This window comes from Rhinoraja longicauda, chromosome 14 (assembly GCF_053455715.1).
Source record: "Rhinoraja longicauda isolate Sanriku21f chromosome 14, sRhiLon1.1, whole genome shotgun sequence".
In the NCBI taxonomy this organism is placed as follows: Eukaryota; Metazoa; Chordata; class Chondrichthyes; order Rajiformes; family Arhynchobatidae; genus Rhinoraja; species Rhinoraja longicauda.
The window spans coordinates 17,716,055-18,241,031 of NC_135966.1; the positions used below are offsets into that span (position 1 = coordinate 17,716,055).

A 524,977-nucleotide genomic window follows, 5' to 3' on the forward strand; every position below is an offset into this window, starting at 1 on the left:
CTTTCCAGGTGAGACAGAGGTTCACCTGCACCTCCTCCAACCTCATCTATCATATCCGCTGCTCCAGGCTCGGCGATCGTTTCGCTCAACACCTTCACTCAGTTCGCCTTAACCAACCTGATCTCCCGGTGGATGAGCACTTCAACTCCCCCTCCCACTCCCAGTCTGACCTTTCTGTCATGGGGCTCCTCCAGTGCCATAGTCAAGCCCACCGGAAATTGGAGGAACAGCACCTCATATTTCGCTTGGGAGCTTGCAGCCCAGCGGTAAGAACATTGACTTCTCCAACTTTAGATAGTTCCTCTGTCCCTCTCTTCCCCTCCCCCTTCCCAGTTCTCCCTCTATCTTCCTGTCTCCACCTATATCCTTCCTTTGTCCCGTCCCCCTGACATTAGTCTGAAGAAGGGTCTCGACCCGAAACGTCACCCATGCCTTCTCTCCTGAGTTGCTGCCTGACCTGCTGAGTTACTCCAGCGTTTTGTGAAATCAAAGTAGGATAGATGTTCTAATATGTCTTCCACATTCTGCATTATTGATGTCAGTGTAATCAATTTCAGAAGTGATATTGCAGCCAAAAGCATACTGTAGAGGATAAAGCTCTACCCAACTTTTCCCTCACTCCACCCCGAGTAATTGCATGGTGGCTTGATGTAATGTCAGATAGTCATGTTTGATAGAAAGAAAGTATACTTCTGCCACACACATTATAGTTCTGCCACACAGGAGATCAGAATCTCCAATTCTAAATATAAAGCTCACTGAGAGTTTGAATCCGATGGATTGACTCTGTCACGTCTAGCTGATCTTACAGTGTGTGGTTGTAAATCAGGCTAATGATGTGTCCACATAAAAAGGATCTTCATTGCAAAATAACTCGAAGTATAATCTGCAGGATTAAAGAAATGCATTTGTTCATGTGCCATTAGGCACAGAAAACAGTGAAGTGTTTTTTTCCATACAATACTCATAAACTCTTAAAATCCCATTTTCACTTTCCTCTGCTGTTCTAAAGCATCACTGACATTCTTTCACTTTCAATTACATTGTTTCCTTTATCTGTATGTAAGCCGATAATTTCTTAGCATATACTTTTGCTTGTTCTACAGTATCTTTATGGAAATCCATGATTTTTGCTTTTATTCCCATCACTAATCAAAGCAAGACAGTTGAAAAATTAGAACAATTCCTTTAGGAGTGAAATTTATAAACATTTCTCAAAAAAAAAGAATATTCCTCCTTTAATTTTAAACAGTTAACCCTTTATTTTTCAATGCTTTTAAAGGACAAGATACAAAGTTGTGTACTGTATATGGGGTTAGGTTACAGCACAGTGCAGTTGATGTGGTCTACATGAACTTTAATAAGGCCTTTAGTTAGGTCACACATGGGAAACTGATTCACAAGGTTAGAGCCCAAGGCAAGTTGGCAAATTGGATCCAATATTGGATAGCTAATGGGAGGCAGAGACTGATAATGTAGGGTTGTTTTGTGATTGGAATCTAATTCAACGGTGTACCCTTGGGATTTGTGCTGTGAGCCCCACTATTTCCTCTATACATTAACAGTTTGGATGTGAATATTGGAGGTATGTTTAGTAAGTTTATAGCCAACAATATTATTGATAGTGAGGAGGACTGTCATTGGTTGCAGATGATACTGATTATTTGTAAAGTGGATTTTAATCCTGATAAGTGCAAGATGACGCACTTTGGCATACATAATGAATGCTTGCGACTTTGGGAGTATTGAGAAACAGCAAGCACTCAATGTTCTTAAGGATCCCTGAAGATTGGAGTACATAAATTGGCAAAGAAAGCATTTGATATAATTACTTTCATTAGATGCCATACAGAATATAAGAGCAGGGACATTGAGCAGAAATAAGGAGTTACACATGCAGGTTTATCAAAGAAAGACACAAAATGCTGGAGTAACTCAGCAGGTAAGGTAGCATCAATGGAGAGCATGGCTAGGAGACGTTTTGTGTCAGGACCCTTCTTCAGTTATCACACTATAATATGATGTATATCATATCGTAATATGCATTACATTATGATGCAGCTCCGTAAAACGTTGGCTCGGTCACTGTTACGTAATCAACCTATGCAAAAATGATCCTACATTATCATTATCCTGTACATTATCCGATGCGAAGGATATGCTTGCACTGAGAGGATGCAGAGGAAATATCAGGATAGAATATATCAGCTGTGAGAAGGGACTGAGGATGTTTAGATAGGCTGAGTTTAGATAGGCTGAGTTTAGATAGGCCAATCTTTTTGTGCACAACCCGCAGGCATTGCCACTTTCATTTCACTGCACATCGTGTATGTGTATGTGACAAATAAATTTGACTTGACTTGACTTGTGTTTTCTCTGGTGCTGTGGAAGATGAGGGGTTACCTGATGGAGATATACAAAATCTTTGGAGGTCATACGTAGCTGTAAAGTTGAAAATTCCACTGTGCAGACTTATCTAAAACTAGAGGGCATTTGTTTATGATAATAGGTAAGACGGGATTTGAAGAAAACCTTTTTCACCCAGAGGGTGGCTGGAATCAGAAATGCAGAGTTTCAGGGAGCTATCGGAGGCAAGTACTCTCACAATATTTAACTAGTACCTGGATGAGCACTTGAATCATCAAAGCAGAGAACACCCTGAAATTAGTGATGATGATATATAGATATTTAATAGTAAGTGTATAGGAAGGCACTGCAGATGCTGGTCTAAATCAAAGAAACAAAATGCAGGAGTAACTCAGCAGGACAGGCAGCATCTCTGGAGAGAAGGAATGGGTGATGTTTTGGCTCGTGATCCTTCTTCAGAAGAAGGGTCTCATCCCGAAACGTCACCTATTTAATAGTAAGTATGGATTTGGAAGGAACTGCTTTGGATATTATGAATCTTCAGCTATCTGTCTTGGCCATGATCTCATTAAAGGTAGAACATAGTGGATGGGCTAAATGGCCTACATGCTTGAATATTTACTCTCAGTTCCTTACGTCTTTTTAACCAAATATTTTTTTTCTTTATTATTAAAAAAAATGCTACTTTCTTATTTGTCTATGCTGTGTCCATCATATGTCTCTTGTTCCATCAGTTCTGTGTGTTACATGCATTCCATTCCGCTTCCATTCTGATACAATTGTCTTTGACAGAATTTAGTTTTAATTAAATTGCATATATTTATTTGGTGTGAATCTCATTTGGTTGTGAGTGAATCTCATTTGGTTGTGAGCCTCATCAGTTATCTTTTTGCAAGTCACTCATTTCTTACCCCTTGGTGTTCAAATAACATTTCATCAATATAGCCAGAAACCAAATGGCCCAATGCCTGTCTTTTATCTTCAAATTGTGCATAAAAATGATTTGACTTCAGTTTGATCAAGCGAGCAATTTCTGGGTGAAATGGTGTTCATTGATAAATTGACTAGGCATTTCTGTGTGCAATTCGCTTTTGCAAGTCTGATATTTCTCGGCATCACTCACGTGCTGAATAGCAGCATGAGACATGAACAGCATATTTACTCCCCAACCAGCCCAAATTGGAACCTCTGGGTGCAACCTCTGTTTGTCATTGAGCAGTTACAGTATAATATGGAACACAGCACTGTCTATCTGTTTAATGGTCACTCCGCTGCTATTGGGAGATCTGACATGTTCAGCTTCAAATCTAATTGCAGGGATCTCTAATCACTTCCAAAATTCACAAAGTCCACCTAAACTATGTGTGAGTGCATTTGTAGGTACATAACTGCTAAGATACTCAATAACACATGACCATAACTCCCCATGCTGAATTAATTGGAAACCATGCAGCAGTACGCAAAAATCTACTCAGCACCAAAAAGCCTACTTCTACAGAGTCAGCAATGATAGCACATCAACCTGAATCTCTCTGAGGGGAGGAGTGCACTTTCAGATTTGGATATCACCACAGAGATATGTGGAATTCTATGATATCCAGCTTCTGGCCTGACTGATATAGTTAATCTGGTTAATGATACCCTCAGGGATGTTAATGGTTGAGAGTCAATCATGATAATGTCAGGAGGTAGATGGTATGATTCTCTCTTATTAGGGATGGCGACTGTCTTGGACTTCTGCAACATGAATGTTTCTTCCCACTTATCAGGCCATGTCTGATCTTTGTTTAAGTCTTGCTACATGAAAGCATGGATTGCTTATTGCATAATTTGCTGAAGAGATACAAATGGAAATGAAAATTGCGCAATCAATTCTGAACTTAGGATGGATGGAAAGTCATTGATAAAGCAACCGAAGATGATTGCAATGAGGACACTTCTCTGAAGAATTTGGTGGCATGGTGGCGTAGCGGTAGAGCAGCTGCCTTAGAGTGCCAGAGGCCAGGGTTCGATCCTACAGTGCTGTCTGTATGGACTTTGAACGTTCTCACTGTGACCGCGTGGGCTTTCTCTGGGTTTCCTCCAACACTCCAAAGACCAATGGGTTAGTAGGTTAATTGGATTTGGTAAAATTGTAAATTGTCCCTATTGTATAAGATTAGTGTTAGAGTACATGATATGGGTGATTGCTGGTCGGCGTAGAATCAGTGGGCCAAAGGGCCTGCCTCCACGCTGTATCTCTAAAGTCTAGAGTAAAGTCTAATTTCTGCAGTGATTTCCTGATACTGGGAAGATTGACCTCAAATAATTAGGTATGTCGCCAAGCAACGATATTTCCTAACTTCAGTTTTACCAAGGTGTGTAAAGTTGCACTTGGTCAAATATTGTCTTGATGTCAAGAGCATTCACTCTCAGCTCTCCTCTAGAATTCGGCTCTCTCATCCATGTTTGGGATCTGAAAGCAAGTGGTCCTGGCAAAACAAAACTGGGTAGGAAGAGCAGATTACTTTAAAGTAAATATAGCCTCACTTGCTGTAGATGATGATTTCCACCACTTCGCAAATCATTGAAAGTAGACTGATTGGATTTGTCCTGATTTTAGTGACATAGTTTAGTTTAGAGATACAGTATGGAAACAGGCCCTTCGGCCCACCGCACCGACCAGCGATCTCCGTATACGCTAGGGTCAATTTACAATTTCTATTGAGGCCAGTTAACCTATAAACCTGTACGTCTTTCGAGTGTGGGAGGAAACCAGAGAACCTAGAAAAAACCCAAAGGGTAATGGGAAGAGTGTACAAACTCCGTACAGACAGCACCTGTAGTCAGGATCGTATCCGGGTCACTGATGCTGTAAGGCAGCAACTCCGTGCAGCCAACATATGTGGGGGAATTTTACACATTGTCTGGAACAGCTTTGCTGGATGTTAGATCATTGAATTCTCACTGATTTCCCGTGCCCAGTGGTAGTGTTTTAAAACTTTTATTCAGGCACAGAGCTTAAATGTTATCCAATGAAGTATGGTGCAGAAACACAAAGAAACTATTGACGCAACTACTAGTTAAACTTTCCCATGGATTAGATAATACCTTCCTTTGCCTTTCTATTGATTGGTGACACTTTTGAAATCGTGTCTCTTTCTAATTAATTTAGCTCCACCCAGTAGGTGTTTGCTGCAAGATGGACAATCTCCCATGTGTGGCAGTTCTTTGTTGATTAGAACTGGTTACAATTGGGCTGAAACAACCCTGCAATCACAATTCTCCTTTACTCCAGTTCATAGTTCTCCCTCACAAGAGGTGCAGCTTGTCCAATAATGGAAGTCTTCAGTACCACAGGTGGATGCAGTCTGGTCCCATTGGTTTGCTGTAGCAAATGTTGTCAGCCACTTCGAGATAGCACGTGAAGTGAATCAAATTGGTTGAAAACTGATATCTATGACAGTGGGCTTCTCAGGGAATAGCCAGGATGGATCATAATTGTTCTGGCAGACTGAGGTTGTGACTGTTTCTGCCCTGACTTCAATACTCACAGGCTGGTCCCTGCCATTGCTGAGGTTGCTATGTTCTTGTGGGTTTCTCCTCTCATTAGTTCATCAATTGTCTGCCACTGCTGACAACCAGATGACAGGACTGAAGAACTTGGATGTGCTCTGTTGTTTGTGACAACAGTTACTTATAGTTGTCTTTTGCATTCTTTGTTTTGCTGGTGTACTCATGCAGGCACGGATGAAGTGGTCTTGATCAACCCAATATATATAACTCAAGGCAGTCCTGAAATAGACTCTCAACATCCTCAGATCAGTGCTGTATTACTCTCTTCGCTGGTGTCTCACAGTTCATTTTCCCCCCATTATTAGTCAACTGGATCATAGTCTGTGACTTAAATGACACATTGATACCAAATAACTTTCCATTAGATATGATTCCAAACAAAGAGATTGCTCCTGTCAATTACGTTCTGTCAAATACTGACAATTACATTTTGAATAAATACTGTTAGAATTCACAACCGGAGCGGCATGGTGGTGCAGTGGTAGAGTTGTTGCCTTACAGCGCTTGCAGTACCGGAGACCCGGGTTCGATCCTGACTACGGTTGCTGTCTGTACTTAGTTTGTACTTTCTCCCTGTGACGTGCATGGGTTTTCTCTGAGATCTTCAGTTTCCTCCCACACTCTAAAGACATACAGGAATGTAAGTTAATTGGCTTGGTATAAAAATAAATTGTTCCTAGTGTGTGTATGATAATGTTAATGAGCGGGGATTGCTGGTCGGTGCGGACTTGGTGGGCCGAAGGGCCTGTTTCTACGCTGTATCTCTATACTAAACTAAACTGGGTTGATGTGCAGGAAAGAACTACAGATGCTGGTTTAAATCGAAGGTAGACACAAAATGCAGGAGAAACTCAGCGGGACAGGCAGCATCTCTGGAGAGAAGGAATGGGTGACGTTTCGGGTCGAGACCCTTCTTCAGACTGGGTTGATATTGGTTCCCTGTACTGAAAGAAAATTAACAATCTAAATACATAACAGTGAAATAATTGTAATTTCAAAAATGACTGCTAAAAAATTGAAGAGATATCGTAGACGAGGAATTTTTATACATGCAAGACAAATTTCACTGGATTAATTATTTTAATAGTGTGAATCATACTGGACTTGCTTGAGTAATCAGTATAAGATGTTTCTGCAACCAAAAAGCAATGAAATCCACTTGATGGAAAGTAATCATCTCATTAAAGCATTACATCTTCACCCTTTGTTTTTCACACAGAACAAATTACTCTCAAAACCAGCCAAAATTTTACATGAATTTGAGAAATTCCATCTAACCTCTTGCATTTCTAAGCTCGAAGAGTAAGGGCATGAGTTGTGTCAGTTTATCCTCACATGTTTTCCCATCACTTATCGCCGCATGTTAATCCCGTGGGATCATAGGAAGAATTACAAGAGCTACTCAATTTGGCAGAAACAATGTAAACTAAAATGTGAGCAGTGTATTTAATGAAACACTACCTTCCAGGTAGACGTGATTTGTGTCTCTTGGTCTGTCTTCACATAAAATGCCATTGCTGAAATTGTAGTTGACCTTAAGATCACAGCAAACTTATTTCCTACACTAATCTAAGTTTAATTAAACTATACATTGGCAAGGCTGAGCACAAATTCACTGACTACCATTCATATCTTGTTCTGAATTGTTACATTATTCAAATTTGGTCCATAGGCCTTGAGTCAATGAAGCACTCAACCTCGTAAATATTCTCTATGAGGTTTATTCCATATAAGGAATAATAATATGCGGATACATTCTTTATCAAAAAGTCATTTAAAAAAGCTGTATTCCTAATTAATGAGCAAACATATTTTATCTGTAGTTCACTTACTGAGAGCAATACAGAAATACCTTCGATTTGTACCAGCATCTGCAGTTATTTTCTTACAGTTCCTCAGTCCTGTCATCGCACTTTTTCTCCGCCCCCCCTCCCCCCCCCCCCCCCCCCCACCTCTGAAATTGATCTCTGAACAACTAAGAGAAGCCCTTGCTCAAAAGTCTGATTTAATATCAGTTCAAATCTAAACTAAACAATTAGAGTACACACACATTTCAGAACTCTGGTACCTGCAACATTCGGAAGCATTTTCAGTTACGGTAGATGGCTGGTTCACATTGTGAAGGATAAGAGCCATCTTCAGCTGCAAAGTTCAGTGACTTCTACACAATAATTAAAAGTTCATTCTTTGAGTCCTGTAGCCTCCATCTAGAGCAAGTGGCTGCGGTCAGCCAATTAACAAACCCGCACGTGATTCTTTCGATGACCCCATTGCTCAGCACCAATCCATCATTTCCCAGATAATGACTGGAAGTTCATTTGGAAACCTTCCAACTCACAGCTGCAAATATCACTTCTCCAATTTCTGCACGGCTCATTTTGTTTTTCCTCGCTTTGTTTTCCTCGCCATGTTCCCGCTAATTGATCAGTACATTCTTCTTTCCAATCCAAGATGATTAAGTTTATCATCTTAATTTTATCCTTGTCCAGACTCTATACACTTAAGATCGGAATCCTTCTGATGCCCTCTGCCCGGCTACTACTAGTTTAATTGTGCTGGCTGTAACCTAGCGGGTCAGGCAGGTCAGGCAGCATCCCTGCCCACTGAGACCCACTGAGTTCCTCCAGCATTTTGTGTCCATCTTTGGTGTGTACTGTACCAGCATCTGCGGTCCCTTTCTACACATTGTATTTACGCAACCCTGCCTTAAACCTGGGAAGAGCTTTGTGACAAATTCTTCCTGCTTTACCTCAAGCAGATGGCAAACCAATCACCACTCTAATCTGCCTGGCTTAACAACGTTCTCTCTACCTCCACACAATTAATCTTATTCTTAATAAGAGATTTAAAAACAAATCTTTATTATTGGGTTCTGCAGAAAATGCAACTGAGCTTTAAAGTTGTTCTCTTTTTTTGCTCAAGCAAGAACTCTCTTTGTGGAGGTTGCTTCTCCCTTCATCGCTCAATCAATAATTGGATCCCTTTGGTCGGCCCATCCTTACTGCGACGCGACATTTTCCATTATTCCCACCCATTAAAACATTATCATATGTTGTATGGTACTAAGCAAGAACATACCTTGAGTATTGTGTAGAACACAACAAGGAACCATAGTTTCAGACATGTAGTGTATGTGCTTGGCTGTGGAGTCAGTGGTGCTAATTACAATCTGCAGCATTGTGACTGAATGCTGAATCCCATCTAAACTTGCGTTTATCCAAACTGATAAAAAGGATATATTTTCTACAGAGGAAGTACAGGTGAAGATTCAACAGATTGGATGCTAAACATGTTAGATGAGGAGATGTGGACCTTAAATGTATAATATTCTATAACTACTTGACAGGCCAGGAGCGAGGATGATGTGTTCCCTGGCTGGTTCTGGCCACGTGGAACAGAGATGAAAAGACATTTCTTCACCCAGAAGGTAAAGGATATTTTGAACTTTCTGCCCAAGTTGACAATGGAAGCTCAGTAACTGAGCATATTCAAGACTAAGATTGAAGGAGTTTAGGATAATAGAAGAATCAAGGGAAATAAATTTAGTGCATTTAAGTAGTTCTGAGGTATAAGATCAACCATGGTTTAATTGAATAGTGGAGCAGATGTGAAGGGTTAATTGGCTTATTCCTACGATAGACACAAAAAGCTGGAGTAACCCAACGGGTCAGACAGCATCTCTGGGGAAAAAGAATAGGTGATGGTTTGGGTTGAGACCCTCCTTCAACCATCTTTGTCTTCAAACTGACTCTGAAGAAGGGTCTCGACCAGAAACCTACTCTATCCCCTACTCCCAATTTCCTATGTCTACGCTGCATCTGTGCCCAAGATGAGGTGTTCCATACCAGGACATTCAAGATGTCCTCATTCTTTAGGGAATAGGTGAGGCCCTCACTCATGTCTCCTTGGTACCCCGCAGCTCCACCCTTGCTCCCCCTCCCCATAGTCACATCAGAGACAGAGTCCCCCTAGCCCTTACCTTTCACCCCATCAGCCATCACGTACAACATGTCTGTGTCCCATTACATATATTCAAGCCAACAACTGAAAGTCTTACTGAGTTCATGAATAATTGAATAATAAGCAAGATTTCTACTGCAGTCTAGATTCTAATAGCTCAAGGTAGTATTGGTGAAGTCAGCAACCAACACAATTTATAAATATACACTGAATCATTAATAGCATCATTAGCATTTCCACATTAAATGTGTAAAAAAAAGATTCTGTTAGTCTTGTTGTTATAAAGTTAAATCCGCATTACATAACTTGTATTTGCATCACAAGCAGTCTAACGTGGATACACATTTATTACCCCAGAGGTGCAAATTTTTACTCTTATCTGCCCAAAACACAATGCTAAAGTGAATATCAATAGCATTCTGATTTTTGAAGTTATAATGGAAGCAATATAATTTAGAAAATAATAGCACAAAGAAGTTTAGTTTAGTTTAGTTTAGAGATGCAGCGCAGAAACAGGCCCCTTCGGCCCACCAAGTCCGCACCAACATCCTCGTATATTATTACTACGTGCTGGGGACAATTTACGATCTTTACCGAAGCCAATTAACTTACAAATCTGTACTTCTTTGGAGTGTGGAAGGAAACCAGAGTACCCAGAGAAGACTGACGTAGTCACAGGGAGAACGTACAAACTCCATACAGACAGTGCCCACAGTCAGGATTGAACCCGGGTCTCTGGCACTGTAAGGCAGCAACTCTACCGCTGTGCCACGGTGCTGCCCTTTAAAGTATTGAAACGATGGGGCTGAGAAATCCTCTCTAATAAGACATGAGATGAAATTCAAATCATTTGATTGACTTAATAAGTATGAAACAATTATTCTTTGTAATCTCTTAGAATAACTGCAAAATAATAAGTGCTGAGAAGCAAGTGCACAGTTCCCTTATTTAAAGCAACTCAGAAGTGAAAATATACAAATCTAAAGTGTATATAAAGTGACCCTATTATAAACTACCCAAATCGCCACACACCTCAGGAAATCTCAGCTCTGGTACTTAACAATGCTATATTTGTCCTCACAGTTTTTCAGATCCATGCCTTTTATTTTGCCATCCATCATTTAAATGCATTTGTAAACACATCCCCTGGGAAATCTTTGACTAAAGGCATAAATATTTTATGAGCTACCTTAATTGTGTGATGTTGAATCATTGAAAATGGCTTTGGTTATTATGTGTTTTTCTCTGAAAATGAAGTCCACATCCAAATTAAGGTTTAAATATGATTTATTTTAAATATTTTACATAACAAAGTAAGTGAATTTATCCACAACACTGCCTTTTGTGTATATTCACTTGAATTACCTTTAGCTTTAATCAAACAAATATTTTACCTTGGAGAAGCTCCAAATACCTCTCAGCTAGAGAGACTCAAGAATCTGCAGATGTTGGAATCTTGAGCAAAAAACAATTTGCTGGAGGAACACAGTGGGTCAGACAGCATCTGTGGAGGGAAGGATCAGACGATGTTTCAAGTTGGTACCCTTCATCAGACTTATGGAATAGGGATGAGAAAGCTGGATCAATCTCCAATCTCCCCCCCCCCCTTTAGCCCATCCTTACCTATTTTTTCCAGCTTTCTTCCCCCCAACACCATTAGTGTGAAGAAGGAACTCATCAAAAAACATTGTCCACCGGTTCCCTCCATGGATCCTGCCTGACCCATTGAGTTCCTCCGGCAGTTTGTTCTTTACCTCTCAATTATATCTATGCATATTCAGCACATGTGCAGACTTCAGAACTTTTCAATGTGCAACCGGTTAATTTTGAGCAAGTAGAGTTTGTTGAATTTTCCAGTGCACAATTGGAACAACAAGGAGAGTTTGATATGTTGCCTCTCACCTTTTGACAAATTAATGGTTTCTTTCATCCGAAAGAGTGAAAGGTATGGCAAATTGAATTCTTAAAGTTTTATTATGCAACAGATCTGCAATTTACTTAAATGTATTCAAAGCTTTTGTGAACAGTTCCTGATACGTTAGTGCTTCAACTGATCATGAAAAGCAGAAATAGATTACTCACTGAGCGCTGGTTCAAAGTTATTGACATTAATGTGAAAGCTTTCTGTTCTAAACCATTTATAAAACTAATGGAATTTTACATCTAAATAAACCTGAAAAATGTATGAAAAGAAGATTTTGAGCATTTGAAAGGTAATTTTGCTTGTGGAAATTAACTATTCCAAATAATGTCAGCAAACTCATGCAAAGTGCAATATTTATTTCCACCTTTTCCACGGGCAAATGTTGGGAATATGCAGTAGGCACATAACCTCAATAAGTGATTTACCATTTATAAATTTTAAAAGCTGCTCATTTGCACCAATGGATGGAAATTTATCCTCTGTGTCTTCATCAAACACACTAATACTGTGACTTAGCATCAAATTCGTAATGATTTCCTTGATTCCACAACTTAAAGGGTCTCAACCCAAAACGTCAGCTATCCATGTTCACCACTACCACATATAACAACAACAAAAAAGGTTCAGTGTGTGTATATATACATATACACACACATATACACACGCACATGCACACACACACAAACACACACACATATATATACACACACACACACACACATATGTGCACATAAAAAAAACAATAATAGTGCAAATAGACAAAATCAATGCCCCAAAGTCTATATAGTTCAGAGCTTATTTAGAGGTTGTGATGTTTAATAGCCTGATGGTTGTAGGGAAGAAGCTGTTCCTGAACCTGGACGTTACAGTTTTCAGGCTCCTGTACCTTCTTCAACTCCTGTACCTTGAATCGGGGTGTGGTGGTGCATGATGTGCATCTTAAATTCTTGAACTCCCAACAAGCAGCTCTGTGAGATCTGTAGCAGTTCATGAGGTGCTTCATCAAAATACCATTTCAAGAGCATTTGGAGATGGACAATAAATGCTGATGACACCCTTATCCTATAAACCAGTAAACAAAAATTATATTGAGGACAGAGAAACTCTCAAAATTCTTCTCTCATTTTTACTAGTATGTTTAATTTTTAATAGTAACAGTCTAGATTTCCAGCATCTCCAGTTTTTACTTATTTGGATCCAGATTTTGCTGGCTGGTTCTTTCAGTAGGATTGATGTTATGCGCTGCTAAAGGTCTTGCCAATCAGCCAGGAGCCAGCATTCATGAAGAAGCTTGGGTTAGGAGACTTGCAGAGGTCAGGCTGAATTTAGCAGACGGGTAACTCGTAACTCTGGACCGTGGAGATTTTGGACTAACAGATGTGATAAAGCTTTTCTTTTTATTTACTTATTACTTAGTTTAGTTTAGTTTATTATTATTATTGTCTTGTGTACTCAGATACAGTGAAAAGCACTGGCTGAAGTCTAAAGAAGGGTCTTGACCTGAAACGTCACCTATTCCTTTTCTCCAGAGATGCTGCCTGACCCGCTGAGTTGCTCCAGATTTTGTATCGATCTTCGGTGTAAACCAGCATCTGCAGTTCCTTCCTTCACAGTAAAAAGCTTTATGTTTTATCCAAAGGAAAGACTGTACACAAATACAAGCAAGCCGTCCACAGTGCACAGATAAAGGATAAAGAGTACAACATTTGGTGCAAAGACATAACATTGAAGACATAATAAAGTCTAATTAAAGATAGTGTAAAGGTCTCCAATGAGGTCGATGCTTTTTTAAATTTCAAAATAGAACCGTGCAAAATATTTCATCCAACATTCTCAGAGGCTATACATACATACAATACAGTCTCCCCAAACCACAACTTTACCCCACACCCTTGCCGCTCTTGTGGCCCACTGGCGTGAAATCCCTTCCCTTATTTTGAGGCCCTCCCCCACAGAGCCTAGGCATTGGCTACACCAAGCTTCAGTGCGTACCTCAGCATGTCCTCCTGCAGTCTGCAGCGGGCCAGTCGGCATCGTTCCCCAACGAACATCTCGCTCTGCTAGCTGATAAGAGGGCCGTTCAGTTGCCTGATAACAAGTGGGAAGATACTGTTTCTGAATCTGGAGCTATCTGCTTTCAAACTACTGTAGCTCCTGCCTGATGGGTGAGGGGAGAAGAAGACTGCCGTGAATTGTCGTTTTAACATGGGAATTACAAAGCACACCATTTTGGAAAGAAGATATAGTTACATTGCTGTGAGATGTAAACTGACAAAAGAACAGAATCAATGTAGAAACATTCAGAAAATGAGAATGAATTATAAGTAGGATGTTATTCACATGCTAATTTATTAACGATGCTATTGAGTAAACCAAGAATAGGGTCATTCACACCCAAACGTAAAGTGATAAAATGTAATATTTGCCTGAAGATTCAAGTTAGTTGCAAGTCCCTGGATTGTTAACTATTTTTAAAACATAAAATTGAGATAAACCTACCTCGGATATTTTAGTTAACTGATTTAGTGCCTTTGAATTTTGCAACATATAGTATTGATAAAACATAGAGATACTTATTTTTCACCCAACTTTGAACCAAAGCCAAGTTAGGCTGAGTAAAGGGATTATTCCATGTTTCGATGAAGTAATCTTTACAGATGCTAGCTTTAAACAAGCACAATAATAATTTGATTATTTTTTAGTAAAATAAGGAAATAGCAAGGTTCAGTGGATAAAATCAACTTAATAGAAAATGCAAATCCAGCACAAGGAGATTATTTATTTAAAATAAACCACTTCCCAGTGCTCCAAAAAATCAAACAGTGTTGGAGTAACTCAGTGGGTCAGGCAGTGTCTCTGGAGAACATGGATAGGTGACATTTCGGGTCGGGACCCTTCTTCAGATTGCACAAGTCCTAGTGCTACAGCTTAGTTTGAGCAGCATGAGCAGCAATGATAACCTTGCAGAGACTGTAAGAAAATTACCAGATGCTGGTACAAATCAAAGGTATTTATTCACAAAATGCTGGAGTAACTCAGCAGGTCAGGCAGCATCTCAGGAGAGAAGGAATGGGCGACGTTTTGGGTCGAGACCCTTCTTCAGACCGTGCAGAGACTGATCATCGGTCAACTGTTTCAGCGTCAATCTCAACACTTTTGCCAATGCATTTTCTGTTTTGACTGACACTTTAAAGAACCTGCACGGCTCCTTTGAAGCCATGTCTTCAATAAAACATCTGTTAATGGTATTCAAGCAATTATCAGACAGGCAAGAGCAATTTATGGATCAAATCAGCTGGGAGGATTGACGTGATGAGCATGACTTGAAGCACAATCGTTTGCATTAATATTTGTGACTCCCAATGAAACATTACAATTTTATAATTGTTAATTTCAGTAACTTACCCACAAATAAACTATTATAATGAACTGCAATACTTGTGTGTTTATCGCACTGAAGGTTTGGCAGAATAATTTGAGATAGTTACCTTTTATTCGAAAGCATTTAGTTTTAAGCTATTTACCTCAAAAGATTTATATGATAATTTTCGTTTGTCTAGTCTCCAATGGCTTTCAATATATTTCCTTTTTTACACGATGATGGCTTTGATAAATCACAATTATTAATTGACTTTTAATCCTCTTGTTTCTCAGCATCATAATATAATTGTCATCTTCTCTATATCCCTATCCCAAACTCCTTTTGGCTTCTTCAGTCCTGCCCAATGATAAATGTCTACATAATTTCAGTACATTAAAATACTTACGCATCAGCCAAGAAAGCATATCAATCAATGGTTTCTCAGAAGATGCAGCAAATTTAACAAGTCTCCAAAGACTCCTACCATATTCCACAGACACTAGTCCATTGGGATGCATCACAGCTTGTTTGGGCAATTGCTCTCACCAAGTCCGCACGAAATTGCAGAGAGTAGTGGATGCAACCCAGTCCATAAAGCAAGACAGCCACTCATCCCCTATTGACAATATCTGCACTTCACGTGTCTGACATAATGAACGACCCCTCACACCTACGGAATTCCCTCTTCTCCCCTCCCTCATCAGGGAGAAGATACAAAAGCCACCTCTAGATACAAGGTGAATGATGGATCTGTGCTGGATAAGATTCGAGGAGCAGCGATATAGATGGGCTGAAGTTTACAGAGCATAGCGAATGAGAAGTTAACCAACAGAATATTAAAGCATCGGAGACAAGAGATGGAAAACGTATGAATGTAGAGCTTCAAGAATATTTGGACACAGCCAAAAGTAGAGCTGAATATTTTGGCAATGATAAAAGGAATATTATGGCAGATAAGCAAAAGGGTTATTTTACAGTGACATAGGGACTTTCATCCACATATTTGTGTTCTCATTTTCTCATCTTATTATTTACTTGGTATAAATTTCAACTGTAACTTGGATGACAGTAGAATTTCTCAATAGATTTCATTTCATTTCATTTTATTTTATTTCGAACATGTTAAAAGACATCAATTAAAAAACAAAATAAACAAAAAAACAGAAGAAATACTTTTCTGTTTTGAAACTGTGACACCCTATTCCGAACATGAAATGTATTCCATCTGCTTCCACAGCATTAATTATTAATCAATCACAATGTACATATTGATATTCTTACTGTAGTACTTTGGCTATAACCATCTGTGCAGCAAACTGTTTCATTGGCACCTACCAGTCTTTTATATCCTGAAATTATAGCGCGTTTAGAAGTTATCTGAAAACATTCATTCTGCTCTTTTAAACTCAAACTCACGTGCCTGACTAACAATTCTTTCAAACAATGCAAAAACGCATTAAACTTGTGCATGTGTTACCAGAATTGCAGTTGGAAATTACAAGAATTTTCAGTAATAAAATCATAGAACCAGATATATGAAATAAAAATATACTGCTCCTGACAAGTATGCATTAACAACACAATAACCCAGAATTTATTTTAAGTAATTGAATTAAAATAATGCATTAACGACACCTCTTGTTATTTCATAAAAACCCTAAACCTTGTCAAGATCTGATCCTTTGCAAACTGCTTGAGAATTTGCACTTCACTGCACGGGAATTTTGCTCTTCATATCCCCAGTAACTAGCTCCTTCTAGTTTTGAGTCTCCCCAGGGCACTTGGACAGCTCAACGGTATTTGTAGGCCTCATGCAGAACTGGAGAGCGTAGGTTGTCACTGCTTGAAGGAAGACAGAAGTTTGAAATGGAAGTTATTTGTCTCACTGTATAATATCATTCAATGCACAACACGGAGAAAAAACAAAACGAAACAGAAAGTGCTGGAAAAGCTCATCATTGTAGACAGTGTCTGCGGAAGGCAAAACAGAATCATTGTTTCAGGTCACTGCAGCTCTACTTTTGACAGAACTACCTCCTACCTAACAGATCTGGTGCTCAAATGCTGCAGGAACATTCACTAGTCAGATTTTCTTCCATTACCCAGCAGAGAGGAGAAAGATTTTTTTTTAAGATGAGGTCGATATATGTCTTAACAACAGGAAGTGCTGAAAACACTCAGCAGGTCAGAGAGCATCTGTGGTAAGAAGATCTGAATAAACTCTCACTTTAAATGACACAGAGCATGTAATACCTCCTCACATGAAAGGCATTTTAAAAGTCAACCATCAGTTTGATTCTGCATGGTAATTGAATACAATTTCACGGGTTATGAGAGATGGTCAAATTTGCTAAAACAATCTCCCACCATGGTTAAAGCTCCTGAAGTGACATTTATGATATAATTAATTCAAGTGTAGACTGAAATTGATCGCCCAATCCAAAGGACATGGGTCAATGTCTGAGCATCCCACATGTCCGGACATGGTGGCAGTGAAGTGTGCAAACAAATATGAGAGGCATAGAAAGGATAGATAGGCAGGATCTTTCTCCCAAGGTGGAAATGTCAAATATTAGAGGGCATGGGTTCAAAATGTAAGAGGGGGAAGTTTAAAGGACATTTGCGAGTCAAGTTTAAAAAAATATAAAGCATGTGGTAGGTGGCTGGAACAGATAGGAGAAGTGGATACAACAGTAACATTTAAGGGGCATTTAGACAGAAACATGAATCAGGAGGTTGACACAGAGCATATGAAGGCGGATGAGATTAGTTAGATTGGTACCATTGCCAACGCGGGCATTGTCGACCACAGGGCCGGTTCCTGCGCTGTACCGTTCTATGTTCCATGAAGTAGACTCTGAGGGAAAACATCATTGTAGCCGTACTCACACCTAGTTACACTTTCTAAAGAAAGAACAACGCCTTAATCCATCAGTGAGAAATCTATGGTTGTCTTCATTGGGATACTCCCCAACAGAACCTCAAAGAAAGACAGTCTCTTTAACAGATGATTGATTAAGCTTACTTCCATCCTTTCAGACTGCTCTTGCAATCAAGCTCTTACGCATTCTTGAGCAAGCCAAAATATTCTAATATTCCAGTAATTATGCCTATGCATTGCACATAAATTGACGTCACTGTAGACTGAGGCCAATAGCCTCCATGTGTGTTTCATGCATGGGCACCAGCACACAATTGCTACTCAAATCTTGCAATGAATTTAAAACTTCAATGGATACGTGATTCCATTTCCAGAATGCTGAATTACCATTCAACTTGGAAGTTAAATATATTATAAAATGTATTGAATAAAATGAAATTTTAGCGATTCTATATGTTTTACTGACTTTATAGCTGTATTAAGTATTATATTTTGTGCACTGATATAAAACTTAGGAAAATCAGAGCCTATTTCATGGAACATAGAACGGTACAGCACAGGAACTTTATTGTCTGCCACATCCTCTTAGTGAGACAAAAGTGATATTGACTAATGAAAATTAGAAAGGTCAGTCTTTTTACAATAAAAGAGTGTAGACTTTGGGGAGTTTTGATTCAGGTATAATGAAGGAGACCGTCTATGCCCATTTGCAAAGACTATTTAAACAGGTTATATTTGGCAGAACCAGGGGACTTGCATCAGTTATGTCAGCATTAAAGTATATTAGAACCAAAATGAGAAATGCTTTATGTTTAATCATATTGCATCATTTGCAGTGACAAGTTTTATTTGATTTTTGTTGTAGTTCCCACATGTCCTCCACCTCTCATTATTAGATTTCATCTCTGTTTGCCTCAAGGCTCTGAATTCAAGCCTAGAGTCAAAATAATGCAACTTCAGAATTAAATCCCAAGCCGACTGAAGTCTTTTTCTTTGAACACACCATCTTACTCTCCAAATACTCTTTGATAATTTGTATATTTCTTGTTTTTATCTTGAATGTCCAACTTCTCTCCATTTTAAGCTTAAATGTCAGGAATCACTGACGCATATTATATTTTTGTCAAGGTTTTTTGGAACTTCCACTGATGCACTGTAAAAAAAGCATCCTGACTGGTTGCACCATGTCCTGCTATGGTAATTACAATGCACAAGAATGCAGGAGGCTGCAGGGAATGGTGAACTCTGCCAAGTCCATCATAGGCACAGCCATCAAATGCATCTGCTTGAGGTGCTGCCTCAAAAAGGTGGCATCTACCATCAAGGATCCCCACCATCTTCGCTACCATCGTGCAGGAGGTACTGAAACATGAAGTCCCACACCACCAGGTTCAGGAACAGCTACTTTCCTACAACTATCAGTTACTTGAACTGACCTGCACAACCCTAATCCTACCTCAGCAATGAAACGCAGGACCCACTCATTCAGTATCGTGGACTTTTTTTCTAACGGTGTATTTTTGCACTAAAGTCTTGGTTCTATTTTGCACAATCTTCTTTCTTTTCACTCTTGTAGAATTTATGATTTATATATTTGAGTGTTGTGTTTGCGCTTGTGATGCTGCTGTAAGCAAGTTTTTTATTATACATGAACTCACCATACTTGTGCATATGACAATAAACTCAACTTGATTTGACTTGAATTCCAATCCATTACAATTTCAATTTCAAAGCCGACAACATGTAATTTTGTTTCCTATATAAAAAGCACGGAGAGACATCAGGTGGATTTCACCTTTGAATCCAAGTTGCTTGCTGCTGGGTACATTATTCTACAGCAATGACACATTAAATCAAGAAATAGTACCTTAATGCAACTCAAGAGAAAATGATTATTTAAGATTTTGATTTTCTAATGCAAATTAATACATTAATTTATAGATAAAATAAGACATGACTTTCACATTTGCTAATATAATGAAGGTGCACTGCAATTCACAAATCAATTAACACTATCCCACTGTAATTAGCAGAATTAATGTAAACGATTTAAGGGATGCTCGGACAAGAAATAGTACAATGAATGATGTCCTAACATGAATATCTAAAAACAAAATGGGTTGATTAGTGCAGTAGAAATAACAGTGAGACTGATGGCACAGTTTAACTTGAGTACTAATGATTGTCCATTGCATGCAGACTATAAATGGCCACATTGCCTTCCTCATTCAGATGCAGTGGCATGATGGTATCTTGCCAGGAGACTCAATCTTGAAACACGCGTAATGGAATGAAGATCCTCTCAATGAAGTTACACGATTTCTGCACACAAGTTCAACATAAAGTAGTAGGGCATGTCCACTGCAGTATAAGTTGTGAGTTGTCAAGCGGTTAAAAAGAAAATTTGACAAGTTGTGTCAGATGGAAAAGCAGAGGGGAGAGTGAGGGAGATAATAAATGATAAAAATGTTGATGGTACATGTAAAAGAGGACGACAGCTTCGCAAAACCTTAAGGAGGTGATAAAGAAATTGTTATTATCAAGAGTCAAGAGTATTTTATTGTCATATGTCCTGAAATGGAACAATTACATTCTTACTTGTAGCAGCACAACAAATATGTAAATATAGTACTCTGGCGATCATGGCCAGACTATATTTAAGACAAAATGTTGGAGTAACTCAGCGGATCAGACAGCATCTCTGGAGAAAAGGAATAGGTGATGTTTTGGGTCCAAAAACGTGACATATTCCTTTTCTCCAGCGATGCTGCCTGACCCTGCTGAGTTACTCCAGTATTTTGTGTCTATCTTTGATATAAACCAACATCTGCAGTTCCTTACCGTTCAAAAATTTAAGACAACCTGCATTTGTCCTAGTGACATGTATTATTGGGATGTGCAGTTCCCAATGTCCTCCAGTCTTTGCTGCCATGACCATCTTGCAAAACAGAATGACCACAACTAGGCCACGGATGTTGAAACCTTGGTCCAGCCCAAATAAGGCCCTAATGTCTGACATACAACTTGTGCTGTCAAATCCAATTCAGCTGTCTCTTAATGTATCCAATGTTATGAGGCATATATAAGCAGTTGAAATACATTTAATTAAGTAATATTAAAACTAATCAAATAATTAAGAACAGAGGTCAGTTACAATATTTAAATTGCAATAAAAAAAAATAATAGAATGAAAAAGCAAACAAAAATAACCCCAAACCATGACCTTCAATCACCCTGTAAATGAGGTTTGATTATCCTATTTGAATGAATGGGACCACTTTAGAGACAAAGCATTAAATGCTGGATGACTTCTTCCAACATTTCTGTTTTTGTTTCAGATTCCAGCAGCTGCAGTTGTATTTGTTTTGCAACGCTGCATCAGTTATGCCAGCCATGGCTCACATAGAGTAAAATGACTGATGCATCGTGTGCCTGCAACTCGTCTGAGGACAATACTGTGGTGAGCATAGCAGCAGCAGCAGCAGCACAAGAGATTCTGTGCATAACTTCTATGCCAGTGCATTCAGTACTCCCACGCTGCAAGTTATAAACAATTCTGTGTCATAAACAATTCTGGTGCCAGAATACAGTCAGTAGTGCTTTTAACGTCAGCCACAGATAAGTATTATCAACTGAAATTGTTGAAGTCAAAGAGTGAATCCACTAGGCTATAATGTGTTACATTGAAAGATAGGATTTATTCATTGAGCTTTTACTGGGCTTCATTAAAACACACAGGAGGCAGAAAGATCAGGGTCAAGATTGTGAAGTGCACGGAGATAATTCTCAAAAGGGTTTACTCAGTCCATGTTTGATCTCTCCTATATAAACAAGTCATATCCCAGGCATGAATACTGTATAACAATACTGTGCAATAACAACATTTAATGAATAGTTGTGTCGATAATGAATAGTTCATGTCTATAAATTCATAAGTCTTAGGTGCAGAATTAGACCATTCAGCCCATTGAATCTACTCCACTATTCAATCATAGCTGATCTATCGTCCCCTCTACAAGACAGATGTTGTCAAGGTGGAAAGGGTACGGAGAAGATTATACGGGGATGTTGCCAGGACTAGAGGGTCTGAGCTACAAGGAGATGTTGAGTAGGCTGGGATTCTATTCCTTGGAGTGCTGGAGAATGAGGGGTGTTCTTATAGAGGTGCATAAAATCATGAGAGGAATAGATCGGGTAGATGCACTGTCTCTTTCCCAGAGTAGGTAAATCGATCACCAGAGGACATAGGTTTAAGGTAAAGGGGAAAAGTATTAAAAGGAATCTGTGTGGTAACTTTTTCATACAAAGGGTGGTGGGTGTATGGAACAAGCTGCCAGAGGAGGTAGTTGAGGCTGAAACTATCCCAACGTTTAAGAAACAGTTAGACAGGTACATGGATAGAACTAGTTTGGAGGGATATGAGCCAAATGCAGACAGGTGGGTCTAGTGTAACTGGGACATGTTGGCCATGTGGGCAAGTTGGGCCGAAGGGCCTGTTTCACACTTTATCACTCTATGACTCTATGACTCTATGACACTCAACCCAATTCTCCTGCCTTCTCCGGGTACATGCATAGGAAGGTTTTGGAGGGATAAGGACCAAATGCAGCCAAATTCAGAATTTAGAATTAGATTCAGAACTGGCTTATTCAGAGAAGACTGAAAGTTGTGGTGGAAGGTAGATATTCTGATTGGAGGTCTGTGGACAGTGGAATTCCACAGACATCTGTGCTGGGATCTCTGCTGTTTATGATATATGTAAATGACCTGGATGTAAATGTAGATGGATTGTTGAACAACCCTAACATTGGAGGAGTTGCAAATAAAAAGGAAGACCAACAGACAAAACAATGGGATACAGATCAGCTGCCAAAATAGGTGGAGAAATGGCATATAGAGTTTACTCAGAGCAAGTGTGAGGTGTTCAACATGGAAATGTTGAATATAAGGGAAAGTATACAGATAATGGCTAGACCCTTAACAGCATTGATGTGCAGAGGGATCTTGGAATCCAAATTCATAGCTCACTGAAGCTAGCAGCACACATAAATTAGGTGGTAAAGAAGGTGTATGGTATGCCTACCTTCATTATCTGGGACATTGAATATAAGAGTCAGAAAGGCATGACCAAGAAGTATTTTGTGCAGTTCCGGTCATCCCATTACAGGAAAGATGTGGAGAGGGTGCAGTGGAGGTTTATCAGAATGCTGCCTGGTTTAAAGGGTTTCAGCAAAAGGAGAGGTTGGATAGACTTGGACTATTTTCTCTGACATCTCAGAGATTGTAGGGAGACTTGATACAAGTATCTAAAATTGTGAGAGGCATCAATAGGGTCAAAGTGGAAGATATTGTTTTACAGCATTGTAGTAATGCTACAATGCTATCAAACAATATGTTGCCCTCTGAAAAGTTTATTTTCACTATAGCTGATGTTCTTACAAATGGCTTGATTGATGGCTTGTTCCAGGGAAAAAGTCCAATGTCCACAATGAGGTTGATAAATATTAACATTGAAGGCATGGGCAAAATGTCGATGCTTTGAAACTGAGCAAAAAAACAAACTGCTGGAGGAACCTCGTGGACTAGGCAGCATCTATAGAGGGAAATGTACAGTCAACATTTTGGGTTAGGACTTTATTCAGATCGATGAACAGATTGATGGACAGGTCATCAGTCTGAAGAAAAGTTCTACTTAGTCTACATTAAGACAAGGGCCACATAGGATCCCGTAGTAATAGTATTTAAGGTCATCAAAGGAGAAGAGACTGCTGCATCTTTGATATGTTTGGCTTAGTGGAAGTTTCAGCACAAAGTCACATAAAAATCTCATTAGAATGACTCATACTTTATATTCTCTGCAGGCCACAAAATACGCCAAGAAAGCTGAGGAACAATGAGTGTGATTTACAAGAAAAAAAAATCACTTAGTCCAAATTAAGCACTTCACTTCAGTTTCTGGCTAATTTTGATTGCATGCAAATGGGAACTATCTATCAAAATATGAAATATCACAAAACATGAGTATTATGTAACTAAAGATATAACAGACCAATAAAAAGGCTATCAAAGTTTATATTCCAAAATATAAAATGGATAATGGATGAATATGTTCAATAAAATGCTGACACTTTGAAACTGAACAGAAAAAAAAAAACTGCTGGATGAACTCATTGGACCAGATAGCATCCGTGGAGGGAAATGAATAAACAATGTTTCAGGTCGAGACCTTGTACAAATTGATAGACAGACCATCAGTCTGAAGAAGGGTGCAAACTCAATGTATGTTCATTTTCCAAGATATGTCCTATGGGAATAATTTCCCATTTTGAGCATTAAAGGAGTGATCCTTCATGTTAGGAATAATCCAAATGAATTTAACTCAGAAGAAAACAAGTTTTTTTTCCGCTGGTCTGAAGGGTCTGAAGAAGGGTCTCGACCCGAAACGTCACCCATTCCATCTCTCCCGAGATGCTGCCTGACCAGCTGAGTTACTCCAGCATTTTGTGTCTACCATTTTTTCCCCTCAATGTCCAAACATGGGCTTTCAGCTTATAAAAGTAAGGTCATCAAAAGTTAACTGGAACAAAATGTCTTCCCAGTTGTTTCATTAATTAGAAGATACAGAATTATATTTCCCTTAGCAGTCATGATGTGTCCAATTTGTAAGAGCAAATTTATTAAAGGATTCAAATTAAACAAATTTTCATGATAATTGGCTGGAAATTCTCCATAAAAATTGGCTTTGAAATAAAGTCATAAAATGCAATGTCAGGCATTTCTTCCTTTCAATTGGTAGTCACAAAAACAACACCATAAATGTTTTTGTTTTGTTAAGATTCCTTTATTTACCCTTACATTCTAATTCACGCAGTGGTGAATGGGTTGGAATATAAACTAAATGCTGAACGAAGTAAAATGTCATTGTATAACTGCATTATATTACATGGATTACCACCAAAAGCATAATGAACTGATCCTTCTGCAGGTGTGATTTGGGGCTAAAAAAATATTGATCTAACACATTTAACTGACAACTGAAAGAAATATACTGCATTAGCTGGAGTCTGTAGTGGATAGTAATGTTGACTTATTAAGCCAGTCAGATTCATTCTTATTCCAGCTCTCCCAAGGAAGTGTCACACACACAACTGTGTGGTTAATATGAAAATAAAGTACAGACTTTCATCCAGTTGCTACAACTAAGTTTTGCACCACTGTGCTTTTTTAAATAGCGAGTGATTATGTTGTGATCGTACCTTGTTTCACATAGGAGAAATGACGTAGAACAAAATCAGATGATTGAAACCAACACCTAGCATTTATTTGGTTTTTTAATGTACTCAGGATACTTTAATGCACCTCAGGATACTTCATGGGAGTGTGATACAGCAAGATAATAAACCGCACAAAGATTTTAGAGCAGATGATGAAGAATTAAATTATAGTGTCGATATTAAGAGCCATTTTACAGAAGGTAAGAGAATATGCTGTCATGGTTTTAGTTGAAATGTGAAAACTAATGCTTTTGGCAGCAGAAAGCACAGCGGAACGATCAATATTTTTCAGCCCCTAACCATGACTGCATAATCTATCACCTGCTTTAAAATGTTTCTTGAATTGGTAAACCTGTTAAAATAGGAAATGCTTAATAAACAATGCAGAAGGAACACAAAGATATTAAATAGTTGCTGGACTGTTGTATGACTATGAAGAATGAATTTTACTACACTAATAATCACGCACAAATTCAAATTCAACAATGTAATTTTGAGAATCTGAATCCAAGTTTTAAAACATTTGATTTCAGTAATTCACTAATCACAACAATTGATTTATATATCTATCTATTTTGGCATTCTGCCCTCATATCATTTCAGTCAGGACCTTGGAAGTGCTACAAGACTTTTCGAGGTGAAGGGGTAGAAATCACAGAATATCAAGATCAGTGGCAATTTATTAAAATATATAACTAATAATTTCCTTGGCTATATGAAGCTTTTGATATATTCCCAGTCTTCTGCCATTTTCCCATGCAGTCACAGGATTTGTAACATCAGTCATTTCACATGCCCTACCCTTCCACCCACCTCTCCACCCCCTTCCCCTCCCCAACCACACATCATCCGACTCAAAGTGTCTTCCCAGGTGAAGGAGCAATCTAGTACATTGCATTCGATGTTTACAAAACGGTCTCCTCTGCAATGAAGGAACCAAATGCAGATTCGGAAACCACTACACAGAGCACCTTCTCTCAATCCAGTTAAAATAAATAGATCAAAATAATTAATACTTATTGGCATGAATTAACTCCACCATCAAATTCATTCATTATTAGAGACACATCTGAAGAAGGGTCTCGACCCGAAACGTCACCATTCCTTCTCTCCCAAGATGCTGCCTGACCCGCTGAGTTACTCCAGCATTTTGTGTCTACCATGAAATAGCCTCTGTCCCCAGCAACAATGTTGCCTCACCCTTTCCATCTCTCCAGACATGCTGCCTGTCCCCCTGAGTTACTCCAACATTTTGTGTCTACCATGAAATAGCTTCTGTCCCCAGGAACAATGTTGCCTCACCCGTTCCATCTCTCCAGAGATGCTGCCTGTCCCACTGAGTTACTCCAGCATTTTGAGTCCATCTTCGGTGTACTCGGCTTATGTGTCCTCGCAGCGACCTGAACATTGTGACAATTTAATAATGTTAAATTAAGGACGTCCTCTGTGAAGTCCCATGGCATTTTTCAAAATCCAATCAATTGCCTTAATTTTAGCTCTGTCAATGGGGAGGATTACTACTTGCTGATGAAGGAATAACCGATTAAGCAGGCAAATGCAAATAAGAACGATGCCCGCATTGGCTGAAATTCTTCGATGAAGGCTGTGGCAGGATTTGCAACATCTGTACTCAGTCTAAGAAGGAACTTTTTTTTTTAAAGTCTGCAAGAGTTTATTCTTTATCGTCAGGAAAAAACGTGAGAAGAGAAAGAATGGGTGGAGAGATTGGAGCGTCAGAGGTTGAGAGGTAACCTAATATGGAATAATGAGAGACATAGATAGGTAGATAGTCAGCGTCTTTGTTCCCAGGTGCAAATTTTAAATGTTTGAAGGTGTGGTCTTACGATAGGGAAAGTTTAAAAGGAAATTATTGAGGCATTGTTTTTTACATAAAGAGTGGTAGATGATCAGAACACTGCCAGAGATGGTGGCAAAAGCAGACAGGCAAGCAATGTTTAAGAAGCATGAGAGGAATAGAAACATAGAAACATAGAAACATAGAAAATAGGTGCAGGAGTAGGCCAATCGGCCCTTCGAGCCTGCACCGCCATTCAATGTGATCATGGCTGATCATCCAACTCAGTATCCCGTACCTGCCTTCTCTCCATACCCCCTGATCCCTTTAGCCACAAGGGCCACATCTAACTCCCTCTTAAATATAGCCAATGAACTGGCCTCAACTACCTTCTGTGGCAGAGAATTCCACAGATTCACCACTCTCTGTGTGAAAAAAAACTTTCTCATCTCGGTCCCCCTTATCCTTAAACTGTGACCCCTTGTTCTGGACTTCCCCAACATCGGGAGCAATCTTCCTGCATCTAGCCTGTCCAACCCCTTAAGAATTTTGTAAGTTTCTATAAGATCCCCTTCAATCTTCTAAATTCCAGCGAGATTGGGTAGATGGACAGTAATTATTCTCATACACAGTACTCCTCTTTCTCTTCACAGGTTCATGTAATTGGGTGGGCTGTATATGAAGTAGATTCTGCCCAGATGTCTTTCAACTATAAGATTTCCACTGTAAGATCATCATCATTGGTCCAAAAACGCTCACCAAATCCACCCAAAACTTCATCCTCAACATTGATGGTCTCCCAGTATCCACCTCACCTCACATCCGGAATCTTGGAATCATCTTTGATCAAGCCCTCTCCTTCGACAAACACATCAAACACATCACAAAGACAGCCTTCTTCCACCTCAAAAACATTGCCCGTCTCCGTCCATCCCTCTCCTCCACAGCTGCAGAAACCCTCATCCACGCCTTCATCACCTCCCGTCTGGACTACTGCAACAGCCTCCTGGCGCACCCTCAAAAATCATCAGTATACTTCAATACATTCAAAACTCCGCTGCCCGTCTACTCACCCACACCCCGATCCGTGACCATATCACCCCCATCCTTTATAAACTCCACTGGCTCCCCATCCCCCAGAGAATCCAGTACAAAATCCTCCTCATAACCTACAAAGCCCTCCATAACCTGGCCCCATCCTACCTGACCGACCTCCTCCACAGGCACACTCCCACCTGCACCCTCCGCTCTGCTGCTGCCAATCTCCTATCCCCCCACATCCGGACCAAACTCAGATCCTGGGGGGACAGGGCTTTCTCCATCGCTGCTCCCACCCTATGGAACTCACTACCCCAAAACGTTAGAGACTCCTCCACACTCACCACATTCAAAACTTCGCTGAAGTCTCACCTGTTCAGTACTGCCTTCAACCACTGAAGGTCACCTCACCTTCTGTCTCCTTTCTCTGTTCGTTTATTTATTTACTTATTTATCTATTTATTAATTTCCCTATGTTCTCTAAATCTCTGTAAAGCGTCTTTGAGTATATGAAAAGCGCTATATAAATAAAATACATTATTATTATTATTATAAGATACTGACTGTCAGCAGCAATGAAATTCCCATCCCGGTCTGCAATCAGCTGTGGAGGGTGAAAGATACGTTAACACCATATTTACATCAGAAGGGAAAGTGAAAGTTAGCTTTCAAGAGTTTGAAATAAAAATACACTTATCATTAGTTGTGTAATTAAAACAGTCAGATCAAATAATCTGTATGCAATCAGTATTAATTGATACATTTGAAAATAATGCCATGGTGAAAAATGTATTGGTCTGCAAAATGTAGTCAAATGTTAAATACATTTATAAAGAAGGCATTTCTAATTTCACTGCAACTACAATGCAGAAAAAATCTCTCCGCGTCAATCATATTTCCACTTATTCTCCCAAATATTTTTGTTTTGATAGCTTCAATTCACTTGCTAATTAGTAACCATAAATTGACCTGACAACTTATGGCTATCGGGTCAATTAGAAATTCAATTAATAACTCAGCATTCATCCACTGTTTTATACCGCATTTCGGATCTGGTTTCATGTTTGTTCGCGGTTTTATATTCAAGTGCAAAAGTGACTGTTTAGACATTAAGACACCATTATAAAATCTTACCACTGAAAAGAATCAAATCACTCTTCGTCCTCTTCTCAGCACCATAGCAACAGTTAGCAATTTCCAATGCTATCAAGGGAATACACGCACGCAATTAACACTGTGGAAGAATGTACTGTACTGGCATCCGTCCATCTGCGGGAGATAATGGTGCAGCTTGGCATTGTCCTGCTTGGAGAGGGGGATTTTTCATCTGTGGTTACATCTCACTGTGCCCAGCAAGGATGAAGTGTCCTCTCCATTTGATTTGGCCGCTGAGCCTGGGCAGGTAAATGGGAATACAAACTTGCCCAGCGTCTGCATTCCCCTCTCGACCTAATAGGCTGATTCCAGAGGAATGGCATGGCTGCTACGTCTGGGGCCTACTCAGTTGCAGGAGTTGCCAGAACGCGGACGCACGGGGGATCAGCCGACCGTCTTTAGGGACTCCTGAGCCTTACCCATAAGGCAGCGGGGTGCGATTTAACCCATTGTTGGGACCTGATTGATGGAAGTCAGGACTTATCCACACTCCGCTGGGCCTGCGCGTCGCATCTCTGAGGGCCAGAGTTCCTCGGAGATCCCCGCGCAGTTTAGCCTGGGACTGAAGGTGGCCTCAGTTACCATGTGTTACCATGAGGAGGCACTGCGAGAGTCTTGATGATGCAGAGGTAAAGTACTGGCACGGGGAGACTTAGGCACTCGGCTCCCTTTTTCGCAAACATTGCAAACCAGTGGCATCTGGATTTATACTAGGGCACTGGACACATGCAACACCCTGTGGCTCGCGCCACCAACACACTGTAGAATAATATCAAATGTAAAAATATAGCAGATCGACAGAAACAAAATATGATGTTGTAAATAACCAAAAGGAAACAGCCAACAAAATAGTCTATCTTTTATTTTCTGACATTATGAGGGGTGATCGGGGAGGGGGTTAACTAAGGTTTTATCTATATTTAAAAAGAAGATAAAGCATCTAGTAACTACAGATGAGTCAGTATATAAATGGTTGTGGGAAAAATAATTGGATCCCTGCTAAAAATGAAAATTGAAAAGAACCCAGAAGCAAGCACAGTAGAACAGCTGCCTCACAGCACCAGGGATCCACATTTGATCCTGACCTCCCATGTAGTCTGTGTAGAGTTTGCACGTTCTCCCCCTGACCTTGGGTTTGCTCTAGTTTCCTCCCAATCCCAAAGACATGTGTTGGTTTGTAGGTTGACTGGCCTCTGTAAATTGCCCCAAATGTGTAGAGAGTGATGAGAAAGTGGGGCAAGATAGAACTAGTGTGAACAGTGGTCGGTGTGGATTCAGTGAGCTGAAGGGCCTGTTTCCATGCCGTTTCTTTAAACTAAACTAAATCAGAATCACAGCGAATTGTACAGTGGCACAGTGGTAGAGTGCTGCCTTACAGCACCAGAGACCTGGGTTTGATCCTGACTACGGGTACAGTCTGCATGAAGTTTGCATGTTCTCCCTGTGACCATGTGAGTCTTCACCAGATGCCATGTTTCCTCCCACATTCCAAATTCCAAGGTTAATGGGCTTTTGTAAATTGTCCCTAGTGCGGTAGGATAGAACTAGTGTATGGATGATCGTTGGTCTGCGTGGACCTAATGGGCTGAAGGGCATGTTTCCACGCCACATATTTAAACTAAACTAAGACACAGATCATGAATTTCAACAGAAAAATATCTCAATTGGCCAACCCCATGAAATTCCAAAAAGGCGAATGAGCGGAGATATCGGTAGAAATTGTATTTATCTTTCATAAAGTCCTCTGATAATAAAACAAAGAACTGGGTCAGTACAAGCAGGTCAGAAGTCAAGTGGTAGAATGGATATCTGGCTGGCTAGAAAACAGAAATCAGAAAATATATGTAAGTTTATTTATACAAAATGGCAAGAGATCAGACCCCATAGGAATCCATGCTAAGATGATTGTTGTTTATTGTTTCAATATCTCTTTTATTCACTTTTTAAGATACAGGGAATAGTGGTGATTTAAATTTTCATAGAAGAACAATTATTGTCAATGGACCAATATAACACATCGCAAATGGTATATCTATAATCTAAGCTCAACGACGTTGAACTGAGAACAAATTATAAGTTTACAGGCTCCATATTGGGAGAGATTGTCAGCACTGAGGTCTCCCAGCTTCAAATCTACTTTCATGAAGTGTCTGCAGCCTCCACTCCCATGTCTTGAATGCCTTCCCACCTTCAGTCTCACTGAACCCGAGTCCTCTTAGGTTGACCTGGATAAGCCAGATGTTCACTTGATCAGCTGTTCCTTCCCCATTCCAAGAATTGAAATGAAAACAAGCACTTGAATTTATGCTAAGCCTTTGTTCCTTTTCAAGAAGCCCTCAAGCATTATACAGCCAATGAAGAATTTATGAAGACACATGGAACTGGAGATGCTGGTTTACAACAACAAAAAAAGCCTATGAAGTGTAGTCAGTCCTATAAGAAATACATCAATTCTATTGCACAAATCAGGCCCCAACAATTCCCAGTCCAACAATAACCAGATATATTTTGTAGCAATGTTGAGTAAAATGGTTAGCAACTAAGAGATCTAGCACAACTTGGTGGACCAAATGCCTGTGTTCTGCCAAGCAGCTGAATATTCAATGTTTGGTCTCGCTGATGTAAAGGAGACCACATCGGGAGATCACATATTAATAAGGCTGGGTGATTAAATTTGATTAATCTTGTTTTGCCAAAGATAGGAAATTGCCACGAACGTGGTTTCCCACAAGTCAGAAATTAATTGAAAAACTGCGGCAAGTTCTCATTTTTATCTGTTTAATTTAATTTTCAGTCAAGTCGCCAAACAATCATGACAGCAGTAAAATTCACAAAAATCCTTTTGAGAATTGGAACACGTCCATAGTCAACTGTTTGCTCTACAGTTTATCAGCCGCCCTTTCCAGGTGTTGACGATAGGTGAGGGTGCAGTCCAAGGTGACTCCGAGGTACTTGGGGAATTCCTCATTGCATTTTTCCAATGCATCTGTGCAGTATTTATAGATTTAAATTGTCATACTCATCTGATGCAGAACCAAAGGCTCTCTTATGAACATCAGTATACGGTTTCCTCTTGACTAAGTTAAAGCATTTACATAATTAGCTGCTGCTTTTATTCAACAAACATCACAAATGCGCCATGTGCAAACTAGGCTGGAAATGAGACATATCTCCACATAGAAATAATGTTTTGCAGGTTAGTTTGTGTTAGCAGACCTTCCTGGTTCATGGACATTGAAGTGGACTTCTATCTTTGAACATGCAATCCAATTTATCGTGGTTGATATTTACCCATTTACAGTCACAAACCTAATGACAGTGGTATCACAGGTGGATAGGATAGTCAAGAAGGCTTTCGACACATTGATCTTCATCTGTCGGAGTGTTGAGTATAGAAGTTAGGAGGTCATGTTTCCGTTACATAAGATGTTGGTCAGGCCAAATTTAGAGTATGTGTTCAGTTTTGGTCACCATGTTGGAGGAAAGATGATGTTAAGCTTGAAAGAGCTCAGAGATTTACCAGGTGTTGCCAGATGTTGCCAGTACTGAGGGACTGGAATAGAGAGAAGTTGAGCAGGCTATTCCTTGGAGTGCTGATGAATGAGCAGTTATCTTATAGAAGTGTACAAAATTATGAGAGGAATAGATTGGGTAAATGCACAGTCTTTTGCCCAGAGTAGGGGAATCGAGAAACAGAGGACATAGGTTTAAGGTGTGGGGGAGGGGGGGTGGAGATTTAATGGGAACTTGAGCGGTAACTTTTTTATGCAAAGGGTGTTGGGTATATGGCACGAGCTGCCGGAGGAGGTAGTTGAGGCAGATACTATCACAACATTTAAGAAACAGTTAGGCAGGTACGTGGATATGTTGGGTTTAGAGGTATATGGGCCAAAAGCAGGCAGATGCGACTATTGTAGATAAGGCATGTTGGTCACTGTGGGCATGTTGGGCCAAGGGGCCTGTTTTCACACAGTATGACGCTATGACTCCAAGACAGCATCACATAGACATTAGTCACTTCCACATTTACTGGTGTAAATTGATGCATAGAGGTGCAACTTATGCTGTTCATTTAATAGTCAGAAACAGAGGAGAAAATCCTAAAGGAGATTGGGAACGGTAAATGAATTAAACGGTCAGTAATGCAACATCGATATCTAACCTATAGCCTTTTCTGGACTGATTTTTAATTGCTCAGAATATAAAGTAGAAGCAACACTCTATGTTCCCACGGTGATTGCAGAGTTTCTATGTTACAAACTAAAGAAGTCTGAAGAAGGGTCTCGATCTGAAACATCAACATTCCTTCTCTCTAGAGATGCTGCTTGTCCCGCTGAGTTACTGCAGCATTTTGTGTCATTACGCAATGGTTGGTTTTCGTGTGATGGTCTGGGCTGCGCCCCGATTCTCTGCAATTTCTTGCAGCCTTGAATGGAACTGTTCAAAAGCTTGCTGTTATGCAGGCCGATAAAATGCTTTCTATGGCGCATCTGTAGAGGTTTAGCATAAAGTTTAGAAGAAACTGAAAAAGAGATATTTTGCTCTTGATTATTTAATTTGAAATATTATTGATGTTTGTGATTAGAATCGTAGAAACTATAATTGCCAAAATAGTTAAGATTATAACTAGTATAAGAAGATAACTGCAGATGCTGGTACAAATCGAAGGTATTTATTCACAAAATGCTGGAGTAACTCAGCAGGTCAGGCAGCATCTCGGGAGAGAAGGAATGGGTTACTCCAGCATTTTGTGAATAAGATTATAACTGTTCACAAGTAAATATTTTAAGTACCATCTTTAAGAAATACAAAAACAACAGCTGTTCCTTGTAGCTGGGTAATTTTTACATTGCTGTAATATATAATTTTCTGTGGAAGCTTCACAAAGGAATAATTTAAAAATATGCCATGCTTAATTTCCTTGCATTTCAGGTTAATATTGTGTTCTGTTTATTTTGTATTGTGCTTGAATGCACAAAAGTATTTGAACAGATCTCGAAAGGAACATGTTTATGAATAAAAATCAGATATAATAAGGACTAACCTAATTTGCAAAATGAACTTTGGCAAGCCTTGGGCAATTACAGTCAATATAGACAAACTTACTTTAAATTATTCTGGCAGTTTGCAAAAATCAGTGGGCATACATCTTTCTGGAGAAAACAGCTTAAACTTTAAGACATTTAAATCATGGCATAAAGTCATGTTGGTAGATTTCTTTACCGGTTTTATTTTTTCAATAGGTATGTATCCCTGGATATTATTAATTAAAGCTCATTAAAGTTCATTGCTCTGATCCAGGGATTTTACTGGTTTGTCTTGTGGGGCTTGCTGCAGGAATGGATACATTTGGGGATTGGATGTGCAGGCAGAAGTTCAGGGAGTGATGGGGAGGAAAGCCAAATGTGCTCAGAGCAGGTCGATGGATTGAGGTAGATGCTTGACATTGCAGATGTCTTTCCGCAATCTAGACATTTAAGCATCCCCTCAGGTAAAAATAATAAGCTTTGGACTATTTTTATCATATCATAGTTGTGCTAATAAACAGGTGGAAAAATATAAGGGTACATTTTTACATGAACCAGTACATGGATTTTAGGTGTGGATGGAAGGACCAATCCAGACAATATTGACAGTGTATTAGGCGTCCAGTCCATTCCCAGCAATATCTGGATTTCCTTCTCCCATGGTAGGCTATGGCATGCAAACCCGTTAGAGAGGATGAACTGCCAAATGATTTGTGTCAAATGTTGAGTTAGACCAATATTCATACAGACATTTTAGTTCAATGAAGGTGTCCTGAAATATGCCAGTGAGGGCTGGGGAAGTACTTGCTGAGAAAAAGGGAGACCAAACCATTATTCAGGGAAATAGCGCAACACATTCCAAATATTTGGGCAGCATGGTGATGCAGTTGATAGGGCTGCTGCCTCATGGTGTCGGAGACCCGGTTCAATACTGACCGCGGGTGCTAGTCTGAGCAGAGTTTGCACGTTCTCCCTGTGACCACATGGGTTTCAACCGGATGCTCCAGTTTCCTTCCACGTCTCAAAGGTGTGCGGGTTTGTAAGTTAATTGGCCTTTATACATTGCCCCAAGTGTGAAGAGAGTGAACGAGAAAGTGGGATAACATAGAATGAATGAATTAATAACCAGTGTGTATGGGTGATCGTTGATCGGCACGGACTAGGTGAGCTGAAGGGTCTGTTTATTTGTTGTACTTCTAAACTAAACTACTTAAATGCAGATGCTGGAACTGCAGATGCCGGAATTTTAATGCAAAAACAGAGAAAAAAAAACTGTTGGTGAAATTCAACATTTGTGGAGGCAAAGGGATAGTTTACATTTTGGGCCATGACCCTGCTTGCAGGACATCAACTATTATTCCTTTGCCTCCAGTAGACACTGCTCAACCCACGGAATTCCTCCAGCATGTTTTCTTTGATCCACATTTCAGCAGCTGGGATCTCTTGCACCCCAGTAAAAGCAGAAAATACCGGAAACACAGCAGGTCAACTTGCATCTGTGAAAAGACAGAGTTAACAATTCATGCGTAATATCCATCATCAGACCTGGAAAAGCAAGAAAATAATTAGTTTGCAGAGCAGACGGAGACGGGATGGATAGGGCAACGGAAATATCTCCGATAGAGCAAGGCATGGTGTTTATGATACTTTTTTTGTTGACAGATTAATAAGGTTAGTGGAGAGTAAGAGAGGAAACAGAGGGACGTGTAAAGAAGCAGAATGCAAGCCAAGACTTCCTGAAAAGAACTAAAACCAAAAGCAGAATGCTGCAGATCACCAGCACATCAGACTGTATCTGTGGAAAGAAAAAAATATCTTCTGATTTATCCATCCCTCCCCTTCTTTGCAACTACAATCCAGATTGTTTTCTTATTTTTCCAGTCATGATAAAGAAACTGCAACCTTAATTGTTAATTATACGTCTTCACTGCAGTTTCTTTTTGTTTTTATAGCAAGTACTTATAATCGTTTCATATTTCCTAGCTGGAGCCAATGCATCTGCAGGTATGAGTATAAATGGTGAATAAAATTGGAAGCATGTCTAGACATGGGCAGCAGGTTATTGCGTAAGCAAAATATTGCACCGTGTAGAAAATGGGAAGTTGCCCAAGAGAACATTGGAACAAATCAAGTCTGGAGTTATTCAAGGGTTCCAGAAGTAGATGAACGGAGGCGGGAGTGGAAATGGGTGATTTATAGACATTGGAGTAGGCAGTGCTAACGATGTGGTGCATTGGTGAATGAAAAGGTCAGTTCTGTGACAAATGCAAGATCAATTATATGAACCAATTGGATCAAACTCAAACAATTTCTTGAGACGAGAATTATGGCAAAGAAACTGGCAAGGATCAAAAACCATGCCTCCATTTTTCCAAATATTTAGTTATTGGAAATCGTGGCTCATCCAATATTTTCTGTCAGATACCAGCAGGATAAAACGGAGAATTTGACTGGATTCTGCCTGACCTGTCCCACTGTGCGCACTTGTTACGACGGACTTCTCCAACAGCTGTACTTATCTTTTATAGGCATGGGTTTGATCAACCAATTGATTATGCGGCACGGTGGCGCAGCAGTAGAGTTGCTGCCTTACAGCGAATGCAGCGCCGGAAACTCTGGTTCGATCCTGACTACGGGCGCCGTCTGTACGGAGTTTGTACGTTCTCCCCGTGACCTGCGTGGGTTTTCTCCGAGATCTTCGGTTTCCTCCCACACTCCAAAGATGTACAGGTATGTAGGTTAATTGGCTGGGCAAATGTAAAAATTGTCCCTAGTGTGTGTAGGATAGTGTTAATGTGCGTGGATCGCTGGGTGGCGTGGACCCGGTGGGCCGAAGGGACAGTTTCCGCGCTGTATCTCTAAATCTAAAAAAATCTAAATCTAAAAACCTGAAACTTTCAATGCCATGGCGATTCCCAAAGTGGAGTAGTCTGTAAGTAACAACAATGCTTCAGGCAACAGATCATGAACATCCTATCCGCAAAACACCCTAGTAACCATTGACAGCTCACTGCCACCAAAGGCCTTTTAATTAACTGTTTTAAATTCCTCCAAGTAATCAACAGTGAGATGAGTAAAAATTGTCTTCATCAACAGTGTAGCAAACCTTTGGAGATCTTTAGATAGATTTGCCTTGAGATAAGAGGAAAACGGGGAAGTGGCAGATTCAATTTAAATTATAGCCTCCATCTTAGAGCTAAAATGTTCATGAATTTCGCAGAAGCATTGTTGAAGCTAAGGGCAGAAGAGAAGGAGAGACGGTTTAACAAGATGGTGTGTAGTGAAGAAGAAAAGCTGTAAGTTATCCTTGAAATCTTAAATGACCTGGAAATAATGACCAGTTTTGACAATGGGAAGTGTTGCATGAACCATTGGACACCTGGGCAAGTTTCAGCATTGTTTCAGGTCAAGACCCTTCTTCAGACTGATCAAGAAGGGTCTTGACCTGAAACGTCTCAGGCCTCAGCCTGTATCAATGCATTGAGTCAGTTTTAGTTAAGGACACTAAAGTAATCTGCTCAGAGTGCATTCAGTGCCTTGCTGCTCTCTGTTCTTCCGCATAGTGTTCATCATGGAGGCCTGCTGAAGGAAGGTAGCAGGTGGGAAACAAAGAATTTATCCTTTACTCTGTCTGACCTAATGCAACGAGATTTCATAGGTATAATGTTGGGCATTGTTTGCAAACCCCATACGCACTGTGCTATGACACTCTTGTTACTATTTAAAGATGCCTTTGCCTTTTTCAACATTTACTCGATTCACAATGTTTACATGTTTCACAATTAAGCCAGAAATGCACTTGAGTTGAGTCATCATGCCATGCCTGATGTACAGTAGACTGCTCCAATCATGTTCCTAAATATTGTCTGACTGAGAGCTAAGACCCAGAATTGTTAGCTCTCAGTCTGACAATGTTCGGGAACATGATTGGGGCAGTCTACTATATATCAGGAATGGCATCGTGACTCAACTCAAGTACATTTCTGGCTTCATTGTGAAACAAGTAAGCATTGAAAAAGGCCAAGGCATCCTTAAAGAGTAACAAGAGTGTTATGAATATGCAGGTGAAAAGATAATCAATGATTCAACATTTCATTTATAAATTATAAACTGCAGCTGGAGACATGACGTCAAGTATTCTGACAGGCTTTGGAAGGACGCTGCTCGCTGGAGAGAGACAGAGAGAAATGCTGGGACCATAGAAATAAAGGAGCACAGTGAAAATGGTCATGTGATTGACATCCAGTGAGAGCATAGCTGAAGATAACTTCATTGCTATGTAGTGTGCCTTTGAGCAGATAAGGTGCCTCTGAACAGCCATTTTGCAAAGGGATTACACAGTGAGAAGGAAAAGATGAACAGGCACCATAATTAAGAACTCCAGCCTGATAAGGAAAGAAGATGTGCTTTGTATATTCAGCCTTTGGATGAGTGACAACTTGAAATGATTGACTTCAGAGTCGTGAGAGGCTTGGGTTAGAACAAAAGGTTTCTTTCAGAAGCCTTAAGGAAAAAAAATGTATAAAAGAAGAGTGGCCTGAGACATCGGTGGTGACAACCAAGGAACAACCATCGCAAGAAGGAGGGCCCTGATTTCAAAGCCCAGAAAAGTCTGCCACCTACCTACCAGCAGAGTGGATTGGGCCTATTAATTCATACGGGTTGACTACAAGTTGAGAGCCTTGTGCATGAGTGTAAGAAGCGATAACCTGGACCAGTAAATCAAATGAAAAGTTATTTTAAGTCAGTGGCTTGCATGCATGCTTAAGTAGTTTGAGCGCTAATAAAGATTAAGTTGTGCTATATCTTGGTTCAGGGTCTTTAGTTCGACATGCTAGTTGATATCCTGCAGAGGTAATAGCGTCAACAATTCCTATAAGCATTTTAGTTTGAAAGTCTCTTTCACTATTGTTTTTTTTTAAATTAATCCCATGCCTTATAATCATAGTCAGAAACCTTGAGAGTGACTACATCTAATTATGGTTTAGGGTGATGAAACCCCAAGGATTAGTCAAATCCAAATCTGATTACAACCAATCAAACTTGTCCCTAAATAGCAACAACCTAGTCATTATCCCCCTTGCAGCATGCTAAACAATCTTCCCAACAGTTGATGAAAGACTGCACATAAGAAACTATCAATCAAACCCCGTAGGAATGATAAACGGTAATAGTCGCGCAAATATTTGAGTAATTGACTGACGACTTTGATTTAAGTAGCCATTAATAATCCAAAACTGAGAGAGGTGGCCAGATTCAGCGTGGAGCTCTCTAATGTAAGTAAACCTAGTGGAGGGCAAATGTAAGCTCAGACAAACAAAGTTTTCAATACAAGCACAAATGTATATGCACCAAACATTTGGCTGACAGAAACTACATTTTAATTTATAATAATAAGATGAGCATGATTCCCTTGGTGATCTGGTGCGAAATCATTAAAAATTCATATCCTTCAAAAATGTAATCGAGTGGACCTTTATAAAAACTGAAATTTGCATTAGACCTCCGAGCAACAAAAAATAGCCTCCCCACCAAGGAAAAACAATTAAAATAGCTGCACAAGACATAGTATGTCATAATAATCATAATCATACTTTATAAGCCAAGTGTGTTTTGCAACATACAAGGAATTTGATTTGCCATACAGTCATACCAATAAAAAGCAAAACACACAAAACACATTTTAACATAAACATCCACCACAGTGACTCCTCCACATTCCTCATTGTGATGGAAGGGGAAAAAAAAGTTCAATGTACTTCCCTTCTTTGTTCTCCCGTAGTCGGGGGCCTCGAACCTTCCGTTGACGGGACGATCTTGGCTCCCGTAGTCGGTGGTCGAGCCCTCCGCGTCAGGTCGATGAAGCCCCCGCATCGAGGGGATCTCAGCTCCCCGCGCCAGGCGATCGGACCCCGGGTTGGTGCTGGTTGAACCTCCTGCGACTTTGGAGCTTCCCGACATCAGTCTCGACCCGAGACTGCGAGCTCCTCGATGTTGGAATCCGCAGGCTCCGTTGGAGCGTTGATCCCAGGCAAGGGATCGCAGGCTCCGATGGTAAGTCCACGGCCCCGCGGTGGGGCTCAAATTCAGTCTCGAGCAAGGCTGCCAGCTCTATGATTTTCGGCCACAGAGCGACTGGAGATACTATCCGGGAAAAAAATCACATCTCCAGCAAGGTAAGAGATTGAAAAAAAGTTTACCCTAACCCCCTCCCCCACCCCCCACATAAAACAAACCAGGGAACATTGACACAAACTTTTTAAAACACACCAAAAATAACAAAAAAGTCAAAAAGACAGACAGACCACTGGCGAGGCTGCCATCGCTGACGGCGCCACCTGGTGGAATCATTCACGCCCACTGCCATTTTAAACAGATACGCTCATTACATTCTTCAGATGCACACAAGTCAGCAAGAGTCTCATAAGTATATGTTAAATGGGAATGTATAACTCACATGGGAGATTATTGATATTTTAATATCTTAAAATACTTTGGAATCCCAACAAAATAAAAATAATGGTCCTCCAAATGAGTCAAAGAAATTTGCTGAGTGAAATCTGAAAAAAGGCAGGGTGCTTCATTGAGTTCCTTAAAGCAAGTCTGGGGCCTGTTGTTTACACATTTCAGGGTTTATTCCGAAGTCAAGCAGTGACATGTTAGTTTGCACGTGTAGGTGGCTGGTGGGATGTAAGTGTGAAAATATGCTGAGTCTGAAAGAAAAGCTTTGAGCTTATTGTCATCTTTTGCATCAACCACACAAGTATAGTTCATTTGTATTGGCAGTGCACTGCGTCAGTCTGTTTTCACACAAAGGGACGTTGAAAATTCTGGACCGAATGTCTGGATATAAATAACAATGAAAGGACTGCAGATGCTTCAGCAATAATTCAGATGCTCAAAAATGCAAATGTCCTCCATTAAATAAAATACATTAATACAAGATCTCAGTGCACATGAAAAGTGAGACTTCATTCCTCCATAGCTTTCCACTGCAATTATCATATAGTTATTGTACTATCAACTGTTGTATCATTATTTCTCTTCATTAAAGCTATTCCAAAGCAATAAGTCAGCTTAAACAATATGAAGAATAGGTTTTTTTTTTAAGTGATTTCTAGCTCATAGTGTGTCATTTGGTCCAGTATGTCCTTACTAACATTATCCATTGGGAACCATCTGTCTAAAGTGCCTTCACTGAAATCAGAACTCAAATCAGCATCAAAATCACTTCTACTGCAGAAAATCTTTATTTAGTCCTCACTCAAAGACTTTTGAATTGCTGCACATAGAGATGTTATGAGACTAAAGCTTGGACTAATGATTGAAGGCATAAATTCAAATGCCACCTCAATAGTTGGAGACTATTTATTTATTATAGCATGGACAGAGGTCATTCACACAATCTCTGGGATGACATGCAAACTCGACCTAGACAGCAATGGAGATCAGGTTTGAAGCCGGGTTGCTGGCTTTATGAGACAGCAGCACTAATTTCTGTGCCAGCACACCAATGAATTTAACTTCAGTGAATACATAATTTTAATCACATCGTTACAAAAGGGCAATAGGTTCACCAATAGCCTTTGGGAAAGAACAACAGCTTTCTTTATCGGATACATTAATGACAGATGAAGGGGTTAAAAGTAACATTAGCAATTTTGCAGATGACACAAAGCTGGGTGGTGGTGTGAACTGTGAGGAGGATGCTATGAGGATGTTGGGTGACTTGGACAGGTTGTGTGAGTGGGAAGATGCATGGCAGATGCAGTTTAATGTGGATAAATGTGAGGTTATCCACTTTGGTGGTAAGAACAGGAAGGCAGATTATTATCTGAATGGTGTCAAGTTAGGAAATGGGAAGTACAAAGAGATCTGGGTCTCCTTGTTCATCAGTCACTTAAAGTTAGCATGTAGATACAGCAGGCAGTGAAGAAAGCTAATGACATGTTGGCCTTTATGACAAGAGAAGTTGAGAACAGGAGCAAAGATGTCCTTCTGCAGTTGTACAGGGCCCTAGTGAGACTGCACCTGGACTACTGTGTACAGTTTTGGTCTCCAAATTTGAGGAAGGATATTCTTGCTATTGAGGGCGCGCAGCGTAGGTTCACAAGGTTAATTCCCAGAATGGCGGGACTGTCGTATGTTGAAAGACTGGAGCAACTAGGCTTGTATACGCTGGAATTTAGAAGGATGAGAAGGGATCTTATTGAAACATATAAGATTATTAAGGGATTGGAAACGTTAGAGGCAGGAAACATGTCCCCAATGTTGGGGGAGTCCAGAACCAGAGGCCACAGTTTAAGAATAATGGATAGGCCATTTAGAACAGAGATGAGGAAAAACCTTTTCAGTCAGAGAGTTGTAAATCTGTGGAATTCTCTGCCTCAGAAGGTAGTGGAGGCCAATTCTCTGGATGCTTTCAAGAGAGAGCTAGATAGAGCTCTTAAAGATAGCGGAGTCAGGGGATATGGGGAGAAGGCAGGAACGAGGTACTGATTGTGAATGATCAGCCATGATCACATTGAATGGCGGTGCAGGCTCGAAGGGCCAAATGGCCTACTCCTGCACCTATTGTCTATTGTCTATCAGCCTTGTACATGTCACCAGACTTATGATCTATGTCTCCCGAAATCACAATGTAAATCTCTGAGGATCAAGTAGGAATGAGCATTAACCTTGCTCATTCCCTGTGAATGAATAAAAACAAAATAATAGTATTGGATCCTATACTTGTTTGGTTAAACATCACAACAAATCCTAAAGATGCACAATGTGCTCAAAGATCCTCAGCTGTTTATTTTTACTGGACCTGGAGGACTAATAAAGTTGGTCCCATTACTATATCAATATTCACTAATCTTTTCCGATGCTCCAGAACTGTGATCCTTTAAGTCTCTTGAATCTCCATAGTCATATTGTTTTTTTACTCAGCCATCAAGGAGAATGTGAAGAGTTTCAAAGACTGAAGTTTCCAAGGACACTCAGTGGTCCCCTTGGCCTTTGTATTGATATTTAAATATTCTCTCCAGCACATTGCCTACTGTCGAGTAATTCACACATGGTTATTTTTAGGTATACACTTAAATGCTGAATGATAGGCCATGATAGCAGCTGTGCAGATTTTAAGATTACCTGGTGCTCATTTGGGAACAGTGTTGGCAGCCAGAAGTTTTAGGTTTAGGTTTAAGTATTTTATTGTGACGTTTACTGAGGTACTGTGAAAAGCTTTGTTTTGCATGCTATCTAATTAAATCAGATTATACTACACATAGATACAATCAACCAAATACAATAGGCAGGCCATAGGAAAACATACAGAGTACAGAATTATTGATCTCAGCATTAAAGCACAACAGTTCCAGAGACAAAGTCCAATGTCCGTAATGGTATCTAGATTTACAGGTAGAAAAGAAATTCAAAAGAGTGGAGCGATTATATCTGATGATAGTAGATCCTCCTCTGAGACCAGCTATTTTAGTTTAGTTTAGTTTACTGTCATGTGTCCCTAAGTACAACGAAAAGCATTTTGGCTGTGTGCTAACCAGTCAGCGGAAAGACTATACATGGTTACAATCGACTCTTACACTGTGTACAAATACAGGATAAAGGGAATTATCTTTAGTGCGAGATAAAATCCAGCAAAGTCCACTTAAAGATAGTCCACAGTCTCCAATGAGGTAGATGGTAGGTCAGGACCACTCTCGAATTGGTGATAGGATGGTTCACTTGCCTGATAACAGCTGGGAAGAAACAGTCCCAGAATCTGGAGGTATGCATTTTCATACTTCTGTACCTCTTACCTGATGGGAGAGGAGAGAAGAGGGAGTGGTGGGGGTGAGACTTATTCTGGATTAAGCTGGAGGCCTTGCTGTGACGGCGTGAAGTGTAAATGGAGTCAGTGGAAGGGAGGTTGGTTTGTGTAATGGTCTGGGCTGCGTCCATAATTCCCTGCAATTTCTTGCGGTCGTGGTTCCCAAACCATGCTGTGATGCATCCCAATAAAATGCTTTCTGTGGCGCATCGGTAGAAGTTGGTGAGAGCTGTTGGGAACATGCTGAACTTCTTAAGCCTTCTAAGGAAGTAAAGGCGTTGGTGTGCTTTCTTGGACATAGACACAAAGAGTCACCACACTCCAGCACCAAGAAAGTAATAGGCCATCAGCCACGCAGCCTAAACTGCTTCTATTCATTCTGAATCAGTATGGTCAAGCCATATAGACCTTGAACTTATGTGGCTTTCTCCTCTGCAAGCCACAACCGTGAAGATCATTCATAACAGTTACACAATTGAATGTATATACAGGCACAAGGTAGCTGTAGAATTACTTGCAGGGGACTTAGTCCCTCTTTATTTAATGGTGCTAATAGGTGTTTGTTGTCACAGGAAGGTCAATATTTGGTGATCACAGTTTCCACACATTGATGCGGTGATCCCTTCCATAAGTTTCATCTTCACAAATTGAAAATGACCCAGTTATCCTAATTATACTTTGTTGCCTAGGCACTCCTTAATATATTCACATATTAATTCCAAAATACAAGCTCTTATCTTTTGCTGTAATATTTTCACAGAAACATTTCAAATGTCTCTTGAAAATTCAAATATACTGTTTCTACTGCTTCCCTTTCAGCCACATTTCAAGTCACATCCTCAAAGAACGCCAATGAATTTGTTAAACATGATTTGCATTTCATAAAACCACATTGACTGATGAAATGCATGTAATTTTCTTTACATTTGTCTTTCATTTCCTTAATAATGGATTCCCATATTTTCACATTGATATACGGGAGTGTAAATGTATGCCTTCTGCCTCCCTCGGTTTCTTGTATGGAGCATTACATTTTCGATCTGCTGGATACTTTCCAGAATCTGGGAAACTTCAGAAGGTAACAACCAATCAGATCACCATTCTTGTACCCACATTTAAGACCCTAAAGTGTAGGTCCTCACATTCAGGGGGCTTTTCATAGCTCTGTAGTGGAACTGGTCACACAGGTTCATTTTGTACTTTTTCTTGCTGGCGATAATGATAGGTTTAAGTTCCTACCTCCATTTCTCCACTGATTTTTAGTGAAACACATTTAAAATATTAACCAAAACACAAAGAACTGGTGTAACTCAGTGGGTTGGTTAGACAGCACCCGTGGTAGGAATGGATAGGTGGTGTTTTAGACCAGGACCATTCTTCAGACAATCAGTCCTGATGAAGGGTCCCAACCTGAAACATCACCTATGGATTCCCTCCACAGATGCTGCCTGACCCCCCGAGTCACTGGAGCACCATGTACTTTGTTCAAGATTCCAACATCTGCAGTTCCTCATATCTGCATTCAAAGTATCTGTTTATCTCTGCCATTTCCATATTAATTCTCCAGTTTCATCCTTTATGGGCCTAATAATAACCTGGCTACTCCCTTTTTATATATTGTACAGAATCTTTCCACCTGCCTTTTAAAAATATTTTTTACTACTTTACTCATAATCTATGTTCTTACTCTTTATTATCATTTTAGCGATCCTTTACTAGATTATACAATTATCTTAAGCTCTGCCCTATCAGGTCATTTAACTTTTCTCTAAATGTGACACCAGCCTTAACGTTTGTTAGCCATAAATGAACCATTCTTCTCTTGGCATCTTCATTTCCGAGCAGAGTGTATCTTTATTGAAGTGAAGAAAGCGAATGGTATGTTGGCATTCATAGCGAGGGGATTTGAGTATAGGAGCAGGGAGGTTCTGCTGCAGTTGTACAGGGCATTGGGGAGACCACACCTGGAATATTGCGTACAGTTTTGGTCTCCTAATCTGAGGAAAGACATTCTTGCCGTAGAGGGAGTACAGAGAAGGTTCACCAGATTGATTCCTGGGATGGCAGGACTTTCATATGAAGAAAGACTGGATAGACTCGGTTTGTACTTGCTGGAATTTAGAAGATTGAGGGGGGATCTTATAGAAACTTACAAAATTCTTAAGGGGTTGGACAGGCTAGATGCAGGAAGATTGTTCCCGATGTTGGGGAAGTCCAGAACAAGGGGTCACAGTTTAAGGATAAGGGGGAAGTCTTTTAGGACTGAGATGAGAACGGGTTTTTTCACACAGAGAGTGGTGAATCTGTGGAAATCTCTGCCACAGAAGGTAGATGAGGCCAGTTCATTGGCTATATTTAAGAGGGAGTTAGATATGGCCCTTGTGGCTAAAGGGATCAGGGAGTATGGAGAGAAGGCAGGTACGGGATACTGAGTTGGATGATCAGCCATGATCATATTGAATGGCGGTGCAGGCTCGAAGGGCCGAATGGCCTACTCCTGCACCCATTTTCTATGTTTCTATCTCCTTAATGGTCTGCTAGTATGTATTTAGAGTTGTTGCATCCAATCTAATTCCTTCCACTATCATCCTTTCTGTTTTCATACTTTTGTAATTGCGTTTATTTAAATTTTAAAACACCAGTTTTATAAAGTCATAGAGTAATACAGTGTGGAAACAGGCCCTTCAGCCCAACTTGCCCACATCAACCAACATGTCCCGGCTACACTAGTCCCACCTGCTTGTGTTTGGTACATATCCCAAAAAACATTTGTTGCACTGTTACCTATCACCACAGTTCATGAATTAATTCCACTTGAAATCAAACAGATAGTATTTTTAAAACATGCACTATGTGAGTGAATTTATAAGTCAACAGATTTTCTTCTCAAAAGAATATAAATGGTTTTTAATTTAATGCAACATGGAGTATTATGTTGTAGTTTTAAGCAGCGCAAAATGGTTGAGTCAAAAGCAGCTTTTTTTAAATGGTAAACTCTGAGTATTTGCCACAATTATGCTTCTCCCTGAACTAAGAATAACTACTAAGGATCTTCTGGATTGCCAAGACTGCATCATCTCACAAGCTCTGTTCATGTTTTTATTAATTTCAATTCCTCAATTCCTCTTCAAAAACATCTCCTTCTAATTTTTGTAATTTATTACATTTTTATAAATGTGCAAATGCGGTTTCCTATTTGGTGTGCCGTGTTAATTTATTAACCTACAAAGTGAAGACAAGACTACCATTTGCCTTCTTTACCACTCTATCCATTTGTGTTGCCATTTTCAGGAAGTTGTGGGGTTGGACCAAGATCCTTCCTATATCAAAGCTGTTAAGAATCTTGCTATTAATTGTATATTTTCCCCTTACATTTGACCTCCCAAAGTGCAACAGCTCACACTTGCTCGGATTAATCTCCATCTGCCTTTCCTCTACCAATTTCGCTAGCCGAACTTGCTGCATGCTTTGACAGGCATGCTCACAGTCCGCGATTCCAGCAATCTTGTTGTCATCTGTAAATTTACTAACCAACCCATCTATGATTACATCCAAGTCATTAGTCATCCAAGTATAAAACCAATAATATGGATCCCAGTACAGATCCCTGTGGAACATCACTGGTCCAGTCTGAATATTGTCTCTTCACCACAGTCCTCGGTCTTCTATCAGTAAGCCTGTTATGAAGCCATTCAACAAGTCACTGTGTATCCTGTTCATCTTAATCTTCTGAATCAGCCTACCATGGGAGACTTTATCAAATGCCTTACTAAAATCCATGTAGACAACATCCAGCACCCTACCCTCATCAATCACCTTCATCATCTCCTCAAATAAAACTCTATCAAGTTAGATCCTCTCCAAAGGCTTCTTACTCTTTATGTTCACCGGCCGATAATTCCCTGGTTTCCCTTTATTTCCCTTTGTCAACAAAAGAATAACATTGTTAACAAAAGAATACTCTCCAGACCTCTGGAACCACGCCTGTGGCCAGAGAAAATGCAAAGAACTTTATCAAGACATCCGTAATCTCCTCTCTTGCCTCTCTCAATAACCTGTGATAGATTCCATCGGGTCCTGGGGATCTATCTATCTTAATGCTCTTCATGAGCCATAGCATCTGCGCCATTCTTAATCTTAGACTATTTGTGGAACACCAGTTTAGACTTTAGATCTCAATATTGAACGCAACAATTTTAGGTGACTCAAAATTATTCATTCGGCTGTAAGGTCAACGATCTGTAATACTGATTCTCCCTCCAGCCACTGCCTGAAATGTTGGGCATTTCCAGGAAACTTTCTTTTTGTTTCAGGTTCAGCTCTGACCTTCATTTGCAGCTTTAACATGCTCTTCACTTGTTTTCTCTCCTGCTATCTTCCCTCATCAATCTAATCATCAGACGGCTCAGTAAACATTGCAATCACCAGGGCAATATTGATCTCACTCTATCGGAGATATTTCATTCATCCTATTTGCCACTGCAGGATCTCTGCAACTTAAAATTAACTTGTTTTCTCACTTTCCCAGTTCTTATGAAAGATCGCTGACTTGCACAGTTAATTTTGCATGACCTGCTGAATGTTTCTGGCATTAACTGCTTTTATTTAAATTTTCCTCTCTCTGTAGTTGTTTGATTATCATTTAAAATCCTTTGCTTTTTCTGTTAGGAATTTTTCAACCATAGTACAATAATAAATTTAACCATCCCATGCTAATTTTGCAGTAACAATATCTTTAAAAATATCAAAGAAGTCCATTTATTATGTGCTGCATTGTCCAATCATCTAATATTTTATTATAACCTTTTTCTCCATCGAAGAATATGTCATCATTCCTGTTAAAATGCACAGCATAAATGAGCGGAATTGTAGAAATGTTCCCATGACAACTTCTCAGCCAGGAATAAATGTGCAATGGAAAGGGTACTTAAACCATTAATAAGACAATTCCTTTCAGCAGTCATGACAACAATTTACAAATATAAACAAAGACTGATACCAGCACAACTTTGATTTAAATGAGAAAATTTAGTGCTTGAAAACACAAAAAATAAAAAGAACTGCATGATCATCCATGATATAAAATGTAATTTTACATTATACAAATAGGGGCGGCACGGTGGCGCAGTGGTAGATTTGCTGCCTTACAGCGCCAGAGACCTGGATTTGATTCTGACTATGGCTGCTGTCTGTATGGGGTTTGTACGTTCTCCCTGTGGCATACATGGGTTTTCTCCGGTTTACTCCTACACTACAAAGACATAACAGTTTTTCGGCTAATTGGCTTGGTATAATTGTAAATTGGCCTTAGTGTGTGTAGGATAGAATTAGTGTATGAGGATCGCTGTTCAGCGTGGACTCGGTGGGCTGAAGGGCCTATTTCCACATTGTATATCTAAACTAAGTTAAATTAGCAAAGACCTTAGCAAAGGTAAGGCCATGCTTCAAGTGGAATTAAGGTCACTGCCAAATTCATCCAACCTCTTCACACCACATGGTTGCCTTGGAGGCTTAATATTTTTTTAAAGGTCCCCTCCGGCTGAGCACATCAGTTAACATGCCTGACCACTTAGGATTCCTCAGCTTACATTAAAATCCTTCATGGAGAAATCCTCCAGGAACAAGGATGCTCTCCTGACTCTACAATCAATATGATTGCCTCCCTCAGCCATCCTCTTTAATATCTTTCCTGAAACTAACCCCAAGCGACTGTCAGCCCAGCAAGAGTCATTCCCATCGCTATATGAAATAATAATAGGCCCTGCAGATCATGGATATAACGCCAATAGGGGTCAGAGACCTGCTCGAAATTGGTTAGGAAACAAAAAACACACCTTTTTAATGAAAGATCACCTGCTTCTTTCTCCGTGTATGTTCCCCAGCCTTATGAATACTTCCAGCATTGGAGTTTTTAAAAAAACAACTCGTTTTGCAGAAGCATTACATATTTATTTAGTTAGGAAGGTAATGGATGCTCCATCTGTGGCACCTGAGGTGAGCAAATTTAGAATGTGCAGGGGAAATAAAGAACAAGATAGGACATAATTTATGGACATAATTTATCTCCAGAAGCAGATAATATGCAGTGAGAAACACTCTTTTCAACAGATGTGAGAAACACCAACATGTCCACAAAAATCGTTTCTCTAGCACTGACAATGGGGGCCTTTAGATTAGTACTTTAGAGATACAGTGCAGAAACAGGCCCTTCGGCCCACCGAGTCCACACTGACCAGCGATCACCCCGTACACTAGCACTATCCGACACACTAGAGACAATTTACAATTTCACCGAAGCCAATTAACCTATAAACCTATCCGTCTTTGGAGTGAGGGAGGAAACCAGAGCACCTGGAGAAACCCCAAACACTCACAGGGAGAATGTACAAATTCTGTACAGACAGCACCTGTTGTCAGAATCAAACCCAGGTCTCTGGCGCTCTAAGGCAACAGCTCTACCTCTGCGCCACTGTGCAGCGCCTATTTCGACTACTGTTAACTTTAACAAGTCAAGTCAAGTCAAATTTATTTGTCACATACACATACACGATGTGCAGTGAAATGAAAGTGGCAATGCCTGCGGGTTGTGCACAAAAAGAATTACAGTTACAGCATATAAATAAAGTTAATAAGTTACTATTAGTGTCGACAAAAATGTAGTCTCTGGGGTTATAAAAGTTGACAGTCCTGATGGCCTGTGGGAAGAAGCTCCGTCTCATCCTCTCCGTTTTCACAGCGTGACAGCGGAGGCGTTTGCCTGACCGTAGCATCTGGAACAGTCCGTTACTGGGGTGGCAGGGGTCCCTCATGATCTTGCTTGCTCTGGATCTGCACCTCCTGATGTATAGGTCCTGCAGGGGGACGAGTGTAGTTCCCATGGTGCGTTCTGCCGAACGCACTACTCTCTGCAGGGCCATCCTGTCCTGGGCAGAGCTGTTCCCAAACCAGACTGTAATGTTGCCGGACAGGATGCTCTCTACAGCCCCAGAGTAGAAGCAATGAAGGATCCTCAGAGACACTCTGAATTTCCTCAGTTGTCTAAGGTGGTAAAGGCGCTGCTTAGCCTTACCCACCAGTGCGGCAATGTGCGTTGCCCACGTCAGATCCTCTGCGATGCGGACTCCCAAGTATTTAAAACTGCTCACCCTATCCACAATAGACCCATTTATCTCCAGTGGCGTGTACGTCCTTGGATGTTTAGCCCTTCTGAAGTCCACAATCAGCTCCTTTGTTTTAGTGACATTCAAGAGGAGGCTATTGTCCTGACACCAGAGTGCAAGATCAGCCACCTCCTCCCGGTAGGCCTTCTCATCGTTGTTGGAGATCCGGCCCACAACCACAGTGTCATCAGCAAACTTGATGATGGAGTTTGAGCTGAACCTGGCCCCACAGTCATGTGTGTACAGGGAGTACAGTAGGGGGCTAAGGACGCAGCCCTGGGGGGATCCTATGTTCAGGGTGAGGGAGCTAGATGTGTGTTCCCCCATCCTGACCACTTGGGGCCTGGCAGTGAGAAAGTCCAGGACCCAGGCACACAGAGGGGTGCTAAGCCCCAGTTCCAGCAGCTTCTCAACCAGTCTGCTGGGGACTATTGTGTTGAATGCTGAACTAAAGTCAATGAACAGCATCCTCACATAGCCCCCCTGGCTGTCCAGATGAGAGAGAGCGGTGTGTAGAACCTGGGAGATCGCATCATCCGTGGACCTGTTCGGATGGTATGCGAACTGTAGTGGGTCCATGTTGCGAGGAAGGAGGGCGCAGATGTGCTTCTTGACTAGCCTCTCAAAGCATTTCATGACAACCGAGGTAAGAGCCACCGGTCGGTAGTCATTTAAACACGCTGGAGAGGCATTATTTGGCATCGGTACAATGATGGATCTTTTGAAGCATGCAGGGACCACGGACTTTGCCAAGGAGAGGTTGAATATTGTGGTGAGCACTGGAGCAAGCTGAGTAGCACAAGACTTTAGTACTCGCCCAGATATACCATCTGGGCCTCCAGCTTTCCTCGTGTTCACACGCGTCAGAGCCTACCTCACCTCATGCTCGGACACCGAGAATGTGTGCACATCCCCGGCGGTGGATCCCCCTCCAGCCTCGCTAGCCAACGCCCCTTCGGTGTTGTTTATAGACGGCGAGCTGGTGGTGTTAAACCGTCTCAAACCGTGCATAAAAAGAATTCAGGTCATCAGCTAAGGAGGAGCCGGCACTTCCGGTTGAGGGGGTGCTGGACCTGTAGCTAGTTATAGTCCGTAGCCCCTGCCAAAGGCGCCTGGTGTCCTGCTGCTCCATCTGTGACCAAATTCCTAACAATGTTACTTTATAATCTATGGCTTCAATAAGATTATGGAACAGCGAGTTATTCCCGAGTAGGAAAGCAGCAAATGATTGCTAGGTAAATGGTGATGTGAATGTCATCAAAGTAGGTGTATAAAGTAGATTACAAAAACAATAGGATGAGTAGGAACAGAGGATAGAAACAAATGATGCAATTATATCAATAAGATAAGAATTCAGCAGAAACGTTGGCACGTTATAAAAATCCAAAACAGTTGGCGAGCATCATCTGGGCCAATTATGAGAAGAAAAATGACTGTAATAAGGATAAAATCAACAAAAAAAACACAACCTTTAACATCTGAGGATAAAGTACTCTACAGGAGTGTCCTAATTGGCCACAGAAACATGGAGCTTTAATTTATAGAACTTAAATATGGCGACCCATAATTTGCAGTTGTAATGACAGTGAAACTGTCACCACTTACTGTCATCTCTAGTTATAATGACAAAAAACCTTTGTTATTTGCACATGCATATTTAAACTCAGACATTACTGTCGGTCATATCTACTCCTCTTCAGGGCACATTGTTGCATCTTTTTCACATGACATCAATATACAATAAGAGATTGTACATACACTCCAGTTTTATGTTCAAATCCCATGGTAAAAGCATTAAAGATGTATTTGTGTTCAATAAAATATAACTACATTTTTTACTGTAATATTAAGCATTGTTTAATGAAATAATATATAAGTTGTTATGACATCCTGTCACAATGAGTGTTAAATAACTTCTCTTGCCTGACAAACTAATTTTATGAATGTGTGGTGTCAGTTTTACAGTGAAAATGCCATAGATATTAAAATAATAAAAACAAATATTTTATGGGTTTTCTCCGGGTGCTCCTGTTTCCTCCCACACTCCAAAGACGTACAGGTTTGTAGGTTAATTGGCTTCAGTAAAATTGCAAATTGTCCCTAGTGTGTAGGATATTGCTAGTGCATGGGGTGATCATTGGTTGTCGTGGAATCGGTGGGCCGAAGGGCCTGTGTCCGCACTGTATCTCTAACCTAAATTAAACTCCTGTAATATGATTAAAAACGAATTATTGACCAAATAATTGACTTTCTGTTAGTTTTCTTCCATCTTTTTTAGCTGTTTATGCCTTTACCGTTTCTGGATATCAGACACTCCAACTGCCTTAGATAATGGTGCGCCACCTGTTTATTATTTATCAGCAGTTTCCTCATATTGTCACAGGACACAATAGAAAGCCATCAAGTTTATGTTCAGTCTCAGAACTATCTCATCAATGCTATTCCCCCACATATTTATTACCGTGCAACAACCATTCTCTTTCACATGTACAATAAATCCACCTTGATTTTTCTACCACCCATTTATATGAGGGGCAATTTCCTCCCCAAAAACCCACCTTACCTGCATATCTTTGGGATGTGGCAGAAAATTGGAGCACCCAGGCAAACCCATGCGGTCACTGGGCGAATATAAAAGAACCACACAGGCAGCGGCAGAGGTCAGGATTGAACCCAGGACATGGGAGTTGTGAATAACACCACTAACCTTTATGTCACTGTACCATTTGAGGTCTGCAGTGATAGCTGTGTTTTCATTCAACACTGATCACCAAATTTGGGCCATAGATCTCATGGCACATCACAGAAACGTGTCCATAAACTGGTGAGAGTGAACACAATGTAACATTTTCAGTGAGAGACAGAATAGCAATCATGCAGTGGTGCTATTGGTGAAGAGCCTATTGGCGGCACGGTGGCGCAGCGGTAGAATTGCTGCCTTACATGAATGCAGCGCTGGAGACTCAGGTTCGATCCTAACTATGGGCGCCGATCTGTACGGAGTTTGTACGTTCTCCCCGTGACCTGCGTGGGTTTTCTCCGAGATCTTCGGTTTCCTCCCACACTCCAAAGACGTACAGGTATGTAGGTTAATTGGCTGGGCAAATGTAAAAATTGTCCCTAGTGGGTGTAGGATAGTGTTAGTGTGCAGGGATCGCTGGGCGGCGCGGACCCGGTGGGCCAAAGAGCCTGTTTCTGCGCTGTATCTCTAAAATCTAAAAAAAAATCTTTTAAAAAATCTAAAGATTATTCATGCTGCAGAGGAATTTCGTAAATACAACAGAGCTTTTGTGGGTAGAATAAAGATATATTGTATTGTATTGTATTGTATTGTAGAAGTAAAAGCGATTAAGGTATTGTTGCGAGCCTCACGTTGTCGACCTCCCCGTGGTGAGCCCTGTCAACTGACCTCAGTCAGGCGAACGACAACAAACAGAGACAGCAGAAGCAGAAGCAGCTTCATAACTTCTGCTGCCTCAAACGCAAGAAGAAGAAGGTATTGTTGTGCTCGCGCTAATTGAGGAAGGAAAATGGAAAAAGGGAATCTTCAGTTAGCAAAGAGAGAGTTGCTGCTTTACAGCGAATGCAGCGCCGGAGACTCAGGTTCGATCCTGACTACGGGTGCTGCACTGTAAGGAGTTTGTACGTTCTCCCCGTGACCTGCGTGGGTTTTCTCCGAGATCTTCGGTTTCCTCCCACACTCCAAAGGACGTACAGGTATGTAGTTTAATTGGCTGGGTAAATGTAAAAATTGTCCCTTGTGTGTGTAGGATAGTGTTAATAGTGTTAGTGTGCGGGGATCGCTGGGCGGCGCGGACTTGGTGGGCCGAAAAGGCCTGTTTCCGCGCTGTATATATATGATAAGATATGATATGATATCAGGGGATCCAAAGTAACTTTACATGGTGTGAAGATCAGCAAGATGTGTAGGAGGCTTATTTTTGGCAGAAAATCCAATGCCATACTGTTGGTATGTTTACGAGGGATAGTCATAGATCTAGTTACGCTTAAGAAAATAGATTGGGAAAATGAGTTAAATGTGCATGAAGTAAGGGGAGGGGGGAGAGGGTGCTGCACCAATGCAGGAGAGGATTGGGCCCCAATGTTTCCACTTGCTCTAGTTTTTTTTTTAAGCAGATTTATCTCAGTTTTAGGAGCTTTGGGGCTTTGAATGTTCAGAATGTTTTTTCTGACATCCAACTCTTTGGTCAGGATGTGGAGATCACAGCAGTTGAAATAGGATGTTTTCCTCTGAGTTTGCGTGCCTTTCCTGTAAACTGTGAACTTTGCGCGGAATAATGACACCCTTTAGATGTTGGCTTCCATGATTACGAGGCATAACATCAATTAGCGTAGGTGATTCCAAGCTGATGCACAGAACCCCTGAAATTGTTTGTGGTTCATATGCACTCTTATGGAAAACAGTTTGTTAATAATGCCTTTCATGAATACAAGCAACTACAAGATATGCGCATTAACATTATACACTAACACCTCCAGAAAATTTTGAAATGGGTCTCCCGTGCAGCATTATTTCAGCACATGTGAAATTGGAAACCATTATATGTTTACACGGTGTAGTAAATTGAAAAGGTTTAGCTTTGTTAAAACTCCTTTTAGTTTTGTTCAACTTATATGGACATAACAAAAGCACAAACATTGATCCTTACATTTTGAAAAGCAAATTGCTTGTGAAGCCAATGGACAGGAATTTCAGACAGGAATCAGAACCAAATGGAGAAATGAATGTCAATACACTAACCAATCTATTATCTTTTTTAATCTGCAATTCCATTAACTTTCTGATCTGTAACACTGTAATGCCTGAAATTAGTCTTAACCCAGTTTCTATATTTTCCAGACCCATCTTGTTGCCACAATACGTTAAAACCTGAATTCAACTTAAAATCTCACCCAAAGGCAAAAATTGTTAATGCTGGAAATCCAAAACAAACACAGAAGATAATGGAAGCGAGATAAAGGTCAATAACTTTTCATTGGAACCTGAGAAGACGGGCGAGAAATGCCTTTTAAGCACCTTTTAATTCTGTTGAAGAGTCATTGATCGCGGCATTGATTCTGTTTCTGTCTTCACTGATGCTGTCTGATCTACTGAGTGTTTGGCGATTTCTTAGTTTAGTTTAGTTTAGAGATATAGTGTGGAAACAGGCCCTCAGGCCCACCGAGTCCACACCGACCAGGGATCCCCGCACATTAATACTATCCTACACACACTAGGGACAATTTAGATTTACATCAAGCCAATTAGCCTACAAACCTCTATGCCCTTTGGAATGTGGGAGGAAACTGAAGATATTGGAGAACACCCATGCAGGTCACAGGGAGAACGTACAAACTCCGTACAGACAGCACCCATAGTGCAGAACAAACCCAGGTCTCTGGCGCAGTAAGGCAGCAACTCTACTGCTGCACTACTGTGCTAGGTTCTCTTTCAGTTACTGGCCTTCCTCTGTTCACTCTTCTTTCTGCACTCTTGGCAAGACATTGTGATCAACTGACTGATTAGTTTTATGAGTTCTTGAAAGTAGATTTTAATTATTTTGCTCAAAGCATCTTGTCAGCCAGGGAGCTGCCACACAAACGTAAGTTTGAAGGTAGTTATAAATAATGATATTTCTGGACTTCGGGAAAAGACACTAAATTGGGGTAAAGTGGAATACAACATTATTAGGCAGGTAGAGAGTAAATTGGAAGCAGCTGTTAAAGAGCAAATCCACATCAGACATGTGGAAGTCATTTAAAGGCCAGCTGATCAGAGTTTATAACAGTATAACAGAACTTTATTGTCATTCGGTATAAATACCGAACGAAATTTCAGCAGTCACAAGACACAGCAAAAAAGAAAAGAACACAGGACACACGACCCCAACACCAACATCCATCACAGTGACTCCAAACACCCCCTCACTGTGATGGAAGGCAACAAAACTTCCACTCTCTTCCCCCCGCACCCACGGACAGGCAGCTCGACCCCTACCGAGGCAAACGACACGCACAGCCCGGGGCACCGAAGGGGATGGAAGGCCCCGCGGCCGAGCCGCCCCGGGCACCGAAATGTCCCGCGGCCGCACCGGGCGATGTTAAGTCCAGCGGCCGAGCCGCGCCGGGCGATGGAAGGCCCCGCGGCCGCTGCTAAGTCCCGCGGCCGAGCCGCACCGGGCACTGAAACGTCCCGCGGCCGAGCCAGCATGTTCCAATGATGGGGAGTGAGAAGGAGGGCAAGGTAAGGGACCCTTGGATGACCAGAGAGGTTGTAAATTTAGTCCCCAAAAAAAGCACATGTAAGGTTTAGGAAGGTGAAATTAGACAGGACCTTTGAGAAATATAAAGCAATCAGGAAAGCACTGAAGCGAGCAATTAGAAGGGCCAAAAGGGACCATGAAATATCATTGACAAATCAGATTTAGAAAATTCAAAAGCTTTTTATAGATATATTTAAAACAAGAGGATAACGGGGAGAAAGTAGGACTACTCAAAGATAAAGGAGGGAACTTATGCTTGGAGTCAGATGTGTAGGGAAGGTATTAAGTGAGCACTTGGGTTTGTTATTGTCGCATGTACTGAGGTACAATGTAAAGCTTTATTCTACATGCTTAAATCTGATAATACAATAAAGCAAAATTCAAATACAGTAGATAAGGGAATGATACAGAGTGCAGAATATAGTTCACAGCATTATTGTGCATCTGTTCCAGAGACTTTGCATTTGTACTCACCAAAGAGCAGGAGATGGAGGATAGTGAAATCAGTGTGGAGTACACTAATATGCTCGGGCAATTTCAGTTCAAAAAGGAGATGGTGTTATGTCTCCTGAAAAGTATTGAGGCGGATAAATCCCCAATGCCAATGGGATCGATCCCTGGTTATTAAAGGAAGTGAGAGAGGAGATTTCAGGGGCCTTGACAAAGATCTTTGTGCCCTCACTAGCCACAGTAGAGGTCATGGTGAGCTGGAGAGTAGATGATGCGGTTCCTTTGCTTAAGAAGGGAAGGCGAGATGATCGAAAAAGCATAGGCCAGTCAGCCTCATGTCATTGGTAGGGAAGCTATTGGAGAGGACTCTTTGAGATAGGATTTACTTGCACTTGCAAGACAATGAGCTAATTAGGAACAATCAACTTGGTTTTATGTGGGGTAGGTCATTACAAACTGGAGGTGTTTTGAGGAGGTGATGAAGGTGATTGATGAGGGTAGGTAGATGATGTTTTTGAGAAGGTGATGTAGGTGATTGATGAGGGTAGGTAGATGATGTTTTTTGAGGAGGTGATGAAGGTGATTGATGAGGGTAGGTAGATGATGTTTTTCTATATGGGTTTTAGTAAGATATTTGATAAAGTCCCTTTTGGCATGCTGATTCAAAAGATTAAGATGCAAGGGATCAACAGTAACTTGGTAGATTGCATTCAGAATGGCTTTCTCGAAGACAGAGAGCAACAGTGAAGGGTATTATTGTGACTGGAGCTCTGGCCACTGATCTACTGTAGGAATCTGTTGGACTTTGGGAGCTCCAGCAGCGTCTTTGTCCGCCCAAATCGCGGGGCTTGGGTCGGCCCGCTGCGGACCATTCACCATCCGGCGCGGCCTGGAATAGGCCGTGGGATTTTCCACCGCCCGGCGGCGGCTTCAATGTCGGGAGCGCCGACCTTCCCGACGTGGCAATTTCGACTGCCTGACCGCGGGAGAAGACGGCAGGGAAGAGAAAGACATTCTGGCCTTCCATCATAGTGAGGAGGTGACTGGAGGAGACTCACTGTGATGGATGTTTTTTATTGCCTCTCATTGTTGACTGTGGGAAACGTAATTTCATCCAAAAACATGTTTTTGGATGACAATAAAGGCTATTCTATTCTACTTTATTCTTCTAAGTCATAGTCATAGAGTGGTACAGTGTGGAAACAGGCCCTATGGCCCCACTTGCCCACATCGGCCAACATGTCCCAGCTATACTAGTTCCACCCACCAGCATTTGGTCCATACCCCTCCAAACCTGTTCTAGCCATGTACCTATCTAACTGCTTCTTAAATGTTGGGATAGTTGCTGCCTCAACTACCTCCTCAGGCAACATGTTGCATCCATCCACCACCCGTTGTGGGAGCTCTGTTGTTTGTAATATATATAAATGCCTTTGACATAAATGTAGAAGGATTGCTTGGTAAATTTGAAAAAATACTCAAATTGGTGGAGTTGCGAGCAATGAAGGCAGTCAAGGGCGGCACGGTGGCGCAGCGGTAGAGTTGCTGTCTTACAGCGAATGCAGCGCCGGAGACTCAGGTTCGATCCTGACTACGGGCGCCGTCTGTACGGAGTTTGTACGTTCTCCACGTGACCTGCGTGGGTTTTCTCCGAGCTCTTCGGTTTCCTCCCACACTCCAAAGATGTACAGGTTTGTAGGTTAATTGACTGGGCAAATGTAAAAAAAAAAAATTGTCCCTAGGATAGTGTTAGTGTACGGGCGATCACTGGGCGGCGCGGACCCGGTGGGCCGAAGGACCTGTTTCTGCACTGTATCTCTAAAGAAAAATCAAAGGATACAGTGGGATATAGATGTTACAGATTGGGGTAGAGAAAAGAGAAATGAAGTTTAATCTAAACAAGTGTGAGGTGTTGCACATTGGTTATGTTGAATGCAAGGGGAAATAATACAACTGGTGGCAAGATTCTTCACAATTTAATTTAATTTAGTTCAAGTCTTGAGATTCCTGAAAATGGAAACACAAGTAGATAGAGTAGTAAAGAAGGCATATGGTATGTCAAGTCAAGTCAAGTTTATGTGTCACATACACGATGTGCAGTTAAATGAAAGTGGCAATGCCTGCGGATTGTGCCAAAAAAAATTACAATTACAGCATATGAATTAAAATTAATACAGAAAAGAAAATGTAGTCCCTGGAGTTATAATAGTTAACAGTCCTGATGGCATGTGGGAAGAAACTCCGTCTCATCCTCTCCGTTTTCACAGCATGACAGTGGAGGCGTTTGCCTGACCGTAGCAGCTGGAACAGTCCGTTGCTGGGGTGGTAGGGGTCCTTCATAATGTTGCTGGTTCTGGATCTGCACCTCCTGATGTATAGGTCCTGCAGGGGGACGAGTGTAGTTCCCATGGTGCGTTCTGCCGAACGCACTACTCTCTGCAGGGGCTTCCTGTCCTGGGCAGAGCTGTTCCCAAACCAGACTGTAATGTTGCCGGACAGGATGCTCTCTACAGCCCCAGAGTAGAAGCATTGAAGGATCCTCAGAGACACTCTGAATTTCCTCAGCTGTCTGAGGTGGTAAAGGCGCTGCTTTGCCTTACCCACCAGTGCGGCAATGTGCGTTGCCCACGTCAGATCCTCTTTGATGTGGACTCCCACGTATTTAAAGCTGCTCACCCTATCCACAGTAGACCCATTTATCTCCAGTGGCGTGTACGTCCTTGGATGTTTAGCCCTTCTAAAGTCCACAATCAGCTCCTTAGTTTTTTTGACATTCAAGAGGAGGCTATTGTCCCAACACCAGAGTGCCAGATCAGCCACCTCCTCCCGGTAGGCCTTCTCATCGTTGTCTGAAATCCGGCCCACCACCACAGTGTCATCAGCAAAACTTGATGATGGAGTTTGAACTGAACCTGGCCACACAGTCATGTGCGTGCAGGGAGTACAGTAGGGGGCTAAGGAGACAACCCTGGAGGTTCCTGTGTTCAGGGTGAGGGGGCTAGATGTGTGTTCCCCCATCCTGACCACTTTGGGGCCTGGCAGTGAGAAAGTCCAGGACCCAGGCACACAGAAGAGTGTTAAGCCCCAGTTCCAACAGCTTCTCAGCCAATCTGGTGGGGACTATGGTATTGAAAGTTGAACTAAAGTCAATGGACAGCATCCTCACATAGCACCCCTTCTGGCTGTCCAGATGAGAGAGAGCGGTGTGCAGAACCTGGGAGACCGCATCATCCGTGGATCTGTTCGGACGGTATGCGAACTGTAGTTGGTCCATGTTGCGAGGAAGGAGGGCACAGATGTGGTTCTTGATTAGTCTCTCGAAGCATTTCATGACAACCGAGGTGAGGGCCACTAGTCGGTAGTCATTCAAACAAGCTGGTCAGAGTATCGGTTCTCTGTACTCTCACCCTTTCTGTTCAACATCTACACCTCGGACTTCAGATATAGCCCAGATTCCTGCCACCTGCAGAAATTTTCAGATGACTCTGCAATTGTGGGATGCATCAGAGAGGGGAGGGAAGCTGAATACACAGGTGTAGTCAATAACTTTGTTGAGTGGTGTGGGCTGAATCACCTACAGCTCAACACCGACAAGACTAAGGAGTTAGTGGTGGACTTTAGTAGGCGAAGAACACCCCTGTCCCCTATCTCCATCAATGGTGTGGATGTGCAGTTTACCAGGGAGCACAAATACCTTGGGGTGCATCTAGGCAGTAAACTGGACTGGTCCAGGAATGCTGAAGCTCTGTACAGGAAGAGACAGAGCCGGTTATACTTTTTGAGAAGGTTCTGTTCCTTCAACAGCTGCAGTAAGATGCTGCAGATGTTCTACCAATCGCTGGTAGCCAGTGCCAGCTTCTTTGCTGTCGTGTGCTGGGGCAGCAGGGCAAAGGCCGCGGACGCCTACAAAATTAACAAACTCATCAGGAACGCTGACTCCATCCTGGGGGTGGAGTTGGATTCATGGGAGGTGGTCTTGGAGGGGAGGATGCTGCTCAAACTGTGGAGAATACAGCTCACCCCCTCCATGACATACTGGTCAACCTGTGGATTACCTTCAGCAACAGACTGATTCCACCAAGATGCAGTACAGAACGCCACAGGAGATCCTTCTTCCCTGTGGCTATCAAACTGTACAACTCCTCACCCTTCTGTCGTGGGGTAAACTGATTCCCCTCCCCCCCTTCTCCCCCCCTTCACCCCCCCCTTTTCCTTCCCCCCCCCCTTTCCCCCTCCCCAATCTTTGCACATCCCCAATCCTCTCCACTTTAATTTCACGTTTCATGTATTTTGTACTTTATGACTGTTGGCAGATCAACTTCCCTCCTGGGATACTTAAAGGTCTATCGCATCGAATCGCATTGAGTACAAGAGTCAGGAGCTGTTGCAGCTTTATAAAACGTAAGTGAGGCTGCATCTGGAGTGTCGTATATGTTCTGGTCATACCGTTACAGGAAAGATGTGGAAACTTTGGAGAGGGTGAAGAAGAGGCTTAGCAGAATGATGCTTGGATGAAGGGGATATTAACTAAAAGGAAAGGTTACACAAACTTGGATTGTTTTTTCTGGAGCATCAGAGATTGAGGGGAGAAGTATATAAAATTATATGAATGTAGACCATCAGAATCTAATTCTCTGGGTGGAAATGTCAAAGACTAGAGAACATAGCTTGAAGTGGGGGAATGTTTAAAGGAGATATTTAAAGCAGGTTTTTTTTTTACACAGAGAAAATGGTGGGTGCCTGAAACAGGGTACCGGGGGTAGTGGTGGAGGCTGAAATGATGGTGTGTTTACGAGGGTTTTAGAAAGGCAGTTGGATATGCAGAGAATGGAGGGCAATGGATCGAATAAGGCAAAGTTTATTAGTCTAGCTTGGCACAATGTTTGGCACAGACATTGTGGACCAAAGGGCCTGTTCCTGTGCTGTACTGTTCCTTATTCTAAAAGGCTATGAAATGATTTGACGCTCTTCATAATACCGAGTCAATTTCACAGGTGTTCAGTCACCAGTCTGTTTTTCAGAGCCAATGAGCAACTTCCTGCACTGTTGCAGTTGGACTTAAGGCCACTTGCAGATTGTTATTCCTCTTAGTGTTCAATGATTTGGTGCAGAAATACAATGCTAACAGATAATACTGTTCGGAGTGACACTGGATCCACTGAAATATTAATAAATTTGAAACCATGGACTATCCAGGTAATTAAACTGTTAAAATTGTGACCAGCAATATTTCCACATGGGTGTGATGATAAAATTTAACACTCCACTAAAAAGCCATTTGCCGCATTTTTATAATTGCTTTACAATTTAGCTATTAACACTGAATCCTGTTTCACCAGAGGTAGGTGCTCCACCTTGTGTCCAGATTGAGAAGTGAAGCTAAACTGAGACAACTTTTTACTAACATTGAAAATCAATTTCATGGCCTCATAGATTTGAAAATAATGCTTGTAACTATTATACAGCTAGACCTTGACTTGAATAATTGCTGCGTTTAAGAAAATAACGGTTTTCTATTTTGAGTAAACAGGTCATGGTCTTGTTTTTAATCTGTATTGAATAACTTAACCATATCCTAAGGTAAAAACTATTAAGTTGTTCAGTGATTGAAAGGAAGCAAGGATGTAGCTTGAGCAAGCCAACACATACAATATATTGAAAAGTGTTATGAATGATTGCAAAGTGGAGATATGATAAAATACTTATACAAGATAATTAGAAACAATGAAAGCATTTGGCCATATGGCTAATCTTCCATATTAACCCTTATACTTTTATGAGTTGAGGTGTAAAATGTTTAAATTATAAATTGAATTAACAGTTTGATTTTTTTTTGTTGTTGTTTAGTTTAGAGACACAGCGCAGATACAGGCCTAAAGTTCAGCAAGGAAAGCCAGCAATCTTATATAAATTATAAAACTTACTTAATTGCAACGCAGAAGGGCAGTAATGCCGTAATATTTTCAGTCCCAAAAGGACAATCTCACCAATTGCATAGAAACATAGAAAAATAGGTGCAGGAGTAGGCCATTCAATATGATCATGGCTGATCATCTAAAATCAGTATCCCGTTCCTGATTTTCCCCCAGATCTAGCCCTCAGAGCTAGATCAAACTATCGCTTGCATTCCGCCCTCTTATTTCACTATAGCTTTTAATCAGAAGAAAATTCACAAATTGTAACAGTCAACAGTGACATTTCTCATGGGGTTTTTTATTGGACAGATAATTCATTTGTTGCTGCCCTGCACAATTTACTCATTGAAAATGCAAACACAACTGAATTATGTTCAGGGTCTTACACTGCAGTGGTAGAATTTGCAAAGAGTAACTCTTTCAGTATTTAATTAATTTTAGATTTTACTTGTGTATTGCAAATTACATATATTTGTATTAAATAGACATTTAGATGTATGCTTCTGCATGCACAAACCTACTGATGTAAAATAGCACTATAGATAAAATATGACCTCCCAATTCCTAGCCATATTTATCTGTGTGCGTGCTAACAATTTTGCTCTCTTCCTTTGCTTATACTGTTGTAAATATTACTGCACAGGTGCCACCGTGTATTAAAGTAGTAACTCGAGTTCGATATTCTTATCTGTATTATGTTCATAAGCTCATTTTGCAACCATTTTCTTTGGAATGAAAATTATGTATAACATCACATAATATAACATAATACGAAGCAGGTGTAATCTTTACATATATTATTCCAATTAAGTTCACAAATGGATATTTAAATCCAAATAATATATATTGCATTTGTGAAATCTATGTGTGAAGATGCTACTTGTACTGTATCTCTACATTTTAAATGCAAGATACATTAGAAGTATTTAATGTTCATAATGTTGGGTTGTAAGCTACCCAAGCAGGAATATTTAAAAAACACCTCGCCTGCATCCAACTATCACTTGTCAGATATTAGACTTACCCCCACCTCTCTTCCAGCTTTGTCTCTCCCCCCCACCCCCTCAACCCCCACTACAAAAAATCTGTAGAAGAGTCCCGAAACGTTGCCTATCTATGTTCTCCAGAGATGTTACCTGACCTGCTGAATTACGACAGCATTTCATGTCTCTTCTGATATTATGATTGCTTTGGAGGTCTAAGCATTTAGACTGCATTGTTGCAAAAGGAAATAGTGTTTATATTGGAAAGAAACGATCCACATATTTATCTGTTGAGCTGATAACCTTTGTTTTGCTGGAGTAACTTATCGGGTCTGGCAGCATCTCTGGAAGATTCGAAGCATCCCAACGTGAAATATCAGTTATCCATGTCTTCCAGAGATTCTGGCTGACAATGATGCTCTGCCATTTAGTGTTTTATTTTGTAAACCAGCAGCACTAATTCCTTGTATCTATGTCGTCTTTATCTTCTCATGCTGTACTTGAATTTCCATTTGTCTCTCTAAAGACCTTCTCTAAAGTCATATAGCACAGAAGCATGCCTTTCAGCCCAACTTGTCCATGCCGACCAGTTCAATTAAGGCTCGCTAATTAATTCCTCCTAAACTGCCGACTTCACACTTTTCTTCCTGTCATCTAGGCTTGTTGACACTGTAAATAGCTGCCCCTGTTCTAGCACCACCTGAAAACTTTTGTAACTGACCCATCTCTTGAAAGAGCTTGCATTAAACACCACCTTCAATACCACTTCTCTCATTCAAACCTTTGAGCAAGTTTTAATATCCCATCACTCTCACTTCGAAGTATTCCAATCAAATTTATTTCCTCACTGCACACTGAGATGACCCAGCCGGTCAGAAGCAACATCTCCTGTGATGTGTAATCTTTTCTCATGCTGTCTGAATTCCTTTTGATATCACTCGCCACCCAATTTTTGAATATCACTACAAGAATATAACATTTGAGATGTTGGGAGCCCAGAAGTCTTTAATGTTCAATATTAGATATCCTACAATAGATTGCATGCTTCTTTATCAGATTGCAGCCAGAAGCTACACCAGCAGTGCTACGTTTTCCCGACACACAATGAGAACCTTCTGCAACAGAGCTCTCCTTAGTTCCTGTTTCAGTCCATCTGGTGTTGAAATTATTATTTGGAGACTTGATTATTCAGTGGTCTGTAGGCAAATCTAATTTATTTCACTCTCATCTCCAGTTCACTCTGTACCTTTCTTTTTCTGCTTGATGGTCTCCCTCTCAGCATTTTTTATGGCACAGACTTTTAACCCATTGGACACATTTCTCCCAAACTGCTGTCTTTGGCACCTCCCTTCCAATCCTACACCATGTTCTAATGGGCATTAACATCCTCATTTTGCGTAAATAGACACAAAAATCTTGAGTTACTAAGTGGGTCAGGCTGCATCTCTGGAGAAAAGGAATAGATGACATTCCAGGTCGAGACCTGAAGAAGGGTCTTGATCTGTAAGGTGACCTATTCCTTCTCTCCAGAGATGCTGCCTGACCTGCTGAGTTACTCCAGCTTTTTATGACTATGTTTGGTTTAAACCAGCATCTGCAGTTCCTTCCTGGCTCTGTCCTAGGGGTGGAGTTGGAGTCACAGGAGATGGTTTTGGAGGGAAGGATGCTCCTCAAACTGCAGAGCATCTTCGACAATACAGCTCACCCCCTCCATGACACACTGGTCAACCTGAGGAGCACCTTCAGCAACAGATTGGTTCCACCAAGATGCAACACAGAACGCCACAGGAGATCCTTTTTACCTGTGGCTATCAAACTGTACAACGCCTCCCCCTTCTGTCATGACTACCCTTCCCTCTCCCCCCCCCCCCCCCCTCCCCCCCTCACCTTTGCACATTCCAAATCCTGGACTTTCCACTCTGCACTTTAATTTCATGTTTCATGTATCTTGTTGTGTTTTATGACTGTTGGCAGACCAATTTCCCAGCTGGGATAAATAATGTTCTATCGTATCGTACTCATTATGCGGATGTTGTTTTCTGGTCTCTTTAATTGAATTTCCCATGATTTGCTTATCATTATCTCTGTCTATCGTGGAAATACCCACATTTGTAACTCTGGAAACTTAATCACTCACTTTTCCTTTTTGTCATGCATTAACAGTCATCTCATCAACTACTTTAGCATTTTGTGGTGAAATTCCTTCTTTAAACCATTGTATCACATGCATTGTCATCTTTTTCTTCTGTAAACTCAATACATTGAACACGTTTTCAGTCATTCCTACTCGTGCTTCCGTTGTCTTAGTGTTAATTTGTTTTTCTTATGCATCCATGAGTGCTTATGCATTAAATGAGTGCTCTGAAGAGATTTTTTTCCATATTGTATATAATTTGTTATTGATGTCAATTTTGCAGCAATGAGAGGCAGCTGCCATACAATATAGATTGTGATTAGATTATCTCAATTTCCTCCTAATCCTTGCTGAATTGGGTTTACAACAAACACTGATACATACTGTACATGCAACTGGATTATCTGACAAAACAAACACACTCAGAATTAAATTTGACACCAACACCCCTTCCATGCACATTGCCAGGAGAAAAATAAAGGCAATCCGATAAAGTGAGAGTAAGTAATACATCACAGAAATAAGCCTTTCAGCCCACTGAGTCAATGCCACCGCCCATATGCTGCATATAAATCCTGTATTAATCCCTTTCTTAAAACAAAATCTCACTTTCTTGCTAACAACCTGCAGTTTTTACCACTCACTTTAACACTTTATTCACTGGAATTTAGAAGGATGAGAGGGAATCTTTTTGAAACATATAAAAGTATAAAAGGACTGGACAAGCTTGATGCAGGAAAAATGTTCCCAATGTTGGGGGAGTCCAGAACCAGGGGCCACAGTCTAAGAATAAAGGGGAGGCCATTTAAAACTGAGATGAGAAAAAAACTTTTTCACCCGGAGAGTTGTGAATTTGTGGAATTCTCTGCCACAGAAGGCAATGGAGGCCAATTCACTGGATGCATTTAAAAGAGAGTTAGATAGAACTGTTGGGGCTAGTAGAATCAAGGGGTATGGGGAGAAGGCAAGGACGGGTTACTGATTGTGGATGATCAGCCATGATCACAAAGAATGGCGGTGCTGGCTCGAAGGGCCGAATGGCCTCCTCCTGCACCTGTTTTTGATGTTTTTTTGTAGGCAATGTACAGTGGCCAACTAGCTTATCGATCATGTTTGTTTGGGATGTGGGAGGAAACTGGTGCTCCCAGAAGAAAACCTCATGTTCATACAGGGGAATGTGCAAGCTCCATATGACAGCAACTGAGGTTGGGATTGATGCCGGCTCTGCCAGCTTTGCCACTGTGCTGCCAATCTATGCCAATTTCAATCAACATTTAGTTTAGAGATTCAGCGCGGAAACAGTCCCTTTGCCCCACCGTGTCCGTACTGACCAGCGATCCCCGCACATTAACACTATCCTACACACACTAGGGACAATTTACACATACACCAAGCCAATTAACCTACATACCTGTACGTCTTTGCAGTGTGGGAGGAAACCGAAGATCTCGGAGAAAACCCACGCAGGTCACGGGGTGAACGTACAAACTCCCATACAGACAGCACCCGTTGCTGGGATCGAACCCAGGTCTCCAGTGCTGCAAGCGTTGTAAGGCAGCAACTCTACTGCTGCTCTATTGTGGCTGACCAGTAAATATTCTTATCAGTATAAAACTAACACTAACAAATATACATAAGACCATCCAGAGATGCAAGAAAAGTCCATATAACTTTGTAAACTAAAAATGGGGTCAGATTGTGCAAGCTGCCTTGTAATATTGTTGGTTTGCAATTTGCATGCTTTTAAAGCTTGCTATTCCCATTTTTTCCCCTGGTATAAATAATATACCTACTGAGAACCACCTCAAATACATGAAGATAAGGGGACCTTTATTGGCTCATGGACAATCAACTCAAGGATCTGGTAAATATAGAGAGCTCAATGTTAATTAACCTGCAATATGCCATTCCATTGGTTTTTTAAAATGTTTTAATGATATCTATATTTCCAGGAACTTTTCGGATGTAGTACATTACTATGTTTGAGATGAACACATACAAGCATTGCAACCATTATAAATCTCATAGAATCAAATTGAACAGCATGGAAATTGACCCCTCGTCCACACCAGCGCCTCTGCCCATCTATGATAATATCATAGTAACAGTATCCATCTACGGCTTGCCTATTAAAGTGACTGTCCAAATGCCTCTTAAATGTAGTAATTATATATGAATCCACTACTCTGTGCAAAAACATATACCCCCGAGATCCCTTTTAAATCTCTTAACTCTTACTTGCCCTCTGATTTTTGATACCCCTGACACAATTCTACTTGTTTGCTCAAAGAGTAGAGGTCTTAGCAGTGAAGCGACTGCAGACCTACTTACAAACTATCTGGTCAAAATGTTCTCCCGCATCACTGCATTCCTCCTGTGCTCTCACCACTTTCTTTAGATATAGCCACCTATAATTCATTATTTGTCATAGGGTCATTAGCGTGATTCAGCATGGAAACCGGCCCCTCACCTCAACTTGTCCACATCGGCCAACATGTCCCAGCTGCACTAGTCCCAACTGCCCACATTTGGGCTAGATGCCTCCAAACCTGTCCTATCCATGTACCTATCTATTAATTTAACGTTGGTATAGTCCCTGCCTCAACTATCTCCTCTGGCAGCTGTTCCATACATTCCAATTGCATAGCAGAAGAATTCTGGAAATCCTTACCCACCTCTTCCTATCAACCTCCACCCTCCCTGTATCCACCTATCACTCACCAGGCTTTGCTTTGCCCTGCCCCTCCACTCTTCCAACGTTCACCCCCTACCCTTCCCAATCAATCTGAGGAAGGGTCTCTATCCACGTTATCCAGGGATACTGCCTGCCTCTCCGAGTTACTCCAGCACTTTGTATCTTTTTTTTTTCTCTATAACTTTGCCCTCGCTGCCATATTTAGATTATTAATGGACGCCAGGTTCTTGTGACCAAGAGCTGAAGCTTTATGACGATGCCTCAATAATACTTCAGGAAGACTCGAACCCTATATCTCTCAACTTTCTTACAATTCATAAGATATCGTAAGTGATGGGAGCAGAATTCCTATGTAAAGCAAATGTGGGCAGATTCAGACCAGTCCCTTGAATGTGCAAATTGGCACGGACGTCTGCTGATTATTATGCACTGCAGAGATGGAAATCAGAAGTTAGTGTCATTCGTTCTTCATTGCTGCCTTGAGGGAAGTTTCAGAGGAAGTATTGCTAACCAGTTATTAATAGAAGGTCGTATTTACCTCTCAGCTTGGACACTTCCCTCTATCTTGTGAGTTGGCAAACCGAATTACTTTTGAGGAATGGTTTCTTGCCTGCCAACTCCATGCAAAAGACTATTAGTGAATTAATTATCTTTAATTTAGTTAAAAACAGTGTCCAGGTGACGTCATTGGAAGGAAGATCAAAGGAGATTGATCCAACACCCATTAGAGCGGGCGAAGATAACCCTCGGTTGCTAATTTTGTTGCTGCCTGTCTTAATTAACCGTGCCTGCTTTCCCAGACGACCAGTTGCGATAGCGAGCTCACACACACCAGACCTCTCTCGTTGTCTCTGATCGCCTTGATCTGTTTTCCAATTTGAACTGCAACTCACCCAAGTGGGAGGGTGTACAGCAAACTCGTGGACAACCAGCGTCTACTGGGGATTAAGCGGCCACCAAAGCAAGGCAGGCTCTCTCTCGCTCTCTCTCTCTCTCTCTCTTCTGTTCGCTTTGACTGCTGTTAACAACCCGTGATGAACCCAAGGCATTTTTTTTCTCTGCGTGTCCCTGTTCAGGAGAATGCTGCAAAACGTCGATTTCCCTAACGCAAATTGAAAGTCTCACTCACCAGCCAGTGAGTGAGTGGGTGCCTCTCATGCCTGTGTGTGTTTACGCCAGCTGTCTGCCTCCTCGTGTATTTTGTGACTGCTTCTAAAGCCGTGCCGCGACACAATTACTGGAGGAGATAGAGAGTGGACTTGCACCTCCGTTTGCCTTGTCTAATACATACCGAGCTCCCTTGCAAATTGCTGCCACCGGCGCCCAGAGCAAGAGAGGCGAATGAACCCGCAGACCAGACCGCCTGCAACTGGAGATCGTTACAGTTTCACCGCTCTCTGCTCTGCTCTGCTCTGCTCTGCCTTCTCGGCTGTCATGTATGTTTCGACGCTGACTGTGACATTGAGTCGCCGGCGGGCACTTTTACGGCAAAATAGATTTTAATTGCAGCACCGCGAGCAGCGAGCTGGGGAATAAGTAGCTCGTTGGATTAAAATGCTGGTTGAACCGCGCAGCAGGTTTCAGCTGTAGTTTGGGTTTATCTGGTCGTTTGGAAGAGTGGGACACGTCGGTGTGCATGTTATTGAACGCTAAATGCGAGCAAAGTTGGAGAGAAGTGGCTCGGCCAAGTGGGAGGGAAGCGGTCCGTTTCAATAAAGACGCTTTAATCCGACGGTAAATTTGGATCGCCAGACTCCGCTTTCGCGTTATGTGCTTCGTGCAGTGGATATCTGCTGTCTGCAGCTGACAGCGTGAAGGAGATGGAAGTTTTCGCCGCTCTGGTTGTGTCCATTGCTTGGATCTTATGTGCCGACACCGTGGCGAGCGATTCTATAATCCACATAGGTAAGGCAACGCTGTCTGTGTGTGTCTGTCTGTCTGTCTTTAATGGTGGTGAGCCGATCTCTCCACAAGTGCCAGGAGCTTAATTTTAATTTCACATCGTGCGTTTGTAGCAGCCCAAGAACAAAACCAACTGTTTTTTTTAAACACTGCACGGAAATAAAATATGATTTGGCTTGAATGAAAGTTATTTGCAACACACAATCAACGTGCGATGTAATTGAGATTTCTACTTTACAGCTGGAGTGTGGAGTTTTTGGTGTTGGGTTAAAGAACGGTCCAAGTTATTATTTGTAAAATCTAGCCACCCGTTACATGCAAGATGCGGTGGGTCGGATTATGTGGCTGGACACTGAACCCATGGAAGTATTGGGGAACAAACACCCGCTGATCCGCACGACATGCTTCTGTAATGTTGTGCATCCGTCAGCTCTCGCCATCCACGGCACATCTGGCAAATAGAATCAAGATACAGTGCAAGTTGGGAACAAAATAATGTTACCATGGGTTGTGCTAGTTGCCCAAGGTGGACGGGGCCTTGCGCTTTTTAAATCAAATGGGTTATCGATAGTCAATTGCTCTGCACGCAAAGAGCTACAAAAACTGACCCCCATCAACTCCATTACAAGTGTCAGTCGTGCAAGACCATTTTGTCGGAAAGCAAAGAGTTATCGAGGGGGTAGGAGGAGGAGAAGGGGGGGGGGGGGGGGAAGAGAAGAAGAAGAAAAAATCCGAGAGAGATTGGAGAGTTCTGACGCAGCCGTATTCCGCAGAGATGGTCGTATATTTACACTGGGCAAAGTCAGGGGCAGTTGAATCAAACGAGGTCGGTGCATTGGAAGTCTGCTGTCTTGGTGAATGCAGGCAATTCAATGCGAGCCCAGCAGCACACACAGGGAGAGCGGGACTGCACGGCGTTCAAACCCTCGCAATGTGTGAGAGAAGGGACCGGATAGCTTTCTGATTGATTCATTTATTCAAAAGGATGCATATAGATATATACATATATATATATATATGGATGTCATTGCTAATACCCGGGACAGGCACCACCAGGGTCACAACTACCCGTGAGGACGGTGCTGGCGAACTGCTTTCTTTAACCGTAACGCCTCAGGCAGCGAGTTGTAGATATTCCCTGGTTCACTCGTGCTGTCGGGGAGTGCTGGGACCCAGAGTCCGCCACCGTGGAGGAACAGCGGTCGATTTCCAAGTTGGGTGGGCGAGGGCGAGGGACGCGGGGTGTGATTTGCCGATGATTGCGTTCCCCAGTGCGCCTGGTGCCCCTGTCTCTGTTTCACTGGTGTAGTTTGTAGCCTGGGAAGTGCTGTGGAGGAGCGCGTACTCCCCGAGTTGCGTCTAATGCATTCTGTGGAAGATGGTGTTGCAATTGCGAGTGCTAACATTGTATTCCCAGCAGTCAAATAATATAAGTTGACGGTGGGGTTTGGATTGGTTAACAAAACAACCAATGTACAACAACACAGGCTCAATGGGCCGAACTGTCTCATGTAACCCGGTTTATGAAATGATACTAATTACGTACAATAAAACAGTCTCCTGATTTATCATTTAAAAAAAATCTAAAATCAGAAATAATGAACTGCAGATGCTGGTTAACACACAAAAGAGCACCGTGCTGGAGGAACTCGGCAGGTCAGACAGTGTCTCAAGAGAACATGGACAGGTCATGTTTTGGTTCGAGACCCTTCTAAACTCCACTGGCCACCTCCCCTATTCATGTTCTCCAGAGATGCTAGCTGAGTTACTCCAGTACTTGTGTCCTCTAAAGTCTAAAAGCAAGTCTTTAAGAAATGTTTTTAAAAAGTATTTTAAAAACATCAGTGAATTGGAACTGTCCACTCATAGAGTCATAGAGTGAAACAGTTTGGAAACAGGCCCTTCGGCCCAACTTGTCCACACTGGTCAACAATGTCCCAGCTACACTCGGCCCACTTGCCTGCACTTGGTCCATAACCCTCCAAACCTGTCCTATCCATGTACCTGTCTAACTGTTTCTTAAATGACGGAATAGTCCCAGCCTTAACTACCTCCTCTGGCAGCTTGTTCCATACACCCACCTATGTGCAAAAGTTACTCCTTGGATTCCTATGAAATCTTTTCCCCTTCACTTTGAACCAATATCTTCTGGTCCTCGATTCCCCTACTCTGGGCAAGAGATTCTGCATCTACCTGATCTATTCCTCTCATGATTTTATGCACCTCTATAAGATCACCCCTCATGCTCTTGTGCTTCATGGAATAGAGACCCAGCCCCACTCAACCTCTCCATATAGCTCACATATGGCAGTTAGAGTGGGGATAAATGGGTCCCTTTCGGAATGGCAGGCAGTGACCAGTGGGGTACCGCAAGGTTCGGTGCTGGGACCCCAGCTATTTACGATATACATTAATGACTTAGACGAAGGGATTAAAAGTACCATTAGCAAATTTGCAGATGATACTAAGTTGGGGGGTAGTGTGAATTGTGAGGAAGATGCAATAAGGCTGCAGGGTGACCTGGACAGGTTGTGTGAGTGGGCGGATACATGGCAGATGCAGTTTAATGTAGATAAGTGTGAGGTTATTCACTTTGGAAGTAAGAATAGAAAGGCAGATTATTATCTGAATGGTGTCAAGTTAGGAGGAGGGGGAGTTCAACGAGATCTGGGTGTCCTAGTGCATCAGTCAATGAAAGGAAGCATGCAGGTTCAGCAGGCAGTGAAGAAAGCCAATGGAATGTTGGCCTTCGTAACAAGAGGAGTTGAGTATAGGAGCAAAGAGGTCCTTCTACAGTTGTACCGGGCCCTGGTGAGACCGCACCTGGAGTACTGTGTGCAGTTTTGGTCTCCAAATTTGAGGAAGGATATTCTTGCTATGGAGGGCGTGCAGCGTAGGTTCACTAGATTAATTCCCGGAATGGCGGGACTGTCGTATGTTGAAAGGCTGGAGCGATTGGGCTTGTATACACTGGAATTTAGAAGGATGAGGGGGGATCTTATTGAAACATATAAGATAATTAGGGGATTGGACACATTAGAGGCAGATAACATGTTCCCAATGTTGGGGGAGTCCAGAACAAGGGGCCACAGTTTGAGAATAAGGGGTAGGCCATTTAGAACGGAGATGAGGAAGAACTTTTTCAGTCAGAGGGTGGTGAAGGTGTGGAATTCTCTGCCTCAGAAGGCAGTGGAGGCCAGTTCGTTGGATGCTTTCAAGAGAGAGCTGGATAGAGCTCTTAAGGATAGCGGAGTGAGGGGGTATGGGGAGAAGGCAGGAACGGGGTACTGATTGATAGTGATCAGCCATGATCGCATTGAATGGCGGTGCTGGCTCGAAGGGCTGAATGGCCTACTCCTGCACCTATTGTCTATTGTCTATTGTCTATAGAGAGTAAATAAACTAGTGACAGAGGCAGAAGTGAGAAAATGACTGGTGCACTAGCAATTAAAGGGACGTTAGCCCAGTTTGCTTAATGCATGAGACTGTAATCGAGGAAAAGCAACACATAGGAAAGAGAAGGCAGACACAAAATGCTGGAGTAACTCAGCGGGACAGGCAGCATCTCTGGGGAGAAGGAATGGGTGACGTTTCGGGTCAGTCTGAAGAAGAGTTTCGACCCGAAACATCACCCATTCCTTCCTCTCCAGAGATGTTGCCTGTCCCGCTGAGCGACTCCAGCATTTTGTGTCTACCTTTGATTTAAATCAGCATCTGTAGTTATTTCCTACACATAGGAACGAGACGTGAAGGAAGGAAGGAACTGCAGATGCTGGTTTAAACCGAAGATAGACACAAAATGATGGAGTTACTCAGCGGGACAGGCAGCATCTCTGGAGAGAAGGAATGGGTGACATTTTAGGTCAAGAACCGAAAAGTCACCCATTCCTTCTCTCCAGAGATGTTGCCTGTCCCTCTGAGTTACTCAGTCATTTTGTGTCTACAAAGGAAAGAGAGTAAGCTTTGACAATCTACCTGTGGACTCTTTCGACAGATGTGAGAACCTCTCTCTAACCTTTGTTTATGCACTTTGTGTTGGCATATTTACTCTGGTTTCAATGTAGTTGCCCCCTGGGCATCTTAATCTCACTATATTCCCAGCTCCCAAGCTTCTCCCAGATTCCTCTGGCTCTCCTATGATAGTATGCACATGATTCTGTCTTCCCTATATTATTTACTTTCGTTCTTTGATATGTCATGGCATATAAGGCTACAGATGCTGGACACTTGAGCAAAAGGTAGGAGGAACCCAATGGGTCAGGTAGCATCTGAGGTTTGAAATGCACAGATGCCATTTTAAATTAGGAGCCTTCTTAAGACTGATGAAGTAGTGGCGAGGCAGCTTGTAGAAAGAGGTGAGGGGAAGGAGTGGGGTAAATGATAGGAGGATCCAGGTGGAGGGGATGTTTGAGAACCAGCCTCTGGTTCCACATTTCACTCCCCATCTTCCTTTTCTTATCACATTTCACCATTTGCACCCTCTTGTTTTTGCAAGTTTATCACCTCCAGCCTTGATCACCACCTTCACCCTTCTCTCCCCCACCTGAATCATCTGCCAATCCTCCCTTCCACCTTGATCAACCTGTTGGTTGTCAACTCTTTCCCCAACCCTTCCCCACATCTCTTTCTCCGAGCTAACTACCCTCTACTCCATCTGTCTGAAGAAGGTTATGACTCAAAATGTCATCTCCATTTTCCTCCACAGATTTTGTGAGGAATCACAGGGGGAACAGCTGGGGCACTTGAGTTGCCCCAGCTGTTCCCCCTCCCCCCCCCCCCCCCTTCCTCTAACATAATAATCTTTGTTTTTGTGGCAAACTAATTCTGAATATTTGGACTATCAAAATATCTATTTGGCTAGTTCTTGGTTCTTCTTGTTTCTTGGTCCTCCAAAATATTCCAAATGGAATTTAAACTGGAGGTGGCAGCGTATGGACTTAAGCAAGAAGGGCTTCTAGTTAATCATGCTGAGAATGTTTCAAATATTAGATTGAAAAAATACTTAAAATCCATAATTGGAATTCTGAGCTAAACTGTTCGACTTTCTTTAACTGAAAAGTGTTTACTTTTCCTTGCAATATGAAATAATATATAAAGTTTATTAAAACAAAATCCTGGAAATATATTGCACGCCAGCCAGCATCTGTGGAGAGAGACAAAAAGATTTAACATATCAGCTCAATTAATTTATCATTAGAACTATCATAAATGAGTTAAATATTACGACTATATGTGGTAAATATTTGCACATTTTTAAATTTCAGATTTCCAGAATCTGCAGGTTTTTTGTTTCTTGTGTAACTTTATTCCTAGAGAGTTGGTGGATAGAACTGGACAGCAGGAGTATATAATTTGCCTTCTATTTTAAATAAATAAATATATTCTCCTTTTCCAGCAGTCACCCTCCATAACAAAATGGTACTATATTGCATTTTTATTGTTTGAATGTTGAGTATTTCTGTACGGATGGCTGTCTTTCTTCATTAGTTACATTTAATGTTATTTGCATCCTATTGTACTGAGTTAATGTAGCTGCTGCCTGATAATTCATTTTGATTGGGATTATAAAGCTCACTTGCAAATATGTTAGATATTCATTGCAAAAACTGATTAATGGAAAATATTGCATGCTGAGATCTTTTCGTCTGACCAAAATACAAATCTGGTTTTATTTACAAATGAAACAAATATATAGAAAGTAGAGCTGTACTGCACAAGTACAGAGTCTTTAGCCCATGATATCTGAGCTGAACATGATGCCAATTTAAACTGATCTTTTATGCCTGCATGTGATCCATATCCTTCCAATCCTGCATATTCATGTGGCTATCGAAAAGCTTCTTAATTAGCCTCTCGTAGCTACTTCCATCACTGCCTAGACTACTGCAACTCCCTATACACTGGGATCAGCCAATCTTCCCTGTCCAGCCTGCAACTGGTCCAAAACGCCGCAGCGAGACTCCTGACGGGTACCCGTAAAAGGGACCACATCACCCCGATTCTGGCCTCTCTCCACTGGCTCCCTGTACGGTACAGAATCAACTTCAAGCTCCTCCTATTCACGTATAAAGCCCTAAATGGACACTCCCCCCCCCCCTACATCAAAAATCTTCTAACCCCCCTCTCTAACTCCAGGTCCCTCAGGTCGGCCGACTTGGGGCTACTCACTATCCCGCGGTCTAGGCTTAAGCTCAGGGGTGACCGCGCTTTTGCGGTTGCAGCTCCTAGTCTGTGGAACAGCATCCCTCTCCCCATCAGAACTGCCCCCTCCATCGACTCCTTTAAGTCCAGGCTCAAAACCTATTTCTACTCCCTAGCATTTGAGGCTCATTGAGGAGGCGCTGTGAACTGTTTGCGTGCTACTGTATGTTTCATTTTTTTCCATTGGAACCTAATCAGATGTACAGCACTTTGGTCAACGTGGGTTGTTTTTAAATGTGCTATACAAATACAATTGACTTGACTTGACTTGACTTGACTACCTGTGGCAATATATTACAGGCATTTCTCTAAATGAAAAGGGTTTGTTTTAATTGAACATGTTTTGATGACTATATTCAACTCTCTTGCTTTAACTGAAAAGGGATTGTTTTTCCTTGGTGAATGTCCAATATAAAACAATCCATAAAGTTTATTAAAAAAAGAGAATTGCAGGACAGCTAACATCTGTGGAGAGTGACGTAAGATTTATTATTTCAGCTCATTGAATTTTCACCAGAACAATCACATGGCTCACCGACGTGGAATGATCTGTGTGTGTGTAAAAAAAGAAAAAATGTAAACCACAAATCTGTTTTACACTTTCCCCCTCTGACCTTAAAGTTATAGCCTCTACTACTTGACACTTCCACCCTGAGGAAAAATGTTTTGGCATTCTACCCTTTCTATACTTTGCATAGTTTTATATACTTCGATCAGCCTCCGATGCTCCAAAGAAAACTATCCAAGTTTGTCCAACGTCTCCTTACAGCAAATACCCTCTAATCCAGGCAGCATCCTGGTGACTTCTTCTGCACCCTCTCCAATGCCGATGGAAACGCTCAACCATCCCGTTGGCTTGGGGATGATAGGCGGTGGTCTGCTGTAAGCACGAACCATACAGCTGTGCCAGCGCGGCCCAGAGGGACGAGGTGAACTGGGCCCCCCGATCCGTAGTGATAATAGCCGGGACCCCAAAACGAGCCACCCAATGCAACGCCAGGGCCCGTGCACAGGAGGCCGCCGAGGTGTCCGACAACGGGAGCGCCTCCGGCCAACGAGTGAACCGATCAACCACCGTCAGTAGGTGAGTGTAACCCCTAGAATAGGGCAATGGACCCACCAAATCCACATGGATGTGGAAAAAACGGACGGGTGGAACCTCAAATCTCTGGTATGGGGGCTGGACATGACGATGGACTTTGGAGGTCTGGCACGGAATGCAGGCGTGTGCCCAGGCTGCCACCTGCTTTCGCAGGCCATGCCAGATAAACCGGTCAGCCACCATGGCTGAAGTCGCCCTGATGGACGGATGTGCCAGGCCATGAATGGCCTCAAAAACCTTACACCGCAGAGCGGCAGGCACCACCGGGCGAGGGCGTGGGAGGGAAACGTCACACCACAACTTGGTACCTGTGGGGCCACACGCCACCTGCTCTAAACGCAGTCCCGAGGTTGTGGAGGCGTACACCGCGGCAGTCCCTTCCAGGCGCTGAGCCTCCGCTAGCTCCTGGAAATCCACCTGTTTACCCACCACGGCTACGGAGGGAATGGCCGGCCGGGACAGGGCATCAGCAACGGCATTCAACTTACCCGCAATATGACGGACATCGGTCGTAAACTCCGAAATCAGGGTTAGGTGCCGCTGCTGGCGAGCCGACCACGGATCAGAAACCTTAGCAAAAGCGAATGTCAGAGGTTTGTGATCCGTGTAGGCCACGAAAGAACGGCCTTCTAAAAAATAACGGAAGTGGCGGACTGCTAAATAAAGGGCCAGGAGCTCCCTATCGAACGCACTGTACTTGAGCTCCACTCGAGAGAGCTGCCTGCTGAAAAACGACTGAGGCTGCCAATTACCGTCGACCTGCTGCTCCAAAACCCCACCCACCGCCACGTCTGAGGCATCCACCATCAGAGCTGTGGGGGCGGAGGAGCGCGGGTGCACCAGCATGGTGGCGTTGGCGAGGGCCTGTTTGACCGCAACAAAAGCCGTCTCCGCAGCTACGGACCATACCAACTCAGTGGGGTTACCCTCGAGACATTGAAAAAGGGGGCGCATAACCCGAGCTGCTGCAGGCACGAACCGATGATAGAAATTCACCATGCCCACGAATTCCTGCAAGCCCTTGATGGTAGTCGGGCGGGGGAAAGAGCGGACCGCGTCCACTTTAGCTGGTAAAGGAGTGGCACCGGCCGGAGTAACCCGGTGACCCAAAAAATCCACCATGGACAGGCCGAATTGGCATTTGTCCGGATGGAGAATCAGGCCATGGTCTTGCAGCCTCTGGAACACCGTGCGGAGGTGGACCAAGTGCTCCTGGACCGAACGGCTGGCAATCAAAATATCGTCAAGATAAATAAAGACAAACGGCAACCCTCGACCCACCCGGTCCATTAGACGCTGGAATGCCTGAGCTGCATTTTTCAGGCCGAAAGGCATACGCAACCACTCAAACAGTCCGAACGGAGTAATGGTCGCTGTTTTTGGAATGTCCGGCGGGTGGACCGGGATCTGATGGTATCCCCGCACCAAATCAATTTTTGAAAATATTGTAGCCCCCTCCAGGCTAGCTGAAAAGTCCTGAATGTGTGGAATCGGATAGCGGTCCGGCCGTGTTGCCGCGTTGAGTCGACGGAAGTCACCACATGGTCTCCACCCCCCAGACGCTTTGGAAACCATGTGCAAGGGGGAGGCCCACGGACTACTCGAAGGCCGAATAATTCCCAACCTCCAAGTTTAGGAACTCCTCTCGCGCCCTGGCCAGCTTGTCGGGTGGGAGGCGCCGTGCCCGGGCAAAAACCGGCGGCCCCTCGGTTGGGATGAAATGGACGACCCCGTGCTGCTCAGAAGGTGAATCAAAACGCTGGACGAGGAGCTGCGGGAAGTCGGCTAGGACCACATCGAACTGACCGGGAGCCGTGGTAATGGACTGGATTACTAGGCTGGGTGGGGCGGCGCTTGTAGAAGCCTCTGGTCCAGTACCCCGAGGCCGTACATCAGCCGAGGGTTGCAGGCCCCTCCCTCGGACGTCTGCGACCAAAGAAAACGCCCATAGGAAATCTGCCCGCAATATGGCCTGGCCCACATCCGCAACGATGAATTCCCAACGGTAAGTCCTGGACTCGAAGGACAGGGACATAGTCCTTTTACCGTATGTACGGATGGTGCTACCATTCACTGCAATTAGGGGCGGGCCCTTTTCCCCCACTCGAACTTCACAGTCATAGGGGGCACAATACTTATGACTGCTCCCGTATCCACTAGGAAAACGATCCCGGTACTCTGATCTGTAGCGTAGAGGCGGTGGTTACGGCCAACCGAGACTGCCTCTACAGTCGATCGGCCCAGGCGTTTCCCGGAAACGAACACGGGGATCTACAGCTTCGTGCCTCGCTGCCCCACCGCCGATGGAAAGAGCACCAGCCACGCCTATCCGGCTCTGTTGGTCGAGCCCGCTGCCAATGAACAGGCGCCACCGCCCTCTCTTGGCGGGCCGACTGCGAAGTAGCGGCCGATGCGTCGCTCTCCCGGCCGCACCCCCGACTGCCGCTGGGCCTCGAGACCCGGTTAACGGAGCCGTCTCGGGTGTTGCGCTTCCTAACGAGCGTGTCGGCCTTCTCGGCGAACGCTACCGGATCTTCAAAAGAGACGTCCGCCAACACCAACCTGACGTCCCCAGGTAGCTTCTCCCGAAAGGCCGCTTCAAATATCATGCATGGCTGATGGTCGCCCGCCAAAGTCAGCATCTCGGACATCAACTCCGACGGCAGCCGCTGCCCCAGGTCTGGCAAATGGAGGAGCTTCAGAGCCCGCTGGTTCTGGGCCCAGCCGAAGGTCCGCAGCAGGAGCTTCTTGAGCCCCACGTACTGGTTCGTTTGGGGTGGACTGGTCAGGTATCGGCTGACCCGCGCAGCCACCTCCGCCTGCAGACAGCTCACCAGGTGGTGGTACTTCTCCTGGTCTTCCTCCACCTTTTTAAGATGGAACTGTGATTCTGCCTGCACAAACCACAGGTGCGGCTGACGGGCCCAGAACGGCGGTAGATGGATTTCGCCCGCGCTCGCTCCCGCCTGCGACATGCTGCTGCTTGCTTCTTACGTTCGAGGTCACCAATGTAGTGAGTCCAAACGAGTGGTATTATCCAAATACTTTATTGGTATAAAACCCGTGACAAACGCAACGCACTTCTTCTTGGACTAACACTAACTTCGTTCACTAATCTAATCTCCATCTACAGTTTGGCGCCAGGCATTTAAATACCTCGCGCTCCCTCACCCCGTGACCGTAAACCAATCCGAGGGTTCTACTACCTGGCCAATCCCTATGTCCCTACAATGTAATGTTAAAATTGTACAGGGCATTGGTGAGGCCGAATCTGGAGTATGGTGTGCAGTTCTGGTCGCCAAATTATAGGAAGGTTGTCGACAAAATGGAGAGGGTACAGAGGAGATTTACTAGAATGTTGCCTGGGTTTCAGCACTTAGGCTACAGAGAGAGGTTGAACAGGTTGGGTCTTTATTCTTTGGAGCGTAGAAGGTTGAAGGGGGACTTGATAGAGGTTTTTTTAATTTTGAGAGGGACGGACAGAGTTGACGTGGGTAGGCTTTTCCCTTTGAGAGTGGGGAAGATTCCAACAAGGGGACATAGCTTCAGAATTGAGGGACAAAGGTTTAGGGGTAACATGAGGGGGAACTTCTTTACTCAGAGGGTGGTGGCTGTATGGAATGGGCTTCCGGTGGAAGTGGTGGAGGCTGGCTCGATTTTATTATTTAAGAGTAAATTGGATAGGTATATGGATAGGAGGGGATTAGAGGGTTATGGTCTGAGTGCAGGTAGATGAGACTAGGTCAGGGAGAATGGTCGGCGTGGACTGGTAGGGCCGGACAGGCCTGTTTCCATGCTGTAGCTGTAGTTGTTATATGGTTATATGGTTATATACTTAAAGTGATGGGTAGAACCTGGGATGAAATAAGGATGAAATAAGGATTTCCTATCATCGTGTGGATTGTTGTGATCTCGAATGCATTGTCTAAAACACCATTGAAAGCAGATTCAATTGCCCCTGTCTAAAAGTAATTGGATGTATACTTGAAAGGGAAAAATAAATTGTGAAAAGGGGTCAGGCAGGATAGACTTCTGTGGTCTGTCAGAGTGGTTCTGTGATGATAAAAGGCTCCAATTTGATTATTTATTCATGTTTCTGGAGAATGAGAATTTTTATGAATTTTCATATTGCAGATTCCGAACTTGCTCTTTTGTATGCTGTTCATGGGGAAAAAAATATGTCAGAAGGTAGTTTAAGCCTTTTGCTGTATTATTATAGATTGAAGAATACACAGATGGCTGGGCTTTTCTCTTCTCGTGCACTGTTTGCTACTTTGAAAGACAGGAACACCATGTTGTGAGTCTACTAACTAATGCAGGAACAACTGAAATGATTTATCACAGCCGTCATAACTTTGTAGGTGTAAAAACAAGGCAGCGAGATGGCGCCGGTGTAAATACCATATTAAAAACAAAGAAACGATTCTGCACATTATATGTTATCTCCAGGTTGCACTTGAAACAACAAATCAATAGTTTTGCAGGTTAAAATTTTGTGCGTGGGTGTGACAGCGCCCTCCTACTGATGAACTCCAAATGTCATCTATTGAAACAGAGGGGTTTGCAGCTGAACTCTGACAAGAAAGTCCTATTATCTTCAGGGCATCCGTGGTAGAATGCAACATGTACGATCAAACGAATCTGCCACCGGTAGGTAGGTAATTGTGTTTTTCGAGTGTATTACTCAGATTAATGAATACCAACAGCCCCTTGGCTGTTCATTCGATTCATTTAGTAAGTAAGTTAAGTGTCAGAATTAAATAGTTTGGTTGAAGAGCAACACAACAATGCCTGACAGTTATTCATAGGCACCTCATACAATACAAAGGCGTGCAAAATGTTGATGCGATTAGCTGGTGGCATTAAACCACCTCCAGTACTTTCAGCCTAAACCACTGCTTTGTAAAGTTTGTTTTGCTGTTGTTTTACATCCTGCGAAAGCTGAAACCCCGTCCTTTCAAAGAATCAATTAATTAATTAATTAATTAACGGAATTAGTCAATTTGGGATGGCACAGTTGGTAGAGCTGCTGCTGCTGCAAAGCTCCAATGACCCACGTTGAATCCTGACCACTGGTGGTGTCTGTATGTAGTTTGCCCGTTCTCTCCATGACCCTGTCAGATTCCTCTGGGTGAACTGGTTTTGTACAAAGCTTAAGGTCATAGGTGATAGGAGAAGAATTAGGCTATTCGGCCCATCAAGTTCACTCCACCATTCAATTATGACTGATCTATTTCCCTCCTCCAAACCCCATTCTCTTGCCTTCTCACCATAAGCCCTGACACCCATACTAATCAAGAATCTATCTATCTCTGCCTTAAAAATATCCATTGACTTGGTCTCCATTGCCTTCTGTGGCAAGAAATTCCACAGATTCCCCACCCTCTGATTAAAGAAATTCCTCCTCATCTCCTTCCGAAAGGAAAGTCCTTTAATTCTGAGGCTATAATCTCCAATCCTGGGCTCTTCTACTAGTGGAAACATCCTCTCCATATCCACTCTATCCAATCCTTTCATAATCAGTAAGTTTGAATAAGGTTCCCCCTCATCCTTCTAAACACCAGCGAGTAGAGGCCCAGTGCCATCAAATGCTCATCATATGTTAACCCACTCATTCCTGGGATCATTCTTGTAAACTTCGTCTCGACCCTTTCCAGAGCCAGCACATCCTTCCTCAGATATGTGGCCCAAAATTGCTTGCAATACACCATATGCGGCTTGTCCAGCGTCTTCTAGAGCCTCAGCATCACGTTCCTGTTTTTGTATTCTAGTCCTCGTGAAATAAATGCTTATCTGGGTTTGTTAGGTCAATTGGCTATAGTCAATCGTGGCTATAGCATACATGAGTGGTAAAATCTGGGTGATAGCTGATGGGAATGTGGTGAGAATGAAATGGCCCTGGCTAGAATGTCTAAAAATGGGTGTTTGATGATCAAAGAGTCATTCAACCTGTTCCACTCCTGCCCTCTCATACACTTCCTTTCACCTACTTATTCAACTCCCCTTTGAATTGAATTGCCTCCACTACTATTTTTGGCAACGCGGTTCTGGTTTTAACCACCCTTCAGTCCATCAGGTCTGTGCCGACCATCCTCCAACCATTTACACTAATGTGACATCAATCTTTTTTATTCACCACACAATCATTGAGTCCATCCCCACCTTCTCCATCATGGTCTGGTTTGGCTCAGCCACCAAGCATGACATCCAGAGGCTGCAACGGATCGTTCGCACAGCTGAGAAGGTTGTTGGCTGCAACCTTCCCCCCATTGACAAACTGTACACTGCAAGGGCCAGGAAGCAAGCGGGCAAGATCATCTCTGACCCCTCTCACCCTGGCCACAAACTCTTTGAAGCACCTCCCTCTGGAAGGCAACTCCGGACTGTCAAAGCAGTCAGACATAAAAATAGCTTTTTTCCCGCTAGTGGTAGTTCTACTCAATAACCAAAGTCTGTAGTTTCTTTTTTGCTCTGGTTTATTTTCACCCACATGTTTAGACCGTAATGTTGTATCCTTATTGTTTTGATGTGTTTATGCTTTATTCTTAATTGTTAACTGTATGTTTGTGTTGTCATTTGTGAGCGGAGCACCAAGGCACATTCCTTGTATATGCACCTACTTGGCCAATAAACTTATTCATTCATTCATTCATTCATTCATTCATTCATTCCAACTCTTCGATCCATCCTCCCCAGCCCTAGTTTCAATCATTTACTTGCACTATAGGGACAGTTTACATTGTACAATTAACCTACCATTCCACATGTCTTTGGCATGTGGGAGAAAACTGGAGCAGCCAGAGAAAGCCCTCATGGTCACAGAGATGACGTACAAACTCCACATGGGCAGTACCCACGTGAATGAATTGAACCTGCATCTCTGGCATTATTAGTCGGTGGCTTAATTAATTGCACCACTGTGCCACCCATTGTAATATAGGCTATGATCAATCTGGAAATTAGGCAGAAGTGTGACGGGCTTTGTATAAAGTTATGGGGCTTTAATTTACCTACAGACTAAATGAGTCAAATTTGCTGTGATAAACTGGAAAATAAATCTAAGAAACGTATACACAATACTTTTCTTGATCAATATTTCGAGGAATTAACTGGAGAAAAGGCTTTTGTGGAACTTGTTTTGTGCAGTGTGAAAAGATTTGATGATCATCTTATTGTAAAATAAATCTTTGAGAGTGACCATAACAGTATTGGATTTTACATTGTGTTTGGAGGTGAGGAAATTCAATGCAAGATTGTGATCTTAAATCTAAACAAATAAAACCATGATGGCATAAGTTTGGTCTGGTTGACTGGGCGAATATATTGAAATGTATGACAGTGGATAGACAATGATTAGTGTTTAAAGAAACAATGCATTAAAAAAATATTCCTTTCAGGCACGAAAACCCAAAAGGAAAAGCAGTTCACCCATGGGTAATGTGTTAAAATAAAGGTTGTTTAATCCAAGAGGCTTTTTAACGTGTCCAGAAATAGCAGCAGGCCTTGGGATTGGTAGCAGTTTAGAACCCAGGTGAAGAGGACTGAGAAATTGATAGAGAAAGACAAGATAGTGAAAGCAGATTGCCAAGAAACATTAAAATTAACTAAGAGATTTAGGAGTGTAAGAAAATAACTGCAGAAGGTTGTGTAGGAGCGGCAAGTTGTGCAATAGGTAAATGTCAGCAAGGGAAAGTGTTGGACCTTTTCAGGCAGAGACGGGAGAATTTATAATGGCAGAATAAGTCATAAGAAATGGGGAATAAGAATAAACAGATGATTATTAAATGTCTATTATATCTATATTAAACAATTATTTTTATGTGCCTTCACAGAAGAAGACACACAAAACCAGCCAGATATAATGGGAAATCAAGGAGAATGAATAGTTAAAAGAATTTAGTATTAGTCAAATGCTACGAAAGACATTAGTGAGTTTGAAAGCTGATAAATTCCAAGGATCCATTGACTGACACCACTGAATCTTGCAAGAAGGTGGCTTTAAAGATGTTGGATAGCCGAGTTATCATTTTGCAGAAGTTTACAGATTCAGGATTTGTTCCTGTGAATTGGAAGGTGTTAAACATGACCTCATTGTATAAGTACAGAAAGAGAGAGAAAAAAACAGGGGACTGTCAACCTGTTAGATGAATGTCAATGGTTTAGAAAATCCTTACTGTATACTGCACCTTCAGGTTATGCATCACCATTAAATTTGGAAAATGTGCCCTGAACCCAATTTTAAGTAATTAAAACACATTAAGAAACACATTAAGCAAAATGGTAGATCTAGTACCAATATATGGGGAATCCCACTGTACATTCCCACCAGTTCAAAAAACAACCTTTCATTTCTGTTATTTATATTTGCATTATTTAGTCAATTTTCTGCACAACTGCTTTCCTTCCATGAGCTATGAAATACAGACAAAGGATTACATGAATTTTAAAAACAATTTGTGATTAATATCAGAAGAGTGGGTTGTGGCATGCTAATCATTATGAAGACACAGCTGAGACAGAGTTCAAATTCAAAAGGGGAAGTATTCAGACCCCTTCACTTTTCCACATTTTGGTACATTATAGCCTTATTTTAAAATGGATTAAATTCTTCTTTTTAATCATCAATCTACGCACAATACCCCAGAATGAAGAAGCGAAAACAGGTGTTTAGAAATTTTTGCAAAGTAATTCAAAATAAATAACTGAAATATCACATTTACATAAGTATTCAGACCCTTTGCTATGACACTCAAAATTGAGCTTATGTTCATCCTGTTTCCATTGATTATCCTTGAGATGTTTCTACAACTTGATTGGAGTCCACCAGTGGTAAATTAAATTGATTGGACATGATTTGGAAAGGCACACACCTGTCTATATGATGTTCCACAGTTGACAGTGCATGTCAGAGCAAAAACCAAGCCATGAAGACAAAGGAATTGTCCCTAGACCTCCGAAACAGGATTGTGTTGAGACACAGATCTGGGGAAGGGTATAAAACAATTTCTGCAGCATTGCAGGTCCCGAAGAGCACAGTGGCCTCTGTCATTCTTAAATGGAAGAGCTTTGGAACCACCAGGACTCTTCATAGAGCTGGCCGCCTGGCCAAACTGAGCAATCGGGGGAGATGGGCCTTGGTCAGGGAGGTGACCAAGAGCCCGATGGTCACTCTGACAGAGCTATAGAGTTCCTCTGTGAAGATGGGAGAACCTTCCAGAAGGACAACTATATCTGCAGCACTCCACCAATCAGGCCTTTATTGTAGAGTGGCCAGACGGAAGCCACTCCTCAGTAAAAGGCACATGACAGCCCACTTGGAGTTTGCCAAAAGGCACCTAAAGGACTCTCAGTCCATGAGAAACAAGATTCTCTGGTCTGATGAAATCAAGATTGAACTCTTTGGCCTGAATGCCAAGCGGCACCGCTCATCACCTGGCCAATACCAAACCTACGGTGAAGCATGGTGGTGGCAGCATCATGCTGTGGGGATGTTTTTCAGCAGCAGAAACTGGGAGACTAGTCACGATCGAGAGAAAGATGAATGGAGCAAAGTACAGAGAGATCCTTGATAAAAACTTGCTCCACAATGTTCTGGACCTCAGACTGAAGGTTCAAAAGGATAACGACCTTAAGCACACAGCCAAGACCACACAGGAGTGGCTTTGTGACAAGTCTGTGAATGTGCTTGAGTGGCCCAGCCAGAGCCCGGACTTGAACCTGATCGAACATCTCTGGAGTGACCTGAAAATAGCTGTGCATCGACTCTCCCCATCCAACCTGACAGAGCTTGATAGGATCTGTAGAGAAGAATGGGAGAAATTACCCAAATACAGGTGTGCCAAGCTTGTAGCATCATACCCAAGAAGATTTGAGGCTATAATCGCTGCCAAAGGTGCCTCAACAAAGTACTGAGTAAAGGGTCTGAATACGTATGTAAATGTGATACTTCAGTTATTTCTTTTTAATTACTTTGCAAAATTTTCTAAACCTCTGTTCTCACTTTTTTATTATAACCATATAACCATATAACAATTACAGCATGGAAACAGGCCCGTTCGGCCCTACCAGTCCACGCCGACCACTTTCTCTGACCTAGTCTCATCTACCTGCTCTCAGACCATAACCCTCCAATCCCCTCCCATCCATATACCTATCCAATTTACTCTTAAATAATAAAATCGAGCCTGCCTCCACCACATCCACCGGAAGCTCATTCCACACAGCCACCACCCTCTGAGTAAAGAAGTTACCCCTCATATTACCCCTAAACTTTTGTCCCTTAATTCTGAAGTTATGTCCCCTTGTTGGAATCTTCCCCACTCTCAAAGGGAAAAGCCTACCCACGTCAACTCTGTCCGTCCCTCTTAAAATTTATAAAACCTCTATCAAGTCCCCCCTCAACCTTCTACGCTCCAAAGAATAAAGACCCAACCTGTTCAACCTCTCTCTGTAGCTTAAGTGCTGAAACCCAGGCAACATTCTAGTAAATCTCCTCTGTACCCTCTCCATTTTGTCGACATCCTTCCTATAATTTGGCGACCAGAACTGCACACCATACTCCAGATTCGGCCTCACCAATGCCCTGTACAATTTCAACATTACATCCCAACTTCTATATTCGATGCTCTGATTTATAAAGGCAAGCATACCAAACGCCTTCTTCACCACCCTATCAACATGAGATTCCACCTTCAGGGAACAATGCACAGTTATTCCCAGATCCCTCTGTTCTACTGCATTCCTCAATTCCCTACCATTTACCCTGTACGTCCTATTTTGATTTGTCCTACCAAAATGCAGCACCTCACGCTTATCAGCTTTAAACTCCATCTGCCATCTTTCAGCCCACCCTTCCAAAAGGCCCAAGTCTCTCTGTAGACTTTGAAAATCTACTTCATTATTAACTGCACCACCTATCTTAGTATCATCTGCATACTTACTAATCCACTTTGCCACACCATCAGCTAGATCATTAATGTCAACAGTGGACCCAACACAGATCCTTGGGGTACTCCACTAGACACTGGCCTCCAACCTGACATACAGTTGTCAACCATTACCCTCTGGTATCTCCCATTCAGCCATTGTTGAATCCATCTTGCAACCTCACTATTAATACCCAACGATTTAACCTTCTTAATGAACCTTCCATGTGGAACCTTGTCAAATGCCTTACTGAAGTCCATATAGACAACATCCACAGCCTTGCCCATATCAATTTCCCTGGTAACCTCTTCAAAAAATTCAAGAAGATTAGTCAAACATGACCTTCCAGGCACAAATCCATGTTGACTGTTTCTAATCAGGCCTTGTTTATCCATGTGATTATGGGGTATTGTGTGTAGATTGATGATAAAAAAATGATAAAAAAATGAATTTAATACATTTTAAAATAAGGCAGTGAAGAAAGCCAATGGAATGTTGGCCTTCGTAACAAGAGGAGCAAAGAGGTCCTTCTACAGTTGTACCGGGCCCTGGTGAGACCGCACCTGGAGTACTGTGTGCAGTTTTGGTCTCCAAATTTGAGGAAGGATATTCTTGCTATGGAGGGCGTGCAGCGTAGGTTCACTAGGTTAATTCCCGGAATGGCGGGACTGTCATATGTTGAAAGGCTGGAGTGATTGGGCTTGTATACACTGGAATTTAGAAGGATGAGGGGGGATCTTATTGAAACATATAAGATAATTAGGGGATTGGACACATTAGAGGCAGGAAACATGTTCCCAATGTTGGGGGAGTCCAGAACAAGGGGCCACAGTTTAAGAATAAGGGGTGGGCCATTTAGAACGGAGATGAGGAAGAACTTTTTCAGTCAGAGAGTGGTGAAGGTGTGGAATTCTCTGCCTCAGAAGGCAGTGGAGGCCAGTTCGTTGGATGCTTTCCAGAGAGAGCTGGATAGAGCTCTTAAGGATAGCGGAGTGAGGGGGTATGGGGAGAAGGCAGGAACGGGGTACTGATTGAGAGTGATCAGCCATGATCGCATTGAATGGCGGTGCTGGCTCGAAGGGCTGAATGGCCTACTCCTGCACCTATTGTCTGTTGTCTATTGTCTAAAATGTGAAAAAAGTGAAGGGGTCTGAATACTTTCTGAATGCACTAGCTGTAATGCCAGGTTGTTGCAGAAGGTGACACACTCAAGACAGTGATTGATAATAAGAAATCATAACCGATGTTCAATTCCTGAAGGGAAGAAAATAATAAAGTTAACAGCAAGGAAATGTCATACATAGTGTAATGAAGTGCATAGCATGTGAGAAATTAAGATAACTTTGCAGAGTGCAGTTTAGAATTTAAGTTGGAGAATTATTTAGGAGGTGCTTTTGTGCAATGAAGGGAGGGGAAGGGAAAAGACATTGTGGCCTTCCATCACAATGAGGAGAGGACTGGAGGAGACTCACTGTGATGGATGTTTCTTTTTTTGTGTGTTTTTGGGGTTGTGTAATTTGCCTATTTTAATGCCTAATTTAATGCTTTTATTGTTGAACTGTGGGTGACTGAATTTCGTCAAAATTTAGGAAAATAACTGCAGATTCTGGTACAAATCGAAGGTATCACAAAATGCTGGAGTAACTCAGCGGGTCAGGCAGCATCTCTGGAGAGAATGAATGGGTGATGTTTCGGGTCGAGACCCTTCTTCAGACTGATGTTGGGGGGCGGGACAAAGGAAGGATGTAGTTGATTTAGTTTAGTTTAGAGATACAGTGCGAAAACAAGCCATTCAGCCACTAAGTCTGCGCCGACTAGCGATCCACACAAACACTATCCTACACACACAAAGGACAATTTACAATTTCACCAAGCCAATTAGCCTACAAACCTATACATCTTTGGAGTGTCGGAGGAAACCGGAGCACATGGTGAAAACCCACGTAGGTCACAGGCAGAACGTACAAACTTCATACAGACAGCAGTCGTAATCAGGATTGAATCCGGGTCTCTGGGGCTGTAAGGCAGCAGCTCTATTGCTGCGTCATGGGCTGCCCTAAAAGTGTTAAGTCAACTGTCTTTGACTAGCAAGTCTACCTGAAATAGCTCCATCATTTTACATATGGTGGAACTGAATGAGTCCAGTTGCCTACCATGGTAACAGGATAGGAGTGTGCACATGCTATCATCTGAATAGATTGGATTAAGTCATTAAGCCTCTCAAAGGATGTTTCAATGTTGTGTTTGTTTCCAAAGGAATATTCTTTGTCAATATTTTATCGACTCTTTGCAAAATCTTTGGTCAAACAGACTTTGGATCTGCTAAATACTCTCCAGAAGAGAGCAGATGCAAGTTAACCATGAGTACAATCTTTTGCTCAAATGAGATGGCTGTGGAAAAGGCTGTTCATTGGCACAATGCAACTATGTAGGACAGTGATGGAAATGTAAAATTTGGATGAGAAGACAATGAATAACTCAATAAGGGTGGGATGTGGTGATCGGGCACGGGTGGGATGTGGTGATCAGGCACAGGTGACAGTGCGTTGACACCAATGCAAGGTGGAATTTGACAGCAGTCTACTTGATAAAGTATATGATGTTGAGGTTGAAAAGGGGTCCAAGCAGATATATCATGAAATGAGTTTGCAAATGGAATTGATAATATTGAAGAAGAATACGACATCAAAAATGAACAGCATGCTCAATACTTCCTCTGAGAGTCATAAATTTGTAGTGGGGATGATTCACTTATTTGAAAGTATGGGTCAAGTCAAGAGTGTCTACTCGAAATGGTGCTGGCTCGACGGACCAAATGGCTTCCTCCTGCACCTATTTTCTATGTTTCTATGTTTAATTGTCATAACAGGAACCGAACAATGATTTTTTTTCCGTGCTGCAGCTTTACTGGACCATTAATGTAACAACACACAAACAGATACACAATGATCTATAATACTTCATAACCAGGCCATAATAAATCAAAACCATATTCATTGTGTGATCAAAACACAGTCCATAATTGATCATAGTTGCTCAGATTGTGTTAGTGTTGTGCAATGTTCAAGAGCCTGATAAATGAAAGGACACAGTGCTGAAGTAACTCGCCAGATCAGGTAGCATCCCTGGAGAACGTGGATAGGTGACGTTTTGGGTCGAGACCCTCCTTCAAGAGCCTGATGATTGCCGGGAAGAAGCTGTCCTTGAATCTGGAGGTCACAGTTAGGAATATGCCTATTTTGCTATAGGTCAGTAACGAGGCTGGTATTGCATCATGCAGTAAAATGAAGAGGTTGAGGAATAAACCTTCAAGGAAAAAATGTTACAAATTTGTCAGAGAATTAGACTAGGGAGAGGTGTCCCAGGGCTAAATGTAAGACAGGCCATTATTGATAGCCTTAGTCAAACACATTGCTTGAACGGTGAATTGCCCATCTGAGGATAATGAGATGATTAACCTCAATGGCAGACAGTACAGGGAATTAGTCATGTATCTGAGAGAAAGGGAGTTCAGAAAGTGTAAGGACAATAGCCGCGCCAGCCTTCTACTCTACAAACACGACAATAAACAAAAAAGCTCAGAATGAGTTGCTGTATATTGATTTAGTCTGGCTAAGGTGACACTGATGGAGAGGATGAGGCAGCAGAGATCCTTGGACAGAGCTCCGAGTCTACAAGATTCTTACTATCTACAGTTTTGTTGAATGGACTGAATCATGCACAGACTGAGTTGGATGCTTTGAGAGCAAACTGCATTAAAATGAACGGGACTCCCAAAGCCCTAAAGATCCCCTGAAGGATTTTGCAGCAAATAAGGAGATCTGAATGTCGGCCAAATCCATCTAGTAAGAGTGCAACAGGACAGGCTGAAAACAATCAAGTCAGAATTGAAAGTCTTGGCGATAATCCAGAAAAAAAATGTCAGAGAAGATGACTTTATGTCAGCAGGAAAGAAAAACTGAGTCAGGAATCCAGGAGCACTAATATGGAGAAGGCTATTAATATATAACCACCAAGGAGGTTGTAACTAGGTTAGTGGCATTCAAATGCTATAGGAAGGGTAATGTTCATCTGGAAAGAGTGCAAAGAAGATTTACGAGGATGTTGCCAGGACTCGAGGACCTGAGTTATTGGGAGAGGTTGAGTAGGCTAGGACTTTATTCCTTCGAGAGCAGGAGGCCGAGGGGGTGATCTTGCAGAGTTGTATAAAATCATGAGGGGAATTGAATGGGGTAAATGCACAGAATCTTTTACCCAGAGTTGGAGAATTGAGAAACAGCGGACATAGGTTTAAGGTGGGAGGAGAAAATATTTAATAGGAACCTGAGGAACAACTTTTTCCACATAGAGGGTGGTGAGTACATGGAACAAGTTGCCAGTAGAGGTAGTTGAGACAGAACCTATAACAACATTTAAAAGACATTTGGATAGGTAAATGGTTAGGAAATATTTAGAGGGATAAGGGGCGAACATTGTCAATTGGGACAAGCATAGATGAGGCATCTTGGTCGGCATGGACAAGATGGGCCCAAGGGCCTGTTTCAGTGCTGTATGACACTGTCTATGATTCTCTAAATTCATTGAATACTTTTGATCACTGTTGTTATTGACTGGATTTATACCTTGTAGCAAAAGATCTGGTATAATACGGTGGATCATGCAGCATTTCTGGAGAACATAGATTGGCGACGATTCAGGTCTGGACCTTTCTTCAGACTGGTCCCAACCCAAACATCTAAAGGACTGTTCCAACCCGAAATAATGCCAAGTTCTCCAGAGAATCTACCTGACTGAGTTACTTGAGCACTTTGTGGTTTTTGCTCAAGGTTGCAGCATCTACAGTTCCTTTTGCTTACTTCCTTCTTTCTGTATTTGGTTTTGAGGACTGTTTAGTGTGTACAGATAACAGCAAGAAGATTGTGATCCAGGATCTGTAATCGGATTTATTTAAAGTAATGAATATGTACTATATTATAGCTACAATTGCAGAGATGAATAAGGGAGTAGATGTTTAGGAGGCCTATGTGGAGAAGTGATTCACTAGAATTGCTATTGCTTAGATTAGAGATTTAGCAAACTCCAAGATCACTGTGCCCTGAACAAAAAGGCCAAAGATAGAGTGAATTCACTGTGAAGCCCTCATGTGCACAGTATGATTTAGCTTAAGGAATGTTAAAATGATCTTTACATTCCATTTCACCTAATTTAGCATGCCCAACATTTCTGGGTGTATATGTAATAAATGCCTGGAGAATTTGCATCTGAGGTTCAGCAATTCAATTCTATTAAAAATGTTATTGCAAAAAAAAGTGTTATGAAGTAGACTTTCAAAGCTGAAATTAGTTCTCCTTTTTGAATATTTGGAAATAGCATTCAGGATAACATATCCCCTTCTGCCCCCCATGTAATTAGAGGCCCTACTGAGTATTGACTGCTGTGCTGCCTGCTTAAAAGCAGCAGGTTGATATCACTTAAGGTTCATGTTGCCTGAAGTGGGAATGAGAAAACTGAGAGAAGTTTTGGCTGCAGAGAGAGTGGTAAGTCCACAACACAGGTATGGACTTCCCCACTATCAATGGGATCTATAGGAGGCACTGCTTTGAAGAGGCAGGCAATATCATCAAAGACCCTTGCCGCTTTGAGTCAAAACTTCAATGTGGATAAAATGCTCCCAGTCAAATACGCAGGGAACTCTCCGTTCTCAATTATTTTTAAGTTTTGAGAATATTTCTATGCCTCCACAAGCTCAATCAGATCATATCACACTGCGTTCCCGTTTGATTCACAAAAAAACAAAAACAAATATGTAGTGAGAAAAAACCTACGGGAAAATAGCAGAAGGGGGTGAATATAAATGCCAATCTACTTCTCTATGAACAACTATTATGCACACATCTCATTATCGCCATGGAAGCTAATCAAAATCTTCTCTATAAATCAAACAAATTATGATTATGTCTAGACCTGGTGGACTTTTCTGCCACCTCCCCAGGAGAGGTTCATAACAGTTTTATTTGCATATATGGCATTAATATGCATCACATATCAGATCACTTTATTTCAACGCATTTTTGCAGAAAATACGTGTTTTTAAATAAATTGTAAAACCATCGTGTACACTAATTTAAAGATGAAAGATTAAACTATCAGTGAGTTCAACTTATAGTGTTTTCAATACAAAACTTCCATCAACATTGCTTATTCATTGTTGAAAAATAAATCTCATTGCTGCATAAGGGTATTGTCAAACAAATATTAACTCGGAACAAAATACAGGTAGTTCTGCTATAATCAAAAGTTGAAAAGCAATAAGCTTATATTGTTACTGCAAATAACAACTAGTGTTCCCTTATTCATCACTAGCGTCATAACTAATTTGTTTTACGGAAACTTATTGTAATTAAGAAAATCAGCGAATAGCTTGGACAGAGAAAAATAGGGAATGGCTTGGGCAAAACAAAACGCTATTTACATGCTTCTTACAGAAACAAAATTAATTAGAGGTAGCAAGAGTTTTAGAATGGGGGAGCACTCTAGTGCTCAAGGCTTTTGTAATTAAACAAATGTATGCCAATGTTTCAACAATGGGTATGAGCAAATGGCCTTCATGTTGGGTAATGGACGAATGGGACATGGCACATAATCTAAATAATAAGCTTTAACAGGATTAAAGTGCACCATCTCCATTTTGTCAATGGACAGCGTGTGATTAAAAAAATGGAGTTGCAGTCAGGCTAAGGAAAATTTGCAAGGTTAGACATTTTTTCTTAAACAAACCCACAAGGCTGCCTAAAAAGTTAGGACATATAACTTGTGTGAATGAGTTCACCTCACAGATAAGCAGACTAACATGGTCATTATTGCACAAAGACAATCAGACTGTGGATGGGAAACGTTTGGAGTGAAACAAAAGGTCACAAAGTGGTGGAGGAGCTCAGCAGGTCAGGCAGCAAATTTGGCGAACATGGATAGGCAAAGTTTTGGGTCGAGACTCTTGCTACATTCTGAGGTTTAGAGTAATACGCGCCAGGCTGAGGCAAATTAATTAAAGGACATTCTTTTAGGAAGGAGATGAGGAATTTCTTTAGTCAAAGGGCGATGAATCTGTGGAATTCTTTGCCACAGAAGGCTGCGGAGGTAAATATGTGGATATATTTAAGGTAGAGGTAGATAGATTCTTGATTAGTATCGGTGTCAGAGGTGATGGGGAGAAGGCAGGAGAATGGGGTTAGGAGGGAGAGATAGATCAGCCATGAGTAAACTTGATGGGTTGAATGGCCTAATTCTGCTCCTATCACTTATGATCTTTATGAAATGAGACAAGCACGGATGGAGCATCTTGGTCGACAAGGACTATTCGGGCCAAAGGGACTGTTTCAGTGCTATATGACGCTATGACCACGGATAGAAGTAACAGTAATCGAATGCCGATTCACAATGAAATAAAGCAGTTTAACTGGTCCTTTTTGACCTTTTTTACTTTTGATTGCTCAAAATGAAGAAACATGCATAATCATACAAATATCCACAGCAGTTTGGAAGAGAATACTGTAGTTATACAACATGGAACACACAACAGTCCAGCACAGGAACAGGTTCTTTGACTCACAATGTCTATGCCAAATATGATAACAAGTCAAATTAATCTCCTCTGCCTGCATCTGATCCATGATTCCTAATTCCGTGCATTTCCATGTGCCTATTTAAACGCCTCTTAAATGTCACTACCATGTTTCCAGGCATCCTCTGTGTAGATGATAAATACAGGGTAAGGGGAGGGAGGTTTCGGGGGGATGTGAGAAAGAACTTTTTCACCTAGAGGGTGGTTGGAGTCTGGAACTCACTGCCTGGGGTGGTGGTGGAGGCGGGAACACTCACAACGTTTAAGAGGCATTTGGATGGGCACTTGAAATGCTACAACATTCAGGGCTACGGTCCAAATGCGGGAAAATGGGATTAAAATTAGACTGTGTTTGGTAACGGGCGGCACGGACACGATGGGCCGAAGGGCCTCTTTCTGTGCTGTTGGACTCTATGACTCTATGACTCTATAAATAGATAAGAAATGGAAAACAAAAAGTACCCCACAGGTCCCCTTTAAACTTTCACACTTTGACCTTAAAGATATGCCCTCTAGTCTTTGACATGTCCACTCTGGGGGGGGGGGGGGAATCAGACTGTCTATGCCTCTCAGAATTATATATTTTAAAATTTACTAGCCAGCTAGAGTCACAGGAGGTTGCAGATGCTGTTGTCTGGAGCAAAATACAAGTAACATTGGGTCGAGTAACACTAGGAGGGAAAGGAATTATCAGCATTTCAGAATGAGGCCAAGCAATATTATCGACAAGTCCTTTCCTTCCACTGACGCTGCTGGACCTGCTGAGTTCATCCATCAGTTTGTTTTCAAGCAGCCAGCTATTGATTTAGTCTCTCGCACAGATAGTGCATTCTGGTCAATCTACTTACCAGTTTTTCTTCTCCCTTTCATCTCCCATCTATGGAAGAAACACTCTAACTTCTAAATAGGTCAGAGCAACCACATTCAGCAGACTTGGGCAGCTGAGGCATTTGGTTACTGTTGATAAATGGAACACAACATGGCGCTCTTTGAAAATAGATTATAATCTGTTCCCATCTTCCAAACGCTGGTCTTGCCATAAATGTTAATTTTAGTTTAGTTTAGAGATACAGCACAGAATCGGGCCCTTCATCCCACTGAGTCCACACCAACCAGCAATCCCTGCACATTGGCACTATCCTACGCACTAGTGCGTGCAGCGTAGGTTTACTAGGTTAATTCCCGGAATGGCGGGACTGTCATATGTTGAAAGACTGGAACAACTAGGCTTGTACTCACTGGAATTTAGAAGGATGAGAGGGGATCTTATCGAAACAAATACGATTATTAAGGGGTTGGACACGTTAGGAGACATGTTCCCAATGTTGGGGGAGTCCAGAACCAGGGGCCACGGTTTAAGAATAAGGGGTAGGCCATTTAAAATGGAGATGAGGAAAAACTTTTTCAGTCAGAGAGTTGTGAATCTGTGGAATTCTCTGCCTCAGAGGGCAGTGGAGGGGAATTCTCTGAATGCATTCAAGAGAGAGCTAGATAGAGCTCTTAAGGATAGTGGAGTCAGGGGGTATGGGGAGAAGGCAGGAACGGGGTACTGATTGAGAATGATCAGCCATGATCACATTGAATGGTGGTGCTGGCTCAAAGGGCCAAATGGCCTACTCCTGCACCTATCGTCTATTGTCTATTTACAATTCTGACCAATGCCAATTAACCTAGAAACCTGCACGTCTTTGGAACGTGGGAGGAAACCGGAGCACCCTGAGAAAACCCACGAGGAGAACATCCAAACAGGCAGAAACCGTCATCAGGATCAAACCTGGGTCTCTGGTGCTGTCAGGCAGCAACCCTACCATTGCGCCGCCGTGCTGTTGTTAACCTGTATGAGGATTTAATGATCATTGTGTTGTCATGGAATCCGCTCTGAGTAATGGGAATATGCTACTTAATCTAAGGTTGTTACCAATTTTTATTTGTCATAGGTGATCAGACATCCGAGCGGTCCTTCCCTAAACCAGGGTACAGTCCCAGTTCTCCAACGTACTTCATTGTGTACATTGTACCGTAATAGTTCGAGAGATAAAATGCAATCTGAGAACGATATTCTGTCCTCTGGTATCTTTCTCTCCACTCTATCTTTTGCACTTGTTTGGCTTTATTATGTCCATGTATAGTTTTAACTGATTATTTGGATTGCATGCAAGCAAAAGCTTTTCACTGTACCTCAGTACAGGTGTGGCATGTCGAAAGAGGCCCGAAATAAAGGCGAGGAGCCGGGTATTTCAGGAGGTTTGGTTTTATTACAGTTATCAGACCGGTCAAGTCTGCTGGAATGACTTTGCGCCCAAAACCTCGTCCTTATATCCGTAGCAAAGGACCGCCCCCCTGGACCAGTCCATTCCCGTGCCGAGGGGTCGGTAGTGGTATGGCCCGACCCTTGGGAGCCGCCACACAGGTAACATTACTTAACTTAAACCAAAATATCTTATGCCTCGATGCCAACATGCTGTTATTTCAAGGGAAACCCCGTGGAGATTTCTGTTTGCACTACTTGCATGGGCCTAAACCAGCAGGGATTTCTTCTAGTTGCAAATGATATTTAAGCTAGTTCAAATGCTTTTAATTGATTTGAATGCAAGAATGTGCTCTAAGTACTTTAAATGCAAAACGAGTGCTGACCTCTCAAATTTCGTTATTAATTTTTTTCAGATGTAGGTGTCAGTAGCAAGGTGAAAAATTATTGTTCATCCATAACTGCTATTGTGAAGAGAGCTTTGAGCCACTTTTTGAACTGTTGAAGTCGATCTGGTGAAGGTACTGCTATAAATTGCCAGACTCAGTTTGTCCTACTTTATATGAATAGGATATACTGGAGCAAATTTGTTAGAATAGCTAGGATAGAGGTACAGATCTGAAGTGCAAATCTATCAGATGGTGCCTGGGATGTAGTTGTGTTCCAATCATGTCGCCATAATCCAGTGTTCTCATTCACTTCTCAATGTCGCATGGAGTTAGTCATGTTGGGTGAAGGATAGTTGTTGTGATAGTCAGGAAGAACAGTCACTTAATATTTAATGTAACAGTCACTTAATATTTCAGGCTGAACGGAAAGGTATAGAAGTGAAGACACACACCTCCAGATTCAGAAACAGTTCTACCCAGCAGTTATCAGGCAACTGAATCACCCTACCACAAATAGAGAGCAGTTCTGAACTACTATCTACCTCATTGGTGACCCTCGGACTATCTTTGATCTGACTTGACTGGCTTTACCTGGTACTAAACGTTATTCCTTATCATGTATCTATACACTGTTAATGGCTTGATTGTAGTCATGTATTGTCTTTCCACTGACTATTAGAATGCAACAAAAGCTTTTCATTGTACATGTGACAATAAACCAAACTGAAACTTCAAACACTTTAGCTATGACATTATCTCAAACATGATGCGCCCTGTCCTCATTGAGGATAGGGATATTCTACTCCATTTAGCTGCTTAGTTATCAAAAATATTAATAAATCTTAAATATCCCATAACTAATTGACAGCAAAGATGGTTGGTGAGTTCAGAGGGGGCTTTTGCTGGTTTTGAAAGCCATTCTGTGGATCCATTTGCCACCAATGGTTCAATGGGTCTTTTAGTTTCACATGTGTCAAGATACAGTGCATAGAATTCAGTAAATTATTATCATACATGGGTAAAATCCCATATTAAGTACAAAGTTTATAGAAATAACCCATTGAGACAATATTGCAAGAGTCATAGTCATAGAGTGATACAGTTTGGAAACAGGCCCTTCGGCCCAACTTGCCCATACCAGCCAACTATGTCCCAGCTACACTAGTCCCACTTGCCTGCGTTTGGTCCATATCCCTCCAAACCTGTCCGATCTATGAACTTGTCTAACTGTTTCTTAAATGATGGGATAGTCTCAGCATCAACTACTTCCTCTGGCAGCTCGTTCGATGCACCCACCACCCTCTGTCTGAAAAAGTTACCCCGGAGTCCTATTAAATCTTTTTCCCTTCACCTTGAACCTTTGTCCTCTAGTCCTCGATTCCCCTACTCTGGGCAAAAGACTATGTGCATCTACCCGATCTATTTCTCTCATGATCTTATACACCTCTATAAGATTACCCCTTATCCTCCTGCACTCCATTTAATAGAGACCCAGCCTACTCAGCCTCTCCCTATAGCTCACACCCTCTAGTCCTGGCAACATCCTTGTAAATCTTTTCTCTCACCTTTCAAGCTTGACAATATCTTTCCTATAACATATTTGCCCAGAACTGAACACAATATTCTAAATTTTTTGGTGCCATTTCCGATGTCCAAAATGCAGCTGGCCATAAAGATCCATTGCAGCCATCAACTCCTTCTGGATCGTTCCGCGAACAGTCGTCCCTCTCCTCGCTCGGCCACCATTCAGCCTTTGTGCTCCCGGTCGGTGCACTTCCTGCAGCCAAGCTTGATGGCATGGAAGATCAACTACCCTGTTTTTCTTACCGGCCCTTTGTTCTTGCATTCGTTGGCTCCCCCCACCTTCCTCTCCAGTCCTCCAGCCCTCTGGCATGAGCAGGGGCTGTGCCTAGTGGCTTCCCTCTCCAGGCTGATCCCCCGGTTCCACGGCCTGCTGCCGGGCAGTTGCCGTGGCCCATGGTTCCATATCCCCAGGCTGAAGTCTGAACTGGGCTCCCAGTGGAAGCGAATGCCTGGATCCAACCTGGGTTCATTACCTGTGGCGTAACCCAAGGCAAGCAGGCACCAATATGTGGACAAGATATCTGTCCCATTATTTGTTCAAAAATAGACACAAAAACCTGGAATAACTCAGCAGGACCAGCAGCATCTCTGGAGAGAAGTAATGAGTGATGTTTCGGGTTGAGACCCTTCTTCAGACTAGTTAGGGATAAGGGAAACAAGAGATATAGACGATGATGTAGAGAGATAAAGAACAATGAATGAAGGATATTCAAAAATGTAACGATGATAAAGGAAACAGGCCATTGTTTGCTGTTTGTTGGGTGAAAATGAGAAGCTAGTGCAACTTGGGTGGGGGAGGGATAGAGAGAGAGGGAATGCCAGGTTTAATTGAATTTAGAGAAATCAATATGCATATCACTGGGTTGTAAACTGCCCAAGCGATGTATGAGATGCTGTTCCTCCAGTTTGCGTTTAGCCTCACTCTGACAATGGAGGACAATGTTTGTTCATCACCAGTGTTCAAATGGCAACTGACCTGCTATAGTTGTCAAGTTTATGTGCCTCTTTCCGTCAGTTAAAACTGGTGCTCATTATTCAGAGATTTATGTTCTATTTTTTAAAGTTTGATTGTGAAGGATTCAGATTTGGGCATTTGTGTTTATACACCTGTGTTCTGTAGTGCTTGTGAGAATTTGCGCTTCACAGCAGTTTTAGACTGCAACTGAATGCATCAATTAACTGGTAGTATTCAAAATATTTTTTTCATTTTGCAGATGTTTCATGCAGAGGTAGACTTCAATCTTTTCCATATCCCTCCGGCATTATTAAATGCAAAGCATCCTTAGCATTCTGACTTCCCCAGTGTCCTGTTAAGTATATTCATATTTATAATGTAACTATCGAGAAAATCTCAGAAAGGAAAAAACGCTTGCAGTGAACCAGAGATGGTAATGTTAGGGATGTTACAAGCATTGCGTTAATTGACTTTTTGTGCATTTTTTCTGTTTTTGCTAAGTTTGAATAGAGAGGAACTAATTGGTGGAAGGAGATTACAGGAGATACAAAATTACCAATCTTTGTGTCTGGTTGAATATATAAATCTTTATGCATTACACTATCTGAAAGCTTTTCACAAAGGCTCAGATGATAATTCAAAGAGAGATATATTAGGAAGACTGACCAAACATTTGATCAAATGGATTAATTTCAAGGAGAGAGAAAGATACAAAAGCAAAATATTCTAGAGCAAAGGGCTTACGTGAGAGAAAGTGTGTAACTAAGACGAAAGTATTATTTCAGGAAAAATATATTTACAGGTGCTTACAAAGAAAGGTCATGTGTTATTTTAAGCACATGTTTGAGACCTTTTGGTATTAGGCGGCAATGAGAGCCAATGCAATCTGTTAACAATGGAAATGGTACTTGAACAATAGAAAGCAAAGAGCTTAAAGATTTTAAACATTCTGTTGGTTATGGCAGATGGAAGGCAGTCTGGCAGAGCTTTGGAGTCATTGGTACAGTTGGTGGCAAATGTTACAGGCAGGAATAAACCTTTATCATAATGGAAAAAGATAATAGGCCTGGGAGCACATTGGGATGTAAATTATCCAGTTCATTGTGACAGGGGAGAACATAGGGTCATTATCAAGGGCACAAGTTTTATTGATGGAGGCTAAATATGGAGGGGTATAAATGCACCCAAAACTTAAAACATATTCTGTGTGTATTGTTTGTAACTTTATTAATTTGATTCTATTACAGTTAGTGGAGCCAGATTCAGAAGTTGTATGCAAACGTGCTACTGTGATGCATGTTGACAGAGTATAGACCAGGAAGAAAAGTAGTATTATGACCTTTATTACACAGGAAGGTTGGCATCCAAAGAAACATTGATCAGGTTGTACAATGGTTAGAATATATTTGGAGCATAATGTGCACTTCTATTCAATGTCGCTAAAAATATATATTTGCCTTTGTGCCTGTGCAATGTTGATTCACTAGATTGACTCCTGGAGTAAGGAACCTTCATAATAAACTGATGATTCACGTAATGTAGTTTAGAATAATGAATCACTCACAATGGAACATCATGATTCCAGGTGGGATTGACAGGGTAGATGGAGAGAGACTGTGTCCTTCACTGGATAGTTTGAACAAGAGAACATAATTTCAGGATGGGGGCAGCCATACATTGAGACGTCTTTTACGTGGTGAATTGTAAAGTTTGGGGATTTTCTACCTCCGGCAATTGTGGATGCTGAATCAGGTGTATTTAAGACTACGATGGGTAAACATTTAGACATAGAGGAATCTCTGGAATGGGGATCAGTTGAGGAAATGACTGAAGCTCATGTAAATCAATATCTGAGCAAGATTGAAGTGTCCTGTGGCCTACAGCAGTTGCTATTTCATCAGTTCTGGTGACCCAAAATAAATCTGGACTCCCAATTTATTTCTTCCCTAATGTATCATTTGAGCAGTCTAAAGGTTGTTTGGAAATTACGAGAAGAGATCAGTTGTTTTTGACATGTGGATCTGATACTGACACAAAGGTCAATGATTGGAACATCTGTATCAGAGTAAGTAGGAAAAAAACAATTTGCAACTGAGTTACTTTTGGTGCTTTAATTCGGGAGAGACTACAAAAGAGACACACTATGAAAATGGGGATTGGGAGAGAAGACATATGAATAGAACAATGATCTGAATTAATTAGAGAACAAAGATTTAAGAGATTTAACAGAGGTGTTCAAAACTATGAAAGGGTTTGATGATGTAGTCAGGAAAATACTTCCATTAGTTTGTGATTTAGCAACTAGGGCATATCAATTTAAGATGATCAAAAACATTAAAATAGAGGTTAAAAGAATTTCCTGATATGTTATGCCCTATCTGAATAGTAATGGTAAAGTAATCCATTACATATTTTAGAACGTTAGTGGACATATTTAATATATTGGAAAGAATAATTAAGAAGCCAGTTCTGGTGAAACATTCATTGACCAGAGGCATTAAATCTGCCTGCTAAATATTTCCAGCAATTTTTGTTTTATTCAGATTTTCAGCATCTGCAATATTTTATTTAAAAATTGGTAATCTGACTGCCACTGAGGCAAAAAGAAAATGTATTCCAATTTGTTTGCATGGAACAAGAGAATGTAGTTTCTCAATGAACATACGGCCTGAGATAGGAATCAACGGGGCAGCACCACCATTGTATTGCAGAAAGGTGATTGCTTGTGCATTACCTATTGGTGTTTATATTAAGCTATTTTTAAGCAATGAGTATTTAAAAGTAGAGGTCATACATTTAGCCTGAACATTTTCATCGGCAGAATGGGTGGAATGAGTTGCGGAGGCAGCTGTGTTCGAACACATGGGGAGTATCTCGACAAATATTTGAATATTTGAAATGCCGAGGTAAGGAGAGTTATGAACCAAGTGGGCAGCACGGCTGGTAGATCTGCTGCCCCACAGCGCCAGAGACCCAGGTTGATTCCTGTCCTTGGTTGCCATTAGTGTGGAGTTTGCACGTTCTCCCTGTGACAGCATGGGGTTTCCTCCAGGTGCTCTTATTTCCTGACACATCCTAAAGGATTTGTGGGTCAATTGGCCTCTGTAAATGCCCTCTAATGTGTAGGGTGGGTGAGAAAGTGGGATAACATAGGACAAATTTGAACGGGTGATCGATGGTCAGCGTGGACTGAAGGGCCTGTTTCCACACTGTATCTCTGAACTCTAAATTAAGTGTACATAACTGGGATTAAACAAAGGTATTTATTCACAAAATGCTGGAGTAACTCAGCAGGTCCGGCAGCATTCAGGAGAGAAGGAATGGGTGACGTTTCGGGTCGAGACCCTTCTTCAGATTGATGTCAGGGGGGTGGGACAAACGAAGGCTTGTCTTACACTAACTGGGATTAATAATGATTGGTAGGGATATAGTGGGGCAAATGACTTGTTTCTATGCCTCTGACTCCCTCTAGGAGTCTATGAATTAAATAATTGCAAAAAGAGGGTTTAAATTCCAAATTAATCCCAAAATGACTTGCCTGCTCAAAAAAACTACCAGGACCTATACATTCGGAATACATGGTGGCAAACCTCCAGAGACCTTTCATGAGCCCTCTGCTGCACAATTGTATAGATTGGGCTCTGTTCATTTTTACTCAAAGACCTTCCTTTTGCATAAACATAGTCTATCATTGCTATGTGCACAAAAGGCATAGATAGGGTAGACAGTCAGAACTTTTTTCCCAGGGTGAAAATGTCCACCACTAGAGGGCATAATTATAAGGTACAATGTGGAGTGATAGAGATGTGCAGGGCAACTTGTTTCCACATAGTGGTGGAAGCCTGCAATGCATTGTCAAGAGTGGTTGTGGTAGGCAGATTGCATAGTGGTGTTTTAGAGGCATTTAGATAGGCCAATGGAAGTGCAGGGAATAGAGGGAAATGGATTATATAAGGCAGTTGAGATCAGTTTAACCAGGCCTCATGTTCGACACAAACATTGTGGGCCAGAGGGCCCATCCCTGTGCTGTATTGTTCTATGTTCTAAAAGAAAATAAGTAAATAATACTTTTGGTCTCAGCACCGGAGAGATATTCAGCAGGAATGGTATGTTTGGGCTGCCAGTCATGTTGGAACTTTCATGGTTGAGTCTGGGATTGGGTTCATACTCAGAAGTGTTAGGGGTGTATGACAGGATGCATTATAAGGGTACCTGAAAGAGTTATCACATGGGTTAATTAAGTAACTTAAAGAGGGAAGTTCATGAAAAAGGCTTGGATGACGCAGCCACAATAATCTGGGAGTGGAGACCTGAGAATCTGAATAAAATAACCATTTCTGGAAAGATTCGGCAGGTCAGGCAGCAGCTGATGTTCAGGTCTGAGCAAGGGGAGGGAGTTGTCGGGGATGATGGGGACTCTGTTCATACAGCAAATAAGGTAAATCTGGGTCTTACCTTTTTGGACACCAGGCTGGCATTCACTTTGAAGACATAAGAATCAGCAGATGCTGGAAGTAAAACACAAAGTGCTGCAGGAACTCAGCGGATCAAGCTACAAGTGCGGAGGAAATGGACAGGCAATGTTTCGGGTTGGAATATTTCTTCAAGAATTTCAGTTTTATTGCCTGATTCATGAATGGATCCGTCAATCCTTGGACAATGTAACAAAAGATTGGGGGATTATGCCATTGGATGCGTGGCGAATGCAGAAATTTCATTAGGCCTGTTGGGACAGGTTGGGAAGAGCCTGAGAGACAGGTTGGGAAGAGCCCAGTTGAACTTTCAGAGTGATGGGAAGTTACTGGGAAATGGTCATATTTGTGTTTCACCTGAGAATGGATCTGTTTTTAATTTTATGCTGTGACATAAACCCCACTGTGCAATCTAAGTCTTAGTCAAAGATATCTCAATCTTTGTTTTAATTTTCTCTTTAAAATGACAATTGGGGGAGAAAAAGAATTGCAGTTAAATGTTGCAAACATCCTTCGCACTTGAAAGCTTATTGTTTAATTAACATAGTTGCTTTCATTGAAACATTAAAGAGAAAAGACGGCCAATGCTTCCAGTGTAATTTAATTCTGCCTCATCTTCAGGCAATATGTCAACTGATGACATTATAAATCAAAGCGGAATGAAACAATTCTCTGTGCAACTGCGCAATATATTGGTTTGGGTTGAACGGTATAAATAATAGTCAGACCAACAGCACTGTTGTTATTGAAGTGTAAGCTGAAAAGTAACCTCTGGTGACTGGACATGTTCAGTTAAAACAAAATTCAGGAAGTTGGTAAGAAAGAACTGCAGATGCTGGTTTACACCAAAGAAAGACACAAAATGCTGGAGTAACTCAGCGGGACAGGCAGCATCTCTGGAGTGAAGGAATGGGTGATGTTTCGGGTCGAGACCCTTCTTCAGACTGAGAGTCGGGGGAGAGGGAGAGTAGAGGAGATATGGAAGAGTAAGGTGTGCAAAGGACAGATCAAAGCAGACAATGCTCAAGGAAATGTAGAATGGTTCATTGTTGGCTGAGGGGAAGGTGGCAATGAGACATACAATGAGTAAGATTAATCAGGAGGACCTTGAAACTAGTTGGAAAACTAGTCCGCTGTTCCAGGTGTGAACTCCTATATATCAGCGAGACCAAGCGCAGGCTCGGGGATCGTTTTGACCCAAAGAAGGGTTTTGACCTGAAACACCACCTATTCCTTCTCTCCAGAGATGCTGCCTGGCCAGCTGAGTTACTCCAGCATTTTGTGTCTATCTTCAAGAAGTTGATGTTCAATTTTACTTGGTCCCCCAGAATATTTGCCTTAACAGTAAAAGGATGCCACTGAAGTACGAGGCATGGTGTATAGCTGGTTACTTAACTGATCTGCTACATTGGTAAAATATTTTGGAGTTTGTCCAATTCAGATAATGAAATATTTTAGTTGTTTTATAGTTACTGCCAAACAATCTTTTCTGATACTGAACATTAACTTTTTCACAGATAGTCACAGATTGCTGAAGTAACTCAGCAGGTCAGGCAGCATCTCTGAAGGAAAAATGATTGGTGACATTTCTGGTCGGGACCTTCCAGTCTGAAGAAGGGTCCGACCCGAAACATCACTCATCCTTTTTCTCCAGAGATGCTGCCTGACCCGCTGAGTTACTCCAGTACTTTGTGTCGATCTTTGGTATATGTCAGCATCTGAAGTTCGTTTCTGCACATTAACTTTTGCAATGTTGGTTTATCCTCTAGGTTTTAATTAAATTCTGAAAATTAAAAAATTTTTTTTGCCTCTTACTCTGTTTTACCCTTTTATTAATGTATAATTGACTGGGGATTGAGTGCAATATTCTAAATTAAATTCCTTGGTTGAATTTGAGGAGATTATATGCTCGGTACCTAATTGTCTGCTAGAATGTTTGGTTAGCAGCTGTATGGTGAGCCAGCATACCATTTTTGAGGACATGCCATGAGGAAGATGGGTAGGGGGCATTACTGAATCATCCACAGACAAGGAAAGACCTCTATTGTGGAGTTTGCAAAGAAAACTGAGTAAGGTTTGTCCAAACGTATGGATCCGGATGAAGTTTGACATAAAAAGCTAGAGTGACTCAGGCAGCATCTCTGGAGAAAAGGAATGGGTGACGCTTCGGGTCGAGACCCTTCCCGACCAGCATCTGCAGTCACTTCCTACACATTTAGGATGAAGTTTGTCGGGTGGGAGTTTCTGGTTGCGAATCGGATGTTTAGGATTATGGTGGGATTGTGGCAGGGGGTGGGGTTTGCGAGTTGGGAGTGGTTGATAGTTGAGTTGGACTGTGTAATTGACATTTGATCTGTTGGGGTATTGATGAGGGGGATAGGACTCTGTGATTATGAATGGGGTGAGCATTGTCAAATCCAGTTGTGCAGCTGATCAGTGAGTGACGGTCAGAAACCTATGGGTGACACATCACTAAAGGCATAAGCCAGAGAGAGAGAGAGTACAGTATGTAAATTATGTAAAAGGGACTGACATTAATCAGACCCGGTGTTGGCTCAAGAACATCCCCTTTAAGTTAAGAAGAGGCAAACTTGGCATATGCTGTGAAGGCGTACTTTCAATGATGCTATTTCAGTCATTTTATCACTTTTTAACATTTAATAAACATGTAGCTGCAAAGATATCTCGTTTTTCATATTTTGAGTTTCATGACACTCCAGTGAAAATGAAAATGAATGGCAGGTCTTCACTTGAGAAATAAATTTATAGAAAGGAACATGGATAGGAGAGGTTTAGAGGGATATGGGCCAAACACGGGCAGGTGGGGCTATGTTGCTGGGACATGTTGACCAGTATGGGCAAGTTGGGCTGAAGGGCCTGTTTCCACACTGTATATGACTCTATGAATGAGTAAACCCAATATTGAATTATGCTAACATCCTGCCTCTCAATTATGAATTGATTAGTGTTTGAATGGTTTGCCATTGAAACCTTGCCTGAAGCTTAAATCACATCCAATATTTACAAATGTGGAATGCATTTACCCTGCATTGTTTATTTGGGTGTAATCTGCATTGTCATTGGCACTTTGCATCTCCTTCCCAATTTGGTATCATTGATTTCATATTCATCTTATTTTAACCTGTTCAAAATACTTGGAAGACATTTGTATATATATTGTAAAATCTTTGCATAGATTTACAGCAACATTTGCTTCCTGGGTTTGCTGGGTTTGGTCAGTGCTTTGTCTTATAGACAATAGACAGTAGACAATAGGTGCAGGAGGAGGCCATTCAGCCCTTCGAGCCAGCATCATCATTCAATGTGATCATGGCTGATCATTCTCAATCAGTACCCCGTTCCTGCCTTCTCCCCATACCCCCTGACTCTGCTATCCTTAAGAGCTCTATCTAGCTCTCTCTTGAATGCATTCAGAGAATTGGCCTCCACTGCCTTCTGAGGCAGAGAATTCCACAGATTCACAACTCTCTGACTGAACAAGTTTTTCCTCATCTCAGTTCTAAATGGCCTACCCCTTATTCTTAAACTGTGACTCCTTGTTCTGGACTCCCCCAACATTGGGAACATGTTTCTTGCCTCTAACGTGTCCAACCCCTTAATAATCTTATACGTTTCGATAAGATCTCCTCTCATCCTTCTAAATTCCAGTGTAGACAAGCCTAGTGTTAACATTAATGGGAGCAAAAACCATAGGGAGAACAAATTTTAGCAAAGAATACCCTACCTTAATACAGTGCCTTATTGGACTTTGCATGCATTGGTTATTATATACTTCATGCAAGGCTGGTGAATTAACTTGACAAATGTACTAATTTCTATTTCTCAGATAACTTTTTAACCATTCTCTACCTAATTAGATGGTTAGGTTTTTAATTAACCTGATAATTGCAATTTGTAACGTTTCAGGTCCAGATCCTTGACTAATACGCTGAGTCTGAAGAAGGGTCCCAGCCCAAAGCGTGACATACCCATGTTCTCCAAGGATGCTGCCTGATCCACGGAGTTACTCCAGCACTTTTTGTCTTTTTTGGTAAATTAGTAACTACAGTTCTTGTTTTCAAGGCAGCATAGTAGCGCAGTGGTAGAGTTGCTGCCATACAGTGCCTGAAACCTGTGTTCGATCCTGACTCTATGGGTGCTGTCTATATGGAGTCTGTACATTCTCCCCATGACCACATGGGTTTTCTCTGGGTGTTCCGGTTTCCTCCTACATTCCAAAGACATACAGGTTTGTAGGTTAATTGGCTTAGGTAAAAATTGTAAATTGTCCCCAGTGTAGGATAATGTGAGTGTATGGGGATCGCTGGTCAGTGCAAAATCGGTGGGCCGAAGGGCCTGTTTCCACGCTGTAACTCTAAAAATAAAGTCAGGAAGAGCCATAGTAGTAGGTGAAAGTCAGGAAGAGCCATAGTAGTGGGTGAAAGTCAGGAAGAGCCATAATAGTGGGTGACTCCATTGTCCGAGGTACGGACAGTAGATTCTGTGGCGGCAGGCGGGACTTGAGGATGGTCTGTTGCCTCCCTGGTGCCAGGGTTCAAGACATCATGGACCGGCTTCAGAACATCCTAGCGAGGAAAGGCGATCAACCGGAAGTAGTTGTGCACGTGGGCATGAACGATGTCGGGAGGAAGAGGAAGGAGATACTGCAACATGAGTTTAGAGAGTAAGGAAGAAGACTGATAAGTAGGACGTCGAGGGTGGTTATCTCTGGACTGCTACATGTGCCTCGTGCTGGTGAGGGCAGGAACAGAGAGATTGGGGATATGAATGTATGGCTGAGGGGCTGGTGCAGGGAGCAGTGATTTAGATTTCTAGATCACTGGGATCTCGTCTGGGGCAGGGGTTTGCTAGTGTTACACGTGTGGCTTTAAACTAAGTAGTGGGGGGAAGGGGTTGACAAATTGGGAATATGAAGATGGGGTTAAAGGGGAAGCGAAAACAGGAGTAATTGCAAAGGACTCTCGAATGAATGAGAAGGGAAGTTCTAGATGGGATAAGAGAGTAAGGTTAGGGCCAATTGTGACCGGTGTGAGAGGGGAGGTGAATACCGAAGTTAAAGTGTTGTATTTAAATGCACAAAGTATAAAAAATAAAGTGGATGAGCTTGAGGCTCAGTTAGACATTGGTAAGTATGATGTTGTGGGAATCATAGAGACATGGCTACAAGAGGACCAGGGCTGGGAACTGAATATTCAGGGGTGCACAATGAAGAAAGTCAATGGAATGTTGGCCTTCATAACAAGAGGAGTTGAGTATAGGAGCAAAGAGGTCCTTCTGCACTTGTACGGGGCCCTAGTGAGACCGCACCTGGAGTACTGTGTGCAGTTTTGGTCTCCAAATTTGAGGAAGGATATTCTTGCTATTGAGGGTGTGCAGCGTAGGTTTACTAGGTTAATTCCTGGAATGGTGGGACTGTCATATGTTGAAAGACTGGAGCGACTAGGCTTGTGTACACTGGAATTTAGAAGGATGAGAGGGGATCTTATCAAAACGTATAAGATTATTAAGGGTTTGGACATGTTAGAGGCAGGAAACATGTTCCCAATGTTGGGGGAGTCCAGAACCAGGGGCCACAGTTTAAGAATAAGGGGTGGGCCATATAGAATGGAGATGAGGATAAACCTTTTCAGTCAGAGAGTTGTGAATCTGTGGAATTCTCTGCCTCAGAGGGCAGTGGAGTCCAATTATCTGCATGTATTCAAGAGAGAGCTAGATAGAGTTCTTAAGGATAGGTTCTTAAGGAAAGGTCAGAGTTCTTAGATAGAGTTCTTAAGGAAAGGTCAGGGGGTTTGTGGAGAAGGCAGGAACAGGGTACTGATTGAGAATGATCAGCCATGATCACATTGAATGGTGGTGCTGGCTCGAAGGGCTGAATGGCCTACTCCTGCACCTATTGTCTATTGTCTAAACTAAACAACATGGTTTTGCAGTCCTATTTGCTGCTATTTGTGTTGGTGTTGACTAAGTTGCAGGAGCACCATCACCGCGAGCTAAACCAGTCAGAAAGCCATCCAGATGTAATCTAGATGTGAATTTTTGCATTTTCATCACCGCATCAACATAGAATTGCTAATGAGACAAGAGACTGCCGATGGCTCTGATTATTTATTGAATTCCACGCGCTGATATTTAATTAGTGCTCCTGTTTCCATTGGTTAATTTTTGACCTCCCATTCACTTATTTATTTCCTATTCCCTTTTATTTATTGGTTCACAATATTGATTTAATTAATAGGAGTCTAGGGATGTCTGATGGTTCACTTGCTTATTTTTTCAATATCATGGATTAATTACTGTTTTACCTTGACTCAACAATGAATTAAGAGATTCCTCTAACAGTAAAACTTGTGGGATTTTTTTTTTCCAAACTTCCTCCTCCACTTAAGATTTCAGAGTGCAATATGTCTTCTGACTCCAGCATATACGAACCCATGGGGGAATCTGCTGGTACATATATCTTTATTGGAGAACAAATCTGATCCTATTACCAGTCTCCAATGTCCCCTTCTTGCCTCTTAAATTTGCTGTCTGTCATTCAGGTCTCTCTTTATCCATACTGCTATTTATTTTGCACCAGAAGTTCTGAGTTACTTTTTTTCAATCAATATCTGGTGTGATGCTTTAATAAATGTTCTTGGGGATCTATGGAAGTCATTCACTCAGACCATTTGTGCGTTATGCTCAATAAAATTCTGTCCTGTCTCAGACATGGCCTCCCTATGTTTGATGATAATTCCTGGTTAGTTCATTCATTTTGCTTCATCCTGATTAGTAAAGCAAATTGGAAACACTCGACAAAATCATAAGGTTTACCATCGGTTTGGATGTGCTTTGGAGAGGGCCATATTGAAACAAATAGACTGAAAATAACTGCCAAGAAAACAGTGTGGAAAATGTATATTTTCTGGGGCCTCGATGGTTGTGGGAAGGTTCCAGTCGAAACTGTGGAGGTAGAATGAGTGGGTGTTGTCTGGCATAAGCATTGCGGTATCTTCCCATAGATGCTGGCAGACAAATCAGACTTGGGTTGAGATTTTCAAAGGGATTGGAGGCATCGTTCCTATGCCATCTTGGCATGGCCAAACACAGTGAAAGATTCAACTTCTTTCTCCTCCCCCGCTCCCTCCACCCAATGTTTTCTCAAAGTTTTCCATTTTTTAAATTGCCAATTCGTCTGTCATACAATCTTTTAAAAATTATTATTGAGATAATGCCAGCTGATTGATAATTGGAGGTCTCTTTCCTAAAGACGTTGAACAAACATATAATATTTGCCTTTCCCCTGTCTTCTGGCACACTGTATATTGGTTTCAAATGTTGAGATTTTAATTTCATATCTATTTCCTCTCTGTTCTCTTGTATTTTAAAGTTTAGCACTCTCTTATCCTGCCCTTGGTTCCAAGAAGTATTAGATTTTCTATCCACTTTTCTTCAACTTGTTCAGTTTGCTGTTTTATCAAAGATATGGTCCTTGTTCTCCTCATTCAAATGCAATATTTGCTGAATTCTTGCATCCACCACTCTAAATGGCTGTACTATAGTTGGCGTGACTTGCGTAGGAAGACCTGTGAATCTGACTCTTGGAACATCTAGTCATTTGAATATGAATATGTGCATTTGTTCCAACCAATTTTATTGGTGGTGTTACAGAAAAAGTAAATTCAATGATATTTTTGTGGGACATGATCATTAGCCTATTCTTTGTCCCCATCCAGAACTTTGTTTTTCCACTCACCTGGTAGTTTCCAAACAGCTTAATTAGTTTAGAGATACAGCATTGAAACAGACCCTTCGATCCACCGAGTCTGCGCCAACCTCTGTATTCTAGTTCTGCCCTATGCACTATGGACAGTTTTGCAAAAGCCAAATAACCTAAGACCTGCATGTCTTTAGAATGTGGGTTGAAACCGGAGCAGCCAGAGAAAACCCATGCAGTCACATGCAGAACATACAAGCTCATTGCAGACAGCACCCATAGTCAGGATCGAACCTAGATCTCTGGCGCTGCAAGCCAGCAGCTCTACCACTGCACCATTCTGCTTCTCCTCAATGTGCCATCTCAAGCCCTGCAAGTTATGTTGAGATGAAATAAACCATTTTCAACCCCAAGCTTCAATGACCTGAAATGTTAAGTCTGTTTCCACAGATGCTATCTGATCTGCTTAGTATTCCCAGCACTTGTTGTTGTTATTTCAGATTTCTAGCATCTGCAGTTAATTTTCTTTGCGGATCACCAGTTCAACGAGAATGAGGCTTGGGATTGAAAATTTCTTTTTTTTTTTCTCTTCATTCATGGCAAATCAATAATCTTGAAGTTAAATTTATTCTTGCCTATGAAGGAAAGGTACATGGGGTGTAATACTTTGAAAGATGACATGGAGCAAAGTTTCACTTGTTGAAATTTAATCAGACTCCTTCACTTCCCAGGTCAATACCTTGCACTATTCTCCAGATTTTCTTGGACATTTGGCTATTGATTAACCATTGTTCATCGGGGTGTTTTATTTACAGGATGGCACAGTGGTGCAGCTGGTAGAGCTACTGCCTCACAGTGCCAGAGACCTGTATTTAGACCTCAGATGCTGTCTGTACGGAATTTGCACATTCTCCCTGTGACCGTGTGGGTTTCCTCCAGGTGCTCCGGTTTCTCCCACATCCCAAAGACGTGCATATTGGTAGGTTAATTGGCCTCGGTAAATTGCCCACCGTGTTTGGAGAGTGAATGAGAAAGTGGAATAGCAAAGAATTAGAGTGAATGGGTGATCAATGGTCGGCGTGGGTCGAAGGGGCTGTTTCCATGCTCTATCTCTAAACTAAAATTTGGTGAACACGTGAGTTCATGACTGGAAAGGCAGATTGATATCTCAGCCAACAGACAGCTGGGCAACATCCCAAAAATCCCATCAGGCAGAAAAATGTTTGTCTGAGTTGTGAAATAAAGAAAAATGTTAAAATATTATTTGTAATAAGATCAAACAAACTGATAATGGTGATAAGGCTGTTGTTGAGAAGTATGGCTTTGTCTGCGAGACATTCTTATGTGTAGTGGAAGTGATGGTTGGTGTGAAATCTGACCTGGTTTACTGTGAAAGAGTCTGAAAGCATGGAGCAGCATTTTTGTCCACAGTAGCAAACTAAGACCTGCTCTTGCCTATAAACTTACTCTGAAGTTTTCCATTGGAACTTGTTCACACCAAAGAGCCAAAAAAATATTCAGCTTCATCTAAAGAGCACCCAGAACCAGTGTAATAAAGGCAAGTAACCTATTAGGTTGAAAAATCATTAACCAACAGTCTGTAAACCAAGAAGTGTTTATTGGAAATAATATTGAATATAAAAAAGCAAAGTTAAAAGAGAATGAAAGAAGGCTTTGAGAGAGAGAAAAAAGCAAGGAAAGTAAAAATCTAATGTGATTACTTTAAGCTATTACTGTTAACTTCTCAACAACAATTAAATTCTGAGGGAATTGGTAAAATGTAATTCTCTTTGCTAAAGAGATTGTTTGATAGGTATGCATATTTATTATTGCTGGCCTCTGAAAACTTTAACATCTCATCGCTTTAGCGGTGATATATCAGATAAATTAAGCTGGATAGAATGCAGAGGAGCTTTATGAGAATGTTGCCAGGACTTGAGTGCCCGAGGTTTATGGAGAGGTTGGGCAAGCTAGGACTCTATTTCTTAGAATGTAGCAAGGTGAAGGGTGACCTTATGGGGGTGTATAAGATCATGAGGGGAATAGATTGGGCAAATGCACAGTCTTTTATCCAGAGTAGGAGAATCAAGAACCATAAAACATTGGTTTAAGGGGAGTGGGGAGAGATATCATACGAACCTGAGGAGCAACTTTTTCACAGAGATTTTGATAGGTATATGGAATGAGCTGCCAAAGGAGGGAGTTTCAGGTGCCATGTGAGCTGCCAGAGCAGGTACTAGCACAGCATTTACAAGACCATAGGACAGGTACATGGATAGGAAAGGTTTGGAGGGAAATGGACCAATTGCAGGCAGGTGGGACTAGTGTAGATGGTGCATCTTGGTCAGCTTGAGCCAGGTAGGCCAAAGGGTCTTTTTGCATGCTGTATGACTTATGACTTTAAGTAAAGCAACTGCATGCTGTTTTAGGGGTTACTTGAAATTAAATAAATCAACGTTTATACTGATGGGTTGTATTCTCCCCAAGCAAAATATGTGGTGCTGTTCCTCCAGTTTGCATGAGGCCTCACTCTGACTGTGCAGGAGGCCCAGGACAGAAAGGTCATTATAGGAATGGGAAAGGGGAGTTAAAATGTTTGGAAACTGGGAGATTGCGTATCTCACGGTGCAATGGAGTGAGAGGTACTTAAAATGAACATGGATGTGGTCTTGACTTAATATGTTAAAAAAATCCCGCAGAGAGGAATTTTGTTGTCATAGATTGGTATAGCACAGAATTTGGCCCTTTGGCCCGTTGAGTCTATGGCATCATCAAACATCCATTCATACTAATCTCAATACGTTCATCCTCCCCACCCCACACACACATTCCCATCTACTGCACCACAGATTCTACCACTAGACTACATTTGTTGCCAATTAACCCACCAACCCACACCCAGAGCACCAGGAGTAATCCGCATTGTCACTGTGAGAGTGTATATACTCCACATAGACAGCACAGGAAGTCAGGATTGTATTGAGGTGTCTAGAGCTGTGAGGCTACTAGCTGCCCCACTGTCTGTGCCATCCCTGATAAGATGCCGATGACTTTCAAATTGAAACTAAAGGAGGCAGTAAAAGATAACAAATGTAGAAGGAAAGAAATCAAATTCTTCATTGCTTCAAATTTGTGTTGTAATTTTAAGCCAACGCACATTTCAGACATCCCTACTGTTTTAATTAAAATTCAGGATTGTACTGTTTATATATAATTGATATTAAATGCCTGGCTGAAAAAAAAAAGTAAGGTATTTTATTCAGAATCATTGTCTAGGACTAAATCAATGCATCAGTAATATTCTAAAAGGAATCTAGTCAATGTGATTAAATGTAAATAATTAATTATTACATACTGTTGCAAATCAGGTACTATATTTGAAGGTATCACAAAATGCTGGAGTAACTCAGCGGGTCAGGTAGCATCTCTGGAGAGAAGGAATGGGTGACATTTCAGGTTGAGACCCTTCTTCAGACTGCAAACAGTATCTGCAGTTATTTTCCTACTATATTTGAACGTTGTTAATACGGTCTTTTAAAAATTTAATTCAGATTCTGGAACGGCTGTGAAGTTCAGTTGCTTAAACTATTTACAAATGATTGCCATTCTCGTTGTCTAATCAGGCACAAATAAATGGGATTATGTTCATTTGTTTTCCTTCTTCAGGTGCAATTTTTGAGGAGACTGCCAGAAAGGATGACAAAATGTTTCGATTAGCCGTGGCCGAAATCAACATGAATGAAGAAATATTACAAAATGAAAAGATAACATTCTCGGTCAGATTTATTGATTCCAACAATCCATTCCAGGCTGTTCAAGAAGGTAAGAAAACAGATTTTCAGCCATTTATTTCATTAACCTTTTCTTTGACGAGATGGTTGCAGTTTTTGTCACTATTATTGTATATCCTGTAAGATTTCCTATCTTTTGAGGTGGATTTTAATTATGGACTTATTTTCCTTTTAGTCTTGATGGAAATTTTGAACTGGAAATGGATGAATTGTTGAAATAAATTGGGTGTTACCTTTTTAAAATTTTAGTCAGGGCATTTTAACATTTGGATGAAATTAATGATTGAACTGCCAGCTTCCACTTTGTTTAATAAAATCAATGGTTTTGAATATATACTTCCTTCTCAATGGAATGGATGTGAACCTTTAACCTTTAAATTATCTCTCTGTAATAGCCTCCAAGTAATTGTTTAGTCTTCCAGATCTTAATTAAAAGTGTTATTTTTGTTTGACCGTAAGCTGCCTATTTGTCTTCATTTGCAACTATTGTGAAGGGTAAACATTGGAACTTTTTTTATACTAAACTATATATTTTCTTAATTTGAAATCGCTACAACTTGATCACCCCATCCTTCAATTCCTCTCTGCCATTGCCCAATGAGTCAGAATGCCATTGTTTGCCATAACCTAATCAGTCATATCAAATTAATTTCCATTGATGGCTCTTCTTTCCTCTGCAGTGTTCTCAATGAAAAATTGTTGTGAGCTAAGTAAGCCAGGGGTGTTTTCACTGGAGTTAGACTTTGAGGAGCATGATGTAAAGATACTCTGAGGCAACACACTCTGAGCTTTGCTTCTAAAGCTCTTCTGTGGATGGAATTGTTGAATTGGACTTCTTACCAAGTCAATACACTGCTGCGATTAACGTGCTGTGTAACATGGATCCCTTTGGTTTGGCCTCTGGCAGAACTGAGGTTTGCGGTGTGGGCTGAAATCTGAAACCTCAATGATGTTTGTTGTGAAGCCTTTGGGGCCACGGTAAATTCAAGTAAGAAGTGTGTATGATGATGTTGGATTTGAACAAATGCATGTCGTGACTTTGTAGGTATGGAAAATTTTACATTACAGTTATAGTCGTGAGAAATGTAGACTGCCAGAACAAGTAAAACCATTGTATTGTAGGCAATGTCATAGTAATAACATCGCCTTCTGGAGGTGCTGCTGCGGCAGGTGCCTTCCGGGGGTGCCGCTGAGAAGCCGAGGCCGGAGTCTCGCGAGTCGGAGGTGGTGCTTCGATGGTCGGACCCTGGGCCTCGCAGGTCGGAGGTGGAGCCTCGCGGGTCGACGAAGCCTGCGGCCAACGGCCTCGGGTCGGTGGAGCCCACGGCTGGGCCCTGGGTCTGGGCCATGGAGGCGTCCGAAGAGGACCCGGCAGCGTTAGTGGAGAGGTCGGTGCGGCGGTCGATGAAGGTGCCGAACGGGGACGGAAACACGGAAGTGAGGACGCCGCTGCCGAGGGAAGGAACAAAGGAGGACGGGCGTGGTGGGACTGCCATGAGGGAGGGGGAAGACCAATAGACAATGGAGGACCTGGCGTGGGGGGACCACCATGAGGGAGGGGGAAGAACAATAGACAAAGGAGGATGGGCGTGGTGGGACTGCCATGAGGGAGGGGGAAGACCAATAGACAATGGAGGACCTGGCGTGGGGGGACCGCCATGAGGGAGGGGGAAGACCAATAGACAAAGGAGGATGAGCGTGGTGGGACTGCCATGAGGGAGGGGGAAGACCAATAGACAATGGAGGGACCTGGCGTGGGGGGACCGCCATGAGGGAGGGGGAGGAAGAACAAAGGGGGGGGGGCAATTTGCAACATGTGACAATAAAGTATTCAATTCCATTTAATTCAATCGCATGTGCAATTATCTCAACCTTGCATTCATCCCAGTTTAGACACCTATTTCCCGACAGCATGTTGCTCCTTGCAAACAGTTAAACTCCATTTGTAAACTGATGACAATCAGCTCTACTTCACCAACATCTCTCCACTGTTCTGTGTTTCCAGGCTGATTGTCCAGCATCATACCATTCTTGTACCTCAATTCCCTCCTTTTGAACATTGGAATTGAATTGAAATAAATTGAATAAATCTTATTGGCCAAGTATGAAAACATACAAGGTGCTTTGCTCGCAAGTAGCAGCATGACAAACAGTAAACAATTAAGAATAAAACATTATAATTTACACATGTGAAGAATGAAACAAAATACCAGAACAAAAGGAGGCTACAGACTTTTGGTTGTTGAATAGAGCTACTGCTCGTGGAAAGAAGCTGTTTTTATGTCTGGCTGTGGCTGCTTTGACAGTTCGGAGTCGCCTCCCAGAGGGAAGTGCTTCAAAGAGTTTGTGGCCAGGGTGAGAGAGGTCAGAGATGATCTTACCCGCTCACTTCCTGGCCCTTGCCGTGTACAGTTCATCGATGGGGGGAAGGTTGCAGCCAAGAACCTTCTCGGCTGATCGAACGATGCGGATGTCATGCGTGGTGGCTGAGCCAAACCAGACCATGATGGAGAAGGTGAGGACAGACTCTATGATGGCAGTGTAAAACTAGACCATCATTGCCTGTGGCAGATTATGTTTTCTCAGTTGCCACTGGAACTATGTCCTCTTACGGGCCTTTTTGACTGTGGAGTCGATGGTGGCCTCCCATTTAAGGTCCCTGGAAATGATGGTTCCAAGGAACTTAAATGACTCCACAGACGTGACTGTGGTGCTGTTGATGGTGAGTGGTGGGAGGGGAGGGGGGGCTCTCCTAAAGTTCACAATCAATCCCACTGTCTTAAGAGCATTGAGCTCCAGGTTGTTGCGAAGGCACCGGGAGGACAGCTGTGTCACGTCCTGTCTGTAGGCAGATTTCTCCCCATCCTGGATCAGTCCAATCAGGGTTGTGTCATCCGCAAACTTGAGAAGCTTGACAGAGGAGCTCAAGGATGTTTGGGTGCTGTCACAGGTTCTGCTCTCCTGCCTACAATTTGGTTTCCACTTCCCTGGTGGTCTAAATGCAATGTTGGAATCCTGTTTGATTTCAGTTGATTTTCTGACCCAGACCCATCTTTTGTTCATCTCAACCCTTGCCTCATTCCTGAAACCCTCATCTGTCTTTCTGCTATCTGTAATGCTTTCTTGCTGCTTGCAATCTACCACTCTCCAGTAACTTCAAATGATAAAACATCCTACTACTCTTGTTCTAACTTCAAAGTATCAATCACAAATCTTTCCCGATCAACTGACTTGCGTTAACTTGTTAACTTGCCAAAATGTTATTAATTTGTATCATTGCAATTTTTTTAATCCCTCCATGGCCCTGTGACCCCAGCTCTCTAAGATACTCCAGTCCTACATTCATCAAAAACTTTGTTTTTTTATCCTCTATTTCATTTGCATTCTGGGATTTCAAGATCTGAAATCTTCATCTTAAACCTCTGCCTTTGCACACCAGCTCCATTTTATAAGAATCTTAAAACCTGTCTCTTTTATTCAAGGATTTAGTAACTAATCTTGTTATCTCCCTCCTTGGCTTAATTGTTACATTGCTGCAGCCTAACCATATATTAATAAAAACCTTTGCTTTCCTAAATTACACGAGGGGAGAAATAAAAATTCTTCTCTCTGCTCACATCATTGTTTTGATACAGATTTCTTATGTTACACGCCACACAAAATCACTTTTTCCCCTTGGCATTTTTAATTATTGATATTAAATGTACAGAGGAAGAGAGACTGGTAATTTTATTCAGTAACTGCAGTCGGCTTAATTTCTCTTATCTTTGGAACTGGAAGCAATCGAAGTAAATTGAAGTGACACTTGCTACTTATAATGTCTCATGCTTTTAGACATTTGAGTTCTCTCCTCCACTTGAATTTTCTGCCATTGGTCATGTATTCCCAGACTGAAGAGCAAGAAAGGGGAGAAAACCATTGTGTGTTCTGCAGAGTGTCATTAATACTGACTTAGCCGTTCACCAGAGGATTATAATTGTAACCAGGTAAAGACATGTTATCCAGCTCTCTCTCCTCATTAAAATTTCAACTCAATTTCATGTACTGGAGGATTCCTTCAGGAGTTAAAGAGTGGACGGGCTGTGGAAAATGTTTAAGCTAGGTAATAAAATGCTCATTTAAACTTGCAACAGGAAGACCCAAGACGCAGATGGTTGTGCTTGCAGGGCCCCAACAAATGTAGTTATTGAGTATCCCAGTTGTGTCAATGAAAAGTTGGTATAAGCTAAATAAGTCCGGGGTGTTTTTTTTTACTGGAATAGAGCTTTGTGGAGCATGAGGTAAAGACACTCTGAGGGAACACACCCTGAGCTTTGCTTCTAAAGCTCTTCTGTGAATGGAATGGTTGAATTGGACTCCTTACCAAGGCAATACACTGCCGTGTGTCTATGTGTAATATGGATCCCTTTAGTTTGGCCTCGGGGGAACTGAAGTTTGCACTGGGGGCTGAAATTTGAAACCACATTGAATTTTGTTTTTTGGGGGCACTGGAAATTCAAGATCGAGGTGTGTGTGTGATGTCGTTGGATTCGAATAAATGCATGTAGTGATTTTGTAGAAATGGGAAATTTTACATTGCGGTTATAGTCTTGAGAATTGCAGCCTGCTACAACAACCTGATCAGCTAAGTCTCTTTGGTTTTCTGGTTTTCACCAGAATTTTCTGGTTTTCACCAGATTTCCACCGCCTGCATTATTTGTTTTTGGATTCCATTTCTCTGGTCATGAATTTGACCATTTCATGTCCTCATGCCAATCATCCTTGATTAATAGTTGATGGGTATCTTCTATTGCAGAATTGTTGCAAATCATGTTCAGACCCTTAGTGTAATCAGTGTAATCTCTTGGAATTTGCTCAAAGACTTGTTTCATTTGACTTGACGCTGCCTAACCCATTGATTCCCCCTCGCAGATAGTCTATTTTTTTTGCTCAAGGTTCCGGCATCTGCAGTCTCTTGTGTCTCTTGTATCTGTTGTTGACTCTGTGATTTCTGCAACTGAGATTGTAAATAGCAGCCTTGATAAAACATGTGTTTGATCAGTAAAAGCATCTGCCCAATTGATCCTTCTTCCTTTGTCAGTCTTTGCTTCATGTCATGCAGTCAGCCACTACTGATTAGCAATTTAAACTCTTCATCTTGATGGCATGCCATGCATTTTATTTGAATTTCCTCATTTAAATCCAACACAAATGTATCCCTTATGATTCACAAAACTCGCAGTGCCCTTCACAGATCATTCAATATAATAATATAATTTCTACATTTTTGTTCTCCTCCTTTTCTTTTTAAATTCTAAATCTTCACAATTTCAAGGGGCTGTACTTGAAATAATCCTTCAATATTTGTACAACGTCAGTAAATACCTCCGGTGCACATGGAAAGTCTTCCTGCTTACTGTCAGGGCAGAATCTTCTGCCAGTGCATTTTTAATGTGAACTTCAACATGCAGGCTTTTATTTGCAAAGAAAAAACTCTTCCCATTTGCACAATGAAAGATGAGCACTCTTAAACTGCCTATATATCCACTCCGATTTACAATTTTTGACTTGTGTCCTGCATTGTCAGTGTCACTCTGCATTGAAGTCTTCTCTGCACTATGTTCAAGTCTCCTGTGTTTAATTCTCTTGTCTCACAATGCCACTGATTGCTGATGCTTTATAAATGTCACAATCTGAGTAGTTAATATCAGATCGCTGTCTCCCTGCAAGGTCCTGGGAGATCTGAAAAATGCACCTTCTATTCTTTTATCTTCATCACTGGTTGTGGTCCATTGAGAGATGGTGCCCTGCACTGAAGTTGGTGGTGAATTTAATTGGTTTTCATTCCTTTTGCGAGATGGGTTTTGAGGCATGAGAAGTGGTCTGTGTTTCCTTGGGAGAGTCTTAATGTGGAAAAAAAAAATTTTGTTGGCGTTCAGTGTGGTGCAGAAAATGGTTGGAGTGCGGCCACTGAATGTGTGTCAGCGCAAAATCATTCTCTGCACTCTACACCATGACTACTAAGATTTCACTAACCCTGGATAGCCTGAACAATGTCCCAATATTTTTTTTAATCACCACCACTCCTGCAGGAATTCTTTTGGACATGAGATGCAACATTATGGTAAGAAAGATGTAGAGAAATACTGGGCAATGATGCGCTCTTAATGGAGGTTGCATCTGTTATACACTCATTGCTCAACGTTATGATTAGCTCGCAGAGCAAGCATAGGATGGAGACATGTTTCTGTCAGCAGCCAAACCTGAGGAGGGTATTCACGTCAAATGTGTAGGACGGAAATGCAGAGGCTGCTCTACACCGAAGATAGATACAAATTGCTGGAGTAACTCAGCGGGACAAGCAGCATCTCTGGAGAGAAGGAATGGGTTCAGTGTGAAGAAGGGTCACAACCTGTAACATCGCCCATTCCTTCTATCCAGAGATGCCGCCTGTCCTGCCGAGTTACTCCAGCATTTCGTCTATCTTCACCTGTCAGTTGATTGGTGATGTAGAAGAAGGCCAGATACAGTGAATGGTGCTTCTTCCTGTAGTTTTTTTTAAATGTTGGAATTATCACACAGTGATGATTATATAATTTAGAACAGATTGCACACTGTGATTGAGCCAAATGGAAGGAGCCGTTGTGGAGAATCTTCACAAAGGTTTGTGTGCCAGATGGCAGGGAGATCTCTTGGTAACCAATACAGTCAGAAGGAAATGGTATTTGAAGATCATAACCTTTTTGATCTGAGACAAAACTTGTGGCTGCCTTGATCCCTGTCTTTCTTTTATCCTTATAAGATCTATCTTACCTACTGCAACCATCCCAAGGTACTGGAAAAAGATCATTAATGTTATCTTCACAAAATCTTCCAATTTCATTGGACGGATAAGCAAATCAACGTCAAACCCCTTTTAAGTGCCAGCATTCCCAGTTAACATGTCCGATACTAGAATTTTGGAAATGGACATTCTATTTGAAGCTCGGCCATGGGATTATATAACCAGTTGGACAAGGAAAAATCAATATCAAGGATTTGTTCAAAGCCTCCTTTAAGAAATGCACCATTCTGACTGAATCCATGGGAATTTCTGAGCCATGACGGCTGAAAATGAAGAGGGAGCATCCAGCAACATTTTGAGAACCTGAAGGCTCTACATTGGAAACACACAGTGATATTGTGTGAATTGTGAAAGGAGTGGTCCACTTTACAAACCACCTATTAGCCACGGCCTGCTTCATTTGCGGGAGAGGCTGAGATTAATACATTGGTCTCATCAATTTCTTTGGATGCTTTCCCAGCGGGAATGTTAATTGTGCTCAGTCCCAAGGGAATACTAAAGAAACTGTGTATACATTATTCGAGGGAAGATAAGCATTAAGAGAGAGTGAGAGCTTTAGAGCATCTGCTACCTGCTTTATTGATGATTAATTGCATCGCCACTTATGAATATGTCATACGAGTGATGATGTTCCATTTACATGCTCACGTGACTGCTTTCGCTTTTTACAATAGAGCTGCAACTGGGCTTCTTTCTAGAAATCTACTCTAAAAAGTAAAGGACAGTTATTAGTTCCAGATGAAGAGAGAAAATGGAAGGAGGCATGTTTGAAATGATTTTTATTATGCTTCTGAAAGGATTTTCATGTCCAGAACTGAAGTGAGAAATGGTGCATGAATGGCTTTGCTTCCCTGGATAACCTATAACATGGTTTTTGAGCAGAATTACCAAACAATTAATTGCTCGACCTTCAATGAATGCATCTACATCTCACAAAATTCACCAAGCATATAAGTAATTTCATATGCTTTGCTTTCATGCTTTCATTCAACCTCTGGCTATTATCCTGTTTGATGTGGGCGAAGTTTTCATCACTTTTTCTCCACAAATAACTGGTAAGAAAAGGGTCGTGGGATATACAAGGATTACAATCATCATCCAAGTAATTGAGACTATTGAATGCACCTCAGCACTTTGCAGGATCCTTCCATACATTGCAGCTGGCTTCAAAAATCACAAGACTTTCTGTTCTCTTAATATACAACTGTCTAATAATGGCCAATATCCTGTATTCTGATGTCATTTTAAGTTGCTTTATAAATCTATTAAACCTTTCTGCTCAGTGATCTTTCTTATTGGAGGGACAGTTGAAGCCTTGTTGTTTGGGGACTGGGGCAAAACTCGGTGGCACGGTGGCACAGCAGTAGAGTTGCTGCCTTACGAGCGCCAGAGAACCGAGTTTGATCCTAACTAGGGGCTGTCTGTACGGAGTTTTTACGTTCTCCCCGTGACCTGCGTGGGTTTTCTCCTGGATCTCCGGTTTCCTCCCACACTGCAAAGACGTATAGGTTTGTCGGTTAATTGGCTTGGTTTATTGTAAATTGTCCCTAGTGTGTGTGGGATAGTGCGAGTGTGCGGGGATCGCTGGTTGGCATGGACTCAGTGGTCCAAAGGGACTGTTTCCGCGCTGTATCTCTACAACTAAAACTAATGCCTGCTTCATACCTTGTCTTGGGAACCCACACTCTGCATCGTTTCTATTGTGGATGTTCCAGAACAGTTCCAAGAGTTGAATCAAGAAGTCTCTAAGCATTACCAGAGGTTCTGATGCACACAGCTTCTGTGTCTCCATGGGGTTGCCTCCCTATTTTGGCAGCAGATTATTTTTTTAAACTCCCCTTCAAAAGGTTTCAGGCACTTTTAGAATAATCTGCAGTAATAATGATTTTCACAGCTTCTTATCGGCAAATTGCCTTTGGGAAGTGCTTTACACAGGGATCTGCCTCAACCATATGAATGACAAAGAAACCCGAATTTTACATATCCCCTGTTGATATCCCTTCCGCAACCATTGCTCCTTTCAATCTATGAATTGACTATTTTATGAAATGATGACATAATTATAATCCTACACAGAATGAAATAAATGTTTCTATGCCACATTATAAAATGATTAGCAGGTGATAAGAATTTCTAAAAATATTTTTTTGTTGTGACACATGCATAAGCATGTGCCTACACTTCCATGCACCTTTTTATTTTGTGAAGTTGCTTGGCCATAAGGTCATGTGATATGAGCAGAATTAGGCCATTCAGCCCATCAAGTCTACTCCGCTATTCAATCAATAGACAATAGACAATAGGTGCAGGAGTAGGCCATTCAGCCCTTCGAGCCAGCACCGCCATTCAATGCGATCATGGCTGATCACTCTCAATCAGTACCCCGTTCCTGCCTTCTCCCCATACCCCCTCACTCCACTATCCTTAAGAGCTCTATCCAGCTCTCTCTTGAAAGCATCCAACGAACTGGCCTCCACTGCCTTCTGAGGCAGAGAATTCCACACCTTCACCACTCTCTGACTGAAAAAGTTCTTCCTCATCTCCGTTCTAAATGGCCCACCCCTTATTCTTAAACTGTGGCCCCTTGTTCTGGACTCCCCCAACATTGGGAACATGTTTCCTGCCTCTAATGTGTCCAATCCCCTAATTATCTTATATGTTTCAATAAGATCCCCCCTCATCCTTCTAAATTCCAGTGTATACAAGCCCAATCGCTCCAGCCTTTCAACATACGACAGTCCCGCCATTCCGGGAATTAACCTAGTGAACCTACGCTGCACGCCCTCCATAGCAAGAATATCCTTCCTCAAATTTGGAGACCAAAACTGCACACAGTACTCCAGGTGCGGTCTCACCAGGGCCCGGTACAACTGTAGAAGGACCTCTTTGCTCCTATACTCAACTCCTCTTGTTACGAAGGCCAACATTCCATTGGCTTTCTTCACTGCCTGCTGTACCTGCATGCTTCCTTTCATTGACTGATGCACTAGGACACCCAGATCTCGTTGAACTCCCCCTCCTCCTAACTTGACACCATTCAGATAATAATCTGCCTTTCTATTCTTACTTCCAAAGTGAATAACCTCACACTTATCTACATTAAACTGCATCTGCCATGTATCCGCCCACTCACACAACCTGTCCAGGTCACCCTGCAGCCTTATTGCATCTTCCTCACAATTCACACTACCCCCCAGTTTAGTATCATCTGCAAATTTGCTAATGGTACTTTTAATCCCTTCGTCTAAGTCATTAATGTATATCGTAAATAGCTGGGGTCCCAGCACCGAACCTTGCGGTACCCCACTGGTCACTGCCTGCCATTCCGAAAGGGACCCATTTATCCCCACTCTTTGCTTTCTGTCTGTCAACCAATTTTCTATCCATGTCAGTACCCTACCCCCAATACCATGTGCCCTAATTTTGCCCACTAATCTCCTATGTGGGACCTTGTCGAAGGCTTTCTGAAAGTCGAGGTACACCACATCCACCGACTCTCCCCTGTCAATTTTCCTAGTTACATCCTCAAAAAATTCCAGTAGATTTGTCAAGCATGATTTCCCCTTCGTAAATCCATGCTGACTCGGAATGATCCTGTTACTGCTATCCAAATGCTCAGCAATTTTGTCTTTTATAATTGACTCCAGCATCTTCCCCACCACTGATGTCAGACTAACTGGTCTATAATTACCCATTTTCTCTCTCCCTCCTTTCTTAAAAAGTGGGATAACATTTGCTATCCTCCAATCCACAGGAACTGATCCTGAATCTATAGAACATTGAAAAATGATCTCCAATGCTTCCACTATTTCTAGAGCCACCTCCTTAAGTACCCTGGGATGCAGACCATCAGGCCCTGGGGATTTATCAGCCTTCAGTCCCATCAGTCTACCCAAAACCATTTCCTGCCTAATGTGGATTTCCTTCAGTTCCTCCATCACCCTAGGTTCTCCGGCCCCTAGAACATTTGGGAGATTGTGTGTATCTTCCTCAGTGAAGACAGATCCAAAGTAACGGTTTAATTCGTCTGCCATTTCTTTGTTCCCCATAATAAATTCCCCTGCTTCTGTCTTCAAGGGACCCACATTTGCCTTGACTATTTTTTTCCTCTTCACGTACCTAAAAAAACTTTTGCTATCCTCCTTTATATTATTGGCTAGTTTACCCTCGTACCTCATCTTTTCTCCCCGTATTGCCTTTTTAGTAACTTTTGTTGCTCTTTAAAAGAGTCCCAATCCTCTGTCTTCCCACTCTTCTTTGCTATGTTATACTTCCTCTCCTTAATTTTTATGCTGTCCCTGACTTCCCTTGTCAGCCACAGGTGTCTCTTACTCCCCTTAGAGTCTTTCCATCTCTTTGGAATAAATTGATCCTGCAACCTCTGCATTATTCCCAGGAATACCTGCCATTGCTGTTCTACCGTCTTCCCTGCTAGGGCCTCCTTCCAGTCAATTTTGGCCAGCTCCTGCCTCATGCCTCTGTAATCCCCTTTGCTATACTGTAATACCGACACTTCCGATTTTCCCTTCTGCCTTTCCATTTGCAGAGTAAAACGTATCATGTTGTGATCACTGCCTCCTAATGGCTCTTTTACCTCTAGTCCCCTTATCAGATCAGGATCATTACACAACACTAAATCCAGAATTGCCTTCTCCCTGGTAGGCTCCAGTACAAGCTGTTCTAAGAATCCATCTCGAAGACAATCTACAAACTCTCTTTCCTGGGGTCCATTTCCAACCTGATTTTCCCAGTCTACCTGCATGTTGAAATCTCCCATAACCACCGTAGCATTACATTTTTGACACGCTAATTTTATCTCCTGATTCAACTTGCACCCTATGTCGAGGCTACTGTTTGGGGGCCTATAGATAACTCCCATTAGGGTCTTTTTACCCTTACAATTTCCCATTTCTATCCATACTGATTCAACATCTCCTGATTCTATGTCACCCCTTGCAAGGGAATGAATATCATTCCTTACCATCAGAGCAACCCCACCCCCTCTGCCCACCTGTCTGTCTTTTCTATACGTTGTGTACCCCTGAATATTCAGTTCCCAGCCCTGGTCCTCTTGTAGCCATGTCTCAGTGATCCCTACAACATCATACTTGCCCATGACTAACTGAGCCTCAAGCTCATCCACTTTATTTTTTATACTACGCGCATTTAAGTACAACACTTTAACTTCTGTATTTACCTCCCCTCTCACATCGGTCACAATGGGCCCTGCCCTAAATTTCTTTTCCCCTCTAGAACTTCTGTTCCCATTCTTCCGAGAGTCTTTTGCAATATCTCCTGTATTCCCTTTTACCTCATCTTCATATTCACAATTTGTTAACCCGTCCCCCCCACTACTTAGTTTAAAGCCACAGGTGTCACACTAGCAAACCTGCCTGCCAGAATGTTTGTCCCCCTGCTGTTAAGATGTAACCCGTCCCTTTTGTACAAGTCACCCCTAGCCCAGAAGAGATCCCAGTGGTCCAGAAATCTAAATCCCTGCTCTCTGCACCAGCCCCTCAGCCATAAATTCATACCCTCTATCTCTCTGTTCCTGGCCTCACCAGCACGAGGTACCGGTAGCAGTCCAGAGATAACCACCTTCGACGTCCTACTTCTCAGTGTTTTTCCCAACTCTCTAAACTCCCGCTGTAGCACCTCCTTCCTCTTCCGCCCGACGTCATTCGTGCCCACGTGCACAACGACTTCAGGTTGATCGCCTTCCCTCACTAGGATTTTCTGAAGCCGGTCCGTGATGTGTTGAACCCTGGCACCAGGGAGGCAACAGACCATCCTCAAGTCCCTCCTGCTGCCACAGAATCTTCTGTCCGTCCCTCGGACTATGGAGTCACCGACCACTATGGCTCTTCCTGACTTCGGTCTCCCCTGTCGAGTATCCTTGCCAACAGGTCCGCCACTCGGACTGGAAACGTCTTCTGCCCTGGCTGATCTATCTCTCCCTCCTAAGCCCATTCTCCTGCCTTCTCCCCATAACACTTAACATCTGTACTAATCAAAAATCTATCAATCACTGCCTTAAAAATATCCATTGACGGCCTCCACAGCCTTCTGTGGCAAAGAATGCCACAGATTCACCACCCTCTGACTAAAGAAATGTCTCCTCATCTCCGTCCTAAAGGAACGCCCTTTAATTCTGAGGCAATGACCCGTGGTCCTAGATTCTCGCACTATTGGTAACATCCTCTCCACATCCACTCTATTCAAGCCTTTCACTATTCGGTAAGTTTCAATGAGGTCCCCTCTCATACTTCTAAATTCCAGCGAGTACAGGCCCAGTTCCGTCAAACGCTCATCATATGTTAACCCACTCATTCCTGGGATCATTCTTGTAAACCTCCTCTGGACCCTCTCCAGAGCCAGCACATCCATCCTCAGATGTGGTGCCCAAAATTGCTCGCAATATCCCAAATGCCTTATAGAGCCTCAGCATTACATCCCTGCTTTTGGATTCTAGCCCACTTGAAATAAATGCTGGCATTGCGTTTACATGTTTTAATTAGAAATTTAATAGAGAGAAAGAGAAAGAGAATATTAATGCAAAACAATTTATTTTCAGCAACTCTTGCAACTTCTGTTCTATGGTATTTTGAGAATTGGTTTTATTGGATTATTTGAATGCACATTTCAGAAATCAGAACATTGTAGCAAAATACAGCATAGGAACAGGCTCTTCAGCCCATCATATCTATTCTATACATGATGCCAAGTTAAACTAATCTCATTCGTCCACACCTGATTCATATCCCTACCTGTCCTTCATATCCAAAGACCCTTGGTTAATCTTTCTTTCAAATATCAAATCCTTAATGTGGTTTTCTGGTGCAGTTTCGTTCTCTAAATATGATGATTTTTTTCTTGAATTTGTTGTTTTTAAGTTTCATTTGAACTCTAATTTAGGGTCTCGACCCAATACATCATCTATCCATCTTCTCCAAGGATGCTGCCTGACCTGCTGAGTTACTCCAGCAATTTGGTTTTTTTCTAGGTTATATCCCTTGTTTTAGATTTTCACATCTGTTCTTGTTCATCATTGTCAACATCCCAATCTGCTTAATTTTGGATGTACTTTACTTTAGAGATACAGTGCGGAAATATGCCCTTTGGCCAACAGTCATCGCCGACCAGCGATCACAACAGCACTATCTACACTAGTGACAATTTTACAAATTTTACCAAAGCCAATTGACCTACAAACCCGTACGCATTTTGGAGTTTGGGAAGAAACGGCAGCAGCCAGAGAAAACCCACACGGTCACATGGAGAACATACAAACTCCATGCAGGCAGCACCGGTAGTCGGGATCAAACTCAGATCTCTGGTGCTGTAAGGCAGCAACTCTACCGCTGTATTCACAAAATGCTGGAGTAACTCAGCAGGTCAGGCAGCATCTCGGGGGAGAAGGAATGGGTGACGTTTCGGGTCGAGACCCTTCTTCAGTCTGAAGAAGGGTCTCGACCCGAAACGTCACCCATTCCTTCTCCCCCGAGATGCTGCCTGAACTGCTGAGTTACTCCAGCATTTTGTGAATAAATCGATTTGTACCAGCATCTGCAGTTATTTTCTTATAACTACCGCTGTGTCACTGTGCTGCCCTACTGCTATTCCAGGTAGTACAACCTAGTTTATATCTAATATTTCCTCATAATTCATTCATTATTTCGAGACATCATTCTGGCAAGTTTATTTTGTCTAAACCAACATGTGCTGCTGATTATCGGATGCCAACATTTAATTTAATATTCTTAATTTGCTCAGACCACTTATCTACACAGTTGCACTTAACTGCTTTTGCCTTTGTATTCAAAATCTCGAATGCTGATAGTCCTGCATGGCCCGGTGGTATGCCTCATATTTCGCCTGGGCAGTTTGCGGCCCGGTGGTATGAACGTCGACTTCTCCAACTTCAGATAGCTCCTCTGTCCCTCCCTTCCCCTCCTCCTTCCCAGATCTCCCTCTATCTTCCTGTCTCCACCTATATCCTTCCTTTGTCCCACCCCCGACATCAGTCTGAAGAAGGGTCTCGACCCGAAACGTCACCCATTCCTTCTCTCCCGAGATGCTGCCTGACCTGCTGAGTTACTCCAGCATTTTGTGAATAAATCGTCCTGCATGCAGTTACTGGTTTATGCCTCTGAGCCAAAGTTGAATGACTCATCCTCCTGGAACTATAAATTCCGTTATTCATCAGTTTCCCCCTTCGTATAGTTTAAACTTGAATTACCATCATTATCCCTGCAGATGTCCAAAACTTAGTTCTTCAGTCTAATTTTGCTCAGCTCACATATTTTATCCACACCCTTTTTGCATAATTCTTCCAACCTCCCAGCTAATTGTCATCAAATTTAGGTTATTGTCATCGTCTTAGAATGATATAGCAAAGAAAGCCTCTAGGCTATTGTATCCATGCCAATCATTAAATGCTCATCTACTGTACACTAATCCCATTTATCAGTAACTCAGTGAGTCAAATGCTAGTTGGTTAGTAGTTGGTTTATTGTCACGTGTACTGAGGTACAGTGAAAAGCTTTTGTTGCCTGCTATCCAGTCAGCAGAAAGATAATACATGATTACAATCGAGCTATTTACAATGTATATATACTTGATAAGGAAATAATGTTTCCAAGGTAAAACTAGGAAAGTCCGATCAAGGGTGGTCCGAGTGTCACCAAAATGTAAATAGCAGTTCAGTACTGCTCTCTGGTTGTGGTCGGATGATTCAGTTGCCTGATAACAGCTGGGAAGAAACTGTCCCTGAATCTGGAGGTGTGCGTTTTCTCACTTCTATACCTTTTTGCCCGGTGGGAGAGAGGTGAAGAGGGAGTGGCCAGGGTGCGACATCCTTGGTTATGCTGCTGGCCTTGCCGAGGCAGCATGACGTATAAATGGGTTGATAGAAGTGAGGTAGCTTTGTGTGATGATCTGGGATGCATCCACAATTCCCTGCAATTTCTAGCGGTCTTGGATAGAGCTGTTTCCAAACCAAGCTGCCTCTCAATTTTAAATATTCTGAGCACTGTTTGCCTCCATCACCTCCTCTAGCTGTACATTCCAGATTTCAACCACCCATGAGGTAGAAGAAAAAAAACTCTGCCTCGGACTCCCACTAAACCTTCTGCCCTTTGGTTTGACGTGACTCTGCTTAGAGGAAATGCTTCCAGCTATCTGACCTCAGTGTTTTATACATAATTTAACGATTTTGGTGTGAGAATAGGTGGTATGATAAGTGATGTTGAAGATTACATGAATTTTGTTATTGAAATGTGAAATTATTGTTGTTTGCAGTGCAGAGGATAATCATAGCCTACAGGAAGATATTGATCAGATGTTCAAATAGTCAGAAAAATGGCAGATAGGATTTAATTCTGATGTGTGAAGTAATGCACTTTGCTAGGACTAATAAGGGTAAGACGTGCAGAATGAACTGTCGGGGCCTTAGTGAATATTGACGACCAGTGGGACTCTGTACAAGTCCTAGGATCCATGATGTTGGCAGAGCAGGCAGATGAGGTGATTACAAAGAGCATACGTAGTGAAAACAGGTGACCGCGGGATTGAAAAGAAGGGAAATGAAATAAAATGTGGAAGTGTGACTATGGGGATCTGAGTAATTATTCCTCCACCTCAAGAGAAATTGAAGAAGGGTCAGTCAGAGAGGACATTAGGTTGGGCTTGCTCCAATGGGATTGGTGGTCAGGGTAGAGCAAAGGGGTTGTGGGAACTTGTGGTTATAATGGGTGGCTGTTTGACAGGCATTTGTTGTTCAGGAAGGAGTTACTGGAGACACCTGAGGACATTTCAACTTGAGGGTAGTTGGATACTGGGTTGATAACTATTTAAAGGGAGATCTACCTACAAGGGAGTGCCAGGCAGTGAGAGAATCAAGGTGTCAAAACAAGCAACTGTACATGCTGATTGTAAGGAAAAAAGGGCCAACTAGGTGCTGGAGTAACTAAGCAGTTCTGGCAGCATCTCTGGAGAACATGGATGGGTGATGTTTTGGGCCAGGACACTTTTTCAGACTGATTGTGCGGGGGGGGGGGGGGGGGGGGGGGGGGTGGAGAGGAGAAAGCTGGGAGACAGGAGGTTAAAACATGTGTTTCAGAGACAAATTAGATTTGTAACTCACAATTGCTATGCTGAATTTGTCTTGACTTTTCATTTATGGATCTCAATGCATACTTACCCAGCTTCAAATTGATTTCATCACACTTTAGTTTAGAGACAGTGCGGAAACAGGCCCTTTGGACCACCGAGTCTGCACCGGCCAGCGATCTCCACACATTAACGCCATCCTCCACTAGGTACAATTTTTACATTTATACCAAGCCAATTTACCTACATACCGGTACATCTTTGGAGTGTGGAAGGCAAAGTCCTCGGAGGAAACCCTCGCAGGTCACGGGAAGAACGTACCAGCTCCGTACAGACAAGCACTCGTAGCCAGCATTGAACCCAGGTCTCTAGCACTGAAAGCGCTATAAGGCAGCAGCTTTACCGCTGTGCCACCTTGTCACCCATTTAATCTCAGTTCATTTGTACATGTATCTCTATTAATTTCTCTAATGCCTAACCTCTGTCTTATTTTGAGCCAATTATCTCTTCCCTTCTCCCAGATACCTATTTATTATTTACTGTATCAACTTAAGTGGGGTGTTGAATGGATAACTAATCTAATTCTCTCAGTTTCCTGGTGACTACATAGGGTTTAAACATATCTGGGTATTTCTAATTCACTGCTATAAATAAATTACATGTTATTTGGTTTAAATGGTCTGCTTTAAGTAACTACCTTTTTGATTAATGCAATATTTCTGATTCATCTTCTGGGCTTTTTACTTTCAAGTCTATATGGAACTGGAAAATCTTCCAGCTAGTACTCTGTCAAATAATATTCACCACCATGGAACCAAATGCCTCTTGTATGCTTGCCAGGTTAAAATGGAATACAGAGGCAGAAAGTTAAGATTTACCTTAAGGAGGAGGAATTTGGGAACACTGCCCGAAAACCTGACCTAGTATTTAACAACTTTCATAAGTTCAGAAGTTACAGGAGCAGGATTAGGCCATTCGGCCCATCAAGTCTTCTCTGCCATTCAATCATGGCTGATCTATCTTTCTCTCTCAACCCCATTCTCCTGCCTTCTCCACAAAACCCCTGACACATGTACTAATCAAGAATCTATCAATCTCTGCCTTAAAAATATCAATTGACTTAGCCTCCACAGCCGCCAATGGCAATGAATTCCACACCTTTGACTTAAATTCTACAACATCTAAAACTTTGATTTCAAGTTTCCAATAAGGATTACAGTAAATCTCCAATAATCAGCAATCCGATTGTTTGAATATCTTACTGGTTCGGTAGTTGTAGCACTGGGTTCTGATTCCCACATTCTTCTGCAAGATGGACCCATTTTTCGCCCTACCTTGGAATTTATTGGGGCCCTGGTTCCTATGGTCCTTTAACAATTACCTGGTTCTGTTTTCCATACTCCCTTGAAACCTGCTGAGTTAAATGGGAAAATTATTACATTGAACCATTGATTTTGCAATATAGCAATGTTACTTTATTGTCATCTGTACCCAAGTGCAGTGAAATTGTTTTTTTGCATACAGTTCCGTGACAATCCTACTCTACATTAGACACTAAGTAGAAGCATGTAAGACAGTAGACTGCACAGAGTCAGTTTGCAAGAGTCGCCACATGAAAGGCACCATTTTGTACACTTCTAGTTTAATGTTTTTTGTAATGTTAGAGTCTTTACTTGGCCATAAAGGCACGTTGTCCTGGCAATGGCAGCTTTGTGACACTGCAGGCAGCATCCAATCCAGGAATCGATTTGAGTTTTCAATGGGCCTTCACTCCTCTCTGGTGTAGAGCGCTCCAACTTCACTGCTCTCTTGGTGAAGATAATTCATTTTGTCTGTTTTAAAGGTCCCGTTCCTCATTCTGAGTACGTCGCTCCTGTTTCTAGACTCCTCAGACAGAGGAAGCATCCACTCTATATTCAGTCTGCTGAGTCCTGTATGATTTTCTTCACTTCCGATGATGGCCTAGTCTCGACTATCACAACTATTGAAAGAAAATCCTCAGGCTGCAATTACAGAAGGTATAGTAAGCCAAAATGAATGAAGAATGTTTGAGAACATTATCCACTAGTCCAGAAAATCCGTCTGTTCGGTACCACCAACGGCCCTGATTTTTCTGGATTAAGGGAGTTTTAATGTGTTTGGATATCAGAAATGTTAAATCATCTTTATCCCAGCATAAATGATTATCAAAATAAAAAATAGTCGAGCATTGCTTGTTTTCAATTAAAATGTATTCACTGGTGTGATGAAGAGTGAAAACCCAATCCTTTGCTGACAATAGCTCTGCCACAAAGCATAAGCATTCTTAACATCCACCTATTTTAAAAAGAGCCGAATTTTTTCAGTATTTTAGTAAATATTGATGAGAAAATACTTTGGCACATGGGCACAAGTAGAAATACTATGAAAGAAAATTAGAATCTTCAGTAATTAGTGTACTGAATATAAATGAAGAATTGTGTTCTAAGGGCATGGTTGCTTTCCTGTTTTGAGGCTTATCAGACAAATGTAGTTTTAAACCAGTGTTGAAAGTTGTAGAAAACCAAACAAAGCTCTATCAACTGGGTTTTAAATTCCCATTTTTTTTGCCTTTGTTTAGTCTGTGCCCTTTACTCTAAAGATATGAAAATTATACATTAAGTTGTTTAAATTTTAATCCGTGTTCATTGCCATAAAGTCATACTGCATGGAAATGAGCCTTTTGGCCCAACTCGTCCTTGTCACCTAGGATAGCTAGTCCAAATCACTTCATCTATATACTGAAACTCTCGTTTGTTTGTTCCTGAACTACAGCCAAAACGGTACACGATAGCGCGACAATTTTAGGCCCACCTTACTCATTGTTGTCCCTTTGGTGCGAATGGAAGAAGTTTCATTGAAATCAGTGTTATATTTTAAAAGTTATTCACATTTTAAAGTTTAGATCTATCTCCTAGGGAAAGAGGGGGGTTGAGGGAGGGGGGAAGGGAAGATAAGGGGGGTTGAGGGGGATGGAGTGGGGGGAGGGGAAGGAAGGGAAGGGGATGAGACAATAGACAATAGACAATAGGTGCAGGAGTAGGCCATTCAGCCCTTCGAGCCAGCACCGCCATTCAATGCGATCATGGCAGATCACTCATGGGAGGGGAGGGGAGGGGGAGAAGAGAAGGAGGGGGGAGGGGAGGGGAGGGGGAGAAGAGAAGGAGGGGGGAGGGGAGGGGGGGGAGTGGAGGGGAAGGAGGAGAGGGGGGGGAGGAGAGGAGGGGGGGGGAGAGGAGGGGGGGGGGAGGAGAGGGTGTTGCACCAATGCAGGAGAGGTTTGGGCCCAACGAGTCCACTTGGTCTATATCCCTCTAAACCTTTCCTGTCCATATACCTGTCCAAATGTCTGTTACAGATTGTTATAGTACCTGCTTTACTTACTTCATACCACAGCTTATTCCATTTGCCTACCATCCTCTGTGTGGGAAAAAGTTGCCCCTCTGGTTCCTATACCCCTCTCACAATCCTATGCCCTCTAATCCTTGACTTCCCCTACCCTGGGTAAAAAAGAAAATTCACCCTATCTGGTCCCCTCATGATTTCACACATCTCTAAAGATCGCCCCAGTCTCCTGTTTTGCAAGGAATAATGTCTGAGCTTGCCCAAACTCTCCCTATCGCTCAGGCCGTCAAGTCCTGGCAACATCCTCATAAATCTTCTAGCATTCTTTCATAGATACAGCTTGTCATGTGTGCCGAGGTACAATGAAATATAAGAAAATATTCTGCAGATGCTGGTACAAATCAAAGGTATTTATTCACAAAATGCTGGAGTAACTCAGCAGGTCAGGCAGCATCTCAGGAGAGAAGGAATGGGTGACGTTTCGGGTCGAGACCCTTCTTCAGACTGAACCTCGAAGGTATTTATTCACAAAATGCTGGAGTAACTCAGCAGGTCAGGCAGCATCTCAGGAGAGAAGGAATGGGTGACGTTTCGGGTCGAGACCCTTCTTCAGACTGAAACGTCACCCATTCCTTCTCTCCTGAGATGCTGCCTGACCTGCTGAGTTACTCCAGCATTTTGTGAATAAATACCTTCGAGGTACAGTGAAAAGCTTATATAACATACTATGTAGCAAACTATGTAAAGAACACTGGTATTAACTTTTACAAAAACATGTAACAAGATTTTTTTTAACCTGGATGTACTAATACTAGTTTCTGTACCACTGAATGCCTTTCCTTCATTTACTGGAAATTTCTGCGTCATCAGATAGGTCTTCTGACCACAGTAACATCGGATGTAAGCCAGTTATCCGATCAGCACTTGTATCTATCTTGACACCAGTTCACAGTGCACATAAAATAATATGGCGGCACGGTGGCGCAACAGTAGAATTGTAGCGCCAGAGACCCGGGTTCGATCCTGACTATGGGTGCTTGTCTGTACGCAGTTTGTACGTTCCCGTGACCTGAAGGTTTCTCCTGGATCTCTGGTTTCATCCAAAGACGTCCAAGTTTGTAGGCTAATTGGCTTGGCATAATTGTAAATTGCCCCTAGTGTGTGTAGGATAATGTCTGTGTACAGGGATTGCTGGTTGGTGCGGACTCAGTGGGCGGAAAGGCCTGTTTCTGTGCTGTATTTCTAAATTTAAAAAAATAATCGGACAAATGTATTCTTAATAAATATAATAATCCTCTTTGAAGGTTCCTTTAAATCACCCAACTACTTGTTCAGTGATGCATTCCACAATTTAAGCAGATTAATAATTAAATATTTACCTTGAGGTATCTTCCACAGACCAAATATTATTGTCAGCTAACATTTCAATGACTAACTACAACAAAGATATCAGGGAGCACGCATCTAAATAATGATGGTCATCAAACAGACATTTGAAATCTGGTACGAATTCAGCAGAAATGTACTTGCTGTGCTGCAGAGCTACTGACCGCACACACGGTGCACCGGGAACGGACCCGGTACTCGCGCCTACTTCATGCTGCTCTGCTCTTTCTGCTCCCGCAACTGGAAGCACGCCACATAGGGCCAGGTCCCTGAGTAACCTGGCAGACGTTGAGGGGGGCGGTGCAACGAGAGCCTTGTACCAAGGCACATGTTGCCAGTTAAATGCCCCCATGAACGGTCGCCTCGGTCCGCTATAACCAAAATCTGTTATGTCGAGGTCCGTAATTGCAAGGGTTAACTGTACTAAGTTTCTGATGGGGAAGTTATCAATGATACCTTGATAATAATAATAATAATAATAATAATAATATTCATTTATTGTCATTGCAACGAGTACAACAAAATTAAAAAATAGCCAATCCTGACGGTGCGTACAAACATATATGCAATAAATGCAAAAACAAATAAATACATAAATACAATTAAATACAATTATATTAAGTACAAGATTTTTTAACGGTGTTGCCTAGTGCAAAGGTAGTGTTCAGTTCTCGTATGGCCCTGGGGTAAAAACTGTTCTTAAGTCTGTTTGTTCGGGATTTGATCGACCTGAAAAGTCGACCAGAGGGCAGATGAACAAACAGACGGTGGCCGGGGTGGGATGGATCTTTTATTATTTTGCCTGCTCTACTGAGGCAGCGTAGGCTGAACAGGTGCTCCAGGGAGGGCAGTGAGCAGCCGATGATCTTCTGGGCCGTCGTGATGACCCTCTGAAGGGCCTTCCTGTCCTTTTCTGAGCAGCTGGCATACCATGTGGTTATACAGTATGCCAGCACACTCTCGATGGAGCAGCGATAGAAGGACAACATGAGCTTCTCCTGCAGGTTGGTTTTCCTGAGGATCCTCAGGAAGTGGAGTCTCTGCTGTGCCTTCTTTACTGTGGTGATGGTGTTGGTAGACCAGGTAAGATCCTCTGCGATGTGCGTACCCAGGAACCTGAAAGCTGGTACCCTTTCCACACAGACCCCATTGATGTAGAGTGGGTCGTAATCTACACTGGTTTTTCTAAAGTCAATTATAAGTTCCTTTGTTTTGGAGGAGTTCAGGACCAGATTGTTCACTGAACACCATGCTGCCAGCCTTTGGATTTCATCCCTATAGGCTGTCTCATCTCCTTCTGAGATGAGTCCAACCACAGTCGTGTCATCCGCGAACTTGATGATGGTGTTGGTGGGATGGGTGGGGGCGCAGTCGTGAGTGTAGAGGGAGTAAAGGATGGGGCTCAACACACAGCCCTGTGGTGAGCCGGTGCTCAGTGTAATGGTGGAGGAGAGGTGAGGGCCTATTTTGACGGTCTGGGGGCGGTTGGTCAGGAAGTCCTTGATCCATTGGCAGATGGTTTGGGAAAATCCAAGGTCGGAAAGTTTGGTGACCAGTCTGCTCGGGATGACCGTGTTAAAGGCAGAGCTGAAGTCGAGGAAGAGCATCCTCACATAGCTCCCCTGGTGTTCAAGGTGGGTCAGTGCAGTGTGAAGAGCAGTGTCGATGGCATCCCCTGTAGACCTATTTGCTCTGTAGGCAAACTGGTGTGGGTCGAAGGTGGGTGGGAGGCTGGCTTTGATGTGCTGCAGGACCAGTCTCTCGAAGCACTTTGTGATGACCGGTGTGAGTGCTACCGGACGGTAGTCGTTAAGACCGCTGATGACAGTCTTTTTCGGCAGTGGGATGATTGTGGCGGACTTCAGGCAGGGAGGGATGGTGGATTTTAAAAGGGACAGGTTGAAGATTTTTGTGAAGACCTCAGATAATTGGTCTGCACATTCCCTCAGCACTCTGCCCGTCACACCATCGGGGCCTGCAGCTTTCCTGGGATTCACTGCTCTGAGCACGCGCTTAACATCATACTCCTGCACAGTGAAGGTGTTGCTGTCAGGTGCTGGAGAGGGTGTTATGTCTGCCACTGTAGCTTTCACCTCGAAACGAGCAAAGAAACAGTTAAGTTCCTCTGCCAGCGAGGCGTCGCCGTCGGCAGTCGTGCGGTTGCTGGTCTTGTAGTTGGTGATGTGCTGGATGCCTTGCCATACCTGCCGTGGGTCATTGTTGGAAAAGTGGTCCTCAATCTTCCTCTTGTAGGACGCTTTGGCATCCTTGATGCCTCTCTTCAGGTTGGTTCTAGCAGCACTGTATAGAGCTCTATCACTAGACCTGAAGGCGGTGTTACGGTCCTTGAGGAGAGACCTGACATCCTTTGTCATCCATGGTTTTTGATTGGGATACAACCGGATGCGTTTGTCGACGGTGACATTGTCAACACAGTTTTGGATGTAGCAAAGTACAGTTGATGTGTACTCCTCCAAGTCCTGATCCTCAAAAATATCCCTGTTGGTCCTTTCGAAGCAATCCTGCAGCTGCGAGGAAGCTCCTTCAGGCCATGTCTTAACAGTCTTTATGGTGACTGGAGCTTTCCTCCTGAGTGGGGTGTATGCTGGAGTTAGGAATATGGACAGGTGATCTGACTGCCCCAGGTGTGGTAGTGGTGCTGACCTGAAACCCTTCTTAATATTTGAGTAAACCTTGTCTAGTGTGTTTTTCCCCCTGGTAGCACATCTTATGTGTTGTTCAAGTTTCGGGAGAACTGACTTTAGGTCTGCATGGTTGAAGTCCCCGGCTATGATGTGGGCTACTTCTGGATATGTGCTCTGTTGTGAGTTTATTGCACCGAGCAGGTAGCCTAAAGCTGTGCTAGCGTTAGCATTCGGTGGGATGTAGACTGCTGTTACTATAACCCCTGTAAATTCGCGAGGAAGGTAAAAAGGCCTGCATTTAACTGTTAGGGACTCCAGATCAGGAGAACAGTGGCTATCTATGATTTGGATGTTAGTGCACCAGCTGTTGTGCACGTAAATGCATAACCCCCCCCCTTGCTCTTACCGGAGTCGATGTTTCTGTCCCAACGAAACGCTGAAGCCATGTCTCTGTTACTAAGAGAATGCAACAGTCCTCCACGAGTTTGTTTGCTGATATCTGTAGTTTTAGTTCGTCCATTTTGTTGATGATGGATCTGGCGTTGGTGAGAAACATGCTAGGTAGCGGTGGTTTGTGTGGCTGTCTCTTTAGCTTGGCAAGTATACCGGACCGGCATCCTCGCTTTTGCTTCCTGTTTCTCCTCCGCATGCGACGCCTGTTCGCGCCGACAACTATCCACGGAGCGCCCGGTGTCCTGGCTATCTCTTCCGGTATATTTCGCGGGTGTGGAAATTCGCGCACAAGGTCCCGATTGCACTGGAATCCTATGATCAGAAGATCCTTTCGGTTGTAGGTAGGATTTGCCTGATTTGCCTGGTTTGCATGACTAAAATTGACTAACAGACATAACACAGATAACACACATAAAACGCACCGAAAGGGAGAGCTGTGAGCCGCTGCGTCCGTGCGCGCCGCCATCAGCCATCAGATGAAGACCCAATGTGAAGTTTCTTGAATACAGGCTATCTCGAGCACCAGGATAGCTAGTATTTGTTAAATTCCTCAGTACTTGCCATTATTAGGGTGACACGCTGAATGCATAGAAGAGATTAGAATAGAATGGTATTTGGGGATATTGTAGCAAGCCTCATTTATTTATGATATTGACTGTTCAATGAAATACAGTGCTGCTTTAATTGCAGCCTTGTTAAATATCTGCTTCACAAAGAAATGAACGTTTATTCATATTAAAACGATTAAAAATATTTGTCGTGAACAATCTCTGGGATATTTGGAATGGAGCCATAGTTGGGAAAACACGCAAATAGTGGGTTGATGCCAGCATAGAAAATGCTGAGGTGAGGGGTATGGTATATATCTGTGAATATGTGAGCAGGTTTGTGTCTAGAGCCAAGTTGCAATCAGAGGTTCAATGACATATAGTCCACAGAGGAAAAGACTCCATGGCTGGCATTGCTCCCAAAACACAGATAATCAAACGTTCAATTGGTGCAGTCGCTCCACATCAAAAGGCAGATGCATGCTGCCTTACTGCTCCAACCACATCATTGCTTTGCCAGTATCTGTCTCTCATACGTAAAAATTACATTGATTTCATAAGGAGCAGTTGCAGAGAAACCGAATATGAAACCATTTCCCACAATTTGATACCATCCCAATGTGATTTAAGAAAATAACTGCAGATGCTGGTACAAATCGAAGGTATTTATTCACAAAATGCTGGAGTAACTCAGCGGGTCAGGCAGCATCGGGAGAGAAGGAATGGGTGACGTTTCGGGTCAGTCTGAAGAAGGGTCTCGACCCGAAACGTCACCCATCCCAATGTGATTATTGGTCCTGACTTGCAAACAAGCATTTTGCAGTGAGGTTGAGACAATGCTGTAGTCCTCTCAGGCCTACAGCCAGGATAGAATTATTTGTTTGGGGTCACTGATGTCTTATCTGGTAACCACTCTCATCTCTTCTCCCATTATCTCCTGGAGGCAGTAGGATCTCTTTGCCAATAATGCCCACCTCTTTCACTGTTGTGTCTGCAGTGTGATTATAATATTCTTTTCCCAATCTCATTTCTGTTGTGTGCCAGCTCCTTCTGCAACAAGTGAATGAATGTGGTCTTGGTTATGGGTTTCCAAGATTGACGACGCAGTTTAATGCAGCGTAGATGATGGCAAGAAGAGGCAGCATTTATGGGTCTGACTCGACCACAAGATGGAATGTACAATTTTCTCAGATGACTTGAGGAGAGTCTAATTAATTTTGAAACCAAAACTATTCAAAGGGAAAGGTTCATGATGTTTAGTGTATGGATCTTTCTGCAGAAGCAATCGGGAAGATGAAAGATGAAAAAGAGTCTCACACTGCACTATGGCCAGTCCTTGAAAATCATGCTGGGAGCTTTATCATTTTCAATAGCTGACTGAATATATTTTTTTTCTGTCTGAAATATATTTAAAATCTGGCTGAAAAGAATAAGCACCTCTGCCCATTTAAAGGCTCTCTGGTTTTGCTTGCTTACTATTTCTCCATCTGTGTGATTGCATCAGTAAATCTGGTGAAAGTGTTTAAAGTAATTTTTGCCTCTTCTGTGGTACATCTGCAATTGGGTAAATATTATTCTTTCTGTACCTTTCTCAAGTGTCTTCGCATTTGTGATCCTATCGCGCTTACTTGCTAGAAGTGATATTGCCGTAGACATTTAGTCTGCCAGCTTAAAGGCTCAAAATGTAAACGGTTTAAAATGTGCTCTCTCGAAAAATAAGGAAAGGATAGTTCCCTGGACTGAGATATGCTACATCTCAATACATTCACCAGGGATTTCAGCTTCTTATCTGTTTACTGTCACAACTCTGGAAAGCTTGTCGTTGTATGATGCTATGATGTACCTTTTAAGCTATGGCAATCCTAATACATTCCCTGTCCTGTCAACTGGTAAGTTACAAATACATAGTACGTTTCATGCTGTGCCAATGTATTGTGAAAATCACAGTAAGTATAAATGATATACCACAAAACATAACTTTAATGGTTTTTTCTTTCACCCACATATATCAGCTATTTTCACCTGTGTTAAACAACATAGTGTCTGTCTATTCTATGTAGAGTAGGGACTTACTTGGGAAAGGTTGATAAACTCCTCATAAACTCCTTCCTGCATATTATTCTTTGCAAGGGAAGACAAGCAACACATTAATAAAGAAAACATCTTTTGTTTGCAGTTACTATAAATTGAATAATAAAAGCTTTTGAAGCAACATAAATGGCCATTTTGTAAGATGCTAGGCTGACTCATGCAGCCACACACACACACACACAAAGTCCTGGATAGGCACTTAACAGGCATAAATCTGGGGTATACTGATTGAAAAATTACATTGTTTCTCTCTTTTCCAGCTTTTCTGCCCCTGTGCACCCCCCTTCTACCCAAATCTTAAAATTTATCTCCCTAGATGCTGCCTGACCCTTTGAGTTCCTCCAGCACTCTGTTTTTCCCTCAAGATTCCAGCATCTGCAATCTCCTGTGTTTACTCTGAATCTTGTTTGGCTGGGGCCTCCAGCTTATTGCTGGTTAACCTACCTAACAAACGTGGGCCGGTCAGTCAGTTAGTTAATAATTGTAACTGAATTGAATGTTTTTAATTATTTCAGCATTGAAATGTCCTACCAATTACATTTTAAACCTTTATAAGATCTGAATTATACATTTTTAAATGTTACTTGTAAAAATTGTTAAACAACTTGGCTTTTTATTGATAATTTCCAGTTCAGGAATAGAGATTATAATACTCTGTCGGGCCTGAGTGACTTTGGATCAGAGAGGCAGATTACACCAAAAGCTGTCAAGTTGGATTCTGCATTCTGTCACCTGAGGCCTCTGCTAAGTTCAGGGGGTCAGCTTGATTGGGTTTCGGCATGGGGCAGCACAGTGGCACAGTGGTACAGTTGCTGCCTTACAGCACCAGAGACCCCAGTTCGATCCTAACCATGGGTGCTGTCTGTACAGAGTTTGTACGTCCCCCCCCCATGATCTGCGTGGGTTTCTCCGGGTGCGCTGGTTTCCTCCCACATTCCAAAGACATGCAGGTTTATAGGTTAATTGACTTTGGTAAAAATTGTAAATTGTCCATCGTGTGTGTAGGATAATGTTAGTGTGCGTTGATTGGTGGTTGGCGCGGACTCGGTGGGCCGAATGGCCTGTTTCCGCGCTGTATCTCTAATCTAATCTAAACTAAATCTAGTCGAGGTGTGTACAGATGCCAAGTCCAGGCAGCAACTTGATCTGGATCTTTTTAAATAAACAATTCTGAAAATCGCCCATAAAATATGGAAACCACATTGGATTGTGCAGTCATTAAGCTCAACAAATTTCAAGCCCAGAGCAGCAATGCTATTTGTATAAATCAAGGTGATTCTTGAGTTCTACACAATGAAATCTATAAGAAAGGTACAGCTATGTTTGACATTTCAGCAGAGTGAGCTAGAAATCTATTAACAGATGTGACCTTTGAGTTGTGAATTGAAACTATTTAATTCTCCTCCAATAATTTCAACATTTGATGATATGTTCATTGATCATTCATTCCAAATTTTGGACCCCATGCAATACAATCAACTGGAGTAGTCGTTGAATTGTGGAGTTTACATTGTTCATGATTGACATGTAGTAATTTGTAAAAAGGTTTTGAACAAGGAATGAACTTGTAACATTTAACTTTATATTACAATAGGGTGTTACTGCAATAGTAAAACACAATTTAACGTGAATTATCCGCCTCCGAGCCTTTTTCCATGGGAAGGAGTCCTCACCCCCCTCTGATGACCCCTTCTCCTGTCTCCAAAGGAACCCCTCCTCTTGGACCCCCCCGGTTGGCCAAACTACCCTCACTATAACTTTTTATCTCCAACTGCCGTCGTGACATTAACCGCTTCAAATTCTCCACTCCCCTGACTAACTCTAACCTCTCCCCTCCTGAACGTGCAGCCCTCCACTCACTCCGCAACAACCCGGACTTAATCATCAAACCCGCTGACAAGGGAGGTGCTGTGGTAGTCTGACGTGCTGACCTCTACCGGACCGAGGCCAGACGACAACTCTCAGACACCTCTTCCTACCTATCCCTGGACCATGCCCCACCGACAAACACCAGACCTTTATCATCAGCACCATCACAGACCTCACATCTCTGGCGATCTACCCTCCAATGCCTCCAAACTCATAGTTCCCCAGCCCCGCACGGCCCGATTCTACCTCCTACCCAAAATCCATAAACAGAACTGTCCCGGCAGACCCATTGTCTCAGCCTGCTCATGTCCCACCGAACTTATTTCCACCTACCTCGACTCCATCCTATCCCCCCTGGTTAAGTCCCTCCCCACCTACATCCAAGACACCTCACATGCTCCCCATCTCCTCGATAACTTCCGGTTCCCAGGCCCCCACTCCCTCATCTTTACCATGGATGTCCAGTCACTCCACACTTCCATCCCCCACAAGGATGGTCTCGAAGCCCTCCGTTTCTTCCTCGACTGTGGAACCAGCCAATCCCCATCTACCAACACACTCCTCCGCCTAGCAGAGCTGGTTCTTACCCTCAACAACTTCTCCTTTGACTCCTCCCACTTCCTCCAAACCAGAGGCGTAGCTATGGGCACTCGCATGGGCCCTAGCTACGCCTGCCTCTTTGTCAGGTACATCGAACAATCCCTGTTCCGGGCGTACACCGGCCCCAACCCCGAACTCTACCTCTGCTACATCGACGACTGCATTGGTGCTACCTCTTGTACCCATGCAGAACTCACTGACTTCATACACTTCACCTCCAATTTCCATCCTGCCCTTAAATATACCTGGACTATCTCCGACATCTCCCTACCGTTTCTGGACCTCACCATCTCCATCACAGGAGACAGACTAATGATGGACATTTACTATAAACCCACTGACTCGCACAGCTATCTGGATTACACTTCTTCCCACCCGGTCCCCTGCAAAAAGTTTATCCTCTACTCCCAATTCCTCCGTCTACGCCGCATCTGCGCCCGGGATGAGGTGTTTCACACTAGGGCTTCAGAGATGTCCTCGTTCTTAAGGAAACGGGGCTTCCCCTCCTCCATTATAGATGAGGCTCTCACTAGAGTCTCTTCTACATCCCGCAGCTCCGCTCTTGCTCCCCCTCCCCCCACTCGCAACAAGGACAGAATCCCCCTCATTCTCACCTTCCACCCCACCAGCCAGCGGATCCAACAAATCATCCGCCAACATTTCCGTCACCTACAACGGGACCCCACCACTGGCCATATCTTCCCATCCCCTCCTCTTTCTGTGCTCTGCAGAGACCGTTCCTTCCATAACTCCCTGGTCCACTCGTCCTTTCCTACCAAAACCACCCCAACCCCGGGCACTTTCCCCTGCAACTGCACGAGATGCAACACCTGTCCCTTTACCTCCCCCCTCAACTCCATCCAGGGACCCAAGCAGTCTTTCCAGGTGAGACAAAGGTTCACCTGCACCTCCTCCAACCTCATCTATTGCATCTGCTGCTCTAGATGTCAACTTATTTACATCGGCGAAACCAAGCGCAGGCTCGGCGATCGCTTTGCTCAACACCTGCGCTCGGTCCGCATTGACCAAACTGATCTCCCGGTGGCCGAGCACTTCAACTCTCCCTCCCATTCCCAGTCTGACCTTTCTGTCATGGGCCTCCTCCAGTGCCATAGTGAGGCCCACCGGAAATTGGAGGAACAGCACCTCATATTTCGCCTGGGCAGTTTGCAGCCCAGTGGTATGAACATCGACTTCTCCAACTTTAGATAGTTCCTCTGTCCCTCCCTTCCCCTCCTCCTTCCCAGATCTCCCTCTATCTTCCTGTCTCCACCTATATCCTTCCTTTGTCCCGCCCCCCCTGACATCAGTCTGAAGAAGGGTCTCGACCCAAAACGTCACCCATTCCTTCTCTCCCGAGATGCTGACTGACCTGCTGAGTTACTCCAGCATTTTGTGAATAAATGATATCTTTATGTGTCTTAGAGTCGAATTTTATATTCATTAGTCTGTTTAGCTATTTTCTTTGGTCGACACAGTAGTAGAGTTGCGGCCTTACAGCGCCAGAGACCTACTTTTGATCGTGACACCAGGTGCTGACTGCACTGTTTTCATGTTCTTCCTCTCACCTCAGGGTACTCTGGTTTCCTCCCACATTCGAAAGACGTGCAGCTTCGTAGGTTAATTGGCTTCGGTAAATTAGCCCGAGTGTGTTTGATAGAACTAGTGTATTGGTGATCGTTGGTCGGTGTGGAATCGGTGGGCTAAAGTGCCTGTTTCCATGCTGTATCTCTAAACTAAAGTAATGTCAACTGTGAAAAGGAACAAAGATGTAATTGTGTTCCCCTGAAATGCCATTTGAGTTAAAATCTTGTAGATTAAAAATATTGATTTCTTTGTACATTGATCTGCCACTGGATAAAAGTAGGTTGAGCATTTTCACATCCACTTCCTCTGCAATTAGGTTGAAATTTGTATTTTTGATTGCCAAGTTTCAACCTCCAAGTCATGACAGAATGCAATTGTGAGTAAATTTCAACAAAGCTTGGGACTTCATGATAGAGATTTCAAATAGCACTCCAAGGACAGCTGCTAATGGAGAATTGACAAGAAGGGAGGAACTCGAGAAAATGATAATGGCCAGGAAGATTCTTGGAACTCTAGGCTGATAAGTCTATGGATCCAACTGGAGTTCAAGGCCTCAAATGAAGTACCTAGTGTGAATGGATTGATGTTCCTTGCTGAATTGATTTTAATTTTGCTAACTACACAAGATTTTCAAAAGTTCCATTGGATTGGAAATTAGCAAATGTAATTCACTTCTTCAAAAAAAGAGAGGGAGGCAGAAGGCAGGGGAATCTATAAACCACTTAGCTTAATATCTGTTTAAGGAAATGTTAGATGCTTATTGAATAAGTTTTAGCATGATACCTAGAAATATACAAGGTAATAAGGGAAAGTTAATATGGTTTTGTGAGAGGGAAATCATGTCCAGCCAATTTATTTGAGCTTCTTAAATAACTAAAAATTTCTATGGATAAATGGATATCTGTGAATTTATTAACCTTAGAAATCCAGAAGGTATTTGATTAGGTGCAACTCATTGAAACATATAGAATAGTGGAAGGCTTAGATCGAATGGATGTGGAGAGGTTGTTTCCACTAGTGGGAGAGTCCAGGACTAGAGGTCATAGCCTTAGAATTAAAGAACGTTCTTTTAGGAAGGAGATGAGGAGACATTTCTTTAGTCAGAGGGTGGTAAATTTGTGCCACAAAAGGTTGTGGAGGCCAAGTCGGATATATTTAAGGCAAAGATAGACAGATTCTTGATTAATACGGGTGTCACCAGTTATGGGGAGAAGGCAGGAGAATGGAGTTAGGAGGGAGGGATAGATCAGCCATGATTGAATGGCAGAGTAGACTTGATGGGCTAAATGGCCTTACTTCTACTTCTATCACTTATGATCTTGTGTTGCAGAATGTTACTCTATGAATACATGTTTGGCTGGCCATGAGGAAAAGGAGAGTAGGCCTGAACTGCTCTCTTTTCTATTTGAGAGATACCTGAGATTGATGCTAGGGTCTAAGCATCTTATGGTTTGTATAAATAACATCGATGAACGCATTGTCGCTAAATTTGCTGACGACATAAATGCTGGTGGGAAAGTAAATTTTAAAGAGAACCTAAGTAGGCCACAAAGATATACAGATGAGCTGAGCGAATGAGCAAAGTAAGGGAACATGCAAAATTGTCATCCAATTCTGCTCCAAAGGTTATTCAACAAGGCAACAAGTTATTGGTCTCTATTTTTAAGTACCAATCTATCAGAGCCTTCTCTTATCCACATGTACTACTACACTGTGTATGAATTGAATTTCCATGGTACAAATTCACAAGTGAAGTTGCACTAAGTGTTAAATGCGAACTAGCCTCGCCCGTGTGCATGCTTACGCATGTCATACGCATGAAAGTGCCTGATTACATTTTCTGCTTTAATTGGACTATTTCATCATCCTCGTGGGTTATGATGAATTCAGTTCTATAAATTATTCACATGCCATTTGAAAAATGAAGGAATTTCGGTTCTGTGACTATTCTGCAAAGGCATGTGGATAATTAATGCCAGAAGCCTGTAATTTGATTTTTTTAAATTGAATATAATCAATGCATAATTGTGTGCTCAAGGTTCAATTGTGACTGGAATGGCATTCTCCCTGTTAATATTTTTTGGCTCCATTACCAATTTAACATGCCACATTCACCATCATTTTGCAGCAGGATATCTTGAGTGTAATCTGACTGTGCAAACATTATCTATGAAATTGTATATTATTTTGAAAGTACAATCATCTTGGATTTTATTGACTTGAGAAAAGAGTGAACGTGAAGTAATTCTGCAAGTCCAGTACCCTTGGGAAATATTTTTTTTATCGCTGATCTTATCTTGGGTCCTATTACTTCTGCCTGCTATTCCCTGCTCATTTTTTTGACAGCTCGCAATACAGGCAATGGAAAGAGAAAATTACCATGTCACTTGCTACTTTAAACGCTGCTCTGCATAGAATAAGAACAATGCAAACTAATTAATCTAGGACTACCTTGTGCTCTGAACGTTCCTTTTACAAACACAAATTCACCTTGTAACCAGATTGTCGAGCAATTTATTTCTGAGCCGTTTATTGAAATAATTGGCAGCCAAAGAATATAGGAAAGTGATTTTAGAGATGCACATTAACTCCCTTAATCTTGGGGAACAGGAAGATATTGTTCTGATTTCCAGATTTTTTTTTTGAAACATCAACAAACATTCTGACTGTTCTGCGTAAGTATATTGGTGCAAATCAATCACTGCTAGTCATCTCGCATGGAAACAGGCTCTTCAGCCTATCAAGTCTGTGCTGACCTTTTACATCCAAGATGCACAGCGTCTCTTTCCCAGAGAAGGTGAATCGAGGATCAGAAGACATAGGTTTAAGGTGAAGGGGAAAATATTTCATAGGAATTTGAGGGGTAATTTTTTCATACAACAGGTGGTGGATGTATGGAACAAGCTGCCAGAGGAGGTAGTTGAGGCAGCGACTATCCCAACATTTAAGAAGGTAGACAGGTACATGGATAGGACAGGTTTGTAGGGATATGGACCAAATGCTGGCAGGTAGACTAGTGTCGCTGGGACATGTTTGCCAGTGTGGTGGGCAAGTTGGGCCGAAGGCCCTGCTTCCACATTGTATCACTCTATGACTCTATGAACCCCATTTTATTATACCCACATTCCCACACCATGATTCTACAAAATGATAGATACACTCGGGACAATCTATAGTGCCTAAGTTGCTTACCAACCCGCATTAGGGCCACATGGTGACGAGGCCGCAGAGTTGCTGCTTTACAGCACTTACAGTGCCAGAGTCCCGGGTTCGACCCCGACGACGGGAGCTGTCTGTACGGAGTTTGTATGTTCTCCCCCTGACCGCGTGCGTTTTCACCGAGATCCTCTGTTTCCTCCCACGCACCAAAGACGTACAGGTTTGTAGGTTAATTGGCCTGGTGTAAATGTTTAAAAAAATGTTCCTAATGTGTGTAGGATTGTGTTAATGTGCGGGAATTGCTGGTCGGTGTGGACTCTGTGAGCTGTATCTCTAAACCAAATTAATCTAAATGCACATGTCTAAGGATTGTGGGAGGAACTCAGGTCACCTGCTGAAACCCAGATAGCCACAATGAGTACATGCAAACTCCACATAAACAGCAGTAGAGATGAGGTTTGTACTGTAGTTACTGGCACAGTAAGACAGCAGCTCTGAGTTGTGTTAATGATCTTGAAACCAAATATGTTCTTTGTACAAAAAGCCGTAATGTACACAATATTAAGTGTGGAATATAGCTCTGTATACCACATATCTGTTGGGTAATTACAATATCATACTTGAAAACATTGCATTAAGTGGATATAAACAATAAAGAGCAGGTGTTCCCTTAGTATCTTGCATAATATTTGTCTTTCTGTTAGACCCTAGTGTTAAATGTGACCTATGATACTTCTAACATAGGTTCTTTCACAACTCGACTATCGACCTGCCTTCACACAGAACATCACTGTTAATGAAGGTGCAGTCAAATTTTTTCTGTCAACAAACTGGGTAAAAATATGTCCTCTAAAGTAATCTGCATTGCGAACCTTAACAAAACCTCTGAAAATTCATATAAACAACGATGAATAATTTCTGAGGAAACTTTGTTTGGTCAACTGCTAGTCTTTCTTTGCCCTCAATCTTCCAATATAGCTATGAAATATGTTATTAATGACCCTGCAATTAATCGCTATTACCTTTCCTTGATGTCTAATGATTGTTTTAATGGCAAATTTTGTTGAACTGAGCTGACATGAACAATCTGCTTTCCGGGTCACTCCTGTAAATTAAAAACAAAAACCCCTGTGTTTGGTTTGCCTTTTTATGTCCTTATTAAATTGAATACTTGCATTTAATTATTTTAATATGTGAGGCTCTGGATACCTTTGCTCTTACTGACATTTAGGGTTGTAATTTCATCTTGGTCAATGAGGCAAAATGAACTGCACCAGTTGAAAAGCACTTCATGCAATTTCATGTAATTAACTGTTGCATTTTTGATGTAACTGTCAGATGCTGTTTCTGTTCTTTGAGTCTCATTATCCCAGCAGAATGTGGGCTCTTTCTTCTTATTGCCGACATTCTTTGCGCAAGGAGCAGGGACCCAAGCTGTTTAGACCACCGTGGCCTACAGGAGGGGGTAGATAAGTCGCCGAGCCAGTCCCTTGTCGTCCCCTGTGGACGAATGCAAGACCCAGTGGGCCGCGGCCTGAAGGGAGGGAGCCACCGAGCTGATTCCTGCTTATCCCCCGCAGCTGAATGCAGGATGGAGGACCACAGCCTGCAGGGGGGAAGCCACCAAGCTAGTCCCTGCTCGTCCCCAGAAGACCAGAGACCGGGAGAATGGATCCGGTGACTATGACAATGGTGGGCGAGGAGCAAGGCTGGTAGGAGAGGGAACCGAGGTCTTGCCTACCGTGCTGCAGGAGGCGCTCTTGGGTCACAAGCTGGAGAGGGATGTTGGTTGGCTGGTCGATCCACACGTCCAAGAAAGGTGATGACTAGAGGCTCGCAGCTGCTTGGACCAGACAATGCTCATTATACCTAAAGCTCTCACTGGACTTTGAAAATGGTGCCAAATGGCGCCTCTTACATGTGTGCTCAGTAGACTATTTCTGTACATTTTGCCAATCTGACTTATGATTGGGTATGACAATATTGTACTGGACCATATGCAAGAAAAGAATTTCACTATGTTTGCACATGTAACAATAAAAGCACCTTTGAAGTTTTAGTTTTATTGTTTTGTGACTTGTCCAAGTTTTTGAGTGTCCATTGGATTATGACCAGTTAATATTCTGTCTAAATAACAAACTTTTAGTTAAATTAGACAACTGGGAGAAATGAGTGTTGCATGCAGTAGGATTGACACATTATGCCCTTTTTCACTGGTTAGGGGATTAAACCTCGAATCTTTGTTCACTAAAAAGAAAATGTATTGTTTCTATCACTAGTCTGCAACATCTCAGCTTGTACCAAACTTGAAACTGTACCAAAAGACAAGCTTGCTGTTTTTATTCCTGCTAAACAGAATTTGAAAGACATTTCAGAAACTAGGAACAGCTGGCGCTGGTTTACAAAGCAATGACACAAAGTGATGGAGTGACTTCTTGTCCAGACCCAAAATGAAACCTATTTCTGTTCTCCAGAGATGCTGTCTGAATCACCAAGTTACTCCAGCACTTTGTCAAAGAAATTGTGTTTTGAATAAGCTGTATTAACCTCTTCTACAATAATTCCAATTTTATTATTGTAATGTCACATTGCATCTTTTAGATTGAGCATATTACTTGTTCTGTAATCTAAAGAATATCAAATCAAGAACCTTTAAGTAGATTGATGTATTTTGTTCCCTTTTGACTAACCAGGGAATGTGATATAATTCCAGAATAAAGATAGGTTCAAATAAACTTTTAGGTTCAATGCTAGTATTAGAAACTTAACTAGACTAGCTACTCAAAATCTGTAGCTTCAAAGACTGGTCAGGGTTGGAAAATCTATCCGCCATTGACAAGGGGCAGATCATGGGTTCCTAGAATATATTCCACTTATCCTGTAGGTGTGTGCACTGCCACCACGAGTACCACAAGGGCAGTTGAGGATGAGCACCTACTGGGTGAGGGGAGGGGGGAGGGGATAGTTTTTGTGATGGACTAGGCTGTATCCAGGGCACCCTTCAATTTCTTGAGGTCTTCGGCAGAGCAGTTGTGAAATCAAGGTATGATGCATCCCATTTGGAAGCACTCTACAGTGTATCTTTAGACATTGGGAAAGATCGTTGGAGACATGACTAATTTCCTTACACAAAAGGAAATTAGATCAGTGCTATAAACCCACTGACTCGCATGATTATCCGGGCCTCTCCTCCTCCCAACATGCTTCTTGCAAAGACGCCATCTCCTTCTCTCAATTTTTCCATCTCCATTCCATCTGCTTCCAAGATGAGGCTTTTCACTCCAGGACATATCCTTTTTCTTTGTTAAACATGGTTTCCATCTGCTGTCATAGATGGATCCCTCACTCATGTCTCCTCTGTATTTCATAGTGCAGCTCTCAATGGGAAAAAGTGCCTCCCCTGGTACAAAATGTGTATACCAACTTTTGATCTAAAAGTATGTTTATAAAAGACGTAAAACACAAAACCTATTGCACGGATTATGTTGGATTTGTCCGTTTCAATTGAGAAAGAGCCCAGGGACTGCTTATGACTAATCATCATATAGCTGACACTATTCCAAGTTTATATTAGGCTTACTTTACCACAAGCAAATAACCTTCCTGTGAATTCAAAGTGATTCAAATTTTTTTCTTTGTGAAATAAATTATGTTATTGTCAGATCTTATTTTGTTGAGCTTAAAACCATTAATTTTAAAGAAAACAAAATGATTTTTTTTCTGTACTGTTTATTTTTGTGATTGACATAGACACTTACTGACAATCCAGTAATATAGAAAGTAGGCCATTTGGCCCTTCGAGCCAGCACCGCCATTCAATATGATCATGGCTGATCATCCAAAACCAGTACCCCGTTCCAGGTTTTTCCCCATATCCCTTGATTCCATTAGCCCTAAGAGCTAAATCTAAATCTCTCTTGAAAACGTCCAGTGAATTGGCCTCCACTGCCTTCTGCGGCAGAGAATTCCACAGATTCACAACTCTCTGGGTGAAAAAGCTTTTCCTCATGTCAGATAAAATATTATCGTGGAAGAAAGTTTTAATCCTGTGGCAGTTTAGTTGTCAAATTCTATTTTCTTTAAACCTTCAATAATTTACCAATCCTTATTTCCATTTGACATTTGCCCAGCCACAGAGTTTGAGTCTTCTACCTGATTTTTTTCTTAAAAGTTTTTTTTTACCATTCTTTCTCATTCCAGTCATTAATGACGACAGCCTGATGGTGTTTTTAACACCGGGGATCATTTATTAATTCTAGGAGAGATTTGCTGCCACTTCTCCGTGACTCTTTTGCCTCTCCATCGTAACTCTTCCAGCCTGCTGAGAGTCAGAGCCATATTACATGCATATAAAATCCCGAGCTGCATTGACAAATGGGCAAGCTGGACGGACAGAAGTTGGAGCAGAACTGTGTTCAAGTAAAAAATTAGTGCTGGAATCGTCATTCACTGTGCACTGTGCTCATACTTGGTTCTCTGACAGTTTCAATTTAATGGGTAAATTGCAATGTAATGGACCTTGGACAAAAGAATGAGAGGCGATAGATATAAAATAGCTTACCTGTTAGGGGGACACAGACAGAAGGAACTTCACATGCAATAACCTTTCGAAGGTCGCACGATAGTTGATAAGCGTATGACATCCTTGGTTTTATTAATGGAGGCATGCAACTTGATATTAAATTTCCATCCTGCGTAGAAGTTAATTAACCCAATGTATCACACATGCCTAAAAAGAGGGGTCACTTTACTGATGTGATTAAATAATTAATAGTCTGCTATCGAATTGGATGGTTCTTGGGATCAGGATATGAGACAATGAAAGAAATGCAAAAGGTTGGGGTGAGGCTCAATGTGAATGGATCTGAGCCTTCCTAGCATTAAACTTACAAATTAAATGCTCCAGATCAAGTAACTAGCTTAAAAAAAATTCAAAAGGCAAATATGTTGGCTAAACTGAATGTATTAGTGAACCACTTCTAAATCAGACAACAGGAACATATACGTTCTGAACTGCCTATCAAGAAGAAGAAGCCCTTGATTAGACACTGGCTCCCCTTCATGATACACAACAAACAAAATGCTTTCTTGAGCAGTGGAAAGCTACTGTGTTTCTTAGATACGGTTTCTACAATCATTGCTGCCATATTGTCCAGGAGCAGAGACCTATTATGAACTCCTGTTGATTTATCACCAGTGCATTCAATATAAAAAGTCTTGTTAAAAATGGAAGTAAGCAATGGGAGTTTTTAATCCGCTACAAAGTTAGAATTTCTTTTGATTCGCAAGGAACTATTGGTTTACAGAAAAAGACACAAAGTGCTGGAGTAACTCAGGGGGTCGAGGCCTCCTGACCCACTAAGTTACGCCAGCATTTTGTGTCTAGAATTTCTGTTCATTTGGGCACATGGCAAGAACCTTCTGGAAAGTAGAAAATCTCTCATTTCCCTTTTCCGTGACTTTCAGTCTGAAGAAGGGTCCTGACCTGAAACATCACCCATTCCTTCTCTCCAGAGATGCTGCCTGTCCTGCTGAGTTATTCCAGCATTTTGTGTCCAAGAACCTTCTGGGTATCATATTGCTTTCAACTGTATGGCAATTTTATGGCCATCATTTAAAGATTTCAGATGAAACAACTCTTATTTCATATTACAGGCATATTAAGGTTTGTACATTTTCTAGGTTTTTCTTGAGGCACATTCTTTGATATGGAAATGAGCCATATGTACCATGACTACCGCATACTGACATTTTTAGTAAAATCAAAGTCAGTGGATTAAAGGGTCGGTGAAAGAATGCATGCAAACATGGTTGAGCAACAAAACAATGGATGGTAATGAACTGCTACTGTTAAAACTGAAGGGTAGAGAGGTGTTCGATGTGTGCAATAATATGAGCTGAGTCTCTATAAGGCACTGGTCAGGCCGCATTTGGAGTATTGTGAGCAAATGTGGGCCCCCTATCTGAGGAAGGGCATGCTGGCTCTGGAGAGGGTCCAGAGGAGGTTTACAAGTATGATTCCAGGAATGAGTGAGTTAGCATATGATGAGCACTGGGCCTCTACTCACTGGAGTTTAGGTTGCGGGGGGATCTCATTGAAAATTACAGAATAATGAAAGGCATAGATAGAGTGGGAGATTCTAGGACCAGAGGTCATACCCTCAGAATTAAAGGGCGCTCTTTTAGAAAGGAGGTGAGGAGGAACTTCTTTAGTCAGAGGGGAATTAATCTGTGGCTTCTCCATGTTGTCACCTTGTTGTGGTGGAGAAGCTGGTGTGGTCCTGAGATCCTGAGAGCGATGCCGTCTGAGGCTATGCTCCTGGTAGGGTCATCCATTGCGGTAAGGTCGAGGGGGAGGTCCCTGACAAAGAGCAATCCAACCAAGACAACGATGGAACAGGTGGAGGATGATGGCTGACCTTAGTGGAACATCACAACGGCTGGGATGACGGATGAAGGCTGCAGTGGGCAGGTGCTATAGACGGGAAGATGGAAGCTCCCGCCCCCACGAGTCTCGGGCAGATGAGGCTCGTCAGCCTGGGAAGGCAGTCCATCTAGGAGAGGGAAAACTCTGATCAAAAACCTCCACTGCCTTGTGGCCATATCCAGTCATGTAAAAGGCTCCAGGAATAAACCTCAAGAAAAATCCGGCGTTGGAGTCCCTAAGGCAGTTCGTCGTTGTCTACAACCTCGTTCCGGCAGCTCCTGCGATGGCGCTGGTGCTAAACTGTAATGGCTCTGCTGTTCCTTTGGATCAATCAGCGACGTGGAGAGGGGGGACGTGCTGCATGGGCAACAGCCTGTCCTTCATATGACATAGCCCAGGCTTGCATCCTACCACACATGGATGCTGCTGTAGCCGAGATTTAGAGCAAGCAGCCAACAGCCAGGATGCATCACCCATGGTCAGCCAAAGACGTACAGGTATGTAGGTTAATTGGCTGGGTAAATGTAAAAATTGTCCCTAGTGGGTGTAGGATAGTGTTAATGTACAGGGATCACTGGGCGGCACGGACTTGGTGGGCCGAAAAGGCCTGTTTCCGGCTGTATATATATGATATGATATGATATAACCGAGGGGGGCCTTAGAGGGGGGGCAAAGAGTGGGGATAAATGGGTCCCTTTCAGAATGGCAGGCAGTAACTAGTGGGGTACCGCTAGGCTCGGTGCTGGGACCGCAGCTATTTGCAATATATATTAATGACTTGGATGAAGGGATTAAAAGTACCATTAGCAAATTTGCAGATGATACAAAGCTGGGTGGTAGTGTGAACTGTGAGGAAGGTGCTATGTTGCAGGGTGACTTGGACAGGTTGTGTGAGTGGACGGATGCATGGCAGATGCAGTTTAATGTGGCTAAATGTGAGGTTATCCACTTTGGTGGTAAGAATAAGAAGGCAGATTACTATCTGAATGGTGTCAAGTTAGGAAAAGGGGACGTGTGAGAGCGCACCTGGAGAACTGTGTGCAGTTTTGGTCTCCAAATTTGAGGAAGGATATTTTTGCTATTGAGGGGGTGCAGCGTAGGTTTACTAGGTTAATTCCCTGAATGGCGGGACTGTCATATGTTGAAAGACTGGAGCGACTAGGCTTGCATACACTGGAATTTAGAAGGATGAGAGGGGATCTTATTGAAACATAAGATTATTAAGGGGTTGGACACGTTAGTGGCAGGAAACATGTTCCCAATGTTAGAGGAGTCCAGAACCAGGGGCCACAGTTTAAGAATAAGGGGTAGGCCATTTAGAACGGAGATGAGGAAAAACTTTTTCAGTCAGATAGTTGTAAATCTGTGGAATTCTATGCCTCAGAAGGCAGTGGAGGCCAATTCTCTGAATGCTTTCAAGAGAGAGCTAGATAGAGCTCTTAATGATAGTGGAGTCAGGGGGTATGGGGAGAAGGCATGAACGGGGTACTGATTGAGAATGATCAGCCATGATCACATTGAATGGTGGTGCTGGCTCGAAGGGCCGAATGGCCGACTCCTGCACCTATTGCCTATTGTCTATTAGATTAGATAGAATTAATCCGTGGAACTCATTGTCTCAGAAGGCTGTGGAGGCCAAGTCAGTGGATATTTTTAAGACAGAGACAGACACATTCTTGATTAGAGGTTTCATGAGTTATGGGGAGAAGGCAGGAAAATGGGATGAGAAGGCAGAGATCAGCCATGATTGAACAGCAGTGTGGACTCGGTGCCGAATGGCCTCATTCAACTCCTATAACTTGTGACGCAACTTCATTATTTTTTATTTCCTGCACGATTGTTTATAGAGCATACAATCCCATAATTTTCAGCATCTTTGTCACCATTTATCATTGAGATTTTTGTTTACATGATCCTAGGTCTGTCTGTTCTACCGGCTTCTTTAAATTTGTACATAACCGTTCTTTCTTCTGCAACACATACTTTTCACAAAGATATGTGAATTACCCGTCCTCTATTTGTCTCCATCAATCTACCTCTTGCTAGATTCTCAGACCATTCTTTTTACTATTTACTCTACTTTTATTCTCAAACTTTGTGATGCTCTACCAAATTCTCAAACTTTGAAGTTATTTTCTGAATGATTAAGTACGAATAGTGACTCACTGAGGAAAAATATTCAAACAGCCATTTATCCCAATTGACTGCTTTTTGTCACTTAGCCGATTTCTTATCCATTTTGCCAAAGCCCTTTAAATCCATTGGGCCATGTAAAGCTTGATTGTCCTCTTATTAATGCTTCACTCTGGCCTCCATTTTACTACCCACATAGATTAGTACCTCCCACGTGGCAGTAATTAATCTTCCTGGAAGGACTTTGTTCATACCATCTTCAGGTGCAAGCCAGCAACATCACGTAGCCCCCCCCACCCCCCTTCCCCAGCACAGGTCCTGGTGCCTCAGCAAACTAATGTCCTCTCTCCAATCATGTTAATCTGCTTATCTTTATGGAAAAAAATTGTGGCATGGGGCAATTGAAAATTTTAAGGTCCCGCTCTTCAACCTCGTCCCCTGAAATTGTGATTGCAGATGTCCATACTACATTCTTTGCACTATCCTGAACCACAATGCACTAAATGCTGTACCCTTTAACCTTCTGAACGCCATGGCTGGTTTGATTGTATCCATGTATAGTCTTTGATTGGATAGCATGCAAAGAAAAGCTTTTCATTGCAACTTGGTACATATGACAATAATAATAAACGAACTAATGTCTTCTAGCCATTCCCTTCCTCATACCGGTGATCTTATAGAGACGTATAAAATTCTAAAGGGATTGGACAGGCACGATGCAGGAAAAATGTTCCCGATGTTGGGGGAGTCAGGAACCAGGGGTTATATAATAAGAATAAGGGGTAGGCCATTTGGGACTGAGATGATGTAACACTTTTTCACCCAGAGAGTTGTGAATCTCAAGGCTTCAAGATCAGTTTATTGTTACATGTACCAGTTAAGGTCCAGTGAAATTTGAGTACCATACAGCCATACTAAGTGAAAAGCAACAAGACACACACCCACATAAAATCAAAGTTTACATAAACATCCATCACAGTGGATTCCACATTCCTCACTGTGATGGAAGGCAATAAAGTTCAATCTTCTCCCTCTTGTTCTCCCGCGGTCGGGCAGTCAAACCATTCTGACCAGAGACCGCAGGCTTCACGATGTTAAAGTCCACAGGTCCCACAGTTGCAACTTCGATCCTCGGCAAAGGGATCGCAAGCTCCGCAATGTTAAAGATCCGCACACTCCTGCGGCTTGGAGCGCTCGTCGGTCTCCAGGAAAGGCCGCCAATTCCACAATGTTAGGCCGCAGTGGGGACGGAGGTACGATACAATACGGAAAAAAAATCGCATCTCTGTCAAGGTGAGAGATTGAAAAAATGTTTCCCCCAACACCCACCCCCCACATAAAACAAACCAAGGAACACCAAAGCATACTTTTAACACATACTTAAAATAACAAAACAGAAGAAAAGACAGACAGGCTGTTAGCAAGGCAGCAACTGCTGGTGATGCCACCGGTGTGGAATTCTCTGCCACAGAAGACAGTGGAGGCCAATTCACTGAATGTTTTCAAGAGTGAGCTAGATATAACTCTTGGGGCTAATGGAATCAAGGGAGAAACCAGGAACAGGGTACTGATTTAGGATGGTCAGCCATGATCATATTGAATGGCGGTGCTGGCTCGAAGGGCCGAATGGCCTACTCCTGCACCTATTTTCTATGCTTCTGTTTACAGTGTCATGTACCCATTTCATTATTTTCAACCTTGCACATGCCGTGCAAGACTTGCATTACCAGACCATCCTCATGAAGATGGGTTCCTCGGTGATCATTGCATTACAGTACTTTGCACTGCTCCTTGTGCAGTCAGTTGACCTAATAGTTCAATAGATCGGCTTCTGTATTGTCAGCACTCTCTGAGAATGCTGAAAAACAGTTTGTGAGCACTTCATCCCCAAACACATTCCTCCCTTCCTGGTGCCTTCCTACCTTGGTAGATAGGTAGTCAGTCGACCTTACTATCATCTTGAACTGTCTGTAGCTATCATACAATCAACTCATAAAATTCTCAGCTTCCCATTTGCTTCGTATCCCTGATCCTGCCTCTTCCTATTTTAAACCTAAAAATCTCTTTTTTTTCAGTTTACCTGATTATTGTTCAAGGATTAATAGTTTATCGTTTAATGCAATTTAGATCCCTTTAATGTTGGTGTTCTTTACCGATTCATGCGATCCCCATTATTTAATTAAATGCTCTGATCATTTGTTTACTGTTGTCTAGTGATTTAAATTAATTATGAATTAATTGTTCTCTGAAATTAATTTCAACCCTCATCAAATTCCACTTTCAGGCCGTGATTCTGTTTTACAATGATACCCATTTTAACCGCCTGCTTGTCCTCAGCTTTGTGGTTCTCTTCTGGCGCAATTTTCTGACCTTCTCACCTCAATTTTCACAATGTCCGATCTTCAATAATCTCTAACTGCTGTTCTGTGATGTTGCTTCTGTAGGCAAATAAGAGGCAGAACGAGCAATAGATCATCCTTTATTGAAGACAATAACTCCTAACTACACAGCCATGCCTGGTAAAACAATACATCAAAATCATACCACATGGTAATACAGTTCTTAAAGATACACTTACACTCTCATAAAAAATACTGATCACCCTTCTAATGTAAAAGTAATAAACTCTTTCAAACCCTCAATTATTTACATATATAAAATTGTATAATCAGCTCTTTATTTTCATCAGGATGCAGCTATAAATTCAATCAATTACATTGCTTAATCTCTTGGTCTTTTTGTTCACTGAACCTTTCACTGGTAGCTGCACTTGACATTTCGAAAGATCCAGCTCAGGCCCTGGCCCTTCCAATCATCATTTCTACAGATAGTCATTGTACACATCTGGTCACATATTCCTTTCTGTGTTTGTTGCAACAAAATAGTTACTTTCAGAACTGAATGCATTCTTTTGCATCCTTTGGGATTACAATCTTCTTGATGTCACCTGCATAAACTGTCCAGATAAAACCCATCACAGAGCCTCGTAGTTCTTAACGGTAATTGATAGTAGTCCAAAGTATATGTTGTTGTTTAGTACATTTTACTGGAAACCATTAATTTAATGGCTACAATTAGTTAAGAGTCAAGAGTGTTTTATTGTCATGTGTCCCAGATAGAACAATGAGATTCATACCTGCAGCAGCACAACAGAATATGTAAACATGGTACACTGTAAACAATATAATAAACAAGGGAGAACAAAAGTTCAGTATGTGTGTATATATACACATACTCACAAATACACACATATATGTATATATATAAATCATATATACTGTGGACACACACACACATACGTACACATAAAAAGCCCCAATGATAGTGCAATAATAACGAAAATAGTCTATCTAGTTCAGAGCTTACTGCATAAAACTCTCCAACTATGTGTTTCTGCCTTCATCCTGACTCCTTTTAGACACCATACCTTTCTTTCCACTCACCATTCCTTTTTCACTCACCATTCCTTAAAGTTATGAATTAATCTCTTCTGACATTGACTCCACTGATCTCAAGTATTTTCAGTATCTCATTGCACACCAGTTATGCTGCATTGGATAAACATCAGTAGGTACATACTTGTGACATCCAGCAAAGCTTTTCAATTGACTCCAGATGAAAACGCAGTCCTCTTAAAACGTACAAATCAATCTGCAGTTGATTCATTTCATTCAGCAATTCTAAAAACAATGAGTCTTGTAGATGCTCAGCTCTTCCTCATAGCTCACATTGTCTCATCTGTGCCAGAGGTATTGCCATTTACTCACCTTGTTTTCATCCTTTTTCTTGTCGCCTTGTTCGTGTAATGTCAGAACTATTGTTCTGAAAGTCTTATGATGTAGCTCTCTCTCATTCAAACAAATGACAAGGTTTTCCTCTGAGATGGTTGCTAAATTGGTTTGTGAATAGTCTCGTTGTTCTGAGATAGCTAGATCACTGTCCAAAAGTAATATCATTGACTCAGGCATCACATACCAATCTTCTCCCATTGGCCTTGGACTTCAAAAATCTTTTTCATCCAAGATACTTTACTGATCTAATTCTTTGGCCATTTTGGATCTTTATCAGTCTTTTTCTCAATCTCACAGATGGTCATGTAATTGACACCATCTGCCCCAGTAATTCATTGGCATTGTGATGCACAATCTACTTCTATTGTTGAACCATGGTGAACACAATGTGTATCCAGCCATTATTGACTGACATCTGGACATTTTGACATTTGAATACTATCCTCAATGTAACCTTTATCTGAAAATATATTCTTAGTTAACATCACTTACTATCATACCAAAGTCATTCTGAAGATGTCACATTTCCATGCCCTGTCAAGGTGTTTCATTCGTGCCCCTGGTTTTATATTATGCTACCTCCTCTTGGTATTTCCTTGGCGTGCATTATCTTCATGCTTTGGACAAGATCTCGCATTAAACCATTGTTCAGTCTTTTGAAATCAAGTTTCACACATCTTTTCAGATACCCTTTACAGTGCTGGTGGTACGTTGCATCTGAGCCTTAATCACCATATCCAATCCTATACTCACTGCATTCTCGTCCAAGGTCGCACTTTCTCTCACTGTCCCAGGGGTCATACAGAAATAATTGTCCAGCGAGATCTGCTGGTGTCAGCTGGCAGATGACGTCTTTGGGAGTGCCAACCTAACCTGACTGCTGGCCTGCTCTGCCAGGCCCACTGCAAAGTGCGAGTGCTTCCTGAATCATGTTGGTGCCCAAGGCCATGATCCTTTCCAAAAACTCACTTCATTTTTTAGCCTTGATTTAATCTATTCCCTTGATCAGACATTTCTATATATTCATGGCCCATCTTCTCACTGTGCAATCCAGCAGTTCACTTGCCCATAAAAGGGGGGCCTCATATGCTTACATACCCACTGGTTTGCACCATGTCAGCAGAAAATGGCTGACCACTTCAAATATATATATATATATATATATATATATATATATATATATATATATATATATATATATATATATATATCCTGGCTTATGACTGATTGTATTAACCCTGATATTGATAAAAATGTTTATGGTTGCTTTCCAAGTCCACAATCATTCTTAAATACAAATTTTTAACACCCTCCTGGGGGTGCCTTGGGTACTGTTCAACATTCCCAATTCCACCTCATTATCTACTATATGTAACGGACTCCATCATGGTTGTTCCATATGCCCTCCCTTTTGCACCTGAGCCAGCTGAGAATGCCCGTCTTTACTGGCTAATAGCTTCTTCATAGATGAGCAGTACAATGTGCCTAGCGGCAATAGTTAGCACTAAGCCAAAGATAGACATAAAATGCTGGAATAACTTTGCGGGCTGCATCTCTGGAGAGAAGGAATGGGTGACGCTTCAGGTCGAGAACCTTCTTCAGACTGTGAGTCGGGGGTGGGCGAGATACAGAGATACGGAAGTGTAAGGTGTGAGAACGAGACACCAAAAGGGGTGGAGATCAAGGAAAATATAGAATAGATCACTGTTCGCTAGGAGAAGGTAACAACAGAGCAAACAGAGATAAAATGTAATCAGGGACAGTCAGACTGGTGGGAGAACTGGGAAGGGGAGGAATGTAGAAAGAGAGAAAGCGAGGGTTACTTGAATTTAGAGAAGTCAATATTCATATTGCTGGGGTGTAAGCTGCCCAAACAACATATGAGGTGCTGTTCTTCCAATTTGTGTCTGACAGTGGAGGAAGCCCAGGACAGAAAGGTCAGTGTGGGAATGGGAGGGGGAGTTAAAGAGTTTTGCAGCTGGGAGATCAGGTAGGTTTAGGTGGACTGAGCGGAGGTGTTCAGCGAAACGATTGCCGAGCCTGTGATTGGTCTAATCGATATATGGAAGTCCACAGCTGGACACAGGTTTAGGCAGGCTGAGCGGAGGTGTTCAACAAAACTAAGCCTGCTTGAATGGACATTGAGGATATGTAGTTTTCATAACATCTACAACTGGAGCTTTTGTGTAAACAACTTGTGGTCTTTCAGCCAGTCGCTTGACCCACTTGTTACCTGTCATACCCACTGATAAGATCCATACTACTCAACTCAAGAAGATGACCATACCACCATTGCCACTGTTGTGAGTTTATTCCCTTGGCAATGTGATTCACCTTTTATTTGTACTGATATTTGTACTGTGATCTGTTCTCACCGCTCCATCTAATATTAAATTTTGCCTGAAGTCTCTGTCAAAATATCCAGCTCTCTCTGTGGCATGAACATTCCCTTTTGCCGAAGTGAGTTGCTGTTTAATTAAATCCCAAGTAATAATGTTAGACTAGATACCAGCAAATAGTTATCATCAGTTCATGAGTATCCGGTTATGGCAAAGAAGTCTACCAGCCGCAAAACCAGAAGGGAATAATCACAATTTTCAGTTTGTATTTTACACAACTTGAAAAATGTAAGCTTGGAAAATTCACTGAAGATTATGTTAGTAGCTACAATATCATACACAGAAGAAAATCGCCATAAATATCTAATTCCATGCATAAATATTTAAAAATACGACACAACATGATGGAGTAGATGAGTTACTCCAGCACTTTTTTTTGTTGTAAACCAGCATCTGCAGTTCTTCGTGTCTCCATTAAAAAATATATGAGTAATTTGGTCTTGTAACTGATCTTATGATTAGTATGTTAAGCAATAATTATGGATGAGTGAATCATTAAAACTTGCTTATGCTTATCCAATCAAGCATAACATTTCTAGGATCTTTTGTAGTGTGCGTGGTTCATAACAACCTTTCTTATCAAACGTTTCAATTCCCTTGATTACAGCCAGAGAACTCTTTAAAATAATGCTTGCTGTATGCAAACAACGAGTCACTGACATTAACTTCTGAATATTCTGTTCAACTGCACACATACTCGAGAAGTTGCTGTCAGGTTCCCAGTGTGATGATGGTGAGTGCTGATTATCTCACCCTCATTAGAGGCACACAACCCAGGCTTTAGTCCTTTGCTGTTGCAAGACACTGCCTCTGCCTCGACATTGCCTGCTGTTTTGACTTTATGTTCTGAATCAGATCTGTTTGAGATGTGTTAATGTCCAGGCCATAACCGTCCTAGCTTGAGTTATTGAACAAATTATTTCAAGTGAGTAGACCAGGTTGATCACTATCGCTGAAACTATCTTTTACTGTGTGGAGGTGGCAAAGAAGTACCATATGTGTCCCACAAAATCTTCCCTTTGTAAATTTGCCATGGTGTCTTCATTGCTTTGAAATTTATACAGCCTAGTTATCTGAAGGGACTGCAGCACAGTGGTTATAATACAGGACTAATCATTCAAGTGATGCAAATTTAAATCCCAGAACAACAGTTTAAGAATTTGAAATGATTTACAGAAATCTCAAAATAAAAAGATGTCAATTTAAAATATATATATTTCAGTTTAGAGATACAATATGGAAACAGGCCCTACGGCCCATCGAGTCCCTGCTGACCAGCGATCACCCGTACACTAGTTCTATCCTACAAACTAGAGAGAATTTACAGAATACAAATTAACCTACAAACCTGCATGTCTATGGAATGTGGAAAGAAACTGGAGCACCTGAAGAAAATCCACATGGTCACATGGGGAATGTACAGGCTCTGTAACACAACACCGGTAATCAGAATCGAACCTGGGTCTCTTGCGCTATAAGGCAGTAACTCTCCTGCTGCACCACTGTGTCGCCCTATAATTTATTGATAAAAGTGTAGGAAGTCTATTGAAGAGATTCTCTCTTTTATTTCTACATTCAAATACATTAATAGACCAATTTTCATCTACTTCCCTATGTATTAAATCCATCATAATCTATGGATCCTTCTTTGTGAATGGTGACTTGCATAACTCCTTGTTAATGTTTCTGATTTTTATAAAAACAACACCTCTATTTTTGTCAGTGTTACATATATTCAGTACCTTAAGTAGATATTCAATATCCAATGACTGGATTAGAAAAGCACTCTAATGGTGAAGCTTTCAGAGGATTGGAAGAGGGGAGAAAAGCTGATGATTGGGATAGAATGGTGGTGGGGAAGATGATGGAGTCAATTATAAAAGATGAAAGAGCGGCAACAGGATCAGTCTGACTCAGCATGGATTTACGAAGGGGAAATCATGCTTGACTAATCTTGTGGAATTTTCTGAGGATGTAACAAGGAAAATGGACAAGGGAGAGCCAGTGGATGTAGTGTACCTGGACTTTCAGAAAGCCTTTGATTAGGTCCCGCATTGGAGATTTGTGGGCAACATTAGAGCACATGGTATTGGGGGTAGTGTACTGACATGGATAGAAAATTGGTTGGCAGACAGGAAACAGAATAGCGATTAACGGGTCCCTTTCAGAATGGCAGGCAGTGACTAGTGGGGTACTCGGTGCTGGGACTGCAGCAATTTACATATACATTAATTATTTAGATGAAGGGATTCAAAGTCACACTAGCAAATTTGCAGATGACACAAAGCTGGGTGGCAGTGTGAACTGTGAGGAGGATGCTCTGAGAATGCAGGGTGACTTGGACAGAGAGAGTTAGATAGAGCTCTTAAAGATAGTGGAGTCAAGGGATATGGGGAGAAGGCAGGAATGGGGTACTGATCGTGGATGATCAACCATGATCACAGTGAATGGCGGTGCTGGCTCGAAGGGCTGAATGGTTTTCTCCTGCACCTATTGTCTATTGTTTTCTAATGTTGTGCTTTCTAAAGAGAAAGTGGAGGAGGTGGCAGCAGTCTTTCACAGGAAGATGTTCAAGGTCTAACAAAATTGTTTACTATTTCTCGAGTCATTCGTCTTAGAAACACAAAGAAATGTTTGGTGTCGATTGATTTTGTGTGAAAAGGAATAAAGGGGACAAAAGAGAGGTTTGTAAATCAGATTATCTGGGAGAGGATTTCTTAGATGTGGGTGGGGGGAGTGAGTTTAAGGTTGAATGGCTGGAGAAGAAGGTAGACACAGTTTAATGAACAAGATGTTGGAAGGAATCGGTAAAGGCCGCTGAAAGATGATCTTCATTTTATTTGCAAAGATGACAATGAGTCCATCATAGAAACATAGAACATAGAAACATAGAAAATAGGTGCAGGAATAAGCCATTCGGCCCTTCGAGCCAGCACCACCATTCAATATGATCATGGCTGATCCATCCAAAATCAGTACCCCATTCCTGCTTTCTCCCCATATCCCTTGATTCCGTTAGCCCTAAGAGCTATATCTAACTCTCTTGAAAACATCCAGTGAAATGGCCTTCATTGCCTTCTGTGTTAGAGAATTCCACTTTTGTGGAAGTGCGAATTTAATTGGGGGAGAGCAAGGAAGAGGGTGTTAATTATTATTAATATTCTGTGATTAGTACTTTTCTGCTGGTGTGAGAGAAATAGATATGTTCAACACAAGGGCACCTCGGTGATGGATGGCCGATCTAGCCTTCAACCCCATAGTTTATAGAATAAAGGAGGTTTTACCCCGAAGTTTGGCAGGTGCAGGGGTATGCCAAGATGGGTGAGAGTGAAATATTGTGCTGAGAGTTGGGAGAGCATATCGGTGGATATGAGGTATTTGAATACATCAACAGCCACAATGGCGTGAAAATGAATCACAAACCAAAGCAAGCATGTCAGAACAGTCGATCACAATAAGATTATGGCTGTCACAATCTTGTTTGCAAGTGAGCAGCTTTGATTGCCCACTATTTTAGAGTGTGCTGTCATTATGTTCTTTGAAAATATTAATAAATCCTTTCAACACTGTGCAGAGCTTGACATCCAGTGCACAGCTCTGTGCAATGCAATAGGAGATAATTCCTTCCACGTGCAGGTGCACGTGAATGTGTGTTTTTGCAGATATTTTAAAGAATGCATGGGCTGTTTAACTCCTTCCCACAACCCATATATCCTATAATTCTGCTTTCTTCTCAACATGGATTGGTATGATTTGCAATCTAAAGTCAGGTACATGTTCAGAAGAAGGGTCTCGACCCGAAACGTCGCCCATTCCTTCTCTCCTGAGATGCTGCCTGACCTGCTGGGTTACTCCAGCATTTTGTGAATAAAAGCATTCCTATAATACATTTTTCCCCAGCTCAACTGTTTACTGATGCTTCTGTAAATGGAATAAGCTTAATGCCTCAGAGTGAACTATCAGAAATAAAGAGGATACATTTTAGCATTACTAATATTTTTTTTATCAGATGTAGTTAGCGAGCTGTGAAAGAAATAACAGTTTTCTAGGAGTTAAATGACTTGATTGTTATTATTAACAACCCACCATTTGGTAACATATTTTATGGATACGTATTTATTAAATATAATTTACTTGGATGGTTAATGGAATTTTCATGTCAGATTTTACTAAAATGAGAATGAGGCATAAAGCAAGGATGAAATGTGTTTATTGAAAAGAAAACAAATGGATGATGATAAAAAATAATGAAAAGACTTTCTGAAAGTATCTTAAAATGTACATTCATAATCCCCATTTAAAAATTTTATTTTTTATTTTCACAAGAATCGCATCATTGATTTCCTTAATATGCGTTTCTAATTTTACAAAGATATAACGAGGTTCTTAATTGATTAAAAACATATTTCTTGATCAATTTGCACTAGTAATCTTCATATAATTAACAATATCTAGACATGCTATCCCTACCCATGTTGATACGGAAATGAGGTTGGACATGTGGAATACGTACCTTGAGACATTAAAATAAAGTAACAATATTTAGCATGGGGACTGCATTTGGATCCAGAATGATTTAATTACAATTGCAACACTGAAATCTATCCAACAATATGGAAAATTGCCCAGGAATGTCCTGCTCACAAAAAGCAGGACAGATTTTTTTTTTTGAAACAGCCTCTGGAGGAACTCGGCAAGTCAGGTGGCATCTGTGGAGGCAGAGGGATAGTTAACAATTAGTTTTGAGTCCCTGCATTGGTCCTAACAAATACCTTGAGTGCTACTAAAGTACCAGGCTCCAACCACTGATGGCTGGGACACTGAACACATACGACACCATCAACATCCAAAGACGCGAGATCCAACCCCCACGAAAAGACCAGGTCACAGACTGGATATTCTGTGGCAAGTGACTACCTTCCCAATGCCCCGTGTCCCGATGTCTTCAAGGCATGAATCAGGAATGTGATGGTGTCCTCAATTTGCTTGGATAATTATTGCTCCAATTCTCAAGCAGCTTGGCACTATCCAGAACAAAGGCACAATAGAGTCAAACAGCATGGAAACAGGCGCTTTGGCCCAACTCATCCATGCTGACCAAGATGCCCATCTGCACTCGTCCCCTTTGCCCATGTTTGATCCGTATTCATCTGAACCCTAACTATCCATGAACCTGTCAAAATGTATTTTAAATGGTGTTGTTGTACCTGCCTCATCCACCTCCTCTGGCACATTGTTCCATGCATGTATTGCCCTCTATATGAAAAGTTGTCTCTTAGATTCCTCTAAATCGTTTCCCTCTCACCTTAAAGCTGTGCCCTCTAATTTTTGATTTTCCTAAGCCTGGGGAAAAGGCTGTATGCATTCACCTGATCTGTGCCTGTCATGTTTTTCAATGCCTCCATAAGATCACCCCTCAGTCTCTTACACGCAAAGACATGAAGTCCCAGCCTGCCAAATCTACCCCTATAACTCAATCCGTCAAGTCCTGGCAAAATCCTTGTAAACGGGTGTCATGGGTTCTGAGGAGAAGGCAGGAAAATGGGACTAGGAAGCAGAGATCAGCCACGATTGAATGGCGGAATAGACTCGATGGACCAAATGGTCTAATTCTACTCCAATAACCTGTGAACTTGTAAATCTTCTTGAACTATTTCCAGCTTAATAGCATCTTTCCTGAAGCAGGGTGACCAAATGTGAGTGCAATACTCCAAGTGCCACCTCACCAACTCCTTGTACAACTTGTATAACAGGAACAAAGTCCCAACTTCTACCCTCAATCCCCTTTTTAATGCCACCCTGTCCACTGGCACCGCTTACAGGGAATTATGTACTTGGCATAGATTAGGTTTATTATTGTCATGTGTACCAATGCACCGTGAAAGGCTTGGTTTTGCATGCTATCCAATTAGTTCATTAATACTATACTTAAATGCAATCATATAAAATTTGAGTACAATAGATAGAGCAAAGAGGAAGATACAGAGTGAAGAATATAGCTCTCAGAATTGTAGAGCACCAGTTCCACAAACAAAGTCCAATATCTGCAATAGGTTGAGGTGAATTGGACAGTAGCTCTTCTACCATTTCAGATGAGGAAAGGTGTCACATGGAAACACCCATCACCTGTAGGTTTCAGTCTGATTTACACACTGGAAAAATCCAGCCAATTCCCCATCAGCACCAGGTCGAAACCCTAAAATCCTAAATCCTAAATCACCTTCCCCATCAACACAATGAGGGCACCTTCACCAGAAGAACTGCATCAGTTCAAGAACGTGGCTCACCATGACATCCTAAAGGGTATAAACAATGGACTGCAGGGTCATGAAAAAATGAATATATTAAAGACAATTAGATTTCAACTCTGCTGAAGATAGATGCAAAATGCTAGAGTAACTCAGTGGGATGGGTAGAGAATAGACAATAGACAATAGGTGCAGGAGTAGGCCATTCAGCCCTTCGAGCCAGCACCGCCATTCAATGCGATCATGGCTGATCACTCTCAATCAGTACTCCCCATACCCCCTCACTCCGCTATCCTTAAGAGCTCTATCCAGCTCTCTCTTGAAAGCATCCAACGAACTGGCCTCCACTGCCTTCTGAGGCAGAGAATTCCACACCTTCACCACTCTCTGACTGAAAAAGTTCTTCCTCATCTCCGTTCTAAATGGCCTACCCCTTATTCTTAAACTGTGGCCCCTTGTTCTGGACTCCCCCAACATTGGGAACATGTTTCCTGCCTCTAATGTGTCCAATCCCCTAATTATCTTATATGTTTCAATAAGATCCCCCCTCATCCTTCTAAATTCCAGTGTATACAAGCCCAATCGCTCCAGCCTTTCAACATACGACAGTCCCGCCATTCCGGGAATTAACCTAGTGAACCAACGCTGCACGCCCTCCATAGCAAGAATATCCTTCCTCAAATTTGGAGACCAAAACTGCACACAGTACTCCAGGTGCGGTCTCACCAGGGAGGAATGGGTGACTGTTTGGGTTGAGACTAAAGAAGGGTCTCTACCCGAAAGGGCACCTATTCCTTCTCTCTAGAGATGCGATCTGTCCCGCTGAGTTATCCAGCATTTTGTGTCTATTTTGGTGTAAACCAGCACCTGCAGTTCCTTCCTACACATTTCAACTCGGCTGGATGGACAAACAATTTTACACTGTTAAATGCTGAGAAACCTCTGCATTTTGTTTTCAGCCCATGCCATAAATTCTCTTTCCTAGTTGTTCATTGTTATTTTTTGCCTCTACCAGATCGCTGTTGGTGGATTTTCAGATGCAGCATCCTCCCTGGTCCTGAGATGATTTTCCAAACACCTTGCTGCTTATTTCCACCTCAATAGCATTGTTAATCTCGCACTACGGCGATCTTTTGTTCATCATCTGAAAACATCATTCACGCCTATCATCTTTGGACTGGAAAATCCTAATGCTCTTCTGTGCAGCCTTCCGCATCCTTCAAACTTAACAGCACCCCAAACTCTGTTGCTTGCATCCTAACCAGCATGTCACCCTGAGGTTTACTGACCTATATTGTCTCCCTTTGCAGTGTAATATTGATTTAGAAATGATCAAGTAGTCTTCAAATCTCTTTTGTAACCTTGTGTGTACACAAAAACATCTCAATCTTCCAGTTTTGCTCAAAGTCATGGAGATAATTTAATCTTACTGACTGATTTATTGTACTCCTATCCTCTTCATTACAATTCCACATGTTATTTTTTGCTGCAAAGATGCAATTGATGATTCGACAGAATGTGCTCTGTAGCACACTCTCATAAAATACCACTCAATGTACTTCTACTGTCTTTCAAATTGAACATCAGCCTAGTGCTGAGCATACTGTACAACATCACTTAATATTCCCATGTAAGCTTTGTAAGGCTGTGTGGTCCATGTTTGATGAGATCTTATCACTTAGACATGGCAAAGTTAAGAGCTGTTTCGTGAACCATGAAGTGCGTTCCTCATCTTTCAGTAGTTACAGTGCCATGTTGCTGAAAGGATGCTATCACGGTGGCTGGGGGAATGAGACTCATCTCAAAACACTGAAGGTAAGGTGTAAGCGTTTACAAAACCTTCTGCAATCAAGGGGATGTTGAGCAGAATATAAAACATAGCACAAAAAGTAAGGAAATTTGTGTTTGGTAGATTATTTCTTTGTTGTAACAATGCTTCTTGGCAATAAATCTTATACCGTTGGAAAGCCTGTTTATTTCCCTTTTAAATGGTGCCACATTTGTAAGGAACATGCATTTGTGGGATGAGCAGCAGAGCTGAGTATATGGGTTGCGCCCATGAAAAATTTGCCAAATCTTCTCTGCCAATGCCAAACAGCTTATTCTGCTGTTGCTATTGACTTGTTTTGAGCTTCTGGTACCCCCAGGTGCTGACAACCAGGTGCCTGATTGGCACCTGATTGGCAGCATCTGTGAGCATGGGCCCTGCTACAGTGGTCAGTAGGTGTCTGCTCCAAGAATCGACATGCCACGTTTGACTGATCTGGATAGGGCCCGTGCGATAGGGCAACTTCAAGCTGGTGTTCTGCAAAACCAAGTTGCGGCATTATTTGGAGTGAGCCCTAGTACCATCTCCAAAGTGAAGGCCAAGTTCCATATAACGGGGGATGTCAGAGACAGGCCGCGAAGTGGGCGTCCCAAGAAGACGACACCCGAAGAAGACCGTTTCCTCACCCTGTCAGCACTTAGGAACTTGCGACAAATGCTGGTTGAAGAATGGGATGCCATCCCACAACAGTGTGTGACCAGGCTGGTGACCAGCATGAGGAGGAGGTGCCAGGATGTTGTGGCTGTGTATGGTTCTTCCACACGCTACTGAGGCTCCTGTTTATTAAATGAATAAATTGTTAAATTGCCAATATGTCTTGTTTCTTCAGACTTCAATCATCCAATCCACCAAACAACACCGAACAAGAGTCAATGGCAGAATAAGCAGAATGGCAGAGAAGATTTGGCAGATTTTTCATGGGCGCAACCCACATACTCAGGTCTGCTGCTCATCCCACAAATGCATGTTCCTTACAAATGTGGCACCATTTAAAAGGGAAATAAACAGGCTTTCCAACGGTATAAGATTTATTGCCAAGAAGCATTGTTACAACAAAGAAATAATCTACCAAACACAAATTTCCTTACTTTTTGTGCTATGTTTAGGTTCACCTGCCGCAATGAGTCTTTTAGTAAACAGATGGGCCACTTTTTTTTTTCTCAATCAAAAATTGCTTCAACGAGGGGTCAGCATTGCTTTGCTTGAACAAATCTTTTTACAGTTCAACGAGCATAACCAGACATGGCTTTGGCTGCTAATCAATATCTATTTTGTGGAACTATCTGCCATTTCAAGTGTGTGTGTGTGTGTGTGTGTGTGTGTGTGTGTGTGTGTGTGTGTGTGTGTGTGTGTGTGTGCGTGTGTGCGCGTGTGTGTGTGCGTGCGTGCGTGCGTGCGTGTTGTATAAATATATATAACAATTATTGACTGGACAACCTGCGGTGACTGTCTCGCCTTTCTGAAACCCCCAAATTGTCCTACTAATTAAAGCGCATAAATCACCAGGCACTTAAGCACCCATAAAAGTGGACTGGCAAGCCATCCTCAACCCCTAGGGATTTGTCTGTCTGTAGTTTTTGTATTTGTTACATTCTTCAATATCGCCAGTTAACCACAATGTCAAGCCATCACCTACCGGAGGAGGACACCAAAGGCAATAGGTAACGTTGGTGGATTCTCTGATCTCGATGTGCCCCCTACATCAGTGAGACCAATTGCAGGCACGACGACCACTTTGCCGAGCATCGACACTCTGATCACTGTGACTGTCTGCAACTCCTGCTTTCAAAACTTTTTAATACCTCTTTCCCTTCTGACAGTGACTTGGCTGTCCAAAACCTCTTCTGATACTGGAGCGATGCCAAACACAGATTAAAGGAACTTGAAGCATTGACTGTCCATTTCCCTCTACAGACACTACTCAACTTTATGAGTTTCATCATAATGGATCATTTCCATGTCTGTCTTCCTGCTTGATTTCCACTAGAATGGATAAAATTCATGTTTTTTATGTATAGTATAAACTGATCTGCTTGGATAGCATGCAAAACAAAGTTTTTCACTGTACCTCAGTACAGATGACAATAAGAAACCTAAACTTAAATATTGTAACTTGCTTTTGATAGATTGACATTGGGACAGAGGCAATTTTCCTTTTACTAAACCACCAATAGTGTGTATTTTTATATTTATAGTAGACCAAGTGGACCCGTTGGGCCCAACCTCTCCTGCATTGATGCACCACCCTCTCCTCCCCCAATCCCCACTCCCCCCTCACCCCCTCCCCGCCCCCCTCCACCCCTCCCTCCCTCTCCCCCATCCACCTCCACCCTTCCCCCTCTCTCACCCCCCTCTCTCCCTCCCCTCCCTCCCACCCCCTCCACTCCCCCCCACCCCCTCCACTCCCCCTCCCCTCCCTCCTCTCCCCCTCCCCTCCCCTCCCTCCTCTCCCCCTCCCCTTCCCTCCCCCTCCCTCCCCCTCCCTCCCCCTCCCCCTCCCCCTCCCCCTCCCCCTCCCCCTCCCCCTCCCCCTCCCCCTCCCCCTCCCCCTCCCCCTCCCCCTCCCCCTCCCCCTCCCCCTCCCCCTCCCCCTCCCCCTCCCCCTCCCCCTCCCCCTCCCCCTCCCCCTCCCCCTCCCCCTCCCCCTCCCCCTCCCCCTCCCCCTCCCCCTCCCCCTCCCCTCTCCCCCCCCTCCCTTATCCCCCTCCCTCTCTCCTCCATCCTCCCCTCCCCCTCCGCTCCCCCTCCCCCTTCCCCCCTTCCCCTCCCCCACTCCATCCCCCTAAACCCCCCTTGTCTTCCCTCTCTTCCCCCCATCCCTCCCTCCCCCCTCCCTTCCCACCCTTCCCTCCCTTCCTCCCTCCCATCCTCCCCCCTCCCTCCTTAGGAGATAGATTTAAACTTTAAAATATGAATAACTTTAAAAACATAACACCTATTTCAATGAAACCTTCCATTAGCACCAAAGGGACGATGGTGAGTAAGGTGGGCCTAAAATTGTCACGTTATCATGTACCGTTTTGGCTGTAGTTCAGGAAGAAACAAACAAACAAACAATGTTTTAGTATATAGAATAGTATGTATTAAAGCTAACTTTCATCTTACTCCTTGTCACTATGTTGAGATTGTTGATGGATCTCCTAATTTTCTGTACTCTTTAACTCCTATTATTTTTATACAGAAAATATAATAATAATATATTCCCCTTGTCTTTCTCATCATAATGTGAGACATTTTAACTGACTGTTTACTAAGACAGTTGAATCAAAGGTTGTAATTTATTTGAGTCGAGTAAGCTGTTTGTTTCGGTAACTGTGTGTGTATTTAATGTCAAACTCATTGGTTTTGTGAGCTTCCTGAAAGAGGCCATCAAAATTATGGCAAGAATACATCAGCAGATAAGAGTTAATAACCTGACATAAATATTGCAGCCTCGCAGCATTGAAGCTGTGTTAGGCTTTCTTCTCAAGTGCTATGCTGGTTCTACTATTTGGAAAAGCTTTGTGCTCACTTTCAAAACTTTATTGCTCCTGTTTGGGAACCAATGAGCTTGTAAATGTGTTTATTGAGGGAGTACAGAGGGAGTACAGAGAAGGTTCACCAGATTGATCCCTGGGATGGCGGGACTTTCATATGAAGAAAGACTGGATAGACTAGGCTTGTACTCGCTGGAATTTAGAAGACTGAGGGGGGATCGTATAGAAACATATAAAATTCTTAAGGGGTTGGAGAGGCTAGATGCGGGAAGATTGTTCCCGATGTTGGGGGAGTCCAGAACCAGGGGTCACAGCTTAAGGATAAGGGGGAAGTCTTTTAGGACCGAGATGAGAAAACATTTCTTCACACAGAGAGTGCTGAGTCTGTGGAATTCTCTGCCACAGAAGGTAGTTGAGGCCAGTTCATTGGCTATATTTAAGAGGGAGTTAGATGTGGCCCTTTTTGCTAAAGGGATCAGGGGGTATGGAGAGAAGGCAGGTACAGGCTACTGAGCTGGATGATCAGCCATGATCATATTGAATGGCGGTGCAGGCTCGAAGGGCCGAATGGCCTACTCCTGCACCTATTTTCTATGTTTCTATGTTTCTATGTTTCTATTGCAGACACAAGTGACTGCGGATGCTGGAATCTAGAGCAAAAGACATTGCTGGAGGAACTCAGTAGATCAAAGAGGGTCTGGGAGGGAATGGGCAGGTGATGTTTCGGGTCAGGACCCTTCTTCATGTGTTTATTTCAGTCTGCAAGTCTCCATGGAGACTTCACAATGGGTGCTAGTCATGCACCAACACTACAAAAGCTGGGTGAAGAATGGGAAGGACGATGATAGAGGCTCAGGGAAAGGCAGTGGACTGTTTCTGACCCACCTGCGATTGGACATGAGATGGCGCCTCACTACAGAATCCCAACACATTGAATGTTGAATGCTGTACAGGTAGAGGTTAATTTCATGCACTCGTGTTGTTAGTAATGTACCCACAGATCACCCAGGGGTGCTCATTAGATTGAAAGTGTTATTTTCCATCATCAATCAACTTCTCCAAAGCTACAGGGTGATCTTTCTAGAGGTGAGCATGACCTTCCTCAGCAGCGGCCTTGATTCATAGAACCTGCAGCAGAATGACGTCCCTGATGAATGCAGACCCATATGCAGATTTTGGGGCTGGTTACATCGCCACACAGGCCACTTGCCAATCAACACTTCTAATTGTTGCAGACCAGAACAGGTTGCCAGATTTATTTCTGTGCAAGTCCAGTCAATGGAAGCATAGTCCATTGTACTGTACCTCCATTGTTACTGTACCTCTGTGACCATTGTTACTGTACCTCTGTGTCCATTGTTACTGTACCTCTGTGTCCATTGTTACTGTACCTCTGTGTCCATTGTTACTGTACCTCTGTGTCCATTGTTACTGTACCTCTGTGTCCATTGTTACTGTACCTCTGAGTCCATTGTTACTGTACCTCTGTGTCCATTGTTACCGTACCTCTGTGTCCATTGTTACTGTACCTCTGTGTCCATTGTTACTGGACCTCTGTGTCCATTGTTACTGTGCCTCTGTGCAGCTGCAGAAGTGTACTCTCTCACTCTACAATAGGTGAAGATTAATTTGAAAGAGAATTCAGTTTTTTCTTCAATTCATTAACCCAACTTCCATCAGCATGGAGGCACACGAGACGGTGGATACTGGAATCTGAAGTAACAAGCAGCCTGCTGGAGGAACCCAGTGTGTTGAGTAGCATCTGTGGTTGGGATAAGGGGGGGGGGGGAGTTGAGGAGGAATCTTTAGGGTCGAAAACCTGCTTCATAACTAATGAGTCCTTTGCAACCCCCACCCCTCCCCTCCCCTCCCTTCCCCACAGATCCCGTAAGTTCCTCAATCAGATTATTTGTTCCTCCCATTAGCATGTTCAGGATCACTTCCTGGCAGCATTGACCTGCCAACATAATGCCTCGGGTATTAATAATGTATAGGAAATCTTAAAAGGTCGCTGATGATTTTGGAGTTAATGAAGCGTGAGATAGTGAAATTGTCCCTTTTAGTATCATTACCTTGGGATCCTTAATGGCTGATCAAGGCAGTTGTTGTAAATAATTGCAGCTTCTGATTTGTATGCTTTAACATGATATGACTGCAAAATATTATTCTGGTGGTTTGGGAGCTTCATATATAATGACTAAATGTGTTATAATTAATAATTTGAGATACTTATTAACACCATGCAAATTTAGATATCGTCCCTCCACTTTTATCCGGCTACTTCACAAAATGGTAAAACAGAAAAAAAAATGAAATATAGGCTTGCACTTGGTTGATTGAAAGTTACAGCATGGAAACAGGTCTTCTGCCCACCAAGGCCATTGATCACCCATTCACAGGAATTCAATGCTTTTCGCATCCACTCCTTACACGCGAGGGGGAATTTAGTCTGAAGAAGGGTCCTAAACGTTACCCATTCCTTCTCTCCGGAGATGCTACCTGTCCTGTTGAGTTACTCCAGCATTTTGTGTCTACCGGGGAATTTAGAAGCCAATTTACCCACACGTCTTTGGGATTTGGGATTAAACTGGAGTACCTGGAGGAAACGCACGTGGCCAGTGAGAGAACGTGCAAACTCCACACAGATCGAAGCCAAATCTCTGGCACTGTGAGGCTGTAGTTCTAGCAGTTGCGCTACTGTGACACCTTTATTTCGTACCTTCCATGATCTTGAAGCCAATGAAAAATAGGGAAGACACTGTTGTAAATGTAAGGAACAGCAAGCACCAACTAAGGTTGATATGTCTATGTCTAGATGATTCATTTTAGTGGTGTTGACTGAGGGATAACATTTTGACCAGGATAAATATTGGCCTGATCTTCAAAATATATGTCCGTGAGATCTTTTGCATCCACCTGAAAGAACAGACCCAATCCTGATTTAATGTTGCATCCAAGATACTTGTTGACGGAGAACAGACAAAATGCTAGAAATTCCTCAGTGCCATATCTTTCTTGGTTTTAAACAATGTTGGGGATACACGCAGAGTAGTTACTAATCACTAAAATGACTGTGATATTGCACAGCAGTGTTCTGTTTAAAAAAAATCCATTCCTTCCTGTCTACTGTGTAGCTCATTTCCTGAAAAGCTCCAGTTTAATTTAGTTCTGCGATACAGCATGGAAACAGACCCTTCTGCCCACCAAGTCTGTGCCGACCAGCAATCCCTGCACACTAACTCTATCCTACAGACACCAGGGACAGTTTACAATTTTACTGAAGCCAATTAACCTAAAAAACCTGTATGTTTTTAAGTTTTTGGAGTGTGGGAGGTAACCAGAGAACTCGTAAAAACCCATGCAGGTCACGGGGAGAACGTACAAATTCCGTACAGACAGCACCTGTGGTCAGGATCGAACCCAGCTCTCTGGCGCTGTAAGGCAGCAACTCTACTGCTGCGCCACCATGCTACCTCGATAAGCTGCAGTTCAACTTATACAACGCCTGCACATAGCCATGCAACTGTGATCTCAACCATTAGAAGGGAGTACATGCACCACCAAGGGTCCACCTGTTACTCCAGCGTGGTCCATGCCTCCCAGTTATTAAATGGACCTGGATAAACTGGTGGATGATATCACTCACAGGTGGTATCTCCTCTATTCAAGTGTGTCAGGAGACTTTCCCCAACTGTTAGAAATGACATGGCCCATAGAAGTGGTGCAAATCACAAACAAATCACTACTTTACAAAGCTGGCCAATGGATATCAGCACAGCACAATAATTCTTCTTTGCATCCATAAGTCTTGCCTTGGTTCCAACATGGATTACAGCAGTTGAATACAGCTTTTATGCTGGTCAACCTTAACCGTGCGCAGCACAGCAATACAAAAGGTCATCACCCAGGTTGCTGAATACAGCAAAGTGCCGTTAGAAGAAAAGTTCTCATTTTCAACCCCTTACTGAGGTGCTCCACTAAGCTCCTACTTAGTAGAAAGGAACTGCAGATGCTGGTTTACACCAAAGAGAGTCATTTCTTCATAATGAGTGAGGGGAGAGGGAAACTAGAGGTATAAAAAGGTACAGAACACTCAGAAAAAGTCTTAAGAGGGTAGAAGACCATACACAGGGCGAGTCCAATAGGAAGGGGACCCGCGGAGATGGGAGAAGTGGTCATCACTGGGTGGTGAGGACTCTTTCCCATAGAAAAAGGCACAGAGGCAGAGGTGATGGAAGGAAAGCTCTCCATCATGGCAGACCCAGAGTCAAGCTCCTACTCATGATTGCGACACCTAATGTGCCTGGAGCAGTGAGTGAAACAAGCAGCTAATTGAGCAGGCGATGTCTTTTGGGAATCTCTCTGCTCAATTGCGTTGTCTATGAAAGATGAGAAACAACTGTGACTGACCAAGAATAACCAAGTGCGATAAGTTGGCAACATTCCTGGAATAGGCCATTAAGAAGATCATCTGAACGTTTGCCACCAAGTTCATGCAGAGAGGATGTAGTCTATTATTATTGAGTGATATTGTGGATTTTTGATGGGAACATCACTCTGCGAGCAATAGTAGGCATACGAGTGCAGTCTAATAATGGCTATAATTGCATTAACTCTCAATCCCAGTCTATGTGGTCTTGGGAGTTGTTGGGGAGATAGATAAAGTCTGGTCCAATGGTGCAAAGACCAACAAAGATCCCTTTCATACAGCGATCAGCAGCAAACTGATACATGACATGTACTAGAAGGCATGGGCTGGAATGACATTAGGGCTAGAGGTGACTTTAACACTTGAGAGTGAGATGACCTTTACATGGACTGTGAGAACAGTACAGGCATGTGTGTTAGCATTTAAATGATGTTATATGAGTTTTAAAGTCTGATTGATGCTGCCTTGCTGAAACGCAGCCTGCATTGTCATCATTCCTTTGAGTAGTTGAGGTAAAAGCACGGCTCCAAATAAACCATGAGTGAGTAATGCCAAGAGTGATGAGCCTTAGTCTTCCTCCTGTGATGGGGACACATGGATGCCCGTGGGTTAGAAGGTATCTGTTACACATACCCGCCATCCGTTAAGTAGTAGTATGACAAAACCGATGCTCATTGTAAGTCAGTTTTTCCCCACAGCAAAGTTGTTGAAGATGGAAGGAAAGCTCAGTCTTGTGTCCATGGTCAAGTGTTTAATTGTCATGTGTACCGAAGACGGAACAATGAAATTCTTACTTGCAGCAGCAGAACAGGTCTGTAAACACAGGACTCATAGATAACACAATAGACAAAAGAAAGTTCAATAAATTAAAGATAAGCCTCATTTGTGTAATATTAGTGAGCTACCAGATTGGGAGTGATAGGCAGCCATCTAGCTGTGAATGGGGATCGATTGTTATTGTGGCTCTTTAAGTTCTGAATGGTAAATGAGAGAAAAAGCTGGTTGGCCGATGTGTGAATATTGTGTGACATTTTTCAAACCAATGTGGTTAAAAGTGTTGCTATTGAAAACTTTTGGCTGTGACTTTGCAGTTCATAAAGGGAAGAATCAGGCTGGAGAAAAGAAATGGTAATGAATATGAAAATCACACCTAAACGTGATGGCAATGTGGAAATGTGCATAAACTGGCTTCCCTCTGCATTAACATGACTTTCAACCAGACAATATTTTGTTTTGAGAGTTGGGTAATTGACCTTTGTGTGCTGATTTTTCCAATTAAAAGCTACAATTTTCAGTTTATTTTGCAAAGATCTATTTAACGTTTCTGGCATCCGTCCATCTGTGGGAGATGATGGTGCGGCTTGGCGTTGTCCTGCTTGGAGAGGGGGATTTTTCAGTGCCCTCTCCATTTGATTTGGCCGCTGAGCCAGGGCAGGTAAATGGGAATACAAACTTGCCCAGCATGTGCATTCCTCTCTCGACCTAATAGGCTGATTCCAAAGGAACGGCATGGTTGCTACTTCTGGGGCTTACTCGGTTACAGGAGTTGCCGGAAGGCGGACGCACGAGGGATCAGCCGAGTGTCTTTCGGGACTCCAACTCCAGTGTCTTTGGCTCTCCTGAGCCTTACCCACAAGGCAGTGGGGTGCTATTTAACCCATAGTTGGAACCTGATTGATCGGTGGGCCTGTACTTCACATCTCTGGGGACCAGAGTTCCTTCGAGATCCCCGCGCAGTTTAGCCTGGGACTGAAGATGGCTCCAGTTACCATGTGATTAAAGTACTTTTTAACTATCAGTGTAACAATGTTATTGCCAACCATCAGCTGCGTGTTTGGGTTTGAGATACAGCATGGAAACGGGCCCTTCTGTCCACCGAGTCCACAACGATCATCCGTTGACACTATTTCAATGTTATCTCGCTTTCCCATCCACTCCCTAAAGACGAGGGACAATTTACAGAGGCAAATTAATTTGGGATGTGGGAGCACCCAAGTGATCACAGGGAGAACGTGCAAACTCCATGCAGACAGCACCCGATGTCAAGTTTGAACCTGGTGTCTGGTGCTGTGAGGCAGCACCTCCACTGGCTGCATGTTATTACATACGTGTTATTACAGTAAATTCTTTGAGTGTGCATTCGACAATGGAAAATAACCAAGTCTCCATTTTGTCATTTGCTGCTATTTCTCAGTTTTCTGTGTTTACAGATCAAAGTGTTTTGGCTAAATGGCTTGGTATTGTTGTAAATTGTTCCTAGTGTGTGTCAGATTGTGTTAGTGTGCTGGGTTCGCTGGTTTTGCCTGTTTCCGCATTGTATCTCAAAACTAAATTTAACTGAATTGAAGTTATGAGCCATCTGTTTGCTTCATTATGGTTTGAAGTTGGAACTTTTTTGCCATATCTGTTAAATTACAGAAAAACACCTAGAGCCGTGAGTCATCTTGATATGAAACTAACAGTACTTTAACCTGTGTGACAGCTTGATAGTGTTTTTATTGTGATTAAAGATTTGTCAATATGAGCAATTGCATTAGTTGGAAGGCACAAATGGATTTTTCAGCACCAATTGAATCAATTGGAGATTGGGCCCAAAAAAGCTGTTACAAACAATGAAATAAGTGTCATTTTCTCTCATGGCACTTTTCACCAAAACTGCGAAGGAAAATGCAGTATTTGCTAGATACATCAGAAATCACTTTCTGCCTACAGCATAAGTCATTAGTACCGATCTGATCAAATATTGACCAAATGCAATCACTGAGCTTTAACATTTAATGGATGGTCCTTTATGGAAAAAGTAATAGTAAAATAGATTGTGTTGAACAAGTGAAAAGGGAGATGGAGCTGAGGAGGTAACAGGAAGGAAAAAAATATTCTGGTAATGGCTGACATGCTGAGCAAATTATTTTGGACATTGTGATTATGGATTTCAGTTATCTTTATGCCTTGCCCTACTTATGCTCGCTCAGTCTGTCAGAGCAGAATCATTTGTCACGATGAATAGAAGAACAATCACCCATCCTTCTTAGAGTCGGTCTTAAGATAGGAGCAGACGTGATTCAGCTGTTGTTTCAACTGGTTTGTCTATGCAGATGAAGAACTGCCACATTAATGTAAAATAGAAGTTGGTGGGTTTATGGAATGAGATGCCAGAGGAAGTAGTTGAGGCAGGCATTATAACAGTATTTAAAAGACACTTGGATAGGCAATGGATAAGAAAGCTTTCGAAGGATACTAGACCAAGTGGACCGGTTGGGCCTAAACATCTCCTGCATTGGTGCAGCACCCTCTCCTACCGCCTCCATGCTCCCTCCCTCCCTCCCTCCCTCCCTCCCTCCCTCCCTCCCTCCCTCCCTCCCTCCCTCCCTCCCTCCCTCCCTCCCTCCCTCCCTCCCTCCCTCCCTCCCTCCCTCCCTCCCTCCCTCCCTCCCTCCCTCCCTCCCTCCCTCCCTCCCTCCCTCCCTCCCTCCCTCCCTCCCTCCCTCTCTCCCTCCCTCCCTCCCTCCCTCCCTCCCTCCCTCCCTCCCTCCCTCCCTCCCTCCCTCCCTCCCTCCCTCCCTCCCTCCATCCCTCCCTCCCTCCCTCCCTCCCTCCCTCCACTCCCCCTCCTTCCCCCCCCCTCTCCCTCCCTCCCTTGGAGATAGATTTATACTTTAAAATGTGAATAGCTTTAAAAATATAACACCAATTTCAATGAAACTTCTCCCATTAGCACCAAAGGGATGACGGTGAGTAAGGTGGGCCTAAGATTGTTACGCTATTGTGTACTGTTTTAGCTGTAGTTCAGGAACAAACAAACAAACGGGAGTTTTAGTATATAGATAGGTCAAACGTGGGCAAATGGGACTAAGTTAGATGGGGCATCAAGTTAGGCTAAAGGCCTATTTCTGTACTGTATGACTACAACCCTTCTGTACACTGCTGACCCTACTTGATCCATTGATTAATGCAAAATATGTAGGTGTACCACCAAGTTTCCTGCATGTTTGCATTACTGGAAATCATGTGGCATTGCATCTCTTAATGATAGCGGAGTCAGGGGGTATGGGAAGAAGGCAGGAACGGGGTACTGATTGAGAATGATCAGCCATGATCACATTGAATGGTGGTGCTGGCTCGAAGGGCCGAATGGTCTACTCCTGCTCCTATTGTCTATTGTCTAAAGTGTTGCAGATAAAGTCCACAGTTCACAGTAATATGGACTGGTACTCCCACATAATGTAATATAACATGTAAGAGTGCAGGAAGAACTGCAGCTGCTGCTGTATATCGAAGATAGACACAACGTGCTGGAGTAACTCCGTGGGTCGGGCACCATCTCTGGAAAAAGGATGGGTAACGTTTCAGCTCAGAACCCTTCTTCAGACTCTCAGTCTGAAAAAGCATTCCGACCTGAAAAGCCACCTATCCTTTTTTCTCCAGAGATGCTCCCTGACCTGCTGAGGTACACCTGCACTTTGTATCTATCATAACTTGTCAGGGAATCATTCTGCAAAGTTATAGCAACAAGGAAATAATTTTAGTACTTTGAGTACTTCATGCAAACTTTGTGCAACTTGCTGAGAAGTTAAAAGTACCTCTGCTTTTTGAAATAATGCAGCTCATTAATTTGGTTTCTTTGTTTGTCAGCTAGCAGCAAGGTAATAATGCAAGTAGCAGGGAATGATGGAAGTCTGGGCAGTGTGATGCCTGTATCTAGGAGACACCTCATCTATTTATTGTGCCAGAATCTTTACAAATAACTGAACACCATCTAGATATTTCATCTGGTGTCAAAGAAGGTCGCACTCTCCCTCTGATCATGTGGCAGATTAATGGCTTCTGTTTTAATCGTAGGTACAGTCTCTCCCACCAGGCCAACTGCCTTGTCTGTTGCTGTGAAGGTGACAACAACATTTAACATTAATGGGTTTTCAGAAGTGGAAGGTGACATTAATGTCATACATGTAGCTATAAATCTGAAAGGAAACACAACTTAATTACCAATGTCAGTTAATTTCCAGGAAGGCAGAATATGAAAAATGTGTATCATTTCTTTGTTTTTGAATGGCTGCTACCTGGCGAATAACCTTGACTTCTACTTTAGTCAACTGTTTCTACTTTAGTCAACTGTATCAAAGGGACATGTCTTCTGCAGAGTAGTGCTGGGCAGCTTGAGAATGGAAGTTAATGCAAAACACGGTGGTATTGGGAGGAGGGAAGGTGATGTGAAGAGACGGCAAGGGGTTATGGATAAGCTGGTGAGTGGGGTAGAACTACAGCAGGTGCAACATAATGTGGAAAAATGCATTGTTATCCACATTGATGACAAAAACAAAAGTGCTTTTTAAATGGTGCGAAATTGGATAATGTCGATGTTCTAATGATCTGGTTGTGATCATATGCAAGTTACTGAAAGCCAGAGTACAGGCTCATTGAATTTTGTTCGTATTTATGTTGGTATTTAATGTGAGATGATTTAAGCAAAGTACGAAAAATATCTTCCTGCAATTGTACAAGTATTTGGCAAGTCAGCATCTGGTAAACAAATTGGTCTCTATTCCTAAAAAAAAGTGATTTTTTTTTGCCATAAAGAATAGTGGATTTGAAATTAATCAAGTAGACTGTTTGTATTCTCTAGAATTCAAATGAATGAAATAAGATCCTTGTACAGTATATGGCAGGTCCCTTAAGAGCATTGATGTACAGTGGGATACCTCCCTCTAGGTAGCAACACATAGATGGGGTGGTAATGAAGGTGTATGGCATGCATGCCTTCATTGGTTGGGGAATGGTAATAGTCATGCTGCAAGTCATGCTGCAGTTAGATTTGGTTAGGCTGCATTCGGAGTATTATGTGCAGTTTGAAAGGGTGCAGAAGTGGTTCACAAGGATGTTGCCTGAATTAGAGTGTATTAGCCATAAGGTGGGAATGGACAAACTTGGATTGTTTTCTTTGGAATATTGAAGGCTGAAGGGAGACCTGATTGAAGATTACAAAGTATTGAGAAGCATGATTAATGTAGATAGTCAGAGATTTTTTTTCCTCAGCATCTGAGTCCATACCTCCCTGAAAGTCATAACACAAGTAGATAGATTGCCTAAGAAAGCAAATGGTATGCTTGCCTTCATTTGTCGGACCAGAGTAGAACAGTCATTAAGTCATGATGCATCTTTATAGGACTTTGGTTACGACGCATCTGGAGTATTGTGTGCAGTTCTAGTTGCGCCATTACAGGAAGGACTTGGATGCTTTGGAGGGATGCATCCCGATAAAATACTTTCTGCGGTGCATCTCTGGAAGTTGTTGTGGCCTTTGGGGACATGCCAAACTTTCTAAGCATTCTAAGGAAGTAGAAGAATTCATGTGGTTTCTTGGCCATAACTTCGATGTGGCTGGTCAAGGAAAAATCGCTGGTGATATTTATTCCTGGGAACTTGAAGCTTTCGCCATCTCTACTTTGGTACCATCAATGTACCATGGTGCGTCACTTCCTGAGGTCCATCACAATCTCCTTTGTCTTGCTGACATATGCTGTTTCTCTAAACTAAAACTAAACTAAACAAAAGGGGAGACAAGTAAAGTGGCCAATTTTCAGGTGTTGCTACAAGGATCAATGCTGGGGTTCCTGCTGACAACAAACTATTGATGACTTTGACAAAAATCCTGAGTGTAAGATATCCCAGTTTGCTAACGTAAATGAACCACTCAAGGTAGGTAGAGAATGTAATGGTTCCTTCTGAAGAATATAGATGAAGTGAATAGGCAAGAGATTATGTAGTTAAATGTGTCATGAGTAATTTTGGCAAGAAAATCTTTTTCTGGATGGTAGGAAAATGGTTGGCTATGTTTGTACTTTAAAAAAAAGTTAATATGCAGATATTACATGTTAGAATCCCAAATCTTATGGTGGTATTTTTTACAAGGAAGCTGAAATAAGAATGAAGACAGTTTGTTATAAGAACTTGAAGATTTTGTCAGACAAAATCTAATTAAATCGGAGTAGTTTGGGATTCAGAAGGTGGTGCAGAAAATATTCCCGAGACTATCTTATGAGTGCACATTGAGAATGATTGAGATAACCTTATTGAAGCATTTAAGATGCTTGTGGAAGTTTACCTTGGTCAGGGAAGCTTTTAGGCACAAAGGGTTCAGTTCTCAAGAATGATGAGGAGAAATTTCTTTACCAGGAGATTCTGAGTTATGGGAATGGTCTAACCCTGAGACCTGTAGATACACAACTCAGTATATTCAAGGCTGAGGGAGAACTTTAGTATTGTTGAATAGGGGAGCAAGTTTATAAAAGTGCAGCACCGATTATTTTATTTGTGCACTTGAATACTTTAATTTTGATAATACAATAAATAATGCTCCATTACTTGAATATGAAGTGCTATGGATTGGTTTTGAGTTACAAAACTTGTATTCAAGCTTGGCTATAACCTTGACTTAACCATCAGGGAATCACTTGCCACAGAAAAAATATTAGCTGTGTTGTGAAGAAAATTATACTTTCATATACCTCAAATGTTGCCTCGATTCGGAGGTCAAATCAGACTTTTGGAAGTAGTCCTCTTTACCTTTTTATTCCAAATAATTCTTTATTTCATGGAAAAAACGTCTTTGTTACAACGAGAAATATTTCAAAATGGCAGAAGAGAATGAAAGTGAATGGATGAAAACCTTGCACTTTAAAATTTCTGCCCAGTAAATTTGCCAACCTTGAATTATAAGGCATGCATTTCAGGATACACATTGGAAAATCCTATTTGTATGTTTTGCATTAAGCTTAAATTCAAGTTGGAGGTTGTAAAGCTGACCTCTCAATGGACTGAACAAACATCAGACATGGTCTTAACATTGTGCCTGCGCATAATGTCGCTGCAGATAGACAAGAATTCGTGGAGCAATGTTTTCTGTGTTTATGCAATAAGTGTTCACCACTTTCTGTAATCTCTTTCATTCCTGGGAATTTGAGTTGCTGAACCAGATCATAATGCTACCAGTCAAAATGCTCTCTACCATCATCCGCCTGTAGAAATTCATCGAAGTATTTGTCGGCCTACCGAATCTCCTCAATATTTGAAAGAAAGAGAGGCATTGATGGGCTTTCTTTACGATTAGATCAATGTACTGGGCCTAGGGCAAATCTTCGGAGATATGTGCACCCAGGAACCTGAAGTTGTTGACTCTCTCCACAACCGACTCATCAATGAGTCGGAACTGTCTCCTGCTGCACAGTCATGGGTATGGAGTGAGATGAGCAGAGGGCTGAGCACACAGCCTTGAGGTGCCCTGTGCTGATGGTTATCGAGGAGGAAGTGTTGTTGCCAATTTGTACTGATTGTGTTCTGTTGAGGATCCAGTTGCAAAGGGATATGCAGAGACCCAGTTCCTTGAAGTTCGTTACAAGTTTAGAAGGGATGATGGCAATGAACAACTGCCTGACATTTGTGTTTTTATTGTCCAAGTGGTCCAGTACAGAGTGGAGAGCCAGCAAGATCGCATTCCCCATTGATCTATTGTGGCGGTAGGCTCATTGTAGTGGGTCCAGGTTCTTGCTAAAATAGTTGATATGCACCATAGCCAACCTCCCAAAGCAACTTCATCACCGCTGACATCATTAAGTTGGAAAGGGTGCAGGGAAGATTTAGGAGGATGTTGCCAGGATTCAAGGGTCTGACCTACAGGGAAAGGTTGAACAGGCTGGCACTTTATTCCTTGGAGTACCCAAACCTGAGGGGTGATCACTTAGAGGTGTATAAAATCATAAAGGGAATAGATGGGGTGAATGTAGTCTTTTACCCAGAGAACGAAAGGACATGTGCTCATGATTTAAAAGAAATCTAAGGGGTAACCTTTCAGACAGAGTGGTGGGTAAATGGAATAAGTTGCCAGAGGAGATGGTTGCGACCGATACATTAACAGCATTTAGTAAACTCATGGATAAGTATGTGGATAGGAAAGACTTAGAGGGGTATGAGCAAAATGCTTGTAAATGTAACTTGCTTAGATGCGGCATCTTGGTCGGCATGAACAAATTGGTGCCAACGATCTGTTTCCGTGCTGTATGACCCTATCCATGTTTATGATGCACAATTGCACAGAGGTGCAGATGATTCAACCACTGTACAGAAGCATGACTTAGCAGCTGATGTTACAAACTGCTTCAGTGATACTTGTAGACCACAAGAATTTGATGTTGGAAACCACTGCAGATAGATTCCCTTAAAGGTTTACTTGGCCCTTGCTGCTACATGCTCAGGCCCCCACAATAATTCAACCTTCTTTCCCCTCACCCCAAAACCCCAAACCTTCAAGAAGCATCATCGCTCATACCCTCTCCCGATATTGTGGGGTTAAAAGCTCTGTTGCCCTCAGCATGTGAAGCATATTTGGTTGCCACCAAATATATTTTATGCACCTGCACAACAGAATTTTGTAGCTTCAGTTCTCTGCATAAAAAGTGCTGGCTCATTGTGCAGTGCTACTTTAATGCTATCTTTCCCAACATGGAAGAATTTTGTGCCCAATATATTCTAATGGGCAGACACGTCATTAGAGGTTATCAAGTGGGCACCTACTTTCGTCAACGTGTCTCTGACTGGGCCTACGACGTCTCCAGGAGGCTCAGCGATGCGTTCTGGGGTCCCAGAACCACCCCCCTCTGTATCTGCCTAGCCGGCTTATTTGGGAGACCAGATGGGGTCTTTCAACTTCAGCCAGAGCCACTGGCTACTCCGCTCTGCCACCTGGCATATGTGAGTGCATAAGCCTCCCATCACCACCGGCAGCAAGTTGACATTTGGCACTTTGGATTTTTAACATCATGTCCTGTGTATTTCAAAACATAAGGCTCTGACCACATTTTAAAAAGCACTAGACCAAGTGGACTTATTGGGCCCAAACCTCTCCTGCATTGGTGCAGCACCCTCTCCTCCCCCACTCCTCCCTCCCCTCCTCCCTCCCCTCCTCCCTCCCCTCCTCCCTCCCCTCCTCCCTCCCCTCCTCCCTCCCCTCCTCCCTCCCCTCTCCCTCCCCTCTCCCTCCCCTCTCCCTCCCCTCCCCTCTCCCTCCCCTCCCTCCCTCCCTCCCTCCCTCCCTCCCTCCCTCCCTCCCTCCCTCCCTCCCTCCCTCCCTCCCTCCCTCCCTCCCTCCCTCCCTCCCTCCCTCCCTCCCTCCCTCCCTCCCTCCCTCCCTCCCTCCCTCCCTCCCTCCCTCCCTCCCCCTTCCTCCCTCCCCCTTCTCCCCCTCCCTCCATCCCCCTCCCCCTTCTCCCCTCTCCCCTCTCTCCTCCCCATCCTCCCTCCCCACCTCCCTCCAACCCCCCCCCTCCACCCTTCCCCTCCCTCTCCAACCCCATTTATCCACCCTCCTCCCCCTCCCTCCCCCCCCTCACTCCAACTCCCTCCCTAGGAGATAGATTTAAACTTTAAAATGTGATTAACTTTAAAATATAACACCAATTTCAATTCAACTTCTTCCATTAGCACCAAAGAGACGACGGTGAGTAAGGTGGGCCAACAATTGTTGCGCTATCGTGTACCATTTTGGCTGTAGTTCAGGAACAAACAAATAAACAAACGAGAGTTTTAGTATATAGATGATGAGCTGCAATCATTATATTTGAGGTCATAACTCACTATTAGTAGGTTATGTAAATCCAGTGTTTATGGAATAGGTTTTTGGCGGATGGCTGGACTGACATATGATGACTGAATCGATCGACTGACTGGGTTTATATTCACTGGAATTTAGAAGGATGAAAGGGGATCATAGAAACATATAAAAGTCTTAAGGGATTAAACAGGCTAGATTCAGAACAAATGTTTCCGATGTTGGAGGAGTCCAGAACCAGGGGTCACAGTTTAAGAATAAGGAGTTAGGCCATTTAGGACTGAGATGAGGAAGAACTTTTTCACCCAGAGAGTTGTGAATCTGTGGAATTCTCTGCCACAGAAGGCAGTGGATGCCAATTCACTGGATGCTTTCAAGAGAGAGTTGGATATAGCTCTTAGGGCTAATGGAATCAAGGGATATGGGGAGAAAGCAGGAACGGGGTACTGATTTGGATGATCAGCCATAATCATATTGAATGGTTTGAAGGGCCGAATGGCCTAATCCTGCACCTATTTTCTATGTTTCTGAAAGAGAGTTGCCTTATTATTTTCCTCAGAAGGGAAAATTACAACCTATCTCGTATCGTTCAATATTCCTTTTTGAAGGATCTTTGTGCTGCTACCATGAATTTTGATTTCCTGTGAGAATCACACAACTACAAATTGGGCACCAACTTTGGGCCAGCCGCACAAGCTATAGCAATGGAAATAAGACCAGTAAACATATTTGTGGTTCACTCACTCATTCAGTAAAGAGTCCATGTGACAATGATTGATGATAATTAATGGTAGTTAATCGAAATGGAAGGTACTCCGGCTGATAATCTGGTGACAGATATCTGGACACACTGAAGCATATTGGCCATTCGCAGACATACAAGATCAAATCATGCAGTGCACCTAAAATGCTGCAAAGGAAAACAACTCAAAGACTTGCAGCGCTCTTTGGACAACAGTTTTTATTCCAATCAGGTGCTGTTCTTATTCTGCAAAGCCATTGAGAATGGCTGTGGTGTATGAGGAAAAACAACATCTGGCAAGCTGTCCAGAAATATAAATATTTGAAATGTTAAATGGCATTTTTTATTTGAAATGCAATTTACAAAAAAGGACTGTAGAGTGTTCAGCATTTGTGCACTCTTAGGAATACTAAAGGCAGTGCAATGTTAATTACTCCTGCACTTTCTGTTTTCTGACTTTTTGTAACTCTTTGGATTTTTTTCATCCCAATGATGTAAGAATATGATGAGTTGGTTGCAGGCAGAATGGTACCAGTGTGAGGTGGGAATAAAAGGACTTGTGCGTCATTTTCGTTATCCATTCTGACAAGACAAAAAAAAAACTATCTGCAAACACACAGACGTGGATTAGCCAACTCATAAGAATGCAGCTGAGGCAACTGACAATTATTACCTTAATTATCAGGTGTAAGCCACTTGACCTATACAAATGAATTTTTCTGACTCCCCAGAGGTAGTAAGGAGTAGATAATAACATTCACAGCCACAATTTAAATTCTGTACACTACATTTATCCTTGCCGGTGAAACAAGCCACAGAATTTCACATTATCTTCCTGACAGGAGGAACTTCTAACAGTATATCCCTGGGCACTAAAAGCACCACTGAAGATCATTAACTTGATTGGAGTATTATTGTCACCATGCAGAAGCTAAAGCACCTTTATACCTTTTGCTTTTTTAGATTGGATTCCTGGAGAATGGCAATAGTGAAGTAGCTTCTGGCATTTACATGACAAAATTATTATTTTTATCCAAGGGACAGGCTTGCAGGCCCTACAAAAACGATGTGGTATGGTTTTGCTGCAATAATAGGAGGTGGAATAAAGTCAAGTAAATTCTTGGAATTGACTTCCGAGCATTTGAAGCAATGAAAACATCAATAGCATATGACTCAACAATTAAAAAAAAACTTTACATTTGAAAGTAAACACAACAATTTAATATTGTATCATGAATTCCAATGAATAATGAATTAGTTATTTGTGGTGTCTGTTCTTCATGCTCCTTCAAATATAATGGATATCACATATTACCATTGTCCATTGCTATACTTTTTTTCATGAAGAGTTAGACCACTGCGTGTTGCACAGATTTGGGGAACATTTACATTTTGAGTTTAGTTTGGTTTAGAGATACAGCGTAGAAACAGGCCCTTCGGCCCACCGAGTCCGCGCCGACCAGTGATTCCCGCACATTAACACTATCCTACACACACTAGGGACAATTTATATTTATACCAAGCCAATTAGCCTACAAACATGTACGTCTTTGGAGTGTGGGAGGAAACCGAAGATCTCAGAGAAAACCCGTGCAGGTCATGGGGAGAAGGTACAAACTCATTACAGACAGTACCCATAGTCAGGATCAATCCCGTGTCTCTGGCTCTGTAAGGCAGCAACTCTATTGCTATGCCGCCATGCTGCCTTTTTCTCTGCCATAATTTATTTTCCCAAAATAAGAACTAAATTGTAGGCTCCCTGTTCTGGTGTCCTCTTTCATTACACAGCATGCTTGGTTGATACAAGTGAATTAATAGTGATTTCAATGAACACATAATGATAGCACTTAACAATCAATGTACGAGGTGTTTGCTTCCTATCCATTTATTTTTGTATTTGATCTGTGTGCTAACTTGTCGAACAAAGACAAAGGTTTGTTTTAAATTGCATTCCATCATTCATGGTTACACAAGATCGTGCATGGTTTTGTATGTGGAGAGATCGCGTCTCACATATTTGAATGAGTTTTTGGAAGAGTGACGAGGCCAGAGTTGTGGATGTCTAAATGGACTTTAACAAAGTCTTTGATAAGGTCTTGCATGGTTAGCTGCTCTGGTAAATTAAATCACATGGGGTCCAGGGAGAGCAAACTGGATATCAAATTGGCTTATTCACAAAATGCTGGAGTAACTCAGCAGGTCAGGCAGCATCTCGGGAGAGAAGGAATGGGCGACGTTTCGGGTCGAGACCCTTCTTCAGACTGATTGGCTTCATGGTAGAAAGCAGAGGGTGGTCATGGAAGGTTGATTTTCAGACTGGAGGTCTGTGACCTTGTGTGCCTCAAGGATTGGTGCCAGACCCATTGCTATTTGTCACCTAAATCAATGGTTCAGATGAGAATGTAAAAGACATGATTAGTAAGTTTGCTAGTGATAACTAAAATAGATGGTATTTTAGACAGTTAAGATGGTTGTCAAGAATTACAATGGAATCTTGATCAGCTGTTTATCCTCACTAAATCAGATTACGCCTCATCCTAAGAATTAGCCTAACACCGTACCCACATTGTCATATCATATCATATCATATATATACAGCCGGAAACAGGCCTTTTCGGCCCACCAAGTCCGTGCCGCCCAGTGATCCCCGTACATTAACACTATCCTACACCCACTAGGGACAATTTTTACATTTACCCAGCCAATTAACCTACATACCTTGGACCATCTCTGACACCTCCCTCCACTTTCACGATCTTGTCTTCATCTCAGGACAGTCCATCGACTGATGCCTGCCACAAACCCACTCACTTCCACAGTTACCTTGACTGCACCTCTTCGCAGCCTGTCTCTTGCAAGGCGGCAGCCCCTGCTCTCAATGTCTCCAACTCCACTGCATTGGCTCCCCAGATGAGGATTTCCACTCTAAAACATCCAAGATGTCCTCTTTCTTTTGTGAATGTGGTAAAGGATAGTTCCCTTGGTCCTCAACCTCCACTCCATCAACCAATACTTTCAACGCATCACTTTCCAATATCTCCACCACCTTCAACATGATCCCACCACCAATCGCGTCATCCCTTCCCCACCCCTTTCCACGTTCCACAGATAGCACTTCCTTCAAAATTCCTTGATTCAATAATCCATTCTCACCCAAACCACCCCTCCCTCGGTACTTTCACCTGCAAGCACAAGAGATGTAACACCTGCCTCTACATCTCATCTCTTACATCCATCCAATTCTCCAGTTTTAAGTAACATCCCCACGCACCCCCACCCCCACTATCGCTGTTTTTCTCCCATCTCCTCAATGTCCCATTCCACCTTTATCGCTCCCCCAGGCTCTACATCTCACTCCTCCTCTCACCATCTGACACCATTTTGTCTCCTTGACATTTCTACCCATTATCCTCCCCATTTCCAGGCTTTATCCTATCCCCACCTCTTTTCCAGCTTTCTCCACCTTCTATCATCGGTCTGATAAATGAATATGACCTGAAAGGTTGTCTATCTATTCCCTTCACAGATGCTGCCTAACCTATTGGCTTCCTCCAGCACTTTGTGTTTTGCACAAGATTCCAGCATCTGCAGTTCCTAATTGTCTCCTAATTGCCTCTGTTTTTTCTGAGATTACCTACCTTCACTTGCTATTTATTTATTTCTTTAAACGATCTTTTTAATTACTTGAGCATTTGTTAAATCACTTTCCCACATTATCTGTCAATTCAATCTATTTTCGGCCGGCATGTTGCCACTTCTCTCAGCATCATATATTATCTTTTATACATACATGATCACATAAATTGGATACAAGAGGAAAATATAGTGGAGTGGAATGATACAGATCATGATCGGTCAATTAATTAACTTTTCGTGCCTGGGGTATTTGATTGTATAAGTCATACTCCGAATTTATTTTGTAATATATGGGATCTTGCCATTTTCTTTAATGAGTCTGCAGTTCAAGCAATTACCACAATTGATAATGTTTAAGTTATTCTCCTTCAGGCTGTTGCCAGAAATACAAAAACTAGAAGCTTCATTGCATTGGATAGCTGAGACAATGTGTCAATCGAACCTATGCCACTCATTGTAATTACCAAGGTAGGTATTCAGACATTCAGTTATTGGTCCTCTCAAAGCAACAGGAACCACACAATATTTTCATCTGAAAAGGAAGTACCTCCATTTGGTGTAAAAATGGAACTAGAAACTGAAACGGGTTCGAAACCAAATTTATGAACTGAAGAGGAAATGTTCTTCACTGTTCAGTGCTCCTGAAATGTGTCAATGACAAAAAAAAATTTCCACACGTTTATCTTCGGGGCTGTATGGGAATGGTTCAGGTAAGCTGTTCCAGAATCTGCCACAATTCCACAGTTAAAAGTTGTTACCTCAGTAATGCCAAGTTAAATTCTCTGATTCTCAGAGGACATAGGTTTAAGATGAAGGGGAAAATATTTAATAGGAGGGGTAACTCTTTCACACAGAGTGTGGTGGGTGTACGGAATGAGCTGCCAGAGGAGGTAGTTGAGGCAGGGACTATTTCAACAATTAAAAAACAATTAGACAGATACATGGATAGGACAGGTTTGGATGGATATGGGGCAAACGCAGGCAGGTGGGACAAGTGTTGATTGGACATGTTGGTCGGTGTGAGCAAGTTTGGATGAAGGGCCTTTTTCCGCGCTGTATGACTCTATAACTATGATTGTCATCTAATTTCAAGGAGGTTGGGTAGCGTTGGGAGGCTGAGATGTGTTGGTTGGCATCATCAAGTACAGAAGCTTATTTGGCAATCCTGGGAAAGGAGTAGGTGGTCATTGGTAGCTGCTATTGGCATTTGTGGAGGTGACAATTTGTGTGTCCAGTGAAGATAACTAAAATTGCGACCTTGGGGTAAATCAGCCATGTAGAGTGCCCTCCATAATGTTTGGGACAAAGACCCATCATTTATTTATTTGCCTCTGTATTCCACAATTTGAGATTTGTAATATAAAAAATCACATGTGGTTAAAGTGCACATTGTCAGATTTTAATAAAGGCCATTTTTATACATTTTGGTTTCACCATGTAGAAATTACAGCAGTGTCTATACATAGTCCCCCAATTTCAGGGCACCATAATGTTTGGGACACAGCAATGTCATGTAAATGAACGTAGTCATGTTTAGTATTTTGTTGCATATCTTTGCATGCAATGACTGTTTGAAGTCTGCAATTCATGGTCATCAACAGTTGCCGGGTGTCTTCTCTGATGATGCTCTGCCAGGCCAGTATTGCAGCGATCTTTAACTTATGCATGTTTTGGGGGCTAGTCCCCTTCAGTTTTCTCTTCAGCATATAAAAGGCATGCTCAATTGGGTTCAGATCGGGTGATTGACTTGGCCACTCAAGAATTGACCATTTTCTTTGCTTTGAAAAACTCCTTTGTTGCTTCAGCAGTATGTTTGGAATCATTGTCTTGCTGTAGAATGAACAGCCGGCCAATGAGTTTTGAGGCATTTGTTTGAACTTGAGCAGATAGGATGTGTCTATACACTTCAGAATTCATTATGCTACTACCATCAGCAGTTGTATCATCAATGAAGATAAGTGAGCCAGTTCCTTCAGCAGCCATACATGCCCAGGTCATAAAACCCCCACCACCGTGTTTCACAGATGAGGTGGTATGCTTTGGATCTTGGGCAGTTCCTTTTCTCCTCCATACTTTGCTCTTGCCATCACTCTGATATAAGTTAATCTTCGTCTCATCAGTCCACAAGACCTTTTTCCAGAACTGTGGTTGCTCTTTTAAGTAGTTTTTGGCAAACTGTAACCTGCCCATCCTATTTTTGTGGCTAACCAGTGGTTTGCATCTTGCAGTGTAGCCTCTGTATTTCTGTTCATAAAGTCTTCTGCAGACAGTGGTCATTGACAAATCCACACCTGACTCCTGAAGTGTGTTTCTGATCTGTTGGACAGGTGTTTGGGGATTTTTCTTTATTATAGAGAGAATTCTTCTGTCAGCTGCGGAGGTCTTCCTTGGCCTACCAGTCCCTTTGCGATTAGTAAGCTCACCAGTGCTCTCTTTCTTCTTAATGATGTTCCAAACAGTTGATTTTGGCAAGCCTCGGGTTTGGCTGGTTCTTTAACAGTTTTATTCTTGTTTCTCAGTCTCATAATGGCTTCTTTGACTTTCATTGGCACAACTTTGGTCCTCATGTTGATAAACAACAATAAAAGTTTCCAAAGGTGATGGAAAGATTGGAGGAAAGACTAGGTGCTGAGATCACTCTTATACCTGCATTAAGGAGGCAATTAAACACACCTGAGCAATTACAAACTCCCGTGAAGCCATGTGTCCCAAACATTATGGTGCCCTGAAATGGGGGGACCATGCATAAACTCAGCTGTAATTTCTACATGGTGAAACTAAAATGTATAAAAATTGCCTTTATTAAAATCGGACAATGTGCACTTAAACCATATTTGATTTTTTTAAATTACAAATCTCAAATTGTGGAGTATAGAGGCAAATAAATAAATGATGGGTCTTTGTCCCAAACATTATGGAGCGCACTGCAGGATACAAAAAAGGGTCCTAACTAAGTTGAATTGGATTCTGTTCAGGTAATTCCCCTTCAAGTTGCACAGATGAAAGTTACGCAGCTATATTGAAATCCTGCCTCTTCGAGAGGACTGCAAATCAGGTTCAGCAGTGAGCATGGACAGCAGCAGATTAAAGGTCATTGATGTATGATTGCCTAAACTGCAATTTAATCTTGTCCTCCAGGCTGTCTTTTTCAATTGGGGTACAAATGGACACATCAGAAAGAGGGAGGGGGAGGGGGGGGGGGGAGGGGGAGGGGGAGGGGGAGGGGGAGGGGGAGGGGGAGGGGGAGGGGGAGGGGGAGGGGGAGGGGGAGGGGGAGGGGGAGGGGGAGGGGGAGGGGGAGGGGTATTGAAATTGAAATTGAAGTCAATCTGAAGTTCCCATTCAATACTACCTGCTTTTGTGGTGGAAAGAAACAAGCACAAAAGGAGGGGGAAAAAACAGCTGAAACTTCAATATGTGTAAATGTGAGTGGTTTTCTTGACTATACAGAAATTTAGGAAGATGCAGTTTTAATTTTGAAAAAAATATATAAACATTGCAAAGGAAATGTCTCTGCTCTGTAACACCCACTTTATTTTTCTCAGGGCATAAAGACATTTGGCCTTGTGTAATATTTTGCATCTTTAACATGGTGCTCGTAGAAAACAAAGAAAAAACCTAGAAAAATAGGTGCACGAGAAGGCCATTCGGCCCTTCGAGCCTGCACTGCCATTCAATATGATCATTGCTGATCATCCAAAATCAGTACCTCGTTCCTGCTTTTCCCCATGTCCCTTGATTCCTTTAGCCCTCGGAGCTAAATATAACTATCTCTTGAAAACATCCAGTGAATTGGCCTCCACTGCAGAGAATTCCACAGATTCACAACTCTCTGGGTGAAGAGGTTTTTCTTCATCTCAGTCCTAAATGGCCTAGCCTTTATTCTTAAACTGTGACCCCTGGTTCTGGACTCCGCCAACATCGGGAACATTTTTTCTGTCCAATCCTTTAAGAATTTTTATCTGTTTCTATAAGATCCCCTCTCATCCTTCTAAATTCCAGTGAATACAAACTCAGTCGAGCCATTCTTTCATCATATATCAGTCCTGCCATCCCGGGAATTAACCTGGTGAACCTATGCTGCACTCCCTCAATAGCAATAATGTCTTTCCTCAAATTGAGAGACCAAAATTGCACACAATCTTCTAGGTGCGGTCTCACCAGGACCCTGTACAACTGCAGTAGGACTTCCTTGTTCCTAAACTCAAATCCTCTCGCAATGAAGGCCAACATGCCATTAGCTTTCTTCACTGCATGCTGTACTTGCTTGCTTACTTTCAGTGACTGATGTACAAGCACACCCAGGTCTTGTTGCACCTCCACTTCTAATCTGACACCATTCAGATGTCAGGGGAGGGGGAGGGGGAGGGGGAGGGGGAGGGGGAGGGGGAGGGGGAGGGGTATTGAAATTGAAATTGAAGTCAATCTGAAGTTCCCATTCAATACTACCTGCTTTTGTGGTGGAAAGAAACAAGCACAAAAGGAGGGGGAAAAAACAGCTGAAACTTCAATATGTGTAAATGTGAGTGGTTTTCTTGACTATACAGAAATTTAGGAAGATGCAGTTTTAATTTTGAAAAAAATATATAAACATTGCAAAGGAAATGTCTCTGCTCTGTAACACCCACTTTATTTTTCTCAGGGCATAAAGACATTTGGCCTTGTGTAATATTTTGCATCTTTAACATGGTGCTCGTAGAAAACAAAGAAAAAACCTAGAAAAATAGGTGCACGAGAAGGCCATTCGGCCCTTCGAGCCTGCACTGCCATTCAATATGATCATTGCTGATCATCCAAAATCAGTACCTCGTTCCTGCTTTTCCCCATGTCCCTTGATTCCTTTAGCCCTCGGAGCTAAATATAACTATCTCTTGAAAACATCCAGTGAATTGGCCTCCACTGCAGAGAATTCCACAGATTCACAACTCTCTGGGTGAAGAGGTTTTTCTTCATCTCAGTCCTAAATGGCCTAGCCTTTATTCTTAAACTGTGACCCCTGGTTCTGGACTCCGCCAACATCGGGAACATTTTTTCTGTCCAATCCTTTAAGAATTTTTATCTGTTTCTATAAGATCCCCTCTCATCCTTCTAAATTCCAGTGAATACAAACTCAGTCGAGCCATTCTTTCATCATATATCAGTCCTGCCATCCCGGGAATTAACCTGGTGAACCTATGCTGCACTCCCTCAATAGCAATAATGTCTTTCCTCAAATTGAGAGACCAAAATTGCACACAATCTTCTAGGTGCGGTCTCACCAGGACCCTGTACAACTGCAGTAGGACTTCCTTGTTCCTAAACTCAAATCCTCTCGCAATGAAGGCCAACATGCCATTAGCTTTCTTCACTGCATGCTGTACTTGCTTGCTTACTTTCAGTGACTGATGTACAAGCACACCCAGGTCTTGTTGCACCTCCACTTCTAATCTGACACCATTCAGATAATAATCTGCCTTCCTGTTCTTGCCACCAAAGTGGATAAACTCACATTTATTCACATGATACTGCATCTGCCATGCATCCACTCACACAATCTATCCAAGTCACCCTGCAGCCTCATAGCATCCTCAGAGCAGCTCACACTGCCACCGAGTTTTGTGTCATCCGCAAACTTGGAGATGTCACATTTAATTCCCTCGTCTAAATCGTTAATATATATTGTAAATAACTGCGGTCCCAGCACCGAGCCTTGCAGCGCCCCACTAGTCACTGCCTGCCATTCTGAAAAGGATCTTTTTGACAACCTGGCACACAAATCATGCTCCAGCATCGCTCAATCATTTTTATCTCTACATCTCAGAAAAACCTGTTATGTAAGAACCTGCACTAAAGTGTACCTGGACCCATTGTTCAGGCTGAAAGTTTTACGAATTCAATTTTCCAGTTGAACCATTGATTTTTATCACAGCATATGCCATCATCAGCGTGTAACAATGGAAAGTTCTGGAGTGCAGACTTGCACAGTGAAATGGGGAAATTAGAAGTCGTAGCAATAAATTCCCTGCTCCTCCATAGGCTTCAAGTTATCACTACTGATCAACCCTCATCAATATTCTATTTACCTTATAAATCCCCTGGCGCAAAACCATGTTGATTCACGGTGGCATAGCGGTAGAGTTGCTGCCTTACAGCGTTTGCAGAGCTGGAGACCCGGGTTCGATCCCGACTATCGGTGCTGTCTGTACAGAGTTTGTACGTTCTCCCTGTGACCCTGTGGGTTTTCTACAAGATCTTCGGTTTCCTCCCACAATCGAAAGACGTACAGGTATGTAGGTTAATTGGCTTGGTGTATGTGTAAATTGTCCCCAGTGTGTGTAGGATAGTGTTAATGTGTGGGGATCGCTGGTCGGTGGGGTGAAGGGTCTTTTTCCGCGCTGTATCTCGAAACTGAACTAAAAGTTAACATCTTTCCTAATAAATATAAATCCTGTCCCTCAGACTATTCTTCCACAACTTCTCTCCACTGATTGAATGATCACAGGCCTCTCATTTCCAAGGTTATCTGTACTCACCGTGGACAAGAGGACACCATCATCTATCCTCCAGTCTGCTTGTACTTCACTCATGGCTAATGAAGATGCGAACATCTCTGACATTGCTCCAGCAATCCTCTCCTATGTTTCCCGTAGTATCCAGTGATTAATCCTGTCAGGACCTGTGGATTTGTTCAGCCAACGTGATCCAATATTCTGAAAACTTCCTTCTACCCTTTTGTAGATGAGCTCTAGAATATCTGCGTAACTTTCCCTAACTCTCCAGCCTCCATGTCTTTATTCATTGGGAGATATGTGATTAATTCCCTGGCTCCACACACACATTACCATTTTGGTCCTTGAGGAGACTTTATTCTTTCTTAGCTCCTCAACTGCTTCTAATATTCCTAAAATGCTTTTGGATTCTCCTTGATCCTGCTGGACATTTCATGGCCTTGTTCTTTCCCATATTCCCTATAAACCTTAAGTGACTTGTTTGATACCAATTTCCTTTTTCTGATGGGCCCTTCCTTCTTGTCCCTGGTCAAACCTTTCAATCTCCTTTGTTAACCAAGGTTCCTTAAACTTACCAACTTTGTCTCTTGTCCTCGTTGGGAAAAGCTGACTCTGAAGTTTTGCCATCTTTCTTTTAAGCACCTCCCATTTATCATTTATCATTTTGTTTTCCGCTGTTGCAGCCGCTCCTAATCTACTTCCAGCACATCCTATATTATACTTTTGAAATCCACCTTCCCTCAGTCTCGGGACCCTAACACAAGACCAACTTTATCTTTTTTCATGACGATATTGAAGCTTACAAAACTATGGCCTCTGTCCTCAAAGGGTTCTTTCAGAAACACTGTGATCACTTACCCATCCTCATTCCTTAAAATAAGATCATATATATCACACTCCTTTCCAGGATGCTCTACATATAACTTCAGAAAACCATCCCTTCCTTAGCCACTTGAACTAAGGCAATCCCAGACAATATCTGTAAAGCTAAAATCCCCTACTATTATTACCCTATCATAATCAGCCATGATCACATTGAATGGCAGTGCTGGCTCGAAGGGCCGAATGGCCTCCTCCTGCACCTATTGTCTATTGTCTATTGTCTATTGCTTTTCAACCTTTTGATGGTCTGCCAACATATCTTCTAATTCCTGCAGTCTATTCGGAGGTCTGTAGGGTAACCCATGTCTTAATCCAAAGTTCTGCCATAAAGCCTCGTTGGCTGATGCCTCTATATTGTCCTTGGTGAGAACTGCTGTCATGTTCTCCCTGATCAGCAGTACAACTCCAACAAGCTCCCTCCGACCCGCTCTTTACCTTTGCAACCCCACTGTCACATCTAAAATTTTCTTATTTTGCTGCTTTTCCAATGTTACCTATAAAAATCAATGAACTGATGAAAAAAATCAAATAGTTATGATCTATTTTTATACCCTTCAAATTTTAAACCTTTTTGCAAGTGGGATAAGTGAACTATTCAATAGTGTTCCAAGCTTTAATTATGAAATATAAAAGTGATAAAATTGGTACAGCTCATAGAGCCACTGCCTTATATAATCAGATGTCCAGGTTCAATCCTGACCTTGGGTACTTTCTTTGTGGAGTTTACTTGTTATTCTTGTGTGGGGTTTCTGCAGGTGCTCTGGTTTCCTTCCACATCCCAAATATATGTGAATTGCTATTTTAATTAGCTTTGTTGAATTGACGCATGTTAGTTTACTTAGTTTTAGAGATATAGCGCGGATACAGGCCCTTCGGCCAACCGAGTCCGCACCGACCAGCGATCCCTGCACTTTAACACCACTCTACACACACTGGGGCCAATTTAGACTTGTATCAAGCCAATTAACCTACAAAACTGTACGTCTTTGGAGTGTGGGAGGAAACCGAAGATCTCGGAGAACACTCATGCAGGTCACGGGGAGAACGTACAAACTCCACACAGACAGCAGCCGTAGTTGGGATCGTACCCATCAAGCGCTGTAAGGCAGTAACTCTACCGCTGCACCACCATGCCACCCTGACCACTGACAAACCACCTGAAATAATCATCTGAAATGTCTGTACAAATCTGTAGCATTTGTGGTGGCATGCTGGCGTAGCGGTAGAGTTACTGCCTTACAGCACCAGAGACCCGAGTTTGTTCCTGACTCCTGGTGCTGTCTGTACGGAGTTTGTACATTCTCCCTGTGCTCTGGTTTCTTCCTAAATTCCAAAGGCGCACAGGTTGTAGGTTAATTGGCTTTGGTAAAATTGTAAAATTGCCCCTGGTGTATAGGATAGAGCAAGTGTACAGGTTGTACAGGGATCACTGGTCCGCGCGGAATCAGTGTGCCGAAGGGCCTGTTTCCAGGCTGTTTCTCTAAACTAAACAAAACAATATTATTGCACTTGCATGCTATTTCTGTTTGCTTTATGTATTTTTTCCTGATTTGTAATGGAATAACCACCCCCGCCACCCCGCCACACCACCACACCTTCTCAGATTTTACAATAAGAAGTCTGGGTTTATTTTGAGTCTCACCATACTTTTCTCAAACAGTTTGATTTCTATTTAACTGAGCAAAATGAGTGACCGCGCACAGCGAGATAGGAACCAAATAGAAACGTGTTATTTCAACACAACGGCTATGGTGATTAAAATGGTTTCGTGTAACACCATAAAAAGTGTCTCAGTATAAATTAAACATTCACAAAAGAGCAATATCTTAAGTATTTGGCCTAATAATGCAAATCGGTCATCCTGAAATCATTAAAATAATTAACTGTCCAAGCATGGCCTCTCAATAGCTTTTTTAGCTTCTGAAATACTAAGAAGTTTGTCAAAGTGGGAAATGTGCTTTTATGTTATTTCATTTTCAGTCAGTGGTCATGCATTCAGGGTAAATATGAAGATGGAACGACTCTCAGGAAACAATGAAAAATAAACCTAAACTGTTAACAGCACAGGAATGTGATAGATTGTGCAGACTTTTTGTTTTGTTTGTATGAACCAAGAAACTGCTCCAATATTTATTTAGTTTTAAACAGCATTGCAGGTCACCCAGACACCATTTGAATAAATCACATAAAATGGAAGAACTACATTTGCTAGATTTATTGGGTTAACGTATGATGAGCATTTGATGGTTCTGGGCCTGTACTCGCTGGAGTTTAGAAGGATGAGGAGGGACCTCATTGAAATTTATGATACAGTGAAAGGCCTGGATGTGGAGAGGATGTTTCTAATAGTGGGAGAGTCTAAGACCAGAGAGCACAACCTCAGAATAAAAGGACGTATCTTTAGAAAGGAGATGAGGGGGAATTTCTTTAGTCAGAGGGTGGTGAATCTGTGGAATCCAGTGCCACAGACAGCTATGGAGGCCAAGTCATTGGGTATTATTAAAGTGGAAATTGACAGATACTTAATTTGTAAGGTTGTTAAAGGTTATAGGGAGAAGGCAGGAGAATGGGTTTGAGAGGGAAAGTTAGTTCAGCCATGATTGAATAGTGTAGTAGTCTCGATGGGCCGAATGGCCTAATTCTGCCCCTATGGCTTATGAACATTTATAGAGCATCATTTTGTTGGGGTCGTATCCTTCCTTTGTCCAGCCCCCCCCGACATCAGTCTGAAGAAGGGTCTCGACCCGAAACGTCACCCATTCCTTCTCTCCCGAGATGCTGCCCGACCTGCTGAGTTACTCCAGCATTTTGTGAATAAATCATTTTGTTGGGTTTGGCTGAGTAACACCGCATTGAAATTCATTGTTTTTAGCCCAACATTCTGATATTGCAAGATGTTGCAATTGTCGGTATGTAGCTACTTAGGCGTGATCTCCATAGCCAGTTCTAAAAAGGATGTATCACAATAAAAACACATTTTTTTCCAGCTGCAGGGGAGTAATGGTTCTGAGTGAATGGGCAGAGATATGATGAGAAGTTGTGAGAGAATGCTCTGAAGGCCCAGGATATACCAGTGAAAAGCTGCGCAGAGACTCCTCAGGGCTTACAGCTATGTGCCATAAATTCATTACGGGAGTCTGTAAACATTTTCCCTTTTACGGATATCTGCAAATTCATGAACCTGCTTCAATGAGCTAATGGAAAGATTTCCCTAATGCATCAAGAGTCAGGAGTGTTTAAATGACTTGTGTACCGACGATGGAACAATGAAAGTTTTTCTTGTTGCAGCTTAATAAGTCCGTAAATGCAAAAAGACATGGATAGATATATATAATGAATCTTTAGTCAGAGGGCGAATCTGTGGAATTCTTCACCACAAAAGGCTGTGGAGGCCGTCAGTGGATATATTTAAGGCAGAGATAGATAGATTCTTGATAAGTACAGGTGTCAGAGGTTATCGAGAGAAGGCAGGAGAATGGGGTTAGGAGGGATGATAGATCAGTCATGATTGAATGAAGAAGTAAATTTGATGGGCTGAATGGCCTAATTCTGCTCCTATCACTTACGATCTTATGATCTTAAGAATACAAATGCATTAAATGACTGTAATACTAGTATCATAATAGTGCATGGTTGTAATATGGCAGGTTTGTTGTTCTGGCAACCTTCAACGAGATATTTGATCTCCCTCCCTCCCTCTCTCACTGCACAATCATGGGTATATAGAGAGCAGAGCAGGGGGCTGAGCCTCCTGGGGGTGCTGCTGTGTTCATGGTTATTGTGAAGGGGGATTGTTATCATGGAGTCACGAACTGATATGTGGCAAAGATCAACGGCAGAATGCTGAAATGGCCCTGAGACTGGAAAACTGAGAGTGGTTATAACCTTGATCTCCAAGGACGAAGCAGTCAAGGCACAATTGTGAGTCTGAATTTTAGATCACAGGAGGTCACGTATAGCAAAGAATGTAGTTTGAGTGTTGGCCCTTTGAATATCATGAACTCACTGAGGTTGAGTATGGGTACGGGGGTATTTGGGGGGGGGGGCGAAGCTAATATTATACAAACGATGAGTGATTTCATATCAGTGGGTAACCTTTGCACGGGGGAGGGAGGGGGTGAGCCACATGTTGCATTACTGCTGACATAATTTGTGAGAATTTTACAGCAGGAGAAAAAAATGTGCCAGGGAAGAAAAAAACTGGATGAGTCAAAACCTGCCAAAAATTGAGGGGACGTGTGATTTGTCACGTGATTTGTCACGTGATTTGTCACGTGATTTGTCACGTGATTTGTCACGTGATTTGTCACAGAGAGAAAGAAGGGGCTGTGAACAACATTGCCCCGCTCCCAGTTATGCATTTTTTTATTAATAGAATGCTGCTTTCTCATAATTGTGCAGATGAATTTCTCGCCCATGGACTTGTATATTATATGACTTGTACAATAGGTGATCACTTTTTCACATAAAGGGTGACGGGTGTATGGAACGAGCTGCCAGAGGAGGTAATTGAGGCAGGTATTATTGTAATGTTTAAGAAACATTTAGACAGGTACATGTATAGGACAGGTTTAGATGTATATGGGCCAAACGGAGGCAAGTGGGATTAGTGTTGATGGGACATGTTGGTCGGTGTGAGCAGGTGGGCCGAAGGGGCTGCTTCCAAGCACTTCGACTCAATAACTGTAATTATTCTCAATGTTTGTTATCCCCCCCCCCCCCCCCCCACACTCCCGCCTCCCCAGTTAATTTTAAAATATTATAAAAGTTATTTCTCTTCCAAGTTGAATTTCTCCAAAACCGCCAACCTCCAAAAATGGGTTTGTGTTTTCAAAATTGCCCTCATCTGATGCTTAAAATGGATGGCATGTATTACTCTCAAGTTCGGGCAGAAACTTGCAGAAGGTTCAGTGAGCTGTTCTACAGAAATGCTGCACCTATGGAAAGGGAACAATGGAAGTTAAAACTGCTGGTTGTAATAAAGATTTTCAATGCAGTAGGATCTGTAATGTCACTTTGGGTCTGTTTAGTTACTAGCGTCTCTGCCTGTGCATAACGTTGCCACCAAATTCAAAGAACTGGAGTAGAAATGCTAATAATTTATCATAACACTGAAGTTTGCCCTACTGTAGTTATTCTCATTTTGACTGGAGATATTAAACTAAGGTTCTACATACCCACTCGTATAGTTGGATGCGATCCCATGGCACTACAGTATTTTGAAAGAGTTCAGTAGTTATATTCCATGACGAGGCAAATATTTATCCTTTGACCAATATCAATGAATTAATAATCTGACTACGATTACTTAGCCAAAAGGAAGAGATTGCTTTTGCAACTTGACTACTGTGTTTCCAATGTAACACAGAATGGAAATACGCCACACTAGTCAAGCCAGCACCCTTCCTCTCAAATGGTTTTACTTCTCTTAATAATTTTATCTTCTTCTTTGCCTCTATTAGTATATTGTGTTGGTACTTGCCATGCCATTTTTTACACTCAACATTTTGCTTTTTTCTGCTTCTACTGAAATATGGATTCTTTAGTCTGAAGAAGGGTCTCGACCCGAAACGTCACCCATTCCTTCTCTCCCGAGATGCTGCCTGAGCTGCTGAGTTACTCCAGCATTTTGTGAATATATGGATTCTTTAACCTTTATTGAAAATTATTTTGGCAGTTTCCATCTCACATTGTTTATCATTGTTTACCATCATTATTGTGCATTTTATTTCCCGTTCTATTCCAAGCTCTTTCTTAGGCATATGTTCTTCTCTGAGATTATCTGAAACTAATCTAAAGGGCGGCACGATGGCAGAGTAGTAGAGTTGCTGCCTTACAGCGCTTACAGCGCCAGAGGCCTGGGTTCGACCCCGACTACCGGAGGTTTCTGTACTGTGTTTGTACGTTCTCCCCATGACCACGTGGAATTTCTGAGAGATCTTCAATTTTCTCCCACATTGGCTTGGTACAAATGTAAATTGTCCCTGGTGTGTAGGATAGTGCTAATGTGCAGGGAACGCTTGTCGGTGCAGACCCTGTGGGCCGAAGGGCCTATTTTCACGCTGTATCTCTGAAACTAAAAAACTAAAACTAATATATCATGATCCCTATTGCTAGATGTTCAGTTAATTCTTCTAAATCCCTGAAACACATAATGGACCATAAGCAAAATCATACAATACACTTCCATTAATATCAAGCTTCTATTTATTGTGCAATATTTTTGTGATTCATCTGTGATTTAGTTTGAACAGATAAATATAATTAATTTCAGCAGCACACAGAGAGCTTCAACAAAAAATGAAGGAAATAGCACAAACAATTAAAATGTATAATACAAATGCAAAAATGTTGAATGTCAGAATCAATGCCTGGTGCTTGAAAATAAGAAAGCTCAACAGCTAACTGCTAATGTTCATAATCTCACCGTTTGATCAACAACTAGATGCATCAACTGGCAGCCATTATCAGTGATGGAGTTAGCTTCTTTTGAGGCTGGTCTGCCCAGATTTAACCATTGTGGTTGAGGCAAATGGTGGCAGTCATGGAAGAAAGGAATCTGGCACAAGAAGTCTGTAAACAATGGGAAAGGGCAGACTCCAATTTTAAGGAAGTTCAGAACAGTAGGGAAATCCAAGATCTACCGAGGCTGGGGTCAACTTTAGACGCTCTTTCTGGGACTAGGAAACCATGATTGCCAGGGGCTGGAGATGAGTCTCATGCACTTGGATGCCGTGCTGCAATAAAGTTCCTTTGAGTGTGGCGTCAAAGTGCTCTAATAAACCTGAAGTCAGTGGATTATAAAGAGAGCTCTGTACTAGCTGGGGAGAGATTAGCACAAAGAAAGATGGGTATGGTTCTTGGAGACATGTTATATCAGTCCCTGAACATTGGTGCAGGGATTTCTCAATGAAAATAGTACAGAACCATTTTCACTGCTTCATCAGTAACCACACGTAAGGATGACACTGCCTCGTCATTCTGATTTTTATCTTCGATTAAACGCCTCTGATTTATATAACTCTGCCTGCACCTGGTCTTCAATGCATATGGTCTACTTAAGTCTAAACTATGGATATCCAGGAACATTTCCCTATCCGTTCCTATTCGTAATTCTAAGTTTGATTTTGATTAAACCCTGCTGAGCATTCCTTTCCATCGTGCTTTCAATTTTCAAAGCCAGTCTTTGCAAATCAGTGTTCAACTAATGGAATCTGAAGCATTGGCAGTTGGTAGTTTTATTTTCAGACTATTGTGGCTCAGTCCGAATCTTATCTAGCTTTTAGATCTTCAATACTTCACCTAAATAGGTTTTAAAATTCATTGCTCTCTTCGTTACTGGTACTTCAGTGAACAGATATAAATATCCTTGTCCATAATTGACCTATCTGTTATCAAATCTCAGGTGGATGTATGAACCATTTAACCTTACTTTACTCTTGATTTGGTTTTATTTTCTGTCATTACTACTAGCGGTGTAAATCCTCTCCAAGCCCCTATACTCCATTGTTTACACTGGCTTCAATACTGTATAGAGTTCTTCTCTCTGGTTTTTTGATGCCAAAAAAGTCTAAACTATGAAGAAATCACAGGACAGCAGTTCCTTTGATTAACTATCACAGTTCTATTCTTGCTGAGGATATGTGCCCTTCTTTTCTGACAGTTAAAACGCTTGCCATTTTAATTTGAGATATGCGCAGTAAATGATTCCGATACAGCTATGAATAGTAATTCACACCAATCTTATCCAAATGCTTCAGATTCTGATTAGAATTCCAGTCCTTGTTATTGCTTGAAGACACCTATTTGTATTTAGGTGGAACTCTTTAGCATTCCTCAGTGCGATTTCTAAGACATGTCACAATCTTTTGTGCAAGATAATATGTGAGATTCTGTGTGTTTAATCATTTTGATTGAATTCACTTCAATTAAACCCCAATAAACTTGTCACGTAGCACACAGCCGACAAAAGCAGCAAATTACACTGCCGTGACAAGTCCTTCAATGAGGCGATATATTCACTGACAGCCTCGTCTGACTACTGATTCCGTGTTTCAGATGTGTAGCTCTCCAAAACTTCTAATGATTTAGGAATAAATTGATCCTGTAATCTTCATACTACTTCACGAAATGAAACATCCTTTGTTTTCTATGGCATTAAAAGATTAGCTAATGCATTGTAGTTTTCAAAGCCCATTTCAGTTAGAATGTTCTTTTTGTGCACCCGCAGAGCATCATTATGTGTAGGCACATTCTCTCAATCAGCATCAATTTCTGTTATGTTATTCACTGAAAAAAAATATTTTCATGCTTTCTCTGTATAACCATGGCCCCTCTTGCCGTTTCCACCATTGAATAAGATTATGGCTGAACTTTTACTTGGGCAAGATTCGTACGCTAAACCCATATCTTTAAAATCCTTTAATACCTAAAAATCTTACAATCTCTTTCTTGATTGTCACCAGCAATTGAGCCCCCATAGGCATCTTGGCTAAAGGTTCACTATCCTCTGAATTTCTCCACTGCTATCCTGAACGCTTTCTCCCATTATTTTGAGATGGATCCCTGGACCTAAACAGGACAGTCAAAGGAAATATAATCATCCCTGCGTCTACCCTGTACAACCCCATAAAAATTCTGTGCATTTTCCTGTATTTTTACCATTTTATATGTTTTCTACCCATAAGAATTTTGTACATTTTGAAAAGTATATTCCAAACTCAAGAATAGCGGCTCAGTTTGCTACATCTATAAATTTGCCATCCCAGGTTAACCTTCTCTATTCTCCTTTTGCAAATATAATGCAACATTTTAGTTTAGTTTAGAGATACAGCGCGGAAACAGACCCTTCCGCCCACCGACTCCACGCCAACCAGCGCTCCCCACACACTAACACTATCCGAAACACACTAGGGACAATTTAAAATTATATACCAAGCCAATTAATCTACATACTTGTTTGTCTATGGAGTGTGGGAGGAACTGGAGATCCAGGAGAAATCTAACGGGGAGAACGTACAAACTCCATGCAGACAGTACCCATAGTCAGGATCAAACCCAGGTCTCTGGCACTGTAAGGCAGCAACTCTACCACACGCCACTGTTTGTACAAAATAATAGTCTGCCAAAAGTTAAATAAAGGTAAATTGGCCCTAAATGTTAAAAAAAATATATATATATATATATATTTAAAAATATATTTTTTCTTCCTAAATGGTTGCGTGGAAATTCCAACGGCATTTCATGCTATGTCCTTTTAAAGTGAGGATTGTGTATGAGACTACATCCCATTTTTCACCCAGAGAGTTGTGAATCTGTGGAATTCTCTACCACAGGAGGCAGTGGAGGCCAATTCACTTGATGTTTTCAAGAGAGAGCTTATAGCTCTTGGGGCTAACAGAATCAAGGGATATGGGGAAAAAGCAGGAACAGGGTACTGATTTTGGATGATCAGCCACGATCATATTGAATGGCGGTGCTGGGTCGAAGAGCCGAATGGCCTACTCCTGCACCTATTTTCTACGATTCTACGTTTATATTCCAAAGGACACAGCAGAGAGACCCCACCAAGGAATTGCATTTCAATCATATGTGAAATAAAGAAACTAATGTTCTCAGGGAATGGGAGATTAGGGCGCTTGATACTGATGACCTGATATTGATTAGCAACATGAGGCATGATACAGGATTAGCCTGTTGAACTCATTCTGGATTTTGGCAGACCACCAGTATTTCTCCAATGGTGAATGGTGCATCTGAGAGAAAGAGAGGGACTGTTTAATTGTCATATGTACCCATAGTGCAACAGTGAAATTCTTATTTGAAGCAGCAAAACAGGCCTGTAAACACAATATACACAGATAATATATAATAAACAAGGTGAAAATATAAATCAATGGTCACAATACGAGTGCCAAAAAACATGGTCCTTAGTGCAATCAATGACGGTCCCTGGAAGGTCATAATTAAGGTTAGTGTTCTATAGTGTTCAAGAGCCTGACGGTCATTATGATGAAGCTATCATGAACCTGGTAGTCATGATTTTCAGATTCCGATACGTTCTTCCTGGTGGTAACAATGAAGGGAGACTTCAGGCCAGGATGGATGTGTGCCTTTGGCTGAAATTCGCTGCCTTTTTGAGACAATGCCTCCTATAAATCCCTTAAATGGTATGGAGGTCAGTGCCAATGATGGTCCAAGCAGTGTCGGCCTCTCTCTATAATCTCCTGCAAGGTAAATGGTTGGTGAAAGCCAGATAGAATGATAGGGCTACACGAGTGTATTCCAGAAGTTGATCCTGTATAGACTGTGGAAAAAGTGACATGAGATTCTGCGGAACTAAGTCAAGAAGTGATTTTTCCAAATTGAGGAGTGGATACATTGGTAAAAAATGAAGTTCCATTGAGACCATCGGAGGGATTCAAAAAACTTGAATAGGCAAATCTGTAAAATGAGTGCATCGTTGTGTCTTGTTAAAAGTGGAACACCTGTGTAATATATATAAATGTATGATGGAATCAGGCAGGCACAGCGTAGAGTATTGGATAAAAAAAGGGGTTTGCGTTCCAACTGCTCACCACGATTCTCAGTATTCCCTGATTTATCCATAAATAAAACAAGTCATGTTCACACAAATTATTCCATTTCATTGTCTCGCCCAAACAGAACACTTCAGAAACCTCCATCCGCAACTGTGGCGAGTAAACTTTGCTTCCCGCAGTTGCCGATGGAGGTATCTGCCGCTAGCATCTTCAGCCCACCTCAAAATAACCCACAGGAGGTTGGGCCCAATATGACATTAGGAGATTCATGAAAGATGACCACCTCAATCGTAAGGCCACTGACAACGCAGTACCTATCGTGTTCTGTGCTGTGTTCTGTGGTTGTGGTGGAAGGTTTCCATAAAGACTCTTCCGTTTAGTTCCAGACATTTTTCCTCGCTGAAGTGTAAGAGTATCTCCCTGTAGACCCTGAGCAACTATGATCTGCTCCCGAGAGTTCTTCCCTTCATCCACTCTTTGCTGAGAGCATCTTGTCTTTTAGTCTGTGTGTTCTCTGATCTATTTTCCCAGCAGCTGGTTTACGCGGAAATTTTGAGGCGGCAGAAAATCCTTCAGCGTTTGCTACAGCTCCCACTGTAGAATTTTACAACTTGAAGCAAATATGAATAGCAATAAGTTCTAGTAGAATCATAGCAACAGCGTAAACTATGAACTGGCAGTTACATGCAAGTAGTTGACAACCTCTGGAAAGAACATTGATGGAGAAAGGTGGTACTGAGGTGCCCTCCCTGTTGAACTTGGATTTCGTTACTCAAGAAGGCATCAGCTGGAGAACTAATCTCAAATTCAAACATCTATATATATATATATTTATAAATATATATATATATTACTAAAAATATCATCTTGTGTGTGTATATATATGTTCCTGAAATACAGCCAAAACGGTACACGATAGCCCAGCAATTTTAGGGGCACCTTACTCACCAATCGCCTGTGGTGTGCAGTATCAAGTTTTATTCAAATTGTTGTGCTATCATGTACCATTTTGGCTGTATTTTGGACATCCCCCATAAAATAAACATCGCCATTTTGATCTAATACTTCCGTGTTCAATGTTGTCAGTAAACGCGTGCTTCGTTGAACGATGACTCCTGAGGTAAATGCTCAAATTTTCTTCAAGTTAAAGTTTAACCACTCAATAATATTAAAACTGTGTGCCTTTTTGCTTCAGCTGCTGTCACAATGGGAACTCAACAGGTCCACAGGTTGTCTAGTAACATCTATTGGTGTCAGGAAGGAACTGCGGACACGAAATGTTGGAGTAATTCAGCGGGACAGGCAGCATCTCTGGAGAGAAGGAATGGGTGACGTTTTGGGTCGAGACCCTTCTTCAGACCCGAATGCCTCGACCCGAAACATCACCCATTCATATCATATCATATCATATACATACAGCCGGAAACAGGCCTTTTCGGCCCTCCAAGTCCATGCCGCCCAGTGATCCCCATACATTAACACTATCCTACACCCACTAGGGACAATTTTTACATTTACCCAGCCAATTAACCTACATACCTGTTCCTTCTCTCCAGAGACGCTGCCTGTCCCCTGAGTTACTCCAGCATTTTGTGTCTATCCATTGATGTCATATGAGCTCCACATGATACTGGTGAATTTCACTGGAATGCACAACTGCCTTCACCTACAAGGCATTCACTTCATTGTGCCTGGGATATTTATGTTTGCGACTGGTTCCATTTGATCTCCAGGGACCAGTGGGATGCAAAAGATGGGCACTCACAAGTTCAATTTCTCCCTGGTTGGTTCCTACCCCAACATGTTTTGTGAATAATCGTCAGAGTACAGTACACTTTGTCTTTTGATGTTTAATATGCCCTGTAGCATTTATAATAACCTTTGAGGATCATTAGATTGCATTTTTAAAAGTTTAAATACACTAGAGCTTAGAAACTGAATGTACTATAAAATTGAAAACATATGAATTTGCACAGCAATATATTTCAAAAATAAGAAATGAAGGCATTGGAGAGAATGAAATATAAAAGTTTTTATTGTCTTTAAAACAATTGTTTAACTCACACGCTTCAAGTTAAATATTGGTATTGTTTTGAAAAATCCAATTAAGTACATAAATCTGTAAAGAGCAATTTTTGGTAAAGTAGTAATTAGCATGAAAATAATTTTAAAACATTAATTAAAACATTAATCAAAAGGGTGAATGACAGGAAACTTTCAAAACCAGAGCATTTATTTTATGACTGATGAATCTTATTGTTAAACTTCCAATATTGTAAACCCTCATTTTAACAGATCCCTTAAGAATGAATTTTGATTATAGCGGTGGGACCTGTGATATCACACGTGGTTTGCCCCGCCACCCCTCTGCTTATAGCCCCAGCTTCCAATGCCACCATTGGCTCACAAGGTGCACCAGCCACGTGATCCAGTTAACGTGGCTGTGGCTGCGGGCTCACATTGTCACCCCTGAGCTTCCTTTGGGCGGCTGCCACCTACAGGTCACCCTCGAAGGTATTTATTCACAAAATGCTGGAGTAACTCAGCAGGTCAGGCAGCATCTCGGGAGAGAAGGAATGGCCGATGTTTCGGGTCCAGACCCTTCTTCAGACTGAGGTGCTGCCCGACCTGCTGAGTTACTCCAGCATTTTGTGAATAAATACCTTCGAGATGCTGCCTGACCTGCTGAGTTACTCCAGCATTTTGTGAATAAATACCTTCGATTTGTACCAGCATCTGCAGTTATTTTCTTATACTACAGGTCACCCTCGGTCACCACGGGGCTCCCTCCCCTCTCACCAACTGCTGATTCTTCCTGTTGGGCCGTCTCTGCGACCGCTTTCCTCTCTCTTCACTGTCCCGTCTCTCTGTCCATGGCCTCTTTCCCCCTAGCTCCTACTCCACCTCCGCCACCGCTTCCTCCTTCTCCCCTGGAGATGCTGACTTACTCCTCCTTGGAAGATCTCGGCGACTGTGGGGGAGGTGGAGGAGGAGGCAGCGGTGGAGCGGGGAGAGACAGAGTGGACAAAGCGATGGTAGAAGAACGTGGCAGTGGAGTGGGGAGCCGACAAAGCGAAGGAAGAAGTGGCAGCTGGTGAGAGAGGAGGGAGCCCCATGCTGACTGAGCGGGTCTTGTTAGTGGCAGTGGCCTGAAGACAGCGTTGCCGGCCAGGGACTGCAACGTGAGCCACAACTCCAGGAGCATCAACTGGACCGTGCAGTAGCTGGTGAAGAAGGGCTCACTGGCATCAGCGCCTAGTTTTAAGGTGAAACGACATAAAGTGCTGGAGTAACTCAGCAGACTGAATCAGTCTAAAGAAGGGTCCCGGCGTCACCTATCCATGTTCTTTAGCGATGCTGCCTGACCCGCTGAATTACTCCAGCACTTTATGTCCTTTTGTACAATAACCATCATCTCCATTTCTTTGTTTCAACTACATACAATGATAATACCTTCCTTGGTTATAGCGGACAATCAGAATAATGGATACCATTTGGCCCCCGATGATCCGTTATAATGAGGGTTTACTGCAATTACTTGGTTCTAATCTATCATACCTCTCATCTTTGCCTGTGTGGAGTAATGTTTTTCACAGTCCTTCTCATCCCCATTGTTGAGAAGCATTTTAACAGCAGATCTGCAATTCTTCCTTGGCAAATATCAACCAAGCATTCAGAGGTTCAATTAATTATAGTCTCTTTGTAGGTGGATATATTTTTATATGAGCTAACGATCATGACAAATTATTTTAAAATTAGTATATGAGTCTTTCTTCCAGTTTCATGCAACATTTTAGGAACATACTGGGAACATACTGCATGCTTTTCCCCTTGTTCACAAAGTATTTATTTTTTAAAGATGCACTCAAGCTGTTATTTAACAAATTATTCATGATTCCCTCACTTTGTGTTCATTCACATAGTGGGTGAGCCATATAGATCAGATATATCCCTTGGCAATCCTTAATCTCTCCCATTTGATGTGTGGAAAGAATTGCTTCTGGTTGGTTTCATTTTTATGCAATTCTCTAAATTATACGTTTCACTTTACCATGCTTTCCAAGTACTGATGACTGTTCTTCAACTGAAATGTTTGCTGTCCCATGCTATTGCTTGTTCTGCTGAGCCTTCTCAGCATTTATTCCTTTTAATATATCTCCAACATGTTTAGTTTAGTTTTAGTTGAGAGATTCAGCTTGGAAACAGGCCTTTCGGCCCACCGAGTCTGCGCCTATACACACTGAGGACAATTTTACATTTATACTAAGCCAATTAACCTACAAACCTGTACGTCTTTGGAGTGTGGGAGGAAACTGGAGCTCCCGGGTAAAACCCACGCAGGTCACAGAGAGTATGTACAAACTCCGCACAGACAAGCACCCATTCGTCAGGATCGAACCCAGGTCTCTGGCGCTGTAAGGCAGCAGCCCTACCGCTGCGCCACCGTACTACCCACGTGTATTATGATCTTGTGTAGCAAGGAACAACAGATGCTGGTTTATAGTGAAGATAAACACAAAGTGCTGCAGCAGGTCAGGCAGCATCTTTAGAGAAAAAGGATGGGTGACGTTTCAGGTCAGAACCCTTCGTCAGAACGAAAGTAGAGGAAAGAGGAAACTTGAGGTTGGAAAAGCCAGAACAAATCAGGGCCCTGTGATCTTGTGCTGGGTTGCTGTACAGATGCTCTAGTTTTAATAATAACATCCGCCTGGACCAGCAATATTTTTAACATAGATTCATAAGTTCATGAGTTATAGGTGCAGAATTGGGCCATTGGATCCATCAAGTCCACTCCACCATTCAATCATGGCAGATATATCTTTCCCTCTTAACCCTATTCTTCTGCTTTCTATTCAGGGTTATATTCAAGGATTATACGCCCTATAGGTTCCAGTCAGGTTTCAGAGCCCACCACAGCACAGAGTCTGCCTTGTTGAAGGTACACAACGACCTGCTTCTCGCCATCGACACCGGCGACTGTGCAATCCTGCTCCTTCTCGACCTCAGCGCAGCGTTCAATATAGTGGACCACACCATCCTTATTGACCGTCTCCGGTACGCGGTGGGCATTGATGGCACTGCCCTGAGCTGGTTCGCTTCGTACCTCAAAGATAGGAGTTTCGCCATCAACATAGGCAGTTATTCCTCTGCTCCAGCTAGCCTCTCCTGCGGAGTTCCACAAGGCTCCATCCTAGGCCCCATTCTCTTCTCTCTATACATGCTCCCCCTTGGCCAAATCATTCAAAGGCACGGCATTTCTTTCCACTGCTATGCCGATGACACTCAGCTTTACCTCCCCCTGAAACCCAACAACCAGTCAAATTTAAACAGCCTCTTACACTGCCTTGAGGACATAAAATGTTGGATGGCACAGAACTTCCTCCAATTAAATGAGAGCAAGTCTGAGGTCATCCTATTCGCCCCCCCCCCCCGACTCCATCAAATCGATAACAGGCAGTCTTGGAAGTCTATCCTGCCTAGTCAAACCGCATGTCAAAAACCTCGGCATGATATTTGACTCTGCATTAAAATTTGATAAGCAAGTCAACGCTGTGGTAAAAGCCAGCTTCTTCCAACTTCGAACCATAGCTAAAATCAAACCTTTCCTCCAATTCGACGACACAGAAAAAATCATTCACGCTTTCATTTCCTCCCGCCTAGACTACTGCAACTCCCTATACACTGGGATCAGCCAATCTTCCCTGTCCCGCCTGCAACTGGTCCAAAACGCCGCAGCGAGACTCCTGACGGGTACCCGTAAAAGGGACCACATCACCCCGATTCTGGCCTCTCTCCACTGGCTCCCTGTACGGTACAGAATCAACTTCAAGCTCCTCTTATTCACGTATAAAGCCCTAAATGGACATCCCCCCCCCCCCCCCCACATCAAAAATCTTCTAACCCCCCTCTCTAACTCCAGGTCCCTCAGGTCGGCCGACTTGGGGCTACTCACTATCCCGCGGTCTAGGCTTAAGCTCAGGGGTGACCGCGCTTTTGTGGTTGCAGCTCCTAGACTGTGGAACAGCATCCCTCTCCCCATCAGAACTGCCCCCTCCATCGACTCCTTTAAGTCCAGGCTCAAAACCTATTTCTACTCCCTAGCGTTTGAGGCTCATTGAGGAGGTACTGTGAACTGTTTGCGTGCTACTGTATGTTTCATTTTTTTCCTTAGTACCTAATCAGATGTACAGCACTTTGGTCAACGTGGGTTGTTTTTAAATGTGCTATACAAATAAAATTGACTTGACTTGACTATAGAAAGGATAGGCAGGTGTGCAGAGAGGGTGGGGTATCTCTGTTGGTGAGGGATGAAATTCAGTCCCTTGTGAGGGGTGACATAAGGACTGACGAGTAGAGTCACTGTGGATAGAGTTGAGGATTTGTAAAGGTAAGAAGACACTAATGGGAGTTATCTAGAGGCCCCCAAATAGTAGCCCGGATATAGGGTGTAAGTTGCAGCAGGAGTTAAAACTGGCATGTAACAAAGGTAATGCCACTGTCATTATGGGAGATTTCAATATGCAGGTAGATTCTGATAAAATCAGGTTGATTCTGGACCCCAATAAGGGAGTTTGTAGAGTGCCTCTGAGATGGATTCTTAGAGCAGCTTGTATTGGAGCCTACCAGAGAGGAGCCAATTCTGGATTTAGTGTTGTCCAATGAACCAGATTTAATAAGGGAACAATGTAAAGGAACCGCTTGGAGGTAGTGACCATAATATGATTAGTTTTCATCTGCAATTTGAGAGGGAGAAGGTTAAATCAGAAGTGTCAGTGTTGCAGTTGAACAAAGGGGACTATGAAGGCATGAGAGAGGAACTGGCCAAGGTCGACTGGAAAAGGATCCTAACAGGAATGATGGTGGAACAGTAATAGCAGGAATTTCTGGGCCGAATCCAGAAGATGCAGGATCATTTTATTCCAAGAGGAAGATTCTAAGGGGAGTAAGAGGCAACTGTGGCTGACAAGGGAAGTTAGGGATGGAATAAAACAAAAAGAAAAGATGTATAACACAGCAAAGAGTAGCGGGAAGCCAGAGGATTGGGAAACTTTCAAAGGACAACAGAAGGTAACAAAAAGGGCAATATGGGCTGAAAAGATGAAGTACGAGGGGAAGCTGGCCAAGAATATAAAAAAGGACAGTAAAAGCTCTTTAGGTATGTTAAGAGAAAAAGATTAGTAAAGACAAATGTGGGTCCCTTGAAGGTAGAAACGGGTGAAATTATTATGGGTCACAAGGAAATGTCAGAAGAGTTGAACAGGTACTTCGGATCTGTCTTCACTAAGGAAGACACAAACAATCTCCCAGATGTACTAGAGGACAGAGGATCTAGGGAGACAGAGGAACTGAAAGAAATTTGCATTAGGCGAGAAATAGAATTGGGTAGACTGATGGGACTGAAGGCTGATAAATCTCCAGGGCCTGATGGTTTACATCCCAGGGTACTCAAGAAGGTAGCTCTAGAAATCGTGGACGGATTGTTGATCATTTTCCAATGTTCAATAGATTCAGGATCAATTGAAGGGTAGCTAATGTTATCCCACTTTTCAAGGAGCGAGAGAGAAAACGGGGAATTATAGACCAGTTAGCCTGACATCGGTGGTGGGGAAGATGCTGGAGTCAATTATTAAAGAGGTAATAATAGCATATTTGGATAGCAGTAAAAGGATTGGTCCAAGTCAGCATGGATTTATGAAGGGAAAATCCTGCTTTACTAATCTTCTGGAATTTTTTGAGGATGTGACAAGTAAAATGGATGAAGGAGAGCCAGTGGATATAGTGTATCTAGACTTTCAGAAAGCTTTTGATAAGGTACCACACGGGCGGTTGGTGAGCAAAATTAGAGCACATAGTATTGGGGGTATGGTATTGACATGGATAGAGAATTGGTTGGCAGACAGGAAACAAAGAGTAGGAATAAATGGGTCCTTTTCAGAATGGCAGGCAATGGCGAGTGGAGTGCCACAAGGCTCAGTGCTGGGGCCGCAACTATATACAATATATATTAATTATTTGGATGATGGAATTAGAAGTAACACTCGCAAGTTTGCAGATGACACAAAGCTTGGTGGCAGTGTGAACTGCAAAGAGGAAGTTAGGAGGTTGCAGGGTGATTTGGACAGGTTGAGTGAGTGGGCAGATGCATGGCAGATGCAGTATAATGTAGATAAATGTGAGGTTATCCACTTTGGCGGCAAAAACAAGGAGGCAGATTATTATCTCAATGGTGTCAGATTAAGTAAAGGGGAAGTGCAACAAGACCTGTGTGTCGTTGTACACCAGTCACTGAAAGTAAGCGTGCAGGTACAGCAGGCAGTGAAGAAAGCTAATGGCATGTTGGCCTTCGTAACAAGAGGATTTGAGTGTAGGAGCAAAGAGGTCCTTCTGCAGTAGTATAGGGCCCTGTTGAGACCACATCTGGAGTATTGGTGAGACCACATCTGGAGTATTGTGTGCAGTTTTCGTCTCCTAATTTGAGGAAGGAAGTCCTTGCTATTGAAGCAGTGCAGCATAGGTTCACGAGGTTAATCCCTAGGATGGCGGGACGGTCATATGAGGAAAGATTAGAAAGACTGGGCTTGTATTCACTGGAGTTTAGAAGGATGAGAGGGGATCTTATAGAGACATATAAAATTATAAAATGACTGGACAAGCTAGGTGCAGGAAAAATGTTTCCAATGTTACTAAGCAAACCTGTACTAACCTGTCATCTCCAAAACCTATCCATTGTCAAAGAGTAGGAGGCCTAAATAATTTGGCATGTAACAATATGTGTCACAATCGTGTTGCCCAGGGAACCCGTCATGGTCTAGATGTGAGACCTAGTGTATTCTAATGTAGATGATGTGCAATGTGTTGTGTGCTTAGGATAGACAGTACAACAATCTTTGACGGTCGATGGGATCTCTCATCATTGGAGGAGGGTATTCAAACAGATGTTTGGTGAGGACCTTCAGCAATAAAGTAAAAGTGACTTTTAGAAGGACGACTCAATAGCTGCTTGGAATTAATTAAATTGCCATTATGTTTACCGACTCACTGATGACACTTGTTAAGACAAGACCTTAAAATAACTGTGTTTAAGGCCCCTCGCCATTCAAACAGTACATTTACATGCCACAAAATTACAATGATGTTTTCGAGTGGTCTCCGTTGCACAAGCACATTACATTGCACAGTTTAATGCAATGAAGTCTCCTGAAGCACAGAGGGCATGCACAGAGTTGCTGATTTCAATTAGTGCTCGCTGTTAAAATATAATTCTTGCACGTACCACAAAGTTGTTATGTGCCCCGTGATAGAATTTCACCCGAACAGTGATTGTTGCGCTTAGCGATAAAAAAATTCTGTACCGCAGTTTGGGGAAGAGGAAACATAAATGGAAAAGAAAAAAATCATTGGAATATAATGAAAATGAACTGCAGATGCTGGTTTATACCAAGTTTGACACAAATTGGTGGAATAACTCAGTTGAGGAGTAATTAGATAGGTGACAGTTCGGTTGGGTCCCTTCTACATTGGATATGCTCCTGGACAACCAATGAGGCAGATGTCTGCACAGGAATTATTTGTCCTATGAAGCTGAGGTCGTCAATCTATAGTACTACTGCATAGAAAGATAATCCACTCATGATCCATTGTTAAATATTTCTGTCATTCTGGTACTCAAACAGCACTTCATAATACTTAAAGGGATCAACCACAGCTATTTATTTGTCAGTCCCACGTCTCACTGGCCACAGCACAGGATCATGCAGCATTACAACGTGGATCATCCTTCTTGTATCAGAATAAGAGTTAAGAAACATCCTGTTGCAACTTGCAATCTGAACTTATAAGTACACTGTAAGATTGCTTTGCTTCTGCTTGCTGTGATACGGTGATATTTGTCAGCTGCAGTTGGTCCTACACTCCTGGGTTAGATTTTTCCAACAGTGCAGAATATAGTTGGTTCTTTGGTGCATGGTGATCGGTTGCATTTTTAGATTAGGCATTTTAAAATGTCAATCCCGGCACTTACAGTTAATGCACAGAGCCTCAACAGCATCAGTCATAACTAAACTGGAAATGTAACTCCATTTTCTAACCTTGAATTAATAGAATTCCTTCCGGATTTTGTCGAAATTCATTTCTGAGTCATGCTTGTGTTAATGCATTCTTTTATTGGTCTGTTGGTTTATCTCCTAATCTTTCACTGTGAGTAATGCATAGAAGTTGTTTTGCTCAATTAATGCGGGCAAGCAATATTTTCAGAACAATTATGATATTTGGAAATTATTGGTATTTTGGTCATGGATCAATTGAGCCTCTGCATTGAGGTAGTGGTAAGATGACTACTTGAAAGATTGTGGCTGTGGCTGTGACTGTACAGTGGCAGACCTATTTTAACTTTTTTAAATGGAATTCTTTATTCGGCAGCTTTATTGAAGAGTAGCAATAATGTGAGTCATACATTAATGTCACAATAATACAATTCCTTCAAGCAGATTGACGCTTATTGGCATTGCTATACTTTTTTTCTCCAATACATGAAGTTAGATATTGCCAGGCATTGCTGATGGCTAGTTGTTTCTGACTAAAGAGCAATCATCAAAAAGCTATTCAGGTTAGCATGTTATTCATTTCTCAAATATAATACTTGAACATTCAAAATAATATATTTTCTCTGGAGCATCGGAGGTTGAGAGGAAACTTGATCGAAGTATATAAAATTATGGGAGACATAAATAGGATAGACACTCAAAACAATTTTTCCCAGGTCGACATTAGAGGGCACAACTATAAGAGTGAGAGGGGGAAACGTTTAATGGAGAGGGGTGGTGAAGGAGCGGATAGAAAGGATGAAGAGAAAAAGTCTCTCAAAGACCCCCAAGTTTGCCAATTTTTCAGAAGAGCCTTGTGGGAAATGAGGGAGCATTTTGAAAGGCCATATGGGGAAAGTGGATACCCTGACTTTGGAAAAGTGGGATTAAAACCTGGAAAACACCAAAAACAGTAAACCCATGGGTATTTAAAGCAGCCAGGAACCGGGTAGATCCCCAGGAAATATGTGTAAAAGAGAAATGCTTATGATCCTCAAGACATTCAGGTTAGAATCAAATTCAAGTTTTAACATGTAATAATATGCAGAAAATAAACTTTGTGATGTCAGTTGTTTTTATCATTGTTGTTGATTTAGTGTATGTAATGCAACCAAAATCATTGAATTCAGTTTTACTGGATGGATGATTTGTTTCACCATGTGTTCTGAGCAATGTACTTTAGGTGGTCTTCTGTGCATGTACCAGGTCTGAGTCTCTGGCATGTACTTATGGTGATAATATTGATCCATTGTTCCCAATTAAAGCATCATGCAACATGGTGTTATAGAGAACCACTTACTACCTGCAGTATGTAATTCAGCATGTTTTGGCTCCTCGTAGCTGTGTGTACAGCAGAATATGTAGGGGATTAGATGCTGCCACATCTGCACTTCTACTTTGCCTCTGGACTTGCCTGATCTAGCAACAACTTATTAAACTGAAGGGATGGATATATTTTGTATTTAGTTCCTCAATGAACACAATCAGCCAACTAACCAATTCAAATAGGATTGCTGACTTTCATTAAACATATCCTTCAAAATGTAGTGCTTTTACTTGATCTTTGCATCATTGTATATTTATGTTTTTAATTAACAGAACGATAAGTAAATTTGATCCCAGGAATGATTCCAGGAATGATTGGTTTAACATTTATGATAAGGATTTGACTGGACTGGGCCTGTACTTGCTGGAGTTTAGAAGGATGAGTTTCAGAAGGATTAGAAGGGGACCTCATTAAAACTTGCTGAATAGTGAAAGGCCGAGATAGAGTGGATTTGGAGAGGATGTTTCCACAAGTGGGAGAGACTAGGAACAGAGCACATAGACTCAGAATAAAAGAACGTACCTTTAAAAGGAGATGAGGAAGAATTTATTTTGTCAGAGGGTGATTTAGTTTAGTTTAGTTTAGAGATACAGTGCGGAAGCAGGCCCTTCAGCCCACCGGGTCCGCGCCAACCAACGGTCCCCACATATTAACACTATCCTACACCTACTAGGGACAATTTTTACATTTACCAAGCCAATGAACCTACAAACCTGCATGCCTTTGGCATGCGGGAGGAAACCGAAGATCTCAGAGAAAACCCACGCAGGTCACGGGGAGAGCGTACAAACTCTGTACAGACAGCACCCGTAGTCGGGATCGAACCCGGGTCTCCGGGACTGCATTCGCTGTAAGGCAGCATCTCTACTGCTGTGCCACCGTGCCCCTTCTGTGGAATTCATTGCCACAGAAGGCTGTGGAGGCCAAGTCCATGGATATTTTTAAGGCGGAGATTGATAGATTCTTGATTAGTATGGGTGTCATGGGTTATGGGGAGAATGGGGTAGAGAGGAAAAGATAGATCAGCCATGATTGAATGGTAGAGTAGACTCATTGTGCCGAATGGCCTAATTCTGCTGCGAGAATTTATGAACCTCTTGAACTTTATCTGCAATTGCCAACGATATTTAAAAACAATTATCAAAAGCACAAGTTATCACAAGCTATCAACGTTATCAAAGCAGCAAGGTGGTGCTGCGGGTGGAACCTGAGAATGTACTGACTGGAGGTCTGACCACTACCTATAGTCCGATCCACTTGTGGGACTGCTGAGGGTCTGGTGGTCAAGGTTGTTGAGAGCAAGTCGCTTGTGTGGCCGCAAGGGCTGAACAGAAAGACCGATCAAATGTGATCTGCTTTATTATGAACATCTTTACTGTGTGTAACTTGTCATTGAAAAATAATCATAATGAATTATGAATTCCTCCTGGTGTCATGAATTTTTTTACTTGGAGCATTAGCTTTTTATGGAACACATTAATAATTCTTGAACAGGGCTGTTATGTTTATGGTTTTCCACTTGCTGGAAACCACCCAAAATCTCAAAATGTAGAAGGTCAAGACCAGTACAATCATTGTATCTGCAGCCACTTTTTGGACAGCCTATGATGTGGGCCATCTTGTCGAGATTTGTCAGCCTTTGATCTCAATAGTCTGACTATAACCTTTCTCTAGTGATAGTGTTTGTTTAAAGTTCCTCCAACTTTTTCTATTGCTATTATTATATATTTTCAAGAAACTTACACTGAAGGCAGTTAAAAAAAACTCTCTATTCTTTCCTTATTTCCTTTAATTAGTTTCCAAGTCTCATCTTCTGTGTGACCGAGGTCTATCTTAATCTTTTATAGATCTGGTTCCCTCCCAAATTCCAAAGAGGTACAGGTTTGTACGGGTTAAATGGCTTTGGTAACATTTGTAAATTGTCCCTAGTGTATAGAATGGTGCAAGTGTATGGGGATTGCTGGTCGGCACGGACTCAGTGGGCCGAAGCGCTTGTTTTCGTGCTGCTTCTCTAAACTAAACTAAACTAATTGTCAGATTTTATATTCCTTGATTGCTGAATCTCCAAATCTATGTTCTTACTTTTTCCTGATATTTTATTCTGCCAGTTTGTAAACTTTACCACTTCAATTCAATAACATTCTTATCTACTTTGGTTACATTCAGATGGCTCATCCTTCTTGCAGCATTTCTATTTTTCAATGAAATATATCTTTGTTGAGATCACAGTGAGAATGTGTAAACTCTGTACAGCCACTACTCATAGTCAGGATCTAACCCAGGTCTCTGGTGCTGTAAGGCAGCAACTTTACCTCTGCGCCACTGTGCCGCCCCAGAATTGTTCATTCTGCTCGAAGGTAGTTGCCAGTGTGTTTCTCAATACCTTTATTTGCAGACTTCATTGTTCATCGGCTTATGTTTGAAGAATTGGTGTCATGCTTTTTGAGCCTAGAAATGATGGAATGAAATCAGTCTTAACTGATCATTTGACTTCCAAGAAAAACAAAATAGAGGATTCAATCATATTCTGTTTTGTCAAACTAAACGTAATATGCTTTTCAACACACTAATGCAGACAAGCTGCCAATGTAATTTCATGTAAGTCGCAAAATCTGAACACAAGTCATAAAATAATGCAGTGCACTGCCTTGGATGGGCTGTTGGAACTCACCAAACAAATTGATCTTGTTGCAAGTTACTTGATGAGTGTTGAAGTATCCGATGAATGCTGACAACTCATTAAATCGATAAAATTCCTGGGCAAAGACATAGTCAAGCAAGCTCTTTTTAATAATGTGTGATATTATTGCATTGGAAATTGCTCCATCCAGATAAACACACAGCAAATAATATCCTTTTCATTTCACTCACTTCACTCACTTCACTTCAGCCAGTATTATTAATCATCTAATGATAAGCCTTAACACAAATATTCACTGAGATATTGTGTTCTGAGTGTGTATCTGCAAAGATATTGACAGTCAAAACCAAAGATTGTGAAGGTAAAATAGTAAATGGACCTTCCATATTCAATTCTGGAAGTCATGATACGCATTTTCTGTATCAACCCTTGTACATTTGAAATTTCAAATTGAAAGATTGCAAACTAATGTTTTTTTTAAGCATTATGTCATTTAGTTTGGTTAACTTGGATTGGATAATTATTAATAACGCTGCAAGAAATAAAAATTGAATTCACAGAACAAAAACGGAAAAGTTGTGGCAATCTACACTGAGTCAAGATGATTCATTTCGTGGCTGGCCCCTTCAATAAAAGATGGAGTGGGAGTTTGAGACCTCAGCATTTGCAATGATCAAGCTCATACATTCATGCTGAAAATAAAACAGGATGCTATTAAAGAAATAGCTGAAAACTATGATTGTGGAATGAGGGGAGCCTGTTCCTAGAACTGTGAGACACCGATGAACAGACATACATTAGTCAAAACATTATGGCCTGATGAGCCAAAACATTGTGATCAGCTGCCTAATATGCTGTTGATCCTCCGTGTGCAGCCGCATATGCAGCAGGGTGCGATGCACTGTGTATTGTGACACATTCCTCCCATGACCACCATTAAAATTTTCTGTGACTTGTGCCACAGTCGACCTTCTGTCGGTTCGGACTAGACAGGATAGCCTTCGTTGCCCTCGCGCATCGATGAGGCTTGGGTGCCCAAAATCCTGTCGCCGATTTGTGGTTTGTCCCTCATCGGACCACTGTCGGTAGGTACTCACCACTGCTGACCGGGAGCACCCCACAAGCCTTGCCATTTCAGAGATGCTCTGACCCAGTCGTCTGGCCATAACAATTTGGCCCTTGCCAAAGTCGCTCAGGTCTTTACTCCTGCCCATTTCTCCTGCATCCAACACATCAACTTCAGGAACTGACTGTTCACTTGCTGCCTAATATATCTCACCCCTTGACAGGAACATTGTAACAAAATAATCAATGTTATTCATTTTGCCTGTCAGTGGTCATAATGTTTTGTTGATCAGTGTATATCTGTAAAGGTTACACATTGCGGCTAAAAATAACCATTGCATTTCACTGACAGGCAATTAAATATATTTTCCATTTTTCTTTTTCTAACTTTTTAAAATAGTATAATTATTGTATTTTTTGCAATTAAATATAACATTTACCAAAGTGTTGTTTGAACCAAAGTAATGTTACAGTTTTTCCTATGTCAAATGGCATTACAACTTTTAGGCCTTTATTTATATTGGTGCAGGAACAGTAGCAATTTCAAGTTAACCTTTAATATCCTAAACTACACGTGGGATTGGAAAAGGTAAATAGGTTCTGAAGGGACTGCTATCCGCTGTTGCGAAAGAGGAACTGTAACTGGTAGCATAAATTTGCCTTTTTGCCCTTCCTTGTAATCAAATAGCTTTTTCAATTTGAATCCAATTATGATGTGCAATTGAAATGCAAAGCAGCCAAATAACAATTATGCAAAGGGACCTGTCACAAAAATATTATCATCATTTATTAGCTCTCACAAGCGGTGCACCTGAGATATGAAAGGGCGCAGTGATTTAATCCAAGTTCAGCCAGAGGGTTGTCCTTGGAGAACATCCAAGTGGTTTTGCAAATTGGTGGGACTACTTGCCTGGTCCAGATCACTGAACTCAGTACCATAGGATTCCATTTGAACTTAAATGAACTCCTGCAATACAAGCAAGTGCCAATGCATTTTTCCTCAAATAAAACACAACTCACATATTTGAATGCCTTCCAAAAATCAGTATAATTAGTAATATAATTAGAGCTGGAATGTGACAGGCTCAATTATTTTCCCCTCAGCAAATTCAAATGCTTGCTTTGAAATAATAGGGCAAAACAACTTAAAACGTAGAAATTGAAGTAGGTCATTTGATCTTGCGTGTCTATATTGCTTCTCACATGCCATTGGGAATGGGCAGTGAGAATGGGCCCGCACCTGTCCTCCACTATCACCCTGAGTACCAGCACACCACAGGGCTGTGTTCTGAGCCCCATGCTCTACTCCCTCTTCACACACGACTGTGTTCCTGCATTCGACACCAACACCATTGTCAAGTTTGCAGACGACACAACGGTGATCGGGCTTATCACCAACGGGGATGAAACAAACTATAGAGCGGAGGTGCAGAACCTGGCGGACTGGTGCTCGGATAACAACCTGTCCCTAAATACCACCAAGACCAAGGAGCTGATCATCAACTTCCGTAGGTCACATAACGGGGAATATGCCCCGATCTCTATCAACGGGGACAGTGTGGAGAGAGTGTCCAGCTTCAAGTTTCTGGGCACTCACATTTCGGAGGACCTAACATGGTCCAATAACACTGCTGCGCTGGTCAAGAAGGCACAACAAAGACTGTTCTACTTAAGAACACTGAAAAAGTCTGGTCTACCCCAACAGCTGCTGACGACCTTCTACCGCTGCACCATAGAGAGCATCCTAACGCATGGCATCCCTGTGTGGTACCTCAGCTGCACGGAGGCAGAAAGGAAAGCTCTACAGCGGGTAGTCCATAGAGCTCAGAGGGCCATCGGAACACAGCTACCAGACTTGGAGGGCATCTACAACACACGATGCCTCAGAAAAGCCACCAGCATCCACAAAGACTCTTCACACCCCTGCAACAGTCTGTTCGAACTCCTTCCATCGGGCAGACGATACAAGGCCTTCTACGCCCGCACCTCCAGACTCAGGAACAGCTTCATCCCCAGGGCCATAGCTGCTATGAACCGGTCCTGCTGAGCTGGATGGCCACAACGCGTAGATCAACTTGCACTTTACCCTGTCTAAAAACTGTTCCAACTGTTTCGTTTCTTTGGGTTGCTGTTAATTACTTAAATTATTGCATCGTATGGGAGGTGCATTCCCAATCTCGTTGTACCCCTGGGTACAATGACAATAAAGATATATTGTATTGTATTGTATTGTATTGTATTGGTGATCTAGCTCCACACCACATTCTTGCACTATCACTGTACGCCTTCATAGACTTAACATCGAAAAATCTACCAATTTCTGTCCTGAATATATTAATCAACTGAGTCTTCACAGTTTTAATACATACTTTAGTTTAGTTTAGAGATACAGCGTGGAAACAGGCCCTTCGGCCCACCGAGTCCACATCGATCAGGGATAACACATTCACACTAGTTCTCTCCTACACACCTGGGACAGTTTTTGCAGACGCCAATTAACCTACTCACGTGCATGTCTGGAATGTGGGAAAAAGCCGGAGCACCCAGAGAAAACCCACATCGACACGGGAGAACGTGCAAACTCCGTACAGACAACAGTTGAAGGCAGGATCGAACCCGGGTCTCAGCCGCTGTAAGGCAGCATTTCTCTCACATATACATATATTTTATAAATATATATGTGGGCGTGTATGTGTTTGTGTAATATATAGATAAGGAGCTGCAGATGCTGGAATTAAGTAAAACACACAATGCTGCAGAAACTCAGTGGGTCAGGCAGCATCTCTGGAGGAAAATGGAATTCCAAAGATTTACTGCCCGCTTGTTAAAGAAATTTCTTATTTCTCTGCTGAATGACTGATCCCTTGAGACTGTGACCCCTGGTTTTGAACATACCAGGCAGGAGAAACATGACCACTCATTCCCTGGATGTATTTTGTGAGCTTTCATGCGATCACCTCTCATTCTTCCAAATTCTAGAGTGTGAGGCCAGAGACATTAAGCACTCTTCACATTACAAACCTTGCATCGTCACTCCACACCCTCCGTTAGTATCTTCTTCCTCAGATAGGAATAAGCTTGTATATAATATTCCAGATGATGTCTCAACATGTGCCTGTATAATTGTACAGGTACGTACAGGTATGTAGGTTAATTGGCTGGGTAAATGTAAAAATTGTCCCTAGTGGGTGTAGGATAGTGTTAATGTACGGGGATCACTGGGCGGCACGGACTTGGAGGGCCGAAAAGGCCTGTTTCCGGCTGTATATATATGATATGATATGATATGAAGTCATCTTCAAATCAGCTTCAAATAAAGGCTGACACTCTTTTTGTCTTCCTAAGTGCTAATTACATCTTCATATTAACAAAGAGTGATTCATGTACTCAGACATTCAAGTCCCTCTGAACACCAACATCCTTCAATCTCTGAAAACCAGAAAAGCTGTATGTGCTGGAAATCTGAATAAAAACATAAAATGGTGAAAAAACTCAGCAGGTCAGGCAACCTCTGTCTCTAGAGAAGCAGTTAACATTTTGCATCTTCAAACCAAAATGTTCACTTGGTTTTTCTTTGTACAGATGCTACCTGAACTGCTGGGTGCTTATACCATTTTCTATTCAATTTCTTACAATGTTTTTATAATTTGGTGCATGACCCCATATTTTCCACATTATACTTCATCTGCCTGTTCTTCCCTATTTAACCTCTCAATATCATCGGAGGTCTTCTATATCATCCCGAGAGCAATGTTGCCATTTTGCTTTGTATCATTTGTTAATTTTGTTAAACTTGAACTGTTCTACTTGTTAGCACGTATTGCGAAACTAAAGACGCCACATTGTTCTTAGGAAAGCCTTAGCCGATTGATCGAGGCATTGTGTACAGATATCTGTTTCTTTGTGTGTGGTGTTATTATCCGTTATCTGCAAAACCAACAGTGCCTACGCACGGGTCTGAGTAATGTAATTAAGGCAGTTTCGATAAAATCGCAACTCCCTGACTAAGCTGTTTAAGGAACAGCAAGTCTGCACATACATTTGTTTGTTCGGCAGTATATAAACCCATGCCGTCTGTACTCTGGAGGAACTGTCTGTTACTGTTGGTCATCTACATCAATGATTTGGATGAGAACATACAAGGCAAGATTAGCAAGTTTGCTGATGAATTCTGCGCCTGAGTTGCCCTAGCAGCTGCGGCTTACCTGCAGTCCGTCTGTCTCTGTGTTTTTATGTTGTTTTTTTGTCTTGATTGTAGTGTAAATGTGATGGAGTTTTTTTTGGGTTGTGTACTTTGGGGGGGGGGGGGGGGGGGGAGGGTGGCGGGAACTGTAAATGTAAAACTGTCTCTTCCGAACGGAGACGCGACCTTTTGTTCTGGGTCGTGTCTCTGTTCCCCCTGCGGCCTACCAACGGCCAAACCCCTGGAGCTGGCGGCCTCCACCTGGGACTCGCCTGTGGAGGCTCCGGCCGCGTGGATGTCGGAAGCTCGCAGCCCCTTGGGTGGGGGCCGACATCGGGAGCTCCGGCAGCGGCAGCGTCTTCACCCGCCCCGAGTCGTGGTGCTTGGGACGGCCCGCCGTGGACTTTTCACCGTCCGGCGCAGCCTGAAATAGGCCGCGGGATTTTCTCTGACCGGCGGAGGCTTCAATGTCGGGAGCCACGACCGCCCCGACGTGCAGCGGCAGCGGCGGCGGAGGTTTCTTCACCCGGCCCGAGTCGCGGGGCTTGGGTCGGGCCGCTGCGGATCTTTCACCGTCCGGCGGGGCCTGGAACGTGGCAACTACAACAGAAGACGGCAGGGGAAGAGAAAATACATTCTGGCCTTCCATCACAGTGAGGAGGTGACTGGAGGAGACTCACTGTGATGGATGTTTCCTTTTGTTTGATTGTGTGTGTTATTGCTTATTTTTATCGCTTAATCTTTCATTTCACTGCACAATTATGTGTATGTGACAAATAAACTTGACTTGACTTGAAAAAGTGAGTGGTTTTGCAGATAGTGAAGATGGTTGCGAAAGATTGCAGCAGGATCTAGATCGATTGGCCAGGTGGGCGGAGGAATGGTTGATGGAATTTAGTACAGAGAAACGTGAAGTGTTGCATTTTGGGACATCGAACATGGGCAGGACCTAGACAGTAAATGGTAGGCCTCTGGGTAGCGTTGTTGAGCAGAGGGATCTAGGAGTACAGGTGCATGGTTCCTTGAAGGTCAGGTCGCAGGTAGATAAGATGGTCAAAAAGGCTTTTGGCACTTTGGCCTTCATCAGTCAGAGTATAGAAGTTGAGAGGTCAGGTTGCAGTTGTATAAGACGTTGGTGAGACTGCATTTAGAATATTGTGTTCAGTTCTGGGCACCATGTTATAGGAAAGATATTGTCAAGCTTGAAAGGGTTAAGAAAAGATTTACAGGGATGTTGCCAGGACTAGAGGATGTGAGCTATAGGGAGAGGTTGAATAGGCTGGGTCTCTATTCTATGGAGTGCAGGAGGATGTGGGGGGATCATAGAGGTGTACAAAATCATGAGAGGGATAAATCGGGAAGATGCACGGAGTCTCTTGCCCAGAGTAGTGGAATCGAGGACCAGAGGATATAGGTTCATGGTGAAGGGGAAAAGATTTAATAGGAATCCAAGGGGTAACCTTTTCGCACAAAGGGTGGTGGGTGTATGGAACAAGCTGCCAGAGGAGGTAGTTGTGGCTGGGACTATCCCATCGTTTAAGAAACAGTTAGACAGGTACATGGGCAGGACAGGTTTGGAGGGATGTGGACCAAGTGCAGGCAAGTGGGACTAGTGTAGCTGGGACATTGTTGGCCAGTGTGGGCAAGTGGGCCGAAGGGCCTGTTTCCACACTGTATCACTCTGTCACTCTATGATTCTATGACTCCATGATATCACGTATTAAATTCTCGCTCTCCATGAGTCCGAGTCCTCGATTGATTTCTCTGACACTTGGATATATTGTATAGTCTTTGAAACAAAGCTTGAACATTCTGGGCCATACTTGCATCCACCCATTAGTCACTCCCATTTATTTATTCTCACTATATTCTGTATGCTATTTCGTCTTTTAATCTACACTGTTATATTACCTCATTAACGTTCCTAAATTTCTAGTTTTCTGTTTTCTGTTTTTTACCAATGTTATACATGACATATAACTTGACATTTGACATAACTTTCCTTTGACATAATTTTTTGCCTCGTGTAACAACTTTTAATTTTAAAAAAAAGGTTAACCGGATGATGCGGTGTATTTGGACTTTTGGATAGTCCTTCTGAAAGTTTGAATGTTCTGATCAATTAGTTCTCCCTTGTATAATCTGCCAGTTACAGCTTAAAAAAAACTAACAGATTTGTCAAACATTAATCCCCTTTCATAAATTCATGTGAATTCTACTCAGTTCTATTCCTATTTTCTGTATCCTAATACCAGTTCCTCAATAATAGGGCCTTGTATTTTCTTATTTCTTATGTTGAGCAAAAAGTCTATAGTTTGCTCATTTCCTTGTCTCTCTCCTTTCTTAAAAAATAGAATTACATTTGCTATCTTCCAGTCTGTGGGAAATCTCCTACAATTTCTGTACATATTTGGAGATGGCAACTATCGTCTCCACCATTTACAGCATCAGCTCCTTCAAAAAGCCTGGGATACCATTCATCAGATCTTGTAAAAGTTTCCCTTTCCCTTGAGGGAATGCAGCATAGGTTCACGAGGTTAATTCCCGGGATGGCGGGACTGTCATATGATGAAAGAATGGAGCAATTGGGCTTGTATTCACTGGAATTTAGAAGGATGAGAAAGGATCATAGAAACATATAAAATTATTAAGGGATTGGGCACGCTAGATGCAGGAAACATGTTCTCAATGTTGGGGAATCCAGAACCAGGGGCCACAGTTTAATAATAAATGGTAGGCCATTTAGAACTGAGATGAGGAAAAACATTTTCACACAGAGAGTTGTGAATTTGTGGAATTCTCTGCCTCAGAAGGCAGGAGAGGCCGATTCAATGGATGCATTTAAAAGAGAGTTAGATAGAGCTCTTAGGGCTATCGGAATCAAGGGGTATGGGGAGAAGGCAGGAACGGATAAGGGGGAAGTCTTTTAGGACCGAGATGAGAACGTTTTTTTTCACACAGAGAGTGGTGAATCTGTGGAATTCTCTGCCACAGAAGGTAGTTGAGGCCAGTCCATTGGCTATATTTAAGAGGGAGTCAGATGTGGCCCTTGTGGCTAAAGGGATCAGGGGGTATGGAGAGAAGGCAGGTACGGGATACTGAGTTGGATGATCAGCCATGATCATATTGAATGGCGGTGCAGGCTCGAAGGGCCGAATGGCCTACTCCTGCACCTATTTTCTATGTTTCTATGTTTCTATGAAACCAAGCAATGAAACAAGCTGGAAAAATGAGCAAAATTAGGGACAAGGCAAATTCTCTCCTAACTTTAAAGCGGGAAAGATCCAGAATCAACCAAACCCCACTAGAAAGCAATACAAATAGGTATCATGGTGAAAACTAGTCCCACAGCAGTGAATAATGAGGCCTGGGATTGTGCAGAGTACCTATGTTTGTAAACCAAGACTACCAGAGGCTCTAGGAAGAAATCTGAGAATAAAATATATCCAGCCTGCTCCTGGTGTAAGCACTCAGCACTTCCCCATTGTGCAAGGCACCAGTGTTCTGATGGGGATAAGGGTTATAAGACACAATGATCATAAGTTCATTTTCCCCATTGTGCAAGGCACCAGTGTTCTGATGGGGATAAGGGTTATAAGACACAATGATCATAAGTTCATTTTCCCCATTGTGCAAGGCACCAGTGTTCTGATGGGGATAAGGGTTATAAGACACAATGATCATAAGCTCATTTTCCCCATTGTGCAAGGCACCAGTGTTCTGATGGGGATAAGGGTTATAAGACACAATGATCATAAGCTCATCTCATTCTGATAATAGACTGTACATTGGGTGAAGATGTTGTAAAATGCTATACCATGTCTTTGTTTATGTGTAGAAATGCCATACTCTGCACAATCATGGAGAATTGTCCTCTCCCAATTGCAAGTGTAAGAATGATCAAAATAAATGCTCTTTTTTACCTGATAAATGGACAAAAATGAAGTGATTCCTGTCACCACAATAATTTTCCAGTATAAGCTCACTTGTTGTTTCTTCACTAAGCCTTGTGATTTTGGATACATTCGCTTAAAATTTATTCATAATATTTTATTTTGTCAGAAGAAATAATCGACGTTTAGGGAATGTCCTGCTTCACTGCTATCTCCCATTTATAATTCATGAGAATAAATGATAAATTTAAATAACTGTTACTGCTAATATAGAAAAAAATAGAGAATTATAGCTCCCTGATTCTGTGAAATTGTCCTCATTAACAGTAAGAATAAGAACATAATTTTAATAAATATTGGTTATTATGCAGCACAAATAACAAAGTTATGATGTAAATATTACATTAAGAAGGGCCATGTGGGCTAAGTTTTGAATAACTGGGACAGTTTTGGAGAGCTGTTTTAATGATTCTAATTGACCTTCAGATTACTCCAAAGATAGACACAAAAAGCTGGAGTAACTCAGTGGGACAGGTTGTGTGAGTGGACGGATGCATGGCAGATGCAGTTTAATGTGGATAAGTGTGAGGTTATCCACTTTGGTGGTAAGAATAGGAAGGCAGATTATTATCTGAATGGTGTCATTTGAGGAATGCTGAATTTGAGGAAGGATATTCTTGCTATTGAGGGCGTGCAGCATAGGTTTACTAGGTTAATTCCCGGAATGGCGGGACTGTCATATGTTGAAACACTGGAGCGACTAGGCTTGTATACACTGGAATTTAGAAGGATGAGAGGGAATCTTATCGAAACATATAAGATTATTAAGGGGTTGGACACGTTAGAGGCAGGAAACATGTTCCCAATGTTGGGGGAGTCCAGAACCAGGGGCCACGGTTTAAGAATAAGGGGTAGGCCATTTAGAACGGAGATGAGGAAAAACTTTTTCAGTCAGAGAGTTGTAAATCTGTGGAATTCTCTGCGTCAGAAGGCAGTGGAGGCCAAGTCTCTGAATGCATTCAAGAGAGAGCTAGATAGAGCTCTTAAGGATAGCGGAGTCAGGGGGTATGGGGAGAAGGTAGGAACGGGGTACTGATTGAGAATGATCAGCCATGATCACATTGAATGGTGGTGCTGGCTCGAAGGGCCGAATGGCCTACTCCTGCACCTATTGTCTATTGTAAACAAGCCCTTTCTTTTCACTGCAGTTCATTAAGAGTAACTATTGATCACTGACAGGAAATTGCCATTCCTTCTTCACACAAGACATGATGATGAATGCAAAGGAACTTTGGTGGTTTGTTCCTATACCCTTGATAGACACGGTATTTGCTCACCAGAATGATTCAAGATAATTGAATAAACAAATCTAGTGAACAAATCTTGCAATTGCTTTCATTCTGGCCATTCCAGTCAGTTTCTGTTCTGTACATTGATCAAACTCTGCATCGTTTTAAAGTCCACTTACAAACTCTTTTTATTAGTGGATCTCTCTGGGAAGTTCTGCTCTATTGCACTTAATGTGTGGATCCTTATTCACTTCCAACATCAAGATTTCTCATGGAGAACCATCCACTGTGGAATTCAGCTTGGAGCTCCTGTCCTCAATCATACAGTTGGTTATTACAAGGGGAAAATTGTTCAGCTTTATAAACATTGGAGATATTGCAGCTTTGGGAACTAAGAATGGCTGCCTGATTATAAAACAATGATAAGGGACCTGTCTCATTAAAAAACATTGAAATTCCTGATTCAAAACACTTTATCAATTTGGACATAAATTTGCTTTCTTTTCGTGAATCTACCAAAAGCAAAAGCAGTGTACAGTTTACTTGAATATAATCTATTCCTTGGCTTGGTACTTTTTATAAGTTGACCTGTCAACCACAAGTTGTGCATGTTATTGTAGTGAACATGAAGAACTTCACTTATTTTTTTGCTGTCTTTCATTTTGTGTTCCTTGCCCATTTCACATCTTTTATCAATAAGAGATACAATGGTCTGACCATCATTACAATATCTGGCAGGAATTGCACATGGCACTGCTCCGGCCAAGGTGGCCAGGCATGGTGGTGCAATGGTAAAGTTGCTGCCTTACAACGCCAGAGACCTGGGTTCAATCCTGACCACAGGTGCTGTCTGTACAGAGATTGTACGTTCTCCTTGGGCCAAAGAGCCCCTTTCCGAGCTCTATCTCTAAACTAAGCGAGACCCGAGGAACTCCCTGAAGAAGGGTCTCGACCCGAAACGTCACCCATTCCTTCTCTCCCGAGATGCTGCCTGACCTGCTGAGTTACTCCAGCATTTTGTGAATAAATCGATTTGTACCAGCATCTGCAGTTATTTTCTTATACTCCCCATGACCTGTTTGGGTTTTCTCCAGGATTGCTGGTTTTCCCTCACACTCCAAAGATGTACAGATTTGTAGGTTAATTGGCTAGGTATAATTGTAAATTGGCCCTAGTTGTGTATGTTAGTGTGTGGGGATCGCTGGTCAGTGCTGACTCCTTGGGCCAAAGAGCCCCTTTCCGAGCTCTATCTCTAAACTAAGCGAGACCCGAGGAACTCCCTGTTTTCTGCAGCATTTTGAAGTTTTGGAGCTTTTGGGATGTCTTCTGTTTTTTCTTTCACTAATTGTGAACCATTAACATCTACCCTCAAGCCAAGGTACCCCACTTCATGTTGTAAAGACACATATTTCTTCACTTTAACTTTCTTCAGAATCTGAATTCTAATGTTTTAGTAGCACTAAGCAGAAATGAAGCAATAATCCATTAATTGAAATCCTGGCCTGGAAATTCATTGGCAACAACCTCGGTCTGTGGGGTAGCCGCGTGTATGAACAAAGCCATTTCTACATTTATGTTCATGGTCAGGTGCTGTAAACTATCTTTGTCAACATTTAGCTGTGCATTGAAGAGATGGGTGCACAATTCTTTGAATATTTGTTTGATTCTGCTAATTACAAGAAGTCATAAAGTTGCCAGGAAACTTAGTCCATCATGTGGATGATCAGCCATGATCACAATGAATGGCGGTGCTGGCTCGACGGGCCAAATGGCCTCCTCCTGCGCCTATTTTCTATGTCTATCGGTGAATGGATTTGAAATAGTCGTTACAAAGCTGCCAGCCATATTGGCATCACCCACGCGAGCCAGTATTTATAAACACCATTTTGTTCTTGCCTCTCCAGTTCTTCAATTTGAGCCTTTGAGCATGTGAGGCTTTGCACACAGGCAGATGCAAATGTGCACATTGTAGCTGAATATGCCATTTGATCAGTCTCCAAACTTATGATCATATCTTTCCAAAAATGTGTCAAAATGCAAATGTGGGGCATTAATACTAAAAATATTCTAATCTCGCTTGAGTTGTTTTAGCCAGTTTATCTCCATTAACGTTGGCCTGGTTTCAGAGTTTGCTACAGTGATGGATAACTGTACAGAATATGTGTTGTGTTACACTGTGTATTCCACATGTCTAAAAAAACCTAATCAGAAAAGGTTTGCAGTTTGATGGTACTTTCTGTCAATGGTATCTGGTTGAACTTGCTGGAGTAAGTGCCTTGATTCAATATGAACCTATATCTTGCAATGTCAATTTGCCTATCAATTCTTCTATCATTAATGGGCACCTTTGCGTGAAAGTCAATAAGTCATACAAGCATGTAAATGGGCCATTTGGCCCAATTCATCCATGACGATCAAAGTGCCCTGTCTAAGTTGGTATGATTTGCTTGGATTTGGTCCCTGTCTCTCTAAGTCTATACGAGCAATACACCTGTCCAAGTGTCTTTTAAACATTTTATAGTACCAGCCTCAATTACTTCCTCCAACAGATCGTTCCATATACCCATCACCCTCTGAGTGAAAAACATCCTCCTTGGGTTCCTATTAACACTTGCCTCTCTCACCTTAAACCTACAGTAAATGCCCTCTAGTTTATGATTCCCCATCCCTGGATAAAATACTTTGTATACTAACCATATATATTCCCTTCATGGTTTTATACACCTCCATAAGATAACTCCTCAGCCCCTTGCCCTCCAAGACATAAGGTCTGAGCCTGCCCCACCTCTCCATATAGTTCAGCCCCTCTAGTTATAGCAACATCCTCATAAATCTTCTCTGCCTTCTTTCCAGCTTAATGGCATCTGTCATCTAGCAGGGTGACCAAAACAGAACACAATACTCCAAATGTGGCCTCACGAACATTTTGTTCAACTGTAAGACATAACATCCTAACATTTATTCTCAATTGCCTGACTGATGGAGACCAATGTACCAAAAGCCTTCTTGCTACATTGAAAACCAGAACAGTCTCTCAGTTTTACTGTAATTTTTGTTTGTGACATAGAAACCTTATGATTACAGTTCTTCATTATCAATATGAAATTCCAAACTATGAATCCTTTTTCCTTTTGTCATTTTGGATTCTTGCTGAAATTGTCTTCATGCTAGTTTTAGCTGTGGATCTGTCACAGTGTGACTTTTGGAACTGAAAAATTGGCTCTTCAAAACTGACAACAAATGGTTAGCAATGACCATCGACATAATAGTAAACTGGCATGAACTGGTCTCATGGATGCACTCAATTCCATTACCTTGCACTTTCAGATCGCTCCCTGACATTGGACTGCAGCTATATAAATACCTTGTTGGGGAGGGGTGGGGGGGTGGCAAAATTTTCAGGTATATTTGGATACCTTTTCCATCAAATTGATTGTTTTTCTTGGGATATGGACATCCCTGGAGGAACAGCGCCTCATATTTTGCTTGATACATAGATGCATAGAAAATAAGTGCAGGAGTAGGCCATTCGGCCCTTCGAGACAGCACCGTCATTCAATGTGATTATGGCTGATCATCCACAGTCGGTACCCCGTTCCTGCCTTCTCCCCATACCCCTTGATTCCGGTAGCCCTAAGAGCTCTATCTAACTCTCTTATGAATGCATCCAGTGAAGCAGAAAATTCCACAAATTCACAACTCTCTGTATGAAAAAGTTTTTCCTCATCTCAGTTCGAAATGGCCTACCCCTTATTCTTAAACTGTGGCCTCGGGTTCTGGAATTGCCCAACATTGGGAACATGTTTCCTGCATCTACCCTGTCCATTTCATTAAATAATTTTATATGTTTCCATAAGATCCCCTTTCATTCTTCTAAATTCAGGTGAATGCAAGCCCAGTCGCTCCATTCTTTCATCATATGACAGTCCCGCCATCCCAGGAATTAACCTCGTGAACCTACGCTGTGCTCCCTCAATAGCAAGAATATCCTTCCTCAAATTAGGAGACCAAAACTGCACACAATACTCCAGGTGCGGTCTCACCAGGGCCCTGTACAACTGCAGAAGGACCTCTTTGCTCCAATGCTCAACTCCTCTCGTTATGAAGGCCAACATGCCATTGGGCAGCTTACAAACCCACCTCCAGTTTAAATTCCATTTGGAATATTTTGGAGGACCAAGAACCAAGAAGAACAAACCGGTGGTATGAATATTGATTTCTCTAATTTCAAGTAGCCCTTGCATTCCCTCTCTCTCCATCCCTCCCCCACCCTAGAAATCTTGCTAGTTTCACTGTTTGTGTTCCTTCATTATCACCTCTTCCGCTGCCAACAATGGAACATTTTTGTTGCACCTTCCTTGAGTCTGTTTCTTTTCATACCTCTAATTTCCCTCTCTCCTTACTCTCAGTCTGAAGAAGGTTCTCGACCCGAAACATCACCTATTCCTTTTCTCCAGAGATGCTGCGTGACCCGTTGAGTTACTCCAGCATTTTGTATCTGCAGTGTATCTGCAGTTCTTTCCTGCACACTGCCAATGTTGATATTATCCCCCATCTATGTCGGAGGGAACTGTTATGAATCAACAACATTGATGGATTGCCTAAATGATATTACAGATCCAAGGGGATGTTTAAGACAACTCAGTGGTTCATGGTTACCATTAGCAAATTTCAGATTTATTTAATTCCTTGAATTTAAACTCCCTATCTGCTATCGTGGGATTCAGATTCTTGACATAGAAAAATGGTCCAGAGCATTAGCTGGTTTCAGTAATTTAACAAATATGTTGCTATATTAGCCACATACAATTTTCAATGTCAGCTGTTACATAACAATTTTAATAGATTCACTTGTCTACTTTGAAGACACTATCCTGTCAGTTAAGGACCATATAAAAAAGGTCACCAATTTACTATGCACGGAATCTTTAATGGAGCGACTGATTGTCTCTCCATGCTGCTGCTCTTTGTCCTAAACGTATCCCATTCCTTCTTCAATCTCCATTAAATTATTCCGCTGTGAAGAATACGTCCATTTATTTGACATAAGTGATCTAACTACCATCATTTCAAGACTTTATATGTTCTTTTCTTGCCCTCTCTCTAAATTCCCTCATTAATATACCAAATGTATGATGCCGCTGCAGCTTATTCCTACACCAGCCCCGTCTAAACCTTCAGAGATATTCCTTTATCACCCGCTCTGCAACTGACAAGGAACTTGTTTTCTCTATCTTCAAAAATCAAGAATCACCTTTTTGGTTTAGAGATACCGCATGGAAACAGGCCCTTCGTCCCACCGAGTCCACGCCAACCAGCGATCCAGGCACATTAGCACAAGCCTACACACACTAAGGACAATTTATACTTATACCAAGTATACAAACCCAAGCCAAATAACCTACAAACATGTACGTCTTTGGAGTGTGGGAGGAAACCAAAGATCTCGGAGAAAACCCACGCGGTCACGGGGACAACGTAAAAACTCCGTACAGACAACACCCGTAGTCGTGATGGAATCCGGGTCTCCGGCTTCTGTAAGTGCTGTAAGGTAGCAACTCTACCGCTGTCCACTGTGCTACCCTGAATTGTTAAATTCATTTATTTTCCCACAGAGGCTGCCAGTCCTGATGAGTGTTTAGAATTGTTTTGGACTATATTTTATATTTTCAGTATCCGTGTCTTTACCACATGGGAATTTCGTGTCCAGAGGGATCACAACATGAACATCATGTTCATGTTGTGATCCGACCCCACCCTCTCTGATCACTTAGCCATCTCCATGTCTGTCAACATTCCCACCCCAGCTCCAAAGCAAAAACGCAAAATCAACTTCCGTAAGCTGAACTCTGATTCACCTACCTCGCTCTCATCCTCCCTCTCTAAAATAATGTCCGCCTCTCCCTTCGTTGACCTCCACAGCCCCTCTGACCTCACTGACTACTACAACCGCACTCTCTCCTCCTGCCTCGACCAGCTTGCACCTATAAAAACCAAAACAGTTTCCTTCACCCACTCTGCTCCCTGGTTTACCCCTGAACTCCGCGTGATGAAAACTCATGCCCGCCAACTTGAAAGACTCCGCAACAAAACAGGTCTCACAATTCACTCCCAAGCCTACAAAGACCACCTGCAGAACTACAAAGATGCCCTCTCCCGCGCCCACTCCACCTACTACTCTCAAATAATTTACTCTGGCTCCGGAAACCCAAAAACACTCTTCTCTACAATAAACAAACTCCTCAGCCCCCTGGACACCATCTCCCAATCATTCACAGTTGACAAATGCACCACTTTCCTTTCATTCTTCCAAAGCAAAATAGACAACATCTACAGCACCTTAACCACCAACGCACCTGCTCCCCCTCAAACCACCTGCCCCCCCTTATCCTGTCAGCCCCTGCCTCAGTTCTCCCCAATCTCCACCACCGACCTCTCTGACCTCTTCACAGGAATAAAAACTGCCACCTGCTCTCTGGACCCCATCCCCTCCAGCTTTGTCAAGGCCTGCCTTCCTGCTCTCTCTCCACTTATCACTGCAACAATAAACTCCTCCCTGTCCACTGGCATCGTCCCGCCATCCCTCAAAATCGCTGCTGTCACCCCCATTCTGAAAAAACCTGGTCTAAACCCTGACACCCCAAACAACTTCAGACCAATCTCCAACCTACCCTTTCTGTCCAAAGTTTTGGAACGTGCTGTAGCTTCCCAACTCAAATACCACCTCTCTACCAATAACCTGTATGAAACTTTCCAATCCGGATTCCGCTCAAACCACTGTACTGAAACTGCGCTCCTCAAAATCACAAACGACATTCTCCTCTCCTCCGACGCTGGCAACCTCAACATCCTCATCCTACTTGACCTCAGCGCCGCCTTTGACACCATAAATCACTCCATTCTCCTCACCCGACTTGAAACCTCCCTTAACATCACCGGCACAGCCCTATCCTGGTTCAAATCTTACCTCTCTGACAGACACCAGTTCATCTCCATTAACAACTGTAAATCCCCCACCGCTCCCCTCCCCCAAGGTGTCCCCCAAGGCTCAGTCCTTGGCCCCCTCCTCTTCATCCTCTACCTGTTCCCCCTTGGTCAATTAATCCGCCGTCATGGTCTCAACTTCCACTGCTTTGCCGATGATATCCAGCTCCTCATCTCCACCAAGTCAATCTCCCCCACCACACACTCTACACTGACAAACTGCATCACTGAAATAAAATCTTGGCTTCAATCAAATTTCCTCAAACTCAATTGCAACAAATCTGAAATCATCATCATTGGTCCAAAAACGCTCACCAAATCCACCCAAAACTTCATCCTCAACATTGATGGTCTCCCAGTATCCACCTCACCTCACATCCGGAATCTTGGAATCATCTTTGATCAAACCCTCTCCTTCGACAAACACATCACAAAGACAGCCTTCTTCCACCTCAAAAACATTGCCCGTCTCCGTCCATCCCTCTCCTCCACAGCTGCAGAAACCCTCATCCACGCCTTCATCACCTCCCGTCTGGACTACTGCAACAGCCTCCTCTATGGCGCACCCTCAAAAATCATCAGTAAACTTCAATACATTCAAAACTCCGCTGCCCGTCTACTCACCCACACCCCGATCCGTGACCATATCACCCCCGTCCTTTACAAACTCCACTGGCTCCCCATCCCCCAGAGAATCCAGTACAAAATCCTCCTCATAACCTACAAAGCACTCCATAACCTGGCCCCATCCTACCTGACTGACCTCCTCCACAGGCACACTCCCACCTGCACCCTCCGCTCTGCTGCTGCCAATCTCCTATCCCCCCACATCCGGACCAAACTCAGATCCTGGGGGGACAGGGCTTTCTCCATCGCTGCTCCCACCCTATGGAACTCACTACCCCAAACCGTTAGAGACTCCTCCACACTCACCACATTCAAAACATCGCTGAAGTCTCACCTGTTCAGTACTGCCTTCAACCACTGAAGGTCACCTCACCTTCTGTCTCCTTTCTCTGATCGTTTACATATTTACTTATTTATCTATTTATTCATTTCCCTATGTTCTCTAAATCTCTGTAAAGCGTCTTTGAGTATATGAAAAGCGCTATATAAATAAAATGCATTATTATTATTATTATTATAGTGAAGATACATTTCAGTCGTGTATTGTGTAATTTTAAACATAGAAGTTTGATCTCCCTTATCTTTAGTGCACTATCGATGTGCTGCAAAGACCAAATTGGAAGGTACCATAAAGAATGCTAAAATTGGGACATTGTTGATCCAGAAGAAATTGCTTTTGCAGTTTATCCCCTTTCATAAGTATTTAAAGCAGAGCTGCTAATGTTAGGAAGACTGTGGCAGCTTTATGCACTGATCTACAGGAAACAGATCATCATTCTTGAAGTGTACTCTCTGTATTGGTTTCAAGATGCCAGGGAACTGAGGTCAAACCAGATGTAGCAGAGAGCTGTCCAAAACAGGAATAAAGAGGGAATGTGGGAGGAAACAATGGCTCATTAGGCTCCTGGACGAAAAACCTCATTGACATTAATATGCGTAAGACTGATAAAAGGGAAATAAGATCTACATTAAAACAACCATTGATAAGAAGTGCCTAGTCTAATTCTTGAGCGGTGGGACTTCAATAGGATCTGGGTTCAAAATGTGCACAAAATCAATTCATGAATTGAAAAATGGTGCATTTGAATCTATTTTCTAGTCTTTTTGTTTCCTTACTTCGGGGAAGCAAAGTTTCCATTGATTCCTGGACCGAGAGGAAGGAGGCAGGATAAGATGAGCCTAGATACCAGTTGAAGGTATTTATTCACAAAATGCTGGAGTAACTCAGCAGGTCAGGCAGCATCTCAGGAGAGAAGGAATGGGTGACGTTTCGGGTCGAGACCCTTCTTCAGACTGATGTCGGGGGGGGGCGGGACAAAGGAAGAATATAGGTGGAGACAGGAAGATAGAGGGAGATCTGGGAAAGGGGGAGGGGAAGAGAGGGACAGAGGAACTATCTAAAGTGGGAGAAGTCGATGTTCATACCACTGGGCTGCAAGCTGCCCAGGCGAAATATGAGGTGCTGTTCCTCCAATTTCCGGTGGGCCTCACTATGGACTGGAGGAGGCCCATGACAGAAAGGTCAGACTGGGAATGGGAGGGGTAGTTGAAGTGCTCGGCCACCAGTTTGGCCAACTCTCAAATGGATTAAAGGATACTTTGATCAAAAGCGGGTAGACTTAATATCTTTTGGTGAATTTAGCTGTTACATACCACACAATACAATGATTTCAACTCATTCATTTGACCCAGTCATCGCTCAAAATTGTTGTAGAACTTACACACACACAAGTTTGTAAGCACCTTGTATCTGTTATGATCAGTCCATTGGCAAACAAAATGCTCCATACGTTGGGTCTTTCCAGAAAGCAAAAAGAAAAGTGTGAAACGACATGTTACACATTTCACCAGAAGCATATTATTCCATGAATTAGACAATAGACAATAGGTGCAGGAGGAGGCCATGCAGCCCTTCGAGCCAGCACCGCCATTCAATGTGATCATGGGTGAATTCTTCACCCGTGCCTTGTCCTCTCATTTCTATAATCACTAACGTTGAATATAATTAGTCCATTCACTTATTCATTTAAAATATGAGTCTCTGTACAATTCTCACTTTGCTTACTCACCCACTGTTCACCTTTCAAAGGCACATAAAATGTATTAACAGCTCCTATAAACAGCTGGCTCTGCAGCTATGTTTCCATTCAAAGTGAATAAGCTACAACATGCTGGAATTTATAATTAAAAATGCCTTGATAATATCAATCAAGTGTAAAGATGTAAAAAAATTATACGGCAATATTTTCTAGTTTTGGTTTCTGACTCTTCTGCCACAATTTAGCTTTGAACATTAGGTAAAAATAATGTAGGACCATGTATATCAAACTTTAAATATCTCCATAGATATCCGACCAAGTTACAAGGGGAGATCAGAAAAACCCCTGCAGAAATTCTACACACCGTGTATTCTGCACTCTAATCTCTTAAGATTCAGTTATATTCCTGTCTAATACATTCAGTTAAAACATATGTTTGTTCAAGTATTATTGACTACTGCTCAAAGCTCCTTTTAATTTCCCTTTATAGAATTCTCATAGAACTCATTAAGGTCATGAAAAGTCTGGGGAAAATAGCCATTTTGATGAAAATTAATCAAACATATCTAACAAAATGATTCCCTGGAATGGCGTAACTTTCAATAAAATACCAATCATGAAAAAATGTGACTGTGCCCACTAAATTGCATATCAAATATATTACAAAAATCATGGTGATTTATGTTTCCAATGTACCTTTTCATGTTGGTTAAGAAACAGATCTTTATTTCTTCATATTTTCCTGCAAATGTCAGCAACAATACACTAATTTTACACCAATTTTACAGATCCTTTTTGTCAGACATACAGTGAGCAATCTACATTGAGAAAAGCGCAATTAGCAACAGCAGTGAACCATGTATTCTTACCAATGACCTACAAACAAAATCACATTCACCTTATGAGGTGACCGTATAAAGCCAGCTCCAAAATCAGCAGGGAAATGCAGCAGAAATTCTGTGTATAAATCCTTTCAAATGGGAATTGAGGATGGTTGGGCAGGAGGGAGCTTTGCCTGGCCTTGAGATGCTGAAAATCTTTAACAGAATCTTTCCAACAGTCCAAACCTATTAAAAATATTCACAGCATTATTAATGTGTAGGAAATAACTGCAGATGCTGGTTTAAATTGAAAGTAGACTCAAAATGCTGGAGTAACTCAGTGGGACAGGCAGCATCTCTGGCGAGAAGCACCAGACTGAAGAAGGATCTCAACCCGAAACGTCACCCATTCCTTCTCTCTAGAGATGCTATCTGTCCCGCTGAGTTACTCCAGCATTTTGTGTCAACAGCATTATTAAAATACATATGATTAAAATGTAATCGAAGCATAGATTTAAACATATATTCAAAATAGTTGAAGAATTAAAAATATTTAAATAATCTAAAACAATTTTAAAAATAATCTGCATATTAACACCTATCTAGCTATTCCAATTTGCTGTTCCCCAACATGTGTTGAGAAATTATTGTAACTTCACACTTCGGGTCGAGACCCTTCTTCAGTCTGAAGAAGGGTCTCGACCCGAAACGTCACCCATTCCTTCTCTCCTGAGATGCTGCCTGACCTGCTGAGTTACTCCAGCATTTTATGAAATAAATACCTTCGATTTGTACCAGCATCTGCAGTTATTTTCTTACACGTAACTTCACACTTGGTTTGGTAACAGACTGTCTTTGGGAACATGCTGGGAAACATTTTCATGGATGCTTGCAAGCTGCATTTCTGCACCTATCATGGAATTCCTGAATTCCTGATATATTCTGAGCAAAATTCAGGACAAGATTATATCAAAAATTGATTCATGCAAGAGTGATACATTTTACTTTTTGTTAATGAGTCATAGAGCTACACAGCAGAGAAACGGCCCATTTGGCCCACCACTTCTATGGCAGCAATTAAGCCAACCTTTACTAACCCAATTGCCTATAGTAACTCCATATTTCTCTGTGCCATGCTCATTTAAGTATCTGTCCTGATTCCTCATAAATGCTGCCACCACCTCATCTGGCAGCTCATGTTAGATACCTACTAATCTGTGTGTGAATAATGTATCCCTCAGATTCCCTTTAAACTTTTATGCTTTCTAGTTTTAGTCATCCCTACCAAGGAAAACAGTTTCTGGCTATTTCCCCTATTTTCATCTTGCGTCTGCACACAATACTTCAACTGTGGCCTAACTAGCATGTTGTAAAACTGCTACATGATGTCTCAACTCCTGGCTTCATTGCCTCGGGCATTGAGGGCAAGCATGCCATTTGCCTTTTTTACCATCTTGTATTGGCACTCAGAGAACTATGTACCTGTACCCTGCAGTCTGGCTTTTCAATAACATTTCACAGGGCCCTGAAACTTACTCTGCATGTCCTGCCTGAATTTAATTTCCCAAAGTGAACAACTTCTCACTTATCTGAGTTGAATTCATTTTGCCATTCGTTGAGTTGATGTAGATCATGATCATAGACAACCTGTTTCAATGAACACTATATCACCAATTGTAGTGTAATCTGCAAATCCACTGATCATGCCTTTCTCTCCTTTCTCTCCTTTCTCTCCTCTCTCTCCTCTCTCTCCTCCCTCTCCTCCCTCTCCTCCCTCTCCTCTCTCTCCTCTCTCTCCTCTCTCTCTCTCCTCCCTCCCAGCTTATCATGCAAGACTTTGACAAAGGACTTGCTAAGGTCCAGGCAGGTAATGTCTTATATTCACACTGGGCTTATATTTACTGGAAATTAGGAGGAGAGGGGATCATATAAAATTCCTTTGGGATTGGACAGGCTGGATGCAGGAAAAATGTTCCCCTTGTTGGGGGAGTACAGAACCAGGGGTCACAGTTTAAGAATAAGGTGTAGGCCATTTAGGACTGAGATGAGGAAAATCTTTTTCAGCCACAGAATTGTGAATCTGGAATTCTCTGCCACAGACGGCAGTGGAAGCCAATTCACTGGATGTATTCGAGAGAGTTAGATATAGCTCTTAGGGCTATCCGAATCAAGGGATACTGGGAGAAAGCAGGAACATGGTACTGATTCTGGATGATTGGCCATGATCATATTGAGGGTGGTTATGGCTCAAAGGGCCGAATGGCCTATTCCTGCACCTATTTTTTAATGTTTCTATGTTTCTATGTCTTCTGCCCTGTCCTGATCTATCTTCTTGGTCACCTCGTCAAAAACCTCAATCAAATTTGTGAGACATGATTTCCCATGCCCAAAATATATATAATATCTCACTCTCTCTCTCTCTCCCCCTCTCTCCCCCTCTCTCCCCCTCTCTCCCCCTCTCTCCCCCTCTCTCCCCCTCTCTCCCCCTCTCTCCCCCCCTCTCCCCCCCTCTCCCCCCCTCTCCCCCCCTCTCTCCCCCTATCCCCCCCTGCCCCCCTCCCCCGTGCTTTGCATATCTGTTGTGCTGCTGCAAGAATGAATTTCATTGTTCTGTTTCAGGACATATGGCAATAAAACACTCTTGACTCTTGACTCTTTGGAAAATAAGCCTCTCTGCCAAGGCTAGTTCAAAACAATCAGGGGATTAGTTGAACAGACTTTCATCAGCTGATAATAATCTTGAAAGGTTTCACAAAAATGGATGGGTGACTATTCCACAATTATTTTTATGTCATGTCATAGCAGTCCAAGGAAAAAACAATAAAACAGTATGCTGCTGAGGTTAAATGAACGTTTTTGTTTAGGAAGGAACTCCAGATGCTGGTTTAAACCGAAGGTTGACACAAAAAGCTGGAGTAACTCAGCGGGACAGGCAGCATCTCTGGAGAGAAGGAATGGGTGACGTTTCGGGTCGAGACCCTTTTTGTTTCGTGTTTTACAAGAGAATAATTGGCAAGGCTAGCATTTATTCCTCACTTCCAGTTGTTTTTGAGAAGTTGCTGATGAGTTGTCATCATGACTACTACTGTCCTTCTGATGAAGATAACCCTTCAACTGTAGTGTTGGACAGTGTGCACTAGTACATAGAACCAGTGAAAATGAAAATGAAGGGATAGGAACGCAATAACTATTTCTAAGTCAGGATATTATATACCTTGGAGGGCAAATTGCAAATGGTATTATTCCCATGTACCCACTACCCCTATTTCTTGGTTATAGAGGCATTGATTTTTGGGAGATGCTATTGAAGCAGCTTCGGGTAGTAATTGTAGTGCATTTTGTAGATGCACTTTGCCTCCACGGTACATCACCGGGAGAGAGGTGAATGCTTAGATGGTGGATTAGATGTTAGTCAAATGGCTGCTTTCTTTGCGCTGGTGCAAGCATTTTGAATAAGAAAATAACTGCAGATGCTGGTACAAATCGATTTATTCACAAAATGCTGGAGTAACTCAGCAGGTCAGGCAGCATCTCGGGAGAGAAGGAATGGGTGACGTTTCGGGTCGAGACCCTTCTTCAGTCTGAAGAAGGGTCCCGACCCGAAACGTCACCCATTCCTTCTCTTCCGAGATGCTGCCTGATCTGACAATAGACAATAGACAATAGACAATAGGTGCAGGAGTAGGCCATTCAGCCCTTCGAGCCAGCACCGCCATTCAATGCGATCATGGCTGATCACTATCAATCAGTACCCCGTTCCTGCCTTCTCCCCATACCCCCTCACTCCGCTATCCTTAAGAGCTCTATCCAGCTCTCTCTTGAAAGCATCCAACGAACTGGCCTCCACTGCCTTCTGAGGCAGAGAATTCCACACCTTCACCACCCTCTGACTGAAAAAGTTCTTCCTCATCTCCGTTCTAAATGGCCTACCCCTTATTCTCAAACTGTGGCCCCTTGTTCTGGACTCCCCCAACATTGGGAACATGTTATCTGCCTCTAATGTGTCCAATCCCCTAATTATCTTATATGTTTCAATAAGATCCCCCCTCATCCTTCTAAATTCCAGTGTATACAAGCCCAATCGCTCCAGCCTTTCAACATACGACAGTCCCGCCATTCCGGGAATTAATCTAGTTAACCTACGCTGCACGCCCTCCATAGCAAGAATATCCTTCCTCAAATTTGGAGACCAAAACTGCACACAGTACTCCAGGTGCGGTCTCACCAGGGCCCGGTACAACTGTAGAAGGACCTCTTTGCTCCTATACTCAACTCCTCTTGTTACGAAGGCCAGCATTTTGTTACTCCAGCATTTTGTGAATAAATCAAGCATTTTGAATGTTGGACTGCTCAGTGTAAATATCTGCAGAAGAAATAGGTAGATATGCAGAGTGAACGTGAAAGGCGTATATATTTATTTTGTGTGTATTTATGTGCCTTTCTACCTATTTTAAAAGCAGATCATTTGCTGGTTACATCATGAAATATGGCAAAAGTTGATTTGAGTGTAAAGCTAGTTACGACATTTGGATTTATCTAGCTTTAAAACTGTTCAGCATTAAAGCAAATGTGACAGCACAAATGTAGCCTACGGTTACACTTGCAATGGTGAAAATGTGCGATGAATTGAAGAATGCAACAAAAATAAGCTACTTTAAAATGCATCTTTAATATTTTGTGTCAGTTTGCACAGCAAAGAAAGAGGAAAATGTACTTGACATTTAGACAATAATGAATCGTGGGTTGCAACTCATTTGTTAACATAAGCGAGAAAGTAGGATTTGTAATAAAAGGTTGGAAGGCAATGACTAGTGGAGCTGGATATTAACAGGAATGGAGAGAGGCAAGCCTTTGAAGGTATTAAACTCATAACTTGTGTCTTTTTTCGCTGACAAATTCCCTGCCACATGCCACCCTGATTAACAGGTTAGGGTTTTAGATTGCTGGGGAAGATTGTGAAACAGGCCATTGGATCTGATGTGTCTGATCGAAGACTCTGATGAATGTGGAGGTTTCTGATTCTCCATCGCAAATCTCAAGATGGGGTGTTCAACAATCCTTAACCTGGTGTTTCGTTGTAGGCTGGTGATCTGACTGGGGGATAGGGTGGGAGAGCATGCCACCCAGAGTGAAGCAGTGCTGCTTGCACTAATACCAGCACTGGGAAAACACATTCAGTTGCTGGAGATCACTTTGCCTCTCTACAACTGCCAGATTCCCCAAAGATTCAGGAACCCAACAAACTACAGGTACAATGTGTAGGGAAAAAAACCTGCAGATGCTGGTTTAAATCGAAGGTAGGCACAAAATGCTGGAGTAACTCAGCGGGTCAGGCAGCATCTCGGGAGAGAAGGAATGCTGAACTATCGTCGTCTGAAGAATGGTCTCGACCCGAAAAGTCACCCATTCCTTCTCTCCTGAGATGCTGCCTGACCCGCTGAGTTACTCCAGCATTTTGTGTCTAAACTACAGGTAGAACGTGCTATATCAAAACTCAGTAAGGTATCTAAATTATCACTCTACCCCTTGGAAAGATGTCCGCTCTAGGTCTTGTGTCTTATAAACCAAAAAGGATGGAGATTGAGACAGATTGGCTCATGGCATGATAGTTTTAAAAGTGTTGATATTTATAATCAGATAGATCCTTTTCTTGAAACCAGGAACTGCAGATTCTGGTTTATACAAAAGGACACAGTGTTGGAGTAACCCAGTGGATCTGGCTGTATCTTTGGAGAACATGGATCGCTGATGTTTCAGCTCAGGATCCTTTCTCAGACTGATCCTTTTCTACATTTTTTAGGTGTCAAAATCTCATTTGAGGTGTTCTGTGGGATTTAGGGACTGTCCTTTAATTATTCACCATCACTTATTAAATATATGAATGCCTTGGGATCCAATAAACTGAAAATTTCCATTCTCTGCTGACACAAAAAAATGATATCATATCAAGCAATATATGAATGCACATAACATTATGATAAGGCAGCAATAGATTACACACACAAGCCAATAGTGGATGAAGTTGAACACAGGTAAGTGTGCCCTTTATGGACCAAAAATAGATTAATTGTACGTAAGATGGGAAAATATAAGTATTGGAGATATCATGTCATCTGATTACACAGCACGGAAACAGGTCCTTCGGCCCAACCTGTCCATGCCAACCAAGATGCTCCCTCTATGCTAGTCCCACCTGCATGCACTTAGCCCATATCCCTCTGAACCATTCCTATCCGTGTATCTGCCCAAATGTCTTTTAAGTGTTGTGCATGTTGTCCAGGTACACAGATCTCTACACTATAATAGTCAAACATAAAGAAAATCAAGGTCTATTGAAACATTGAAAGACTTAATGACCAGTGAGCTAGATATTGGTTTGCTGCAGCAGTGCAAACACTGGTTAAATCACATCTAGAATTGTGTACGGATCTGGAACCATATCTTTGGTACAATAAAATGAACTCAAAATGAATTCAATGTAGAATCATCATAAAGTCACCAGAGCTCTAAGAGTTAAAATAGGACGAGAGATTACAAATTAGGCTTGGTTTACATGGAATATAGAAGATTAAGGATAGAGATTTTAGGGTTTTGAAAGAAATCAATTAGATGAACAAAATGCAATGTTTTACTGCTTGGGGAATCTTGGGCAAGGAGACACGATCTTCAAATTAGAACTGGGACAGTCAAGTAAAGAGTTGTGTAAGAGAAACAAATGCTGGTCCAATTAATAATTTTAAAACCAAGATCAATTTTGTTTTCTTCGCCTACAGTATTCAGGGATATGGAGAGAAGGCGGGTGGATGAAGGTATAATACAGATCAGTCATTATCTCCATGAATAATGGAAGCGGCTTGACATGCTCTCCACATAAAATATCTGCATCAACAACAAGTGATTTAATAACAAGTTAGTTGGGTGGGTGAAAAAAATTGAAAGAAAGTAGTAAATCAGCTGATACTCATCTGTTTCAAACTTTCACTGAACTGTGCCTTCTCCAATACTACTTTTTAAGCTGGACTAGACCAAGTGGACCCTTTGGGCCCAAACCTCTTCTGCATTGGTGCAGCACCCTCTCCCCCCCCCCCCCCCCCACTCCCCCCTCTCACCCCCCCACTCCCCCTTTCCCTCCCCTCCATCCCCTCCCGGCTCTGAGGGCCACCATTGCGGGGATCTTCAGTGCGGTGGGTAGACAATAGACAATAGACAATAGACAATAGGTGCAGGAGTAGGCCATTCAGCCCTTCGAGCCAGCACCGCCATTCAATGCGATCATGGCTGATCACTCTCAATCAGTACCCCGTTCCTGCCTTCTCCCCATACCCCCTCACTCCGCTATCCTTAAGAGCTCTATCCAGCTCTCTCTTGAAAGCATCCAACGAACTGGCCTCCACTGCCTTCTGAGGCGGAGAATTCCACACCTTCACCACTCTCTGACTGAAAAAGTTCTTCCTCATCTCCGTTCTATATGGCCTACCCCTTATTCTTAAGCTGTGGCCCCTTGTTCTGGACTCCCCCAACATTGGGAACATGTTTCCTGCCTCTAATGTGTCCAATCCCCTAATTATCTTATGTTTCAATAAGATCCCCCCTCATCCTTCTAAATTCCAGTGTATACAAGCCCAATCGCTCCAGCCTTTCAACATACGACAGTCCCGCCATTCCGGGAATTAACCTAGTGAACCTACGCTGCACGCCCTCCATACCAAGAATATCCTTCCTCAAATTTGGAGACCAAAACTGCACACAGTACTCCAGGTGCGGTCTCACCAGGGCCCGGTACAACTGTAGAAGGACCTCTTTGCTCCTATACTCAACTCCTCTTGTTATGAAGGCCAACATTCCATTGGCTTTCTTCACTGCCTGCTGTACCTGCATGCTTCCTTTCATTGACTGATGCACTAGGACACCCAGATCTCGTTGAACCCCCCCTCCTCCTAACTTGACACCATTCAGATAATAATCTGCCTTTCTATTCTTACTTCCAAAGTGAATAACCTCACACTCATCTACATTAAACTGCATCTGCCATGTATCCGCCCACTCACACAACCTGTCCAAGTCACCCTGCAGCCTTATTGCATCTTCCTCACAATTCACACTACCCCCCAGCTTAGTATCATCTGCAAATTTGCTAATGGTACTTTTAATCCCTTCGTCTAAGTCATTAATGTATATTGTAAATAGCTGGGGTCCCAGCACCGAACCTTGCGGTACCCCACTGGTCACTGCCTGCCATTCCGAAAGGGCCCCATTTATCCCCACTCTAGACGGTGGCGGCTCTCCCACTGTTGCTGCGCCAATGCCGCAGGATTCTGGGCGGCATGGGGAAGGCGCTGAGCGGGCCTGGGACAGGAGGGGGGACGGGGGAGCCGAGGGCAGGCCCAGCGCCAGGCTCAGGCCTTGACCTCCACCTCCACCAACGCCCGGCCTCACCGCCGCCACTGCTGCTGCTGCTGCTGCTGCTGCTGCCCCCTTGGCCCACCTCGGGCTCACGGTTACCCGGTCACGTCCAAGCCCCGGGCCAGGCCCAGGCTCCGGCTGCTTCCCCCAGCACCAGGCTTGGCTCTCCTGCCGCTACGGAGCAGGCAAACCCACCCCCAAGAGACGGAGCAGGTAAACCCGCCCCAACTGCGCAGGCGCGGATGCATTTGTTCTGCGCACGCGCGGATGTGGTGGCCATCCTACGTAAGTGCCAGATCAATGGGGCCCCAAAAGCGCATGCGCGTTTTTTAAAACTTTAAAATGTGAATAACTTTAAAAAATAACACCAATTTGAATGAAACTTAACCCATAGCACCATAGGATGATGTTGAGTAAGGTGGGCCTAAAATTGTCATGTTATCGTGTACCATTATGACTGTAGTTCAGGAACAAACAAACAAACAAACCAGAGCTTTAGTATATAGATGTTGTCCAGCGGCTGCTGCAAATTGACAGAGTGTTACCTATAAGAGGGCAAAGGGTTTGGAGATGCTAAGCCTTAACAGCAAGCCACATATTTGTGTATTTATTTAACCTTATGCATCTTACCTTATACCATCCATCTCACCTCTCATTGAAAATGTCCACTTTGTTATCACTGCACTTAATATTGTGCCGCCACTTCTCTCAAGTACTAATGTCACGGCAGATTTGAATTTGTGGCGAACTCATTGTTATTTTTTTCTCTCTGAATCCTTTATAAATATGCCTCTGGTTTAGTTGTAACGCATTTGATATCACCCACCATTTGTTGTAGAGCCATTGGAAACAGCAGATGCTGGAGTTTGGAGCAAAAACAAACCGCTGGGGGAATTTAGTGGGTCAAGCTACGTGTGCGGGGGCAAAAGGGATGTTGATGCTTTGGATTAACGCTCTGCATCAGAAACCTCCTGAATCAACCTGAAGCGCCAACTATCCCTCGCCTATAAATGCTCCATGACCCACTAAGTTCCTCCAGCAATTTAATATCTTGCAACATTTATTTTGTACGTCTGCAGCTGCTGATTGAGTGTTTGAAAGATACAGCGTGGAAACATGCCCCCAGCCCATCGAGTCTATACTGACCATAATTAGTGCTATGTTATCCCACTTTCTCATCCACTCCCGACACACTGGGGACAATTTAAAGGGCCAATTAACCGACAAACCCGCACGTCTTTGGGATGTGGAAGAAACCAGAGCACCCGGGGGAAAAACCTGCGGTCACAGGAAGATTGGGCAAACTCCATGCAGACAGCAGCCAAAGTCAGAATCGGACCTTGGTCTCTGGTGCTGTGAACAACAGCTCTTCCAACTGCACCACTCTGTTGTCTCACACCAAACTGCAGATTTTGCACATCATGAGCAGATGCCTTTGATTCGCATCTTGGTTCCCCTCTAGTATGATTCCTATCTTAAGTTCCTTAGAGGCAACATTATTACTTCTGGCTTGGCCCATAACATTAGATAGTTTTGCTTCTGCAAGAACCCAGCATGCCAAGGTCATTCTAAAACAACCCAGACTCTTTTTATCTGTTACCAATCCAATCACTTGACATTAGGCAAAAGATCATAGATTTCATTCTTTCCAGATATAACATAACTCATTTTGCTACATGCCCCCTTCCACTTTTCGGTTAAGAAAAATACCTCCCCCAGGTCCTCTCATGTGGCAATGCATACCTTATCACTCACCTCTCAGCTTTGCACTCCAACCTCGTCTCAGCCAGCAATCTCAACTCCTGCAGTTTATGGAGTAATCTACTAAATTCTTCAAGGTTGAACACCCTTATGACTTTAGCCTGTACTATATAAGTGCCTAAGATCTACACAAAATGCTGGAGTAATTCAGCGGGTCCAGCAGTATCTCTGGAGAAAATGGATAAGAAATGTTCGGGTTGGGTCCCTTCCCAACCCAAAACGTCACCTATCCTTTTTCTCTAGTGATGCTGCCAGACCCGCTGAGTTACTCAATTATTTTGTATCTATCTTTAGTATAAACCAGCAATTGCAGTTCTTTTTTTATTACTATAAAAGCCCATCTCTTTTTGGACAATATTTCCTTAAGTTTCAATGGCAGTTTCTCCATCAGCTTTTGCTAATGATGTGCAACCCGTGTAGTTTGGTGTGGGCAACAGAGTGGCGCAGCTGGTGGAGCTTCATGTTCTCCTGAATCTATTTACTAAAGTAATGTGCGCTCCAACACCCTTCCACATCATCAGGTGCACCTAAAGATCCAGCCCTCATCCAACATTTCTCCTCCTTTTGACTCAGAACTTGAGCTGTGGCCCTTTGTTTAAGACATGGTGTGGGGCAGCGGTAGAGTTATTGCCCAACAGTGCCAGAGGCCCTGACTACGGGTTCAGTCTGTATGGTTTGTACGTTTTCCCCATGACCTACGTGGGTATTCTCCGGCTGCTCTGGTTTCCTCCCACACTCGCAGGTTTGTAGTTTAATTGGCTTTGGTAAAATTGTAAATTGTCCCTAGTGTGTATAGGACAGTGTTAATGTGCGGGGATCGCTGGACAGCACAAACTCGGTGATCCAAAGAGCCTGTTTCCATGCTATATCTCTACTAAATTTCTCATATTCACATACAAAGCCCTAAACAGGCTTGCCACCCTCCCCCATATCAAAAATCTTCTAACCCACCACTCTATCGCTAGGTCCCTCAGGTCGGCCGACTTGGGGCTACTGACTATTCCGCGGTCTAGGCAAGCTCAGGTTGGCCGCGCTTTTGCAGTTGCAGCTCCTAGACTGTGGAACAGCATCCCTCTCCCCATCAGAACTGCCCCCTCCATCGACTCCTTTAAGTCCAGGCTCAAAACCTATTTCAACTCCCTAGCGTTTGAGGCCCTCTGAGGGGGCGCTGTGAACTGTTTATGTATGTGCTGTTATGTTTGTGTGCCATTGTATGTTCGTTCTTAGTACTTGAACTGATGTACAGCACTTTGGTCAACGTGGGTTGTTTTTAAATGTGCTCTACAAATAAAATTGACATGACTTGACTTGACTAAACTATCTGAACTAAACCAAACTAAAAAATAAATGCAGTTGCAGTTTTTCATTGTTGATTACTCTAATAGAAAAATGTTTTTTTTTCAGCCTGTGACCTGGTGTCGCAAGGGATCTTGGCTCTCGTCAGTTCCACTGGATGCGCGCCTTCTGCCTCACTTCAGTCGTTTGCGGATGGAATGCATATCCCCCACCTCTACATCCAACGCACAGCAGCCGGAACTCCCCGCTCGCAATGTTCCATCGCAAGGAATACTAGAAAAAACCATTACACCCTTTCTCTACGCCCTCCTGATTATTTCAACGAAGTCATCCTTAAAGTTATTACTGAATTTTCGTGGCAGAAATTCATGATCTTCTACGATGATTCATATGGTAACAACATGGTCTTCTTGGCCATCTAATTGTCTTGTACAAACAAATATAAGGAATTTATAGCATTGAAATTGATCTTGAACTTCCATAATGGTTCAGTTTAAACTAGTTAGTTTGATATATCTTTCAGAAAAGGATATTTAAAAGCTTACATCTACAATCCTTTCAGTGTGATAATACAGTAACTCCACAATTCAGATGGCTGCATATAATACTAAAAAAAGAGAATGAACTGTAAAGTATAGCTTGTCATGTAGGAAATTTGATTTGATTCTGTGGGAAGAAGCTAGATTGATGTGTGATTCTAAAGAAACATAACCTTTCTCGCCTTCCCAAAATCTCTCATGTCGGAGTTCTGTGGCTTGCCTTACCAATAGCATAGGATAACGTATCAGGTCTAATACCATAGATTGAGGTGAGAGATGCAATAACTGGTAACACAACACTACGGACATACAACACACTAGAGACTTTGTTTTGTTTCTCACAGTATCACATATCAGGTTTGACTTCAACATCTGGTGCTACATTTTGCTGCATTCAGAATGGGTGTATTAATCAAAGAGCAAAGAATATTATGGTATAATAATGTGACATGCCCAACATTTCATAAAAGGAAAGAAAATTACCCGATTTGTTTTGGTTTTGGTGAACCTTTCCTATTCCTAAGGCAAAATTCTGTTGGTAGTTGAAGGCAATTTTCAAGTAAGCAGTTCTTTTGAAATTATCTTTTATTGCAATTACTCGATTAGATATCTCTTCCTGAATATGTTCTGTGGGATTTAATTTCCTTTGGGTGCTCCCTTTAGCATCTGGTTAACATGTTTGTATTGAATTTTGATGCAGTTCGTAGCTAATTTGTTTTACATGGATTATCAGCTGCAATAAAGTAGCGCAAGATATAATTTAGCACAAACATGTAAACCAATGCACTAAATAGCTCACAGGAAACCCCGCTGAATACACAGATTGTGGGATCAGGGGTGTACTGGTGACTTTATCATTACTCCCAGTATCGGGCACACATAGGACGAGCCATCAACTAGTTTTACAGCCATGTTTTTTTTGTATTGCCAGGTAGCACATCTGCATTACTGGTTGGACTGTTTCAGTGGACATTGACTGCTTGTTAAAGTACTAAGCAGTGATTATTACGGCTGAGGTCTGATTTGTTGGCTTATATTCTTCAAAGCTGGTATCATGATACTGCCAATGTGAGACTGCACCATTTGGCAAACAAGTGCTTTACAAATTTACTCTCCATTCTGAACACTTGTAAACAAGATCATCTCCACCAGTTTATCTGTCGTTCAAATCCCTGTTAATAAATTCAGCTGCCAGATGAATTCAAACAATAAGAGGAAATTAAAACATTTCAACTTAATTAGCCGGTACCACAAGAGGCCACTAAACCATTAATTAATTAAGAGTATGTAAGATGAATATATATTGTATTTTACTGATATATGAATGGTGACTGCTTGCAGTTATTGTATGTAACAAGATAAGTATGTTAATAAGACAACTAACTGTTTTTAAAATGTTAAATCAATGATCCAAATGTTTTCTCACACTTACTTTTTTGATCATTTGAACAGACATTCGTGGGATTCAAGAGTTTTTGGGTCAAGCTGGTCAGCAGGGAATAGAGGTTTCACTTCAAAAGGTAGAGACCAGCATAAGTAATATGTTCACTGGCCTTTTCTCTACACTTGGATTCGATGAGCTCAGCCGTTTTCGGGACATGCTTCGAAGAGCCCTTCTTTTTCTCAACCCACGTACTGCAAAGACCTTCATTAGTGAGGTAACAAACGTTATTTCAATTGTGAATTTGTCTTATGAATATTAATATTTGACATTCAGCCTATGAGTGGAAGAAACACAGAGCTAGTTGTTAAAATGTCGAAGTGAACCAAGAATGGTAGGTAAAGTGCAAAACCCTATCAGAATTAAAGCCAATTGAAGGCAATTTTCAAGTAAGCAGTTCTTTTGAAATGATCCTTTATTGCATTTACTCGATTGGATATCTCTTCCTGAAAATGTTCTTTGGTATTCCATTTCCCCAAAAAAATTAAAATGTTAAAAATGGTCTTAAAAAATACTCTCAAAAAATGTTGAGCAATATATTATTTTACATAACATAATATTCTCCTACTTTATACAAAAGAATATCACCAAAATATAACTGCAAAATGTGATTAGACAGTGTGTGTGTGTGCCTGTGTGCGCAGCTCAATTCCAAATATGTGATCCAGGTCCTTTGTGCACAAGAGGCTGTTCGGCATGAGTAGAGATTCCAAATCATGTACAGTTTTTGACTGGGGAACTCGTTCAAGGCCTGCAAGCGGTGTGGGCCTCAAGTGCTGAAACTAACTTTAGCTGTTGAGTTGAGACCTGCTTTGACATTAGATGAAATGCCCCAAGCTGACTTTAGCTGTTGCTGGGCGGTCCAAGGCATTGATCTTCCTCATAGTACTTTCCTTTATAGTTTTCCTTTCCTTTTATAATATGACCCCTGAAAGCCCCCTCAGATCCTTTCACTAACCTCCCAATCGCTATTCCAGCTCTGCAGCTCTTCTGTCCACAACCCTGGTCAATATCTCAGCCCTCCTACATCACAACATCAAGCCCACCCTTCCATATACTATCTTTCCTCTAGCGTTCTTTCCCCAACCCTAACTCCCAGTAGATCCTCTCTTCACATCAGTCTTCCCCAGTAATCATCTCCATGCTCATCCTCCTGTTTAGTTTCCCCATACACACTCCTATAAGCCTACTATCTGCAATTGCAGGACATTGCAGATGAAAGGCATTTTGCATGTAATTGTGTTCGGTTCTTGTTGTTCTTGATGGATTGGAGAGTTAAGACCTCTCAGTGAACCCTCGGGTTTCCTTCCTATTAGGTTATTTCAGATTTTCCATCCTATCATCTTCTGTTTGATCTTGATATTTGGAAGAGTAAATGTTGTTATCCAGGTGGAGACGACTGATATTGATTTAGAAAATGCACTCATAACTTTTTTTCTGACGCTACGTGTGGGAACTCAGTTGATGGATTGTTCAAAAGTACCATTCATTTATTACTGCAAACGGTGTAAAAGATTGTGATCCAAACACTGTTTCAAGTGACAAGTATAATTTTACATTGTTATTGCTGGTCTATATTGTATCATATCAGAATACAATGCAGTGATATTGATCGTCATTTTCCCAGTTGCTAAAATGTATACACGGCATAACCATAATTTAACATATTTATTAAATGCAAAAGAAGGCATGTTTGAAACAGATATGCAGGTATTTGCAAAGAATTACCTTGTTGGATCTCAACATCATAGACCACCTGCATCCTCCAGCAATTTTCCTCAATAGTTTTTTGTTGTATTCATTGTAGCGATGTGAGCTTCACAAACTGAACCAGGTGGTGAATCTGTGGAATTCTTTGCCACAGAAGGCTGTGGAGACAAAGTCAGAGATAGATATATATATAGATAGATAAGGCAGAGATGGATAGATTCCTGGTTAGTTTGGGTGTCAGGGTTTATGGGGAGAAACAGAAACATAGAAAATAGATGCAGGGGGATGCCATTTGGCCCTTCGAGCCAGCACTGCCATTCATTGTGATCATGGCTGATCATCCACAATCAGTAACTTGTGCCTGCCTTCTCCCCATATGCCTTGATTCCGCTAGCCCCTAAAACTCTATCTAAATCTCTTTTAAATTCATCCAGTGAATTGGCCTCTACTGCCTTCTGTGGCAGAGAATTCCACAAATTCACAACTCTCTGGGTGAAAAAGTTATTTCTCAGTTTTAAATGGTCTCCCCTTTATTCTTAGACTGTGGCCCCTGGTTCTGGACTCCCTAACATTGGGAACATTTTCCTTGCATCTAGCTTGTCCAGTCCTTTTTATAATTTTATACATTTCTATAAGATCCCCCCTCATCCTTCTAAATTCCAGTGAATACAAGCACAGTCTTTCCAATCTTTCTTCATATGACAGTCCCGCCATCCCGGGGATTAACCTCGTGAACCTACGCTGCATTGCCTCAATAGCAAGGATGTCCTTCCTCAAATTAGGAAGCCAAAACTGCACACTATATTCCAGAAGTAGTCTCACCAAGCCCCTGTACAACTGCAGAAGGACCTCTTTACTCCTATATTCAAATCCTCTCGTTATGAAGGCCAACATGCCATTAGCTTTCTTGACTGCCTGCTGTCCCTGCATGTTTACTTTCAGTGACTGGTGTACAAGGGCACCCAGGTCTCATTGCACTTCCCTTTTTCGTAATCTGACACCATTGAGATAATAATCTGCCTCCTTGGTCTTGCTGCCAAAGTGGAAAACCTCACATTTAAACTGCATCTGCCCACTCACTTAACCTGTCCAAGTCACCCTGCAACCTCCTAGCATCCTCTTTGCAGTTCACACTGCCACCCAGCTTTGTGTCATCTGAAAATTTGCTAGTGTTACTTTTAATTCCATCATCTAAATCATTAATATATATTGTAAATAGTTGCGGCCCCAGCACCGAGCCTTGCAGCTCTCCATTCGCCACTGCCTGCCATTCTGACAGGGACCCGTTTATTTCTACTATATGTTTCCTGTCTGCCAACCAATTCTCTATCCATGTCAATGCCCTACCCCCAATACTATAGTTTTCCCCACTAATCCCCTGTGTGGGACATTATCAAAGGCTTTCTGAAAGTCCAGATACACTACATCCACTGGCTCTTCTTCATCCATTTTACTTGTCACATCCTCAAAAAAAGGAGAACGTGGTTAGGAGGGAGAGATAGATCAGCCATGATTGAATGGTGGAGTGGACTTGATGAATGAGGGCAGGGCGATGGATGTTGTTTGCATGGATTTTAGGAAGGCATTTGATAAGTCCCCCATGGTGGGTTGATCCAGAAGACTAAGGTGCATGGGATTAACAGCGACCTGGTCATATGGATTCAGAACTGGCTTGATTGATGGACAACAAAGCATTGTGGTGGAAGGACAAGATTCAGGCTGGAGGTCTGTGACCCATGGAGTTCTGCAGGGTTCGGTGCTGGGACCTTTTTGTTTATGATATATATATATATAATTTGGATGTGAACATAGATGGATTAGATAGTAAGTTACCAGATGACACCAGGATTGCTGGGGTCATGGACTGTGAGGAAGGCTATCAAAGTAAGCAGCGGGATAGATTAGCTTCCAAAATGGGCATAGAAATGGCAGATGGAGGTTAATCTGACCAAGTGTGAGGTGTTGCACTTTGGATGTCAAATGTTAGGGGAAATATATATAATTATTGGCAAGATACTTTAAAAACATTGATGTAGAGAGGGATCTTGAGGTCCAAGTTCATAAATTCGTGAAAGTGTCAACACAAGTAGATAAAGTGGTAAAGAAAGCATGTGATATGTTTGCCTTCATTAGTCAGGGCATTGAGTATAAGAGTCAGCCTGCAGCTTTATAGGACTTTGGTTAGTTTGTATTTGGAGTAGTGCGTGCAGTTCTGGTCACTCCATTACAGGAAGGATGTTGAGGCTTTGCCTGGAACACTGGAGGTTGAGAGGACACCTGATGGAAGTATATAAAATTATGAGAGGCATTGATAAGGTAGACGGTCAGAGTCTTTTTCGCAGAATCAAAATATCAAACACTAGGGGGCATAGCTTTTAGTTGAAAAGGTTGAAGTTTAACGATGTGGGAGGAACAAATAAATTTTCACAGAAGTTGGTGAGTGTCTGGAATGTGTTGTGAGGCATGGTGTTGGAGGCAGATACAATTGTGGCATTTAAGAGACTTTTAGATAGACACATAGGTATCCAAGGAATGGAAGGATATGGATCATGTACAAACAGATAAGAGATTGTCTTGGCATCATGTTCAGCACAGACGTTGTGGGCCAAAGGGCCTGTTCCTGTGCTGTACTCTTCTGTTCTGATTTATTTACATACAAGAACCTTGGAATTTGTGTTTTTTAATATTTTTTTAGAAAGTGCATACTTGCATATAATGCATAGCAAATTAAATGTTTTCTTGGCCAAGCCAGTTCATTTATGCTCGTTGTCAACTTCCTCCCATCCTTCTACAGCTAATTCTATCAACATAATTTTTGATTCTGTTCCCAGCTTTTCTGTAATTGCATCTGCACAATTCCTCTGAAGTACTTCCAATGGTATAAAAGTTACACATTGTCATTACTCTCTGGGTACTTGTTATTCGTGAATTCTCGGTTTGTATTCATGCTATTTTAATATTGTAGACCATTAGTTTTGATTTTTTCCTTTAATTCTTTGAAAACTTTTCAGAATTTATATTTGTGGTCGGAAAGTTACTGGAGTATTCTGAGGGATAAGATATCCATGCATTTAGATGGACAAGGGCTGATTAGGGATAGTCAGCACGGTTTTGTACGTGGGGGTCAGGTCTCATGAATCTGATTGTGTTTTTTGAAGATGTGTCCAAAAAAGGTTGATGAGGGCAAAGCTGTAGATGTATATATGGATTTCAGCAAAGCGTTTGACATGTGACCAAAAAAGGTTGTCGAGGGCAGAGCTCTGGATGTACGTATGGGTTTCAGGAAAGCATTTGACAATGTTCTGCACGGTTAGCTGCTCTGGCAGGTTAGATTTTAGTTTAGAGATACAGTGCAGAAACAGGCCCATTCGGCCCACCGAGTCCACGCCGACCAGTGATCCCCACTCCCCACACATACCCACTAGGTCCATTTTTCACATTTACCAAGCCAATTAACCTACGTACCTGGACGTCTTTGGAGTGTAGGAGGAAACCGAAGATCTCGGAAAAAACCCACGCAGATCACGGGGAGAACATACAAACTCCGTACAGACAGCACCCGTAGTCGGGACCAAACCTGGGTCTCCGGTGCTGCATTCGTTGTAAGGCAACAACTCTACCGCTGTGCCACCGTGCCGCCCTAATTGTTTGTGATCCAAAGAGAGATAGCTGAATGGATAGAAAATTGGCTTCTTGAAAGGAAGTGGAGGGTTGGTGTGTGTCAACGTTTGGTGGGTGAATGGAATGAACTGTGGAGGAGGTAGTTGAGGCAGGTACTATTGCAATGTTTAAGGAACATCTAGACAAGTATATGGGTAGGATAAGTTTAGAGGGATATAGGCCAAACACAGGCAGATGGGACTCATGTAGATGGGGGCATGTTAGTCAGCATGGGCATGTTGGGTCGAAGGGCCTGTTTCCACGCTGTATGACTTTATGACTCTAAAGGGAAAGATATGCACCTCTATGCATCCTTTCCTGATATATCCTCACAATTTTGGTATTACACCCATGAGTATTTCTTGCAGCTCACATCATGTTCATAAGAAGACAATTAAATTTGTATGCCATACTCAAACCAATGTTGGAAGCATTATGGAGTGTAACATCTCAAACTTTCATTTTACCTCACCAGAAATAACCTTACTTATAGGTTTGGGTGTTTTTGAGATTATTTTTTAGCTCCATCTAGTTATTTGTGTTTATACTTCTAGGTCCTATTGTTCCCAAACTAATTTTAAATCATATTTGCTGAGTAATAATTGACTTCTTTATATTTCTTGTCAGAAGTAAAACCTTACACTGAACCGAAATTAGGCATTTGGTATATTCTGGAAATTATTAATATAATTCTGTAATTAATTGCAGTCATCTCTATATTGACTATCACCCCTTTGTAATTTGACATGATTTGGAAATTTAGAAACATTATTATTGTTGATTTCACAGTTATTAATAAGTGATGCAAACTATGATTTTTATACTGATCCTTGTAGGATTTCCCATCTTGTGACTTTTTAAAATTATTCTCTGCTTCATTTTTATGTGCCTGCTAAGTATTCATTCTACTGTTTGTGCTCTGACAGCAATAGCTCTGACCTTATCCATTTGTCTATTATTTTACATCTAATCAAAGGCCTTCCATTGTGCAGATAAATTACATTTACTGAATTATCCTTACTTGCCCTCAAAGTTAACATTTCAAATAATTTAATATGAGTGAGATTTTCCATTCAAAATCAATATATACTCATTCTTATTATATTTTTTGGCAAATACGTGTTGTTCTGTTCTTCAGAAGAAGTCCCATTATTTTTTTTCACCATTGATGGTAAGCCAATTATTCTACAATTCCCCAGACCTGTCCGATCTATCTCTCTTCTTCAATATAGGTTTAACATTAGTTTTCTGAGACTACATTTTTCTATTAAAGGAATATTAAATATACCTCTGCTGTCTTCGCTAAGGCTTCTTTTAAATATAATATGTCAAATCCAACAGTTTTATTCTTGGAATTGTTCATGTAGTTGTATTTTAAATTAAATTACATCACTTTTTATCTCACTTTCTGATATCGTTTCTGCCTGACCCATCTCTCAGATAAGTAATGAAGCAAAATAATTATAAGATTTCTGGTAGTCAGCTATAACTGCCCCTGACTTTATATTTTCCATTCTCTGTTCCCTTCAATGCTTTCCTGTGAATTATTATTTTCTGTTTTAATATAACTGTTCCTCTAGAAATAAATTTTTTTTTGTTTTTCATTTTTCATTTTTCATTTCATTTTATCATTTTTTAAAACTTTTCATCAAGGTGACTTTTCATCAAATGTCCATCAGTGTTCTTCCCTGCTGCCCATGCACTAAGATTTTTCCTCTTTCTTTCTCCTCAGTTTTCTGATTAGGTCTTTATCCATCTATAGAGCATAATTAGAGTTCAATTTATTTTATTTTCTTTGTAGGAAATATTGTCCTAGATTTTTGTTGTTGTTGTTGTTTTCCATGTGTCCCACTCTTGTTTTACAAATTTGCTTGATAATATTGTTGTCCATGCTTTTCCAAGTCCCTGAGAATCTGATGTTCTCCAACTTATTTCCTTGGGCTTTTGTGTTTCACAACTATTATCTTAAATTGTATTCCATTCTTGTTGCTACTTGAAGAGGTTCACCTAATTTTACCCACTTTATCAACTCTGACACATTTGCTTTTGCTACTTCTCAGCTGCACCTTCAGTGAATGTGCTGAGAAAGAAGGGCTGAACACGTTTCCTTTTGCTTCCTCCTTCTGTCCAATGAATTATAGCACGGCTTCTGAATTATTCTTCCATATTCATTTACTTCCTTAATTTGTTTTTTTCTCAATTTCTTTCCAATATGTGGTGCTCTATATACTCAAATTAATATGATAGGTTGCATATTAGCTGAGGAATTTGATTACACAGCAATGTGTTTTGTTCAGGATTACATAATTAGAAACTTTTTTTCTGAACGGAAACTTGGTAACATTTCCAGATAATTTAATATCAGACTAGAAATCAGACCGGCAGTTTCACAATGATTCTTACTGTCATTTGGTGCTATGTTTCCACCAAATGATAGTGAGACATATCATTGGTCCCACTAGTGACGATGGCTAACTACCCAGTTACACCAGTCCTTATGCAACACTATTTGTCAATGTTCAAGGTGAGATTAGTTGCATTTTGACAAAAGGCACCAGTTGTTGTGCACTCAGACCAGAGATGTTTCTGTAACGCTGTTTGCTTCACAGTTGGTTAATTCAAAGAGGTGCTCACACTTTCATTTGGAATCTTCCAATTTTGCTCCTCAGCACTCAAAACCATTCTGAGAGATATTCTCTCTCAACACAAAGTTGGACTATCAAGTTCGTACTTGAAAAATACTTGCAAGGGTGCTTATGCTGTACTACGGGTGTAGGTAAAGAATTGTGGTAGACCATGAGAGAAAGTTCTTCATGCTCAATGCTGGGTATTCTGGGAGCTCACAAGGCTCCCTCATTCTAAAGAAGAAACAGATATCTCTCTTCAATAAAAGACCATGTTGTCTTATTGAATCAACATTAAAGGATACGAACTATCAGCCACTTGCATGGCTTGTCACATTTAGACTCTCTCCTGCCACTGTGGTTAAACCTCTTTATGTTGAAAGCCATGGTGGAAACATAATAGACACCAAGATGGTTCTTCCCAAAATTAGGATTCTCTGAAATATCTTCAAGAGTTCTATGCAGTGCTCATCAAACTGGTCCTTCTATTTCATAAATAAGAATAGAAAATGCTGGAAAAACTCAGCACATCAGGCAGCATCAGTGGAAAGAATAGCAGTCAATGGTTCAGGTCCAGGAACTGGTTTTTTAATGCAAGGTCCCAGACCTGAGACATTTACTCCATCTCTTTCCAAAGTTGTTGCCTCATCTATGTCATGTTCCACCATTTTCTGTTTTTATTTCTGATTTCTGGTATCTGTTTTTTATTAAAAATTTTCACCATGCCAAACATGATGCCGTGTTAAAATAATCTCCACTGCTTGCACACTATCCAGATCGCTCCATTCCTAGCGTATCAAGTAACAGTTCAGGAACCAGACAAGCAAATACATTGTGCCTTCTGAATCCTTTCTTTTTCCTTCTTGTGGTTCAAGGGTGATACAGTGGAGCAACTAATTGAGCTGCTCCCTTGTGATGCCACAGATGCGTGTTCAGTTCTAACTTGATTGCTATCTAGTTGGAGTTTACGCTTTCTCCCTATGGCTATGTGGATTTCCCCCAGATGTACCAATTTATTCTCTCACCTAAAAAATGTGGAGATTGTTCGGTTAATTGGCCACTGTAAAATGCCCCAATGTATAGGTGAGTGATAGAATCTGGGGGAATTGAGGAAAATGTGGGGAGAATAAAATATAGGATTAATGTAAATCATTGGTAAGTGGTTAGTGCCGATTCTGTATGCCGAAGGACCTGTTTCCATGCAGTGCCTGTCTTTGACTTAGCTGTTTTCTTTGGGCTAATGTTGCTGTGTGGAGTCGCCTTCCAATTAGTCAATGTAATAGATGTACAACTCTTTCTGCTTCACTGCAGCTTGTTGGTGCCAAATGTCCCACTTGTGCACTGTGCCACTCCAACCATTGCCCTGTCCTCTGAGTGCCTGTATCTAAATTGGTGATTAGCAAGGATTGCTGGAGTGATGTTGCATTGCTCTCCATCTGCTGCTGTTGCTCCATCTCCAATTACTCTTGGACATCTGGGCTTGGAGTGGGGTCCTTGCACAGTGAGCCTGCCATTAATTAAAAAAACTCCACAACAATACCGAGTGGCCAGCACTCATTTCAGACAGATGTCATTTAAATGAGGGAGCAATAGGTAATAGAAAAATGTGCTGCTTCATTCCAAACTTGCTCTATCTCAGCAAGAATTTTTAGGCCATTGGACAAGATCCGAATCGTCCCTTGTGCATGGATCCGTTGGGCCGAAGGCAGAGCCTTTGATAGTGGAATCAAAGGCTCTGCCTTCGGCCCAACGGATCTATGCCAATCATCAATCACCCATTCGCACTAGTGTAATATAGTCCTAATTTGATTGGTGTCCATGTTATCCCACTTTCGCATCCCCTTCCATGCATACATGGGGTAATTTACAGAGGCCAATTCGCCTACAAACCTGCACGTCTTTGGGATGTGAGAGGAAACCGGAGCACACCTGATGGACTGCCATGCAGTCACAAGGAGAATGTGCAAACTCCACATCGATAGCACTCAAGGTTAGGATCGAATACACGTCTCAACGCTGTGAGGCAGCAGCTCTACCAGCAATGCCACTGTGCTGCCCTAGTCCTGATGGCTTTTTGATGACTGATGCTGTTATAAACAATGTTTGCTAACGTCTACAATACTAAAAAAAATAAGGACTGAGTAACAAATTTAGTTAAAATCATATGAATTATATTCACAAATAAAATGCACAAATATACATTAGAGCGAAGGGAAAAAAAAGGCTTTTAAATGAAGATCAGTAGCCCAGTTCAGATAAATGACAAATCTAGGGTGCAGCGAGAAGTCAGACGCACACACATCTGACCTCCTGGCACATTCTCTGTGCTCACTCTGCAGTTAGCTGGAGGGTCTCTGTGCACCCATTGACTCTACTTAACAGGGTGTCACAGATCATTATCTTTTATCTCGTTCTCTATAATTTCTATTTCTAGCTTATTGATTAATGTGCCACTTTTTTCTAGCACCATTATGTTAACCCTAATAAAAGGGTACTCCACCTCCTCTTTTCCCTCTTTATCATTACTAAATACATTATACCCAGCAATGTTTAACTTCTACTCCTTCATCTTTGTCAAATGCTTGTAAACCCTATTTGATTTGGGGGGTTTTTGCAACAAAAAAACATTACTGCCTCCAAATTCTCTGTTTCATTTACTCAACTGTAAATTTATACGCAGAGAATTTAACACATTTTCTAAAGTTTTACTTTCATGTTATTTTTAACCATCCTTTTACATTTCTGTTGTTTGCCTCGATTTATTCCCTGGCTGCTTGTTTCTTGTAGCTGGTGTATTCTGTCTGATTTGATTCGATTCAGTTCAGGCAGAACCCATCCACAGTTCCTTGAAAACAACACCTCGTCGCCATGCCAACTATTTAGAGTCATGTGAAATCTCCGCATCTCTCATTTTCTACGGTCGTTCCTTTGTGATTTAGGCACTAATCCAGAGATTATTACCTTTGAGCTGAACTAAGAGTTAAATTAGCTTCTGTCCCTTGAGACTTCCTCGACAGAATCTCCCTATTATGAATGGATGCCAACAACTTCAGTTTTCCTCTTTCCCAAATGCCTGTCCACCTGTCTCAAGATGTTCCTTAAACTGGCATCAAATTGACAACAATACTCTTTAGAAATCGCTCCTAGCTGCAGAAGGTACTACTCTTGGGATTGACAATATATGTTGATTTTATCTAACCATTGCAGGAAGGCAGAGGTTGATGGGTCAGTACCTTATTGACTGGGATAATTGGCCAGTTGGATACAATGATCCTTCCCACCATCAGAGGTACTCCATGGTGCCTCTGCACAGATTTATAACCTGTAACCGCTATCTCCCGTGATTATTTTTCCCCCTTGTTATGATCGGCCAAGAGCAAGTGTCATCTCCATTTGGTTTAGGTGCAAGCCTGGGCAAATAATTTGGAACACAGACTTACCCAGCATCTGCAATCCCTTCTTGAACTAATAGACTGATTCCAGAACAACCACTTGGCTTCTACATCTTTGGTCTATTTGGATGCAGGAGTTGCTGGATGATGAACGCACAAGGGATTAGCTGACCGCCGGTAGGGACTCCAGCTGCAGTGCCTTTGGCTCTCCTGAGATGTACCCATAAGGCAGTGGGGTTCAATTTGACCCATGGCCTTCCCAGCTAGGGGTCAAATAGCACCCCACTGCTCAGGAGAGCCCCCAGTCAATAAGATACTGTCAACGTTTGCCTTGCTTTGTGGGTGCGAGGGCCACCTCAGGGAATCATGACCATTCGACCTTGGAAATCTTCGTGTTGGAAAGATCACCATTAGAGAATAGACACAGATTTCTGGAACTAATGTATGCAAAATAAACTCTTTATCATAGATACCTTTCTCCAGGGCAAGCACTGCCACAAGGTGGCTTGGCATTGCCCCTGCTCTGGTTACTGGCATCACCTGATCTACTCATCTCTAGAAGAAAGGTTCTGGTTTGTGTTGTACGCACTCAAACTCATCACAGTTCAGATTGCGACACTGAACACTCGCTGATCAAGAGCAAAGGTGCAGCTGCTCCCACGTGGGGTATATACGTCCAAACAGAAAGGCCAGACCCATATCAACATCTCCAATAACATGGGTGAACATCAACATTTCTCCAAACTGCTCGCCCAAGCGCTTCCAACACTGGACCCGTCAAGGAATGTCAGCTAACTCTGGAAATCCCTGAAAAATATAATTTGTGAAGCAGCATCACTTGCCCTCAGATGAAAAGCGTAAGAATACTGACTTTGAGGCTTGCCTAGATTACAATTTGCCTATCGTTGAAGCTAAACGTTCTGCTCACCTCACGCATAATGTACAGCTGAACACCAACACGCAAAATGGCTTAAAGCTTGCAAAAGCAGCCACGCACAGAGCACCAAGGCATTGTGCACACAGGTACTGGAGTGAATTGTGCAAATAAATTCAAGTTGCAAGTAACTGTGGAAACCTTTGTGCCATGTACAATGGCATAAACCAAGCAATAAGTCCAACAATCTCTAAAAATTGCGCCTTTGAAATCTGCAAATGATGCCATCATCACTGTTGAAAGGAAGAAGATGGATCACTGCGTCAAACTTTACTCGGCCATATTCATGTGAGGGTGACACCACCAGCTCTTGATGCTCTCCCTCAGGTGCCAGTGATGAGTGAGCTCGATCCCGAACCACCCCTGCATGAAACTGGATAAAGCCATTAATCGCCTGGTAGCCAGGAAGGCTCCTGGTGAAGATGGCATATCTGCTGAACTCCTTGAGTATGGAAACCATCAACACTTGCCAGACCTCCACATCCTTCTCCTGTTCTGCTGGAGAGAGAGTGGTGTCCCTCAAGACATGCGTAACTCCCAACAGCTCCCTCACATTGTATAAGAACAAGGAAGATTGCAGCAATTGCAACCACAGGGAGTGTTACAGGAAAGACGTTTGCCAGAATGATCCTGGAACGACTCCACAGACTCACTGACCGGATATGCCATGAGACACAATGCGGCATCCGCAGAGGTGGATCCACAACAGATCTTCGTCAAATCCAATTAAAATGTCGAGAGAGAGAGTAAACCCCATTATACAGCGTCTTTGTGGATCTTATGAAAGCTTTTGATTCTGTCAACAGACATGGCCTCTACCAGGTACTGGAGAAGATTGGATGCCCACCACGTGCTCTAAACCTCATTCAGTCCTTTTGTGAGAATATGCATGGTACAGTGTAATTTGATGGTGCTCCCTCAAGACATTCGTAACTCCCAACAGCTCCCCTACATTGTATAAGAACAAGGAAGATTGCAGCAATGGCAACCACAGGGAGTGTTTCCCTCTGAGAAGTGGAGTGAAGCAAGGCTGTGTCCTAGCTCGCACTCTCTTTGGCATTTTCCTATCTGCCCTTCTGTCCTTTACCCTCCCAACAAACAAAGGAAGGAATTTATCTTCACAGCAGAAGTGACCAGAAGCCCCTCAATGTAGCAAGGTTGAAAGCCAAGGCAAAGGTAAGAACCGCGCTTATGAGGGAACTCCTGTACGTCAATGATGCTGCACTCATCTCCCCAATGGAAGAAGGACTTCGGGGGCAAATGAACAGACTGTCAAGACTGTTTTCTTGTCAAATATCTCGAAACGGAACAATGAAATATTTACATGTAGCGGCCAAACAGATATTTAAACATAGTATTTTGTAAACACCATAATAATAATAATAGTGCAAAGACAAAAAAATATGTCCCCATGTCTATGTAGTTTGTAGCTTACTTGGAGGTCGTGGTGTTTAATAGCTTGATGGTTGTAGGGAAAAAGCTGCTCTTGAACCTGGACGTTACAATTTTCAGGCTTGCAGCGAATACCGATTAATGATCAGTGTTAAGGCTGTTGTCATGGATCAGGGCACTCCACTCTCCCTGAAATTACTCTAAATACCACTCCGCTGGAAACCTTCAACAAATTCTCCTACCTAGGATCTATGGTGACTGATAGCCTCTCTCTGGATGAGGAAATCAACTCACGTAAAGGAAAGACAGCAACCACCTTCAGGAGGATAACCAAGTGGGCATGGAAGAACAGGAAACTCCCAATCAAGACCAAGATAACTGTCGACAAAGAATGTGTCTTGAGCACTTTCCTGTACAGTAGTGAAGTTTGGGAGACTTACCTACCTCAAGAACAGAAACGGAATCATTTTAATTTCCTCGGACTTTGTCGCATCCTCCAGGTTTCTTGGCAGGACCAAATCACCAATGAATCTGTCCTCTTCCTGGCTAGCATCCCTGTGATCCCAAAGCAGAAGTGTCTCCCCTAACTTGGATACATACACAGGATGGGAAATGGACACATCCCTAAAGATGTGCTATAAAGAGAGGCCACCAATGCACGGAGGCCAAAACGAAGGACAAAGCCTTGCTACAAGGATACAATTAAAAGAGATATGAAACATATTTTAACATTGGCACTGATAACTGGGAAGCAGCTGCTGAGGACCGGGGGAGGTGGGAAAAGGACTTCCAGGTGGGTTTGAAGCACCACCACAACATATGGTTCAAGACCCTGGAGACCAGGTGCCAACGCCACAAAATGATCAACAGCAGCAGCAACACACTTCTCAATCCAACGGCCAGTGATAACTTCACCAGTGGGAGCTGGGGGAGGGTCTGCCTGTCAAGGATCGGACGAGTTAGCCACAGTCGGAAATGCAACCAGAGATGAAACAGTCCCCTCTTCAAACAGGATATCAAAGCCACAACATCAACTCCTGCAGATGGATGAATGCTAACAAAACATCTAACCCTGGATCATTTTATAAATAAATAATTACCTTTTGCTCAGTCTTGTGTTTGCATTTTCCGGTGTAAAGTGTACAAAAAGATAAAACAACATATATATATATATATATATATACTGCTTTATGCTTATCCATAATCACTGAAATTTTTGTTCAAACTACCAATCAATTTACGATCCACATTTCTGCTCCCATAAGATTGTGACCCATTCTTGTTTACTCCCCACTCAGCAGGGTGATCTATAGTTTTATTTTGTCTGCTCCAATGGAAGTTTCTGCATTTACCTTGGGTTTAGTTTAGTTTAGCGATACATCGAAACATAGAAACATGAAAATAGGTGCAGGAGGACGCCATTCGGCTCTTCGAGCCTGCACTGCCATTCATTGTGATCATGGCTGATCGTCCACAATCAATAACCCGTGCCTGCCTTCTCCCCATATCCCTTGATTCCACTAGCCCCTAGAGTTCTATCTAACTCTCTCATAAATCCATCCAGTGATTTGGCCTCCACTACCCTCTGTGGCAGAGAATTCCACAAATTCACAACTCTCTGGGTGAAAACGTTCCTTCTTGCCCTTCGGCCCACTGAGTCCATGCTGACCAATGATCACCTGTACACTTGCTCTATCCTACACACTTGGGACAACTTACAGAAGCCAATTGACCTACAAACCTGTAAGGTTTGGAATATGGGAGTAAAGTAGAGCGCCCGGCGAAAACCCAAGAGGTCACAGGGACAAATTACGAACTCAGTACAGGCAGCACCCATACTCAGGATCGAACCCAGGTCTCTGGCGCTGTAAGGCAGCAACTCTACCATTGCGAACTGCGCTGCCCAGGTTAATGGCTCAGGAAAATGAATTGGCTTCCACATCTCTCTTGTTAATTTTAATGACTTGATTTCTTCTCTCAGTGAATGTTCGGGTGGTAGATGCACACCAATTGAATTTGTGAAGAAAAATTACACATTATGCACCACTTGTAACTTTGGCTGCAGCTGCAGTCTCTCTGCACAATGTTGGTTGGTTGTTGGTTGTTAAAAGGTGCTTCAGAATAATGCATGTTGATATATGTCCCATTTTCATTTGCACCTTCTGAGAATGTACTTAACCCCTGCTCCGCCTCATGCTCCAGCTGCAGCCAAATCTTGATGTCAGCAGTTGATATATAAATGTGCTCGATCACCAAGAGGATTTACTGCAGTGGTCTGACCACCATGGACAGCAAATACAAATTGGTAGAAGATTAAAGGATAAAATTTTACTGATGGGCAGTGAGCAACCAGTAAATAGCCAAACTATGTAGTAATGAGAGAATGATGACTCGGTCAGGCCTTAATTAACATTGGCTTCTCAGAGTATTTCTAGAGGGGAAGCTCCCATTGGCTCCCTTTGGTAGTGAATTTCTCCATTTCCACTGCATCTCCTCTCGAAATAAGACTTTATACTCCAAGACAATGGAGATATCCAATTTCCTCAGCGAATATAGTTTTCCTCCCCCTCCTCCAACTTTGACAGTTGTGTCTTTAGTTTAGTTTTAGAGATACAGCGTGGAAACAGGCCCCTCAGCCCACCCAGTCCCCTCAGCCAACCAGCGATCCCCGCACACTTGCACTATCCTACAGACACTGGAGACAATTTTACTAAGCCAATTAACCTACAAGTCTGTACGCCTTTGGAGTGTGGGAGACCGGAGCTTCTGGAGAAAACCCACGCAGTCACAGGGAGATAGTACAAACTCCATGCAGACAGCACCCACAAATTAGGATCCAACCAGTGTCACTGGTGCTGTAAGGCAGCAACTCTACCACTGCGCCACCATGCCGTCTTCACCATTTCCCATAGCTTTGCTCTTGCACGTTCCCCCCTCCCTCCAAGACAAAACATGGATAGTTCCACTAACCCCAACCTTTCACTACACCAACCCTCTACATCCAAAATGTTATTATCTGACATTTCTGCCAACTTCGATGTGATTCCACCACCAGTCAAATCTTCCCTTCCCCGTCTATTTCTGCGAGCTGCAGAGACTGCTGTCTTGGTGACTCCTCAGCTCACTCATCTCTCGCCTGCCATCCTTGCCCACCGCAGGAACTTTCCCTTGCAACCAAAGAAGGAGATGTAACACCTGTCCCCGCATCGCCTCTCTCACTTCCATTCAGGGGTCCCAATGGCCTTTACTGATGAGAAAGAGGTGTACTTCCGCCTCCTCCAACCTTTTGGTGCTTTTGATGTAGCTGCTACATCGATGAGACCAAGTGTCCACGAGGCAACCATTTTGTTGAACACTTGCATTCCAATTTCAGGTAACCCCCTCTCCAACTTTTACACCCACCCAGCTTCACTCACATCCCTGCCTGTGCACACACTTCTTTAAACGTTCCCTGCCCCGTCACACAGTTCCCTTCCTCTACCCCTTTAATCCTCTCATTCCCCTACCTCCCTACTCTGGATCCTCAATTTTTCTCCCCCGCTACCCCACCATTCCTTTCCCCCCACCATCCCATATTTTGGTCCCCACCATTTCCACCCTTCTGTCTTCTCCATCTTTGGTTACAATCTCCACCCTTCTCTCTCCCCCACGTAACCTATCTGCCAATCGAACCTTCCATGATTGAATGGCGGAGTAGACTTGATGGGCCGAATGGCTTTACTCTGCTCCGCGAACTTATGAACTTCCCATTACCTGAATCCACCTATCACTTCAAGGGTGGCACGGTGGCGCAGCGGTAGAGTTGCTGCCTTACAGAGCTTGCAGCGACGGAGACCCGGGTTCGATCCCGATTACGGGTGCTGTCCGTATGGAGTTTGTACGTTCTCCCCGTGACCTGCGTGAGTTTTCTCCGAGATCTGCGGTTTCCTCCCACACTCCAAAGACGTGCAGGTATATAGGTAAATTGGCTTGGTAAATGTGAAAATTGTCTCTAGTGTGTGTAGAAGAGTGTTAATATGTGGGGATCACTGGTTGGCGCGGACCCGGTGGGCCGAAGGGCCTGTTTCCGCGCTGTATCTCTAAAAACTAAACTAAACTAAACTTCCCAGTTCTCGCTCTGGACATTCCTCTCGCCTCTCTCTATCAGCTCTCTCCCCTGCTACTCCAGAGTCCTGATCCTGTCTATTTCCTTCTACAGATGCTGCCTGACTCGTTGTTCCTCCAGCAGTTTGTTATCTGCTTTACATCACTATGCATATTTATTTGCTCCATGTTTCACTTTTGAACTTATTCTCCTAGTGTTGCTGTTTATCATGCAGCACCTAGGTATTGAAATGACCACTATAAAACTCACCATTCCAATGGATACTATTTTCAAGCGTGTGAACAAAATGAGAAACATGTTTTACGATATTTTCTGAAGACACCCCTGTTGACTATAAGCTGCCAGCTGCTTTGGGTCCCGTGATTGTTCATTTTGTATTTAGCAAGAATAATCATTTGAGCAATTTTTTTTTAAATATGCCTACAGATAAATCAAAGTGTGGCAAAGAAATTAACTGCTCCAGATGATAAAGCTAATCCTGTGCATGTTATATAGCATTGCACAAAATTCTCATTAATTTCATGCAATTTTATATGATGACTGATCTCTTAAAAATTAAAATCTAAATGAGGTAAATTTCTGGTTTGCCAAAGGCTTCAAACCTAGCTTCTTTTGTTAGAGCATCTATAAACAATAGGTTGAAAAATGGTGGCCTTTTGTTCTACTCTCAGCGGAAGGTGGAAGAATCCTGGAAATCTCATTAATTTCTTTTTCCCAGGTATTCAAAAAGACTGTCAAGGCCAAATCAGCCATTGTTGAGCAGCAGTTAGAATTTTCTGTGAAAGGAGAGAGTTTGAATTTCGAGAAAAGAGGGTATTTGAGAATCTCAGAATAAACAAGATAACTTTGTTGAAATTAAAAATAATTTAAAAATGGGCTAGGATTTGTCTTGGGTAAGGAAGCATCTTTGTGCATAACATTGTGCACTGCAGTCTGATTGCTGAATGTGATCAGCTCCTTTGTACAAAGTTCTACAACAAGCTTGATCTGGGTCACTCTAGTGTACGACTTGCACACACCTGGTGGCTACCATGCAAGCATAGTGACAACAAATAGCATGTACCAATGTGCAACTGAGGCATGAGAAAAGCAAAGGCAACTCACTTTTAAAGCTTGCCCTGACAGGTTAGTTCACTGCGTGATGCATTGATAATCTTCCAACCCTGCTCTTATTTTAATTCCAGTATCTGTAACGCTGCCGGCTGCAATGGTAAGTTGTAGATCTTGTGGGTTGGTGAGGCAGGAGAGATAAGTCAGGTGTGAGTTGTGAATGGAGATGGGGAGGGCCAGAAAAATTGAGGATGGTGTATTGATTAATGGGAACACTGATGGATGGACACACGATCAGGATGTGGTGGTGGAGATGTCTTCAAGATTGGATTGTAGCCTACTCAGATGTGCAGCAGCAGCCAACAATTAGGACATGCTGGCCATCAAGTTTGCAGTACTGCGGATAACATGGATGCCAACATGTTAGGCTAAATTCAGCCTTATAAAGGATCTGCCCAAGCAGGTCTAGCCTCTGCAGTCCAATATTTGGTTCCCAAACATGATAGATCTTCCTTAGCTTACATACCTCCAGCACTAACGATACGATGTGATACGATAGAACTTTATTTATCCCAGGAGGGAACTTGGTCTGCCAACAGTCAGAAAACACAAGAACCATGAAACATGAAATGAAATGAGTGGAAAGTCCAGGAGTTGGGATGTGCAAAGATTGGGGAGGGAGGAGGGGAGTCAGTCTACCCCACGGCAGAAGGGGGAGGAGTTGTACAGTTTGACAGCCACAGGGAAAAAGGATCTCCTGTGGCGTTCTGTGTTGCATCTTGGTGGAACCAGTCTGTTGCTGAAGGTGCTCCTCAGGTTGACTAGTGTGTCATGGAGGGGGTGAGCTGTATTGTCCAAGATGTTCTGCAATTTGAGGAGCATCCTCCCCTCCACCATCTCCTGCACCTATCTCTAGAAATCAACACTCCACCCCCCACTACCCAATTACCAGCCAAAACACTGGGTAACTTCCCAACCAACAGCCTAACCCTGGCCCCTCTTAAACAATTGCAATTCTGACCTTTGTTTTTCCTGTTCAGTCACCAGAATGTCTTTCTCTCACTCTGTTAAGCTGATCTCTCACCATCCTTATCTGATGACAGGTCTAACCCATGCCACCTCTCTTTTAACATAAGCCTTATCTTCACTGCCATCCTTCTCCCCCCATTCAGTCACTAACTAACCCAGTCCCCCATTAGTTAGTTTAAACCCTGACCATAATGACCTGCCCAAACCTCAAGTTCCCAGTACTCCCGCTGAAGCTGTAATCTTTTCCATCTTCAACCTTGACCTCTCTTCCCACAGTCACATCAAAATGAAGCAGCAGATAAAGAGACTGATAGTGTTCAAGGCTGGATCAATGGTTTAAGATATTGGGTTAGTCGCATTGAAAAATTCTTCAGCAATAGTCCTTCAACGAAAATGTGCCTTGCTTATCAATGTGTCACATTTTCAATGTCTCTTTCCAAAAAAAGTTCAATAAATGTGCATGTGGAGAGAAATAAATTTTTTAAAATCCCTGATGTTGAGAAATATTGGCCCCTCCAAGGAAAGGAGTGGAACTAAACAGATGCTAATCTGGGAAAGTTTCCAACAGAAGCACTAATTAGCTTCAATTGACCTCAAAATATGTCTGTCAGAGTGACTGCCAAAGGTAAGCCCTTAAAATGCATGATCACTGGGATTTAAATGGAAAAGTGATCCTATCAGAATCTTTGGATAGAACCGAGGATTAGCAGGGAGCTAATCGCACAACAGGAGTACAATATAGAAAATGGAGCACTTGTAGTGAAGTCGAGATGATGTGTGTTAAACATTTTACAGAGGCGTAGATTGACAAATGTTATAATTGCAGTATATTTCTACCATGCAGAATGTATTGGAATAAGTAAAATGTCTGAAACATAGAAAATAAGTGCAGGAGTAGGCCATTCGGCTCTTCGAGCCAGCACCGCCATTCAATATGATCATGGCTGATCATCCAAAATCAGTACCCCGTTCCTGCTTTCTCCCCATATCCCTTGATTCCGTTAGCCCTAAGAGCTATATCTAACTCTCTCTTGAATACATCCAGCGAATTGGCCTCCCTTTTGTGGCAGAGAATTCCACAGATTCACAACTCTATGGGTGAAAAGGTTTTTCCTCATCTCAGTCCTAAATGGCCTACCCCTTATTCTTAAACGGTGGCCCCTGTTTCTGGACTCCCCCAGCATCTGGAATATTTTTCCTGCAATGAATGCAATCTGGAATGAAATAAAGTTCTTTGTAGTGTACAGTCAGGATCTTCATTAAAAAAACAGAACCACACTATTATCTCTGCAGCAATGAAATTGTACCTGTGTGATCCAAGATGGGGAAATATTTTGGAAAACAAAATCTGCCTAAGAATGTATAAGAAATTAAAAAAATAATGTAAGAATTACATTAAGAATGGCGGCACGGTAGCACAGCGGTAGAGTTGCTGCTTTACAGCGAATGCAGCGCCGGAGACTCAGGTTCGATCCTGACTACGGGTGCTGCACTGTAAGGAGTTTGTACGTTCTCCCCGTGACCTGCGTGGGTTTTCTCCGAGATCTTCGGTTTCCTCCCACACTCCAAAGACGTACAGGTATGTAGGTTAATTGGCTGGGTAAATGTAAAAATTGTCCCTAGTGGGTGTAGGATAGTGTTAGTGTACGGGGATCGCTGGGCGGCACGGACTTGGAGGGCCGAAAAGGCCTGTTTCCGGCTGTATATATATGATATGATATGATACTCACTAATAAGAGAAAGAGATTATCACCAAGAGAGTAAAATGTGTGCTATGCCTAGACTAAATGTGGAAAAAATTTCTGTCAAATAAAGCTGCAAATTAGCAGTGGGTAATAGTTGGACTAGAATTGAGATGGAAACAGACTTAATATATTCCCAGGGCATATATACAGGTATATTGAAGGCTTGTGTTTCAATGTTAAAATCTCAAAACTGACTACAAATTCATTTTTCTAGTGATTAGCTCTTTTGTACAAAGTTCTACAGGGTTGATCTAGGTCCCTGTGCCAGGAGCCTAATAAGATATATAAATTAAAAAAATTAATGCAAAAACAGAGATTAGAAAGATGAGGAAATGTAAATAACATTTGGATAAAACATAACGGGCAATAAAATCAGAATAAAGTCATAAACAATCAAGATGAAATTCAGAAGGATTCTAATTTGGGGCTTGCAGTAAATGTACTGTCCATATCAGTGGGGTCAGCCAGCCTACAATGTGCCTTTTATTCAACATCCGTTAACACAAAAGCATGAACCAAGGATGTAACTATAGTACCCTCTTGTGGAACAGTGGGGTATCAGAGGAGAAAGAGGTAGCTATGGGCAATAATAGTGCAAGAGAACATTAATATTCATTTGCGAAGTCTGATTCGGGGAGGCAAGAAGTGTTAAATACAGTTACAATGATTAAAACACACACATTTTCTCTAATAATAAAGCATTGTCAGAAAATAAACACCCCATACGTATATGATACCAGGAGGTTTATTAGCACTTGCAAGCTACTGCAAAGATTGCAGATGAGCTCATTAGCAGGAATCGGAATGCTGAAAATGATTCAACTCAATTTCTGACCAAACAATATTGTGCAAAAATGTTTGTTTATTGGAAGATAAGTTTTATGATTTGTGGTTTCCATTATAGATCTTTGGTTGTTACCACATTATTATTTGTGCGCTCAATTTTTTTTTGGTTGTCTTTCTTTAAAGCTGAGAGCATGGCATATATTGTATGTAAATTTGGAGATACAGGGAACAGCAGATGCTGGCATCTTAAGCAAAACACTGCTGAGTAACTCAGTGGTCCTGGCAGCATCTGTGGAGGGAATGAATTGGCACCGTTTTGAGTCAGGACCCTACTTTAATTTTGTACATAAATTTCCCTGGCTAGAGCAATGAGAATATGTTCATGATTGTGATCCTGAGAGATAGTTATGTCTTTTATTATCACATGCAACATGATGCTTGAGATCATTTTAATACTTTTTTACTTTTCAAACAACTTTTTGCATTACAATTACTGTTTATGAAATAGCAAAATTATTTTACAAAATGGGGAAGAATGATGAAAATTTAAAATTATTAATCACATATAACATTAGTTATAATTGTTTTCATGAATTTTTCTATAATGCATTGATTTTGAGTACCATTAGATAAAGTTATAGTGGCCATAATGTTGTCTTCACTATAGTTTCTTTCTGGTTAATTTTTTGAATTAAATAATTCATAAATGCTAACGTCGCCTATCAAATAATATGCACAGATTTTATTTTAAAATCATTTGGAAATTCTCAAAACCATGTGCATATACTTTCTTTGGTCTGTGCTCCGAATTCCCTTTATGCCTGCGGAAATCTTCAAATACCTTACACACTAAAACATCAGGAGGAAAAGCAAAGAAACCATACCTTTTCATTTGATATTTATGACATTTAACACAGCTATCGCTTTAGATGAAAAGCTTAAAGTTCAAGCACAGGTTTTTGACTGGTTTCAAATAAAAATCACAATGTAGAGACAAAATGGTTGTTTTTTTGGTAAAGTCTCATTTGATGTTGCTGTCTTTGTTGTGATATCTCATCTTGAGCTTCTGTGTGTTGAGGAAGAAATCACATCTGAATGTTTATTTTTCATCTGAGTGTTTGTAATTACTTGATCGGGAAACATGGCTGACTTCGAAGAAGCTAATGATGACCAGCAAATAATGTTATCCTAAGCAACTAAATGTAGGTATCAGTCAAGTGATGTGAAATTAATTAAGATAGGGGGGGGGAAGATGGCAACATTGACACAGAAACCTCGATGTGCTGCTGGTAATCATGGTACAAAGGCAAGCTAGCCCAACGATCTACAGCTCAAGACCTACATGACATATCATAAAAATAAATAAGACTGCTAATTATATGTTGGCAACAGGCGATTGGCCTTGCAAGTGATTGAATTATCATTAAAGCTTTGCTGGTTCAATCATATCTTTAGCGGAGTGAACCTTTTTGTTCTTGCTCTGAACTACATATGACTTAATACATTTGGACAAGGTCTACAAACTCAGGCATTTTAAAAGGCTGATAGTTGACCACAAAATCCCCTTGGTTTATGTTCAAAGAGGCTAAAAACATCCTATGCTCATCACTTTCCAACAGTCCATCAGCTGGATTTCTACACATGGAAAATATAATAGAATTAAATGTTTTCTAGTTGGAAGAATTTAACTTCTTGGATCTGCCAGCACCCTTTCACGGTATCCACACCAACCAATATATTACAAGCCATTGTCCCAATAGCTGAGGACAAGGCTTCGACCAAATTAAATGACTACACCAGGTTGTCTGCATTCTATATGCCAAACAACAATCAATTGTCGGTGTTGAGCAATGCAGAAGGTGATGGATCACTGCAAACTCTGTAGCTCGACTGTCTCCAGAGCAGATGGCTCTGGGGATGTAGACAAATGAGAGAGTGGAATAATTCCCATCATCAACCATGGGAGAGTTGTATAGTGCAGCAGACTAGGCCAATCAGTCTGCTAACATCTTCAGCCATAATTGACGATTGGATGACTCTATTTGGCCCCTTATCCAACATGTTGGTACCTATCCAATTCATCTCACTACAGATGGTACGAAAAGATGGCTGTGAAATCTGGACATCGCAAAAGCTATGAACCCTTAAACCATACCATCTGTACTGAAGACCTTTGGATAGAAACTCTTCAATCAAGCTGTCCTTGTGCAGATGCGATCCTGGCATCGGCTGACATGTGAAAGATTTCCCAATAATACACTATTGGGAAAAATAACTAGATTAAAATATTCAGGTTAATTTTCCGCAGGTTTTTAAAAAATCAAAAGTTGCAATGGAAGGGGTTTTGTTTTTTTAGTTTAGAAATACAGCACGGAAACTGGCCTTTCGGCCCACCGAGTCCGCACCGACCAGCAATCCCTGCACATTAACACTATCCTACGCACACTAGGGACAATTTACACACTTATACCAAGCCAATTAACCTACAAGCCTGTACATCTTTGGAGTGTGGAAGGAAACTGAAGATCTCGGAGAAAACCCACGGGGAGAACGTACATACTCCATACAGACAGCACCCGAAGTGGGGATCGAACCTGGGTCTTTGGCGCTGCAAGTGCTATAAGGCAGCAACTCTACTGCTGCGCCACCATGCCGGCCCTAAAAGTGCTTATCAAAAGGTTATCAACAGTACTATCACATGACAACTACTCACTGATACCACCACTCACTACTGTTTAGTTTGGGTTCCTGGTGGCACCACAACTTGCTGCATTAATGAATGCAGGAGCGGGATCAGGGCAGAGATTAACTGCACACATCATCAAGCCAGCATTTAGTTTAACATGGCATTAAGAGCCTCAGAAACCTAAGATTAACGAGTCCCAATGGAATAAACTCAATGTTGGAAAACAATCTTTTCTGTACAACACTCCCAGATTTGACAGGGTGATATAGAAGATAAAGATAATTAAATATATATATGGATTTCCAGCAGGCCTTAGAAGTCACAAAGTCGGTGGGAAGCAAAGGTAAAACCCATTGAGTAAAAGAGTCACTGGCAGCATGGACAATAAATTGATTTGGGTACAGAAGTGTGAATGACAGAGCAAATGTTTAATTTTCAAACTGGAAGAAGGTTGTCAGAGATATTTGTTTGAGGTTGGAGCTTGGATCGTCGTATTCTTATTATGTACATAGATCCTAGTCATAGGATATCTATAATCTGCTGTCAAAATGCATGATGACACAATGTTCAGAGGCAGGCTAGTAGAATTGCCTGACCAAATTTAATGGAGAAATGTGGAAGAAAGAGGAAAATAAATAGATTCAAAATTGCAGTTATGCGATGATAAAGCATTTTAAGAGAGCGAGTAACAAAGCATATAGGATCATGGATTTCATTAATAAAGCAAAAATTGCAAAATCAGGGAGTTAATATAGAGTGTAGACACATGGTAATGCAGATGGTGCTTTCCAAGAAAGGGCACAAAGTACTGGAGTAAATCAGCGGGTCAGGTTCTGGAGAACATAAATAGGTGAAGTTTTGGGTGGGGACCTTTCTTCAGACTGATTGTAAAAGTGGGGGGGGGGGGAAGAGAGCTGGAAGAGAGGTGAGGGCAGAGATGGCCAGATGAAAAGACAAAATACTGTGAGATAAGGAGAGAAGAGGCATAAAATGTGAAGCCAATGAAAGTTTCCCCCCATCTCTCCTTCCTGTATCCACTTATCACTTGTCTGACTTTGTTCTGCCCCCACCTCTCTTCCAGCTTTCTCCCCACCTCCTATAATCAGACTGAGGCAGGGACCTAACCCAATATATCAACTATTCATGTCCTACAGATAAGCTGACTGACCCGTTGAAGTATTGCCGCATTTGGTGTCTTTTTTTCAGATTATATAGAATCTTTGTATGATACTGATTTGGAGATATCTGGAGAATTGGGGCATTCTTTGGAAGAGTATGGCCTATGTGGGGTGATTTCTGGATAAGTAATTTTAGTTAGAAGAGTATATTAGAGAATCTGGAATAGCTCTTCTTGAAAGAAAAAATAGAAGAAATAGTCTTCCTGATGGTGGAAGTTTATGGACCAAATGGCAAATTAAAACATTTAAAGTCGTTGACAAATAGCCTAAGGAAAATATAAGCAGGAAATGCAGGTCAGTCAGCATCAGTGGAGCAAGAATCAGTTAACATTTGACAAGGTTCCATGACCCTTCTTCACTATCGAGTAAAATTAAAGATTGAGCACGGTTAAGATTCAGAAATGGAGGAGAGAACATACTGGTAGATTTATGACATGAGGTAGAAGGCAATAACAATTAATTGACAAAGGCTACATTAGGAGAAAGTTCAGAGTGTGGTAATCGGACAAACAATGAAACAAAATGTCAGTCCTGGAGGTGTAAATGCAAAATAACGATATGACATTACCAGATGGACTGAATGTTAGAAATCTGAAAGACAAATGCAAGCTATCTGAAATTGTTAAACTTGTTGTTGAATCCAAAAGTCTGTAGTGAGTTAAGAATTTTAATGCTATATATCTGAAAATGCGATTGGTATAGATTCCATTGTCATTTTTAAAAGGGGAATTGATTAGAAAAAATTGTAGCGGAATGGTGAAAGAACAAGGGAATCGAATTGACTGTTTTGTTCTGCAAAGAACCAGCACATCCTTTGATTAAATTACCCTCTTTCTGTGCTACATCAAATTTATTCTGTGAAAGATTGCTCTTGACTCCAAATATGTATTCATTTATATTGCCCCACATAGAAACATAGAAAAATAGGTGCAAGAGTAGGCCATTCGGCCTTTCGAGCCAGCACCACCATTCAATATGATCATGGCTGATCATCTAAAACCAGTACCCTGTTTCTGTTTTTCCCCATATCCCTTGATTCCTTTAGGCCCAAGAGCTAAATCTAACTCTCTCTTGAAAACATCCAGTGAATTGGCCTCCACTGCCTTCTGTGGCAGAGAATTCCACAGATTCACAACTCTGAGTGAAAAAGTTTTTCCGCATGTCCTTGTGCTAACCAAGGCCACTAATTGCCACGGATTTCCTGCAGGGATTCTGTGATCCTGTGACCTCCAGTGCAAAGAGGTTATCTTTAAGAGATCATTTTTGCAGACCATTTGTACCTTATCTATACAGCTGAACCTTCTTGCTTTTCTTACTGCAAATGTTAAGATTCAAGATGGAGATGGATGCAGGGAAACAAAGGTACCCATTCCTTCTCTCCTGAGATGCTGCCTGACCTGCTGAGTTACTCCAGCATTTTGTGAATAAATACCTTCGATTTGTATCAGCATCTGCAGTCATTTTCCTACGAAACAAAGGTACTGGTAAATGGATTGGGTTCCTGCCTCCCGCACCCTCAAAAACGATCTGGATGCCATGAGGTCACCTACCGGAGGTGCTCCCAAGGCACATAGACTGAATGGGTGAGGTGAGGGATGATGGATTGATGTGTCTGGATCGAGGCTTTAGCAGAGCGGGCTGCTGGAACTTCTGCAGCAGCCTGGGGTTCGACTGCATTTGGCACCGCTCCAAGAGGCTGAGCACGCAGGTCAGATGTGGCCTGCAGTGGCATGGAGCAGCGGTGGAGATACCAATAACTTCACTTGGCCAATGCCACCAGAACAATGGAGATATGGCCAAGTTAAGAACTCTACATTTATAACAACTTGGTTTGAATCAATAGACAATAGACAATACGTGCAGGAGTAGGCCATTCGGCCCTTCGAGCCAGCACCGCCATTCAATGCGATCATGGCTGATCATTCACAATCAGTACCCCAGAATCATGACGAATGGTGCCAAAACCTGGCGACTCTTGTATACTGTCTCAGTGTACTATTCCTATCCACTTACACTTAGCAAAGATTGTGCTTATGTATAGTAATACTTTTACTGAACTGTATGTTTAAAGGAATTTCACGGTTCATGTGACAATGTGCACGGCACGGTGGCGCAGTGATAGAGTTGTTGCCTTACAGTGCTTACAGCTCCAGATACCCGGGTTCGATCCCGACTACGGGTGCTGTCTGTACGGAGTTTGTACGTTCTCCCCGTGACCGCGAGGGTTTTCTCCAAGATCCTCGGTTTCCTCTCACACTCTAAAGACGTACAGGTTTGCAGGTAAATTGGCTTGGTATAAGAATAAATTGTCCCTAGTGTGTGTAGGATAGTATTAATGTGCGGGGATCGCTGTTCGGTGTGGACTCAGTGGGCATGCTGTATCTCTAAACTAAACTAAATAAAGTACCATTGTACCAGTAGAAATGTACCATTGTACCAGTAAAACAAATTCATTTTTTATAGGGCAGATATTAGACTTTCACCAACATTGTCTATACATTCGAAAATACAAATAACTCTCGGGATTTTCCATTTTATTGGCAATGTCACTTTTCCTCCACAATTCAAACTCTTATCAACATAAAAGCTTATACACTTCAAGAAATCCTTACAGGGTAATTAGCAGTTTCTTGCATTCTGTATTTGAAATGCTTCGCAATCCTCTCAAAATGTTTTTTAAATTCTTCTGGCCATGTGACTGTATGCTCACTAGGTTCCATGCACATTTATCTAGCAGTAGTCAAAGAATTCCCTGCAATTACTTTTCGTACCGTTTCCCACCATTACTTCAGTTGTCTTCCAAGGATTTATCATTGGCATCTTGTTGCTTACACAGCCACATTCATGCAAATGCATAGCACACATATGCTGGTATAACTTACCACTACCTACCTTGACATGCTCAATGCCTCCAGCTTGTCGTACTGCTTGCCTGAGAGGTAGCAGTGGAGGAATAGGAAGGGCAGCATGGTGGTGCAGCGGTAGAGTTGCTGCCTTACATCGCCAGAGACCGGGGTTCAATCCTGACCATGGGTGCTGTCTGTACGGAGTTTGCACGTTTTCCCCGGGTGCTCCGGTTTCCTCCCAAGCTCCAAAGACGTACAGGTTTCTAAGTTAAAATGCTAGTGTATGGGGATCGCTAGTCGGTGCAGACTCGGTGGGCCAAAGGAGCTGTTTCAGCAATGGATCTCTAAACGAAACCAAACTAAACTAAATCCTGGTAATTGACTGAGTGAAATAGTCTGATGCCGTATGTGACCTCAAGGTGAGTTCAGAAAAGCCTATCCACATAACATTTAAACCCTTGTTTTCTATCTCCAAAACAATTGAATGACTTCCTTCCTGCTGCAGCCTCTCTGCTGCTGAAACCTTCATGTGGACATGACTATGGACTTGACTATTCCACTGTTTTCCCGCTGGGCTTTTTTCGCTCTGCTGCCGGTATATTAATGTGGATCAAGTCTCACTAATTCATCATACTCATGCTTGCTGAGATGTATTAATCCCTTGTTGAGAAATCTTATCGTTTGCCATATCCTTTAAAATCTCTGTAATCTCTTTCCGCCTTACAAACACTTCAGATTTCTTCTCTCTACCAATCTAATCTCTCCTTATCCAAATGCTGAGCTCTCATCAGGCAAGCTTTTCACTGTGAAACTTTCTATTCGTCTTCACATCTTTTAGTCATCAAGGCATTGCTTAAATCTGGCCTCTTTGATTAATCTTTTGCTGATCAGCTATAATATCTACGTGATGTTGAATTTAGTTGGATAATCCAGTGAATTTAAAGGTATCTTAACAACCACCTGTTGCTTTTGCTTTTGTGTTGGCATTGCCAGTGTTGACTGTATTTTAATAAATATTTGTAGTCATTAAATTCTTGTAAAGTGACTCCCAAATCTTTTATACTGCTTCTAATAAATTTGAGCAAAACTCTGTCTGTTGAAAGTGTACGCCTGTTAAAGCCAGGCCCGACAGCTGTTAAAATCTGGAATTGTATGAAGATCAATTAAGTGGCTTTTGCTATATAACAGTGGTGTCCGGAAATGACAAAAACAATCGCTCACTAAACAGTTGCTGTACATCTGGCCAGTGTACATTATGTATATGGTCCACTGGTTGTGAATTTAACAGTGCCTGAGCTGCAAGGTTTTGGATGGGTTAAGTTATAGCTTTTACCACACTATGTCCACTTATGTGCAAACTTCAAGGGAAATCAGCTAAGTTCATAAGCCTGTATATCAGGATCTTGATCCAAGGCTAAAGTGGTTACAGGGGTTGGGTATTAGGCTGGTAAGTAGAGGCTCAGCATGATGTTTAGTAGATGACTTGTGCTGCTAAATATCAAGGGAGAGAGGAGAAGAAGGAACTGCAGTCGGGAAGGGCTCAATGAATCGAGGTGGGGAGAGTTTCACATGGATATAAATGTATTCTGGGGAGGTTTACAAGTAGGGTTAGTGGGTAGATCAGTGAAGGCACAGAGGACAAAGGGCAAAAGCCTGCATGATTAAATTACTTAAAGGGGTGCCACCTGAATCAAGTTTGCTGCACCATCTGGATTGAACTACTAACGCAGGCTTAAGTGGAAGTGTTTTTCTGTATGAATAGTCTATAGGCCACACTTGCACAGCTGTAAATTACAGAAATTATTGTACAGTCAAATTTAGGACTTTAATATGTTGATCACAGAGTCAGTGATTTTGTTCTGGGCACTGCACATCATTGAATGCCATTTAGAATGCTTGGCTCTTCCAAGAATTCACGCTGCCATGCACTTGGAGCACTTTGTACAACAAAAAAGACTTCATAATGAACATCTTAAGCCTGGGATTATTTTAATGATGGAATTCCCTGCCACAGAAGGCAGTGGGGGCCAATTCACTGGATGTTTTCAAGAGAGAGTTAGATTCAGGTCTTTGGGCTAGCAGAATCAAGTGATATGGGGAAAAGGCAAGAACGGGGTACTGATTTTGGATGATCAGCCATGATCATATTGAAAGGGCAATGCTGGCTCGAAGGGCGGAATGGTCAACTCCTGCACCTATTTTCCATGTTTCTATGTTTATCATGGAAATTTGAAATGCAAACACGTGGCACGATATACAGGCTTATGAACTTAGCTTATTCCCATGCACAGGGACTCTGCAAGAACCCTCTATTAAATATTTCTGGCTCAGCAGAATATCTGGCCTTAGCAATTCTGGGAATATGGTACTTTGCGGTAGATATATGAAAAAGGAATATTCTTCCATTTTATGCAAGTCAACGGCTCAGTGGTTCTTTATAGTCACGTATGCACTGGACATTGAAATTCATTTTTTGCATAGATCGCACATGCACCCGTCATCTTATTTTGGCGCCATTAATAAAAAGCCTGGTCCACGTGTTCGATGTACCGGAGAGGCTTCTAATCGCGGTAACCCCCAGGAGACTGCAGGGCCTCCTCCATCATGCTGGACCACCTCTGGGTCTCGGGGGCATCTCCTGCAGCCAACCTTGAAGGCGCTGGAGGCAATAACCCGGTCCCTCTCCTTCCAGCCCACTCCTTTGTTGCCATCAGCTCTGTGACTCCCCCTGACTCTCCGGTCTTCAGGGCCGAGCTCGGCAGCTTCTGAGCTTCCCCCCAGCAGGCCTCGGCCCATCGGGTCTTCCGTCGCGGCGGCCCACCAGGTCTTTCTTCCAAGCATGTGAGGCTTTTGTGTAAGAGGTCAGGACACCCACCACCACCCACTCACAGGAAATCTTAGATGCACATTCCTTAGGAGGTGAATACTTGGCATATCCACAGCCAGACTTCAGTTGGAGATCCACAATTGTAGGGTGGGTTTCAAATAGGACATGGAAGTGCATTGGTTTTCACAGCTAGAGTTTTGAAAGATCGATCCAGAGATATGATTGTCAATCCTAAATTCAACAGGGGAATTTAAATTCAAGTACTTAACCTTTTGCTAAAGCCATTCTCCACAAAACTACCAGATTGTCAAAAAGAAAAATGATCAGGGTAACTTTATCCTTCAAGGAAGAAAACCTACTTTCCTTTTCTTACCCAATGCAGACCTTGTACGAGTCCTAACACATCTGTGAGTCTGAAAAAGGATCTCGACCCGAAACGTCACCTATCCATGTTCACCAGAGATGTCGCCTGACCTGCTGAATTACTCCAGCCCTTTGTGCCCTTTTGAGCATTAACAGGCATCTACAGTTCTTTGTTTCTACATGAGTGAGGTTCTTGTCAGTGAAAATCTGAATCCAGTAGCAAACAAGGTTGCAGCAATATATTTTTTAATTGGGTTTAATCAAGTTTTTCCATTCAGAGTGTCTTTGAAAAGTATGTCTTTGTGTGAAGAAATTAATGCAAATATTCTGTATCTGTCTGGATGAAAGTGCAACCTTCATAAATCTGACTCTGCATGTTGTGAAGCAAAGGTCAAGATCACTGCAGACCCATAATTACGCACACTCCCCTCAATGATTCTTTATGGTATAAAAGGAGATGTGATGACCCAACTTTTACTTTTCAAAGTTACCTTTTAGAAAATGCCAGATGCCAATTTATTTACTAACTGGGACGTAACTAATTGGCTTGAGCTCCACTTCCTTGCCTCTTATCGTAGATTTCCCTTATTGATCTTGTTTCGCAATGTGGACACAAAATTAGTCAACAGATATGAATCATGCATCCTGCAACCTAGATCCTGGATAAGGTAAACAGCGCAATCAGCTAAATTATGCCTTCATGCATTAAATGATCCCAGAACTTTAGCAAGTAAAATTTTGTAGTTACAGATCACATCCAAAGGTATTTGAATCAAGCTAAACAAAAACCTTAGTTTTGGAAGGGTAAACCAAGTCCTAATTCTCTGCATAAATATATACACAATATGGCACCCTCAGTGCACCAAAAAGTGGTATTGGCAGTGATTTGATGGAATTTACACAAATGAGAGGAACAGATATGGATGGAGTGGATGTAGAGAGGATGCTTCCACAACTGGGAGAGTCAAGGAATAGATCATAGCCTCAGAATTAAAGGACGTTCCTTTCAGGAAGGAGATGAGGAGGAATTTCTTTAGTTAGAGGGTGATGAATATGTGGAATTCTTTGCTACAAAAGGCTGTGGAGGCCAAGTCGGTGGATATTTTTAAGGCAGAGATAGATAGATTCTTGATTAGTATGGGTGTCAGAGGTTACAGGGAGAAGGCAGGAAAATGGGGTTAGGAGAGAGAGAGAGATCAGCCATGATTGAATGGCAGAGTAGACTTGATGGACTGAATGGCCTAATTATGATCTTATGATATGAGATTCGTGCAAAAACTGGCTTTAAGTCATTCACTTCAAAATTATATTTTAATCTTGCACTGGAAATCAGCATTTCCCAGTATTTATAATTTAGAATTGGCATGTTTTCAATCAATTTTAGGCCATCATTTACAGGGCAAGTGAAGAAAGAGTTATGGAAATGCATGCAAGACCAAACTTATTTGCGACTTGTGTTTGTCTTTTCTAAACTGTAAAATTTAGTGCTACAATCATTCAGGCTTTTCAACTGAAATGATGGCGCTACATTGTCAGCATTTACCATCATTGCACTGTGAATTTGAATGCAATGCCTAGACCTTGTATCTGTTTGGTAAATGGGGGATTCCAGAAGGTAGCTGTCAGTGATTCCTTGTTTCCCCACACTATATATGTTTGTGCACCATTCTTTAGCACAAGTCTTCAGGAATGTGTGAAAAGGATAAACACTTCAGACTATCATTCACTAAAATAAACTCAGAAAGTCTTTTGGTTTGTTGTATGAAATGTAAGTTGTACCAGCAGAGAAAAAAGACAATTGTTGTTTGAAAAACTCTCTGGCCCTATCAAAACTAATTTTATGGGTGCAGATTATAATTCACAAAGCACTCAAAAAGAGATGTATGGTTAATGAAGAAAGTGAAACTTTCATACTTAATTATTTGTGGCACTTGTACAAAGTATAATTTTCCTTTTCTAAAGCCTGAATAGAATTGGTCTCTCCCCATAATCTCACTGTGACAGCATTACTGTTTTTTGATTATTAAAATAAAATATCTGGTACATCGTGGAGTCCTGCTGTGCTTACAGAAATGTCTTTAAATTGCAAAGCTGCAAATTAAAATTGAAGCATGGAAATTGAAGCATAGAATTTGAACCTGGGTTTTTGCTCCCTGTCAGATATGAAGCAGCCATCTGTCAATGAAAAAATAATTAGCATTTGTTGTGTTAATGAGGTGCCATTCCCCCTGTAAAAACACATCCCATTTAATGATTGAAAAGATGCACACACTTTACTTAGTGTAGCTGGAAGTTTGTTTCCTGATTAATTCAAGTTCTTTTGTATGTTTTGCTATAATTTTAAATTGTAGTTTAGTGCATTGTAGAATTGATTTACACTGAATGAGCAAGTTTAGTAATTGGAAAGTGAATCGATTTATGAAGGTATAAATGTAAAGTAACTGCAATATGTTGCAGACTCTGTTGTTTATTTCACATTAAGTAAATTAACATTTTGCAATAATGAGATGTATAAACATGAAAAATATGTTCTTGGACACCCAACCAAAGTATCACTAATCTCAAAGAGCATGCATTAGTAAATCTTTGTAACATCAACATGCATGGCAAAAGGTTTTCCATCACTTTATTTGATGCAGTCTTACATTTATTGGAGATAGATAGGTATGTTGTTCAAATAAAACAAACTCTGAAGTAAATTCAGAAAATACTAGGCATAAAAACTAGCGGTCAGCACAGTTCAGCAACTCACCATCTTAACTGCCTCTTTAATCAGTGCAATTCCTCTTATATTTCTCTGAAATGCTCCTGAGCCAAGGAGAAAAGTGTCACTGCAAGTGATAAAAATGGCACGAGGATTGGAGTCATAAAAATGATGGTTGAAGAATTATATACTGAGCAACCTCTTTGGGTCCTCCACCACTTCTTTCTTCATTACTAACTGTACTGCCAATGCTTTTAAAATGATGAGAATTGGCTTTAAACAGTCAGTGTCGAATCAACTGTCTTTGGGTTTTCCATGGAAAATAGTTAAAATATCTCAAGATGTGAATTTTAAATGATCATTCCAAGCAGAAGAGGAACAGAGTACATCAAAGGAACATCAATGTCAGTTTTGTGGAGAAGGCATGGCATATTTTAATGTAACTTGCCTGATGGAAAAATGAAACCCTATTACTTTTGCAATTGTTTGACGATATCAGCACTGGACAGGTAGCTACACTTTCATGATTTGGGGCTCATGATTCAGTGATGGGTACCTTACAACCATGACTTGCATTTTGCATTGATGCTATTTATTTCAATACAATGTTGCAATCATGTATTCACTTTTTAATAATAATGACTTGAATTAATATGAACATTTTTTTTAAATGAAAAAGTTAAATTAAAAATAATATTTAGTTCTGAGATTTTCAAAAGGTTTATAAAGATTTCAAAAAGGCTTTTGGCACAATTGGCCTTCATCAGTCAAGAGTATTGATTACAGAGGTTGGGAGGTCATGTTACAGTTGTATAAGACGTTGGTGAGACTGCATTTAGAGTATTGTGTTCAGTTCTGGGCACCATGTTATAGCAAAGATATTGACAAGCTTGAAAGGGTTCAGAGAAGATGTTTCCAGGACTAGAGGGTCTGAGCTATAGGGAGAGGCTAAGAAAGCTGGGTCTCCATTCTTTGGAGTGCAGGAGGATGAGGGGTGATCTAATAGAGGTGGATAAAATCATGAGAGGAATAAATCGGGTAGATGCACAGAATCTCTTGCCCAGAGTGGGGGAATCAAGGACCAGAGGACAGGTTCAAGGTGAAAGGTGAAGATTTAATAGGAATCTGAGGGGTAACTTTTTCACACAAAGGATGGTGGGTGTGTGGAACAAGCTGCCAGAGGAGGTAGTTGAGGCTGGGACTTAGACCAACGTTTAAGAAACAGTTCGACAGGTGCATGGATAGGACATGTTTGGAGGGATATTGGCCAAACACAGGCAGGTAGGACTAATGTAGCTGGGACATATTGGCCGTTGTGGACAAGTCGGAGCAAAGGGCCTGTTTCCACACTGTTTCACTCTATGACTCTATGAATCTATAAAGCAAGAATGTGTAACATAAATAGGGTAGACAGTCAGAACCCTTTTCCCAAGGTGGAAATGTCAAAGACTAGAGGATAAGCTTGCAGGTGAGTGGGGTAAAATTTAAAGGAGATATTTTGGGCATGTTTTTTTACAGAGTAGTGAGTGTCTGGAATGCACTGCCAAGGGTGATGGTGGAGGCAGATATGAGAATAGCATTGAAGAGGCTTTTACGTAGGCACATGTATATAGAGGGATATGGATCAATGCAGGCAGGGGAGATCAGTTTAACTTGACATCAAGTCTGGCATGAACATAGAGGGCCAAAGGGCCTGTTCCTTTGCTGTACTGTTCTATATAACATCTTGCCTTGCTTTTGAAAATGCATGTGCCAGAGACAACAACACTTATTTATCACTTGCGTGTAATATAGTTTGGAACAAGTTGCAAGCAGATCCATAATTGAAGCAGATCGTTACACTTTTCACACAGATGAAGGCTGATAGATTTTATTTCCCAATCATAGTTAACTATTACTGAACCAGTACTATTAGGCAACATGGAAATGGTGATGAAATACAACACCGATGCCCATGCAACAAGCTGATTTTCCCTTAGCAGATAACATTCCAAACAGCAGACACCATATTCCAGCTGACAATTGGGAAAGAATCTCACTAATTTAAAGCAGATTATGGGGCTATTTTCTGTAATGTATTTGTGTCAGCTTTCGAAGAGAATATCCCATTTTCTAGCTTTTCTGATACCCTTTCATTATTTGAATTTTCAATATAAATCCACTATCCAGAGTATAAAAAGCACTTCGCTCAGTGTGGTCAGCCAGTAAAAAACATATAATTGCAGCCATTGTTAAAAAAAATCTTCATTATTATGGATCAATTTATCATCCTTAGTTACCATTTGATATGGCTGCACAACATATTGAGTATTGATTGTGCCAATGTAACAGTGCTATTGCAACAAGTGAGTTGATTTGAAGGTGATTGCTTTCCAATTATTATACACTAAATGAACTGCAGAAGTGCCAATCTATGAGGAAAATTATAAGGAAGAACAGCTGTTCCACTAAATATTGTGAACCGAATGTATTTGCACCACAGGACAGTTGTTTATTTGGTTTTGAGAAATGGAAAATAAATTTATTGAACTGTCAAGGCTTGGGTAAGTAAAGTGCTGAGTATGGGACATTGTTTTGCACTGTTTCCAGTCAATAGTTTCTTACAGTAAAATGCCAATATTTCCTGAAACCTCACTCTGCATTTGCCATTTTGACATAGATTTGAGCAATTTGACAGGAGCTTTGAGCTGACTGTATATTTGATACCATTTTGGGTATCAGGCTGATGGTCTGCAGACAGAAATCATCAGCGTATGAAAGTCATATAGTCATGGTCGCCTAGAGATGTGGAATAGTTTAGTTTAGTTTAGAAATTCAGCTCGGAAATAAACCCTTCGGCCCACCGTGTCCATGCCAACCAGAGATCCCTGCATATTAGCACTACCCTACACACATACACGCAAACACACACACTAGGGATGATTTACAATTTTACCAAGCCAATTAACCTACAAGCCTGTTCGTCTTTGCAGAAAACTGGAGCACACGGGAAAAACCCACACAGGTCACAGAAAGAATGTGCAAACTCCATTAAGACAAGCACGCGTAGTCAGAATCGAACCCGGGTCTCTGGCGGTGTAAGGCAGCAACTCTACCGCTGTGCCACCTACATAGGAGACCTACAGAATGAACCCTAAAATTAATGTGCTCTATCTTTTGCTTCAATGCTTAGGATTGTAGCAACGTTCAAACTAGCAACACTCAACTCCCACACAACTGCATTAACCATTAATTCTGTAGGACATTCCTGTGCACACTTCCCTGTTACATGAGCAGAGAGCTTAAGGGGACAAACATGTTAAGGGAACAAGCATGTTCAAACATCCATGGTGGAGGTGGTACCAGCCATCTGTGAGAGGGGCATCAGTGAGGTTATGGTCAAAGGTGGCACAGTGGCAATCAGTGGTGAGGGATGAAAACTAAATGTCGGTGACACGTAACAGATTAGGCAGCATCTGTGGACAATAGACAATAGACAATAGACAATAGGTGCAGGAGTAGGCCATTCAGCCCTTCGAGCCAGCACCGCCATTCAATGCGATCATGGCTGATCACTCTCAATCAGTACCCCGTTCCTGCCTTCTCCCCATACCCCCTCACTCCGCTATCCTTAAGAGCTCTATCCAGCTCTCTCTTGAAAGCATCCAACGAACTGGCCTCCACTGCCTTCTGAGGCAAAGAATTCCACACCTTCACCACCCTCTGACTGAAAAAGTTCTTCCTCATCTCCGTTCTAAATGGCCTACCCCTTATTCTTAAACTGTGGCCCCTTGTTCTGGACTCCCCCAACATTGGGAACATGTTATCTGCCTCTAATGTGTCCAATCCCCTAATTATCTTATATGTTTCAATAAGATCCCCCCTCATCCTTCTAAATTCCAGTGTATACAAGCCCAATCGCTCCAGCCTTTCAACATACGACAGTCCCGCCATTCCGGGAATTAACCTAGTGAACCTACGCTGCACGCCCTCCATAGCAAGAATATCCTTCCTCAAATTTGGAGACCAAAACTGCACACAGTATTCCAGGTGCGGTCTCACCAGGGCCCGGTACAACTGTAGAAGGACCTCTTTGCTCCTATACTCAACTCCTCTTGTTACGAAGGCCAACATTCCATTGGCTTTCTTCACTGCCTGCTGTACCTGCATGCTTCCTTTCATTGACTGATGCACTAGGACACCCAGATCTCGTTAAACTCCCCCTCCTCCTAACTTGACACCATTCAGATAATAATCTGCCTTTCTATTCTTACTTCCAAAGTGAATAACCTCACACTTATCTACATTAAACTGCATCTGCCATGTATCCGCCCACTCACACAAGGGACAGGGAGCATGTTTCCCAGTTCTGTTGAACGAACCCATAAGGAGCAGTGAAGGTCAGATTATGCTTCTTTGCATATTACTTTGCGACTGATAAGACTATAGCTTATACATGCTCAGTCGTATAAGCTATAGACACTGAAAGAAAAATGGAATAAAACTGAGCCAACTTTTTTTTCAATTTCCCCTGACTAGTCTGAAGAAGGGTCTCGGCCTGAAACATAACATGTTCCTTCTCTCCAGAGATGCTGGCTGTCTCGCTGAGTTACTCCTGCAATTTTGTGTATCTTGAGCCAAAATGATGATGACAAGCAAAAATCAGTTCAAGTACAAACAGGAAAAAAAAGGTGTGAGCTACTTCAAGTTGGATAAATCAATATTTAGTCCTGCAGGGCACAACATGCCAACACAGAGGATGATGTATTGTATCTTGAGCTTGTAATGGATGCATCGTGACAATGTAGGAGGTCAGAGAGGGATGGTGGATTAAGGCAACCGGCCACACTTGCAGACAGAGCAGAGGTGCTTTGCAAACCATTCGCTCTTTCTACCTTTGCTTTCTCCATTGCAGATGAGATCACATTGTGAGCACCCAATGCAGTAGAATAGATTGAAAGAAGTACATGGGAATTGGAGCACCATGGAGTACATGGGTTTGAGTTCCTGCTTGTGGAAAGGGAAGTGAAAGGACAGGGATGGCACCTCCTGTGTGGAACATCTCATGTCTTCTTGGAGGTCTTCATCCTTCCGCTTCCCGTCAACCAAGGAACCAGCTTATGAAAACACTAAAAAAGGCAAAGCCACATTGAAAGCAGGCTAAAGAGTGATAGGTTTCATTTTTGTTTCCATTTTGCCGGAAAAAAACCATAAAATAGTATTGGAATGTGCATTTTATGAGAGATTTTATTTATGAGGTGCCAGTATAATGGTAAGTGATCAAGGAATGATCATGAGTTTGGGAAGCTGATGAACAAGGGTAGGCAATGGGATTAATGGGTTAGCTGAATGTGCAGTTCTGAGGCATTGTAACCTTTCCTTTTATCCTTTCCCTTATTATTTTACCTCACCTTTTTCTACTCTTCATGCTTTTGTTCCTCAACTTGCCCACAGGGCATGATGAGTTACTTCAATTTGTACAACTGGTCCACTGTGTATATTGTTACTCCATTAAGTCGACTATTGCTGGGCTAACTCAGACAGGTCTGGTTAGTGAAAGAGTTAACTGAGGGTATCAGGTGCATACTCCATAAACTTCCTTGTTACTGCTTGGATATCACAGCGTGGGTTCTTGAATGGAGTTATGAAAAATGTCACGAGTCGATTCCCCTTGTCAATTAGCAGGTAGCCTAGGGATAATGTGATTACGGCCAAAATAACAGGCGTTCTTCTATAAGAGGTATTGCCTGTGTTTATACTGGTTGCTCACAAAGGGAATGAAACCCTTTTTGATTCAGGGAAATGGCAATGCTCTTGAGATGTAGACAAACCAATGAAGGTAAACCCGATAACTTTACGTTGGGGGTTTTTGCAAAGGATCATCAGCTAGCTACAGTGCCAGAGTTAGCCATCCCTAAAACTCCCCTTCTGTGCAAAGGTCAGAAGGGAACTGAAGATTGGTTGCTTTCACATTCAGTAATGCAGAGGGCCTTGACAGAGGTTGAGAATAGTTTATGCTGGGGTAACTCAGCGGGTCAGGCAGCATCTCAGGAGAGAAGGAATGAGTGACCTTTCTGGTCAAGACCTGAAGGGTCTCAACCCAAAACGTCACCCATTCCTTCTTTCCTGAGATGCTGCCTGACCCACTGAGTTACTCCAGCATTTGTGTCTACCTTCGATTTAAACCAGCATCTGCAGGTTTTTTTCCTACACATCTTGAGAATAGGTTCGTTTTATTTTAGACATACAGCGCGGAATCAGGCCCTTCGGCCACCGAGTCCACACCGACCAGCGATCCCCGCACATTAACACTACCCTACACCCACCAGGGACAATTGTTTTACAGTTACACCAAGCCAATTAACCTACAAACCTGTACGTCTTTGGAGCGTGGGAGGAAACTAAAGATCTCGGAGAAAACCCACGCAGGTCTCAGGGAGAACGTACAAACTCCGTACAGACAGTTCCTGTAGCCGGGATCGAACCCATGTCTTTAGCGATGTAAGGCAATAGCTCTGCCAGCTGTGCTGCTGTGCCGACCACACGCCTGCTGTTTCTGGCAAGAGATTATAAGTTAATTCTGCATTTCCGTGTAAAGAAAAGTTTGGTGATCCCCATTATGTAGCAGAATACTGTAAACTGTGGATTGTGTCTTGACTAGAAACCAGGAATAATCTGCATGCATTAAAGTTAAGAGCCATTTCACCTTTGTCGTCACAGGCAACAGGATTTCTGCTCTGCTGTGAGATTGGGGCATGACCATAACAGTGAACAAATTTCAGGATGTGGTGGAATGAAGCAATGATCCCTCTGCAGACAATTGCTCATGAAAGACTTCTTTGTTCAGTGGCCTTTACTCCTCTTAGCTCTTATTAAAGCTTGTCCTGTTCTGCATGGTTTTTATTTATTTTCTATGCTCAATTCTAAATGAACACTGATCAGGTCACAATGCATAAGAAGGAACTACAGATGCCGGTTTACACTGCAGATAGACACAAAATGCTGGAGTAACTCAGCAGGTCAGACCGCATCTCTGGAGGAAAGGACTAGGTGACGTTTCGGGTCGCGACCCTCCTTGAGTCTGATGAAGGTTCTCTAGAATTGTCTCTAACCAAAACATCGCCTATTCTATTTCTCCAGAGATGCTGCCTGACCCACTGAGTTACTCCAGTATTTTGTGTCTATCTTCATTGAGCAGGTCACCTATGCTGCAGCTCAATGAACAGCAATGACATCAAGACCAGCCAAACCCTCCCACTTCCCCTCTTCACTTGCGCTTTATCGATGTGGGTTATGAACATGTGCTGTGGTATGACTAATCGATGCTATTACATGGCCCCATGACACTGCACAGCCAACCAGATTTTTCGCTCTTTGAAACCTCCCAGGTAAATAATTATCGGGAAACTTATTCTGGTTATGGCACGCCTTAGTACATTTCATTTTCAGATGTTTGTTATAGAAAGTCTGCCATCTGAAATTAAGACCAAGTTCAGGGTCAGAAAGAGGTAGGGTTAGCATTCAGAGGATGAGGAGCACAACCAGAGGTCAAGTTGGCAAGGTCAGGGGTCGGAACTGGGTGAGGGGAGGGGGATCAAGAAGAATTAGAGTCCAGAGTCAGAGCTAGATGTTGATCCTTTTCAAGGCTTGGATTTGGGGTCAGTGGCAGTGATCGGGGAATTGGGTGTAGATTGGGGCCTCGACTTGAAGAATCGAAAGAACATTGATTGGGGTGGTATTGGAATGGATTTTAAAAGGAAATCTATGAAAGTTGGTACATTAGCTACAAGATGAAATATTCCTCTCCTCTCAATGTTTTCTTCGTTCCTATGTGTTGTCACTCATAATATTAACCAAAGGAATCTAAGTGCTGTGTATTTTGTGACTTAAATGTTCTATTTGTAATGAGGTTGTTTGTGAGTCAAGATGATAAGAGGATCAAGCCTGGAACTTCAGGATGGGGTATATTTGTTGTCTGAGGATTGGGTGGGTTATTTTTTTTAAAGGTTAGTAGTGGGATTAGGGGTGGAAGGGAGGGTCTGAAGGGCAAATATAAGTCTGTTGACAAAGATCCCACTGCAACATTATGCTAATAAAACTTGTTTTTCCTGGAAATAATTTGATGATTGGTAAAATAATTTGAAAAGTGCATGTTTAATCATTTCATTCCAAACAGGCCATTAAAGGCAGGAAGGACACAAAAATTTTAGGACGATGCTATGAATGAACAATCCATAGAAGAAATCATTGTGATGCAAAGAATATTTCATCTCGAGGCTAACAGAGCAACTTTCATAGATTTCTCCTTAATTGATGTGAATTTTGATTGATCATAAGTTTTAACCTTGCCATTAAGAAGGGTGAAAAAGGAGATCTGAATAAATATATTTATCTAAAGAATTCTGGAAACAAGAGCTTTGCCACAGGGAGTCATTGAGGCAGACCATTGAATCAAGGGAGCGAAAATTGGATAACTGTTTGAAGCAGATGAAGACTGATTGCAGGGAGGGTACAAAACAAAAGGATTTGATTTGTAATACCGCGGCATCGAGTCAGCACAGATACAATAAAACAAATAGTTGGCTTCTGGACTCTAAATTCCCTTGACTCTAAAATGGTTTAACTTTAGGCTTGAGATTCAGCTGTATTTTACAGCATCAATTTAATCTTTTTATCCATTTGCAGAAAATAATAGACTGGAACTTTTATATAGCTAGCTTTTTTTCTAAACATAAAGATATTAAACTGTTTGTGGTTATTATGTAATAGTAGGCAAACTTGGATCATGGTCTTGTAAATTTATAATTAAAGAATTGAGTAATCCATGTACGATTCTTATACTTATGTTAATTTATATTTTTACAAATTTGCATTGTAGCTATCGGAAATTAATTTTAACTCAGTAAATGTTAAAAGAAGCAAAGTACTGTTGTAAATTCACTTTGTGAGTGGAATACGCCCAATATACATTTATTATATATTGGTAAACATATCAATTAGCTTGATTTGTATTCATCAAGTAAATGTTGTGCTTTCTTGCATGCTGAAACTAATCACTGCTGTTCATAGTCCCTGTTATTCATACCGTTTGTAAGTATTTTCTTTTTTCCATTTCATTTACATGGCAGAACAAACTGAACTACCAAATGGAAATGGAACAAATTAAATTTCTAAGCAACAGATCTCATATTTTCCACTTGATCAATGACAATAAAGATATATTGTATTGTATTGTATTGTATTGTATATATTAAAATGCCAATGCTTGGGATGGCTTTGATCTCAAAATGGAAAATAAAAACATTTTTAAAATGGGAAGTGAGTTAGCCACGGAAAGATTTTCTTAATATCCTTGTTGCTTAAAATTAATTCCCTATTTACTAGTTTGGATGTGAAGAATGTCTTGTGGAACAAATAAACCTGATTATATGTTGCAAATGTTGTATAACTTATGAATTATTACTTCCCGTCCACAGGCTGTTGATACCAATTTGGCTGCTGTTGATAGTCACTGGATCTTCATAAATGAGGTAATTTGAAATTGTGTGGAACGTCACACAATGTACCATAACTTTGATAAATATGAGTGTAAATTGTATTTGGGTTTTATATTGTATACATGGGTAGTGTACAAAATGTGTAGCTCATTCACCTGGAACTAAGTTTTCTATCCACATGAAGAGAAATGTTCACTGAAGGCACCAATTTATCCTCTAATAATCCACAGGATGCATTTATGCCATGTGTGAACATGTTCAATTATTGCTTTATTGAGTCCAAAGTTTTTTTAAAATGTTGTTGAACTTATTTGACTTATCGGTCAGGTAGTTAACATAAAAGAAGTGAGCCTCTTCAAAAAATATAGAATTCCTATTTAGAAGCTGTGTATCCTACTTATATTTTGCTTAAATTTACATTTTGGAGTAGACGAACAACAACAGACCTTTGAAGCCATCGAGCTTGTTAAACTATTCATGTGGGTTATGTGTGTACATCGATGGATGTTAGTTGCCTGTGGTTCACATACATGACTACTCTTATCCTACTTAAAGAGATCACTCTCAGTTAAAAAAAAACTCGAAATAACCCTGCATTCAAATATTCTAAGGGATGTGAAGTTCTCGATTTCTGTTGTCCTTTATGTGAAACCAAGTTTCACACCTAGGACTGTGATTCATTGTTCTGAATTTCATTTTCACTTTCTCCTTACCAAACCTTTTAGCTTGTTTTTTTTTCTTCGATTTAAACACCTCAATTATACAACTTTCTACATTTTTGGTAATGTAAGCCATGAAAGTGCCTTGCTTTGATTTTGTGATGGAGTTTATAGCTTATTTTTAAAGTCACACAATATACTGTACTGGAGTTCATAGTGTTAAAATACTGTACTGTACTAAAGCAAAAATTGATAGTATTTCTGATAAATGATAAATATCAATAGAACACACAACAGATTTTTGACTGATATAAGAATTGTTATTGTTCATACACCAAATGGCTAATAATTGCAATAAGCTTCTTTGAACTTGAAGCTGTGCCATATTATCCTAATCAATCAAGCTACATCAGGACTACATCCCATCTCAAAACCATGTTGGTGTAGTCCTGAACCCATGTAGACCTGAACAATTTCTGTCCAAGCTTGGGTCAGGGACTTGAGGAGGGAGAGAGGAGAAAAGGTGTAGGTCAGAACTCAGGAGAAGAGTATGAGAGTTGGGGGCAGCATCAATTTAAGGGTTTGGCCAAAGTGTGAGGAATTAGATGGAGGAAGCAGCAGGATAGAATGGGAAAGCAAAGTAACTCGGTGGAGGCCAAGTGAATCGGACAGTGTGAAATATAGGTACGGTAATTTTGGATGGAATTAGGGAGAGTGCAGTTTGAGATACACCAGGTACAGGAACCATCAGATCCAAGTAAGAGCGGGGGAAAAATCCAGAATTGGAGGGTGGTTGGGAAGGATTCACTGTTCTTACTCTAAAAACAATTTACCTTTGGCAAGACCGGCAGGTCTCATTGTCTTTTTTTGTGGCGTGTCCGTCTCCTTAAACCTCAGCCCATCAGAATGGGCAGCCAAGATCCTGTTTCACATTGTTGACACTCCAGGACCACTTAACTTTCGACCATGACAGCTCCTGTTTCCACTGTGGTCTCAGATTTGAAATTCTCATTCTTATGTTCATATACCTTCATGAGTTCTCTCTACATCCTCCTACTGCCTAGCTGGTCATTTTGACTTTTAGCAACCACCTAACATTCCCTGTGCTAGACCCTATTTGGTTGACTCATGACATGTTGCAAACTCACCTCTTTCAATCTACTATTAATGACCATGCCTTCAACTGCTGCAGTATTTTGCCCAGAACTTCCCAAAATGTTACTCGAACTCTCCATCTCTGTCCTCTTCTAAGATCCTCAAACCCACCGTTTTGACTATCAAGATGAGACTCTGTCACATTATTGCTTCAGTAAATCAGAATCTAGCCATGCTTTTATGAAGTGCAATGGGTATTTTTCAAGAATTAATGTAGATAAAATATAACTACAATTTGTTGCTTGGCATCATTTTGCATTTCATCCTCTTGATCCAAAATTTAACAATGCGTGATAGGCAATCATTAAATCACCCATGTTACCTTGGTCTTCTCCTACCCTTAAGGATACTTTCATCTGTCAAGCAAATTGAGAAGAGGATGTTGTTTGCAGCCATTGTCTTGGTTTGGTTTAATTTAGTTTCATTTAGTTTATTGTCACCTGTACCTAGATACAGTGGAGTGATTTTGTTGTGTGCTAACCTGTCAAGACAAATGTATTGATTACAATTGAGCCGTTCACAGTGTACAGATACATGATATACCAAATGTTGAGAATTGACATGTAACATATCTACAATAAATATAAAATTACAATGCCTGCCAAAGTTTCAAGGACCAGGTCATTACTCTCACAGGGATAATAACAGGCAAATGTTTCAGTAAATGTCCTATATTGGAAGGTTATGAACACTGCTGCACACAGGCCATCTATTCTGGGAACGCGTCCATCTCCAATTGAATTGAATAATGTTAATTACAAATTTGTGATGGTGGGTTCACTTGCCCAAAATGGTCTTTAAATCTCTTTTGCAGTCTCATGATGGCATAGAAGGCAGAATGATGATATATATATATATATATGAATTACTGACATTCTCAGGGACACCATCCAAAAACCGAACACCAAACTTGGGTGCCAAACTGAATTCAAATTTAATGCATGCAGCATAGAGGCTACACATATCAAATACATTTATTCAAACTTGTTGTTTCTAAAATTGATCTAACATTATTTTTCACATGACGAGAGCTTGAATTTCTTTTAATACCACATTAAAATCTTTTTTTTTTGGTTTCCAGACATTTATGACAAATTTATGATTCAATGAGGAAAATATGGGAAAGAAACACATGCACTTTTAATCACCATTTTGTTCCTGTGACCAATAAATTGCATGAAAACCAAAAAGAATGGGATCCTTCCAATGGGTCAGAGAGTTAATACTCTTGTTGCCTAACTCCGACTAGATTCCACTCCTAATAGTTACTGAATCATTCTGGCAAAATGGTCCATATTTGCATTTTAGTGAGAGCAAGATTAGAACCAAGGGTGATGCCCCGTAATTAATTAGCCTGCCCTTTTTTTCACTGCCAGTAATCACACATGACTATCTCCTGGTTAGACAGCATATTGATGAGTGCACTGCTTTGAACAAGAATCAATGTCATCCTTAAATAAGAGAAAATTGAATGATTAGAACGTGCGTTAGATGAATAGGCATCTTTGATTTTTCAAGTTGATTCACTTAATATCTCACAATTATTTTTTTTAAACTAGCCAGGCAGGTCAATAATTCATAAGGTGTTCAATGAAAGTAGTGGTGTACAGGGACTGAAAGGTGGGTCTGTATGATGTGATTTTGCCATAACACAGTACTTCATAAACCCATTATGTAATGTACCAGAAGAACATTTGGAGCTTCAAGTGGCATTAGACCCTAAAATATGTGATAGGCTGATTAGTGGCCCAGGAAACTTGATGCTGGAACAATGGGAATAGTTTGGCATAGTGGAGCACTAGGTAATAATAATAATAATAATAATATATTTATTTTATATAGCGCCTTATCACATGCTCAAAGCGCTTTACAAATACATTTAACATAGAGACAAACAGACAAACTATCCTGACGGAAAAGCGGCGAATACTCAACGCCAGCGTCCTCTCACGTCAGGGTCCGGCAGCAGACATCAAAAAGCACAAGACACACAGATACAATTTTTTACACAAAACAGCCATCACAGTGATTGCTCCAGGCATACCCTCACTGTGATGGAAGGCAAAGTCTTATCTCCTCCTCATTCTTCTCCCGTGGCGCCACGAGGCAGTCGAGGCACCCAACCCCTTGAAGCCCCCACCGGGCGATGTAAAGTCCCAGGGCCGAGCCACGCAGGACGATGAAAGTCCTGAGCCCCCACCGGGCGATGTAAAGTGCCGCGGCCGAGCCACGCAGGGCGATGAAGGGCCTGCGGGCGGGTTGATCGTACCTCGCGTTTCGGGGCGGTCGAAGCTGCTACGGCTGGAGCTCCCAAACACCGGTCGCCAGCCAGGGACCTGCGAACTCCCGATGTTGCGGTTTGCAGGGCCCACGGCCGAAGCCTCCGAGATGGTAAGTCCAGGCCCTGCGACCGGAGTCTTCGAGGTCGATCCCAGCTGGAGGCTGCCGACTCCACGATGTTAGGCCGTAGCGCGAACGGAGATACGACACGGTAAAGGTCGCATCTCCGTTGAGGAGGAGATTGAAAAAAAGGTTTCCCCCAACCACCCCCCACCACCCCCCTACATACACAGAATTAAAAATAAAACAAAACGTACATTTAAGAACGACAATGACAAAAAAACACAAAAAAAAACCGGAGAGACTGCCGGTGAGCCGCAGCTGCAGAACACAGCCACGCCCCCTATCAGCTATCTCTAAGCTCTTATGAGTTGGGTTCAATCCTGATCTTCAATGCTGATTTTCTGGAGTGTGCATAGCCTTTCCAAATCTATGTAGGTTTCCCTACTCCCAAAAATGTGCCAGACACTAGGTTAATTTTAAGTTACTCTTAATATAAATATATAGGGGGTTAGTGAGAGAGAATTAGATATGAGGAAATAACTGGTAGAATGACAAAATAAGTAGGAGAATACATCAATGAGATTGATCTGAGAGCCAGTGGAAATTTAACAGACCAAATTAACTCCCTCTATGTCATGAGGCAAAATGGAAATATGAAATGTCATCAACAATGCTTAATGACCCCCCCACCCCCTGGAACTGAAGCTCAATAAGCACAGCAAACACCACGTAAATCTCCGATTTTTGAAATTGAGTAAAGCAGAAACAGGGCAGATAAATTAGTGATATATGAAAGCTATGTGCCTTTGATGTCAGTGAACATTTTAATGCCATCAAGGAGGCCCAATATGTGAAAGACTAAAGACTGGAAGGGGATCGCAGGTAGTGCTTAAATATGTTCGGGTTCTGAACCTGACATTGCAAAGGAAAAGTAAAGAAAGGGTCAGAAAGCAGGATTTATTCTCATGCACACTCTCTTCCCATCTATCACCTCCCATGAAGAAAATGATTTCAACTTTTCAGTCTTCCATACAAGCAGAAAACCAACAAATGTTAATTTTCTTTTCTCTTGTATCAGATTCAGAACCCAAAACCTTTTGAAACACTACTTGCAACCCCTTTCCAGTCTTTGGTCCTTCACTCTCACTCTCCAGATCAGATTTCAAAGCCATAGGAATATTCTGGGGCACTTGTCTAACCTGCCTCACCTTTTGCTGTGTCAGCAGCTTTGGATCTACTCTTAAAACTGACCTTTGGAGCACCTGGTAAGATACAAAAACAGCAATTGCAAGAAATACCCTGAGGGTCAGGAGTGAAGAGAGAAAAGGTTCACATTATGAAACAATTCTCCCTTGCACGAAGAGAGGAAAAGTTCACATTATGAAACAACAACCTGATGTGAATTATTTAAGGAGAAAACTATAACACAGATTGTATTCTGAGGAGCATAGGTTTTTAGAGCAAGCTAAATTGAATGAGAATAAATGAAATTGTGAGCTCTGAAACTTCTCCCTTGTCCCAGTATAGAATTATCACAATTTAGGCAGTGGAGGAATTTAGTATAGGTTCTGCTTCTGATGGATTGTCCATGAACCGAGATTTCAATGTAGAGATGGAGATGGGGGAATAAGAGTCTTATGCTTGTTAGATATATCTCAAAATATGATTTGAGCTCAGATCTCATTCCACCATTTAGGTTATAGGAGCTGGAAGGGTCAAAAGTGCTGGGTGTTGATTCTTTAAGTTGACGTCAACATATTTTACATCATTTTAGAAATAATTTTGTTGTGCCTTTACAATGGTTGTCATTTGAGTCCAAAATAGATAAATAAGTTCTGGCCTCTGTAAGCCAAAAATTGAGTGTGATTTTTCAGTGGTTGGTTAGAAGATAAGCTGCTGCATTGAAAGACATGGCTTTGTTAATCTTGCTGACGATAGCCTGTTCTGTTTTGGTGACAAAGAATGTGTTCATAAAACACCATTAGAACTGCCAACATAAGGATATTGTGCAAACATAAAGTATGGCAGCTGATGAGAAAGAAATTATCTTCGAGTTTGCCAAGAAAAAATTGTTCACACTTTTTTGACATTGCTTTAGAAAACATGCCAGAAAAAAAGCCTTCATGGTTCATCTTGTGGAGCAGCACAAAGGAAACTTGCATAACACTTCTTTCCAAATGTTTTGGCATGCCCATATTTTGTAATTTATCAGTTTTTCTACAGTATCAATGCACATGTGTAAACATAATGCATGATTGGAGGGGGAAACGCATTGCCAACACAAGTGACCCATGTGCAGATATTTATACCTTTGTGTATGATGATTCACTAAGTTATACACTTCCATTATGAGTTAATACTGTAGCTATAAGATTTTAGGTGGTCGGGAGTGTTGAAGTTTTTTGCCTGTAAGTTTGAAAGAACATAAGGAGATAATCTCATCCTAATTTACTCAGGGTTTGTACCCTCGTTAATTCTCTGCATTGGTTAATCTAACCCAACTAGCTAGCCCTACTTGTTAATCTAACCCTGCTTTCCATTTAGGAACCTACTTTATTCCCCTCCTCCTAATGGAATGTAAAATGACAGCATCTCACCAGGCCTTCCCCCAATTGCTCTGTATTAGTGTTCAATTTTCCACTTTCAGTCAGAGAGTTGTGAATCTGTGGAATTCAGTCAGAGAATTGTGAACCTGTGGAATTCTCTGCCTCAGAAGGCAGTGGAGGCCAATTCTCTGAATGCATTCAAGAGAGAGCTAGATAGAGCTCTTAAGGATAGCGGAGTCAGGGGGTATGGGGAGAAGGCAGGAATGGGGTACTGATTGAGAATGATCAGCCATGATCACATTGAATGGCGGTGCTGGCTCGAAGGGCCGAATGGCCTACTCCTGCACCTATTGTCTAAAGCCTTTCCCACCCTGATGTCATTTGATCCAATGAGTATATCTTTCATAAACTGATATACTTTCCTGAAACTGTCTCTTTGTTTTAAGATTAGAGCTATAAATTCATTTGTCATGCAACATATTCCACTAGCCTGAAAAAAAGTTGTTACAAAAATTACCCCATAATAATGGCACTGGTGTATCGAGAGTACATGTATTGGAAAAAAAATCATGCCAAGTTATTGGTGTTGTGCCATTAAGACCTGGACCATTTACAACAAGCACATCAACACATTGGAAATAAACCACCGACACTGTCTCGACAAAATCCTTCAAGATTACTGGAAGGATAATTGAACAGCAGTGTCCTCCCTCAGGCCAACATCCCAGCTTTAAAGAACTTTGTGTACTCAGCCCAGACACTTGAAACAAACACTCCGGGTAGAAATTACCTGGTGGATGGAGGAGAAGATTCAAGGATGAGCTCAAAACATCCTTGAAGAATTGTATATTGTATATGCCCCCACCACCACCCCTGTCAATGTGTTCCAGGCCCCCACAACTCTGTAAAACAAAAACCTAGCGCACATCTCCATTAAACTTTCCTCCTCCCACCGAAGCCCTCTAATGTTGGATGTTTTCACTGAGGCAAGAGGTTCTGACTATCGAGCCTATCTATGCCTCTCATGATTTTATATTCCTCTATCAACTCTCCCCTCAACCTCCGACATTCTAACAAATTCCTCCACATATTTACTGCGATGAAATGGCATACTCATTTAGGTTGGTTGCAGAGTCCTTAAATATGGACCATTCCACAAAGTTTAGCTTAGTTTAGAGATACAGTGTGGAAACAGACCCTTCAGCCCACCGAGTCTGTGCCAAACAGCGAACCCCATGCACCACCACTATCCTACACACAAGGAACAATTTACAATTTGTACAGAAGCCAATTAACCTTCAAATTTGCACGTATTTGGAGTGTGGCAGGAAGCTGGAGCATCTGGGTAAAAACCACACGGTGATGGGAGAATGTACAAACTTCCTACAGACAGCACCCGTAGTCAGGATCGAACCTGGGTCTCTGGCGCTGTAAGGCAGCAACTCTACCACTGCGCCACTGTACTGCCCCTTTTGCAGTGTGACTTCAGTACCTCTCTTCAATGTGACTTTCCTTCACCCTCCTCCCTTCTCCCACATCACTCCCCCCCCCCCACTTTAAACACACTTGTATGCACAAACACACACAAACACACACAAAAAATGATGCATGACAAAGCGGATTGTCTTGATTTAGCCTTAAGGAGTCATTGCTCCCATTTAAGATATTGCAAAATGAAATGCGGTTTCAAGGGATGTGTACTAAACACATTTAAATGAGGCATGTAAGCCTAGACATTACAATATAATTATATTCTCAGCTTTTTTTGATTAAATTAATCATCCCAGAGCAAACATTTAAAAACAGAAATGAGGTCAATTGCCAACATTATCTATATTTATTTATCTAAACTACTGATTAGAAAGTGAAATTCTTGCAATGGTTAAATTGCCTTTTCGGGGTGATTATCTGTGATATTGCAGTTGAAATCATGTGTTGATATCAATCATGGATGAAATCAAGCACTTTGCAACATCTACTGATCGCAGACAGAGCCAGATGACTGAAGAACTTTTTTCCCTGTGTGGATAATATATCCTTAATTATATATGTTACTAGTTTGCTGCCATAGTAGAAAACTAACTGTTGACCAGAGGAAATTTTTGTAAAGAATAAAGCTTAGCTGTGTATTCCTGATATAATAATGATACAGTCTAGGTACAGCTGGCTAGATGAGGGTCTGAACCACAGCCGAGCTCTCTGTGGCATGCTCTAATTATTTTCTAGCAGATTTTGAGATTAATTTGCCACTGGAGGATCATGCAGTACAGCTGTCTACTTATGCTATTTGCTGCCAGTTTACACATTGCAGCCAATTCCAGGCCATTATCACGTCTTGTTATCTAAGCCTTCATAGAGGAAGGAGGCTACGCCGTTGACTGAGGAAAATTCTAAAATAGATTTAAAGCTAAAGGTGTTGAAGTTAAGGAAGGGCAAACGCCCAGTTTCTGACCTGGCCTCTGCAATGCTTACTTTTCCTGGGGCAAGTAAGGATTCATGTCCTCTGAATTGGCCAAGAGGGAGCAATTGCTGGAAGAATGACAATGAGATAGAAGGAATAAGTGGGCTCTCAACCTGATGGCTTGAAAGCCCGATTTTGGGTCTCATTCTAGAAATTCAAATTTAGCAGGAACTGTCTATGGGCTCATTGTTAAAACGCTGCATAATGCTGCATTTTGCTGAGAGTGGACTAAACTAACCAAGCAAGCTTTCTGTGGACTCGTGAGTGCATAAACAGTTTATCCATGTCTTCCAGAGATGCTCTCTGTCCATACTGACCCATCTGTCCTGGTCCTCCTTCATTGTCAGAGTGAGGCCACATGAAAGCTGGAGGAGCAGCACCTCATAGTTTGCTTGGGTAGCTTACACCCTAACTGTTTGAACACTGAATTCTCCAATTTTAGGTAACTTCTAACAAATCCCTCACTTCCCCTCCCGATTCTCTCTCTCCAACCCCCTCCCCTATCTCCACCACCACCCCCACCACATAAAAAGCCTTTGCCTGTATCAACCTATTACTGGCAGTGGAGGCCAGTTCTCTGAATGCTTTCGAGAGCTAGATAGAGCTCTTAAGGATAGCTGAGTCAGGGGTTATGGGGAGAAGGCAGGAACTGGGTACTGATTGAGAATGATAGCCATGATCTCATTGAATGGTGGTGCTGGCTCGAAGGGCCGAATGGCCTACTCCTGCACCTATTGTCTATTATCTATTGTCTATTGTCTATTACCTGCCACATCTTGCCCTGCCTCTTCTTTCTCCCCCCCCCCCTCCTCACTCCATTATCAGTCCGAAGAAGGGTCCTGATTTGGAACATCACACATCCATGTTCTTCAGAGATGCTGCTTGACCCGTTAAGTTATTCCAGCACTTTGTGTACATTTGTTGTAAACCAGCATCTGCAGTTCCTTGTTTCTACATGCAACCGAACCCGCTGAGTTACTCTAGCACTTTGTGTCCTAATTTTGCACAGTCTGCGACCGTAATTACGCAGCCAAAATTTTACTGTTAGACCCAAATATCCCAAATGAAGCTTGATCATAAACTCTGGTGTTTACTGCATACTGCTTCCTTGGTATGCAATATGATTTATTTTCAGCATTTATCATGCTGGAAATCAAGTTGTAATGAAATAGAAAATGCTGAAAACACTCTGTAGTCTTTAGACTTGAGAGGTATGGAGCAGAAACAGGGCCTTCGGCTCAACGAGTTCATGAGAGACTCTCAGTCAGAAGAAGAGTCTCGTCCAAAAACGTCACCCATTCCTTCTGTCCAGAGATGCTGCCTGTCCTGATGAGTTTCTCCAGCATTTTGTGTATTACTAATGGTGTGGCTGTGAGCCATACCTGACAGTTGCAATGTACAAAACAAAGAAAAAGAGAGAAACTGAGCCAAAATGATGATAGGCAGTGTTGATACATATGGAAAAAAGAATCGATTTAACTGGAATCAAAGAATTTAATGTTGAATTTTGAAGGCAAGCTGAGGAATTGTCCCTCAAGCATACGTCAGGTTTTGTTGTAATGATGCAGAAGCCACAGACAGAAAGTCCAAGAGGGAGTGGAATGGTGAGGCACCAGGAAGGGTCTCGACCCGAAACGTCACCTATTCCTTTTCCCCAGAGATGCTGCCAGACCCGCTGAGTTACTCCAGCTTTTTGTGGCTGTCTTCAGCTCAAGGTCACGCCAGCTGACAGCACAGGTGCTTCACAAAACCGTTATCCAATCTGTGTTTGGTGCCTCCAGTGGTGAGGTGTGAATTCGAGGTGTGAGATTAGAAGTGCAAAAGAATCGGTGCTTCTCCTGGAAGGATTGGCTTGGTTCCAAGATCGTGATCACAGACGAGGTGCAAGGGTAGGTGTTGCATCTCCAGCGTTTGTCTGAGAAGATGCCACAAGATAGGGGAGGGATAGGTGGAAATGGAAGAGATGACTTCAAAATGCTGAAAGGGATGGGGAAGGGAATATGTGGCTGACAGTGAAGACATTGCAACTTCAGCTTTCACTGATTAAATTCCTCTTTAATGAAAGCTGTAACAGGCTGTCATTTATTTAATTCCTCTTCGATGGCATATTCATGCACATGGCTGTGGATCAGCTGAAGGACTGCAGAGCTGCAGGGAATGACAGAATGTGTCTAGGGGCAGTGTGCTGACCGATCACACTGCTGCCAGGCCCAAATGCTTCCAGCTGCAGCAGTGATGCACAGACCCAGCCATTCACTGCAGCCACTTACTGATCACCAGGCTTGCTGTGGTCAGAGCATCTGGTACCACAGTCGAGGTGATCAAAACCATTTACCGAGGCACATCCTGCAACGAGCAGCCATGTATCTTTCCACTACATTGGAAACTCACTTGGAATAGGCATATGGTTTGGAGTTAGTGGATGCATCATAAGGTATCGTAAGGGGAAAACGTTCACATTTCAACACACTGAGCTCACCTGTAACCACACTAGGTGAATAAATGTAGGCTAATTGATATTTATTTGCATCTCGAGATCATTTAGGATGAAGCAGAGAAGGCTGATTATGCAACACTTTTTATGATGGAAAGGGGAAAACTAAGTACTCATCCTATTTAAGTATTCTTGGCATTAAAAGAGAATAGAAAAGATAAATATAAATATTTTAACATAACCATCAATTCTATTTTGAGTTCATATTTGCCACTTAAGAGGAAGCATTAGTTAACAGTTCTAAATGCAATAATTTATGATGGCATATTTGGAATGTATTACCAAGAGACGATGCAGATTGGGAAGACAAGTCATGAATGCTAATTTTGCACAGCGTGATGGAAAACCAAGGTAATTTAACCAACACAAACTGTACTTTTCAACTGATGCAAACATGCTCTTCAGGGGCAATGGGAAAGTACTGAAGTAGGATGCTCAGCTCATCACATTCCTGCATAGTGTGCAGGAAGGAACTGCAGATGCTAGTTTAAACCGAACTTAGACACAAAAAGCTGGAGTAACTCAGCGGGTCAGATAGCATTTCCGGAGAAAAGGAATAGGTGATGTTTCAGGTCAAGACCCTGCTTCAGATTCAGACCCGAAACATCACTTATTCCTTTTCTCCAGAGATGCTGTCTGACCCGCTGAGTTACTCCAGCTTTTTGGGACATTCTTGCGTAGTATGGATGAGATTCAACACGTGAAGTAATTACACCCTGAACAAGAAACATTTGCAAATGAATTTTGACAATGTCACAATAGTATTGGACTGACCGCTAAAAAGAAAGGGTGAAACACTGGAAAATCTAGCTGTTCATTTATGTTTGTACTTGATGCAGAAATGTCAAGCGATCCGATCAAGCCTCGACGAACAAGCACAGAAACGTTGATCTCAGAGTTACCTTAAATGTTTCTGCTGCACATTTTTCAAGCATGCACACAGGATACAGAGTAGGACATTGAGTGAATGACTCATTTGGATTCTGACCTTGAACATGCAAGAGCTGCTACAAAGGCATAGGGTTAGGTTGAATTTCACTCAGGGCACAACTTCTTGCTCCTCTTACCATCACATCTCTCGCACCCCATCACTGCACTGATCAACAATGGGCTGAATGGTAAATCAAATACAAATTTAATGTTAAAATTAAACCTAAACTTGATGTATGTTTAAAGAGGAAAGCAGAATGTAGCCTATGGGATATGACAGTAGGGCAATTTGGACGTTGTTTTTACAATGAACTAGCATTGGACCAAGGATACTAGAGGAACAGATTAGACCAGTCGACCCAAAAAACCATAGAAATTCAACCATGTAGTGCAGTGTTTTTGTGTACTATAATTTATTCATTAAAATAGAAATGGCTACTGAGATGACCAATGGTGCATTTCCAAATTTCATTCTGGATAACCTCCATAATGGCCTAGCAGGTGAAGGATCATCAAAGGTTGTCTAATGCTTACCATGAAATTTGTTGTAGGCTTCACCTGGCCTTAAACTGAAAGACCTCGCCAGACCTTTCCTCAAATACTGTCAGACGTATTAGTTATCCATTGTAAACAAGCAGGATTTATTTTAAATGTTTGTCCTCCTGATACAGCGTGGAAACAGGCCCGTCGGCCCACCGAGTCTCCACTGACCAGCGATACCCGCACATTAACAATATCCCTCACACACGAAGGACAATTAACATTTATACAAAGCCAATTAACCTACAAACCTGTACATCTTTGGAGTGTGGGAGGAAACCGAAGATCTCTGAGGAAACCCACGCTGGTCACGGGGAGAACGTACAAATTCCGTACTGACAGCACCCATAGTCAGGATCGAACCCAGGTCTCTGGCACTGTAAGGCAGCAACTCTACCGCCACACCCCTGTGCCGCCCGACCTACACTCCACACCTTCACTGCCAATGTCCTCAGGCAGTCTCAGATTTTTTCCCAGCCTGACAACACAGGGACATTCTCCTGATCGAAAGTCTGAGGTTCCTTTGAGTCATAGAATCTCACAGTTTGGAAACAGCCCCAATGGCCCAACTCATCCATACCAATTAAAATCTAAGCCTGTCCCATTTGCCCATGTTTGGCCCATATTCCCCTGAATTTTCCTGCAAGAATGCCAGAGGAAACTGGCATGATTCTCTCATTGATGCTTTGGTGGATACGTTTTTATAATACACACAGTATCTCTTGATTAATTTATTGTGAAATGTGTTATGTGCATAATCTGTATATTTGGTTTCTGTAGGATTTGATAGTATGTGTGATGCATTAACCCTAAATATAGTCCGATTTTCCACCCCACCATTCTCAGCTCATATCGCATCTCTGTCTTTTCAATAATCGTGTGCAGGTATAAGGAATGTCACAGCTTATTATTGGTGATCCCTTCCTCGAGGGAGTGGTGCAATGGTGTGAGTTGGTGTGCTGATAATCAACCTACCGGAAATATTCAGAAGCAACTCCAAAGTTTTATTTTAAATGTTTGCTTGCAAGTTTGCACGGTTGCAAGGTTACATTCTCAGCAGAATTTGCCAGTGCAACCCTTTACCGTCTCTAGTTTTTGAAGTTGATCATGACAATAACTGCAAATGTGGGTATTCATTAAACCAGACAGCTGGAGCTTCGTGGGCTGGTTTGCAGGAGGTACAAAAGAACATATGGAAACCTTGAGGAGTTGTAGTCATGGGGTGAAAAGCCATTGGTGGCCACTTCTGGCCCATTTATGGTGTAGTACAAAATGACACCTGAATATACACACTGCAGAAATGCCACTTTAGTTTCAGGACCTAAGCTTTGTCGGGATCTTTATAATGGAGCAATCCATTATTGTAGATTTTATACTGTTGCTGTTGAAAAAAAGGTGAAAGGTGTAAGGAGTTTGTATTCCCTGAGAAGAAAAACCTAATGATACTAAAATTAGAATCTCCATAAGTTATTGTGAAAACTTTTTTTTCTCGGATACATACGAGGGTTGGTTTGCACACTAGTCTGAGATAAATAGGTTTAAGGTATAAGCCAGGTATACCATGTGAATATTTCCACTGCTGCTTGGACAGAGCTGCCCAACAGTCCTGATACAATTATAGACTGGATTTAATCACAACAGTGCAAAGCAGCAGTCAAAAGAGGAATTGCACACATGTAAAAATGCTGACCATACCACTGATCTGTTAAATCTGAAAATTAATGAATCTTCCCATCTACTCCAAGGCCTTTAACTTTTTATTAACTAGATGTTATATTTTAATTCTGGATGAGATTTACTTTCCAATCATCAGCAAACACTAAAGAATCCTGGGATGCTTCACTCTTTACTAATGTGAGGTGAATCCTCAGTTCTAGATTTACTGGTTTTATTGGTCATTGTTTGTGCAGAATACATGCATGCTAACTATTATATATGTAGCAATGGTGCATTTTCAATCATTAAAAATAGCAAAATGCTGTTTGCATATGATATGCTACTGTCCACACGTTCACTTGATAGATATGAGAACAAATCAGAATATTTGAACAAAGGACAAGAACATCAGAAATGGGACCAGGAGTAGCCCACTATTCATCAGGAACATGGCTGATCTTCCACCTCCTCCACTGTTTGTCTTGCACTGTCCTTAATAATTTACCAATCACGGTTTGGAATGAACTCCTCCTGTTATCTAAGCTAGAGAATGCCAAGTTTCACCACCTGAGCTTCCTCCTGATTACTTGTTGCATCTGCATATTGGCTTTCACAGACATGTGCACATAAACCAAAATCCCTTTGATCACCCATGTTCTCTACCTTCATCGTTTAAAAAATACTCTGCCTCTCTGTGTTTTGTGCATCATGATAATTTAACATTTTACAACATTTATATTGCGTCTGACATTTTCATACCTAGTCACTTACTGTAACTTGTCTACAACCCCTTGAAGGTTCTTTAATTATACTCACAATCTCACCTCATTTTGTATCATCAGAAAACTAGAAAGTATAATAGTTAATCCACTAGGCAAATCGTTGATATGGATTGTGAATAGTCCAAGCCCAAGCGTGGATCCCTGCAGAACGCAACTAGTCACAGACGGTCCAACTGAGAAAGGTCCAACATATTCCCACTCTTTGGTTTCCACTACTGCTCATTCCAGATTAGTATCTTATCCCCAATTCCATGCACTCTGACATTGTTGACCAGTATCCTGCTCAGGATCATATCAAAAACCTTCTAAAATCCAAATACATCCCCAACGTTGATTTCCCCCTTATAAAGTCAACTCAACACACTCACAAAGCTCTCCAATCTATTGGTCAAGTATGATTTTATTTTCATGAATACTATGTTTAGAAACTCTTGCTTATCTGGGGTGGGGAGGAGTGCAGCAGTGGGATTCTGCTGTTGAAAATGTATCCAGTACTCTCGCCCCAAGCTTTTCTGTACGACAAACTTTAATGTGAATGAATTTACGAAGTAATGTTGCTTTAACAAACGAATTAGCTAATTTGTCATTCTTTGTTAACCCCAGGAAATAAACAATGCAGATATTCGAGAGCTGGCAAGAAGATTGACTGGAAGATTGACTGTCATTCGGCAAACCTTCCCCATGTCAGAAAGCAAGAGCCAGTACTGTTTAAGAAGCAATCACAGATTTTCTTCAGTTATGTGTAATCCCAAAGACCCCTTCACACAGCATATGGAGGTATGGTATTTGGCTAATAGCATTTTAATGACTTTGCTCTTTAGGTAATGTCATATCTGGATGATATTTGCATGGAAAAATAACTAAGTGATGATGATAATTAATATTGGATAAAGAGTAAATGAGTATTATGTACATTTTTTAAAGTTAGACTGGATGAATGTACACACAGATGATATTTTCAGATGTTACTGTTTTAATATGAAATGAGTTAATTGATGAATAATTTACATTAAAAAAAACTATGAAGAAATATTTTGCAGAAGGGCGGCACGGTGGCGCGGCCGTAGAGTTGCTGCCTTACAGCGCTTTCAGCGCCAGAGACCCAGGATAGGTGCTAGCTACAGGTGCCGTCTGTGCGGAGTTTGTAAGTTCTCACCATGACCTGCATCGGTTTTCTCAGAGAACTTCGGTTTCCTCCCACACTCCACAGACGTACAGGTTTGAGGGTTAATTGGCTTGGTATAAATGTTTTCAAAAATTGTCCCTTGTGTAGGATCGTGTTTATGTGCTGGTCGGTGCGGACTCCATGGGCCGAAGGGCTTGTTTCCACACTAAACTAAACTAAAGTTATTTGTGTAAAATGTCAAATAACGATGGAAACCCATAAGTGGCATAAGGTTAGAATTGTGATATTATTGCAGTAGTTATCTGGAGCTAAAGGAGACATACAGTTGGGCAGCTGAATCTGAAATATGTCTGCAGAGACAGGTGTGCTGAATTTGTGAAAGTGAGCAGAGTTCTTGCATGTACATTCAGCTCTGGTATCTAAGATGTTTTCCAGAGTTTCCTTTGATGGTGGGTTTTTAAGCCATTTCCATTTTTTACGAGTGCACTCACGCTTAAACAAATTGCAAAATATTTAAATGAATACATTATCCATTTACATTCTTTGTCCTTAAATGTGTTTGTGTAAATTTCCTGTGGATGGTTTTATTGGAGTTAAGATACCGGATGTAAAGAATTAGAAAATGGACTTTACTTTTCTCATCAGTTTCTGGCACGTATCAGTATGAATGTTCATCTAAGATGAATATCTGGTGCAATCTCTTGACATTTATGCCAGAATTATAATTGGCTTCAAATCCTATGTGGAAATGCTGCAAGGAAATACCATTTGCTATTCAATCCCGAGCACCATTGTGGTTAGATTATGTATAGCTGTCATGTGTTGCACATGTAGATAGAGTGGTAAAGAAAGCGTATGGAATGCATGTCTTCATTGGTCGGAGCACTGAGTATAAAAGTCTTAAAGTCATGTTGAAGCTATATAGGACTTTGGTTAAGCCGCTTTTGGAGTGTTACGTGCAGTTCTGGTCACCCTGTTCCAGGAATGATGTAGAGTCTTTGGAGAGGATACAGACTACTGCTTGGATTAGAAATTATTATCCACCAGGAGAGGTTGGACAAACTTGGATAGTTTTCTCTGGAACTTAAGCATATGTATAATAATACTTACTGAACTGTGTGCAAAAATGAATTTCCTTGTACCTCGGTACATGTGATTTGAAAGAGGTTTATAAAATTATATGAGAGGCATAAATAAAGTAGATAGTCAAAAGCTTTTATCCAGGTGAACTGGACTAGAGGGCATAGCTTTAAGTTGAGAAGAATAAAGTTTAAAGGAGATATTTAGTTTTAGTTTTAGAGATACAGTACGGAAACAGGCCCTTTGGCCCACCAGATCCGTACCGACCAGCAATCCCTACACATCAACACGAGCCTACACACACTATGGACAATTTTACATTTTATACCAAGCCAATTAACTTAAAAACCTCTACGTCTTTGGAGTGTAGGAGGAAACCGAAGATCTTGGAGAAAACTCACGCAGGTCATGGGGAGAATGTACAAACTCCGCACAGCCAAACACCTGTAGTCAGGATTGAACCCGGGTCTCTGGTGTTGTTAGGCAGTAGCTCTACCACTATGCCACTACACCGCCCTATTATTAATGAATTTAAAATTCATTTTTTTACACCGAGGGCAGACTGCCTGGGGTGGTGGTGGCGGCAGATACGATTGTGGCATTTAAGAGGCTTTTAGAAAGGCACATGGATATGCTGGGATGGGAGATATGGATCACTTGCAAGTAGAGGAGATTAGTTTAGTAATGGTCGGCATGGACATAATGTGCCAAAGGGAGACACAAAAATCTGGAGTAACTCAGCGGGACAGGCAGCAGCTCTGGAGAGAAGGAATGGGTGACGGTTTGGGTCGAGACCCTTCTTCAGACTGGTTAGGGCTAAGGGAAACTAGAGATATAGGCGATGATGTAGAGGGATAAAGAACAATGAATGAAAGGTATGAAAAAAAGTAACGATGATAAAGGAAACAGGCCATTGTTAGCTTTGCCATTGCCAAAGTGTCTGTTCCAGTGCTGTTATGTTCTATTTTCTGTTTACTTGTTAGCAAAAGTATTTTTTTTCTGCGTTGTTATCTTGTTTCAACATATTAGAAAGTCTGACAGTGATTGTTCTCTCAGGCCTACAAGAACAAAAAAAATGAAATGAGTTTTTGAAAAGGCAGACCTGAATGAAAGACAATGTTTGTAAAGAACGTAAGAATTACATTTATACTGTCAGACATAACCCACAGGAAAAATTCCTGCTTCAGATTTTTAAATGAGAACCTGCTTTAAGAAATCCATGAAATAATGCTTAATTAGGACACTTTAATGAAGAATATCTAGCAATTAACAGAAGAATGCATGAATGCTTGATGAAGGCAATCATTACAAAAGCCATTTTTAAAGTTAATTTGACATGGCAAAACAAAATCTAGAAGATGCTCTGCAGTTTTTGTCATAATATGCATCATTATTTATTATAAGCAGAGAACAGATACAATTTATTGGATTCAGGAAGCATGTTTTTTCTCATGCTAACATAAATGGGTCTTGAGAATAATGGCTTTTGCATTTGTAATGGTTTTATTATGCAAAGCTGCAAAAAAAAAGAGTGTTGATTTTTTGGACAATAATGTCTTTACTGAGCCAAATTTACAGATGTTAAACAATAACTTCCATTTATGTATTTTTGCTGCTTGTGGAGATTTTTGTTCAGAATTTGTATTACTTTGAAAGACAATATTAATGTATGTTGCATATATATCAGTTGCACTATATAAATGTGATAATAATAGGAAAGTAAAAACAAATACTTTATTCAAAAGGCAAAATATTGTCAATGCTGGAAGCTAAAAGTATGAAAACATTCATGAAAAGAAAACAGAATAATTCTGACAAATTATTCTTTGATGGAAAATAGTACAACATTACATAGGCACATGGATATGCAAGGAATGGAGGGACGTGGATTATTTGCAGGAACAAGGGAGCAAATTAATTTGGCATCATGTTCAGCGCAGACATCATGGGCTGAAGGGTCAGTTTAAGCACTGTACTGTTCTATGTACTGTGTTCTATTTGAAAATTAGGTTAGTTTAGTTTAATTTGAAGATACAGCACAGAAGTAGGCCCTTCTGCCCACCAAGTCCACGCCAACCAACGATCGATCGGTGCACACTAACACTATCCTACACTAGGGACAAGTTTACATTTATACCAAGCCAATTAGCTTTCAAACCTGTACGTCTTTGGAGTGTGGGTGGAAACCAAAGTTTCCAGGAGAAAACACACAATACAATACAATATCCTTTATTACCATTGTACAAGTACAATGAGATTTTGATTGTCGCTTCCACATCAAGTCAAATATTTAAATAAATCACGGCGAACATGTAAACCACAAGAAGGGGGGGGGGGGGTGGAAAGAAAAAGAAAAAGGGGGAACAAGGTAAAGTGCAAAAAAAGGGTTCATGCAGGGGTCAGTTGTGCCAGATGACCCCGGGGGGCAGAGACAGATCATGGCGGGCTCTCAGCAGTTCCGATTCAGAGCAGCTATAGTTCCAGAGATGAAGCTGTTCCTTAGTCTGGAGGTGTGGGCGTAGAAGGCTTTGTAACGTCTGCCAGATGAAAGTAGTTCAAATATACGGTGGCATGGGTGTGGAGAGTCCTTGTAGATGCTGGTGGCTTTCCTGAGGCAGCGTGTGTCACATCTCCGTCTCAGATGTGTAATAATGAAGCAGACACAATCCGTGCTCTCCGGTCACCTGATTCACACATCACGATATTTGCATATCAACATCATGACTCATCATCATGACGTCCTGCCTTTACCAAAATTAAACTTTAAATTACAATTACTGTGTTCTTTCCCCCCAATTAAACAATTCTTTACTCATTATGTTATTTTTTTCCCCTTAATACAAATATACAAATAATAACTTGTAAGTTTCCTTTGCCTCTAAACAAATATCATATAATTACTAAACAAACTATAACTATAGTCTATAACACAAAATCGTCGTATCTTTTGGGAACTCTCCTTTCACGTTGTGGTCTACCAGCTAGCACAAGAACATCAGAGTCTGTTGAATCTGCTAAGGAGTTGTCCTCCAGACCCTGTCTCTGCTCACCACCTGCATCGCAGCGTGCTGCCTCTGGAACTCTGGTCACTACCTCAGTAATCCTGGTTGGCTCAGAAACACCGGTCCTCACCTCAGGGATGTCTTCCGGCCCCACTGAATCGGTAACTCTCGGTGGACTTTGGCCCTCGATTCGAGTGTCTCTCGAGATGTACTTTTTTACATTCGATACATTCCTCTTGTACATAACACCTTCTGGAGACTTGACTGTCACCCTGCTGCTGCTCCTCGATACAACATTGTATGGCTGGCAATGGTAAGGAGTGTCCATCTTACCACCATCATCTCGCCTCACAAGTATGTCATCACCAGGCATTATTTCTGAGTACGTGGCTCCTCGTTTCAAGTCGGCATACCATTTTGCCACTCCTTTCTTTTCGGCATCACGGCCTATCACCTCCTGGTCTTCCGTGATCTCTCGTACTTCTGGCATTTTAGTGCGAATTTTCCTTCCAAACAAGGCTTCTGCAGGGCTTTTCCTGTCGTTGAGTGAGTAATTGCCCGATATACAGCTACGTATGCTAGCAGCACCTCCTTCCAATTTTTCCGTTCGGCATGGGCGATTCGTATCCTCTTCTCTATGGACTGGTTTTGTCTCTCTACTTCTCTGTTAGCTTGTGGCCATTTAGGAGTCCCCCTATGATGATGAATACCTGTGGTTCTCATGTACTCAACAAACGTCTCAGACTCAAACTGTGGTCCATTGTCGGAGTACAATGTAACAGGCAACCCATGTCTGGCGAAAATCTCTGCTAATGCCTGTGCAGTCTTTTCTGCCGTAGTTGACTTCATCACCGCATATTCATAGTATCTGCTGTAGTAGTCTACCACTACCATAATTGATTCACCTGTTGGAAGTGGTCCTAGAAAGTCAACAGCTATGTCGACCCATGGTCCTGTTGGCAACGTTGTACTTCTAATTGGTTCTGGTGGGTTGCTCCTGCTTGTGATTTGGCATCCCTGGCAAGTCATGACAAATTTTTCGGCATCTCTGTCACAACCTGGCCACCACACTTTGCTCTGCAAATTTTGTTTAACCAATGATGCCTAAATGTGCTTCATATGACTGCACTGAATTGACATGCACCCCCAGCTCTTGAGCTGTATTTCTGCTGAGCAGGGGTTCTCCTTTCTCTTCTATCACCACGAATTCTGCAACCCCTTTTCTATCTCCGACTTCTACTTTAGGCGTGAAACATCCAATGGTCTGCAACGGATCAGTTGCGGTGTATGGATATAACTTCCTACTACACCTCCTTGACATGCACTTGATTTTCTGCTGTTTCAAGCATTCCCACAGTGATCTGTCAATTACATTGCTGTCGCTACCAGAATCTACAATCACTGGCACTGTAACACCTCCGATGATCACTGAAACTTTTCCCAGATGGCTATCATTCAATACAAACTGATAATCCCTTTTAATAGCATGCTCACCGTCCTCATCACTTCCGAAATCATCTTCTACGTGACGGATGTAACTCTTCTTTTTCTGCCACGGTCTGTCTATCTTGTCACTGGACTTCACTTCCTCCCTTGCCTTGGAAGATTCACTTTTGTAATCCCTTGTATTGTCCCTGGCCTTACTTTTACATTTCTTTGCAAAATGATCTTTGCCTCCACATTTCCTACATGTTCTACCTTTTGCTAGACAACATGCATCTTTCCCTACGTAACCCATGTTGCTACACCTGTAACATTCAATCTCACGTTCAAGCTTACTTCTTGGTCTCCCGTGGGACAACCAATTAACTTGCCCAGTCTTGGAATCTTTCAATTCCATGCTGTGAAACTGTCCCTCAACAGCTTCCAGTGCTGCCACAATCGACAAAGCATCATATGTTTAACTCACCACCTTTTTCCAGCAGCCTTCTTCTGAGCTTGTCTGACCTGCAATGCTGGACAACCTGATCCAATATCTGGTTTTCCACATCAGCAGCCACATATTTGCAACCTACAGACACCTGTCTGAGTCTCATCACAAATTGCGCAACAGTTTTGCCCTCTTCCTGGGTTGTTTTGCGGAATAAATGGCGTTGAAAGGTAGCATTCAGTACCACCACATAATGACTGTTCAATGCATCAACGGCTTTCTTATAGTCATCCTTCATTCCGGTGTCAGGGAGTGTTTTAAACATTTCTCGAACTGCTGGCCCCGCGGTGAAGAGAAGCAATGTTCTCCGCTGTGCCTTCTGCCCCGGCGTACTCTCATCAAGAAAGAGCCCGCGACTGTCGGCGTAGGCATCGAATTCCTCCAGCCAAGCTTTCCATTTCACGCTGACAGTACTCGCATCACCCGTCGGATCGAAGTGTGGGACTCTGCAAAGTGCTAAGGAATCAGCTCCAGCGACTGCCATTACGACCCTTTTTTAACCTTTTTTTTCCAGCAGGTAGTCTCGGATTCAGAATCTAAAATATCCAGAATATCCAAAATATCCTCGTCGCCAATGTCACATCTTCGTCTCAGATGTGTAATAATGAAGCAGACACAATCCTTGGGAGTTACATTACTTAGTTTCAATGTTTATTTCTTCTAGTGACTGCCACTTTCCAGGTCTTGCATCATCCAGCATACCCAGCAAGCACAACTCCCCCGCTCTCCGGCTCCTGATACATACGTCACGATATTTGCATATCAACATCATGACTCATCATCATGACAGTGTGTGTTGTAGATGTCCTCCAGGGCTGGCAGCTGTGTCCCAATGATCCTCTGCGCTCGGCAGACGACCCGCTGAAGAGCTTTCCTGTCCGCTGTCGTGTAGCTGAGATACCACACATAGATGCTGTATGTCAGTATGCTCTCTGTGGGGCAACGGTAGAAGGTCATCAGTAGCTGTTGTGGCAGACCAACCTTTTTTAGCGTTCTCAGGAAAAACAGCCGTTGCTGTGCCTTTTTGACAAGCGCAGCGGTGTTGGTGGACCATGTGAGGTCCTGTGAAATGTGTGTGCCCAGAAACCTGAAGTTGGACACTCTCACCACTTCATTCCCGTTGATGAGGACTGGAGTGTATTCCTCATTCTGTGACCTTCTGAAGTTGATTATTAGCTCCTTGGTCTTAGTAGTGTCACGGGGGAGAACGTACAAACTCCGTACAGACAGCCGCATGTAGTCAGGATCTAGGATCGATCTCAAGTCTCTGGCGCTGTAAGGCAGCAACTCTACTGCTGCGCCACCGTGCCACCCTAATGTTTAAGGTTTTTTTTTAAGTTTCATATTTTTTCTTAGCTTTAGTCCGAGAATTACTCATTTCTGATGGATTTGTTCTATGGACCTTGCACTAATTCTAAACGCTTACAGTTTGCATGTCGTTGGCAAAGACACAGAATCTATCATCTGCTATTTCCAAGTAAACTTAATAGGGACTAAAACTGAGAGAGAGTCAGTGTTCAAATTATCCAGTTGCTGTCTCGCTGTACATTAATGGCTATTGGGTGTACAATTTGTACATCCAAAATGCAGTACTTTATATTTATTTTTTCCTTCCAATTTCATAGGCACAAATATGTTATTAACAAAGGCACAAACATGTTATGAATTTCAGGTAGATAATTGGCAAGTAGTGGAAGGAATAATGTTGCTCTTATTTTGACCAGGCCTCATTAGCCTTTTGACAATGAGTTCTTGGTCCAAATAGACACTTTCTCCAGAGATCCATAAAAACAGTTAAAGTTGGGGAATTTGGCTTTTAATTATACATGATGTACACACACAAAAGTCTCAAACTAATTTCCAGCCAATATAGTTTGCAAAGGGAGATAGAGGGGATACATGAGCAGGCAAGAATAGCAGACAAAGTGCATGCAATGAGCGGAAACATGAGATAGCCCATGTTGGTAGGAGGTCTGAGTGGAGATAAACTATAGTGTTGTAGTACCCAGCATGTTGGCATTTTTACAAAGAAAATGAAGTATAAAATGAGCAATATTTTGCAGCTCGTGAATTCATATGGGACCTCGTCTGGAGTACTCTGTTTATTCTGATCTTATTAAATGATGGATATAATTGAATTGGAGGTGGATCAAAAAGGTTGTTTCCTGATAAGGAATATCTGATCAATTTTCTCTTTTGAGGAACAATTGAGCTGGTTGGCCTTTTTCCTGTGGAGGTCAGAAGGATGAATGGTGATTTTGTTCAAACGTCGACTTTGCCAAGGGGAATTCACAGACACAAGGTGCTGGTGTAACTCAATGGATCAAGCTGCCTTTTAAACCAGCACCTTGTTGGTTTCCTTGTTTCTAGACAGAGATGATGTTGAAAATATGAACTGGCAGGTTGAGTTGCAGTACAATGATGCATCCATTAAATAGGTGAGGATAAACCTCCTCTTAGAGGTTTTGAACATTTGGAATTTTCTACCCCAGAAGTCCGTGGAGACTGAGCTGTAACATTTTAAAGCTGAGAGCGACAGATCTTTCTTTGGTTGCAGAGAATCATTACCAATGACAGGAAAGCAGAGTACAATCGAAGGTCGGATAACTGAAGAGGCTGCATGATGGATTTCTGCTCATCTTTCTTGTAGACATATCTGAAGTGCTAATAATGAAGGGACAAAAATTGGATAATGATCATTACTCTTGCCTCACTGCCAAGAGTCAGAATGTGATTACTTTCCCCTTGCTGACTGTTTACAAATGCATAATGAAAGAGAAAGTTTGAGTTACTGATCTATTTCTTTCCAATTCACCCCTTCTTTCACTGCTTCTGGAGGCCAATATATTATAAAGAGGGATATAGGCCAAACGCAGGCAGATGGGACTGATGTAGCTGGGGCATGTTGGTCGGCATAGACATGTTGGCCCAAAGGGCCTGTTTTCATGCTGTATGATTCTATGACTCTATGTGTCTGGTCAAGAATTTACATCTGGACTGAAAGTGTCGAGGAGAAGTGGCCGTTACAGTGAGGCTGGGAAAAGGGGTGGGTGAAAAGATCTTCCCCCACCTCTTTGTACTGGCTTTTTCCCCTCTGCTTTTTCAGATCAGATGCAGGGTCTCGATCTGAAATGTCGGGTCTCGATCTAAAATGTCAGCTCTCCATTTCTCTCCATGGATGCTGCCTGACCCTCTAAGATCCTCCAGTGCTTCTCATTATATTTTTAATCGGAATGCTGTTTTGATGTGTTTTGGAAAAGGACCTGGAATTCCTATAATTTTACATTGTGGCATTTACTTTTTCTGATGCACCCACATCTTTTTTTTCAGATTGCTGAAAATCTACTGTCTTGGTCTTGCAAGTTCCTGTCTCGTCAGTCATGAAATGATTTAAGTTGATTGATACTTGCGCAAGCTGCCATAATGCAGATGCCTACCTTGACCAAAGATCAGATCAGATCGCACATAAAACCACTTAAAGCAAAATATTGATTATACATTGACTAATTGCCAAAGCCCATTTAATGATTTTTTGGTGTTTCAATTAGGGTTTTTTAGTGAGTGTTCTGGTTGGTGAAATTATTTGATATTATTAATGCACTTGGAGTCGACTTCTCAAAGACATTTAACGGTATGATTCTGTGCTATCCCAGAGGACTGATAAATTTTCACACTCAATCTTTATTGATGTGAGGTGAAGAATTCATTAGAGAAATTAAATGCTTGTCTTTGCCTTGAGATTTTCATTAATCTGCAGTCCCCTTGTGTCACGTAACTCATCATTTCAAAATCATTATTTTTGCTGAAAATTATTCTTTTGTCTAATCCATGCAGATCTCCAATCTCTACGTATATGACAGTATTTTGCTGCTGGCTGATGCCTTCCATAAGAAGCTAGAAGATCGAAAGTGGCATAGCATGGCTAGTTTGACATGCATAAGAAAAAATTCTAAGCCGTGGCAAGGTGGAAAGTCTACATTTGATGCAATTAAAAAGGTTATGCATGTTTTATTTCAAAATTCAATAGTATTGCACTTATATAAGTAGAAAATGCATGCAGTGGAACAATGGAAGTTAGAATCTATGTAGAAAATTCATTCACTTCAGAATATAACCTTGTACAAAGGTTAACGGAGAAAAAATTGCAGGTATGTTTCTATGCACAAGTGACTCCCTACTTCAGGTGATCATCGGCGATATTAAAAAATAATACTTGATCTAATTTCTGATTAACTGTCTCTCAGGTATGCTATGTGCATAATATATGCATAGGTCCCCAAATTGTTCCAAACTGCTAATTTAATGCATATAAAATTGGGTGTCATTTTCATGTCAACAAACTGAAACTTTCCTTCAATCCCCAAATGTATGATGGGAAAATGTTCATGTCTTTACTCACTTCACACAAAAGGCTTCTTGGGTTTCTCCAAATCTTCTGCCTTTACTTAAAAACATGGATAGAAGTGTTGGGAGAAATAAAAATCAGAGCTTTTGTTTTTGTCTCAGGATATTTTTGCAAGTCCTTTGTTGATATAACGGTAGGAGATTCCCCCTTATATTCCATTAATAACTGACTCTTGAATGGATCTCGTATATGTGAAGGATGAATTCACGATCTTCCAACCTATATCGCCGCGGCCCTTGCACGTTCTTTCTCTGCACTTTCTATGCAGCCGTAACACTTTATTCAGTACTCTGTTTACTTTTTCTTTTGTACTAACTTATATATTCATGTCTGGTATGATTTGTCTCTATCACACATAATAAATGTTTTTCTCTGTATCTTGGTACATGTGACAATAATAAATCAACACCAATATTGACTATACAGTGCATTCAGGAAGTATTCAGACCCCTTCACATTTCCACATTTTGTTACGTTACAGCCTTATTTTAAAATGGATAAAATTCTTTTTTTTTATCATCAATCTACACACATAATAAAAAAGTGAAAACAGGTGTTTAGAAATGTTTGCAAAGTAATTAAAAATAAATAACTGAAATATCACGTTAACTAAAGTATGCAGACCCTTTACTCAGTACTTTGTTGAGGCACCTTTGGCAGCGATTACAGCCGCAAGTCTTCTTGGGTATGACGCTACAAGCTTGGCACACCTGTATTTGGGTAATTTCTCCCATTCTTCTCTGCAGATCCTCTCAAGCTCTGTCAGGTTAGATGGGGAGAATCGATGCATAGCTATTTTCAGGTCCCTCCAGAGATGTTCGATCGGGTTCAAGTCCGGGCTCTGGCTGGGCCACTCAAGGACATTCACAGACTTGTCACAACGCCACTCCTGCATTGTCTTGGCTGTGTGCTTAAGATCATTGTCCTGTTGGAAAGTGAACGTCTGCCCTAGTTTGAGGTCTAGAACGCTCTGAAGCAGGTTTTCATCAAGGATCTCCCTGTACTTTGCTCTGTTCATCTTTCTCTCGATCCTGACTAGTCTCCCAGTTCCTGCCGCTGAAAAACATCCCCACAGCATGATGCTGCCACCACCATGCTTCACCGAGGGTATTGTATTGGCCAGGTGATGAGTGTACCTGGTTTCCTCCAGACATGACACTTAGCATTCAGGCCAAAGAGTTCAATCTTGGTTTCATCGGACCAGAGAATCTTGTTTCTCATAGTCCGAGAGTCCTTTAGGTGCCTTTTGGCAAATTCCAAATGGGCTGTCATGTGCCTTTTCACAGAGGAGTGGCTTCCGTCTGGCCACTCTACCATAAAGGCCTGATTGGTGGAGTGCTGCAGATATAGTTGTCCTTCTGGAAGGTTCTCCCATCTTCATAGAGGAACTCTGGAGCTCTGTCAAAGTGACCTTCAGGTTCCTGGTCACCTCCCTGACCAAGGCCCTTCTCACCCGATTGCTCAGTTTGGCCGGGCGGCCAGCTCTATGAAGAGTCCTGGTTGTTCGAAAGTTCTTCCATTTAAGAATGACGGAGCCCACTGTGCTCTTCAGGACCTGCAATGCTACAGAAATTGTTTTATACCCTTCCCCACATCTGTGTCTTGACACAATCCTGTCTTGGAGTTCTACGGACAATTCCTTCATCTTCATGGCTTGGTTTTTGCTCTGATATGCACTGTCAACTGTGGGACCTTGTATAGACAAGTGTGTGCCTTTCCAAATCTTGTCCAATAAATTTAATTTACCACTGGTGGACTCCAATGAAGTTGTAGAAACATCTCAAGGATAATCAATCAAAACAGAATGAAACTAAGCTCAATTTTGAGTGTCATAGCAATGGATCTGAATACTTATGTAAATGGGATATTTCAGTTATTTCTTTTTAATTAATTTTCAAAGATTTCTAAACACCTGTTTTCACTTCTTCATTCTGGGGTATTGTGTGTAGATTAATGATAACAAAAAAGAATTTAATCAATTTTAAAATAAGGCACAATGTGCCTTAAAATAACAAAATGTGGAAAAGGTTAAGGGGTCTGAATACTTTCTGAATGGACTGTCTGGTTTCATTTTAGTTTTCATTTGTACTCAGTATTTCCTGGTGGCTTAGTCACCTGAAATATTATTTTGGGATTCACAAGAAGTTAAGGGCTTTCTTGCTGTGGTTCTTGTCCTCCATCTGATTGCTTCCAGATTCTATTTCACCTTTCACCGAGCTTCAGTCTCTTTTTGATCACTTTCCACTTTACCTGCATTACAGTTCAGGTAAATCAGTAAGAAAAAGCAATGGAATGATATCTGGACAATAGGATTGTCTGGTCTTCCAAGTCCCCACCTTCCTGATTGAGCTGCATACTTCAACGCACTGTGCAAACTCACCTATCATAGAACAGTACAGCACAGGAACAGGCCATTTGATCCACAATGTCTGTGACAAACATGATGCCAATTTAAACTTTGGAGCCTTTTGTCACCATATGATTCATATCCCTCCATTCCTTACATATTATTGATCCCAGCTAAAAACCCTCTTAAACACCACACCTGGCTTGCAGTCCAGGCACCCACCACTCTCTGTGTGGAAAAAAAAACCTGTCTCACTCATTTTCCTTAAGATTGCCCCTCTGACCTTAAAACTATGCCCTCCAGTGTATGATATACCCACCCTTGGAAAAAGAGTGTCTACTCTGTTGAAGGTGAAATTTCATCAGGTCTCCCCTCTGCTTCTGACACTCCAGTGCAAACAATCCAAGTTCAGCTGACCTCTTGTTTCTGCCAAACGAATATGGTTGATGCATTCCGGAGGCCGGACCCGCTCGTCTTCGACAGCAACATCGGCGAGAGATGGCGCATCTTTGAGGAGGAATATGACATTTCCGTTGCAGCCGCACACTCCGAAAGGCCACCCCACACTCTGGTGTATATTCTTCTCAACCGTGCGGGACAGGAGGCTACCGAACGTGCGAGATCGTTTGTGTATGCGGAGAAGGTGAGACAGCCCGCCATGGGAGGCGGAGAAGAGGATGTCACCCCTGCTGAATCGGAAGAGGATCCTCAATGTCTCAAGAGGAAATTTTGAGAGTTATGCAGCCCTCAAACTAATCTCACCATGGAACGGCACAAGTTCAACACCCGGAATCAGAAGGCTGGTGAGACTATTGAATCATATGTCAATGCTTTAAAGTTACAAGCAAGGAGCTGCAGGTTCGGATAGCTCTGTGATGAGCTTATTGATGATAGACTGGTATGTGGTATTAGTGATGATAAACTAAGGAAGGTACTTCTGCGTGACTGTAACTTGACATTGGTTAAGGCTATTTCTACCTGTCAAGTTCACGAGCTGACAGAAGTGCATAATGAAATGCTAACTATTGTGCAGCGATCTGCCACAAGTGTTGATGTTGTTCAGGCTGGGTTCCAGAGAGAACGTAAGCCTGAGACAACGATTAGAATCCAGATAGAAAAGGCTGGGACACTATTTATTGCCGCCTGCAACAATTGCGGAGGCAACCACGCAGCTCGAAGGGAAAAATGTCCAGCTTTTGGTCCACAGTGTTATGCCAGTAGAAAACGGCATCACTTCAGGAGATGCTGCAAATCCACACAACAGACTTATCGCAGGGAGAAACCCAAACAGCTTGTTCACCAGTTGCAATCAGATCAAACCGACAGCAGTGCCAATGAGACAATCGGTGTTGATGGGATCAAACTGCAAATGGATTTGTTTGAAGCACAAAGAATAAGAAATGACGAAGCTATGGTCACCATGCAAGTCAAGATTCAAGATTCAAGATTCAAGATAGCTTTATTTGTCATCAATATTGGACGAAATTCAGTCACCCACAGTCCATCAATAAAAGCATTAAATAGGCATTAAAATTACACAACCCCAAAACACACAAAAAAAAGAAACATCCATCAAAGAAACATCCATCACAGTGAGTCTCCTCCAGTCCTCTCCTCACTGTGATGGAAGGCCACAATGTCTATCCCTTCTCCTGCTGTCCTCTCCCGCAGTCAGGTTGTTGTGGTTGGAGGCCGCGCCGGACGGTCCGCAGCGGCCCGAGCCTAAGCAAGTCAATGGTGTTTCAGCAGAAATTAAGGTGGACACTGGTGCTAAGTGCAATGTGATGTCGAAAAAGTCATTTATGCGTCTATGGAATGGTGAACAATTAAAATCGTGCGGTAAAGACACCACCCTAATTGCTTATGCTGGCACCAAAATCAAACCTATTGGAATGGTGCAGTTGCAGTGCCACCTAGAGGGACAGATATACACACTTCCATTTTATGTGGTCCAGAAAGGTGCTCTGCCACCGCTAGGACTTTGTGCATGCCAGGGAATGTGGCAGGTCTTGTTCGGCAAGGATGTGCACCAATTGACTCCTGTTAAAGATGATACATCACATCAAATTCTAACGGAATACAGCGATCTCTTTACTGACGAGCTTGGAAAACTGCCAGTGACCTATTCAATGACACTGGAACCGGATGTGAGACCTGTCGTTTGTCCCGCACATCGCATTCCTGTGGCTATGCAGGACCGGGTCAAAGCCGAACTGGACGCAATGCAGGCATTGGGTGTCATCACGTCGGAGACAGAGCCGACCGATTGGGTGTCGTCTATGGTTACGGCCAACAAAAAGAACAAACAAGAAATCCGTATATGCATCAATCCGAGGGACCTGAATGCTGCTCTGAAAAGACCACACCACTCCCTGCGCACGGTGGAAGAAGTGGCTGCACACATGGCAAACGCAACGGTATTTTCTGTGTTGGATGCCAAGAGCTCCTTCTGGCAGATTCCGCTCGACTGTACATTTTCGTTGCTAACCACTTTCAGCACTTCTTTTGGCCGCTACAGGTTTTTACGGATGCCGTTCGGACTCAACTCTGCCAGTGAGGTATTCTAGCATACCATGGAACAGAATTTCGATGGGTATCCCTGCGCGATCATCGTTAACGACATCACCATTGCGGGTAAAAACGTTGAAGAACACAACGCTGATTTGAGAAAAGTGCTTAACCGTGCCAGAGAGGTGCATTTGAAACTTAATCCCCTCAAGTGCAAGTCCCGGGTGAATCAGGTCAGCTATGTTGGGCACATTTTTACAAGCGAAAGCCTTAAAGCCGACCCTTCCAAAACGACGGCTACCGGTGAGATGATGACGCCAGCAGATGTCCCCGCTCTGCAAAGTTTTCTGGGGATGGTCAACTACCTCGGTAAATTTATTCCCAATTTCAGCCAGCTATCGGCTCCCCTGTGACAGCTCACTAACAAAGATACTGCCTGGACGTGGCATGAGCAGCAGCAACATGCCTTTGATGCACTGAAACAGCATATGTCTTGCCCACCTGTTCTGTTTTACTATGATGTCAATAAGGCAGTCACGCTTACCTGTTATGCTTCACAGTATGGCCTTGGGGCAGGAAGGAAGGCCTGTTGCGTATGCTTTATGGACTATGACAGACATTGAAACTAGGTCTTCTGACCTGCAATGATGGATTATGTCAACCAGGAGGTACAATCATGTGTGGTGTGCAACAATACAAAACCACACCAACAGAGGGAACCACTTCTGCTGCATCCAGTTCCAGAGTTGCCCTGGTCCTTGGTGGCAACTGAGATCTTCGAGTGGCACAATCAACAATACCTGGTGCTAGTGGACTCATATTCCGGCTGGTCTGAGATTGACCTGCTTCAACAGCTGTTATTACAAAGCTAAAGAGACACTTTTCGGTCCAGTGAGCACCACATCCTCTCATGTCAGACAATGTTGGGCAGTTTACAAGCCAGCGATTTAAAGACTTTGATAAACAGTGGGACTTTACTCACATCACCAGCAGCGGAGTATCCCCAATCTAATGGGTTAGCTGAACGAGCAGTCCGCAGTGCGAAACAAGTCATAGAAAAATCTTACAGACGTCTTCCTTGATCTCCTTAATCTCAGAAATGTGTCACATGACACAACGCTTGGAACTCCGGCACAAGGGCTGATGTCAAGGCAAACGTGCACTACCCTCCCCATCTCAAAGAAACTGCAGGAACCACACAAGTACAAGACCTCTTTAGAGGTCCAAGCTCAACTTCTCAATAGAAGGCTGGGACAGAAGGCGTGTTATGATCAATCAAGCCAACCATTCCAGCCTTTGATGGAAGGACAGGCAGTCCGGTTACAGACTCCAGAATGCTACAATCGTATGGGCGTGGTGAAGGAGATATGCCAAGTGCCCAGATCTTACATTGTTCAATCAGGAGGGATCTACAGGAGGCATCGAAGACACCTTTTGCCCGTAGACGAGACTGCGCCAACGCAGCAAAGTCCATTCGATGTTACTACTGATTACCCGGATACCGGAATGGGGTCAGAAGATGACAATGTTCTCATGGGTGATGGACAAGTAACAATGGACTCTGAGCAGCCTCAGGTTCAGGTGCCTGTTTCTGTGCCTGTGGTTAAAACACCTGTGAGGGATACCACGGAGGGGCATTACAGGACATGCGCAGGGCGTGTCTGCAAGCCTAATCCTAAATACAAAGACTAATTGTCAGTTATTTATTTGTGTCGGTTTGCTTTGCTGTAGTTATTGGTTAGTAGGATAATTAATTAATTTTGTACAATCTTTGCCATAGTTTAGTGTATGCATGTTTGCTTTTATTTCATGGGGCATAAGCTAAAGAAGGAGGATGTAGATCAATCACTGTATTCCTGATCCATGTCGGGTATTCGTTCAAATTGTTCCTGGAGTATCTTATCTAGCGCATGCGTGCTTTCCAGGTTCAGTTAAGACAGGGAGTAATCTGGAGGAATGTAGAGGCTTTTGTTTATGGTCTGTAGCCTCGCGGTTAATAAAACTTAATATAAAGTTAAACAACTTGTCGTTATTCTCACAACTTCATACAACAAGGAGAACATACAAACTCCATACAGACAGCACCTGTACTCAGGTTCGAACTTGGGTCTCTGCCACTGTAAGGCAGCAACTCTACCGCTACGCCACTGTGCCGCCCTTAACTTCTTTTATCATTCACCACATCTTAATGATTAATCTGTAAAATATAAGTAATATACCTGCAAGAGAATTTGGCATGGTTAATATATTCAATACAGTTGATAAAATTATATCTTAATATAATTTTATTACTTTTAGATTAATAAATTACTCTAACAAACAAATTTAGCAGGCACCCTGAAACCCAACAAGTTATATTGTGGCACATTCTCACACATTCCTTCTCTCCAGCGAAGTTGGATGTTAATTATATCCTCAAAACATATCAAACTTAAGAGATACTTGCATGCAGAGTCTGATGTTGATGTTAAAACGTCCCACATCAGTCTCATTTGTGTGCTTTCACAAAGCAGCCTATCCTCTGACCAAGGGCAAGTTATCACGTGTTCTTCCAGGTTTAAGGTTATATAGTAATAAATTCCTGGTTTGCTGTATAATTTTTTGTGTTGTGTTGTGTTCCGCAGTATGGTGTGGTAACTCCTCCGATCAGGCCATTGACTCTGGGCCTGCATTGCAGAGCATTTGTGCTCAAATCCCACCATGGCAAATTGTCAAATTGAATTTTATAAACCCAATGATTTGTGCAACATCGCTGATTGTATCCCTAATGTCCTAACCGTCTAGCCTGCATCTGATTCTAGTCCAAGTTACCTAATTGACTCTGAATGACGGTTTAATAATTCATCGAGGCTGTGGGCAAAAGCACTAAATTCAGCAGATTTATTCAGAAGATTAGACTGTCCTATTAAAATCACCTCAGGCACCATATCACGAAAAATCACTGGCAATCTCAGCCCAGTCAACCCTGCAAATGTTCCACGCTAACAACAGGATATTACAGCTCAGGTTGAGAAGATTGTCTTGCGGGCAAGGCATGCAATGACTTTGCATAATCAGTCTTGCAGAGTCCTAACCAGCCATCAATAATCCAAATTCCTCCATTACAATATCCGCACATGACTGAGTGAATTCTATGCCGTGGTCCAGCTGACCTTTGTTGGGGGTTCTAGTCACCATTCCTACACCAACAAAACTCGAACCAATGCAGGTGGTGCTGAATGCATGAATCTGAGCAACAGGTGGAATTGTCACAGCGTTCTATCATTTAACAGGCTTTGGGCTCGTGTTTTCATATTGCTATGTGAAAACAAGTGCAAATTGTATATCACCTCCAATATTGAGGGAGCCCACTTTGCAAAAAGGTCATAAGGTGATAAAGTGATAGGAGCAGAATTAGGTCACTCGGCCCATCAAGTCTACTCCGCCATTCATACATGGTACATCTATCTCTCCCTCCCAACCGCATTCTCCTACCTTCTCCCCATAACCCTTGACACCTGTACTAATCAAGAATAGAGTGCAATTTGCATCGGCTTCTGCACCACACATTTAGTACTTTATCGCATATATCTTGTGTGGGTCACAAAATTTCATTGTGCCACACTTGCATTATTTACATTCAGAAAACGCTATGTTCCCACTGAATAATGTAATGCCTCAATTCATTATATGATCAAGCTGTAACATACAGTTTTACAATGGTGCTAACTTTAGAACACCTATCTTTGCTCCAGAGACTACCGTTCGATTGTGCTAACTTTCGATATTCCCCTAGTGGGACCCAGAGCTTTTTCCTCTTGTGTCTCTTCATATTGTTGAGCAATATGGCTGCACTTTTTCAGTTCTCCAAGAATAAGGGGCACTCTTGTGGAATAAGATCATCTAAGTACCAATAAATGTCACAATGTTATTAAATAAAGAAATAATTTGAATTATCAACACAAAACATTTTCCTTTCTACCCTGAAAAGACAATGTTATAATGAAATAGCAGGTCCTTTCACAAGCTGGGCATACCAATGGGAGAGGTTTAACCTCATGATAAAAAATATTGGGTTTTACAGAAAGTAATAATAAAATGTTGTATTTCCTCCTTTTTCATATTTGTTATTTACGTGTATTTTAAATGTCAAAATTCATAAATTATGTTTTCTCTTTTGTTTATAGGGAAAAGTGAATGGATTAACTGGAATGCTCAGTTTTAGAGATGATGGCACAAATGAGAATATCCTGTTTGAAATTCTCGGTACCAGTTACAGTGAGGAGAAGGATAGAGGAATTCAACGAGTAAGTGACATTTTACATTTTGCAATTAAGAAATGGGGATAAATTATGCTACTTCCAAGAATGTATTTTTTCCTGGATTTCAATTGTTAGAACTCATTTTTTTAGTTAAAATACCCTTTTTAATTATCTTTTGATTCAGCTTCAACTTCGAGTGGATATAATATTAATTTCAAATACAATTAGATAATAGTCTCCCACTGTGTATGCAAAATTCCGTTTCAACCCTGAACAGAACTCGGGCAGGTGAGAAGCAAAACAGAAACCGGCATCTCAGGGATTCAAATGGCCAACCAATAATAGCACATTGGCCCCAGTGGTTACCAATAATGCTGGCCTCTCTTAGACAGTCAGCCAGTGGTCGGGATCAGAGCAACATCCAAGGGAAAAGGTGTTGTCAGATACCAGCACCCTCTCCACCCTCTTAATGACGATCCCGAGACTTGAGTGAGTTCTTCTTTTATTGCTTGGACAGCTTACATATTCATTTCTCTAACTTCAAGTAATCCTTGCTTTCCCTCTCTTTCCCTCACCCACCCTAGTTCTCCGACTAGTTTTACTGTCCTTCTGATTAAATTTACTTATTGTATGCCCCCTTGTCACATTTCCCCTCGGGTAACAATGAACCATTTGACATTTCCCAAACAACATCTGCTTTGATCTGTCGATTTCACACCTTACCCTTCCATATATCTCTAGACTCCCTCTCCCCTGACTCTCAGTCTGAAGAAGGGTCTATTACCCATTTCTTCTCTCCAGAGATGCTGCCTGTCTGGCTGAGTTACTTCAGCATTTTGTGTCTACCTTCATTTGTCAGCTTCCCATCATTTTCTCTTCACATTTTCAGCATCAATTGTCTTGTTAGTTTGTTAAATATCTCCAAAAGCAAGAAACATTACTTGGAGAATTCTGGCGATGCAGAGTTCTACTGTGAACTACCGTGGCAGTATGCTTGCTCAGCAATAGATACTGCGACATCATTCAGTCTCAAAGTGATTTAAAACATCAAGAAAACTTTGGCAACATTAGCAATCCTCAATTTAAATTTCTGACAGAAGCGTCCATTCTGCAAGTGGACAGTGTGATCTTAATGTTTAATAATTGTCTCCTATAATTTTAATTGATTTAACTTGGGGAAAATTTATTGTCATTCCAATACTTCTCTGTTGGTGGAGTTATTATAAGAAAATTCTGTAGCCACACACAGAAAATTCTGTTCAGTCCATATATACTAAGTAATAAATGTAAGTTCAGTAATGTATTTCTCAAATTCAGTAGAAAGTACAAAATGTTCATATTAAGGGTATTTAATGCAAGCAATAAGATACTCTTTGCCAAGTTTTGTTCAACTGCTTACATATAATGCATCACATTATGTTTCATTCAGGCAAACAACTTACAAAATATAAAATGTCCAGATGATTGTAATTGAAGTCCATCAAAGATGAAAGCAAAGATACATAATTGAAAGTTGCTGATAATTGGGTGGATAAATTCATCGATGCATGACAGAGAGGAACAACAAAAGCCAAAATCATACTATACTCCCTGTTCTGGTCTGATTCCAGCCAGGATAATTTGCTTCAGGGACATTACACTTAGCAGGTTGAATAATTTGTCATGGTTTTCTTATTTGAATATTTTGTACTAAAGGCTGTGCAGTACCTCGGGGAAAATTATACATTGATAGTAGTGTGGTGCACAAGAGATCACGACTTGCCTTGCTTGATACTCTCGACCCCCAGGTAATGTAAATATGCATCGTTGATCTTTGGAGATTATACACATCCAGCTGACAGTGTGATGTTGTAAATCAGGTGAAGGTGTCAACATTTCCATCCCACTGGAACTGTGTGCCCTGTCCTGTCTTCCATGTACTGAAGAACTACCTATTCACTTTTGGTGTCATAATCTTTCCCAAATTAAATGCAAATCTAAGTTTTCTTTAAGCCCTGCGAGAAGGATCAATTTAATTTTGAGATCCTCGACCTTATTTGGAGTATTGTGTGCAGTTTTGGTTGCCCCATAACAGGATGTGGAGGCTTTGCAGAAGGTGCAGAAGAGGTCTACCAGAAAGCTGCGTCGATTAGAAGAGTATTGGCTAGAAGGAGAGATCGGACAGACTTGCACTTATTCTCTGGAACACCAGAGATTGAGGGGATACAAGATAGAAGTAATTATAGAAGGCACAGATCGAGTAGTCGGAACCTTTTTTCCCAGTGTGGAAATGTCAAAGACTAGAGGGCATACACTTTAGCTGAAAAAGCTTAAAGGAGATGTTTTTTGTAGACAGGAAGTGATGGGTGCCTGGAATGTACAGCCAGGCTGGCGATGGAGGCACATTTGATAATGACACTTAAAAGGCTTTTAAATGGGCACATGGATGTGCAGGGAATGGAGGGGTGTGAATCATGTACAGGTAGATAGGATTAATATATCTAGCCATCATGTTCGACATTGTGGGCCAAAGGGCCTGTTCCTGTGCTATACTGTTTTATGTTCCGGATTTTGTTTGGTAATTACTTCCTTAAAGTACTGAAAACCTTTGTGGCCATCATAATTTGTACTCCTGCAGATCAACTCAAGAGTATTTTCTTATATGGCACCCAAATAAACTCAAGGAATTTCCCATTACAATCCTGCCTGCTTTCTCAGTAATAGACCAAACATTCGGAATCCAGAGTAAACTGGTATTCCAATCTCCAACCACTTCAATAAACCACCTACCCCCATAAAAAATATGACAAACAGATACGTTTGAAATTACATGATCATTACGAAAAATGCAACTTGTGAAACATTGTCTTTCCCTAGAATGGCATTCAGAAAATGAGTTGGGCATTACTTCAGTTAAATCCCTGCAGCCAGCAAAATCACACCCATGCTTGCCATTAAGATCTGAGGGTCAATCTAGCAGTGACCTGCCATCTCAGGTGTTAAAGCAGAACACGCTGGAAACACTTCAGCAAATCAGGCAGCATCTGTGAAGAGGAAGACAGAGTTAACATTTCAGCTTAAATATTCTTTGTCAGGCAGCACACTGGCGCAGTGGTATAGTTGCTGCCTTACAGCATCAGAGACCTGAGTTTGATCCCGACTATAGGTGCTGTCTGTAGATAGTTTGCAGATTCTCCCTCTGATGGTGGGGTTTCTCCGAATGTTCCAATTTCCTCCCATGTTCCAAAGACGTGCAGGTTTGTATATTAATTGGCTTCAGTAAATTGTCCCCAGTGTATAGTTTAGAACTAGTGTACAGGTGATCATCACTCATGCTCCATAAATTCAAGATATGGAATATTATCATGGAATTTATGAGTATTAAAGTAAATAAATAAACACAACATTTTGTTTCAAGTAATGATTCTTGATGCATGCACAGATGATGCAGCTGTGCGTTTTGGAACATTTTCAAGAAACAATTCCCCCTGCTACCATCCCAATTCGAGAAGGTTTGCTTGTATTTTGATACAGAGAATCATTAAGGTTCATATCTGGCCACTGCTTTAGGACATGCAGTTATATTTTCTCTGTTTTCTCTTCAATAATGTTATCGCTGACATTCACTTCACTGTAATTGGAAGCTCAGCTACACTCCCCTTAACCTATCTTTTCAAAACAACATGTTGTACGGGGGCCGTCTATACCAAGAACAATGGTTCTGACTCAAATTGTGACTTGGGCTTTTAAATGAAAAACTTAAATGCTACTTGAGTGAGAACAATGCATGAGGTAAATGGCTGATTTCTGCATGTGAGCCTTTTGTCCTTTCCTGATAGAAGATATTTCAAATGCTTCATAGATAACCTGGTCCTATCTCCTTTCTGTTCTGTATGCAAGCATGGACCAGGCCTAGTGAAGCCGAATATATGCTGATAGTGCCGAATACTTCATCTGTTGCAAGTTCTGCCGCAATATTTTGTGAAGTCAGGAGTATTTGCAACAACAGAATTATTTTATTAAGCGTGACTACAGAAAGCACAAGGGGATCAGTGAACAGGTCTCCAGATGTTTTCATTCTGTCCCTGCAATACTTCCTTCAAGGAACATGCTCGATCCGAAAGACTTAACTTTACCATGTAGAATTATAATTGTATCACTGTATTTAAAGAAACCCTTTTTATTTTAATGCAGGCTGTTGGTTCTTGATAATTCATACTGTAAAGCAACTCACCATCTGTTTTAAATATTTTAATATTTTTTTATAATCCTGACCCTCAATGTCATCTTCAGTTGCCCATGCTAAACACATGATATAGCAACATTTATCTGTTGTACTCTGCTTCTGAGGTTAATGGGGCTGAATTTCCGAAGCAGAACTTGGTCCACAATGCTGCTGCATCACTTGTTTGGTGCTTGTGGTGAAGGACGAATATTTATTCCCTTACAGCTTGCGAACTTATCAATTTATCACACTTGTACCTTTGACATTCTGCCTCACAATGGGGGACATGGGATTTACTAATGGTCTTCTCAAAATTATTTTGGAAAATGAAAACAGTTAACAATTAAGGCTGCGCCAAGTTACACCATTAAAACTTAGCAGGCTGGCATTAATTCCCTGCTCATCACTACTACGTGCATGATATAATAGCAACAGTGTGTGGGAGCTGGCATGCAAAGGCACTGAATATTGCACTACCACTATATTATAACATATTTAATATTATTGACTAAAAATTAATTTTGAAGCAAATACGTTTTGAAGGCATTAAACATACTTCTGGCAGGAGAACAAATACATCTCACAATTTAATGATGTCTAGATCTCCAGAAAATGCAATATATATTCTTCAGTTCTGCAAAGACTCATTGTAATTTTATTTGATGTACAATTATGTATAAATTGCATTATTTTTTTCTGCCTTAGTGCCAACAAAAATGAGCTGCTACAAATACAGAATTTTAGGAGAGTAAAACAGTAAAATTATATTATCATTGCACTGAACATTATTTTAATACTATTTGTTTACTATGCCCTATGTAGCTTGGTCTTTGGAGTCCGACTGCTGGATTGAATGGTTCTCTAGTTGACCAAAAACTGGAAAACAGTATGGAAGGAGTGACAGTGCGGGTTGTAACAGTGCTGGTAAAGTTGAATTCCTTGCCTTCATGTATGCTTGTATATTTTGCAGCTTCCAATCATGCCAGGTATTGCAACTGCAAGTTATCATTTAGTGTAGGTTAATGGCAGAAGAAAAATCAATGGGGACTTGGTAGGAACATCTAAGAGCGACATGATACAGAGAAATAACGAGGAGGGGAATAGGTCTAATGGGAGTGCTCACCTGGGATCACTGGGCCAAATTACCTCCTTTCGTGTTGTAAGTATAAGCAATTTTAGAAATAACATTTATCTAACAATGTGTAGATCAGTATTATTACAATTTAACAAGGATTGTCAGAGTCTGGGCTTATAACTTTGGCAGCTTTTTTACTTTAAAATTAAGAACATGATGTTAGGAAATGAATCTTTTTCGGACTACCCCAATGTAGTTGAACATTGGACTCTGCTCTTTGTCCTGCCCTGACACGTCAGCTAATATGCTCATCATGCAGAACATCTAGTCCCCATTTTCCAGCATGAAGCAAGTAGTAGCCAGAGTATGAATACAAAGAATCAATAAAGGCCACTCAGTGGATGGAGCCACCATTTTACACTGACCATGTAAAACTTTATCCTAGTAGTTAAGTCCCAAGTAGAGCTTCTGGGCCCATGATTCCTGTAAGGTAATCAAGTCATCACCAGAATATTTGTCATTATAACATGGGTCATAATCCTTTCTAAACAACAAATTCCATATCCAACTTCTGTAGGAGGCATGTGGTTCCACAGAATATTTGACCAATAATAATATATTGCTTTATTTGTTGCACACCGGGGAAATTTACAGTGTTACAGCAGCAAAGTGGATAGCAAGAGATCATACATTATAAATAAAAGTAAAGACAAGGATAAATTGTCATCAATTTACTGTGTATTCCTTAACTGTTACTGTTGACTCGTTTGCTGGGAGCAGTGCTGGTTGTGCAGTCTCACAGCAGCGGGAAGGAAGGACCTCCTATATCTCTCCACAGACTTGGTGTGAAGGAGTCTGTCACTTGGCGTGAAGGAGTCTGTGTGTGACAGTGCCCTGCATGCAATCAGTCCCTGCTCTTTCAAGAAACTTAATTCCTATGTCCAACCAGATTTTTATCAAGCTCTTTTTTTTTCTTTACTTTAATCAAGACTTAATCTACACAGTATCAGTAGTTTTTGCTCTTAAAAAGGGAAAAGTGCTAGAGTAGACACAAAACATTGGAGCAAATCAGCAGGTCAGGTAGCATCTCTGGAAAAAAATGAATAGGTGACGTTTTGGTTCGACAGAAGGGTCTTAACTCAAAATGTCGCCTATTCCTTTTTTCCAAGATGCTGCCTGGCCTAGTGAGTTGCTCTAACTTTTTGTGTCTGTCTTCGGTTCAAACCAGCATCTGCAGTTCCTCCCTCCACAAAGTCCTGAAGTAACTCAACGGATTAGGCAGCAAATGGATAGGTGATATTTTTGGGTCAGGTCCCTTCTTCAGACTGAAACATCACATATCTATGTCCTCCAGAGATACAGCTTGACTTGCTGAATTACTCCAGCACTTTGTATTTTGTTTTGTAAATCAGCATCTGCAATTCTCTGTGTCTCGAAATCCTGGAATCCTTGTGTTATCCTCTAAGTCTCCTCAGTTCATATCTTTTTTTGAAGGTAGGGTGCTCAAAATATCTGAATTTAGTCTCATAGGTATGTTCACTAACTCGTTGACCTATTGACAAATACCCCTGAGTCCTGGCCAATATTGCATTAGCTTTGCTCAACGCAGTTTCACATTGATGGCATTGTGATTTATTTTCAAAATGATGAATTTTCCATGTTTGGAAATAGATATTCCTTCACATACCTAATGCTTCCTATTCAAATATCTATTGCATTAAATATGCATATTAGGAAAGCATCACTTTCTCACACCACATATAATTTTCATTGATTTGCCTGATATATTTTTTTAACTTCTTCATATGGTTTGATGTTTTCAATAATTGAGGGCACTGTAATCCAGGAGAAGGATCAATCTGGCTGGTGTTAGTTTAGGACAAAATGAATAATCCCTTTAAAAGTAGTTATGTTGAAATTGGCTAAAATTAGAAGTGCTTATAATAAGTCAAGACGTTGACAGGGGAAGTTGAACTGCATTTTAATCTGCCCATTAGTGCGAAGCGGTCTTATGGACTTCGGGGGTAATTCAACACAAAGTTAATTCTATGGATCAGCACAATCAATTAAAAGGCTACATATTTTATACTTACTGATTTCACAGCTTTAATTCAAGGTGTCACACCCACGCGGTCATTACAAAGGAATGTCGCTGTGTGAGGGAAAATGGCCAAGCAAAAGCCTTCAGTGGAAGCCCACTTGTTCTTGTTCCCCAGGCTCTGCTTTCAACAATACTTTCTGCTATCAATTGAACCATCCAATTTGGCATTCATTACATGGTCATCTTTTTTATGCCGAACTTTATCAAATGCTTTGCAACCTCAAATGAATGGCGTCCAATCAGCAGCTGTTCAATATAATCATTCCTACATAAGTCTCAAGTAGATTAATTAAACGGAAATGTTCCAATTTTAGGTAACCTACAAAGAAGCTTGCTCATCTTCACCCTCCCCTTTCTAATCCAACCTCCCCCTCCCCTCCCCTGAACCCTAGCTGACCTTACACCCTTCACTGTGCGCTAAAGAAGCAAAAACATCCAAATTTATAGTAAAACACAAAGTGCTGGGGTAACTCAGCCGATCAGGTGGCGTATCAAGATTCCAGCATCTGCAGTTCCTTCTTGCTCCATCTGAATTTCTAAGCGTCTCCTGGCATCAGTGTGAAAATAGTCCTTCAAATGCCTGATATTCTAGACCAGCATGTCACAGAGCACGTTTATGATCATCTTAAATCAAGGGCGAGATGTTTTCATTCATAAATCTTTATAAAGAAGCCATAGATGTGTAAATAATTGCAGTATGATGGGAAATGTCCTAAGCATTCATATTCAAAATTAAATGTAGACCCATTTATATTATCTAAATTATGAGTAAGCCACTGCATCAATGAAGGTCTATTATATATAAATTAATTAAATTGGGAATTCAGAATGCAAAGTGGCAGGAGGACACTATTAAGAGATTTAAAATGCTGATTTTCTGCTACTGAGTATGCAGGCAGATATTGAAGCAACCGATAAAATAAGATTGTTAATACAGTGGAATGGAAATCAAGAGTTTCTGCACGATTTGCTAAAATACCGCCAGCTCTTAGAGACTATTAAGCAGCAATGTTTCAGGAGGTCGTGGTTCATAAAAGGACAATTTGGTTGTGTGCACCACCTGTTTCATAAAATCTTGTTTAAAATATTCAGATACCAACAATGCAAATTCTGGGGAAATGTCTCCTGGAATTTGCTACTTCATTAAGTTAATAACTTAGGCTGTGTAGTGTTATGGATATAGTAGCAGCAATAGTATGTGATAAGAATACTGCTTAATATGTAATGTAGTCCCTTCCAATTGTTCAAGAAAACACTACACTTGGAGGGTATGAGTTTAGTTTAGTTTAGTTTAATTTAGTTTAATTTAGAGATACAGTGCGGAAATAGGCACTTCGGCCCACTGAGTCCGCGCTGACCAGTGATTACCATACACGAGCACTATCCTACACATTACGGACAATGCAAATTTTTTACCGAAGCCAAATAATCTACCAACCTGTACATCTTTGGAGTGCGGGAGGAAACCAGAGCACCCAGGGAAAACACGTAAGGTCACGGTGAAAACATACAAACTCCGTACAGACAGCACCCGTAGTCAGGATCCAACCCAGGTCACTGGCACTGTAAGGCAGCAACTCTACTGCTGTGCCACCATGCCGGCCCGTGTGGCCCAGAATTTCCTTGGTATGGTGAGCCATCTGTGCTAACGATCCATGAAAACGCTGTTAATTTATGAGTGAACATCCCCAACAATGCTGCTAATGCTGAAATACTCAGACAGCTGGTTAAGTCATGGAGAATCAATTGAGAAAGCTGCCATCGAGATTCACAAACTGTTAAGGAATAAATATGCTATTAAAGTTTTTAAAGTTAATTCAAACCCTTTAAAATATATGAAAACATTTGTAAACAATTAAAGGGCAGCACAATAGTGCAGGTAGTAGAGATGCTGCCTCTGAGTGCCAGAGATCTGGGTTCCATCCTGACCCTGGCTGCTGTCTGTGTAGAGTTTGGACGTTTTCCCTCTGACCACGTGAGTTTCCTCTGGGTGCTCTGGTTTCCTCCCACATCCCAAAGTCGAACGGATTAATCGGCATCTGTAAATTGCCCCTAGTGAAGGTAGAGAATTCAAGAGTGGGACTCGTGGGGCTGTTTACGTGCCGTTCCAATCAATCAAGTTAAATCATGATTTGAAAATTATCTCTCCTTTGCAATAACGCCTCTCCATTAAAATGAATGAAGTCGTAAACTGACAGGTCCAACCAGGCCAAAGTTGTAGCAGGCAGATCTCCCAGTGTAACTGCTGAGAACTGCAGGACATTCATGCTCCACCACTGGACTCCAAAATCAAAGTGCTGTTGGAACAACAGCAGCAATTAGCTCTGGGACTTTAGGGATTTCCACATTAGTATAAAATTGTACGGGAATTACAAGCTTCCTGACAATTTTGGAGTCAAACGCGTCAGTGCCATGCAGAATTGACAATTATTTGGTGGAAATTTCAAGTTGTTTTCTGATGCTGATTTGGACCAGGACTCCTCTTGACTTACCCTTTCCAAAATTGGTTCAGCTTGCAAGCCGTTAACACTTGCTTTCTATAGAATGAAAGGATGGCACGTTTTAAAATGCAACAACAACAAATGCATTTTATTAAATTCTGCGGCAGTGATTGTCTACTTGTATAATGTATTTTGCAGTTGGACTTGCTATTGAGCCTTAGAGGTTGGCAGTAGAAACAGACAATAATTGAGGAACAGAAATAAGTAGATGATTAATTTATATTAGGGCGATACGGTGGCGCAGCGGTAGAGTTGCTGACTACAGCGAATGCAGCGCCGGAGACCTGGGTTCAATCCCGACTACTGGTGCTAGCTGTATGGAGTTTGTACATTCTCCCCGTGACCTGCATGGGTTTTCTCCGAGATCTTTGGTTTCCTCCCACACTCCAAAGACGTGCAGGTTTGTTGGTTAATTGGTTTGGTAAATGTAAAAATTGTCCCTAGTGGGTCACTGGTCAGCGCGGACCCAGTGGGCCGAAAGGGCCCAATTCCGGGCTGTATCTCCGAACTAAACTAAACTAATAACTTATATTTACTGAGATATGAGTTAAAATTAGTAATGGCCTGCATTTCGGAGTAATTATCTTTGCAAATGGTGACAGATGATTCAAGTAACAAGCTATTTGTTAAGCTTGCATCCGAGTAGTGATGGCTAAGCTTGTTTTGATTTGGTATTTAAAAGTACAAGTTGGATTTGAATTGGTTGAGTTTGCTGCTTGAGTGGATTTAATTGGTGTGCAGGCAAGCAGAAGCAATTGAGCTGTAAGGAGGCTTTACGTGGAGCTGCTGGACATCGCTGAGGCACAGTTGTCCTGATTCTACAGGATCAGCGGTTAAATAGAAATTAAATTCAAATATTGCTTCACAAACAGTAATGAAACAAATGAGCACTTTACTCTGAAATAAAAAGAGAAAATGTTAAGAATGCTTAGCATATCAGGCAGCATCCATGGACAGAGAAACAGAATATTAATGTTTTAGGCCACCAGCTGTTCAGCAGTATTTCCTTCCAGAATCTTCAGTTTTTAGTTATTAGTTTAGTTTAGTTTAGTTTGGAGATACAGCGTGGAAACAGGCCCTTCGGCCCATTGAGTTCGCACCGACCAGTAATACGTGTACATTAGCACTATTCTACACACACAAGGGACAATTTCCATCAGAAAATTCTTTGAAAATTGAGCATTTCTGCAGCATTACAATTAAGTATTTCTTCATGCTGGGCTTATGGCAAAACCAACTCTTCGTTGGAGGCTATCGCTCCAATCTTCTCTCTCCGAAATTACCTTTATGAGAACGCATTGCAACTGGTACTGATGCTATGGCAACTCGACTCCCATTTGTACTGTGGATATTTTCTAGAGATGTTTCTTAAGGAGATGAATATCAGAAAATAGGTGCTCTGCAGACATAGGGTTGCTCATGTAGTGTAGGAAAATAACTGCAGATGCTGGTACAAATCGAAGATATTTATTCACAAAATGCTGGAGTAACTTAGCAGGTCAGGCAGCATGTCAGGAGAGAAGGAATGGGTGACATTTCGGGTCGAGCCCCTTCTTCAGACTGATGCCAGGGGGGCGGGACAAAGGAAGGATATAGGTGGAGACAGGAAGATAGAGGAACTGGGAAGGAGGAGGGGACGAGAGGGACAGAGGAACGATCTCAAGTTGGAGAAGTCAATGTTCATACCGCTGAGTTGCAAGCTGCCCAAGCGAAATATTAGGTGCTGTTTTCTCCAACTTTAGATAGTTCCTCTGTCCCTCTCCTCCCCATCCCCTTCCCAGTTCTCCCTCTATCTTCCTGTCTCCACCTATATCCTTCCTTTGTCAATTGTAAGGCTCAATCCTGTACCAACCTGATCCTAATATATCTGCACAATTGGTGGTGAGATGCGTGTGTGTGTGGTGGGGGGGGGGGGGGGATAAATCTTTGTTGATCTCTTTGTCCTTTTCAAAGTTAGGAATACCAAGGTCAAGAATCATATCTGTTTTCAGTTATCATACTCTTCACAATTTGGGGATTAAAGCTCCTTATTAGATCTAACATTGTATACACTTGCAAAGCCAGCAGACTAATCTCTATTTAACTATTTAAACATTACTGCTGTCCAACATTAAAAATCACTTCTTGAATGTTCTTGTGGAGATTTCATAGCAGAATGACAGGATCATTGCGATGAAAATGGATTTGTGGCTCACTAAAAATGTTTGTAAAAATAACGTGGAAGTAAATGAAGTTCTGATTATTCTGTTTCATCCAAACACATAGCTATATATTTCTGCATGGGAACCAATCTCTCAATTGCATGAAATGTCAACCTTATATTAATAAACAAGATAGATCACTGTGTGAGATTTTAGATTTAGATTTAGAGATACAGCGCGGAAACAGGCCCTTCGGCCCACCGAGTCCGCGCCGCCCAGAGGTTTCATGCTCAACACTTGATGATGCATCTTTTGAGCTTTTCTTTGCTAATTTGGAGATAACATTTCTATTACACATACCTTTTATCCAGATGAACTTGAAGACAATATTTATTGTCCATTTTCCTTATTCAGTCTGGATAAATGTACATTGGAAAGGCAAATGTAAAGTATACTGGATAATATTTTGGGGGGGAACTGTATTACTTGAACATTAGTTTAACTTCAAAATTATTGTTGAACTTGGTTTTTTTTTAAATAAAGACAACAGCTTACTCTACAATCTGATTTTTTCCTTTGTTTTCTCCAGGTGACTCCATTTGTTATGATATCAGAGAATATATTTGGTCAACCTAAAGAATTTTGTGGTTTTTCTATCGATGTTCTGAATGCACTTTCAGAGCATCTTGGATTTAAATATCAAATCTATCAAGCTCCTAATAATCAGAATGGAAAATTACAAAATAATGGAAAATGGGATGGCATGATAGGAGAACTTATTAACAAGGTAAGCAGATTAGTACTGACATATTATTAATATAGTATTTATATTCATTTTGTGTAATTCACAGATTAAATATAATAAAACAAACATGCTGACTTTTGGAACCTTTCATCTTTTCATTTTGGTATTAATATATGGTGTTTCTCTTCATGCTTTGTGGTAACTCGTGGTTGTTTTACCTGTACGTGCCTTCATATTTTTAGGAGAGCTCAAAGGATTTACAAGTGGGCTTCTACAGTGCTATGTTTACTTTGACATTATTCATTTGATTCAGAAGATAAGGTTATAAAATTAAAAGCAACAGAATTTGACATTTTCAGTTCTAGGTTTCTGAAAAGAGTATAATCAAAGGCTGTATTAAAAAATCTTCAGGTTATTAAAGGTTCATTTAGTGACTGTCAGGCAGTGAAAGATACTGTCTCAATGGACTCAATTAGTGGAAGAATATTGTATTCTCTGGCTGACCTGTATGCCCCTTCACCACTTCTCCTGTTCAGTAAATGACCATTATATCCTCTAAGCCCTCTATAATTACATAAATATCTTTAGATCCATGAATATATTCTTTAGTCTTTGGATGTATAACACCCATGTTGATTATATAATTTGTAATTTGGGGCAATTTGTCCATTGAATCTGTGTTTGAATCTATTTGTCAGTGGTGAATGCTGTAACATGCATTCAATAAAGTAGTTCACTTTGTTTGGAAATCTGACCTGAATGCAGAGATAATTAATAAATTATGGAGATTCAGAGCTAATATTCAAAATTTAATTTAACTGAACTGTTGCAGTAAATCGTCACAGTAAAACATTTTCAAAATTGTAAAGTTAAACATATTATGTTTAATATCAATTTTTTTACTGAGGAAAGACATTGTGGAATAAAATCACCTGGATGCATGAACAGGGAGATGCATCTGCAAAATATTACTGTGAATGGGTGCTTGATGCTCAATTCAGACTCAGCGGCCAATGAACCAGTCTCCGTGCTGTATGAATCTATGACTCCTTCAATAGATTTATGTATGACTCATAGAGTCAGAGAGTGATACAGCTTGGAAACTGGCTCTTCGGCCCAACTTGCCCATACCAGCCAACATGTCCCAGCTATATTAGTCACACCTGCCCACGTTTGGCCCATATCCCTCCAAACCTGTCCAATCCATGTACCTGTCTAACTATTTCTTAAATGTTGGGATAGTCCCTGCCTCAACTACCACATCTGGCAGCTTGTTCCATACACCCACCACCCTTGAGAAACATAGATAAAAACATGGAAAAATAGGTGCAGAAGTAGGCCATTCGGCCCTTCGAGCCAGATGATCAGGGCTGATCATCTAAATCAGTACCCCGTTCCTGCTTTTTCTCCTAATCCATTGGTTCCTTTAGCTCTAAGAGGTAAATCTAACTCTCTCGAAAATATCCAGTGAATTGGCCTCCGCTGTCTTCTGTGGCAGAGAATTCCACATATTCACAACTCTCTGGGTAAAAAAGTATTTCCTGATCTCAGTTATCTCTAAACCCCTTATTCGTAAACTGTGAATCCTGGTTCTGGACTGCTCCAACATCGGGAACATTTTTCCTACATCTAACCTGTCCAGTCCTTTAAGAATTTTATATGTTTCTATAAGATTCCCACTCATCCTTCTAAATTCCAGTGAATACAAGCCCAGTCGACCCATTCTTTTATCATATGTCAGTCCTGCCATTCCGGGAATTAACCTGGTGAACCTAAGCTCCACTCCCTCAATACCAATAATGGCCTTCCTCAAATTAGGAGAACAAAATTGCACACAATACTCCAGGTGCGGTCTCACCAGGGCCCTGTACAACTGCAGTAGAACCTCCTTGCTCCTAAACTCAAATCCTCTCGCAATGAAGGCCAACATGCCATTAGCTTTCTGCACTGCCTGCTGTACCTGCATGCTTACTTTCAATGACTGATGTACAAGCATGCCCAGGTCTCGTTGCACCTCCCCTTTTCCTAATCTGACACCATTTATATAATAATCTGCCTACCTGTTCTAGCCACCAGTGTGGAGAACCTCACATTTATCAACATTATACTGCATCTGCCATGCACCTGCCTACTCACCCAACCAATCCAAGTCACCCTGCAGCCACATAGCATCCTCCTCGCAGCTCACACTGCCACCCAGCTTTGTGTCATCCGCAAACTTGGAGATGTTACATTTAATTCCCTCATCAAAATCGTTAATATATTGTAATTAACTGGGGTCTCAGCACCGAGCCTTGCGATACCCCACTAGCCACAGCCTGCCATTCTGAAAAGGTCCCATTAATTCCTATTCTTTGCTTTCTGCCTGCCAGTCCTCTATCCATATCCTCTAACCAGTCCTCTATCCATGTCAATACCCTACCCCCAATACCATGTGCTCCAATTTTGCACACTAATCTCTTGTGTGGGACCTTGTCAAAGGCTTTTTGAAAGTCCAGATACAACACATCCACTGGCTCTTCCTTATCCATTCTGCTTGTTACATCCTTTTTTGTGTTAAAAAATGACCCCTCAGATTCTTATTACATTTTTTCCCCTTCACCGTAAACCTATGTCCTCTGGTCCTCGATTCACCTACTCTGGGCAAGAGTGGACCATTGTAACTTTATTGGCACCAGGAACTTGATGACACTTGTGCACTGCCTAGGTGAGGTCTGCTCTAAGATTTTACCAGGTTGTATGCAAAATAAAACAATTCACTGTAACTAGATACATGTAACAATAAAATACAATTGAATCATATGATAGCAATTGACTAAACAGTTCCTGACTCCTTTTACCTTCGCCATTTATCCATTTCCGTCTTGAATCTTAGTTAATAACATCAATTAATCTCAGATTTAAAATGAACTGTTAAAAAGAACTTCCAAACTTTTACAATTTTCTTCATGTAATAGTTTCTCCTAAACACACGTGCAAGCCCTAGATCTTTTTATGAAATCTCAAAGTCAATTTATAAGCTGAATGCCCAGGTATCGAGCCACTCAACCAGTATTTTCTCTTTAGATCCTATCAATTTGCCTTATTGGTAGAAAAATTCACTAAAGTTACTCCTTACTATAAATTCTAAGGATTAACATTTTTATTTGCTTTTCTCATAATTTATCTCCTGAAGTCCGGGAGAGTGAATTAGTGAATCTATGGTTCGATCCTTCCAAAGCTAATGTACTTCCAGTGATGTGTTGGAAGGAACTGCAGATGCTGGTTTAAACCGAAGATAGACACAAAAAGCTGGAGTAATTCAGTGGGACAGGCAGCATCTCTGGAGAGAAGGAATGGGTGATAGTCGAGATCCTTCTTCACATCACTTCCGGTGTTGTTTAGAATGGCTGACTATGCTTACTGCAGCTATGATTAGATAATTCAGCATGGCCAATGGAGAGTGTCTACCCACGCATTTTGCCTCCTAGATATAAATTCTAGCATTCCATTAGCCATTTTGGTTATTTTTTCTAACCGCCAATTACATTTCTCATAAGTTTGTTTGGTACACCGTTGTTTTTAGTTTAACACAAAGTGCTAGAATAACTCAACGGGTCAGGCAGTATCTGTAGAGGGAATGGACATGCAACATTTTGGATCAAGATCCTTCTACCCGAAAAGTCACCCATTCCTTCTCTCCAGAGATGCTGCTTGTCCCGCTGAGTTACTCCAGCTTTTTGTGTCTATCTTCCCTCCACTGAGCCTGACCAGCTCAGTTAGTTCAGCACTTTACAAATTGCTCAAGATTCCAACATCTGCAGTTCCTTATCTCACCATTGTTTATATCTTTCTGTGTTCAGTAAACTGCTTATTTTACAGAATCCACTGATTTGATTATCTCCTTATTTTCCTCTGATTGATTTTTGTTATTGTTGTTATTCTTCAACTTGTTAAACTTTAACATGGAAAGCATGTTTTTATCTCATTGACAAACTTGAATATGTGGTTCTTTATCCCATTATCTAAGTGAATAATTTAATAGCTGAAGCACCGTGACATATTTCCATAGGGAGACACCAACCACATCTCATCAATTGCAGTACCCATTCATTGTTCCTATTGTCAGAACCCTACCGGACAGCCAATTTCCTTTCAAGATTAATAATCTTACATATGGGCTTTATCTAATCAGGACTTTTTCAATTGTCTTCTGAAGATCCATATAAATAATAACCATTCACATACTGTCCACTTTCCCCAAAACAAAACACCAGGTTCATCAGAGATAACTTAACATGTACAATTTAAACTTTTGAAATAGTCCGTCATGCCATTCTTGAGTATTTCCTAGCAATAGACTTGGGTCAATTGATTTAGAATTTCCTGGTTTGCTTATCATATCCTTCTCAAATAATAGAGCACCTGTACAATTTCCTCGCCTAAATAAAAGAATCTGAATTGAGACCATTTGTATAATTTTGCATAATATCCTCAGCTTTTTCATCCTCAGTTAGTCGATGAAAACTGTCTGCTCTTAGGATCTGTCACTCTTAAGCACCATTATTTTTTACTGTTATTTTACATGATGAATGTTGTAAATTCTTAAGGCTGATTCAATATTTATTTCCTTGAAATTTCTGGCATGAATTAGGGTTAATAAAACCCTCTTGTATCATAAATACTGTTTGAAAGCAATTATCTGTCATACACGCCATTTTATTTACAGTAATCATTACTTGGGGGGCACATTTTGCACCTGGATAACTAGTTTAAAAAAAAAATAATGCTACTAATTCTGTTGATTTTGTTATCCCTTGAAAGTTTATTTTCATTCTTCCTTCCTGTAATTATCTGATGCGCTTGTCTACTTTGTGTATCTTTACCAACCAGTCACTAAGGTCTCTGTTACTTTCTTGCCTTTATAACTGTCTAATTTTACTTGAATACCATTAGAGCAAAGTAATGGCATTTAATGAGTACTGTCATTCCCCTCTCCACTAAATTGTCCCTCTCACAAAATTCTCCGTGTCTTGGTTTGTTTGCAAAATACTCTGTTGAAAGCAACTTATGCTTCATCAGTTAAACTTCCACTTTTCTTCTGTTCCACACCTAATTATTTCATAGCAATGACTATCTGCTCAGGCATTACTTTTAATGTTTTAGTTTAGAGATACGGGCCCTTTGGCCCACCAAGTCCGAGCCGGCCAGCGATCCCCGTACACTAGCCCTATCCTATGAACTAGGGGAAATTTCCAATTTTTATTGAAGCCAAATTAACCTACAAATCTGTCCATCTTTGGAATGTGGGAGGAAACCGGAGCACCCATGGAAAACCCACGCGGTTCAGGGGAGAAAGTACAAACTCTGTACAGACAGCACCTATATTCGGGAATGAACCCAGTGTCTTTGGAGCTGTAACCCAGTAACTCTACCACTGCGCCACCATGCCGCCCTTGAAAACTGATTATTAATAATTAACTGTTCCAGACTTGTAGCTTCTGCTGCTTTTGACCAATCTGCAGATTTTTTGATGTTTTAAATTATAAAATATATATTTCAGTATGAAGCTTGCTCACCCACTACTTTTTAAAGTATTTTCTCACCAAATTCTTAATTCCCATTCCACTAATAAATACACCTCATTTGTTTTGCATCCCATGCCATTTCCGAGATTCCTATTGTTCTGTATTAATCATGTTTTGTGTCAAATTTTTACAAATATAAATTCCTGTGTCCATGAAAAAGTGTGGGGGAGGAGAAGGTGCTGGAGCAATGCAGAAGAGGTTTGGGCCCAACAGATCCACTCGGGCTAGTTTACTATAAATTTATTAACTATAAATATAGTTAATAAACATAAATCACACAGAGGGTGGTGGGTGTATGGAACAAGCTGCCAGAGGAGATAGGTTGTATTGCAACGTTTAAGAAACATTTGGACAGGTACATGGATAGGACAGATTTAGAGGGATATGGCCCAAATGCAGGCAGGTGGGACTGGTCGGTCATAGATGGGACATGTCGGTCGGCATGGGCAAGTTGGGTTGAAGGGCCTGTTTCCACATTGAATGACCATGACATACATTCCCTTTAAAAATGAACATCTTTGTATAAAATATGCCTCTTCATATTGCAATAATAGCCCATTTAAAGTGTCTAATGTATATTATTTTAATGTACATGCATCGCGACTGAATTTCCCACTTATAGGGAGAGTCAAAACAACTTGGCTGCAACAACCTATTGCTGCATTAAGATGGTGATCTATCTGGTATCCAATTTCAATTACCTTGGGAGACAATGAAAAAGTGGCCACTAGGAATCCATTGGAAGCAGGTCATACCTGAAAGGTCATATTCTGAAAGAAAGCTCTTCACGGTAGCTAAAACACAGTACAGTACATGAAGCATGAAAAGTTGCCTTTAAAATGTGAAGAACCATGGCATATGGGAGGCAGCAATGGGGCACTTAGTTTAGGTAGGAGATACAGCATGGAAACAGGCCCTTCGGCCCACCGAGTCTGCGCTGACCAGCGATCAGCCATACACTAGTTCTATCCTACACATGAGGGACAGTTTGCAGCAGCTGATTAACCTACAAACCTATATGTCTTTGGAGTGCGTGAGGAAAACATAGCAACCGAAAAAAACGCACGTGGTCACAGGAAGAATGTACAAACTCCATACAGGCATCATCAGTAGTCAGTATTGAACCTAGGTCTCTGGCGCTGTAAAGCAGCAACTCTACCCCTGCGCCACTTTGCTGCCCCACATGTTTTCAATGTGTGTGGCTAGTCGCATAATCCCCACAATCATCCTCACAGATTGACTTCAAAACCGTGTGTCACCCCACATCCTCTGAAGCCTGGGCTCATTATTCTGCAGCAGCTTCTCTATGTGGACATTGTTGATGGTAATAAGGACTGTGAGGCCGAGATGTCGTGTAATAGGTATCTCAGCACTGAAAATATAATAACATTTTAATTCAGATGCAAGACTAAACCAAACAAGCCTCCCTCACCAAATGTATTCATGATTTTTAGGCTACATGTCATGATATTGGAGATACTACTTTTACAAAATTAGCTCACACCAAAAGGCTTTATTATTGGAATTGCATGTTAAAATACAGATTTAAATATAATTTTTATATCAAATGAACAAAATAATAATAGTATCATTTGTTCAGGTTTTAGGTTTCTTTAAAAAAATATCTTTTTATCTCTGTCAATTTTTTTGTTATTTTTGCTATCTAACTTGGCATCAACTAAGCTATTTTCTTATTCTTCTACCTACAAAGAAAATCTAATTTCAAAACAACACACCCAGTTTATTTTCCTCCTTCGAGCAATCTCCCCAAAAAACAATTGAATGCAAGGTTACTGGTTTGATTGCAAGATCTTCCATGAAAAAAATATTAAGACAGGAAGTGCTGCCATTCAATGATAAAACTCACTGAATTCAAATGCATTCATAATGAATAAATTCATCTGCAATGCAGCAAGGATTGAAATAATAGATCAGATTTAATATATTGGAAAGAAGCTAAAGAGGGTGGATTATGAATGTTACATTCAGAGGAGAGTCATGCCCTCGTGTTTAATGGTAATAAAGCACTTCAGTGCCATCCATATTCCACTTCAATATTCTATATGCATCTCCCCTTGTTAAAGTTAAATTCATATTTTGTTTGTTTGCAATTTTACTATTTATACCACTATTTAAGAAAAAGTTAAAAGTGAACGTTGGCTTTGTGATCTAATTTCATGTGGATCAATCAATGCATTCATGGTTAGGATTTGAATATAGAAGATAGAACAGTATAGCACAGGTACAGGCCCTTCTGCCCACAATATTGGGCCAAATATGTGCCGATCATGAAGCCAAGTCCACCACTTATCTGTCTGCATCTTATTCCCAATGACCAAACCAAATGAAGGCAAGCATACGATATGCTTTCTTTACCACTCCATCTACTCGTGCTGCTACTTGGACCCCAAGATCCCTCTGTCTGGCTGTGGCTGCTTTGACAGTCCGGAGTCGCCACTGTGGTATGCGGAGTCGATAATGTGCTATGCGGAGTCGATAATGTGGTAACCTAATGGCTTTACCCCACAATGGAAGACAATGGATGGTGTATAGTGTCATGGGAGGTGTCTATATGAAATTGCACCAAGGCAACTTCATCTGTACCATTAAATTATATGAAACATTTTAAAATTTAAGTTTACACAGCTCTTTTTTTAATTGAAAGGCACTGATAAAGAACAGTGGCATTAGTCCTTATAATATGATGCTTCTGCACTCACATTAAAAAAAACTGGCATTAAAAGCTAATCTGTTAATTTATGAGTAATTCCTCCCAAATTAAAGTAAAATTTACATTGCTATATTTTATTGTTCTATTGTTGACCATTCAATAATTTATTTTCTCCTGAAATGTAGAAGCTAATGAAATTTAATTTGAATCAATTAACACATTAATTTCAATACTTTCGTTTTGCAGAGAATGCATCTACATTTTTATGCTATTAGAATGTGACATATTAATGGAACATAAGATATGAAGATAAACAAGCTTTGTTCTTTACACTCACTTTTCTTAAATGTTTTTGATAAATTAGTAATTTTTAGTCACGAAAAGTAATTTAATGTTAAATTGCACTAATTGAGTTCAAAAGCAAAACATGTAGATTGTGGAAACCTAAAACACTGGAAATGTTAACTATTTCATCCTTCCCTGTTGAAGTAGGGAAGATCATCCTAAGATTATCCACTTGGGTGTAGAATAGAAGAAGGCAGAGTGCTCCTTTAATGCTAATAGTGTGGAAATATGTATATACAAGGGGACCTGGGTGACCTTAGTTATTAAAAGCAAACATACAAGATAGCAAGTGGTGTGTCAGCCTTCATTGCAAGGATTTTTTAGTGTTAAATAAAGGATGTATTTTCACTATTATAGAGGGCTTTGTTGAGATCATGTGCGGACTATTATTTGCACGTTGATCTTAGCTAAGTAAAGACCTGCTTGCTAAAGACCGAATGCAGAAATGTTTCTTGGAGGGCAGACTATTATATGTGGAGACATTGGGTTGATTAGCTCTATATTCATGGGGAGTTTCAAAAATGAGAGGAAATCTCATTGGAATGCACAAGAACAGAAAGGGCTAGATAGGCGAGATGCAGGAACTCGGCCTCCCTTAGTTGTGGGGAGGGAGAGGTGTAGGATCTGTGGAGGAAAGGTCACAATCCCAGGATATTGGGATGTAGAAAAAAGTCTTTACTCAGGAGATTGTAAACCTGTGGAATTCACCAGAGCAAATCACAATGGAGCTAAAGCACTCAATATATTTCAGCAAGGGATATATTTCTAGACTCAAAAATACCAAGGTATAGGAAGAGAGTTTGGAGTGTGGTAGTGTGATCAGCCATGATTGCATGAATGGTGCAGCAGGTTCAATGGGCTGAATGGCCTACTCTTGCTCTTACTTTCCGCATCTGTACTGAGGAATAGTTGATGTTTCAGGTTTGTGTAAATGAAATAAAATATATATATTTTTAATGTTTGCCTTTTATCTGGTGCTCTACTGTTTGACCTGGCCTATAAAGTATAATGAATTGTTTATGTTACATGGGAATAATTGTACTGATTGAAAAATTAAAACATTCTATGCTTGTGTCAACACCAATTGTTACATACTTAATCATGACAATATTTAAAGTACAAGCATATTTTGTAAATGAAGAAGAGGTTTGATTTGTTTGATAATTATGGCTCCATTTGGCATATTGTTGTGCTTCAATTTGTAATATAAAGCCTTGAGTTGAAAGTTATTGATTAGTAATCAATATTAATATTAACAACTTATGAGTTATTATATCTATAATAATGCTTCATTATCAGTATAAAATTAGGCAAGCCCAGATATTTAAGTTTAATTCCTAAAAAATCAATGCAATTAGCATAATTCCATTAATATTCTCTGTAACATAAAAATCAACCTAATACGTATGTATTTTGTTTAATTTTTATCTACAGCGAGCTGATATAGCAGTTTCAGCCCTGACAATTACCCCCGAAAGAGAGAATGTTGTGGACTTCACTGGTCGATTTATGGATTATACTTTAGGATTTCTACATAAGAAGCCAGAACGCAAAGTTGACATGTTTACCTGCCTAGAACCATTTGATCTAACTGTGTGGGCATGTATTATTGGCACTCTGTTTATAATCGGCCTACTTGTCTGCATGTTCAGCTGGGTAAAGCCATCTCCACTTCAAATAGGATCTGTGACATCCACAACTTTGTACAATGCTGCTTGGCTTGTTTATGGATCATTTGTACAACAAGGTAGGGAGTTTTTAAAAAATTTCTTAAGTTGTTTTACCATGATACTTGATCAGAATTTAATTTAATGCAGATATTAGAGACCTGTTATCTTGGTTGCTATATTTTGTTCACATACCGTTTAAATTCTTCACATGCTGTTGAACAACTTACCTTCCCTATTCTAGCATGACTGGGGAAATAATCTGTAAATTACCATCCTGAATTCCAGCAGTCAAGCCTGTTTCGTGACCTCCCAAGTATATTTTGCAGAACTTCAGATCCTTCCCTTCCATATCATTAGTTCCCCAATATAAACTGTCCTTTCAGCTTCCCAGTAGTTTTCCCAGTCCTTGTTACCATGATTTCAGTGTCTGGTGTACACCTGGAAGTACCCAGGACCTTTAGCCACTGAGCATCATATTATTGCTGCCTTCTTTAATCAATTGTACCCTCTATCCTTGAATTCATTTAATGTTTATTTGAGTGCCAATGTAATCAGCCTGATGGTCCTTAACCTTCTTAAAGTAAAAAAATAATCAATTCACTCACAAAAACCTAGCAGAGTACCTCCGAAGCAGGATGCCTGACCATGTGGACATGCTCCTGGTTAGTTGTGATGAGCATGAGGACCCTGCACTTTGCTATACTGGCCACTCCCTCTTCTCCCCTCTCCCATCAGACAAAAGGTATAGAAGTGTGAAAATGCACACCTCCAAATTCAGGGACAGTTTCTTCCCTGCTGTTATCAAAGCAACCGAACTAACAACTAGACAGCAGTCCTAAGTTACTATCTACCTCATTGGAGCCCCTTGGACTATCTTTGATTGGACTTTACTGGACTTTATTTTGCACTAAACATTATTTCCTTTATCGTGTATCTGTACACTGCGGATGGCTAGATTGTAATCAGCTGTAGTGTTTCCTTTGCTCTGTGAATAAGGCTGTGGAATCCAAGTCAATGGATATTTTTAAGCAGAGATGGATAGATTTTTCTTTAGTGTGGGTGTCAGGGGTTATGGGGAGAAGGCAGGAGAATGGGGTTAAGTGGGAGAGATAGATCAGCCGTGTTTGAATGGTGGAGTAGACTTGATGGGCCAAATGGCTTAATTCTGCTCCTATCACTTATGAACTTATGAACCATCTAACATTCCTCAATACTAAGAACCCTTTACGTTTTAGTGGACTGAATTCTTACTCCAGAAATTTATCTTCTCGGCGATAAGCCAAGTGGTCTCAAAAGTTCTAATTAGTGAAATACTGCGGTTAACATCACTGTACAAATATCTGAAAAAGTAAATGATTTATGTTTAAAGATTTATTTTGAACAATATATATATATATACTGGAAACATTATTACAGCAGTTTCTTCTGGAGTATTGAAGTTGCTAAACTGTCAAGCATGACAAATGTGAATGTAATGATAGTCACTCATTCAAGTGGAATAATATTTGCAACTACCTGCCAGTTATCAGATTTCTAATGCATTATTTATTCTGTTGGCTTTTAGCAAAACTTGGATGACTCTTGACATTTTTGTCAGGCATCTCAGGGTAGACTGAATGCAAACTGCACTGGTACTAATGCCGGTTCTGAAGGCAATTTTTCATAGCATTAAAACACATTTTTATATGGAGACAAATATTTTATTGCTCCAATGTGAACAGGGTAAATTACCATTTGAAAGCATCTGTGTAATGGTACTGCCATTTAGCTTTCCACTTCAAAACTTTACCCTGCTGAAGTTAGACAGGATAAACTATAGCAACATGGCACATATCTGTCATGATGCTATGGAATGATATTCTGTGCAGCACTATTTAATTCCATGCACAAATTTGGTCATGATATTCTCTTGCACTGCACCATGAGGACTTCATCGAGTTGTTATGAAAGGATTAATGGGCTCTATATTAGCCAAGATGCTGTCTTGGAAAGGAAAAGTTGAGAGCTCTTCTTTTGCAACAACATGTTATGTTATACACCTGAGAACTGATGGATTTAAATTTTAAACATACTGTATTTGCCAAGAAATTCATCAAAAGACAGGAGTGTTAAATGTGCTGTAAAGTCAAGGCTGTAAGTTCTAGCTCTGTTTCTGAAATACAGTTCTGTTGATGTCCGTTGAATTCCACAAAGGTCCTTCAGGCTATCCAAACCAACTGACAAGGACATAAGAGACACTTCAATAAGATTCTCTGCTAGGTACAAATCACCGAGGTTCATAACTGGTCCCTGCTGAAAAATTGCAGTCAGCATGTCCATTTGTACCTTCTGCTAGTTATTCTATTCCTACCAACTCAGACAACATATATTTCTATGTGAATGGTTTACATATATTGCATTTGAAATGACTGCTTTTCCTGTAAATGATGCTTATCAGAATTAGTTGCACTTAAATGAAAAAAAATCCACTTTCAAACTACATATTATACATTTCCCTTCATTTCTATGTAAAGACTGATTTATTTCTTCTATATTCTTGGAAAAGGCTCTGCTTTACATCTATTCCAGTAAATTCAGTTTAATTATCTCTGAGATTTAAGAGATTATTATTGCTGATTAAGATAAAGATGGTGCAGAAAAGATTCATAAGGATGTTGCCGGGGCTAGAGGGCTTGAGTTGGAAGGAGTTATTGAATTGGACTGTTTTTCCTGTGGATCAAAGAGGTAATCTTATAACATATAACATATAACATATAACAACTACAGCATGGAAACAGGCCTGTCCGGCCCTACCAGTCCATGCCGACCATTCTCCCTGACCTATTTACAGGGGTTCATAAAATGATGAGGGGCATAGACAGGATAGATTGTCACCATTTTTTTCTCAGGATAGTGCAGTCTAAAACTAGGCAGCATAGGTTTAAAGTGACGGGAAAGATTTAATGGGGATTTAATGGGGATACGTTTTTCACACCAAAGGACGGTGAGTATATAAAACGAGCTGCCAGAGGAAATTGTAGAACTAGGTACAAATACAATGATTAAACAATATTTGTACAGGTATATGGATAGAAAATATTTAGAAGGATGTGGGCTAAATGCAGGCAAATAGAAACATCTTTGGTAGGAACCTTGGCTGGCATGAACATGTTGGGCTGCAGTTTTCATGATGTAGAGATTTATGACTCTATGATACAATTAATAATATAACCTAATTGTACAACTGGAGGACCTCCAGCCCATAACATTTATAAAGGTTTTTGCAAGGTAGTGCTATTCCTTTTAAAGATTATTATGTTTTCAACAATGGAGATAGGTTTTTCCCAGTTACTTTATTGAAACTTTTGTTCTGAACCTTATTTCCTCAACGAAAAATAACCCTAGTTTGTCCACATAACTAAAATTCCATCTCATGTGCAGTACTCGCCTGAACAAGCTTGTTCTACCCCTCCATGGTCTTGATAACCTTTCTTGGGTAGGATGCCCAAAATTAGACTAATTATTCTCGAATTTCTATTGTTTTTCTATTGTACTTCCACTGCTTCACAAAGGTATGAAATGAGTCGAGTCCACTAGGATGGTCTTCTGGCCAAAAAATTATCCTCTATCGCCTTGCTGTGTGGGGGTCCACGAGCCACATCCCAAGTTACACAGTAACTATTTTATAATTCCAGCCTGGTTCTCTTGGGTTCACTATTTTGATATATGCAAAACATTCAAAGTGCATAAATGTGAAAAATCAAGTGAGAATTCAACTGAGAATTATCTGTCAAGTTAACAACAGGAATGCACTAAAAAAAGCAAACATTTTTTAAGCAAAATTTAGTGACACTGAAGGCCAACAACCATCTTTCAGACGTAACTGAGAATTTTGAAAATGTTCCAATTTCTTTCAAGATTCTTTAATGTTAAGAACCTATCTTGTTTTCCTCTGCATTGAAAAATTCAGAATGTCATTCTGCTATTTAAGGAATTCTGAGCAAGGTATCAGGGAATTATAGACTAATTAACAATTACCTTGGGATATTACTACAGTTTATAATTAAGAATGAAATCACGGAACATCTTGTAAATTTTTAGCTGAATGAAAAGTAGAGAATCTAGCATGGGTCCATAGAGAATCTAGCAGAATCCAGAATATTTTTATGTGAAAATGTGCAGTCTTGTGCATGTACTTTTTATAAAAGACTAGAGCAAGTGGACCCATTGGGCCCAAACCTCTCCTGCATTGGTGCAGCACCCTCTCCTCCCCACCCCCCTCTCCCTTCCCTCTCCTCCCCCCCTCCCTCCTTCCCCCTCCTCCCCCATCCCCCTCCCTCCCCCCTCCCCCTCCGCTCCCCTCCCCCTCACAAACGAACAAACAAACAAGAGTTTTAGTATATAGATGAGAGATTCTATCGCCAATGGCCTTTCACACTCTCAATGGTCACCAGTACACAAGGGCTGAAACTCAATTGGTTAGAAGTTATGGCATAGTTCCACACTGATAATATTATGAGCAATTCTTGACATTACACATTAGGAAAGATGTGCTGATGATGCTGGGAATCTGAAATAAAATGATTGAAACAATCAGACGTCAGGCAGCACAAGTGCAATAGGTAAAGCAATAACATTTTCGATCTGAGACCCTTTATCAGAATGGGAACAAAAGATAACAAGTTAGTTTTCAGTTTTAGAGAAGTTGGAAGATGGGTGGTTAGAAGTAAAATCTCATAAACTGAGATCAATGGGTTAATGTGGAGTTGGAAACAGATTATCTTTCCTTTTCTGCATTATGTGTTGTGATAGTCAGATATGCCCAGCAGGCAGGAAAAATTAGTCGAGAGATAAAAACTGATTCAAAAATCACAGAGGGCCTACTGACAGAAATACTCAGTGATGATGCAGGGAGAAAGGAGGAAAGAGTTACCTGAAGTTGGAAAATTCAATATTGAATCTGGAAGGGTGTCATGTGCCCAGCCAGAAGATGAGGTTTTGTATTTCAAGCTTGCATACACCCTTCATTGCTACAGTTCAGAAGGCTGTAGAGAAATAGGTGCAAATAGTAGAGTTACAGGGTTAAACGGCCCGGAAATATGATCCAAGGCCCAACTAGTCCATTCCACCAAGATGTCTATCTAAACTAGATATATTTTCCCACATTTGGTCCATATCCCCCATAGCCATTATTATCCATGTACCTGTCCAAATGTCCTTAAGCATTGTAATTGTACCAGCCTCAACCATTTTCTTTGGCAGCTTGTTCCATTTATCCACAAACCTCGGCATGAAATAGTTGTTCCTCGGGACCACTTTAAAATGTTTCCCTCTCACCTTAAATGCATGAGCTCTAGTTTCAGACTCCCCTGCACTGGGAAAAAGATTGTGACCATACACCTTATTTATGCCTTTCATTATTTTATATATTATCTATTATATATGAACTATATTCTATATATTCCAATATTATATAGTTTATATAGCATATATATCTATTCTATAAATATTATAAATTTGTATACGTTACTTAGAACATAAGAGGCTTAGGAATGAATGGATTTCAATTTGCAAGACATTAAAGAGAATTGATTGTTGGGTAGGAAGAAGCTCCTTTAATAATTGAATAACTCAAGATTAGGTTCACAATCTAAAAGTTCACAAAATCATTCAAGTTGGAAAATATGTCTACATTTAGAGAGTGGGAATGTTTTGGAACTATCTTTCATAAACAATGATTAACTTTAATTTAATTTAGTTAGTTTAGTCTATTGTCACATGTGCCGAGGTACAGTGAAAAGGTTTTTAATGTCAGATTAATTGTAAATTATAAATCATATATATTTGGTACTTTTTCTTCAGAAAGGCATCAGGTGATCGAAAGCAAAGGCAACGGTATTAATTTTAGTCACAGATCAGCCATGATCATTAGTCAAACAGATTTGAGTGGAAACGCAACCTCCTTCTGTTTCTTTTAAATCTTTACATCACCATTGATCTAAAAAACATCAGCGCATAAATATTACAAATACTTGGTGATCATCTGTGCAATGTTATGGCCAATTCACCCTTCTCTGTGCAATGTTTCCCTTGTGTTTCTCTCATAGCATTTCCATTATATTTGGTGTCGCTGATCATCCTCCCTCACATGTCAGTGGTCTGTCTCCATCTAGGTGCACTCACACCAGTTATTCTTGAAGAGCCATGTGAAACCCCTATACAATTTGTTGACAATCAACCTGCTTAGCCTCATTAGATGTGTACAAGTTCTTTTGTGTTATTGCTTATTTCAACAAAGGCACAAAGAGAGCTTGAAACAGAGCCATACTTCCTTGAAGGCAATTACTCTTAACTAACAGCAGTAACTGGTGCAACGATATGTCAATGACATATCACACAGTGCACTCAGATGTTGAAGGCATACTTGTTGTTGTTCGTCCTTTGGGTTCGAAGATGACCATGACTTCACTTTTAGTTGGAGGATTGGTGACTGTGGGTCCGGAAGTGACTGGTGAGGCCAATCTGGGCCCGGAAGGCACGCCCACACGTAGGGCACAAGTGTGTTTCCTCTGGGCCTCTGCAGTGCGTCTGTTCTCTGCTGCATGGGCTCCTGTGGTGAGCTTGCTATGCCAGGTTGGACGGTCCAGAGCAAGAGACTCCCAAGTGCTGAGGTTGATGTCCAAGTCTTTGAGGGACACTTTGAGGCAGTCCTTAAACCGTTTCTTCTGTCCTCCTACTGAGCGCTTGCCCTGTCACAGTTCTCCATACAGAAGCTGTTTTGGCTGTCGACTCTCGGGCATTCTGACGACATGGCCTGCCCATCTGGCTTGGGCTTTCCGTAGGAGGGTGTGCACACTGGGGATTCCGGCCCGTTCCAAGACCTCTGTGTCGGGAATTTTGTCCTGCCACCTGATGTATACTTACACACTTGCAATTACATCGACTTCTGCTCTTTTCCTGAGCAAATTTCCAAGCACCACTGCATTTCAAAGGTCTCTAATTTCCCTGCACATCAGATTAAGCCATTTTAAGAGTCAAGAGTGTTTTATTGTTATATGTCCCAGATAGAACAATGAAATTCTTACTTACAGCAGCACAACAGAATATGTAAACATAGAACACTGTAAACAATATAATAAATGAGAAAAAAAAGTTTAGTGTGTGTGTATATATACACATACTCACATATACACATATTTACAGATCATATATATTTATATATATATACATATATATGTGTGTGTGTGTGTGTATATGTGTGTGTATACAGTCCCACAAACGTACACATTAAAACAAACAAATAATAGTGCAATAATAACAATAATAGTCTGTAGTTCAGAGCTTCTTTGAGGTTGTATCTCGGCCTGCAAGAGTGCACATGTGCAAGCAACATCTATACACCACAGCTCAATGACTGAGGTTGGAGTGACAAGGTTCTGCAGTGGAGGCAATGAAGGATGAACACTTTCCCCAAGTTGGTCACATTTGTTCCACTCCAGTGAGGAACACGCTGGAAGTGAAGTGTAAGATTGAAACAAAGAACAAGTAAAGGAATGTTAAAGCAATATCACAGCCTTAGCTGATCCCATCCCACACTGGGCTTGCAATGTGCTTGATGCATTAATTAGAATCAGAGCTTGAATTTCATGCAACAGCAGAGACAGATGCATTTGTGAGCAAAGCTACGTTTGAGATGGATTCTTGATGATGAGAGGTGAAAGTTCTGGTATGGTTGAAAAAGGCAATGTGTACTGGTTGATGTTTCCCTCTGCATTCCTCTTGGGTGTTGTGATGGAATGAAGATAATTTCCATTATGTCACTTGACAGATGGAATACACGCAATAAGGCAACAAGCAGTTCTTCTACCACTGGGCAGACTCTCACCCCCTTGTAATGGAGGCCAACTTACTATTTGCCTTACTGATTATGTGGTGTAGCAATATATTGGCTATCAGACTAGATATTTACAACTTAGAGATTATGTAAAATTACACATGCAAGAATATAAGTTTAGAGGTCCAGAAACACTTGATGTATGCCTGAATCGACATTATAATTCAAATAAATTAATATCCTTTATTTATAATACTCTCCTAGACACTGACATTCCGTCATCAGAATCTTATAGACGAGCATGGGAGGACGAATTGAATCAACTCATAATGCAAGATATATGGGATGAAAGTTTACAACATATACACCAATGTTCATTAAATACTAGACATTCCTTAATACAATTTAAAATAATACATAGATTACATTATTCGAAGACAAAATTAAATAGGATTTTTCCTAGTATCTCTCCTATTTGTGATAAATGTCAATTTCAAGAAGCTAATTTAACTCATATTTTCGTAACTTGTATAAAAATGCAAAACTTCTGGTTGGAGATTTTTAAAATCTATATAATACTAAAACTCTGCGTTCGTATGTATGTGTGTATGTGTGTATGTACGGAAGATTCCGAAGTTTAACTTACAAACCCTACTCCTCCAAGACGGTACACCAAAGCGCTACGATTTTTGTACCGCCGTATTCACCATTAACCTGGGCAATACTTTCGTTCAAATTGAAGCTACCTTTTTAAAGCTAGAGAGATATTAAAGTTTAAATTTTCATTTCTAACCCTTTTCTTGAAGGGGCATCCTGATGGCTACATTTGTTTCCAAAAGTTTCCAGAAAAGGATTTAGTTTTCAGCTTGTGACGGCTACATTGTTTCGAAAAGCTTCCAAGAAGTCTTTTTTGTTATTGCAAGTCAAGTCAAGTCAAGTCAAGTCAGTTTTATTTGTATAGCACATTTAAAAACAACCCACGTTGACCAAAGTGCTGCACATCTGATTAGGAAAAAAAAAAAAACACCTGATTAGGAAAAAAAAAAAAAAAAGAAGGCTATAGTGGTCACTTGACATACACAGATCAGGAGGACGGGCCCAACGGGCACACTTGGAGAGTAAGAGTGGGGCTGGGGGAGGAGAGAATGGGGGGTGTGGGGACGGGCCCAACGGGCCCACTTTTCTAGTAGATTCTAAAGTTATCAACAAGCAATTGGATATGGATCCAAAATTAATTATATTAGGATTATCAGAACATACTACAAACTTTACAACAAGTCAGGTACATTTTCTTGATTACAGTCTAATAACTGTGAAAAAATTAATACTTAAATTTTGGAAAAAACCAATAACCCCCACAATTAAAATGTGGACTACGGAAATGACAGAGACCCTGCATTTGGAAAAAATATGATTTGCCTTAATTGACAAACCTGAGTTATTTTTTAAAATATGGTCTCCATTTATTGAATTTTTAGAAAAGTAAATGGGTTTGGCACAGGACTAAAATATAAAATTAAAAGTTGAAACTTGAGTTAAGGGTTGGATGTACAACTGTGGTTATTGTCTCCCGGATCTACTCCCTTTACATTTTATAGTTATATCTTTTTTTTAATCCTCTTATTCTCTCTTCCCAATAGTTTATAGCTTTTTTTTTTTTTTTTTCCTTTCTTCTTTATTTTTTTATTTTCTCTCTTTAAAAATTTAAAAATTGAAGCTATGTAAGAACTCTGTAACAAATGTGTCTTTTATTTCTATTTGTACATATGCTTTTCAAAAATTAAAAAAAAAAAAAAAAAAGACTAGCTTTAATATCTCATGACCCTCCATTTCAAACTACTACGGATCCAGCACATTATGCTGATCACACATTAGGGCGGCATGCTGGCGCAGTAGTAGAGTTGCTGCTTTACAGCGCCAGAGACCCGGACTCGATCCTGACTACGAGTGCTATCTGTACAGAGTTTGTACGTTCTCCTCGTGGCCTGCGGGGGTTTTCTCCGGCAGCTCCGGTTTCCTCCCACATTCCAAAGACATACAGGTTTGAGGGCTAATTGGCTTGAAAGATTGCAAATTTTCTATAGTGTGGATAGTGCCAGTGTATTGGATCACTGGTCGCCATGGACTTGGTGGGCCAAAGGGCCCGTTTACACTCTGTATCTCCAAACTAAACTATATTAAACCCTATACACCTTAACCATGGAAATTTTGATGAAGCACACAGTCATGACCATTTTCAGGAAAAGGGATGAATCCAATTGCAGTTAATGCAGAGGGAATAAGACAGTTTGTCTGATTATAGAAAACAATTGTCTAGAAATTTAAAATGCTGAATGTTTTAGGTGGTAAAATGGTTGCATTATGGCAGCATATGCCAATCCAGAAGCACATTTTAAAATTTATTTGAGAGGGAGTCAAAAGACGTAACAAACGAGTGCAGTTGTTCCTTTGTCTCATTTACTAATTTGGTTTGTCCTAAACTGCATTTGATGTATCTAAGTTTACATGCAGTTTAATAAGCAGTCCTCAAAAAATCACTCACAGAATCCAGAAGCTAAACTTCCAATGCACCAGTGAACCAAGGTAGGAAAAGTTAAAATTGGTGAAATTAAATTGATATCCCGTGTTATGGAGCTGCAGATATTAGAGATTAATGTAAAGAAATATTCCAAACATTAATTTCTCAGCCAAATCTTACAAATATCAACAGATTCATTTTATGATGTTGTAATTATAATGACACTTAAAATCTATGAGGTTACTTAGAAACATACAAATGCTAATTTGTGCTTTACTTTTCTAGGAACAGGAGGTGAAATCCCTCTGAACACTTTGGCAGTTCGCTTGTTGATGGGTTTTTGGTGGCTCTTTGTGTTTATAATTATCTCTACGTACACTGCAAATCTAACTGCCATCCTGACCACCAATCGAATTGAAAACCCTGTTCGGTAAGACATTGTTATTATTTTTAAAAAGCATATCTGTGTCTTCCAGAGATTCTCCTTGACCTGCTGAGTTACTCCACCTTTTTATGTCTTTTTTTGTAAACCAACACCTGTAGTCCCTTGTGTTTTGTTATTATTGTTAATTTTATATCTGTGTGTAAGAGAAAAAATCTCTCTGATGTAATCTTTTTACAAGTAAATCTTTTTGCAGTTAAAAAAAAAATGTAGTCTTTTAATTAAACTATCTTTAATCAAAGCATATACTGTATCAAGGGGTAATTTAAACCTAACCTACTAAATGGAATCACTCAAATCTGTGTTCTGCAATGTTGAACTTTCGACTCGTCACTTTAATGTCATGTTTCTTATACCTTGTTGTGTTTTATGACCAATTTCCCTCCTGTAATAAATAAAGTTTTATTGTATCATGTCGTATTGCCACTAACACCTGGAAATATTAATCTTATGAAAACTCAGAGTGAGAAGTGAGAAAGAAACATTTTTGGTGCTTTCAATATCCTCAAGCCCATGGATTGAAAGAGCAGTGTAAATGCCAGAAGGGGTATACGCCCTCACAAACTACCAATTAACCCCATCCACAAAAATCTGTGGTGTCCACATTGGCCTCACAGCATACCTCAGGATCTTGATCGATTAGCCAGGTGGGCAGAGGAACGGTTGACGGAATTTAATACAGAGAAATGTGAGGTGTTGCATTTTGTGAAGTCTAACATGAGCAGGACCTACATGTTGGTGAGGATGCATTTAGAGCATTGTGTTCAGTTCTGGGCACCATGTTTTTGGAAAGATGTTGTCAAGCTGGAAAGGGTATAGAGTAGATTTACAAGAATGTTGCCAGGGCTAGAGAATCTGACAATAGACAATAGACAATAGGTGCAGGATAGGCCATTCGGCCCTTCGAGCCAGCACCACCATTCAATGTGGTCATGGCTGATCATTCTCAATCAGTACCCTGTTCCTGCCTTCTCCCCATACACCCTGACTCCGCTATCCTTAAGAGCTCTATCTAGCTCTCTCTTGAATGCATTCAGAGACTTGGCTTCCATTGCCTTCTGAGGCAGTGAATTCCACAGATTCACAACTCTCTGACTAAAAACGTTTTTCCTCATCTCCGTTCTAAATTGCCTACCCCTTATTCTCAAACTGTGGCCCCTGGTTCTGGACTCCCCCAACATTGGGAACATGTTTCCTGCCTCTAACGTGTCCAACCCCTTAATAATCTTATATGTTTCGATAAGATCCCCTCTCATTCTTCTAAATTCCAGTATATACAAGCCTAGCCGCTCCAGTCTTTCAACATACGACAGTCCCGCCATTCTGGGAATTAACCTAGTAAACCTATGCTGCACGCCCTTAATAGCAAGAATATCCTTCCTCAAATTTGCACACAGTACTCCAGGAGCGGTCAAAAACTGCACACAGTACTCCAGGTTCGGTCTCACTGGGGCCCTATACAACTGCAGAAGCACCTCTTTGACCCTATACTCAACTTCTCTTGTTATGAAGGCCAACATTCCATTGGCTTTTTTCACTGCCTGCTGTACCTGCATGCTTCCCTTCAGTGACTGATGCATCTGAGCTATAGGGAGAGGTTGAATACACTAGGACTCTATTGGAGCGCAGGAGGATGAGGGGTGATCTTATTGAGGTATACAAAATCATGAGAGGAATAGATTGGGTAAATACACAGAGTCTCTTGCCCAGAGTAGGTGAATCGAGGACCAGAGGATATAGGTTTAAGGTGAAGGGGAAAAGATTTAATAGGAATCTGAGGGGCAGCTTTTTCACACAAAGGGTGGTGGGTATATGGAACAAGCTGCCAGAGGAGATAGTTGAGGCAAGGACTATACCAACATTTAAGAAACAGTTAGATGGGTACTTGCATAGGACAGGTTTGCAGGGATATGGACCAAACGCGGGCAGGTGGGACCAGTGTAGCTGGGACATTTTGGCTGGTGTGGGCAAGTTGGGCCGAAGGGTCTGCTTCCACGGTGTATCACTCAATGACTCTATGACTCTAATTCGCAAAACTGGAGTAGAATCAACTCAGTCTCAATCACATGGGACATGCCGAAGAGGAAAGTATTTGTTGGTTAAAATTGCCTTTGATTTTGGAAGTTGTGAGATGCGCATCATTATTCTTAGCATATATTCACATAGAATGAACATTGTTGTGTTAATCTCATTAAAAATATATTAAATTCCTCTCTCCAATGTCTTAATTGGAATTATAAACCATTTATCATAGGAATTAATATTTTGAAAATGGCTGAATGACAAATTCTCTCTCACTCCCATAAGTCATCTCACTCCAAAGGAGAGACAAGTAGAAAATTATGAAAGTGTTCCTAATAACAACATAACATAAATAATACTTTAAAGGTTCATTGCGCAATCTATCTCCACCAAAGGATCAGATCTCAAATGATGATGTTCCTAAACTTGCTTCCTTTGATTTCACAACAGTCACTAACATGATTATGATTAGACATTTTATTAATTTCCTAACATTTCAATACATGTTATAGTCATATTTAAGAATGCATACATTTATTTTCCTAGTGGATACCAGATAATAAACATAATATTATTCCCCACATGTTCATTTGCAACATTCGAAAGTTCATTTCTAATATTTTCTTTCTACGCCATGAGGAATTTTTACTCATCTTCCCATTTTTCCAACAGATTAGAATTATATCTCCTGAAAGATCTTGAATGAGTTGGACTTTGATTAATTTTGTACAATTAGAGAAAATTCATAGTCCAAATATTTGGCCCATTATGTCAGTACTCGCTGGTTAAATATGAGCCATTGCACCCAAATCACACATTCCAGTGTTAAGGCTAGTTATGCAGGTCACACCTCTTCAATTTGTACAAATATTCAAATGTAATTTTCATTGTGATGTGGCTGTCTGCTTTTACACACCATCGGCCAGTGAATTTCAGGAGAAAAGCAATCAATCACAGTTTTTAAATGATAATGTCCATTTAACTCTTCTCAAGGGAAAACAAAGTAATTGGATTGGAGTAACCTAATTTTGTGCACAACGTGTGTTTAAAAATCTATATGAAAACTTTAAAATTTCAGTTTACGTAGGAAGTGCTGCATTTCCAGTTAATGTCCTGTGAAAGAGTAGGTCAGATATGCATATTCGCTGTTCCTCCTGGTAAATAGTCCTCACACAATCATGATATTTATATTCTATTTAGCATTGGATTTTAGTATAAAATATTAAAGTTGGCTTGTATTTGGATCTATTGAAAAAAGCTGTAAATACTGGTGGAAATGTTCAGGCATTTGTAAAGAAATTGTTTAAATTGTATAATCCCCTCTTGCATTGAAATTCAATGGCTGTAGAAGACATTCACATCCAAAAAAAACAATGTGAAAATATCCAGCAACAGAATAATATGCCGGATCGTACTGATGTTTTGCTGGCAGCTCTGAAGGGAAGCAGCTCATAACAGCAGTGCGTTTGAGACTGACATGCTTATGCACTACAGTGCAGAAGTATTGAATACTGAAGAAGGGTCTCGACCCGAAACATCACCCATTCCCTCTCTCCTAGATGCTGCCTGACCTGCTGAGTTACTCCAGCATTTTGTGATACCTATTGAATACTGGAGATCAGTTGCATTGAGCTGAGAGGTGGTTCCACATTGAGCTCAGATGCCAAGTATTTTTTATCTGAGTCATTGTCATAGAGTCAGCCATGATCATATTGAATGGCGGTGCAGGCTCGGATGGCCTACTCCTGCACCTATTTTTCTATGTTTCTATGATAGAACTTTATTTATCCCAGGAGGGAACCCAAATGAAATACAGCGTGGAAACAGGCCCTTCGACCCAACTTACCGATAACGACCAACGTGTCCCATTTACACTAGCCCCACCTGCCTGCGTTTTGCCTATACCCTTCAAACCCTATCCTATCCATGTACCTGTCCAAATGTTTCTTAAACGTTGCAAAGGAGTTTTTTTTTTGATAAGCTGGTTGTTGGATAAAGGCCAGGGATGAAAAAAACAGGTGTGAGCCCAAAAAGGATAAAGAATTGCAAATTATGAAAATCAAGGGTAGAAAAGTTGTGAATTGTGCAGCCATTGGAAGGGACACAGGGGCAGGGGGGAGGTGCATTGGAAAAAATCAGTGTAAGGTCAGCCAAGCTTCAAGGTTGGGGAATTAGGGGCGGGAGGGAGAAAGGGGAGTGTTGGGGGAGAAAGGGGAAGGGGACTGTTTGTGTGTTAGTTACTTAAAATTGGAGAATGCAGTGTTCATACCATTGGGCTCTAGGCTACCCAAAGGGAATATGAGGTGCTGTTTCTCCAGTTTGCGTGTGGCCTCACACTGGCAATGGAGGAGTCCAAGGACAGAAAGGTTAGTATGGGAATGGGAAGTGAAAATGGTTAACAAACAAGAGATCCTGTCGGTCTAAGTGGACCGTGCGCAAGTGTTTGGCAAAGAGGTCGGCGAGTCTACACTTGATCTTGCCGATGTACAGGAGCCCACATCGGGAACAAGAGATGTAGTAGACGAGGTTAGCGAAGGTGCATGCGAACCTCTGTCTCACTTGGAAGGACTGCTGTGCTCCCTGGATGGAGGTGAGGGAGGAGGTAAAGGGACAGGTGTTACATCTCCTGCAGTTGCAGGGGAAAGTACCTGGGGAGTGGGTGGGAATTTGGGTGGGAAGGGATGAATGAACCAAGGAGTTGCAGAGTATTATCTGAATAGAGTTCTCAACACTGGGCCTGCTGGCAAAGGCACCATGTAATGTTCCTTCACAAGGAGCAAGGCCACCAGAACACCTTTGTTGATGGGTGCCCCTTGTGACCTAGTTTCCTGGTCAACGCTAGAGATGAGAATTGCACAGGAATATTTGGAGTGGTATGCTTCAACTTGTACATGCTCATAATTGCATTAGACTTGAGAATAATGTGATTTTAAGGTTTTGAGTGCTGAGAAAACATGTCACACAACTGTATTTAGACTAGCCTTTCTCCGGCAGTTGTTCTCCTTCGGCCTGCCATTGATTTTGTTCTGAGAGACAACATCTTACATTAAGGTTTGACAGCTTGTCCATGTTTTGATCTCTCAAAATTACCCTGATTACCATATACACTGTGCCATGTTCACTGAAACTTTCCACATCCAGTGGAACTATTCCTGACTTGAGGGAAGAGGGGGATGAAAGATGTCAACATATAAAAATATACACAAGAGGGAAAATAATGAGGTAAAGATGACAATAGCAGGATAAAATGATTCCATGGGAGACATGCAAACAATTTACATCTTACAAGACAAGCAGGTAGGCATTGGATTAATTAGAAGGTTACATCAGCATTGTTGGGTTCAGAGCAGGGAGAGTGAAGAACAAGGAAGTAGTTGGGGAGTCATTTGACAGATAGAGATATTGATACGGTTTGGAAACAGATCCTTCGGCACACCGAGTCCATGCCAACCAGTGATCACCCGGTGCACTAGCACTATCCAACGCACTAGGGACAATTTGCAATTTACAGTAGCCAATTAACCTACAAACCTGTACATCTTTGAAGTGTGGGAGGAAACCGGAGCACCCAGAGAAAACCCACATGGGCATCAGGAAAAGGTACAAACTCCTTAAGACAGCACCCTTAGTCAGGATCGAACTGGGTCTCTGGCGCTGCAAGGCAGCAAGTCTACTGCTGTGCCACCTTGCCGCCCCGACAGTATCAATGCCTTCAGATTGCACGTCTTCAACATTCAGTTGGCAGCAGTCCTTTCACTTCTGTATATTGCCGCTGAGGGCTAGCATACAAATGAGGAGAAGAAAGCGACCGAGGATAAAATCTTACAAGACTCCAGAAATAAGAGTGTAGAGATAAAAAACGAGAACCACTGCTGTTTCTGAAAAGCAAGGAGAGGAGCCTAGCTATATCAACAGATGAAAAGGCTAAGGTTCTAGCTTTAGAGGGAGTACTTCTAGCCTGAGAGGGAGTACTTCTAGCCTTAGAGGGAGTACAGAGAAGGTTCACCAGATTGATCCCTGGGGTGGCAGGACTTTCATATGAAGAAAGACTGGATAGACTAGGCTTATACTCGCTGGAATTTAGAAGACTGAGGGGGGATCTTATAGAAACATATAAAATTCTTAAGGGGTTGGAGAGGCTAGATGCGAGAAGATTGTTCCCGATGTTGGGGAAGTCCAGAACTAGGGGTCACAGCTTAAGGATAAGGGGGAAGTCTTTTAGGACCGAGATGAGAAAACATTTCTTCACACAGAGAGTGGTGAGTCTGTGGAATTCTCTGCCACAGAAGGTAGTTGAGGCCAGTTCATTGGCTATATTTAAGAGGGAGTTAGATGTGGCCCTTGTGGCTAAAGGGATCAGGGGGTATGGAGAGAAGGCAGGTACAGGTTACTGAGCTGAATGATCAGCCATGATCATATTGAATGGCGGTGCAGGCTTGAAGGGCCGAATGGCCTACTCCTGCACCTATTTTCTATGTTTCTAAAACTTGAACTTGAAGGAGAGAAGGACAAGATTCAGTGGAAAGGTGGAGCAGGAAGATGGCTTTACACACTCAGCTATGGGTGATCTCATTCATCACTTTGACAAGGACACATATGACATCATTAGTGACTTTGGCAAGGGTAATAGTGTGGTATGAATGAATTTGAACTGCAGAAATTCTGGGAAAATAGATATTAAATTGGAGTGGGAGTGTTTTCAAATGATTAATGTTCTCTTATCTTGTATAAACGACATTGTTTCTGTATCCAAAACGAGAAGACAGCAGGAATTCTGAAAACGCAGGTCATTGATTACAGGGCATTCTTTTCCAGGGGCCAGCGAAACAGAAACAGAAGGAGGCATTGAGATGGTGAAGGGGTTACAGGTGGAGGACAATATAACAAAATGATGGGAGATGATTCTATCTGGGATTGGGGCAATGTGAATAATGAGGCTACAGGAGATGCCAACATCAAGGACCTTTCTGTGAACTTGGGTCGAGCAGTTTATTTTGAATGAGAGGTTAAGAGTTCAGAAGTAGAAAAATCGAGTTGAATTGAGGTGGGCAAATCCCATGAAAATCAGAAGTGACTGATATCAGGATGAAGAAGAACATCTTTGTTGCCCTCGTTTTGGGAATAAGAGGGAGGATTAGAAATGTTATGCAAGAGGACCGGAGTTGGGTGAGATCCCAAAAGGGGAAATGGGGTTGCAGACAAAGGTAGGTCACACCCTCATCACCATGGCATTGGTTTGGGTGAAGCAAGTCGTGGATTGTACAGCCAAGCAAGGACACTGCATTTACGAAAAACTATTGTCACATATGATATTAGCATCCAGTAAGGTCTACCTCTGCCCTGTCATCCACATATGGATGGTGAGAGTCTTTTTGACAAGAAACAAGGAATCAGGAAGATGCCACAGAGTAAGGATGGGGGACGGGGGACGGGTAATTTCATTTAGAGATACAGTGCAGAAACAGGCCCTTTGGCCCACCGAGTCTGCACTGACCAGCGAGCCCCGCACATTAACACTATCCTCCACACACCAGGGACAATTTACACTTATACCAAGCCAATTAACCCACAAACCTGCACGTTCTTAGAGTGCAGGAGGAAACCCATGCAGTCACAGGAAGAATGGACAAACTCCGCAAAGACAGCATGTAGTCGGGATCGAACCCGGGTCTCTGGCGCTGCAAGCGTACAGACCAGAAAGACAGCACATTAGATAGATCAGTTGGGAGAGAAGGAAACAGGCAGGATTAGCTCTTTGAAGGAGCATAGAGTAGGAAGGCCTTTGAGAGAAGGATGGACAGTTGAATTGGAGCTTGCAGGATGGTAGTGGGGAATTACTGAATGAGGCATTCAAGGGATGCCAAGGAAGTTCTGAGCTTATTTAAAAGAGGTTTTAATGTCAGACAGTAACTGGACAGCTGGAAATTCTGGGACAATGAATGAATATAATGAAAAGAGATTTGACAGGGTTAGTTAGGTACCTGATCTATTATGTACTAAGTCCATTGTCATCTCTCCCCTTTGAATAAAAACTCTGGAAATCGTTACTCCAGCAAATTTCCATCTTCTAACCAATGAAGCAGGCTGTCCTGGATACCCTTAAACAGTAGGAACTGCTCTTATCCAGCCAAGTCAAATGTCTACCATCTGGACTTCTACTCTGCTGATGATGGGAGAGTTCTGGAAATTGGTCCTGCTGTTACTGTATTTATCTGACGGGGGTCTGTTAAGTTTCTCAACAATAGTGACCCTCAACATTTTGAAGGTGGGGATATTGGCACTAAATCTCTGGGAAAGACAATCAGACTCCCCCGTTTCATTGTCCAGCATATGTATGCCACTGTCATCCCGTCTGAACATTGTCCATCTCAAGCAAGAGGCTGAGAATGGAGCTGAATACTTTGCAATCATTTGCAAACATTTCCACTTCTTTCCTTTCAATGGAGAAATTGCTGGACAGCTAATAATATCTTGGCACTGCATATTGCCCTGAGGAAATCTCGCCACTGTATCCTGGAGCTCCGTTACATATCCATTGTTCTTGGCACGTCTTTCCCTTGATTCTCAATAATTACAATTTTATTCAGGTTTCTTAATATCCCGATCATTCAAATACTGCCTCGATGTCAAAGCAATCACAATGACCCCATCACTGGATTCCACTCCTTCTGTTCATCTTGTGTCAATTCCTCAAACTAATTGTTCAAAATGGAAACCAACCTGAGCATCAGAGAGTTGGCTTTGTGCATGATCTTTGATAGCACAGTCAATGACACTTTCCATAACTTTGCACCTGATTCAGAGTATATTGAAGAGGCAGTGCTTCACAAGAACATGAGAAAATAGGAGGGATAGACCAACACATCCCTCAAGCCTGCCCTGCCATTCAAAATGATCATGTTGATCTCAGCTAATCACAACTTCTCTTTTAGTTTACTTTAGTTTCGAGATACAATACAGAAACAGGCCCTTTGGCCCACCTAGTCCGCACCGACCAGCGATCCCCGCACAATAACATTATCCCATACACAGTAGGGACAATTTCAATTATACCTAGTCAATTAACCTACAAACCTGTCCATCTTTGGAGTGTGGGAGGAAACTGGAGGTCCCGGAGAAAACGCACGTAAGTCATGGGGAAAACGTACAGTCCACATCCGTAGTCAGGATTGAACCCAGGTCTCTGGCACTGTAAGGCAGCAACTCTACTACTGCATTATTGTGCCGCCCTGTGGCATTTCTGTGGCATTTCGTCCGGGCCACAACCCACAGTTTCTCAAGCTTATTAATATTTATTTATCGTCACCTTATCAAATGATCTGGCCTACATTGTCCTCAGATGCAGAGAATTCTAGATATTTACTCCCCACAGACAGAAGAAATTTCTGCACACTTCGGTTTTGAATGACTAATCCCTTTTTTTGTTGCTCTGTCACCTTTTTTGTTACTCTCCCACTGGTGAAAACACCTCAACATTTACCCTGGCAAACTCTCTTTGAATATTAAGTTTGAATAAGCTCATCTATCATTCTTCTAAACCCTATTCCAGGAACTATTCCAGGAATTAAACTGGTCAATCTCCTTACCACTGCCATTAAATATATTAAATCTTTTCTAGGTAAGAGATCTAAAAATGTGCTCAGTATTGGATTCATCAGCATCATGTACAACTGTTTCAACCTCCCATTCCTTAAACTCCACCTCTTTTGCAATAAAGGCCTTATTAACTATTTGGTGGACTTGCACAAGGTTCATGATTAATGTACGAGCACATGGGTTCTCCAAACTGCACACATTTGCAGTCCCGCTCTGTTTAGATAATAATCTGGCATTTGATTCTTCCAACTGAAGTGCATGACCTCACTTCATTTCCCACATCATGCTTCATTTACAAGGTAGATGCCAAATCACTCAATCTAACCAGATCTCGTTGAGGTGGTCTTCTACCTATTTTCATATCATTACCTTACATTTCGTTGCATCCTCCAGACTTTAATGTGAACAGTAAACCAATTGGATTTTACCAATAACCATCCTACCAACAACTAGAGTCCTGTGCTACTATCGACCTCATTGGAGACCCTTGGACTATCTTTGATTGAACTTTACTGGCTTTATCTTGCACTAAACGTTATTCACGTTATTCCCTTTATCATGTATCTGTACACAGTGGATGGCTCGATTGTAATCATGTACTGTCTTTCTGCTGATTGGTTAGCACACAACAAAAGCTTTTCACAATAAACTAGACTCAAACTCATATTCATTGTACAAGGTTTGTGTTATTGGGTCAAATGAGGCAATGTTTGAGAAAACATTTCTTCACACAGAGAGCGGTGAGTCTGTGGAATTCTCTGCCACAGAAGGTAGTTGAGGTCAGTTCATTGGCTATATTTAAGAGGGAGTTAGATGTGGCCCTTTTTGCTAAAGGGATCAGGGGGTATGGAGAGAAGGCAGGTACAGGCTACTGAGCTGGATGATCAGCCATGATCATATTGAATGGCGGTGCAGGCTCGAAGGGCCGAATGGCCTACTCCTACACCTATTTTCTATGTTTCTATGTTTCCACATAATTGACCAGTGTTGTGACCGTACCGGAACAATTTGCTGGTGGCACAGCTGGATCTGGAGCATGTCTTCGGCACTATAGCCAAGACTTTTCCTCGTCTTTAAATGTTCAGCGCACTCAATTGCTTCTTGAAATCATGTGGGCTGAAGCAACCTCAAGAGGCGACTAGATTGGATCATCTACTTGGTTCTTCTAACTAAGGGAAAATGCCCCGTTCATGTTTTCTGCTAGTGGTACACATCGAAGCAAGATGCTATTTTAATTTAAATACATTGAGGCTGAACCAATTAAAATAATGATAATGGCGTGCGGACAATTGCTGAGTTAACCAATTGTGTTTTCTATGATGCAGATCTTTTCAGGATCTTGCCAAACAAACAGATGTTCCATATGGCACTGTCCTCGATTCAGAAGTTTTGCAAATAATCAAAACCAAGGGTCGAAATCCATTTGAACTTGAACAAACATATGCTAATTTGTGGAACATGATGAACAAAACAAATGGTTTGGAGAATTGTGTGAAGAAAATTCAGGATGGGATTCAAAGGGTGAGTGATCAAATGCATGCAAAACATTATTTGCTATGAACATTTAAATAATACTGCAATTTGAATAATTTCAGCCAGGTAATCTGTTTACTAATTTATAGAATTGTATACAGTTTCGGTCCTACATGAAGGATATGCAGAATAGAGATTACCGAAGAGATTGACTAGGATGTTGCCTGCAATGGCAGGCTGTAGTATGTAACAAAGTGTAAGGCATGCTAAAAGTAAGAGACTGAAGAAAGCTATTTAAGTATAGTTTAGTTACAGATACAGTGCAGAAACTGGCCCTTTGACCCACCCAACCCGTACCAACCAGCAATCTCCATATTCTAGCACTATCCTACACACTAGGGACAAAATAAAATCTTTATTTTAAATTCAAAGCCAATTAATCTACAAACCTCTATGTCTTTTGAGTGTGGGAGGAAAGCGGAGCACCTGGAGAATACCCAAGCGGTCATGGGGAGAGCGTAAAATTCTGTACGGACAGCACCAGTAGTCAGGATTGAACCCGGGTCTCTAGTGCTGTAAGTCAGCCACAACTGTACCACCCCAAATTTATTATTATATAAATATTCTATTCTTCCATTATTTTGGTCATTACATTAGTAAGCAGAAAAATGTCAACATTTTCTCTGATGGCACTGAAGGGAGTACAAGATACTCCTTTTTATTGATAAAAGCAGCAAATGCAAAATTAATTGGCATGGCTTCTCCTTCTAATTTTCATCCTCTCAATCAACTCTTTCATGTGTGTATCCGTTGTATATACGTAAGCTTTAGGAAAGCTGATAGTTAGCGATTGTCAACTTGCTAATAGACAACAATCATATATGTTATAACTGATATGTTGAACTTGGTGGCAAACATCCATTGTAACACCTACATTTGATACGGGATACCGATCTTACAATGAAGTGCAGCAAGTGGAACTCGAACAGGCAGGGAAATGGACAGTTCTGGGTCAATTTCTGACCAAGATCCTTCATCTAGACATGCCTCAATATGAAATGTCGACTGTCCATTTCCCTCCACCGATGCTACCTAACCTGCTGAGTTCCTCCAGCTGTTCTCCTTGTTTTGCTACAGATTCCAGCATCTGCAGTCTTTTGTGCCATCAATCATATTATGCTGTAAACATTTAAAGGACATGCTCAATCCAGTAAGTCTTTCATCTGGGTATACATTTTAAGCATTTTTGAAAATTAGGATCCACAGATAAAATGGGAAATTTAGGATTAAAATGTTCATTCATTGAAAATGTTAAATACTTGGAACAGATTACTTGAATGGATTGTGGAACATGAAATTTAATGGGATTTTAAAAAGCTAATGGATTTAAGGTCATTAGAAATATACCAAAGAAATATACCAATTTATAGAAGCCATACTAGACTTCAAATCAGAGAGTGCTACAATTCATTTAGATTATTGCTGTTCATCTTTGAATCACATGATTCATCTAACATATCTGGAGGGAGTGATAACAAGAAATTTGATTAATCAATTGCCCATGAATAGCCATTAATGATGCAGCCTATGGACGCAACATAAAGCAAGCACTAAGATCTGTACCGAGCAGATAGACTGTTCAGAATAAACACTGGTTGTTGGCTGACAGCATGTTAAAGGGTTTGGAAATGAGTAAGATTCAGGCTTCAACTGCGAGAATGCCTTTTTGGGAATACAGGCACCATTGCCAGGGAATGTTATCTGTCACCATCTGAAGTTGTGGATCTTGAAAACCTTGAGGAGCAGTATGGACGTCGGCCAAAGTGTGTTTCAAATGGTTTTTTGTTCCTCATCAATTTGTTGAAGATTTGTTAAGGAATTGTCACATGACCTGATACAAATCTAGATGAGTTGAAATCCATATTACTTCTGGTGATTTAAAAATTCAGCTCAGCATCTGTACAATGACCCTGTTACTTGCAATTGAATCCACCAAAATGCAGGCGTTCCATACTAATACGTACTTCTTCCTGTGCAGTCACACCTAAGGGATGCATTGAAATACAGATCAACCATGCCTTGCTGCTTTAAGATTTCATCTGAACATTGCCATACAAGGTTCTGGTGCTTTCGCAGTTAAATTTGCCGTGAAACACAGATATTTCATGTGGCTACTCTGCAGCTCAATTGATACAAAACTAGAGGATCTGAATTCCACGTTGGTGCCACTTTACAGGCAATCCTGTCCCATTTTGTTTGTAATATTGATAACAATCATAAAAGGACACATAATGCTGGATAATTCAGCAGGTCAGGCAGTGTCTCTGGAGAACATGGATAGGTGATGTTTTGGGTCTGGAGCCTTCTTCGGACTGACCCTCCGTTCTGAAGAAAGGTCCCGATCTGAAATGTCATCTCTCCTTGTTCTCCAGAAGTGCTGCCTGTCCCACTCAGTTGCTCCAGCACTTTGTGTCTTTTTTTTGTAAACCAGCATCTGCAGTTCCTTGTGTCTCTTGATAATAATCATGTTTTGTTTTGCTCAACAACAGATATTAAAACATATAGGGAATGAAAGAAAGCAAACAGAGGCAGAAATAAAAATTGATTTTTAAAAAATTCATTAAGAGGAAGTGAATGTTATAAAGATAAATATTTATTGCCCATTCCTAGCTGACATTGAGAAGGTTATAGTAAACCACTGCTTTGAACCAGTGCAGACTTTCTTCTGAAGTACGTCCACTATATTGTGGGAAGGGAGTTCATTAATTTAGGAGCAATAACGTTTCTATGTTAGATGGTGCATGACATGGTGAATTAATAGAAATGATTCAGTTTGGCAGATTTCCACTTGCCTTAGCTCCTTTATCTAGTTCTGATCAGTTGAATGATAGCTCAGAACCATGCTGGTTGAGTGATTGATGAACTGGCAGGAAAACACCCAACTAATTATGGAATTGATATTGTAAATAAGCAATATTATACAATTATCTATCAAAATAGGTCATATTTCAAAAGGAGACTGTTGGTATGAAAATTATCTGGGAAATTAAAAGCTGACTGAATGTTTAAAATTGATTTGGATTTAGTACAAGAGCAATGATTTTGTTCTAAGTGAAAGATTCAGGCATTTTTATTATAATTAAACATTAGGAACAAATTGGTTCCCACTAAATCAATAGAACTAAAAACTATGGAACAGGGTTTGCTTACTTGCATGGAAAAATAGGTGTATTATAACGGAAGTGAGAAAAAACCCCAACTATTGATGAGTGTCATTAGGAAATTAATACCTTCTGTCAAGTGACAAAATTCAAATTAGAGAATTTGATGCTGTTCCAACTAAAGCATTTGTAATTAGGAAAATAATCAAAACAATTGTGTTCGCTCCAAACTATGTTGATAGATGAAAATAAAAAGACTGCATGTGCTGGAAATACTCAGCAAGCCGCCCATGTCTGTGTGAAGAGAAACAGAGTTAATGTTTTAGGTTGAAGGCCCTTCAACAGAACTGGGAAGGAGCCAAAAGAATATACACTGATGAGCCAAAACATTATGACCATCTGCCTAATGTGCTGTTGGTCCTCCGTGTGCCGCCAAAACAGCGCCGATCTGCCGAGGCATGGACTCTACAAGACCCCTGAAGGTGTCCTGTGGTATCATGCACCAAAACATTAGCAACAGATCCTTCAAGTCCTGTAAGTTGCGAGGTGGAGCCGCCGTGGATCAGACTTGTTGATCCAGCACATCCCACAGATGCTCAATCGGATTGAGATCTGGAGAATTTTGAGGCCAGGGCAACACCGTGAACACTTCATCATGTTCCTCAAACCATTCCCGAACAATGTGTGCAGTGTGGCAGGGCGCAATATCCTGCTGAGAGGCCACTGCCATCAGGGAATACCATTGCCATGAAGGGGTGTACCTGGTCTGCAACGATGTTTAGGTAGGTGACACGTGTCAAATTGACGTCTACATGAATGGCCGGACCCAGGGTTTCCCAGCAGAACATTGCCCTGAGCATCACACTCCCTCCACCGGCTTGTCGTCTTCCCACAGTGCATCCTGGTGCCATCACGCCCAGGTAAATGGCGCACACGTACACATCCATTCACGTGATCTAAAGGAAAACGGGACTCATCGGACCAGGCGACCTTCCTCCACTGCTCCATGGTCCAGTTTTGACACACGCATGTCCAATGTAGGCGCTTTTGACGGTGGACAGGGGTCATCTTGGGCACTCTGACCAGTCTGCAGCTATGCAGCCCCATACGCAGCAGGGTGTGATGCACTGTACATTCCTCCCATGACCACCATTAAAATTTTCTGTGACTTGTGCCACAGTAGACCTTCTGTTGGTTTGGACCAGACAGGATAGCCTTCGTTGCCCTCGCGCATCGATGAGCCTTGGGCACCCAACACCCTGTTGCCGGTTTGTGGTTTGTCCCTCCTCGGACCACTGTCGGTTGGTACTCACCACTGCTGACTGGGAGCACCCCACAAGCCTTGCCGTTTTAGAGATGCTTTGACCCAGTCATCTGGCCATAACAATTTGGCCCTTGTCAAAGTTGCTCAGGTCTTTACTCCTGCCCATTTCTCCTGCATCCAACAGATCTGCTAATTTATCTAATTAGCTGCCTAATTTATCCCACCCTTTGACAGGTGCCATTGTAACAAGATAATCAATGTTATTCACTTCACCTGTCAGTGGTCATAGTGTTTTGGCTCATCGGTATATAACATAGAACAGGTCAGCACAGGAACAGTTGCTTCAGCCCACAATGTCTGTGCTGAGCATGATGCCAATTTAATTTAGTCCCTTCTGCCTGCACGTCATCCATATCCCTCCACTTCATGTGCATCTCTAAAAGCCTCTTAAACACCACTACCGCATCTGTTTTCACGACCATTCCTGGCAGCACATTGCAGACACGTTCCAGGGCGGCATCGTGGCGCAGCAGTAGAGTTTCTGCTGTATAGTGCCAGAGACCAATGTAATTCCAACACTTTTTTGTATAATCTGCAAACTTACTAACTATATCTGTCACAAATAACTGTGATCCCAGCATTGTTCCCTGTGGAAAACCACTGGTCACGGACCTCCAGAATAATACCTTTCCACCATGACCCTCGGTCTTCAATGGGAATGCCAGTTCTGAAACCAAACTACAAAGTTACCATGAATCTTAACCTTCTGGATTAGCCTACCATGAGGGACCTTGTTAAATACCTTACTGAAGTCCATGTTGACAAAAACACACTGCCCCAGCCTCATCAATCACCTTTGAAACTTCTTCAAAAAGCTCAATCAAGTTTACAAGGCATGACTTGCCCAGGACAATACCATGCGGATTGTTCTTTTTTTCTTGTGTACCAAGGAACAATGAAATTACTTTCTTTTACGTACAGATCAGTAAAATTATTGCCATAACTAAGTACAATCCTCGATTAAGTATGTAATGCATAGAAGCAGCCCACTGAGTCTATATTGCAAGAGTTGCCCATTCTTGTTAATCTTCAAGGATGGTGGTAGAGATGGAGATTGCTCTGACAAGGTAAAATCGACGTGACTATGTGGATTAGGCGAAAACAAAGTTATTTGCTCAGTGAATGAAGGGGGAGCAGTTATGAGTGAGGGCATAGATAAAATAATGTAGGAGTTATGACATGCAGAACAGGAAGGCACAGAGAGAATAAAAGAAAAAGTAAAGGAAATAGAAAATAAATATTTGCTGTGCAAATATCACAGTTGGGCAATTAATGCATGAGGTTGTTAAATTTTACATTGAATCCAGATGAAAATGGGGTGTTGTTCTGCTAACCTGTATTGGAGCTCATCGTGATTGTGCAGGAAACCACACACTGATGGGTCAGAGATGGAGCGGAGTAGAGAATTACAGTAGCAGCCAACAGAATGCTTAGGGTTACCCCTGCAGACTGATTGAAGAGTCATCAAAATAGCTGTGAGAAATGATTTTACAATAAAAATAACCTAATTAATTTACTTAATTAGTGTACAATTCAGTTAGAATTTCCATTATTGAACTACTTTAGCTGGATGAAAGTCAGCAAATGTGAGGTTAACCTTTGCTGCTTCCCCTGGTTCATTATCACATTCAGAGAAAGCTCATCACAGAATGTGCTATTGCTGCAGAAATTCACAATGGTTTTAATGTGCAATTTCAATGGCATTCAAGATCATGTGGAATTAGTATTCATGATTGCACACAATCCTGTTTGCCTTTGAAACAAAAATCACTAATGCAAATATGATGTGCTATTTACAGCTACAGATGCTGGTGTACTGCTATTGCTGTAGTTGATACTAACAGAATTGCCATTACTTTCATAAGATAGTGTTTTAGAGTATGACAACTGATCACCTACCTTAGACAAATGCATTATCATCTCATTACTAAGTCTGAAGTTAGTGCATACTGTTTATTACTAGCAGAAAAGTAAATATATCCTGCGCTTGGTTGCCTTCCTAAGAAAAGTATTCAATTACTGTATTAGGCATTGAACTAAAAACATAGCTCTACATGCCAGAATTAATTATATGTATGAAATATAAAGGTTAATATATAAAGCCATGAAACAATATCTTTAAACATTTGATACATTTTGCCTTGTGAAAAGTATGTAAATTATTTCTATATGAATTCATGCATTTTCCATCGGCATATTTTGAAAATAAGTCACAAACAATAATATTTAAACAAAAAAGTAAACAGTTGAGGACCAACTTTTGCATGTATTATATAAAGATTGTTTCAGTTAATACACCATGTTGTATGTTTTTTAGAGGCCAAGTACAGAACTATTTATTGTGCAATCCATTTGATAATTCTTATTTTTAAAGATATTAATAAGACCTTTAAAATTATTACCTTTCTTATTTAAAGGTAAAGTCTGGAAATTATGCATTCATCTGGGATGTTGCAGCTCTAGAATATGTGGCAGAAAATGAACCGGACTGTGCCTTTGTCACAACTAAGAATTCTAAAGTCGATCGAGGTTATGGCATTGCTCTTCAGGATGGCAGCCCATATAGGGACATGTTTTCACAAAGGTATGTTGCTTCTGTTGCTCAACACATTCATTTTGAATATTGTGCATGCACACTGATGTTAAAGAAGTACTTAAATTACATCTCAGTAATGTCTTATTGATGTCTTTCAATTAAAATGAAATGTATTTGATTATGTGACATGGTTGTGATGCTTTCAGGATTCAAAATGCATTCAGCCAGTTTTATGCAACATGAGATGTCTGTTACTTTTTTTACTTGCCACACTTTATCCCGTCTCTCTCCTCTTCCAGCTTTCTTCTCTCCCCTCCCCCCACTACAATCAGTCTGAAAAAGTGTCTTAACCTGAAGCATCACCTCTCCAGCACTCCAACTGTAGTTACTCCAGCACTTTTTGGCTTTTTGTGTATTAAACCCGCATCTGCAGTTTCTTGCTTCTACTTTACTTTTTGATATGTTTGGCGAGGAAATGGGTATATGATACTTAAAACACCAGGTTGTTTAAATCACAAAGAGGAGATTTTTTTCCCCATCAGTTTCACCTGCCAGGTAACGTAAATGGAAAATCAACCTAGAAGCACTCTAACTTGAATCTTCCATTAAGAAAGCTTAGAATCGTGAGCTTAGTGACCATCTGAGATTCTTGTGCCAGTATATGGAAGTGGACAAGCTGCTGATGGGAGATCTGCACACTAATGTTAGAGTCCTCATGGAGTCCAGCAGTGGGATACAAACTTCCACAGGTTCCTAGTAATTCTAGTGATGTTGGCACAGTAAAAAAACACATTAAATTTATGTTTACTGAACCAGTTGTATTAAACAAAGGGAGAACTAAACAATGTATAGGAAGGAACTGCAGATGCTGGTCCGAAGATAGACACAAAATGCTGGAGGAACTCAGCGGGACGTGCATCATCACTGGATAGAAGGAATGGGTGACATGTGGGGTTGAAACCCTTCTTCAGACTGCCAATCTGAAGCAGGGTCTTGATCTGAAACAGCATCCATTCCTTCTCTCCAGCAATGCTGCCTGTCCTGCTGAATTCCTCCAGCATTTTGTGTCTATCTTTGGCAGAACTAAACAAAATTATTTTCTATGTCCAGTGCAATTTTGTGGAATCTAACATAATTAATTCCTGAGGGACTGAAAGGACTTCCCAGAAGTGTACAAGTCAAGAGCACTTGAAAAATGTTGGGATAAAGGAATTAGATTGGCTTCTATTTTGATTTCCTTCATGTGTTCTATCCCTCAATAGATGTTAACCTGGTTACCAGCATGCTCTGCTCTTCTTGCAACTGAGTTATCAACTGATTTTGGGTAGGAAATAGATAACAACTTCACTTCCTGATAAAATATTTTTGGAATATAGGGAGAAAAGACTCGTAAGCCTGGACAATATTTTGAATGTTGTAGGTATGTCACTCAATATAAAACCATGGAAGTTTTATCTTATTTCCGTCAGACATGGTTTGGGCTACATTTTTAACTATTTATATTTTTCTCGGCACCCCACTATATAGAAAGAAACATTAAGTCCTGTGGCTGTGCGGGGGACATTCTGCAGAAATATAGTGAGAATAAGATTTCAGTTATGGAGAAAAATCAGAAACTGCTTTTCTCATTAAAATTGAGGACGATATTTAAAATTTATGAAGGAATTTGTAAGCATGGATATTGATATATTGTGCCCACTGTGCCTGCAAGTTGGTATCAGGTGTAAGGGCTAAGATTTATCAATAGACGTACTGAAGGGAATTTAAAATATCGACTTATTTGTACATGGATTTCTATAACAGGGTTTATTGAACAAAATACCATAATATCAATTCATGGCATTTGGAAAAGAAAAATATGATGATGCGAGGAACGGACATAAAACTGATGTGAACTGATGGCCCCATAGAAATAAATGCACCAGATTGGGCAAGATAGACCAAAATGCAGTAATGTCATTTGATATCAATTTCCTAGAGATTATTTAGCCTTTTATTATTTAATGATTTTCTGTCTGCTGCACTACAAGTAAGAAAAATAAAGGTCTTCATAGATAGTGAGTGTCAGGAATTTTGCTCAAATGTAGTAACTGGATTTGTACCGGGCAATTCTGCTCTCTGAATTTTGAACCAAGACTAATATGTCATCTAAATACTCAAGTGTCGTATTAGTTTCAATAGTACTAACAGAAGATGCGTGGAAAATAATGTTTTTTTTTAAAAATGCAGATAATTTCACAAATGTTATTATGCATTTAAAGATTATTAAAAGTAAGGGTCTAATCATCAATTGTGCAATTAGGTTTTATTTCCAGGGCAGTCTGAAAGTACATGAAGTGGTGCAATGAGGAGAACAAATAAAACTTGCAGAGATAATATCGATAAAGATCACAGCTACCTTTACGGGCAGTGATTTTACATAGCACAGGGCAGCTTTTTGTGACTAAGGCAAGATTGTTCCTAATTTCAATACTATCATGTTATTCTTTATTGCGTGCCATCTTATCAACCCTTGTAGGAATTAAAATTACGGGAAAAAATCATGATTATATTTTCCTAATGCATCATCTCCCTCCAGTGTGTTTAATTTTCTTTCAGGCTGCTTCTTGCTGAGCTTCCGTTGCACCATGGCAACTGTTGCCTGGTTACACGATGAATCATTTAAAAAAGTTGCAATTGCCAGACTATCTGTAGAACCTACTTATGTTTATGGAAGGAATATGCACTTGGTCTGTTGATAAATTTGTCTGATTCGTTCTCAGTGCATTTTTCTTCCTACCGCATTGGTCGGATAAAGTAAAATTAATTGCTTACTTTAAACATTTAAAACTATTGCTATAGATGATGAAAGTGCAAATGTAAGAGCAGTTTCTATCTACTTGAGATGAATTCGCTGAAGCTATTGTGAGTCTCTTTTATCTAGGAAGTTAATTGCCAATAATCTTTAGATTTTTATGCCAGATGAGAGACATTGCAGCATTACATTCATCAATAGCCATGCTCATTTCTGGCAGGCTTTTAACGGACATAAATGAGAGGAAAATAGTCCAGCTATAGAACTTATATAAAATTTCCAATATTGTTGATGGAAGTTACAAGGCAGAAAGAACATCAAGAATGACTCGGGGGGGGGGAGACCAAGATCTGGATGTTTCAGGCGTTCACTTTAGAGATACAATGTGGAAACAGGCCCTAAGACCCCACTGAGTCAGCTCTGACCAGCGCTGATCACCCCATACACTGGCACTATCTTACACACTAGGGACAATGTACACTTTACAGAAGCCAAATAACCTACATGTCTTTGGAGTGTGGGAGGAAACCAGAGCACCCAGAGGAAACCCACACCTTCACAGAGAACGTACAAACTCTGTACAAACAGCACCCATAGTCAGAATTGAACTTGGATCTCTGGCGCTGTAAGGGACTAACAACACTACTTCTTTGGGGATTTTGTGAAGTCCATTCATGTAAGAGAGGGCAAAGTTGGCAAGCTTTGAGTATAAAACCTCCTGCGTAGATTGTATGTGGCAAGTTAATGCCTAAGAGTTTCTGGTATTAACATAGGATACTGTTGGCATAAGCAGGACCACTCTGAGGAGTGAGCATAATGTAGTTGACAAGGCAGCAGACCCGAATTTGTCAGCCATATTTTCTTTTTGGAAGTAAAATGATGAAATAGCAGAACCATGAGAGGAAAATGAAAGTTCTTACGAGAAAAATAAAGTGAAGAGTTGAATCCCTTGGAAAGCCATTATATTTTATACCATTATCCAGCTGAAATCTAAGCCGCAGTGTGTTCACTCCAGCATACAAATTGTAGATAGAAAAAAAGCCATTTTGGACAGGCTGGATGTTACTGTGTATTATCTGTTAAATGGATTTTTGGTGAAAATAAAGTTTGTGGCCATGACAACCTTGAACTGCTACCTTGTAATTTTTGTGTGAGTAAAGAAAATTGCATCCGGGATCCATACCTAAAGCAATGCCTTTTAGATTGTAATGAGGGATTATGAGAAGGAAGAGGATAAAATGTAGAAGACTGTCGGAATTTGGGGGAAACTGGAAACAAGAGGAAAAACTTGGATTTTACCAAGAACTTTCGTTTTTAGTTTAGTTTAGAGATACAGCGCAGAAACAGGCCCTTCGGCCCACCGGGTCCACACCGGCAAACCCTGCATATTGACACTATTCTACACACACTAGGGACAATGTTTACACTTACCAAGCCAATTTACCTACATACATACCTGTACATCTTTGCAGTAAGGGAAAAAAATGAAGATCTCGGAGAAAACCCACGCAGTCACTGGGAGAGCAGAAAAAACTTTGTACAGACAGCACCTGTGGCCGGGATCAAACCCGGGTCTCTGGCGCTGCAAGCGCTGTAAAGCATTAACTCTGCCTCTGCGCCACCATGCCGCCCATTTATTATAACTTTTTAGACAATAGACAATAGACAATAGACAATAGGTGCAGGAGTAGGCCATTCAGCCCTTCGAGCCAGCACCGCCATTCAATGCGATCATGGCTGATCACTCTCAATCAGTACCCCGTTCCTGCCTTCTCCCCATACCCCCTAACTCCGCTATCCTTAAGAGCTCTATCCAGCTCTCTCTTGAAAGCATCCAACGAACTGGCCTCCACTGCCTTCTGAGGCAGAGAATTCCACACCTTCACCACCCTCTGACTGAAAAAGTTCTTCCTCATCTCCGTTCTAAATGGCCTACCCCTTATTCTTAAACTGTGGCCCCTTGTTCTGGACTCCCCCAACATTGGGAACATGTTATCTGCCTCTAATGTGTCCAATCCCCTAATTATCTTATATGTTTCAATAAGATCCCCCCTCATCCTTCTAAATTCCAGTGTATACAAGCCCAATCGCTCCAGCCTTTCAACATACGACAGTCCCGCCATTCCGGGAATTAACCTAGTGAACCTACGCTGCACACCCTCCATAGCAAGAACATCCTTCCTCAAATTTGGAGACCAAAACTGCACACAGTACTCCAGGTGCGGTCTCACCAGGGCCCGGTACAACTGTAGAAGGACCTCTTTGCTCCTATACTCAACTCCTCTTGTTACGAAGGCCAACATTCCATTGGCTTTCTTCACTGCCTGCTGTACCTGCATGCTTCCTTTCATTGACTGATGCACTAGGACACCCAGATCTCGTTGAACTCCCCCTCCTCCTAACTTGACACCATTCAGATAATAATCTGCCTTTCTATTCTTGCTTCCAAAGTGAATAACCTCACACTTATCTACATTAAACTGCATCTGCCATGTATCCGCCCACTCACACAACCTGTCCAAGTCACCCTGCAGCCTTATTGCATCTTCCTCACAATTCACACTACCCCCCAACTTAGTATCATCTGCAAATTTGCTAATGGTACTTTTAATCCCTTCGTCTAAGTCATTAATGTATATCGTAAATAGCTGGGGTCCCAGCACCGAACCTTGCGGTACCCCACTGGTCACTGCCTGCCATTCCGAAAGGGACCCATTTATCCCCACTCTTTGCTTTCTGTCTGTCAACCAATTTTCTATCCATGTCAGTACCCTACCCCCAATACCATGTGCCCTAATTTTGCCCACTAATCTCCTATGTGGGACCTTGTCGAAGGCTTTCTGAAAGTCGAGGTACACCACATCCACTGACTCTCCCTTGTCAATTTTCCTAGTTACATCCTCAAAAAATTCCAGTAGATTTGTCAAGCATGATTTCCCCTTCGTAAATCCATGCTGACTCGGAATGATCCCGTTACTGCTATCCAAATGCTCAGCAATTTCGTCTTTTATAATTGACTCCAGCATCTTCCCCACCACTGATGTCAGACTAACTGGTCTATAATTACCCGTTTTCTCTCTCCCTCCTTTCTTAAAAAGTGGGATAACATTTGCTATCCTCCAATCCACAGGAACTGATCCTGAATCTATAGAACATTGAAAAATGATCTCCAATGCTTCCACTATTTCTAGAGCCACCTCCTTAAGTACTCTGGGATGCAGACCATCAGGCCCTGGGGATTTATCAGCCTTCAGTCCCATCAGTCTACCCAAAACCATTTCCTGCCTAATGTGGATTTCCTTCAGTTCCTCCATCACCCTAGGTTCTCCGGCCCCTAGAACATTTGGGAGATTGTGTGTATCTTCCTCAGTGAAGACAGATCCAAAGTAACGGTTTAACTCATCTGCCATTTCTTTGTTCCCCATAATAAATTCCCCTGCTTCTGTCTTCAAGGGACCCACATTTGCCTTGACTATTTTTTTCCTCTTCACGTACCTAAAAAAACTTTTGCTATCCTCCTTTATATTATTGGCTAGTTTACCCTCGTACCTCATCTTTTCTCCCCGTATTGCCTTTTTAGTTAACTTTTGTTGCTCTTTAAAAGAGTCCCAATCCTCTGTCTTCCCACTCTTCTTTGCTATGTTATACTTCCTCTCCTTAATTTTTATGCTGTCCCTGACTTCCCTCGTCAGCCACAGGTGTCTCTTACTCCCCTTAGAGTCTTTCCACCTCTTTGGAATAAATTGATCCTGCAACCTCTGCATTATTCCCAGGAATACCTGCCATTGCTGTTCTACCGTCTTCCCTGCTAGGGCCTCCTTCCAATCAATTTTGGCCAGCTCCTGCCTCATGCCTCTGTAATCCCCTTTGCTATACTGCAATACCGACACTTCCGATTTTCCCTTCTGCCTTTCCATTTGCAGAGTAAAACTTATCATGTTGTGATCACTGCCTCCTAATGGCTCTTTTACCTCTAGTCCCCTTGTAATCTAATCCATGAAAAATGTACTGGCCAAATATAAACCAACAAAATTGGCTGACACAGACCAAGCTGATTTGAACCAAGAAATTATCTGCAGTGCAATGAGCTCCATACTTGGGATACTCTGTGGAGCGCATTTTTTCCCCTGTGGTGTTTATGAATTTCTAATGTAATTTTACAAGCAATTGGTGAAGGAGCAACTAATCCTAGAGGTAATTATTTTTTATTTTGCGTGTTTAAGGGGTGAAGAGGGAGTGAGCAGGGTGAGACTGGTCCTTGATTACTCTGGTGGCCTTGCCGAGGCAGCATGAAGTGTAAATATTATCTGTCTATTTAATTCACACTGATTGTGATGAGGTCTGGAACATCTGTGATGAGGAGGTCATACAACCACTGAAATCCAAACTAGATATTGGTGAGCAGATTGTTGGTGAATAGGCTTTATCTGATAGTATTGTCAACGACACCTCCCATCAATTTCCTGATGATTGAGAACAATGATGAGCTGGGTTGGATTTGGCCTGATATACCTGGGGAATGGTTGGACAGTTAACAGTATTGCAGCTTGGCTTGACACACAACTAATTCTGGACTGCACACCTTTATATTGCAACTTGTATATTGCCTAATCCTTTTGTCTTTGCAGTATTCCGTGCTGTCAGTTCATTCTTAACACAACGTGTAACTGAATTAAAATGCCTGAAGACTAACTTTTATTGGAAAGGCGGATCATCCTTGGTTTAGTTTAATTTAGTTTATTATTGTCATATGTACTCAGATACAGTGAAATATTTTAGTTGCGCGCTATCCAGTCAAAGAAAAGACTGTACATGATTACAATCAAGCCGTCCACAGTGTAAATAAAGGATAAAGGGTACAACATTTAGTGCAAGGTAAAGTTAGATCAAGTCCAATTAAAGATGGATCAAAGGTCTCTAATAAGGTAGATGGGAGATCAGGACCACACTCTAGCTGGAGAGAGGTTGGTTCAATTGCCTGATAACAGTTGGGAGGAAACTGTCCCTGAATCCGGAGGTGTGTGTTCTCAAACTTCTGTACCTCTTGCCCGATGGGAGAGGGGAGAAATGATGATATCCAATGAGAAGAAAGTCTAGCTATCAGCCCTTCACAATCAATGGCATTACCATCTCTGAATCCACAGCAATCAATATCCCGGGGTTACTATTGATGAGAAAGTGAACTGGAGTAGCCATATACACAAAGTGAACACAAGAGCATGTCAGAGGCTAGGAATCATGATGTGAATAACCTTATCTCCTCACCTTCTAAAGGCTCAAGTCATGAGCATGATGGAGAACTATTGCTGAATGAGTGCAGCGTCGAACAACGTTCAAGAAACTCAACATCTTAGACATGGTAGGCCACTTGATAGGCAATGTAACCACAACCATTTACTCAGTTACAACAGTTTGTACCGTTGTAGCATCTCATCAAGTCTCCTTAGACAATACCTTCCAAACTTTCCATCTCTATCAGCTTAAAATACGAGGGCAGCATTGGGAACGCCACCACCTGGAAGAACACTCCAAGCACACGCCATTCTGACTTGGAAATATATCGTCGTTCCTTCACCATGGCTGGGTCAAAATGTTGGTATTTTCTCCCTAACAGCATTGAGGGTACACCCACACATCAAGAACTGCAGTGATTCAAGAATATAACACATCATCACCTTCTGAAATGCAACTGGGGATAGACAGATAAGTGATGGTTTAGCTTCTGAATCCCAAATAACATGAATGAATATATAACAAAATGTATTTTTGATACTGATTCCAGAATTCTTGCTTAATATGCAAATTTAGACGTTCTTAAATGCTATAATTTTTAAATCTAAAATTTAACCCCACAATATTTGCCGTAGAGACCATTGTTTATCTTTAGATAAATTACTTACATGAGAGATTTGTAAGAAGAATCTAAATCTCCCAAGCTGCACTTTCCCGACATGAATTTCTTGGATCATCTGCTATCATCCTCTTAAAAAATGGATCGTAAAGAAGAAATCCTCTGGGGAAAAACCGTTCTGCGGTATACCCCTACATTTTATACAGCTCTATAAATATAAGATAACCTTGAAGAATATTTACACATTACGCAAGGACCTTCAAGGATGAGGAGCAATAGTTTTTAAAAATACCAATCTGAGGTGAAGTTTTTACAGGCTGTTTCACAGCACCATAACACAATAATTCAACATCAAAATCCTCACATTAATCTTCCCCTGTTAATGTCCGTGTTAAATGGGTTTTGTAAAGTGCCATTCGAGTAGCCTGGGTAACTGTGTTTGATGGTCCACACTGCAGCCACAATGTGCTGGCAGTGGAGAGAACTAATACTTAGGATGGTGGGGGGCGAGGTTCCAACCAAACCTGCTTTGATCTGAATGCTGTTAATTATCTTGAATGAGGTTGGAACTGCACTCCTGTATGCAGTTCTGTCACATTTGTGACTTATTTCTTGTAGACTGTGGAATGTGTTTTGTATATCAGAGGTTGAGTCACTTACAACAATATACCAAGTCTCTGACCTCTCCAAACGAGCACTGTATTTATGTGGCTGGTCTAGTTAAGCTTCTGGTCAATGTTTACTCCCAGGGTGTTGATGTTGGTGGATTTGATGATAGTAATGGCATTGAACATGAAGATTAAGTAATTAAACTCTCTCTTGTTGGAAATAGTCATTGCCTGGAACTTTTGATGCAAATATTACTCACCACATCATCCCATGCCTGAATATGGTCTCGGTTTTGTTGCAGGTAGGCATGGGCTACTTCATTTCCTATGAAGTTGAAACGAAAATTGAACTTTATACAATCATCAGCAAACATGCCACTTCCAACCTTACAATGGAGTAGAGATTATTGATGAAGCAGCATTCTTTGCTCTGGGCAACCTGTGGCTAGGAAGCAGAGAAAAATAGATTTGACTCTAATCTAAGATAGATTAAAGGTCTCCAATATGGTAGATGGGATGTCTGGGCCAAAATCTAGCTGGTGACAGGACAGTTCAGTTGCCTTATGAAAGCTGGGAAGAAATTGTCCCTGAATCTGGAGGTATGCATTTTCAAACTTCTGTACCACTTACCTGATGCAAGAAGGGAGAAGAGGGAGTGAGACAGGTCCTTGATTACGCTGGGGGCATTGCCGAGGCAGCATGAAGTGTAAATGTTATCTGTCCATTTAGTTCACACTGATTGTGATGAAGAGGCCTGGAACAAGATACATCTACTGAAACCCAAACTAAATATTGGTGAGCAGATTGTTGGTGAATAACTATTGCTTGATAATTTTGTCATGTCATCTTCCATCAATTTGCTGATGATTGAGAACAATGATTAGCTGGGTTGGATTTAGCCTGATATACCTGGGGAATTGTTGGATGATTAAGAGTATTGCAGCTATACTGGAACAGCTTGGCTTGATACACAACTAATTCTGGACTGCACGCCTTTATATTGCAACTTGTATATTGCCTAGTCCTCTTTAAAGTATACTGTGCTATCAGCTCATTCTTAATGCAAAATGACACGGAATCAAAGTGCTTGAAGATTTGAGTTTTTGGAAAGACGGATCATCCACTCAGCTGAATATGAATGTTAATATTTCACCCTTGTCTTTAGCACTCACCCTTGTCTCAGGAATATTAAGGATGAGGATGTCCTTGGAGCCTTTACCTCCCATTAGCTGTTTAATTGACCAACACTACTCATGTCAGACCGTGACAGGGCCACGGTTCTTCGATCAGATGCTTTGGCATCTGTAGTTCTGCCTACACATGCTATTTCTCAGCAGTTTACTCATAGAGCATGAAATTCCTTTGTCGAATAAGGTGGAAAAAAAACTGGTGCCTTTTCCACTTCTGGGTTTCAAGGTGTCGACTGGGAAACATTCTCACTTAAGTCTGGAAGTGCTGCTAGTGTTCTGCTATCTCCCCTTAAGAGCTGAGTAGGGAGACCACACCCAGGGTAAATGCCAGCAGCTCTTTGAACATGTAGTCTCAACTCTTCATCCTGCTCACACATCCCCCAACCCTCACACCCCCTCCACCTCCCCCACCTCCCCAAACACCTCTAACCACCACCATGACTCCGTCCCATCAGTTCCAGACAGGTTTACTTGTCTACTAATGGCAGTGCCTGCTCCTTCACAGCTGCAGTAGAACAAAGTCTAAAGAGGCCTTCAGTGGTTCTGAAGCCCAGGGGGATGCCCAACAGCAATGCCACAGACAGAGCCTTATCCTACCTCGTCTAAAGTCACACAATATGCACTGTGTAAAAGCCAGAGGGAATATTAATAAGCCATTTCACTTCACTAATGGTTTGCACATGGCTGTTTAATTTTTCCCACCCAATACAGTCACTCCCCAACTTATGTAATAGGCGACTTATGTAAACTCACACTTATGTAACCATTTCTTTAAGCCCTTTGCTTTATATCTGAGTTGTGTGGCTCGGTAGCATTGCGCATGTGGTCGCTTCTGCCAGCTAGTCAGCTAATCTCATGGATGCTCTCAAGTGGTCTCCCATGTGGTCTTCCTATTGACACTCCCATGTGGTCTACACATCGGACTTCCCATGTAGTCTCCACGTCGGAGCTCCCATGTGGTCTCCATGTCAGAGCTCCCATGTGGTCTCCATGTCAGAGCTCCCATGTGGTCTCCACGTCGGAGCTCCCATGTGGTCTCCATGTCAGAGCTCCCATGTGGTCTCCACGTCGGAGCTCCCATGTGGTCTCCATGTCGGAGCTCCCATGTGGTCTCCATGTTGGAGTGCCCACAAGGTCTTTGTATGAAAGCTCCCAAGTGGTCTCTGTGTCCGAATTCCCATGTGGTCTCCACGTCGGATCTCCCATGTGGGCTCCACGTCAGAGCGCCCCCAGGGTTTTTGTATCAAAGCTCCCATGCGGTCTCTATTTGGAGCTCCCATGTGGTCTCCATGTTGGAGCTCCCATGTGGTCTCTGTGTCGGAGCTCCCATGTGGTCTCCATGTTGGAGCTCCCATGTGGTCTCCGGGTTGGAGCTCCCATGTGGTCTCTGTGTCGGAGTTTCCACGCGGTCTCCATGTCGGAGCTCCCATGTGGTCTCTGTGTCGGAGCTCCCATGTGGTCTCTGTGTCAGAGCTCCTTTGAGGTCTGTGTCAAATTGTAAATTTAACCATGCATAGTATTATTTCTGTTTTGGTCTAACATAACATCTGACTTATGCTAGGGTGCATGGATTGTGACCCTTATGTAAGTTAGGGAGCGTCTGTACTATGTAAATACCAGACTCTGACTGAGCACGCCAAATGATGTTACACTGAAACTCTGATGGACCTGCGGACTATTTTGGATCTTTGTTCTGCCTCGGTGGCACCATCAGCCAGGATTTCAGTGAGTTTTTTCATTCGCTGCCAAGCCTCCAGTCTGTTTGTTTCTTCACATAGTGGTGGCATTGACAAGAGCTGCTTAATGAATATATCATGTTGTTGCTTGTTAACAAGGACAAGTTCTCAATGTTAGAGGCCTTTAAAATTGCATGGATTTACGTTCTAACAAATATTCACTGGCAAAAGTTTTAATTGTGGAAATCTGAGTAGAAACCTCTGCAATGCCATTTTAATATTTCGCTCTCAAAGCCCTGTGTACACCAAAGATTTTGGCAAGTGTGGTATGATAACTAAGCAAGGGGATACTGGCGTTTAATTATAATGATTATATCATGATTTGTCCTTTGATGCACACTGTTTGTATTTTGTGTGAACTGGCTTTACCCTTGATGTCAAATTAGGCTTGTATGTTAACAAATCAATTTTATCTTTACATTTTATTCCCTTGTGTTTATTTAATGTCAGGTAGCAATAACATTGAATGTTCAAAGTGGTGCAAACCAGTGCAATGAAAAAGCTCATTTGCATTTTGCACTGTTATTAAGGGAAACATGAAAGTGTAAGGACAAATAATTTGATAAATATGCAGAATCTGATTTTAATTACAAATACTTTGACTATATAGTCAAGATGTTCCTCATATTGATTCCCAGAATGGAGGTTATTTTATGAGGAAGAGTTGAGTTAATTGTGTCTACAATCCATGGTAGTTAGAAGAACAATCAGTTTGATCTATGGAGGAGGCTTGAAGGAGTAAGTTTTATAAGGATATTTCCGTTGCTGGGAGAATCTATAATTCTGTGGCAAATTCCAGGATAAAGGGTACCCCAGAATTTGCTGTTGGCAGTTTGCAACATCTTCACGGCAATATTGTGAAGCCTTCCCTGGTATAAAATTCAGAAATTAGTGTACTGACACAAAGTGCTAGTATTTACAAAATATTCTCCCTGTAAAAATTTCCTGAAAACATTACTCTTTTAGATGACCTGAGGTGACGTTGTTTACCAATTGCTGCTCAAGATACTTGTATTGATAAAACCTAATTTTACATAAATAATTTTTACATATATGTCACAATTCGCAAGCCACCATGACGGCACAGTGGCGTAGCGGTAAAGTTGCTGCCTTATAGCGCCAGAGACCCGGGTTCGATCCTGACTACGGGTACTGCCTGTGCGGAATTTGTACGTTCTCCCCATGACCCATGTGGGTTTTCTCCAGGAGCTCTGTTTTCCTCCCACACTCCAAAGACGCACAGCTATAGGGTAATTGGCTTGGTAAAATTGTAAATTGTCCCTTATGTGCGTGTAGGATAGTGTTAGTGTGCAGGGATTACTGGTCGGCACAGACTCGGTGAGCCAAAGAACCTGATGCCTGTATCTAAACTAAACTAAACTAAATAATTCAATTATTTTTACTATAAGCATTGTCTTTTATTGCTTAAAGCTTGTTTAATATTAATATTAATATTAATATTTATCGGTATACTCTCTGAGAATGATAGGTATGTATGAGACCATGGGTAATTTTGAATATTGGTGGGAATTATATTATAGTTGTGTTTCCTAACTAAAAGGCAGGAAAGGTTAACAAGCAGAGGGATTCTGTGCAAGGTAGAATATGGCAGCAGAGTTTTGAATTACGTTTTAATACAGTGAGTAGAAGGAGAGAGGACCACCAGAATGGCTTTAGAATAATAAGAATGTAAGCAAACAAGGACGTGCGAGTTTCCATATCATCTGAACTGAGACTGAATGAAGTCCAGTGGTGTCACTTTAATAGATATAGTGACTTTAATTTCAACTTGGGCTCAAACATAATATTGAGGTAGATCATGCAGACTTTGGTGAGATAACATTAGTAGTCTTGTGTGCAATTTTAGATTCTGAGCCTGAGGTAGGATACTAACGGAGGAGTCTTTTCCATATTGATTCATGGAATTGATTCATATATCAATAATAATTACAAGGCAATTGAAGGCATCATCTCTGGCTAGGGAGTCAACCACCCAGGGCAAAGGTGTGGGGAAAAAAATGTTATCTAGGAGCTGGATGAAGGTTTGCACAACCTATGTTTGTACTAATATTTTAAATATTCTCCAGAAAAATCTTGAAAGTATTCTCAGAGACTGGGTATGTTCAAATGTCAGGTTATTTTTTACATTAAGCCATTCAACAAGAAAGTAAGGAGCCATAAGTTCAGCTACGATCTTATGGAATTGGCAGAACAGCCTCGAAAAGCCATTTGGCCTGCACCTACTTTGTCCTCTGTTCTTATTTCCTGAAGTGAAAATTGTTTTTTTCAGTGTGAGAAATTGGAAATACATTTACCTACTAAGCAATGCACAGTGCAAACGATGTGCGAATGATAGTTAATGATATGAGTGAAAGAATGATATTCCAGCAAGCAGTGTAGTCTGCCCTCTGCAGGAATCCCACACTTAATTTACCCTCTACCATTGCCAAGTAAGATTTCCACATCTTAGAAGATGAACTGACAGCACATTGCATCTTTGCAGATTGTGTGCCAAATACTGAGTGCTAATTATGATCATTAGGAACTCATAATTGATCTTTACTGGAGTGCCTCCAATTCAAAGTATCAATATAACAGAGGTTGATCAAAACACAAAAACCCCAAATTTTATTTAATAGGTTATATATTAAACATTAAAAAAATATTCTTTTATTTTGGTTAAATGAGAAATGTTAAACACAGAGCATTACATGGTAAATGCATCCAATGGTGATTATTTAATGATGTGTTTAAATTATTCATGAGTGTAGCGCAGCGGTAGAGTTGCTGCTTTACAGCGAATGCAGCGCCGGAGACTCAGGTTCGATCCTGACTACGGGTGCTGCACTGTAAGGAGTTTGTACGTTCTCCCCGTGACCTGCGTGGGTTTTCTCCGAGATCTTCGGTTTCCTCCCACACTCCAAAGACGTACAGGTATGTAGGTTAATTGGCTGGGTAAATGTAAAAATTGTCCCTAGTGGGTGTAGGATAGGGTTAATGTACGGGGATCGCTGGGCGGCACGGACTTGGAGGGCCGAAAAGGCCTGTTTCCGGCTGTATATATATGATATATATGATATGATATGACACTTCATCAGAATATCACTGAAAATGTATTTGCCATGCAGATATAGACGACACGTTACAGTATGTGATAGCAAACAGAAATTTTTAATTCGTAAATCTGCTGAGCCCTCTGGAGGGAGATCGGTTAATGCTTGTTTCCTGATGGTCATGGCATCATTGTCCCGATAAAGTAAAGGCAGCATCAATCTAATGTTCAATCCTGTCAGAAAATATATTAATAACAATCACAGGGCAGTAAAAAGCGGCTGAAATAAGAATCTGAAAAATGCAGAAATACTTGCCTTGTTTGTGCTGTAAAGAGATGCCATTTTAGTTTTAAGGAACCTTATGGCCTTAAGGCAGGAGATCAGGGTTGAGAGGGAAAGATAGATCAGCGATGATTGGATGGCGGAGTAGACTTGATAGGCCGAATGCCCTAATTCTGTTCCAAACAATTCTGAAAGATTAGTTATAGAAATCAAAGCAGAACAAATGTGTATCTGAAGAAGGGTCCCGGCCCGAAACGGCACCTATTCCTTTCCTCTAGAGATGCTGCCTGACCTGCTAAGTTACTCCAGCATTTTGTGTCTCTCTTCCTACAAAAATAAGTTTATCCATTCCTCACTCAACAGATATCACTTCCAGTCCATCCTGCCTTTTGCTCAAAAGAAATGCAAGATGGAATATGGAAACCTGAACTAAAACACAGAAAGACCTGGAAGAACATTGTGGGACAAACAGTCATGTCAGACGATAAAGATGATCAGTGTTTTGGACTTAAACTTTCTATTGAAAATTTAAAAAAATGTACAAATGGGAAAGAAGGACAAAAACAAGCCAGGAAGAAAGACAGAAAGTGCTGGAGTGGATCAGGCAGCATCTCAGGAGAAAAAGGATAGGAGATATTTCAGGTTGGGTTCTTCCTCAGACTGGAGAAAACTGGATTGCAGTCAGAAGAAGTGACCCGACCCGAAACGTCACTTATCATTTTTCTCTAGAGATGCTGCCTGACCCACTGAATTACTCCAGCACTTTGTGTCTCTCTTTAGTATAAACCAGCACCTGAAATTCTTTGTTTCTACAAAAGCAAAGGAAGTATCACTTGAGCAATTGAACACCAGAATGTAAGAAAATAGGAGCAAGAGTCTACCACCAGGCAACTCAAGCCAGCCACATCATGGACAGTGATCATGGCTGATCTTTGCTCAACCCAATTCGCCATAAACTCTAGTTCCACAATCATTCAAATATTTACCTATCTCTTAATATTTCTTGACTAGTAAGGGTGTTAATGGTTATAGGGAGAAGGCAGCAGAATGGCATTGAGAAGGATAGACTGATCAGCCATGATTGAATGGCAGAGCAGACTTGATGGGCCTAATTCTGCTCCTAGAACTTATACACTTATCTCCACCTTAAGTATGTGTAATGATCTGACCTCCATCTTCCTCAGGGATAGAGAACTCCAGCACTTTGTCACCTATCCATGTTCTCTAGAGTTGCTGCCAAACCCATTGAGCACTCTGTGTCATTTTTGGTAAACCAGCATCTGCAGTTCCGCGTGTCTTTGAATTTCCGGTGATGGTTAGCTAATATAACAAATCATTTGAATAAAATAAATTGAAAATAAATATGAAGAAAATATGGATACAAAGAATGTGTGAGTACTCAGAGGCAGCAGAATGCCAAGCCGGAAACAGGAAAAGGGACTGATGGAAAATAATATTGAAAACAATGCAGCATTTTGCTGATATTTGTTTTCCTTGTCTCTTATGAATAGTCTAAATCTACATTTTTCATGTCTGCATGTCATAATCATTAATATTAATGAACCCAGTCTGTTTTTCCAGCATCTATGGGTTTTATTTCACAATTTCCACATTAATCCTTGTTCTATAATCCACTGCCAATCCCTCAATCCATTTGCCTCTCTGTTACAAGTCGTCAGCGAGTCCAGTCATTCCACTAAAATCAATCGCAATTGTACTTGCTCCCCAGATTAGTTATTATTCAGTTACCCACTCAGAACAGTAATTGGTGCCAATCCCGCTGCTGATTATCGTGCTTCAGAGATAAGACACAATGATTTTGATTTATTCTTCTGTGAAGTGTGCATGTCAATAGACAATAGACAATAGGTGCAGGAGTAGGCCATTCGGCCCTTCGACCCAGCACCACCATTCAATGTGATCGTGGCAAAATTAGAGCACATGGTATTGGGGGTAGGGTACTGACATGGATAGAAAATTGGTTGACAGACAGAAAGCAAAGAGTGGGAATAAATGGGTCCCTTTCAGAATGGCAGGCAGTGACTAGTGGGGTACCGCAAGGCTCGGTGGTGGGACTGCAGCTATTTACAATATACATTAATGACTTGGATGAAGGGATTAAAAGTAACATTAGCAATTGTCATTGGAAGGACAGTATTTACTGCTCATTCCCAAATCCCCTTAAGAATTGGTAGTGAGATGCCTACTTCAGCTGTTGGAGTCCGTCTGATGAAGGTACTCCCACAGTGTTGGTAGGTGAGGAGATACAGTGCATATATCTAACTCTCTCTTGAATACATCCAGTGAATTGGCCTCCACTGCCTTCTGTGGCAGAGAATTCCACCAATTCACAACTCTCTGGGTGAAAGTTTTTCCTCATCTCAGTCCTAAATGGCCGACCCCTTATTCTTAAACGTGACCACTGGATCTGGACTCCCCCAACATTGGGAAATTTTTCTTGATTCTAGCCTGTCCAGTCTAGCTTGTCTATATCCCAATCAGAATCATACTATAATCGATCAGGCCTGCTTAATATAAATAGTGTTGAGTCTGAAGAAGGGTCTCGACCCGAAACGTCACCTATTTCTTTTCTCCAAAGATGCTATCTGACCTGCTGAGTTACTCAGCTTTTTGTATCAATCTTCAATACAAATAGTGTTCCCTAATCCGTCAATCTAATTATATCCAATTTGTGTTGTGGGAACGTGCCGCAGCAGAACTGGCCGTAACAGCAAAACGAGGAATGGTTATAACCCCTGTCCCACTTAGGTGGTTTTTTAGGCGACTAGTCTGTCACCACATGGTCGCCGGGGTGTCGCCCGTATGGTCGTGAGTACCATATGGGCAACACGGGCTTTCTGGTCGCCGCTGCATTTTCAGAATGTTGAAAAAATTTCGCCGACAGTGGATTTGACGCCAATGAGCGTAGCTTGGCGTCTCCTGACATAGGTGCTGTCATAGGTTGTCGCCAGGTAATATTGGTTGTCGCCGATGCTGACTTTGGTGAATTCCATTGGCGACTACCTACGTCAACCTACGTCAACCGGCGACAGGTACCGGCATCAGAACCGGAGGCCAAAATGATGTGAATTGTCTTCAGTTGTCTTCAGTTGTCACCGACTGGGTCATAGTTTGTCGTAGCTTGTCATGGGTGGACGTAGGTTGACTTCAGTTGTCGTAGGTTGTCGCTTGTGTCGTTGTAGAATGTCGTAGGTGCGGTCATAGATGGACGTCCTACTCGCGACGATTGGGCCGCCCGTTATCGGTAGCTTGCCTTAGCTTGACGTCGACTAGGTGGTAGGTTGTTGTAGCTTGTCGTAGACATTGTCGTAGGGGGGTCCAGTCGCCGGTTTTTCGGCGATCTGCTACGACTATGACAGTCGCCGGCAGTCGCTTAAAAAATCGCCTAAGTGGGGCAGGCCCTTATGTTTGCTCAGAAAACATGGAATTTAAAATGCAAAGGAACATGGTTTGCCTCTCGTTATAGGCCTTTCCAGCAGATTTGTGGGTGATGCCTGTCTTTTTAATTCCCACAGCCGAGACCTCTGGATACTGGAAAGTCTAAGTCTTCAGGAATGTCCCAGATGTAGTATTTAACACCTGGTTCCAGAACTAGCTTTGGCTCATGTTACACTGAAATGATACAGTTACAACACATGCATCTATCTAACAGGTGACAAATTACCCAGGTAATTATTATTCACTAGTAGCACGACAAATCCAATCCAGCTAATTATTGCACTATTGGTCTGCACTCGATCATTAACAAAGTGATGGAAGCTGTCATCAACCATGCTGTCAAGCAGCATTTAATCATTAATAGTGTGCTCACCTTGCAAGCTTTCTCCAGGACCACTCGGCCCCCGACCCCATCACAGCATTGATGCAACTGTGGGCCGAAGAACTGAAGTCCAGAGATGAGGTGAGAAGGTTATATGGTACCCCATCCATCTCTCAAACATTTATAATCATCAGCACACAGTAGCTTCAGTGTATACCGGATAAAAAGTTTGCATAATAGTTATTCCAGGCTACTCCAACTGCATCTCTGAAATCTGTGACCTGTACTACTAAGGACAAGATCAGCAAGTGCTTGGGAACACAATTATCTGCAATTACCTCTGACTTGCATTTGATCCTGATTTAGAAATATGTTGTTGCTCCTTTGATGTCTACAGTGTTGGAGTACCTTTACTGGAAGGACTGCAGCAGTTGAAGATGGCAGCTCAGCAGCACATTCTCAAGTGAAACTCGGGATGGGCAAAAAATTATGGCCCAGCCAGTGATGCTTAGGTCCAATAGAATTCATTAAAAACAAAGAATATTATACAGTTACCTCAACTGTACCTCATGGCTAATTTTCTATTGTCACTTATTCTATCAATCCTTATTGTCCTTATTCTATCAATGTTTCTGTCAAATATAAAATTTGACTATTATAGTATGGATGATTTAGTATCTGATCGAATGGAACTCTTCAGATGTGAAATTGATTTAATTCTAACTTTGCAGAAATGAGCTGGCAAGATCATTAATGCGGGTTTTAAGTATTTGACCCCCTGACAAACATATCGAAACTAAGTAAAATTACCAGAATGAAACCAAGAAAATGCATCGGTCAATAGCAGACTTTATGATTTAATCAAAAATATTACTTGTTATGCAGCTTGCAGTATCTGTAACTTCTCTGACCATAATCAAATGTTATGTAGCTGTGTTCTTCATACACCTCCACATTTGATTTAAATTTGGACATATTTTATAACATTTGCTGACCGTGCAACTAATGGGAAGATTAAATGAGTTTAGATTTTTTTTAAACACATCAATTATCAGAACTGTGATTTGCTTCAAGGTTTATTTGGCTCAGCAGCTGAATAAAGCTGAAATATTTGTTACCCGTTGGCATGTTGACAAAGCAAGGAAATACAGGCAACTCTGTGATATGGCTGTTCACGTAACGGAAGTTCACCCTTACTAAATTCACAAATCATGACCATAATATCTGAAGATGCAGAATAACAATTCACGCATACAAATCCATGTGTAAATAAGCCACTAAATGTATTTATTTTCAACGTGCAATTCTCCAATACGAGAACACTGGCAGATACTGTTTTTTAAATCTATTGACAATGTGCAGTTGATACATTTATGGTGGTCGGGAAAAGGAATGTAATGAACTAAATGAAATCTGCAGGTTGCAAATGTATTTCTGAACTGATCCTGAAATGAAACCTGTGCTAGAATTGAATCTTTTGAAATTGGGAATAATCATCAGTACAGGTCAAACTGTCAGTCTGAGATAAATCTGTATAGTGTTCGTTCTATTCAGGCAATGTGTCAACATAAGGCATTTGTTTTTTATTGGTAAAATATTGAGTAATTGCTTCCGTGTCACTTACACAGACAATCCAATAACATTAAAATTCTGAAACTTAGTCATCTGTTTTAAACAGTAAAACTATCCCTGAGTGACTCACTACTGCATGAAACTAACAATTACAGCAAATAACTCAGGTTGGCACAATCCCACCTCTCTACAAAGTTAAAATCACTGACAGTGAATCCCATTATTTTAGTTCTCAACTCATTTTCTATATTATACTAATCAATGTGTATCACATAATTCTGTTTACTTTTTCAAAGAACTGTATGTCAATATATGTTAGCTTGTGTTGATTGGTGTCATGTCCCAAGTCTAAAAAGGTTTATGGGCCTGTCTTTAACTATTCTGCATTAAAAACGTAAACAAAACATACAGGAAATTTTGCACATTTAAATTTGTGCAATGGTTTTTTTGTTCCATTTTTTTGAAAAAATACTTTTAAATGTTCTTCTCACAATGTATGTTTTCCTGCAGTGACACATTCCATATCAGCTGATGACAAAAAATACCTCATACTTTTTCCCTCCCTGGTCCATTGCAACTAACAACAAAAAACAATTCCCACATTTTGCTTAAATTATCGTAATGTTAAAAATAATTTGCCCATTGAAGATTAAAAGAAATTGGTTGCAATAAGAAATTAATATTTATGGATTAATTTTGATCACATCAGTCTAAATTAATTAACAAGCTATTGCAAAACACATGTAATGGTGAATTAAAATTACATATTATAAAGAAATCACCATAAAATAGGAAAGTAAAATATTTGAAGGAAAGTAAACACAGAACACTGATGACACCAGGAACAGCAGATGCTTGTTTACACAAAGAGACACAAAGTGCTGGAGTAACTGAGTGGACCAAGCAGCATCTTTGGGGAATATGGGTGGATAGCATTTCAGGACAGGACCATTCTTCAAGGAGAACTTCTTAAAGAAGGGACCCGCCCGACCCGAAACATCAGCTATCCATGTTCTCCAGAGATTCTGCCCAATCTGCTAAGTTACTCCAGCATTTTGTGTTAACACTGATATCACCTAGTTATACATTTCCACCATGTCCTTCATTCCCTCTACTATCTTAAATTCTGGCCTTTATTTGCCCCATCACCACTACTACAGATTTCTTCTTGATCACTTTCTCATCTTTCCTTTGATAGGAAAACTAAAAAAAATAAAAGACTACATGGCAGAACACCTCCATTTGGTTCCCTATCCATGCCCCTTATTCCCTAATTCAGATAAACCTTTTCTGCACTCTAACCAAAGACTTCATGTCAAGTCAAGTCAAGTCAACTTTATTTGTCACATACATATACAAGATGTGCAGTGAAATGAAAGTGGCAACACCTGCAGATTGTGCTAAAACTACAAAACAGAATCGGAAAAAAAAAATTTAACACAAAAAATAAATTAATACAGTAAATTAAATTAGTCCCTGGTGATATGAGAGTTAACAGTCCTGATGGCCTGTGGGAAGAAACTCCATCTCATCCTCTCTGTTTCCTAGCTGTACCAATGGATTTCGATATTAGCTTGAGAGGCTGTTTGCCTTTCCCTGAGAGCAGTGTCGAAGTGAACAATAACTTTTCATGTTCCAAAGAAAGATTGTCTACATATTCCAGCAACCTTCTGAAATGTTAATTCATCACCTGTTTCCAGTTTCCTTATCCAGACAAGGTCTTCCTCTTCCATTATTCCTGTGATCACTGATCTACTTTGGTTCTGACAAATCAAGCTTACATGTTATCATTTTTATCCATGAGCATAAATCTCTCAGCAAAAAAATGAGGTGCTTGAGGAAGCCAGGCAACATTTGTGGAGGTAAATGGACAGCACTTTGTTTTTTTGCTCATGATTCTATAATATACCGTCTATTGTCTCTGCTTAAATCTCTTCAAGACTCTTACATATATATCCTTGTCCCTTGACACTTTAGCATTAATGACTGTGCCTTTAGCTGCAAGATTTGGAGATTTTAAATTGCTTCCGTGTACCTCTGGACTCCATTTGTTTCTCTTTGAAAATTCTCTTTATAAACTATCTCTTCGAGCAAACTGTTACATCTTCCCTCGTATCTATGGTGCTTTTATATTTATGTGCATCAATTATTTTCTAATTATGTTTCTCTTTGATATCTCGGGATGTCTCTCCATGTTGTAAATGATACCCTAGTGCAAGTTTTATCTGGAAATGATCAAATCATATTGATCATTGAGTAGGTCCTGTGGACAGTTTTTACCTGAATAATGTATGTTCTGCATTTTTCAATGCAGCCTTCTAGAACTTGAGCAAAGTGGTGAACTGGATGGACTGAAGCAGAAGTGGTGGCCCAAAGCTGGGAAATGCGACTTGCAAAGCCATGTTAAAACACATGGAAAGGGAGGCCCTATGGACCTACAAAACTTTGCCGGAGCCTTTGTTTTTCTTGCTCTCGGTGTTATTTTGGCTTTCGTTGCTGCCATGGTAGAGACATGGTGGAAAGGCAAAAAGGAAGGAGATGCTGTTGGAGAGGTAATATTTTTAGATTTCTCAAAGATAATTAAAATCTTATTGTAACTAATTGCAAACATTAGCTAATACATAATACATAAACTAATCATTGATATCCGTTTACAGACAATGCAATGAAATTAGATTTTCTTCAGTTAAAAGAAAGGAATTGATTACTTGATTTTTTAGATCTAGATTTTTTGAAGACTAACTAACTTCAGCATATCTTATCTCTTTTTTGTTTCACTTGCTTTTTTTTTGGATAATTCTTTTAAACTAAGACAGGCAGTCCAATCGAACTGGAAATAAATGGACTTCGTTATAATGAGAGCTAAATTAAAATATTCATCACAATTCATTAAAAAAATTATTTGGACCATGCTTTGGTGTAAATGGTAGTTCCTTAGCGTAGGTTCACTAGGTTAATTCCCAGAATGGCGGGACTGTCTTATGTTGAAAGGCTGGAGCAATTAGGCTTGTATACACTGGAATTTAGAAGGATGAGGGGGGGATCATTGAAACATATAAGATAATTAGGGGATTGGACACATTAGAGGCAGGAAACATGTTCCCAATGTTGGGGGAGTCCAGAACAAGGGGCCACAGTTTAAGAATAAGGGGTAGGCCATTTAGAACGGAGATGAGGAAGAACTTTTTCAGTCAGAGAGTGGTGAAGGTGTGGAATTCTCTGCCTCAGAAGGCAGTGGAGGCCAGTTCGTTGGATGCTTTCAAGAGAGAGCTGGATAGAGCTCTTAAGAATAGCGGAGTGAGGGGGTATGGGGAGAAGGCAGGAACGGGGTACTGATTGAGAGTGATCAGCCATGATCGCATTGAATGGCGGTGCTGGCTCGAAGGGCTGAATGGCCTACTCCTGCACCTATTGTCTATTGTCTTAAGGAGCACACACACTCTATTGTTCAGTATGTTTTCAACTTCATATATGCATTACAGTATGGAAGATCAGGACATTATCATGTTTGTAAATAGAGATCTTACTGTGGTTCTTCATTTTTTCCATATGGATGTTTACTAATGTCTTACCCTTTACTCCCTCACTCCTGTGTTAAAGAAAATATATATATATACTTTGAAAATGTGTTTTAGTAATCCAGTCTGTTCCAACCTCAAATGGGCTATATTTTGTGATATTCTTTAATACAGCTATTCTATCACATTGGTTTGATAACACACTAGTTATCAGTGCAAGACTATTTCTGCTATCCTGAAACCACCCAATGATGATTTTCAGTACCAGAAAAATCTTCCTTGTTTCTCTAAATGGGATAGGATACATGTCACCCATTGAGGGAGATTTATTAGTTTTCATTACTTTTTGCCTGTTCAGAACTACTGTTTTGCTTGGCTTAAATATGCACAACCATAAGCCTTATGCAAATACATTTCATAAGTTCATAATTATATGAAGCAGAATTGGGCCATTCGACCCATCAAGTCTACTCCACCATTCAATCATGGCTGATCTATCTTTCCCTCTCAACCCCAACCTTCTGCCTTCGCCCCATAACCCCTGACACCCGTACTAATCAAGAATCTGTCAATCTTCATGTTAAAAATATCCATTGATGCCCTCCACAGCCTTCTGTGGCAATGAATTCCACCGATTCACCACCCTCTGACTAAAGAAATCCTCCTCATCTCTTTTCTAAAAGTATGTCCTTTTATTTTTAGGCTATGGCCTCTGGTCCTAGACTCTCCCACTAGAGGAAACATGCTCTCCACTCTAACAAGGCCAGGCCAATACATTTTCTAATATGTATTTGATGTTGAAGCATTTTTTAATGTTATTCTGCCCCAGTCTGTGTTACTTATCCTTTCCACTGTCATACATCTTCCATCTAAAGTTGAATGACTGGGCTTGGCAAAGACTGCAATCAAATGGCCGTTCCCATTCCCTTAGATTCTCTTAAACCAGGAAACAGCTACACACTAAGTTGACTACCTCAGACTCTGTTACAAAAAGCAAACTGTGTTAAGTTGCAAGCATTCTTAACCTTCTTTTTAATTATCTCGAAATGTTTCAAACAATTAACTCTTCAGTGGTCTTTTGTTAATTAGTTCTTTTCCTTGTGTAATTGCAGGAGGACAATGAAATTGAAATTGATCAGTTTCAGAAAAAGACAGGCAGCATCTCTAAAATAGATGAGAATTCTCTTAAATTTTCACCATCCTTTGTAGACTTAAATTCGTTTGAACTTTCTATGATACCAACTGGTGAAAATCAGGAAGAATTTAATGACTTCAGGAACACTAATTTGACCATGTCAACTTTCATACCTGAGCAGATGCAGAGGACAAGCACATGTAGCTTATCAGCTAAGACTTTATCTGGAATGCCATTGAGTGGCACATCTTCTCAACAAACTGCACAATGCATATGCACGCCACAAAATGAGAGGGATTGTAGCAGTCCTTCGTCTTTTCTTTGAACTAATTAAACCACAGCTCCATGAAATGTGAGTTTCTGAGCATTGTAAGGTAACTTTCCTTCAGAATGATGTTTTGTTGGATTAAACTGATCACATTGCCAATATAATATCTGGAAAGTTAACAATCACTCGCATATTCTGATCACTGGATCCAGCATAATCCTCATTTCCGTTTTGCCGTGACCGTGTACATTTTTTGATGTAACAATCTTTTATTCTTTATTTCCTAGTTAAAAATGTTCTCCTGTCTATTGTCCAATCTCTTGTCCCCTATCCTATGAACCATTCATAGCCTAAGAAAGTGGAAGGTGACCCTCCTTAGTCTCCATTGGGATCTGTGCAAAGGCTAGGGGAAGAAATGCCTGCTGAGAAAGTGCCTGGTCTTAGATATTCAGTAGACATTGAAAGTAAGCTATGTTCACAATTAAATGTAAAGTCAAACTCGGATTATTAGAAATGAAAGGAAAAAAATGAATGCATACTTAAAGCCAATAAATTGTACGATAAAAGTAGAAAGATGACTGATTTAATGCCATAACTAATTATCTCCTAATCTGTTTGGTTGTTAAGTTAGTTGAAGGATATTGTGTACTTGGCCTGGTTTGAAAAGTTTTGTGTGGATGTACATGTGCTGCTTAGTCTAACTGAAATGCTTCAAACTAAAAAAAATGTCTATTACATGAGTTTGATAAAGGTACAAAATGATGCACTTTAAAGAAGGTAATAGACGCAGTGTTAGATTTAACAATTTTATAATAAGTGAGATATAAATGGTGTAGCAATGAATTAGCTTCACTGTAATACACGTAAAATAAAATTGCAAACTCTACTGTTCATAATCAATTGGCAGTATGTGATATGGTCATTTTTTAGTCAAGTAGCTTTACAAGAATTTTTGAAATATTTTCTATGAAGCACAACTTAAAATAATTGATTTATCTGGGTAAATTAATTAGTAAAGGTCTGTTCCTGTATCAAAAGTTTCAAATGCAGTACTCAAGTTTTTTTTAAAATCCATTATAGTCCCATCAACAGAACAATAGTCTGTTTCTGATGATGACATTAAAAGTGTGAGCTAGGTGGCAGCATGTTCCCATATAAGATATTGAGCAAATCTTGTTTAAATCTTTCTCCTGCCTATTGTCCAGCCTCCTGTCCCATATCCCATGAACCATTCACAGCCTGTCTGCAAAATCTGTCAAGTTATTCACAAAATCTAGCCACATGATTATTAAAACATGCAGTGATAATCTTATTGTAACTTTCAAGTCACTTTTATATAATACTGATTTATTTCTAATAATCCGACCTTAATGGAGAATGTAGACAAGATGATCACAACCATTGAACAATGATAGACACAAAGTGCTGGAGTAACTCAATGGGTCAGGCAGCATCTCTGGAGAATACAGATGGGTCATTTTTTGGATTGAGACCCTTCTTCAGACTGAGAGTACTTTCAATCTGAAGAAGGGTCCCGACCCATAACGTCACCCATCCTTTTTCTCCAGAAATGCTTACTGTCATGCTGAGTTACTCCAGCACTTTATGTCTATCTTTGGTATAATCCAGCATCTGCTGTTCTTTGTTTCTACAATCATTGAACAATTGAACGTAAGAATTAAATTGATTTGGACTCCTCAATTAAATTGATTTAGACCCCTTCTTGATTAAGTTCAGGAAATACTGAAGTTAGTGAGGTGATTACAAACTTTCAAAAATGTTAGTTCTTTTTCTGGTTGTTTTGTTGAGGACTATAAGTGCGTATAACAGTCAGAGAAGACAATTTGCATCTTATAATGGCTTGAATAAATCTTCATGTCTTCTTTGGAATTATAGGGAAGTAATACATTGATGTTGTTGCAATTTGGGAAAGAAATGCTGCCTGCTACCCATGGCCAATACTGGTATATCATTAGAATTACGTGATTGATTTTTTTAAAGAAAAAAATACACTATCTGGCATGTCACATTTTATTCTCTCTGTAAAAAAAGTGAGAGGAAGGGTATAGCTGACCAGATGTTCCAAGGAAGCTAACATCAATTCAAGGATGGAAGCTCAATAACATAGATGCAAGCAAAATTATACCACAGAGGAATATAATGGCAGAAGAGTGGTATTTTTCCAGAACTAAATGGTTTGCACTCATGATTTTAAAGGATGATTTAAATTGAATTATTTATTGTTACTCAACTATTTAAGAATGCTGAAAGCAGGGAAACATAACTTAGTTAGCCTAAAGATTATTGTCAGGAAAGTTTATTAACAGGAATTCAGAATTAAGACAAATTGATTGAATACTAAAAACCTCCACTGGTCAAAGAAAGCCAGCACAACTTTGTAATAGGCATTTTTTAAAGAAATGACTAATGCTGTTGATTATGCAATGTCCAAGGAAATTATTAGTATAGAGGCTTGCATCCAACAAAGTCCATCATAGTGAAGACAAATTATTGCACTGAATAAGAAACTTACTGAGAAGCAGGAAGTAGAGAAAATAGGCAGCCGCTCTAGTCTGGCCGGATACAATCAGCGGTATCCCATAAGGAGCTCTGTGGTATCTTGAAAGATAAATATATGGAGAAAAAATGGATAAATAACCTATGATAGGTGGATTTCAATACAGTATATATTTGGCATATAAAATAAAATAAAAAAATTTGAGTATTTTCTCAGTGCTGTAAAGCAGAAGCAGTTGAAAATTAGGCTGACATCTTCATGGGCCAAGAAAATGTAATTGATGTGCACCAAAGTTGTTTTTTTCCAAAACAAAAGCTAATGAAATTTTAGGCTCTGTGTCTGGAGAACAAGAGTACAATGAGCAAAAAATAAAATTGCACCTACACACAGATTTAGTTATTCCACAGTTAGAGTTTTGTGAGCAGTTTTGGTCACCACAGTGAAAGGAATACAGTACAAACCTATCTCAATATTATCTGGACTCTGACTCCAAACTACAAAGAGCGAGATTTTATGTTTGTACTTCACTTTATCTTTTTAGATGGATAACAAAATAGTGATTTGATGAAAGATTTTGAGATATCGAGGTACTATTAGGCTAAAGAATACATTGAGAGAAATTATGTTTATAGTGGGATTCCACATCTTGAGGATTTAGCTTAAAAAATTGAGTGTTTTCTTGCAAGGGTGAAGATAGGAAATAATTTTACAAGCAGGAAAGTATGATAGAAATATGGAACTCTCTTCCACAATGGGAGTCAATGTGAGATTATTTGCTAATTTTAAATCTGAGATTGATGGCTTTTCATTTGCCAAATTATTTATGGATGTGGGAAAATATGCTTATTCAGAAATAAATTACAGATTTCCTGTTGTCTCATGGCATAACTGAATAATTGTAAGAGACTAACTAATCTTCTCTGACATCACTACTCCGATTTATAACATTAAACCTTCTGTCCTCCTAAACTCAAGTCTCTATGACAAATCATGTTAAGTTCATGTACAGATCACATCCATCTTATGAATGCCCGACTTATGGAGAGCCCATACAAACGATCAAGTCTTAGGGAGACCATGGTATTGATTTGCTTGCCGCAGTGGGGCTGCAGGTATCTTCTGCGGTGTAGGAACTTGGTTTGCAGCCACTTGTCCAATTTGCATACTGTTCAGGTTATGAACAGTTCACTGGAATGGAACCCTGCCATAACTTGGGGATGACCTGTAAACAAAATTCATTCTTCTAAACTGAATTTATGCAAAAATGTGTTGATTTGTACATTAATTTTCCCATCAACTCCAGTGAAAATGGAAGGAAAACTGTTGTTACTTTTCACCGTGCCACAAGAGTTGGAAATGTAAATGAAGGATAGAATTTCACTGTATTTAAATCTTAACGTTACTTGTTAATGTTAAATATTGCAGCACACTGGAACTTTAACATAACTCATTCCCAGTCATTTGTAACAACATAGTTAACTTCATTAACCTTGCAGAAACTGAAGCCTGTGAGTAATGACATTAAAATTGACGTTAGGAACATGTAATGTTAGAATTCTCATCCTGAAGTGACTTTAGTCTCTTGAAATGCCTACAAATCATTGTGTAGAATACAGCTTCTCTTAGTGTGCTGTGCAACCATTGGACTGTAAGGTTGTATTTGATGAAACGCCCGATCTGATGCTATTGTCAATGATATATGAACTAAGAGTACGATAGTGCCCTTACGTTAGTACAGCTTATGTTACTTACACATTGTCATACTAATGCTAAACAGTTGTGTTCCCTCTTCAAGATTATGCCACTGTATATATATCCTTTTGATTAATTGTTCTTATTCTTGCCTCTGATGTGCTGAAAGTTTCAATCTCTGTGAAGTTTAAATGACATCTTTTATTTGATTTTCTATGCATGCCTACCTTTGATTTTTATTTTAAATGAATGGTTTTGAAATGAAGAATTTATATATTTTCTATATATCTCTTGCATTTTTGATTGCCACAATTTTAATTAGTTATTTTATTAATTCCATCACATCCCAACAGAAGGCAATATTCTAAAATCTGCCCACTTTGTCACTGCTCCTTCTGAGATAAGTTGCAACAGAAAGCGTGAAGAGGCAGTTATGAAATATTTGCACTTTTATGGCAAATATGTTGAATATTCTATGAGAATGAAAACCATGGACTGAGAATAATTGAAGTATGATTTACAACTGTGCTACAATGTACTTTAATGTATGGGAAGAGAATTTTAAATAATATTAATTAAATGTATTCCATAGTTACTTACTTTTCCTGAAGATATTTTGCTTCATTAATTTGGACTATATTAATCTGAAATATTTAAAACCCACTCTGCAGAAAGCCGAACATGTATGGTACGAAGATTACTGGAGAGGATTCTGCAGAATAAAGTATACATGTTTTTTTGAAAGATGGGTTAATTATGGATAGTCAGCGTTGTTTTGTGTGTGGGAGATCATGTCTCATGAATTTGGTTGAGCTTTTGAAGAAGGTTTTGAATATTCAAGAAGGTTTGATGAGGGCAGTCTGTAGATGCAGTCTATACAGGCCTCTGCAAGGCCTTTGATAAGGTTCCGCATGGTTGCCTGCTCTAAAAGTTGGAGCGCATGGGATCTAGGGAGAGCTAGATGAATCGATGCAGAATTAGTTTCATGGAAGGAAACAGAGCTGGAAGGTTATTTTTTGGGCCGGAGGTCTGAACTAGTTGTGTGCCTTAGAGATTGAAACTGGTCCTATTGTTGTTTATAATCTATAACAATGAATTAGATGGCAATCTACAAGGCATGATTAGTAAATTTGCACATGACACAATCGTTGAAAGTGAAGATGGTTATCAAGAATCACAGCTGCATTTTGATCAGCTATAAGCCAGGGAATGATAAATGGAATTTAATTCAGATAAGTGTGAGGTGCTGCACTTTGGGAGGTCAAAGCAGGGCAAGACTGTCACAGTGAAAGGTAGGGCCCTAGGAGTGCTATAGAGCAGAGGGACTTTGGAGCACATGTTCCCTAAAAGATGCCCATTGCGGGTCGATAGGGTGATGAAGAAGGCTTTTGGCATCCTGGCTTTCATCAGACAGGGAATTGAGAATTGAAGTTGAGACGCTATGTTACAGTTTTATAAGATGTTGGTGAGGCTGCACTTGGAGTATTGTGTTCAGTTTTTGTCACACTGCCAAATGAAAGATGAATTAAGCTGGAAAAAGCGCAGAGAAGATTTATGAAGATGTTGTCAGGACTTGAGGACCTGAGCTGTAGGGAGAGGTTGGGCAGGCTAGGAACACATGAGGCTGAAGGATGATCTTATAGAAGCATATAAAATCATGAGGGGAATAGATAAGGTGAATGCACAACATCAGAGGGAAACTGACAGCATAGGTGTAAGGTAATATGTGAAAAATTTAATAAGAACCTGAGAGGGAAGTTTTAACAACCATGCTAGTTTTTCGCCATAGAAGGTGGTGGGTATCTAGAATGAGCTGCTAGAGGAAGTAGTTGAGGCAATTACAATGACAACATTTAAAAGACATTTGAGCAGATATATCAACAGGAAAGGATTTGAGGGATATAGGTCAAATATGGGCAAATGGGACTAGCATCGATGGGCATCTTGATCTGCAGGGCTGGATTGGGCGAAAGGGCCTGTTAAGGTGCTGTATGACAATGACACTAAAATAAGAATTAAGTGAATTTCTAATTATCCCAAAATTGCAGATCTAAGTGACTAAAATGTTTTAAGATTATGATTGGATATTCTCACAAATTTGCATGGATTAAATAGTTTTTAGATATATGGATGTTACAGTCCATATCAGTACTACCAATCAGTTATTAATTAAAACATTTTAATAATATTTTCTTGTTAAATAGTGCATTGCAAAGGTGAAACACTGAGGTTAGGCTAACTCAGAATAAAATGTAGTTCCAAAAAAAACTACTACTTAACCAGTGTATGAATCCACCAAAACTTGAAAAGTCGACGTCCGTTAAAATTAGAAAATGTGTATTTGTTTCTTTGTTCTTAGTTCTTGCATTAGATGTTACTGCAGAAAAATAATTGTTTGAAAACGTCTGGAAGTAAATATAACTGAATATTTTGTTATCCATCTAAAAAGAAAAAGTGAAGCTGCTATTTATTTTGGAGGAACTGTGTTCAATAAGGGGCAAGAGAGTATATGCAGTATAGAAGTAGAAACTTATGGATACTATATATATATTGTTTGTGTTTAATTTCAATTTTGATTAATAGCAGATTTTATTTACAATGTTTAAAAGTACTGCTAAACCAAACAATGTATGGCACTTGTATGTAATATTATAGAAATAAATTACTTTGATAAATATTACATACCCAATATTATTAGATATCACTTTACATGTTTTACTTCATCCTGTGCCGCAACATGTGTTGACAAAAATCTTTGTGTTATAATCTTATAGAAATAGTGCGCAGAATATTGGAAACAAACACAAGGTGGAACCGGTCCAATGATGATGGGCTCCTGAATTTATTTGGGTAATGGTGGAGGGAATGAGAAAATTGGGATAGATAACGGTGAAGTGCAGATATAAATGATAAAATGTAAATATGAAGGAAAATCAATCCATACCAGAAGGTACAATCTCGTAGAATGTTCTAATCTCTGATGAGGATTCTAATTATTAATGGCCAAAGTTCTTTATCAGTAACATATGTCAGGGAAAAGGCAAGTCAAATCTAAAGATAGTATGGGTGAATGAAAGAAAAGAAGAAAGTTTTGAAAAAGAAGGGTTTTCTGATTTATATCAGTGTTTTATTCTTTTATTTCTAAATGCATTTGCTGAAAATAACTCAGAACTAATTTAATAATGCAGTACTCACAGTTTACATTATAAAACCAATAGCCTTTTTGGATTTGTTTTTGCAGTCGGTGCAGATATTTTTTATCATTAAAATTTGAAACAATTAATTGGTAAATTGCCACCAGACAATTTATCACATAAAATAGAAGTATGAAATAAGTGGAAAATAAAGGAAATAACCTTAAGTTTAGAAATATGAAAAGTTTGTTTGTAATACCATGCAAGGCAGAAAGGAAATGGTACAATGTGTTACCAATAATTGTGCAATTAATTCCATAGATCAGTCAATCTAGGTTTGCTTCTCTGATTCCTCCCATGATAAACTGCTATCTTGGTTATGACCAGGTGAATATTGCACAAGGTAAGGTTCAGCATTTGTTTGAGAATGATCAGCCATGATCATATTGAATGGTGGTGCTGGCTCGAAGGGCCGAATGGCCTACTCCTGCACCTATTGTCTATTGTCTATTGCAGGGAGAAAATATATGTAGAAGGAATTCTAGCAAAAGCTTTTAAAGCAGATTAAGGGGTATGTTGAAAAATAAGTATCCAATTGGTTGACAGGTGATGTAAGGTGAAAAGAAGTTTAATTATTTTTGTTTAAGAATATGAAACCAACAAATCTTACATCATTTTATGTTTCAACTTTTGTAATGGGCAGTTGCAAATGAAGTTTGTTTTCTGAGAGATCTTTATCAAATGTATGGATTTTTGCATAAATTGCTAATAAAAAATCGTGACATTGTAATATATAAACAACAGTTTACTGCTGTTATTGTATAATTATTCAAATCTAATTAAAAATTGTAAGACATAAGGGACCGTTTGATCTACTTCTGCTGATTCTAATATTCTTGTGAAAAGTTCAAATAACAGATTTTTCAATTACAGGTTTATATAATACATAATCAGGTTCTTAGTAGAGAAGAAATGTAAAATAATAAAAATTGCTGCAATTGTTGTTTTGTAGTTGCTGCATTTTTACAATTTAATTGTTGACAGTTTAATGCATTCTTAACAATACATAGAAACATAGAAAATAGGTGCAGGAGGAGGCCATTTGGCCCTTCGAGCCAGCACCGCCATTCATTGTGATCATGGCTGACCATCCACAATCAATAACTGCCTTCTCCCCATATCCCTTGATTCCACAAGCCCCTAGAGCTCTATCTAACTCTCTTTTAAATTCATCCATTGAATTGGCCTTCACTGCCTTCTGTAGCAGAGAATTCCACAAATTCATAACTCTCTGGGTGAAAACGTTTCTTCTCACCTCAGTTTTAAATGGCATCCCCTTTATTCTTTGACTGTCCCCTGGTTCTGGACTCCCCCAACATTGGGAACATTTTTCCTGCATCTAGCTTGTCCAGTCCTTTTATAATTTTATACATCTCTATAAGATCCCCTCTCATCCTTCTAAACTCCAGTGAATACAAGCCCATTCTTTCCAATTTTTCCTCATATGACAGTCCCTCCATCCCAGGGATTAACCTCGTGAACCTACACTGCACTGTCTCAATAACAAGAATGTCCTTCCTCAAATTAGGAGACCAAAACTGCACACAATACTCCAGATATGGTCTCACCAGGGCCCTTTACAACTGCAGAAGGACCTCCTTGCTCCTATACTCAAATCCTCTCGTTATGAAGGCCAACAAGCCATTAGCTTTCTTCACTGCCTGCAGTACCTGCACACTTATTTTCAGTGACTGGTGTACAAGAATTCCAAGGTCTCATTGCATTTCCCCTTTACCTAATCTGACACCATTGAGATAATAATCTTGTTTTTGCCGCCAAATTGGATAACCTCATATTTAACTTCATTATACTGCATCTGCCATGCATCTGCCCTCTCACTTAACCTGTCCAAGTCACCCTGCAACCTCCTAAAATCCTCTTTGCAGTTCACACTGCCACCCAGCTTTGTGTCATCCGCAAACTTGCTGGTGTTACTTCTAATTCCATCATCTAAATCATTATTATACATTGTTGTGGCCCCAGCACCGAGCCTTGCGGCACTCCACTCGCAACTGCCTGCCATTCTGAAAAGGACCCATTAATTCTTACTCTTTGCTTCCTGTCTGCCAACCAATTCTCTCTCCATGTCAATACCCTACCCCTAAAACCATGTGCTCTAATTTTGCTCACCAACCTCCCGTGTGGGACCTTATCGAAGCTTTCTGAAAGTCTAGATACACTACATCCACCGGCTCTCCTTCATCCATTTTACTTGTCACATCCTCAGAAAATTCCTGAAGATTAATCAAGCAGGATTTCCCCTTCATAAATCCATGCTGACTTGGACCAATCCTTTTACCCCTATCCAAATGCGCCGTTATTAACTCTTTATTAATTGGCTCCAGCATCTTCCCCACCACCGATGTCAGGCTAACTGGTCTATAATTCCCCATTTTCTCTCTCGCTCCTTTCTTGAAAAGTGGGATAATATTAGCTACCCTCCAATCTGCTGGACCTAACCCAGAATCTATTGAACATTGGAAAATGATCACCAATGTGTCCACAATTTCTAGAGCCACCTTCTTGAGTACCTTGGGATGCAAACCATCAGGCCCTGGGAATTTATAAACCTTCAGTCCCATCAGTCTACCCACTACTATTTTTCGCCTAATGCAAATTTCTTTCAGTTCCTCTGCCTCCCTAGATCCTCTGTCCTCTAGTACATCTGGTAGATTGTTTGTCTTCCTTAGTGAAGACAGATCCAAAGTACCTGTTCAACCCTTCTGCCATTTCCTTGTTACCCATACTAATTGCACCTGTTTCTGCCTTCAAGGGACCCACATTTGTCTTTACTAATCTTTTTCTCTTAACATACCTAAAGATACAGATACAGTAACACAGTAAATGATTTATTATCATAATGATATAAATGTTCTTAAATGATTAATGTGAAAAAGACATGAACTGCTATATTTATAACATTTCTCTGAGGTGATTATACACTTATGTGACACAACCAAACACCTTTACTCATATTCATTTGACCCTGTCTTATTGTGTATGTTGTCCTTGAATTTATGATTTTTCAAGGCTTTCAGTACTGAGAACTGATCTAATGCAATGATATGTCAACCATTATCAGGTATTCACAGCTGCAGGTGATTTATGCACCATGAGGTCGCAAGAGCAACAATGAGGTAAGGTTGGTAAAGAATTAAGTAGTATCCAAGATATTGAGAGGAAACAGCATCCTCTTATTTTGGAATCACTATTTCAGAATATTTCATTTCCACGTGAAAGGCCAGGAAGAATCTCATTTTAAAGACTCATCTGAAAGATGGTCCCAGCAATAATGCATTCTTCTTTAGGTACTGGGTTGCAGTGTGAGTGGCTGGGTTACGTTCAAGTCTCTGGAGTGGGATTGGAACCCAAAACCAAGATTCAAATACAGAAAAGAACAAAAGTTCCCCTCCGCCCCCACATTAACGAGTTCTGGGTCCGATGTTGAGCTCTTCTTCGTCGCCTCCACCTCGAGCCTTTTTCCATGGAAAGGAGTCCTCACCCCCCAGTGATGACCCCTTCTCACGTCTCCAGCGGACCCCCTCCTCTTGGACTCCCCCGGCTGGCCAACTACCCTCAGTAGAACTTTTCATCTCTAACTGCCGTCGTGACATTAACCGCCTCAAATTCGCCACTCCTCTGACTCACTCTAACCTCTCCCCTCCTGAACATACAGCCCTCCACTCACTCTGCAACAACCCTGACTTAGTCATCAAACCTGCTGACAAGGGAGGTGCTGTGGTAGTCTGGCGTGCTGACCTCTACCGGACCGAGGCCAGACGACAACTCTCAGACACCTCCTCCTACTTATCCTTGGACCATGACACCACCGACGAACACCAGACCTTAATCATCAACATCATCACTGCCCTCACCCATTCCGGCGCTCTGCCCTCTAATGCATCCAAACTTATCGTTTCCTAGCCCCGCACGGCCCGATTTTACCTTCTACCTAAAATCCATAAACAGAACTGTCTCGGCAGACCCATTGTCTCTGCCTGTTCATGTCCCAACGAACATATTTCCATCCTATACCCCCTGGTTAAATCCTTCCCCACCTTCGTCCAAGACACCTCAAACGCTCTCCGTCTCCTCGATAACTTACGGTTTCCAGGCCCCCACTCCCTCATCTTCACCATGGATGTCCAGGCACTCTACACTTCCATCCCCCACAAGGATGGTCTTGAAGCCCTCCGTTTCTTCCTCGACCGTAGAACCAGACAATCCCCATCTACTAACACTTTCCTCCGCCTAACAGAGCTGGTTCTTACCCTTAACAACTTCTCTTTTGAATCCTCCCACTTCCTCCAAACCATAGGCGTAGCTATGGGCACTCGCATGGGCCCTAGCTATGCCTGCCTCTTTGTCGGGTACGTCGAACAATCCCTGTTCTGGATGTACACTGGCCCCATCCCCGAACTCTACCTCCGCTACATCGACGACTGCATGGGTGCTACCTCTTGCACCCATGCAGAACTCACTGACTTCATACACTTCACTTCCAATTTCCATCCTGCTCCTAAATATACTTGGACTATCTCCGACATCTCCCTACCGTTTCTGGACCTCACCATCTCCAACACAGGAGACAGACTAGTGACTGACATCCACTATAAACCCACTGACTCGCACAGCTATTTGGACTACACTTCTTCCCACCCGGTCCCCTGCAAAAAGTCTATCCACTACCAATTCCTCCGTCTACGACGCATCTGCGCCCGGGATGAGGTGTTTCACACTAGGGCATCAGAGATGTCCTCAAGCTTCAGGAAACGGAGCTTCCCCTCTACCATTATAGATGAGGCTCTCACTAGGACCTCTTCTATATCGCGCAGCTCCACTCTTGCTCCCCCTCCCCCCATTCATAACAAGGACAGAATCCCCCTCGTTCTCACCTTCCACCCCATCAGCCAGCGTATCCAACAAATCATCCTCCAACATTTCCATCACCTCCAACGGGACCCCACCACTGGCCATATCTACTCATCCCCTTCCCTTTCTGCGTACCACAGAGACTGTTCCCTCCATAACGCCCTGGTCCACTCGTCCCTTCCTACACAATCCACCCCATCCCCGGGCACTTTCCCCTGCAACCACAGGAGATGCAACACCTGTCCCTTTACCTCCCCCCTCAACTCCATCCAAGGACCCAAACAGTCTTTCCAGGTGAGACAGAGGTTCACCTGCACCTCCTCCAAACTCATCTATTGTATCCACTGCTCTAGATGTCAACTTCTTTACATCGACGAAACCAAATGCAGGCTCGGCGATCATTTCGCTCAACACCGTCGCTCAGTCCGCCTTAACCAACCTGATCTCCCGGTGGCTGAGCACTTCAACTCCCCCTCCCACTCCCAGACTGACCTTTCAGTCATGGGCCTCCTCCAGTCCAGCGGTATGAACATTGACTTCTCCAACTTTAGATAGTTCCTCTGTTCCTCTCTTCCCCTCCCCTTCCAGTTCTCCCTCTATCTTCCTGTCTCCACCTATATCCTTCCTTTGTCTCGCCCCCCCTGACATCAGTCTGAAGAAGGGACTCGACCCGAAATGTCACCCATTCCTTCTCTCCTGAGATGCTGCCTGACGTGCTGAGTTACTCCAGCATTTTGTGAATAAATACCTTCAAAGACAGAAATACTACCCACTGAGACAAAATTAACACCTATTTTTTATATGGACTTCACGCCCATCAGAAATCAAATGTTGTCATTTAGTCATTGAGATTTGAACTTAAAATTGGGCACAGAATGTTTTGTGTTGCACTTGGACCATAACGTTTTTGTATTGTGCCATCTGAGCGAATAGATCTAAGTTTTAAACATAACTCTAGTATATCAAACAAAAGAGCATATTTTCAATTAATCGTCTTCTTTCCTTATTATTGAATTTGAAATTTGTTCCAACATTTTAAAAAAATAACTGGTGCATTTCCTACAAAAGAGAATAAGTTGAATTATTAATTTTTCTTTGTCATTATTATTATTATCCTTCCAATGAACAGATTAATTGTAATTAAAACTACAGTTCAAGTGATATTGGCCCATAAACCTTTGAGTCAAAAATTAGCTCCAACTTACCTGTTGCGGTAACAAGTTTTGATGTTTGCGAGTCAGCGCCATCCTTCGTGTGTGTTGCCAGGGCCATTCTGCGACTTAATAATCCCCTCCCACAAAACCGGGAAAAAATCTGCCCATCTAGCTGGAAGATTGTTCCTCCCATTTCTCTCTTCACTGCCCTAGTCCAGCTTAACTGTGCTCTCAAAGTATCCGTCAACTCAAAGTTTCTAACTTCCAAAAACTGCAAAAAGTTATTTTTATCTGTTTTCCTTCAAACCCCAGGCCATTATTTCATAATAAATTCCTTTTTCGCATAATTGGATTTTTTAATAGTTGATTCAAAGAGTAAATTATACATTTTATTCGCGAAATGTGGCTAGTAAGCCATTAATTGTCAGCCATAAAATAAAATCAACAATCTATCAAAACACAACCGGAAGTTATTTTTTAAGCTTAATTGTTCAACTATGTAGTATTTACATCAGAAGCTGTTAATTGCTGTACAAGATATGATGAGTTTGCAACTCTGATACGAATCAATGTAATGCACTGCCAACATGCTCGTTAGTCAGATATAAAATCATTGATTCAATAATTATCTTGTAGTTATAACTGCTTAACCTAAGAATTATCATCAACCAAAGGATTAATTAATTTTCTCAATGCCATCTGCTATTTTATGTCATTTACCAAGCAACCTTTGGCTAAAATTGTGAATTGTCATTTGAAACTCATAATGTTCAAAACATGATTATTCATGTGATTTTCCACCAGCAATCTCTTAATTTGGAAGGAATTAATTATGGAAGAAAAGATTAAGGACATAATGGTTATATTGCATGATCTGTGTTTTATATTCAGCACTGAGGGAGCAATGCTCATTCATCTCACTGACTGCTGCTGCAAAGATTTTTCTGGCTTCTAACCAGAAGCCTGTTCAATTCCACCCCTAATGTAAAGTAGAATACTATATATGTATCACGTGGCGGCGCCTAACGGCAGCGGCTGACTAACAGTCTGTCCGTCTTTTTTTCCCCTTTTTTTGTTGTGTGTCGGTGTTGGGATGGTTTTTATATATATTTTTTGGTTGTGTATGTGTGGGAGGGGGTGGTGGTGTGGGTGGGTGGGGGAACTTTTCTCTTCCTCACGGCGCAGGGTGCGGCTCGGCTGCGGGGCCTAACATCGCCCGGTGCGGCTTGGCCGCTGGACTTTACATCCCGGTGCGGCTTGGCCGCTGGACTTTACATCCCGGTGCGGCTTGGCCGCTGGACTTTACATCCCGGTGCGGCTTGGCCGCTGGACTTTACATCCCGGTGCGGCTTGGCCGCTGGACTTTACATCCCGGTGCGGCTTGGCCGCTGGACTTTACATCCCGGTGCGGTTTGGCCGCTGGACTTTACATCCCGGTGCGGCTTGGCCGCTGGACTTAACAGTGCCCGGTGCAGCTCGGCTGCGGGGCTTAACATCGCCCGGTGCAGCTCGGCTGCAGGGCTTAACATCGCCCGGTGCAGCTCGGCTGCGGGGCTTTTCATCGCTGGTGCGGCTCGGCTGCGGACTTGACATCGCCCGGTGCGGCTCGACCACGGGACTTAGCTGCGCAAGGCTTGGTCGCGGGCCTTTCATCGCCCGGTTCGGCCGCGAGACGTTTCAGTGCCCGGTGCGGAGACTGTGCGGGTCGGTCGGGGACGAGCTGTCTGTCCGTGGGCGTGGGGAAGAGAGTGGAAGTTTTGTTGCCTCCATCACAGTGAGGGGGTGTTTGGAGTCACTGTGATGGACGTTTGTGTTGGGGTTATGTGTCTTGTGTTCTTTTTTTTTTTCTATGACTGCTATGTAGTTTCGTTCGGTACTTCGGTACCGAACGACAAATAAAGCTCTGTTATATCTGTTATATCTGTTATGTTATGTTAAAGATAGGCACAATGTGCTGGAGTAACTCAGCAGGTCAGGCAGCATCTCTGGAGAAAATGGACAGGTAACATTTCAGGTTGGGATCCTTCTTCATATTGATGCCACCTGACCCGCTGAGGTACTTCAGCAAATAGTGCCCATTTATAAACTAGCATCTGCAGTTCTTTTTTATTACATTTTTATTGTACTCTATATGTTACCTGTTAATTGCTACATAAGACATCATTTAAGTTTATCTTCAGTTGGTTTCACACAATGTGCACTGCCTTAACAATAGAGTTTTGCGCTGCCAAATAAAGATAACATTTTTGTTTCTTCAACCAACGTGAAAAATAGCCCTTCGTTTTACATTCCATCAACTGGTGGGCTTAAGGAGGAATTCAAAATTAAGTGCACTTGAAGTAATAGCAGGCCAGAATATCTGTAACTCACTGACTTCTGATTTAACCTTGGTCGAACAGGCTGTGTGCACATAAGCTCTCTGGCAGACATAAGTCACCAATTTTCAATATGTTAACACCTTTTGAATAAGAGTTTTGAAATTTTAACTCGATTCACAAAAGATTCCAGACCTTTATGGAAGATGCCAGTGAAAGGTGTTTGTGGGTCATCAAGCTGAAGTGGCGGCGCCTAACGGCTGCGGCTCGCTAGCAGTCTGTTCGTCTTTTTTCCTTTTTTTTTTGTTGTGTGTCGGTGTTGGGATGGTTTTTGTATTTTTTTTTGGTTGTGTATGTGTGGGGGGTGGTGGTGTGGGTGGGGGGGGTGGTGGTGTGGGTGGGGGGGGGGTGGGGGAAACTTTTCTCTTCCTCACGGCGCAGGGTGCGGCTCGGCTGCGGGGCCTAACATCGCCCGGTGCGGCTCGGCCGCGGGACTTTACATCGCCCGTTGCGGCTTGGCCGCTGGACTTAACAGTGCCCGGTGCGGCTCGGCCGCGGGACTTTTCATCGCCCGGTGCGGCTTGGCCGCGGGACTTTACATCGCCCAGTGCGGCTTGGCCGCTGGACTTAACAGTGCCCGGTGCGGCTCAGCCGCGGGTCTTTTCATCGCCCAGTGCGACTTGGCCGCGGGACTTTACATCGCTGGTGCGGCTCGGCCGCTGGACTTAACAGTGCCCGGTGCAGCTCGGCTGCGGGGCCTAACATCGCCCGGTGCGGCTCGGCCGCGGGACTTTACATCGCCCGGTGCAGCTCGGCCGCGGGACTTTTCATCGCTGGTGCGGCTCGGCCGCGGGACTTAACATCGCCCGGTGCGGCTCGGCTGCGGGGCCTAACATCGCCCGGTGCGGCTCGGCCGCGGGACTTTTCATCACTGGTGCGGCTCGGCCGCGGGACTTAACATCGCCCGGTGCGGCTCGGCCGCGGGACTTAGCTGCGCAAGGCTTGGTCGCGGGGCCTTTCATCGCCCGGCTTGGCCGCGAGACGTTTCAGCGCCCGGTGCGACTCAGCCGCGGGGACTTCCATCCCCTTGCGGGGACTGTGCGGGTCGGTCGGGGACGAGCTGTCTGTCCGTGGGTGTGGGGAAGAGAGTGGAAGTTTTGTTGCCTCCATCACAGTGAGGGGGTGTTTGGAGTCACTGTGATGGACGTTTGTGTTGGGGTTATGTGTCTTGTGTTCTTTTTTTTATGACTGCTATGTAGTTTCGTTCGGTACCTCGGTACCGAATGACAAATAAAGCTCTGTTATACTGTTATACTGTTATGAGGCCTCTGTGTCGACTGGGCCTTCTACTACTTAATAACCCTTCACACACAAAACCTCCCAGCTGACTCTGAGATTGGGGATACAAGGAACTGCAGATGCTAGTTTACGAGGAAAAAAGACACAAAGAACTGGAGTAACTCAGTGGATCATGCAGCACTTCTGGAGAAAAAGAATAGGTGACCTTTCAGGTCAGGACCCTTTTTCAGACTATGAAATAGTTCCAATTTACTATTTTATGTGTGCGTAATTGTCTGACTGTGTGGGTTAGGTTGAAGTTGCAGTGTAGTGAGAGAGCGAAAGTTATAAGTGAGTCGGCAGTCAAATTTGTTGAAGCATTAAGGTGTAGCAATTGCTTTTATGAGAGACTGTGAAGGACTGATCATAGAAGATATAGTGTGAAATAGCTTCGAGAAAACTGGCAGCAAACTCTCCAAAATTCTGAGTTAGGTTTGTAAATGTTGCAATTTCTAAACATTGCAGATGACGACATGTGAACACACTCTGCAGACTTTATTAAATGCATCAATTTGAAACTCAGCAAAATTATAATGGTCATCAATTGGCAAAGACTCAGGAACAGCAGCAGGTTGTAGCATTAACATTTTCAACCGCATGACAAGGGTTGATGGCATCAGCTGATGCCAACATGTTTTTACCCAACACAACACTTTTCCACTTTACTAACTTTAAATTATTTTTTAACACTGATTTTCTGGCTAAGCCTTTGGTCGTTAGCTCTAATCCCTTCTTATGGCACACAATGTAAACATCTTCAAGTCAAGGATGTTTAATTGTCATGTTGTGTACCAGTAATGGAACATTGAAATCCTATTTGCTTACAGGCCCATTAACGCAACAGCACAAATAAATGAATAGTAATCAATAATATTATGAATTAATAATTGGTAATACCAGGTAACTGGACCATTTTAATGCAAAAACTGAAGTCCGTAATGCAACCAAAGCAAAGTCCAAATTAGATCATAGTTGCTAAGATAGTGGTTAGTGTTGTGCAGTGTTCAAGACCCTGATGGTTGCTAGGAAGAAGTTGTTCCACAATCTGGAGTTCACATTTCATCAGTGGTAGTGAGATGAGAGTGTGGCTATGGTGATCTTTGATGATATTAGCTACCTTTTTGAGGCAATGCCTCCTGTAGATCCCTTTGATGGTGGGGAGATGGGTGGGTGAGGGGGCGGAAGAGGGGGGGAGGGGGAGGGCGCAGGGGGTGGTGTCAGTGCTGATGATGGGTCCAGCAATATCTGCCACTCTGCAACGTCCTTCGTTCCTGAGCATGTGAATTACTGAACCAGGCCAGGATGCAACCAGTTAGTACCTTCTCTACCATAATACCTATGGAGGTTTGAGAGAGTCAAGGCGTGATATTGTGTGATAATGCTTCAGTCTAACACTAAGTACCTTTTATTCTACATTAAATGGACAAAATAATAAGCCTTTGCAGTTGACCTCTGACCCACAAATGTCTGAGTTCTACCAATTGCTGCCAAAATGAGCCCTTCCCTCGATTAACTTGTATCAGGATCATTCAAGGACATTGCTGGAATTACCAGCAGGATCATGCAGATGTTGGTAAAGCCCAGGAATGTTCCTCAGTTGTCAGGGCTTTGACCTCAGTTGGTAAGAAGCTTGTTTGTAAGAGACGCAAAAAGCCCTTAATGCAGAAACATGCAAGGTTCTTGGACACCTGCCTTGATGCTCTCATTCTACATCCTGAACACATCTTGGTGGCGACAAGGGATACTTAGTCAAACATGGTTGATATCATGTGGTAACAAATAAAATAATGGTGCCAAGTGATGTTACATCTTTAAGTGCCAATGTAAAACCCATTGTCATGTTGGAAGTGTCTTTCAATAATTGTTGGGCAACATGTCCAGAATAATGCTGAGCTGGACTTTTTAACAGTAGGCATCTATCAGAGATCTTTGAGCCTCTTTAGACAATGAGGAGGAGAAGGAGGAGGAAGAAGATGGTTCTACCAATATTTGTTGCAAAAGTTGCCCTTTTTTTGTAAAGTTCACTTCAACCTCATCAATCCAACTGCTCCCACCAATACAAAGCAAATCTGTTAAGCAGCCAGATAGACCTTTAAAAGACTCCGATGGTTTGAATCAATCACAACATTCCACAGAAGTTGAACGGCAACTTGTATTCAATATCCAGCAGGTATCAACTTCATTGGACACCAGTCTCCAGAGGCAACCACTCTGTTGTGAGCTTTGTGTTAAGAGGATGTTACTAGACTGACAGAGAAAAAGATTCAGTGATGTGTTCAAAACTGAAGTGTAATATCCTTATCAACTCTTGGAAACCACTGGCCCAAGACTACTCAAAATAGAGAAGGAACCTACAGGAAGATATTTAGGACCGTGAGCCCATGTACTGGAAGGAAACAGAGTGCAAATGGAATGGAAGGAACAGGTCGTCTCACGAACACTCAGCCGCCAGTCCCATCAGCCACCTCCTCCATGAATGGAAGAGCCTGGAGTTTTCACAATGGCCTCACTAGCCATCTCCTAATCCACAAACTGGAGAGGAAGCAAGTCATCTTCGATCCAAAGGGACTTCCTAAGAAGAGGAAGGTGATCAATAAATAAGGTATATGTGAACCTTGGTAGCATAATCTTAATAATTGGCATTTTTATAAAACATATGTTTACGTGCTATTCAGCAATTAAAAGCATATTCCTCTTGAACCTCCTGACCAGCGCAATAGAGATAGAGAGAGGCACTGCTGAAGTGTTTTTGCTATTCCTGTGATAACCTTTCACTTGCACTTATGCAGGGCAATCAGCCAGCTGGGCACAAAGTCGTTTGTGGGGTTTTAACTAATTTGAGGCAAGGAGGGTACAATGTATAACTTTGATCAGAGTTGCTCCACTTTCAATAGACAATAGGTGCAGGAGTAGGCCATTCTGCCCTTCGAGCCAGCACCGCCATTCAATGTGATCATGGCTGATCATTCTCACTTTCCTCTTCTTCCCTGAAAGTGGCATTATTTCTTTGAATGTGGTATTCCAGGTAGATAGGGGGGTGAATAAGCCTATTGACATGTTGGCCTTCATCAATCAGGGAATTGAGCATAGACATTGGAACGTTATGTTACAGTTGTGCAAGATATTGGTGAGGCCACACTTGGGGGTATTGTGTTTAGGTTTGGTCATCCTGCTCTTGGGATGATGCTATGAACCTGGAAAGAATGCAGAGAAGATTTATGAGGATTTTGTCAGAACCTGAGGACCTGACCTGTAGGAAGATATTGGCAGGCTAGGACTATTCCTTGGAGAGCAGGAGGCTAAGGGATGACCTTATAGAGGTGCATAAATCATGAGAGGGATAGGGGAATCGAGAACTAGGGAATATATAGTGAGAAGGAAAAGGTTTAATGGGAACCTGAAGGGCAACCTTTTTCCGCACAGGGGGTGGTGGGTATGTGGAATGAGCTTCCAGAGGAAGCAGTTGAATCAGGTACAATAACAACATTCAGAAGACATTTGGACAGGTACATGATTGCTCAGGTTTAGAGGGATATGAGCCAAATGCAGGTAAATAGGACTAACTTAGAAGGGGAATTTTGACCAACATGAATGAGTTGGGTTGAAGGGCCTATTTCCATGCTGCACGACCCTATGACCCCGCAATGTCCATGGTTTTCTCATCTTCAACCCTCTCATGGCCCTTCAACAATTTCCTGCTAACTGGGAACTGTACGGCACTGTGCTGTAATTGGGTAGGGCAATGAATTTCGAAGACTGGAGAATCATGCAACCTAATCCAGGCAGCATTCATGGTTGGTAGAATCTTAGCAAGAACCCATGTATGCTGTCTCATTGCTGTGTTTGATGCTTAATGCAGGTGACCATGCTTATTATAGATGAAGACATCATCACAACCTGCTCAATATGATGCCACTTGTGATTGTGTGCAAGACAGCTGGTAAGTCCTTCTACATCCTTTCATGAATAATGATGAGTAGATAAGCAATGAAGAGGAGAATGTCCATCAAGTGAGTGACAAGGGCTCATGTTGTCGACCTCCCCATGGTGAGCCCTGTCAACTGACCTCAGTCAGGCGAACGACAACAAACAGAGACAGCAGAAGCAGCTTCATAACTTCTGTTGCCTCAAACGCAAGAAGAAGAAGTGATTGACAAAATCATGGTTGAAGCACTTGACTCCAACTTCAGCAAAATTTTCTTAGTGATTGATACTTTTTACACTCCTCCTGGCTTATCCACCATTACGGAAGCGAGCCTTCATCCAATTTTGTTTATTTCAATAAATATGAAATGAGGACTGAGCAGACTGTCTATGGCGAATGGCACAGGACCTGACCCTGTCCAGCAACAACGTTGGAGACTAGTCCATTTTCCTGTCCATACAAGTCATGCCTGTAATCAACATGTGTAGGAAGGAACTGCAGGTGCTGGTTTAAACCGAAGATAGACACAAAAAGCTGGACTAACTCAGAGGGTCAGACAGCATCTCTGATGCTCATTTCGCCTGCTCCACTGCAAAATTTCCTCAAGGTATGCCTACTTTGAAGAAGTTCTACTCCTCTCTCACGGACGAGAGTTCATCATCCTTACCACCTGGCTGCACCTGCCCATCATTTGCGTACCTATCCACCTGGGTTCCTTGTTGCTCCTGTGATTCACCTCTGTACCCTCTCTTCCACCTAGACCCATAAGCCCATCATACTGCACCCCCCCCCTTATCTGGTTTCACCCACCATATGTCAACCTCTGCCTTGCCCCTACCTCTCAAATCCATATGCAGACTATCTCCCCTCTACACACTCAGTCGTGTGTGGAGGGTGCATTGCAGGGGACAGAGAGCATATCCTTGCAGGGCACCGGTGTTGAGAGAATCATTGTGGAGGAGGTGTTGTCACCTATCTTCACTGTCCGAGGGCTAGAAAGTTGAATGAATGAATGAATGAATGAATGAATGAATGAATGAATGAATGAATGAATGAATGAATGAATGAATGATGCTTCATTGTCATATGAACCCAGGTACAGTGAAATGCTTTGTTTTGCATAGAACAAAGGCACTACATAAATGTTGCCACATTTTGGCGGTGACAAAGTTACAAAAGTATCGAACAGTCCTATCTACTGCCTGCCGCCACATATGGCAGAAGGTCCCCACTCCTACCTCTGACGGTTCCCCTTCCTTGTTGGTGCCCCCTATGGTGTCCCCCATTAATCTCTGCATTCTCTCCCCAAACCCCCCCCACCCACCCCCCCCAAATCCAACCGGGTTCCCTCATTGTTGTCAACGGTCCACATTTCTCTTTGTCCATTGCTTCATTGTTGGTCCGTAGCAACGAGCCAGGCCCGCTTACCGGGACACTCCTGGTTCCAATTGCAGAGGGGGTGCTGACTCCTAGGTTCAGGAGTTTGGAGATGAGTTTGGAAGTTGGAAGTTGGCATGGGCCAACTCAGATCGAAAGAAAAAAACATGCACATATTGTAGCCATAAGTAGTGAAAAGATAATCAGAAAGCAGCAAATGGATTGGCAGATTGGGCACAATGTTGGCAGATTGAAAGTTCTAGTGCTGTTCCCTCAGAAGGTTTTGCTGAAAACTACACTTCTATCAAATAATCTATCGCCTAATGACCATCAGCATTCATCGAAACAAAAGCAGGAAAGATACAGCTATTCTGGTGACATTAAAATGCACTTTGAAAACTACAACATGTATGCTGAACATGTTTAAATTTAACTGCTTTAGATATTCAAATATTCAAATATATAGATTTCTTATTATCATATTTTGACTTTTTTTGAATTAATGATAGTGATGCCTTGCAATCAGTTGAAAATATGTTTTTTAATACTTATATTGCTACATGTTAAATAATACCTTTGTCATATCCTACATTTTAATTAGAATGTGATACTTGAGTTTTTTTCCTCCAAGGATGATGTTTAACAAGAAAGATCAAATTGGCGTTTAGAACCTTGTCATGTATTAGACATGTTAGGCATAATTAGATATTGATGTGAAGTTTAGTACAATTGTAAAAAAGTGTTCATAAAATTAATATATGTTCATAGGCAGGATTTTAATGGCAATATATTTCAATTATTAATATATAGGCCACAATAAATAAATCATCTTTTTCTATTACAAACAAAAAACTATTTGTTCAAAGCTCCTTTTGAAAGAAATATGATTCAGCATGTGGTCAAACTAGTAACATTTTTAACATAAGATAGACACAAAAAGCTGGAGTAACTAAGCGGGACAGGCAGCATCTCTGGAGAGAAAGAATGGGTGACTTTTCGAGTTGAGACCCTTCTTCAGATTGGTTAGGGATAAGGGAAACGAGAGATATAGACGGTCATGTGGAGAGAAAAAGACAATGAATGAAAGATATGTAAAAAAGTAACGATGATAAAAGAAACAGGCCATTTGTAGGCTGTTTGTAGGGTGAAAATGAGAAGCTAGCACGACTTGGGTGAGGGAGGGATAGAGAGAGAGGGAATGCGGGGGTTACCTGAAGTGAGAAAAATCAATATTCATACCACTGGGCTGTAAGCTGCCCAAGTGAAATATGAGATGCTGTTCCTCCAATTTGCATTTAGCCTCACTCTGACAATGGAGGAGACCTAAGACAGAAAGGTCTGTGTAGGAATGGGAAGGAGAATTAAGTGTCCAACAACTGGATGATCAGGTAGGTTCAGCTGGGCTGAGCAAAGGTGTTCTGCGAAACGATCACCCAGTCTGCGTTTGGTCTTGCCGATGTATAAGAGTCCACATCTTGAACAATGGATACAGTAGCTGAAGTTGGAGGAGGTGCAAGTGAACCTCTGCCTAACCTGAAAGGACTGTTGGGGTCCCTGGACAGAGTCGAGGGAGGAGGTATAGGGACATGTGTTGTATCTTCTGTGGTTGCAGGGAAAGGTACCTGGGGAGGGGGTGGTTTGGGTGGGAAGGGATGAGTTAACCAGAGAGTTGCGGAGGGAACGGTCTTTGCGGAAGGCGTTTTAGGTGGAAGGGGATGTTAACCAAGGAGTTTTGTATGCTGTATCTTAAATAGCACAGCAAAGTAAATTGTACAATCATTACCGTATCTTTGTATACTGCAAGTATAACCTCAATTTTCAATCTGCTTTATCATGTAAATGGTTAACCACTGTTTTTATGATTGTACAATCAAAGATGAAGGGAAACCAACATTTATAGTATTGATAACAGTTTAGATTGTCAGTTTGTGTAAATAATACATGATGATTTTATATCACTTGGATTTTGAATTATTTGTTATTTAAACAATAGCTCTTGATTTTCAAAAAAAAAGCTGTTTAGTAGAAACAATGTTTCATATCCGCAAGAGATCTTACAGATGCAGGTGTATATTTGGAAAGAAGTAGAAAAATATCTTCTAGATTCCTTATTCTCTGAGTCACATTTTTTCATACAAATTATGTACGCATTGATTAAAATTAGTTTCCTCATGTTTGTTCAGTTCAATTCGGAAGAATGTAACAGGGCAATAAATTAATAAATATTGAATAAAAGTTCTGAGTAATGTGCCAAGTATGACTTCTAAATACTACATTTAGTTTTTATTTCAAACTTAAACACTTAGTTTTTAATGTAAACTTAAAAGCTTTCTTGAAAATAATTACAAAAATACTTGATCAAATTTGTTAAACAAAAATTATCACACAAAATTCAAATATAATCTGATTTTTTTTAGTAAGTATGCTCAAGTTCCAAAGACAAAATGAGCATAACACTAAATTACAGGAATTAAACATTAATTTACACTTTCACAGTCTAAGCTCAAATCTCCGTCATTTGGCCCGGTGTGTCTATAGATGTGTACTCACATTTCACTGTACCTTTATTGGTACATGTGACAATTAAATTGAATCTTGATATATAGTCATCAAACTTATAGTAATTATTATTTGTAAAAATGATCGCATTAATTTTGACATCCAAACAACTTTGCATAAGCCCTCTGCCAATCATTCTAAATGCCTATATGCTTAACCAGATAATTTTGCTTGTTGGTTACATTCAGGTGGTTTGTAGAAATTAACCTTGCAGAGTAAGGTTACTAGAGAGTAGAAACAAGAACTGCAGATGCTGGTTTACTGAAAGATACAAAGTGCTGGAGCATTTCTGGAGAACATGGTTAGTTGAAGTTTCAGGTTGGGACCCTTCTTCATACTTGAAGTAAGTTTAGTATTTTTGTTAACTCAAAATCAAATATGACAAACACGTGAAGTAATTTTCCCAATTTGCATTGTGAATGAATGAATACTTTATTGAATGAATACTTTATCGAATAAATACTTTATTGTCGCATGTGACAAGTCACGGTGAAATTCCTTGCTTGCATACACGAGTATGCAAATAGTCGCCCATAAAGGGCGGGGTAAAATTAAACAACACTTCTCCATGCAGCTTGCTAGATGGTTTGAATTGCACCTTCTTGGTGCATCCAAGACTGCAAGAAATTGCAGAGTTGTGAACGTAGAGTTGATGCCTCAGAAAGGCCACCAACAATCATTCTCAACCTGGTCACTCCATCTTCTCCCCTCTCCCAACAGGCAACAGGTACAGAAGGTTGAAAATGCATACCTCCAGATTAAGGGACAGTTTCTTCCCAGCTGTTGTCAGATAACTGAATGCTCCTCTCATCAGCTAGTGTGGTCCTGACCTCCCATTTACCTCAGTAGAGACCTTTGAACAATCTTTATTCTTACTTTATCAGACTTCAATGTTATATCTTTACACTAAATGCCGTACCATTTATCCTTTATCTACTCACTGTGGACGGCTCCATTGTATTCATAAGAAAATAGACATAAAATGCTGGAGTAACTCAGTGTGACAGGCAGCACCTCTGGAGAGAAGGGTTAGGTGACGTTTCGGGTGGAGACCCTTCTTCAGACTCAATGTATTAATGTACAGATTTTTCTTTGACTTGACAGCAACCAAACAAAAACTTTCCACTGTACCTCGGTACACGCAGCATTACTAAACTTTACTGAACTTTATTGAACTCTACTGAACTTTACTGAACTTTTGCTAAGCTTTACTAAACAAAACTTTAATAAACTTTACTAAATAAAACTTTACTAAACTTTACTAAAGCAAAACTCTACTAAACATTACTAAACAAAACTTTAATAACCCTTTACTAAACACAACTTTAATAAACTTTGCTATGCTAAACTTTACTAAACTAAACTTTGCTAAACTTAACTTTACTAAACTTGACTTGTAGTGGTGAAGGTGGAGGTGCAATGTCAGTGCGACCTGGTGGGTGTCAGGGTGGAACCCGAGCCCAGAGCCCTCATGAATGATTCATCGAGAGGCCATTCCGACAACCGCACGCGTGCAGCGCACGCCATCAGGTACCAGCACCGAGCCCGCCCGATTGGTCAGTCACACGCGCAAGGAGCACGACTGATTGGTCGCCCTTCCCCATCCCCGAGTCTCCCCCCGCCCCGTGTATAAATAGCTGACGGCGGGAGTCGGCACAATCACTGGGGATGTACCTGGGCGCGGCATCACTGGCTGGGACTGCGCTCACCGACATGTCCCGCAGGGCTGCACAGGGGCTGGCACAAGACTCCAATGAAGCCAACACAATTTCTCCAGCAAGCGCAGAGCGCCTTGCCAAAACCAACCCCCGGCACTGGCTCCCACCCGCTTTCCAAGCAACCTGCCCATCCTATCATACCTGTTTTCCGCCCGGAGAAAAGATCGCAGTCTTATGTCATCAAGAAGTTTGTCACGGAGATTTGCCCAGCTTAATTCCAAACGCGAAACTCCCCATCGTGGCGGCAAGGAAAGGTAACGATCTTTGCAATCTCAAAGGTCAGACAGGATCTCCAAGCCAACAGGTGGCCAAGCCACCAAAGCGCCGGCGACTTGCTGCAAATGCACGCGAAAGGAGGAGGATGCATGGGTTAAACCATGCTTTTGATGAATTGCGAAGCGTGATTCCAGCTCTGGATAACGACAGGAAACTGTCAAAGTACGAAACCCTGCAGATGGCACAAATCTACATCGCAGAGTTAGCCGAACTTTTGCGGAATGTAAGTGATGAGGAATCATCTCCTCGTTCGCATTCCAGTGACTGGGAGGAAGAGCAGCCACAAGGTCCGACGTGCCAGGACACACAACCCCTCACATGTCACCATGGTGCGGAAAGCCAAACGGGCTAACATGTCTTCTTGCAACTGAACATTTAATCAACCACACATTTTGTTTTTAACTTCTCATTGGAGAGATTGGGAACATAATTTATTTTTATAAGGTCCAAATGGCGAGAAAAAAAGGGTTTTCTCGCCCAATTTTGGGATGGCCCATTGCACTTTACGAATACTGCCGCCGAACCAGTGGCTGGAAAACCACCAGCAGAATAGTGAAGCAGAATAGCCCATTACGCTATGTAGGAAGGAACTGCAGATGCTGTTTTACACCGAAGATACACACAAAATGCTGGAGTAACTCAGCGGGTCAGGCAGCGTCTCTGGAGAGAAGGAATGGGTGACGTTTCGGGTCGAGACCCTTCAGACTATTAGGATACAACTAATCTCAGTTTTGAACGTGTGTGATGTTTCATTAGCAATTATTGCGCTGTTTTTACGGCCGGCTCAACACTGACATTGAAATTCAAGTCGCAGCCATGATCGTCCATGCCATGATCGTGTTATGTAACATCATTATTCCCCCCTCAGTCCAGGAATAATTCTTGGAAATTAATCATCATACCTGAATGAATCTGGAATGCATTCGAGAGACGTATTCAGAAAATTGTGTGCTGTAGAGTAAAATTATGCTTTATTTTTCAATAAATTCACCTTTGTATATCACGCAGGAATTTGATATTGGTATTTTGCAAATAATAATGTTCCTAGGGCAACCTAACATCCACTACGTTGGATGCACGCATTTATCTGTTTACAATTTAACTATTCTGCTCACTGAAAAAAAAAATCTGAAGTTTTGAATCGTGAAGGGTTTGGGACGGTGAATTCAATTCACAAACCTATAGCGTCAAAATATATGCAATCAAAATATTATTTGCCAAGACACATTGACTATAAGATACATGGACTACAAAGTATCCGTTACGCATTTATCAAAGGGCTTCAACTTTATTTTAAGCGTACAATGTACGCTTCGAAGAAAGTTGTAGCCCCCTTTCAATTGCGTAACGGATACTTTAGCGTTGAAAATAAATGTAGATGGGTTACTGGAACAATTTGTTAATGAACAAGGGATTCATAATTTATTATTTGAGGGGATTTGCTGAACTGGATATTTCAATTAGACGTTATTAAAATGGCAAAAAGGCAATGTACTCAATAACTTAACTTAAGTAAATGAATGTAAGTTGTAAAGAGCAGGTGCGTTGCCTGCATAGACCTGCACCTGTCACCGGGAAACGAACTTTGTCCTAGTCTGTGCACTTAGATTAATCAAGTTGAAATAAATTAAGCGAAGACGCCAACAGCAAAGGTCAAAAATAGCAGTTTGGTCAACAATATTTATTCTGTATTAATTCAGCGGGTCAGACAGCATCTCTGGAGGAAAGGTATAGATGACATTTCGGGTCGAGTTGAAGGGTAGCGACCCGAAACGTCACCTATTCATTTTCTCCAGAGATGCTGCCTGACCCACCGAGTTGCTCCAACTTTTTGTGTCTACCTTCGATTTAACCCAGCATCTGCAGTTCCTTCCTACACTTTATTCTGCATTGTGTTAGTTCACACAAATCGGTATAAACTGAAATTTATTCCTGTGAAAACCATCAATAATTTGGACGAGTACAGATGCTGGTTTATACCAAAGATAGACAAAGTGCTGGAGTAACTCAGCGGGTCAGGCAGCATCTCTGGAGTAAAAAGGATGGATGGCATTTTGGGTCGGGACCCTTCTTCAGACTGCAAGTGAGGGGTGGGGAGAGAGTAAGTGAGTTGGAGGCAAGAAACTTTGAATGCGAACGTTGTGTTCGCTGGTGAGATAAGCATTAAGGACAACCCCGAGAGTTGGGAGGTCATGTTGCAGTTGCATAAGACGTTGGTGAGACCGCATTTAGAATATTGTGTTCAGTTCTGGGCACCATGTTATAGGAAAGATATCGTCAAGCTTGAAAGGGTTCAGAAAAGATTTATCAGGATGTTGTCAAGACTAGAGGGTGTGAGCAAAAGGGAGAGGTTGAGTAGGCTAGGTCTCTATTCCATGGAGCGCAGGAGGATGAGGGGAGATCTTATAAAGGTATGCAAAATCATGAGAGGAATAGATCAGGTAGATGCACAGTCTATTGTCCAGAGTAGGGGAACCTGGACCAGAAGTCATAGGTTCAAGGTGAAGGGGAAAAGATTTAATAGGAATCCGAGGGGGAACTTTTTCACACAAAGGGTGGTGGGTGTATGGAACAAGCAGCCAGAGGAGGTAGTTGAGGTTGGGACTATCCCATAGTTTAAGAAACAGTTAGATAGGTACATGCATAGGACAGGTTTGGAGGGATATGGACCAAGCGCAGGCAAGTGGGACTAGTGCAGCTGGGACATTGTTGGTCTATGTGGGCGAGTTGGGCCGAAGGGCCTGTTTCCATACTGTTTCACTCTATGACTATCAGGTGGAAAAGGGTAACTAGAGAGAGTATGGGACCCCTTAGCAATCAAAGTGGTCAATGCTGTGTGGAGCAACAGGAGATGGACAAAGTCCTCAATTCCTTTTTCTCCTCTGTATTTACCAAGGAGAAAGACAGGAGGACGGAGGAACTTGGGGCAGTCAATGGAAGTGCCTTGAGAGCAGTCAGTGTTACATTCGAAGAGGTGCTGAAGGTACTATCGTGTATGAAGTAGACAAGTCTCCAAGGCATGATCCGAGGACATTGTGGGAAACCAGAAAGGAAATTGCGGGAGCCCTGGTTGAAATTTACGAGTCGTCTTCAAATGCAGGAGAGGAGCTGAAAGACTGGAGAGTGGCAAATGTTGTGCCGTTATTCATGAAGGGCTGCTGGGAAAATATTGGGGACTATAGGCCAGTGAGCTTTACATCTGTAGTTGGAGTTACTAGAGGGTATTCTGTGGGATAGGAATATACAGGCATTTAGATGGACAAGGGCTGATTAGGGATAGTCAGCATGGTTTTGTATGTGGGAGGTTGTGTCTCACAAATCTTTGAAGACGTGACCAAAAAGGTCGATGAGGGCAGAGTTGTAGATGTTGTTTACATGGACTACAGTAAAGCATTCGACAAGGTTCCTCGTGGTATACTGCTCTGGAAGGTTAGATTGCATGGGATCCAAGGAGAGATAGTTGAATGGATAGAAAATTGACTTCATGAGAGGAAACAGAGGGTGATGGTGAAAGGTTGCTTCTCAGACTGGAGGCCTGTGACTAATGTTGTGCCTCAGGGTTTGGTGCAGGGCCTGTTACTGTTTGTCATCTATATCAATGATTTAGATGAGAACATATACGGCAAAATTAGCAAATTTGCAGATAGTACAAATGTGGGTGGTATTGCAGATAGTGATGATGACTGTGAAGTATTGCAGCAGGATCTTGATCGATTGGCCAGGTGGGCTGAGGAACAGTTGATGTAATTTAATGTAGAAAAATGTGAGCTGTTGAAATTTGGGAAGTCTAACATGGGCACGACATACACAGTGAATGGTAGGGCTCTGGACAGTGTTGAAGAGCAGATGGATCTAGGAGTGCAGGTGCAGAGCTCCCTGAAGGTAGAGTTGCAGGTAGATCAGGTGGTCAAAATGGCTTTTGGCGCATTGGCCTTCATTAGTCAGAGTATTGAGTATAGAAGTTGGGAGGTCATGTTGCAATGGTACAAGATGTTGGTGAGGCCACATTTAGAGTATTGTGTTCAGTTCTGGGCACCATGTTATTGGGGAGATGTTGTCAAGCTGGAAAGGATACAGAGAAAATTTAGGAGGATGTTGCCAGGACTAGAGGATCTGAGCTATAGACAGAGGTTGAGTAGGCTGGGACTCTATTCCTTGGAGTGCAGGAGGATGAGGGGTGATCTTATAGAGATGTATAAGATCATGAGAGGAATTGGTTGGGTAGATGCACAGGCCCTCTTGCCCAGAGTAGGTGAATCGAGTACCAGAGGACAGGTTTAAGGTGGAGGGGAAAAGATTTAATAGGAATCTGAGGGGTAACATTTTCACACAAAGGGTGGTGGATGTATGGAACAAGCTGCCATAGGAGGTAGTTGAGGCATGGACCATCCCAACATTTAAGAATCGGTTAGACAGGTACATGGATAGGACAGGTTTGGGGGGATATGGACCAAATGCTGGCAGGTGGGACAAGTGTAGCTGGGACATGTTGGTCGATGTGGGCAAGTATCACGCTATGACTCTATGAGGAAGTCACATGAATGGCAGATGTTGGAATCTTGTTTAAAACACAAAGCGCTGGAGTAACGCAGCAGGTCAGACTCAGAGCCTAAAGATGAGTCCCGAACCGAAATGTCACCTATCCTTGTCCTCCAGAGAAGTTGGCTGAACCGCTGAGTTGCTCCAGCACTGTATGTTCATCAATCAGTTAATAATATGGACCTAATACAGTGGGGCAATACAAAGGTCCTTCCGAAAATATTCCTTTCAAATAAATGGACACAAAGTTTTCTTCTTCACACTGAAGGAAGGTGCCGACCCAAAACATCACCTATGCTTGTTCTCCGGAGATGTTGCCAGATCCGCTAAGTTACTGACTTCAGTTTAGTTTACTGTCACATGTACTGAGGTACAGTGAAAATCTTTTTGTTGCATAGTCAGCAGGAAGACAATACATGATTGCAATCAATCCATTTACATGATGTATAGATACATAATACGGGATAAGGGAATAGTCCTGCACTTTGTGTTCTTTATTGTCAACCAGCATCTGTAGTTCCTTTCAAATAAAACATTCCTTTCATATAAGGTATTGCTCCAAACAACAGCTGTAATTAAAAGCAGTGAATTAGCCATCAGGGGAAGATATCTAAGTAACAAGAAGGAACGAAGCACCTGATTTAAGATTTCAAATATTTGGGTTTACTTTCTGCCAAATTGAAAGAATACTTTTAAAAAGATATTAAAAGGTATAAACATTGTATCATTGAACATTCATGAACAAAAGCGGTGTGTTTAGAATCCATGTGCCATATGTGGCATGGTAAGTGAGTCTCGATCTGTCCCCATCCTCAATTAGGTTCCACGACACTGGATTTATTCATCACCTACCAGCAAGAACACCCTTGTCCACTTAAAGAAATCTCATTGAAACAAGATGCTAAAGTAATGGGTATCCCATAAATTTATTTCATAAATAATGCAACAGATCCATGAGGCAGCTGTATTTTTTCACGGTGCATTAACTTCACTGAGCTATCCCCCCGAACCCAGCTTCCTCCATGAACATAATAATCGAAAGAAATCCACCTACTATTTTATGCCAACAGCACAAACATTTTAACTGATTTCTAGCCTATTTCCCATTCATGAATTTTTAACTCTTCCATTCTCTAGCTGAATTTTTGGTGCTTTGTACTTGGAAGGTCCTACTGCAGTTGTACAGGGCCCTGGTAAGACTGCATCTGGAGTATTGTGTGCAGTTTTGGTCTCCTAATTTGAGGAAGGACATTGAGGGAGGTTCACCAGGTTATTTCCGGAGATGGCGGGACTGACATATGATGAAAGAATGGATCGACTGGGCTTATTTTCACTGGAAATTGGAAGGATGGATCTTATAGAAATATATAAAATTCTTAAGGGATTGGACAGGCTAGAGGCAGGAAAAATTTACGATATGTGGTCTACTGATACATAACCAAACTATGCTTAAGATACATTTAGACATGCACTTGTAGAGCGAATCATGCAAGTATCCGACATAATGTAGGAAAATGGGATTGGTTTAGATGGGCAAAAAGGCCAGCATGGACACAGTGGGCTGAAGAGCTCATTTCTGTCAAGACAGTAAATTCCACTTTTATGAAAGATATTATTATGCATGTGCTTTTATGCTGATATTTTCTGTTTTACCTGTCTTGTCGGTGTCAACACAAGGGCAGCAATAGTTCTCACATAGTAAGGTAGCCTGGTCAGTTCAAAATAGATAAATGCTGCAATAAAATGCACTTTCCTGGAAAATAATAGAGCACTTCAAAAAATATATTATCCGAGATAGTTATGCCATCTGTAACTAAGTGATAATCTCAAACAATGCAAATGGAAAGATTTTAATACTTATTCAATTTTTTAAATGTTCTCTTCTTCACACACCAAAACTTGACATTTTTGAGTAATGGAACTATGTGCATTTTGTTTAAAACATCTTGCAAGTGGGGTTATCACTGAGGTAGGGTTTTTTTAACCACAGTGCCTATTCATCACCTGAGATACAGTAACTAGTTAATTAGAACGAATTATATTCCAAAGCCTTTAAACACTTTTCTGTTATTGTCTGCATTGAAAAGAACTCATTTATATTTTAGAGTGTATTCAAAGACCAGCAATGAGTACAGTTAGCAGAAACTCCCATAGCTATTAAATTGACTCAATATTTCACCTGCGGTGGGGAATGGAAGGAGAGTAAAGACAATTCTGTGAATGGTGGTTTTAGAGTTCTTGCAGAAGACTGCATACTGATGTTAAATGTAATTTACACTTGCAATTTTATCATTTTTGTTGTGCTGGTTATGTTGATTTTTTTTTAAATTATGTCGAGAGAAAAAACTGATCTTACCAAGTGGAAGCCTGGGACCATTCATTTAAAGAACATCTAAGACAATGGTTCGAAGCAAATGGGTGCCAGTATTAGAAATTTGAAATTAATTTGAAACTTTGTTCGTTTGTTCAGATGCAGGACCAAATTTGAGCATGAAGGCACAAGATTTCATTATTAATACTCTGTCATAAATATTAAGGTGATTTTAACAAGCCTGGCAAGTTGTTTTCTGACATCTCATACATCTTTTTATGAACAGCTTCTTCGAACTTGCTGTAAATATCTGGGAGCTGAATCTTGGGCAGTATGGGGCTTTGATGTTGACTTTTGCTTCATCATTCTTAGACTTTAGACATTGGAAATACAGTGTGGAAACAGGCCCTTTGGGCCACTGAGTCCATGTCAACCAGCGATCACCCCTTACACTAACACTATCCCACACTCTAGAGACAATTTACAATTTTACTGAAGCCAATTAACCTACAATCATGTACGTCTTTGGAGTGTGGGAGAAAACCAGAGCACCCGGAGAAAACCCAGGTGGTCACAGTGAGAATGTACAAACTCCATACAGACAGCACCCATAGTCAGGATCAAACCCAGGTCTCTGCTCCACTGCTGTGCCACGGTGCCATCATGTCAGCGGGGAAGGGTAATACCTAGCTCCTCCTCACTCACCACATTCAAAACATCACTGAAGTCTCACCTCTTCAGCACTGCCTTCAACCACTGAAGGTCACCTCACCTTCTGTCTCCTTTCTCTGTTCGTTTACTTATTTATCTATTTATTCACTTCTCTATGTTCTAGAAATCCCTGTAAAGCGTCTTTGAGTGTTTGAAAAGCGCTATATAAATGTAATGCATTATTATTATTATTATTATTTATCCTACATAATCAAAGACTAGTCCACCCCGGTCATTTCTTCTTCTTGTTCCCATCCAGCAGAAGGTACAGAAGCTTGAAAGCGTGCACCACAATACCTAGGAACAGCTTCTTCTCCTCTGTTATCTGGCTTCTGAATGGTCCTTCCTCATGCTAGGGTTCTGCCTGATACACCTCTACCCCATTGTGGACATTGGACCGTCTATGCACTACAATGTAGACAACTATATTCTGCACTCTGAAACTTCCCCTTTGCTCTATCTGTCGTACTTGTGTTTGATTTGATTGTAATTATGTATAGTATTATCTAAACTGATTGGAAAGCATGTAAAGCAAAGATTTTCATTGTACGTCGGTACACACGACAATAATGAACCTAATCCTACACCTAATTGTGGTGAGGTTTATGAGATGTGCTGAAATTAACTGAAATAATTGCTAGATTATAATATAATATAGTGCCAAAACATCACTTGGCTCTTTGGAGCTTTGGGGCATTTTCACACTGTAAATGCCTTTGTAGAAATGCAAGTCTTTCGGTCTTTATAATTTTACAACTATGTATTTGGATCACCATGTTTTTACCCATAATACTTGTTGAGATCTATATTGGAATGACTGAAAGCATAGAGTGAAGTTATTTGCATCCTGCATGCACAAAATGCTTCTGTTGAGTTCTGGGCTGCATCTAAATGTCTGGGTCAAACATTGATGTTCATTCCATCTCCACAAGAAACTTATTTTTTTTGTGCAATTCTACAGCCTGAAGCTGGGAATCCCATTCATTTCAATGGGAATTCTCAGATTATAGATGAGGAATGCAATGTAATTTTTTTAATTCATTATTTTATTTTGATATTATTTAAAACATAAAACTAAATGTTTCACCATTTTAATTAACTTGCTATTTTTAAGTTTTTTGATAATTTGATTTATTCTATAATTTGCATTCATTTTCATTGTCTGACAGGTCATATAAAAATGTATTCATCTGGTCTGAAGAAGGGTCTCGACCCGAAACGTCACCCATTCCTTCTCTCCCGAGATGCTGCCTGACCTGCTGAGTTACTCCAGCATTTTGTGAATAAAAACCTTCGATTTGTACCAGCATCTGCAGTTATCTTCTTATACTATGTATTCATCTGGTGATTAGTTCCCTTATCCTCTCACTCCAGGTACAGTGGGTCAACATGATCGATTATCCACCACTAAACCAGTGGGCAGATGGTGATTCAGGCAGAAGCTATCTGGCAGCAGTGAGACATGTTCAGGGTGACCTGGCTCAATGTACCTTAAGCAGTACCCAGCACTGTGAAAAAGCAGGCTCTTTGTCAGTGCCAGAAACGTGGCAACTCTTATATACTGCCCAGGTGAGACTTGCTGTATGATTTTACAAAGCATTTCACTGTACCTGGGTACAGGCGACAATAAAGTATCAATGAATCATCAAATCACGTTTAGATGTGAAACCTAATTTCTCTGGGTGAGTGGGCAGCGAGTGGCCAAACGATACGATACGGAAAAAGTCGCATCTCCGTCGAGGTAAGAGATTAAAAAAGGTTTCCCCCAACCCCACCCCCGCCCCACCCCCCCACATAAAACAAGCTAATGAACACTAAAACATACATTTAACACATACTATAAAACAACAAAGAAGGAAAAGGATGAGACAGACTGCTGGAGAGGCAGCCACTGCAGCGCCACCCGGTGGTAATGTTATTAAATTTTATCTACAAGTTCTCAGTTAATTGAAATTTTTCTCAGAAATATATGTAGATATTTTTCTAATAAAACAATTGATTTGAATCATGAAATTAAGTGACAATAATAGTTTTGAGAAGAAACTATTGATTGCCAATTGTGTTACTTGTCTGACAGTACTTTAAGTAAATACTGAATAAAATTTTGTTCTCGGTGAATATAGCATTGATAAGACTTTGCCTTCCATCACAGTGAGGGTGTGCCTAGAGCAATCACTGTGATGGCTGTTTTATGTAAACAATTATATCTGTGTGTCTTGTGCTTTTTAATGTCTACTGCCGGACCCTGATGTGAGAGGACGCTGGCGTTGAGTATTCGCCGCTTTTCCGTCAGGATAGTTTGTCTGTTTGTTTCTATGTTAATTGTTTTTGTAAAGCGCTTTGAGCATGTGATAAGGCGCTATATAAAATAAATGGATTATTATTATTATTATTATTATTATAAGTCACAAGAAAGGTTAAATCAATGTAGTATTATGTAATATATGAGGCACATACATAAAAAATCAGTAAGGAGTACTGTTTAGTGTTGGGCAAGGTCTACTTAATTTTACTTTAATCAACTGAGGCAGACAAGGAAACTAAGGTCCCATTATCGTTGATGGATTTTACCATGCTTGACTGGTCCCCTTTTGCTTGGAGTCAAATTGTATCATTTATCTTTTGGTTGTATAATCTGTCCTACTGTTAATCTTGATTAGTGCAGAGTTACTACTCATTTTGTTGGTTGTATTTAGTAACGCTGGCCAAGTTAGCATCCTCCACTCCTTTCATTGGCAGTGGATTTGAATAAGCATAGAAACAAGTGTATACATTTCTTCAAAGCATTGGGCGGAAGCCACATTCCACAATTAACAGCTTTAACACTGAAGAAACTTGATTAATTTCTCTTTTAAATTTGTCATATTTGGAGAAAGACTTGGAATGTTTCACATTTTTGTCTGAGAGATTTTACACCGATAATTAAAGATAATTTTCTGTGGTTACTTTAATTTAAAAGAATTATGAAGTGTAGAGTAAATATATCCACTGTATAAATAAATATAGATAAGTCAAACATTTATTTTGCAATGCTGACATTTGGAGAATTAACCATGATCAGAGGAGCATTATAAAATGTGCTGTACAAAAATGGATTTAAATAACTTGATATAATGGAATTACTTCTCAGAGATTTATTCACAAAATGCTGGAGTAACTCAGCAGGTCAGGCAGCATCTCGGGAGAGAAGGAATGGGTGATGTTTCGGGTCGAGACCCTTCTTGAAATGTAGTAGATTTTTTAACTCTTATCTTATGGTCCATTTCCCCAACTTAATCAATTATTAAATGGGAGCAGTAGGTTTGATACGGTGAACCTGGTGGAGGGTCTACATCAATTGACATCTGTATCTCTTGTCTCCCCTTTGATGTTGGTGTTGAGTCTTGACAGCCACAGCGTTGCATCCTACAGATCTTAGGAAAATGTACATGAGTAATCATACGCAGATAAACGATGAGCATTTGATGGCACTGGGCCTGTACTTGCTGGAGTTGAGAAGAACCTCATTGAAACGTACCAAGTAATGAAAGGCTTGGATAGAGTGGATGTGGAAAGGCTGTTTCACTAGTGGGAGAGTCTAGGACTGGAGATCATAGCCTCAGAATTAAAGGACGTTCCTTTGGGAAGGAGATGAGGAGGAATTTCTTTAGTCAAAGTGGAAATCTGAGGAATTCTTTGCCACAGATGCATGTGGAGGCCAAGTCAATGGATACTTTTAAGGCAGAGATAGATAGATTCTTGATTAGTACAGGTGCCAGGGGTTATGGGGAAAAGGCAGGAGAATGGGGTTAGGAGGGAAAGATAGATCAGCGGGGTGGACTTGATGGGGTAGACTTGGCGGGGTAGACTTGATGGGCCAAATGGCCTCTATTACTATCCCTCATGACCTTATGACCTAATGCATGTATGCACATGGAGACATATATTTTGGTTCAATTATTCAATGAAATGTGAAAAGGAAACATTTCTCAATATTTTCCTTAAAGTTCTAATTTTATCTCAAGGCATATATTTTCTGGTTCTGGCAACAAAATATCAGGACACAGGTTTAATAGTCTTTACAATTGTTTGTTTATTTAACTTAGGGTTTGCAGAGAAATGCTGGAGTGATTTTGTTGGAAACTGCTTATTCCTTGTAAAGTCTGTGAAGTGCTGAACTACTATCTACCTCTGATGTCCCTTGGACTATCTTTGACCAGACTTTGCTGTCTTTACCTTGCACTATACATTATTCACTTATCATGTATCTATCTATATACTGTAAATGGATTGATTGTAATCATGTATTGTCTTTCTGCTGACTGGTTAGCATGCAACCAAAAGCTTTTCACTGTACCTCGGTACACGTGACAATAAACTAAACTTCTTCTTGCGTTTGAGGCAACAGAAGTTATGAAGCTGTTTCTGCTTCTGCTGTCTCTGTTTGTTGTCGTTCGCCTGACTGAGGTCAGTTGACAGGGCTCACCACGGGGAGGTCGACAACATGAGCCCTTAAATTAAACTGAACTGATATAACTTGAGCTTCCAGACAAAGAACATGCTGTGAACTCAGGTAACCCAAGTCTGGCTACTAGCCTGAACTAGTTAGAATTGATAAAACTAAGGCAGAACTGTGAACACCAGCCCCTTATTACGATGCAGGTAATGAGGTAATGCCAATCTGCCCCCTGGAATCAGGACCAATGAGGAAGGGGCACAATCTGGGTGATTGGTTTTGAGTCAGTGTGAAATGGTGCAGAGATTGATTGTCTAATTATTTTATATAGATAAGAAGGCCTGTGCACCATTGTTATTTTGTAGATTTTTAATTCGTTTTGATGGATTTATCTCCTCTCGCCTGGAGATGTAACAACTGCAAACTGCAAATAAAGAAACCTTGAAACCTACTGTGTAGGAAGGAACTGCAGATGCTGGTTTAAACCGAAGGTAGACACAAAATGCTGGTTTAAACCGAAGGTAGACACAAAATGCTGGAGTAACTTAGCAGGACAGGCAGCATCTATGGAGAGAAGGAATGGGTGACTTTTTGGGTCAAGACCCTTCTTCAGACCTACTTGAAACCTACTAATGGACTCTGAGCGTGTTTAAAAAGCGCATTCTAATATGCCTGGATTTAACAATCACTCCTGTGACTTATACGCATAACCCATGTACTGTACCTCACTGATTGTACAACACTTTATATTTCTCATGCTACAGCAACTAAGGTAAGTGGTAAAATCCAAGACTAAGCACTAGTTCTTAGGCATAAGAAGTATGTTTTAAAATGAATCTGCTATGTTTTCAAATGTCAGTCTGGAGTTGCTTACTGCCATTTCTCTTTTGGGACCCTCCAAATGTCTCTCTTCCATTAGTCAAGGGGTACAGAAGTAAGAAAACACTGGCCCCAGATTCAGGCATAGTTTTTTTTCCAGCTGTTATCAGGCAACTGAACCATCCTATCAACAATTAGAGAGCGGGCCTGATCTACCATCTACCTGATTGGAAACTCTCAGATTATCTTTAATCAGACTTCACTGGACTTTATCTGGCAGTAAACACTATTTCCTTTATCTTGTATCCGTTCACTGTGAATGGCTTGATTGTCACCATATATAGTGTTTACACTGACTGGATTGCACGCATTAAAGAAGCTTTTCCCTGTACATGTGACACGTAACTAAACTAAACTAAGCTGCAATTGTTGTCTGAAGAATTCTTAAATTTTCACAGTAGTTTGACAAAATTGGGTGCCAATCCCAATAATTTATTACAAATACAAGAATCAATTGGAGTGGTAAATACAGACCGATTAAAAAATAGTTCACCGCACGTTTAAAATGATAAAGAGGAACATGCCTAACTGCCACTGAGAATTTTTTTTTCTTTTCAAATGACACGAGAACAGCTTTTCTCTCAAACACGTCTGCTGACGATTTGAATAAAGGTTTCAGAATGGGTTTATCTATTGTGATCATGTGTAAGAAGAAGGGTCTCGACCCGAAACGTCGCCCATTCCTTCTCTCCAGAGATGCTGCCTGACCCACTGAGTTACTCCAGCATTTTGTTACCTTCGATGTGTAAGGAAAGGGTTAACTGTTCTAAAAAGTGCTTGACTCTCTGCAAACAGTCACAATGTCTGTTCTTGCTGCATAAGCTAAATGTTAGAAATTAGAAGCACAGGCGACACTGTATGACAAGAGTGATTAACAAAAATAGCAAAAAGAGACACTGCTCAAGGTGATGGTTCAAATGTTCATCAGTTCTAGGAACAGAATTAGGCCATTAAGCCCATCAAGTCTACTCTGCCATTCAATCATGGCTAATCTATCATTGCCTCTCAAACCCATTCTCCTGCCTTCTCCCCATACAGGAACCCCTGACACCATTACTAATCAATACTCTGTCAATACTCTGTCAATCTCTGCCTTAAAAATATCCATTGATTTGCCTCCACAGCCATTTGTGGCAATGAATTCCACAGATTCATCACCCTCTGGTCAAATAAATTCCTCCTCATCTACTTTTTAAAGGTACATTTTTTTATTCTGAGGCCTCTAGTCTGAGACTCTCCAACTAGTGGATACATCCTCTCCAAATCCAGGCCTTTTACTGTTCGGTGCTCCAAGGTAATCATGCTCCAAGTCACGTTAACTGTGGTCAGTGATTGGCCACAACCCAAGGATAGAAGTCTGGAAACCGAATATAATGGAGGGCAAGCCCACCAAAAATTGGGATTTCCCCTTCAGGCTTGATTGTGACCGGTGTAAAGAAGATGCCAACAGACAAGACAGCCTGCCATCTTGGATTGGGGGTCCCTGGGCATTGATTAAGTATTTGTCTTGTTCATATGAGTGATCTTTTAAGAGAGCGTGCTACATCATAAATTACCTGTCTGCTTCCAAACTCATCACGCTCTAGTACCTGAGAATGAACAATACATCAGGTTCTGAATATAAATTGGGCGTTGGCCATTTTTGTGTGCCAATCCAAAATGAATAAAACATGTGTTAACTCGAAATGGCATGAGACCCAAATCCGACAGTCTTTGGATAAGTTAAATCCTCGCCCAAAGTTCAAATTCATTTATTTCAGTATAAATTTTAAGATAGTTAAAGTCAAACCAATATTTTCATAATGATTGAAATACAAATAGTTGCTCACACTATTGATTTTACTCAACAGCTCCCTTGGTATTTTCTAATCTCAAGCATTGAGAATGAATTGTCTTTCTGCAAGACTCTAGATTTTTATCTGGTGAGAGCTTAGAGTAAAATCTCAGCTCAAATGATAGCCAAGGTACGTCCAATGCATGATTGGAGTACTAAGTGGATGAGATGATTGGGAAAACTGAAAGTGTCTATCTGATAAAAATAAATAAATTGGCCACTTTTGCCATCAGAAAAACGTTAAGAATAATAGTGTTAACAGCATTATCTCTCAATGTTACAAGAACTGCAGATATCAGTGGTACTGAGCTGGGAATGTCTGATATGTTCTTTACAAGATAGGTTCTTTTTGTTTCTCTCATTATTGAAGTTCTACAGATGACAGGAAGTTGATATATTTCTGCTTTAGAACCCATTTTAAACATCAAGTATCCTATGAACCATTTCATAATTATTAATTATTGCCTTTCAACCTTTCTGGCACTGAACATTGGCTCTTGCAAATATGGCTTCTCATACTTTTAGGCGTTAACTAGACTGAGTGGATCTGTTGGGCCCACATCTCAACTGGCAAGGCCACCTCTGAATTGTTCAAATCTTTCTGTTGGCAATCCAAACACCCCAACAACCTTCACCTCCGGTCAGTCCGCCTAAACCTACTTAATCTCCTGGTTGCTAAACGCTTTAACTCCCCCTCCCATTCCCACACTGACCTTTCTGTCCTGGGCCTCCTCCATTGTCAGAGTGAGGCACATCACAAATTGAAGGAACAACACCTCATATTTTGTTTGTGCAGCTTACACCCCAGCGATATGAATTTGACTTCTCTAACTTCAAATAACCCTTGCCTTTCCTCTCTCTCCATCCCTCCTCCCTTCCCAGTTCTCAGACCAGTCTGACTGTCCTTGTTTATATTTTATATCTGTTTGCTTAGTTGTTATCTTCTCCAAGCTAACAATGATCCTACATTTTCTTTGATCACCTCCCCTTTGACTCGTTTTCACACCTTACACTTCCTTATCTCTTTATCTCCCTCTCCCCTGACTCAGTCTGAAGAGGGTCTCAACCCGAAAAGTCACCCATTCCTTCTATCCAGAGATGCTGTCTATCTTGCTGAGTTACTCCAGCATTTTGTGTTAACCTTCTTTTACCATTGTATTATGAGATGATTTTCTTTTCAGGCAATGGTGTTTATTCAGGCATCTATACTTGACCGAGATTGAAAGCTTGTTTTCATTTGTATAAATGGCGACCATATCGTAGACTTCATATTTACTGACTACTAGACCAAGTGGACCCGTTGGGCCCATTCCTCGTAGAGGGGGGACAGGGACGGGGAGAGGGTGTGATTGAGTGAGCCCTGGACCCAAAGCCTCTCCTGTATTGTAGCACCCTCAACCCCCCCATTCAATCCCCCTTATCCCCCCTTATCGCCTCCCTCCATTCTTAGGGGCTCTCTGGCGCCGCCACCATTCCCACCCGTTGGGTTTCCATTGTGACGTCGAACATGGAGGTATTACTGCGCATGGGCGGCTGACGGGCACAGCAAGTGGAAAAGGGATTTATTAAAGTTTAAAATGTGACTATTCAGAATCCTGATAACAGATGGGGATCTGCCCAAAAAGAGCAGGGAGAAGAAGGAATGACCAGGGTGAGACAAGTCTCTGATTACGTTGGCTTCTTTTCCGAGGTTGCATGAAGTGCACATGGAGTCAGAGGCCGAAAGCCTGGTTTGCATGACGGACTGGGCTATATCCCCATCTCACTGCAATGCTGAAGTAACCCAGTGAGTCAAGCATCTCAAGAGAATATGGATAGGTGACTTTTCAGATCAACACCCTCATGCAGTAAATAGTGTAGATAGAAACAGAAAATTGAGAAACGGCATTAACAAATTGGGAGTGATGAAAACGATCCATTTTGGATTCAAATTAAACACCGCAGATTTTTTTTTCCAAGAAGACAAGAACTATGGACGAGCAAGAATCTAACTGAAGAACCCTTTGTGGAAAGGCAAAATATATAAAAAGGTCAAATGGATTTTTGCCATAACATCAAGGATACAATTCTAAAGTTAATGCGTGCGCCCTCTTCTAGATTATTCTTTTCAGTGCCGGTAAATAAACCAGGAAGGAAATATGACCTTGGAGTGGCATAAAAAGCTAATTAGCAACGATGATTTGGGACTATAGTGGGTAGTTGTGTTGGCTAGGCCTGTATTCCTGAAACTTTAGATATTATCAATAGTCATGGAAGAGCAAAGAATATTGGACATATCTTTTGATAGCGTTTTATCTGTCTGTGCATGACGTCAGTAAGCACCTATTTCTCTTTATGACAGTGGAAATGTGCAGTTGTCTGCCTTGAAAACAACGGAGGTTTTGTCAGTTGTTTAGTCAGTGAAATTAAGATTTTTGTTAAAAGTAATGAATTTAAGAAATATAGAAAAGAGTTAAAGCACAAGGATAGGTGATAACAAGGGAAGGGGTAGAATGAAAAAAAGGAAATACATAAAACCAGAAACATTTGAACAGACATTTATACTAAAAGTTAAAATTTGGCTTGCGTTTAATTTTGATTTTTAAAAATATATTTAAATTATATTTTTTGCTAACTATTGAACTTTGAATAACTGAAAAGGTTTTTTAAAGAATACCACTCTTATAAGATTACACTTATTATTGTTTATACTTTTAGTATTGTTATAAAGGTTTAATCTAATACCACCAAACCCTCCCAAAGTGTGGCAATTATCAAGTGGTGTCTCAAGGGAGCATTTTCATCAGTTTGCATCAGTACTTTTTTAAACAAACCAAATCTCAGAACATTGCTCAATCCCAACAGAAATAATTTTGAAAAACTGCCCAATGTGACAAATGTATAGATGAACAGGTGCCCAAGAATGCAAATACATAAATTCTGCAAAGAACACATATAGCACAAAAAAAAACTAGCCAATCAGTCCTGATGAGGTGCCACGGATGCTGAATTCCTACAATAGTCTGTTTTTTTTCTCTCTAAATTATATCACCCACAGTCTCTTGTGACTCCAACTGGCCACTACATTTTAAGTTCGTGAACAGAATTCAGCATTTGCAAAATTTAACTTGGAGCAAATGAAACGATATAGGGTTAGTGAGTGTAAGAAAATAACTGCAGATGCTGGTACAAATCAAAGGTATTTATTTCACAAAATGCTGGAGTAACTCAGCAGGTCAGGCAGCATCTCAGGAGAGAAAGAATGGGTGACATTTCGGGTCGAGACCCTTCTTCAGTCTGAAGAAGGGGCAGCAGCGGCGGCAGCAGCGGCGGGCTGTTGGCGCCAACAACCCGGTGCTGCGTCAAACAGGCACAGGAGGGAGATTGGCTTTAATATATGGCCAGGATAATGGTGAGTATGGTGGTGCAAGAATTGTAGCGCTATGGTGTACCGTTTTGGCTGTGTGAACGTCAAAAGTTATGCTGCACACATACACACATACACACATGCACACGGATACAGAGTTTCATAGATAGATAGTTAGATAGATAGTTAGATAGATAGTTAGTTAGTTAGTTAGTTAGTTAGTTAGTTAGATAGATAGATAGATAGATAGATAGATAGATAGATAGATAGATAGATAGATAGATAGATAGATAGATAGATAGATAGATAGATAGATAGATAGATAGATAGATAGATAGTAAGATAGTTAGATAGATAGATAGATAGATAGATAGATAGATAGATAGATAGATAGATAGATAGATAGATAGATAGATAGATAGATAGATAGATAGATAGATAGATAGATAGATAGATAGATAGATAGATAGATAGATAGATAGATAGATAGTAAGATAAGATAGCTGTTCCACACAAGCACTTTTCTAATAAGGAAATTGTAGGACGTTGGCATTTTGTCCCGTGGTTTCTAATTAGCAGTACACGTTTCATTTGCATATCACCAAGTAACTATCTCAATCTTTCATGCTTTAGTTGTTTATTCATTTATATCTAAAGCTATGGAAATAATGGGATTTCTGTCAAACAATTTATTTCTTTGGAACCCTTGACATGTAACCAGAGCAATATTGGAAGATTGATTGTACCAGTTAGATTAAATATTGCAAGATTATTAGAAATTGTTCTTTCAGTTTCAAATTAGGTGAAACATTGATTAGTTTATAAACTTGTAAGTAGTTTATCACCCCGTATATAATACAAAATTAGTAAAATCAGCGGCTGGAATTTGTGTGTGAGATTAATTAATATACTCAACCTGTGGAGAATTGTTGTCAGTCAAGCTATCCTATGAATTAGAAATTATTTATAACCAGAAAACATGGAAAATAGAAGTATGTCAAAAAGAACCACTGATTCCCTTAATATCTGCTGCAATCGTTTTAATAGTACTTAATTAAACTGTACACTCCTAGACTCAGACAAAATTCCTAAGAATACAACATAGAAAATCTCATCCAATTTTAGGATTTTAAATTATTTTCAAATATCATGAAATCAAAGTTTGATGATCAAGAATGTATTTATTGAGAATTCTTAATAATTTAGAATCGCGTATAAAACTAAAATTGGCAATGTAAATTAGGAGAATGTGTTAGTTGCATGAACAATTCCATTAAGCAAACGTTAGAAAAGACACACATACATACACATAAACACACACATAAACACACACACACATATATATAATCATATATTGGTGTTTATATATATATATGTGTGTGTGTGTGTGTGTGTGTGTGTGTATATATATATGTGTGTGTGTGTATATATATATACACAGCAATATATTTATATTTATGTTTGTGTGCATGCACATTGTGTGGGGTATATATGTATTACATAGATATACACACATTCATATATCTCACCATACCATTTATTACACTCAACATTAGAATTAATTCCAGCACAAACTTCTAAATCTCTCCTTTTTTAATGTACTAACTATTCGGATGTGTCAGGCACACACAAGTGGCAATATTTTTTCCAATAGATTTTATATTTTCTTAATTAAAGTGTTAGATAATGTGAGAGATGAAATTAAATTGTGAACCAGGGTAGGTCAATGACAGAGTGAGATAATGGAGCTAAAGAGAAACGTAAAGAGTTTGCATTCGGTACTGATCTAAGTTAGTAAGAATAGCAGTTTATTAAATCTTAAATATCTCAGAGATATCCTTAATTATAGGCAGTTTCAAGCATATAAAATCATAAAAGAAATATAAAAGAATTCATCAGAATTCACATGGAATATATCAGAGCCAGAAAAGATTCAATTGATCAAACAATTTTTTTGCTTTAGTTTTAGTTTTGTAGTTGCAGTGTGGAAAAGGCCCTTCAACCCACCGAGTCCAAGCTTACCAAAGATCCCTGCACACTAACACTATCCTGCACACAAGGGACAATTTATAATTTTACTGAAGCGAATTAACCTACAAACCTGTACGTCTTTGGAGCATGGGAGGAAACCGGAGCACCTGGAGTAAACCAATGCAGGTCACGGGGAGAGCATACAAACTCCGTACAGACAGCACCCTTGGTCAGAATCAAACCCAGGACTCTGGCGCAGCAACTCTACCGCTGTGCGGACGTGCCGCCCAATTTTGTTGCAAGTGATAGTTCATAATTGATAGGAGCAGAATTGGGCCATTTGGCCCATCAAGTCTACTCCGCCATTCTAGTCCGTATTCTCTATCTTGAACTCTCATCCTCCTTTGGTTCAATTCCCAAACCCTCTTTTGCTGCACCCCAACTATACGAGCCAGCGCCTGATCCCTTGGCCTATTTCCTCCAAATTTCTGTCCACCCAATCTCCTGCTGCTGCTTCATGCTAACTGATCCATTAAAGGTTCTCTCACCCAACATACAGCCCCTCTCACTTTCAAATTTGCCAACACATCCCTTTCCTTAAAAATACATGTATTCCACATCCTTCCAAATCACTATGCAATTTTTCCCCAGAGTTTTTTAATCTGCCAACACCTTCCAAAGGCACTGTATTTTTACTTTGCCAGTATGTTTTCCGTAGTACCAATATGATCGGTTCAAAATTAAGGCCACAGCAAAGATCTCTTCCCAACCTGCCTGTAGTCTTTCAAAAGATGACCACATCCTTCTTCTCCAGTTAAAAATGTTAAAAATGACTGCACCCACCCAGTCTATTCTTTATCTTACCAGAATCATGTAAAAGCCTTTTTTTGTTATCTTCCTCCAACCTCCAGCAAAACCTTTATTGCCTCCATGATGTCATTCTATTTTTCCTCTATCTGTGGCTCCTTGATGAAATGACAAAAAAATAGAGCCCCTCTTTAAACATGTCCAGTGTTGAAGCCCAGCGGACTCCCATGCCAACTCTCCCAACCCTTATTTGACTTTGACATATGAAACTGTTTGCCTGACATTCATTGCTGGATGACCTTTAAACTAACTATTGGCTTCTTCCCCAATACAAAATCTCTTCTTGCAGTTGCTGATTTCATTCACATCTTTGACAGGTGAGATTGAATTAAACTGCTTTGAAATTGTGTCACGTCCGACCTTGAGTTGAGCTTGCAATCACATCTGGAACCTCGCCCAATAATAATGCTGCCTTTGCTCATTTGCTGCTCGAGTCCACATCCACTGCATGGTATTCCTCGCCTTGACGGCTTCGGCCACCACTGTCTACCTTATATAAACTGGGGATTATACAAACATTTCTTATCTTCTGTAGATCACACCTATCATCCCTCACTCCTCGCCCTCTCACTCATACTTACTTAAATCAGCTTCTTTTTAGTTTAGTTGTAGAGATACAGCATGGAAACAGGCCCTTTGTCCCACCAATTCCATGCCGACCAGCGATCTCCATACACTTGCACTATCCTATGCATGAGGGACAATTTGCAATCTTTACCAAAGCCAATTAGCCTACAAACTTGTACGTCTTTGGAGTGTGGGAGGAAACTGGAGCACCTGGAGAAAACCCACGCAGGTCACAGGGAGAACGTACAAACTCCGTACGAACAGCACCCATGGCAGCACCTCTACCACTGCCCCACCGTGACACCCTTAAACTGATCGGAGCCACTCCAGTTTCTCACCAATTCACTAGATGGCTGAGGTGTGCATCTTTTTTGTGGAGAGGGTTAGACTTAAATTTTAAGCCATTTTTAAGGACCAACAATAAAAAAGTATTGCTTTAAGAAGATAGCTATGAAATCCCCAGTTCTCAATGTTCCCTCATCTCTGCACAATTATCTCTTTATTGCTCCAATTTAGCTCCCTCGCTGCCCCTCACTGTTTCACTTGCTCTCTCCTCATTGCTCCACTAACATCAGTTACAATGTACTATTTACTTACAGCACACTGCCCTCTGACTCGCCCTCAGTGCCCCCTCACTGACCTCCCACTCTCCTCTGCAGCCCTTACATTCTCCCTTACTTCTCCTCACAATCCCTCACTGCCCTTTCACTGCACCGTCACTGGCCTCATATCCCTCTTTGCACCCCTCACATTCTCTCTCACAGCCCGACAAACCCCCCCCCCCCTCACTGCTTATTAATTCCCCTTCACTGTCTTCTTACTCCCCTCACTTCCCTCCCCCCCCCCCCCCCCTGCCTTTAGAACTCCTCATTCCCATTCACTTCCCCCACAATACCAAAGATGGATACAAAAAACTGGAGTAACTCAGCAGGACTGGCAGCATCTATGGAGACAAGGAATGGGTGACGTTTCGGGTCGAGACACTTCTTCAGTCCTTTGTTTCTTGAACAGTGATATTATGTTTTCTATCCAAAAGTTCCTTCCAAAATCTGGAGAATTTTGATGATCAAACCAGTGAATGGGTTGTCACGGAGCCATCTGTTTTAGAACCCTAAAAAGACCAGGGTATTTTTCAGCCTTTTGTCCTGTTAGTTTCCCTTAAGCCTTTTCTCTGGTGATATTAATTATTTTAAGGTCCTTGCTTTTTTTTGCCGAGCGGTTTCCCATTATTTTTGTAATCCTTTTTTGCTATTGAGGGCGTGCAGCGTAGGTTTACTAGGTTAATTCCCGGAATGGCGGGACTGTCATATGTTGAAAGATTGGAGCGACTAGGCTTGTATACACTGGATTTTAGAAGGATGAGAGGAGATCTTATCGAAACGTATAAGATTATTAAGGGGTTGGACACGTTAGAGGCAGGAAACATGTTCCCAATGTTGGGGGAATCCAGAACAAGGGGCCACAGTTTAAGAATAAGCGGTAGGCCATTTAGAACTGAGATGAGGAAAAACTTTTTCAGTCAGAGAGTTGTGAATCTGTGGAATTCTCTGCCTCAGAAGGCAGTGGAGGCCAATTCTCTGAATGCATTCAAGAGAGAGCTAGATAGAGCTCTTAAGGATAGCGGAGTCAGGGGGTATGGGGGGAAGGCAGGAACGGGGTACTGATTGAGAATGATCAGCCATGATCACATTGAATGGCGGTGTTGGCTCGAAGGACCGAATGGCCTCCTCCTGCACCTATTGTCTATTGTCTATTATATCTTCTATTGTGTTTTAGTTTTAGTTTTAGAGATACAGAGCAGAAACCGGCCCTTCGGCCCACCGAGTCCGCACCGACAAGCTATCCCCACACATTTACACTATCCAACACACACTAGGGACAATTTGCATTTATACCAAGCCAATTAACCTACAAACCTGTACGTCTTTGGAGTGTGGGAGGAAACCGAAGATCCACGCAGGTCACGGGGAGAACGTATAAACTCCATACAGCCAAGCAGCCGTAGTCAGGATCGAACCCCGTTTTCTGGTACTGTAAGGCAGCCACTCTACCACTGTGCCATTGTGCCTCCCTAAAGACATACGAAAGGTTTATAAAGTGCTGGAGTAACTCAGCAGGTCGAGCATCATCTCTGGAGGACATGGATAGATGACGTTTTGGGTTGGGACTGATTTCTGGCACCATAAGAGTAAAGGGTACCTTTAATATTTTTTGCATGTGGAATGAATATATCACAGATAAAATAATATCATTACTCAAATAATTTTCAATATTTAAAATAAACAGAAAATGCCGTAATTACTGAGCATCGGAGAGCATGCTTAGAAAGAGAAAACGTTCTCATTTCAGGTGGATATCCTTTTATTATTTAATTTCCAACCATACTATTTATTTTTTGCTTGGGTCTAAACCCATCATTTGCAAACTAAGAAACAAAATGACAGGTTAGTTCTGCGCCAAACTTCACAATTATATTCAACAATAATAATTCTATTTGGACATTGTTTCTGTTCTGTAACCTCAGAAACAAAATTATAAAAGTATACATTTTCCTTCAGGTAAGTAAAGATAGAAGGCAAGTAATTATTTTTATATCTAAACATAGTTTTTGTTTAATAAATTCAGAATATGTTCACGCTACAAAGGCTTTTGGAGTTTTGGATATTTCAGAGTAATTAATATCAAGTCTATATAAGATGGTTTTCCTAGAAATAGTTGAAGATGATAGATTGTGTAATAAAAAATTAAACTTGGATTTGTCAGTAATAAAGAGCTGATACTACAGACCATGGGTGGTTAAACAAGGATAAGTTACTTGGTAGCTGTTTAATTCACCTATGAATATTTCATAAGGTTACAGCAGCCTTTTAGCCTGCATGCTGTAATGGTGAAGAAAGAAGTAGGCAGCTTCCATTCTCCATCTGGCAGAATATGTGGGTAGATCTGTGGGAGATACAAGAGGTAGAAATTCTGTCAGAGTTAAGGTCAACAAACCTGAGATATTCTATTGTTTTTCATACAAGGTATAAAGTAATTGATAAAAGCAAAGCTATCATTGTGCAAATTGTACCTGCATGCTCATCAATCTATTCCTTAAACATTATAACAGAAATCTTCTGGTATATCCCATTTATTACATTGAGCAATTTCACCATGTACAGATAGGGAGATCAGCTTAGTGTCACGTACACAGGGTGCAATGAAATTCCTTGCTTGCTTGAAGCTCACAGAGTAAACAGTACACATGATAATGATAATTACAATCGTAAATACAGCATTGCATGCAAAACAGCAAGATAGTTGTACAAAATCTGAGTAGGGCAAAATAATATTAAGGTACAATAATGGAATAGCGTGGCAGAATTATGAGTAAGAATACATTTTAGTTTAGTTTATTATCTCGTGTACCGAGGTTAAGAGAAAAGCTTTTTGTTGCATGCTAACCAGTCAGCGGAAAGACTGTACATGATTACAATCGAGCCATGCACAGTATACAGATACATGATAAAGGGAATAATGTTTAGTACGAGATAAAGTCCAGTAAAGTTTGATTAAAGATAGTCCAAGGGTCTACAATGAGGTAGATAGTAGCTCACGACCGCTCTCTAGTTGGTGATAAGGTGGTTCAGTAGCCCGATAACAGCTAGGAAGAAACTGTCCCTGAATCTGGTGGTGTGTGTTTTCAGACCTGCACCTATTACCTGATGGGAGAGGGGAGAAGAGGGAATGACTGGGGTTGAGACTCGTCCTTGATAATGCTGGGAGCCTTACCGAGGGAGAGTGAAGTGTAGATGTAGTCAATGGAAGGGAGGTCAGTTTGTATGATGGTCTGGGCTGCGTCCACAATTCTATGCAATTTCTTGCGATCTTGGATGGAGTTGTTCCCAAACCATGCTGTGATGCATGCATCCTGATAAAATCCTTTCTTGGTGTGCTTTCTTGGCTATTGGTTTGATATGGCTAGTCCGGGACATTTTGCTGGTGATATACACCACAGGGAACTTGAAGCTTCCAACCATCTCTATTTTGGTGGTGTTAATTTATGTGTATCGATTCATTTTCTGGGGTCGATCATTATCTCCTTTGTCTTGCTGACACTGAGAGAATGGTTGTTGTCTTGAGGTTCTCAATCTCCTTCCTGTACATATCATCACTATTAGGCTTGGTGTAGTCTGCAAATTTATAAATTGAATTGGATTTGTACTTGGCTGCACAGCCATGGGCGAATAAAGAATACAGAAGGGGGCTGAGAATGCATCCTTGCGGAGCACAAGTGTTGAGGATTATCGTAGAGGATGACAGCATCTTCGGGAATGAGCGGAGAAAGAGACAATTGGTTTAGAAGTTGGATAGCAGTGGGGAAGACCCTTTTCATAAATCCGGATGTCTGTGCTTTCAAACGTGTTGAAGATAGAAGAGAGAAAATCGAATGGCCAGGCGAACAGACAACATCAGTGATACTTCCAAACTTCCTGATGCAACACACTGGGAAGGTGGACTGAATGAATAAAGTGATTAGCCTGTGAAGGACTGGGCTGTGTTCACCACTCTCTGCAGCTTCTAGCGGAGCAGTTGCCAAGCAGGCTGAGATGCAAGGTCTGAAGAAACATAGAAACATAGAAAATAGGTGCAGAAGTAGGCCATTCAGCCCTTCGAGCCTGCACCGCCATTCAATATGATCATTGCTGATCATCCAGCTCAGTAGCCTGTACCTGCCTTCTCTCCATACCCCCTGATCCCTTTAGCAAAAAGGGCCACATCTAACTCCCTCTTAAATATAGCCAATGAACTGGCCTCAACTACCTTCTGTGGCAGAGAATTCCACAGACTCACTACTCTCTGTGTGAAGAAATGTTTTCTCATCTCGGTCCTAAAAGACTTCCCCCTTATCCGTAAGCTGTTAAGAAGGGTCTCGACCTGAAACGTCATATATTCCTTTACTCCAAAGATGCTGCCTGACCCGCTGAGTTACTCCAGCATTTTGTGTCTATCTTCGGTGTAAACCAGCATCTGCAGTTGCCTTTCTACACAAGCTGAGATGCCTCCCGTCAGAATACTTTCTAAACCAGATCTGTAGGAACACAACCTGCTCATAATGTGGGTGTGGACTGTCGTGCTAGTTTATGGAAGTTCCACTGAATTAGAATGTTTTCGCAGGTATCTGGATGCAATGTTAATTTCATGTTGACAAGAGAAGAGGCTATACCAATTTTGTCTTAATTTCCTGGATTACGTTTTCTGTCTGTGGGTACTGTGTTGACATTATATCATGGAAATAATTAATTGTTCCACAGATGGCATGCACATCTAATTTATGAGGAATATTTTTTAAAACAAAGAAGATCAATTCAATGACTGTTGAGTTATGAACTATCTTTCTAATATCCAGCAGCATCAATAGTCATCAGATTAATGTCCCTGCTATTACCACACCATGGCACCCACTCAAATAGTCAGTCCGCTACAATATCACTGTCCTGATTTATTAGACCGCATTCTCTTTATCATAATTACTTCTGAAGTTTGTATAGCTCACTGATTTTCTAACCTATTAACTAAATAATTTTGCTGTTGAAGGTATTAAAACAGGAGGCTGGCTATAAATTTTGGTTCAGTGTTAATCAATTTGAAAAGGGAAATATTGAATGTGATTTCATCTATCAAGTTACATGTTCCTGCAACACGGATAAAAGTTTTAAAATAAAATTCTCGCAACGTTTTGTTGGCTTCAGGGGGACTTCCGGGGGGGGGGATTTCTAGTGCGATCTTGTAATTTTGTCCGGATTAAAGGAGATGCCGGAACACCAGCTGCCGGAGTATCGGTGGCGGACCTGTATTTTATATTAATGAGATTTTCATCTTACATTGTTATGTTTGGAAATATATATCCAATAAAAGTATATTAAACTGAAATGTTACTTCTGTTTTGTCTCTGCAAGTGCTGTCTGAAGCACCAAGTATTAATATAATTTTGTAGTGTTGTCTCTCTTATGAGAGGATTTTAATGTTCCCTGGTACATTTCTTTGTGTCATCCAAATTGGGTCATCCAAATTAACAAATTCTGAAATATATATTTAAATCATTTCTACCATGAGGTGTTCCTTTTTCACAAGAAGATATTTCTCCCGCCAGAGTTGCATAGATAACAACATCGTAAATTCAGCAACATGCCAGAAAAAACTTGTTTTAAATGGAGTCTTCACCTTTCCCTATTGTGGTGAGATATTCAAACCACATCTCCAACTAGAAGAGATCATGTTGCACAGAAGCCTTTGACTTTCCTCATTATGTAACTGTAACCACTAGAGCACTGTCACTGCTCCCTAGTTAGCTTGATTGGTTCTAACATGCTCCTTGTCATCTTTAACTGCATGGGTCCCTTTGTAACTTTCTCGAGAGCTATTGACTTCTTGTTATATGAACTGTGGCATGAATAATCTATGAATGGCATGGAACCTGTCGACGACAATGGCAGAAACTTCTGCGAATTCTTTTTGAATGTTATCCTTTTAAATTAAAAATGTTAAATATTTGAATTACTATAGTAATATTTGCCATAATAGGATCTTACTTTTGGTCATTTAACTGCAGGCTTATAGACAATAGACAATAGGTGCATGAGGAGGCCATTCGGCCCTTCGAGCCAGCACCACCATTCAATGTGATAATGGCTGATCATTCTCAATCAGTACCCCGTTCCTGCCTTCTCCCCATACCCCCTATCCTTAAGAGCTCTATCTAGTTTTGTTGGCTTAGTGAACAATGAAAATTAAGATTTGTTGTTATGTGAATCCATGCTATTTCATTGACTTGTGGCAGGAGAGGTATTTTGAGATTCCTCAATTTAACCATAACTAACAACTCTGCACTTTCAAGCTGAGTAAAATAGGATTCATAGATTTCTCTTCCAACAGATTTGGAATTATTAAAAGTATTAAGTAACATTGTCCTTTATGCAAATGTATTTAAGATGTAATATAGCTTGTTGATAACTTTCTACCTTGTATTTGTCGTAGTAAGATTCCAATGAATAGGCTCAAAGATCATATCTCAGTGTAACTAGCAAAAGGATCCAAAAGAAGGTTCTACATTGTATGCCTGGGAGATCTTAGCAAGCTGGACCACCAGGGTGGAGGTTATGTGTTAGAAGGAACTATAGATGCTGGTTTAAACCAAAGATAGACACAAAAAGCTGGAGTAACTCAGCGGGACAGGCAGCATCTCTGGAGAGAAGGAATGGGTGACGTTTCGGGTCGAGACCCTTCTTCGGGATGTTAGCCAGCTATACTGTGATTTTCCCATTTGTATTGGAGTTTGGACATTTTCAGGCTGCGGTTCTGTCAGATCATCCCACGAACCCGAGCACCATTCTCAGCCAAATGACAGTAACTGGAGAAAAACTGTGGAGGAGAAAATCCAAGTTGGTGTTTTCATATATTAAAAAATAGATTCCGCTTGGTGGTTAATATTTTACCTTTTTATGGTCTGTTGGTTTAATTTCAAAGATAGGAAAAATGGGCATAGTCCAGAATATTATTGGAGTGCATCATTTTGGACAGTACAATACATTTATTTTTTCTAAACACTCAAAATTGTATGTATTTCTGGATTTGAAAAATACTATAATATTTGGGACAACTGTTTCATTATTACACAAAAGCTCTTACTTTTGTTCTTTTACCGCAGGCATTTACTGATTCTGTTTGGTGTTTAATATTTTTGTAACATTTCAATAGTTTTGCCTTCCTGATATTTAAGTATGGATTTGCATCTGGCTTTATAAAATACATAATCCATGCCTTGTCTTAAGGACAATTATTTACATGCATGCCAAGCAGGTATGTAGATTATTTTTTCAATCAAATCACCATTGAATTTATTACATTTTATGGAATGCAAGGATAATTCTGCCACCTCCCACTGTAATTTAATCCTTGAGCCAATACTATTTTAAGGTCTGGAACCCAGGTCTGGTCACGGTGCACCAGGCAGTGTCTATCCAAGCAGTTGTATGGATGTGGCAGAGGTTTTATCTCCTTTTACTTTAGTCCTCCAGGTATATTAGCCTTTTGATTACTTCTGCATCTGCCCAAGAGATTTAGATGTTTTAGTTATCTTTGGAGCTCCATTGCTTTTATCATATTATCCTTTTGCCATTTAAAAAGTACTTTGTTCTGCACTGAAATGTCGGTGACTTTTTATTTAACTTTGCTAAAAGGTCATTTGACACAATTTGTTAATTTCCTTAATTAACACCTCTTTGATTTAACTCTTCCACTTGTACAATGCTGCCTGTCATTGTGCTATTCACAAATTGTATATGAGATTTTCTATCGATCATCTATGTCAAATACAGTGAATAGTTGTGGCAGCCATACATCACGTCTTGCCAATTTACAGACCCGTTCGAAATCCCTGAACTCTGTTTTCTGCTGCCTTACCAATTTTCTAGGTCAATAATCTGCCTTCATTTTCATGAGATTTGCAATAGCCACGTATGGATGAATCAATCAAATGCCTCCTGGAATTCCATTTCTACAACATCTGCAGATATTCCCCCATCACTACTTTCACTACCTCTTCAAAAATTCAATCAGTTTCTTCAACCATGAATTAGTTTTACAAACACTAATAATTTGGGCCACTTGAGGGGAAATTTCATTTAAAAAGTCTGCTTGAATTTCATCCATTAATTTATGTGATACACAATTAAACAGATTCCTTAAAGCCATTTTGCTGGACACGCATTAGCTGCCAGACACTCAATACCAGTAATTGAGTGTTCTTGGACCCAGCACCAGGCTAATTATTGCCAGACCAAATGCACCTTTTCATATCTTTTTACTTTTGTCAATTGACTCCAGAGATCAAAATATGTACTTTTTAAAAAATATAGCTAGCTCTGAACATCTTTCACTGCCTAGCTCTTCAAAACTATTGTAGAATTCCAAAAGATTGTCATGAAAAAGGTTAATGGTAATGGTTCAATGGTACTTTATTGTCATGGATCGCTATATTTTGGCACCATTTACAAAAGGTCCAACTCTTGATGTATTGGAGTAGCTCTCAATCCAGGTGAGCTCCAAGCTGCTCTGCCCATGAGCCAACCAACGTCCCTCGATTCGCCCAACCATCGTTGTCCTCCGGGAGCACCTCCTGCAAGGCGCTGGAGGCAATACCCCATCCCTCTCCTACCGACCCACTCCTTGCATCCGTCGTCGCCAGTGGCTTCCTCCTCCTCGGCTCTCTGATCTTTGGGGCCAAGCTCGGCAACTTCCGAGCTTCCCCACTGCGGGCCACGGTCCGTTGGGTTTTTCCTTGTGGCGGCGAAAGATTTGCTTGTAACTCTGGTCGATTGATCTGTAGCTGCAAGGAATTTTGCCGTCTTTCATGGAATGTTAGAAGTCCACTGGTGAAAATTAGACCATTTGTTCCATCCTGTCTTTGCCAGCAATAAACCTACAAACTTGTAATCTTTGGAATGTGGGAGGAAAGCGAAGATCTCGAAGAAAACCCACGCAGGTCACGGGGAGAAGTACGGACAAGCACCTGTAGACAGGATCGAACCTGGCTCTCTGGCGCTGTAAGGCAGTAGCTCTACTGCTACGCCACCGTGTCGCCTCTACCTGAATCCTTTAGCTCCAACCATCCTCAGTTGAATACAACTTTATTTTAACAAAGAAATATGACATACCTTAAGCTTGAACTTCAAGGTTTAGCATGGGGATGAACTAAACTTTATTTTCAACTCAATTGGAGGCCTTTAAAATCTTTGTTGTGGTTCTTTGTCTTGGGTTGTACAGAGAAATCGATGAAAGCAAATTGGCAGCCAGTTTTTATTCTCCATCCAATTCTTGCTTCTGTGGTGCAATCAATCTTATGAAAAAGAAAATCAGACAGTCTGCAAAACAGCCTGCCACTTTTCCATTGTCCACTTTCTGCTTTGCTGAGATGACTTCCAGCTGTTTCACATTTTTTCTGTCCCTTCATTGATATGGTTTCTGAATAAATGAGGGCTGATGCATGGATTGTCATGGTTACTTAATTTTAACTTACTTTATACTCTTTGTTTGAGGCTGATCCAAACACACCTGATGTGAAGGTAGTTTTAAAATACCTCGAAGTCTTTACAATCGAACATAGAACAGAGAACATAGAACAATATAGCACAGGAACAGGCCCTTCGACCCCCAATGTCTCCTCTGAACATAACGACAAGACCAAATCCCCACAGCCATTACGCTATTAAACACTACAACCTCCAAATAGGCTCTGAACTACATAGACTTGGGCGCATTGGTTTTTGTCTTTTAGCATTATTATTCTTTGTTTTTTATGTGTATGTGTATAAAAATGTGTATGTGTATGTATATATGTGGGTGTGTGCATGTGTGTGTGTGTATAATATGTATGTATCTGTGTGTGTATGTACTTTTTTTCTCGTTAATTATATTGTTTACAGAGTACTATGTTTACAGATCCTGTTATGCTGCTGCAAGTAAGAATTTAATTGTTCCATCTGGGATTCTTGAAATCTTATCTGCCTGCCATTTCCCTCCATTTTTTGCCTGCATTTGAGAAAGATCGTTGAAGCCGTATTATTAATGGCAGAGTTTTAAGATTATGACATTTGAGATATTATTTTTGAGATTGGCATTGCTCTGATTTGATCACGTGCAGGAAATCCAAACATTGTTTTGCCTGTAATCTAGGCAAATCATTCTATACGTCAGGTAGTGCAAAAAGAGAAAATAAACAGAGCACAAAATATCGTGTTACACCTGCAGAGGAAGTGCAGATTAACATAAGGTGCACATAATCAGGAATTGATACTTACCAATATAAGAGGTCCATTCAAGAGTCTGATTACAGCAGGGAAGAAGCCTTCCTTGAATAGGCATTGAGGGTGAGGTTGGAGTCCTGGTACCACATTACTAGGCTCTCTATCTCTTTCCTAAACACCATCTTTTCATTGTTTGAGATCTGAAACATTATGATGGTGTCATATGCTAACTTGTAAAAGGAATTAGAGCAAAATTTTGCCACACAGCTTTGAGTGTGTAGGGAGTACAGTAAGCTGCCTGAGACCAAAGACTTGAGGGACGACTGTATTGAGAATTATCATGGAGGATCCTTTGTCGCTTATCCTTATTGATTGCAGTCTGTGGACCAGGAATTCAATGATTACATTACAGAAGGGGTTGCTGAGTCCTAGGACCAAGAGTTTGAAAATGAGTTTGGCTAGAATTATGGTGCTAAAGGTAGACCAATAGTCAATAAAAAAATCTGATGTAGAAACAAGGAATTGCAGATGCTGTTTTACAAAAAGATACAAAGTGCTGTAGTAACACAGCGGTTCAGGCAGCATCTCTGGAGAACATGGATAGGTGACGTTTCGGGTCAGGACTTTACTTCAGACTGATTGTAGGAGGAGGAAAGAAGGGCAGGACAAAGCCTGGCAGGTTATAATTTGATAACTAAGGTGAGGGGGTTGAATAATGGCCAGAGATGAAAAGACAGAAAGTGTGATACAAAAGGTATGAAGAGCTGTGAAATAAGGAGATAACAGGCATAATGTGTGATGCCAGAGGAAGGAATATCGGTGGAAGGGGAGATTTGAAATGTAAAAGGGGGCATGATTGTAGGAGAAATGGCTGCACGTCCAGGTGGGTCACAGGGAAGAGGGGACAGAAAAGCAGATTGTGAATAGTTAACTAAAATTTGAGAATTCAATGTTCACACCGTTGTGTTGTAAGCTACCCACGCTGAATATGAGATGCTGTTCTTCCAGTTTATGCTTGCTCTCACTTTGACAATGGTGGAGGTCCAGGACAGAAACGTCAGTACGAGAATGGGAAGGGCAGTTAAAATAGTTAGCAACCAAGAGATTCAGTAGATCTTGGCAAACCGAGCATGTGCTCAGCAAAATGGTCGCCTCGACTATATTTGGTCTTGTTGATGTAAAGGAGGCCACATTGGGAGTACTGAATGTAGTGGGTGAGGTTAGATGCAGTGCATGCCAACCACTGTCTCACCTGGAAGGACTGCTGGGTTCCCTGGATGGATGTGAAGAAGGAAGTCTAGGGGCAGGTGTTACATCACCTATGGTTGCAGAGGAAAGTACCTGCAGAGGGGGCAGATTGGCTGGGAAGGGATGATTCTCAGCACATTCTCCAGAGATGCTGCCTGACCTGTTGAGTTAATCCAGCACTTTGTGCCTCGGATTTGGTCTTCACTGAGAAGTGCATCTCTCGGTTCATCCATAATTTCCAGTTGGGGAATGTTCAGATTTACCTTTTTGATGCACAATTGTCTATACATTTACTGATGAAGCTTGTGCCTGCGCTGGTGTCCTCATTTAGTTTGGCTGCTCAGTCCTTGAATATGGACTCTACCAAATCAATACAGTTAGGTAGGAGCTCTTCTGTTTCATTAGACCAGCACTCCACTATGCACATACCCGAGTTATTTCGAATTATTTCCTTCCTTAAGTCCTTTCTTTTCGGTGTCAGAGGTTATGGGGAGAAGGCAGGAGAATAGGGTTAGGAGGGAGAGAGATAGATCAGCCATGATTGAATGGCGGAGTAGACCTGATGGGCCGAATGGCCTAATTCTTCTCCTATCACTTATGACCTTAAGTTTCTTATTAGATAGCACGCAAGGTCGCATTCCAGCTTAGATAGAACCACACAGAACTATACGAAAGCTGAAAACTGCACATCTATTACCCACTGAATTCAGTGTTTGTTGTGCATCCTGCAGATGGAAAACACTTGCATCAATTACCCCGTTCTCTCACTGACAAACTGATCAGTCGTTTAATGAATAACCAATTGGTTTCAGTACCCCAAAACTACAAAAAGGAAAATCAGTTTTCCTCTCACTATCTTTTGAACTTTTCTGAAAAATTACATGTGTGTGTTGCGAGGCTGAGGAAAGGATTTGGTTTAGTAACGACACATCCCATGGGTTAATTCACAAAGCAATATGTGTTTTTTTGGGTGAGGTGTTGAAATGCCTGTGGATCCACACTTCAGTTTCCATTACCACCTTCATGTGAAGAGCAAAGTAGAAGAGAAACCTAGATAAAAATAAGAACATGACAGCGGAAATTAATTTAATATTTTCACACCATTTGTAATTGTTAAAAACTGCAATTTGCAAATAATTAACATAATTATGTTTGAGATAAATTCATACTTAAAATAATTTGCAACCAACAGTTTTACATCCGCCCACTACATCAGGCTCTTTTGTTATATTAGCTGAGCAGAGTGGCCAAGTAGCTGGGTGATGCAGGTCAAATACCTTTTGTGAAGTATCAGGAAATGAAAAGATGGTATGGATTAACAAGAAGTATGAGAACAATTACATAATTTCCTGGCAGCGCAAGAGCAAATAATCAAAAGCCTAAAATGACCTGCAACAACTTCTCAGATTTTATTTTTAGATTCTACTTGAGCAAGTGGACTCGTTGGGCCCAAACCACTCCTGCATTGGTGCAGCACCCTCACCTCCCCCACTCCCCCCTCCCCTCTCCCCCCATCTTCCCCCACACCTCTCACCCCCTCCCTCCCTCCCTCCCCCCCTCTCACTCCCCCTCTTGCCCCCCTCCCCCTCGCCCCCTCCCCCTCCCCATCCCTCCCTCTCCCCATCCCCTCCCCCCTCCCCCCTAGGGTTGCCTCTCCTGCATTGGTGCAGCACCCTCTCCTCCCCATTCCCCCCTCCCCTCTCCCCCTCTCCTGTCCCCCCACTCCCCCTCCTCCTCCCTCCACTCCCCTCCTCCCTCCCTCCCCCCCTCCTCCCTCCCTCCCTCCCCCCCTCCTCCTGCCGTCCCCCCCTCCTCCCTCCTCCCTTCCCTCCTCCCCCCCTCCCCGCTCCCTCCCCCTCTCTCCCCCTCCCCCCCTCCCCTCCCCCTCCTTCCCTACCCCCCTCCCTCCCGGGAGCAACCCGTGGTAGCCGCAGCAACCCGCCTCCCGGCCCGGGCGGCCACCATTGGTGGTGCAGGGTTGGGGGGGGCAAAGTTTTGTCCTGTTCCGGTGAGGGGATGTCCAGTGGTGGACGGTGGCGGCTCTCCCACTGTTGCTGAGCAGCTGGACCCTGGGTGGCATGGAGAAGGCACTGAGCCGGCCGGGGAGAAGAGGGGGGACGGGGGGGCCAAGGGCAGGCCTAGCACCAGGCCCAGCCCTCAGCCTCCACCAACGCCCGGCCTCACCACCACTGCTGCTGCTGCCACCTTTCCCCTTGGCCACCTCTGGCTCGCAGTTACCCGGTCACGTCCAGGCTCAGGCCCAGGCGCCAGATGCTTCCCCCGGCACCAGGCCTGGCTCTCCCACCCTCAAGAGACAGGCGGCCGAGCCCTGCTCAACGGGCCCCAACTGCGGAGGCGCGGAACGTTTGTTCTGTGCATACGGGGATGCAGCGGCCATCTTACGTAAGTAGCAGATCAACGGAGCCCCAAATGCGCATGCGCAGTTTTTTAAACTTTAAATGTGAATAACGTTAAAAATATAACACTGATTTCAATGAAACTTCTTCCATGGGACCACGGGACATCGGTGAGTAAGGTGGGCCTAAAATTGTTGTGCTATCGTGTACCGTTTTGGCTGTAGTTCAGGAACAAGCGAACAAACGAGAGTTTTAGTATATAGTTGATGATGATCCAAACAGTTGCTACAACATAAAGTTAAAAATTAGATTGGTAGAATTTTAGGCCAAATGAATCAAAGGATATGAAGTAGCAAAATGGGATTGATGTAAAAATTCCAGTCATGATTATAGATTGGCAGAAAAGGTTCAAAATACCACATTTTCTACTCTTGCTCCTATTATAGAGTAAGGGGTTTTGTTAAATTAGTATGAGATATTGTTTAGGTAAATACTATATCATTCCTTTTCAGAAAAGGCATTGAAATCAAAGGGAGCATAGTTGATTCAAAAAGATGGTAACATATTTGAGATTTTAGATGGACAATTTCTGTACTGTAGAGAAAGGCCAAATGGAGATTTGGAAATGTTTTTAAATTATGCGTGAATAAGGTAAGACTATTTCCTTTGATTGGAAACTCAGTGATAAGGGTGGGTGGGGGGAGGGGAGTAGACTGGGGTGAAAGTTAGAGGTGAGGAGAAAGTTGCAAGTGACTTCTACATCAGTTGATGGAGGTAGCATGAAATGCTTTGAAAGAGAGAGAGAGGTTGAGAAAGAGATATTCCATTTTGCAAAAGAACATTGATAAAAGAACAAAATGAAGGGTAATGATGTAATAGTGAATCAACTGAGTGAGTTTAGATTGCTTTAGCAAAGATGTGCTGAAGGTGCAATCATTATCTTCTATGTTATCGGATTCGATTTCTCACATGAATAATCAAAAATTCCAACTTGCATCTAAGATCCAGTATTCAATTTGCAGATGCTCTATCATAGCATAAAATGATCCCAGTGCTCATCAAAAATATCACTAAGATATTCAGGGATATTATTCTACATCCAAAGAAGGTAATGACTAATATTTATGCGGTTCATGCATAAATGTAAGGCCACTGTGTTCGTGCATATAGATCATTCCTCAGTCCCAGCTACAATGTGATTCCACCACCAAACACATCTTCCCCTTCTTCGCCCTCTTCTGCTTCCCACAAAGACCATTTCCTCCATGACTCTTTGTTTACTTATCCCACCCCATCCATCCCCCCCCACCTCTCACCAGGCATTTCTCCCTGCAAACATAGGAGATGTAACACCTGTCCAGGAATCTGAACAGCCTTGCTAGGTGAAGCAGAGATTCCCACGAATCTCCTCCAACCTTGTCTTTGACATCCAGTGCTCTTCTATTATCTCCTCTACCTCAGTGAGACTAAGCGTATACCTGATCCCCACCTTGCTGAGCACTTACACTTTATCTGGAACTGCAAGTTGCAAGCCATTTCAATTCTCATTCTCATTTCCATGAAATGGCCTTGGCTTCCTCCACTGCCAGAGTAAAGAAACAACACTTCATATTCTGCCTGGATAGCCCACAACCCAACAGCATGGACATTGAATTCTCCAGCTTCAGATAATCTGCTCCTATTTTGTCCCTTTCTCGTTCATTCTGATCTACCCAGGTCCATTCACACATTTCCTTCCAACCCATCCTTATCATCCAGTTTATTTTCCTTCCCCTATTCACCCCATCTGCCCATCTCCCACATACTTCACCCACTCCTCTCCCCCTGCTGTTGTTTTCTGCTTGCCCTACTTCTGCTTATTTGGTTCCATGGTTCACCTTAATTTCCTGACGGATTCCATCAGCTGGCAGCTTCTGTTGGTATTTCCATCCTTCTCTCCTGTACCTGACTCAAACTACTTGGATCAGCTATCAATTTGCCTGTTTTGTCCCGCCCCTCCTGTTCAACTCTTTATACTAGCTATCTCCCATCTGTTCTTTGGCAGATAACGGGGCGTGACCTGAAACATCGACTGTCCATTTCCCAGACATTATTATAACAATAACGCCTGGCCTGCTGAGATCCCCCAGCAGCTCATCTTCTGTTATGCAATTCCTTTTGAGTTGAGCAGTACTATGCCTGCTACCAAGAGAAGGAATATGGTACCCCTGGGTCCTAAAAATTGTTTTATGGGCCAATGTGCATCATAGTTTTCAAACAGTTTATTTAAATGAAGTGCCCAATTCAAAGAGCCAGGATTTAGCAAGGAGAAGGTCTGAAGAAAGACAATGTGAATGGAATATGTCAGAAAGAACAGTCTTCTCAATCCAGAAACATCTTAGTTTAGTGCAGAATAGCAGAATATTGGCGAATAGCGTTTGAATTAACAATGTTTTGTTATTCCAGACATATTTTGAAATGGTACAATTACTTACTATAAAATAGTCTCTTGAAAATGTTTTGTAAATTACGTGATTTATGGATTTGCTTGTAATGAAATTGCTTTAGAATATGGGTTAAAACTGAGTAAACACTGCAATAAAAAAATTTAAATGTGCTTCATGTCTATAAACCATCATATTTAGGTAAATTCGACAACTTGTCTTAATCAAAATAGGTTTGTACCTTACAAGAGCAGCAGTGGTAATGATACATCTTTTAAAAAGTTACCTCCACAATTTATTATATATATATTTTTTATGTATATGAAAATATTGTTTCAAACTTGGAAAAAATACATAATTTTAGCATGAACAAATTCTACCAGATTTATTTTCCTGGTTAAAATGTCTTCTGCGGTAACCTGTGATCAGTGGAAGTATTTTCAATTTCATTCATTCTGTCGGGAATTCGAAAGGTAATAACCATGAAGGCCAGCATCGTTCCAACCAGTAATTGCTGCCATCGCTTAGCTGATCTTCATGGGTGTCATTAATAAAGAGGCTGTGTGTAAATGAAAGAGATAAACGGTAACAATTTGCATTCTAGCTTGTTTTCAGTTCTTCTGACAGGGTTCACAGTCCATTGTTATCTTGAGCAAGCTTTGCACATGTTTGATCCTATCAATTATGAGCAACTCAGTTCTTGCCAGAATATCGTTGCACCACTGTAAGTATTCTCAAAGTATAAAGCAAGCAACAAAATTAGAATTGACAGTTCAATTTACTGCTCGATTTACTGTATTGTCAGTTAATCTGCACTTAAGGATGGTGAGGGAATAAATATACTGTGACTTTATGGTTTGTCCAAAGCAGTTTAGAGTTCACATGAATGAGGCAGTATTAATATAACGGAAATTTAAGTCCTAATGTGACTTCAAGTGCTGTAAAAAAAATAGAGGTAGCCTCCAACATAGTCCAAAATCAATGTAAAAAAATAAATTTAAAAATGTTTGCTTGCATCAAAAATGAGGAACCCAAGAATATTCAGGCTCTTTTGTTATTAACCTATATGCAACCTACAAAATGCATTTCATTCAATGGAAGTGAAATGTAATCATAAATTCCATAAATATGTAATTGCTTTCATTGTTTTTCTCTTGGAATTCAATTGCTGAATATTACAGGATTTTCTAACTATTTAACAGATCTCTTTAAAGCTTTCCTTAAGTTATATTCCTTTCCATTTAAGTTAAAGATGCTCCTGTACCCTGTGCCATAACTCATCTAAGGAATTGTCAAAGGGAATTTCCATCATTGCAATTCTGTTATCAATTCCAAGACACAATAACATTCTCATGGTAACAGTAAACAACCAATTTGTGTAACACACTGCATGAGATTAGGACCTTATCCAGGTGATCCTGTCACTATACATGGGTGTCCTCCAAGGGTGTCATATGCTTGGTTAGAATTTCAAGTGCAGTAAATGTATAATATTTCAATTAAATATGCATTATAGTTGCTCATCAGGTATGAATAACTTGCATATAACAATGCATTTTAGAGAACAGAGAAATCTGGTTCATGAATTGTGTGGCATAACCCAATATATAATAGGAAATATGCATAAATTTCAAGGAGGCCAAAGAGACCGTTTCCCTCCACAGATGCCGCCTGACCCGCGACTCCCTCGAGTCATAAAGACAAACAAAATTCCTTAATAACTACTTGAATTAAAATCTGTTTTCAGGTAATAACATGCTGAACTAATCAATAATTCAATGGAGCTGGAAGGCCTTCAACAGCAGAACCTGACCTCATGGTGAATAATGATAGACAATAGACAATAGACAATAGACAATAGGTGCAGGAGTAGGCCATTCAGCCCTTCGAGCCAGCACCGCCATTCAATGCGATCATGGCTGATCACTCTCAATCAGTACCCCGTTCCTGCCTTCTCCCCATACCCCCTCACTCCGCTATCCTTAAGAGCTCTATCCAGCTCTCTCTTGAAAGCATCCAACGAACTGGCCTCCACTGCCCTCTGAGGCAGAGAATTCCACACCTTCACCACTCTCTGACTGAAAAAGTTCTTCCTCATCTCCGTTCTAAATGGCCTACCCCTTATTCTCAAACTGTGGCCCCTTGTTCTGGACTCCCCCAACATTGGGAACATGTTATCTGCCTCTAATGTGTCCAATCCCCTAATTATCTTATATGTTTCAATAAGATCCCCCCTCATCCTTCTAAATTCCAGTGTATACAAGCCCAATCGCTCCAGCCTTTCAACATACGACAGTCCCGCCATTCCGGGAATTAACCTAGTGAACCTACGCTGCACGCCCTCCATAGCAAGAACATCCTTCCTCAAATTTGGAGACCAAAACTGCACACAGTACTCCAGGTGCGGTCTCACCAGGGCCCGGTACAACTGTAGAAGGACCTCTTTGCTCCTATACTCAACTCCTCTTGTTACGAAGGCCAACATTCCATTGGCTTTCTTCACTGCCTGCTGAACCTGCATGCTTCCTTTCATTGACTGATGCACTAGGACACCCAGATCTCGTTGAACTCCCCCTCCTCCTAACTTGACACCATTCAGATAATAATCTGCCTTTCTATTCTTACTTCCAAAGTGAATAACCTCACACTTATCTACATTAAACTGCATCTGCCATGTATCCGCCCACTCACACAACCTGTCCAAGTCACCCTGCAGCCTTATTGCATCTTCCTCACAATTCACACTACCCCCCAACTTAGTATCATCTGCAAATTTGCTAATGGTACTTTTAATCCCTTCGTCTAAGTCATTAATGTATATCGTAAATAGCTGGGGTCCCAGCACCGAACCTTGCGGTACCCCACTGGTCACTGCCTGCCATTCCGAAAGGGACCCATTTATCCCCACTCTTTGCTTTCTGTCTGTCAACCAATTTTCTATCCATGTCAGTACCCTACCCCCAATACCATGTGCCCTAATTTTGCCCACTAATCTCCTATGTGGGACCTTGTCGAAGGCTTTCTGAAAGTCGAGGTACACCACATCCACTGACTCTCCCTTGTCAATTTTCCTAGTTACATCCTCAAAAAATTCCAGTAGATTTGTCAAGCATGATTTCCCCTTCGTAAATCCATGCTGACTCGGAATGATCCCGTTACTGCTATCCAAATGCTCAGCAATTTCGTCTTTTATAAGAGATGATCAGCTCCATAGAGTCATAGAGACAGAGTCATCGCGTGGAAACATGTCCCAGCTACCTGCATTTGGCCCATATCCCTCCAAACCTGTCCTATCCATGTACCTGTCTGCCTGTTTCTTAAACGTTGGGATGGTCCCTGCCTCAACTACCTCCTCTGGCAACTTGTTCCATACACCCACCACCTTTGTGTGAAAAAGTTATCCCTCGGATTCCTATTAAATCTTTTCCCTTTCACCTTAACCCTATGTCCTTTGGTCCTCTATTACCCTAATCTAGACAAGAGACTCTACCCGATCTATTCCACTCAAGTTCCATGGTTTTTGGACTTTGCAGATGAGGTCCAAGACAAAGATGTGGCAAGTAAGGAGATGTCATTAATCTGTACAGGGCAAGGAGCCCTTCTGAAGCGCACTCTGAAAGAATGAACACATACCACTGGAGATCAATCTCCCTCATCTCTAGCACAAAGACTCTCTCTTAGCATGTCAGTAATTAGGACTCTGGTGTTCCCCTCTATCAATCTGGGAGGTCTCTACTCTTTCCTGCATCCTCTCTCTCCCTTACGGTAACCATGATGGTAATTGGAGTTTCACTGCACCTTAATTGGCACATGCGACAATAAACTGACCTTTGAACCTTTGATATGTGTTGCTGATGTTAGGCTGACTTGGAAGTGCAGCTTTAATGACATTGCTGTGCTTGCAATTGTATTCACTTGATCCTGGACTGGACAACAACACTACATATCCTGTTTCAGTGCTTCTTTCTGACTGTAATTCATTCAATGCTGCTTCAAACTTATGAAACTGGCCAATTCCATGTTTTATTTAGTGGGGGACCAATTTGGCATTTGGGCTTAACCCAACAATGTTTTAATGCATTAAAAATAAGTAAAATTCAATTTGTAATCCCTTGTTCTTCATTTAATCCCTTGATACTTTGGGCACAAGTGGCATCCTTCTTAACTCCACTTCTCTCTGCCAAATGCTCGTCTCGTTCTGTGTTCCCGCTGTTCATTTTCCAAGTCATTCGGGATACCAAGGAGAATGCCTGCTATTGTATTGTCTGGCAGCAATCCACTTGTGCAGAAATATGAAATCAACAAGAACTCTCTCAGTTCCAACTACAATACTCCCTGCAGACTTCTGAAACTTGGAACGATTGTAGTAAACATTAAGATAGATGGAATCAAAACAGTAAAATCCGATTACCACCAACATGCAATGAATAATGATGTTTTAACTAATGTGTCCAGATTTAAAGATAGGATGGGTCCTTTCCCCTACTTAAGGTGTGTTCAACTGTTTAAGCTTAAGACTGGGCATTAACTTGAGCATTAATCACTAATGTGACAGCACAAGAGTCAAATCAGTATAGCAATCTTTTTATATCTCTCTGCCTACATCCATCCAGTGTTTATTGTTTAATTGTTAATGGCCTTACCACTGTGGTACTTGTTATGATTGGAACAACAAATGTACTTGTGCAGAGTGGAGCTCAGTTTAACACCCAATCCTCTCTATTATCAACAGTTCTCTGGCCACTGGCACTGTTCCAACCAGTTTCAAGCACGCGGTGGTCCAGCCCCTACTGAAAAAACCTAACCTAGACCCCACCTTGCCTAGCAACTACAGACCCATTTCCAAACTGCCATTCCTGTCAAAAGTCCTTGAAAAGGCAATCCTTAACCAATTAGTGCCCTACCTGCACCAAAACACCATCCTGGAAAGTTTCCAGTCAGGTTTCAGAGCCCACCACAGCACAGAGTCTGCCTTGTTGAAGGTACACAACGACCTGCTTCTCGCCATCGACACCGGCGACTGTGCAATCCTGCTCCTTCTCGACCTCAGCGCAGCATTCGATACAGTGGACCACACCATCCTTATTGACCGTCTCCGGTACGCGGTTGGCATTGATGGCACTGCCCTGAGCTGGTTCGCTTCGTACCTCAAAGATAGGAGTTTCGCCATCAACATAGGCAGTTATTCCTCTGCTCCAGCTAGCCTCTCCTGCGGAGTTCCACAAGGCTCAATCCTAGGCCCCATTCTCTTTTCTCTATACATGCTCCCCCTTGGCCAAATCATTCAAAGGCACGGCATTTCTTTCCACTGCTATGCCGATGACACTCAGCTTTACCTCCCCCTGAAACCCAACAACCAGTCAAATTTAAACAGCCTCTCACACTGCCTTGAGGACATAAAATGTTGGATGGCACAGAACTTCCTCCAATTAAATGAGAGCAAGTCTGAGGTCATCCTATTCGGCCCCCCCGACTCCATCAAATTGATAACAGGCAGTCTTGGAAGCCTATCCTGCCTAGTCAAACCGCATGTCAAAAACCTCGGCATGATATTTGACTCTGCATTAAAATTTGATAAGCAAGTCAACGCTGTGGTAAAAGCCAGCTTCTTCCAACTTCGAACCATAGCTAAAATCAAACCTTTCCTCAAATTCGACGACACAGAAAAAATCATTCACGCTTTCATTTCCTCCCGCCTAGACTACTGCAACTCCCTATACACTGGGATCAGCCAATCTTCCCTGTCCCGCCTGCAACTGGTCCAAAACGCCGCAGCGAGACTCCTGACGGGTACCCGTAAAAGGGACCACATCACCCCGATTCTGGCCTCTCTCCACTGGCTCCCTGTACGGTACAGAATCAACTTCAAGCTCCTCCTATTCACGTATAAAGCCCTAAATGGACACTCCCCCCCCCTACATCAAAAATCTTCTAACCCCCCTCTCTAACTCCAGGTCCCTCAGATCGGCCGACTTGGGGCTATTCACTATCCCACGGTCTAGGCTTAAACTCAGGGGTGACCGCGCTTTTGCGGTTGCAGCTCCTAGACTGTGGAACAGCATCCCTCTCCCGATCAGAACTGCCCCCTCCATCGACTCCTTTAAGTCCAGGCTCAAAACATATTTCTACTCCCTAGCGTTTGAGGCTCATTGAGGAGGCGCTGTGAACTGTTTGCGTGCTACTGTATGTTTTCATTTTTTTTTCTATTGGAACCTAATCAAATGTACAGCACTTTGGTCAACGTGGGTTGTTTTTAAATGTGCTATACAAATAAAATTGACTTGACTTGACTTGACCCAAACAAAATGTCCAAGCAATCCACGTTTAAACCTATTGGCGTTGAACCATTGAATCAATTTAGTTCTGGGATTGGATAGGATATAACTACAGAGATCTTGTACTCTTGTTTGTCATCTACATCAATGATTTGGATGATAACATACAAGTCAAGTCAAGTTTATTTGTCACATACACATACAAGATGTGCAGTGAAATGAAAGGTCACCCACAGTCCAGCAATAGAGCAATAAAAATAAACAATTTCACACACAATCACAACCAACACAAACAAAACAAAAAAAACATCCATCGGATGGATGTTTGCTGATGGTACAAGAGTGAGTGGTTTTGCAGATAGTGAAGATGGTTGTGAAAGATTGCAGCATGATCTGGATCGATTGGCCAGGTGGGCGGAGGAAGGGCTGATGGAATTTAATACAGAGAAGTGTGAGGTGTTGCATTTTGGGACGACGAACAAGGGCAGGACCTACACAGTAAATGGTAGGCCTCTGGGTAGTGTTGTAGAGCAGAGTGATCTAGGAGTACAAGTGCATGGTTCCTTGAAGGTCAAGTCGCAGGTCAATAAGGTGGTCAAAAAGGCTTTTGTCACCTTGGCGTTCATCAGTCAGAGTATTGAGTATAGAAGTTGGGAGGTCATGTTGCAGTTGTATAAGACCGCATTTAGAATATTGTGTTCAGTTCTGGGCATCATGTTATAGGAAAGATATTGTCAAGCTTGAAAGGGTTCAGAAAAGATTTACAAGGATGTTGCCAGGACTAAAGGGTGTGAGCTATAGGGAGAGGTTGAGTAGGCTTGGTCTCTATTCCATGGAGCACAGGAGGATGAGGGGGGTTCTTATAGAGGTGTACAAAATCATGAGAGGAATAGATCGGGTAGATGCACAGTTTCTTGCCCAGAGTAAGGGAATCGAGGACCAGAGGACATAGTTCAAGGAGACGGGGAAAAGGTTTAATAGGAATCCGAGGGGGAACTTTTTCACACAAAGGGTTGTGGGTGTATGGAACAAGCTGCCAGAGGAGGTAGTTGAGGCTGGGACTATCCCATCATTTAAGAAACAGTTAAACAGGTACATGGACAGGACAGGTTTAGAGGGATATGGACCAAACGCAGGCAAGTGAGACTAGTGTAGCTGTGACATTGTTGACCGGTGTGGGCAAGTTGGGCCGAAGGGCCTGTTTCCACACTGTGTCACTCTATGACTCCTTGACTCTACTCATGCCACTATATTGTTTGTTGCTTAGGCCACCATATATAAGGGAGATTTATGAGTGACGACATTGCTGTTTTCCTAAAGTTAACTTTAGTTTCTGCAAGTTAACTCCAATCTGACCCATTTATATCTTGCATCTATTTCTGTTTGATTTCAATTACCAGTTTCTATATTGGCCTTTTCGCCCAGTATTTTATGACAGCACAATCATTCACTGGCCTACAGTGCTCTAAAGCAATTGATGTTAACCTGCAGCCAGAGCTCCTCTCATTGCACCCTCTTTAAGGTGAAATATTTAGTTTTTCCATGCAACATTGATTTAATAGATTAATTTAACGATACAGCATGGACACAGGCCCTTCGGCCCAGCGAGTCTAAACTGACCATTGATCATACTAATTCATACTAGTTCCATGTTGTCCCACTTTTGCATTCATTCCCCACAAATTAGGGTGAATTTACAGAGGCCGATTAAACTACAAACCCACATGTATTTGGGATGTGAGGGGAAACAGAAGCATCTAGAGGAAACACACAGGGCCACAGGGTGAATGTGCAAACTGCACACCGACAGCACCCAAAATCAGGAGCAAACCTGGGTCTCTGACGCTGTGTGGCAGCAGCTTTACCAGCTGTGTCACTGCAGAGGATGAAAATAATGTAATAAAAAGGAGCTGCTGGTTTATACCAGAAATAGACACAGAATGCTGGAGTAACTCATCGAGTCAGGCAGCATCCCAAGAGAAAATAGAAAGGTGATGTTTCAGGTTGGGACTTTTCTTCAGACTGATTGTAATAAAATAATATTATTTATGTCTTGTCAAATGTATTGTCTTATCCTGTCAATATAGTGGAGCAGAATTATATGTCCAGTAAATTCAATAACTTTTTTAAACAATTGTTTCAGAAATTTAATAAAACTTTCTAGAATCGTGCAATTATAAAACAATATCACAGACCCTTGCTTTTTTTTTTAAATTACCAGTGTCCCTTATCACCCGAGGTAATGTCCAGAGGTTAGAATAATATTGTACAATATTTCCATAGAAATACATCAACATAGATAAAAGTAACAATACCAGAGTGAAGTTTTGAAATGATAACCTTAATAAAAACCATCTTTGAGATTTTCATGAAATTGTTTTAACTTTTATTTTTTCTTGAAGTGTTTACCAGATTTGCTCTCTTTGGTTTTTGAGGTATAAATTCTCCAGGAAACAACACAAACACTTTTTATTGGCAGAATTGTTTAGAAATCCTTACACCTTCCTCAAATCACAAAGCATGCTGTCTCCAAAATTAAATCAATGGAGAAATGCCTGCATGTTTATTACTATCTAAATCACTCGAGTGTTAATTTGTTTCTTTGCCCACACAATGAGCAAACTAAGTGGAACAAATGCCATACATCAACCAGTTTGAATGCCTCAGTTGAGATGACAGTTTCATCTGTAAAGAAAGTAGAGGTTGTTGAATTAGTTCTTTCAGGGCATTGTAATGGTTCAGTACATATGAGGGAGGTAATGCTTCTGTTTGTACACTTGGCCGAGGAAATGCAGACAAGGCTGTTATAATAATAGAATGGCAGTCTATTCTGGCACTTCTAACAGCCAGAGTTTTTGAATAGCTTCCATGGCAAAAATCTTCATTAATGACACTAAATGAATGTGGTGTCCATTAGTTGACTTAAATCCACAGCTTTTGTTGGCAGGGGGCCTGAACTTAAATTTGCTTATTTAACATGGTATAAATTTGTTTGTTTCACTGTATACATTAAATAATAGAAGTTAATTGACGATGATTTGGAAAATATGCACAGTTTCAGAGTTCTGCCAGCAGGGATCATGTACCATTAACTGTTATGTGTGCTCTTAGCCAAATTCATAATTTTTTCACAACATGAGGAAATCATAACATATTCCACATTTTGTACTTCTTAATGGAAAAGTCACAGATTTGCATTTATGGAAGGAACTAAACATGTAGTTCTAAATGAAATTGTTTATTGCAAATGTGTGTTATTTTTTCAAGGTTTTCTGCAAAGAAACTGGATACTCAAACCATGGGACCAAGCTGTCATGATTATGGGTGTGTGTAGAAAGGAACTGCAGATGCTGGTATGTACCGAAAATAGACACAAAGTGCTGGCATTACTCATCGGGTCAGGCAGCATCTGGCAGCACCAAGCAAAATACTGTCTGACCCACTGAGTTACTCCAGCACTCTGTGTCTATCTGTGATATGGGTATATTTCATGTAGGAAAGAAAACTGCAGATGCTGGTTTAAATCGAAGGTAGACACAAAATGCTGGAGTAACTCAACGGGCCAGGCAGCATCTCTGGGGAGAAAGAATGGGTGACATTTCGGGTCGAGACCCTTCTTCAGACTGATGTCAGGGGAGGGGGTGGGACAAAGATAGGATGTAGTAGGAGACAGGAAGACTAGTGGGAGAACTGGGAAGGGAGAGGGGAAAGAGAGGGACAGAGGAACTATCTGAAGTTAGAGAAGTCAATGTTCATACCGCTGGGGTGTAAACTGCCCAAGTGAAATATGAGATGCTGTTCCTCCAATTTGTGCTGGGCCTCACTATGACAATGGAGGAGGCCCAGGACAGAAAGTTCAGATTGGGAAGTGCTGAGCCACCGGGAGATCAGGTTGGTTAAGGCGGACTGAGCGGAGGTGTTGAGCAAAACGATCGTCGAGCCTGCATTTGGTCTTGCCAATGTAGAGAAGTTGACATCCAAAACAGCGGATACAATAGATGAGGTTGGAGGAGGTGCAGGTGAACCTCTGCCTCACCTGGAAAGACTGTTTGGGTCCTTGGATGGAGTCGAGGGGGGAGGTAAAGGGACAGGTGTTGCATCTCTTACGGATGCAGGGGAAAGTGCCTGGGGAGGGGGTAGTTTGGGTGGGAAGGGACAAGTGGACCAGGGAGTTACGGAGGGAACGGTCTCTACAGAACGCAGAAAGAGGTGGAGATGGGAAGATGTGGCTGGCCAGTAGTGGGATCCCTTGGAGGTGGAGGAAATCTTGGAGGATAATTTGTTGTATACGGCGGCTGATGGGGTGGAAGGTGAGGACAAAGGGGACTCTATCCTTGTTACGAATGGGGTGAGGAGGAACAAGAGCGGAGCTGTGGGATATAGAGGAGACCTTAGTGAGAGCCTCATCTATAATGGAAGAGGGAAACCCCGTTTCCTCAAGAATGAGGACATCTCTGATGCCCTAGTATGGAACACCTCATCCTGAGTGCAGATGTAGCGTAGACCGAGGAATTGGGAGTAGGGGATAGAGTTTTTACAGGAAACAGGGTGGGAATATTCACTTGGGGATGTTAGGAAGGCACCTCGTTGATATTTGCCCTTTCCATCCACACACAATGTCTGATCTCTGTACATGCCAGGAGCCAGTTGATTCTAACTACTGGAGCTCCTGCAGAGGGACTTTAATCTTAACACTGCAAATGACCAGGAGGGTGCATGTGAGACTGATGAATCATTACCATGGCACAAATGTATACTAAATAGCACTGACATTTTTCCAATTAACTACTTTTGCCATTGCAATGTCTGGCTTGCAATACAATTTTATAATATGACGTTCTCTCCTGCTTTTCACTGTCAAGTGGCGCAGAATAAGTTTGAATGCAAGTCTAGCGGCACGGAATAAGCTTATATGTAAGTCAACCATGCAGTTAGTTTAAATGTACATACAAGTCAATTAACTTTTATCGTGAATTGTAACTTTCTTGTACTGATTACAAAATAAATCACGTATATATCAAGGATATACCAAGTACGGTATTATTATTAAACCAGATCCACTTTATCCCTTTACATTACATGATAATATATTTGTGAACCAGAAGTTATATTTGCCTTCTGAAGAAGGGTCTCGACCTGAAACGTCACCCATTCCTTCTCTCCTGAGGCTGCCTGACCTGCTGAGTTACTCCAGCATTTTGTGAAATAAATACCTTATATTTGCCTTCAGTCTTTTTGTATTGTACCTAACTCCCATTAACTTCTGAAGTTATTTTTATTGTGAATAGAAATTAGTTCAGCAAATTCCCAATGCAGGATGAAGCCTAGAATTCATGTGTACTTTTGAAAAGCCATTGAAGGAAAGATTGGAATAACAGAGTATCCATTATTTCGAAAGATTACCCGCTAAGATATTTTGCTATATGTTGGGGTAATATTTTGTTTCTTGTGATTGGTCCTAAGTATGGTATCTACAAAATAGCATCAGAACTTAAACGCAATGGGGTGAGTAAATCTAAATTATTTTTATTCTTCTTGATACAACCAAATGCTCTGAAATCTAACTTCCATGCTTCATAAATGAACCAAATGAAACTAATTTTATCAGATTGCATATCAAGTAAACCTTCTTCCAGTTTACCGTAATTGGTTTTATTTAATTAATTTGTAACCTTCATAAAATATTAATGTGTTTACTACTAATTGTAATACCATACTGCTTAAGAGAATATATTACTGTAGCTATCCAATTAACTGCTCCAGCTAAATATTTTGCATGCAATTTTAATGTAAGCTCTTAACTGGAAGGGATATATTTAAAACTCACACAATTGGTGTCAGAGCCAATCTTATATAACAGATTAACAAGGCCGATAGGAATGAAAGCAAAAGAATCCATAGCTGGTAGAAGGAGCTTTGCCATGTCTTTGGACAGAGCCAGAGTGTTCTCATTTATAAGAGTCACAAGGAACTGCAGGTACTGCTTTACAAAAAAAGATACAAAGTGCTGGAATAATTCAGAGGGTCAGAAGGTCATAAGGCCATTAGGGATAGGAGTAGAATTAGGCCAGTCGGTCCATCAAGTGTACTCCGCCGTTCAATCATTGCTGATCTATCTCTCCCTCTGTAGGAGCCATTTATGCTTAATTCAGTTATTGTCATTGTGTTATGGCTATGTTTTAATATTTCTAGTTTATGTCTTTTTTGCCTGCTTGTGGGTGTGACTTCATGCGTAATTGGGAGTGTCTAGATGGGAGGAGGCTAGTGTGTCGACGGAGGTTGTGGGTCAGTTTAGACTCGGAGGATGGTGAGCATACAGTTCTTTGCCATGCGCTCGTACCATGCGCTTGTATCATCTATATTTGTAAGAACCATACGGTAATAACTGCAAGAATTCCAGATATTGTTTGAAGAAGAAACAGTTAATAAAGTACGGAAACTGATGAATTACTCTATGATTTGTGCTACTTTAATAAAACCAATTCATGAAGAAAAGAAGTTTGGAAGATTCGTTTTGTCATATCAGGGTGCGACGTGTGCGTAAGCTATAACTACATAATTGCTATCGAAGTGGGATTTCGAGATGGTATAGAACCTGCCATTACACCCTCCTTACCCCATTCTCCTACCTGCTCCCCATATCCTCAGCATCAGGTAGTGTTTCCGGAGAACATGCATAGGATAGGTGACTTTTTGGATCAGGACCTTCTTCAGACTGATTGATCCTTCAATCACTCTGGATCAGGCCGATCGGTCTTGACCTGAAACATCACCTATCGATGTTCTCCAGAGATAGTTCCTGGCCTGTAGAGTTACTCCAGCACCTTGTATCCTTTTTATGTGTTCTCATTTATGGTTTGCTTACTTTTAGTTTGGAGATACAGCATGGAAACAGGCCATTCAAACCATCAAGTCACATCGACCATCGATCACCTGTTCACACTAATTCTATATAACCATATAACCATATAACAACTACAGCACGGAAACAGGCCCGTTCGGCCCTACCAGTCCATGCCAACCACTCTCTCTGACCTAGTCTCATCTACCTGCTCTCAGACCATAACCCTCCAATCCCCTCTTATCCATATACCTATCCAATTTACTCTTAAATAATAAAATCGAGCCTGCCTCCACCACTTCCACCGGAAGCCCATTCCATACAGCCACCACCCTCTGAGTAAAGAAGTTACCCCTCATGTTACCCCTAAACTTTTGTCCCTCAATTCTAAAGCTATGTCCCCTTGTTGGAATCTCCCCCACTCTCAAAGGGAAAAGCCTACCCACGTCAACTCTGTCCGTCCCTCTTAAAATTTTAAAAACCTCTATCAAGTCCCCCCTCAACCTTCTACGCTCCAAAGAATAAAGACCCAACCTGTTCAACCTCTATTATCCCACCTTTTCAGCCACTCCCTACACATTAGTGGCAATCCTCCTTTTTTACAGAGGCCAATTAGCCTACAAACCCACACTTCTTTGAGAGGTGGGAGGAAACCAGAGCATCTGCAAGAAATCCACGCGGTCACAGGAGGAGCGTGCAAACTCCACGCAGACAGCACCCGAGGTCACGGTCGAACCTGTGTCTCTGACACTGTGAGGCAGCAGCTCTACTAGTTGCACTAATATGGTTTGAATCTATTATCAGAAAAGGCAAAGACCATCCTGTTTCAAGCATTTAGGTGGATATTAATTATCCTGTGTTATTATCTGGAGGAAATAGTACTTTGCTTATTTAGCAGGCAAATATATGCCCTTAACCAAGTACCACCACCACCACAAATAAACTAATTGGAAACAAATTAACTTACAGCTTATATCTTCCAGGCTTTGTGAAGCCAGTGGAGTTATTTCTGAAATTTGTAAATTGTAATATAGACCCCTATCTTTAAGATTTTTTCTGTGTGAATCACAAATGGAAAACAATTATTGTAAAATAGTTGTCTTATATGATGAAGAATATTAACCAAACTAAACTAACCATTAAGGGCCTGTCCCACTTAGGAGATTTTTTTATCTGCCTCCAGGCGACTAGGCTGTCACCACACAGTCGCCGGGGTATTGCCTGTATGGTCGTGAGTCATCTCCAAAGAGTCGTAGCGTTTTTCTGGTTGCCGCTGGATTTGGAGATGTTTAAAAAATTTCGGCGACTGTTGGTTTGACGTCACTGATCGTAGCCTGACGTCTCCTGACGTAGGTGCTGTCGTAGGTTGTTGCCAGGTTGTCGCCAGGTGACATAGGTTGTCACCGGTGTTTACTTCGGTGAATTCCATTGGCGACTACCTACGTCAACCAATGTCAACCTGCGACAGGTACTGGCATCAAAACCGGAGGCCAAAATGACGTGAATTGCCTTCAGTTGTCGCCGACAGGATCGTAGCATGTCGAGGGTAGACGTAGGTTGACTTCAGTTGTCGTAGGTTGTCGCCTGTGTGGTCGTAGGTTGTCGTAGGTGCGGTCATAGTTGGACGTCCTAAGTCGCGACGATTGGATCGCCGGTTGTCGGTAGCTTGCCGTAGCTTGACGTCGACTTGTGGTAGGTTGTTGTAGCTTGTCGTAGACATTGTCGTAGGGGAGGGTCCAGTCTCCGGTTTTTCGGCGACCTGCTACGATTATGACAGTCACTGATAGTCGCCTAACAAAATCGCCTAAGTGGGACAGGCCCTTTAGCCACACTTGTGAAAATTGTGACTGAATGAATCAAGAATCAATCAAGAAAATTACACAAAGATTAATACAATAAGTTCACAATGTGGTAACAGTATATACATCAACTGATATATTTACAACTCATATAATGCTAACTTCCCAGATGTAGTGAGTGATATGAAAGTGAGTGAGGAGGGCCGTCGAGCCAGCAAGAGTGTAGGGGGACCTGTGCTGCTGAGAGAGAGGGGGGAACCCACGCCACCATCAGCGAGGAGAGCCACCAAGAATGAAGGGGAGACCCGGCCGGGGGTTGCCACGAATGAAGAGGGGGGGGGGGGGTGGTCACAGCGGGGAGTTGCCGAGAACAAAAGGGAAACCTGGCAGGAGGCTGCCAGCTGCCAAGTGCGGTGGGATGCCTGGTCCACTGCTGCGAGGAGATAGAACTGTTCAATAAACTTTTTGTCACTTTGTCAGCACCAGAAACGTGGCAAGTTTGTGTGTACTGCCTAAGTGAGGTCTGCTGTATGATTTTACCGGAATGTATGCAAAAACAAAGAATTTCACAGCACCCACGTACTGTGATAATAAGTATCATTGTATCACTGAATCATTGGGGCCTACAGTATATTCTCTGTTTTCACTATAGCATGTATGTCCTATATACAAGCTATTTCAGTAGAAAAATAAATATTGAATTCGTGATAAGTATGACCACTCAATAGATGATGACAAATCTCTTCTACATAAGGCATCTGGCAAGTGCAGTTAGCAAGATATAATAATCCTGGCGTCATACAGTGAGCACTACAATCTGAAATAAATACACACACCCTTCTATAAATGGTTAGTCATACAAATTAATGATATGAATACTTCGTTACATGACAGACTTACTGCACTTTGGGAAACAATACATGTTGGAATGATTATTGTTTTATGATCATTTTGTTGTCATTCACAGCAGCTGCTTTATCTATCAACACAGTCGAGTTTGGCAAATAGCTATTTTGTTTGCATTGGTTGATCCTGTTGAGAGAACTATTTACTTAACCAATATTTGAGAGACGTAAATATGAGGACAGTAGAATTTTATGACTTCGGTGTTTGGGCAAATGAAAAATCGTAAAGATTCAGATAGGAAGGGGTCATTGATTTAGGTAGTTACAAAGCAGTAATGTTGAAAATAAGGCCTTCACTTGAAAGAAGGCAGCACAATGGCACAATAGTGGAGCTTTTACCTCACAGTGCCCAAGACCCGGGTTTGATCCTGACCTCAGGGGCTGTTTGTGCAAAATTTGTTCACTCTCCCTGTGACCATGTGGGTTTTCTCCAGGTGCTCCGGTTTCCTCCCACATTCCAAAGTCGTTCGTTTTTGTAGGTTAGTTGGCTTCAGTAAATTACTTCTAGTGTGCAGGATGTAAAGGTAAGATAGCAAGGAACCAGTGTGCAGGTGATCAATGGTCGGCGTGTACTCGGTGGGCCGAAGGGCCTGTTTCCAGGCGACTTTACTCTCACATATATTTGAAATGTTCACCTGTACCCAGGTGTCAAGTCAAGTTGAGTTTATTGTCATCTGCACAAGTATAGTGAGGTAAAGGTACAATGCTAATCCTGCGTGTAGCAGCATCACAGGCACACAAGAACATGTTCTACATATATTATACATAATTGCATGAAAAATTTATAAGGCAGTGAAAAGAAAAAGACAGAATAAACAGTAATAAACAGAATATTAGTGCAAAACGCAATTAGTAAGCACTATGGTAGTGCGAGCGGTGGTACGTAGTGGTCCGTTACTGAGGTAGGATTAGGGTTGTGCAGGTTGGTTCAAGAACTTGATGTTTTAGGTAATTAGCTGTTCCTGAATCTGGTTGTGTGGGACTTCAGGCTTCTGCTCGACGGTAGTAGCAAGAAGAGGGCATGGCCTGGAGGGTGGGGTTCCTTGATGATGGATGCAGCACTTGAGGCATGATTTCCTGTGGGTGCTTTAGATGGCACAGAAGTCTATTCCATGTTGGACTAGGCTCAACTCTCTGCAGCTTCTTGCGCTCCTGTGCATTGGAATTGCCATTCCAGCCATGAGCATCCAGTCAGATTCTCTGTAGAGTGCATCTTTTTTTTAGTTTAGATTAGTTTAGAGATACAGCACGAAAACAGGCCCTTCGGCCCACCGAGTTCACACAGTGATTACCGCTTATTAACATCCTACACACACGAGGAACAATTTTACATTAGTCAATTAACCTACAAACCTGTATGTCTTTGGAGTCATAAGGTCATAAGTGATAGGAGTATAAGTGATAGAGTGTGGGATAAAATCGAAGATCTCGGAGAAAATCTACGCGGTCACGGGGAGAACATACAAAGTCCGTACAATGAGCAACCGTAGTCAGGATTGAACCCGGGGTCCTGGTGCCCTTGGGCAGTAACTCTACCACTGTGTCACCATGCCACCCATCTGTAGAAGTTTGCTGAAAGTATTTGGAGACATGCCAGATCTCTGAGATTCAAAGAAGGTAGAGGCATCGGCGCATCCTCTACATGATTGCATCTATACATTTATATATGTTCTCCCTCTGTACCGTAGAAGAGAGTATAGAACACAAAGATAAAGAGAATAGATTGTCCTCCAGGCATCCAATACCGTGGAGATGCTGAAAATCAGTTGAATCTCAGAAGGATCCTCCACTAAAATGGAGAGGTGGTGCCACCTGGTGGCAGAATGAAGAGTAAGGCAGCTGTATAGAGAGAGCACTTACATTGATATAATGTCGGCAACAAATGAAATGTAACCATGTCCATGCTGCTCTCATTCTTTCCCTGACATTTTTTAATTCACGCCTCTCACCTCATATTAGGCGTTCATACATCCTGCAACTAGTCACTGACAATAATGACTCCTGAAACGAAGTCAAATATCTGTCAGCTTTTATAGATTACCTCTCTTTCTTAAAGGTTGTCTTTGTGTTTTGGAAGCCAATGCCATTCAGTGAAAATGTCATGGGTAATGACGCCGTTGCCTCAGGCATTGAATTGTACCCGACTTGCTGATGTTTTTGAACCCCACGCACCAACCAACTTACACTGCTGAACTTCCTCCCAACTCCTTAATCCCTGATTCCTGTTGCCTCTTCACCACTGCCTCCAGGGATGGGAGTGGACAGATGTCAGAAAGTTTGATGCTGAGTCATTGAGAATGATGTCTGGTATCAATTGTTCCATTTATAGGAAAGCAAAACAGAACAATTTACGGTGGTTAAATCCTTGCCACAATATTATTGACCCTGAACCAGGATCAAATATCTTCATCCTTTAGCATTATCAAAAATATTATTCTCTCATTATTGTTGAATTGTGTGTTTAAAAGCATGATCAAGTCACAATTAAATATAAAAACATTTTTTAATCAATTGACAACCCTAATTATAATGTTATTATGTTGAAGATGTTAATAATGTTACATTGCAATCATAATTTAGTACAGTTTGGTTTAGAGATACAGTGCGGAAACAGGTCCTTCGGCCCATCGAGTCCGCGCAGAGCAGCGATCCCCATACACTAACACTGTCCTACACAAACCTGTATGTCTTTGGAATGTGGGAGGAAACCTGAGCTCTCAGAGAAAACCCACACGGTCACAGGGAGAACGTCCAAACCCCATGCAGACAATACCAGTAGTTAGGATTGAACCTGGGTCTCTGGTGCTGTAAGGCAGCAGTTCTACCGCTGTGCTGCTGTGCCACCCCTACACTGTTAAGTATGTTAATATAGAACAAATGATATATTTATGAATATTTCCATATTTTATCTGTCACATTTTAACATCACAGTTTCTTGACTATGTAAATTTCAAAATTTTCTAGTCACAGGCAAATATTATTTTAAATGGTTTGTTAGAGCTTGTTTGATACACTTCGGTTGGATAAGTAAATTAGGGCTCTTGGGTTTGCCTCTGGTGACTCACACACGGTGCAGTGGTAGAGTTGCTGCCTTACAGCGCCAGAGACCCGCATTCGATCCTGGCTACGGGAGCCGCCTGTACAGAGCTTGTACATTCCCCCATGATGGCGTAGGTTTTCTACACTAGATTCTACACAAGATCCTACACTTTTCCTCACACACTCCAAAGATGTACAGGTTTATTGGTTTAATTGGCTTTGCTAAAAATTGCAAATTGTCCCTTCTGTGTAGGATAGTGCTAGTGTACAGGTATAGTTGGTTGGCATGGACTCAGTGGGCCGAAGGGCCAGTTTCATTAAACTAAACTAAACTAAACTAAACTAAACTAAACTAAACTAAACTAAACTAAACTAAACTAAACTAAAGTAACCTGAGATGTGCAGCACTTTGGTCAACGTGGGTTGTTTTTAAATGTGCTATACAAATAAAATTGACTTGACTTGACTTGCCTTGAACATGAATAGAGTAACAAACAGCAGTGAAGAGTCCACAACAGATTTCATATAATGCTCTAACCTCCACTCAACTGGATGGAGGTGCCTTCAATGAGTGGAACACTGGAGTAGCAGCAAAGGATGTACAATGTACATGCAACATTTTCAACAATGGTCTCTCTCTCTCTTAATGAGTGCACAGATGTTTTGGAAAGAACTGGCATAATGCTGTTGTAAGTGAGATGATAACTCTGAGGGAAATGCTGGAGACCTGTGTGATGAATCAAAACCAATAATCAAAGAAGGATAAACATGCTCTCATGATCAAACAGATGGAGGGCACCCAAAACTTGACCCAGTGATCATTGCAAGGCGGGAAGTATGACCAAGCCATTAAATGTATGATGGTGAAACGTAGGAGTAGAATTGTAGGAAAAAAAACTGCAGATGCTGGTTTAAATCGAAGGTAGACGCAAAACGCTGGAGTAACTCAGCGGGTCAGGCAGCATCTCTGGAGAGAAGGAATGGGTGACGTTTCGGGTCGAGACCCTTCTTCAGACTGATGTCAGGGGAGGGGCGGGACAAAGATAGGATGTAGTCTGAGACAGGAAGACTGGTGGGTGAATTGGGAAGGGGGAGGGGATGGAGAGGGAAAGCAGGGACTATCTGAAGTTAGAGAAGTCAATGTTCATACCGCTGGGGTGTAGGAGTAGAAGTGTTCGCCCAGCTAAACATTTCCATTTTGCTCACAGGAAGTATCACTTTCCCAACTGCACACTTTCTCCCCAATCTTCTCATTGGTATCCAACATCCTCAAATGGTTGTACCTGTCCCAATGGAGATCCGGGTACAGAAATATGTGAGGGAACTTTCTTAGGTTCCATAAACATGGAGGACATTGCCGAAGCTTTCGTAGTAGCTGGAGCAGGGACTGGGTATCTCTGCTGAAGACACAAGGCTTGCAGAGTTAGAATTAAGATTTATTGTTTTTTGATACTATTCAATTTACACCACTTTCACATGCTCACATACTGCTCATTCTTGGTTGTTGCCTGGTTCTTGGTGCGTGGCCTTTTCAGCTTATTGATGATAAATGATGATAATAAATGACTTAAACTGGTGTCAAGATGGTGATGTTTCACTGTTTGCAAAACAGCTTTATCTTGAGCGCAGGTAATGAGGAGAGGGTACTTTGGGGGATAAAATTAATGTTACTATACTGTTGGAACATAAGTGAAGTGTGCTATGGTGAGAACGTCTCAGAAGACCCAGAAAACCTGTGAAATACAATTAAAATACTAAAACACAACTTAAAATTGCTAGGATTAAAACAGAAAATATTGGAATCATATTGGAGATCATACCACATCGGCAGAAAGAAGAACAATGTTAATGCTTCCGGTCAAAGATCCTACATTAAAATTGAGAAAAAGTTCATAAGTTCGTAAGTCACAGAAGCAGAATTAGGCCATTCGACCCATCACGTCTACTCTGCCATTCAATCATGGCTGATCTATCTTTCCCTCTCAATCCCAATCCCCTGCCTTCTCCCCAAAGCATGTTAGTTTTAAATTGCAGAGAATGTATTGCAATCAGACATAGGAGAAAGGAGATATCGCTGGAGGTATGGGAGAGGTAAGGATTGTCATAGGCAGAAGCTGTTGTTGAAGCAAACTGATTGATCAACTAATGACCACGATTAGAGGTGAAAACACAAGGGAACGTAAAATTTGCATCATCCAGGCTTTAGGGAATGCTGAGCAATTTATGGCCATGCAAGTTAACGGAGAAAGACTTCACTATCACCAAATGTGATGTTATTTGCAAATTGACCAGCCATGCAACCCTTATTCTCATCCAAATATTTAATATAAATTTTTATATGGCAAACAATAGAGGATGCAAAATCAATCCTGGCATGCACACCAATGGTCACAGAGCTCCAATCTGAAAATTAACCCTTCGCTATTATCCTCTGCCTCCTACCATCAGGTCTGTTTTTTATCCCACTGGCTAGCTCACCCTGGATCTGCCTACCAAGAATGATCTAGTCAAAAGCCTCACCAAAGTCTGTGTAGACTATGTCTTCCATTATGTCCTTGTCAATCCGCTTGGTCAACTCTTCAAAAAATTCAGCCAGACTTATGAGATATGATTTCCCACGTGCAAAGCCATACTGACTATCCCTGGTCAGTCCTAGCCTTTCCAAACACAGTTAAATCCTGTGTCTCAGAATCCTTTCCAATATCTTTCCCATTACTGATGTAAGGCTCAACAGTCTGTGGTTAGTTCCCCTGCTTATCCCTGCTGCCCTTAAATAAAGACTCCACATTAGGTATCCTCCTGTTTTCTGGTATTTCTGTGGCTAACAAAGATACAAAAATCCCGTTGCCTTTACTTTGTTTTCTGCCATATAAATACTGGGCAAAGTCACATGTAATCAGATATTTCTATTTTTAGATGGTATTAAGCACTTAAAATAAGCAGCACGTTGGGAATATGTGAATAGCCAAAAGTCAAGAGTTAAGAATGTTTAATTATCATATGCACCAGCAACAGAACAATGAATTTCTTATTTGCAGCAAGATAACAAGCATGAACATGCAATAAAGTTATTTTATAATAACATATATACAAAAATATAAAAATATATAGAAAAATAACAGCAGAAAATTGTAACATGTACAAAAACTATAAAGATCAACCAAACCTTTCAAAGTTTTGTTCGGAAAAAATTAAATATTTTTAATAAACATACTACTTTTAAGTCATTAATCTATTTAACTAAACTTAATTTTAAAAATCTGATTTGCTCAATTATTTTCTCCCTTCAAGAATTATCCCAGTGTAACAACTGAGGACAGTCACATGTTTACAGTGTTCTGCCCTACATCAAGAGGAGTCCAACATTAAAACCTAGTTGGGACTCTTCTCTAGGAATTCTGCATTTCATAATACCAACATGAAGAAATGATCTCCCGGTGGCCACCTTAACCAGCCTAATTTCCTGGTGGCTGAGCACTTCAACTCCCCCTCCCACTCCCAGTCTGACCTTTCTGTCATGGGCCCCCTCCAATGCCATTGTGAGGCCCACCGGAAATTGAAGGAACAGCACCTCATATTTTGCTTGGGCAGCTTGCAGCCCAGCAGTATGAACATTGACCTCTCCAACTTTAGATAGTTCCTCTGTCCCTCTCTTCCCCTCCCCTTTCCCAGTTCTCCCACTGTCTTCCTGTCTCCCACCTATATCCTTTCTTTGTCCCGCCCCGCTGACATCAGTCTGAAGAAGGGTCTTGAGCCGAAACGTCACCCATTCCCTCTCTCCTAGATGCTGCCTGACCTGCTGAGTTACTCCAGCATTTTGTGATACCTTCGATTTGTACCAGCATCTGCAGTTATTTTCCTACACATGAAGAAGTGACAGTAATTTAACATAGATTGTTCAGCATTCTCCTGTTCATAGAGTCATAGTCATCGGGTGATACAGTGTCGACACAGGCCCTGCTGCCCATCTTGCTCACATCAGCCAACATGTCCCTGCTACACTAGTCCCACCTGCCCGTGTTTGGTCCATATCGCTCCAAACCTGTCCTATCCATGTACCTGTCCAACTGTTTCTTAAATGTTGGGATAGTCCCTACCTCCTCTGGCAGCTTGTTCCATACACCCACCACCTGGTCATTTTATCTCCAGCTCATTTTTTTTCTCCCAACACCTTCAAAGTGGAAGCTAGTGGGGGCTAGTGGAATCAACGGATATGGGGAGAAGTTGGGCACAGGTTACTGATTGTGGATGATCAGCCATGATCACAATGAATGACGGTGCTGGCTCGAAGGCGCTGGCCTTTACTATGGTATTTACTATGTTCTATATTCTAAGTTAGGTCATGCACCAGGATTAAATTTGCCTTTGCCTCTTGGTACAATTGGATTGAGAGCAATCATTATTTAATGCACTCAATTAAAAATTTGTCCGGAATCTATAATAAGGTACATTATAAGATCCATGTATATAAAGTGAAAGCAATGGTAATAAAGAAAATATGGTAAATTGATTAGTAACATAACAAAAATATAAGAATCTAAATGTGATTAATTGCAGTTTTAATTGACGGTAGTTAGTTAGATGCGGGCCATCAATCCAAGGAAGGCTACTGGACCCGACGGCGTCTCTGGACGCGTGCTGAAGGACTGCGCTGACCAGCTGGCTGGAGTCTGTACGAGGATTTTCAACCAGTCTCTGGCCCAGTCCACTGTTCCATCCTGTCTGAAGTCCGCAATCATAGTCCCCTTGCCCAAAAAACCCCACATTTCCAGCCTCAACGACTACCGGCCAGTCGCACTCACACCAGTGGTGATGAAGTGTTTTGAAAAACTGGTCCGGGGTCATATCACATCACTCCTGCCCCGAAGCTTTGACCCCCACCAGTTTGCGTACAGAGCGAATAGATCCACAGAGGACGCTATAGCCACAGCCCTCCATGCTGCACTGTTCCACCTGGAGCAGCCGGGGAGCTACGTGCGGATGCTCTTTGTGGACTACAGCTCTGCCTTTAATACCATCCTTCCCCATAAACTGGTGGACAAACTGGGGGACTTGGGACTTCCACACTCCACCTGCATGTGGATAAATAGCTTCCTGTCAGCTCGCAGCCAGAGAGTCAGAGTGGGCCATCACACATCCACGGCCCTCAGCCTCAGTACCGGCTCTCCACAGGGCTGCGTGCTGAGCCCCCTGCTCTACACCATCTATACACATGACTGCACCCCCGCCCACCACAGCAACACCATTGTCAAATTTGCGGATGACACTACGGTGGTGGGACTCATCACCGGGGGGGACGAGTACGCCTACCGGGATGAGGTGGAGCAGCTGACAGTGTGGTGTGGAGAAAATAACCTGCTCCTCAACACCTTAAAGACAAAGGAAATAATAATAGACTTCAGAAAGAATAAAACGGACATGGTACCATTAACTATCAGAGGGGACTGTGTGGAGAGGGTGGCGGATTTCCGCTTCCTGGGAATCCATATTGAGGAGGACCTGACGTGGAGCGTGAACACCTCTGCGCTGCTGAAAAAGGTCCAGCAGAGACTGCACTTCCTGAGGGTGCTCAGGAAGAATAACATCACTCAGAGACTGCTGTTGTCCTTTTATCGGTGCTACATTGAGAGCATCCTAACATACTGTGTATGCGTATGGTACACCAGCTGCACAGCGGCTCAGAGGAAAGCGCTCCAGAGGGCCATTGACAACGCCCAGAGGATTGTCGGCTGCCCTCTACTTACCTTGGAGGACTTACACAGTTCCCGCTGCATCAAAAAATCCCAGAGTATTATAAAGGACATTTCCCACCCCGGACACTCCCTGTTTGAACTGTTACCGTCAGGCAGACGGTACAGATCTACAAGGACAAGGACAAACAGACTTAAAAATAGTTTTTACCCCACTGCTATAAAGGCACTAAATGTAGCCGCCAAGGAACGCAGGGGCGATACATAATAAGAGACTGTGAAATCGACAGAAGGATGTAGGGTTGGGTGTTTATGCGTGCTATTTTCATGATATTTATTTTAGTTGTTTATCTTTTTTAAAATATTTTACCTTGTATGTATCGTTAGCTTTTAGAAATGTTTGAATGGTGCACTGACTGGCTGACATTTTACAATTTCGTTGTACATGGCTCATGTTACAATGACAATAAAGGAACTATACTATACTTGTTCACAGTTCTTAAAAGACTTGCCCCTTGTTTGTTGATAGACTGTTGTGCCCTCCTGTGTTCAATGTATCAAATTACATGGCAATAGAAAGAAGATTCTGTATTCATAAATTCCTCACCTAATGCTACTTGTGTGCTGCAGAGCATGCTTAGAAAATTATACAAAAATCGTAGCTGCCATCTGGGTACATCATCTTTTTAAAATTTATTTCAATGGTAATTTTTAAAGTCTTTTTTTCCAAATTAAATTTAAACAAAAGATGAAACACCCCTTTAAATACTTTTAGTTATGAAGGGTTTGAAAATTGTGTTTTCTGACAATGTATTCGTGGACCACCCTGATAATGTGACAGCCACTCCGAAGTTCATAAGACAATCAGCAAACCTCCATAAATCATCAAGTAGTATAAGAAAATAACTGCAGATGCTGGTACAAATCGAAGGTATTTATTCACAAAATGCTGGAGTAACTCAGCAGGTCAGGCAGCATCTCAGGAGAAATGCTCCCGAGATGCTGCCTGACCTGCTGAGTTACTGCAGCATTTTGTGAATAAATACCTTCCATAAATCATCAGATCTCTTTGGTGTTGATATGTAGTTTCTAACCTATAAAGCACTGATCAGTGCTGCTTTGGAATAGGCCTCTTGGCCCACAATGTCCATGCCGAACATGATGCCAAGTTAATTTAGTCTCCTCTGCCTGCGCTTAAGCCATATCTCTCCATTCTCTGCATGTCCACGTGCCTAACCTATGAGCGCAATACCTGTATTGTTGGATAATAATTTAGTAAAGGCTTTCCGCAACATGGCATGGTTTTCATTTGCTATTACACTGTTTCTCAGAAGCAAATCTGTGAACTTTATAAAAACAGGTTCAGATGATTTAAATGCTCTAAATGCTCTTAAGTCTTCTGGTGGAGATCGTGTTAGCTGAATAGTAAAACATGTTGAGTTCTTGGCAGATGTGAAAGCTGTTGATCTTTTGACTTTCTGTCTTCCTCTGAACGGCTTGTCATATTTTGCCCCGTTTCTCCCTAGAGAGCATTCATCCTATTATATCTGCCTCCTCCCACGAAAATGTTGAACTAGCTCTATCAAAACCACATTAAAAAAGCAAGTTGGTGTCTGGAAGTTTGGTACATTTCTATATTTATTTATGTCCCCAAATTAGCTGCTCTGGTCCCTTCCTTGTAACACATTACCTCTACAGGTACTGTGTGGCACAGACGGTAGAGCTGCTGTCTTGAGACCTGGGTTCGATCGTGATCTTGAATGCTGTCTGTTTGGAGTTTGCACATTATTCCTGTGACTGGGAGGGTTTCCTCTGGATGCTCCAGTTTCTCTCCATGTTACAAAGACATGTGGATTTGCAGGTTAATTGGCCTGTGTAAATTGGGCCCTTGTTGGAAGTGGATGTGAAATTGAGTAACATAGAACTAGTATGAACAAGTGGTTGATAGTCAGCATGGACTCAGTGGGCTGAAGGGCTTGTTTTCATCCAATCAAAAATGAACTATTACTGGTTATGATCAGCCAGCAAATCCATCCCACTAGTCTCCTATGCATACGTCAGACATCTGTACATATGTCGGGCATTTGTAACCTGGGGAAGATTAATATTCATCTTTAATTCTTGATAGTATAGTTGGTATTGCATAGCATCTCAACTTCAGTTATAACTAAAATTGGCTGGCTAAACAGTAGGAAAATAACTGCAGATGCTGGTACAAATTGAAGGTATCACAAAAAGTTGGAGTAACTCATCGTGTTAGGCAGCATCTCAGGAGAGAAGGAATGAGTGACGTTTCGGGTCAAGACCCTTCTTCGATCCGAAACTTTACCCATTCCTTCTCTCCTGAGATGCTGCCTGACCCGCTGAGTTACTCCAGCTTTTTGTGATACCTTGGCTGGGTAAACAAATCATTTTCATTGAGAGGGCTCAGAAAACAAATGAAATAATTATCCAAACAATATCTGCAGAGAATTTATTTTCGCCACCATTACCTCTCAACCAACATCAATGAGAAAAGAGTACCTGATAATTATTCACAACATTGTTGTAAAGTCTTGTTTCATTTAATTGTATGCCACATTTTACTACCAAAGATAAATAAAGGTCAGGACCTCATGGTGAAATTCTTCACAAAGTCCCATGTGAAATCTTCCTATAGAGCTCAGAATAATAATTATTTTGATTAAAGAAGAACACTGGACAATAATTGAATTGGGCATTATTATAATAATATTTGCACAGATATTTTTATTTACATTTATTTCACTGTAACACATTGTACAGTAATGAAGCAAAATCTGAATCTTACCGGGTGGATATAAATTACTTTGTCAATTTAATTAGGTGAGAAAAGGAAAACACATTTGCCAAAGCCACAAATAAAAATTTCAAAATAATCTTTGGATATTCGAGAGCTTTTTATCAATGGCATTGTTTGGTTCCAAAAAGCATCTTTTTTTTCCAGGGTGGAGATGTCAAAGACCAGAGGGCATAGCTTTGTCAGAGTTTAAAGTAAATGTGCAGATAAGTTTTTCAACACAGAGGATGGTGGGCACCTCGAACGTGTTGCCAGGAGTGATGGTTGAGGCAAATACAATAGTACCATTTAAGAGGCTTTTAGATAGGTACATGAATATGCAAGGAATGGAGGAATGTGGATCATGTGTAGGCAGATGAGATTTATCTTGGCATCGTGTTAGGCACAGACATTGTGGCCAAAGGGCCTGTTCCTGTGCTTGTGGCCTGTTCTATGTACAGAAATAACACATAACATGGATTTGTATGATCGTAGACTGATTTTGCTGTGCTCAGAAGGAATTTTAAAGGAGAATTGAGTGGAACATATTTTTTTATACAGGGTGTTGATATTGGAACTTGGTGCCTGAGGAGATGGTGGAATCAAATAGAAATTACTACGGTCAAGGTGCCAAATTAGGCAAAGAATAATAGAATATGAACCTAATTTGGGAAAATGTCATTAGTGTGGATGGGGAAAAATGTTTGTTATAAATATGGTGGAGAGAAAGGCTTGTTTTAATGCTGTACCTCTCTATGACACCTGATGATACTAATCCTACGCTAATCTCATTTCATTCTTCCTGCATGGTCATTAACCACCACCAGTTCTGTGACAAGGCAGCACGGTGGCACAGTGGAAGAGTTGCTGTCTTACAGCGCGAGAGATCCAGATTTGATCCTGTCTACGGGTGCTGTCTGTACGGAGATTGCACGTTCTTCCCATGACCGCGTGGGTTTTCCCTGGGTGCTCCGGTTTCCTCCCACATTCCAAAGACGTACAGGTTTGTAGGTTAATTGGCTTTGGTAAAATTGTAAATTGTCCCAGTGTGTAGGATAGTACTAGTGTCTGGGGATCGCTGGTCGGCACGGACCCGATGGGCCAAGATCCTGTTTCCGCGCTGCATTTCTAAACGGAACTAAACAGTTTGCATTGGTATGAAAAATATAAACTGAGACTGCTGTCTATACATTCTGAACAGTTAACCAACAATAAGATTGCAAAATCATGATCAAAAGCTGTGTTCTAGTGATGCCTAATATAGTACGTACAGGTACTTACAATGTGAACAGGTCATTTTTGAGTGAGTGTCACTTGGTAGCACGGTTGACAATATCTTTCATCATTCTGCTGATGGAGAATGCATTCATGGTGCAGCAATAGGCCCACTTGTATTTATCATACATTTACAGAAAGGTCAGGTCTGGGCAATTTTCCACTCTGCCAGTCAGATTTTGCTTGGACACATGAAGAGGTTTGGAGTCCAAGACATCAAGGCGACATCTAGAATGTTGCCAGACCTTTGCTGCAGCCAATGATCTCAGCCCCTTCACATCGAGCGAAATAGGTTGACTAAAGGCAAGTCTCAATTCTTATTTTTTTGTGCTGGGTTTAGCCATTTTTGAGGATGTGTATCACGAGATGTGAAGTACTCCTACTTCAATTCCTTATCTTCTTACAGATTATAGAAAGGCTGCAATGAGTAGTTCCCCAACATAAGCTTCTGGTGAATGATATCCCATCTTGTTACTGTACATTAATATAGTTATTTATTATTTATCTTATTATTGGAAAGGAACCCACTTTTGTTTAGGTTTTGTTTAATTTAGTTTAAAGATACAGCATGGAAACAGGCCCTTCAGCCCACCCTATGCATGTTGACCAGCAATCCCCGTTCGCACTAGTTCTATGTTATTCCACTTACATATCCACGCCCAATTAAGGGGGATTTACAGAGGCCAATTAGCCAACAAACCCCGGCTTTTTTGTGAAGTTGGAGGAAACTAGAGCATCCAGAAGAAAACCAAAGCGGTCACAGGGAGAACGTGCGAACTCCACTCAGTCAGAATTCGAAGTCAGGAATGAAATGGGTCTTTGGCGAAATTGTGCTTCCCACTTCTACGCAAAATAATGTTGTTTAATGCAAATGATTATATATTTTGACATTTTTCTTTAATTATTAACATTCCCAAACCACGTGTAAAATCAGCTCTTTGACTTTGTAAATTTGACGAACCACAATGATAAGCATTTCAGATCATGTAGCTGCTATTTTATTTATTTGAGAGCATCACAGTTTTTCTCTTCCATGTTAGAACTTTTATGAAGCATTCTAATGCTACCTAGTGGTACAAACTGAACACTGCAAAGCTGAAGCACGATCATCATCTATTACCTAACACTAATGAATTAATCCATAGTTTTGCTCAAGGCATAAGTTATATCCATGGCAGATGGTCTGCCTGCTTTCACAGAGCTGCCAACAGCTATTGTGGTCAGCCTCCAGATAGCTCCAGGTTCTTCTGGATGTGATTCTTTCTCCTGCAGTCACCTACTTTCGACAAGGTGTCAAAGCAGACCTTGCTTCAAGCAATATTGAGCAGAAGAACAACCTTTTGTTGACTGCGTGGACTTTGCTGAAAGCAAGTCATACTTTCTGAGAAGAACTGACATTGGAATTTGTATTATACAAATGGCTGTTTCAGATGAGTAAATCTCATTTAAAGCAAACTTTACAAAACAAAACATGAAAATATGGTAGAAATGTACACAAGGGGAAAAAAAATATTTTTGGAGTATGTAAGTAATGAGACTTAGGATAAAATGGATATAAAATTCTCAGCTCGTCTCAATAAGTCCTGTAACATATTTTGTCTAATTTTCAATCTGGTTTCAAATGTACCTATAAGAACCCATACATAGTATATATATGAGTAACTCAGCGGGACAGGCAGCATCTCTGGAGAGAAGGAATGGGTGACGTTTCGGATCGAGACCCTTCTTCGGTCTGAAGGGACCCTAAACATCACCTATTCCTTCTCTCCAGAGATGTTGCCTGTCCTGCTGAGTTACTCCAGCATTTTGTGTCTATCTTCGGTTTCAACCAGCATCAGCAGTTCTTTCCTACACACATTATATGAGTGTTGGTCTGTTGTTCAATGCTTCAACCTATCAACCTTAACTTATAAAAATGTATAAGCAGCAATTTTAGTTTACTGTTTCACAAAAATGTTCATATAATTGGTGATTATAAATAGCAAAACTTTGCCAAAGTTACCTTTTCCCCCGGTACAAGTCTCATTATCGGACTTTCAGAAACAAAAGTACACCAGATCAGTCAATGAAATTGCATTTGGAAGTTTATTTTGTTTCTCAATATGCAGTATATCCCAATGGCCAAGATTAGGAGATGGTGGTCTCCTGTGAGAATTGTCCAAACCAAACCCATCTGAGATTCAAGCTGTCCAAACAAAGCAGAAGAAAGACAGGAAGAAGCATCGTGGACTGCAGCTTGCTGGAAAATTCAGGCAGTACTGTGGGGAAATTTTCTTTCTAAGTGCCAGTAAGTTCATGAGTCTGCTGCAAGATCACACGTGGGAGTTCAGTGGTGCTGGACAAACCTGCTAAATTCTCCAGTACTGACGCAGAGAAACTTGCACCCAGATTAGATGTATAAAAGGTTAATCACACCTTTATTTGAATGGAAAGTAAGAGCTGCACAGAATGTTAAGGTACGTTTCTTATTCTCAATTTAGTTTAGTTTAGTTTAGTTTAGTTTAGTTTAGTTTAGTTTAGTTTAGTTTAGTTTAGTTTAGTTTAGAGATACAGTGCTGAAACAGGCCCTTCAGCCCACGAGTCCGTGCCAATTAGCGATCACCCCGTACAATAACACAATCCTACACACTAGGGACGAATTACAATTGTTACCAAAGCCAATGAACCTACAAACTTGTGTGGGAGGAAACCGGAGCACCTGGAGAAAACTCAAGAAAACCTCATGGGGAGAATGTACAAACTACGTACAGACAGCACCCATTGGATGGATCCCGGGTTTCTGGTGCTGTAAGGCAATAACTCTATCACTGTACCACTGTTTAAGACTTAATTGTATTTGGTTTAATGCTGTTATTTAGAAACATTTTCTATCGTGTTTAAATTGTGTATTTTTTACATTTATACTTTATACTTTTTCTAAGATTAATTTTTGAAATGTTTTTTTAATTGACTTTGAATGTTTCTGATACATTAATAAACCTGACAATTTGGCCATTGGTAAAGTCAGAGAAGGGACTTTTTCCACTGTCAAAGGTGTTTTTTTCAGAGGAGATGTGTTGTGGCGTGTCCAAGCGAGCATAATGCATTGTGCAATGCTGTCACAATGCTGAGTATCAGCATTTTAGATAGATTTGTCTTTCGTTAAGTTCACACCTCTCACTCTGCATGAGATAAATTCAAAATTCTTATCTATCACTGCAGTGAAAGCTGCGCAAACATGCTGTTTTCTGCTGGTTTCAGACCAGTGAGAGCCCAAGTCCCCCTCCATAAAACTGCCCCTCCCTTCATCCTCTTTTCTTTTATCCCAAGGAAGTGCTCTTATCCGAGATGCCTGAAAATATAGCAGAAGCAGATTCAGTGGTAATTTTCATCAGGTAATGAAAATTACCTTGAATGATGCTGACTGGAGTCCTCAACCATCAGGTGAATACGGCTCAGAGTATCAAAAGTAGAAGTTCAAGAAAAGTTGCAGCTTGAATGAACAACATCACAATCACAATCACAATAAAACTTTATTAGCCAAGTAGGTTTTCCAACATACGAGGAACTTCATTTGCCATACAGTCATAACAATAAAAGGCAACAGGACACACAAAATACATTTTAACATGAACATCCACCACAGTGACTCCTCCACGTTCCTCACTGTGATAGAAGGTGAAACAAAGTTCAATCTCTCCCTTTGTCCTCCAGCGGTCAGGGGCTCTAACCTTCCGTTGACGGGATTACCTTGACTCCCGTAGCCGGCGGCGAGGGTTCCTCGTCGGGGCGATCAAGCTCCTTCATCGGGAGGAATCTCAGCTCCCCCGCGCCGGCGATCTACTCCGGGTCGGGACCAGTCGAACCTCTTGCAGCTTTTGGAGCTCCCGACCGGTCTCAACCCGAGACTGCGAGCTCCTGATGTTAAAGTCCGCAGGCTGCATTGGAGCGTCGATCCCAGGCAAGGGATCGCAGGCTCAGATGATAAGTCCACGCCCCCGTGGGGACTCAAGGTCAGTCCCAGGCAAGACCTCCAGCTCCGTGATGTTAGGCCGCAGAGCGACCAGAGGTACGATCCGGAAAATAATCGCATCTCCGGCAAAGTAAAAGATTGAAAAAAAGTTTCCCCCGACCCCCTTTCCCACCCCCCACATAAAACAAACCAGAGAAGATTTACACAAACTTTTAAAACTTACCAAAAATAACAAAAAGAGTTTGAAAAGGACAGACAGACTGTAGGCGAGGCAGCCATCGTGCGGCGCCCCCTGGTGGTGTTGTCATTGAGTCCAGAAATGGAGCACTGATAAGTTGACCAGAGGACTGGAATATAAATCTTGATCATTTGATTCAATGAGGTGAATCTGGAAGTGGATCTCATGGGGGGGGAGCAAGAAATGAAGGCAATATATCCACGGGAATTAGCCATCTTGGAAGAGTGCAAAAGAAAAAAATAAATGAAAAGATTTCTATAGCTCCAGTTTGACATCTAGACCTATTAAAAAGCTTTATTGCCAATAAAAGATATTTTAAAAGTGTATCCACTTTTGCAATGTAGAGGAATATGGTAGTCATGTTGGACACAGGAAGGTCCTATAAATGGTACAGAGATATTAATCATATTATCTACTTCTGGCTGAGGGATAAATGTTTGTTTCACAACAGGAAGAACTCTCACATCTTTTGCGCAATGAGCAGATAGAGAGGACCTGAGCTTATAAATGCACAGAGCATTGGCAGAACAAATAGAATCAGTGCCTCAGAGCTCCAGCGATCAGAGTTTAATTTTGACCTCAAATGCAGTCTGCGTGGAATTTGCATGTTTTTTTACTGTCATTGGATGGGTTTCCTGTGGGTGTTCCAATTTGCATCCAAATCCCAAAAGCGTGCAGGTTGCTTGAGGTCATTGGTCGCCGTAGATCGCTCCGAGAGTGAAGGTAAGCAGTAACATCTCTGGGAAGTTGATGGGCATGAATACAATGAGATTAATGCCAGATCATTAGTGCTGAATGGTGCTTAATGGGCAGTGCAGGTGTGATGGGCCAAAGGGCTTGTTTCCATGCTGTGTATGACTCTGCAAAAGACTGCACCTTTGGCAGTGATGGACTTCCTTAATACTGCACCCAATTGTCAGCCTGTGCAGCAAACAGGTGGGGGGAAACCTATGGTTAGAGTTTGGTACATGGATACAAATTTTAAATTTGGAATATTCATGAACTAAGGACCAATGCAAAACCGTGAATTCATGAGCAATAGATGACGCATCACATCTTCTTGTAAGATATTCTACGGTCAGCAAAACTGAGGAGGACTGAACTTCATGCAGAGTTAACAGTGACGAGCCGGCGAGCAAAGTATTGGGGTTGTTGTGTTATCTTGGTGAAAAGGTCAGAGATGAGTATTCTGCAACAGAAAGGTTGATATAGGAACTGAAGTAGCTAGCATTACAGAAATAGTTGAAACAAAAAACTGCAGATGCTGATTAATACACAAAAGGACACAAAGTGCTGGGGAAACTTAGCAGGTCAGGCAGTATCTCTGGAGAACATGGATAGGTGACTTTTCGTTGTGTCATTGTGCTGCCAGTGTGAAGGATTGGAACAATTGTTTGAACAGAATATTAAGATTCTAAATAATCTAGTTCATCCCTGGATGTAATAACTGGCTCAGTTGGTCAATCTCTTGTTTTTGCATCAGAAAATTGTAGATTAATGTCCTACTTCAGATCAATCAGCACTCAATGTAGGCTAACACTCACAGTTCACCACTGAGAGAGAATAAAAGGATGATGAAACCACTTATATTAGGCTTTTAGATGTTGAGAAAAAGAGATAATAAAATAAAAGATTAACCAATATCCTATACAGAGGCAATGATTTCTCTCAGTGCTAGACTATTAGTGATAACTGAGGTTGTGTTCATTCTTCTAAGCTCTAGAGAATATGGGCCCAGACTTCTTAACATCTTCTCTTTCAACAATTCTCACATCTCAGGAATCAATCTGTTGCACATTAATTTCATTCCCACAGTTCCAAATATATTCTTCCTTAGTTAGTGGGACTGGACCTGAATACAATTACAGGTACAACTACAACAGAGCACTCTGTAAGTGCACTATAATTGTAGGAAGACATCTTTATTTTTCTCCTCAAACCCTCTTGTAAAAAAGCCCAATGTTCAATTTGCATCTGAATTGCTTTCTAATTTGACATGTTGACTTTCTATAATTTTCGTATAATGGCATCCAGCACGACTGAACACTAATACTTTCACTCTCTAACCAGTTAAACATTCTGTTTTCCTTTTTCCTGTTTTCTCTACCAAAGTGGATGCTTCAATATTTTCTCCATTTTGTTTCATCTGCCTTGTCTGAGTCCATTCTCTTAGTCGGAATCTATCTCGCTGAAGTCACAAGTTCACAAGTTATAGGAGTAGAATTAGGCCATTCGCATCTACTCTGCCATTCAATCATGGCTGATCTCTGCCTCCTAATCCCATTTTCCTGCCTTCTCCCCATAACCCGTCCTAATCAAGAATTTGTCTATCTCTGCCTTAAAAATATCCACTGACTTGGCCTCCACAGCCCTCTGTGGCAATGTGTTCCACAGATTAACTACCCTCTGACTAAAGAAGTTCCTCCTCACCTCCTTTCTAAAAGAGTGCCCTTTAATTTTGAGGCTAAGATCTCTGGTCCTAGATTCTCCCACCAGTGGAAACACCCTTTCCACATCCACTCTATCGATGGCTTTCATTATTCTGTAAGTTTCAATGAAGTCTCCCTGCATTCTCCTCATAACTTGCATAGCCAACTAACTTTGCACTGTCAGTAAACTTGGACATACTGCACAGTCCCCTCATTCAAATCATTACTCCAGATTGTGAACAGCTACCAACCAGAGGTGCTGTTTTTCATTCTTTGTCTTCCCTTTGGGATAAGCATATAACATGGGATTTTTGCACTGTCAGAAAGAGGTTTGGGTGTTTGGTGCAAGGAAGGACACAAAAGATCAAAGTGCAAGAGCGAGGGAAAAGGGATGAAAGCGGGACTGAGGGAGTTTGGGAGGGGGCTAATCAGTGAAGCTGGTGGAGGAAAACTGATGAAGACATTTGGAAGCAGGGAAGATCAAGAATGAAAGTGATCAATTGCAAGATGCAGAGAGATGAAACAAAGCAGAAGAAGGGGACATAGGAGATCTTGTCTGGGTACATCTTTGGCGTGTATCTCTGTGTGAGTGCATATGTGTGTGCATGGTTGTAATGCAACAGCTATTTCACATTAAAATAAATAACCCAGTGACCTGTATCCATCACCAGGGGGCTTGTAGACTGTCTCAGTAATGACAGACCTGCAAGTCTGGAGTGGTGGAAGCAGAGAGCACAGGAATTCCTGCAACACCTTGATTTGTGCAGATTCTTCATTGCCACCTTCGGCTCAAAGGCAAACTCTGCTAAAAGACAAGA

General features: G+C 41.5%; 1 protein-coding gene across 2 annotated transcripts; it reads left to right on the forward strand.

Annotated features, from left to right (window-relative positions):
• Positions 1-70,335: 70,335 nt before the first annotated feature.
• On the forward strand, positions 70,336-431,761 carry LOC144600103 (glutamate receptor ionotropic, delta-2-like). Of its 2 annotated transcripts, XM_078411520.1 has the most exons (16): positions 70,336-71,656; positions 118,535-118,690; positions 263,433-263,717; positions 265,316-265,521; positions 309,791-309,844; positions 325,981-326,154; positions 336,350-336,511; positions 345,942-346,061; positions 351,043-351,144; positions 358,628-358,825; positions 368,801-369,113; positions 379,653-379,797; positions 390,753-390,948; positions 397,803-397,969; positions 421,103-421,340; positions 423,419-431,761. In XM_078411520.1, the coding sequence occupies exons 1-16, from the start codon at positions 71,572-71,574 to the stop codon at positions 423,764-423,766; spliced, it is 2,949 nt and encodes a 982-aa protein (XP_078267646.1). In that variant the 5' UTR covers positions 70,336-71,571; the 3' UTR covers positions 423,767-431,761. The 2 variants fall into 2 exon arrangements, with proteins under 2 accessions (XP_078267646.1, XP_078267647.1); XM_078411521.1 differs by lacking the exon at positions 423,419-431,761 and having other exon boundaries at positions 421,111-421,242.
• Positions 431,762-524,977: the final 93,216 nt, after the last annotated feature.

Coding starts and splice junctions, on each gene's coding strand:
- LOC144600103 (XM_078411520.1), top strand. CDS start 71,572: ATGGAAGTTTTCGCCGCTCTGGTTGTGTCCATTGCTTGGATCTTATGT. Junction 326,155..336,349: donor CCTTCACACAGCATATGGAG/GTATGGTATTTG, acceptor TAATCCATGCAG/ATCTCCAATCTCTACGTATA. Junction 390,949..397,802: donor TTCAGGATGGGATTCAAAGG/GTGAGTGATCAA, acceptor TCTTATTTAAAG/GTAAAGTCTGGAAATTATGC.